Below are 576,716 nucleotides of genomic sequence, written 5' to 3'. Positions count from 1 at the left end.
ACACTTAACTTCAAAACAGAGTACCTGCTTGAATCAGAATCACAGGTCAATGTGAACTACAAGTGTAACTGTAACAGCAGCTTCTTTAAGAAGAAAATAGCTTAAATTTTATCTATTTTCTGGCATGGACATTCATGAAAATCAGTTTCAATTTTAGAACATTAAGTTCACTGCTCCATGCAGAAAATTGTTATTAAATGTTTAAGTATTTGATAACAAATAAAATTACATACTTGAGTTTTTTCAAACGAGCAATGAGTTTACACTTCCACATAATTCAGAGTAGGTTCTGTTTACTTATCTCAGAAGATGACTTATCACACCAGCATTAAATAAGGTCCACTATGACCAACTTTCAACTTAAAGAGCAAACTGGCTGATGAGACAGCAGAAGTAAACACAAATATTTAACTTTATGCAAAAATAAACTAAAAACCTCAATTATTCCAATTCTCAACACTTTTTCATTGAAAGTATAGTAACCAAAAGAGTCTGTTCCACTCAAACTGTAACAATAATTTGAATACAGCAAACACACAGCCCCATCTCCGTAGAACACACTTCCAATGAGCTAATTAAAGTCAGTCTTTTCCAAATACACGTGTACTATTCACATGCACTATCCACTTGTGTCCCAAACAGCCTTTTCTCATCATACAAATATGGTTAAGTTGAATTCACGGAACAATGCATCTGCCTGGCACTGCTCTGAACACTTTATTGAACCAAAAATGCTGTCACTTATTCACAGCAGCCTGGAGCTCATCTTGCAGATTAAGGCTCAAAGTGACTGACAAGGCACGAACAGCACAAGACTGTACTGCTCAGTGTATCTTAACACTGCACCACCAGAACATTTAAAGATCTCACTGGCTTTAACCCTGTTCAAGTCAAAGATTCAGTACTGATTACAAGTTCAACTGGAATCAAACACTGTTTGACAACTGCTTTTACATTTTGAAGGGGAACAAGTACACATTTCACACTGAAATTAAAACTGTTCCATAATAACAAAGAAAAAAACTTTTCTCCATACAGACAAAATGAAAAACACTAACTACTTCACTTAGTTAATTACCCACAGAAAATGCACACTATCATTTAACATAAGAAAATTTGTTCACATTTTTGTATCAACAACAAAAACACCTGATACAGTTGATCAGTAAGAAATTAACTGAAAATTTCTGGAAGCCACTAACACACACACACACACACACACACACACACACACACACACACACACACACACACACACACACACACAATATTTACTGCACACAACATCACTACTACACTGTAACATCATAATTCAACAACATGCAGTTACCATTCCATTATTCATGACATCAATGGGAGGGATACAATGGAGAAAGTGCTGGGGAAAGGGAGTGGACGAACAGAACTAAACATCTACAAAAGAATCTTCTGAACTGTCCAATAACCTGTCAGAGATTTCATTAAGGAAGTATTTTATGATAAATTTAATCTTAAGGCTGCAGATGTGAAGCCTTTTTCCCCGCAAATAATGCAATTTAAGATGGTGCGTAGTGTGTGAATCTCACGTTCACAAAAAATATTGACAAACAATTCAATACAGAGCCATGCTCTGTTCTGACAGATGGTAAGAACACCAATCACACTTTAAAAAGTAGAGCTAATTTACAATACTGGAATTATAGCATCCCTAATTATGCGCTCCATAGCAAATTCGCAAGGAAAAAGGGGATTACAGGTGGTAATGATTGACACAGCAGTTCTGCTTTATACTGTAATGGAAACTTGTAATCAAATCGTATCTTAGTAACAGCTGCTAGGCATTTACATAGTCTCCTGAATCATAATGATACAGAAGGCTATAACAATGTATTCAGATTCTTTCTCTTAGAATCTAAAAATTAACAACCATATTCTTGATTATTAATGTTAATTCAATTTTCAGACTTTTGAGGAATGAAAATTTTATTTGAATGTACATTGTTGCTTACAGCAACGAATAATCGAATCTGCACGTAAGCTGAAAGCAAGTATCACTGAACACAAAACTGCCAGAATTTGCATTCATTTTTATTTGGGTGTGAGCAAAAGGAAGTTTCTGTCTAGAAACTGTATGCAATATTGTATTTCCAAATCTCTAGAATGACATGGCAGTGATGTCCTTGCCTTCAAAGAATGTTGCATCACTGTTATTACAATGGAATTTTTTTTTCTTTGGAACATCACTTCTTAACATATGCAAAATTTTATAGTATGAAGGACTAGAAAAAAATACAGAAGTTAACAACTGACGAGCAACATCTATCTGGCCTCCACAATATGGACATGTGTTGACACAAACATGGTTGTTGACACTCGAGCTTTCAGAAATTTTTAATTATTTCTTGGTTTATATGAAGCACAGAAGTAATAGGATGACAGGGTAGTCAACAGGTAATTGAGAAAAGGTAAAAAACCAAATTCTGAATTTAAAGGAAGCCAAGTGGCAGAACAGTCTTGTGAAATAATGCCCACCACCCCTACAGCCTTTTTTTTCTCAATATTCTATCAGAATAAGAGAAACGAGTAATCCTTCAGAAAACAAAATCCATCTAATCCACGTGCACTTGTCCGCCAGTCTATATGTGCACTTCTGTTCCTATTTCTGCATCTAATATGAAGACATTACTACTGTGATATATCTAGTACTTTTTTTTACATTTAAATTACCATTAAAAATCAGAGCTATTACTAAAATATAGAGGTTCATTTCTTTTGCAAACAATCTCACTTCAAACATGTACCAGGCATCACCTTGACAAATTTAGTTCCCACCTTGGGAGGTCACCTGCCCTATGACGACAGAAGTAACATTATATCATCATCATCATAATATCTCTCTCTCTCTCTCTCTCTCCCCCCCCCCCCCCCCCACACACACACACACACACACACACACACACACTACATCTATGGCTAATGAACAAACATTTTGAGAGATGTACTACCTGTAACTGAGGCACTTCCAGGAAGTTTAATGACATTTTGAAATAATAATGATGAACAAGAAAATTACATATCAATTACACAGTTATCATTTAATACTGAACATGATACCTCTGGTCAGAAAGGATCCTCACAGAAGAATACAGAGTAGAATCCACTCCTCTGTGAACAGTACACCAACATTTGTTAACTGGAGTACAAAATGTTACTATTACGACTATATGTAGTTGTTGATATTGCTCTTCTTTGTTTCTAAAGCTTATCCACTGTAACAAGGGTCACACACTTCCCCAATTTGTATATTCGAACTGCAGAAGACATACTCCTTGTTGACAGCCAATGTAAACATCAAGGTTAATGACTGGTACATTTGTCCCTCTCCCGTAACACACAAGAAAATTTGTTTTATAAAATTAACAGCTGTCTTAAATTTGTATATTCGAACTGCAGAAGACATACTCCCGTTGACAGCCAATGTAATCATGAAGGTTAATGGTTACTACATTCATCCCTTCCTCTCCCTCAACACACAAGAAAATTTGTTTTATAAAATTAACAGCTGTCTATTCTTAAATTCACACTACCATAAGTGGTCAGCCTAATAATGTTCACTGTTAAGTGAATGTATTAATTTTCCACACTGCACACCAAAAATTTACTTAACAGACAGCAAAACACAGGCAGCAGAATCTCTCTCTCTCTCTCACTCACACACACACACACACACACACACACACACACACACACACACACACACACTTCCCTTGCCCCCTTTCTTCCACTGCTAACATATCAACACGGATTAAAAACTTGCAAGAAAATCTAACTTTAGAGCATTATTGATAAATTCATTTTGCACAAACTGAACTTCTTAATTTTAGTACAATATGCACTCAGCAACAAATTGTTGACTAGCCTGGTAAATTTTATGCAAGAGATGGGAAGTCATGGTCATCATCAAACTTTGGAGCACTCTGCTGCCGAGGACTACGATTCTGGAAATTCTCTTGTCTGTCAAATCGGTCTCTCATCTGAAACAGAAATATTTCTCAAAAACTCATCAGTCAGATATTCTCTTAAATGAATCTTCTAATTTAGCCAATATTGTTAACTGTCAATACGCCATTGCATCTCTTGGTCATTTATTTAATGTAATATAAGTTATTGTCAAACAAGAAATAGCATTAAATTATCACACACAGCTGCAGTGATGGAACAGTTTAGGCTACAAGAAACAATCCTGCATTAACTATGTGGTCTCTTTTTCAGAAGACACTGGCACAGCCCAAAGAAGTCACAAACTGAAATAGCATGCAAGTGATGTGTGAGTGCATTGACATGTACATACCTGGGATCATGCAAGTGGAACTGGGTAAATGAGGTTTTTAAACTTATTTTCTAGTTATACCACTAAAAATCAAACACCTGCATTATCATCAGAATGTGAATTCTGGCTCATCGAAACTTTATATTTGGGTTAAAACATATCTGTTAGACAAATACAATATAGAGGAAGTTTCCATAATCAGCAAATTTTACAGTAAAAAGCATCTATGGGAAGAAGTGTCAGTCCACAAAGCAAACCAATCAAAGCACAGATTTGTGCAACAATTTCTGACCAAATCTTAGTCCTCTGTTCACACAATCAGATGTCAGTGACACTGCCTTGCAACCTGAGAGACCGAACACACAATTCTTTGTTCTGGGGCAAGTTACAAAACAGAGTTTTACTGTTGTGACTCAATTATTCTCTTATTTTACCATTTAAAGATTTGTTCCTGCCAGTCATAATTCTTATTTAATATGTACATCACAATTCTTATTTAGTTTATGCAGACAATTTTCAGCAGCAATTTGTGATGTTTTTGCAACACTACAGCAGCTCAGAAAGCAAGCATCACAGCTAACTCGTCACAGTGTAATGAAAAACACATGAAAATTGGAATTATTTCCCAAAACTTACTTCTGCACAGATAAAAATCTGGACACAGCAGCAAAGCTTAATGTTAAAAAGGGAACACTCATCCCATTCTGTCATTAGCAGAAGTATCAATTTTGTATGGTTACACACAGTATGCAAAGAAAACTATTTAACAGATGGCACCTATTGTTCAAGATGTCCAAGACAAATTTAACAGGAAACTTACAACTTTACGTGTTGCAAGAAATCCTAGCCTTTTATCTCAATGAAGTCTATCCTCTTAAGACAGTTGCTGCAGTTTGACTACTATCTGAAAAGTCAAGCAGCTTTAGAGGAAATAGAACCAATGATTCATCACTGTTAGATCTGATATATGTGCATCTGTCTTCAAAGCAATATTGGCTGTATGTGGTGAATCAGTTACTGAAAGAAGCAATAAGGTTGCTTGCCTCGTCTACAAACTTTTATGCCAAGTCTGATTTTCCTTCGAACACAACAACAGTCACAGAGGAATTTTGTTTACATAGTCAAATTGACAATTTGAAGACTTGCTGCAGGTTACTGCTGAATTGGAAATAAATAGCCTGGTAATAATTTATCGTGTTCATATGTATAATGCAAATTGTTGCTAACATGCTTCACTTTAAACAACTTCCGTTGTTCTTTTCCAAAGTATGTAGTATTTAATAGGCATAAAGCACAACCTGTCAAATACTATTAAGGTAATCTGCAATGTGCAACTTCCAGGTGGACTATAAATTTATGGAAGTTTGATGTACAATTTATTCAGAGTCATCACAATACTTTTTGTCAGTATTAGGAGCACTGCATAAGGCTCTCAATTTGCTCTTTAGTTACATTTTATTAGTTCACTCACTGCTTGCAACCCAAAACATTATTAATATAATTTCGCATTCTTTTAACAGTAACAATGTTCCGTCTATCTTTTCCACAGGACATGACAAATACCAAACTGAGTAGTTATACTGTTAGTTCACTACCCTTGGGGGGTTCATCTAAAGATGAAAGGAGAGCAACAGCTTAACAAATTATTGGATTTGGCTTATCAAGCACACTTAGGGTCCCACACTTTTAGGGTCACACTAGACAGAATCCTAAACTGATTTCTTCAGTGTAACTGAAATAAGGAATAACTCACACGAACTACTTAAGCTCATGGTACCTGTGAAGTGGCAACTGTTCTCAATGGATGCATTACACTATAACCCACCAACAGAACTTTAATTTAAAATTATTTGGTGTTGGGACAGCATAAGCTGTCACCAGCACACCAGTCTGCAAATATGTAGCAAGAAGATCGATAGCAGGTGCCGGATGAAGTGCATCTATCAGGAGAGGGGCCACAGACATACTCACAAACAACATGCCGCTGAAGTCCTCTCAACTGCAAGTATTTAGATTGCCACCGCTGACCGGAAGGCTCAGTCACCGGTCAGTCTCTGTCACTAGCGCAATCACTCATTCCCTTGCTCAGCCACTGATGCACCAACTCACACTCCAGTTTGGTGCCCATCAGTCACTGCATTGCAGGACTTTCACTTCACCAGCAGTGAGGCCAACATGGACTAATATTGAAGAGCTTGTACCACAACACATGGACACTGTTAAAGTTATGTAGCAGCTGCCTGTTTCAGTAAATAATGAACTCTGTTAATACATGTGGTGCAGGTACATTGCAGAAAGAGGATACCAGCCAACAAATGACATCCTCTCCCAAGATTCCTATGGTACAAGACCCTACAGTCCCGACGAAGATTCAACAGTGGCAATGAGGATAATTCAGTGCAGATCGAAGATAATCAACTTTGATGAAGATTTTGCTTGCTTCTCATGTGTTTTAGCCTGCAGCTATTTGCTGATTTTTTTGTTGTGTTCTTGCATGTATTCCAGGAGGGGAGCTGCACAACTAATCAAATTTCTTTTTTCAGAGGCCTTGCTTGCTTTTTGATGTAACATTTGTGTAAACCATGGCTACCCCACCCCGTCCACCCCCTGCCCCTGTGCCTCAGTCACAGATGGCCAATGTGATTGAGCTAACACAGGCTTTTTCAGTTTCAGAATTGCTGCCTTGCTGATGGCAGTACAACAACTTCTGGCTGTACAACCAACCTACCCAACAAGTGCCGCCAACCAGTGTAACACCGTTCCAAGCCCATTGTCAAGTTCATTGCATTCAAGGTACTGTAAAGCTACAATACTTTCTTTTGACTGCGGGACCCCCAGTGTTCAGGTTAATACAAAACTCTTCCCAATCGCATCTCCCATCAAACTCGGCTATGACGAAGTAATCTCTGCATTAAACAAGTACTATGACCAGCAAGTTCAATTGGCTGCAGCCAGAAATCAGTTCGTTTGCTTGCAGAAAAATCTGGAACAGAACGGACACCGTACATCAGCAGTACACAGAATTAATGAGTATGACTAGGAAGTGTAAATACAAGTGTAGTTGTGGCAGCTTTTACAGTGATTTAATGCTCTGCAATGCGATAACGTTCAATGTCTCAGATAGCAGAATACAGCAAAAAACAGATCTTAAAGTACTCTGATCCATCACTTCACCAAGTACTGAAAATATTAGAGCAATATGATTTAAGTGCCATAGCAGCCGGTAAGTTTGTCCGGGCCACAATTTGTAAGCTCAAGTCGCTCCTTGCTCGCGACCCCCCCCTAGCAGCCACAACAATGAACGCGTACACAGCCATGTAGACAGGTAAACAGGACTGTGAATTTAGTGAAGTCTTGTCCTGGATGTTTTGCTCGCCAGAAGAGACAGGATTGTCCTTCACATAATGTAACACATTACTAAAACTAAAAGAACTCCTCCCGAACAGGCCATGAGGGCCCAAACGGTACAGACCGGCCGCCGTGTCATCCTCAGCCCACAGGCGTCACTGGATGCGGGTGTGGAGGAGCATGTAGTCAGCACACCGCTCTCCCGGCCATATGGGAGTTTCCAAGACCGGAGCCACTACTTCTCAATCAAGTAGCTCCTCAATTTGCCTCACAAGGGCTGAGTCCACCCAGCTTGCCAACAGCACTGGGCAGACCGGATGGTCATCCATCCAAGTGCTAGCTCAGCTCGACAGCGCTTAACTTCGGTGATCTGACGGGAACAGGTGTTACCACTGCAGCAAGGCTGTTGGCCACAACGCATTACACATGTGGAAAAGGCTCGTGCACATGCAGTGAATGCTGCATTTCCAAAACCTACAACAGATTTTGACAGAAGTGAAATTAAGGTTGTGCCACCACCTCACCTTAGTCCAGTGCAACAACATTATAACAGAGTATTTGTCTCATTACGCATTGCTGACCATTGTGCTAACTTTCAATTAGACACAGGCACCTCAGTAACTTTGCTTAATTGTGCCACGCATGAAAAGATAGGCTCACCACGCCTTTCTCAATCTAGCAAGCACCTCACTGCTTACAACAGACAGATTTCAGTCCTTTGACAGTGTAGTTTGCCTGCCACTTACCAATCTCACACTAGGACAGCGAGTTTTATTGTGTCTAAATCGACAGACAGTGAGAACATACTCTATTTAGATGCCTTTGATTTGTTTGGCCTTATCATGTAAGACAATGTACTTTCAGTATCAGCTTTTGCACCAAGAGACAGTGTCATTAGCTTGCTTAAAGAATCCCTGAACTATTTTCTGAAGGAATGGGTCCTTTATGAGAAAGCAGCCAGTGAATTGAAAGAATTTCAAGTTAAGCTAGTCAGTGGGCAAGTCCTCATTTTGTTGCCTACAACTTCTGGTCGCATTCGAGTTGACTACAAGTCTACAGTCAACCCACAGACAGCTGTTGACAAATGTTACCTCGCCCTGAGGAACTCCTGGATATGCTTTGTGCACGACATTACTTTTCTAAGACAGATTTGCATTTTGCTTACTTGCGAATTCCACTGAATGAAGAATCATGGAAAGCGTGTATTGTAAATACACACTTAAGGACTGTTCAAGTATTTGCGTTTGCCCTTCGGCAGTGCTTCCGCACTCACCATTTTTCAATGTTACTTGGAACAGCTGACAGCAAAAGTGCCATTTTGTTGAAACTACCTTAATGGGAGGTCATATACTAGAGGAACACATTGCCAGTTTGTGTACTCTTTTTCAAGAGTTGTCAGAAGCAGGACTCTACTGTCATCTAGAAAAGTGCCAAGTTTTTCAAACTGAACTACAGTACTTTAGTCATGTGAAACAGTCTGGGTGTGCAACACCTCCAGAGTCATTTGCTTACAATCCGTGACCTGCCCGTTCCTCGTGATGTGTCTGAACTGCAGTCAGTAGTAAGCAAGATGTATAACTACATTTGGTTCATACCCAATGCCTCAGAACGCAAGATTGCTTGCATCGCAAAAATGTACTTTTTGTGTGGACTAAAGACATTTCAGAAACTCTAAAATGCCTTACACAGTGATAGACATTTAGCGTATTTTGACCCTACCAAGCGAATTGTTTTGCAAGTCGACGCTTCGTCCTACAGTATCAGCACTGTGCTTTCGCACAGAAAAGGTGCGAAAGAGAGTTTTTGTTTTTGCCTCAAAGTTGTTAACTTGAACGCAGTGCAGTTATTCTCAAACTGAAGAAGCTGCTCTTGCTACTGTGTATGGTGTCACAAAATTCCGTCACAATTTGTATGGTTGCAAGTTCTATTTAGTGACAAATCACAAGCCTTTGCAGTCCTTGTTTCATCTGTGAAATCCGGTTCCTGTATGCACTGCTTAAAAACTGCAATCATCAGTTTTGTTGTTTTTCAAGTATCAGTATGAAATTGTGTATGGCAAAGCATAGCAGTGCAGACACCCTATCTTGCCATCCGATCAGCCCAGACTGATTTTGATGCATCTGCAACAGCTTATTGCAAATCAATGTGCAGGACTCTGAATAGCTGTAATCTTTTCTCTTGCACTCCAGAAAAATATCACAGGCCACAGAAGCAGACTGAGATGTCAATATTTTGTTCCATTACATTCAGACATCTTGGCCTCGTTCATTGAATAGTATCCAGAACTCTGTTGTGAGCCAGCATTTTCCACGTCAGCATTACCTTACAATTCAACAGAGTTTGATTCTAGTTCAAACTGACACGGGACAATTGCGTATGCTTATTCCGAAAGTGTTACAAAAGAATGTGTTGCAATTGCTCCACCATAGATATTTGGGAATTGTTTGCACTACTTAGCAGGGTATGAATGCTCACAGGAACAGATGAGGTCAGCGTAGTGCATGTACAGAAAAGCAATCCTGCTCAGTCACAGATATTCTCAGCTTGGTCTGACTCATTCGCCATGGCAACAAGTGCACACCCACTTTGCAGGACCATTTTGGGACACTCATTGGCTCATAGCAGTAGACTCTTAGCAAGTTCCCACTTCCGATGCCTGTGGCTTCTACCACATCACTTAGCACCACCAAGCTTTTTCCTCCACATTTTGCATAGGTGGTTTGCCAGAAGTACTTGTGTCTGACAACAAACCACATATCACTTCACGTGATTTTGAACAGTTTTGTGAACGAAATGGCGTTCGTCATCTAACAAGTGCTCATTTTCACCACTGGTATAATGAAGAAGAATGCTTCGTATGCACTTTCAAACAACGGATGGTTAAGTTTTGCACCACCTACACATGGGAACAGTAGCTGCATCTCTCTCTCTCTCTCTCTCTCTCTCTCTCTCTCTCTCTCTGCTGCCCCCCCCCCCCCCCCTATTGCTCCCACCCATGAGACAGACCATCATCTGGACTGCATGACCGCTGACATCTGACACTGTTACACTTGCTTCTGGCACCGCCAATGGTCTGTAAGTATTGATTTGCACCGCACGATCATTTATTTATGGTTTATGGGCAACAGTGGGCACTGGGAAACAGATGTGATGGAATGTATTTGCTATTATGTATTAGACTGGTTTGCAGCGCAACCATTAGCAGCAAATTCGTGCGTGTCATTTGCCTGATGATTCAGCCGCAGCAGTCAGTCTTAGGCACTAAAGTGCGCGTCATTTATGTTGGCGGCCGAGTTTAGGTTCGTTCTGCGCATCTGATGTCACAAAACACAGTCAGCCAATGAACAGAGAATGACGTTGCCAGATCTCGACTGCAGTGCATAGCATGGACGAGTGCCTTCAGTTTTAGAAACGTTCAGTCATAAATAAAGTAATAGAACAAAAGCAATATCTTGATAGCAGACTTTCTTTTATAGAAAATTTGGAAAAAGCATTCTTTATACCAATCGCTTCATATTCTATTAATTAATTAAACCAAACAAGCCAGGATTGGAAATCGAACAGAAGGGTATGAAAAGGTTATGGGTAAATTTGGAGAGGATATGGAGGCCAACAGGAACGGGAAACAACTCTTGGATTTCTGTGCCAGTATGGGCTTAGTAATCACAAACTCCTTTTTTAAACATAAGAACATTCACCGGTATACTTGGGAAGGCAGGGGAACCAGATCAGTCATTGACTATATAATAACAGATCAGGAATTCAGGAAGGCTGTGAGGGACACACATGTATTCAGGGGATTCTTTGATGACACTGATCATTATTTAATCTGCAGTGAAATTGGGATTGTGAGGCCGAAGGTGCAGGAGGTCAGGTCCATATGTAGGAGGATAAGAGTGGAGAAACTTCAGGATAAGGAAATCAGGAACAAGTACATAACAGCGATCTCAGAAAGGTACCAGTTAGTTGAATGTAGTCAATTACAGTCATTGGAAAAGGAATGGACAAGGTACAGGGACACAGTACTAGAAGTGGCTAAAGAATGTCTTGGAACAGTAGTGTGTAAAAGTAGGATGAAGCAAACAGCTTGGTGGAATGATACAGTCAAGGCAGCCTGTAAAAGGAAAAAGAAGGTGTATCAAAAATGGCTACATACCAGAACCCAGGTAGATAGAGAAAGTTATGTTGAAGAAAGAGACAAAGCCAAACAGATAATTGCAGCATCCAAGAAGAAATCGTGGGAAGACTTTGGAAACAGGTTGGAGACTATGGGTCAAGCTGCTGGAAAACCATTCTGGAGTGTAATTAGCAGTCTTCGAAAGGGAGGTAAGAAGGAAATGACAAGTATTTTGGACACGTCAGGAAAACTGCTGGTGAATCCTGTGGATGCCTTGGGCAGATGGAGGGAATATTTTGAAGAGTTGCTCAATGTAGGTGAAAATGCGATCAGTAATGTTCCAGATTTCGAGGTAGAATGGGATAGGAATGATGATGGAAATAGGATCACATTTGAGGAAGTGGAAAAAATGGTCAACAGATTGCAGTGCAATAAAGCGGCTGGGGTGGATGAAATTAAGTCGGAACTCATCAAATACAGTGGAATGTCAGGTCTTAAATGGCTACACAGGATAATTGAAATGGCCTGGGAGTCGAGACAGGTTCCATCACACTGGACAAAAGCAGTAATCACACCAATCTTTAAACATGGAAACAGAAAAGATTGTAACAACTACAGAGGTATCTCTTTAATCAGCGTTGTGGGTAAAATCTTCTCAGGTATTGTTGAAAGGAAAGTGCGAGTATTAGTTGAGGACCAATTGGATGAAAATCAGTGTGGGTTTAGGCCTCTTAGAGGTTGTCAGGACCAGATCTTTAGCTTACGGCAAATAATGGAGAAGTGTTATGAGTGGAACAGGGAATTGTATCTATGCTTTATAGATCTAGAAAAGGCATATGACCGGGTCCCTAGGAGGAAGTTATTGTCTGTTCTACAAGATTACGGAATAGGAGGCAAACTTTTGCAAGCAATTAAAGGTCTTTACATGGATAGTCAGGCAGCAGTTAGAGTTGACGGTAAATTGAGTTCATGGTTCAGAGTAGTTTCAGGGGTAAGACAAGGCTGCAACCTGCCTCCACTGTTGTTCATATTATTTATGGATCATATGTTGAAAACAATAGACTGGCTGGGTGAGATTAAGATATGTGAACAAAAAATAAGCAGTCTTGCATATGCGGATGACTTAGTTGTGATGGCAGATTCAATTGAAAGTTTGCAAAGTAATATTTCAGAGCTAGATCAGAAATGTAAGGACTATGGTATGAAGATTAGCATCTCCAAAACGAAAGTAATGTCAGTGGGAAAGAAATATAAACGGATTGAGTGCCAAATAGGAGGAACAAAGTTAGAACAGGTGGACGGTTTCAAGTACTTAGGATGCATATTCTCACAGGATGGCAACATAGTGAAAGAACTGGAAGCGAGGTGTAGCAAAGCTAATGCAGTGAGCGCTCAGCTACGATCTACTCTCTTCTGCAAGAAGGAAGTCAGTACCAAGACTAAGTTATCTGTGCACCGTTCAATCTTTCGACCAACTTTGTTGTATGGGAGCGAAAGTTGGGTGGATTCAGGCTACCTTATCAACAAGGTTGAGGTTACGGATATGAAAGTAGCTAGGATGATTGCAGGTACTAGTAGATGGGAACAATGGCACGAGGGTGTCCACAATGAGGAAATCAAAGAAAAACTGGGAATGAACTCTATAGATGTAGCAGTCAGGGCGAACAGGCTTAGATGGTGGGGTCATGTTACACGCATGGGAGAAGCAAGGTTACCCAAGAGACTCATGGATTCAGCAGTAGAGGGTAGGAGGAGTCTGGGCAGACCAAGGAGAAGGTACCTGGATTCGGTTAAGAATGATTTTGAAGTAATAGGTTTAACATCAGAAGAGGCACCAAAGTTAGCACTGAACAGGGGATCATGGAGGAACTGTATAAGGGGGGCTATGCTCCAGACTGAACGCTGAAAGGCATAATCGGTCTTAAATGATGATGATGAAACAAGCAATAAGACTCCTAATTCAGGCGATAGCAAGTAAAGGTGCTTGTATCAATTTCACGAATTTTCCCAATAAAGAACAGCGGCAATTGTTTATTTCCTATTGTACTTCGCCGAAGCGTGAGTAATTCATAGTCATACCAACAGTGTTTGTGAGTATTTTGCGTGACGTGTTACAGTCCTCATGGCATTCTGTCGTCAGACGAGCTGCGTTAGCATAATGGTTAAGGTGTTGGGCTTCTAAGTGAAAGGTTATGAGTTCAAACCTTGTGCACTTCGTAATATTTTCATTATTTAAAAACAATATCGAAGTGCCTTACTTCACGAATCATGTTCGTTTGAATGCAATTTTTTTGAAATTTCTAGTGCTTTGTCTCTTCATTAAACCTTTCGCTGCTGCAGACACGTGCTTCCCGCATTCCGCGCTGTGCGCGATTTTGTCATCACTGCACTGCTCGCCTGTGCAGACACATGGTGTTCGCACTGCTTTGACACACTTATCATTCGATTTCACAAAAACTATTTGGCCCAAAAAATTTGATTTTTACACGTCTTCTTGACTGATACCTTCCCCCCATAAATGACAATTTTGTTTCGATGTTCAACGCAGTTATTATGCAGCATTACATGTAGTAATTTTATATGAAATTTAGGTATCTTGTCCACATTTCATTCTCAACATCGTGGCAACTAAAATCGACCATACGGAAAGTATACTCTATGGACTTTTACCTCTGCAAACTCTTCAAAATTTCGTGCAATGGTTTACTATATTTAATGCTGCATAATAACTGCGTTGAACATCGAAACAAAATTAAGTCATTTACGGGGGGGAAGTTATCAGTCAAGACAACGTGTAAAAATCTAATTTTTGGGCCAAATAGTTTTTGTGGAATCGAATGATAAGAGTGTCAAAGCAGTCTGAACACGATGTGTCTGCACAGGCGAGCAGTGCAGTGACAAAATCGCGCACAGCGCGGAATGCAGGGAGCACATCTTTGTAGCAGCGAAAGGATTAATGCGGCCATTGTGGCTTTACTTCATGAACTGCGCGCTCCCCCCTAAACGTAAGCTTGCGAACTATGCTATACTATGGCGCTGCTTCTACTGGCGCGTGTGTCGTGTGTAACTGGCAACGCAGCAATCTCCCATGTCTGGGCGGGCATGCGCGAGCCGCCAAGATAAAAGAATTGAACTATAGTGCAGCAGCCAGTCTTAGGCACTAGTGCAGCAGCCAGTCTTAGGCACTAGTGCAGCAGCCAGTCTTAGGCACTAGTGCAGCAGCCAGTCTTAGGCACTAGTGCAGCAGCCAGTCTTAGGCACTAGTGCAGCAGCCAGTCTTAGGCACTAGTGCAGCAGCCAGTCTTAGGCACTAGTGCAGCAGCCAGTCTTAGGCACTAGTGCAGCAGCCAGTCTTAGGCACTAGTGCAGCAGCCAGTCTTAGGCACTAGTGCAGCAGCCAGTCTTAGGCACTAGTGCAGCAGCCAGTCTTAGGCACTAGTGCAGCAGCCAGTCTTAGGCACTAGTGCAGCAGCCAGTCTTAGGCACTAGTGCAGCAGCCAGTCTTAGGCACTAGTGCAGCAGCCAGTCTTAGGCACTAGTGCAGCAGCCAGTCTTAGGCACTAGTGCAGCAGCCAGTCTTAGGCACTAGTGCAGCAGCCAGTCTTAGGCACTAGTGCAGCAGCCAGTCTTAGGCACTAGTGCAGCAGCCAGTCTTAGGCACTAGTGCAGCAGCCAGTCTTAGGCACTAGTGCAGCAGCCAGTCTTAGGCACTAGTGCAGCAGCCAGTCTTAGGCACTAGTGCAGCAGCCAGTCTTAGGCACTAGTGCAGCAGCCAGTCTTAGGCACTAGTGCAGCAGCCAGTCTTAGGCACTAGTGCAGCAGCCAGTCTTAGGCACTAGTGCAGCAGCCAGTCTTAGGCACTAGTGCAGCAGCCAGTCTTAGGCACTAGTGCAGCAGCCAGTCTTAGGCACTAGCGCAGCAGCCAGTCTTAGGCACTAGCGCAGCAGCCAGTCTTAGGCACTAGCGCAGCAGCCAGTCTTAGGCACTAGCGCAGCAGCCAGTCTTAGGCACTAGCGCAGCAGCCAGTCTTAGGCACTAGCGCAGCAGCCAGTCTTAGGCACTAGCGCAGCAGCCAGTCTTAGGCACTAGCGCAGCAGCCAGTCTTAGGCACTAGCGCAGCAGCCAGTCTTAGGCACTAGCGCAGCAGCCAGTCTTAGGCACTAGCGCAGCAGCCAGTCTTAGGCACTAGCGCAGCAGCCAGTCTTAGGCACTAGCGCAGCAGCCAGTCTTAGGCACTAGCGCAGCAGCCAGTCTTAGGCACTAGTGCAGCAGCCAGTCTTAGGCACTAGTGCAGCAGCCAGTCTTAGGCACTAGTGCAGCAGCCAGTCTTAGGCACTAGTGCAGCCACTGACGCACCAACTCTCGCTACAGTTTGGTGTCTGTCGTCCTTCACATAGTGACACTTTTACTTCACCAGCAGTGAGGCTAAGATGGATTAATACTGAAGATGTGTCTTTCTTGTACAACAACTGTTCCACTTACACTGCACACGATATTGTTCAAATAATGGGAGCGTTTTTAACTATGGTTGCGTAGCAGCAAAAAGTTGCAATGTAGCCATTACATAATGCTTTGTTACTCCAATTTGCCTTGTGTCGTCAATTGCTTTTTTTTATTATTCTGAACAAGTGAAAAGACTAATCCTGGTGCATAAAGGGATTCAAATGCACCTCTCACCACAACTAAATCTATCAGCAATCCCTATGGCCATCGAGTCAGTTCTGCTTTCATGGAAGCAAAGAACGCAGACACAGGTTGGCAGCCCTTCGAGAGGGAGGTGGGACATATTTCCCTGCACCACTCTTTCTCCCCTCTGGTATTATAAGTTCCCGTTTGGTTACAGTTGTGGCCGACTGAAGTGATATGTCTGCATAATACTTCCAGCTTCTGGAAAAGCAGAAGGCACACATGGAACTTCCTGGTAGATTAAAAATGTTTGCCAGACAGGACTTGTCTGTGGAAGGCAAAGGTCCCTGGTCCTGATCCATCACACAGTTTGTGTGTATCAGGAAGTTTCAAATCCGAACATACAACACTGCAGAGCAAATATTCTCTCCCCTTAAATGTTGTTTGTAAACAAAAGTAATCCTATGTACTGAAGTATTTAATAAAGATCCTGACTGTAGCAATTATACACACTTATCACAAGGAAAGGGAACAGTATGACACACAAATAAAACTTGCAACACTGAATGACAGAATTTACTTGGCATTTATTGACATGAACTGCGATACGGAACATTTTGAATGATGAGGTCATTCACTTTCACTTCTTTTCCACACAGGTGTGCATACACACACCACTCATCACATTTAGCTGAATTTATGATATACTCTACAGTAATTTGAACATTATCAAGCACCCAGACGATGACTTTCCTGTCAATATGCTTCCCATTCAGCTTTGAAGTCAACAGCACACTATTTCTCAACTGACTTTCTCACTTTAACTTTTGTATACAATGTATTCTCTCTCATACTTTAATCACAAAGAGACATAACTCACACTTTGATGTCAAACTTTCATTTTTTTCAGTTTTTTTTCAGTCTGACCCTTACAGTAATGTGTGCAGTAGGAGACTTAGTGGAAGATTTCGAAGCACTTTTCCCTATGAACCACTTCCCTAAGTGCACCGAACTGTCAGTCCAAGAAAATTTGTCAGTTTTTCCCTGACAAACTCATTCTTGGAGCCAAGACACTACTACACATTGTGATCCTCTTCATGTAATTCACAATCTGCCAGCATTTACCACACATTAGGTTGTCAATCCATGACATACCACAGTAAAATATTTCTTTTAAAGCTTCTCTAATGTGATTCATCTGAACAATAAAACAGGACCACCAATGCAAAATGTCTGGATGTTCTAATAAGACATTTCTTATTTTTGACCATACCATAACTTTCCTAACAGACACTGTAGCCTTCTTCATCAGATTTCGTGTTGCAGACCTGGAGGAGTCTTTGCAAACTCCGCACAGTCTTTCTAATTGCATACAATTCTGCCAGTGTGCCCCAGATCATTCACTGCTTGGTATAATTAAGCATTACTTGGAGTTCTCCACTTTACCATATGTTAGGGCGGCCAAAGATTTATCATCAAATAACTTTTACTCTGAAAATGCGTTTTAGAACAATAATACAATAACCAATGGTGTTTCTGTGCGAAGCACTATGGCAGTTTTACCAAGTCCAATATAAAATAATTCACACCGATTATGTGTTGCATCAAAGTGTTTTCTAATAAAAGATCCGGGATGAAAACTGACCATTACTCACCATGACTTTTCAGCAATTTATTTGAACGATTCCTGGAAAACTGTGAGCTTGCCAATTTAAGCATGCTTTGTCCTGCATACATAGCTGCTCTTAGTGAAGATTTTAAGACAGATGAGAAATTCTTTCTGCCCCCTTTCAATGTTGGCACATTCAATCAACCTTTTCAGCATCACTATGTAGCAACAATTAACTTCTAGCAGCATCACCAAGCACTGAAGGTGACAATGTGAGTCAGGAACTATCTAGCCTCTTGTCCATCTTTTAAGACATCTTTTGGGAACATTGTTATGTATGAACCACAGCTTTAGCTCTCACGTTTAATTGCATTTTTGTTGCGCGAGAAATAAAACAATAGTTATTTATGTACATCATAAACACACATTACTCAAAATACAAACAAAGTAGGTTTATTTTTTCCTGTAAGTTATTTACACTACTATCATTAAAGCAGACTATAAAAAAGATGGTGCTGTCATAAATTGTGGTAAAAAAGTTTTTATGTAGGATTATGAAAAATTTTGGATTTGAATTCAAGGTCTTCCTTCAGAAAAGAATTTTATTTTTAAAGTCACAAGAGTAGTCTACTTTTTAGTTAAGCATGTTATACAAAATTTCAGCTCACTATCTTTAATAGTTTTTAGCCAAAGGGTACCAGTACATGAAATAATTTAACTTTTGGGATATTCAAGTTAAAACTTGCTTTCTCTATTAAACTTCCACAGCACTGATGCATCCCAGGTACATATTTATCTTGTTTCCTGTGGTGTTCTTCCTCCCTGCTCTTGTTCACACTAATTCTTATTCTTGCTTCCTTGGTGGCTACCAACACTGATGTTTCTGCTTCGAAGAATCTCCTTTGGTCAATGGCTATTAGATTGTTTGTTTTTTGTTTGTTTAAAAGGGAGGGTGCAAAGTGGCCAAACTGCTTGGCCATCAGTCCCTTGTTCCTGTTACAACAATCCCACAAGGGAACGAATAAAAGTACTTTATGTACAGCACAATACTGAAAGCAAGGAAAAAAACCATAGAAAGGCAATGTATAATACAAGGAACAAAAAAGGACAAGAAAACCACAGAGAGATGCAAGAAACAGGTAGAAGAGATTAAAACAAGAAAGCAGGGTACCATGGCTGTCTGACCACGAGAACAAAAAGGAGAAGCCAGCCACTACGCAATACATTAAAACTTCCAGCCTAAAAGCTCACTAGGGTGGAGTACACAAAGGGACAAAGAACATGTGCTAAAACTTAGATAGAATGATAAAACCCACCCTCACGTATAAAACTTAAATCTAAATCAGCCAATGAGGCGTTGTCAGCTAAAATTAATGGCAACAAGTCCGGTAACCAAAGAGTTCATCACAGGGTAGCCAAAGAAGGACAGCGCAACAGAATATGGGCCACTCTCAACAGAGTGCCGCACGAGGTAGGTCTTCACGGCGCAAAGGGTAACTGTAGGTGACCCAAGCGTGGCCAATGCAGAGCCGACAGAACCACCGAGACCCTGCGAGAGACACGCATAGAATACTTTCACACATTCATAGTCTCCTTAATGACACAGTTTGTTGGGCATACTGTTACGCCATTCTGTCTCCCAAAACCGAAGACCCTTGCAGCATAATAATGAGTGCAGGTCAGTTAAGGAATGCCGATCTCCGTAAGCGGTTTCAGTGTAGCCTGTTTGGCCAACCTGTCAGCAAGTTCACTGCCTGGGATGCCAACGTGTCCTGGGGTCCAGACAACCACCACTGAATGACTGGACCTTTAGAGGGCATAGAGGGATGCTACCGAAGGATGGCAAGGGTACCACTGATCGATAGTTCTGAGGCTGCTCAAGGAGTCACTACAGAGAAGAAATGACTGCCACGGCATGAACGGATGTGCTTAAGAGCATGAGATATGGCCACCAGCTCTGCAGTGAAAACACTGCCACCACCGGGCAAGAAATGCTGTTCAATATGGCCTCTGTGAACATAGACAAAGCCAACATGACCATCGGCCATTGAGCCGTCTGTGTAAATCACTTCAGAACCCCGAAACACCTCAAGAATCGAAATGAAGTGACAACGGAGAGCTGAAGGGTTAACCAAATCCTTAGGGCCATATGGAAGGTCGACCTAGGTTTACACCATGGAGATGTATGTGAATGGACCTGGAGCAGAGGTGATAAAGGGAAGGACTCCAGTTAAGACTGAAGGGATCGGAAGCGAACAGCAATCTTAAGCCCTGATCTTGGCCGTCAACGTGGGAGATTAACCCCTGTGGTTGGGAAAGAGATGCTATAATTTGAATGCTCAGAAGAGCTACAAATTTTTTTTTTTTTTTTTTTTTTTTTTTTTTGTTCTTGGTTTTAGGGCGCAAAACCTCTATGGTCATTAGCGCCCAGCCCGTGATTTAAGACAGTAAAAAACCGAAATTGAAAACCAGCAGCAATGGGAACAAAGTCATAAAATTGGAGAAACTAAAAATAGAAGAAATGCTTAAAAATCCACTACAGAAAGGGGGTGGTTGTCCCAAAAAAAAAGCTTGAAATGACTGACATCATTTCACTGTCACTAATAAACTGGAGAACGCGGTCAGCTGAGCGCGTGTCATCTGCTAAAATCGACGATAGATCAGGCGATAGCTGTAGACGGGAGCGTAACGGATTAAAATAGGGGCATTCAATTAAAAGGTGTCTTACCGCCCACAGCTGAAAGCAGTGGGGACAGAGTGGGGGAGGATCGCCGCTTAAAAGACGTCGATGGCTAAAAAGACAGTGCCCTATCCGCAGTCTAGCGAAAATTACCTCCTCCCGACGACGCGTTCGGGAGGAAGAGGTCGAAGCGCAAGGAAGGGCTTTCACTTCCCGCAATTTATTACGGGAAAGTGTTGACCAATGCGCATGCCATAAATGAGCAACTTTGCAACATAAACTGCTCCGTACATCGGTGAAGGGAAGCAACTGAATAGCTGGCCGAGGAAGAGAGACTGCAGCCTTGGCCACTATATCGGCCGCCTCATTCCCACAGATACCAGCGTGTCCCGGGAGCCAGAGGAACGCCACCGAGACGCCCCCAGGTGGAGCAAGCGCAGACAGTCCTGAATCCGGTGGACCAGAGGGTGCACAGGGTAAAGAGCTTGGAGACTGAGGAGAGAGCTGAGAGAATCTGAGCAGGTAACGTACTGTATCCGCTGATGGCGGCGGATGTAGTGGACAGCCTGGAGAACAGCGTAAAGCTCCGCAGTATAAACCGAACACTGGTCGGGAAGCCGAAAGCGATTTGGGGTGTCGCCAACAATATAGGCACTCCCTACACCTAACGATGTTTTCGAGCCGTCGGTGTAAATAAATGTGGCGTCCGTCATTTGTGCACATAGAGCAGCAAATGCCCGATGATAAACAAGTGAAGGGGTACCATCCTTGGGAAGTCGACAAAGGTCACGGAGCAGGCAGATCCGGGGACGGAGCCAAGGCGGTGCTGTACCCCAAGTTGTCAAGAAGGTTTTAGGAAAGCGGAAGGAAAGAGAATGGAGCAGTTGACGGAAGCGGACTCCCGGGGGTAGTAGGGAGGAGGAGCGGTCTGCATACCCTACATCAAAGGAGGCGTCGAAAAATATGTCATGGGCTGGATTAGCAGGCATGGAAGACAGATGGCTGGCATAACAACTCAGAAGGACTGCTCGCCGATTGGACAGCGGAGGTTCAGCAGTCTCAGCATACAGTCTTTCCACAGGGCTGATGTAAAAAACTCCAGACACTAAACGTAATCCACGGTGGTGGATAGAGTCGAGACGCCGAAGAATAGACGGCCGAGCAGAGGAGTAGACTACGCTTCCATAATCCAATTTCGAGCGCACTAAGGCGCGATAGAGGCGGTGAAGGACCACTCAGTCCGCTCCCCAGGAGGTACCATTCAGGACACGGAGGATGTTAAGCGATCGCAGACAGCGAGCCGAAAGATAGGAAACGTGGGAGGACCAGCACAGTTTTCTGTCAAACATAAGACCCAAGAATTTAGCGACGTCTGAAAACGGAAGGTTGACAGGACCTAGATGTAAGGAGGGCGGAAGAAACTCCTTACGTCGCCAAAACTTGACACAAACGGTCTTACTGGGTGAGAAACGGAAGCCGGTTTTGATGCTCCACGAGTGGAGGCGATCGAGACATCCTTGAAGACGTCGTTCAAGAAGGCTGGTCCGTTGAGAGCTGTAGTAGATCGCAAAATTGTCCACAAAGAGGGAGCCCAAGACACCAGGAAGGAGACAATCCATTATTGGATTTATGGCGATGGCAAACAGTACAACACTCAGCACGGATCCCTGGGGTACCCCGTTTTCTTGGGAGAAAGTACGGGAGAGAGTAGTGTTCACCCGCACCCTAAAAGTGCGCTCTGCCATAAATTCGCGAAGAAAAAGGGGCAGCCGGCCTCTAAAGCCCCAAGAGAACAGTGTGCGGAGGATGCCTGTCCTCCAACAGGTATCGTATGCTCTCTCCAGATCAAAAATTATTGCTACCATTTGGCGTTTCCGGAGAAAATTATTCATGATATAAGTGGAGAGAGCAACAAGATGGGCAGCCACCAAGCTAAACGGTAATTCACCATACGCTCCAAAACCTTACAGACACTACTCGTGAGAGAAATGGGGCGATAGCTAGAGGGGAGATGTTTGTCCTTTCCAGGTTTCGGAACGGGAACAACAGCTTCCCGCCACAGTCTGGGAAAGGTACTGTCGGTCCAAATTCGATTATAAAGGCGAAGGAGGTAACGCAGACTATGGGTTGATAAATGCAGCAACATTTGGACGTGGATACCATCCGGTCCTGGGGCGGAGGAGCGAGAAGAAGAGAGGGCATGTTGGAGTTCCCGCATGGAGAAAACAGTATTGTAGCTTTCGCGATTTTGAGAGGAGAAAGCAAGAGGTCGCACTTCCGCTGCACGTTTCTTCGGGAGAAACGCTTGGGGGTCATTGGAAGAGCTCGAAATCTCAGCAAAGTGCTGACCCAACGAGGTAGAAATTGCGACGGGGTCCACTAAGGTATCATGCGCGACAGTGAGCCCAGAGACCGGGGAGAAACTAGGCACGCCTGAGAACCGTCGAAGCCGACTCCAAACTTCCGAGGAGGGAGTGAAGGTGTTAAATGAGCTAATAAAGAATTTCCAGCTTGCCTTCTTGCTATCGCGGATGACGCGACGGCATCGCGCACGGAGCTGCTTATAGCGGATACAGTTGGCCAAAGTAGGATGGTGACGGAAAATGCGAAGAGCACATCGCCACTCACGTATTGCGTCATGGCACGCCTCGTTCCACCAAGGAACTGGGGGGCGCCAGGGCAATTCGGAGGTGCATGGTATTGAACGTTCCGCAGCTGTAAGAATAACGTCGGTAATATGTGTGACCTCATCGTCGACGCTGGGAAAGCGACGGTCAGCGAATGTCGCTAGAGACGAAAAAAGTGTCCAATCGGCTTGGGCAAATTTCCAGCATCGCGAGCGCATATATGGCAGTGGAGGCTGCAGTCTAAGGACACATGGAAAGTGGTCACTCGAGTGTGTATCATCAAGGGCGAACCATTCGAAGCGCCGAGCTAGCGGAACAGTACCGACCGCAAGGTCCAAATGAGATAAATCTGTCGTGGAGGCAGACATAAATGTGGGGATCCCAGTGTTGAGGCAAACTAGATCCGCTTGGTGGAAGACGTCTAGCAATAGAGAGCCACATGGACAAGGATGTGGAGATCCCCAAAGCGGGTGGTGGGCATTGAAGTCCCCAACCAGCAAATAGGGGGTGGAAGCTGACCAAGAAGATGAAGGAGATCAGCTCGTGCCATTGGTGTGGATGATGGAATGTATACAGTACAAAGAGAGAACGTGTACCCAGAAAGGGAAAGACGGACGGCGACAGCTTGGAAGGAAGTGTTTAAGGGGATTGGGTGATAATGGAGAATATCATGGAGAAGAATCATGAGTCCTCCATGGGCTAGAGTGCCTTCAACAGAGGGGAGGTCATATCGGACGGACTGAAAATGAGGGAGAACAAAGCGGTCATGGGGACGCAGCTTTGTTTCCTGAAGACAGAAGATGACCGGCGAGTAGGATCGTAAGAGGACCGACAATTCATCCAGATTGGCTCGAATGCCGCGTATATTCCAGTGGATAATGGACACAGGGTGAACAGAAAATGGAGGAATGTGACCAAGGGTGCTGTCAACTCAACAACTGCTCAGAGCTTGCGACCGACAGCATGGAATGGCATTCAGCCGAAGGCAGAAGATCCTGATCCATAGGTTGGTCAGGAGCAGCCCCTGCCACCAGCGATCGGCCGGTTGACCGGCCACCAGCAGTGCGCCTCGGCGACACAGAAGACGGCCGAGGGCGATTTCCGCCAGGTGGTGCTGTAGATGGGACACGCCTTGGCGGAGAAGGAGAGCAACTGGGTTTCTTTGTAGCCTTCTTGGAAGTATGATGTTTAGATGAAGGAGGAACCGATGGTTGTGAAGTTGCGGTACGTAAAAACTCTTCACGAGTATGCTCTTTTTTCGAAGACTTGGCGTCTGACTTTTGGGCTCGAGATTTAGCAGAACCCGACGAAGGGTGAGCCATAGAGTGGGCAGGCGAAAGTGGCGAGGTTGAACGGGCCATCTTTGCGCTGGCCGATCTGACAACTGTGGTACTAAAGGTGAGGTCGCAAGTCTGCGTGGCCGCCTCCTTTGTTGGCCGAGGAGAAGCAAGGACAGTGCTGTATTTTCCTGTCTGAGGCACGGTGGGCTGTCGACTGGCGAATAATTTTCGAGCAGCAAAGGTAGACACCTTTTCCTTCACTCTTATTTCCTGGATGAGCTTTTCATCCTTAAAAACGGGGCAATCTCGAGAGGAAGCAGGGTGGTCACCCAGCGAGGGGATGGAGGTGGACAAGCACCCTCATGGGCATCCTTGCCACACGTAACACATTTGGCCGGATTGGAACAGGACTGGCTGGTGTGATGATGTTGTTTGGTTTGTGGGGCGCTCAACTGCGTGGTTATCAGCGCCCGTACAATTACCCAATCTTTGCTCAGTCCAATTTCGCCACTTTCCTGGATGATGATGAAATGATGAGGACAACACAAACACCCAGTCATCTCGAGGCAGGTGAAAATCCCTGACCCCGCCGGGAATCGAACCCGGGACCCCGTGCTCGGGAAGCGAGAACGCTACCGCGAGACCACGAGCGGCGGACGACTGACTGGCTGGTGTGATTGAACAGCTGACATCGATAGCAACGCGTAGGGTTTGGGACGTAAGGGCGAACGGAAATTATCTCATAGCCTGCTTTGATTTTCGATGGGAGTTGAACTTTGTCAAATGTCAAGAAGACAGTGCGGGTTGGAATGATGTTCGTGTCAACCCTTTTCATAACTCTATGAACAGCCGTTACGCCCTGGTCAGACAGGTAGTGCTGAATTTCTTCGTCAGACAATCCATCGAGGGAGCGTGTATAAACGACTCCACGCGAGGAATTTAAGGTACAGTGCGGTTCCACCCGGACAGGGAAGGTGTGGAGCAGAGAAGTACGCAGCAATTTTTGTGCCTGGAGGGCACTGTGTGTTTCTAACAACAGGGTGCCATTCCGTAATCTGGAACAAGACTTTACAGGACCTGCAATTGCGTCGACACCTTTCTGAATAATGAAAGGGTTGACCGTGGAGAAGTCGTGACCTTCATCAGACCGAGAAACAACAAGGAACTGTGGCAACGATGGAAGAACCGTCTGTGGCTGAGACTCAGTGAACTTACGTTTGTGAGCAGACATAGTGGAAGGTGAGGAAACCATTGCGGAAGAATCCCCCATGATTACCGGCGTCTCCGATGGCGCGCTCCTCCCTTGTGGGGGCCCTCACTGAGGGCACACCCGCCTTAGGTGCTTGTTCACACCTCAGGTCACACCTCCCGACAAACGGACGGAGGGACCAATCGGCACTTTCGGAAGGTATCAGCTCGGGTAATCACCCCTCCCTGGGCCTGGCCGTTACCAGGGGGTACGTACGTGTCCTACCTGTCTACCCGGGGCGGGGAATTACGCGTTACCCCATCACCGGCTACGCATGGAACTGCGTGGGTCGGCCTTCAGACACGCACAGGGAGGAAAAAAGAGAAAGGGAAAGGAAAGAAGAGGGGGGTCTCAAACGCCGCAGCGGAGAAAAGGGCAAGGAGAAGAGGGAAGGAAAAAAGGACAGAGGAAGGACGAGGACTTGCGAGTGTAGAAAGCAAGGAATTTGGAACAGTTTCGAGCGTCCGTCTCCGGACGTAGGCACAAACCATACTCCCAGAGGGGGAGAAAGGGAAGGAAAGAGCCAGAGGTGAGGGGGGGGGGGGGGCGAAGATGGGGGACGGGGGAAGGATGCGGAAAGGGAAGGTATGCAGACCGGAAAGGAAGGAGGGCCACATTAGCTCGGGGTCCCGTGCTCGCTACGCACGTGTCCACAAAAGAGTTGTGGACCCCCTGGGGGGAGAGCTACAAATGTGTGCAACGTAACTGGTGAGCAGTTGTGCATGTGTGATCTGCAAAGCCTCCACCAGTGCGCTGCTCACCAGATTCTTCCCAAAAGCTCCCGACGCTAGACGAATTCCACAGTGGTGCACTTGGTTGAGTAAACACAATGCTGAGGGCACTGCCGAACCATAAACCAGATTCCCATAGTAGAGGCAGGATTGAACAAGTGCTCTGTAGAGTTGCAGCAGTGTAGAGCAATCTGCACCCCAGTTGGTGTTGCTCAGGCAGCGGTGGGCATCGAGGTGCTGCCAGCACTTCCGCTTAACCTGACTGGGATGAGGGAGCCAAGTCGATCGAGCATCGAAAACCAGTCTTAAGAATTGATATTCCACTATCATCAGTGGATTGTCATGAAGGTAAAGTTCTGGCTCTGGATGAACGGTACAATGCCGACATAAGTGCACAAGACACGACTTCGCGGCTGAAAACTGGAACTGTGGGCTAGAGCCCAATGCTCCGCTTTGTGAATGACTCTGTAGGTGCTGCTCAGAAACATCAGCGAGTCGTATGCATACACAGAAGGTGAGACCGATGGCCCTACAGCTGCTGCTAGACCATTAATGGCCACTAAAAATAGACACTCAATACAGAGCCCTGCAGGACTCCATTCTGGAGGGGGTGGGGGGTGGGGACTGACTATGGGAGGCACCAATTTGGACACAATGTATGGAGCAACAGGAGACCCCACTCATACAATGCGGCAAGGATATGATGTCGCCATGTCATGACAAACTTTATGCAAGTCAAAAAAGACGGCAACCAGGTGTTGGCGTCTGGAAAATGCTGTTCATATGGCTTGAGGGACCCGATTATCAGTGGTAGCGCGACCCTGGCAGAAACTGCCCTGGCATGGAGCCAGTAGGCCACGTGACTCCAGGAGCCAAAACAAACGCGAACTTGCCATACATTCTACCATCTTACAAAGAATGTTGGTGAGGCTGATGGGCTGATAGCTATCCATACCAAGCAGGTATTTGCCAGGTTTGAGCACTGGAATGGTGCTCTACCGCCATTGTAATGGAAAGACGCCATTGCACCAGATCCAGTTGAAGATGAGGAGATGTCACTTATAGTCGGACGGGAGATGTTTGATCATCTGACTATGGATCTGATCTGGCCCAGGAGCTGTGTCAGGGCAATGTGCAAAGGCACCGAAGAGCACCACTCTGTAGAGGACTTTCCTTTCCATCTGTCATTTGAGGGTGCAAAAGGTGGGGGTCAGTTCTGTGTCGCAGAGGCTCAAGCGTAGTGCTCGACAGTTGCTTTTGCATCGGTAGATAACATGCCACTTACGTTAATGCCAGTGACGCCTGTCAGGATCTGGTACCCAAAAATACGTAGTGCTCGACAGTTGCGTTTGCATTGGTAGATAACATGCTACTGACGTTAATGCCAGTGATGCCAGTGACGCCAGTCAGGATCTGGTACCCAAAAATACGTCTTCTGACCTTCATCCAGACTTTGGAAGATGATGTATGGCACCCAATGGTCTAGACGTACCTCTCCTAACAATCCTGCGTCCATCTTTTTATAAGCTGCGCGCAAGGAGCAATTTAAAAGCTATTAGGTGCTCTAGGGAAGGGTGCTGCTTATGTAGCTGTAGAACTCACTGAGGCTCTTTAATTGCCTCAGTGATTTCCGGCGAACACCAAGGTACTCACTTTCTCTCAGGGCACCCTAAAGAACAAGGGATTGCATTTTCCACTGCAGAAACGATCATTCTATTGACCCGCTCAACCACCACATCGATGGTACTATGTAGGGGAGATTCAACGGTGACAGCAGAGGTGAAAGCTTCCTAGTCTGCCTTGTCTGCTCATATGGGTAGACGTCCGGAGAATGGCGCTGGAGGGGTGACAGGAAGATGGGAAAGTGGTCACTACCACACAAGTCATCGTGGGCTCTCCAGTGGACAGATGGGAGACGTCCTGGGCTGTAGAGGGATAAGTCAATGGCTGAGTAAGTACCATGAGCCACACTGAAATGTGTGGGGGTACCAGTATTTAAGAGGCAGAAGTCGAGGTCGAGTTGAGATGGTGAAGTTTCGACATCTCTACATCGGCCAGTAAGCACAGTGCCACCCCACAAGGTGTTATGGGTATTACTATCTCCCAAAAGTAATAAAGGTTTAGGGAGTTGATAAATCTGTGCAGCCAATACATTCAGGGGTACTGTACCATCTGGAGGAAGATAGACATTGTAGACTTATTTTCTGCATCATCCTTATCCTGACAGCCACAGCTTCAACAGGAGTTTGAAGGGGCACAGTTTCACTACATACTGGTATCAGGACATAAATGCAAACCCCACCACACACTATTACAGTTGCTATGGTTTTTGTAATATCCCTATAGCCAATGGCTGTTAGCGCTCTATGTATATTTAGTCCAGACACTCCTGTCACTGCCATAGCATTAAGCCTTGACACTGCAGCATCACTGAAACATAGATCAGCATCTAGCACACCTATTTTCAAAGTATTTAGTCCTGTCAGAACAGTTTTTTTTTTTGTATCTGTTCACATATACAATTGTTGGAACTTTTTCATTTGGATTTTCAGTCCTACCATGTAAACTTTTTTCTAATATTCTTGTGTCACTAAGATACCTACATATAAGCTTTGTAACTTCCATTATAGCAAATGGCAAAGAATGTTTATGTTGTAGCTATCACGTTGAGCAACAGCCCTTTGGTAGCCACAACACAAATCACTGCCAGGTGGGCAGAGTGCATGACATGGGTTTTCATCTGTAGAGGATTCATGAAAGAAGCTTATCCATGCTGCCTTTTTCACTCCCTGAAGATCATTTTTATTGTTTTACGGCTTGTCCCTAATAATACGGCAACCTGTCTGTAAGCCAACCACGTCCACTAATCCACCAATAATCAACTAATTTCTTTCTCTTCAAATTCCTCTTCCAGTTCCTCAATCTTGTACCTAACATTTTCTAGACATGTCCAACATATTCTGTCAGCATAAGGTTTGCATTCAGAAATTTTCTGGTACCCTTTTAGTCTCCATCTCTTAGGTAAGATGTATGTGTCACACCATATTTCTCCACTGACCTGTGAAATATCTTCACACCTTCAGATTCCATCCTTCCACTGTAATCACTAAAATTAATCAAACTTTTCACAATTTTCAGTTCCACTAGTTCAGCCATGACAGTACTTGGTAATACATTCCACATCAATGACTTTACCATTGTCCAAGGAGGTCACTGTCACTACACCATTTAGGAAACTATGGCCTCTTCATTGCCAGGATGCATCCAGGGCTGCATACATAGATCATGTATTGCCGTCATTCATGTCTACACTTTCCGGAACAGCGTTTTTCGTACTATCATTTGTTATTTCTTCTAAAGTATGTAGAATAATTTTATTGCATGTCAAACCTTGTAGGGGAGGTAAGTCCATAAGAACACAGAAAATTTGTGCACTTCTGTACACTTTTTTACTGTATACCTCATAGCATAAGCAAGTTTAATATTATTGTTATACACACTTGTTTAGTTACACTGCAAGTGTAACCACATTCCATTGAATCCAAAAAATTACAAGCAGTTCTTAATTTTTATGCACAAAATTTTCTAGCACATATCTTCCAACTACCTTCACACCACTATTGCCACATTCCTTACCCTGCAAAGCTTTATTTATTATTTCAGATAGAGCAGAGTTCATAAATAACACAACCTGAATGAATAGTTATCAGCATTAATGCTGTCAAGCCCATTGTCCAAATATTTCAGTTCTAGCTTCAAAGCACTGAGTAGTTGATGATTCAAGTGCAGTATCACGTTGTATTTCAATATTAGCAAAGTTAATCTATTTGGTGGACCAGTTTGCATAAAAATTACATTGGTTAATACCAAACTACTTAATTCTTTCCATGTAAGCAATTACTTTGCTGTAAACTAAATATTCACACCAAAACAACAACAAACAATAAGTAACACACACTATAAACAAAACTGTAAAGCTCTTGCATGTGAGCCAATTTAAGGGACTACTAAGTAATAAAAACGAAACAAATGAGTGCTAAACTTTATTTTTAACAGAGCTGACTGTGTTACATGGGGATGTTGTAGTGCATGCAGCCACTTTTAAATTCCGCTAATTTTGGTACTTTCTGTGGTCCTTTTTCCTGGAAGTAAACTTCTGTCAGTTATTCAAGTGCAAGCCCCTTTCGTTCATAACTGTGAAAGTACGAAACAGTAACACTGCAGACAACAATGGCTACACTGCAGTACTGTCAGCTACCTAATATTGGCTGCAATCAAAAACAAATTACTACCAGCCGAAGCCTTCAGACTACTGGTTCACAACTAGGGAGTGGATCAAAATGTTGATTGGGCAATTTTAATTTTGTCCATGTGTCCACTACTTGCCCACCGCTGCTCACCTGAGACCTTGCCTGCCTGGCTCCCCACCAAGTGAGCACACAAGCTAGAACAACCTACTCTACTGCCTATGTAGTTTCAACCTAAGGCTTGTCATGCTGAAACCATCTTTTGGTTGGTGACTGCTATACGTTAATGAAAGCCAAAAGTATTTTCACATTCCTGTATAAAGATTGGTCACTGCTCTGTGTTTTATTGGTGTAGTACTGCATTATTTTTTACAAAATGAATTTTGTATTCCAAGATTCCCACCACTCCAACAATATTTCATTTAGGCCAACACTAGTTATATAGAACTAAACGAGTCCCTTAAACAAACATAATGGAAACTGTTTATCATGGTTTCAGGGGGGAAAAAAATATGGATACAAAATACAACACGTGGCATAATTACATAAAATTTATTCAGTTACATAACAGGTGAATAATGACAAACTGCAACATAAATCTAGGAAGTTAATTCAGTTGAATTTTTTTTAGATACAGCAACATTGACATTTTCATGACAATTTGACTGTTCAAAAGCCACTGGAACATAGAATAACAGAATACACACTCTCACTCACTCACACACTCTCACTCACACACTCTCTCACACACTCTCTCTCTCTCACACTCTCACACTCTCACACTCTCACACTCTCACACTCTCACACTCTCACACTCTCACACTCTCACACTCTCACACTCTCACACTCTCACACTCTCACACTCTCACACTCTCACACTCTCACACTCTCACACTCTCACACTCTCACACTCTCACACTCTCACACTCTCACACTCTCACACTCTCACACTCTCACACTCTCACACTCTCACACTCTCACACTCTCACACTCTCACACTCTCACACTCTCACACTCTCACACTCTCACACTCTCACACTCTCACACTCTCACACTCTCACACTCTCACACTCTCACACTCTCACACTCTCACACTCTCACACTCTCACACTCTCACACTCTCACACTCTCACACTCTCACACTCTCACACTCTCACACTCTCACACTCTCACACTCTCACACTCTCACACTCTCACACTCTCACACTCTCACACTCTCACACTCTCACACTCTCACACTCTCACACTCTCACACTCTCACACTCTCACACTCTCACACTCTCACACTCTCACACTCTCACACTCTCACACTCTCACACTCTCACACTCTCACACTCTCACACTCTCACACTCTCACACTCTCACACTCTCACACTCTCACACTCTCACACTCTCACACTCTCACACTCTCACACTCTCACACTCTCACACTCTCACACTCTCACACTCTCACACTCTCTCTCTCACACTCTCTCTCTCACACTCTCTCTCTCTCTCTCTCTCTCTCTCTCTCTCACACACTCTCTCTCTCTCTCACACACTCTCTCTCTCTCTCACACACTCTCTCTCTCTCTCACACTCTCTCTCTCTCACACTCTCTCTCTCTCTCACACTCTCTCTCTCTCTCTCACACTCTCTCTCTCTCTCTCACACTCTCTCTCTCTCTCTCACACTCTCTCTCTCTCTCTCACACTCTCTCTCTCTCTCTCACACTCTCTCTCTCTCTCTCTCACACACTCTCTCTCTCTCTCTCTCACACTCTCTCTCTCTCTCACACTCTCTCTCTCTCTCACACTCTCTCTCTCTCTCACACTCTCTCTCTCTCTCTCTCACACTCTCTCTCTCTCTCTCTCACACTCTCTCTCTCTCTCACACTCTCTCTCTCTCTCTCTCACACTCTCTCTCTCTCTCACACTCTCTCTCTCTCTCACACTCTCTCTCTCTCTCACACTCTCTCTCTCTCTCTCTCACACTCTCTCTCTCTCTCTCTCACACTCTCTCTCTCTCTCACACTCTCTCTCTCTCTCTCTCTCTCACTCTCACCAGTCCCTTGCAGTTGATGTGTCACTCACAGCCGATATAATCAAATTAGAGTGTACAATATGTTGAATAAGATATTTTACAATTTAAAATACTACGTGAGAAATTAAAAGTTTGCCATATTTATCAAACATACCTGATTACGGTCACCCAATGGTCCTGCTCTTCCAACACCTCCATTACGGGCAGGGCCTACAGGTCCTGTACCTCGCATGCCACGGCCACCTCGCATACCACCACGACCACGAGCTCTACTGCCACGTCTCGAGTCAGCAAAGTGAATATCTATATCCAAGATGTGCTTCTGTCGTCCAACACGCTGCGGGTATTCTGATGCATCGTATTCCTGAACACAATGTTCCCAGGTAATTGGAATGACACCAAAGGAGTACATAAGGTAACTTGTACCACATCTTGTATACTGAACATTACGTTGATAGGGATGTGAGCACTGTACATATAAGATATACAGACAGAATTTTACACTGTGGCACACACAGAAACTAAACAGTAGTGCAGTACCTTTAACTTTTCAAAATAATTGCAAAGTGTTCACTAGGTAAGTCACTACATTTATTTCATACCACCATGTTCACTTCAGATATAGAAATCACACAAACATTTTTATTAATGGTGCAACTTTTTTGTGAGGGGGCAGTTTAAGTAATAACCAGAACAGAATGAAGAGAATACAGACGACAGCACATCAGATGAGTGAACATGAATTTATTTTTTTTTTATTTGGGGGAATGGGGGGGAAGAAGGGGTCGCACTTTAATCTGTTTACAAAAAAATGGAGAAATGCACAACCATGACACAAACCAATAGAAACATACACCTACTCAACCGAAGACAGAGCAGCAGTCGCAATGGATGTGGAATATGGCCCACATGTTCAACAAACCAGCCGTATCAATTTTAAATGAGAACACTATCGTCAACAATAATGTAAAGGAAATGCTAATGCAAAACACATTCTGCCAAGTATTTTAAGACTAAGATGCATAAACTCAAACAACATCAACCTCCCCCTTCCAATTAAAATTTTAAGAAAACTATGTCCTGAATACGCTGAGGTCAGGAAACACAAGGGATAGAGATATTCACATATACAGATGGTGGTAGTACCATGTACACAAGGTGTAAAAGGGTAGTGCATTGGCAGAGTTGTCATTTGTACTCAGGTGATTAGTGTGAAAAGGTTTCCGTCATGACTACAGCCGCACTACAGGAATTAACATACTTTGAACGCAGAATGGCAGTCACAGCTAGATGCATAGTACATTCAAATTTGGAAATCGTTATGGAATTCAATATTATAAGATCCATAGTGGCAAGAGTGTGCCGAGAATACCAAATTTCAGGCATTACCTCTCACCATGGACAACGCAGTGGCCAACTGCGTTCACTTAATGACCGAGAGCAGTGGCAATTGCATAGAATTGTCAGTGCTGAACAGACCATATTGGTTGGACCCTCGACTAGAAAACCATGGCCTGGTGTGATGAGCCCAATTTCAGTTGGTAAGAGCTGATGGTAGGGTTAAAGTGTGGCACAGACAAAACAAAGCCATGGAGCAATGTCAACAAGGCACTGTGCGTGCTGGTGGTGGTTCCATAATGGCGAGGGCTGTGCTTACATGGAATGGACTGGGTCCTCTAGTCCAACTGAACCCATCACTGACTGGAAATGTTTATGTTCAACTACTTTGAGATAACCTGCAACCATTCACGGACTTCATGTTCCCAAAATAAACGATGCACCATGTCACTGGGCCACAACTGCTTGCAATTGGTTCGAACAACATTCTGGACAATTTGAGCAAATTATGTGGCCACCCAGATCACCTGACATGAGTCCTATCACACACATATGGGATATAATCGCTGTATCAGTTCATGCACAAAATCTCGCACCAGCAACACTTCCGCAATTTTGGATGGCTACAGGGACAGCATGGCTCAATATTTCTGTAGGGGACTTCCAATGACTTGTTCAGTACATGCCACAAGCTGCTACACTGCATTGGGCAAAAGTAGGTCTGACAATATTACAAGGTATACCATGCCTTTTTGTCACCTCCGTGTACACTATGTACACAGAGCGTGTTATTTCATTTTAGTTTTGATTTGTATTCTATGCACAAACATTCTGCTTTTCCTGTGTCTTTTACAGCTGTTCACTAAAACACACACACACACACACACACACACACACACACACACACACATTTTCATGCTTGTCTGCTTGTGTCTGTATGTGCGAATGGGTGTGTGTGTGCGTGCGTGCGCGCGCGAGCGAGCGAGCGAGCGTATACCTGTCCTTTTTTCCGCTCCCGGGATTGGAATGACTCCTTACCCTCTCCCTTAAAACCAACATCCTTTCATCTTTCCCTCTCCTTCCCTCTTTACTGACGAAGCAACCGTTGGTTGCTAAAGCTTGAATTTTGTGTTTACGTTTGTGTGTATCGACCTGCCAGCACTTTCGTTCAATATTATTGTTTATATTTTTGAATATATAACAGTGACTGTTTTGTCATTTCTTAATTTCATAGCCACTGTCTTTTTCAGCAAAATTTTGAAGCCATTTTCACTTATTAGCTGTTGAACAAAACTGTAATTTTTGTTTGCAAATACTACTTTTTTGTTGTTGCAAGTGGTCCAAGTTTATGAAAAATTCATATTGTATATTTAACTTTCGCCGGTTGGTTGGTTGGAGAGGATTGGGGACCAAACAGTGAGGTCATTGGTACCACTGTCGAAGGTGGCACAAACTAAGGGAAGAACATCACAATCAGCACAGTCCAACTGATGGGAAAGGAATGCAAACAAACAGAGGCAGAAGGAACACTGGGACAGGGGAAGAGTAAAGAAAGAGGGAAGGGGCAGGACAAGGGTGAGAGCAGGGTACATACCAAAGTGCTACACATGACGGGATGACAGCACCGCCGCCAACCCATCTTGATCCCCACAAAAATACCATCACAACAACACAATAGGAAGAAGACACATGAAAAGGGGAAAGGCCAGCATGTAGGCAATGACAAAGGCTTCTGAAACCAACAAAAAGAGACTCCATTTACAGAAGGAAATTCAGGTACTTTAATCTGGAAGGACCAATCAGCTTCACAAAGAAAGCCAAGAACAGACATAACCGTGTGAGAATTGTTCGTTAACACCCGGGACAAGGAAGGTGGACAGTGTACGTAGTGTGAAGAGCCAAATGGTGCAGGCAGTCCAGCAAAATATGAATCACTGGGGAGGGTGTGGGGGTGGAGAGGGGGAGGGGGACTGGAAGGGGGTGGCTCATTATAGAGTAAAAAACCATTGTTCAATCCAGCATGACCGATACGAAGATAGCACAAGGGTCGATTTCTGCTGGGAGAGGTGGAGGGAAGAACGCCACAGGGTCGGAGTCCTGTTAATGAGTCAGGCCACAATTGAGTGGGGGGGGGGGGGGGTTGTGTGTCACAAATCCACACCCACAGGGTCACAGAGAACTGAGTGTAGGTATTTAACACATTGTTATCCACTCCAAATCTGTCGATTTCTGCACTTCCATCAATCAACATGGTGCGAGAAACAGTTATGCAAAAAAAAAAAAACAGTGGTCACCTCCTCTTCTTCTTCCTCCTCTTCTCCTTCTTTCTTCTTTGTTAAAGCATACATTTTCTTCCACTGAGATGGATCTTCACCTTCTCCTGCTTTGCGTATATTGTAAGTTGGTTTCTGCCGGTGACGACGGAGGGCATAATATTCATCAAGTGTGAGTACCCTAGGTCCTTCATCTTCTACTGGCTGTGGTGTATCACCTTCCGAGTCTGAAGCTTGAACATCTCTGCAAAAATAAAAATTATAGGTAATATAAGAGCATAGATTTTCAGATCATGTTCCGAGCCAATAATAAAATAATAATAAAATTTGTAAAATCCTTAGATTTTCTTTCAGGCGTGCTATGGAGAAGTGACGATCAGAAACGTGGGGAGATCAAGGTTTTGGCCATTGTGATGGATAGTGCCGCATATACGCTGAAGGCCGCAGTGTCTCCCCTGGTGTTTTACCCTAAAATTGTTCACCTCACGTGTGAGGAAGCCAGAGCCACATTGCCAGAGGTCAACAGCCTTATACCTTCAGCAACGAACGTTTTCATCAAGGCACCCAAGTCGAGTGAGAGCTTTCAAGACTGCTCACCCTGACTGTCCTCTGCCACCTGAACCAGTATTGACAAGGTGGGGAATCAGCTGCAAACTGTAGACAATGACAAAAAAGTTGAAGAGGTATGGACGCATATGTAGTTCTGGATAAATTGAATAAGCAAAGAACGAACAGAACATAGAATTCCAGTATTAAGCTTATTTCTACGTACAGAAGTTTTCAGCTTGAAACCGACATTCACTAGGCTACAGGTCGACAGAGAAATAAGAATTCCCAATCCACTAGGAGATGTGCTAGTGTTTCACTTTAGTTATTCATAATTAATTCTCTCTCTCTCCTGTGTGTGTGTGTGTGTGTGTGTGCACACGCGCGCTAGTGTTTCGCTTTAGTTATTCATAATTAATTCTCTCTCTCTAATTAATTATGAATAACTAAAGCGAAACACTAGCACATCTCCTAGTGGATTGGGAATTCTTATTTCTCTGTCGACCTGTAGCCTTGGTTTTCCCTTCGGTTGGTACTGATAAATATGGGCCTAAGTAAAGCGAGAAGCAGTGAAAAGAAATTTTATATATATATATATATATATATATATATATAAAACCATTGCAGTGGCAAGATAGGCAGCTAGGAATAATGTGTTGTCTTTCCTGTTCAGGCTTCATGCACTATATATGCTCTGTGATAAAAAATGAATACAGTGTTAGTGTGTGTCAGCAAGGCTAATCAATTTAAAACATAACTACAACAACCCCTTTTACAGGTTTGTAGTTCTCCACACAACAATCTGCCAACACAAAAAACGTTAGTAACAGCAGCTGGCAGAAATGGTAGAGACTGCCAGTCTTGCTTGCAAGATTAAGGTGGAGCTCACTATCTACAGCATCATTGGTGGAACTGTCTGTGGTCCTTTGCTGCAGAGCCGAGTGGAGGGGGCAGGTAAAACACATCAGGTAGTTGTAGCAACAATCTGTACTGTAGTTCTAAATTGTCGCTGTGCTCAGAAGAAAACCAGACCTCCAAGCCTTAACAGAAAGCATCGAAGTTCAAATACTTCTAGGTACGGAAAGCAGGCTAAAGCCGAAAATAAGTTTAGCCCAATTTTTTTCCCCAAATGACCTAACAGTGTTCGGAAGGGATGGATTAAATGCAGTTGCTGGTGGAGTATTTATTGCTGTCAGAAGTAGTTTACCTTGTTGTAAAATTAAAGTGGATAGTACCTGCGAAACAGGATGGATAGAGGTTACACTCGACATTGGACCAAACTACTAACTGTATCGTTTCACCGACCCCGACTCAGAAGGTACAGTTGCTTAACAGTTCAAAGGAAAGTTGAGTCTCATTTTAAATTGGTACCCCACTCACTTCTACAATTATAGTCAGTGGTGACCTTAATCTACCCTCGATATGCCGGAAAAACTATACGTTTAAAGCCGGCAGCAGGCACAAAAGTCATCGGAAAGTGTACTGAATGCTTTCTCAGTAAATTATTTTGAACAATTAGTTCATGAGCCCACTAAGCATAAATGATTCCAAAAGCATACTTGACATCTTAGCAGCAAATAATCATGGACAAATTGAAAGTATCATGACAGATACAGACATTAGCAACCCCAAGGCAGTTGCTGCTAGGCTGAATACCGTAACACCCAGAACCATCAAAAAGAAATGCGAAGTACATCTATTTAAGAAAGCTGATAAAAATGCTCTTAAAGCCTTCTTAAGAGTGTCTCCACTCCTTCCGAGCTGATCATGTAAGCATAGAAAAGATGTGGAATGATAGCAAAGAAAAGAACAATGGCAATTGAGGGATGATAAATTAGTTAAATTAGTAAGTGATTGTACTGGACCCCCATGGTGCACAAGACAGGTCAGATCACTGTTGCACACCCAACAAAAAAAAGCTTGCCAAATTTACAAGAACGCAAAATCCCCAAGATTGGCAAAGCTTTGCAGAAGTTCGAAATATAGAGCGTGCTTCAATGCGAGATGATTTTAATAATTTCCGCAATGAAACTGTCTCGGAATCTCACAGAAAACCCGACGAGAGATGTTCCTGAATTTCAATCAAGAACAACTGCCAAAATGAGGAACACAGAAGTAGATATCCTCAGTGTAGCAAAGCAGCTTTAATCACTTAATAAAATGCAAGGCCTCCAGTCCGGATTGTATACCTGTCAGGTTACTCTCAAGTGTATGCTGATTCAATAGCTCCATATTTTGCACCTCTATACAACCACTCACTCACAGAAAGTTGCGTACCTAAAGACTGGAAAACTGCTCAAGATGCACTAAACAGGAGTTATCCGCTGAATTACAGGCCCATATCACTAATATCGATTTAGAATAGGGTTTTGGAACATGTGTTTGAACATTATGAATTACCTCAAAGAAAACAATTTCTTGACCTACAGTCAGCAAGGAATCAAAAAATGTTTTTCTCGTGAAACACAACCAGCTCTTTATACTCATGAAGTAGTTAGTGCTATCAACAGGGGATGTCAAATTGATTCCATATTTTTAGATTTCCAGAAAGCTTTAGACACTGTTTCTCAGAAACGTCTTCTTACCAAATTGCATGCTTATGGAGTATCGCCTCAGTTGTGCAATTGGATTTGAGATTTCCTGGCACAAAGGTCACAGTTTGTAATAAGAGAGAAAGTCACCAAGTAAAACAGTAGTAATATCCTGCGTTCCCCAAGGAAGTGTTACAGGCCTTCTATTGTTCCTAATCTATATTAAAGACATAGGAGACAATTCGAGCAGCCTTCAGATTGTTTACAGATGACTGTGCAATTTACCTTCTTGTAAAGTCATCAGATGACAAAACAAATTGCAAAATGATCTAGATATCTGTAAGGTGTGAGAAGTGGCAACTGACCCTAAATAAAGGAAAGAGTGAAGTTATTCACACGAGTACTAAAAAGAAATAATCTAAATTTTGATCACACAATAAGTCGCACAAATATGAAGGCTGTAAATTCAACTACATACTTGGGGGATTGCAATTACAAATAACCTAAACTGGAACGATCACACAGATAATAATGTGGGTAGAGCAAACCAAAGACTGATTCATTGGCAGAACACTTAGCAGGTGCTATCCGTGAGTATTTTTGTGCAGTGTAGGATCAGTATCAGGTGGGACTGACGGATGACATCAATAGAGTTCTAAGAAGGGCAGCTTGTTTTGTATTATCGCAAAATGGGGGAGATAGTGCCACAGACATGACATGTGAATTAGATTGGCAAACAATCTTAGATTAAAACAAAGGCGTTTTTCATTGTGACGGGATCTTCATGAGATTTCAATCCCCAGTTTTCTCCTCTAATTGTGAAAACATTCTGTTGGCACCCACCTACATAGGTGTAGAAATAACCAAAATTTAAGGGCTCTATTTTCCCGCACACCATTTGAGAGGAGGATAGTAGAGGGACAGCTGAAAGGTGGTTCACTGAACCCTCCACCAGGCAATTTATTGTGAACAGAGTAATCACGTACATGTAGATAGATGTGGATGTGGTTGGAGTCTCCTTGATTGCAATAACATGAAGTTCATTCGACAGGGGATGTAGCCCCAACAGTCAGACCATGATTGGAGCAAAACAAGATTTAAATTTAAATCTGAAAATCCACTCTAGGAGGGTCACAGTATTGGGGGTACGTACCAACCCTCCCTGCCCCGCCCTCCATAGCAAGACTATCAGCAAGCTCATTACCCAGGATCCCCCACGGCCAAGAACCCAAAGGAAATCGACTGAACAAGCAGTATCACTAAGGTCGGCAAGGTGGTCATAGATGGTAGATACCTCGGTGTGTCAGGGAAAACTCCGAGCAATAGCCCGATGGCTACTCATTGAGTCCATACATAACTAAACTCATCTGAGGGAGGATCGCAGAACTATTATCCAGCGTTTAAATTCAATTCCAATGACGACACACACATCAGTGTAGTATCACACGAAAGTTGTGAACAAATCAATGAGGATTTGCAGAAAATAAATGCGTGGTGTAATGACTGGCAGTTATCTCTCAATACTAGTTAAGTGTAACCTACAGCATATACCAAGGCGAAAAATCCCCATTAATGTACGAGTAGAAAGTAAGTGCCCAGTCTTTGGAAGTGGTAACATCCGTCAAATATTTGGGTGTGACTATTCGAAATGATCTCAAATGGAATGATCAGATTACGCAAGTATCAGGCAAGGTGAACTCTAGATTGCGGTTTATTGGTAGAATCCTGAAACGATGCAGTCCTTCAGGAAAGGAAATTGCTTACAATACATTAGTTTGTCTAGTCTTACAGTATAGTTCATCTGTATGGGACCCTTACCAGTTGGGTCTGATTCAAGATATTGAGAAGGTTCAAAGAAGATCAGCAAGATTCGCAACTGGTACATTTAGCCATCATAAGAGCATTACAAATCTCAAAGTTTGAAGTGGGACACACTTGCAGATAGACGACGCGATAAACAGAAGAGGCTGCTCACTAAATTCCGAAATCCGATCTTCGCCAAGGATGTAGAGCATATATTATTACCACCAACTTTCAAATCGCGCAATTATCACAATTCAAAGATAAGGGAAATTAGAGCTCGTACTGATGTGTTCAGACAGTCATTTTTCCCTCATGTGATCTGCGAGGGAAACGGGAGAAATATGACTTTGGCGCGAATTGTGCCCTCCACTACATAGCGCTTGATGGCTAGTAGAGTATGTATGTAGATTACATGGTTGAAAGTACAAATCCTATCAAAGAATGAGTTATTGACAATCAGACTTGCCTTCAACCCAAACAAAGAATTGTTGATGTTACAAATTTTTGTGCGTAAAACTGTAAAATGCTGCAATTTCTGTAAATTTTACAGAGAAACCTTAAAAGTTGGCCGATTTGATTATCTCAGTGGACAGCTCATGAACAACTTCAATAGGAATTGACAAAGAGGGCGTGAACACAACCTGCGAGGTATAGAGGGGCCAATCAGCTAGACAGCGCGCCCAGCAGGGTAACCTGGCCATCAGGAGGTGGAAGGGAATGAATCAACTGGAAGTGGTCTATCACTGAACTTACGTGATAACCAGTGTACGGAAGGAAGAAGAGGTGGAATATTGAGCAAAAGACCAATGGCACAGTGCTGTACGCAGCACTTAAAATGAGTACAGGCACCAGCATTAAGAAGGCATAGGTCATGATCCGCACGAAATTGGTCGATGAGGATTCCCCAACTAGAAGAAGCACTGCTCCACAAAGGGTGATGGGCAATAAAGTCTCTGAGTAGAAGGGAGGGGGAAGTTGCTAAAGGAGGGTAGTTAGGGCAGTACATGTACGTGGCCTGTTGGGAAGGGGATAGATATTACATACCATGACTGCAGAGTCCAAGTGGACCCAGAAAGCACCTGCACCAAACATGGTTTGAAGGGGGCTCCATGTACTAATAATGTCTGTACTGACCAATGTGCCAACACTACCGAAAGCCCTCACAGGGCCAACTTGGTTCTGACCAAGCACAGAACCCAAAATGGGCTAATGGGTAAGCATCAGTGATTTGACATTCCTGGAGCACACAAGCTACCAAGTAAAAGGAAATACAAGACTGCAACTCCAGGAGGTGACTATAGTATCTATTACAGTTCCACTGAGTGAGCACAGAATTGGTATCCACATGTGAGGAGAATGAGCTGGAGCCGATCACACCGTCAGGTCACCATCAGTCACCAATAAGGACGCAGTGACATCCATAAGGAGGACACCAAATTCAGGTTGCAGTGGAGGAGATGGGCACCTATGGAGGACACCTGCAGTTCCTTGTCCTGAGACTTGTGTTCTCCTCTTTCAAAGACGGAAGAGGGGAGGGGGGGCAGAGAGAGAAAAAGAGAGAGAGAGAGAGAGAGAGAGAGAGAGAGAGAGAGAGAGAGAGAGAGAGAGAGAGAGAGAGAGGGGGGGGGGGGGGGGGGACTTTCGGAGCACCAACTGGGGGTACCAAGGCTGAGTTGTGGCAGCAGGCCTCTGGCCTGGAAGAAGGTGACACTTCTCTGGCCGGGGGAGGGGGGAGACACCCAGAGGGCAGTTCACAGGAGCAGAAGGGTAAGGGGAGGAGAGAAGGGGACAGAACTGGGGAAAAGGGGAGGGAGGGAGGGAGGGAAGGCAAAGTTAGATGTCACTGATGACACAGGATGTCAAACTTCTGATTAGCTTCAGTGTAGGATAAAAAAATCAAGGAAATGCAGACTGCAACAGCTTGCCGCCAAGTATTCAGGTAGATGGTTTGACTATCTCCTCAAGTGGGGGTGGGCGTGGGGGGGGGCAGTGTTCAAAGTGGACCAGGAAGAAATTAGATATCAAAGCAGTCTCAAGGACAATTTTTTCCCTGAAGGCAGAAAACAAGGGGGACTGCTATTCCAAGATCAGCAGAAATTCCTCCTCATTGGATCTAATGTCATGAACATTCCACTGGAGGAGTCATGACAGGGAAGGGAGAAAATGAATGATTGTCACCTCAGCAGCTGCCATGTGCCAGCCTTCAAAGAGACACTACCAGAGGGCACAGAGGCTGGAGGACCCTGCTCCATGATATCCACAGAGGCATCAGCAGTTTTGGCAGTTTCTCTATGTTGGCCTGCAGATTCGAGGACAACAGAAATGGTTGGTGGTGCACATCAGCGAAAGAAACGTCGGCCAGGTGCGAGTATCACATGAAGACACCGTGGAAGAGCATTTCCCAGTCGGCAAAAGAGAAGACCATTTTTCTTTCTTCGATTTCTAACAGCCTTTACAGTTGAAATACGAAGACTCGTGTTTGTCAGCTGGAGGGATACAGAAGGCCTTCATGGGAGTATTCCCGGTGTCCTTTCTGTCCTGCCGGTCGTGTAGCAGGTGATTTTGCCGCAGGAGGCAAAGATTTGGTGGCTTGTTGCACAGATGGAGGAGGAGGAGGAGTAGGAGGAGCCAGCAGGGATGCCACTGTGACACTGCACGATTTGACAACTGTCATGTTTAATTTGACGTCACAAGTTTACGTTGCCATGTTGTTCGTGGAGCGAGGCACGGCAGGAATAGTACTGTAACTGCCAGATGGTAAAAAACAAAACTTTCAGGTAGCCAACAACTTGCAAGTGACAGGGTAAGGCACTTTTTCCTTCACTCTGATCTCTTGAATGGCCAGATCATTGATATTCACAGGACATTCTCGGGATGAGGCTGCATGGTCGACATTACAATTGATACAGCAGGGAGAAGAGGTCAGCAGTAGCCCTCACGAGTATCCCTACAACAAGTAACGCATTTCGACAAGACATTTGAGTGTGGTGTAACGTTAACACTGATAACAGTTCATCGGGTTTGGAATGTACAGCCTGACTGAATACTTCATAGCCAGCTTTCATCTTTGAGGGAAGCACTTCTCTATGATACGCAAGGGGAAAAGTATGCATGCAGGCCCTAAGGTTGCATCAACCTTTTTCATCATCCGATGCAAATGACACCCTGATCAGAGAGGTAAGTTTGGATTTCTCCATCGGTCAGACTATCCAGCAGCGTAGCGTAAATACCACCACGCGAAGAAGTCAGCATCCAATGGGCCTTGACACTAACAGGATAGCCATGGAGGAGTGAGCTGCAAGCAGCAGTTGTGCTTCAGAATCAGAAGTAGTCTCCAAAAGCAAAGTGCCATTGCGTAAATGAGAGCAGGATTTCACAGGGTCGGCAATTGCATCAACGTATTTCTCAGTAACTAATGGATTTACAATAGCAAAGGAAATGTGAAATCATGAGGAACCATAGTGCAGCTGGAAGGGTCTTTGAATCTTTTGCCTCATTCTGTTTAAGTTTAGTTGGACGCTGTCTCTGAAGGTGATTGGCTCATAGCGAGAAAATCCCTACGACTGCCATCGTCTCCAATGGCACGCTCCTTCCAACTGAGGGACCCCCCCCCTCACGGGGGTTGCACCCACCTTAGGTGATTATTCACACCTCAGACCACACCTCCCACGCAACTGACAGACTAATTGGCGATTTGGGAAGGTAGCAAATCAGGCAATCTTCCTTGTCTGGGTCTGGCCTGTACCAGGGGGTACGTGCGAACCCTACCTCTCGACCCAGGGCTGGAAATCACTTATTACCCAGTCACTGGTTACGCATCAGATGCGTGGGCCAGCCTTCAGGGGCACACAGGGTGGAAGAAGAAACAAAGAGGAACATCAAACACTGAAGTAGAGTAAGGATATTATATGGAGAACAATGAAAGAAAGAACAAAAGAAAGGAAAAAACAGTGGAAGGACTGTTTTGATGTCAGGCTATTGAAACTTCTGGAACACATTCCCAAAAATATCCAAGACATATTCCCAATGGAGGGGGAAAAAGAACAGGAGGAGGATAGACATGCAGCATGGAAAGAGGAAAGGTGCTGCTAAGGCTGGGGCCCCGTGATAGCTAAGCATGAACTAACCAAAGGGTTGTGAGCTCCACGTGGAGTGGCGCAATTCGAATTTTGTGCGATTTATATTTAAATTACTTTAGAGCAATTAGTAGCTTCTTAGTAAATATTGCAACTTCAGATACAAGACTTCCTGCACAGTAGCTGAAAAACTATTGTGGCTGTTTTGTTTTTCTGTAGTTTTTATGTCAAGAAGAAGACTTCCAGAATGAGATTTTCACTCTGCAGCGGAGTGTGCACTGATATGAAACTTCCTGGCAGATTAAAACTGTATGCCGGGCCAAGACTCGAACTCGGGACCAGTGTGTCCCGAGTTCAAGTCTCTACCCAGCACACAGTTTTAATCTGCCAGGAAGTTTCAAGAAGAAGACTAATTGTGTATGACCTCTATGAAGTCAAAATCCATTTTATACCTCCCAGTTAGTGTTCCGCAAATGAAGATAGTCTTTTACATCTTATGTTCGAATTAAGTACCAAAATTAATACTGAGAAACTCAGAAGCTTTACAGATGTTAATTTTCTTTGAAAGCTGTATTTTAATAGCGATTTACCATTTCTGTGTAAAGTTCCAAATTCTATGGTCTCAATATTATTTTTGCACTGAACACTACAAACAGAAAACACAGCACTACAAGAAGAAATGATCAGGAGGTCATCAATCAAGTGGGAAAAACCCAATGTTGATTCAAGAAAGGCACTTTCCAAGTACTGCTGACTCTAAAACATCCTCTTTTGAGACTACACAATGTACACAACAAAAATAAAAATCCATCACATTACTAAGTAAAACGTTGGACTGATAGAGTCTTGTGCTAGAAACTGACATTACAAATGTTTCTTTGTAATATCACTGCTTTGAGAACCAAGTATCTGAAGCATATTTTGTTGATAATCTGTAACACTTCTTGGTGACAGTACATAGCAGCCAGCAATGAAAATTTTAAATTTAGCATACTCCAGAGTGCAGTGGCAGATCATTTGTATTAAACCACATATGGTTGTGTGCATCAGTACAATGCATTCTGCTGTACAAAGGGTTGAAAATCCAGTACTTAATAATGGCATTGGTACATAGAGCAAATGAATGCCAGTTCTTGCCAGCAGTCCACTACTATGATTTTCGCACCATTTGCGCACAAACATTGACTCAGTGTCTTATTCACTTTTTTTACAGACGTGAAGTTTTTGAGCTCTACCATCTGAGACTAAACACTACACAACTCAAGTTTATGAACCCCTCTATCTACCATGTCTTTCTGTTATGTCCGAGTACCACATCTCTAAGTTGGGCAGATCTTATCACATATGCCCATGAAACACCCACTGTGGAGTCAGCCTGTAGACCAAGCCATACTTGCCATAGGGGATATGTCCTTTTACTGAGGAACACAACTGCCACACAAAAACAGTTATAATCCTATCAGCAAAGTGAATTTTACAGATTTTGTTCTTACACATTCCTCGTATTAAATATATTAGTTACCAATTTCTATACTGCATATAGTGTTAACACATTTATTGAAATAAACACTGCCTCTATATATGTGTACACAATGTGTCACTGCAGAATCTGATGTTTTTGGAACTTTTTGAAAGTAAAAACCAGTGGATCCAGAACTGGCAAAAGTACCTATCATCCACTTCAAAATTAACACAAAAGTGGCAGATATTTAACACAAATGGAAGTTGTACAAAAACATTTGTCGCACAAACGGCAAGTTCTCTTTCACTACTTACTTTGTTGGATTCTCTGGCACAAATTCTTCTGCTTGCCATTCAGGATCATCTTGAACTTGGGTGTTCAGCTGCTCCCTGTGAAACAGTAACAGATGTTACAACCTGTCCCAACAGACATACGAAGATCCATTAACACTCAAAGATTTTACTAGAAAATATCAAACTGATACAATTCTATAATAAAGAAGGGTCAGTTAATAAATCAATTCACATTTTGAATTTTAGTATGCAAAGCTAATTGAATACGATAAAAACCAGATGGTATCCAACACTCAATATGACCATGCCAGATGAAGCATGGAAGTATCAAAACTAATCTAAGTTAACAACCCCTTACTTTTAAACAAACTTCTCAGAATGTTTAGTTTATTTCACTATGCCTACACAATATAAAAGAAAAATATTCCAATATTTTACTTAAAAATTTAATAATCCTTTAAATATACACTACATATATATTTAACACAGTGACATCAAAATTTGTTAACACCAGAAAGCATGTAACTTTAGAAATTTGATATAATACCCTAAATCACCAGATGAGACTTGACAAAACTAGTAATATCAACCGCAAAATACAGTCCGATGGCAATATTACGCTTCACACTATGTCCATCATCACAACCTATTTTTGACAGCTTTACTTTTCACCCTTTGAAGTTGGCATGTTTTACTAAGCATGAGCATTCAGTGCCATGTGCCGTTACCTATCAGTATCCTACAAAAAAATGGCTCTGAGCACTATGCGACTTAACTTCTGAGGTCATCAGTCGCCTAGAACTTAGAACTAATTAAACCTAACTAACCTAAGGACATCACACACATCCATGCCCGAGGCAGGATTCGAACCTGCGACCGTAGCGGTCGGCCGGTTCCAGACTGTAGCGCCTAGAACCGCTCGGCCACTCCGGCCGGCTCAGTATCCTACAGTTAACACAAAATCCAAATCATAATTAGACAGGTTTTTGTTAATACGACGGCTTGACAAGCCACCTTTACCACAAAAAAATTGGAGGAAACTGTTTTTACTCTTGGTTCAGCAGTACTACAATCAAAGTGCAAATCTTAAGTCCTCAATGTTTAGCAATATAGTGAAACTGAAAAAACTCACATTAACAAATGCACTTTTAACAAGTATTTCTAATAATCCCTGTGACACTGACTGCCAAAAATAAACACAAACTACGAGCACTTTAAAGAGCGAACTTAACTTTTCAGGAATAAATACAAATTAAAACCTCGACTATGTGGAATGCCTAATGTGTTCAAAGGCCTGCAGTTGTTCCTTCCATTCCTGAACAAGTTATTGTAAATTACACAAAGTAAATGGCAGTCAGTTAACTAGCAGGTATTAGTGTGTGTGTCTTCATAATTTCAAACTACCATTAAACAGTTCAATAATAAATCAACAGGTCAATAATTATTTTAAATGGTCTGTTAAACCATTTTTTGATGAAAAACTAAATATTTCCAATATGATGAATCTTTTTGGGCAAAATCAAAACAGCAGACAGATTAAAACAAAGTGACTGCAGTGGTGACCTCCACCTGAATTTGCATGGTCACTATTAGACATAAAACCTCATGTCACAGAAACAACTGTCAAATCTCAAGTGCATGATGATCACATTCGGTTTCCATAATTAACAAATTTTTTCCAATGCTATGCCCGAGTGTACCACAATAAAAAAAATAAATAAAAAAATCATCAGCACAAAATTGAGTGTTACTGTTATTCTATAAAATTATGACCCACACTTACTGGCTAGTACTAATGTTCAGAAGGTTAAACAGTACTGGCAATACACAAGTGCAAGACACTATCCTAGGTTGATAACTTTTGGTTTCTTCCTCTGAGAGGAGATTGGGATACGTTGAGAATAGTTAAAAGGACAGACCACTCTGATGCCAGGATACAAGGGTTTCATTTGTTGTGGGGAAGACAGGAGAGAGATACTGAAGTAGTACCATGAGTAAGACTGGAACATTAAACATAATATATTGGTAGACACTGTGCCAACTTCCATTCAAAGATGACGAGAGTGAGGAGTCAAGAAGGATTAAAGGAAGAGAGATGATTAAAACAAATATTTAGAGCCATCAAATTTGTGCTATCTACTGAAAAATGATGGGACAAAATGCTGGAGATTAATACTGTTTTCCAACAAAGAAAAAACATTACTTGTGTATCATTTAAATGTTTAAAAACACCCTAAAATGGTTTCAGGGAAAGTAAGTATTTCTACAAGGATAAATGTAATTGATTGGGAATCATAAAAATCACCCTGAGGGTTAATAGTTAAAATTTTAGTTTATCAAACTTCTGAATCATAGTCCCTCCTGTTAAAAATGACAGGCTGTGTCGAGGGAAAGCATGAAATATATAAAGAATAATGTTTTCACATTGTTGATGCAAGGATACGAGTCCAATTACACTTTCAAAACAATTTTACTTTTCAGAAAAACCTAAGGGCTCAGATGCAAAATTGTCAAATACTGTGTTGCAGTAGTGATGGGAGGTGTAAATTAACTGTCATTCATGTGAGAAGTTTGAAACTCCTAGGTGTTACAATGATACTTTTTTTAGTTCATTTATTTTTATTTACATCTCTAATGGCAATGCAAGTTTGACTGCAGAAATTTACTAGGTCTCAAAGGTTTAGATGCCAGAAATCAGGAACAAAATTTTTTTTACAGTTGTCCTGCACATCCAAAGGTAACATCTCCATAATAAACTGCTTCTTAATTGCACTATCCGGATCACTGGAAAAAATCTATATTTTTTCAAAAATAGAATAACTTCCTTAAATAAGGTGAACATACTGACACTGAAGCTTATGTAATACAGTGATTACAAGACATGAAAAAGTGCAGTAGACATGACACTTTGAAGTCACCTCAGGTTTGCTACCAGACCCTAAAATCAACTTTATTCAATATTTCAGCAATTCAACTGTGTGCCATCTTCACTTCAGGAGGAGGCTGCTGCTGCTACATCCCACTGGAAACCACCACCACCACCGTTCTTCTGAAGATGGACAGATGGAATTGCCAAAATAAAGTTTATTTTAGGATCTGACAGTAAACCCAGAGGTTCCCACTACATATTACACCACAAAAGTCAATGAAGTCACAGACATAGCACTTCTCTGCACCAGTTAAAGATTCTTTTCCAAGATGTCTAATGTGTATTATGACTTCTAAAAGCTTCTGTGAGCTCTGCAGTTCCTACAGGGACTGCTAGACATCAGTAGTGGGCTGCATCAGTATAAAAACACTTGTTACTGTCACTCTCTGGATATCAAATGGCATGAAACTACACTACACAGCACGAAGAACACCAAATTTCACCCTGCCCTTTTGTTCTGTGTATCATGTGAATTGTTTAAAAAATTTTAACAAATATATGTATTCCTCATATTCGAATATATGTTATCGATTTTGTTTCTGTAACAATTCTGAACTATTTTGACATTGGAATTACCAAACTGTGTGTGTGTGTGTGTGTGTGTGTGTGTGTGTGTGTGTGTGTGTGTGTGTGTGTGTGTGTGTAAATTAATAAAAGCATGCAAGTGTTTTAACTACAAATTCCTAGGAACACTTGTCAACTTCCAGGAGAAAGGGGGAGGAGAAGAGGAGGAGATAATAGTCTAGCCTAACTACCTGCAGGTAATGGCCTATGAGACCAGCACTAAGTATAAGTTCCATATTCTGAGTAAATATGATTTCCGATCCAGGTAAATTTTTTCCGTGTTAATGTAAATATGCATTGTAACTGCAAATTCAACTTAATTCTCATTCAAGATGTATTACTTCTTGGCAGAGTAACCTTCAACCCTGCAAGGAATTGTCTATTTGCTACCTTCTTACAGCAATTTGCAATCCACACAGACACTTCAGAAATTAAGTTCCTTACATCATCCCATGCTATGACCATTGTGCACAACAAGAGTGGTGCATTGTCAGAAGATAATACGTGTTTCACATTTGCTGCAGAGAGACTTCTGCTGCAGCAGGCAGATCACAGTGTGCAAGTGAAATGGCACCAGCAACTGGAAACACTACAAGGTTGAAGTACACAGCAAAATTCTTATGGGGAGAAATTTCTAAATTTTACAGAGATTTACCATAAAATTCTGGCAGTATGTACACCAAAGCCAATGTCATTTAAAGCCATTGAGAAACTGTTGCAAACCATGCAAGCAAGGTCACACAGAGATGGGTGATGTTCTCTGCGAAGTGCAGACTTGAACCATGTACTTTCCACCTTTTCAGCAAGCTGAAAAGACATCTGGGGAAAACTATTTTCAAATGATGCAGATATTCACACAGCAGTTCTCTAGAGGCTGCATGACCAAGAAGCATATTTCTACCATTGACGAACTGAATGACACACCCCCTCTCTCTTAACTATATAATGTTATGAAGTAGATTGGTCTTAAGTATTTTCTTACTCATTATGGATAGGATTCATTTGTAACTTCCACAATTCATTTTCGATCTCATGTAAATGCACAACCGTGGATGCTTGGGTTGACAGGTTACATCTTGCTAAAAGAAGTTTCAGCAAATGTGGACAGAATGACTGTCCAGTAAAAGAAACATAGAAATATTGGACTAAGTATGAAGTTGTCTACCTCTAATATAAAATTGAAGAGAATCAGCCAGTATGGTGACTGACTCAAACACCAACAGCTGTTTTCCAGTCCATTTTTGAGTGGTCTAGTGTAATCATTTCAGCCCTAAACATGTAAATACAACAGCGAACCAACAGTTTCTGAAATCTAATTTTTGTCTTCCAGAAATTTTGCCACATAAATGCTGTGATTATACAAACTTTTGGACTTGAGCTAGCACCTGTCCTATGAGTCATTATGCAGCACATACAGAGACCATTCACCCACCCATGACTGACATGGCACCGAAGCATTGAGTGCACTGATACCTTGTTGCACTCACTTTTTTTTGCAAACACACTTAAGCACATTATCTTTACAATCTGTGTTTTGCCAGGTGATATGCAACACCAGTAACTGAAAATTCATTAATTTTCAATATTTATATGCATTCAATAAAACTAGTTCATACAATCTATGATAAAATAGTTGATCTCGATACAATTCACTACGAAATAGTGAATATTGGGTAATTTCGCATTTTGAGGTGGAATTCAGATCTATATTCACATTTCTTGCAAAATGTTAATTTTTTGGGCCCTATTAACATGGTTGTAAATCCAAGGATGAGGCCAAGGCAACACAGATACAAGACTCTAAAGTGCCTGTAAATCCACTAAACTCTCATGGGCTGGACAATATTATAATCTGACGGTCAATGTTTGACTCGTGTGGCAATAGTTAGTTTTGTTCATACTATGCAATTTCTCAAATGCAAAAACTCAAATTTGCCTTTAAAACCATAATTATGATCAAAAAGTACAAGTATTTCAAATATTTCAGTTCCAAGTCTGATTCACTCCTTTAGCTTCATTGAGCTAGTTAAATGAAGTACAGCATGGAACATTTACTGGCATCACCAAAATAAGTATCTACCAGTTATGCTTCAAAAATGACATGCAACAAATCACACCCGTTGTCCACTGCCATAAAAACTGCACTTCATCTGATCAAGTCTTGTCCACTGTTTGCTACTTTGTAAGTCTCTTCAAATAATGTGCAGTGTGTCCATGCATCGAGTCTTAGGTAGCAATGGCTGTTGAGATGAAACTGTCCAATAGTATGATATATGCCTTCCATTGTCTTTGCTGCTCGAATGCTTTTCGGTGTGCTTTATCTTTTTCCTCCACTAGGCTGCATCGACAGTCATAAGAGCTTCACACAACAGCCTTTACACTTCTGTTATTGTAAGACTTATTGTTGTTCCGTATGTATATCTTCATATCACTCCATACTGATTCAATGGGGTTGAAATGGCAGTGATATGATGGCAGCCTTATTGCAGTATAATGCTGCTCAACTTATTTAGTCTACTATGTGTGTAGGCATCAAAGGCTTATTTTCTTCAATAAGAGAATATAACAGAAGCTTCATCATGCTTATATTTGCAGCAATATTTTGTGCAGTTGTTTGTGGTTGAGGCTTTGTTCTGTATCAGTAAATGATATGGAGCATTGTCCATTACAATTGTTGTAGGGGGCAGAAAGTTGTTTTAAAAGTTTCCTAAATCCCTCAACAAATTGTGTGTGGTCCATGTCTGCACGGTAATTACATGTATTTCTGGACTGAAAAACTGAAAGTGCACCAGGAACAAAACCACTGGAAGAACCTCCAAGGACCACATCTAATCCTGCTCCTCTTCCGATCAGCTGATGTCCACTATTGCTCAGGAGTGTCATCTGTCTAGCATTTCCCTACAGCTTCCCCGGCATTAACCTATGTTTTGTCAAAACACTTTAGGGAATGTATGTTCTCACCCACACTTCAGTGCAAGAATATGCATGAAGCCGTAACAATATGCACCTTTTCCAACAGAACTTTGCGTCTGTCTAGTGCTTTGTAATGGAAGCCTGTACTTTTCAGCACAGTTTTCAGTGACGTTCTCCCACCCTTGAAAAGTTAACTTTCTTTTAACCATACCAAACAATGCACAACTGCATCGAAGAGCACAGACGTAGCAGCTCTTGGAACAAGAGGGTAATTGATGAATGGACTGGCCAATCGGTCTGTCCTTAAATCCCATCGAACAAGGGTGAGGACACACTGGGGAGACACATTGCAGTATGTGTACCACCATCCAGCAGTTGCTAAGTGCACTGCTGGAGGAATGGAACACCCTATCACAAGAAATTTAATTCATTACGAACCTCGTGGCCAGCATGGGAACACATTGCATGGCATGTTCTGCTTTCTTTGGTGTTAATCCACTCCATTAAGGATTATGTCCCTTTTTTTAATGTCCGGAGGACCATCAAACTGTAGTGGCTGCAATGTGATTGTCTGTTAATGGAAGTGTCAGTTCTGTTTGTCTCACTGCGTATTTGTTTCAGACAGCTTCAGTATTATACTGTATCAATTCTTTCATACATAACGTTCAAGTGTCATCAACCGATGTACTTGATCACGTCATGCGAAAGTTACTTTCATCCCCAAGTTTTGCACACCAATGTATTTCGAACAAGAATGACTGGCCATAATGTTAAGGGGATACCTCAAAAGCTGGCAATCTTCACATCATGGCTGTAACACATAAGCAAATTGTGATAGAAACATTGCATAAGATGATTTAAAGTTTATGGAAAAAGATTCCATCTGAAACTTTTCAGAAAGATAGTTAAGTACTACACAAATCACCTCTGAGTAAATATGAAAATAAATTGTAAGGGTGTTGCATAACAATTCTAGAGTTACCCTGCAGGGAACACTTCCTTACCCACTACTTACTTTAAAAATCAGTTATTTAGTTTACATAGTGTGAAGGAGGAACAACAATGTGAGGCATAGTTACCAAAAGCCAATATGAGGGCAAGGCGTCATTATGAAAAAATCTGCCTAAAAATTATCTATTTAAATGCAAAATTAAAGGAAAATCCAACCCTTACACAGTCGAAGTATCAGTATTCTACACATTCCAACATACCTTGCCTTTGACAAACTCTTGACCTCTCAGAATCTAACAGCTAACCCTCTCCAGTTAACATACCACTTACCTAGAAGTGAAATCATAATATAAAACCAGCAACCCACAGAAAGAAACAAAATCAATCATTCACATTAGCACTGGTAACAATGCTACAGCACATGCATGCACACACCATTTTTGGCTACAAATATGGAACACTTACTCTTTATTTCAGGTTGTGTAAAAGTGTTGACAGGTGATTACTAAGGCAGACGAAGTCTCTCATAGGACTGTCACAGTCTTTTTTGAATGAAACCGTGATCATGCACATGTCAAATTTGTGACAAGCATGAGGCAAAGTGTAAATGACTGACGAGGAGAAAACAGTAAGTGCAATAACCCATTTCTCAGAAACATTGCTCAGTAGAACAGGGGTCAAAATAAGTGAACACATCTGCTTACACACAGATACTTGACAGTTTCTGAAAAATTGGCAATCAAAGTTTTCAATGTTTTCCAGGTACTTTGTTTTTTACTGATCAATATCATCAGACGAAGTGGCTGCACACTGGTTAGTATCATGGCTTCATAATTTTGCATCCCATGTTCACAACCTGATTATTACTTTTTATTTTTATTTTTCATTAATATACCTATATCTGTAGAAGATTCCTATGCAAATGTTTTCCAGTGTATACTGATACATTGTCTTTCATGTGAGATGAATGAATTTAAGTAATGGACAAGGGTATTTGATTTTTTTTCCCCAGGGAAATACTTGTTGTGTATCTTGATTGAAAATAAACCAATTGCCAGTTTTTGGAAAAGTGATCCATTACCCAACATTTGTCACAAAATTAATGCCAATGCACGGAAACTTCAGCAATGTTAATGATGTTTCTTCCCTTGAGAAATTCAAATGAAGAAATGTCACTGGCAAAACAGCCTTTACACGATGCTCATGGTTCTCTGAATGTGTGTTTTCAATGATTTTATAATCAATATCATCCAAGAGAAAGCACCAAATCTTTCTGAAGAATAAACATATGAATAAAATATCAGAATAAAAGATCTTAGAGAGACTGTAACACCTCAACATACTATCAACACACATTACAGAGGTCAAAAAAATTATCACCAAAAATATTCTAACACACACATATTTCAGAGGCCCTAAACCCCAATATGGCTTTACTTTTCCCAGATTGGCTGTAGTTCTGAGGATATTTGTGTATTTGGATTTTAATTAAATGTTCCCATAGACGCTGATTTCCCATCAGTATCATCGATCTCTATTTTAATGTAACTTTTTACACTCAAATATTTCACAATTTAACATTATTTTTTTAAATTTATTTCGTAATTTTATTTTATCTGTTTCAGGAAAATACAAGTTCTTCACAAACGAGATGCATAAACAATCCCGATGTGTTCTGTTATGTTTTCAGTGAATACTGCCAACAGAAACAAAGACGGAACACATCACAGACTTTGTAACTACAGCATTTTTAGTGCAAAAGCAGCATCAGCAATGGAAGTGAATACAGAGGATAAATTCCTACACCTAAATTTTTCACTAAAGAGAAATTAAATGATCTGGTACGAGATCTTAATTTGTCAAGGAATGGAGCAGAACTTTTGCATCTATGACACACGAAAACAACCGTCTTAGCCCAGAAGCAAAAGTTTCAGTAAAGCGAACATAAGAAGCACGTCTTCTGGAATACTTCAGCCAAGATGAAGGTTTTGTTTTATTGCAGTAACATTCCCACTCTACTCATTCAGATGGGGTTCCAGGAATATCAACCAGAAGACTATATGGTAAACCTCTTGCTTTTGCTTGGGCAGCAGTGTGGGTACACAAAATCCTTTGTTTTACATCCTTATGGAACAGCAGAGCAAAAGATCAGATTAAAAGTGACCTGGCCTTTAACAGAAATTCTTACTGTAGGTGCAGCTAACATTCACGAGCCATTAGTTAAGAGAAAAAAAATAATTCTCCCTCCATTGCATTTAGAGCTACGACTGATCCAGCTATGTGTTATGGCCCTAGATAAAGAAGGCAACTGCTTCAAATACACATGTCCATTTTTCCCTGCACTGAGTACTGAAAAATTAAAAGCAGGTATATTTGATGGGCTGCAGGTTTGCAAGCTCTTCAATGATTCCAACGTGACAAATTTCATTAATGATTCAGAACTGTTGGCCTGGTGTAGTTATATCATAGTTGCGAAAAACTTCTTCGGAAATAATAAGCCAGACAACTACAAAGAAATTGAGCAGAACATGTTGACAATCTTTAAAAAGTTGGGTGTTTATGTGAGTATCAAAGTGAATTTCCTCCACACCCACTTCTCAAAACTTCCAGATAACTTTGGCAATTACAGTGAGAAGCAAGGGGAGAGGTTCCACAAAGAAACTAAGATAATGGAAGACTGGTAGGTGACACACACACACACACACACACACACACACACACACACACACACACACACACACACACCACCTATGCAATTATCCTGAAGACCTATACAGAAGAGAATCAGACCAACATTGTTTTGTGAAAGATTAATTTCTATAGTCTCACTGAATGAAGGCATACTGTTTTAGTCAGCAATGAAGTAACAACATAATCAATTATAATAGTTAATGTCATTTTAGTGTTATTTGAGAAGTAATCATGTGACTTGCGATCGGGTTACACCTACTCAGACAAGATATTGCTGTATGTTTAAATTTATCAATAGATGTAAAATTGCCAAAAAATGGGAGCCAATTTGTAAAACTGAGCCCATATTCGCATTCAGCAACAAAGTGGTCCTAAAAACACTTAATCCTTGGCAAGGGAACAGTATTTAGTGGTTTTATATAAGAAGAGTATGGCACATTGTCAAATTGAGCTTTTAATTAATATAATGCTCTTGTATCCCCTAATTTGATAAACATTCACGTACCAACCTTTTATGGACATGGGTTAAAAGACTCAAAATAATTGTGTTTCGAACATAGTGCACAAAACTAAAAAGCCACGACGCTAACCACTGAGCAGTCATTTCGCCTCAGGAAATGACACAGTAAAATGCACATGAAGTACATCAAAAATACCTCGAACTTCTGTCAAGTGTTCAGAAACAGTCTAGTATTTATGCACAAGCCAACATTTATTCGCTTACTTTCATTCCTGTTCCACTGATCTAACTTAATGGAAAACTGGGTGATGGCCCTTACCCTGTTTTCCTTGTGAGTGGCAAGTAACTGTTGTTAGAACATCAAGGATATGAAAATGTTTTTGACCAACGGGCATTGCCTCACTGAGCCAGTTGCTGAGCTGCGATTAGATGCTGAGCATTGCACAAAGCAATTTTTCCACAACTTAAAAATCGAAGTAACCAGTTTGTTATACCAATTAAACACAGAATTTAAAAATGTGGGAAAGACAACCACTCACCTGTAGTGCATCGATGCACGCACAGAAACACACTACAGAAAATAGTGTTCAAACTAGCCAGCGCACATGCGTGCTTCCGCTAGAGGAGGAGCTAGTGCTCGAAGACTAGTGTGAATGCCATTTTCTGCACTCCAATCATCGATATGCTATAGGTGAGTGGTTGCATTTTATGTTTTGCTCCATCCAATAATTTGACAGAATTCATATGATCAATGAAACAATTACTATATGTAACATGTCCACCTTCAGAACATACACAAGGAAAAATACCTAACTAGCCTGCACCTTCGCAGCAACACTGTCTACAATGCAAGTAATGTGGAACAACAGCTAAAATAATTTGGTAAATGAACAATGCTACTGTCATTCCGATTCAATTTAGAACTTTTTCACACTTTTGCAGAAGTAGCACTCAATTTACAGCAAAACCTGAAATAATAACTGTCCCACTAATGGATGGGGTAAATCAATGACCACATTGAAGTATTATAAATATTTTCAGATTTGGCCAACATTCCCAGCAACTTTATTACTTTTATCAACTTTATTAATATTACCGCATTACTTTTAATAATAAAAGCTATAAAGCTACTACGCAGAATGTTTTAAAGGAAAAGTGGTGAGAACTAATACGTTCTTTCAAAAATTCTTTTTCTTTGAAACAGGCTATTGCTGGCAATGTATGACAATGCTCATATACAACCCGAATCACATATTTTTGTTTCCCAGTTTTCATAAATAATTATTACAGTCCACGAGTTTTACAACCCTCTCAGCAAGATAATTTACAAGTTTCAGTTTAATAAGGTGCACAGCACTGATGAATTCTTTATTCACAAGCCCTTGTTACAATTTTCCTGAAGGGACTTTTCACTCAATCTAATAATAATATCCTAATTATATTATAAACAATCTGCTCAATCCCATTCCTGGTAACTTCTTTAATCTGAATGACCCTTATTTGAACTGTTTCAATATTTTAATCCTACTTTTCTGCCTAATGATTCAATGCTTTGAATATTTTCAGTTTTTGTTCAGAAACCTAAGTAGGATCCAACATACGGCCAAAGCTATGAAACAGGAACTCTAAATGACCTATATTTTAATTTTTGAAAAGCCAAATTAAATCAAAATTAACAAGCTGATAATTACACAGTTTTGGAAGAAAGCTGATATCTTAGTAGCATGCTTTGGCTTCAGAATGGGACACAATCATACTGCAACATTCACAACGTCAAGCCAAATACGAATATCACAAACACCACTTTCTTCTTGAGGTGCCTGTGCATTTTAATACTAGGAAATACTTTCAGGCAATCAATAGCTCCATCCAACTTACAGGAGAAGTAGCCCCTGGAGCATGTGATGATACTCCACGAGATTGCTCTCTGACGGAAGAGAACACTTTAGTTATGAAATTTGAATATTAATCTTTGAGCTGCTGCTCTCTGTAAGGATTTGAGACATATCAACTTGATACAAGTCTGTCTGTGTCTGTGATGAATTACACTTTCAAATTTATTAATACCAATTCCAGGCCAGGCCTTTTGAAAACTTTTCCAGATTGGTGTGGTCTGGCACGTTTTCCTACAGCTAACATTATCCTCAAGTAAACTTCTGACACTGGTTTCATTTATTCAATGCTTGCAAGTAAATAAAAGGTTTTCGAAAATATTTTCAGTTAAAACACATCTCGTGAAGTGCCTGTATCTAATGCCGCTGTTTTAAAACTACTGCTTCCACACACAACTGAAAGCCTGGTTCAATGAGCGTGTCAGAACTTATACCTGCTTTTTCCACAATAAATTAAAAGACTGAAGTCAGTTTAAAATTTCCAGCACTGAATGAGTATTCGTTTTTTTCTTTTTTATTCTGAAATACAGCCATGTGAAAATTATAATTACATCAATACATAATTTACAGAGCTGCCAAATTAGATGTTCACTTCACTCTCTCCCACAGCTAGCTGTGCTCACTCAGAAGCTTTTTCTCCAATAGCTAGCAACTGATTCCATACACAAATCTTAGCCCTCCCTTCTCCAGACATTTGATAAAATGCAAGGCATCTGCTTAAATAGTAATGACATTCACATCACTGCCATGTGTTATGTCTTTTCTATCAAGTTACCTTTCGTGTGTGAACCTTCTTTAATTCCAGTCCATTACTGAGTCCAGGTTAATTTAATCTACCATTTCTCAGCACCTGTGACAATTCTTTTTTAAACAATCACTTCCAAACACCAGGTGTGGTACTTTACTGCACAGGTAATTTACATACCTACATACTGTACAAAAAACCATTAAATGTTTAAAGGCAATTTTCTTTCAGCTATTTCATGCTAAAAATATCCAAACAAATTATCTCCTACACATGAACTGAGGACAAATACATACTAGCTGCAATTGCTGTCTTCCCTCAAAAGTGAATGACTACTGTCAAGGTTTGGAAAGGAATGGATTGGCTCACTCTGGCTCAGGATCAATTACCTGTCAAAGAACCCAACCAACATCTCTGAAATAAAGGCACATTATTCAGTTAAAAACTGAAGTACTATTTTGCAAAGTTGACATGTATTCACCCGCAGCTTTCCGAATTTCAGTCCATATTTCACAAATTATCTCTCATAGATGTAACCTAACAGGGAGGAGAGGAAAAAATAAATAAATCGCCAATTCCACTAAGTGCCAGTAAGAGCCATTCCACTATGCATATGAACACCTGACAATGAGCAGGAAACCAATTATTTGTTCACTGCTCTTACACAAAACCTGTCTGAGCAATACTTGGGTACAGTCATTTGGGTGCATTGCCTTAATCTGAGATAGTAGGGCTTTGTCACAAAAGTGACATAGTGAGGTCCAAATCAAGAAGTTTTTAAATCAGATTTAAAAGGTACATTCTTGAAACATTATGGCACAGTTCATTAAACAGAATTTTAAGCAGCTATGGAATATATTTAAACTGTATACACATAAAATAAGTGAATGAACTTAATATTTCATGAGTTACCTGACCAGAATAGCACTCAGTCAGCACTTAACAGGTTCTCACTTTATTTAATCCTTTAGGCAATGGACGAATGTAATAATCTAAGTCTCATGCTGCTAATTGAACCTGTGATAATATAAACAAATTATCACTAACAAGGATTCATAAAAATCACCAATGTAAAAATTGCAATTGCTACAGAAGAAAATTGCCTGATAAGTAACAACAATGAAAACATTACTCCAACTCCTACAGCAATAAAATGCCAATAAAACAAAACAAATGCCACAGAAATAAGCTCACCTGACCAAACATTAGTCAACATTTATTGAGCCTCTAGTCAATTTGAAGTGCTTTGGATCATCCATGAATGGTACCATGCAGTCATCTGACCCGCTATCACTGACTGTAGTGTAATGACAGTGAATACATTTAGGTTTCAAGAGCTACCTGCTAAGTGTGTACGTGCATCACTCCCTTGTATGGAAGCAGTGCAGTAGCATGGGTCAACAGGACAATGGCTGAAATGAACTGTTTTTCTGAAGTGGATATAACCACCCCGTGAATGAAGTTGCCTGAAGGTGAACTGCTCATTGTGTTCGAGGAATGGTTTATATGGCAGCCATGTAAATTACTGTTGTCAATGCAGGTCAATATTAACCAGTTTCTGAGCTGACACTTGGGACATCTGAAGTTAAGTATGTCGCAAAGGCTAATACTTAAAGAGTGGCACAAAGCTGCACATCTCCAATGGGCCAAACACTGAAATAGCCAAAAGTGATTCAATATGTGCAGCACAGTATGATGAGTCATGGTTCTGACTTCTCAAATGATGCAAGGTGTCTAATATAACACTGACTCAATGAGTTTTTTACCATGCAGTGTGGCGGGTGTATTATGGCCACATCCCAAAATGTTCACTGTCAAGAGAGGTGTTAAGAGGGAAGTGCCCTGTACGCACGCACGCACGCACACGAGTTGTTGAGGTCCTTATGGTGATCATCGGCTGTCTCAATTTAATGTGGTAAGTGAGCCAATGACACCATCTGATTCATTTAGATGCATCTGCAACTTGTCTGGGTGCAGCAAAAGTCGTACAAGTCTGAAGTTATGTTTGGGGGTGTTTTCCTATCATGACTTGGGCTAAATGATTTAAGTCCATGAGGCTGCAGCCACACGTTCCTGGTTTGACAGACACTCAGACATACTATACGAACCAGCTAAATTACCCAACCTTAATCCCACAGCCCCTCCTCTTCAGCAAACTGAGGATATTATCAAACCTAAATTAGTGTTATATTGTACTATAAAACTTCTCTTGGGGATGACTGAGTAATTGGTTGGTTTGTTTATATTTACAATATTATTTCCAAGTCACATATGTTCCCTTTGTGAAAACCTTGGTGTTGCAATACCTTTTCAGATACCAGCAACTTTTTGAGAACACCTAACATTTAAGAGGACTTCAGACCCAGAGGGGATGGATAATCCAACATCAAAACTGTGTCTAGTTATAGGTTAGGGCCATTCTACAACATTCCCTTTCATTCTTGGGATGCATACAGTGAGCACAAAAGTGTGACAATGAACTATTAAAATACAGCTGATGTGGTTACTGATGGGAGTTCACTTTGAGCATCAAAGCTTAATTCCACAGTCACTGATTAGCCCCGTTTGTTAAATGCTTTTGTGAAAGATCTGTTGTTATTTTGACAGTTAACACAAAAGATTTTAATATATTCAAAAACAACCTTAATCTTAGATTGTTTAAACACTGCACCCTTGCAACAAAAGTGACAACCCAAAAATCTTCATTGTCCGAGTGTTACTATCACAGTTGAAGAAACTGTACCCATCATCAAAAGTTTGTTCCTATTATCTTATAATTTGACCATTATAAGGCAGCTGTGTCACTAACTGGCGTAGTGCTGGAGCTGGTACTCATAGCAAGCATGCTGCAATGCTGAGAAGTGAATTACATAGTGAACAGATCACTAACAAGTTCACAACTGGGTCCAGTCATTCTTTTAGACTGAAGTCACAAAAAGGCATCAGTTCAGGAAATTTCAAGTTAATCAGTTTTAATTAACAAACTGAAATGTGCTTTGATCATAAAAAGCCGATTTTCTAATTTAAGCAATGTTAGTTCTCCAAAGTAAACATGATACTGTTGATTAAAGTGTGATGATTTTATTACTTGCAGTGATGCATTGTTGATATTTCAAGTTCCTTCACTTTACAAAAATTGTTTTCTAACAATCAGTTTGTGTTTTGAAGTCAATTGGGATACTTTGTGTTTTGTCTCTTTAAGTATATACTCATACACTGCTTTTTCTGATCTGCTTCCATGTGGAAAAATTATGTTGTCATTGTGTGCCCACCTGTCATATTGCATTATAATGCAAAAGACAGATGTTCTGCTAACCTAATGTGTAAAAATGAAAGAAACCTATGATACAAATGAAAGTGATGTGGTAGCAAAGAAACAAGACGTACTTCACAAGCCACAATGTCACAGCAATAAATCATCCATATTCAAATAGGATGAACTGTTACTGCTATCAGATCTGAAGGTGGGAGAGATGATATTTATGCTGTTACACACAAATCAGAAGACCTGTTGAAAACTTATTGAAGTCAGTTTTCCCTTCATGAAAACAAGAAGGGTGTTCAAAGTTCACCAATAAAAAATCATTCCAAAGAATTTTTCTAATTCTTATAATAAAGATATTCTCTGCACATGCTGATTATCTTAATAACTGATCACCACATTTCAGTCATTTTAGTGTCTTACTAATAGGCTTTAATATGGCTAAAGGAACTGTCAGCTGACAAAGGTTTCATCTCATTTGCAGAAACGTGTTTGCAGCAATGGACACCAAAAATCTATTAGTGAAATCTATCTTCCACAATGTCACCCTTAATTAGAAATGAAACCCTAATAAGTATAAATAGATCACTGAAAGTTACATCTCCACATGTTTCATTCTAGAAAAGTTATCTTTAATCGTCAGCTGTATGTCTGATCACAACACTAAAACAGACTTCACAAGCATCTGCAACTAGTTTGGGTGCAGTAAAAGTAGTTCAGGTCAGAAATGATGTTGGGGTGTTTTTCCTACCATGACTTGAGTTAACTGTTTCAGGTCCATGGGGCTGCAGCCATACATTCCTGGTTTGACAGACACTCAGATCTTTGGGGGTTAACACCATGAATGACAAAAACAATTTGATCCTGGCATTAAATCTGTTCTTGTTAGTGCTGATAAATTTGTCTTACTGCTTTATTATCACCAAAAACATTTTCTTGATTTATAGTAAATCTAACATTTTGCTTTGTCACTTTTGTAGCAAGAGTGCAATATGTACAAGCATATGCTAAGCATATTACTCCCCTTCCAACCCAACCCGATACATAAAATACCAAGTAAAACTTATGCGAGAGAAATACTTACTAATAAAGAAAAACTTCTGAACACATGTATGTCTGACAAAATAATGAAGAATTTTCATTTGCCAATGAAGAACAACACTGCATTGAAACATATACTGATAGGAATACATAATACAGCAATGATCAAATACTCACAGTATGTCCTGGCTGAAAGACTGACTGGAAATGGATTATTCTGAGCAATCAGGGATGCTTCAAAGATGTGAACCATGTTCAAATGGTTGACTTTATTGGTAAGAACGTGAGTTACTTGTAGTTATTGTTTTTGTAGACCATATTTTTTCTTGCTAATGGGATGTGTATAGGATAATGCTGTCTTTCATGGTGCTATGTTTAAACGTGTCTTGACTGTTCCATCCCCTATCATTGCTGCTACCCCCTCCCAAATACTGCATTCTATGGTAACCAACAAAAAGAAATCCTTTCCTTCTCAATTCTGAATGTTCACACGAGTGTTGTTGATATTCTGAACCCTTCTCTCAGCGTAACATGTCTTATTCCTTGAGAGACAGACAGAACCAACAAATTTGTAATTGATGATCTCTTATCCACCTATGTGCCTAGTGGATACCCTATAGCCACACAGGTGGTAAAGGGAATCTGTTCTGTAAATTAGCACTCCTACAAAAGGTGTCATTTCCAAGTCGCCAAACAAAATTATACAAACACTGAAGTACACCATTTCTTGTGTTCCCACACTCCTGTAAACACCTGCAACGCCTTAAACTACAAGGCATTTTCTTACTCTGATATTTAAGTGCTGTATGCTTCCTTACACTGGACATTGATTTTTTTTAATAACTGCTTTAAGTGCTATCATAGGATGCATCTGAAAGAATACTCTCATAGTATGTTTTTGCAGGCCAGCTTCGTGTACTGCCTCTTCAAGCAGCACATCAAATGTTACTGTGTCCCTTAAATCTACATCATGAATGGCTAAGAAGCTTTACAGACTAACAATCTGAAGGACTACAGTTAAGTCTCTTCCCAAACATAAGCTGTGACTGGGGGCACCAACTGCTGCTAGGAAGTTAACTGACTACCTATCAATGGCTTAACAAAACCCAACATATGGTAACTCATCTACCAAAACCACATCTATTATAACAGTATAACAGTTATCTAACTGATAAAATTGTACTAACGTGAGAGGCACAATGACACCCTGGAATTCACAACCCATTTCTTTAAGTTTTTCAGTATCATATGTAACTGTCACAATTTTGCATTTACCGCAGCAATTAAATTTTTGCTACTACCAAATTCACAATGTTCCTTTACCTCAGCCACTTCGATCTCCTTTGCTTAGAAGTTTGGTCCCTTAGAAACCAAAAAAAGAAAGGTATTTACATACATGCATGTTACTTGAATCTGGATTTATGTACTAAAATGTGCAACAAGAATTTAAAGGGATCAGTGTGAGAAAAAGTGTCTTACTTCAAAGTAAATACAGCATAGAGCAACCCAAACTATTACATTTAAAAAATAGAAAGAAACAGCCAAGATTTCACCAGTGGAGGCCACCACCTGCATCCCCACAAGAAAGTTTGATCAGCATTGAAGAACGAAGTTCCACTGAGCTACTACATTGTATCCCAACCATTCACCACTGGATTTCACATTCTTAAAACTGATTAAAGATCACCCAGTCATATGTTCATAGCATTCACAGATTGACAATGGGGAGGGAAATTACACCCATATTCCAAATATACATAAACTGTACAGCTTATAACACACCAACCATTAATATTTTGCAGTAAATTATCTTAAGTGTAACGGATTACCTCATTTGTCTAAAATTCATGAAGTATGTGATAAAAATAAATTTGTTTTTGAGCCGGCAATGTAAAGTTCGAAGTAATAAATAATAACCCAAACTATTTGGAATCAGGTGGAAGCTTCATTACACACTAGTGCAGATCAATAAATTTGCCAACTTCATTAGACAAGATACACAGAAACGGTGCCCTAATCCACATTTACTCATACATATCTTTTATTGAATATAAATGCACGCCACAGAAGCAAGTATCAATCAAACTAAAATTTTAATAACCATATGCTAGATATATGTGTACTACAGGGAGGAAGAGATTTTGAAAGTGACAGGGTGGTCCACTGATCGTAATCGGGCCAAATATCTCATGAAAAAACTACGAAGAACAAAACTTTTTTAGCTTGAGAGGGATACTAGATGGCGCTGCCACAGGTCAAACAGATATCAACTACGTTTTTTTTTCAAATTGGAACCCCCATTTTTATTACATATTCGTGTAGTATGTAAATAAATATGAATGTTTTAGTTGGACCCGACACACACGCGCGCACGACACACACGCGCGCACGACACACACGCGCGCACGACACACACGCGCGCACGACACACACGCGCGCACGACACACACGCGCGCACGACACACACGCGCGCACGACACACACGCGCGCACGACACACACGCGCGCACGACACACACGCGCGCACGACACACACGCGCGCACGACACACACGCGCGCACGACACACACGCGCGCACGACACACACGCGCGCACGACACACACGCGCGCACGACACACACGCGCGCACGACACACACGCGCGCACGACACACACGCGCGCACGACACACACGCGCGCACGACACACACGCGCGCACGACACACACGCGCGCACGACACACACGCGCGCACGACACACACGCGCGCACGACACACACGCGCGCACGACACACACGCGCGCACGACACACACGCGCGCACGACACACACGCGCGCACGACACACACGCGCGCACGACACACACGCGCGCACGACACACACGCGCGCACGACACACACGCGCGCACGACACACACGCGCGCACGACACACACGCGCGCACGACACACACGCGCGCACGACACACACGCGCGCACGACACACACGCGCGCACGACACACACGCGCGCACGACACACACGCGCGCACGACACACACGCGCGCACGACACACACGCGCGCACGACACACACGCGCGCACGACACACACGCGCGCACGACACACACGCGCGCACGACACACACACACGCACGACACACACACACGCACGACACACACACACGCACGACACACACACACGCACGACACACACACACGCACGACACACACACACGCACGACACACACACACGCACGACACACACACACGCACGACACACACACACGCACGACACACACACACGCACGACACACACACACGCACGACACACACACACGCACGACACACACACACGCACGACACACACACACGCACGACACACACACACGCACGACACACACACACGCACGACACACACACACGCACGACACACACACACGCACGACACACACACACGCACGACACACACACACGCACGACACACACGACACACACACGCACAACACACACGACACACACACGCACAACACACACGACACACACACGCACAACACACACGACACACACACACACGCACGCACGCACGACACACACGCACGCACGCACGACACACACACACGCACGCACGCACGACACACACACACACACGACACACACACACACACACACACACACACACACACACACGCACGCACGACACACACGCACGCACGACACACACGCACGCACGACACACACGCACGCACGACACACACACACACACACACGCACGCACGCACGCACGACACACACACACACGCACGCACGCACGCACGACACACACACGCACGCACGCACGACACACGCGCACACACACACACACACACGCACACGGCACACACACACGCACACACACACACGGCACACACACACACACACACACACACACACACACACACACACACACACACACACAGAGTGAGTGTGCCCCCATCCTTTTCCCACAAACATTAGAAATACATTAATGCTCCAGCAGCCGGCGATTTTCCAATTTTTCTGTATGAAATTGGATAAATTTTATTGAATAATTAGAACTATCATGAGGATTGCATTAAAGGAATGTAACAAGAAAATCAAATAAGTTATTTTTAATAGACATTTAATGGGCATGTACATGTCATTGTTATCTTTAAGCAATGTTACAGACGTAAGCTCTTAGTGTGCGGGTGAAACTTGAATGTGACTCCCAATTTTCCAGAGCAGTAGAAAAACATTCTACAGGAAATTTATTTCCGACATTCAAGTTGCCAGGAAATTATGCCTGATGCAACAACACCACGACCCATGAAATCTTTCAGAGGTGCCTAAATGCAAATGAGCATGTCACCTGCAGCTTCAAAGTTAAGGACATGAACGAATATTAAACTGCACAGACAGTTCACAATGAAAGAAAGTAAATGGTAAGAAATCCAGCTGACTGGATCATTGGAACCTGCACAGACACAGAATCAACAGGAATCAAGAGTACGAAATGGACAAAGCTTGAAAGGAACCATCTGATCTTTCCACAGGATGATTTTGAGAACACAAGAAAACCTGAAATGAGATGTTAGGGTGAGAATTGGGATTTTCTCTCTCCAATACATGTGGAAGTACTAACCACTGCATATGTCTGCTCAAATTTTCAAATACTTTAGTTGTAACGAACCAATATTACGAAGCTTACCTTTCTCCAGCATTAAAAATTAACTTACCTACACTGTTCTCAAATTTCAATTGCTCGAAGTTTTTCTTTCATTCCAGTTAATTTTCTAGCAAGTTATTTGAAACGCCAGAAATGTTTTTCTCAAACTATGGGGCACAAGAGGAAATAGTGATTTCAATTTAAGTTTACAGTAAAGAGCAAAACCTTATGGGATATTCTAGCAATGACTCAATATACAAGGTAGTACAATGAAACTACAGAAATTTTATTTTTATGTAAATTTTTAGATTCATTCCTAGTTCAGAGTTCCACGCAATTTGTTATCTTATTCCATCCATGTTCACATATTATGTATCGTCAGAATTTAAGTTTTAACAGCATTTTCTGCAAGAAATAAACCCAAACACAAAATAGTAAATGTTAAAGCAGTTTTATGCTGCAATAAATTCTCAAAGGAGCTCCACATGAATGTTTTCATTACCACATAACTTGACAATTAACCAGTTGTGTTGTTGCGGCTGAAAAATGTTCAACTATTTTGCAATTACAAGTATTCGCATGAGAAGTTGTTTCACACACACCCAGCATGACTGTTGGAACCTGCAGCCAAAATGTTACGCAAAGCAAATTGATTCATGTCATAGGAGCTAATGTGACAATTATACAATTATACCCACGAAGGAGGATAGTATGACCATGTTCTTTAACTTACTGTATTTCATCCCTGTGATTTCCCCAGTTATGAGCGCCACCACCTTCTCTCTTGTCAACAGGTTTCACACCTCTGAAATATGAATCAATGTCACAGTACAATAATCAAAATTCCAAAAGCAGTTTAGTTTTGCTGATAAATGAATGTAATACTAACGTTTTATCGGATCCAGATTGACGATCATATTCACGTTTTCCACGAGTGTCATAGCCCAGACCACCACGCATTCCACGCATAGGCGGACCTCCGCGGCCACCACGGAATACGCCACGGCCACCACGACCTCTAAATCTTCCTTCTGTACCTTCTGGCCTTGCAGTATCACGATCTCTTGGCTCCCTACAAGAAAAAAATTATCCTCAGTGTTGCGTGTTTAGTTACTCCAAATACTTTTCATTCTTACCAATCACCACCAACCTGTTGAAATCATTATTCTGACCACCTCGTTCTTGATTTTTCCAGTTATTACGTTCTTCTCGGTCACGTGAGTCACTGAACTTTACATTCCTCTGATCTCTATCTTGTGACGCACGCTGGGTAGTTGGCTTGCTTTTCTGATCTGGAACAAATCTTTTGTTTATTAAATCAAGTAATTATTTCACCTCTCAGTGCACACTCACTAAAAAAGTATTTTATTGCCCACATGGTACTGGGAGCCACTACTATGGAAGTATAAGTCTACACCGTGTTGGCAGATGCAGCAATGCCATATTTCATGCTCTGTGGACCCCCTATTTTGCAAAAATTTTCCAATTAATTACATACCAAGGCTGGCATATGTAACTGTTATTGCCTGATCAGTATCACACTAAAGCACTCATCGTACAGGATGAGTTAGCTTAACGATGTGGCACTTTACGAGTTTCGCAATGTTGCTTCCTGCTATTTCATGCTGAGGAGCCATTCCTTATGTGAAAAAGTAAGTTCTGTGATATTTTGGCAATGTGCTACACAGAGTAGAACCAATATGAAGGAAGAATCCTCTCTACATCACCAGCAGAACTTCTGAGACATCAAATGGTATTTGTCAGTAGAAGCCCATATTTGGAGGGTTTTATACACACTATGATACTAACTGCCATCACATAGTGTCCTGAGAATGCATCATTATTGATGATTTGTTATAATAAAATGACAGGAAGTGTCACTGGTGGTTGAAAAACTTCCATATTCAGCTATTTTTATGTTTTAAATTGTGTTATGGAAGTGCACCAAAGGCAATGACACATGATTCATCATATGTGTCATTCTTTGTAGGACCTGTTATAATTAAATGTCAGTAACATAAAGGCGATTAAAGCGTTCAGAAACAACATGACATACAAGGTCCCTCATAGAACTTCAGTTTAACACAGTTGGTAGAGCACCTCAATATGAAACAGTAGATAGCTTTTTCACCTCTCACTGTATCCAATTTGTTTTTCCACTTCTGCGTTTCATAGAAGTTTGTGAGACTTTCTTACCAAAGCAATATAAAAAACCTACAATATTATTGTTACATAAATTAAGTGCACTTTCAGGAACGAGTTTCCGATTGTGAAATTTTATAAGCCGATGTCCTTACTGAGTGGACACATGCCTTTCTTCTTTGTCTTACACGTACAAGGATATTTAAGTTTCATTTATGTATACTACAGACAGAACAACATACCTAGTATATTACAAGACACGAAACATGCTTTATAGTACAGAAAACACAGGAATTTTATGCTTGTCCATATTGTGTGGTTCGTGAGACACAAAGTTGAGTATTGCCACTGGAGAGCGCAGAGAACACAAAATCATGTCAACCAGCTTGTGCAATGGGCTAATGGCACTGTGTCTCTAAACATTGGATTTCCAGTCACACACACCAATATTTGCTGCCTCGACCCATGTGATGACAGCTTATCACTCTTCAGCAATCATCTCACTTTACATGTCAGAACAAGAAGTGTCACTACAGGTTGCTGCTAATTGTCAGCAATTACTTCACTGCAAGAACTTTGTTGTCATTGGCTAGATACTATGAGAGACCATACATGCTATTAATGACAATCTTAACAACATAATTTACAATTACAGCAGTTATAATTTATGTTTGCATATGGTTTGTGTAGGTGATTGCCACTTAACCTGAAAGACAAATTACGTCAAAAATTGAAATCTAACTGGAAGATAGTAAAAGAAAAATAATAGAAAATAAAAATAAATATGGTTCAAGGCCCCACTGCAGCTGCCAGGGGTTGTGACGTTTTAATATATTTTGCAACTTCGCATCTACACCACACAGTTGATTGCCAATATTCTACTATTTCCACTTCTATGCGGTCCTGCTAGTATGGTGCAAACTATGAAGCTCTGAAACATTATGCCACAAGTTAAAATTCAATTTTGCGCTTAAGATTTGTATAGTTACATTACTGATCCATAGACATTAGGTTCAATCACTGGTCAGTCCTAGGATTTTTCATCTGTCACCATACACTACTTTCATCAATGTTAATGTGAAAACGTCAAGTTGCACTGTTGATCGAAGTCCACAGTAAACTACAGGCTGGCCGGGTCATTCAGTTCCAAGTGAGGAGCGCAACTGCATACAATCTCCAACAAAAACATGTCTAGTAATTGCTCCAACCAACCTTCAGGCTCATAGCTACTGTTTTAACTATCACTGAACTACAATTACATAAATGACTGACCCCAGACGCAGCAATAGCACTGCTTTCTTGTGTCATTTAGTTAGCATTCAGAGAGTGGGTATTTGTGAGGATACTGACAATGTGGAATGGAATTCCACACACAATGTCACCACTGAAGACTTCAATTTCACAATTTGCACATCCCTCTTCATTTTCACTCATTGGAGTAGCCTACTCCCTATTTTCCACTCCATACTGATACACCTAATCCTCATTATCCAATAAGGTACTTAGTAATAATGGCTCACACTGATGACAAATTTCACGTATCATTGGCACCAGCCTGTTGGAAAGCTATCTTCAACACAAAGATGGGTTTCAATATGGTACTTATTGGAGATGGGTTCACGTCATCTACCCTCTGACCTTTGAACTGCACTGTCAATATACAGTGCTAGCCGTAGGAGGGGGGGGGGGGGGCGCGCGCAAGTTACAGTTTTACATGGATTCCGTACCATAGTGCAACTTGACATATCTCTAAAACGCATCATCGTTAATGGTTACAGAAGTAAGAAGTGACCAAAATATCCTATGATTTCTCGAAGGAAACATGAACTAAGATTAAGGTTTACTGTATTCATTGACGTCATTAGAAACAGAAGACATGCTAGAGTTAGGGGGGAGGAAATTAGCCAGGCTCTTATTAGCACCATCCTGGCATATGCCTATCTTTTTAGGGGAAACCACAGAAAGCCTACATCTGGGTGGCCAGTTGGAATTAGAACCATCATCCTTCCAAATGCAAGTCCAGTGTCTTACCACTGTGCCATCTCACTTGATAAGATTGAGTGTGGATCAAACACTTGATAACCTGTATGTATCCACCTGTTACATGACACACACACACACACACACACACACACACACACACACACACTGTACACAGCAAGACAGCACTGGTTATAGGCCATAGGCTAACTTGCAATAAATTATAACATATACCATATTGTCAGCCAAACAATATCCACACTAGAGAGTAAAAACATATCATGAATATAAAAGTTATTGTAAATTTAAAATGTAACAATTTTACTACTACAGCAGCAACCTGAGACAACTCACAAACACAACATCATTGAACACTTACAGTGTTATTTTATTTCACAAATAAAACAATCACCATGGAAGCTGCATTTCACGCACACATTCAATAGTTTCTAGCAATTCCTGCACTAAAAATAAATGAACACAAAAATTTTATTTTATATGCTATATCAAGTGTCTTCCATATAACTGCAAAAATACGTTCTGTTAAAAACTCATAACAAATAGCCACTACTGGAGTATTTCCGCAAGGATCGTTTCAATGTAAATAAACACTATCTGAAAATAATATAGATAGTGATATAGGAAAAAGGCTTAACTTGCCACCTCCAACTGTCTGCACCGAACCTGCTGTAAAGCTGCACAATTGAAAAGCATTCTGAACATTGCTTGGAAGCTACAATGAAATTCAAGGCACTAAAATAAGACGAAAGTTGGACCTGCTTAAGCACTTTGTCATACTTTTTCAGCAGCATTTAAGTGTGCAGTAGAACAAATACTTTAGTGATCTGCTGCATCAACTGCATACTTCATAGAAAATTTTCTGGTTTAAATTAATGGCCTGGAAGAACAGAAAAGCTGCAATGTGTGAAGCTGTTTAAGGCAAACATAATGATGCTCCACAATTCCTGAAGTGTTAATATGCCATCAAATTTGAAAATTGAGGAAAGAGGTATCTGGAAACAGTAGTAGTAGTAGTAGTAGTAGTAGTAGTAGTAGTAGCAGCAGCAGCAGCAGCAGCAGCAGCAACAACCACAGCAGTTAGTCACATCTTATGTACAAAAAATTCTGCCGAATGTAACTGTGCAGGCTTTCAGAAGTTTCCCTGGAAAACCTTTTCAACATGACAAGCAAATACTCTAGTTCCAGATTCTCTTAATTATAAGAATTCTTTAACTTAGTGCTGTGTCACAGTAATTATGTTTTAGTCACCTCGCAATGCGCAGCTTTCGCGTTTCTTATTCCTGGAACACAAAAATCCAGGTTTTTTGAAGGACAAAGAGCACAAACTAAAATGACCACCTCTTCCATATTTCCCAAAATCTCCCATATTTTAGCATTTTTTCAATCCTGCCAGCCCCAGTAGTGACTGTTTCTCTCCCATATATTTCACCAGAGAGCACTGTCAATATTCATCTCGCAAAGTACTACTGGTAGTTCAAATTTCCTATGCAACAGATCTCAAAGATACATGTAATAATTGATACTGTCAGTTTTCTCTGCTCATACCTCTACAGAAAGAAGACTGTTTGGCTCAAGGGAATGAGGTTTGAGGAGTTATCACAAAATAGGATACTGTATGACTTTATAGAGTAAAAGGAAGTGAAATATACCAGGTTTGTTTTAAATATATATTTATCTCTTAATTGTCACCCATGCCAAGAAAATGGGATGTAGTTGTGCTGCTGGAACTTACTGCGACTAAATCTCCCTTGAAATCATTGGATTCAGCTTTCATTCCTTAGATGCAAAAATTAGACTATTCTCATTGGTGTGGAACAAGTCAAGTATAACATAAAAAACATAGAACACATGAATACGATACTCACCTTACTGATCATTTGTCAGGAGATTGTCAAGATATGTGACTACACCACAGCCAGCTGGAGGTGCTAATAGTTACAGAATTAAAACTGTCTGAATGAAACAGTTGTGCACTTTTTAAAATTTTATCATACCCAAAATACCTAATCTTGACATGTAACAAACCCTGTCAAACTGAAATCTAACATTTTTACGTTAAGTTGGTGTAACAGTTTATGTTAAAGACATTCACCTATAGTGTAGGAGTTGCCTACCAAAAATTTCTTCAAACAGTATTCCAAGTTTTTAATGGTTGCGGGAGAAACCGCGAATATCGGACCCCTTTTTGGACCAATAAAGCGATTCTTAGGTCTTTATGTATGGTGTTCTTATTCCTACTATTTGAACTACGTATTCAGCTATTGGTTGGAAACAAACATTATTTACAACAAATGTTCAGATGATATCTCCCTTAAAACCATGATCAAATGGTCACCCTACTGTAAACACATCAACTTTCCAATGGTTTCCACTATTGTCTGTCACAAAATTCCTTTCCACTATTACTCAAGTTCATTAAACTTCTGCAGATTAATGTGTGGAAACCACTAGTAACTTAAGCTAATACTCCTGTTACATATATATAGCTTTTGTCTTACCCCTAGCCTCTGTGGTCACTAAAGTTTCAACTAGTAAGTTTTTTCGAAGACATGACAAAATCTTAATTTTATTATTTTTAGTTTTAATTACAGGTTCAGAATAACCACACTATAAATCATTTTTAACAAAATAAAATATGCCTATTCCTTCAAAATGTTACAAATTTTTTTTTTCACAAGACAGTGTTACATGCAAATCAGTAAAAATATTATTTTATCAAAAACTGACATTGAGACTGTGTGTACAAAATGCAGGTTTATTTTTGCAGAGAAGAAAATAGCAACTAGCCACTGTTATTAATGTTATTTATTTAAACTAACTGCACATTACACATTTTGAAGCAACGGGTTCCTGCTCACATGGCTGTGCAACATTAAGTTAAGTATAAGTGACCTAAAACTTATCTGGGCTATCTACAAAAACAATGTAAACAAATCTCATTCCTTATTACGTACAGTTTCAGTTTTAATAAAAGCAGTTTCTCACATTTTCTGCTGTAGAGCACCATCACTGCAACAAACTTTTGCAACATGAAAGAAAACAGCCCACAGTTAACATAAACAACAACAAATGTATTCTAGATGTTAACAACCACCTGAAGGTGAACCTGCCAGTTCAAAACCAACGACAGTGCTATTTGTGTAAATAAATAGCATTATCAACAGTGGATGGTCATTGTATTACTCTTTGCAAGAATGTATTATCACTATTAATTCTTCAGGAAACCTTCGTAATATATACAAAAGTGGTTCATGAACCTTTACCATGGATTTCAATTTCACCCGCTATACTTCATTTTAACATTACATATCAAGATTGTACCTTCAATTTACCTATAATGAAAGCTAAATCCTACTACAACACTCTTATATTTTCAAATATTTATCTACGACAAATGTCATCTTATGTATTCCCGTAGATAGAAGTTTACCTAGCAGAATCCCAATAGGGCATTTTACTTGGTTCACCAGAATTTAAGTCTTATAACTCTTATAGACAAGTTTAGTTTAATCATTTTTTCAGTGGAACAAAATACCCTCAACACTTATAGAGTTTACTTTAACAAGAACTTCTACTAACTGAAATACCACCAGTCAGTTGAAGGGTGCCACAAAATTTAGAAATGGAACACTTAATTGCCAGCAAAATATTAACTGCATTATATACCCATTAAACCCAAGTCTACAAATGAAGTGATCAAAATACAGTATTGATTAAGTGTTAGGAAAATTCTGATCAATATAATTTTATTCCACATCACTATACTTTAAAGTAAATAAGAATTAAACTGCAGAAATTTATGGAGAACTGTGTATAATAACTAACAGGACATCAGATGCAGGGCACTAACAACAATGAAGAAAGAGTGCAATGCTTAGGGTGTAAGGGGGGGGGAGGGGGGGAGTACAAAAGCAAAACAAAGCAAAGATATGTTAATTGGGACTTTCTTCAAGAGGTTCTCACAGTGTAATTGCCTTCATGGTGGGGAGATGCAAGAAGTTACATTTAAAAACTCACTGCAGGGTGTGCCAAACATACATACACCATTAAATGGGCAGGTGTGCCACTGAACATTTTTACACCTACCACAATGAACACCACACTACCAACTATTTCACGAGGAGATATACAGGGCTATTACTACCTGAAATCATTGTTGCACACCAAAGGAACACCTACACTGGTTTCTTAATTATACATCTTATTTCTATTTTTATAATGGATATTCCAGCATAATTAGCACTGAAACAGCAACCCACATCAAATATGATTTTTATGTATATAATCTCAACCCCCCCCCCCCCCCAAACAAGGGTAGTAGTCAGGCTCACAAATGTCCCAAAAATGTTTTGTAATAGAAGATCTGGGTATGAAAACTGTTGGAAAGGAGTGATTGAATAAGATTTTATCTTCTACAGGCAACAGCTTCTGCAAATTTGTAATTACAGTCAATAACAAAAACTTGATGTAACTCGTACACAATCCAGGAAGTTCTGTGGAACTGCATACCTATGCAATCCCACTTTTCATAATGCATTACCTCCCTTTAATGGCCACATTTACTTTGAAGGAAATATGAACAATTCATAATACTCTTTCAATCTACAGATCAAAAATTAAATGTTGCAGGAAAAGTAGTTTAAGAAAAGACACCAAATAATAAGGCCTCCTTCGGCTTGTAAAAGTACCCACACTATGTAATATGTCAAAGACAGTGCAACACTCATTTAGTCTTATTTATTTAACTTCTTTACACAGCCCAGTTCACATGTGCTTACAAATCTGCTTTAGCCACTGTTATACAATACTTTCACTGCCTGACTTCATCCAAACTGCGATAATTACTACACACATTCTCACAGTCTTATAACACCAAGACAGCCAACCTACTTATAACATTCACAACTGTGGTCCCTAGATGCAGAACAAGCCACTTTGGTGTCATTCATTAAAACACAATGCCAAAATAATGAAGAGGTTGGAGAAACAAACAGCTTTTAAAGCAGAGTTAAAAATCTTTCTAGTTGAAAAGTGGTTCTACAGTACCACTGAGAATGTCTTAATCTGTTAACGTACGTGTGTGTGTGTGTGTGTGTGTGTGTGTGTGTGTTTGTGTGTGTGTGTGTGTGTGTGTGTGTGTGTGTGTGGGGGGGGGGGGGGGGGGGGGGGGGGGAGATTGTGGCCCAATACTGTTCACGATTTCCAGTTACCTCAGTTTCAGATGCAGGGCAGGGCAGTACACCACCTCAGTTAAGGTAATCAGTTGCAAGAATACTTGTAATAGATATAATGTTGGCATGTGTTCGTACATTATATTTTTCTGAAGTGTGCTGTGTGCTCACTTGTTTTCACTTATTGTTAGATGTGAAAGTTTCATGCTCTAATTATTATTGATCATATTCCTTGTACACTAAGTAAGCTCCTTTTAGACTAAGTACATTCGGTTCCTTCCGAGAACATATTCAAAGTAATGTGGTTAATGCACTGGATTCATTTGAGAGCAGCAGGGTTCGCACCCCATCCAGCCATTGTGGGTTTTCCAAGCTGCCAAATGAATTCACATGTGTTATTGTATCTGACATGTTCCACACTGTTGTACAGAAAGGTCACAGAACAAATAAATTACAAGGAATACTCAATTTGTCAGTAATAAACTTTTTAGAAACTTGAAACTGACTTCACTAACAGTGCCAATGGAAATTAACTTACAGGAAGTTCTACAAGCAGCAATCAAAACGTTTGCATTTTTAAGGCTGTGCAGTCCAGAATCAGTACACCAGTCAAGCAGAACTGCTGTGAACATCAAGATGATCACACTAACACCACACTGAAGATACCCTTTTTGCCAAACACCGTGTCCTGCTGCATGAAGTAGCCTTATTGTCTGCTGCATAGTCTGACAGGATTTCCTGACCCTCAGACATTTTATTAATCACCCAAAAGCATGATAATTGTATGGTGAGAGATCAGGACTACAGGGTGGGCACTTAATTGTCTCCCACTTGAGTTGACATAACTTCTGCATTATGGCATTGCAATATGGGGATATGTCAAGAAGCACAAGAAGCAGTGGCACCCCTTGGTACACCATTCCACAATAACTGTTTTTGGCAGACATGCTGCCTGATACAGATTCTTTATTCTCCAACATATGTCTTATTTGTCCTTCAGCAGCAAAGAAAATACCAACAGCATGTTGGTCCTGTTTGGACATATTTGTTAATAGACACACCGCACACAGCACTGACAGAGCAGACGCCTAACAGGGCAACAGAGTTTCTGCAGGTCAACACATACTGCCCACAGAAGGGCTCTGTAGTGGCTCAGCACTCGTGAAATCCACTTCAATGTCCATACCGAGTGTGTCTAAGTTAGACTTAGGTTCTGTGATTCAGAACTCTGGACCCCTTTAGATTCCAGTAGGTGATGAGGCATTTCTGTTACTAACTAACTTAATTCAACCCTACCCTAAATGCATAGTTACTGTTAATGACGAAGTTTTTAACTACCTACTTTCTCATAATTGAGAAATTGTGGAGTGGGCATCTGATACACAATGTTCCAGATTTCATGTGATTAAACAACCTTATGAATGTAAACTGAACACTATGGATAAAATTGTAAATGCTACATGCATAGCTCAATTACTCGAGGACTGAGAATATTTCATCAAGTGATCTCACTGAGGAGGAGGAAATGGGATCACTGAATACTAACCAGGTCCAAGTATGTGTAGAAATATGATTTTCTTACGAGGGAAAAATTAATTTTTTTTTTTAAGTGTGTGTGTGTGTGTGTGTGTGTGTGTGTGTGTGTGTGTGAGAGAGAGAGAGAGAGAGAGAGAGAGAGAGAGAGAGAGAGAGAGAGAGAGAGAGAGAGAGTGTGAGTGAGTTTGAGAGAGGCCAATACTACAGTGAAATACTTCTCATTAATATTAAATGTTAACTCTGAAGATGTGTATAAAGTACATCAATCAATCAAATAATAAGTAATACTTACAACTGCAGTTATGAAATTCCTTCATAACTTTCTTCCAATTCCACCCTTCATTATTTCATGGAAAACTGTTCACTTGCTTTAGTATCACCATAGATATTAAAGTTTCACATGTTAATCACGTGGCAAAATGTTGTTCTTTGTGAGCTATCATTTGCCAAAATATTGTTTCGGTGTCTCAAACAGTACAAGATACTAGGCATTTATGAATATTTTGTTTTGGCTTTTCCCTTGGCACACGTGCTCGGGACAAAGTGCTTCACATACAATCCATTTTGTCAAGATTGGAGACATGGCAATATATATGTATTAAGAATAACCCAATATGTTAGCTACATCTCATACACAGCAACATATGATCTGACATGCAACTAACACCCACTAGTAAGAACTCCTGTTTTTCAACACAAACATTACATGAACTACACGACATTCTTACTCTCTATCACAATGGCCAGCTTGCACACTTTGCCATTCACGCAATCAAGCAAACATGCCAGCTGCCGCACTAAATCAACAGGTCCCAAGAGGACGTTGCAGATAGAGGAAAACTGTGCGAGTCTGACAACAGGACAGGGCAGCCCTAGCTAATGCCTCTAGTCCTGCACCTCTGCTGCATACAGTGTGCAGTGCCTGACTGCCTGCCAAGTGTGCTTTACAGAAGCCACACAGGCTGTGTTCTGCCTCTGCTGGCATAGTTCACATTTCTGAACGTGCCGCACACACATCGAAAAGTTGCGTTGCCACACTAATCCCTAGCCTACACATCTGTGCTTATATACCAGCCCGAGTCTCACTACTTTGCATATATGCTGCAAGAACACCCGAACAAAGAAAATTTTTGATAGTCCTTTACACACGTCATCCTCACTATTTGGAATACAACCAATTATTAACAATAAACACAGCATGCAGTATTCATGTAAGTATAGCAAATCTTAATCATTTAAAGGATTTAAGAGCACCACTTTTCATATTAACAAGTTAAAACAGCATCCAAATACATGCACCAAAATTAAAATTACGTGCACAGACTAAATGACAAATTCGTGTGAAGCTAAGTAGTGTACAAATTCAAAGATCTTCCGTTAATCATTGAGCCCACTATCTTGCCTGACAGTTCAGTATATACTGATACCTGTCAATGCTTTGAGCACGTGGGAAAAATGCAGTAAAGAACATGCATTACAAATTTAGGAAAAGTCATGTGTTGGACCCCATTGCATATTTCAATATGCTGTGAATGTTAAGTTTCACTACTTTTCGAAGTTGTTACCACAACCAGGTTTTCTCAAATCACATTCGTTGACTTCGTCAATTCAAATTTTCACCTTCCAACCTCCATACACATCGCACTGCACTGCAATTCTCTCTGCCATTGGAACCAAGAGGAGAGGCCATCTCCGATACCACACTAACCTGAAGTAGTCCACCAACATAACTGAAGGGGACAGGCAGTTTTCAGTTCACAGGAAGGCACAAGCATTTAAATATTCCAATATGATCATATTCCGAAACTCACTGTGGGTATGTCAGATGCACTATACCTCAAGGGTACCGAGTAATTTATCAAACTGCTCCTTGCCCACTATATCTACTATCCTTTCTTCCACTACCAATTACAATAACATGACAAACTTAATGTGGCATGTTTGTATCAACATTGTAAGTACACTTCCAACACTTATAACATTTGTTATGGTGTCACTAGTATCAACATACTTTAACACTACCTGCAGTGAAGTTTAACAATAGAAGAATGTATTTTGATACAACACCACCCTTAGAATGATAGCAAATGCTTGCTATCACAGATATTCTTGTACAATTAACTCTTGAGCCCATAGTAAAAGCTACGAGTTAGATGCATTTTTGACAAGTTACAATTCATACCCGTCATATCTAGCCTGCAATAGAGTGGAACAAACCAATTATTAGCTATGATGGATAAGATAGTTTACATAAACCACAGCTTTCTCACATGCAATAATTTCACACTAACAATTTGCATGACATTGGTTGCACAACTTTGTTCTTATGATTTTACATGTCAACAACACATGTTACTGCCAAAATTGAACTTTTCCAAGTAACGTTAATAAACTTTCAAAGTAAACATTACTTTTACAGTACCACAGCAAAAGGGACAAAATCTAGAGATTGTTTTGATGACATCCATAATTTATCCATCATCTGTGCCTGGTTATCAATGGGAGTGATTCACAAAGTGGGAAGCACATTGAAAACATCACCACTACTACAATATATGAGTAATAAGAGGTACAGAAATTCTGTATTATAAATGGCACTGTATCCCAACACAAAAGAAAAATATTCTCTACAAGAATGTATAACAAAGTATATTTGTAGTACCTAAATGGAAACTATCTGATCGACAATACATACTTAATGGACAAACAGAATACACACAATTCCCATCATCACTAAATCGTTTGGATATTTTCACACAAAAGATCATGCAGGCACTTTCACACCACACAGGTTCAATAATCAATTCACATAAAAGACAATATTTCTAACTAACAGTTTGGAGTGGGGAGGTGGTGCAATTTAACAATACCACTCAGTAATTTAACAGCCACAACAAAACAGTTTTTGTCAACTGTGTGGAAGGAAGTTTACCCTAACATCCAACACCATGTATCAGAAAATAAATTAAGCCTATATCGAATGATCTACAACCATTCACTAAATACTTCACAATACCTTAGCTGTATAGTTTATCATCAAACAGTTAAATGAAGTTCTGAAGACTCTCAGAACATACATCATGTTTCACCATTTATCAGTAAATTAACATTTGTGAGGCAATACTCAACCTAACATTTGATTTCAACAACAGTGACTTTTGCTGCATGGTTCCATTTGTGATGTTATGCCCTCACCTTTATACAACATGGGCATCAACTCGTGCAGTTACTTGTGAGGGCAATTCAATCAACATTTTCATATACACAAGGCATTGACAACATTAAAATCCAAATAAAATGGCAGAAAGTCTGGCACTTTAAATCTGCAGATAACCTAACAGTAATCAAAACATGGCAATTTGAAAACGAAGCCATTATGTCTAAACTGCACAGCAGAACAGGATTAATATTTTGTGATCTGTCAAAGGCATTTGACTGTGTAAATCACAATATCCTTTTAAGTAAACTAGAATATTATAGTGTAACAGGAAATGCTGCAAAATGGTTCAAATCTTATATCTCTGGCAGGAAACAAAGGGTGTTATTAGGAAAGAGACATGTATCAAGCTATCAGGCATCATCCAACTGGGAACTAATTACATGTGGGGTCCCACAAGGTTCCATTTTGGGGCCCTTACTTTTTCTTGTGTATATCAATGTCCTTTCATCAGTAACATTACCAGATGCCAAGTTCTTTTTGTTTGCCGATGATACAAACGTTGCAATAAATAGCAAATCAAGTGTAGTCTAAGAAAGATCAGCCAATAAAATATTTGTGGACATTAATCACTGGTTCCTAGCCAATTCTTTGTCACTAAACTTTGAAAAAACACATTACATGCAGTTCAGAACTTGTAAGGGGTGTCCCAAGAGTATATGTCTAACATATGATGACAAGAAGACAGAAGAAGTGGACAGTGTTAAATTCTTGGGATTACAGCTTGATAATAAATTCAATTGGGAGGAGCACACCACAGAACTGCTGAAGCGTCTTAACAAATCTCTGTTTGCAATGCGAATTTTGTCAGACGTAGGGGATATAAAAATGAAAAAGCTGGCATACTATGCTTACTTTCATTCCATAATGTCATATGGGATTATTTTTTGGGGTAATTCATCAAGCCAAGCTAAAGTTTTCCGGGCACAAAAACGTGCAGTAAGAATTATATGTGGTGTGAACTCAAGAACATCCTGCAGAAGCCTGTTTAGGGAACTAGGGATACTAACTACAGCTTCCCAATATATTTATTCCTTAATGAAATTTGTCATTAAAAATATATCATTTTTTCAAACCAACAGCTCAATTCATGGAATCAATACTAGAAATAAGAATAATCTTCACAAGGATTTAAAGTCACTTAGTCTTGTACAAAAAGGTGTGCATTATTCAGGAACACACATTTTCAATAACTTGCCAGCAGCCATAAAAAGCTTAACAACCAATGAAATTCAGTTTAAGAGAAGCCTAAAGGATTTATTGGTGGCCAACTCCTACTCCATTGATGAATTTCTTAGTAAAACCAACTGATTTGTATATAAGTACAACATAACTTCTGCACAATTTCAGTGCAGTAATGTGTTCCCTGAAAATTTGTGTGTGTGTGTGTGTGTGTGTGTGTGTGTGTGTGTATAATCTAACTTCTGCACCATTTCAGTGCAGTAATGTGTTCATTGTAAATAAGTATTACAGTAGTTGTATTACATGTTTATTACCTTATAAATAAATAAAAAACTTTTTTATTTTAAATTCAGTGCATTAGTATTTGTAAAATGACTTAGTGTTCATTAAAAAATGACTATCATTCCACTTGGGACCTGTGGAATGGTACATTAGCTTATTTGTTTTAGTTGTAAATATTTGTCATGTATTGTTGTTTTTCTGACATGTTCCACATCCAGGAGGACCTTCTCACTACTTATCAATTGGAATGAAAGTAAATCTAATCTAATCTAATAAAAGGCGAAAAACTTTTACACAACACTAGGACTTAATTTCAGTTTCTTTCAATCTAGTTAGTACTGTAAACCAAAATCTGTATTACCAGAGCATCATAAATATTTGATTATTAGCAGACTTCCATACCTAAGCACAACCTAGTGAGACTTTATGGTGAAAATTTACTTGTCTTGGCCTGGCATTTTTAGAACCTCCATTACCACAGTTTGCAAATACTTTTGTTAATGATAGCACTAAACATGACTGCAGTTGTCACATGGAAAGTATTGTGTGGTTGGTTGATGAAATAATTTCACAAGTGGGGATGGTATCTTTTATATATATAAAGCTCAGCTTATACTCACTTTCGCAATTTTCAGAGCATTCTCAAACGAAATGAAAATACCTCTAATTTCAGGCGGTCTTGAAACTGCGGGGAAATGTGGTAAGATAAAATAAAAATGAATAAACAGATCACATTTAACATCATCTTCCAACCTACAACGAAAATGCCACCAATAATGGAACTACAGAGAATTGCTGTTACCTGGATTAGAAATATGAGCGGCATGCCTCTCGAAAAATCAACGACACAGGTTCTTGTTCGTTGTGAATTGCGTAGACATATCCATCGTGCACGACCGAGCCTCAGTGGGCACGAATAAGACGAGAACGCGCTTATATTGCGTATAACACGGTATGGCAATGTAATCAATTTATTAACATAAAATTAGTAGCATTGTATTCAGCGGCACAGAAGTCTCTTACTGTACTACAGGATGGTACGATTACGCTAAAATCGGCTTAAACCATGTACTTACTTTTTACTTCCGTTTCACGCACGTGTTTACATACAGACCACAACGGATATGGTGACGATGCTATTTGGAGTAGGCGCGGCGTAAAAATAGATATACTATCTTCCAAATATGAATATATGTAATCTTTGTTTTGCTACGGCAATTTATAACACTTCAGACAGCGATTCAATTCTGAACAACACGAGGAGAAATAATCGCCATTTGTAAAATGATACTGTCCATTCTCTTACGAGCAGCACAATTTGAAATTTTAGCTGCGAACACACTTCAACGTTTAAATTCTTTAAGTACACAGACTATTGCACACTTATCCAAGCATACTGCCATGCATTACATTCATTCCACACTACTACCTTTACAACAGTGAGAAATATATACATATTATGTCTTCACAAAGCAATTTAAGCTCGAATTACACAGCATTAACTGGATTCCTACGCCTAAATTGTTTTTTGCGCCCTTAATTACGGCTGAAAGAAACACACACTGAAAGTATACCCAAAACCAAATACGCATTAATAAACGCGCGCGCGCAAACAAACCATTTAACTGCTGAACAGAGCTATAAATAATACATTACCTTCTTTGATCTTCCCTGAATCTATAGATTTCACACTTTGCACAGGTTCCCTCACGTTTTTTCGAACTTGTGGAGGTTGCTTAGTTTTTGATTCCGGCTTGCTCTTATTTTCCTTCTCCTTTTCGCATACCTTAGTTTTCTTCTTAGCTTCTTTAGCCTGTTCTTGGACTTTGAGGACTTCTAATGGGTCCTCATCGTCGTCCAAGAACAATCTATACCGATTAGTTACCGTGATACCGTAATTATTTTCCATCTCGCTGATATATTTCATGCACGAACTCTACAATATGGCGACGCCTGTAGCTGGGAGCTTCACAACTGCATCCACGAGGTCCTGACACTAAATTGCAGCTGCGACGCCTCACGGGAAATCTGGAACGAAGCGTAGCACTACAAGTTACTAAAATGAAAGCAATATCGTTAAGAATATGTAAACGTTGATAATTAGAGACAATAGAATGTAAACTCTTTAATAATAAATTAATTAAATTAACATAATTCAAATTGTATTGGAACACTAAATACTCTTCATGTTTTCAAATGCTTGGCGGGAAATTGTAGTCGTGGGTTGCTGCTACATAGAAGAAAATCTTTATCACTCTTCAAAACTGATGTAACATTGTTTCACTTGAAGCTGACTATTTTCTTTTAAGGAATAGAATTTTGTTTGGAGTTCGATACCTCAATTTTCTACGATGTTTTCGTAACAAACTACTTCCATTCCAAAATAGCCAATAGGAGCGGCAAGAGAAACGCGCGTAAATTTGTAAACAGTAATTGGCGGCAAGAGTAGTATGATTCGTGTTGTACATGGTGGAAGTGAACAAGGTGTAATTGTGTCTTGTGCATCAAAATGCCGCTGAACACCACTGGCAATGTATCAAATGGTGATGATGTTTTGAATTACAATGAAATAGTTACTAATGATACATATAGCTGGAACTGGAGCTGGAGTGGAGATGGGCCAAAAATCGAGCTTAGTCCTACTAGCTCGTGCAGCTCCTCATCAGAACTGACCACGAGACATGAGAGCAAAAGAGGGAGGCCAAGGGCAGATACGATAACAAACTTAATATATGAAGGTTCAACATCACCGAGCGCTATAAAATGTCGATTTTGTAATAGGGTGTTTCCTAGAGAGAAATCTCTCCAAGCACATCTGAGGACACACACAGGTAATTTCTGTGTTTATATGGAGTTGTCAGTGATTTGTCTATACTAATTCTTCATTTAGATTAGCGGAAAAGAAAACAATTAAAAATATAACGATCCCGGCAATATAAGAAACCTTTCCAGTATTAAGCTTTGGTTTTACTTCGGGGGTTGCAAAAAATGTTAATCGCATATGACACACATAACTATGACGATTAATGAATGATGGCTTGCATTACACCAGGAAAACTACATATCGTCAAAATTCTTTGTTGACAACTTCACCGTAGCTATGCATTTCACATGGGAACTGGAAGTAATTTGCTGCTAATATTTCGAAATTTGTCAAGTAAACTTGACACTTTTTTTCTCTTAATGTAATTTCACTTTGGATTTATTAATCACATTGCAATATATTCTGATTAGTGCACTGAAGCTATGTAAGTAGCTGTGAAATGCAATTGTTATTGAACATCCCTAGATACTTTTTACTGTGCTATTACTTCTGCAAGGCTGCCCAGAAATTGACCACATTATTTGGATAAGACTCAAGAGGTTCCAAGGATATTTGGTTACATTATCTATACTAAATACTAGCAAACTGTGTACGCTGACATAAATTAAAATTAAACTTAGGCCTACTTTATATATGTGGCAACAAGTGATAGAGATTTTCCTCTCTGCAAAAATATAAAAAGTATCGGACAAGTTTGTACTTCATGACTAATTATTTATATATGCTTAGAAACTCAGAAGTGGATGTAAGCTTTTGAAGTAAATGGTGTGACTATCTGTAACTAGTAGTAGGCTTTGATACACTTGCATAAAACAAACAACTTGCAACATGTTTGCAGGTGCGTCTTAGCTGCAGGTAGCCTGCCCAATTTGATGGACAGCTGTGTAAAGAGGCACATAATCATATCAAAATAAATTAAATTTGAAGAGGAAGATGATAATAAATTGCCCATGTGCTGACCCTGTAAAAGGCTTTGCATTGTGCGCTTGATATTGAAAATGATGAGCAATGATTTGAAAACTTGGGGGCCAAGTGTCTGTGTACTTTCATCCTAAGAAGTTACGACATCTGCTAAAATTGCATCTGCTGTTTAGAGTTTTAGTGCATCAACCAACCTGTTGCTTCAGTATGTCTATCTGTAAATTAAAGAAAATAGAAGTTAAGTTTAAATATGGCTTTTCAAAAGGCTAAAATCATTTTCATATACTAGACTGTAGCTAAGATTCCAACACAACACTAAAGAATCTTATCTAATTTGATGGACCATAGAAGGTAAATAATGAAGTCTGTTTCTAGAAACAGTCCTGATGTCATAAAAAGTATTGTCTGGTAATGATTCTCCTACTTTAAAGTTAGTGACCTGCAACCATCCACTTTTCATATATGTAGACCTCCATACTATGCAACAATATACTCAGACTTTTTATGTATTAGATATTGACATTAGGGTTTTGCAATGGAAATAATGATGAATACAGAGGGAATGTAGTGACAGGTCTGTTTATCATCACAGTCCTTCTTTCACATTCACATTTGTTTGCTGTGTTAACTTGCAACCAGATTCTCATTCAACCAAACGTAGATTTTGGACTACACTATAGATAAGTGTTCCACACACCTCTTCTCATGTTGTTAACTTGAGAAAAATTTGTATCAAACCTTCAGTTGCTGACAAAGAAAATAATTGATGTGGTTATAAACTGCTGACATAATTGTGCGTTTAATAAAGTAGGTAATTAGACAATTCGTTTAGTAGTGAAACTACAACTATTGACATTAAATTAATTCCGAAAATTGTACAGGTTTTACAAATGAGTGCATGATGTGGGTGGCGGTATGAGTGCTCCTGAAGGATTTAGGTGTTTGAATATTAGAATTCTTAAAAAAGTTATGCTCAGTAATGTCTCTTGATAGTACATCCTAATCACTCTAAACATATCATACCCTGGAGAGAACAGTGACACAGCTAAAAAAAAATGCAATACTTGAGAAAACTAAACTTTTCTAAAACAAATATTGGAGTAGTATAAGTAAAAACATATATTGAAGCAATTTCAAGTAAGTGTTATTTGCATCATAGAAGCATCAGGTTCCCTCCATTTGCTTTGAACCACAAAGTCATTAATATGGCATAAATAGCTAGTTCGACAGTATATAGTATTGTGACAATGATGTCAAAACTCAAGGGGCCGCACGCGCCCACACACACACACAACAAATTGTGAACAAAATGGCACAATATCTCACTCCAAAAATAAAATAAAGCTAACAGGACAGCCGCAGAAAATTGGGGGCTAGCACGGGGACAAGCTAAGTATACAACAATTTAAAAAAACACTGCAAAATCCTAAAACAAATAATATCTAAGAAGCTAAATTATAGCATTCCACTACACCAACAAAACCACAGGCATAGGACATTTACCTTCACATATATAGCTAAACTGCAACTATAGACCCCAAAAAACCAGCACCTACATCCCCAAAAGGTGGAATCGGACATTTCTCTTTACATATGTCAACTCAACCGGAGCTTTTGATACCAAAAAACCCAATGCTTACAACTCTGAAAAGTGGAACCAAAATCGCAACAACTCAAAAATCTAAATAGTTTGTATAAACTACATTATTTAATATGCTACCGACCTTCCATAAATATCCAACAGACAAAACATCACAGTTAGAATGGAATAAAACCAAAACAGAAATTACCAACAATACCACCTAGGTTGGCCACAACACACAATCAGACCTAACAAAAATATCACTCTCACAAAACAAACAAAATTATGCAAATAAATAGTGGAATTTCTGATAGAGGAGTGATCAGTTGTGAGCATCTTCAGATAAAGAATTCACACTGATTGGAAACTGTATCAGGGTGACAGGAAGTCCTGAAACCATGTCATGTTTGATATAATATTCTAACATATGTGGCAATTTGTCTCTAATTCTAATGCAGTGTTTGGGTATTTACTTTTACTATGTTGAGGCTAATGCGTGCAGTACATAATTTGCGCATAAAGTAAACAAATGCTGTTTTTTCCCCAACTGAGGAAGGGGCAACAGCTAAATTTGTTAGATGTGTGTGACATTCCAGAATGAGATTTTCACTCTGCAGCGGAGTGTGCACTAATATGAAACTTCCTGGCAGATTAAAACTGTGTGCCGGACCAAGACTCGAACTCGGGAACTCTGCCTTTCGCGGGCACCTGCCCGTGAAAGGCAAAGGTCCTGAGTTAGTCTCGGTCCAGCACACAGTTTTAATCTGCCAGGAAGTTTCATTTGTGACATTCTCGGCATGAACATTTGAAAAATTTTTCACTATATCCCAAATTACTCTCTGCAAATAGCAGAATGATTGTTAGAGTAAAATCAAAGAAAATTCCTGCATTTTCATCAAAAATTGGTATAATGCAGCCTGATAATGTTCCTGCTGTGTTAGAGAGAAACTTCTTTGAAAAGTATTTGTGCAGTTGCTTTATTAACATTTTTGAGGAGTATAACATTTTGTTGTGGTTGTGGTGCATTTCATTAGGAAATTGTACAAATAATTACTGATGGGCACACAAGCTATTTCTACTCCAAAATTTTTGAGATGATGTATCCTAGTATAGTACCACACCTTGGCAAAAATAGCATTCTTAGCAAGTCACAGTTTGGGGTATCCTAGTATAGGACCACACCTTGGCAAAAATAGTATTCTTAGCAAGTCACAGTTTGGGTTTCAGATGGGTTGCTCAACTGCGAATACCATTTACATGTGCACTACCAGATTTTATAAGAATTAAACAATAAAATAGCACAAGTTTGTATTGTCTGTGACGTCTAAACATTTGACTGTGTGTATCACACTATTCTCCTGGATAAATTAACTTTTTATCGGATTGATGGTCTAACCAACCAATAGATAATGTCATATCTAATCAGAAGAATGCAGAAAGTAATTCAAGCAGTATAGTCCATTGACGTGATTCTGACTGAGGAGAAATCACGTATGGGGTTCTTAAAGGTTCAGTCTTATGTCCACTAATTTTCCTCATATGTGTAAACAATCTTCTGTCTACTATACAACATGAAGAATTTGTTCGTTTTGTAGGTGACACTAGTGTTGTAATCAATCCAAGCGTATGTACAAAAGGAAATTGTAAACAAAGTTCTTGAAAGTGTCATTGACTGGTTTTCTGTGAATAATCTCACCATCAATTTTAAAAAGACCCAACATATTCAGTTCTGTACATCTAGAAGTCCTACACCAATGATAAACATAACACATGGTGAGAAAATAATAAATAGGATGGAAATTTCAAACTTCTTTGGGGTACATATTGCTGAGAATTTAATTGGACACACACACACACACACACACACACACACACACACACACACACACACACACACACACACACAAATTCTACCAACAGTTGCCTCGTCAGAAAAGAGGGAAGGAGATGGAAAGACGAAAGGATTTGGGTTTTAAGGGAGAGGGTAAGGAGTCATTCCAATCCCGGGAGCGGAAAGACTTACCTTAGGGGGGAAAAGAGGACAGGTATACACTCGCGCACACACGCACATATCCATCCGCATATACACAGACACGAGCAGACATTTGTAAAGGCAAAGAGTTTGGGCAGAGATGTCAGTCGAGGCGGAAGTACAGAGGCAAAGATGATGTTGAAAGACAGGTGAGGTATGAGCGGCGGCAAATTGAAATTAGAAATTAGCGGAGATTGAGGGCTGGCGGATAGCGAGAAGAGAGGATATGCTGAAGGGCAAGTTCCCATCTCCGGAGTTCTGACAGGTTGGTGTTAGTGGGAAGTATCCAGATAACCCGGACGGTGTAACACTGTTCCAAGATGTGCTGGCCGTGCACCAAGGCATGTTTAGCCACAGGTGTACCAGTTTCTTTGGCTCTTCACTGTATGTTCACAATCCCACAAGTAGTCCCTAGTACATGTTATACAAAGTGTTACAGTGATTTTCAAATTTATTTTATTTTATTTATTTGTGAGTGTGAGAGAGTGTGAGTGTGAGAGAGTGTGAGTGTGAGAGAGTGTGAGTGTGAGAGAGTGTGAGTGTGAGAGAGTGTGAGTGTGAGAGAGTGTGAGTGTGAGAGAGTGTGAGTGTGAGAGAGTGTGAGTGTGAGAGAGTGTGAGTGTGAGAGAGTGTGAGTGTGAGAGAGTGTGAGTGTGAGAGAGTGTGAGTGTGAGAGAGTGTGAGTGTGAGAGAGTGTGAGTGTGAGAGAGTGTGAGTGTGAGAGAGTGTGAGTGTGAGAGAGTGTGAGTGTGAGAGAGTGTGAGTGTGAGAGAGTGTGAGTGTGAGAGAGTGTGAGTGTGAGAGAGTGTGAGTGTGAGAGAGTGTGAGTGTGAGAGAGTGTGAGTGTGAGAGAGTGTGAGTGTGAGAGAGTGTGAGTGTGAGAGAGTGTGAGTGTGAGAGAGTGTGAGTGTGAGAGAGTGTGAGTGTGAGAGAGTGTGAGTGTGAGAGAGTGTGAGTGTGAGAGAGTGTGAGTGTGAGAGAGTGTGAGTGTGAGAGAGTGTGAGTGTGAGAGAGTGTGAGTGTGAGAGAGTGTGAGTGTGAGTGTGAGAGAGTGTGAGTGTGAGTGTGAGAGAGTGTGAGTGTGAGTGTGAGAGAGTGTGAGTGTGAGTGTGAGAGAGTGTGAGTGTGAGTGTGAGAGAGTGTGAGTGTGAGTGTGAGAGAGTGTGAGTGTGAGTGTGAGAGAGTGTGAGTGTGAGAGAGTGTGAGTGTGAGAGAGTGTGAGAGAGTGTGTGTGAGTGTGAGAGAGTGTGTGTGAGTGTGAGAGAGTGTGTGTGAGTGTGAGAGAGTGTGTGTGAGTGTGAGAGAGTGTGTGTGAGTGTGAGAGAGTGTGTGTGAGTGTGAGAGGGTGTGTGTGAGTGTGAGAGGGTGTGTGTGAGTGTGAGAGGGTGTGTGTGAGTGTGAGAGGGTGTGTGTGAGTGTGAGAGGGTGTGTGTGAGTGTGAGAGGGTGTGTGTGAGTGTGAGAGGGTGTGTGTGAGTGTGAGAGGGTGTGTGTGAGTGTGAGAGGGTGTGTGTGAGTGTGAGAGGGTGTGTGTGAGTGTGAGAGGGTGTGTGTGAGTGTGAGAGGGTGTGTGTGAGTGTGAGAGGGTGTGTGTGAGTGTGAGAGGGTGTGTGTGAGTGTGAGAGGGTGTGTGTGAGTGTGAGAGGGTGTGTGTGAGTGTGAGAGGGTGTGTGTGAGTGTGAGAGGGTGTGTGTGAGTGTGAGAGGGTGTGTGTGAGTGTGAGAGGGTGTGTGTGAGTGTGAGAGGGTGTGTGTGAGTGTGAGAGGGTGTGTGTGAGTGTGAGAGGGTGTGTGTGAGTGTGAGAGGGTGTGTGTGAGTGTGAGAGGGTGTGTGTGAGTGTGAGAGGGTGTGTGTGAGTGTGAGAGGGTGTGTGTGAGTGTGAGAGGGTGTGTGTGAGTGTGAGAGGGTGTGTGTGAGTGTGAGAGGGTGTGTGTGAGTGTGAGAGGGTGTGTGTGAGTGTGAGAGGGTGTGTGTGAGTGTGAGAGGGTGTGTGTGAGTGTGAGAGGGTGTGTGTGAGTGTGAGAGGGTGTGTGTGAGTGTGAGAGGGTGTGTGTGAGTGTGAGAGGGTGTGTGTGAGTGTGAGAGGGTGTGTGTGAGTGTGAGAGGGTGTGTGTGAGTGTGAGAGGGTGTGTGTGAGTGTGAGAGGGTGTGTGTGAGTGTGAGAGGGTGTGTGTGAGTGTGAGAGGGTGTGTGTGAGTGTGAGAGGGTGTGTGTGAGTGTGAGAGGGTGTGTGTGAGTGTGAGAGGGTGTGTGTGAGTGTGAGAGGGTGTGTGTGAGTGTGAGAGGGTGTGTGTGAGTGTGAGAGTGTGAGAGGGTGTGTGTGAGTGTGAGAGGGTGTGTGTGAGTGTGAGAGGGTGTGTGTGAGTGTGAGAGTGTGTGTGTGAGTGTGAGAGTGTGTGTGTGAGTGTGTGAGTGTGAGAGTGTGTGTGTGAGTGTGTGAGTGTGAGAGTGTGTGTGTGAGTGTGTGAGTGTGAGAGTGTGTGTGTGAGTGTGTGAGTGTGAGAGGGTGTGTGTGAGTGTGTGAGTGTGAGAGGGTGTGTGTGAGTGTGTGAGTGTGAGAGGGTGTGTGTGAGTGTGTGAGTGTGAGAGGGTGTGTGTGAGTGTGTGAGTGTGAGAGGGTGTGTGTGAGTGTGTGAGTGTGAGAGGGTGTGTGTGAGTGTGTGAGTGTGAGAGGGTGTGTGTGAGTGTGTGAGTGTGAGAGGGTGTGTGTGAGTGTGTGAGTGTGAGAGGGTGTGTGTGAGTGTGTGAGTGTGAGAGGGTGTGTGTGAGTGTGTGAGTGTGAGAGGGTGTGTGTGAGTGTGTGAGTGTGAGAGGGTGTGTGTGAGTGTGTGAGTGTGAGAGAGGGTGTGTGAGTGTGAGAGAGGGTGTGTGAGTGTGAGAGAGGGTGTGTGAGTGTGAGAGAGGGTGTGTGAGTGTGAGAGAGGGTGTGTGAGTGTGAGAGAGGGTGTGTGAGTGTGAGAGAGGGTGTGTGAGTGTGAGAGAGGGTGTGTGAGTGTGAGAGAGGGTGTGTGAGTGTGAGAGAGGGTGTGTGAGTGTGAGAGAGGGTGTGTGAGTGTGAGAGAGGGTGTGTGAGTGTGAGAGAGGGTGTGTGGGTGTGAGAGAGGGTGTGTGGGTGTGAGAGAGGGTGTGTGGGTGTGAGAGAGGGTGTGTGGGTGTGAGAGAGGGTGTGTGAGTGTGAGAGAGGGTGTGAGGGTGTGAGAGAGGGTGTGAGGGTGTGTGAGTGTGTGAGAGGGTGTGTGAGTGTGTGAGAGGGTGTGTGAGTGTGTGAGAGGGTGTGTGAGTGTGTGAGAGGGTGTGTGAGTGGGTGTGTGAGAGGGTGTGTGAGAGGGTGTGTGAGAGGGTGTGTGAGAGGGTGTGTGAGAGGGTGTGTGAGAGGGTGTGTGAGTGGGTGTGTGAGAGGGTGTGTGAGAGGGTGTGTGAGAGGGTGTGTGAGAGGGTGTGTGAGTGGGTGTGTGAGTGGGTGTGTGAGAGGGTGTGTGAGTGGGTGTGTGAGAGGGTGTGTGAGTGGGTGTGTGAGAGGGTGTGTGAGTGGGTGTGTGAGTGGGTGTGTGAGTGGGTGTGTGAGTGGGTGTGTGAGTGGGTGTGTGAGTGGGTGTGTGAGTGGGTGTGTGAGAGGGTGTGTGAGTGGGTGTGTGAGTGGGTGTGTGAGTGGGTGTGTGAGTGGGTGTGTGAGTGGGTGTGTGAGTGGGTGTGTGAGAGGGTGTGTGAGAGGGTGTGTGTGTGTGAGTGTGTGTGTGAGTGTGTGTGTGTGAGTGTGTGTGTGTGAGTGTGTGTGTGAGTGTGTGTGTGAGTGTGTGTGTGAGTGTGTGTGTGAGTGTGTGTGTGAGTGTGTGTGAGTGTGAGTGTGTGTGCTGACACAATTGAAGACTTTGTATTGTGCCATCTCCACATGTCTGAGTCCCTGACACTTAACTTTTGTAGCTGTATGGTTAGTCTTCTCACCTTGAGAGAGAGAGAGAGAGAGAGAGAGAGAGAGAGAGAGAGAGAGAGAGTGTGTGTGTGTGTGTGTGTGTGTGTGTGTGTGTGTGTGTGTGTGTGTGTGTGTGTGTGTGTGTGTGTGTGTGTGTGTGTGTGTCTCTAATGGAGGTTTAAACCTTTGGCTTTTATGTATGAAGCTTGTCAACCTGCTGAAATTGTACTTATCTAAATGAAATCTAGTCTCACTTTTCACTTTTGTGACCAGATATAGGCATTCTCGCCATTGTTAGAAAGGTAATGTTGGGACAGATGGGGATATTGTTAATTACAGAAGCGTGTGATTTGCACGTGACCCTGAGTGTCTCAGAAATTCTGACCTGTGGCTCAAATGTTGCTGATAATTCATTTTTGCAACACAGTTAAGTCACATAGTAGCCTAACAAATGGCAACCAGCTGCTTCATTGGCAGAAATTTGCTTAGTGTGCATAGGTGATAAATAGGAGTCAATGAAGCCTTTGGCCTTGGCCAGGGTTGGGAATGCCGGCAGTAACGTTAAAGCATTAGCAGTGAGTTGGGATTAGGGCCCTCATATTAGTGTGGACACTGGATTGAATATTCCTTAGTCCAGTAGCAATTTGCTGTGTCTGTTGAACTGGTATGTATTTATTGTGGCCATAAATATTGGAGTATTGAGTGGAATACTGAGGCAGCGGTAAAGCAGATAGTTTTATCGGGAACAGGAATGTTTGTGGGACCCTGCAAGCTGCAATTGTAAAAAGAAATTGAAAAGATTAAACACTTGGAGGGAAAGAAGTGAGCTGCTAGAAAATAATTTGCATGATGTGAAAAAGAAAATGGAATGTTTATGGATATCTTTTTTACTGTATGTGCAGCTCTCTTTGAAAGAGCTGTCATTTTTCGAAGTTTTAAGGCTTACAAAATTCAATAATAATTTGAAGTCTGTAGCTCTCATTCACAAAAAATTATTAAATATCCTATATTCTAATTCAGTTTTAAAGTCAGACATTGATTTTGTCTCACACCACTGTCCTCTACTTTTTGATAGCAGTCCACCAGTGTTGTTTCTTCTTTTTCTGATGATCAGGTGCTTGCAGTAAAATAAACGCTGCACATGCAAGAATGCTAAATCACTGATAATATTGGTTGGTGAAATTGTTATGAAAACACTACTTTATAACGATAACAAAATGGGAGCAACCTCAACATGTTATCAGCAAACTGTAACTCCACATGGGCAAATCTGTCCCAACACAGCCCTGCAGCTTGTGAGGTGTCATGTCATGGATTGGGCGGCCCCTCCCTCTGGAGGTTAGAGACCTCCCTCGGGGTGGGGGGGGGGGGGGGGGGGCGCGGAGGACGGGGGGGCGGTGTGTGTGTGTGTGTGTGTGTGTGTATGTGTGTGTGTGTGTCCACCCTCCTTAGTTTAAGTAGTGTGCAAGTCTAGGGACCGATTTGGTCCCTTAAGAATTCACACACATTTGAACATTTTTTTGCCCCAGCACCTTGGTTTGGTGAGGATGACAGGCAGTGGTCGTAGTCCTCCATTACAATCTGTCATGGTATTTACTGTTCTGAAATCAAAATACCCATGCAAGTTCAGAAACTAGGAAATGGTCTCATGACGACATTACACCTGACCATGCTTTGCAGTCAGTTATATCAGCAGGAACAGAGTGAGAGTATTTTGATTGGTATAATCTGTCGTTTTTCTGCTGATCCTTGAACATTCCATGCAATACCATAAAACTTGGTAAAGTTTCAGATTTACCGTAGGAGGAACACAGTACTCCTTCTGTCTAAATGTGTCCTGCATCCCTACAAGTGATGAAACTTGTAGTTACATTGTTGATTCTTAGTAACTTGCACATTATGAGGAACCCCTTGTGCAAATATTTTTCATGATGATGAAGTACCCATCTTGAAACCTAGCAACTCACTTCCTGAAAAAGTCAATATTGAATGTGACAAATTGTGTATTTTCCATCAAAATATAAGGGGGCTAAGAAGTAAACTAGAACTGTTGACAATGAATATTAGTGACAGTAATGCTATTGATAATGCCGATATCCTTTGTTTTACTGAACACCATGTAAAAAAGGGTATCGGTGAATCTAGATGGCTATCGTATTGCCTCTCACTTTTGTAGAAACAGTGTGCAGAAGGGTGGTGTAATTATATATGTAAAAAAAGAATATAATGTATAGATCTCTAGAGCTCACAAAATACTGTTTTGATCAGCATTTTGAAGCTTGTGGTATAGAAATTAGGACAAAGACCCTGTCACTCATTGTCGTAACAGTATATAGGGCTCCATCAGGGGAGCAATGTATGTTCTTTAAGCAACTCGAATCTCTTCTATCCCATATATATTTAAAAAAATAAAAATATTGTAGTCTTAGGAGACTTTAACATTAACTTTCTAGATTATGATGATAGTAGAGCTGACCTGCTACATATAATGAACACATACAACCTCACACCCATGGTAGACTTCCTCACAAGGGTTACGAACTTCTGTTCAAGTCTTATAGATAATATTTTCATTGATGAGAATAGAAACACCAATGCAACAGTAAAAAAAGTCCTAAGTGGTCTTTCAGATCATGATGGCCAATTGCTAACTGTCAATGATATATGCCCACACAAGAAGGACAAAGTCTGTAAAAGTTCATTTAGGGTAATTAATAATGAAAATCTCATGATCTTCAACAGTTATATTCAACTCATTGACTGGAGTCCAATTTATAGAGCACTGAAAGTCAATGACAAATTTAACCTATTTATAAATGAATTTATGTGCCACTTTGAAGCTGTCTTCCCTCTAAGAACTGCAAAGAGCAAGTACCAGAGCCATACCAGCAAACAGTGGCTCACAAAAGGGAAAAAACCTTCATGTAGGACTAAAAGACTGCTTTATGTTTCTCTCAGAAATACTAATGATCCTGAAATAAGAGCTCATTATAAAAGGTACTGTAAGATCTTAAATGATGTTCTGATAAAGGCAAAAAGTATGTTCATCAAATCAGAAATAGATAATTGTGGCAACAAAATAAAAACCATCTGGGGTATTATTAAAAGAGAAACTGGTAGTTACTCAAACGATGCAGAAAATATTGAAGTTAGACATAATGGGAATATCTTTGATAACAGTGAAAATGTTGCAAAAATTTTCAACAAGCATTTTTTGACTGCAGCAGATAAAATAGGGTGTAATGGTTCTATAAATGAGGCTCTGAATCTTTTACAAAGAAGTGGAGTTAGTGCAACACCCCAGATAAGAATGCTTCCTGTCACTTTTGAGGAAATTAAGAAGATAATAAGGACCATGAAAAACAACAACTCAACTGGTATTGACGGTATTTCCATCAAAGTGTTGAAACACACACACATTTTCATTTGTGAAGTCCTGTGCCACATCTTTAATGAATCACTGAGACTAGCAATTGTCCCTGACAGACGTAAATATGCAGTGGTGAAACCATTGTACAAGAAGGGTGACAGAAACGAAGTAACCAATTATCGTCCTATTTCACTCGTAATTTGTTTCTCCAAGATTCTCGAGAAATTTGTACACAGAAGGATTCTTGAACATCTTAGTAAATACAATATTCTCAATAAAAGTAAATTCGGTTTCCAGAAAAACATCTCAACAGAAGATGCAACATATTCTTTCACCAAGTCAATTCTTGAATCAATCAATAATAAATTGTCTCCAACTGGAATTTTTTGTGACCTTTCTAAGGCGTAAAGCATGAGATTTTTCTGAGAAAGGCAGAATTTTATTGGTTAACTGGAGAAGCAGGGATGTGGCTTGCCTCCTATTTAAAGGACCGGAAACAAAAAGTCATGGTAAACAACACTAATGGGGAACCAGTGTCCTCTTCTTGGGGCACAATAAACTGTGGAGTCCCACAGTGCTCTCTTCTGGGTCCTCTACTTTTCCTTATTTTCATAAATGACCTTCCAATGTGTACAAGGGCTAATATAAAATTTACTTTGTTTGCCAATTACACGATGATTCTGGTAGACAATTCAACAAATACTGATCTTGAAATCACTGTAAATGAATTTTTTCAGGAGACCTTTAACTTGTTTACCTCTAATGGATTATCGCTAAATTTTGAAAAAACTCAATTGATTCAATTCCATAAAAGCCAAAATATCAAAGGTGAGATTAATGTTAAATACAATGATAGGAATTTAGCAAGAGTGGAGTCAACAAAGTTCCTGGGTCTACTTGTTAATAGCAATCTAAACTGGTCCTTACACATTCCTTACCTATATAAAAAAACTAAGCTCAGCAATTTACGCTATTCGTGCGATTGCTTCCTTCAGTGACTTAAATATTTTGAAAGCTGCCTATTTTGGTTATTTTTCATGCCCTGATGGCCTATGGAATTATATTCTGGGGAAACCAGCCAAAGGCAAACAAAATCCTCATAGCGCAGAAAAGTCATTAGGATTCTGTGTGGTGTCAATTACAGACATGCCTGCAGGAAAGTCTTCCAAGAACTGAGAATACTCACAACAGTATCTCAGTAAATTTTCTGTCATATGTTTCTTGTGTAAAAACCATTTCCTTTTTGAAATGAACAGCATGTATCATAACTATGACACTGGGGTAAAAAATGATCTACATCTTGAGCAAAAGAATCTAAGTATGACGCAAAAAGGAGTACACTACTCATGCAAAAAATTATTTAATGCGCTTCCTCAGGCAATAAAAATGTCAGTTACTGATTCACCTACTTTTAAAGATCAACTTAAACATTATCTTCTATGTAAAACCATTTACTCACTGGATGAATTTATGTATGAGAATATGTGAATTGGTTTTGATCTATTGTAAGTCTGTTCAGTATAATTTGCAACTTTTTACAAAAAACAATTCTTGTTAACATTTTTTCTATGTAACATATTATTCATTGTACAACCTAGCCTTATAAACAAATGTCTCAAATCTATGTAAATGACACATTCTACACCCAAGCGATTTATCGCTAATGGGTCTACAGAACACGAATGAAATAAATAAAATAAATAAGACAGAATAAGCACTTCATTTTGTACAACTGTGAAGGCAGCACACAAGCTGTAGACCGAAATAGTCAAACACTGTTTGATTTAATTTTACTTTTCAGTAATTATACATGGCCATGTAGTTCAGAACTCAAGAAAGAGCTTGTAGAGATTTGGATACGGTCTTCAACAACTTGTACAAGCTGAAGAAAATGATCTTCTGATAAGGTGTAGCATACAAGCCCTTGTGCAGTTGTGCATGAATGTGATTCCAGAAAAGTGACCTAAACCCTAAAAGAAAGGGCTTGACTAATAATAATAATAATAATAATAATAATAATAATCTTATCAGTAAGTGGTCAGAGTTGTTCCCTCTGTTGGATAAAACCATCAGCCTCTCTTGGTGTGTCACACACTAAGCAACCAGAATCTGTTAATACGGAAGCTTTGCATGAAATTCCTAGGAGAAACAATTCTAACAATGCGAAGCTCACACCCAACCCCCTCCCATCCTTACATACTGGGATGTGAAATTGTCACCAAGACAGTTTAACTACACAGATTTAAGGAAGGTCCCACAAGTTCACTTTCAACAAGAAAGTTGTACATTGTTAAAGCAAATAAAAATATAATTTCTTAACATGGCCTCAATCAAAAATTACAAGGTGTTTTACAAGACAGTTTTCCTTCATGGAATGTCATTGATTCAGTAATTAACAAGAGCTTATTTCCTTCAGCCCAAAGGGAGTTATTTAAGTGTCACTATTGCAGCTTAGTTTATACATGTAATAAATTTCAGGTGAGCGGCCCTACATGTGTGATTATCCAGGATGTACAAAAGCCTTCACCCAAAGTGGTCAACTCAAAACTCATCAGCGATTGCATACTGGAGAAAAACCATTTGTCTGCTCTGAAAATGGGTGAGTGGTGCTAAATTTTATAAATCTGATCAATGACCTTTCATTTCATTAAATAAAATTTCATGAATATAGGTTAGTTTGTAGATTCCAAATTCTCCAAAATGTGCCTCCTTCAATGTGGATCTTAATTTTGGTCTGTAAAATAAAAATATGTTGTAAGGAATAATCATTGAAATGAAAATTAAACCTAAAAACATTTTGGGTCTGTTTTCATATTACCTTATTTTCTGTACTTAGATTCTGTAGAACTTTCTTTACATCATTATATAACTTGCCATTGGCAGCAAAATGTTTTGCCATGTTGGTTGGAGAGTTAGCAAATAATCTCTCTGTAAGTGTAATTTTTTTGTCTTCATTTGCAGAGTCATCTGTTGCAGAAACATGCACAATAATGTGATACATGATCTTAATTAACATTTGCAGATTGACTTAAAATTGATACATATATAAATACGAAAATGCATAAAATTCAGTGACAGCTTGTATAGAAAACTTACCATATCACTGTTTATATAGTAAAGGTACAAGAGGGGGAAGGGGAGGGCGAAGTCTGCTTATGACAGCACAAATATTCAAAAATGTTTTGGCGCTAAAAAGCTTGGTTGTTTGCGTAATAGGTGGACCTAAATTCCTGTATCAGATAAATGTCTCATCACTTTCCGTCTGAAAATAAACATTGTGGGAGCTTAGAAGGGTTGTCTTCAATGCTCTTATTCACTGAAATCGTATACATTGTATGTTGCTGCAACTACAAGCATAAAATGAGTTTTTAACATGGAGGTGATATTGACAGCAACAAAGTTTTGTATTATTTTGTTCCTTTTATGTGGTAAAAGGACAGTGTTAATGTGATTTGTGGATTAATTTTGTTTCTTTACCTTTTTGTAATACTTACAAATTTTCTTTCCAAATGGGCAAATTGGAATTCCTTGCCATTATCATATTCCTTATTTTGGATGGTTTATCACCAACATAATTTCGTAGTTTCTGGAGCTTTTTCAGGTGTTAAGGCCTTCATTTTCAGTAATTAAGAAATTGATAGCTGCGTTCACATCTGCTATATTTCTCTTGAAGATGAGCAGCATGAAGAATATTCTAAAACTGCAACTGTATGTAAAAATCTACTCTCAAATTTGTTGGTGGACAATTGGTGATGAGAATGTATGAAACAGCTTATGTCATAAGTGCATCTGAAAGAGTAAAATAGATTCTACAGGAAAGGTTAACCAGGGGAAATCTTTATGCAAGATGGGTGCCTGTTTTATTGATAACTAACAAAACCAAATATGAAAATGAATGTTTGGTTCATTTAAAAAGTATTCAACCAATTTTGTGTGCCAATTGCAATGACTGATATCTGTTCACCACTTCATGCTAGAAAGAAAAAAAAACAATTATAGTAGTAAGTAGAAACCAGTGAGCCTGCACAAAAAAAATGTTAATTTTATGTGGTCACTGTTTTCTAAGCTGAAAAAAGTAAAGCAATACCTCGCAAACACTTCGCAAGCTTTCTGGAACAACTGGATGAACACATAAGTGAGAAAATGTTTGGAATGCACAATAAATTCTTCAAACAGGATAATGGAAGATGCCTTGGCAGTTGGAAAAATAAATTATTGAAAGTGAAAATTGTTGGAATATATATTGTCTTCACCATTTTCAGCACCCTCTAATGCTTAGTTACATTCACAGCAACACAAATTTGTGGGTGGAAAAATCCAGCAAAGGGATAACGGCAGCAAAAACTGCTCATTTTGCTAACCATTCAGCGTCATAATTCTGGAATGAAATCTGCTCTTTGGAAAGATGGCGGACAATGTAAGATTTATAACCAGGAGCTATGTGAAAGAAGTGCAATTTTTGCCTAAACAGTATTCCACTGCCAGTTAAAGAGTTTCTTAATGACACAGTGAGTCTTCATGTACAGAATTTCAGAAGGTAAGGTGCAATTAGGGTGGGATTATCTAAGGGGATAAACTTTATTTAGAAAGTAGATGTGTTCAGGTTGGGACATAACAATTTGTGTGTGTGTGTGTGGGGGGGGGGGGGGGTTGTACAGCTACATCACAGGATAGCTCTGCATTGAAAGTACAATTGCTCAAGACAATATAAGGATATAAGATTAATACCATGCAACAATATTTGTGGTCTGTTGTTGCTGAAGAGTCAGAGTCCTCTTCAGGAATGGTTTGTAAAAATCTTGTGTAACATCTGTCAGATTACATACACTCCCATCCAATTCATTTTGTAAATACTGCATGCAGTTGGCTTTCCTGCTGAGCTACAAATGGGCCATTTGGTTTTATATTGACCTAGGGGTTAGCACAAAGGTTAAAGTGTATTATTGGACTCAGTGATGGTATCGTCTAACAATGCCAGATCTTTTCAACTAATTGTGCTCACTGTTATGTTATTACCAACTCATAGTTTCAGGTCGACCTATAAACAAACTTGTAAAATCTACCATTGGCAATGCTTCATAATTTTCTTGTATTTAAACAGGTGCACAATTAGATTCACTCATGCAAATCGCCACTGCCCTGAACATCCGAATGCAACACTCCACCGAAGCGATGATTTTGTACTGCGGCCTGTTACGTGTAATCCAGAACAGTCAAGTGATGTTCTTCGCTGGCTTGAAAGGTGAGACTATCTTCAAAATTTTTTTCTCCACATTTTTTGTTAATAATGTTGCTTAGTTCAATGAAAAAAACTTTCCGTTATTTTCCACTACTTACATGTACCAATATCTTGAACAGCTAGTTTTCAAACTGAAGTCGTACACTCACGGTGGAAAAGTTGATAACATATAACAGAAGCAGGTTCGTCTGAAAGATACCACTGTTTTGTTTTAATGTATGAGAAGCCAAATTACTCTCATTGTATGGAGATTTGGATTTAAGAAAGCTAAATGGAACAACATTACAGATATGGCTGAAATTGCCACCTATTTGGTTTGGTTAAAGTTATATTTTTATGAAAATGTCATTATTGCAAAACCACAGAATGATATGTAATACACAGTGCAGATGATTGCAGGTTGGGTCCATTCTGACACATTGCAACTGAATAATATGGTAATGTTATCTACAGATCAAATCTGAATTAAGATCAGTCATTGGAAACTGGATGAAATGACACACGCAATTATAGAGCAGAAAAATGAGCTGATAAAAGGTTCAGTTAAAACAGGCAGAGATCAGTAAAAGAAAAGTTATGGCATACATAGTGTACAAAATAATAAATGAAGAAATTATATAAAATAGAAAATAAATTTATGGGTGAATTTAGTTTTCATTACTGAAATAAGAGTAAGCAGTGGTGCAAAAGTAATGATTACTGTTTAGCTCCAGTGGGTTATATTCAATTTTTTGCTCTGTTTAGATGCTTTCAGGATATCTCTAAAACCTTGCAGGTTAAAACAATATATCAGAATGGGATTCAAACCTGAAACTTCTGCTTTTCTGCTGTCAGATGCTCTGCTGACTGAAATGTCCAGAAATGACTCAAGACTTACTGTCATGACTTTACTTCTGGGTGTGAGTCCTCATGTAGCACAAAATTTTAACCTGCCAGGATGTTTCAAATCAGTACAAACTCCACGGAATATATTGTGGATATTTAATTTGTTAATGTGAAGTGTGTAGTCAAATGTTATTCAATGCAGGATATATTGACACTAACATATTTTCCATTCTTCATCATAATGTTAAAAACTGGCTTAGTCCGTTTGAAATGTGGCAACTGTTTAAGTAATAAATGTCATTAAACGTCTGTCGTGTTGCTATACTGGAGCAGGTGAAATTTATGAAATAACAATTCAATGCAAATAAATGACAAATGGTACCACAATTATGAAAAACAAAACTAAATCATAAAATGGGAAAAGGAGGGGGGGGGGGGGGTGTATCTTTGTGACATGAGCTTAAAGGCAGATATGTTATTGGCTAAAACTGTGTCTTTATCAGGAATATTGACAAAACAGAATTTTATGCTCCCAATACAGTTAAATATTTGATTATTCAGTTACTTCAGATTAATTTTTTAATGAACCATATTACTGGCACAACAGTTTCTACTAAAAAAATATTGTTACTCTATATTTAATGTAACTGCTTTAAATTTTTTGTCCTTTTCCGTTAATTCAGGTTTGTCTTTTGCATTTTTCTGGGAAATGCAAAAAGTGTTTTTTCCAACTGTTATTAAATTTTGTCTGTAGAAGTTTGTCACTCAAGACCTCCATAGTTTTGAAATGTTAAAAGAAGTGACTTTTGTTTAAGGTATCGGAAGGAGAGAGAAGACAGAACACCGAAGAAACCAGAAAGGAGGAACAAGGCAAAGAGGAATGATGTGGAAAATGGCAGTTTGTCTTGCAAGAAGTTAAAAATTCGTAAAGGCCTGGTAACAGTAATGGAACAAGAAAATGTTCAGCATAAAAAATCTAGCATTCAGAGAGCCACCATTAATGTTGAGCAAACTTGTATAAGAAGTTGCATCCCAGGAGATGTGAAGCAGAATTTTAAATTAGATGTGAACTCGGAGTCTGCAACTTTAAATGGCAATGGTGAACTGTACTCCCATGAAACCTGCAAAATACGGAAGAACAGTGACATTAGAGTTGAACAACCAAAGAAGAGATGGTTGCGAGAGGCATGTAGAGATCAAGCTCTGTGGGGGGTAAAGAATGAATTGGCTCAACCAATCCAGTGGAATGACAGAGATGATTGTACTGTCAGTATGTTTGAAGAGCTGAGGCCAATGAAAGAGTGCCATGATGCCAACCAGTTGAGGCCAACGGTGTTAATGTTGGCTGCAAGGGAAGGTGAACAGTCTCCAGCAGATGATGGGTATTTAGTTTGGCAAGCTCCCAGTAACCAACCAGATGATAATTTGAAATGGATGGGAGCAATGGCTCTCATGCAGCTATCCAAAGCAAAGGAAGTTGAAAATTTTGATTCTGAAAGTGCTACTACTCCACTAAACCTTTCTCAGCCACGATATATGGAACTGTAGACGACAGTGTAAGTGGTGGTTTTTAACAGTCAGTTAAGACTGCATGCAGTATTTATACCCCCAGAGAAGTGTTAAAGGTTTTGTGACTGGATAAAAATATTTAAAAATCTTGATGTGATTTTCTTACAAAAAATCTTAACATGTTCAGATTGGGGGTTGCTTGTATATTGACAATAAAAATTTTTATTTCTGCTGTTAATAATGGATGGTGCCCTGCACCAGGATGTAAATGGTGCTATCAAATGGTCTGCCGTCATTTAAGATTATATTATCACACAAAATGCAATGATGGCATAAGATGATTATTGTATGATCATAGATTTCTGTTCAATTAATGTTCTGTGGAAAGTGTTACTTCACATCAGCACCTACACAAATGGTGGTAGACATCTGTTTATCTGTTATTTTTCACAACTTACAGTGCATTACTGCATGCAGTATTACTAATGCATTGCCACAGTGCCCAATTTGGTAGTTAGTTTTTTGGGAGTTTATGCCACTTAAGTCATTTCAAAAGTCATTTCTCCTTTTTAGAAAAGGTACGTTATTGGTAAAATCCAAGAGGCCATGCTTCAATTAGCATATATTTGCCAAGCTGTGGATATTTCTGTTAACAGGTATTTTAATGTAAAACCTTTTTAAAAAAGGTATATTATTTAAACAAACTTTTAATGTAGCTAATGCATAACCTAGCAACTGAAAAAATGTACAGTAACTGCTTTTATTTAGCACAAAGAATTTTTTATATAATTATTGCAAGGAATGAAGTTAAATTTGTATAATGTTGGAATTTTAATTAACTATTTACAAACAGATTTATGGAGATCATACTTAAGAATCTCACTATGTGCTTCAAACATTGCAGCTTGGAGATTTGTAACATATTTTAAATGTGTTTTTTTTTAAATTACTATATTGTTTTGTAAGATATTAGATGCTTTTATTTTTCTTGTATGAATGTTAATGTTACCTTCTGTTTTAATCTTTATGCGTTAATACTGGAAAAATGACGACCTGGTACAAAAATATGGAAGTTAAAAATAAATATTGTTTTAATGTAAATATATCTTTAATGGTAAGCACAGTTACTGTGCTGTTCATTGTTTTCTCACTGGATTGATTGGTGGAAGTTTTGCATCCATTCATTATCCAGCACATTGTATCAAATGTCAGGTGTTCCTTTGTTGGTGAGAAATTCCTTTTCTTAAACCTCTAACTGCGGGCGATTTTCAGATTTTTTTTCAATTGTGGGGCATTTTTATTCGATAATTTGAGTAGTTGTCAGTATAGAATAATGGGAATACAAATTTAAGGCTTTTTTTGTGGTCACTTGTCAAATTGCCTTTTGACTTCTGTCTAGAGTTCTTCGGCCGATATTTGTTTGTTTTTCCTGACATTTTTCCAGCACAAATGGCTGGCATTATCAAAGCTACACCCCTCATTGATGGTGGTGTGCAGGAGTTGAGCTCACGACTGCAGGTTATATGTAGCCAGCGCGCAAATATCAAAGGCCTTTCTGGGGTCATTACCGCTGCGGTTCTCCCCTTGCTATGCAATGATCATTTGCTGCAGTACGGGAATTCAGGAGCCATTCAGAGTCAGGCTTTACTCTTCCTATAGCTTCCCTGACCAAAGGGATGAAATAGCTGTTCTCTACATCAAGAGCTTCTGTGTTGGCAAATTTTATTATGTGGTTAGTCTCGTGTAGTGTGTACTCCACCAATGCAGATTTCTCTCTGTGCCCCACTCGGCAGTGCCGCTTATGTTCAGTGATCCTGGTGTTGTGTGTCCAGTAATTCCAATGTAGACTTTGACAGTATTGTGAAAAAGGTAGTTGCTGCTCATCATATAGTGGAGATGTTGAGTCACAGATAGGCACAACAAAAAGACTGTCAAACACATGTCCCACACATCCTCACACCACCACCTACTCCAGTCTGTTCACAAGCATCACCATCAGAGGCAGAGCTACCTGTGAAACAAGTCATGTGACCTAAGAGCTAAGCTGCAACCACGGTGCGACGTTCTACATCAGTATAACAACCAACAAGCTGTCTGTTTGCATGAATGGCCACAGACAAACTGAGCAAGAAACAGCTGCAACACCCAGTTGCTGAGCACACTGGCCAACACAGTGTCCTTGATTTCAATGATTGATTCAAAGCATATGCCATCTGTATCCTTCCCATCAACACCAGTTTTTCCGAATTGTGCAAATGGGAACACTGCCTGAAACATATCCTATGTTCTCGTAACCCCCCCGCCCCCTCCTTCCACCCCCGGCCGCAACATTTGTTAGTCATTGTCCTTTACCCACCTGTCCCCTTCCCTGTTCCCATTCCAGCATTACACAGCCCTCTGTTCCACCATCACACCCACCGTCCTTTTTCTTATATCTGTTTCTGCTGCCACCCCCCCCCCCCCCCCCCCACTCCTTCATCTAACCTCCTGATTTCCTGATTGCACCTAGCTGCCCTACCCCATCCACACCTTGTCCCTGTATCCCACAAGCAGCACTTTACTATCCCCCACCCCTACCCTCCTATCCTTTCCTCTCCCCATCCCAGCCTCCTCCTTACCCCCACCATCCAGATTGCTTCTCCCATCTTGTGCTGCTGCTCGCAGTGTGGCCTCGGCAGCCAGAGATTGTGGTCATGTATATTCGTCTCGCTCGCTGTAAGAGTGTATTAATCATGCCTCTTTTCTGGCTCAGTTTGTGCAAATATCGGTTTGTGAGTGTCTGTTTTCGATAAACACTTTGTCCCAATTTTTCACCATCTCTCAGGACCTGCGGATGTAGAAAGCATAATTGTTGGCCCTTTTCTACCTCCATGGTAAATTGTATGTTGGCATCAAGACTGGTCAGGTGCCTTAGGAAGTCACCGAGCTTTACCTCACCATGTCTCCACACAATGAAGGTATTGTCAACATATCTGTATCACACTTTAGGTTTGCAATGGCGGAAGTCCAGTGCCTGTGCTTTGAAATGTTCCATGAAGTTGGCCATCATTGGACTAAATGGACTACCTGTAGCGATGCCTTTCAGCTGTGTCACTCTACATGAAATAGCTCGTGCTGAGACATACATGAAAGAGCTTGGTGATGTCTTGTGAGAAAATGGAACTGATATATTCCAGAGCAGTGGTTGTCAAACTGCAGTCTGCAGGCGACATGCGGCCCACCGTCAGGTCTCAGCCATATTTTATAATTATATGCTTTCAGCAACAAACAGCAGGATCCAAAAAAAAATGTCGGCTAACATTAAGAGTTTCGTAACAGTGTGTTTTACATGCTCAGTAGCCGGCCGCGATGACCGTGCGGTTCTGACACTGCAGTCAGGAACCGCGGGACTGCTATGGTCGCAGGTTCGAATCCTGCCTCGGGCATGGGTGTGTGTGATGTCCTTAGGTTAGTTACGTTTAAGTAGTTCTAAGTTCTAGGGGACTTATGACCTAAGATGTTGAGTCCTATAGTGCTCAGAGCCATTTGAACATGCTCAGTAACAAACAAAAATACTTAGAGAGATGGTAATATTTTACTATGTGTATAGTTTTGACATCAATGAAGCTGTTAGCTTTATTAAGTTTGCCACCTATGTCAGGATCAGAGTGATACGTAATGCAGCCAGTGCAGAGTAAATATAAGTGAGAGGGTGAATATTTTATCGTGTGTCTTCCAGTGCTGACAACTAGAGCGTGTGCAGCTAACACAGATCAGCTGCTGTGGTATAAATGTCAAATGGAAGTAACATGGTTTTGTGAATGCGCTTTATAGAAACTCATCTCCAGGTGTGGTACATGTTTGTAGCAAGTAATATGAAATCAAACTGAGGCTGTTGTAATACAATGCAATTATTAAAAGAAAAATGACATTCCGGACATTTAGTGAACATTTGTAATCATATCTCATGTTGGAGTTACTATATAACGTACTAATTTATGTAGGTTATCAGTTAATAATAAGATTGAAGGTATGGTAAAGTGGCTAGGACAGGGAAAGTGACCATTGCATATCTACTGCCCTGAACAGCGCTGCTGCCTGCTGAGAATTTCTAATATAGATTGCCATATTTGTCAGTGAGATTGACAGAGGAAGCTAGTTGTTTTTTTAGTAAAACTTTTGATTTTGAGTCTTCTGATCTAAGGTATTTCATTTATATTATTCTTTTTACTCATTTGTATGAAGAATAGTTTTTTACGATATCAAGATTTAAACCTCTTTTTCTCCTATAAATGTAGTTTCTTGTTATTTCAGTTTGATAGTTTCTTCTGTTGATCACTAATGCATACATGGCATCCACTCGGGAAAAGTGACAAAGATGTTCACCCCAGTAAGGGTTAGTTACTTCCAAAGAACACTTAGAATACAATAGATAAAACTGACATCTAAAGCCTTTCATATACAAAGCTGTCATCAGTTCTATCCCTTTGTGACAATTCTAATTAAGTTATTTATAAATGGCTCTGTTGCAGCCACTTAGTGTCCTTTTGGATACTAGGTGTGAAGGTGCCTAGAAAATGTGGCCAGAAATTGGGAAAACAAACATGGGATCCTGTTGTGATGGCAATGGCCACAGTACCCTTTTAGGTACAGAAAATTGCTCACTATGTAAGTGTTCAGAAAGATGCATGTGGTTCCAGTATATTATTTTCTTTCTCACTTAAAAATATTTGGTGTGATATAATATGTAGATTCAAAATGGGTAAGCTTGTATCAATAACCATGGTTTGATGAAAATTGCATTTGTCTTTGAGTAGCCACTTTACCCCCCCCCCCCCCCACCCCCCTCCTTTCCTATGCAGCCCGAGATGTCACTCTTAAGCCGGTCGGGGTGGCCGAGCGGTTCTAGGTGCTACAGTCTGGAATCGCGTGACCGCTACGGTCACAGGTTCGAATCCTGCCTCGGGCATGGATGTGTGTGATGTCCTTAGGTTAGTTAGGTTTAAGTAGCTCTAAGTTCTAGTAGACTGATGACCTCAGAAGTTAAGTCCCATAGTGCTCAGAGCCATTTGTCACTCTAAAATGTGAATATTGTCTCATAAGCAAGAAAATTTGATGACTGCTGCTCCTTAGAATCAGAGTGGCACTTCGGTAAACAAAGGAACATCAAAGCTAATCAAACTGTCCTTTGGTTCAAGTTTGTTTTTTCAGCTTGTCTGTGAAATATCCCCGAGTATTTTACGTACACGTCAGTCTTTCCTTCTTGCAGATGGAGCATAGGGGCCTTGGGGCCAAGAGCACAAACTATTGGTCTTAATGGAACACCATTCGTACAGAGATTTGGTAACCCATACAGTTGAGATGGTAGGGCTTCTGTGTTGTGCAGGTTGCTCTGTGTGTCCGCAGAGAGGGAAGATACCGTGATGAACTGATTCATATTCTGGGAGATCCAATGTGTCGGATCTGTGCTTAGATTTTGGTATGTCATCCGGTTCTAATAGGTCGCATTTCTCTTATTGGAAGGCAATACCAGTACACTCTTGGTAGCTTGTAACTCATCTTATCATCTTTTTTGAGGTTGCAAGATGATGGTTCTGCTTGCCGCAGTATTCTGGCAGTTTCAGTGCATATTTCCTTAGTTCTTTCACAAGAAAGGTTCTGAATGGATGCTTCAGTGTTAGCAATGATATTCTCCATAGGTATAGTTACTTGATGATATTGTATTCCCTCCTTTTTGAAGGACAGACTGTTTCTCTTCTGTTAGTTGTCGTTCACTGAGGTTGACCACTATACGTACCGCACAGAATATGGACCACTACACGTACCGCACAGAATATGAATCAGTTAATCAGGACATCTCTTTCAGTGGACATACAGAGGAACCTGCGCAACACAGAAGCCCTCCCACCTCAGCTGTATGGATTACCAAAGATCCATAAGAATAATGTTCCATTAAGACAGACTGTTATAGTACTCCTGGCTCACTGACGTATAAACTGGCAAAACTTAGTGTGTCTGCTCCAGCAGCATGTGGGAAAGACTGACACATACAGAAAAGACTAATGACATTTCAATGAGAAGCTGGAAAAAACTAACCAAACGACATCCTGGTTAACTGTTCACCAAAGTTTGTTTACGTAAGTGCCATTCAATGATTCTATGGAGTATCAGTTCCACTATTCCGCAAGACGCCACCAAGCTCTTTCATGCATGTCTCACCATGAGCCATTTAAAGTGCAATGACACAGCTGGAAGGCATCGCCATGGGCAGTCCAGTGGTGGCAAACTTCTTCATGGAACATTTTGAAGCATGGGCACTGGACCTGCCACTTTGTAAACCTAAGGTGTGGTATAGATATATCAACGATACTTTTGTTGTGAGGAGCCGTGGTGAGGAACAGTTTGGTGACTTCCTAAGACACTAAAGTTTCCATGCAAACTTAAAATTTACCATGGAGGTAGAAAAGGACCAACAGTTACCCTTTCTAGATGTGCTGGTCACGAGGGATGGTGGAAAACCTGAGCCACAGCATGTATAAAAAACACACATACGGATCAATACCTGCACAAACTGCCTAATTACCATCTGAGCCAGAACAGAGATACGATTAATACACTCGTAATGCAAGTGAGATGAGTGTGCTCCACAGCACCACAAATGGAAGATGCAACACCTAGTGTTCTGAGGAGTAATGGGTATTCCAACAGTTGCGTAAGAAATGTCACAGAATCAAACACTTGGTGAAGTGACATATCAGAAAAAGGAGGATTAGGTATGTCCTTTCTACTATACATTCCTGGAGTGACGGACAGAATCGGCCATATATTGCTCAAATAGTAACGAACATCAGAGTGTCTCAGATCAGCAAAGGAGAAAAGGACTATACTGCTGACCATGTAATTGTGGAAAAGTCTGACGGCATAACTGAACAATAAGTCAACACCAGGATCAAACATAAGTGGCATTACAGTTTTGGGTGGTCGTGCGGTAGCGTTCTCGCTTCCCACGCCCAGGTTCGATTCCCGGTGGGGTCAGGGATTTTATCTGCCTCATGATGACTGGGTGTTGTGTGATGTCCTTAGGTTAGTTAAGTTTAAGTAGTTCTAAGTTCTAGGGGACTGATGACCATAGATGTTAAGTCCCATAGTGCTCAGAGCCAGCCATTTGAACAGTTTTGGGGCATGTACAGAAATCAGCCATGGCGGAGGACATACTGTGAAAGACTGATCATCTAGTAAAATTCGCCAACACTGGCAGCTCTTTATGTAGAGAAGGGCTATCGCAACCACTTCTTCAGGGAAGCAATAGAAATACACAAACATAATAGTTTCAACAAAAAAGAGGAATGCCTCAAGGTGAACAGATCCTGGATTCCCATACTGAAGGTAGCAAGGGGAGAACGCAGTGATAATGACCACGTAAAAGCTCTTGGATGTTGGTGCACCAGCTACGTAAAATTTGCGGCTGCAGGCTCGAATCAAGTCCACCACTAGCAATGGAAGGTAAAGCATTTGATAATGCCAGCCACTTGTGCTGGCGAAACATCATAAAAATCATCAAACGAACGTCGACCGAAGAACCCAAGATAAAGCCAATTGGCAGTCTGTCGATTATAGGAATGTAACAAAAAAAACCAAAACCTTAATTTTTTTTGTCATTTAATGTAAATAATGCAGGAAATACAAAAATCGCGTTGTTATAAAACTAGGATAAACTTAGTGATAAATTTTCTGAGTGTTGTACATCTTGAAGCATGTTACATAGTCTCGGAATGTGGATACAAAATTGCTGCCGTGAGAGGATAAGTGTGTTACTATGTGAGACTGTAAAACATGAAAAGTGCAACTCCCGCTGTTTCAGACGGGAAAATAGTGACTGCCAAAATTCCAGAGCAATAGAAGTGTATTAGATGGGAAAATCACCACTTCTGTTATGCAAACAGAGCAGACATTGTCAGAAGTAATGATCCTTTACGCCGCGAAATTGTCAGGAAGTAGCTGAACGCTTCACTGCATTGCCCATGGCTGGAGGGTTAAAGGAAACCTTTCATTTTACAGCAAAAGTGAGACAGAAACCTTAATGTTCACAAATAGTGTTTTAATCAGCAAAGGACAGCTTTTTCTGCTGCTTTTCAGGCTTCAGATTTGTACATTCAAAACTGCAAATTACAAAAAGCTTACCACAAGAGCTACAGAAATTGATTTCCTAACTTGAAAAACGGGGTATAAAACTGACATTTGTGAAATAAGTGTAATGCATACTCTCTGATTAATGTAACAGCCTGTAGAAATTTGTCAAGTGTTCTATTCAGTTTCATTTCATCTTTTTGATTTTGTATTTGCAGTGGACAGAATTCATAAGTTAGGAATAAAATTGTAAATCTGAAATCGCTTAACTTAAATGTTTAAATGTGGAATGTTGGGATTGATGATCTCATTGTGAAGAAAATAGTAATGTTTGACATATCTCTTTTTAATAAGTGTATTCTGCTGTTTACACTAATTACTTCATGTATGAATCAGAATTACTACTCAGAAGCATTGGAGTGTGTTTTGGAAAACTGTGATTTTAATCTAAATGAGTAATGGAACTTTTATTTTGATGAAACTTATTTTGTAAAGAATGTAAATAAATCTCAATGACTGACTAAATTTGTATACTAAGTGTAAATTTCAGGTCCATTCAGGAATTTTAAGATTTTGTGTGTTTGTAGCAATTTTCTCATCCTTCTGTAGTACCAGTGGTAGTTTAGACAGGCAGTGTGTGATTAATAGTACCATTAAACCTACATAACATCAAATATCCCATCTCTTGAACTATCATTTGCAATTGTTAAGTGAAACACCATGTCTATATGCTCTAAATTGCACTAGTATATGGTAGATAACATATATTGCCGATACTCTTGATGGTACTGAAAAATGTAATGTCAGTAGGTTAATGTTGGGGAAACTGTACCACATCAGTTAGAACATCTTATCGCTACCTGATGACTGAATTAAATTAATAGTATAATTGAAAAGTGACGGTGCTGATTCATTTTGGTAAGTCTCTGTAATTTCCATCCAGAATCTTTAAGTTGCCGTATTGCTGGTGAGCACTGGGAATTGTAATAAAAACCTGTTGTGTAAAATGTACATTAAACACTGAACAGCATTTTGTAGACCGATTTTATATGCACTGCACCTTAAGAAAGAACTATAACTGGATCAGAATAACAGTGATTTTCAGCTGTTTGTTTACAAGATAGCTAGCATAGCAACAACAAATGAGAGAATGAGTTTGGTTATGCTGTGTGTTCTGTTCACTGATGTCACATCACACCATTACCATGGCCCCTAATGTAACACTTGTTTCAATTTTGTTGTTTGCATTGTTTCTCTGTATGACATTATTTAACATATCAGAATGTTGTAAACAATTAAAAATGGGCACAAAAATTAGACTTGCCTTCTATCTAAAGAGAGTACTGCCAGGCAGCATTTGGATGTATCCAGAATGGTTGTGCCCATCTGTTGCTGGTGCAGCCATATTGCGTGTACAGGCAAACATGAACAAACATTGCCTATTCCCATGCTGGACTGTCGGTCACTTTATTGTGATCACTGTATACAGCTGAACATTGCACTCAAGTTGAGGTCATTGGACACTGAACACTAGCTGACCTGGATAAGGGTAGATGATGCAAGGAAGCAGGTATACTGTGTTTGAGAACTGTTGTCATATTTTCTTGATGTAATTTTGGGAAAGCCAAGGAAACCTGAAATTGAGCTGTGTGGATGGGAATGGGAAAATTTTGTCAAAAATGTGTGCTAACTTTACCATTTTGTCTTGCTTCTCTGCATCCTAATATGTAATTAAATGCTTATTGACGGACTTCTTTTGGGATTCTCTCCCAGATTGTATGTTCATGTTATATACATTGCTGGACATTTCCTTGTAGATATGACAGCAGTCTTAATAGTTTTAATGCCTAGGTATTTACATGTGTGTGTACCCTACTCCATAATGTGCCTAAACATACAGCAGTGCACTGAATACTAGACATAGAGGTCACATTAATATGTTTTGTCACTGTTGTAAGATAAGTATCATAGTTCTGACTTATTAAAATACAATGAAAGAGGCGCTCTGTAATTGAAGTTAATGTTGCTTGAAGTAAGACTTCATGAACAGAAGGTTTTAAGGATTTTTTTTTCCAGTGATGGGTATTTAATCCTACAGTAACAAATCATTTATGGTTTCAGTTGGAAGCTTTAGGCTTAGATCAGACATGTTTCATTAAGAGGTGTGCGAGATTTTTTGGTCTTCAGTAGTAATGAAACATGGTGAATTTAAATCTGCGTGAAGATATAGTGTTTGCACAATATTACATGGGATAAAATCTGAGTACATTTAATGAATTCCTTGGAAAGTGTCACAATAGGTAGAAAATCTGTCTATAGAAAGTTTTGACAACAATGAAATTGTGTACACTGGTACTTAAGACAGACTTGCATTGCTTTAGTTTATCACTATGGAAATATATGTATTGACTAATTGTGTAACCTATTCATTTGGTTAAAGTTTCCAGTGTTTAATTACGTCTGAGCTCATAATTCTAAACCCAAGAATTGCACACAGTATTCACTTTTCTGTTTTTCGTTACAATTATGACTGCCATAAGTTAGAGCATTTCTGTAACTTGCATCACACAGTAGTCCACACTATTGCTGTAGGTCAGTAGTGATCTATTACGCATTTTAAATGTAGTGTTGGCAAAGTATTGGGAGGACAGCAAGATGTAGTTTTACACAAATGGCCATGGCGGTGTTACTCTAAAACGCATTTTACTTATTCAGACCCTTCTTTTTCCATACCATGTGAGGGTCAGGTATCATTGGTCTTTGTACCTTATTGAGATATGGGTGGCCAAAATAAACCTTGCCTAAAAATGTCTGACCACACAAGTTACCTTAGGTAATGAGTGGGACAACTGTTCTTTGTAAAGTTGCTGCAAATGACCCTGCTGATGTCCATGCAGTAGTCTCTGCTGTTTTGATTATAATGTCTCTAAATGCCAGTATTTGAAGGCAATAGTTTTTGTGGCTGTCTTGTAGTTTGCAAATAAAGAGTTAAGACTCCAGGAAATGGTCACAGTATTTCTGTCTTTATCGACAGTTTTGGGCACCTTGTTTCAGTCTCTTTTTGCATTTACATCTTGACTGTGATGGAAAACTTGTTACTGCTTCCTTGTCATAGTTGCTCTTTTTATATTTTAAATTTATTTTCAACTATGGCAGTTTCTAGTTGCAAGTAGTGTTATCGGTGTCAGTATCATTCCTAGTATTTCTGCTTCCATCTATTTACATGTCATTTAAATGAAAGGATTCAAGCTATGACCATTAATGTGGCTGGTTTAAGAGCTTTTTAAAAAAGGATATCACATTCACCATTGGCTGTAGAAATCATTAATTTCACTATTGCAGTTTTGGCCTTTGGGCTATTTTCGAGTGGTACTGCAAAAGATTTTACTTCAGTTCACGTCAAGTTTTACAATCCCCTGACATGTTGGAGGATTGAAAATGGCCCAAAGGCCAAAATTAGAACAGTGAAATTAATAACTTCTTCAGTCAACGGTGAATATTATATCCTTTAAAAAATTCTGTGAGACTGTGAACCCTGACCATGAGAAGTTAATCAGGCTGAAAAGTGTTAATTCATTTTCAGTACATCAGTACTTTTTCTGCCTGGGGAAAAAATGTTTGATGTTGAAGAACACTACCTATTTGAGTCTTATGGAAACAAGCAAATTTATTTTCCCCATATATTTTTTAACCATCATTAATTAAACTCACGCTTCCGAAAATAGTTTTCAAAGAAGGTTTCATATGAGACGTGTGGATTTCTACATGCACCCCTCTACATTCAGGTGATGATCGTCGTTCCAGGAGAATAGTTGGAACATAGTCCAGCTGACCAGATTTTTAAAAGTTGTCTCTCCGTTCAGTGTGGCCTCCTGTAATATGAAGCAAGTTTCTCCTCTGATGTGGATAAGAATATTATGTAATGTATCTTTAGTAAAATCTTTCACAAGTGTTTGTGTGTCTTTGATGCAGTAATGTAATATAATGGTCATGAGGACGTTTCGGTGTGAGCCAAGATTATGAAAAATACACTTCATTTGCGCACCACTTGGTTTACCCACTCTGAAAAACAGTAATTGTAGAAATTTAGATGAACACAGTGTATTTCAGATGGGCAAAACACCATAAGCTCTCATGAGATTTGTATGCTAATGCCTCAGAAGAGGGAACTAACATCCACCTGAAATTAACTGCACTGAAAAAATATTTGCTATGAGGAAGTTTAACAAATTGACTGCTGCATGCATAGTGATGGATGTTTCACTGCCAGACCGTGGCATCAGGCATGATGCTCCTCTGTGGCTGCACAATGTCAGGCATAAGACTTTGCCATGGCTTATAATGTCCTCGTATCATTCAACATGTCAAACACTGTATGAAAGTATTCAGAATTATTGTTATTATTAAGAGTAAAGTATGCCTCATGATTGTGAGTTGCTAACTCGGGACATCAGAATTGCCAAAAAAGTATGTATTTCACAAAACAGATGCAGTGCAGTCCCTTTAGGGGATCTTGCAGTTGTGGTGATGGTGGTGATAACAACAACAACAACAACAACAACAACAACAACAATGTAAGGTTACTAAGGAAAGGGAAGGTTTCATCTGAACACTTGTTTTGTGGATTAAGTTTCTTTTCGGATCTTCTTGTGAAATTGACTTTATTTCATGCAATTCAGTTTTGTAGGTTTCTCACAGGTGAATAACATACCATACAATGACAGGTGTAGGCCATAATCTTTTATGGATGGCTGTTTCACTAGAAAACATTGCTAAACTGGAGTGATGTATGGAAAAGAAAGGAGTATGTCCTTATTCCACCCCATAAATGTTACATAAAGTGGTACAATGTTACATATGCCAGTTTTGTGTTCTCATGTACCTTGCAGAATTTACAGGTAATTAACTGCAAGGTGAACATAATTATCTGTTGCCTAATCAATAAATTTACTGTAAATTCCTATTTGAGCTTGAGCAGTGAGGCTTTTGACTTATATGGTCTCTGGAAGTCATTAAGTAACTGGATACCCATTCCGTTGCAATAACATCTTTAAGTTGTGAATGACTTGTGTATATACAATATGGCTGAAACAAATGTAAATTGTGTTCTGTTTTCTTATTTGAATTTCAGCTTATTTTGTGCTTGATGATGAAATGGGAAATCAGTGTCTTCATGCTGTACTGAATACACGTCTGGTCCAAATTACGCCCTATGAACAAAACCTAATAACTAGCATATATAATTGTAGCTACAGATCTGACTCCACTACAGACATTTGATGGAGAACAAAATCAGTTGAGTTAGACTAAAACTGCAATATAGGTATTTTATTAAAAAACTTTTTAAGTAAAGCAGCAGGTTAAGAATGATGCATGTGAACTGCAAAGGACAGGTGCTCTTTAATTACTAGTACAGAATACTTTGCACACAGGCCTTGTGGAACTGCTTCCCCCTTCATGCCAGTCTCTACAGCATTTTATTTTAATGCCAGAGGATGAAATAATATACATAAAAGTCTATAACTTACTATGTTAATTCAGGCTGCTTTTTGAGTCTGACAAGATTGTGCCTTGATTGAAATTAATAATGTGATACATATCTGCATTTTTATAATGTTATTTTTCCTGTAAATCTTTGAAGTATTGTAGAATAATAATTATTTTAGCAGTATTATTCCTAGATATGACTGTGATTTGATGTATGTTGTATAACTGCATTATTTAGTCATAATATACAGTGTGTAACGGGTATAAGTGAAGATATTTCTGTTGGTGCCTGAGGACTGTGTATTGAACATTACAACAGTATTTATGTCATTTGCAGACCAATAATTATAGCTACTACAAGTCATATGTTTTTAGGTTGGGTAGTACCTCCAAGTACATGTGGCAAGAGCAAGCCATGAATGCTTATTTTCCCCTGGGCAGCAGGTCAGTTGTTGAAGCAGAGAGGCAAAATAGTTAGTCTGTACTACAGGTGTAGTCCACTGAAGTGGTGCAGTTATGACCATGTAGAAAACATCAGGTTGTAAAGTTTATGATGTGCCTGTGGAGAAACTGTTGGAGGCAGAGAAAAAAAAACAACAATGCTGATGTACCACATATAAAAATATCTACACCTATACCCATTACGCCCAATATTACTGTCACATTTTTGTCATACTGGTTGCTGACAACTAAAACCAGTTAAATAAGTATTTATTATATTTGAAAACCAGTTCGTATAGAAGTAAATGTTTTAAAAATAAATCAGTGTTTCTTAGTCACATTAAGAGAGATGCAGTGCCTGCTGTCTCAGTGATTGGGTGGTGTTGTCTGTTCTTAGTTCCTGCCCTAAATTTTATTAAGTGCTGCAGTTAGTACCGAAAAAAGATAAATCTGACAATACTTTGCAGTAACTGTTCAGTTACCAGAGGTTCCATTGAATGAAACTTCAATTGGTTGTAGTCAAATATTGTACCTGTCACAAAAAGTGGATAAAAGAATGAGATTTAATATCTTGTTCCCCTTTTTATGTGTATGATGATACAGTTTCTATTTTTGTATAGACTAATATATCAAAAAAAATTTGATACAGGTTAAATGTAAATAAAATTTAAATTTTATAAGCAAACTGTGAGCTGGATTTTATTTTAGACTAGATGCTTGAATTTGTAATTAATATTTGTCACATACTAGAAAGGACGTTCTGCATATGCTTTTCCCAATATGTCTTAATGTTACATGTGCTTGTATTTTTGTTGTAATAAAGAGATCCTCTCCAAATTTATCTTCTTCAGTGCAAAGTCATCACCTTTTTTTCCTGTTGAAATCAAATAATAACCTTGACAGCAGTTTTCAAATTCATAGATAACATCATTGTGTACTAAGATTGAAACATGAGACAATTTAATGGATGAATTACACTGTAGAACCCTGTATTAGCTGTGTGACTGTTAATCCTGCACTGAAAGATCACAAACCACATCTATTTGGATCCAACAAATGATGAGTGAGCTTCTTGTACTGTTTTTCAAAGTTAGATATAATTTTCCATCCAGCACATGTTTAAGAGATTGTGTTCTTATAAACGATGTGTCATTGAGGATAGAGTGCCTGTCACGTTTGAAGTTACAAATTTAACACACTGTACTGAAAGATACATATTCCTTGTATAATTCAACTGCCTTTTATTTTTTTTATGTTTTTAATTGGTGGGGTGGGGGGAGCCTCCAGTGAACTGATCCATAAAATTCATGACTTTGTGTGGAAATAGGAACATTGAAAAACATAAAAAAAGAGATACAAGCAAGTAAATGTACAACCAAACCAAATCTACTGAAGGACTTACATGTAGATGAGTCATTACAAAGAATTACATGAAAAGGTTACCAGTCCACAAGAATTATCTCTGACCCTTAACTTGCATTTTCAGTCAGTTGTAACTGAGTTTCTCGCTGTTTCCTAAAATGTAAGCATCTGTGTGAAATGGGAAACTAGACTTAAATGAAATGGCAACATTTTGCCAGTATGTAGAAGTAAAAGTTCAAACAGCCAAAATCGCTTCTGTACAGCCTTTTGTGATGACCAGTTTCCGCAAACTACCTTACCATCATCAGATCTTCTGCACTACATTTCACTGAATTGTGACCAAATGCATCTTACATTGTATCATATCACAGAACAATATTTCATGAACATGAGAATAACTGTATATCAACAAGTCAAGCATAAAATAACTATTATGTAAAACAACATACAAATTGCACTGATGATGCAAGCTCAGGTTCATACAGTAGCAGAATGAAGATTCATTCTGGTAATTTACAAATGTGAGCTTTTATAATCAGTGTAATATGTACTTTGTTTTATGTAATAGTTATTTTATGCTTGACTTGTTGATATACTGTTGCTCTCATGTTCATGAAATATCATTCAGTGATATGATATGATATAAGATGCATTTAGTAAAGATTCAGTGAAATCTAGTGCGAAAGATCTGATGATGACAATGTAGTTTGCTGAAACTGGTCATCACAATAAAGTCCATACAATAGTGATCTTGTCTGTTTCAAATTTTACTTCTATTTCTGTATGTATAAAAACCATTAGTTTGCTTTGGAGCTTCAAGTGCTGAGGGAATTTCTTCCCAGACTGCATAAGATATGTGACTAACTGTTCTCTGTTACTTTGAAAGTTGTCATTGCCAATTCCTGACACAATTTCACCGCAAGAACATATGAACTGTTCATAAACTGCACTGTTCCAAATACTGCCACTGTTGGAGTAAAAGCCCCTATAGGAACTCCTTTATGATCTTCTGCTAACATATAAATTGCCCTTTTGCATCAATAACAAAGCTGAACACTTGTCTCCTGGCACTTGACACATTTTATGGGACCCACATTTTATGTCAAATTTATTAAGTTGTTATTAAGTCCTACTTCAAACGTTTTGCATTTTTTTTCATACTTAATTTCAACTTGAAGTTGTTTTTATGAACAAAATGCAGCTGTAGGATACATAAGCAAGAGAGATCAGCTTTAGATGGTAGTGGGTCTACCATGTGAACTTCAAAATGCTACTCTTCATGTATGTCCTTAATTACAGGTCAGAATGTACATAACATTTTATTCAAAAATAGCCTCCTCCTCAGCCAAAGTAACATATGACCAAAATAAAAAAAAGATGTGAATTACAGTTGGGACTAATCACAACCCCTTACCAAACTTATGAGTGTTACATTGAAAGACAACAAAATTACACATGTAAAAAGAATCTAATTAAAAAATGTATTTTTAAGTTGTGTTAGTATCAGTTGATGTCCTCTGAAGGGGATTGTTTCCCCATTCTGAGTAATCCACAATTTATTTCAGAACAATATTCAAAGAGGTACATGAATTCTAACTAATACATCAATCTTGGCATTAACATGTCAGTAATCGTCTAACTGATGTTTTCACCATTTGACTTATCTTACTCCTTCTATTGCAATTTTGGCTTTGTAGCCATTGTCAAGTGAGACATTATTGTTCTTTAGAAAGTACTTACATTGCACGCTATGATACATCTCACGATCATCATTATTTGACCATACAAGGATCACCATTTTAATGCCACTTACATGGTATGTCAAAGCACAAAGTAAAAGCATCATGTGGAATGTCAACAATCTTTCAGTTCCAGTTGGGTATGCAGGAGGAATAAATTAACAATCAGCTGGTGAAAGCATAATCATTTAGACAATTGTGCAGGACTGTGGCTCTTAATAATAAGAAAATCATGCAGCAATGTAAGTTTTGAAACATAACTATGCTCATCTCCTTTCACACAGTTTTATATAAGTAATTATCATCACAAGTACTGAATACAAATAAGATCTTCTTCTTTTTTTTTTTACACATGTTCAAGCGTAATTACTTCTTGGTTTGAAGATGACATCCACTGAGCCATCAGGAAAAAGTAGGGTTTCAAACACTTGCTCAAGCCGTTTGGTACTACTCTGATACTCCAATTTGAATTTTTGTAGAATATAAAATAAAATTAGGTAGAGATCTTGTTCAGCAAACCGACGACCTTACAACAACAAAAACTGTGTTAAAATACATCATAAAAATATAAATACTTATCATTTTATTTATTAAATGCCTATATGTCAGATTTTATTTTCAGCAAACTCAGAAATGCTTAGTTCAATCAAGTCTCACATTGTCTTTTCTTGTTTGATGCATTTATTATATATATCACATTACACTCACCTATATTACCATAAATTTTTATTTATATTCACAGGCAACTTGTGATGAAAAACTATGTAGTGATATAAAACAAATGAAAACTCTTCTCCACCCCCAGATGAATAGCTAAAATACTTTTAAGGGTGAAAAAAACAACAACTTTCATTTCAGCACCATTTCACTCATTAGCTAAGTTGTGAATTTTTCAAGCATCTGTCATAATGTCAAATAAGTTATTTGATTTCTGATTTCCTGGCAATATTGAATTGAGCCTGCTGGTTGAGGCATCCCTCATGTAAAATTATATTGTGTTAGGGTTGTAGCAAATCTCCATTATTCAATAATATGAGTCCAATGAATCAGCAATATTTAGTTTAATTTACTTGTTTCACACAGTTAGAAAACTGTAACTTGACGAGAATGTGAGTAAACAAGTAACTGTCAATCATAAAGGCAAAAAGAAAACATAAGACTGATAAGATGTGTCTGCAGTTCAAAGAACATGGCCAGCCCCACCACAGGTTTGACTCAAAGTCACTGACCAGCATCCTCATTTTTCTATCATTCTACAGTTATGTCCAGTGTCAGCAAATATGCTGGTTTTACTTATTTGAGTGATGCCATCAGTAGCTCGTAGTTATACATCACCTGCACTGTATGCTCATCATGCTTGGGAACTTTGAACAGCCCATAGTATGATGGTTGTAATGCACTGCATCAGTTCTTAACACTACATCACAGTACTTTTCAAGATCTTGGATGGCTGGACTCTGATTTGGTGCAGCAAATGTGGCAGCTCTGTCTCTACTGGTAGCTGATGCGTTGAAAAATACTCTTGACAGTAGACATAATATTCCTCCATAAACCATTTCTGCTGCTGATGCCCCAATCCTTGGCTTACACACTGCGTGGAGACACAGTAACACACATGGCAATGCAGAGGTCCAATTGTTTCCATGACACATAAGTGCAGCATTTAATGTTCTATGCCAGGACTCTACCATGTCATTGCTTGCCTGGTGGTAGCTGTTTCTATGGTGGTGCTGGAACACACAACTTGGACAGTGATTACTCGATGTGTCATTCCTGATCTGTAGTAACACGAGATAAGCAGCCAAAATGGGATATTTGGGTGGTTAAAACAGTCCTTGCTGTTGTCTCTGCAAGGTGTCACCAATTGGAATCGCCTCTGTCCACTAAGTCTATCTGTCAACCTTAGTAAATATATAGCAATATCCTTCTGATGGCAGTAGCAAAGCCACAGTAACTACAAGGGCGTGAGAGTAATGTCCTGTTGTCTCTGTGAACTCTCCCTCTGGCTTGTGCACATTCCTGCTCTCTTTACAGCGCTGACATGCTACACACATTCTTGCCCATTGATGACAGTCTTTCTTTATAGTGGGCTGCAATCAGCTTAATGCATGGTTTTGCACTAGGGTGAGCGAGGTTACAGATACTGTCAAAAACTGTTTTGCATAGCGTTTCAGGCACGAACGGTCTGGGGTCGCAGTTCAAAACACCACGCCAAATAGGTCCCTAGCACGTAATAACTGCCATATGTCTGTAGCTTGTACTGCACTGATTCGCCTGTAGTGATCGGTACACATGTTGGCCACAATTCTTTTTTTTTTCTTTAAAAAAAAGAAAAAAAAGCTACCACGTTTTCTGCACCTTGTACGTGCCTCATGTCTGTCATAAACTGGCCAACAGATTCTAGTTGGCAAAACTGTCATAGAGAACACTCATCCTTGTGCTTGGTACAAGCAAATGTGATTGATTTGTGGTCGGTATAGATTATGACCAGTCTGGCCTCCACGTAAGGGCGGAAGTGCCACACAGCTTCAGATATGGCTACCACCTATGAGTCAGCCTTTGTGAGCTCACAGGAGAAAAAAACCTAAGGGCTTCCAACTCTTTTCGACATACTGGTGAAGAGCTGCACAGATATCCTGCTGGCTATAATCTACCACTACAGGTAATGGCACATCTCAGACTGAGTGGGACAACAGAACTGCTTTCTGTAAGTTTACTTTTACCTTTTCAAAGTGGTGTCCATGGCAGGGGATGTCATTACCTGACAATGCTGTTGTCAGTAGTGCCTATACATCTGCTGCTCCCGGCATGTGCTTCAATAAAAGTTTACAATTCCCAGGAATGTTCTCAATTTCTGGAAATCTATTGGACATGGAATGCCCTTAATGACCTCTATCTTCTATTTTGACAGACAAATACCATCCGCTGAAACTGTATGACTGAGGAATTTTATTCAATACTGGCACAGAACATATTTTGCTTCATTTATTATTAGCCCATATTAGCTTATCCTGCTGAACACTGCTCTCTTGTGTTTCTCATGCAATGCTGCCATTTGTGAAAATATTGGGATATCATCAAGATAAATGAAGCAGAAATTCAATCCCCTTAACACGTCACCTGCAAAGTACCGCGATGTCCGGGCGGCATTTTTAAAACCGAATGACATACATAGATATCCAAAAAGATCAAACGGTGTTATTACAGCTCTCTTGGGTATGTCCTCTTCGACTATTGGTATCTGATGGTAAGCGTTTTACGATGGACCACACCGAAAATGATAGCTCCGGTTAGCACATTTGTGAAATCCCTTATATTAGGGACTGGATAGCCGTCCGGGATGATACGTGTGTACCTTCCACAGGGCCTCCAGGTAGCGTCTTTCTTTTTTACCAAATACAGTGCTGATGCCCATGGGCTGTCTGATCTGCTTATAATGCCAACTTGCAACATCTCTGCAGACTCTGCTACTGCTGCAGCCTAACGGTTAGCCGTTGAGAGACTAGCATGCCAGGTGTTGTGTTTTAATAACGTGCACCATGGTATGCAGCACTTTCCCTATTTGGTCATCAATTCCTGTATGGTGTGTACAATTGAGTTAGGCTAGGCGCAAATTGAGACGCGTATAGCTCGTGTGGCGCGACGCAGCGCAGCGCGCGTTTTTGTAACATCACATCACAGGTTCAAATGGGACCGCGCAAATTGCGACGCGACGCGACTGGGACGCGACACGCGCCTGCGCCAGGTCGCGCGGCGTTGTGGTTGAGGCACAGTTTCTCGCGCCGCACGTCGCGCGTGCCTCGCTAGCACCGTAGGAAATTAGAGGGGGGGGGGGGGGGGGGGGGCGGAAAAGTAGCACGGCCGTATGCTCCCATCGGAACGGCGCATATGAGCAGAGGTAGTATGGCAAGGGTAGTGTTTCGTTTTTCGTCATTTAAGCGCTCCAGATTTCTTCGTTAGTACTTTATACTTTTCTGTTATTTACATCTGTATAGTTTTGTTTTGTTTTTATTCTGTCAAGAAAAATGCATACTTCAGTTACTGGTGAGCCATTGGCCGCTGGAATTGTATCGTATGCATCCGCGATGTTTTCAGATCGCAAGAAGGGGCAGAGGGTAGTGAATAAGGAAGCAAGGATCATTATAAAATCATGTGATTAAGAAGCAAGGCAGGAAAGGAAAACAAGGTTATCTTCTCGCAGCCTAGTATGCTGGCGTATATTTACGATCTGTTACAAAAATTTAGAAAGGGATAATCTCCACAGGTGTGATCCCTTTGTGCTCCTGGTAAAAAGCGTCCAAGATGTGAAGTATAGAAGTCTCACTGTGATTACTTGGATATGGATGTAATAAAGTAATACGACACACTGTACTATATGCATGTGAACATCACATTTTCACTGCAAGCTAGAAACAGTTGAAAATCAGTCACAAATAACAATGTTTTAATTGGTTCGCCGTGATGAAAAAAAGCATTTCAATTGTTGGATGCACATTATCAGCGTTAATAAACTAATTATACAACAGGCTACATAAATGAAGAAACTGGTCGGTATTATTGCTTAAGTAGGAATATCCTAAAAGAGTGTCATGATTATATATATTTAATTTGTTGAAATGTACTGCGGACAAAGATCTACCTTCATGACAATGTTTTTCGAACTCCAGCTCACAAGGCACACATGGCTAGCTTCTGCATTCGTGTCGCGCTCATTATCCTCCGCTGCTGACAATACACTGACCATTGTGTTGTGCGACAGATCACTTTTTTTTATTTTTCTCAGTAACAACTATTTTATTCGCGATCACACATTGTCAGTTTGGCAAGCCGTAGGTGAGTAACCAGTATCTGGCATGTGCCTGTCATTACGCCTGAAGGAACACTCATCATTATTTTAATACTGCTCAGATCAAGAGAAGGAATAAAATCCTTTGGTAAGTTTCCATTCCAGTCGCACAGTGTTAAAAATACGATAGGGTACGAGGGTTCCACCAAAATTCCAACAGATTTGCCAATCTGTTTTTGTGTGAGTTGTTAAAGTATTCTCATTCGAAGAAGCATCACCATTTATGAGTAAAGACCACATTTCTCTTGGTGACTGGTTTAATTGTACTCCCTTTGTCAAAATGTTATTTGCCAAACTCATCTCACAGCAGCTATTGAGACAGAATTCCGAAACAGAGGGCCTCATCAAACAAGTAATTGGCAATAACAGATCTCAATAGCTTATGAAAAACCTCATAGTGTCGATTTTCAGTAACATAAAAGAAGAAATTTCATGTTTATTTTCATACTAGGAAGCTCTTGTTTCGCTAGCTGTCGATAAGTCTTAAAAAATAAATAATAGTTCAAATGGCTCTGAGCACTATGGGACTTAACATCTGAGGTCATTAGTCCCCTAGAACTTAGAACTACTTAAACCTAATTAACCTAAGGACATCACACACAGCCATGCCCGAGGCAGGATTCCAACCTGCGACCGTGGCGGTCGCGCGGTTCCAGACTGAAGCGCCAAGAACCGTTCGGCCATGAAATAAATAAAAAAGGAAGTATAAGTAGTGATAGATCGCCATATATAAGAAAGTTCTGTGTGTTTAATAATTGGCAAAACACTCTCCTCCTTGTGTGCTATCATTCGCCAAACTTTCGTTTCGATGTCTCGAGCGGTTTTGGAGATATGAGAGATGTTGCGAGTATTTCATACTCGCGGGCGTGAGATCGGAAGTGAGCACGCTACATGGGATCCATTTTCTCGAGATCGGAGGCAGATAGAAATCTCCTCCCAAGTCTAAACAAAAATTCAGCATGTTAGCTAAATTTCATACCCAGCAACGTATGGTGTAATACGCACAAAACGCAAAATCACAGCGACCCCTAACTTATGTTGCAAACTTTTTGAGTTTTGCGTAGTGTCTTACATCACAAAATGTGAACATCACAATAAGAATGGTCATTAGCGAGGTGATGGGCACTTCGCCACGAAGTTGACATATAACGCTACAAGTAAGATAAAAATCCTATATTTTCAGAGAATAGTTTCTGTAAAATCGTTTGAGAAATATAACAGGTTGCGCGCACTTCGGTTCAGTCAGCACAGAGCGCCGCCAGTCGGCCCGTGCTATGTATGGTGTACGCGTCGGAATATGCGCTGGACCCACGCGACCCGTGCGGCACTTGCGTTTCGCGCTGTAGTGTCGTGTCACGTCACACGTGATATACGCGTCTCAATTTGCGCTTAGCCTTATAGGGTGATGAGATGATATTTGTACCGACTTTGCCTATTGTACATGTAATGACTTCACTGTGCTAAAATAACAAGAGAACATTCCAATCTGATATGTTGAAACCCGTCCTGAAAATTTTTTACACAAGAAGAATGCACCAAAAGACACACAATGTCCAAATTTTAGCTGCTAAGACACACTCCAATTTTTTTTTCTTTAACGCTGAAAATTGCCAAATTCGTAGCTCGCCAGGCGGCTGGAGAAATGTACACCCCTGGAGTAGCTGTAACAGCCTAATTGCGCAACACAAGGGCACACATCGTTGGCTGACGGCACATTGGTAAACAGCTAACACGGCAAAATCTTTGAAAGTGAGAAGCTGCCACTTCATACTCGTTATTTACAGAGCGGTATGTAGTAAGCTCCTCCCATGATAAATAAATGTACCGGTACTGGTTTTGTGAAGTGTGTTCTAATTTGTGCAAAATATTACAAGTGTCGCTATATTTTCTTTCTTTGAAAGTGAGGACTTGTCAGTTATATACTAGTTATTTACATAATGATGTGTATCACAAAAATACTAAGAAGCAGTTCCCCTACTCCTAAATAATATGCTGGTCGTGTGAGATATGTTGTAATTAGTGAGAAAAATTAAAATTCACTCTCAGGAAGCCGGCCGGAGTGGCCGAGTGGTTCTAGGCGCTACAGTCTGGAACCGCGCGACCGCTACTGTCGCAGGTTCGAATCCTGCCTCGGGCATGGACGTGTGTGATATCCTTAGGTTAGTTAGGTTTAAGTAGCTCTAAGTTCTAGGGGACTGATGACCTCAGCTGTTAAGTCGCATAGTGCTCAGAGCCATTTGAACTCTCAGGAAAGTAGATTCTTCTTTTGCTCTTGAAATTAACTGCAACAACGAGAAAAAGTACCAGAATACTTTTCGTCTGCATGTTTTTTTTTGTTCGAAGACGTTCTTGCTTGATAAGAAAATCTAAAATAATTGGCTTGTGAGTGTTTCTTTTATACTTTACAGGCGGCTTAAAGTGCGACTGAGTCATCTATTAATCCATTTTCACATGTGTTAGTCCCTTCTCTTGTATTTTCTGTTCTGACAGTGAGGTAGATTGTTTTTGCCATATAATAAATGTGTTTTGAATATTCACTCACATTTCCATGTTTTATTCTCAATTTTGTAAATTATTGACAATAACAAGTCCCACGCGCTCTCAGAAACGTGAAGGTAAATAATAAAATTTTTGCCGATGGTAGGACGCGAACTAAAATTATCGTAACTGGGATTTCCACTCTGCGCTCACCGCATAGCACTTCACCTTTTTATTATTATTATTATTATTATTATTTTAACCAAGCCATGTTATATACGTCAAAAAATTTTCCTGTGTCATACAGTACTGAAACCTTTATACGCTCATAAATCATTATTTGACATTTACTATCTATAAACTGCACCGTTTCGAGAGATCCTCAGCGTGCTAGTGTGTTGGGACAAACGTGGTATTAATATATAACATCAAACACGAACGTGACGAAATCCAATAAGGTCTCAAAACCAGGTGCTTCAGTCAAATTATATCTCTGAAAGGCCCATCTCCTGAAGACCTATGTCTACTATTTCTTAGCTAATTTCATGGACATTCATTTGAGTGATGTCGACATTTATTTACAAACTGTGGAGACATTAGAAGAAACAGGAAATAACTCTTGACGATTTCATGAACTGTGATTCAAACAATGATCGTTGTGCTAACTGAAGTCGGGAACAAAAATAGAGTGCCTTCCAAGCCCAAAGAAAACGTGTAATAATAGCTTTTAGTGACAAAGAAAGCACTGTAAATTTTTTCGTTGGACGGAGGAGGAAGAAAGCGCTTAAACTTAAGTAGTGTGCAACGCCACTTTCGATTTGTAAAATCTGAACATAAATTATATAAATGGAAGAAAGATTTACACGAAGTATAAAATATGTGCCAAAATGGTGTTTGCAAAAGTACGAAAAAAAACTATTTGATAGATTTAGAACTCCTCATGAGATTCAATAGGTACACTATGTGATCAAAAGTACCCTGACACCCCCAAAAACATAGTTTTACATATTAGGTGCTTTGTGCTGCCACCTACTGCCAGGTACTCCATACCAGCGACCTCAGTAGTCAATAGAGATTGTGAGAGAGCAGAATGGGGCACTTCGCGGAACTCACGGTCTTCAAATTTGGTCAGGTGATTGCGTGTCACTTGTGTCATATGTCTGTACGTCAGATTTCCATACTCCTAAACATCCCTAGGTCCACTGCTTCCAATGTGATAATGAAGTGGAAACATGAAGGGACATGTACAGCACAAAAGCGTACAGGCCGACCTCATGTATTGACTGACAGAGACCGCCAACAGTTGAAGAGGACCGTAATGTGTAATAGGCAGACATCTATCCAGACCATCACACAGGAATTCCGAACTGCATCAGGATCCACTGCAAGTACTGTGGCAGTTAGGCGAGATGCGAGAAAACTTGGATTTCATGGTTGATCGGGTGCTCATAAGCCACACATCATGCCAGTAAATGCCAAACAACATGTTGCTTGGTGTAAGGAGCTTAAACATTGGACAATTGAACAGTGGAAAAGTGTTATGTGGAGTGACAAATCACGGTACACAATGTGGCGATCAAATGGCAGGGTGTGGGTATGGCGAATGCTGGGTGAATGTCATCTGCCAGCGTGCATAGTGCCAACAGTAAAATTCGGAGGTGGTGGTGCTATGGTGTAGTCATGATTTTCATGTAGAGGGCTTGCACCCCTTGTTGTTTTGTGTGGCACTATCACAGCACAGGGCTACATCGATGTTTTAAGCACTTTCTTGTTTCCCATAGTTGAAGAGCAATTCGGGGATGGTGATTGCATCTTTCAACACAATTGAGCACCTTTTCATAATGCATGACCTGTGGAGGAGTTGTTACATGACAATAACATCCCTGTAATGGACTGGCCTGCACAGAGTCCTGACCTGAATCCTATAGAACACCTTTGGGATTTTTTGGAATGCCAACTTCTTGCCAGGCCTGACTGACTGACATCGATACCTCTCCTTAGTGCAGCACTTCGTGAAGAATGGGCTGCCATTCCCCAAGAAACCTTCCAGCACCTGATTTAATATATGCCTGCTGGTTTTTCCAGCAGATGCACTGGAATCTGCACTTTCATTTGTGGGCTAGAAATGGTGTTACACCCATTGTGCAAACTATTTGTTGTATTTTCAGCACATCTCATCATTTGCAAAATTCACTTATGCAGCAGATCTTCTTGCAGCTGTAACAGCTGCAGCTTTGTCTGAACCTGTTTGGCATATTTACACCAAGTCACTGTTTGGCTTTGCACATTACCTAGGGTCTCCGCACTTTTCAGTGTTCCACAGGTCACCAGATTGAAGTAATGCTCCTTTATTCAATAATATTGGTCCAATGAATCAGTGATGTTTGGTTTAACTGATTTATTTCACACAGTTAGGAAAATACACCTTCACACAAACATGAGGAAACAAAGAACTGTCAAATGTAAAGACAAAGAGAAAACATAACAACAATAAGGTGTAACTGCAGTCCAAAGGACCATAAAATACATTTCTGAATCTTAATCCAAAGTCAGTGCTTCCAACAGGGTGATAGAAATTATTCATTAATGTCCATGGATTAATCATCTGGAACATTTATGGACCAGTTATGTAGAAAAGAGAGAATGTACATAAAAACAATTACAAATCCACTCTACTCCACATGAATACGCATGCATTGTCGCCCCCCCCCCCCTCCCCCTTACACACACAAGTCAATATGTAGTCATGTGATGCTGTGCACTGTTCCCTGTCCTCAGCGATTCATAGCCTATAGATAATATTCCAACCTGCATTCCATTTTAACTGACATGTCTTGGCCTGTTGAAAGATTATACAATAATGGAAAGCCCTGGTAGAATGTAAATAATTTAAAAAATTACAATAAGCTAGCAAAGTTTTCAGTCTTGTTTACATGCTTGTCTAATAATTTACATCACAGTCACTCAGATATATATAAAAAAAAACATTCAGGTTACTGGATTTGACAAGTAGTTGGTACCTTCAAATGTGCTTAACCCACTAAAAATATCTGTACAAAACTTTTTAGTGGATTAAGCACACCTGAAGAATGCAACCATTTGCCAAAACCAGTAATGTGAATATTTTTTATATAGCTAAGTGATCATGATGTAATAAATTATTATACAAACATTTACAAAGCTTGCATACTTCCCGTTGGCAATATGTCATTAAAAAAAAAAAAAAAAAAGAAAAAAACCTTGTTTATGTGCATTTCAATGACTCTGCACCTCTAGTATACTGTTCAAATTTTGTGAGATTAATGGTAGCTGCTTATTTGCTGTTTATTTAAAAAAAACTTGCAGCATATTTGTCTCATCATAAAATAAAATGGAGGACACATGCTACACACTTGCATTCCCCTAAACTGAAGAGCTGATTCAAGTTATGTAAGAGCTCTGATGTTAGTAGATGTATTCCTTCATTGTAAATCTAACACAAACTTTGTACACTGATAGGGGAAAATGTAATGGGGCAGTATCATACACTTAGTTTGGTCAAGCTGAGTTCTTTTTCAGAAGTTATGAAGACTCGGTTACTGACATCACTGAAAGCACCTTCTTGCTTTCCATCTTCATCTTCATATGCTTAATTCTTCCTTTAACATGTGACTTTCCCTTTTGCTTGTTAGTAAGAAAACAGCACGCCTCTGGATGTGATATTGTGTAACAATATATCTGTTACATACTTCTTGGAAATATGCATCAGATAAATTATTTCCTAATATCCCACAAGTTCTAGTAAGCACCTTCTTCCATTGCTTTTTCTGTCATATAAGTGGTATCCAATTTACATTTAATATTTTTCTTCTGGTTACATTCTTTACTATTGTTCAGAGTGTAGTGGAACTATCAGAGCAGATAATAAACTTCCTTGCATGATGTTTCTCATTTTCTCCTCTGTCCTCAGTATTAAATGCAGTTCCGCATTGCATACTGAAAATTTATTATGGGAGTCTCCAGGATACACTCTGAAGAGATATAAAGCTTAGACCATATAAAAGAATATGGTTCCAGCACAATGAAATTTTAAGAAACAATAATACTAATAGGTTCTACTAATACTAATACTGATACTATTGAGGTTCTTAAATTTATATCCCCAAACAGTCTATGCTATCTAAGTGATCCACGTATGCCCCACATATGCCACCCCTCAATTGCAGCAGTGACCTCTGCCACATCAGTCATAAAAAGGTATCATTTTTCACAGACTGAAGCTGTTTTGTAAATATGTTCCCAATAGATGACATGCTTATCTCATTATGAGAAGAAGCCACCAGAGGCAGCTCATCTGTCTCTGCATACATACTTGATATGTGATCAGTTCAATAGGCCCACTGTAACACCTTTAAATATGCAGGCAGTTAAGGTATTAATTAAATAATAAGTATAGAAACTGTAGAGTGGTTAGCAATTGTAGTTAAATGCAATGTGAAGGGAACTTCTGGATGGATTAATATTGTGTGCTGCCCTGAAATCTCTAAACTTCAATTTTTCTTTCACCATAATCAACTTAACAGCTGAATGCTCTGTGTATGCTTCACTGTCTGCTTCAAACATACTTATTGCTAGTACCTCTCTATTCTTCAAGGCTCTGCAGATGCCCTTGTGCATAACTTGCTGGACTAGCACTTATGAGAGAAAAGATGAGGCAGAGAATGGCACAGCCACAAAATAAGGGTATCTTCCAGAATTAATCTTTCACTTTCATCTGAAGTTCACACTGTTATGAAGTTCACACTGGCATGAAGTTCACACTGGCATGAAGTTCACACTGGCATGAAGTTCACACTGGCATGAAGTTCACACTGTTATGAAGTTCGCACTGTTATGAAGTTTGCTCTGTTATGAAGTTTGCACTGTTACGAAGTTTGCACTGTTATGAAGTTTGCACTGTTCAAGTAAACTGTGTGCTGGGTTAGCAGCGGTGGAGGGCCTCGACTGAGTCCTTCGGGCCCTGTGCCAAATCCAGCTGGGGCACACACCATGGAGGTATACGTAAATTGGGCCAGAAGAGAGGTGGGAGGGGGAAAACTCAAGTCCTGAGAGAAGAGCCCGGAAGCGAACCACGATCGTACACCCAGACTGGGGCCGCTGTTCGGGAAGATGGACGACCGAGTTGGGGAACAGGAGACAGTAATTTGCATGCCTGGGCAAGCTACAAACATGTTCACCATAAGCGGCCAGTAGTCGTTGATGCCAGATCCACAATGGAGGGACACCAGCCTCACAAGTATGCTGTTTACTAGGCTTGTGCGGAAAGCGCCAGTTGTGAGTTCGATTCCACAGTGAAGTATGGGGTCAAGCAACCGCAACACGGAAGGTGATGCTGAACCATTGGCTAGGCTCCCATAATCGAGATGGGACAGTCGTAGAAGGGTAGACCAATCGGCACCCTAGCTGGTGTGACTCAAGCAACGGAGAGTGTTAAGATGCCGCCATCACGTTTGTTTAGGCTGCTGAATATGAGGGAGCCAAGTCAAGCGGGCATCAAAAAGCAATCCCAAAAACTGATGCATCTCCACCACAGCAAGAGATTCACCATCAAGATAAAGCCGTGGCTCAGGGTGAACAGTGCAATGCCGGCAGAAATGCATGACGCAGGTCTTGGCGGCCAAGAACTGGAAGCCGTGCATGACAGCCCAAGACTGCAGCCTGCGGGTAGCACCCTGTAGCTGCCGTTCAGCAACTTCAATGCCAGTGGAGCTATAGTATAGGCAAAAGTCATCAGTATACAAAGAAGCCAATACGGACATTCCCACAGCTGCAGCTAGCCCATTGATGGCAACTAAAAGCAGGCAGACACTCAAGACAGAGCCTTGCAGGACCCCATTCTCCTGGAGGAACTATGGGAGGAACGAACTTGCACGCAGAAGGAATGAAGTGACAGAAAATTTTGAATAAAACTTTGGAGCGGACTCCTAAGACCCCACCCATGAAGTGTGGTGAGGATGTGATGTCACCACATTGTATCATACGTCTTCTGCATGTCAAAACAGATGGCAACCAGATGCTGACAATGGACAAATGCTGTGCAGATGGCAGACTCCAGGCAGACCAGATTATCAGTTGCAGAGTGAACCTTACGAAACCCACCCTGGGACGGAGCCAGAAGGCCCCGAGACTCAAGTAGCCAACTCAACTTCCAGCTCACCATGCGTTAGAGCAACTTTCACATAACATTGGTGAGGCTAATAGGATGGTAGCTGTCCACCTCCAGGGGGTTCTTGCCAGGCTTCAACACTGGGATGATAATGCTTTCCTGCCACTGAGACAGGAACTCACCCTCAACCCTGATATGGTCAAGGAGGTGTCGCTGGCATTCCACCAAGAGGTGTTTGAGCATCTGATAATGGATGCAATCCTGTCGTATCAGGGCAAGCGGCTAGCGCACTTTGTAATTACCACTCACTGAATGGAGCATTGTACGATTCAGGGTGGTGCATATGGGATGAAAGGCTCTGATATTCCAACCACACTTTCAGGGAGCGGAAGGCCAGCGGGTAATTTGTAGAAGCGGAACTCTAAGCATAATGCTCTACTAAGAGTTCTCCAATTGTGTCTGATTCAGTACAGACTGCTCCATTCAAGAAAAGCCCAGCGTCTCTGCCAGGGGTCTGATATCCATAGAATCACGTAATCTTGGTCCAAACCTGTGATGGAGAGGTACGGATGCCAATGGTGAAGACATACTGTTCCCAACACTCCTGCTTCCGTCAGCGAATAAGGCATAGGGCTCGGGCACAGAGCCACTTAAAAGTAATGAGGTGTTCCAATGATGGGTGCCACTTATGACATTGGAGAGCCCACCCGCGATCTCTAATCACCTCAGCGATCTCCAGTAACCACCAAGGCCTACGCCGAGGGGACCCGGAAGAACAGGGAATTGCAGATTCCACTGCAGAAACTATGCTGGTGGCAATCGTGTGAACTACCACATCAATGGCGTCATGAGAAAGAGGCTCAATAGTGGCAATGGAGGTTAATGAGTCCCAGTTGGCCTTATTCAAAGCCCATCTGGGGAGGCACCCAGAAGAGTGATGCTGTGGCAGTGACAGAGAGATCGGAAAGTGGTCACTACTGCACAAATTGTCATGCACACTCCATTGGACAGACGGCAGAAGGCTAGGGGTGCAGACCGAAAGGTCAATGGCTGAGTACGTGCCATGTGCCACACTGAAATGTGTGAAGACACCACTATTTAAGAGGGAAAGGTCGAGCTTCGCCAACACTTGCTCAACGACAGTGCCTCAGCCTGTTGCCACCAATCCACCCCACAAAGGGTTATGGGCGTTAAAGTCGCCCAGTAACAGAAAAGGTGGCGGCAGTTGGGCTATCAGCGCAGCCAATACATGCTGTGAGACACCACCATCCAGTGGAAGATATATACTGCAGACAGTAACAGCCTGAGGCGTTCACATCTGAACAGTGACAGCCTCTAAAGGTGTCTGAAGAATTACACACTCGCTGTAAAGAGAGTTAAGGACGAAGATTCAAACTCTGCCAGATATCCTCGTATAAGCTATCCAATTCTTGTAATAACCCTGGTAACCACAGAGGGTGGGGGTTCGCATTGTCAGAACCCAAGCTTCCTGGAGAGCAATGCAGAAGAAAGGGTGAAGGCTGATAAGCTGTAGGGGCTCAGCAAGGTGGTGGAAAAAACCGCTGCATTTCCACTGGAGAATAACATTGTCTGTGTCCGAAAAAGGCATGAAGGGACCAAGGAGGCAGATTACGCCATTGGGTCACCTGATGCCACTGATTGAGTACATGTGTGAGCGACTTCCATCGTATCCGAAGGTCCTGCGAGATCCAGGCCCTCAGCGGACGCCAGAATCTCCACCTCATCCTCAGATGTAGAGCTGTGGAACGGGTGCCACCGAAAGGTCTGGATTCTTGGATAGCTTCTGCTTTTTTGGCTTCTCTCATTGTTCCTTCCGTGGTTCTGGCTGGGAGGACTTCACTGCGTCAGTCTCGGGGACTGAGGAGAACCATGAAGCCCTATGACCAGCTACCTATGATTGCTTCAGCCACTGGTGGGCGTCCGCTTTTCCACTGGTCATAACCCGGGAAGGGAGTGACCCAACGGACCCCTTTCTGGCAGGAGAAGCCGAAGAAGACTTCCACTTTTCCAACTGAGAAGTGAGGACTGATGTCCCCGATGGTTGGGGGGGTGTTGCTCCTGAAGTAGGTGGTGCAGGTGCAACAGGGAGGGAAGTGTCCCTCCTATCATCAAGGGGGCAGGTGGAGTCTGACAGCTGTGAGAGCCAACTGTACGTGATGAAATGGGAGATGGTAGACCTGTTGTCACAGCAGCGGTGTAAGTAAGTGTCATATGCACAGGATGGAGTCACTCATATTTTCGCTTAGCCTCAGTGTAGGTCAGGCAGTCCAGGATCTTGCATTCCATTATCTTCCGTTCTTTCTGTAGAATCCTTCAGTCAGCGAGCAAGAGAAATGGTGCTCTCCACAGTTAACACAGATTTGAGGTGGGGCACATGGAGTATTGGGATGCGAAGGATGTCCACCATCTTTACATGTGACGCTGGAAGTAGACCAAGAAGACATATGGTCAAACTTCCCACATTTAAAACACTGCATCAGGGGAGGGATATATGGCTTCACATTACAGTGGTAAACCATCACCTTGACCTTTTCAGGTAAATTGTCAGCCTCGAAGGCCACAATGAAGGCACCGGTGGCAACCTGATTATCCCTCAGGCCCCGATGGATGCACCAGATGAAGTCAACGCCCCGTCGTTCTAAGTTGGCACGCAGTTCATTGTGAGACTGCAAAAGAAGATCCCTATGGAATATAAGACTCTGAACAATTTTCGAGCTCTCATGGGGCGAGATGGAAACAGAATCATCCTCCAGCTTGTCACAGGTGAGGAGTGCCCGTGACTGGGCAGAGGATGCTGTTTTGATGAAGACTGACCCAGAGTGCATTTTGGACAAGCCAACCACCTCCCCAAACTTGTCCTCTAAATGCTCCACAAAAAACTGAGGTTTCATTGACATGAATGATTCCCCATTAACTCACATTCAGAGGTACTGGGGAAAATAAGTATTGCTGCCATCCTTAGCCTTTCGTTCCTCCCAAGGTGTGGCCAGGGAGGGGAACGATTTGGGGTCATACTTCTGTGCATCTAAGTGAGCCCTCGAATGCTTAGAGGCTGATGGTGGCTGGCCACCAGCAAGAGATGATGTACCACGCTTCATTGCGTGATGCCACCCACACCGACCAAGGGCCCTCTCCATGGGTGCCACCCAGCCTCAGCAAGGGCCACCTGGCAGGATGGCCGTTGCCGGGAGTCCCAATGCCCCAGGGAGATAGGCATCCACTCCTTGGCATATGTGGGGAGTCAACGGCGCAGGCATCAGGGGGTTGTCAGGGGGCTACAACCAACAGGGTACATGGCGGCCCCACCACAACAGACTGGCTACCATGCTGGATATCAGGTGCAAAGAAGTCCAGGGTCGTCGTCAGCACAGAATGCGACACTGCATAGTGCATGGCAGAAACCGCACCCAGGAATGTATCCTCGCCAAAGAGATGGAGAATGAGTAGGACTGAAATGCAGCAATGAGAAAGGGACATGATGCACCATGTAAGGCACCCTTCCCCAGTTGGCTCACTCTTTGGAAAAAGTTTGAAGAATGGAGGTCAAACCCTACAGGGGACCAACACATTTGTGAGAATCCATTTAGTCGCCTCTTACAACAGGCAGGAATACCGCAGGCCAATTCTAACCCCAGAACCCGCAGGGGGGGAGGTCAACAGCAATGTCTAATGTTCGGGCAATTGTCCATGCACTACACGTTTGCACACCACCACTCGTCTCCTCCTGCATTGCTGTGGCCACTGCTTCCACTGATGTTGAATCAATTTGTTTCCTCCCTTTACCAGGCTGCACACCAAATTCGGATTTCCTTATCATTTTCTCCATACCCATGGCAGTCATCAGACCAATGCCTTTTTTGAAACCCTTCGGTGTCTGGAACTTCTGCAGAGTGACGTGTGCACAGTCATCATTCTGGTAATACAGCTTTAAAAGCTGAGTGCGATCCTGCATTGAGAGAGTCATGGCAAATGTCACAGACATGAAAGGAGGAAAAGCCATGTACCTGGCATGTTTATACTAACTTCAATGGGTCGTGTGCAGCATGACAGGTGTTTTCATTTAGCCATCTAGTGGTCAGTTTTCACACTGTTTTCTTTCTTCTGCCGTACGTTTTCCCCCTTCTCCAATAATATTCTGTTGCAATTTGACGTCATTCTGACCAGTGGTGTTATTTCTAGTGCGTTTTGAAAGTTTAACTTTAATTATAATCACCCTGTACTTTGTGTGTGTAACTATGATGAATGAATCTTGGTGCTGATGAGAAAGAGAGAGGGGGGGGGGGGGGGGGGAGAGAGAGAGAGAGAGAGAGAGAGAGAGAGAGAGAGAGAGAGAGAGAGAGAGAGAGAGAGCTTTAGAATTGAATCTAAGGCACTGGAGCACAGTTTGGTAACTTGGAATTTTATGATACAAATTGCTTCATACTTTCACCGCTAAGACTCAATCTAGTTATCTCTGGGTTTAGTATGATTTCACCCATCCCTTCATCCTTGTGTTTCATAGATCCCACCAAGAAAGACAACCTGCAGGGATGTGGAATGAGTCAAAGTATACATTAACAAAAGAAAAGCATATTGGAAAAGCTTAACATGTATATTTATTAATAATAATATAATATCACTAGGCTAATTTTAATCAAGTAAATTACAACAAAAGATGCTACTTTGAATAAAGCAGCTGCCTCCTCAGTGATAATAAATACCCACTTTTTATCTGATATTGGTAACTTAATATTTAATTGATTGCAATGATATTTCAGCAACCAGCTTGCCCTTTTTGCAATGAATTCAAATTACAAGTGGTCAATGAAATAAAAAAATATGTGAACATTTCCTCCAGACAATGCTTGCAAAAGCAGAAACTCTGCCACGTGCATCATCTCACCAAATGTTCTTACTATGTGCAAATTTCACTCACTAAATCTCTGAAACAAGGAAAGTAAGAGCTCCAAGCATATTTAGTACATTAAAATCTGCCAAAATGAGATACAATTACAATTTAACTTGCAGGTGAATTGTAAAGGAGTTTCCTTTGAGTGTCACTTTGGATCATTTGTAGGAACATAGACATCCTGTAGGCCAGGTGAAGGGTTAAGAATTGCAGTGCCAGTCATGTTGTCTGTCTACATTTTGAAGTAACTTTTTGGTGAGGTAGTAAGGAAAAGATTAAGGATATTAAAGGAATATATCTCTTAATTTATTTGGGAGTGTTTAGGGCACATTGAACTCTATGAGTGAAATGTTAATAGTCCATTCTGCCTTCTGATGTTAGATGAGGAGTTGGACGAATAAAGGAGCAATGATACTGATACACAAGTTGCTCTCGTACTCGTAAGTTAATAGACTCTTTGCAGCTTATTCACTGTGTGAGGTTTACCCATTTCCATTACTGAGAGCTTTCACAAAAATATTTGTGGAACTAATTCATGAAAATTATTGTTATTTTCATTGTGTACTGTGATTTTATAGTTTATTTCACACTCTGAATTTTGTATAAGAAGATACTGAAAAGACAAATATATGTCAATGCACAGCTAAAAAATAGAATGACAGCAGAAGCATTTACCATGTAGACCTCTTCCCATTAGCAGACCAAAACGAACTACTGTTAATAAAACCCCACAACCAAAGTATGTTCATATGATCTTCACCTATCTCCATAAATTACTAGCAGCAAACAGTGGATGAATATAACAAACTCTGAAATGTGTTATAACTAGCAGCAAAAAGTGGATGAATATAACAAGCTCTGCAATGGGTTTTAAGTCTAACTCCAGCATTACGAATTATCATTTAAAATGTCCCAGAGTGCCCATGTGTTGGTTACAGATTTACTTAACCTTAATGTGAAAGAAAATATACAAAAGATGCAACCATTACTTAGACAGGAAATTCCATCCTTCTTCACCCCCCCCCCCCCCCCTTTTCTCCAACAAATTTCTTGTGACCTCTCTTTTCAATTTTATTCACACAAATTATTATTTATGTTGATGAGAATAAGTTTGTGTGATGGACAGCTAACAATGGGATGAAATGATCTAAATTTCTAAGAGGTCAATTATTTTCAATGGTATTTGTGTTCTATGTAGCCATTCTGCACTGCATCTTGTAATTTTGCTTATGTTACCTCCATCATCCCCCTCATTTTTATTACTTTCTTATTTATTGAAAATGTCAACTCACTCAACCTATTTTAAATGCTGCATTAAGGTTTCATGCTGAACTATCATCCTTTACAGAGAGCTTAAGGTGGTATTTTACACTTTGAGCAAAACTCTCTGGATACCAGTCTCAGGTAACAGTTTCATCCAACATAATGGTGTGCCCCTTTCTACTTTTTCAAATCTATTCACTGTAAGCATTTTGTAAAATCACTACATTCCACACTGCTTCTTGATCCCTTTCAAAGTCTTTACAGAAAAGGTCCAACTTAATTCTTGGTGAATTATATACCACGTGCTCTCACAAAACTATTTTATCATTCTCCTAATAGAGGAGAGAAGCAAACCTGTGGTGTCTGACCATGTAAAGTGATAAATGTAATTACACCTGTGCCAGTCCTCTGACAACTGCTTCTATCAACATTTAGCAATGCACAATCTGATGCCCCACTTTTTTCAAACACCTTTCTTCCATGGAGCTACTCCACTTTCAGATGTAGCAAATATTCTAAATGCAATGAAATATTTTAATGAGATTGTTGTTTTACTGTGTATCATAAGTTGATTATTCTGTGCCTAGTTGTCAGTTTGTTTTGTGATGTTATTTACTGATTGTTGTGATTCATGTTTACTGTCCCCTTTTAATGGAATTTTGATGGATGTTGGATGTTTTGGTTTGTGGGGCGCTCAACTGCGTGGTTATCAGCGCCCGTACAATCACCCAATCTTTGCTCAGTCCAATTTCGCCACTTTCCTGGATGATGATGAAATGATGAGGACAACACAAACACCCAGTCATCTCGAGGCAGGTGAAAATCCCTGACCCCGCCGGGAATCGAACCCGGGACCCCGTGCTCGGGAAGCGAGAACGCTACCGCGAGACCACGAGCGGCGGACATGGAATTTTGATGTCATCTACAAATACAGGGTAATTCTGTGACAATGTTACAAACTTTGAGGGCTGATGGAGAAGGCTAAATGTATCAATTTGAGGTAAGGTACCATAGCCCTGAAATGACCAAGAAGAAAGGTATAAGTAAAGATCTGCTTAAGTTATGCCTTAGCTTTGCACAGCACTCAAACTAAGGGACCCAACTTCCAAATGCTTATCATGACTTACAGAAATCTCACTGAATACTCACTGATACCTTCAGGTAATTTCTCCTGTTGACAGACAAGTAATGGCCCTTGTAACTTGATAGCAAAGGGACCAAAAATCCTAAGTCTACAATATAGTAATAATGAATTTATTTGCTGCACAAGTTTCACAAGGTACTACTTTTACAACAGTTGTTCCTAATGACATCCCCAAGCATCAATTCAGGCATGGCATCATCAAAGTTCTGTGATACCCATTTTAATATCCCTGGTGTTGTTAGAACAGTGTCATAGGCAATGAGAATTCTTGTCAGTAGATCCTCTTCATTCTCGACAGGTGTCTTGCATAAAAGGCTTTTCACATGGCCCCACAAGAAGAAATCAAGGGGGATGAGCTCCAGGCAAATATGCTGGCCATGAAACAGACCTCCTCTACCTGCACACTTTTCAGGCAATGTCTGATCCAGTTGTTTATGAACCCTCAGTTTAAGGTGAGGTGGGCTTGCATCATGTTGGAACCACATCTGGTGACGAAGAAGAAATGGGACAGTTCCAGTAGCCTGGGTAGTATGTCTCTTTGTATACTGGTGCACTTAAGCAGGGAGAAAAAAAGAAACAGGCCCAGTGCATAATCACTGACTGTGCCTGTCCGCACATTGACTGATAATCTGTGCTGGTGGCTCTTCACAACTGTAGCATTGAGATTCTCACCCTGACACAACTATTGTGACTATTTAAACTATTGTGGCTATTTAGCATTCCATTTTTGGGGTGAAACAGGCTTCATCTGTGAAAAGCACAAATGCAAGAAAGTGAGGATAGACTGTGAGGTGATGCAAGAAACATTGACTGAACTTGACATGAGATATAAAGTCAGCAGGAGTCTAAGTATGCACTTTCTGTGGGAGGTAGCTACACTTACTGTAACACTCAACGCACAGTACTCTGCAAAAAATTCATTTTACATGCAACTGGTCAGGTAATGATTGAAAGTGTCTCATCCTCTTGTGCAAGCAAATTGGGAGTCCGTGTAATTAACTGTCATCCTTGGCTGTTTTACTGTGATACCAATTGCCCTGTTCCACATAATTTTTGGAACAGTCTAGAAGTTGTGGTGTGAGCCAGAAGTCTTCTATGTGAATATTTGGTCCTGTACGATCTTTCCACTTCTCTGGTACTTCCATTTGCTTACCCATACATGAAAATCATACCTGTAAATTCCATCACCTGGTGCTGTTAGATTCGGTTAGTGATGATCAGTGTTAGTACTTCAACCTCTAAACACAGACTTCAGTCTACTACAGTACATATATTGTACACCAGGACTGGTCATGTCAGTACACAATATGCCATGGTTCAAATGGCTCTGAGCACTATGGGACTTAACATCTTAGGTCATCAGTCCCCTAGAACTTAGAACTACTTAAACCTAACTAACCTAAGGACATCACACACATCCATGCCCGAGGCAGGATTCGAACCTGCGACCATAGCAGTCCCACGGTTCTGGACTGTAGCGCCTAGAACCGCACGGCCACCGAGGCCAGCACACAATATGCTGAGATACTATCTCAACCTCTACATGTAAGTGCTCCTCAGGATTGCCTACCCTACAGTCTTAGTGACAACAGTACTGGTACATGTATACCACAGTCAGAGGTATCAGAATGATTTCCACTTATAACTTTCAAGTCAGTCATCTCTGGACCAAGGTCCCCACCTCAAATTGGTATATTTACTCTTGTCCATTATCCCTGAAAGTTTGTAACATCATCGCGGAATCACCCTGCATAATACTTTCATGAGCACTCATATTTAAATATACATTGTTAATGTACAAAAGGAACAGATGTGGTCCCATTACTGGTCACTGAGGTATACCATACCTAATTAGATTCAAATCTGGTAAGTGTTCAGAAATAGTTTTAAGGTAGACATTACTGTGCTACATGCTTACTGCTTGTTTACGACTGCTCAGGACAATGCTTATCCAACTGTGGGACAGAACTTGAATACCATACTGTTCAAGTTTTGACAGCTGAATCTTAGGGTGCATCCTGTCATAAGTTTTCAGTAGATCAACAAACACTCCTTTTGTTTTGTGTTTCATGTCTGTCAGACTCAGTATTCATTTACTACATTCATAAGTAGCTAATGTTGTTGACCAATTATTACTGAACCCTTTGTTGTTCATTACATAGGATTTTCTTTTTATTTATAAATTCCGTAAGTCTGTCACAGACATTTTTAAGAAATATTTTTGAAATGCAAAAGGAAACTGTAATGGGCTTGTAGTTGTTTACATTATATCTTCCATCTTTTTTATGACTTTGAATTACCTTAGTCATTTTCAGTACATCACAAATGATGATGATGATGATGATGATGTGTGGTTTGTGGGGCACTCAACTACATGGTTATCAGTGTCCATACGAATTCCCAACCTTTGCTCAGTCCAAATTCGCCACTTTCATGAAGAGTAACTGTGGAGAGGCCAGACAAACATATGACTGCTGCAGAGGGGCTGCAGTGTTTTTAGCAGTTGCAGGGGCACCAGTCTGAATGATTGACTGATCTGGTCTTATAACATCAGCCAACACAGCTTTGCTATGATGGTACTGCGAATGTCTGAAAGCAAGGGGCAACTAAAGCCATTATATTTCCCGAGGACTCACAGCTGTTCTGTATGTCTTAATGGTGATATCCTCCTGGGTGAAATAACCAGGAGGAAAATAGTTATCATCTGGATCTCCAGATGGGGACTATTCAAGAAGATATTTTCATCAGAAGAAACAAAAGTGACATCTGGATCAGAGTGTCGAATGTTTGGGTAGGTAGGTGAGATAATTTTAAAAAGGAAATGGATAGGCTGAAATTAGGTATAGCAGGAAGTAGTGAAGTGTGGTGGCAGGTAGAACAAGACTTGCTGGTCAAGGTAGGGCTGTCAACACAGAATCAGATAGGTGTAATACAGAAGTAGGTCTAATGATGAATAAGAAAAGAGGAATGTGATAAAGTTGCTATGAGCAGTGTTGTGAATCCATTATAGCAGCTGACATAGACATGAATGCAACATCCACCATAGTAGTACAAGTTCATATGCTTGCTAGCTCAGCAGATGATGATGAGGTTGAAATGATCTTGACAAAAAGAAGGACACATTTTGAGGCATCAAGAAACTGTCAGTTTGGTAAGTGAGAGCAAATGGATGTAGGCTGCAGCAGTTATGCAGAGATAAAAAGGCTTGAGCAAGTTAGACTACAGGGTTTGTCCATAAAGTAAAGAAACTGGCCACTGAACAGTACTCCAGTTGCCAGCAGCATGCTCCCTGGTGGGGGGATTTGTGGTGGAAGATCTAAGTTACGCAACACACCAGGTGGCAGTCGCATCCAAACACTGACACAGTGAGGATCACACATGGCACAAGAAGCTGTTTTTGAATTTTTGTCATGGCAGAAAATGTGAAAAATGGAACTTTCTCTGAAGCAGCATTACACAATTAAATTCTGCTTTCACCTGGGAAAAACTGCTTCTGAGATGCTTGCCATGGTTAAGGAGGCTTGCAAATATGACTCCCTGTCAAGACCCGGGTTTTATGGTGGTTCAGTGAGTTCAAGAACAGACGGGAGACCACTGAAGATGTGGAGCAATCTGGATGCTCTGCAACAAGTGGTCTGGATGAAAATGTTGAAGGTTTGTGTGAAACTGGTGCCAAATATGTTGAGAGCTGAGCAAAAACAATGATGAGGTGACATTTTCTGTAAGATGTTGGAGCAGTTAAAAAGTGAACCAGACTATTTAGACAACATGACCCCAAAACCAAGTGCCAAAGCTTGGAGTGTTACACCTCGATTTTTTGAAGCTCCAAGAATGCAAAAATATTGAAGTCCAAGGTCAAGACAATGTTCATTGTCTTTTTTTGACAAGCATCAGGTGATCCACAAGGAATTTGTACCTCCAGGAGAAACTGCCAATGCCATTTTCTGCAAAGAAGACCTTTAATACCTGCACATAGCCTTCAAATGGAAACAACTGGAGAATGCCAACCCCCAGAACTCCACCACAACAATGCTCCAACCCACACCACTTTCTTTGAGACCAACTACTTGGCCCAGATAGGGGTTAGAACCTCACTGCAGCCACCATACAGCCTCAATATGAGCCCACTAGACTTTTTTCCCCAAAGCTCAAGAGATGCCTGAAAGGTCACCATTTTGATGATATTCCCACCATCCAACAAGCTGTCAGGGAGTCTCTGAAAGAGGTTACCGCAGCTGACTTCCAGGGAACCTTTGCAACGTTGGCAGCAGTGTATCTATGCCCAAGGAGACTAGTTTGAAGAATGTAGATAGTATATACCAACTGGATCAATAAATTCCTTATACCAGACCCAGTATGATTACTTTACAGACAAACCCTATAACATGGAGAGCTGCATGAAACCAGTCTTAGTGCTGTAGAATACAACAGCAACAACAACAATAAAAACAGTGAGCAGTCACATATGTGTGTAACTGGTTCAGTTACATTTAGAGCCCTCTTTTTTAAGGTTGTTGAATGGTCGCCATCAATACCTGTGGGGGTGGAGTCTCCTAGTCCTTTAATTGTATCTGCTACATCATTTTGTGTGACAGTGCTGATTTACATTGACCTATTACATACAATTATCTTATAGTTGTTGGATTGGGTACTCTTCTTTTTGTTTGATTTTATCATATTATCCACAACACCAACTTGTAAGGTGATGCCATCATATACAGTAGTGGCCCATATGAGGGACTCACAATGGACATTGCACTCCACTTTGTATCATCTACTGCAGAGCTGAACAACTTGCTGAGTTCAAGTGTCTGCTCAGGCTCTGATCATGAACAGAGTAGTTGCAGCATGGCTGGGATTGAGGGAAATGCATGTACACCATATGATTGTGACAACATGGGAGAAGAGCCAACTGTGAAATAGGAGGGGGGGTGAAGGGGGAGGAGGGTCACAGTTTACAGTTCTGTCAGCAGTGCCATCTAATAGCAGCAATGGTGAGTTGGCAATGTGTAACACTGAGAATGACTGACAATGTCTTCACCTTTCAGTCCACAGTGCAAGGACAACAAAGGACTTTTACACAAAAAGTTCAATTTACAAAGACATTACATGTCTTACCATGTCAAAGAATACAGAAATGGAAAATGCAAAGTGCTGTGGTGACACAAACAGCTACCAGCAAACATACATCAGGCAGCAGCACCAATGCCTGCACGCCAGCAGACCAGAGGCTGCAAGAAACTCAAGCTGGTGAGCTGCACCACCAGACCAACAGAGGACTGTACCACCAGCACTCCTGGACACACACGCAGTTACAATCAGCATGTGCAGGCCAAACAGTTTCCTACTTACATTGAAATCGATTGGAGCCAATTACACATGGGTATCACTCCATGAGGCAATTATTTAGGCTCACTCTCCAGCTCCAGAAGTCAATTCCAGTGCAGTGAACAGTGACAGAAAGACTTCGCCATGACATCACTTGCTACAATGTGGATGCCTCTCCACTCTCCATGTCATTGAGGGACCAGACTTCATTAACGTAATGGTGCCATGCCGGGAAGCTTTGGTATACTCTGCTTCACTACTACTTCACCACTTTGACTGTGTCAGACTTAGTGGTGGTAGCATTTGTACAAACTTAGTCAATTTCTCTGGTTCTCTCTCTGTTCAGAGATCTCCACAGGATTCATGGCATTAATTTCCTCCTGTACTGCTTCAGACATTAGTCAAGTCCATGCACATCGTCTTGCGGCACTTCTGTGTGCTGGGGGAGGGGGGGGGGGGGCTGCACAATATTAGTCAGGTGTACCAGTTTCTTTGGTTCTTCAGTTGACCTTTATTTTGTTATTCAGGGTGCTCTGAATACTCTTGCTGCTAATGCATGTTACCACTGGAAGGTAATTTAAGAAGACACTAAGTCTACACTGCCAGGATGTTTCAGAACAGTGCATATTTTTCTACAGAGTGAAAGATTCATTCTGGAAATAACACCTACACTGTGGCTAAGTTAGTCCTTGGCAAAATCTTTTCTTCCAGGAATGCTAGTCCAGGAATAAACGAGAGCTTCTCTGAAGTTGAGAAAGTAGGAAAAAAGTACTTTCTGAATTGAAGCTATGAAGGTGGGTTATGAGTCATGCTACTTCAGTTACATACTTGACCCCCTATTCCATAGGCATTTAGTTTGTTTACAAGGCAGAAATGGGAGAATGTGCAGAAGGCTTCTCATCAGAATGAGGCCTTCCCCCCCCCCCCCCCCCCTCTCTCTCTAGAGAACAGTTGCAAGTTAATACACTATTGCACACTAATTAATCACTGAGCATGGTGCCATAGGGGTTAAGACTTTGGACTCACATTTAGAACAACTGGGTTTCAAATTACCACCTGCTCATTCAAATTTAGGTTTTCCATAGTTTCCCTAAATCACTTAAGTCAAATGAGGGGATGATCCCTTCAAAAAGGACACAGATAATTTCCTTTTCATCCTTTCAGAAATTTTAACATGTACTCTTTCTCTAATGACCTCATCATTGATGGGACATGAAACCATAACTTCCCTCTTTTCCATTAAATCTATAATATGAGTCCGAGTCTGTCATAAATAAAAACATCGAGCTGAACCAGGTCTTAAACATGGATACTTCCATTGTGAGGAAACTGCAGGTACACTTCATGGACTGGCTCAAAGCCTCATCCTACCACTAGCTTCATCCATTCCTCAGTAGAAGCTCTCTCCTGATGCTGTGAGCCTAGCAACTCCAGAAGAATGTGTATGTTGGGGAGTTTGGCTTCTCCACATTCCCAGTGTTATTTTCGAGAGAAAATTCTTCTACCATTTGAGGAGTGTAAGCTGTATTGGTTACTTTGCAAAGAATAGAAGAATTTGATCTCAGTAACAACAATTTCACAATTTTTCAGCAGCCAAAGTTCCTAACATAACAATTTTTGCAGAGTTACTAATCTCTAAGAATCGTGGGAGAACCTCTATAGAATTCAGAAGAAATGAGGAGAATCATTTGGCAGGTTTAAGTTCAGTGTGGATCCATGAAGTGTTTTCAGAAGAACGGTTTGTAGTACTGCACCTACGAAAGACAGGTATGTAGATTAAAGTCTTAATCTGACACACCTTTAACTTGACATGCACTATTAGCACTATGCAAAGAGCAGAATTCAATTTACGTATGGGTCACTTAAGTTTGGTGATCTGCCAAACTCTGAATAAGCCTTGTGATTTTATCACATTAGATGTGTGTATAGGAAAAATCACTAGTGCATTAATAGAGGAACTGGGCATCACTAGTGTATATTTTGGTAATGAAAGAAATGTTCATCTCTGTAATTTGGGCACCAAGGGGGGTGGGAAGTAATGGCATGTAATTCCCGATCATCAGACTGTACACAAAAACATTGGGCTACACATTGAACTTCTTCACAGTATCTCTTTGGCTGCGAGCATATGAATTTATTGATGATGATCCACCTGTCAAGGATATTAAACACAGAAGTCAACTTGGTGCCATGTTTTGGTACTAGGTTAATACAAACTCATCACAGTTGTCTAGACTAAATAGGTAGACAACTTTCACAAATCGTAATAGAAAGATTCTGCCTTTAATGAAGGAAGAAATCCTTTCAAATTAGACATCTGAAGAATCTCTTGCAGTCTCAACACAGAATTGCTGTCACAAACGCTGCATGACTGTGTTGTAATCTCTGGCTGTTACACAAAATAGCATTCTCCAGCACTAGACCTTTAATATTTCTAGTGAAAAATATTTCCTGTTATCTTGGTAGAAATAGAATTTTTAGAATATACTTCCCTTACTGATCCCAACTGTTTGGTACTGCGCAAACCTTTCAATACTATTCACTTTCCACGACAGGTTTTCAAATATAAAAAAGTTCCACCATCCATATATTTAGTACTTTCATATGCATTTGACTTCAGATTCTCATATGTTCATTATTATAAGAACTAAAATGGTTAGAAAGATCCATTTGTGGCAAACATCTGACAGGACACAGTACTGAAGTAATTATAAATTTTACAAAGTACCATGTCCATAATCTCAACTAATGAGCTGATTTTGGATAAACAGAATAGATTTTCAGAAAAAATACTTCACCTGCACAAGTTCTTGTACCATGTCCAAAAGGAGTCAGCAGGTAAGGATGATAACTTGTATTTTCATTTCCTCTGAGCCATCGATCTGGGAGATATATTCTTGCATCCTTAAAATACTTCTCAGACAGGAAATGTACATTTGGAGTAAGATCTACATGTGTCTGAAAAATCAAAGTATTAATCATAGACCATATCAAATAAAAAACTAAATCTAAACATTTGCGTTTGAATTACAGTTTCTCAGCGTATCACATTCTTCATTATCCTTGCTAAGTGTTTTAAACTGAGCAAGATAGATGGGTAAATATTTTCTTCTCATAAAAGAAGACAAGAATACTCTCTGAAAAACTATTTATTTAAGCTTCTTGTGCAAACCACTATTTCTTCATCTGGTGAAATGAACACACTAAGATCTCTACAGTCAACAACTATCCAGTTAGGTTTCTAAATACTTCATGTAAGTTTTCCCATAAAATTCCCAGCAAAACACTAGGACTCTCAGCTGAGTTGTCTGTGACTTTGTTGTATCCCACTTGTTCAATAAATCTGAAGTTGCTCACAAAAAATGCATTGGAATCATTGGAAGGAAAATGATGTTCTTTCTGCAAAATACTGTTGCCTAAATCTGTAGCCACTTAGTGGCAAGTGTCTTCTTGTAACAAATTATTTTTATATAGTATAAAGTGTTGTGTCTGTCAGATCTTGTGTGTTTTTGTGGCTAGAACATACAGTGTATAGCAAAAGGTATTTCATGAACCATCAACCCCTACTCCAGTTGCAAATGGTACATGGGATGTATTTAAACTGTTTGTGAGTCACCACATGAGCTCAAATGTTTCTCATTTTACCTTCATGGTCTTCTCGTGAGCTATACGTAGCAGGAAGCAATACATAGGTTGACTCTTTTCAGGAATGTAAAACCTTAGGATTTTGAACTAAACCACACCACAATGCACAGTGCTCTCCTCAGTCACCCACCACTAGTGTTGGCTAAACTCTTGCATCTCTTTTGCTTTTACTAAACAAACCCATATTGTAAGATGCTGCTCTTCTTAGGCTCTTCTGTATTTCCTATATCAGTCCTACCTGATAAGGATCTCAGATTGTGGAGGAACTTAAGTATAGTCTCCAGAATGAGATTTTCACTCTGCAGTGGAGTGTGCGCTGATATGAAACTTCCTGACAGATTAAAACTGTGTGCCGGACCGAGACTCGAACTCGGACCTTTGCCTTTCGCGGGCAAGTGCTCTACCAACTGAGCTATCCAAGATCGACTCACGACCTGTCCTCTTCTGGTTGGCAGAAGAGCTTCTGTGAAGTCTGGAAGGTAGGAGATGAGGTACTGACAGAATTGAAGCTGTGAGGACGGGTCGTGAGTCTTGCTTAGGTAGAGCACTTGCCCGTGAAAGGCAAAGGTCCGAGTTCGAGTCTTGGTCCGGCACACAGTTTTAATCTGTCAGTTAAGTAAAGTCTGTCTGCAGACTGCAGAGTAAGCTGGCGAGTCCCTATTCTATCTACCCCACTATGCCACAATCAGTAACTACAGGTAGTTTCACAAGGTCGTTTCTGTGGAACACCTTTTAAATCAGTTGTGATGCATTGCACATATATGGCCAGAGAGATTTTATTTTTTACTAATTGCATGAACAGCATACTGGAATTCATAACTAATATAACTAATGCAAGAAATGCATATGAGCATAATCTATGTAAATCAAGGCATGCAGCACTATGCTGCTAGAGGAGAAATTGATTCTTTGTCATCCTGTGTTGCAGCTGTAGTGTTCTTCTGGAAATGTTCATTTCCCACACCACAAGCGGTGATCACTCTCCAGTTTACAGACAGACTATATAAGTAAAATGTGGGTCTTGTAGATTACCTCCTTCATGGGCAGACTACACAAGTTGTGAATTCTTCTAATAAATCTCAGCATGGCATTTGTCTTTACTGTTATTAGTTTCCTGTGGCTGTTCCACTTTAAAGCTCTGTTGAAAAACTCCCAGATATTTAATGGTTATGATTACGTTCAGTGATTGTTCAGCAATTGTGTAATCAAACAATAAAAGGACATTCCAGCTATTTGTGTAAAATACATTACATTTGTTAAAGTTGAGGGACAACTGTCAATCACCACACCAAGCTTCAATCCTCTGCAGATCTTCCTGGATTTTGATACAATTTTCTAGTATTGTGCGTCTCAGTGTACAACAGCACCATTTGCAAACAAGCTCATGGATATACTGATGTTATCCATTAGGTCATTTATACACATTTTGCAAAAAGAGCACCACATACAGCTGTATGATAATCTTTAATGAAATGCAACTGGTTACATGAGCTATAGCCACATCCTGAAGTGTATAACTAAACAGGAAACATCTGAATGACTATCCATTTGCTCCAGCGGACCCATGTCATAACATTACAATCACATAACCCTAATAATGACAATTACTATAGTACTAATTACACTTTATGTCATTAGAGACACTGATGTAGGAAACAAGGGAGACCCAACCTTCACAAGTGAATCGGCATAACCCCTAAATGCAGATAGTCAATTAGAAAAGGAAACACATGGTGTATATACTTAATCTTCCATAAAAGTGGGGTAGAAACTAATAATAACAACAACAATAATAATAATAATAATAATAATAAATATGGAATAGAGGGACCCTGGAAAATAGCCTGTACCAAACCATCAGTTCGCATACTTACAAACAGTGACAGGCCCTGTGAACAGCAACAGTATACCAGCCACACTGACCACCTAGCAAAGCACTGGTACTTAGAGCACTAGTGCTTGCATTACTGAGAGCACCTCTGCAAGGTGGGATGAGCAGCTGATTAATGACATCATGCACACATATATGCAATGAGGAAAAGTTGGTGCCCTCCATTACAACCAAGCAATAAACATTAGCCACATCAGTATAAAACATTACATATTGCATAATAAAGCATACATGATCTCAGTTGCAAGAGCAAAGAAGGAAGCCCAGAAAAATACTGAAACCAAATTCTTAGGACTTTGGCTTCAGAGTAACATCAGATGGAATAAGCATATTGAATATCTCAATGCAGAACTGAGCAAAACATGTTACCTTCTTTGTTCATTAAAATCATGCTGTAGTGAGAAAACAGTATTGAATGCATATCATGCGTACTTTCATTCTCATCTTAGATATGGGGTCACCTTCTAGGGAAACTCTAAAACAGCTAATAGCACTTTTAAACTACAAAAAAGGGCCATTAGAATCTTGTTTGGGTGCAAGCCTAGGGTCTCTTGTATACCCCTGTTTAAGAAATCTGATATTCCTCCATTACGATGTGTATACATAATGGAAACCCTTTTGTTCTTTAAATTAAATGTAATAGGCAAGAACCGGAGACTGCAAAAAAACTGTGATATACATGAGCACTTTACCAGACAAAACAGAAACTTACATATGACTCAAATCAGCACAGCACTGTGCCAAAAAGGTACTTTCCACATGGGAGTTAAGCTTTATAACAAACTTCCTGAAAACATAAAAACTATCACTGAGGTCAATACGTTTGGAAAGTCTCTAAAGTCATATTTACAGCATCAGTGCTTTTACTCCATTGAAGAATATTTAAATTTATGAAATGTGTTACATAAATACTTAAGTGTAAAGTGTATTATTGTAGCCTTAAATACGGATGCCTTGAAATGACTTTCAGCCTGTATATTTCTAACTTGACTTGTCCAATGTCTTATGGCTATTAAGTGTGTGATGCTGCATATTATTTCCCTCTCTTCTAACACATTGAGGGCCTGTCCATTTCCCTGCTTGTGCAAAATGTTTAAGTTGCTGGACAAGCCACTTTCTGAATGGTCTTGCTAATGTAAATAAGTAATCAATGAGGACCCAGAATTGGTCAAATTTATTTATTTATTGTCCTCTGAATCAGTACTGTACATGACATGCACATGGTGATGCACAAACATACATTTGATGTTGGACATTGTGATAATTTGCTGGCATGAAGTTATATGCCAAAAGTTTACACAAACATGAGCTTACCTACATATTTTCTGAGAAGTTATGGACACATGAATTTATGGACACACAAATTACATACTCAGTCAGACATTTGTATTTTAGTGCTATATTCCTCTAACACATATACACAACAGTACCTGGTTGGATATTCTTTCTGCACTTAATTTGCTTAGTAGCAAATGATATAGATGAAAGACTTTTGCACATACTTGCATTAATGTTTTACTCTTTACGAAATTCTTTGCTGCAATTTGTTTCATGTTTCTTTCCACCCATGTGGAGCAGAAATTCACTTGCACTGTAGAAACAATGATCAAGCAGGAATGATTTTAATTTTTTATTAAATACAGTCAGGGACTTAGTTTTTTTTCTTCTGATGGCAGGCTATTGTATATTTTAATGCCTTTGTTGAAGGGAAAATTTTTAAAGGCAGAGGTGTGCATCTCTTCAACATGGAGTTCTATTTTCTGTCTAGTACCATAGTCATGGACATTTACATTTTTATTAAATTTTGTAATACTACTTTTTACAAATTTGCATAGTTCTAGTAGATACAGGGTGCTAAGGGGTAGGATGAGCAACTTTTGGAAGAGAGGTCTGCAGCTATCAGTCGGCTTTGCCTTGTTCATTATTCTTATAGCTCTCTTTTGAGTGAGGAGGATGTTTGGGCTATGTGTAGAGTCTCCACAGAATATAATACCACACTGCATTACACTGTGGAATTGTGCATAGTAGGCTGTGTGAACAGTTTCTGGGCTTGTGCAGTATGCAAGGATTCGTAGGGCATAGCTTGGTTTAGCTTACTATTAGTTTTATTAACGTGTGTTTGCCATTTTCGATTATCCTGAATCCATAGGCCTAGAAATCTTGTTTCTGTATTTGGAGAGTTTTGGGAACCCTGTAATTTCATATCAGGCATAATTTTATTTGATCTTAGGTGGAAGTTTAGGTAAGTGGTTTTCTTTGTGTTAACTATGAGCTTTTTTTCCTTAAACCAATCACCAAGTTCGTCTGTATTTCCATTTATGGCCTCTTGGAGTTCATGTTCACATTTTTGATTGTTATGAGGATACTGGTATCATCTGTGAAGAGTGTATTGGTGCTGGCATTGATGTTTGACGGTAGGTCATTTATGTACACAAGGAAGAGCACTGGTCCAAGTATTGAGCCGTGGGACACACCTTGTGTAATATTGCAATAGTCAGAGTAGTATGTTTCGATATGTCCTTGGTTGTTATGTTTTATTGAAACTTTTTGTTTCCTATTTGTCAGGTATGAGCTGAACCAGTTTAGTGGGGTGCCTCTGAAGCCATATGACTCCAGTTTGTTGAGAAGAATCTTGTGGTCTATGACATCAAATTCCTTGGACAGATCTATGAAGAGCCCAACTGCTTTTTGTTTTTTGTCTAAAGCATTTAGGGTGCAGTGTAAATACTCATATATGGCAGTTGTCGTGGATTTGTTTTTTCTGAAACCGTGCTGGGCATCAGATAGTATCTGGTTCTTATCAAGAAAATTTATTAGTTTTTGGTGAACTAGTCTCTCCAAAAGTTTACTAAACACAGGTAACAGCAATATGGGTCTGTAATTTTCTGCGTTCAGTTTTTCACCTTTCTTAAAGACTGGGATGACTTTAGCCACTTTCATGCATTTTGGAAATGTACCTGCCATCAACGATGAGTTGTACACATTTGAGTGTGGGAGAACTATTTTGTTTATGCAGTTTTTGATGATAAAATCTGGGATGTCATCGATTCCAGATGAGAATTTATTCTTGAGGTACTTCAGGAGCTGTTTCTCAGAAGAATATAGATTCTAAAGAAGTTGTTATTTTGTTTTGTCTGTTCAGTGTGGGTTTTTTGAAGCTTTGTAACAGATTTTTAACAATATTTTCATAGTAATTGTTGAAGATATTTGCAATTTCTTGTGGATTAGTAACTCTGGTGTTGTTGTGGATCAGGATAGTGTTTTCATGTTTATGTGGCTTTTGATTTGTTTCGTTCCTTATAATGCTCCACATTGCCTTGGTTTTGTTTGAGGATGTTGCCACATAGTTGTCATTTGCTGTTTGCTTTGCCAGTACTATGACTTTTTTAAGGATTTTGACATATTGCTTGATGTATCTTTCTTGAGATGGGGTGGGGATGGTGTTGTTATTTTTTAAATACTTCAACAGATCTCTCTTTCTTCTGCAGGAAATCTTTATACCAGTTGTTATTGGGTTCTTTTGATGTGATGCGTTTGAGTTTAAGAGGAAAGGCAATATTGAAGTGATATAGAAATGTGTTTAGAAATGATTCCATTTTGTTGTCTGTATTTTCTGCTTCCATGTTTCTGCAGCTAAGGAATCATTGAAGATTTTCATGTTTTCATTGCTGTAGTTTCTTACTTTAGTTGTGTATTTGTTGTTGCAGTCTATGGGGAGAACATTTGGAAGGTATACGGCTTGGCCACAGTGATCACTGTAGCCTGTGTCCAGAGGTTCGACTCTGTGTTAGGGACAGTTTACAAATATCTGGTCAAGTGTGGTTTCAGTGTTGTTTTTTGCACCTGTTGGGAATGTTACTGTGGGATTCAGACTGAATGAGTTAGTGAGATTCAGTAGGGATCCTTTCACACGCCCTGTAGACTGGAAATCAACATTGAAATCGCCACATAAAATTAGTACCTTTTTGTTTTGGTGAAGTTTGTTTCGGAGTATTTCAAAGTTTTTTAGGAAGACACATACATTGCCTGTTGAAGAACAATAGATACATGTTATGATTATATTTGCTTCTAGAATTTCGATTTCAGCTGCCTCAAAATCATTTTCTTTATTTAAGTGGTCAAACTGGTCAAAACGTCTGTAGTTCACGGAATTTCTTATAAATATGGCAGCACCTCCACCTTTCTGGCTTTTCCTGAAGTAGTGGGAAGCTAATGTGTAACCAGGTATGCTAGCTGAACTAATTTGGTCTGGTTTCAGCCAATGTTCTGTAATGCAAATTACATTTACATATTGTAGGTCTGTTGTGAATAGGAGTTCAATTTCTGCAAGCTTGTTTGTTACTGACTGTACATTTTGGTGGTATATGGCAAAGCTGTATGTATGTGGACACTGACGGCTCTTTTTTGTCGCCTCTGCGGAGGTAGGGGGCTTGGCCATAAAAAAATTTCTGGGTTTAACATCCTACCCTCGTTGGCGTAACCTGTATGGTTTACACTGATTTTATCTTTGGGTGAAGGTTTTTTACAGTTATGTTTTGTTCCTTAAATCTAATAGGTATTATAGGACCGCTTTGCCCTTTCTTTTGCTCTATGGATTGGATATTTGATTTGCAATTTCTCTTCTGCTAAGGTTGTTCAAGTGGAAGCCATGTCGCGTGTAGTGTTCTCTGCGAAATTTGCTAGCTTCAATTACGGTGACATTTGCAAATTTTGAACAGAGTTCATAGATTTGTGAGTTGTGTTTGTTATGTATCTGTTTACACGCAACCTGTTTGGAAGGTCGTGTCTAAATGGTACATAAACTAGGAACACTTTCTTTGATGAAATGCACGGTAGTTTGTTTCTTAGTGTTTTTAGTAGATTCTGGCTGTTGTTGCAGGTGACGTCATTTGTTCCTGCTGCAATTACAACAATGTCAGAGGTGCAAGTTTTTGGAAAGTTTTGATCAATATTTTTTAGGACAACCCTTGCATTTGCTTGGGGATAGACGTAACCAAAACTTTGAATGTGATCACCTTCATTTAGAAATTTCGATATATTGCAGGCTTGGCAGTCGCCCAAGATGATTGCCTTAAACTGTTGTTCACTCGTTTTTTTGTTTTTCACGGAATTTTGTAGCCATTTGCACTTTGTTTTGGGTATCATTGGTGGGTAAACATGGGTTTGAAAGTTGTGTTTGCATCGTTTTCTGATGTATGATTGTCTTACCTGATTTTAGACCTGGTTGCCCTTTACGTTTTGAGCTGCTGTTGCTACATAGGCCAACATCATTACTGGAGTGTTTAATTGTAGCACTAAAATCACATTCCTTATTTCCAATAGGCCTCACAAGCTTGTTATTTCCGGTATTACTGGTCACACAAACACAATACACGAGTATTTTGTTGATCACTATCCACTGTAGCCATTTTCTTCTTTATTTCTTCATGTTCCGAGTGTGCCGCAGCCAGTTCTTCCCTTAAAGCATCGTTTTCCCCTTCCTGGGATGCCAACAGAACCACGAGATAGCTCACTGTTATGTACTCGGCAGACAGTTTCTCCTTCAGTATTTTGAGTTTGTTCAAGAGATCCTTGTGTTCAGAGTGTATTGCAGCTAGTTCTTCTTTTAATGCGGTAATTTCCTTTTCTTGAAGGGTTATGGAGAATTTTAAATTGTTTTCTGCTAAATGTTTGACACATGTACGGCATTGCCACTGGTCTCCATTGTTTATGAATTTCAGATTAATTTTGACGCTCTTATCGTGATACCAACACATACATTCCATGCACAGAATGCCTCTTGCTACCCTTTTCGAGCATATGTTGCATACGAAACAGTCACATAAATAACGAAACCGGGAGACGATCTTTTTCACTACCCTTCTGTGGCGTCATATTTGTCATAATGTTCCCTAAGCCTAAAATTGAAATCATGACCAGCCTGCCTCACATATCATGTACGACAATCATCCAACAGATACAGTACACCTGTGTCATAGTATTTTTAACAGATGGTCGGGTCTCTTCTCTATTAGTAACTCTTTCATTCATCTTCTCAAGAATGAAAAAGGCTGGTCTTATATCTTTTGCACTGAGCAGTTTTCTCACTTTTTCAGAGATCCTACCAAAATACAAAACTCTGTGGTAACCACTGTACTCTTTTTTTCTGTTCCTCTATCCTCTGTAATGTAATCATCACACCTCTGCAACCTACCAAACCCTGATTTTTTCCATAATACACCCTTTTTAATGTTATTTATCAAGTTCTTGCTGTATCCATTAACATGGACTAAACAGAGGACAATTTCATACTCTCTATCAACAGTCTCCTTGGACTTGGGGATAGATAGGAAAGCCATCATATTACATGCAAGAGGGTGGTTTGAGCTCTGATGGAGTACTAAATAAGTAGTGGATGATTTTATGAAAATATCAAATTCCACACTGGACCCCTGAAGGTAAATATTCAAATCCAAATAAGGTAATCACCTTCCCTTACTATGTTGTATGGTGAAGTGGACATTTACATGCAAACTATTTAATTCCCTAATGAAATCAAAGTAGTTCTCTTTCATACCTTTAGACAAAAATAATATATCATTAACATTCCTTCACCACATCTCAGTATTAACACGATGCACCTGTAATAAAGTCATGATGTCATGCTCGAATGTAGTCTACTAATATTTGCTAGGCAGTACAGCAAAGGATGTCTCATAGTCAGACCTTGCTTCCCAAATTCCCAAAGTGCGTATAATCACCAAATTTAAGATAATTATATCTAAGGATCATATCCAGAAGTTTAAGGACATCACTAATCTCAATTGCTGGTCAGCCACTATAGGTTCTTAAATTGCCAGTAATAACATCCTGGACCACATTGATACATTAATAATAATATTACTGAGCATAATTTTTTCCAGGCTGTGCTTTTGCATCTGAGACTGTGTCCAACCTTTCCTAGTTGTGTAAAAGTATACAGGATGTGGTTAATCTACTGCTCATCCCACCTTGCAGAGGCAGTCTCCATGACCCAAGTGCTATGCTCTGGGTACCAATGCTTTGCTGCATGCTCAGTATGGCTTTTGTGTTGTTGCTTTTCTTGGAGGCTGCCACTAGGATGTGATGGATAATCTGTAAGTATTCAAACTGCCACTTTGGTGTGGGCTATTGTCCAGGCTCCCTCTGTTCTGTATTTTTTATTGTTATTGGTTGTAGGTTCTACCTCATTTTTATGGAGGATAAAGTACACACCATTTGGCCCCTTTTCTAGCTGACTATCTGCATTTGGGAGTTATGTTGTTTTACCAGTGGAGGTTGGGTTCCCATCGTTCCTACATTGATGTCTTTAATGACTTAAAAGTATTGAATGTTTAACTATTGTAAATATTAGGGTTTTGTGGCTGTAATGTTATGACATGGGGTCCACTGGGCCAAATGGATAGTCATTCATGTGTTTTCTGTTCAGATATTCACCTGAGGATGTGGCTATAGGCCACAAAACCAGTTGCGTTTCATTACAGATTATCAGACAGCTGCATGTGCTTTTCTTTTTGCAAGACATATTGCCACAACTGTGAATGCCTGGAGCACAGAGTTGTTTGTCATTTTTATATATTGTGAACTGTAATGGTTCTATAACATCCCCTTGGGGTATGCTCTAAGCTATTGTTGTGTCTTTTTTCTGCAGTGAGAAAGACATGCTGTGCTCTATTTGCTAGGAACACTTCAATCCAGCCACAAAGCTGGTCTGACATCCTTTATGCTTGTGCCTTATGCTTTAGGCAACAGTATGGAACTGTCCAAATGCCTTTTGGAAATCAAGGAACAAGGCATCAACCTGGGCACCAGCATGTACTGGATGAACAGAGTGCACTAAATTTTGCAAGATTATTGTTTTCAGAATCTATGTTGATCCCTGGGCAGGAGATGTTCAGTCTCTATCTCTAGTACAATAATACATAAACATAAAACATGTTCCAAAACTCTCCAACAGACTGACATCAGTAGCACAGTCCTACAAGTATGTTCATCTGTTCAACAATTTTCCTTGAAAATGAGAGTGACATGTACATTTTCCAATTGTTTGGAACATTTTGTTCTTCCAGTGACCTACAATAGAATGATGCTAGAAGAGCACAAGTTATTTTGCAAACCATGTGCAGAATCATATAGGTATCTCATCAGATCCAGTCATCTTCCCTCTGTTGAGCAAGTTTAGTTAAGTTTCTATTTCATTTATGTCAATATCTGTCAGTTTGATGCTTGTGTAATGACTGAGAGGAAGAACTGGAATATGATCTTGCACAGTGAAATAATTTTGGAAAGCAGGATACAGTAATTTGGCCTTCTCTATGTTATTCTCCATTTTTGTGCCAGTATGGTCACTGAGTGAATATATAGATGGATTTGATCAGATTACTACCTCAACATAAGACCAAACCTTTTTCATCAAGATTGAAAAACAGAGTTTTACTTTTGAATTTGTTGACTGCTTTGCTCATGAATCTCCGCATACTCATTTCATTTTCTTTGCACTTCCATTTGATGACAAGGCTTTGGTCATGTGTAAATCTGTGGAGAATTTCTCTTTACTTTCGGATCCTCTTTCTAATAGGGCTTTGCTTGTGAGATACCCATCTAATGCACATTGTACAATACATTTGAATTTTGTCCATTTACACTCAACATTGACAGTCCCAGATATAAGTGTCTGATGTTGACCGCTCAGTTTGAAATCTGTTTCCTATGACTCTCACTATGAAGAAATATTTTCCTAACTTTTTTAACATTCCTACTGATAGCTACTGTCAGTGACATACTGAGCTCATGATCTCTGAGTGTCTGTTGTAATGCCTGCTGTCCAGATTTCAAGCTATGTGAAATGGAAGTGATTATGTTGTCTACCCTGTGGTACCCTACACCATCGTGCCACCTGCTGGGCCCATATGACAATGACGAGTGTAATCTGGCAATGTTCATTCTCCTTGGACCCTCCACATGCAGATACATCCATTGTGATGCCGTATGCAGAACTGGAACTTGTCTGTAAAGATAATGTGGTGCCACTTCCGTGTTGGGTGCACCAGTGCTGGCCTGCCTCCTCTGCTGCCATGTGAGGAGAAGCTACAACACTGATCACCGTGCTGACAATCTGTGATGCTCCACGTGTCATCGCACTATCTCTGTTGATACTTGTCTCACTGCAAATGAGCCCATTTCCCAATTCGAAGTATGTGACATCCCCATACAGTCCTGCAAGGCAGGGTCAACTATTTCTGTCCTCTCGGGCACTGATCGTGGAACTATTAAATGAAGTCTTGATGGGCTGTGATCCTCCCACTGTCAAATTCTGATATATGCCAGCATATGTTTCTCCTACTTACACAAGGTAAAACATAATATTCTTACAAACAATCAATATTCAAATGTCATTTCTGAATGAAAATTCCACTGTGTAATCTTTCTTTATACAGGAGAATCACCTAAAACTTGCACCGCAAATACTGCACAGATGAAAAGTGCTATTCATGTGCGGTTTTCACAGAATGGATTGAAAGTCAGGGGCATGTATTTTTAGCCAATAAACAGATTGTAATAATACTTAAAAAGTCAATATTTATGCAAACATACTCTTTTTAAATGGAACAATGCCTATTGACATTAACAAACTAACACTAGCGAAAATTAGAATGTCAGTGGTGTCTGTTGTGGGATTCTAGTGCAGGTCTTTTATGAGATATTGTATTTTGAAAATTTTCCACACCAACACTTGTTTTCAACCTGTGTAGTTACTAGGTACAGTGCTGTTATGTTTGCTTACAGTGTGCTCGTGTGTTCCTCGAGTTCACTGTGACTTGCTAGTCAGTTAGTGTGTGACGGTCCAAGCAGTAGTTCATGAGTGGATGATGGGATTTGCAAAAAGAGACAACATGCTCATGGTGTATGGAAAGTGTAGGAAGAATGCAGTTTGGACTTCTACGGTGTATGCAACAAGATAGCCCAATAAATGTCAACCATCTCGGCAGTTATTTATCGACCTCTTCAACTAGTTATGTGAAGGTGGTAGTGTAACATCTAGACAATGTAACAGGAGGAATCAAGTGACAACAGAATAGGGGGAAATAAATGTTCTTGCCACTGTTGCAGTTGATCCACACGTTAGCTACCGCACAATCACACAAAGAAGTGGTATTAGTCAGGCAAGAGTCCTACACATTCTGCATCGACATAGGTTCCATTCCTATCATATCTCTATCCATCAAGAGATGCATGGAAATGATTATGAGAATTGTGTTAACTTCTGTACGTGGACATTAAGACAGGATACTCCAGATGTTTCATGTATCTTGTTCAGTGATGAAGCCACATTTGCCAGTAATGGACAAGTAAACACCTGAAACATGCACCATTGGCATTGTCAGGTAGAATGTCAGTATCCATGGAGTGTAAATGTGTTGTGTGGGATAGTGAACCATCAGCTCACAGGCTCGTTTTTCATAGACAGAACGCTGAATGTGCACAAGTATCACAACCTCCTAAGAGATCATCTTACATGGATGCTAGAAGATGTTCCTCTGCAGACCAAGAGGAACGTGTAGTACCAACATGATGGATGTCCAGCCTGTAGTGTACCAGACTCCTAAGAGATCATCTTACATGGGTGCTAGAAGATGTTCCTCTGCAGACTAAGAGGAACCAGTAGTACCAACATGATGGATGTCCAGCCTGTAGTGAACGAAGTACTTCAGCATGTCTTCAAGAATTGTTTTCAAATTGGATTGGATGCAGAGAACCTGTACCTTGGCCCGCCCATTCCCTGGATTTGATGCCTGTAAACATTTTCTGTGGGAAAAGCTGTAAGACACTGTTTACAAGGACACACCAACTACACCTGAGAAACTCAATGACGTATTACTGCACCCCGCTTGGACATTTCTGCTGAAATGCTAACACATGGGCAGTAGTCATTCCATACCAGACAGGAAGTGTGTATTGCCATTGCCACTGCCACTGGTCCTTCAGAACACAACCTGTGATGGTAAGTATCGGTGCGGGAGCTTTTCAAAATATGATATCTCGTAAATGACTCACACTAGAATCCTTTCAACAAACACCACTGACATTCTAATTTACCCTACTTTAAGTTTGTTAATGTCAATAGGTATTGTTTCATTCAAAAAATGTGTGTTTGCACAAAAAATACACTTTTTAAGTATTATTACTACGTGTTTATTGGCTAACAATCTGAGCCCCTGCCTACTAATCCATTATGTGAAAAATGCACATCAAAAGCACTTTCCATTTCTGCAATATTTTTTGCAGTGCAAGTTTTATGTGAGTCACCCTGTATAGAAAATGTAGATATAATTACTTCCACCTACTCTGTGCAGTTGTGCTGGAAAGCTAGTCATATGTGTCTGTAGCAAAATTGGTGTCAATTAGACATTTGTTTCATGACAACTCCATTGTGTTGCAATTTTAATGACCAGCAGTGTAATATTTTCCAGATCCATTTTGTGGGACACTCAAATTTTTGACCAATCCCAAAGGGATTTACTTTTCCTGGTAATCTGCTACACTGACATCAGGTTTCATATCATTCATTAAAAAATGTATTGAAGCTCTGTGATAACTGTATAGGATGTCAAATGGTGTCATATTCGAGTTTAATTTTAGAAACTTCATAGTCATACACTTTAATACCCAATTCAGATTTAATGACAGACCACACTATTTTTGATTTATACTTGTAAACTGTTTTTTGTTTAACAGTACAGTATAATGTGAGTGGGAAGCATGAGAGGCCTAGCACCTTACAAAATAGTCTTCAGAGGAGGTATTATAAGAATATATATAAAAGCAACAGATTGCAAATCACAAAGTATGCCAAATAAAGTTTCCATGTTTACATACAAACACTTCTTCACTTTTGCTTTCAGTATTAGGCAACAAAGCCTGCTGTGATACCATTTCAAACAATTATGGCCTTTTTTCTCCTTTGGAGCTATATATTTTTGATTTTTCTCTAACTGGTTCATTTCTAATCCTATCCATCATCACAAAGTCTTCTAGTCTTCTGAAAAATCTCATTTCTTGTGCTTGTATTATACTTGTCAGTAAAGATACAACATTCTCTTCAATAAGTGAGAGTGGGGGCAGAATTTCATTGAAGGATCTTTTCTGTGCTTTGTCTGCCAAATTTTTGGTAATTTTTCATACATGAAACTGGATTTATTTATTCTTCTTTTCTATGCCTTGGCTCTAGCCATAAGTTACTTTCCATCCCAGATAAGTGAAATAATCTAATATTTATAATATACTATAATATCACTGTTAACTACAATCTTTGATGTCTTGGCTCTGGTCACACAAAGGTCATTACTCATCTTTTGTTGGAAGAAATATTCATGTTTTATTCTCTGCATGCTTTTCTTAGGATGTGAATAGTTAACTGATATTTGGTTTTATTATCATAAAATAAAACTAGATCACTGACAAACTGAATTGAGCTGAGCATAATGTTACTGTCCAACTAAAATTGTTTTTAAAATTTATCTTCTCATTCTCTTAATGTGACACATACATAAATGTTAAACATGTTTGGTAAATACAACTTACTTGTCTTACTAGACTGTAAGTAAGTGTGTTTTCTCAAAAAAACCACTATAGTGATCTGCAAAATGTGCTCAGCAAGTCTAATCAGGATAATCAAGCCACAATAATAGGGGATTTAAATGAAAGGGTAGGCAATACCATTACACCAAATTTCCTTGTACCTGACAGAGAAATAACATGTAAGAAGAAGGGAAACATACTTATAAACTCTGTAACATTCAATAAATTAAAACTTACTAATACACAAGTATACTTGGACAAATAGGAGTTACACCTCAATGACAGAATATCTGGTGACTAACAACAAACTAGATGAACAAGGAAGAGATAGCACTATCTAAAGAAGGAACAATACAGTATCAAGTAACTTGATACTGTATCTCTTGAAGAGATATATTTGCTAGGTGAAAACAGATGAGAAACATTCCTAAAAAAGTACAAATAAAAAAGTGTATAAAGATGTCTGCTTAATGATGGCAATATGAGAAATATGTACTAAAACTGAATTAACAACGAGTTGTGACTGACTCATAAAAGGGATAATAATAATGAAGAGTGGAAGTACAGACCAAAATGTAGCAAATGAGGCCCAAGGGGAAAAAACAGATTCCTTGTTAACATTATTTCAATGACACATCTGGCAAAAAACGGGAATATTACAAACAGCAAAGAAACGGCACCAAATCTATATGATACTGAATGCAACACACCAGAAATACTAAAAATGATTTATTCATGTTATTGAGGACACTGTACTTCAATAATAAAAACTTTAAATTCATTAAAAATTAAAGTTTTAAATTTGAACAATAGAGATAAAGTATGAATCAACACAGCAAATAAAGTAGAATGGAAAAAAAAACACACTATAACCCAATGGCATGATACAAATGCCGAACAGACAAAACAAAAAGTTGATGGTGGTCTTTTAAATATTTCTGGGAAAAATACGGAAAAAGTCTATTAATGTAACCATTTGAAAGTTTATTTAAGAGTTGTGTGTGTTATCTCAATCAATCATCTGCTGAGAAAAGAAAATTTAAGATAATTGAAGCAGTTGGGTATAGACAAATTTCAGCCACAAACCAAGATATAATTTGTAACTGATATCTACTTACACCTTTTGGGACATGATAACCAGACAGAATGAGATCCTTCTGAATTATTCTTGATACCTCAGTTCCAATTGGATAAAATCTAGAAATAATTCCAAAAGACAAACAGAAATTAGTATTAACAAGCAACACTAGCAAGAACTTGTAAAAAAAAAATGCAATATTTATGAGAAAAATGCTAGGTGATAGAGGTAATTGTTGCAAGTTTAAGAGTTCACTATTCCAGGAACTATGGGAGACACTGCATCTGCAGGCATCACTGATTTAGTATCAGGGTATCTGACACACTGGAGTCATTGCACATAGTCAATGACGCAACATATACTGGTAAACTGTGAAGGATGAACAATGGCATGCCAACTGTAGTGCTCCCATATGCTGTTAACTGATTTGACCTACTTGTGTGATACGTGCTACTAATGTATGGCTGTACCCAGGTAGCCAAGTAACAAAGGAACTTTATTAGTCTTCTGAATAACTACAGTAACAGTTTCTTACAAGGTACAATCCATATAATTTATGCTAGCATAGTCACTGATATTGCCTGGTCTGTCCTAACAGGGCACTCTGGCCATCCAGTGGAAGAATACCATGCAAGTGAGGTAGTATCACGTGACTCGGGGATGCGAAATAGTGCCAACAATAGCAGCACTACGAATGGCAAGCACAGCACCATGTACAGTAAGCATAGCGCCACTGATACAGTGGCAACCGGAGGTGTGATCTTCCACAGTTGTGTTGCTGGCTTACTTGAAGGGTAGCTGGTGGATGGGCCATAGAAGACAGATTTCTGCTTAATGATGGCAGTATGAGAAATATGTACCAAAACTGAATCAACAACGAGTTGTTTCATACAGAGCAGCTGGTGGAACCATCTTCCTGGGTGGTCAGTGACTGTGATGTAGGTGACCACCAAGGGTACTGCATTCCCTCTTCCCCAAGGGAGAGGCTTTGGGGACATCAAGGAGGAGTGTCGTCGGCAGTGGAGACTCAGGCCCAAAAGCGAGGACTGAAGGCTGGCAGGACTGAGGTGGCTGCGAAGAAAGAGCAGTCCACTTGGCTGAAAATAGGGAAGAGTGAATGTGGAAATAAGATATGTGCATGGCTGTCAGTGAGAAAGGTCAACTGGGCTACCAAAGGTGGCACGATCTGCTGTGGCCAGGCCATACGGCAAAACTTCCAGGACCGCAGAACAGGACTACATGGGAAATCTGATGGTGTGCCACAGAGGGTGTCCAGACAAGGAAAGGCAGGCTTTCAGCACAGATGAGAGGGCCCCCTAAAGTCACAGGATACAATCATGACCAAAGATGTTCAGGGGTGGCGACCGGACCAAGACGACTCACAGTGGAGTCTGTCAGAAGGCACAACACATGCTCAGAAGTCACCTGTTGGAGAAGAGAGCAAGAGTGTGAGGTGAATGTGACTCCCACTCAGTAAAGAAGAGGGCCAGGAGAGGATGGAGGGCCAAGCCCCAAGGGTGTGGGTCAAGTGTAGAGGACAGGTGGAAAGGAAAGAGCAACTGAGGGCAACCCGTTAACAAGGGAAAAGCCATGGCCAGTGGAATGGAAGAGAGTGAAGTGACAGAGAGGGAGAGTTCATGGTGTCAACAGGTGCCAAGGACACAGAAAGCAAAGGAAAGTGCCTGATAGAGAGGGGCATGAGGCAGGCCAGTGGAACAAGGGCCAGCAGCATGAGACATGGTGGCTCATGGGCCGGCAATGTGAACGATGTCACCAACTGGTGGGATGAGAATGTTGCAGAGAAGTTTTACCCTCATTGCCAACTGATGTATCGTCCATGTGTGATTCATGCCACTAATTAATGAATGTGCCCAGACAGCTAAAGATCAATGGAACTTATCTCAGTATTCTGAACAAATACAGAAACAGTTTCTTAGAAAATGTGAGCCATACTGTGTATGCTAAAATAGTCAGTGACACTACCTAGTTTGTCCTAATATTGTATCACTGACCTAACCAGGAAATGTTCATACATCGACGTCATCCATGGTTGACGCACTTGTGATGACTCAGTGACTTGGATGTGACATGTAAGTCAGTAGGCCCTGACTGGAGAGCCACAGTATGCCTGTGATAAAGCCCAGAGTGTACTGTGTGCTCAGTGAATGGAACTTTGACTGGGGGAGTACTTGTCCAGGGTAGTCTAGGTAGTCTAAAAGTCCAGAGAACAGTGAACTCCCCACATTAACTCAATAGCTGACAGACATTATCCTATAAAGCCATCTCGCAGAAGAATACCAAGAAATTGTGGTGGAGACGCATGACTCATGGAGGCAAGATAGTGCCAACAATAGCAGCGCCATATACAGAGAGCGTAGCACCACCTGGTACCTTGGCAACTGGAGGCATGATCTTCTGCTGTTGTGCTGCTGGCACACTGCTGTGTGGTTGGTGCTGTAGTCTAGGTGGCAGCTCAAGGTACTCCGTTAACAACCACAATGAAACACCATTACAGATCACTGTCGATACAGTTGAGATATCTGTCATTCCATTTTGACAATGCATTTGTGGTCTACTACTGTGTTGATTTCTAGTATGATTCTCTCTGCACCATAATCCTACACATCCATCTGTGTAGAAGTAGTACTTCCAATATAGGTTGCAATTTCATCAAACATCAAACCATATTCAAAGACAATCATATTGCCTTCCTAATGTCAATGAGTATAGTAGTCTCTCAGCCAAACAATATACTATGCCTCATGTTCCTCTATAACCATTTAAATATGCAGGATATTTTCTTACAAGAAACAGTTCTGGTTAAAATTAGAAAGAAGTTATGCTGCAATAGCCATTTGTCCATTAACACACAGGCAGTGCACATTCTTCAGCTATCCTCAAAGAATCATGAACTTCTGCAAACACAGCTGGCTGCCTGCAGAGTTGATCACATTAAAGGTTCACATGCTCCTGTAATGTGTGCAGATTGTCAGTGGGTGTAGACCTTTCATCAGTAACATTATCAGCTGCCAAGTTCGTTTTGTTTGCCGATGATACAAACATTGCAATAAATACCAAATCAAGTGTAGTTTTAGAAAGATTGGCTAATAAAATATTTGTGCACATTAATCACTGGTTCCTAGCCAATTCTTTGTCACTAAACTTTGAAAAAACACACTACATGCAGTTCAGAACTTGTAAGGGGTGTCCCACAAGTATATGCCTAACATACAATGACAAGCAGATAGAACAAGTGGACAGTGTTAAATTCTTGGGATTACAGCTTGATAATAAATTCAATTGGGAGAAGCACATCACAGAACTGCTGAAGCGTCTACACAAATTTCTATTTGCAATGTGAATTGTGTCAGACATAGGGGATACAAAAATGAAAAAGCTGGCATACTATGCTTACTTTCATTCCATAATGTCATATGGAATTATTTTTTGGGGTAATTCATCAAGTCAAGCTAAAGTTTTCCAGGCACAAAAATGTGCAGTAAGAGTTATATGTGGTGTGAACTCAAGAACATCCTGCAGACGCCTGTTTAGGGAACTAGGGATACTAACTACTGCTTCCCAATATATTTATTCCTTAATGAAATTTGTCATTAAAAATATATCACTTTTTCAAACCAACAGCTCAATTCATGGCATCAGTACTAGAAATAAGAATAATCTTCACAAAGATTTAAAGTCACTTACTCTTGTACAAAAAGGTGTGCATTATTCAGGAACACACATTTTCCATAACTTGCCAGCAGCCATAAAAAGCTTAACAACAAAAGAAATTCACTTTAAAAGAAGCCTAAAGGATTTATTGGTGGCCAACTCCTTCTACTCTATTGACAAATTTCTCAGTAGGACCAATGAACTTGTGTATATATTTTCTGCACCATTTTAGTGCAGTAATGTGTTGATTGTAAACAAGTGTGTGTGTGTGTGTGTGTGTGTGTGTGTGTGTAAGTACAATCTAACTTCTGCACCATCACAGTGCAGTAACGTGTTCATTGTAAATAAGTATTGTAGTAGTTATATTACATGTTTATTACTTCATAAATAAAAAAAACTTTTTTATTTTAAATTCAGTGCATTAGTGTTTGTAAAATGATTCTTTCATATAGCATTCATTAAAAAAAATGACGATCATTCCACTTGGGACCTGTGGAAGGTACATTGGCTTATTTGTTTCAATTGTAAATATTTGTCATGTATTATTGTTTTCCTCACATGTTCCACATCCTGGAGGACCTCCTCACTATGGATCAATTGGAATTAAAGTAAATTTAATCTAATCTAAGACTACACCAATGAGTTTAAATGTCCCCACAGCCATAAATCTAAAGGATTAAGGTCAGATGAATGTGGAGGCCATGCTGCTGGATCTCCTCTGTTCAATTCATCATTCATTAAACATTTATTTTAGACACTGTCATATGAAGTGCAGAAAATTAAGTTACACTCTATTGTGCCACAAGTGTTATATTTCTGCAATTTGTTGGGTAGAAATTAGGATAAACAGCAACTCTATAAAGCCATCTCGCAGAAGAATACCAAGAAATTGTGGTGGAGACGCATGACTCATGGAGGCAAGATAGTGCCAACAATAGCAGCGCCATATACAGAGAGCGTAGCACCACCTGGTACCTTGGCAACTGGAGGCGTGATCTTCTGCTGTTGTGTTGCTGGCACACTGCTGTGTGGTTGGTGCTGTAGTCTAGGTGGCAGCTCAAGGTACTCCGTTAACAACCACAATGAAACACCATTACAGATCACTGTCGATACAGTTGAGATATCTGTCATTCCATTTTGACAATGCATTTGTGGTCTACTACTGTGTTGATTTCTAGTATGATTCTCTCTGCACCATAATCCTACACATCCATCTGTGTAGAAGTAGTACTTCCAATATAGGTTGCAATTTCATCAAACATCAAACCATATTCAAAGACAATCATATTGCCTTCCTAATGTCAATGAGTATAGTAGTCTCTCAGCCAAACAATATACTATGCCTCATGTTCCTCTATAACCATTTAAATATGCAGGATATTTTCTTACAAGAAACAGTTCTGGTTAAAATTAGAAAGAAGTTATGCTGCAATAGCCATTTGTCCATTAACACACAGGCAGTGCACATTCTTCAGCTATCCTCAAAGAATCATGAACTTCTGCAAACACAGCTGGCTGCCTGCAGAGTTGATCACATTAAAGGTTCACATGCTCCTGTAATGTGTGCAGATTGTCAGTGGGTGTAGACCTTTCATCAGTAACATTATCAGCTGCCAAGTTCGTTTTGTTTGCCGATGATACAAACATTGCAATAAATACCAAATCAAGTGTAGTTTTAGAAAGATTGGCTAATAAAATATTTGTGCACATTAATCACTGGTTCCTAGCCAATTCTTTGTCACTAAACTTTGAAAAAACACACTACATGCAGTTCAGAACTTGTAAGGGGTGTCCCACAAGTATATGCCTAACATACAATGACAAGCAGATAGAACAAGTGGACAGTGTTAAATTCTTGGGATTACAGCTTGATAATAAATTCAATTGGGAGAAGCACATCACAGAACTGCTGAAGCGTCTACACAAATTTCTATTTGCAATGTGAATTGTGTCAGACATAGGGGATACAAAAATGAAAAAGCTGGCATACTATGCTTACTTTCATTCCATAATGTCATATGGAATTATTTTTTGGGGTAATTCATCAAGTCAAGCTAAAGTTTTCCAGGCACAAAAATGTGCAGTAAGAGTTATATGTGGTGTGAACTCAAGAACATCCTGCAGACGCCTGTTTAGGGAACTAGGGATACTAACTACTGCTTCCCAATATATTTATTCCTTAATGAAATTTGTCATTAAAAATATATCACTTTTTCAAACCAACAGCTCAATTCATGGCATCAGTACTAGAAATAAGAATAATCTTCACAAAGATTTAAAGTCACTTACTCTTGTACAAAAAGGTGTGCATTATTCAGGAACACACATTTTCCATAACTTGCCAGCAGCCATAAAAAGCTTAACAACAAAAGAAATTCACTTTAAAAGAAGCCTAAAGGATTTATTGGTGGCCAACTCCTTCTACTCTATTGACAAATTTCTCAGTAGGACCAATGAACTTGTGTATATATTTTCTGCACCATTTTAGTGCAGTAATGTGTTGATTGTAAACAAGTGTGTGTGTGTGTGTGTGTGTGTGTGTGTGTGTGTAAGTACAATCTAACTTCTGCACCATCACAGTGCAGTAACGTGTTCATTGTAAATAAGTATTGTAGTAGTTATATTACATGTTTATTACTTCATAAATAAAAAAAACTTTTTTATTTTAAATTCAGTGCATTAGTGTTTGTAAAATGATTCTTTCATATAGCATTCATTAAAAAAAAATGACGATCATTCCACTTGGGACCTGTGGAAGGTACATTGGCTTATTTGTTTCAATTGTAAATATTTGTCATGTATTATTGTTTTCCTCACATGTTCCACATCCTGGAGGACCTCCTCACTATGGATCAATTGGAATTAAAGTAAATTTAATCTAATCTAAGACTACACCAATGAGTTTAAATGTCCCCACAGCCATAAATCTAAAGGATTAAGGTCAGATGAATGTGGAGGCCATGCTGCTGGATCTCCTCTGTTCAATTCATCATTCATTAAACATTTATTTTAGACACTGTCATATGAAGTGCAGAAAATTAAGTTACACTCTATTGTGCCACAAGTGTTATATTTCTGCAATTTGTTGGGTAGAAATTAGGATAAACAGCAACTCTTAATTTGTGTGCTAAGTGTATGGTCCTACGAGTCTGCCATGCACAATTCCTGCCAACACATTGATACTAAATTTCTTTAATTCCAGTAAATGACCTCAACAAATTGTCATCAGACTATTAATTTCAGTCCATATTGACAATCTTCTTATCTGTCTGGAAAGGGAAAGCAGTTGCAACTGCTAGACAAATTACATCTTATAAACAACAAATTATTAAATAACAAAAAAGGACTAATTTCATATATAGTGGTAACATGAGTTTAAAAATGTGATGAAACATACCCAAATAAAAGAGAAACAGCTTTATGTTATCCTAACATGATTAAGTCAAAGTGGCAGTCTCAGAAGATATAAACAAAGTTAGGTTGGCATCATTAAACAGGTACAATAATACAGTGCAGACCAGTCCTCAGTGCCAGGAGAATCACAATGTGAAAGGCATCACTGTTCACAGCAAACTGGCGTACAGTTTCAAAAACTCATCAGGTGTTGCTACAAAAACTCATCAGCTGTCACTGCTGCACACATATTTGACATATATGTACATACAATTAACTAAAAAAAACATACATTAAGCAAAAAACTTTTCTGAAAATAAAATTTATTATAATTTGTTACAATAATAAAATGAAGTACATCAAAAATCAATATGTGAAACATTCTTTTAAAATTTCTTAGAAAGGAAACAGTTGAGTGACAATGTATTGCTGAAAAACTGAGGCAGTAACCTTAGATAACAATATTAGTACACCCATGTTTCAATTTCAAAGAGCTAACAAAATTACTTGAAAATGATGAAAATGAATACAAAATTTAAGACTAGAAGAGGTAATCAGTGGTCTCTGTTGGCAAAGCCTTCCAGATGTGACATAGGCAAGTACTGACCAAAGAGACATTGGGACCAGAGGGGCCCCTCATACTCCACATCACGACAAACACCAGAAAACATTGTGTCACCCAATTAATAAGATAAGACAGCCAATATAATATGCATGTTATTTGAAAGTAAGGTCCGAATCACTATAACTAATCCAATGTGATGCGAACTCTGAGATGTGGATTTGCACTGACTGCTGGCATACCTTGCTCATCAAACAATGTCATTTGTACTGCTATCATCAAAGCTGCTGTTTACAGTCTCAGTTCAAAATGTTTAGAGCAACTGTTCAGCCTGCCAACAGTGAGATATGGTCAGTGATTCAGTTTCCGACACCAAGGAATGATGTAGCAGCAGAAATTTGTCAACAGATAACTGAGATGTATGGCCCCAATGCAACAAGTGACGGTGAAGTGCAGAAAAGGGTGAGAGCTTTCAAGGACAGATAGGAAAATGTCCATTATGTAGTGCGATCAGTCCAACCATCAGTGATCTCAGTGATCTCAGAAGGTTTGGTCAAAACAGTACACAAAAAGATTTGTGTAAACCATCAGTTCACAATTTCAACTTTGCCATCAGAAGTTCCAAATGTGGGTAGAACAACTTTGCACAAAACTGTCTATGAAAAGTTGCAATTTTTCCAGTTGTGTGCACATTGGTTTCCCAGGTCACTTACTGAGAAACACAAAATGGAAAGAATGGCTTGTGCTCTTGATTTTTTGGACCAACAACATAAGGAAGAGAAATATGTAAGGAATTAATTAAAAATAGATTTAAAAAAATCTATATTGGTTTATGTTTTATAAGAAATTGGACTTTACTTTCCAAATAAGCCTCATAAATTGTAAAACAGAGTAGAGAGAGTGAAAAAAGGAGAGTGATGAGAGCAGTATAACAAAATAAAGCATATATCATACAAGGTAACGACTAAGAAAGGTGTACATTATAGAAGTATTAAATTGTTAATGTAAGACACTGCCAAAAAAGACTAAGCAGGCTTTAGCAGCAAAATCGTTCTGTCTACTGAGCTATCTTCCAAACTCTTCTTGCTTTTTTTTTTACATTTTTAACTCCTCCAACAAACTGAGAGCATGACTCTTTGGTACTCTGGGAACAGTACATATGCTAATATGAATGTCCCTATAGCATGGTCAGTCTCAGCTAAATGTAAGCACAAGGCAGTCTTGTTATATGGCTGCAAAGGCTCCTTAAACCTCATATTGAAAGAGCAGCCAGTTTAGCCAATATAGCATTGTTTGAAGTCAATCTTGCATACTCCAAAGCCATCAATCTTAACCACTTCCCATCTGATGTCTTACCTAAATTCATATTGTATTGTTAACTTGGAACACAAATCTAACATTAGATTTTCTAAAACATTTCTCTACTTGCTGAGATGTATTACTATGAAATTCCACAGGGACAGTTTTCTTCCTTTCTTTTTTTTATCACCTCTTTTTTCTAGGTGAGAATGTGTTTGGCAGTTATGTATTCTTTCTTACTTTAGCCTATCGTACAGTTGTGCAATGTCATTTGTAGAAAAACCATTGGATGCTGCAATTTGTTCTACATCACTGAGTTCTTTACACATTTCACTGTTGGCCAAGGGGAATTGCGTGAGAGATGATGAACTGTCAACGTAAAAAATCATATCATAGTGGATAGCAGCAACTGGCATTGATGATAAGACCAGTGCATGTAAGTTTCCTGAAAGCTCAAAATTACCATTTGTTGTTGGCTTACATAATGGTACTCTCTAGATAGTTAATGGAGTTTCTTTCTTCTACTTCCTACTTCAATACTACAGTGATTCTGAGACTTTAGTTCTGTGATCACTCAAGGATATGCACCTGATACATGTGGTATTTTATAATTCCTCTCTGTGAAATTTTTAACACATATGTAAACAAAATGTGAACTGTGGCTCTCCAATGGACTGTCTTAGATTCTATTGTCAGAACCATAACCTGGCATAGTGGTCTTACAGCCAGAGAGCTTTCACTTGCAGTAGGTAACATGGATAAAATAAGTTCCCATGTGGAAGTGACTTTCTCTCTCTCTCTCTCTCTCTCTCTCTCTCTCTCTCTCTCTCCCCCCCCCCCCCCCTTTCCACTCCCACCCACACCCGCACTCCTCTATCTATTGTAAGAATATAGGATGTATGTTGGATGCTGTCATTCTGTGGGTACTGTAGTACACATTGTCTCAATTTTAATCAAGTCTGTTATTAAACAGCACCCATTCCTCTACACAATTGCATTTCTTTGGCCTGTATTCCATTTTTGTTTCCCTATCCCAATATTAACTTAAACACATAAGTATTAGAATACCCATTGTCCTATAGAATTTCATTAACACACCTTTCTGTGTTTTGCTTCTCTAGTTTCTGACAATTGTTCTGCATGCAAAAATGAATTTGTGTAACTTTTCTCCACTAGATACCTATTATAATGAGGTGAAAAAGCCATGAAATACATCCTAATATCATGTTCGACCTCCTTTTCCCCAGCGTAGTGCAGCAACTTGACATGGTATGGACTCAATAGGTCTTCGGAAGTCCCATGCAGAAAAACTGAGCCATGATGCGTCTATAACTGCCCGTAATTGCAAAAGTGTTGCCAGTTTAAGATTCTGACACAAGCTGATCTCTAAATTATGTCCCATAAATATTTGAGGGGTTCCTGTTGGGCAACCTGGATAGTCAAACCATGTGCTCAAATTATCAAGAATGTTCTTCAAACCAATCGCAAACAATTGTGGCCCAGTGACATGGTGCACTGTCATCCATAAAAATCCCTTCATTGTTTGGAAACATGAAGGGCATGACTGGCTGAAAACAGTCTCCAAGTAGCCAAACATAACTATTTCCAGTCCATGATTGGTTCATTTGGACCAGATGACCCATTCCATTCCATGTAAACACAGACTACACTATTATGGAGCCACCACCAGCTCTAACAAAGCTTTGTTAAAAACTTGGATCCACAGATTCATTGGGTCTGTGCCACACTCAAACGCTACTGTCAGCTCTTACCAACTGAAATCAGGACTCATCTGACCATGCCACAGTTTTCCAGTTGTGTAGTGTCCAACTGATGTGGTGACAAGCCCAGGAGAGGCACTGCAGGCGATGTCATGCTCTTAGCAAAGGCACTCACATCAGTTGTCTGCTGCCATAGCCCATTAATGCCAAATTTTGCCACACTGTCCTAATGGATACATTCATTGTTATGTCCCACATTGATTTCTGTGGTTATTTCAGCCTTTGTTGCTTGTATGTTATCACTGACAACTCTACGCAAACACCACTGCTCTCATCATTAAGTGAAGGTTGTGGTGAGAGGTAATGGCTGATATTTGGTACTCTTGTCACACTCTTGACACTGTGGATCTTGGAATATTGAATTCCCTAACGATTTCCAAAATGGGATGTCACATGAGTCTAGCTCTAACTATCATTCCGTGTTCAAAGTTTGTTAATTCTTGTTGTATGGCCATAATCACATCAGAAACCTTTTCACATGAATCATCTGAGTACAAATGACAGCCTTGTGTCTGTGATACTATTGCCATATTTATGTGTGCATATTGCAATCCCATTACTTCTGTCATCTCATTGTGTACCATAGTTCACATTGTGTTCACTAGTGCAAATGAACACAGCTTTCTCTATATAGTATCCCTACCAATACCTAATGGTGATGGAGTCAACAAGCCATTTGATCTAAAGTATCTTCAGATCTAGTCATAAACAACCCTTTCAGATATTTTCAAAGACAAGCTGCCAGCAGGAGTATTAGAGAGTTGAATGTTAGATACTTGTTACATGGGTGGCTCCACATTTCTGGACTGAGATATCTAATTTACAAAATAATATTGCACATAAAAAATTAATTGGTAAGAGAATACATGAGCAATTATATAGGACACTAGTGAACCCAGTAATGCTTCTCGACTGGTAAATATGTATGGGAATTGGATATACATCCTAATCTCCTTCTCCCACCTCCCTGTCTGTCTCTTCCTCCCCCCCTTTTCTTTGACCATCTCCTCCTCCTCCTCCCACTCTCTCTGTCTATCCCCTCCTCACCCCCTCCTCTCTGTCCATCTCCTCCTCCCCCTACCTCTCTCCACCTGCCCCCCCCCCCCCCCCCCACCCTTCACACTGTCTGTCTGCTACTTCCACCTCTTTGTGTACATTTCCTGCCCCCTACCTGTCAGTCTCCTCTTTTCCTGCAGGATTAGAAAGTTTCGGACAATTCAGATTCTATAGTACTATTCTAATCATAAGCTGATAAACCATAAATACGACTTTCCTATTTTCTATTAAGTCAACTGCAAGGAAGAAAACAAAACAGTGCATAGCTGTATATACAATTTCTGTTTAAAACTATATATAAGGATAATGAATATAAATGGCAGAAACAATTTGTCTAATGGTTTAAATATCCAGTTATCATACAATCCAGAAGACTGCAAGAGCTGATAAGGACAAGAATTATCACACAATTGGCTTAACAGCTCATGTGTCGAAGTTGCTGACAATAAAAATATGCAGAAGAGTGGAAAATAAAATTGGGGATCAGTTAAATGATGATTAGTTTGGCTTTAGTAAAGGCAAAGGCACCAGACAGGCAGTTCTGACATTGTGGTTGATAATGAAAGCAAGACTGAAGAAAGATCAAGACACTTCAATAGGATCTGTCAACCTGGAAAAGGCATTTGACAATGTAACATTGTGCAAGATGTTCGAAATCCTGAGGAAAATAGGGATAAGCTATAATGAAATATGTGTAATATACAATATCTACAATAATCAGGAGGAAACAATAAGAGTGGAAGGCCAAGAATGAAGTGCTCAGATTAAAAAGGGGGTAAGACATGGATATAATCTTTTGCCCCTATTGTTCAATATCTGCATTGAAGAAGCAATAACAGAAATAAAAGGAAAGTTCAAAAGTGAAATTAAAATTCAAGGTGACGATCAAAAATTAGATGAAGTTAAGGACTTCTGCTACCTAGGGAGCAAAATTACCCACGATGGAAGGAGCAAGGATGACGTAAAAAGGAGACTAGCACTGGCATAAAGGGCATGCCTAGCCAAGAGAAAGATACTAGTATCAAACATAGGCCTAAATTTGATGAAGAAATTTCAGAGACTATGTTTGGAGCATAGCATTGTATGGTAGTGAACATGGACTGTGGGAAAACCAGAACAGAGGAGAATCGAAGCATCTGAGATGTGGTGCTACAGAAGAATGTTGAAACTTAGGTGGCCTGATAAGGTAAGGAATGAGGATGTTCTCCACAAAATTGACAAGGAAAGAATATATGGAAACACTAACAAGAAGAAGGGACAAGATGATAGTAGGACACTGACAAGAAGAAGGGACAGGGCGACAGGAGGACATCTGTTAAGACACCAGGGAATAACTTCCATCGTACTAGACGGAGCTGTAGAGGGTAAAAACTGTAGAGGAAGACAGAGACTGGGATACATCCAGCAAATAATTGATGATGTATGTTGCAAGTGTTACTCTGACATGAAAAGGTTGGCACAGGACAGGAATTCATGACAGGCTGCATCCAACCAGTCAGAAGACTGATGACAAAACAGAGTTCATGCAATTAGGAAGAAGACAAGAGCAGGAAGAATTTCTTGAGATAGATGGCAAGAGGTTCAAGAGAGTACACCAGTTCAAATACTTGGGATCTTGGCTTACCACAGACAACAACATAAAAATGGACATCAAGGAAAGAATATCTGTGGGAATGAAATGCATGCATTCCCTCAGAGAGACGCTCGGCTCTAAATTGACCTCAGTGAACACTAAGATGAAAATATACAACACAGTCATATGCCCAGCAGTAATGTATGGTTCAGAAACATGGAGAATCACTAAGTGAGAAAAGGAAAAACTATTAATATTTGAAAGAAGAGTAATGACGAAGATATATGGACCAGTATTAGATAACGGAGAATGGAGGAGGAGGAAAAATGAGGATATATGCCTTCTGATGCAACAACCAACTATTCTACAGAAGATAAAGAGCAAAAGAATACAATGGGTGGGCCATGTAGTCATGTTGCCCATATGGTAGATGGAAGACAGGCAAAGATGGCACTAGAGGGGAAACCGAAAACCAAACACCCCATTGGACGACCAAGCAAGCACTGTATGGACGACCTGGTGAAGGAGCTAGCAGCCCTGGGAACTGTAGACACCTGGAGGAATCAGGCACAAAACAGGAAGGAATGGAGGCAGTTTGTGGAAGCAGCGCATGGTTTGCAGGGCTTGTGATCGCTGGATATCTATCTATCTAATGTGAAAATTTTTAAGTAAATTGGCCAAGTACTTTCTGGGATTTTTGCTAACATTTCACTTATACATATAAATACACAAAAAATAAATAACTTATGTCTGCCCAAATATTTACGAGAACATCCTGTAAGTATTTGAAATAAATCAATTGCAAACATTGCACGATTTTTGCTAATGATGTTTCCTCTTTATATAGTATACATACATATTTACATACCATATACATAAAAATACATAGTCTACATCTGTTATGTTTATTAGAGTAATGAGTGAAAATTTGAAGTAAATTGGTCACGAATTTTCTGAGAGTTCTGCTAGTGACTTTTCCTCTTCTTATGTAGCCTATGTCTGTCTGAACATTTATTAGAGTATCATGTAGACATTTGAAGAAAATAGGCAAAGAACTTTTGGAGATATTTGGTAACAACACTATACAATGACTTGTCTTTATATAGTAGTGCAGATTTTATTTATATACTGCTATACCACAAACATTTAAAAATGTCCGTCCCAATCTTTCTTAGAATATCATGTAAAAATCTGAAGTAAATCAGTCAAGAACTTTTCAAGTTTTTTGCTCAAAAATGTTTTGTCATTATATGGTATATTTACACTGACAGAAAAAAATCTCTACACCAAAAATAATTAATATAGAGTACTGAAATTTTGGGAAAACATTTGTCTAGGTAATATATTTAATTGATTAACATGGCAAGATCACTGATTAATGTAAGTGCAAGATAAGCCATTGCAAATGTGAAATGCTGGTTCATTAACAACCAGTGTAACCACTAGAATGTTGAATACAAGCACGCAAAAGTGCATGCAGTATCTTGTACAGGTGCCGGACATCGGTTTGTGGGATGAAGTTCCCTGTCTGTTGCACTTGGTTGGTCAATACAGGGACAGGTAATACTGTTTCTGGACGCCGCTGGAGTTGTCATGTGATGAAGTCCTAAATGTGCTTAATTGGAGACAGATCTGCTGATCAAACAGACCAAGGCAATATGTCGATACTCTGTTGGGTTACAACAGCGATGTTTGGGTGAGTGTTATCCTGTTGGAAAACACCCCCTGGAATGCTGCTCATGAATGGCAGCAGAATAGGCCGATTCACCAGAACAACATATAAATTTGCAGTCAGGGTGCATGGGATAACCGCAAGAGTGTTCCTGCTGTTATATGAAATTGCTCCCCCGACCATAGCTCCATGTATAGGTCCAGTGTGTCTAGCACACAGACTGATTGGTTGCAGGCCCTGAACTGGCTTTCTCCTAACCAACACACAGCCATCACTGGCATCGAGGCAGAACCAGCTTTCATCAGAAAACACAACAGACCTCCACCTTGTCCTCCAATGAGCTCTCACATGATACTGCTGAAGTCACAAATGGTGGTGGTGTGGGGTCAGTGGAATGCCCATTACAGGGCATCTGTCTCAGAGCTACCCTTGGAGTAACCAATTTGTAACAGCTTGCTATGTCACTGTGGTTCCAACTGCTGCCCAACTTGCTGCTGCAGATGCAGTATGACACACCAGAGCCATACACCGAGCACAGTGGTCTCCCCTCCTGGTAGCGCCACGTGGCCGTCTGGAGCCTGGTCCTCTTGCAACTGTACATTCTCGTGACCACCACCGCCAACGAAAATGTACAGTGGCTACATTCCTGCCAAGTCTTTCTGATCACAGAAGGATCATCCAGCTTCTTGTAGGCCTATTATAAGATCTCATTCAAACTCAGTGACATGTTGATAATGGTGTCTTTGTCACCACATCCAATCTCAAAGATAACTAACACTCGTGACCTTTACACCATACATTTAAATCAAATCTGATTTGCATCCCCACAGTGGCACTATTAGCACCACTCTTATGTGAATGGTATGGAATTTGAAGAGACATCATCTTTCAGATGTAGAAACAGGCCTGTCAGCTTTCGTTTATTTCGCCCATCTCCTTTTTGGTGTTGCAATTTTTTCCATCAATATATATTAAAAATGTATGAAGCCTATACCCACCAATCACTTATTAGAGTAATGTTAAAAGTCTGACATAAATTGGTCAAGAACTTTGAGATTTTTAGTAACAACATTGAACAATAACATGTCTTTATATAGTAGTATGAATAATATAAATAGGCCAGTGTTACATAAGATGCCTGGCTAGATAGACCATATCAACTTCAAAAGTTTATTTTCTCTATTTTTTTATTTTTTTATGTGTGTTAAGTGTCTCATCTGATATCTGTTGTGTATTCAAGCAATTCTGCAGTTTTTAGAGGCTTGTTATTTGAGCACTTCCTGTCATCATAAAAAATATAATTAATCCAGGAGTTGTCCTATCAGGTGAATGTGATTTATTCCATTAACAAAAGATAGAAATAGTTATGCTTGTTCTGATTTTGCATTTTTTCTGCTATGCTTTTCATGAAGTCCCATAAGGGTCTCAGTGTATGTTAATTTCTGTGTATAAGAACTAGTCATATCCTAACAGGTTGCAGAACTTAAGATTAAAAAAAAATTATTACAGTAAAATAGTATTGCATCATTTTTAGTGTCACTTTGTTACATTTAAACTTCAGTTACAAAAAAAAAGAAGTTTCCTCAGACTGCAATTAAATAAAATGAAGGGCATTTATCTGCAGTATGACATAATTTCTTTTTTTCCTAATTAATTATATGACTGCATCCCCCAGAAAGACATATGTCAGCAATAAAAAGCAGAGATGCAATGGCTAATTATTTTGTAAATTAGCCTGGTAAAGTGACTGGCCAAGACAGCAAAATATGATATCTTACAAAAGGCTGAATACGAGCTGCCATACGCATTTCTGTTGTGACGGTACTGATGACTCCAGAGAGCACTACACTACAATTGATAAGCTGTACTCAAAACACTTGCAGCATAGCAGCCACATGGTTTGGCAGTACGAACTATACTGAAGTCTGACAGGGGCCACAGCTGGCAAACTGTAGGCATCTGTGGATAGCGACTGATTGATGCTTTGTCGTTACTGGATCACAGAGCTATGGTGGATAATTCTCTTCAGTGCACTGAGCCATGTATAAGAGGCATAGTGACAGGACTTTAATATTTTAGAGGAGTTGTAATAATTTCAAATGACTAATTGTGCTGGATATTTCACAAGAAGAAGCATCATCGAGTATTTCTTCATATTTATTAAATATCATTTTATTACTAATTGTTGGGAATCTTTCTGACTGAAGATAACCCATGTCATTCTTCTGCATTCCCAACAATTTCCTTTTACACATACAATTTTGTTAATTTCATTGTTCCAACTTGATTGTTATTTTTGGTAGTTGTATCTGTAAATTCTTCTGAAAAATAATAAAACAAACTAATCTTCTACTGATAACTCATCCTCATACTATCCAGCAACCCATTTTAGAGCAGTGCTTACGGAACCTGGTTGGTTTAATGTTTAACTTTTATTGGTGTAAATATCACTGTTTCCAATAATGTGACTGTCCAAAGTGGTAATGTGATTTAATTCATGTAATGCAATGGAATCAATGCCATTATAGCCACTTCTACATCTACATCTACATTTATTCTCCGCAAGCCACCCAACGGTGTGTGGCGGAGGGCACTTTACGTGCCACTGTCATTACCTCCCTTTCCTGTTCCAGTCGCGTATGGTTCACGGGAAAAACGACTGTCTGAAAGCCTCCGTGTGCACTCTAATCTCTCTAATTTTACATTCGTGATCTCCTCGGGAGGTATAAGTAGGGGGAAGCAATATATTCGATACCTCATCCAGAAACGCACCCTCTCGAAACCTGGCAAGCAAGCTACACCGCGATGCAGAGCACCTCTCTTGCAGAGTCTGCCACTTAAGTTTGTTAAACATCTCTGTAACGCTATCACGGTTACCAAATAACCCTGTGACGAAATGCGCCGCTCTTCTTTGGATCTTCTCTATCTCCTCCGTCAACCCGATCTGGTACGGATCCCACACTGATGAGCAATACTCAAGTATAGGTCGAACGAGTGTTTTATAAGCCACCTCCCTTGTTGATGGACTACATTTTCTAAGGACTCTCCCAATGAATCTCAACCTGGTACCTGCCTTACCCCACTTGTTCATGAAATGAGTGTGGGAACATTATCCTTTGTCACACATTGTAAGAAATTATAATGCATGCTGCCACTGATGCATTCGTGCTGTCTTGTTGCTTGTTACATTGCCCCAGTGGGAACATGAGTATTGCATTGATAAGCATAATACCACACATATTGTACTGCCTCAGTGGGAAATACACCTTACAGGTAGTTTAAATATGCACAAATGTGTACATAGATTTTGTCATACGTTATGTTAGATGTTTGTACAGCTAATATCTCTGTTCTGTACTATATTTTGTGGTGTCTCCTGGCCATACTGTATTGTATTTGATTTGATTCATTAAGCAGCCATGCATAGAGCATACAGAATATAATTTGTGAAATGAGGCTGTCTGGATCTGTGGAGGAGACCTGTGACCTTTGTATTGGATCAGATTATAAAAGTCAGTGTCTGAGTCAGATGCTACTTTAGTAAAACTGATAACTAGTTTCAGCTTTGTAGCCATCATCATATCAAAAAATTACAGCAAGAACATATGGGCACAGAGTCAGTACATCAGTTAGTTTTTTTATTACAGCATATAGTTTTATTTTGCTATAGTATTGAGGTGAATTGATTCAGTTTGTTCTGTAAATCCTATGTACTGACTATGTTCCTAACTATGGCTGCTGTAACTTTTAGATTTTACTATCACAGCAAAGGTGAAACCAGTTATCAATTTAAATAAAGTAGTATTTGACCAAGACATGGCTTTTATAATCAAAACAGAATATAATCAAGTGTCACTGTCGCTGACACCATCATATCATATGTCACTGGGGAATTAATGCAGAAATTTTCAAGGCTGATTTTTAATGCTAAGGTTTCATAGGTTAATCAATACTATAGAAGATGTTGACTGTCAACATGTTTTTTTTAATTTTTTGAACCTGCATGATTGTGAAAATCACCTGACTCTTTGAGTCAAATCACTGAATAAAATGTTTGTTGTGACTCACCGATCTTTCAAAGTGCCGCTGCGCAGTTACGCCCATCCTCTACATGCGGTGCTGTCTGCCAGCCATGCAGCAGCAGCACCACCTAAGCGGCCAGCCAGCCAGCAGCCGCTAGCCTTGGACTCAGTTATGATTTGACTGTTAAAGTGTACACACATCTTACTCTTTTTACTTGATCTGTGACTTTGATGTATTGCTTCTTCCTTGAAATATATTTGTTCAACTTGAAGTTATTACAATTGGCGACGAGGTAGTGATTTTTCTTTTCCATCGTTGACCCACATGGAGCAACTATTGCAAGGTCTCACAGAACAGCAAACGCTTCTCACAAATGCGATTTGTGATTTCGTCGCGGCATCAAATAAAAGTCGTCTCTCGTCATTGTCTCTACCTACTTTTCCTCCTTACGATGAGATGGAGGAAGACTTGTCTGATTACGAAAAATGTCTTCGACAGCACTTCTTGGCATTTCATGTCGCTGACGAACAAACATGTAAGTCTCTGTTCCTTTCATGGATTTCACCTCAAATGTACCGGTTGTTGTCACAATTGGCTCCTTTGAAAGATCCTGCATCTTTGTCCTTTGCTGAAATGTGCTCACTTCTGTCCATCTATTTTCAAAAGCAAACGCGTGTGGTAGCCTCTCGTGTTGCCTTTTATCTTTGTCAAAAACAACCGAATCAATCCTGTCACGCTTGGGCTGCTGAACTTCACGGCCTCAGTAGAAAGTGTCAATGTGTTACTGAAGTTCACAAAGAATCCTACGCCAATTCCATGGTACGGGATGCTATTATTCGATCGGTGCCTGACAAAGAAGGTAGGCAACGTGCCCTTCAGTTGAAAAATCCGACTCTAGATGAAATCCTATCCATCGCTCAGTCTTTTGAAATTTCTCGCGCCGCTGGAGCACAAATAGAGGCATGGGGCGACGTCAGGGAAATACAACCTCTGTGTGATGTTGACAAAGCGTGTGGTGTGTCCCCGCTGGCCGACGTGGCCACAGTACGCTCCCAAGTGCAGCCTCGGCCTAAGCATAAACAAACCTATAAGAAACTGCAGCAAAACCCATGGCAACTTCCTTAATGTCCGCAGCGTTTTATGAAACATTCACGAGAAGATTGTCCACAACGTTGGGCCGTGTGTCACAAATGCAAAAAAAAAAGGGTCATGTGTCATCTGTTTGCAAATCCGACCGCATACATGATGTTCAGGAACGTGAGGCTGATTCTGATTCTGTGTTGTCTGTCAATTGTACTTCTTCCCTTTCAGGGAAGTTATTCCTCACTGTCCAAATGCTTGGCCGAGATGTCTGCATGTAGGTCGATACTGGTTCTGCTGCCACTATCATCAATTCTCAGACGTATCTTTAGTTGAGTTCTCCAATCCTGTCACCTGTCACTAGGCAATTACGGACTTACAATAAACAGAAGATTTCTCTCTTGGGACAATTTGATGCTGAGGTGTCTTACAAATCTGTCGTTCACACTGTCACCATATTTGTGGTCGACCGTAGTAACGTGGAGAATCTTTTTGGTTTCGATGCCTTTCACGTTTTTGTGTTCTCCATAGATGGCTCTGTCAATATCATCTCTAATGCTATTCCTTATGCTCAATTGGATTCCTTGACGATGACATTTTCGTCCCTTTTTCACCTGGGTTAGGCCGTGCAAACGACTTTGAAGCTCATATGACGGTCAAACCCACTGCTCAGCCTAAGTTTTTTCGGGCTCGGCCAATTCCTGTGGCGCTTCATGATCAGGTCAAACGGGAGTTGGATCATCTCACTACTTCAGGGGTCTTGCTTCCTGTCACTTCCAGTGAGTGGTCCTCTCCTGTCATTGTCGTTGCTAAGCCAAATGGTGATATTCATCTCTGTGGCGATTTCAAAGCCACTGTAAATACTCAATGCCTTATCGACACTTACCCTATGCCTCGACCTGAAGAATTGTTCACTATACTTGCTGGAGGCAGGTATTTTTCTAAACTTGACCTGTCAGAATCTTATCATCAACTTCCTCTCGACGCTGCTTCCCAGCAGTTTCTGGTCCTTAACACATCTTTTGGCCTCTATCAATACCAACAATTGCCATTCGGGGTTGCCAGTGCCCCTGCTCTCTTTCAGCAATTCTTGGAACCATTATTGTTCACTGTCCCTGGGTGTATAAATTACCAGGACGACATTGTTGTCACTGGCTCCACCACTGACGAACATCTTCAAAATTTCTGCACACTTTTTCATGTCTTACAGACTGCCAGTCTTACGTGTAATCTTCAGAAATCAAAATTTTTGCCATTGCATCGTCTGTTGCATAAAAACATGCCTTTTCACTGGTCCGTGTCATGCGATGCGGCTTTCCAGAAATTGAATACTATGCTGAAACAGGCCCCATGCCTGGTTACTTATTGACCTGGCCAACATCTTGTTCTTGCCACGGACGCCTCTCAATACGGGGTCGGTGCAGTCCTTGCGAACTGTTTTTCTGACGGTTCTGAACAACCCATTGGTTATGCCTCCAAAATGCTCACAGATGCCCAACAAAAGTATTCTCAAATAGAAAAAGAAGCTTTGGTCATTATTTACGCTCTTCATAAGTTTGGTGTTTTTCTCTATGGGTCCAAATTTCATCTTGTTATGGATCACAAACTACTTGTTTCCTTGTTTCATCCATCAACGTCACTTCCTGACAAGGCTGCACTCTGCCTCCAGTGTTGGGCTCTTTCCTTGTCTCGTTTCAATTATGAGATACATTTCTGGCCGACTGCTCAACATGCGAATGCCGATGCACTGTCTCGCCTTCCCACGGGTCCTGATCTGGCATTTGATAGGGACGAACTTTTGTTTTTCCACCTGGATGTTGCCGAGCAGTGGATTGTGGACAGGTTCCCCATCACCAGGGACCGGCTGGCGGCTGCTACAGGTTCTGGCCCTACCCTCTCCCAGGTTTTACGCTGTATTCAGAAGGGTTGGCCAGATTGTTCGTCCGCTAAGACTTCTAATCCGTTGCGGAACTACTACACTTTGCGTTACTGCCTCACAGCAAGGGATGGTGTTCTCCTCCTTTCCATCGAAAATGCTTCACTGCGTGTTGTGGTACCTGCGTCTTGGCGTGCTTCAGTCTTACTCCTCCTTCACCAAGGGCACTGGGGTGTCTCTCGCACAAAATCTCTGGCGTGCTGTCATGTGTACTGGCCTGGCATCGACTCTGAAATCGCACACATGGTCGCTGCCACCCTTGTGTGTCACAGGCCACTGCCCCGAAGTCATCTTTGTCACTGTGGCCTTCGCCTGAGAAGCCCTGGGAGCATATTCATGCTGACTTCGCGGGACCTTTTTTAGGTACTTATTGGCTTCTCGTTATTGACGCCTACTCTAAATTTCCTTTCATTGTCCGCTGCACGTCGCCTACCACCACGGCAACCACCAATGCTCTAGCTCGCATTTTCTCTTTGGAAAGCCTTCCCTCTACTCTTGTTACTGATAATGGTCCGCAATTTGCCTCTTCCAATTTTGCGGATTTTTGTGCCCGTCACGGCGTCATGCATGTCACGGCCCCTCCATTCCATCCACAGTCAAACAGTGAGGCTGAACGACTGGTCTGCACATTTAAGGCTCAGATGAGGAAACTCCTGACTTCTTTTGCTGATCATGCACTTCTCCAGTTACTGGCTTCTTACCGTTTCACCCCCATGGGCAACCACAGGCCGGCTGAGTTCTTACATGGTTGACAGCACCGCACACTACTTCATCTTCTGTGGCCTTCCACCTCACAGCCGCAGGTGCCTTCGCTTGGCCGGTTCACCGCCGACGACCTTGTATGATTACGGGGATATGGCAGGCGGCCAAAATGGAGTCCTGGCTGCATCTTACAACACCGTGGCAAGTGCCTGTATGAAATCCAGATGGACACGGGTGTTGCAGTGCGTCATTCGGACCAGCTTCAGCCTCATGTGCCGGCAATGCCTGTTCCAGATGCCGCTACACCACCTTCGGCTCTACCTGACGCTTGGGATACTGGAATCTCTCATTACTCACAGTGCAGTCCTCTCACCATCATATCAGTGTCAGCACAAGAACTGAGGCCACCAGGAGACGTGCCCATCAGGAACCAGATGACCATCATCTGTCAGAGCAACTCTACTCACCTCCTTCTCCTACGGACGCGGACACATCGCCCATGTCTCCTGTTATAACAACCGGACTTGCCGCAACGGGCAGATTGGTGCACAAGGCCCCAGCAGATTCGACCCCCACGTCTCCTGTCATCTCAACCCATTATCATCAGTGACACTTCCGTCTGTACGGGAAGCCTCCTCCATGAGACTTTACGGCCAGTCAAACAACACCTATGGACGTTAGCAATCTACAGGCCATCTCCATCAAGACCTGTGAAAAATATTCAAAGGGGGGAAAAATGTTGTGACTCGCCGATCTTTCAAAGTGCCGCTGCACAGTTACGCGCATCCTCTACATGCGGCGCTGTCTGCCAGCCATGCAGCAGCAGCGCCACCTAAGCGGCCAGCCAGCCAGCGGCAGCTAGGCCTGGACTCAGTTATGATTTGACTGTTAAAGTGTACACACGTCTTACTCGATTTACTTGATCTGTGACTTTGATGTATTGCTTCTTCCTTGAAATATATTTGTTCAACTTGAAGTTATTACAATGATTTTGTGTTGATATATCCCAGATATTAACTACTCTTCTTCATTTATGTTTCATCTGGTTATTATCTGTCTTAGGAAGAAGTTGGCCTGAAGATTTTCTACAAACAAGTTTAAACATGAATACAATTTCTCATGTACCATTGTTGCATGTTAAAAATGTTCTTTCTCACCCATGTCCAACTGAGCTAGAGCTCCATTTCTAATTACCTCTATATTGACAGATATAATAAGGACAGTTCTGGCAGAATGTAAATGTAAATAACTTAGGACCAAAGGAGACCACTCACTGAATAGCAGAAGTGTTGACTCATTGACAGACACAGAGAAAAGAATGAAACATCTTAGGAATGCTGGAGGGAGAGGCAGCAGGTTTACAGGAAAGGAATGTGACACACAGGCGCCAGAGCCAGTGAGCTTGTGCAGTGCATGATCATGTGGGGTACGGATTGGGAGGGACTGACAAGACAGAGGGAGGAGAGACTGTTGGTTAGGTGGTGTGGGTGTAGTGAGTTAGTGGATATTGAGGCCAGGAGGATTATGGGAGTGAAGGATATATTGCAAGGATAACACCCATCTGTGTTGTTCAGAAGAGCTGGTGCTGCAGGGAAGGATCTAGATTGCACAGGTTATGAAGGAGCCATTGAACTTGAGCATGTTGTGCTCAGCAGTGTGTTCTGCCATTGGGTGATCAATCCTCTTCTCGGCTACAGTTTGGCGGTGGCCATTCAGCCCAGTGGACAGTTGGTTGATAGGTCATTAGTCTATAACCTACCTTCCTTGTAGCCTTTATATGATGACTTGTTATGCAGAGAACACCATCACACATTTCATATAATCCTACAGTTTCCAGAAGGCTGGAGGTAAAGCAACAGCTCTCTGTATCAAATACTTTACATATTTTGCAAATGTATTCTTTAGCTACACTCTTTCAATCATTCATCCATTCATTGTGTTCTGTAAATCCCTTTATGAAGGACAACATCAGGTACATGAAACATGTTACACAACAACTTGCAGAAGCAGCCACTTCTATAAAATAAACTAATGACAATTTATGGCTATCCACTAACACTGATAATAATAGGAATTACTTCTAGATTAATTTATGCATATTTATTAGTAGAAAAACATCTTATTTGAAAAGATCAACTGTACATTCTCTAGTACTACTCACCTGTTACTTTTATACAACACTTTAAATAAAACATTTACTTCACACAACTGCTGCTGTTGTTGTTGTGGTCTTCATTCTGAAGACTGGTTTGATGCAGCTTCCATGTTACATTATTGTGTGCAAGCCTCTTCATCTCCAGATAACTACTGCAACCTATATTCTTCTGAATCTGTTTACTGTGTTTACCTCTTAGTCTCCCTCTACGAGTTTAACCTCCCCCCCCCTTGCCCCCACTTCCCTCCAATGCTACAATGGTGATCCCTCGGCATCCCAGAATGTGTCCTACCAACCAATCCCTTCTTTTAGTCACACTATGCCACAAACTTCTTGTCTCCCCAGTTCCATTCATTACCTTTCCATTAGTTATGCAATCTACCTATCTAATCTTCAGCATTCTTCTGTAGCACCACATTTGGAAACCCTATATTCTCTTCTTGTCTAAACAGTTTATTGTCCATGTTTCACTTCCATACATGGTGGCTACACTCCAGACAAATACCTTCAGGAAAGACTGCCTGACACTTGAATCTATTTTTGATGTTAACAAATTTCTCTTCGTCAGAAATGGATCCTCTCTACTTTGGCCATCATCAGTTTTTTTTAATGTCCAAATAGCAAAACTCGTCTACTCCTTTAGTGTTTCATTTCAAATCTAATTCCTTCAGCATCACCTGATTTAAGCTGACTACATTCCATTATCTTTGTTTTGCTTTTGTTGATGTTCATCTTATATCCTCCTTTCAAGATGCTGTCCATTCCATACAACTGCTCTTCCAAGTCCTTTGCTGTCTCTGACAGAATTACAGTATAATTGCAAAACCTCAAAGTTCGTATTTCTTCTCCCTGACCTTTAATTCCTATTCCAAATTTTTGTATGGTTTTGGTTACTGCACGCTTAATGCACAGACTGCACCACAGCAGGGATAGGATACAACCCTATCTCACTCTCTTCTCAACCACAGCTTCCCTTTCACATCTCTGAACTCTTGTAACTGCTGTCTGGTTTCTGTGCAAGATGTAAACAGCCTTTTGCTCCCTGTATTTTACCCCTGGTGGTATCTTCAGAATTTGAGAGAGAGTATTCCAGTCAACATTGCCAAAAGCTTTCTCTTAGTCTAGAAGTGACATAAACGTATGTCTGCCTTTCCTTAACCTATCCTCTAAGATAAGTTGTAGGGTCAATGTTGCCCCCTGAGTTCCTATATTTCTCTGGAATCCAAACTGATTCCCCCTGGAGTCAGCTTCTATTAGTTTTTCCATTCCACTGTAAAGAATTTGTGTTAGTATTTTGCAACCATGATTTATTAAATTGATAGTTTAGTAATATTCACACCTATCACTGCCTGCTTTCTTCGGTATTTAAATTATTAAATTCTTCTTGAAGTCTGACGGTATTTTGTCTGTTTCAGACATGTAACACATCAGATGGAACAGCTTTGTCATGACTGGTTCTCCAAAGCCTATCAGTAGTTTTGATGGAATGTCTTCTACTCCACGGGCCTTTTTCCGACCTAGGACTTTCAGTGCACTGTCAAATTCTTCTCACAGTAGCTTCTTACCTTCTGTCTCATCTTCATATACATTACCAGCCAAAAGTTTTCAATCACCTATCACAACTATGAATTTGTGGTTAAAACAAGGATTTCATTTTGAATATTCTGCCATAGCCCCATTCTGATAATAAAACAAGTATAAACATGTAAAGACTAAGTGTCTCTCTTGTGTATTTCACTGGTTGTTCACATACAAGGACACTGATGAGCATCAACAACAACACTGACTTGTCTTAACCTACGATGGTTCCATTTGAACAGGCCTCATTCCTTCAGCTGTCTGTGCAGCAACCAGTTTGTTAGTTTAGAGTATATTATGCGCACCTACCAGTGTGTTTGTATACCTGATCAGGTTCATACAATATTACCTCCTAATAGTACAAAAGAAGGAGATTTATAATGAAAAATGTGCTGTAATTGTAGATCTGTATTAGGAATGCTGTTCTAGTAGGGCAACAGCAATAAAAGTTCACACAGCTCAATCCACAGTGGTGCATACATTGCAGTGGATCAATCTAAGCTGGAGCCAGTGCAAGCGTTTCATGATCAGGAAGGCCCCAAGTAACATCATACAGGGAAGAACAGTTCATATGTGTATAGAGCAAACATTAGAGTTCTCATACTGTGAATGAAATTCATGAGGAAGTAAATATTATGTGAGTAGCTCCAACTTCTGTCTCAACAAAGCAACATCATCTTTGTGAATAAGATTTAAAGGAATGCATAGCAGCCAAATTACCTTTATTATGTAAACAAAATTAGGTGCAAAGATTGCAATGAGTACAGCAACACAAAAAAATGCATAATACAGCAATGATTCACAGTGTTATTCACAGACAAATCTAGATTTTAAGTATTTGGAAGCCATCATCCAATGTTTGTTTATCAACTTTGTAGAGAATGTATGAAGAGGCAGTGTGTGACATCAATGGTGAAGCACAATGCAGGGTCAGTCATGGTGTGGAGATTGTTTGTGGATGATAAAGTTGGTGATCTATTGAGAATTAATGGAACATTAAAGAAGGAAGGATATCACAGGATAGCGGTCAGTAATGCAGTTCCACCGGCGAGTGACTTACTGGTCATGTATTTGTTCTGTAGCAGGACAATGATCCCAAACATGCTTCTGAATTGTGCAGCAGGTATGATGTCAATAGAAAAGAGAAATGCAGAGAACTGAAGAATGTGATTTGGCCACGTCAGTCACCTAGCTTAAATGCCATTAAACTCTTATGGGATGAATTTGACAAGGAGGTCATAAAAGTGATGTAATCTAATGTTGAAGATATGTGGAATAATTTACAGGCATGTTGGACTGCAATACCTGCAAAAACACCACAAAATCTTATCTACAGAATGCCAAGAGTTTTTACAGCTCTTCTGAGGGCATAGGGTGGATACTCTGAAGAGTCTAAAATGTAAATCATGTTGCACTGAACTTAATGATAGAGAGAGAGAGAGAGAGAGAGAGAGAGAGAGAGAGAGAAAATACTTATTTTGTTGGTCTATTTAGTTAGTACAATGTCTATTTTACATTAAAATCAAGTTTTTATCATGGGTGCCAAAAACCTTTTGCCTGATAGTGTATGTCCCTTTTCTCTAATATTGCCTTGAAGTTCATCTCTCTTGTATAGATCCTCTATATACTCTTTCTACCTTTCCCTTCTTTGCTTAGCACTTGTTTTCAACCTGAACTCTTGATATTCATACAGCAGCTTGTCTTTACCCCAAAAGCCCCTTCAATTTGCCTGTTAGAGGTATCTATCTTTCCCCTAGTGAAATATGCTTCTAAATTCTTACTTTTGTTCTCTAACCATTCCTACTTACCCATTTTTTGCACTTTCTTGTCAATCTCATTTTTTAGACATTTGTATTCAATTTCATTTGTTTCATTTGCTGCAATTTTATATTTCCTTATTCTATCAATTAAACTCAATATCTCCTGTGATGTCCAAGGATTCCTACTAGGCCCTGTGTTTTTACCTATGTTGCCTTCACTATTTCATCTCTTAAAGCTACTCATTCATCTTCTACTGTATTCCTTTCCCCTGTTCTAGTTAATCATTGCATAATGCTGAAATTCTCAACAATCTCTGGTACTTTTGACTTGTTCACATTCCATCTCCTTAACTTCCTACCTTTTTGCAATTTTTTCAGTTCTGATCAACAGTTAACAACCAATAAATTGTGGTCAGAGTCTACATCTGCTCCTGGGAATGTCTTACAGTTTAATATCTGGTTCCAAAATCTCTGTCTTACCATTATATAAACAATTTGAAAACTTCTGGTGTCTCCGGGTCTCTTCCACGTATACCACTTTCTTTCATGATTCTTAAACCATGTGTTTGCGATGATTAAATTATGATCTGTGCAAAATTTTACCATGTGGCTTCCTCCTTCATTCCTTTGCCCCAGCCCATATTCACCCACTATTTCTCTTTCTTTTTCTTTTCCTACTAACAAATTCCATTCCCCCATTACAATTAAATTTTCATCTCCCTAGTTTGCCTGCTTACCTGAGTAGTAATGTGTTTGCTTACCAAGCAATGGGCCGGGTTTGGCTCCCGACTGGTTGGAGATTTTTTCTACTTGGGGACTGGGTGTTGTGTTATCCTCATAATCCTCTCATCATCACTGGCATGCAAGTAGCCCAATGTGGCACCACCTGAAATAAGACTTGCAACTCGATGGCAAAACTTCCCCAGATAGGGCCTCCTAGCCATCAATGCCACATGATCATTTCATTTCCTTTTTTTCATCTCCCTTAACTACCTGAATAATTTCTTTTATCTCATTATACATGTCCTCAATATCTTCATCATCTGCAAAGCTAGTTGTCATATAAATTTCTACTACTGTGGTGGAGTGAGCTTAGTGTCCATCTTGGCTACAATAATGATTTCCCTAAGCCGTTCATAGTATGTTATCCACATTCCTACTTTCCTATTCATTATTAAGCCTACTCCTGCATTACCACTACTTGATTTTGTATTTATAGCCCTGTACTGACCTGACCAGAAGTCCTGTTCCTACTGCTACCGAACTTCACTAGTTCCCACTATACCTACTTCAACCTATGCACTTCCCTTTTAAATTTTCTAACCTACCTGCCTGATTAGGGAATCTAATATTCCAGACTCTGAACCATAGAACACCAGTTTTGTTTCTCCTGATGACAACATCGTCCCGAGTAGTCCCTGCCCGGAGATCCAAATAGGGGACTATTTTACTTCCAGAATATTTTACCCAGGAGAAAGCAATTCTCATTTAACCATACAGTAGAGCTGCATGCCCACAGGAAAAATTATGGCTGTAGTTTCCCTCTGCTATCAGCCGTTCACAGTACCAGCTCAGCAACACCACTTTGGTTGATGTTATAAGGCCGGATCAGTCAGTCATCCAGATTATTGCCCCTGCAACTACTGAAAAGGCAGCTGCTGCTCTTCAGAAACCACATGTTTGTCTGGCCTCTCAACAGATACCACTCTGTTGTGGTTGCACCTACGGTATGGCTGCCTGTATTGATGAGGTATGCAAGAAGCTCCACCAACAATAAAGTCCATGATTCATGGAGGGTAGAAACTACTGTCAGCTACCTACAAACTGGTGAAGTCAATATGTTTTTAGTATAAACATTAGAGTTATGTGGTATTTACATCCATGGGTCCAAATAAGATAAATTGTAAAGTGAGTATTCTGTTTTTGAGTATTCTGTATTTGGTAATTATTAATGTCCTGACTGATGTCCAATGGAAATCTGCTATGGAGTTTTGTGCCAGAGTATAATACTCCATTCTCGATCCTAGACAGGAATGCAAAGTCTGTGTGGAAATTATTGTTAGTTGTACTATTGGGGATGCAAATTGAACAGTTCATCCAAAATTCACTTTTGGTATTGAACACAACTACTATGAGGGAGACTGTGTGTTGGCTTGTAAGTGTAAGAGAAGATGCTTCTGCAAGGTGTTTGGTTGTCAACTTTATAAATACTGTTATTATAAGGTGCTGTAAAATAAGTACTTTTTTGACCCATGCTGCATTGCTCCCAGAAGATCATGCCATTGGACAGTATTGAGAGAAAGAGCACCAGCAATCCTGTTTGCATCTCAATACAATAAAACATGTTTGTAAGTGCAAAACAGTTAGATTTCAGCTTTCTGGATAACATATACACTTCAGTTTAATATCCATCTGGATGCCTAGGGATTTCACACATTGAGTCTCCTACAGTATTCACATAGGTGAGCTTCATAGTGATGAATGTGCAGAGTCATATACGGATACTATTGCCACAAATTTCACCCCTTTATTGATATGAATCAAAACACAATAAGAGACACACACTTCACAACACAAGTACACAACAAGACAATAACGAGAGAGAAGAACAAAGACAATAGAATATTCAAATACATAAACTAATACATTGTCCTTGCACAGACAACTCCTGAATGTAATCTTGCAGAAAGGGGGAAGGCTGGAGTGGTATGCCATAATGAGACTGGGATGGATAAACATCGGTGATACTTGGAGCTGGTGGCCCAGTGTTGAATTCCTTCATCAGGGTATCATGATCAGACTGAAGATCCTTCAGACAGAGTGCAAGTGGATGAAAGATCTTCTGGTAGCAGCGGCAGATTGTCCTTCCCATCGTGGTTCCACAGCACCCAAGCCGGCTTGAGGCACTGGACACATAGTGTTGATGGTTTACTGTGAAGTAGGATAGAAAACGTTTTTTCTCTGCTTCAGAGTAATTTATGTGGGCCAGAATAAGGTTGTTAGAGTAAAGTACACATGGTGTTATCTTGGATCACCACATGGGTGCAGTCATTGTCTTATGTATGAAAACTCAATGTACACTGTGAGCTTGAGGAGATGGCATGTGGATGTGAGCTATATGGCATCTGACTTTGCTAACAATGATGATAACACTAAGGTTGCCATCAGTGGGGATGGCAACAGGAAGTCTGCTCATAGCACCAAACATTCACCATACAATATTTCAGCAAAGGAAGATTTCAGATCATCTTTGGAACTGTCCTGATTCCCAATGCTTCAGTCCATTGTGAACAGTGACAAATCAACACAGCCTTCAGTGCTATCACTCAACCAAACTTGCTTTGAGGATCATAGGAAGTTATGTGGAAGCATTGCACTCCTCACAACCTACACATTTATGTGAACTCCTCACAACCCACACATTTCTGTGACAAGTTGTGATTCAAACTGCCACCCCTAGTCAGTTCTGATTGACAGCAGGCACCCAAAATAAGCAATTCACATATCGATGAAAGACAATACTGTTGACACCACTGTCATGTGTTGTAAAGGGGTGGCTTCCACCCACCTCACTGTCCTGTCTATGATGGATAAAATATATTGGACACCATTTAATTTGGGAAACAGACCAACCAAGTCCAAGTGCAGATGCTAAAAATGGTCTTTTGACTCTTCAAATGTGTCCTGTAGTGCAAGGGTGTAATGCCCCATCTGGCTATATTGGCAGGGAAGGCAGGCATATGTCCACTTTCTGCAATCAGCTTTTATTCCTGGCCAGACAAAATGCTCTGTTATGAGCTTTGAAGATTGATGAGCTGCTAGGTGTGAGACATTCTGCAAACTGTCCAATGCACTGATTGCTTTCCCTTTGTATTTTTACAGGTTACAGCATTGGTTAGTGGCGGCTGGATTTGAAAGGCCTGCAGAACATATCACCTGTAAAAGTTTATCATTCATAAAAACGTTCTTAGCTCCTGGCATGTGGTAGGCCTAGGTGTCAGCTATACTATTTCGCTTCTCTCTTCTGTCAGTCTGACCCTGGCACATGGCACACAACATCACGAAAATGTCACTGACTGTTGGCGTAATTGACATTTTGGCTGATTCATCACCACATCTGATTGAGCCAGCATATTAAAGACTAGTTGGAGATGTTCTTCATGCTGTTTTGGTGCAGATAAAAAAATAAATTAACATGTAATTGAGGTAAGGGAAGCATAACAGAAACTTGCCCCGAGCAGAATCAATAAAACACTGCCAAGTCTGCACAGCATTTTTCAACTCAAATGGCAAGTACAAAAACTTGAACCACCCAAAGAGGGTAGCTGCAACCATCTTTAGAATGTCTCCTATAGCCATGGGTATCTGTATAAAAGCCTTCTGGCAGTCTACAACACTAAAGGCTGAAGCACCTGATAATGAATGAGACAAGGCTTGTATATTTGGTACAGTATACCAGTTGGGAACAGTTCAAGCATTAAGTGCTCTTTAATCTCCATACATCCAAAAGGTAACTTTTTTTTTCCCGGAACAAAATGTATTTGGGAAGGCCATGCACTGTTGGAAGCAGGCACAATTCCCTTTTCTAACACTTCATCCAAATTGCCTTTGGCTATCTGCAGCTTATCATGGGGTGGCCACCATGCCTGATGAAAGATGGATGTCCCATTGGTAGTTTCTGTCCTATGCACAATATCTTCCTTAATGCTATGATGGGTAAGGGGTTGAGAAGTACCACACACATATACATATACATACATACACACACACACACACACACACACACACACACACACACACACGACACACCAACAGAATCAGCGGCACATCAACAGGTTAGTGACAGTGCGCTCAGTGAGGTTCTGTCACTAAGTGCACTGTCACTAACCTATTGGTATGCCACTGATTCTGAAGAAAAGTTGTGAAGAATAGGTCACGTTGTCAACAATGCTTCCAGTCATGTGCTGCATTTGTGGATCATGTGTACAGCTTTTCTTTAGAAACAACATGTGTTCTGGTCACCTTTAGCATCAACCGCATCCAAAACCAATAAAGTGTAGTTGAGCAACTCATCTACGCATTTATATTCCCTGTTGTCTCTGTGACTGTTAATGAAGTTTTGTACTCTCTTCTGTAAGTCCTCCATGGTTTGCAAAATGCCTTAAGGCAGAAGTCAGGTGATGGCTAATAATTAGATTGACAACTGAGGATAATTTCAATTATGTTATCCTCAACCAGTTTGCTGCACCAGCCATGAAGGGTCTCGTTTAACAAGGAATTTTCTTCTTTCAGTGCTAGACAATCTCTTTTGTTGCTCATGTATGAATGTTTTGTTGCAGCCAGCTGATTGTTAAGTGAGGATTGTAAGTATTCATACAGGAAGTTTGAGTGCTTCTGAATGCTGTGGAACAGCCAACACTAAAGGGGTTTGCGAATGTTATCGGTGGATACTCTGTTAAAAAGTGCTTCTTCTCTCAAATCAGACCACAAGTGAAAATAGTGCAGCAAGTCTGCCCCTAACCGGGGTTCATTAGCATCTGCTAACAAAAAAGTACACATAAATGTGTTGCCATGACTGAAGTGAACAGTGCTGCTGGTACAGCCATAGTCTGTAATAATTGAGCCATTTACCACTTTCAACTGAAGCAATGTACCTGAAGTGTGAGGACAGACAGTATTGTTTAGGATTGTGCTTATCTCAGAACCCAAGTCAATCCGAAAATTGTGGTTGGTACTAATGTCAAAAATGTAGGGGCAGCCATTATGGTCAGATGTGGGAAGAAAGCTAGTTTGATTCACATGTCTGGTAGCTTGGCATGCTTTAATAATTTTGTGACCTCTGACACATAATCAGGATCACAAATGGCATTCTGATGCTCACATGGAAATATGCATTTGTACATGGATGCACCGAAACTTGCCTAGAACCAGGACTGTCACACAATCTGCTGGCTGCTGTTAGCACTCTGAGTAGAGTGTAGAACTGGTCAGTTTGTTATTGTCACCTGATCATTGTGCATCTCAGTAACTGAGAGATGTTGACCTGTGGCGTGAGCATTGTGAATCTTCGGATGTGTTCAGCCCTGCTCAGTTACTGCGATGGTGTAGACCAAGGCAGCTGCGGTGGCTTTGTAGACAGCCCTGCTCACTTGCTGCTTGCCACATCATTGCACAATAGGGGTGCTACGCGCATGTTTCACTAGTGGCTGTTGGGTAAAAAGGACATCCATCTTGTAATGCAAAACACGGTCAGCCACTTGCAGTTTAACCTCTTGTGTGTGTCCTCCATTAGTTATTAAGGACACCTGAATCCTGTGAGGCAATTTTCTCACCCATATGGCATACAGAATATTGTCTGGCATTAATTTAGGGTCCACTAAAATCATAGCTGGTATGAGAACTGCAACGGTGTCCCCATCCGTTCAACTACTCACAGAAAATTGCCTGGCAGATTTGTTGCTCTGGAGGCTTGCATGATCACTGTAATGAACCATCTTAGCCATTTCAAATTTGCAGAAAGACAGGTGGTGATAGGATTACATTGCTGATGATGGAAGCATGCTCACCACGTGATACAGTAATGTGGAATATTTCATTGTATCTGACCCAGTGTTGAAGCACAAATCAAATCAGGAGAAGTGTGACCCACATGTTGTACATGGGCACTAAAATCTGATGTAGGTCCAGTAATGCTTGCTGGTATCAGTTTCTGCTGCTCTTCTGTCAGGAAGAAGTCAATCAGGTCTGTGGAAGGCAACACAGAATTTCACCATGTAGAAACAACACATTCTTGTACACATGTAGGAGGACAGTTGCAGTCACTTTCACAAGTATCCTCATACTTGTATAGCTCTCTATTGTCCATTGCACTACATAATCCATTAGAAGCACAAGAAATATTGGCAAAAGATCCTAATAGCCTTTGATGTTCCACAACATCCATTGACTTGGTAAGAATATAGCGCTGCATGTTTTCAGAGTTTGTTGAAAATGTACAGTTGTTGTGGGAGTTTCATAGTGGTGAGTATGCAGCATCATATGCAGGTACTGTTTCCATGAGTCTCACCACTTTATTGACATGAATCAATACACAATAAGAGGTACATACTTCACAACGCAAGTGTACAGCAAGATAATAACGAGAGAGAAGAACAAAGGCAATAGAATATTCAAAGACACAAACTCACACATTGTTCTTGGTATCAAGTTTGTATGCCCGAATTAATCTAGACACTCAGTATCACCACATGCATACTGATCTTTTCTTCTGGTACGTAAGAGTCATTATTGAATAGCATATCAGTTTCTGGCATTTTTCACACACTGCAGTCATCTGATAGGCTTTCATTAATAAGTTCTAAAGCCATGCAGCAGTTTTGTTTTAATTAGTAAAGATGAACAATAAGTCTTGTTATTGAGATGTCACCAATATTGTATGTAATCTATTGTGTGATGATGATGGTGGTGGTGGTAACAATGATGAGCCATAAGCTATTCAATAATAATAATAATAATAATCCCCGTGGAGGCCCGGGAGAAGAATAGGCCTCCGGTATGTTCTGCCAGTCGTAAAAGGCGACGAAAAGAACAAACCACTAATAGGGCTAACCCCCCTTTTAGTGTGATTACTTGGTTCAGGACAGAACTAAAGAAGCCTCGGACAAGTGCCGTCATGGTCGGGGACGACGCTTGAACCCTATGCCCGCCCACAATGGTAACGACACTGCTAGCCAACTGGAAAAGGATTTAAATCCGAATAGAGGTGTTTTGCAGGATATGCTTCCTGCAACCACCCTAGAAGGAAAACAAAGACAGAGGATGAGATGGTCAGATGAAGTTAATCGACACCTCATGTTCTGTTATTACCAAGCAACAAACCTAGGAACCAACACAACTGGATACAGATCACAAGTATACACAACATTTATTACCAGATACCCGGAATTAAAATTTTTAACAGAACAACGACTAGCCGATCAGATCCGTGTAATAATCAAAAATAACAGGATACCCCAGTCAGAATTAGAAAACATCAAACAACAAGTACAACAAATACTGGAACAAAATAATGTGCAATCAGAAGAGGAAGAAAACACAGTAATGGACTCAAACATCCCAGAGCAAACAAACAAAGACCAACACGCATCAATTAAACAATCAGAGGGAAACGAAATCTTAAGACAGCCACCAGAACAAGCACAAATAGAACACGAAGAGAGACACGTGTTAGATATAGAAGAGAAATTTCAGCTGACATATATAGAATACAAAGACACAAATACAGACATTAGACCATTCTTGCATAGACCGCCAAATAACCCACAAGTCGAAACAACAATAAAAACTATCAACACAATCATACACAACAAAATAAATGAAAACACAACTATGGAAGAGTTACAACTACTGGTTTATATAGGAGCACTCACTACACTAAATATACACACTAGGCAGAGATCAGAACAAACCAACACACAGAAGAAACCCACAAAACCAGCATGGCAACACAGGTTACAGATCAGAATAGAAAAACTGAGAAGAGACATCGGACAGTTAACACAATTTATAAGAAATGAAATATCAGACAAAAAACGAAAAAGGTTAGGTAAAATCTCACAACAAGAAGCAATAGAGCAATTAGATGAAAAAAAGCAGAAATTGCAAGCATTGGCCAAACGACTTAGAAGATACAAAAAAAGTGAAAATAGAAGGAAACAAAACCAAACATTCAACACAAACCAAAAGAGATTTTACCAAACAATGGATAACACACACATTAAAATAGACAATCCACCAAACATAACAGACATGGAACACTTCTGGAGCAGCATATGGTCAAACCCGGTACAACATAACAGGCATGCACGGTGGATACAAGCAGAAACAGACACATACAAGATGATACCACAAATGCCTGAAGTGATAATTTTGCAACATGAAGTCACCCGAGCAATTAATTCTACACACAATTGGAAAGCCCCTGGAAATGATAAAATAGCAAATTACTGGCTAAAGAAGTTCACCTCAACACATTCACATCTAACTAAATTATTTAACAGTTACATTGCAGACCCATACACATTCCCTGATACACTTGCACATGGAATAACCTATCTGAAACCTAAAGATCAAGCAGACACAGCAAACCCAGCTAAATATCGCCCCATAACATGCCTACCAACAATATACAAAATATTAACTTCAGTCATCACACAGAAATTAATGACACATACAACACAGAACAAAATTATAAATGAAGAACAAAAAGGCTGCTGCAAAGGAGCACGAGGATGTAAAGAGCAACTGATAATAGATACAGAGGTGACATATCAAGCTAAAACTAAACAAAGGTCCCTACACTACGCATACATTGATTACCAAAAAGCCTTTGATAGTGTACCCCACTCATGGTTACTACAGATTTTGGAAATATACAAAGTAGATCCTAAATTGATACAGTTTCTAAACACAGTAATGAAAAATTGGAAAACCACACTTAATATCCAAACAAATTCAGATAACATCACATCACAGCCAATACAGATTAAGCGTGGAATATACCAAGGAGACTCATTAAGTCCTTTCTGGTTCTGTCTTGCTCTGAACCCACTATCCAACATACTAAATAATACAAATTATGGATACAATATTACTGGAACATACCCACACAAAATCACACATTTGCTATACATGGATGATCTAAAACTACTGGCAGCAACAAATCAACAACTCAACCAATTACTAAAGATAACAGAAGTATTCAGCAATGATATAAATATGGCTTTTGGAACAGACAAATGTAAGAAAAATAGCATAGTCAAGGGCAAACACACTAAACAAGAAGATTACATATTGGATAACCACAGCGACTGCATAGAAGCGATGGAAAAAACAGATGCCTATAAATACCTAGGATACAGACAAAAAATAGGAATAGGTAATACAAATATTAAAGAAGAACTAAAAGAAAAATATAGACAAAGACTAACAAAAATACTGAAAACAGAATTGACAGCAAGAAACAAGACAAAAGCTATAAATACTTATGCTATACCAGTATTGACCTACTCATTTGGAGTAGTGAAATGGAGTGACACAGACCTAGAAGCACTCAATACACTTACACGATCACAATGCCACAAATATAGAATACATCACATACATTCAGCAACAGAAAGATTCACATTAAGCAGAAAGGAAGGTGGAAGGGGATTTATAGATATAAAAAACCTACATTATGGACAGGTAGACAATTTAAGAAAATTCTTTCTAGAACGAGCAGAAACTAGCAAAATACACAAAACAATCACTCATATAAATACATCAGCTACACCACTGCAATTTCATAACCACTTCTACAACCCTTTAGATCACATAACATCAACAGATACAAAGAAAGTAAATTGGAAAAAGAAAACACTACATGGCAAGCACCCGTATCATCTAACACAGCCACACATAGATCAAGACGCATCCAACACATGGCTAAGAAAAGGCAATATATACAGTGAGACGGAAGGATTCATGATTGCAATACAGGATCAAACAATAAACACCAGATATTACAGCAAGCATATTATTAAAGATCCCAATACCACAACAGATAAATGCAGACTTTGCAAACAACAAATAGAAACAGTAGATCACATCACAAGCGGATGTACAATACTAGCAAATACAGAATACCCCAGAAGACATGACAATGTAGCAAAAATAATACATCAAAAACTTGCCATAAAACTTAAACTAATAAAACAACACGTTCCCACATACAAGTACACACCACAAAATGTACTGGAGAATGATGAATACAAATTATACTGGAACAGAACGATTATAACAGATAAAACAACACCACATAACAAACCTGACATCGTACTCACCAATAAAAAGAAGAAATTAACACAACTAATTGAAATATCCATACCCAACACAACAAATATACAGAAGAAAACAGGAGAAAAAATTGAAAAATACATCCAACTGGCTGAGGAAGTCAAGGACATGTGGCATCAGGATAAAGTCGACATTATACCAATTATACTATCAACTACAGGAGTCATACCTCACAATATCCACCAGTACATCAATGCAATACAGCTACATCCAAACATATATATACAACTACAAAAATCTGTAATTATTGATACATTTCAATGACCCAAAAGTTCCTAAATGCAATATAACATATACCGTACAGTTAAAAGGAAGTCACGCTTGATCAAGGTCTGCGTCACTGTCCATTTTTGACCAGACATAACGTCTGAGAATAGAAAGAAATAATAATAATAAGAATAAGCTATTCTTTGCTAGAATAAGATACAAACATTGACAAGAATAATTCTGCAAACTTAATGTTAAATCAATCATATCTGTGTGAGACCCTTCAAACGTTTTTCAAAGATTTATTAAACTCTCATTTATATTTTCAAAGGAATGCATCCTTCAAGAGTGTTCATTATGGTGAAATAAGGACGTTGTTCTGTCACCTGTAAGTGACAAGTTATCAGCAATATTTGCAATAATATACTTAATTTTGAAATAAAAATTGTAATGCATATTGTTGCTAGAACAACACTATTGCCATAACCACTTGCCAGGACCAAATGTTCATCCTACATATATTTTTGCATGTCTTTTTTTTTCTTTGAGGGATTTCATTTGATCTGCCCTCTAGAGCATTAATCCAATGGAAATAGCCAGGCTAGTGAAACTGAGATATAACAATTAAGTTGCAATTATGTATTATCAAAGATCACATTGTTGCGTTGTGCACAGAACAATGTGTGTGTCTCCTTACAGTTGATTAATTTGTCCTTTCCAGATTGAATGTTAGTGGTAGAAATCAATAATCGAATTAAGCTTATATTCCTGTAAATGGACCAAAATTACTGTAGTCAATATCTATGGTATCTTTTAGTACCTGAAAGTTTCTTTCACAATTGCTTTTATGTAAGGCAATTTGTTAAGAACATCAACTGTTATTTCATCAGTTTCCTTGAGAACTGATTCGATTTCTCTATATGCTTTGTCTTGTACCTCAGGATTTGTTGCTAAGCAGTAGAGATTATACAACAGAGCTGGAACAGTCTGAAACAAATTTACCAAAATAAGAACATTACTAAAAATTTAGAGTTTCTACAAGAGCTATCAAGACTTAAAGAAAGTTATAAGATGCACAAAAACTAATCAGGCATAATGAGAGACTATCGCATTGCTACCTATGAATTGTCAATACAGTGACACCACTATGTACCTGACAGAAACTCAGATGACAAACCAAACATTCTGCCATTTAATAATAATTATGGTATTCTGCCTTAGGCCAGGTTTTGTCATGGGTTAAGCCTCTTCCACTTTTGTCTGTCCATAGCCAGTCTTTTCATTTCTGAATATTTGTCTCCATGGTATATTGTCCAGCATTTGATATCTTCTTTTTCCTCTTCCCCTTTTTCCCTCCATCATTCCATCTATTCCTTCCTCCAATAAACAGTCCCTCTTCAAACAATGTCCAATCCAGTTCCGTTTTCTCTTTCTGATGACTTTCAGTATGTTTCTTTCTTCTCCAACTCTTCTTAACACTTCTTCATCCATTACTCGGTCTTCCCATTTCACTTTTTCCATTTTCTCCTTATCCACATCTCTAGTGCCTCCAATCTTCTTTCATCTTCCTTCCTCAATGTCCAGGTCTCCACACCATACAATACAATGCTCCAGATGTAACATGTGGCAAGTCTTTCCCTCAGATCTTTGTTTAGTGGTCCGCAAAGTAATTTCTGTTTCCTCTTGAATCCTTCTTTTGCCATTGCAATTATTTTCCTAATTTCTGTTGAGCAATACATATCATCCATTATTACACTTCCCAAGTAATTGAAGTTATTCACTTGCTCTATTTCCTCTCCCCCTATTTTCAAACGGCATTTTCTCCCCTTTCCTCCAATTAACACTCATTTTGTTTTCTTCTTTTTAATCTTCATTCCATATTCTTCTAATTTTGTGTTTAGATCATCTAACATTTGTTCCATCTCTCTTGCACTCTCTGTCATCACAACCATGTTGGCTGCAAATCTTATACACTCCACTCTCTGACCCCCTATACAAACTCCTCTTCTTCCATCAAAACTTTCATTAATAATTTCCTCCAGATACTGAACAGCGTTGTTGATAAACAATGACCCTTTTTTTACACCTTTTCCCAGTTCAATTTCTTCATCCATCACACCTCCTATTCTTACTCTTGCTCTCTGGTTCAAATATAAATTTCTAATTAGCCATCTATCCCTCCATTAGCTTTGGGAAATTATTAGGCCACTGTTTCAACAAGAGAATGAAGCAAACAGCAGACAATATGAGATAAACAAAAAAATGTGATGATGCTGGAGACAAGGAGGTGTTATTTTGAATCTTGCGTACGGAGAAACACAAGGTATGGAAAGGGACTTGGAGAATCAGTGGACTATAATTCAACTTTCAGTGAATGAACAATGAGTTGGATGCAGTTTGTGGATCATAAATGTGAGAAAAATCTTGAAAATAATATGATGTATAGGAAAAGTAAATGCATATAAATGCAGGAAAAAGAATAACCAGACTTGATGGAAGATGGTAGGGAAACAAGAAATAATAATTTAAGAATCAGACATAAAATACATAATAAATTATCAAAGGAAACTGAATACGATTAAAATATGGGGTGTCGGGAGCGGGGAGGGGGGGGGGGGGGGTTTCAATAGGTACAAGGAGCAAGACAATGCTGTGGAAAAGAACTAGAAGAAGATGATGATTGGTAGCTGTTCCATTTCTGTTTCACTCAAATATCGAGTGAGGGAAGATGACTGCCTGTAAGTCTTATTTTGTCCTTTTGTAAGATGAGCATTGGGGGCAGTAGAATTTCTCTGCCAGTTTGTCACAAACTTTGGTTCTCCAAACTTCCTCAATAGTGTTTCAAGTAAATCTTGTCTTCTTCCCCATATAAGCTTCCCATATAAGCTCAAAAGCCTTTCTGTAACCTTCTTGTATTGACTGAACCAACATGTAATGAACACCTCTGAACTACTTAGATGTCTTCCTTCAATGTGAATTTTTTTTAATACTCTACACTTCCCCAGAACTCTCCCAACAAACTGTAGTCAGCCACTCACCTTCTCTACAACAGACATTATGTGCTTGTTCCATTGGATGTTGTTTCATAAAATAATGCCTAGACATTTAATCAACAAACCGAGCGAGGTGGCGCAGTGGTTAGCACACTGGACTCGCATTCGGGAGGACGACGGTTCAATCCCGTCTCCGGCCATCCTGATTTAGGTTTTCCGTGATTTCCCTAAATCGCTTCAGGCAAATGCCGGGATGGTTCTTTTGAAAGGGCACAGCCGATTTCCTTCCCCATCCTTCCCTCACCCGAGCTTGCGCTCTGTCTCTAATGACCTCGTTGTCGACGGGACGTTAAACACTAATATCCTCCTTTAATCAACAAGACTGAATCATATAGCATACCATTAATACAGTACAGTGTATTCCACAAAAGGGTTTGCACTGTTTGAACTTTAATAATGCAAACAAAGATAACTAAAACTATGAATTTTTAAGTTACATATACGGTCAGAAATTATTAATGATGTTTTACTGTTGAAGATGTTCCAGATGTCCTCGACTGGCATTAATACAGAATCTGAAAGATGGCAGAACAGATCGACACACGCACTATGGTTGCCACTGGAATGGATCCACAGGCAGTCATGATCACCTCTCTCGTGATGGTGTCCTTTAGAGTTCCCCACGAAAAGAAGACTGAGAGGGTTAGCTCGAGAAGTCTGGGTGGAAACTGAACAGTTTGTCATTAGCCTATTCACCTCTCAATAAATGTTTCATCCAGGAATTGCCGCACATTGCAATGGTAATGACACAGTGTGCCATCTTGTTGAAAAACTGGTCTTCATTTCTGTACAGTTGGTGAACAGATGGCACAATTCGTTTCTGCAACATGGTAAGGTACTTTACTCCTATCACTATTCCTTCAAATAAGAATGGTCCGGAAAGTTCTCTGACAGACATACCACACCACAGTGACAACCCAGAAAGATTAAAAGCTCATTCTTCTGTAATATCGGGATTCTCTCTTGCCCACAGTTGTAGTGATTGATGGTTCCATTCAATTTAAACAATGCCTCACCAAAAAATGACATCAGTCAACTGTTCATTATCACAAATCTATTCACAAAATTCTAGGTGCCTATCTGGATCATCATCAGTCATCATGTGAAGCAACCTGGGAATGTAGGGTTTCTATTTTGCTTACTTTAAAATGCATTGAACACTTGACATGATTACACCTGATTCATGTTCAGCTTGCCTTAGGACTTCTTTTGGGATCTCATGAAACCTTGTACCACCGGATCTAGCCCTCTATCATCCACTTTCTCAAACTTGTCATGTAATTCCATTGTTATACACGATGGTGACGCAGCATCAAACTCTGCTCACACTTGTCCCAGTACTTCTTTCATGTTTTCACATTTCCAATAACACTTTACAATGCACTTTCTTTGTTCTGAGGAAAAGTTTCCAGCCATCTTGTTATTAATTTGTAGTTACTGGCAACTGAAAATAAACAAAAGAAAATGAATGTTTATACACACTAGTCATGAGAGCACCATATAATCACTACTGGATCGGGAGAGAGCCCAAATAAATACCACTTGTTACATCCTTCATCTGACGCCCAGTGGAAAGCATCAGTGTGCCTTCAACAGTGAAATTTTTATTGGTCATACACCTTTCCATCCCTTGAATCCATTTAAGTCATGATCTTCCTCTGCGCTTTCTGTTTGTCAGTCTATATTCAAACACACTTTGGTGTATTCTTTCTTGTCCCATTTTCGTAAAGTGTCCAAACAACAACAGTTATCTGCATTCTATTTCATCCATCATGGGATCTTTCTCATATGCTATTTCCCACACATCCTCACTTTTTTCTGTGTTCCAAGCAGGAGATCCTAGATGCTCATCTTAGAAAGTCCATCGTGCAGCTTCAATCTTATTGTGATTCTTTTCCACAATCCCTTAATTCAATCAGTTTCTCTAGTCATCTCCACATGTTCAATGTTTATTAATTATACTCCCTAGGGATTTATATCTTTCACACATATTGTTTACGTTGTCTGATATGTCAAGATCTACCTGCTTGGTTTGTTCAGCGTTGAAATATGCTGTTTCACAATCCATGAACACTAAATGTGTTTCCAAATTTATTTCATATCTTTTTTCTACCAACTGTTGTACAGAGAATATACAGTATTACCAATACACAATCTCACTGCTCTAATTCCACTCTGTTTTTGATGCCTACGCTTTCTGCTTTGATTCTGTTTCCCAAAATCTGACCATACAACCTTCCTATCAAGGTGGTTACATTGATGCCTCTACAATGAATATAATCCTGTCTGTTCCCTTTCTTGTAAATGGAACTTATTACAGACACATTTAAATCCTCTGGTAAGGAAAGAATGTAAGCAGGAGAGAGATTAATTGGCACTCATTATAGCAAAGATACGGACCGTAAATGTGGAAATCCACTGATATAAGTGGTTTTGACAAAGGGCACATTGTTGTGGTGCTGTGGTTGGAAACAAGAATCTCTGAAATGGCACAGCTGGTTGCTTGTTGGTGACTATTGTCATGAGCACCCATGGAAAGTGGTTGAAGGACGTTGAAATAACAAGTAGGCCATATGGTACTGGACAACCACAGCTCATCACAAAACATACTGGTTGGAGGATCCCCCACTGTGTAATCTAGGCTAGGAAAACAATCTGTGGCAAATCTAATGACAGTGTACAATGCTGGTGCAGGCACAAGTGTTTTGGAGCACACCATTCAAAGGCCATTGCTGAACATGAAGCTCTACATCACACAAGCCCTATGAGTTACTGTGTTGATCCAACAACATCGTCAGTTGTGATTGCAGTGGGCAGAGCATCACTTAGTTTTCACTGTGGATAAATAGAAACACATTGCCTGTTGAATGAATCACATTTCTGGATACTAAGAGAATGGCTGCATGAAACATCCATCGCACCTTAGATGCGGGCCAGTGAGGGCAGAATTATGCTGTGGGTTGAGTTGGGCTTACATGGGTCCTGTGGTGGTAATTGAAGGCATCATGACAGCAGTTGAACTACATGAACATTATTGCAGACCACCTACATCACTTCATGCTTGAAGTCTCCCACTATTGTGATGATATCTTCCAGCAGGATAACTGTCCTTGTTGCAAGGTTTGAATCAAGCTACAGTGGTATTATAGTGAACTCACACTGATGTCCTGGCCAGGAAATGTGCCTGATCTGAACCTGTTGGAACACATATCGGGCACCAGCTGCATGCCTGTAAATCACCATCCTGTAATTTGCAGGAATTGCTTGACTTGTATGTAGACATCTGGTTCCACATAGTTCTGGAATCCTGTTGAGGACTTGTAGACTCCATGCCAAACAGAATCTCTGTTGTCCTGTGATCGGAAAGTGGAGCAACATGCCGTTAAACAGTTGGACATAATGTTTTGCCTCATTGATGTATACACAGGTGCAACCTCCAAGGAAGTTAAGATTCATAACAGACTATATGACACAACTGCAAAATTCAGAATTAAAGAGGCAAGATGTTTGAGCCTACAGAAATGCAGAATATTGATCAACACGAAAGTACCAGTAAATTATAAAAAAGAAACATCCTCTGTAAGACTGAAGAGAACAGTAAACTATAGGAAACATCCAGACATAATCTGGAAAGTTTACAACAAGGTTCTGTGAAATCTCTAAACAAAATGAGATTGGCCTGCAAATTAAATAATATTAGGAACATCAATGAACACACAGCAGCAACAACATACAATGAGTTGAAGGAATGCATTGATAGGGCAGGGCTAGTGGTCTTAGGCGTAAAGGACAGTTCTAAGAAAATGAATCTGGTATGGATAAAGGGTATTGAAGAATAATTACATAGGACAGTGATGATAGGAACTGCTATGCAAGATATAATAGAGAGGTTAAAAAAGAAGTTTCTACAGCAAAACGGCTGATGTAAGACGAAATGTGTGAGGAGTCAATAGGTATATTGGAGCTAACAAAGCAAGAAATGCCTGGAAAACAATAAAATACCTTCGAGCAGATACATTAGAAAAGCTAATGTTCCAGTAATCAGTGTACAGGGGTGGAGGAGCAGTACAAAAAGCTATTGAGCAAGAACAGAAATGAGTATAAACAGGCAGTGTATCAATGTTTGTCCTACCTACCTAAGTTAACTTACATTTTTAATTTTGATCATCTTGTGCTCCACAGCTGAATAATGTAAATGTTAATAAAAAAACACCACAGCTGTATTTCATTTATGTTTATTATGCCACAATCAGTCTCATTCTGAATTAACATCTCCAGGTGACCAAAAATCCATCAGTTATCTACACTGAGGTGACAGAAGTCATGGGATACCTCCTAATATCATGTCAGACCTCCTTTTGCCTGGTTTAGTGCAGCAACTCGATGTAGTGTGGACTCAAGAAGTCACTAGAAGTTCCCTGGAGAAATACTGAGCCATGCAGCCTCTATAGCTGTCCATAATTGCAAAAGTATTGCCAGCGCAGGATTTTGTGCATGAACTGACCTCTTGATTATGTCACGTAAACGTTCGACAGGATTCATTTTGGATGATCTGGCAGGCCAAATCATTTGCTCGAATTGTCCAAACTGTTCTCCAAACCAATTGTGAACAATTGTGGCTCAGTGGCATGGTGCATTGTCATCCATAAAAATTACGATGTTGTCTTTAAGTAGCTGAACATAACGATTTCCATTCAATGATCAATTCAGTTGGACCAGAGGACCCATTCCATTCCATTCCATGTAAACACAGCCCACACTATTATGGAACCACCACCAGCTCACACACTGCCTTTCTGACAACTTAGGTCTATGGCTTCATGTTACCAGGCCACAGTTTTCCAGTCATCTATGTCCAACCAATATGGTCACAAGCCTAGGAGAGGTGCTGCAGATGATGATGTGTGGTTAGCAAAGGCATTTCCATTGATTTTCTGCTGCCATAGCCCATTAACACCAAATTTTGCTGCACTGTCCCAATGGATACATTCATCGTTATATCCCACATTGATTTCAGTGGTTATTTCACACAGTACTGCTTGCCTGTTAGCAATGAAAACACTGTGAAAACACCTCTGCTCTCGTCATTAAGTGAAAGCTGTCAGTTACTACATTGTCTGCTGTGAGAGGTAATGCCTGAAATTTGATATTCTCAGCACACTCTTGACACTGCGGATCTTGGAATACTGAATTCCCTAACTATTTCTGAAATGGAATGTCCCACGCATCTAGCTCCAACTACTATTCCGTGTTCAAAGTCTGTTAATTCTTGTTGTGTGACCATAATCACATCAGAAACCTTTACACATGTATCACCTGAGTATAAATGACAGCTCTGCCAAAGCAATGTCCTTTTATACTTTGTGTACATGATACTACCACCATCTGCATATGTGCATTATGCTATCCCATGTTTTTGTGACCTCAGTGTACATAACTAGTTCTCACAAAATGACTTAACTGTGCCAATGTTATGACTCAAAAATGTCCAACCACCATACATAATGCTGAAAGGCACATTATGGACCATGACAAGCCCACTGAAATGCTTTGTTGGCTGCCTGGCACAAGCACAGTCCTCAATAAATGCAGGAGACCAGACTGGTTTTCGGAGCAGGAGGATGAATTGTTGTAACTCCTTGCCCTTCAATGTTTACTTTGGAGAGAAAGGTGTGTGCTATCCACCTGTATCATCATTACCTGAACTTGCCACTATTTTGCAAGAAGAATGTTATAAGATTCCCTTGAAAACCACACAGGACCTTATTTACCAATTCCAATTGAATGCCAACAGTATTCCTATGCCATATTAGGCTTAGTAATGTGTAGCGTTTTTGGTGTTTCCATATTTTTGTCAGCCCTGTACATAAGTTCTTCAAAGAAGTAGTGGATTTTAAGGATTAATGTCATATTGACAACAAGGTCATGAGAGAGAGAGAGAGAGAGAGAGAGAGAGAGAGAGAGAGAGAGAGAGAGAGAGAGAGAGAGAGAGAGAGTAAATGCTCACTTTGCAAAAGGATAGAGAGGGAAATCACCTATTTCTTTTAAAAGGGACATAACCTGGCCTTTGCCTTTGTTGATTGAAGGAAATTACACGAAACCTAAACCTGAATGACAATATGGGGATTTTATACTTCCAAATATGAGTCCAGTGCCTTACCAATAAACCCCTCTCACACAGTTTACTGGAAGAAAATGGAGAGCAGGCACAGGGGACAAAACCAAATCGCTTAAATGGCAAAACAAAACCTAGGTTTCTTCTGTCATGTTCTGCACCATGTAAATAACAAAATATTTGTAGTCATAATGGCAGAGTCTGTGGCTCTGGTCTTTCATTTTATCTTCAAGCTGGGTGGTCATGCAGTACAGGCTGTTGAAAATATTTCTAGATCAGTTGATAGAAAACAGGCATGTTCTCACAGGTAACCCATTTCCTGGTGCAGCACAGGTTTTTCAGTCGGTTCTTTGTATGACCAATCACTATGGGGAATGTGCATTTTCAACTTCTCGCGGTGTAATGAATAATCCATTAAATTTCGGGCATGCAGCCGCGCAAATAAAATTTCCCAACTGATATTTCAGCTGCGTATCGTCCGGCCATCTTCAGAGCGAGTCACAAGACTGATGACAAGGTACCAGGCGCAGCCTTATATGCTCCACCGTGGCGGTACTGCACATGTGGGTCACAGATGCTGGTCAGTGGCAGAGATATTCACTTACACATGCGCCGCCTGTGGCGAAGGCTTACAGACATTCGATTCGCTTATTGACGTTTGATCAGCGGCGGTGACACGATGATGACTTCTCTGCAGTTTAATTACTCCAAGTGCCGGATTCCATGCTTTGTCCAAATTAAAACCATGATTTCTGTTTATTAAATTGTTGGCTAATCGAATTTCTATAGCTTCCTTGAATACAGATTCCCAAAAAGAAGAGGTACGTGGACGACACATTCGTGGTATGGCCCCATGGTATGGATGAATTACATCGATTTCTTAAGCATTTGAATTCCATCCATGCTAGCATTAAATTTACTATGGAAATAGAAAAAGGCGGCTGCCTCCCCTTTTTGGATGTTGCCGTTCGCCGTAAAAGTGATGGCATATTAGGACATGCCGTATATCAGAAACCAACGCACACAAATCTATATCTTCATGACAGTAGCTGCCATCACCCTTCACAGACCATGGGTGTCCTTAAGACCTTAGTGCATCAGGCGCACTGTATATCCGATAAAGACAATTTGCAAGGAGAGCTAACATACCTCAAGAGCATTTTTAAATCCAATGGACATTCTCCGCAACAAATTCATAGAGCATTCGATGCAAAACCTAAAAAGCAGGTATGTGATGGGGAAGATGATAGTAATTTTTTCAGATCTAGTGCATTTTTGCCCTATGTGGGTGCCCTTTCTTCAAAGATAGGCCGTATTCTTGAGAAACACTGTGTTAAGGTGATCTTCCGACCCCCCACGAAGATTGCAGCTTTACTCGGCTCTGTGAAGGACGATTTACTGCTTCGTAAAGCAGGTGTGTACCAAATTCCTTGCGGAAATTGTGAGCAGTCATACATAGGTCAAACAACACGCACCATTCATGAGAGGTGTGTGGAGCTCCGAAGGTACACACGCTTATTACAACCAGACAAGTCAGCTGTGGCCAAACATTGTATTGATACAGGTCATTCCATGAATTACAGTGATGTGAAGATTTTAACATCCACCTCTTCTTTTTGGGAATCTGTATTCAAGGAAGCTATAGAAATTCAATTAGCCAACAATTTAATAAACAGAGATCATGGTTTTAATTTGGACAAAGCATGGAATCCGGCACTTGGAGTAATTAAACTGCAGAGAAGTCGTCATCGTGTCACTGTCGCCGATCAAACGTCAATAAGTGAATCGAATGTCTGTCCACCTTCCACCGACTAGCATCTGTGACCCACATGCGCAGTACCGCCACGGTGGAGCATATAAGGCCGTGCCTGGCACCTTGTCATCAATCTTGTGACTCGCTCTGAAGATGGCCGGACGATACACGGCTGAAATATCAGTAGAGGAAATTTTATTTGCACAGCTGCATGCCCGAAATTTATTGGATTACTATGGGGAATATTTAGAAGTGATTTGTGGTTTAACAAGTGTGTTAAAAATTAAAAACACTTTTGCTTGAGAATTTTTTTATTTTATTTTTTTAAGCAAATATGTTGATTCATGCCAATACTAATCCCTTATGCATTATAGCAGTTTGTGTGTGGATGAGGGGTGTATTTGGATAAAAATGATTTCAAAGATCAATGTTGAACAATGTTCCCTTACATCCATCATGGTTCTTCAGATATGTTGATGGTTAATTTTTAATCTCGCTGCATGGCAGTGAAATGTGGAAGAAGTTCATCAACCAAATGAATGGTACACTTACAAACATAAAATTTTCAAGGGAGTTGGAGAAGGACAAGATGCAAAGCTGTTCAACCAAGCCACGACCACTAACACACAGTAAGACTTCCATTCTGTGGTGCAACAACTAGTAAGATGGGTAGAGAACTAAACAGGCAAAGAATCAGACTAGTCTTCCAGCCATGGAGGAAAATAAAAGATATGTTACACTGTATTAAAGATAATCTTGGACAGAGTGCCAGGGATTTACAATATTCCTTGCTAGTGTTGTAAAAGTTAGTGCGCCAGTCTACACGGATGTTGTCAACCAGTGTTGAGTGTCAGCATCACTTTAAATACAGGAATTTCAGAAAATTAATGGTGGCTGAGCACAACCTGTTAAATAAACATAAGATTTTGTTTGAACAAATGAGAATTCTTGGTCATATGTCAAACTACTGGGACTCTGATCAAGCAACAGTGTGTCCAGCAATTCGTCATTTTCAAATTCCAAGCCTTTACCAGGTTTTTCAAGGCAAATTTTTTCCAGGTTATTCTTTAATTTAATTTGACATGAAAACATCTTGTTTTCAAACATATACATTCATAATTACTAGACTATCTATAATTCATTACAAGACATTTCTTTGGTAGTATAATTCACAGATATATATCGTTTCTCCTTTTCTCTTTCACCTTCTTATCTTCTTATTTTTCATATTGTCTTTGTACACAGAATGTGCACTGTCGACTCCATTAGCATCCTGGACTGAGTAATATATTTCCTCTGAGCAATAACGCTGTTTTTGTTTGATTTTCTACTATAAATTCAGAGTTTACAGAAAAGCACACCTCAACAGAACCATCTCCATGTGAAACAATTAAAATAATTCACACAAAATCTCAGAAACATGATTCTGAAGCTAATTTGATTATACCAATTCAGAATTTATCGAGACAATTTTCACTTCCCTTGAACATCTCTCCTTCAAATCTTCTTTATCTGCAAATCTTGACAAATAAAAGTTTGACACAGGCTGCCTTTGAACCCAACATTCTTCCATTTGATATAGAAATTTGAAGACATACTGTCGATCTCCTATGAGCTATTTTGTGATTTAATGCGACTTCCAGATTCAAGCAGAAAATTGCATGTGTTAAGTCGTACTTGAGGGATGAATTATTTTGCAACTTCGCTAGTATGCCAATAATGCATGTTTGCATGCTTTCCTTTAGCAACAGTATTTCTTCTTCAGACAAATTCTTAATTTTTTTTAGTGCACTTCTTGTAGCAAAATCAAAGTCGAAATGTCTTGCCATAATCAGATTCTTTACATTCTATGGTACACGTCAATTTTCAGTAAAGATGACTTTTTGCTATTTAAGATGTCCAGTTTCACAACTTGCTGCATCAAAATGTTCATAAGGTTATATAGTTCATCAAACTGAAATGCAACCATTGGGGCATTGCTCTAAAAACTCAGTAAAAATGTTTCCAACAAATGTACTGTTTAACTAAGGAATGTCAGTTTTGGAGCTAGCAATTTGTTATTACAGTTTCAGAAACAATTCTGAAACTTGATGACCAAGGAATGGTTTTCCATTTCTTTCTCTCGGTAACATAACTTCGAATATGTTTAACAATTTCCGCAGCTGCTTCAGCTGTATTGATTCATCCTGTTCCAAAATGTGACGTAGGAAAGAATGAAGATTTGTTTATCTCAGTCTATTATGACCTTCATGCAGGAGAATCATTAAATGAATAATAAACACTTTAAAAATGGCACACTTTCCTAGTTAGTTCTGGATATGTCTGTTTTGAAAGTGCCACGTAGTACATGCAGAAAGGTACTGGTACCAATTTTTAGCAGTTCTAGAACATTGAAGGATTCTTGCAGTTCCTTGTCAAAGTCACTCAGAGGTTTTCAAGGTCCATCCACTGATAACTATAACAATTTTTTTTTTTTTAGGTTTTCCAAACTCAGTGATCATTCTACACCTTCGCGCCATCATTTGCCCTTGCACATTTCACAAAAACTGAATCAAAGTAACATGTCATTATTAATGATTTATCTTGGTCCCAAAATCTTACATACAAATCCCTCTGGGAATTTAAGAAACAGTATTCACGCTTTCATGAAATTAGAGTATGAACATTTCATATTTGTCAATGAGGTCAGAAAGTTTACGTCTCGTGTATGGTGCCATAGCCCCACAGCACCAATTCGTGTACAGTGTTGTAACCAAGGAGGTTAAAATATTATATTCAATTTATTCTAATCTCTTTGGCTGTAACAAAGTTTTGATTTTTGCAGTTGCATGTTGTTTGCAATATGACTATCCGAAAATAACATCCAAGCCCTCATGGGAATAAGGTTGCACAGTCCACTGAGCTCCGAATTGACAGATGACTCCTGATGGTGTACAAACACCACAAAATTTCAGCTCATGCAGTCATCTGACAGTAACCTAAGGGCCAATTCACACTGTCCGTCATGGCATCATTACAGCACTGTTACGTCAAGTCAATTCAAGTCACATGATCTCAACTCACACTGTTTTCCTGAAAGACTGACAGAATTCTCCAACACCAACAGTCTTCTCCCCAACTGCCAGTCTGGCTTCAGAAAAACAGATCAACCCTAGACCCTCTACTAAGACTCTCTACATATGTCACAAAGACCATAAACTTAGGGTAGTGCACTCTGCCATCCTTGACATCGAAAGGGCCTTGACAAGATATTGCATGATGGGCTAGTATACAAACGGATAAACATTGGCATCCTGAATCAGCTTGATTAATCAGCAAATTATTAAAAGACAGACAGTGCAAAGTCCACATTGATGATGCCACATCTTTTGAGTTCACTCCCCAAGCAAGAGTTGCACAAGGTGGCCATTTATCTCTTTTACTATACACCCTACACACAACAGACATTCCCAAGATGCAACACACCAATGAACGGGTAGAGGTATATGAAGATGATACTGTCTGTTGGTGTCCTGTTGCCTCCACAAACATCATTCAACATCAAATGAGTCACTACCTGACCCAACTACAGAACTGAATGAGGCAGTGGAGAATAAAACCAAACCCAAATATGAGGGGTACTGAAAAAACCAGAATTATTTTTTAAAAGGTATATGTATTTTCAAATTGTTTACAAAACAACCTTATCCTATTCAAAATACTCTCCATTACAACTAATACATTTGTTCCACTGGTGCTTCCACCGTTCGAAACATTTTTTGTTGTCATCTTTAGAAATGGCTAACAGCTCCTCCCTTGTTTTTTCTTGACTTCTTCCATTTTGTCAAATTGGCATTTTTTCATGCCCCTTTTCATGTGTGGAAATATGAAAGTCACACAGAGCCATTTCAGGTGTGTAAGATGTGTGGGACAGCAGAACCATGCCATTTTTAGCCAAAAATTGTTTCACAGAGATGGGTGTGTGCAGGTGTGTTGTTGTGGTGGAAGAACCAGTCTCCTGTCTGCCACAAATCAGGTCTTTTTTTACAAACACTGTTGCACAATCTTCTTAAAACTCCCAAATCCAAGGTTTGATTGATGGTTTGACCTGGGGGAACAAACTGAATGAACTACTCCCTAGGCATCAAAAAAGCAAACCAGCACTGTTTTGATGTTTGATTTGACTTGACAACTTTTTTTTTAAGGGGTGACTTCAGTTTTTTACCATAGAATCATCTTGATAAGCTGTTTCCAACATTAAAACGGTTTTATCATCATTTTTACCAAGTAGAAAACAAAATTTCACAGCTGCACATTGTTCACTTAAGCTCGCCATCATATTTTTTTATTTGTTTTTATTTTTATTTTATTTTTTTGGGTACCCCTCATAAGATTCAGACCATGCCATTCAGAGCCTGAAACACTCCCTGAAAGTCAAATATTGACAAAAGATACTTCCAACTCCAACTCTAGGATGTGCAACCACAAGGTGCCAAACCTTGGAGCTTACCTTGCAAGTATCTAAATTGGAACCATCATATCACATATTCGATATGCACTAGGACACTCCCACAGCCACAGCATCAACAATAGACTTAACACTTACAATACTTATTTATATAAGACCTGGAACTTCTCCAGTTGCTGGCATCTCAAAAAACAAAATAGAACGGCTCTTTGTCTCTGAATGCAGCTTACTCTGATGCACCCTCTGTCTCCCCTCTCCAACCACCTCAACAGCTGCTAACAGCACCCCATTACAGACCAGACTCAAACAACTATGCACCTGATAAAAATTCCATATTATCAAAAACAGACCCAACATGAAAAATATATTAACCATAAGACCCAGACAAACAACTAAACCAAACCTCATGCACAATACCACTTCTACGTATGAAGACATTGCAGAGGAACTCATTACCCTAACACAGAACACAGACATTCCACCACACTTAAAGGAAAGGGTTTTCAATGAAAAGAACTGATAACACCTTACCACCTACATGCCTACCTTTCGTGTCACCACTATTCCATCAATATAGTCATGTAATAATTCTACTACTGTGTCAGTTTTCCTATATTAATTTCAATAATGTGTCATTAACTGGTATTTAATTTTGTTAGTTTTACTAACCTTATTACCTATGTTGATTATGTTACCTATGTTACCTTGACTGATTTTTATTTTCCATCAGTTGAATTTAATTTTGTAATAGTTATAGTTTATGTTTATATTTATTTAATTTTATTTTGTATTAATATTATGTGTTTGTTTTGTATTAATAATATTATTTTATTTTGTATTAGTAGCATAATAACTCCACCTGTGCTATCTCACTCATAATTGTAAAAAATCTGTAATAAAACTAACTTTCTTTTAGAAATAACAATATATAATCCTCAATAATGTATCAACAACTCCATTATTTTGTAGAATGGAATCAAAACATGGGGGAAATTGTATATATGTAAAAGAAAATGTAGATTATAAGAGTATAACATCTGTTTGCAAACTTGGTTGTGAAAGAGACTTTGAAATCTCAGCTGTTGAGTTAATGTCTGAAAACACTATTATTTTATGTGTGTATAGATCTCCTGTTAGCAACATAAGTTTTTTTTTCTTTTTCAAAAACATGGACCTTGCTTTAGGCAAACTTAAGACAACTGGGAAAACAGTGGTACTATGTGGTGATTATAATATTGACTTTCTGAGCCATAGCCCTCACAGGGAAACGTTTTTAAATATTATAAAAGCCTACAATCTTTGTCTTACTGTTAGCTCTCCAACACATGTAACTAAAACTAGTGTCACTCTCCTTGATCAGGTATGTGTAAACATGGACAAGTGTACATCAGAAAACTTTGATACCAGCTATAGTGACCACCTTTCGCAATTACTGACCATACCTGTAAATCACATTTCGACCAGTATAGAAAATGTTATCCACAAAAGGATTTATAGTGGGAAAAATATTGAATACATCCAGTACCTAATCAGTGAACAATCTTGTATATGATACCTCTAATACTAACGAAAAGATGGAACATTTTTTGAACATTTTCAAGCATAATTTTGACATAGCTTTTCCACAAAGGAAAGTTATTTCCAAAAGCACAGATAGATTCAGAAACTGGATTACACCAGGCATCAGAGTATCTTGTAAAAGGAAGTGGGAACTTTTTTTGCTGTCAAAAAGTAACAGCAGTCCAGAATTTATTAATTATTTCAAAAAATACAAGCTAGTTTTGAAACGCGTCATAAAGGAGGCAAAAATTAAGGAAAATGACAAATATATTATGAAGTCATCCAATAAAACTAAGTCCATGTGGAAAGCTGTGCAGGATCCTACGGGGAAGAAGACAAATCACAAAAATATTGTGATATCACATGATGGCAAGAATGTCACTGACCCTGGGGAAGTTGCAAACAGTTTCAATTCTCACTATGCAACTGTTGCTGGGAAATTAGTGAAGGAAAAATTTGGAAATCCACCTAATACAACAAGGAAAGAACTTTCATCTATTGAAATAAATAATAGATCCATGTTCCTCAGTCCAGTAAGCCCAACAGAGCTCCTAAATACCATTAATTCACTGAAGAGTAAGTATTCAACTGGTATTGATGATATTCCAAATTATACTATAAAAATAACAGCAAGACAAATACTTTCACCTTTATTGGACATATGCAATTCATCCTTATCACGTGGTGTCTTCCCTCAGCAACTGAAAATGGCAAAAGTAATACCCCTATATAAAAAAGGTGATCATCAATGTATGGGTAACTATAGGCCTGTGTCTCTATTGTCAGGGTTTTCGAAAATTATTGAAAAAGTGTTCCTTTCAAAACTAATTACATTCTTTGACAAGAATAATATTATTTCTGGATGTCAACATGGAAATATCTTAGGTTTATTCTTGGACCTAACAAAAGCTTTTGATGTGATTGATCATTCTATACTTCTGAGGAAGCTCGAATGGTATGGTGTAAGAGGTGTGCCAAATCAGTGGATCAAATCATATTTGGAATATCGCTCTCAGGTAACTGAAATTAAGTACACAGAAGGAAATGAACTCCAGGTACACCTTTCAGAACCATGTGGACTAACTCACAGTGTTCCACAGGGCTCCATTTTAGGTCCCTTTCTTTTTTTGGTCTACATTAATGATTTCCCATCACACATTAGGGATTCTGAACCAGTACTGTTTGCAGATGACACCAGTCTATTGATTGAAGGGAATAATGAAGAAAATCTTACTGCATCTGCAAAAGATATTACAAAAGGAGTGTCTGAATGGTTTACCAGAAACAGGCTAATAGTTAATCCCCAAAAAAATGGTACTCATGAATTTCCATACAGATCAAAATAAAAATCCGGCACAACCTGTAATATGTATAGATAACCAAAACATTAGTTCTGTCAATGAAACTAAATTTCTTGGGATTCATATCCAGGAAAATCTTAAATGGAACACTCATATCACAGCCCTAAATTCAAAACTAGCAAAAATGAGCTATGTGGTAAGAATTCTCTGCAACAGAACTAGTGCAGAAACAGTTAGGGCTGTATACTTTGCTCGTGTACATTCAATACTGAAGTACGGTATCATTTTCTGGGGAAATGTACATCAGACCATAACAGTTTTCAGGAAATAAAAGGCAATTATAAGAATAATGAAACAAGTGAGCAGCAGAAAATCATGCAAACCTTTCTTTAAAGATTTAAAGATCCTACCCCTTCCCTGCATTTATATACTGGAAGTAGTCACGCATGTCAAAAAAAGCATACTGAGAAAAGAAAACCTTTTTCCTCAAAACAAAAGTGTCCATGATTACAGTACCAGGTCAGACAGTGACATACATGTCAATCGTTGTAACACCACATTAGGCCAAAAAGGTGTATATCATGCAGGAACAAAACATTACAACAGATTACCAAGACATATAAAATCTCTTACTGAACTACAAAGCTTTAAAAAGTCTGTGACAGCATACCTACTGAAAAACTGCTACTATTCAATCTCACAGTATCTTATGCAAGAAAAAATGTAATTTGTATCTTTAATTGTAGAAATAAGTTATAAATATATAGTATTTCAAAAATTTGTAATTATTAACTGTATAGATCCAATTTGTCATAAAAATTTATAAAATTTATGTTTGACATTTGATAATCCAATAGCTAAAAAGGTTTTCTGTCCAATATCCTGTGTACAATATATGTACTTAAAAAGAGATTTATGTGGACAAATAAATAAATAAATAAATAAAAACATTAACAAATGTTTTTAAAGCGTTAGACCAGATCATTTTTAAGCCTCAAATTGTAGACCTTTTTCTTTTTGTCCCCATTTAAAGAATGAGCCCTATGCATATATGTCAAATCTGAAATTATGTACTTTGTTAAAAATATGAACTATACAAAGAGCCTCCTTGCTCTCATATGGCCCACCTTCTCCCATCAGGAGGAGGAATTGAAAGGTATTAAAAAAATAAATTAAATTAAAAATGTTTCACAACATACTTAGTCCCTGATGATAATGATAGAAGCAATCATTGAAATATCAGGATTTTATATGAATTTGATGTGGGAAAACTGTCAAATTACTGTCACGACAAATTAACTACTAACTTGATTCAACACATATAGAATGACAGTCAAAATACTGTTGCCACAGATGTTATAAGTATGACGATTCATCTAGATGAAATATTTATCACTCAGTAATGCCAATGGTAGCTGAAACAGCAGTGAATCTGGACACTTCTAACTTTTTTCTAAGGATTCCATCACAAAAGACTTCATAGTCAGTGGGTGTATTGTTACACCTTATGTTTTTACATAAAAAAAGCAGTGAATCTGGACACTTCTAACTTTTTTCCAAGGATTCCATCACAAAAGACTTCATAGTCAGTGGGTGTATTGTTGTACCTTATGTTTCTACATAAAAAAGTTGGTGCTGTTTTTCTTATGTTTTGTCTGTTTCAAATACATTTAAAGAAACTGGAACTTTATGAAGTGAGTCTGGAAATATAACAATACTAATGATTTGGGGTTGGTATATAGTGGAAGCGGTATATCGTTCTTTGTCTTAAAAATGAAAAAGACTAATAATATAATGTAATTGTAAATGTAACTGTTTTAATCCAGAGAAAGTCAAACCGGGTTATCACAAACTTGACAGTATTCATTGCTGTGTGACTCCAGCACAGCAGGAAGACACTGGCTGCATGGCCCGATATCCCTCTTGAGCAGGTGGTCACATGTAATGACTGGCAGCTGTCATGTATACACTGATCAGTCAGAACATTTAATAGATGGTATGTTCACCTTTGGCATGGATAATAGTGGCAACGCATCATGGTATGGAAGCAACCAGGCCTTGGTAGGTCACTGGAGGGAGTTGGCACCACATCTTCACGCTAATTCCCGTAAATTCCGGGAAGGGGGTAGGGGGGGGGGGGGCGGTCACATGCTCTGATGCCATGTTCAATCACATCCCAGATGTGTTCAATTGGGTTCAGATCTGGTGAGTTGGGGGCCAGTACCTCAACTGGAGCTCGCTACTGTGTTCCTCAAACCACTCCATCACTCTCTTGGTCTTGTGACATGGTGCATTATCTAGTTGAAAAATGCCACTGCCATTAGGATACACGAGCATCAGGAAGGAGTGTACATGGTCTGTAACCAGTGTATGATACTTCTTGGCCATCATGGGGCCTTGCACAAGTTCTACTGGGCCCATAGATGCCCATATGAATGGTCACCAGAGCATAACGGAGCCACCGCCAGCTTGTCTCCATCGCACAGTACAGATGTCGAGGAGCTGCTCCCTTGCAAGATGATGAATTCATGCCCTCCCATCGGCATGATGGAGATAGTATCAGGATTCATCAGACCATGCAATGCTCTGCCACTGTGCCAACATCCAGAGCTGATGGTCACATGCCCAATTCAATTGTAGCTGCCAATGTCATGGTGTTAACATTGGCACATGTGTGGGTCATCAGCTGCAGCTGCCCATCATTAGAAGTGTTCAGTCTACTGTGTGTTCAGACACACTTTTACCCTGCCCAGCATTAAAGCCTAATGTTTGTTCTGCCGTAGTTCACTACCTATCCTGTTTTACCAGTCTGCCCAGCCTAAGACATCCGACACCTGCAATGAGGGGTGACTGCCCAACACCACAATGTCTGTACATGGCTTCACCTTGGTTTCACCACATGTTGAAGACACTCACCACAGCACTCCTCGAACACCCAACAAGTTGTGCAGTTTCTGAAATGCTCATGCTGAGTGTCAAGGCCATCAAAATCTGCCTCGGTCAAACTCGGATACATCATGTACCTTCCCATGTCTATACAAGGACAGCATGCACACTGATACTACACGCACTGTGTGTGTATCTGACCAGCAGTCATTCCTCGCCAGGTAACACTGCTATCGCCTGAGTGGTTTATATCAATAGTAGGTCAGTGGGCATAATGTCCTGGTTGATCAATATAGATGCTGCATATACCTCATACACACTGCTCTTAAATGGCCACTGTCCATCAGACCAACTGATAAGTTGTCATATGAGTTCTTTGCAAAGTCTCTTGTTTGACTTGTCTTTAATACTAACAACAAGAGAAAGAAAATGAAGATTGCTACTCACTGTAAAGATGACACTTAGAGTTGCAGACAGGCTCTGCATTCCCATCCAACCCCACCCCACCTCCCTGCCCACCAACCTCTCGATGCTGCAGCTGTTGGCAGTATAGTCCCTGCACATTCCACCAGATAGTGCTCTTCTTTCCCCCACTTGCAGCCTGCTATCCGTTCCCTTTCCCTGCCCCCTCCAGATTGCTACTTCTGTTCTACATGGCAGCTGCATTCTGGTCTGAGCTGCCAGAGATGGTGGTTATGTGTGAATGACATGTTCTTGCTTTTGTGAATGAATGCCTGTGTGTTTCCTTTTCTGAAGAAAGCTTTGGCCAAAATCTAATGTGTAAGCATCTTTTTGTTGTGCCTGTCTGCAACTCAACATGTCATCTTTACAGTGAGTAGCAGTCCATCTTTTCCTTATGTTGCTGATAGTCCAACCAGGAGTTTCCGTTATTTGTCTTTAATACTCTTAGGCTTCTGATTGCGTGTGCAATTGACAATCATAACAATGCAATAATACTGCAAAGATGAAGAAATGTATTTGGATTTGCTCACTACTACCAACTAGATTTGAGGATTATTTTATATTTTGATTTGTGTTAAAAAAGGCAGTTGGCACACCTATCACAATGACTTTAAGAATTTAGGACATACACTAATGCATGGTTTGTAAGTTTTCAGAGACTTAAGACCAACTCAATCGACAGCAAAATGGCAGCACCAGCAGTAACTGTATGTGTTACAATAGCAACATAAAGAGCAGATGCAACATTCATTACCACAGACCTCAGCCAAACTACATGCAACTCCAATGGCTTTCGCACTTTTTAACAAAGATAAGACTATTCCAGGTAAAACTATCACAGCAGCAGCACCCATTCTTTCTCACTGCAAGAACTGACTTTTACCATTCTCTGAATTGTTCAGTTTGTTGGCCAATTTTTATGCAAATGAAACTACTGTTGTGACTGCGAGACTTAATTAACCAGTAGCAGAAGTTGTCAATGCAATGATATAAAGGTTGGATTGTAGACATATGAAGGCTTAGTCACTGTTGCCAGTTTGTATGTTGCCACACTGAGTGTTGGTATTTCTCTGTAGAGTCCTTAATTTATGGCACTGTTATTCATTTTGCATCTGATTGGGAGGTACATTAAGCAGCATTAATATGACAAAATATCTGGTTTTACAATGCTCTTTAACTAGAAGTTTAGGAGAATTTTAAGGGCAGAATAGAGATAGAAGCAATAAGTACAGCCAGCAGAGGTACATTCAGCCTCCAAGTACTACTGTTGCAGCAAAAACAGGTCAGCTGTAACATTGCTCTAAAGTTTCACAAAAAATTGCTGAAGTCGAACCTTCCTCAGCACTGATTCAGTTTTCCACAGATTTAAATCTATTGCTGCCATGACAAATGTTCACATTGAACACTTTGTTGGAGCTGTTTTCCATGTACTAATCACCAGGTGACTTCCATCTTACCTTTTTTGTTTAGCTTAGCCATAGCTAGCCATTGGAATGCCCACATATGGAATATGTCAGCCTGGTTTGGCAGGCCTTGTGGCTTATTGTGATGAAGGTCCTCTCCATGTTTCCATATGGTGAAGGCATGCAGTCAACCAATGCTGAGAACACAGTGACTAATTCCACAAGACTATATTTGCCAGTGAGGTACTACTATGCTCAATCACCACTGACAATGGCTCTTACTTCACTGTTACACAGTTTTCTAATTTTTGTGACCAGGAAAAAATTGAGTATATACTTAGACTTTCATTCCAGCAACAATTAAATGATGAACTAGTGTGAATGGTACACAGGTTCGAGTCAAATATGTAAAATTCTGCTACAGGAGTATCCAGCATGAATGCACTGACATTATTCTTGAACACCAACAGGTTCAGTCAAACAGCCAATAAAAATCCTTTTTGGAAACCTTGATAGGCAGCATCTCTGAACAAGGCTCCACCAGTTATCACTCTTAAGAAGCCCACGGACTTGAGCCCTGTACCATCATCTGGCTTAGTGCAGTGTCTCCTGTTGATGATAGGCAGCTTCCACTGTCCAACAGATGGAATTTTATCAGCATCCCCCCCCCCCCCCTCCCAGCCATCCCTGCAGGAGCCAGGATTTCTGAAGGGATGGGGAGGGATGTTGTATCCCAATTGTAGTACGACAATGATATATCCAATTCACCAGCATCATCACTACTTGATTTCAGCACTAAGGTGCTGGCTGTGGAACTGTGCCTCCCTCTTGCAGCCAGTCTAGATGGTCCCCATACAGCCACTTACATAATATCACTAAAGAAATTGCGTCACTGGTTGGATACACCACTCATTATTACTAACTCAGCAGTTCAGCTGCTGTCATGTGGAATTTTTGCATTAGACCTTGTTTATCATCTCATGTACTCAAGACTTTGGGTGGTACTTGCAGTTAACAATTCTTATAATGGATTCAAACTTGCTAGAGTTGGGAGCAAGATCAGGAACTCTGTTTGGACTAACTCATGACAATTGAGTTATTCACAAGTACTCTGTATTTGAATATGAACTTGCTTGAGTTAATACACAGTGTTTATCATGTCATTTACAGAAGCAGTTGGATTCCTTTTAAAAGCCATACAGGGTAGCCACACAGTCTGAGGCGCCTTGTCATGCTCCGCGCGTCCTCCCCCGTCGGAGGTTCAAGTCCTCCCTCGGGCGTGGGTGTCTGTGTTGCCCTTAGTGTAATTTAGTTTAAGTTAGATTAAGTAGTGTGTAGGCTTAGGGACTGATGACATCAGCAGTTTGGTCCCATAAGACCTTACAACAAATTTCCATTTCTTTTTAAAAGAGACCAAATGTTTCTGGGAAATATGTTCTTGCATTTGCTTTGTGTTAGCTGTACAAAGTGTTCTCAGAGTACATTTTTTGTGTAAAATACACAAAATTCTTTCTTTTGCTGTGTCTACAGTATCAACTATTCCATTCACTTTTAATTGTTGATCATTCAGGGATAGTGTAGTGAGACATCTAGGCAATGAATACAAATGTCATCAACTCCCTCCCTAAAACATTCAAACTGTGCCTCAGCTGACAATGTGATGCTAATCATCTTTTTTGATATCCAAGGTCTGATACTCATTGAATTCCTCAAGCATGGAAGAACCATTAACAGTGACATGTACTGTGAGACACTCCGTAGCTAACACAAGTCCATCAAGAGCAAATGGCCTGTGATGCTCGCAAATAAAGTGCATCCACACACCTCCAAGATCACACAAAGTGTAATGGCCTAGTTCAAGTGGGAGCATCTTGAACATACACTCTACATCCCAGATATATTGCCTTGTGACTTCCATGTGTTTGGTCCACTAAAAAAATTCTCAAAGGGATGCGCTTCAACTCTGATGATGAACTGAAGAACACAGTGGAGGACTAGCTCCTGTCACAGCCACATCAATTCTGGAAACAGGAAATCCTTTGGCTTGTGAAACAGTGGGAATTCTTTGGCTTGTGAAACAGTGGGATAGTGTGCTCAGGCCTGTGGTGATTGCTTTTGAATAAAGACTTCAACTATACACACAGTGTTCTTTCATACCTTTTCTTCTGAACATTCCTCATATACATACCACTGACATGTGTTTTTGCACAACACATGTGTAATGTAAGTGAGAACAGGTACAGAATATGGAGCTCGCAGCACAACACATCAAATAAAAGGCTGAATTTGTAATAAAACCGCTTGTATGAACATTTGAGAAAAATTCATTTAGCCCTCTGGAAAGCATAAAAACCAGCTTTGTACTGACAGTACCATTGGCCCTGACACCCATACAAGCCCAACACATGAGCCACTAGCACAATCAATTGTTGGATCTGAATGCAGGGCTGCCAGTCTGTCTCATCCACTTCCAACTAGCGCTATGCTGGCTGCTATTCTTTTTGTCTATATAGAGCACTGAAATACTGGACTCACTTTTACACTACCGATTCTCATTTGGATAAATTCTGGATGGACTGTAAGGCTGTTCATAACTATTGTGTGCTTGCTTCTTAGACACAACTTGGACAGTGCTGCAGAAGTATTTATTTCCTTACTTGTGACTTCATGAACCATATTCTTGAATTTGTGTCTGAGCTTCGTGAATATTTAATCTACAGGGGTCATAAACCAGGACATACTGCAAGAGTTTCTCATACCTGAGCAAATTATCATCATGAGCAAGTATGGTCTCAACCTTCGGACATAAACAGTGCAATAGCATTGCATTGCACAGGTAACAGATCTTAATTTGGGGATCACTCTTGTGCTTGCTGTTGTGCTTAAGACAACACAGCATCATTTAGTTATCTATGTTACCTGTGTCTTTTGTACACTCATGTTCAGAAAAAAACAAAACACCTTGAATGACCAGAGATGGGATGTTCATGTTCACAGGTCATTTACATTAGTATGTTCTGCAGAAATGATTAGCATTTCAGTCATCTTGGTTCAGCATGTGTCCTGTTGCCTAGTAGACACAGGGTTTGCCATGGGCCCTGCTAATTTGTTCCATGCATGATGACATCAGCATGGATAAGGCATGGATAGCGTCATGTGGTATAGCCATCCATGCTGTACTGACCTAGTTCCAAAGTTCATCTGTGGTGGTTGGCAACAGGTCACAGAGCTGCACCCATCATTTCACCATGTCCCACACATTTTTGATTGGTGAGAAGTCTGGTGATCTGGTGTGCCAGAGCAAAAGGCTGACATCCTGTGACACCAAGAGGAAATGTGTTCATGCAGTGGGTGTGCATTGTCTTGATGAAAAATGGCATCTGGGGTGTTGTGCAGAAGGGGTATGGCTACGGGCCATAAGATGACATTCACATAGGTCACATTGGCCACAGTGCCCTCCACATGCACCAACTGTGATTTGTGGTTCTACCCAATAGCACCCCACACCTTAAGGCCTTGAGTTGGTGCTGTATGTCTTGTGTGAAAGCAGTCATTATGATGGGCTCCACCTGTGTGTGGCAAACAAAAATTTGGGCACCATTTTCAAACAAACAGAATCTGAATTCATCTGAGAACACTATCTGTTACCATTCCTGTCACCCAGTGATGTCATTTGATATATCACTGCCAGCTGGCATTTTTCTGCACATTTGTCAAAGGTAGACAGAGAAGTGGATGATGCACATATAACCCATGCTGTAGCAAATAGCAACAAACTGTCACCCCTGATAGTCTATGAGGTGTTGCCCCAGAGCTGAGGATGATACAGATCTGTTCTGCAATGCCATTTATATAAGGTGTCGATCTTCTTGGGGGGTGGTCTGGGTGGTGCAACCAGACCCATCTCGTCATATTCTACGGCCTTCCGTGAACCATTCTGCATGCACCCATTGCACTGCTGGAACACTTCATTCCACATGAGCAGCAGTTTACTGGACAGATATATCACATTCCCTTGTGCCAATAATGCACCCTGTTTCTCACTGATTTAACAGCATGGTTTGCACATACATCTGCAAGGCATCCTACACGTCTACTCAAGTCACACTGATCCATTACATTCTGTTTATAGCAACAACGAGAGCCACTGGCATATTTTACTGGCAGGTGGTGGTGTGCTGTGATATTGATGTTGACCTTGAACCTGTGGGTTGACACAGTTCAAATGATAATCCTTCCTGCAGAACATACTAATGTGAACACCCTGTGACTATGAATATCCTATCTCTACTCGTTCAAGGTGTTCTGTTTTCTTTCTGAACGTAAGTGTATAACTTAAAAGTGGGAAAATAAATCCCTGCCAGTGCAGACAAAAACTATCTTCTTGATTACATGTGATTCTGTAAGAGTGGGCTGGACTCTGCCACCTACTATATTCTGAAACCACATTGATTTTATGATAGTTTACACTTGCACTTCAACAGTTATGTTACAATGTTCTTTGCACAACAGAATCATCAGCAGTGGAAATGATTGAAGTAAATAACACAATACTATCATCTTTTAAACAGTTATTTTCAAGCTCTCAGACAGTAAGAAAACACACAATGATACACAGAATGACTCAGTCCCAAGCAAATTTCAAACAATCTCTGCCAGAAAAAACTACAGTTGAGCCTATAGCAGCTACATTTGTATATTAGTGTCATTCATAAAAGGGGTATCAAAATAAGGATTACAAGATAAGAAACTATGTTATATATAACTAGATAGTATTCAATCATTATTACAAAGACAAAGGAGAAAGTGAAACTTAAAACAGTATTCATTAATCTAAACCTCAGAGAAATGTTGTAAACACATATATTTGTAAATTTTAATCAGTATTAATCAATAGTGTTGTGATATAGTGCAGGGCATAAATGCTGCAATCAAAGTAAATAACTTACTGTACTCAGTCCATCAGTAAATAAAGAAAATGTGACAATTATGACATCATCTCTGCTCAGGGTGTCTTTTGAAAGTAATTGCATAATAAATTGATATTTTTCTTCCACTCTGTTCTCCATTTCAAGTAATGTTTTCACTTTATTGATGGTTTCTTCAACATATTTCTCTGTTGTCCTGGAATAAAAAAATTACCAATTATATTATGGCTAAATTGTTAATTGATAAACTATACAGATTAACAGAAAGAAAAGTGTTGTGACTCGCCAATCTTTCAAAGTGCCGCCACACAGTTATGCGCATCCTCTACATGCAGTGCTGTCTGCCAGGCATGCAGCAGCAGCACCACCTAAGCAGCCAGCCAGCCAGCGGCAGCTAGACTCGGACTCAGTTATGATTTGACTGTTAAAGTGTACACACGTCTTACTATGTTAACTTGATCTGTGACTTTGATGTATTGCATCTTCCTTGAAATATATTTGTTCAACTTGAAGTTATTACAATTGGTGACAAGGTAGTGATTTTTCTTTTCCATCGTTGACCCGCATGTTTCCATGGCTACTTTAGAGCATCTTTTGCAAGGTCTCATAGAACAGCAAATGCTTCTCACAAATGCGATTCGTGATTTTGTCGTGGCATCAAATGCGGGGCGTCTCTTGTCATTGTCTCTACCTCCTTTTCCTCCTTACGATGAGACAGCAGAAGACTGCTCTAATTACAAAAAATGTCCTCGACAGCACTTCTTGGCATTTCGTGTCACAGACGAACAAACATGTAAGTCTCTGTTCCTTTCATGGATTTCACCTTAAATGTATCGGTTATTGTCACAATTGGCTCCTTTGAAAGATACTGCGACTTTGACCTTTGCTGAAATGTGCTCACTTCTGTTCATCTATTTTCAAAAGCAAACACACGTGGTAGCCTCTCGTATTGCCTTTTATCATTGTCAAAAACAACCGAATCAATCCTATCATGCTTGGGCTGCTGAACTTCACGGCCTCAGTAGAAAGTGTCAATTTGTTACTGAAGTTCACAAAGAATCCTACGCCGTTTCCATGGTACGGGATGCTATTATCTGAACGGCGCCCAACAAAGAAGTTAGGCAACATGCCCTTCAGTTGGCAAATCCGACTCTAGATGAAGCCCTATCCATCGCTCAGTCTTTTGAAATTTCTCACGCCGCTGGAGTGCAAATAGAGGCATGGGGTGACAATGGAGAAATACAACCTCTGTGTGATGTTGAAGAAGCATGTGGCGTTTCCCCGCCGGCTGACGTGGGCGCAGTACATTCCCAAGTGCAGCCTCAGCCTAACTGTAAACAAACCTCTAAGAACTGCAGCAAAACCCACAGCAACTTCCTTCATGTCCGCGGTGTTTTACGAAACATTCATGAGAATATTGTCCACAACATTGGGCTATGTGTCACAAATGCAAAAAAAAGGGTCATGTGTCATCCGTTTTCAAATCCGACCGCATACATGATGTTCATGAACATGATGCTGATTCTGATTCTGTGTTGTCTGTCAATTGTACGTCTTCCATTTCAGGGAAGTTATTCCTCACTGTCCAAATACTTGGTCGAGATGTTCGCATACAGGTGGACAGTGGTTCTGCTGCCACTATCATCAATTCTCAGACGTATCTTCAGTTGGGTTCTCCAATCCTGTCACCTGTCACTAGGCAATTACGGACTTACAATAAAGAGAAGATTTCTCTCTTGGGACAATTTGATGCTGAGGTATCTTACAAATCTGTCATTTGCACTGTTCCCATATTCGTGGTCAACCATAGTAACGCGGAGAATCTTTTTGGTTTCGATGCCTTTCGCGTTTTTGGGTTCTCCATAGATGACTCTCAATATCGTCTCTGATGCTATTCCTTATGCTCGATTGGATTCCTTGTCGACGACATTTTCGTCCCTTTTTTCTCCTGGGTTAGGCCGTGCAAACGACTTTGAAGCTCATATCATGCTCAAACCCACTGCTTGGCCTAAGTTTTCTCGGGCTCGGCCCATTAACTTGCACCATGAACATCGAATGAAAAGTAGCACATTGTTTTACTCAAGTTGAGCTTGAATGGGCTACCTGTATTCATTACTTAGGAGAAGAAGAACTTCTCAGCTGAGATCACTATAAACAACTTTATTGCAGATAACCAGTTTCAGTAAAACTAAGTTACCATATACAGATCTTCATAAAGGTTATTACAAACAACTTGTGTTAGCTACATACTAAATTTTTCCATTGAATTTGCAGGTGCATAAAATATGAAATGAGCGATCAGTTGGCAAGTCAAAATTAAAATTACTATGTACATCAAAATTCGCTGAAATATCAATCCAATAACACAACACGTCATGCCTATCAGAGCAGCTCAAGACAGTTAATCTTCTGGCACCCTCGTAGGCATGACATGTTATGTTATGGGAATGATGTTTTGACGAATTGTGATGTACATAGTAATTTTAATTTTGACATGCCAGCTCATTGCTCATTTCATGTTTTATGTACCTGGAAATTCAATGGAAACATTTAGTGTGCAGCTGACAAAAGATGTTTGTAATAACTTTATGAAGCCCAGCTAAGAAGCTTGTCTTCTCATAAGAAAAATGACACACCACAAAAATTCGCACCATCAAAATCAAAGGTGAATTCCTTGGGAGTTACAAACCATGCAGGATGTTCAGCTAGGTATCCATTCTTAAAGAACACATATAGAATCAAATGGATGTAACAGGGTGATGAGACTTGATGGAACGTAATGGCATGCAACTGAATGTGAAACAGTCTGTCACAGAGCTTACTGTGCAAATGGGTGTCCTTTAAGATGTAGGTGCAAATAGTGTGATAATATGTTTTATAGGTGTGGAAAAAAACCAATTCCTAGAGACTGAATTTGTCCAATGGTTCCAGGTGATATGAATTGCCATGTCACACTCTTTTCAGGGGGAATAGTTTGCTCTTAAGGTGTATGATTTTTATATGCAGACCAGGGATCAAGCAAAAGCATGTTATTTTGACCAGCTGTTGGGCAAAAACGGTGCCCATACCAGAGTTATAGTTCTCTTACACTCATTGTGCTTCTCTTGCTTGCTGTGACATACATTGAACCTACTGCCCTTACAAGATCATACACATGAGGGAGAATCATAGGGAACAGAGCATCTCAAACTTCTCACAGCACAATAAATTACTTTCCAGCCAATTTACTACCCCGATTTTGTCAGCACAATTGTACATGAATGCATTCAGGCATTGATGTTAATTGATCTTGATACAACTCTCTTAGTACCTTTAATTTCCAGAGTTCCTTTCACATGCATTTCCTCTTCAGATCCTGATTGATCAGAGTTGAAAACAAATTCCTTACTGAACACTGGGATAAACTTATTTCTCTCATCTACAAATTTTCAGGCTGATACCACAGTTTGCTGTACATCGTCAAGTTGATGGTTCATTTGAAATTTTATTATATTACGTCTCCCAATTCTGTAGCACTGTTTGAAGTAATACAACCATCTACTGCTTCCCTTGAAATCATTGTAATCTATATCAAGTGCAATTTGGTGTGCATAGCACAGTAGGTCACTATCGTGGACATCCTGAAAAATGTATCAAGTCTCCTTGACATGCACCTTGCCCTCCCTTGAATATCCATAGTTTTTCTTATGCACTACACAGTCATACTGCTGTGAAGTTATTCAAAATCTGTTCATAATTGTGTTTCTACTATGCTATGGATGATCTTCCATGTACGTAATTATGTTTAGTACCTGCTCCATGGACAATAATTGTTCTTTACTACATTTCATTGGAGATGGGATTTATGGCTCCCTGTCCAACAAGGATGATGAACTATATGGCTCAACACCTATTTCAGTATCACTTTCACTTGCTAAGTTTGTACCAATATTATTGTACTCCTCATCTTCACTTTCCACACCGTCAGTTGTATACGACACCACACATTTTGAATTGTGGTTTATTTCTCTCATAATATACATAAAGGAGACACATCAAACTGTGGTAAAATTTCACCATAAACAAAGAACAGCTGATGTTAACAAAAAGCATAATAACAATAATAATAATAATACATTCCTCCGGTCCCACACCCCGTTGCCACTAGCAGCCAATATTTTGGTTGCATATTAGATAATATGTGGCGTGTTGAATGCTGTAAACATCTTTGGTCTTTTGCAACCTCATATGCAAGTGAGTATTGGATAAATTGGTTTGATCCTAGATGTCTGGCTTGTCCATCTTCCCATGGGTTAGGGAAAGCAGCAGGGTTGTAACTGTCCGCACCGAAGTTCCAATTCCTGCCTGAAGAGATGGCACAATCAGAATGGCCATTGTTCTCGCATGACTTAATACGTTTCATTTGCAAAATGTCTGCCTTGATGCCACCCACTCTGATCTAGAGCTCTCCTCATGGATGCCATCCAGCTACAGCAAAGGACATCTGGCACACTAGCCAATAGCAGGAGTCTTGTTGCCCCAGGAAGACAGCCACCAATTCCTTGGTATACATAGAGAGCTATTACCACAGGTATCAGAAGTACTAGCCAATAGCAGGAGTCTTGTTGCCCCAGGAAGACAGCCACCAATTCCTTCGTATACATAGAGAGCTATTACCACAGGTATCAGAAGTATGAGCCCTGTGTTGTCAGGGGGCTAAATTGAAAGGGTACATAATGAAAACACCATGTCATATTGGCTATGGCATTGGTTTTGACAAACAAATAAAAGCTTACACAGGTACTACTGTGCACAGATGATCTTTAACTTTGCAAGCAGCAGGCACTATTTACACATTTACATCTGCATCTATACTCTGCAAACCACTGTGAGGTGCATGAAAGAGGGTACGTCCCATGGTACCAGTTATTAGGGTTTCTTCCTGTACCATTCATGTATGGAGCGTGGAAAGAGTAACTGTTTGAATGCCACTGTGCGTGCAGTAATTATTCTAATCTTATCCTCACAATCCCTGTGTGAGTGATACATAACTGGTTGTTGTATATTCCTAGAATAATCATTTAAACCTGTTCTTGAAACTTGGTTAACAGACTTTCTCAGGATAATTTACATCTCTCTTCCAAGAGTCTTGCAGTTCAGTTCTTTCAGTACCTCTGTGACGCTCTCCCATGGATTAAACAAACTTGTGGCCCTTCATGCTATCCTTCTCTGTATAATTTCAATATTCCTAGTTAGTCCTATCTGGTATGGGTCCCACACACTTGAGCAATTTGCTAGATCCAGTTGCAAAAGTGATTTGTAAGTAATCTCCTCTGTAGATTGATTGCACTTCCAAAGTGTTCTGCCAATAAACTGAAAATTACTACCCGCTTTACCCACAACTGAACCTATGTGATCATTCCATTTCACATCCCTACAAAGTGTTACATGCAGGTATTTGTATGAGTTGACTGATTCCAACAGTGAGTCATTGATATTGTAATCATAGGATACCACATTTTTTCATTTTATGAATTGCACAATTTTACATTTCTGACCATTTAAAGCAATTTGCCAATCTTAAGGTGTTCTTTCCCAGTCAGTCCACACTACAGAAAATTTTGGAAACTGAAGGTCAAACCCAGAAGGGGACCACAAATAACTTCACCCAAAAAAAGGTGATAAATGAAAGAACATTGCAATAAAGGAAGGCGGAACCTATGGAATAGCCAGGTCAACAACAAAGGCTGCCACCACGAGCAAGAGGGCAAGAGAAGAAAGGATAGTCAGTGGTGAGAGATTGCAGCACAGGAAGGGAAGGAGGTACTCCAACAGTCTGGGGTCCCATGCTCGCCATGCACATACTCATGAAGGAGTTGGGAGCCTTCTGATGGGCTCTTTCTTTGGTTCCCCCCCCCCCCCCCACCCCCCCCCCCCCCACCACCCACCCAATCTACTTTACTGCTTTCCTCTTTGTTTTTAACTGGACTATTCATTCCATTTCTCATGCATGTTCCTCTCAACCTGTTTTTCTACTGCTATACTCTGCAAATTACTGAAATGCATGACTGAGTGTATGTCCCATTACACCACATATTAGGGCTTCTTTCCCTTCCATTTGCATATGGAGCATGGGAAGAATGTCTGCTTAAAACTTCTGTTTGTGCACTAATAAGTCTAATTTTGTCTTTGCAGTCCATACATGAACAATGTATAGGATGCATCAGAAACTTTCTAGACTCCTCGATTGAACTGGTTCTTGAACCTTTAAACATAGGTTTCCATGGGATAAGGGAGACCTATCTTCAGGCGTCTGCCAGTTTAGAGTTTACTGCATTTCCTTTACAGTCTACCTTGGGTGAAACAAACTTGTGACCAATTATGTTACCAAGCAAGTTGGCACAGTGAGCAAGGTGGTGCAGTGGTTAGCACGCTGGGCTCACATCCAGGATGATGAAGGTTTAAACCTACACCCAGCCATCCAGATTTAGGTTTTCTGCAATTTCCCTAAATTGCTCCAGGCAAATGCCAGGATGGTTCCTTTGAAAGCTGATTTACTTCCCCACCCTTGACACAATCCAAGCTTGTGCTTCATTGCTAATGACCTTTATGTCGATGGGATATAAATCCAATCTTCTTTCCTTTCTTTACTAATCATGTTGCCCTTCTTTGTATATGTTCAATTTCCCCATTTAGTTGTATCTGATCGAAGTTCCACAGACATGAACAATATTCTAGGGTGGGTTGCATCTTATCAAGATGTGACTGAATTTTTTAACAGCCCTTTTGAGACAGTACTTCATTATAGATAACTGCCTCAACCGTAAACAGTCCTATATTACTATTAATACTGTGTGGCTGATCATTAACACACAACATGAACAGCAAGGATCCCAGCACACTTCCTGGGACATGCTCTAAGTTACTTCTAGGTCTGTCAACTATGTGAGCTTGGAATTATGTAGGTTAAGGGACGTAAAAGAGACTGGGAACTGGGAAGAGGTAGCAAGCAATGGCTGAAAAAGGGAAACAGTTGAAAAAACTCCAGAAATTCAATTAGTAAATTAGTTTGGCTTGCTATCTGAAGTGGAGGAAGGGCCTAATCTAGATGTAGTTGAAAGTAAGTTGAATCAGAATATTAGCTTAAAGAAAAAGGACAGATCGGGATCAAACCAGAATAGGAAAAGAAGAATTCTGCTTATAGGCAGCAGTCATGGGAGTGGTGTGGGCCAGCAGCTTCAGGAGAAATTAGGTGCAGGGTACCAGGTCACAAGTTTTGTGAAACCAAGTGCTAGCCTTAGCCAGGTGACAGAAAACTTAGGTCAGCTATGCAGGGACTTTGAGAAGGAAGATCAGGTAATTATAGTTGGGGGAGCAGGAAACAGCCTGGCTATGAATCCAAGGTACAGTATTAGGAGTGACCTGGATAAAATAGGAGCAGAAACAGCACACAAATGTGGGGTTTGTGGAGGTCTTTCAGCACCATGATTAGCCCTGGGTCAACCCTGCTGTAAGGCATGTTAACACTGAGCTGAACAGGATGCTCCAGACACCGGCAAAATCTCACGTAAGTGTTGTTCCAGCCTGCACCTGAATAGGATGGGGAAAAGTAAGTTAGCTTCTCTATTAGCAGAAACTGTAAGGGGGTCAACAGTCACACAAGGGGTGATCCCTGTGGTTAATGGGTCCAGGCAGACAGGTTTTTTAGGTTAAAGCCAAAGTCCAGACAGATGACAATCAAGATAAATAGAACAAAAGAAACTTCACGTACAGTTAATTGGGGTAAATCTAAGGGCAGTATCAACATACTTCGGCGAATAAAAAATAAAGTAGATGAGCTATCAGTGTGCATAGATGATCTCTAAAATAAGAATGAAATTGATATAATCTGTCTATCTGAACACCACATAACTGTGGGCATGGATAGTGTCAGTATAAGTGGGTATAACTTAGCATCTTACACTTGTAGATCTAGGATGGATAAAGGAGGAGTTGCCATTTTCATAAAGCACAGGTATAAATGCAAAATTGTAGAAGTAAGCAAATTTTGTGTTGATCAGCACTTTGAGGTTCTGCATGTGAACTTCAGCTAGATAATGTAGTATTGATATTAGCAACAGTGTACAGGTCCCCATTAGGAGACTGGGAGCTGTTCATAAAAAAGTTTGACTCCCTATTATGCTGTCTGTCAGACAAAAATCTGTGGTGATTTCAATGTAAACTTTCTAAGTAATTCTGATAGGAAAAGTGAACTAGAAGTGTTATTAACAACATGTAACTTAGAATCAGTGATAAATTTCCCTACACGTATAGCTCAGGACAGTAGCATGCTAACAGATAATGTATTTGCACAGAAAGAGGATGTAAAACAAACACGTGCTTTCCGTGTGGTAAATGGATTGTCAGACCATGATGCACAACTGATTAACTTGCAAAACCTAACAGGGTGTACAGCACAGAAACCATTAAGTAAAAGTGTGAGGTTGCTCAACTAGATATCTATACAGCACTTCGGAGAAAGCTTAAGAAATGTTAATTGGGGAGATCTAGATAATGAGCCAAATGCTAATGATAAGTGCAAAATATTTCCTGATAAATTTATATCCCTCTTTGAACATTGTTTCCAAAGAAAATTACTACTGTAACACCACACACTTTTCAAAGAAACCTTGGATTACTACAGGTATTAAAGTGTCTTCAGAAAGAAAAAGAAAACTGTATGAGACAGCAAGAACTAGTAAAGATCCAGAAGTAGTTTTACACTATAAAAATTATTGTAACATACTGAGAAAAGTTGTAAGGAAATCAAGAAATATGTATGTTAGAGAAGAAATTAACAACTCCGGCAATAAAATCAAATCAATATGGAATGTTGTTAGAAGGGAGACAGGAAAAGTAACCACTGGGGTAGGTAGTATTACTGTTAAAGAGAACGAGACCATCATAACAACAGTAAACAAGTAGCTAATGTATTTAACAATCATTAAGTGTAGGAGAAAAATTTGGTGAGAACAGTTCAGAAGAAAAAGCTAGGCAGTACATGGAAGAGTCTGTTTTGAAAAAATTTAGACAGATTAAGTTTCACCTAACAACCTCTTGTGAAATAAGTAAAATTATTAAATCTCTGAAAAATAAATGTTCTGTTGGAGTAGATGACATCTCTAATAAGATATTAAAACAATGTGGAGCAATTACAGCTGATGATCTGAGTCACACATGTTATGCATCACTAACTCAAGGTATTTTTCCAGACAGGTTAAAATATGCCATTGTCAGGCCTCTCTACAAAAAGGGGGACACCACAGATGTCAATAGTTATCAGCCAGTATCTTTGTTTACAGCATTCTCAAAGATCTTCGAGAAAGTAATGTACTCAAGAGTGGTTAGCCATCTCAACAGTAATGGGATACTTAGTAACTCACAGTTCGGATTTAAAAAATACTGTTCCACTGAGACAGCAATGTACAGTTTCACTGTCCACATAATAGAGTCTTTAAATAGTAAAATGTCAACAATAGGAATTTTCTGTGACTTGTCCAAAGCATTTGATTGTGTGAACCATGACATTATGTTACAGAAATTACAATTCTATGGTATAAATGGAATAGCATATGAGTGGTTTAAGTCATACCTACAGAACAGGAAGCAAAAAGTTTCCTTATATGGGTCAAGTGATTTAAATAAGTTTGCCACTTCATCTAACTGGGGTGAAATTACATTAGGTGTTCCACAGGGCTCAGTCATGGGTCCCCTTCTGTTCTTGATATATGTGAACTACCTCCCTTCCTATCTGAAACAAGAAGCTGAACTGACACTGTTTGCTGATGATACAAGCATCATTATTAATCCAGTAAAAGAATGTCCAATTGAAAATGATACAAATAAGGTCTTTGGAAAAGTCATTAATTGGTTTTCTGCAAATGGGCTTGCTCTAAATTTTGAAAAAAACACAGTACACCCAATTTTCTGCTGCAAAAAGTACAGTCCTTCAATAAATATAACACATCAACAGAAGTCAGAAAACAGGGTAGAGCATACTAAGTTTTTGGGTGTACATATATATGAGAATCTTAATTGGAAAATTCATATTTTCGATCTCCTGAAACGACTAGGTTCAGCGACTTTTGTGAACAGAATAATTGCCAATTTTGAGGATACAGACGTTAGTAAGCTAACATACTTTGCATACATTCACTCTCTGATGTCATACAGAATAATATTTTGGGGTAAATCAACATTTAGACAAAAAGTATTCGCTGCTCAAAAGAAAGTGGTTAGAATAATGTGTGGGGTTCATAGTCGCACATCTTGTAGGCATCTTTTTAAAAGATTGGGAATTCTTACAATAGCCTCACAATATACCTACTTACTAATGAAATTTGTTCTCAGCAACATGGACCAGTTTAAAAACAACAGTGATATTCACAATTATAATACCAGAAAAAAGAAAGACTTACACTATCCTTTGCTCGACTTATCTTTGGCACAGAAAGAGGTAAAATATGCTGCTATAAAATTTTTTGACAAATTACCAGATGAAATAAAGGGTCTGACAGACAGCAGTAATAGCTTCAAATATAAATTGAAATCATATCTCCTTGACAACTCCTTCTATACCATAGATGAATTCTTGAACAGGAATAAATAAATCTATAAATATAGTATGTGCATTTTGTGCCATTTAAGGGAATGGGGTAAATAATAGAAATATTAATCTTTAACTCTGTTTCATATGTGCATTTCTTGTGCACTTGACACGTTCCACATCATAACAGCTACTGTACCATGCGATTGATCAATGGAACATGCAACCAACTAACTGACTAACTAACTAACTAACTAACTAACTAACTTTCCACCCAAATAACATACTGTGTCCTCCCTGTCAAGAAGTCCTGAATCCAATCACAAATTTTGTTTAATACCTCACATCGTACTTCAATTAATAAGCGTTGAGTGGTAGTGAATCAAGTGGTCTTCAGAAGTCAAGAAATATTGCATATACCTGCCACACAAGAAGTGTGCAAGTTGAGTTTCACATGTCTGATGTTTTCAAAATCAGTGCTGGTTGACATGGAGGAGCGCATTCTGTTTGAGGTACCTCGTTATGTTTTAGCTCACAATACGTTCAGAGAATCTATTATGGATAGATGTCAATGATATTGGACAGTAGTTTTGGGGGTCACTTCTGGTACCCTTCTTGTAAAGGTGTGTGACCCATGTTTATGTCCAGTTACTGGGCACACTCTTTTGTTTGAACTATCTATCATATATTATGGTTAAAATGGGAGCTAATTCAGCTGCAGATTCTATGCAGAATTTGCCATGGATTCCACTGGGCCCTAAGGCTTTTATTTAATTTTAGCCAATTCAGTTGTGTCTCAAAGTCACTAACACTAACATCTATATAACAGGCGGGCAACAGATCGTCTGTGGGCTGGATCCGGTCCGCGATTAGTTTCAGTCTGGTCCATGGAAGAAATTCACAAAGTTCTACATCTACATCTACATCTACATTTACGTGATTATTCTGCTATTCACAACAAAGTGCCTGGCAGAGGGTTCAATGAATCACCTTCATGCTGTCTCTCTACCGTTCCACTCTCGAATGGCATGCGGGGAAAAACAAGCACTTAAATTTTTCCATGCGAGCCCTGATTTCTCTTATTTTATCATGATGATCATTTCTCCCTGTGTAGGTGGGTGCCAACAGAATGTTTTCACAGTCGGAGGAGAAAACTGGTGATTGAAATTTCATGAGAAGATCCCGTCGCAACAAAAAACGCCTTTGTTTTAATGATTGCCACTCCAATTCATATATTATGTCTGTGACACTATCTCCCCTATTTTGTGATAATACAAAACTAGCTGCCCTTCTTTGTACTTTTTCAATATCATCCGTCAATCCTACCTGATATGGATCCCACACCGCACAGCAGTACTCCAGAATAGGGCGGTCAAGCATAATGTAAGCAGTCTCTTTGGTAGACCTGTTGCACCTTCTAAGTGTTCTGCCAATGAATCGCAGTCTTTGGTTTGCTCTACCCACAATATTATCTATCTGATCGTTCCAATTTAGGTTATTTGTAATTGTAATCCCTAAGTATTTAGTTGAATTTACAGCTCTCAGGTTTGTGTGACTTATCGCGTAATCGAAATTTAGCTGATTTCTTTTAGTACTCATGTGAATAACTTCGCACTTTTCTTTATTCAGGGTCAATTGCCACTATTTGTCAACTAGGACTGCCTATCTTAATGCTATAATTTGTTTCTACATTCTTTCTTGTATTAACATTAGTAAACAATTCTTGTCCATTGTGTAAGTATTAGAACCTGCAACTGATGCAATGGAAGATAATTTATACTGAATTAGATGCAACCAATTGCTTTTATCGGCATTTATTTTTCCATAGTGACAATGCAAGACACCTGGCAACCCATCTTCAGATGTTTACATTTATTTGAGAGTCTTGAACATTGTTTCCTTACTAACAGCACTGCAGAATTTTGCAACAGAATTTTTTTACAACATATATTGTAAAACGTCATACTTAAAGATAAAATGTTATTTATGCCTAAATAAACATAAACAACTGACAATTAGGTGAACAAGCTTAAATAAGTATGTCAATCAGGCCCATCGGTCACAAAAGGTTGTTCATGCCTGATCTATATCATTTATCTTTGTAGTGGTGTGAGAATTAAACGGAGGCAGTATAGCCAGATTTTCCACTGTAAAGGAACATTAGAGAGCATAGTTCAGCACTTCTTCTTTTGCTTTGGTACGTTCAGCTTCAGTTCATTTGTCAACCATGAGTGTCTGGGAACCAACTTCTAGGTCACTGACAGCCTTTAAATATAACAAGCATTTCTGTTAGTTTTAGGAGGGGTAATTTGAAAAAAGTCTCCATGGTAGCTGTTGAAGGCTTCATCAACTGCCCTTCTGACACCCAAACATGTTTCATTTATCATCTCTCCATATGTAGACCTATGCTTTGTATTACACCTATGGTGCAGGAGTCACTGTTTCTTTAGAAGTTTCTTTACAGTGACTACATACCATGGAGGATCGTGATCTATCACTATGAACTGTTCTAAATACATATCTGTACAGTGCTTGGTGAACTAATTTTCTAAAAGCAAGCCACAGTTTCTCTACATGTCCCAATCCAGGGCTGAAGTTTGTAAAGGGACAGCCTCCTATAGCATTGCTTTTCTTCAACAGAAGTTATCAATACCAAAAATACTTTCTACATTTTAAACAGGTTTATATTATATCAGCTGTTTTTCTAAAAGAATTTCATATGATTTTGTATACAATGTGGTATATTTCAGGCTAAAATGTATAAAAAGAAATCGCTTCATTTTCATTGTTACAATCAATATGTACTAGTTCTGTGTGTGCAGCTAAAATTTCTCTTCTTTTAGAAACATTTGAAATTATGAAATATTCAGCAAACTTAAAATTCCTATTATTAAATGCACAATCTGAAGCTAATTATTAAATTTATTTCTGGATTCATTTATAAAATAATAATAGAAATTAATAGAAAGTCATTTGTCAAGAAAGCTTGTAAACTCTTTGGAATATTGTTAGTACTGCAGAATGGGGTAGTATTGGGCACACCTCTGATGTGATCAGACATGTTTCTATGTTTAGCAATAATAATGTAATTTTTGATTTTCAAGTGGAAATTGTAAAGACAGCGTAATATAGAAAATTGTGATAGAATAAAAAATTACAGAAACAGAAATTATGGAGCAGGCTTACTTCAGCATTATCATGTCATTTGGAACCTACAATGTCAAAAGTTTCAGCCTCAAGAATCAACCCCTAGATGTGAAGAACTGGCACCAACTATGAGAAAATAAGATAAGTAAAATTTTTTATTGCAAATCTTACCCCTCTTGAAGCTTATTAAAAGAGTTTATTTTGAAGAGTGACAATCAACAAATGATGTGAGGGAAGGTTAGATTACAAGTTCCTCATATAGATATGACACTAACGTCTCTATCTATTATGAATGAAAAAACACATGACACTAGAGTAAAGCTATACAGTTGTAGACAATGGACTAATATTCCACAATTGTAGACACTGGTGTAATATTCCACAGTTGTAGAATATCACACCATGGTCATGTGGTTTATCACACAGAATGCATAAAATATTCAACCAAGAACCCACAGAACAGTCTTCCTTTAAGAAACTTCCTGGCAGATTAAAACTGTGTGCCCGACCAAGACTCGAACTCGGGACCTTTGCCTTTCGCGGGCTAAAATTAACTTACTGTAAAACTGAATCATGAACATCCTGCATCCTCACTAAATAGACAACAAGAAAAAACAGGAACAAATATTTGACTAATTAATGCAACCAAAAACAAATTGAAATCATTCATTACTGAACCCAATGAATGCTTCTGAACATTAGAATGCTGTAGAGACTAAAAATTGGCTTTTAAATAAAGATCCATCACATTTATTTGCTCATAGAATGTATGTATTGCATACAGGCAAATTTTTATACTGCACTTTGTTGGTGGGCTCTTAATTTGGATTTAGTAAAGGGTTTTCTACAGAGAAAGTTGTATTTCATCTCACAAATGAAATTCTTACTGAGCTTAATAAAAAAAATCTGACTGCATCTTCTGCAGCTTCTTGAGAGGCTTTTATTGTAGTCATCATATAGACAAAATCAAAATAAGGGAATTACTTTCTGTAGGATATTAATGGATATCCCCCCCTCCCCTTTTTTCTGTGACAAAACACTTCTCACTGTAATACAACAAAGACCTTTGCAGACTACACAATAAGAATAAATGTAAACTAAGAATGGTGGAACATCAAATATGGCATTTGGTCCTTAGCCTACAGCTGTTTTACACAAACACATACCAGCAATCTATCAAAGACATGCCAAAATGAGCAAGTAAACAAACATAGTGATGACAAGCCAGTTTTGAGCAATTATGGTTAATTATCTGTAAATTTTTTGATAAAATTAGCATTGCAAACAGAAACGAAGATTAAATCCTAATGCTCTGCAATTTTCTGAATGGTCAGCAACATGAGAAACTATGCTCAGCCTGTTTCACCCTAAAAGCTCACTGTGTTCACATGCAAGTACAATTATTGGCATTTTTTGCATATTTCTGCTACCTGCTCCATTACTGAGTAATTTTCCACAAAAAATCTGCATGAACTGATACATGTTATAGCTCTGAGACAATCTATGAGAACTATGAGAATGACCTGTAGAGTCAGTAATTAAACGTTTGCGAATCATCTTTTCAACATACTTAGTATAGCTACGCTCATGTGCCAAATTCTCAAGCATGGTGTTCATTGCATGCAATCAAGTTCTTTTCCAAAGAAATTGTGGCATTCACAGCCATGATGCAAACACAAAAACAATTTGTACAAAGACATAAATTTGCTGAAAAATAATGCAGGAAAGTTATATCCTGTCCAATAAATATTATAACTGATTTGACCATTTTGGTTGCAGCAACCATAATATCAGTTCAGAAGATGATCCAACAGGATACTGTATCATCATAGCTGGATTCAAAGTTTTATGTGTAATGGACACAGACCAAAGAAGTTTAAAAGAAAATTTATAATATAATTGTGCTGATGGTGTACCCTGCAGGATTTTCTTCCATAGTACTGAATATTACTAATGAGTTACCAGCAGATATAAATTTTGACATTGATAACTTACAAGCACTTGGGAATAGCCCTCCTCAACAAAATAACTGAATCACAAATGAGAGTTTAAGTTTATGTAGAGGAAGTAGTACAATATACACTTCCAGCCATTGAAATTGCAACACCAGGAAGGATAGCAAATAATGAACTTTTACTTATCGTGCATACACAGCACAGTAGGAAGCATACATAGTTAAATTTTTAGGTAATATGGGGGAGTAAAAGGTGCAAAATTTAGTACACATAGTTTAAAATCCATGCCTACATTGGATATTGATAACAACACAAAGACACTGCATCTGTGTATGACAACTGCAGTCTGTGATGGTGGGGGGAGGGGGGGGGGGGGGGCACTGGCACTGGCATATCACATGAGCCTTCCTAATACACAGAGCTAGGTCATCCAGTCATTATTCTATTATGCTGTGTGCCATCTGAAGTTCTTAGTTTATCAGAATAGTGATGTGACAACAGCAACTTTGGTTAGCTTCTGTACTGTCTTGATTTCATTATTGGTTTACATTCAGTGCACAATTTATGATGACTGTTTCTCTATTTACAGTTTATACGTTTGCGTCGGACATGGACAGAAAAGTGGCAATGAGATGTTACGCTATCATGCAGTCTGCATCACATTCGCACCCAGTTCTGGTACTATGGATCTAAAGTTTTCGGAACTTTGTCAGCTACAGCTGTCACTGCGGTAGCAGCAACAGCAAAAGCATCAGTAAAAACAAAAAATGCATCAAGAACAGGATACAATCCTCCTGCAGCTCTTGTCCCAACAGCAGCAACAATATCAGTTTGTGGTCACAGCTACAGCACTACCATTCACCTGCTTTGACCAAGATTCAGAGAAATGGAAGGTAAACCTCCAACATTTTGAACTGCATTGTCTTGCTTATAGCATTACCAGTAAGCACCAAAAGGCTTTACCCTTGTCTTCTAGCAGTTATTTGTAACACTATTATCAATATTACCTATACTTATCTAACTTCTTTGTCTGCATTTACTTAATGTGACTTTTGTATTACTAAGCTCTTTGATGTGAGATCTATGTAAACATTTCATTCATTATTTACATCATTGCAATTATCTATGGATGTAAATTTAAGAGTTATGTTCTATAAAAGGATGGAAATGTTAAAACTTTACATGTAGTTCTGGTTCATGCATAGGAAACTTAGGAATGTAATCATGTAGAACATGGAGGGACTTCCCCCATAACAAAACTGACTTGGTAGCAAAAGGCTCCTTTGAGGCACAAGTTAGTGACCAGCATGCAAAGTGTCCACACCTTGTGCACTGAATGAGACAAGAAGAGCAGTAAGATTATAGAGTATAGCCTTGGATGTGGAAGCAATTTGGATTATTATTCATGAAATAAATTGGTTAGCTCTGTACTATGAAAATTCAATACTAAGAAGAGAATTTCCAGAGTTTACTATACAGCAAGAGCCATGAATATTTCTTCTGTGTTTTTTGAGTAGCTACAGGACCAAAGCCATCACCTTCATCTCAAATAATCAGCAGAGTACTGTATAAATGCATAGACCAGTTGTGTGGTTTCTTATCCCGTAATAAGTTTGTGCTCTTTAAACTTTGTGTTGAGCATCCATATTTTATCCTTAGTCATTTACCTAGGCAGTGTCCTATTCCAAGTGATGTGATACTACCGAGTATACTATTTTATTGAATTGAAAAGTAACTGATTTCTATAATGACATTTAATAATGTTTGTGCAGTAGTAGATTTCTTTACCAGTCAATGAATATAATTTTTGAAGTTCACAGAAGGATAATTAAAGTTTCACTGAAATATAATTGTCAAAGCAAAGATCTAAAGTGCTTTGCTTAAATGTCGTTCTTATTGAAGTATCAGTGTGGTATCAAAATTGTGATCAGTCAGAGCAGTTACTGGCTAGTGAACTTGAAGGGCCAGAGTAAGGAATACTACTGTGCAGGTTTGTAATAATGTTTATATTTTCATGTGTTAGTAGTTGAAAGTGTTTTTTGTATTGTGTTGAACCAAAACATGTTAGCTTTGACCTTAGTCAATAATAGTGTAGTTTCTGGGGCCCCAAGCTAGTTGCTAGTAAATAACTGGCTACAACTATTCAAACTATACTAGATTCAGGAACCACAAGTTTTGTTTATGCTGTAGCTAGTATAAAGAAGTGAATGCTCCTTGAGAAAACAAACAGCCAATAGTAATCACAACAGAGAATATATGTATCTGAAAATGATTTCAGTGACAGTATTTCCCAAAAATTAAGATGATAAAAGAACGTAGTGTTCAAGTTAATACTACTCTATCATCAGCAGTTCTTTATGTGTAATGAGCTTTAGCTTCCCTGCTCTGTTATACGTATAGTAGGTATTACTCAGAGTCAGTTACTGACAAAAAGTTTAATGTTACTTCTATATTGATCCTGTCAGATAACTGGTGCAGGGCACATTCCCACCTGTTAACCAAGCAAAAATGCTTACTATTTTTTGGGGAATCATTCTAACAAGGGAGTGGTCCAATTTCACATGTCAAAATGTACTCTGAAATATTTCAAACAAGAAGCATACACTGAAAGAAAGGCACTATTAAAAACTTAAGCTGCTAAGGTGCATTACAAGTATTTTAAAAAAATGAGGAATTTACTCATTTCTGCTGCATGAAGAACTGCTTATAACAGTGGTTTGTACAGCTAACCCCACTAAATGTGTGATACAGCAAATAAGGAGACACAGCCACAACATGGAAATGTAGTGCCACATAGTGCAAAGTCCAAAGTGCACACATGCGAATTTTGAGCACTTAAACCATACCTAAAACGTCTAAAATCATTGATTTTTTGAAAACTTGCAATTCATATTGACAGCTAAACTGTTGCAGATGTAATTGTTAGACTAGCAGAGGACAGAAAATCAAGGCAGTGCATATTACTTTACAGACAACTTCCATCAACTGGGACTTTAATTTGTTGACATGAAACATTTGATAACAGTTCCTGTAGTTTTCATGATAATTTTTTAATAATGTATATTTTACTCACAATGAAACAGTTCTGTGTTTATTCCCTGTATTTATCAAAAAAAAAAAAAAAAAAAAAATGTGTATAGGCTATTGGATGACGCAAGTGAACATTTTTCTTACATCAAGCACACCTAACAAAAGAAAAATTAATGCATTGAGGCACTTCACAGTCATTGCAAGTTTCATTTAGACAGAACTGGAATGGAGTAATAAACTGTTGTGGGCACAGTTCTATATATAGTGCTGTGTACCGAGCGTACTCGATTAAATTCAGAGAATGTGGTGATGCAAACTGACAATGCTAAAATAACTGAAGTTTAAGAATACTGTTCCGCTAATAAACCTGAAATGACAAAGAGCTGTCATAAATTATACAGTCTGACAATTTTCTGAAAAATGCTTTACACCGTCAAAAAAATTCTGTACCAAGAGGCTGAACCACACTATTAGTTCCAGATGGAATGCAAATTATGCTAACACTCTTTTCATCATTCTCCTACAGACAAAGGTGTCATTATGCCCTGGCCAAGAGTCCAATAAAAGAAATGAATTATTTTCTGCAGATGATAAGAAGACATTTTGGGTGCAATACTGAATATTATTCTCTCCCATTTTTCCAAATTTTGCTACACTGATTACAAGATTTTTTCAACTAAACAGCCCTTTTTCTAAATTTTTGGTCCTAGATTGCCTTGAGGTTCCTGAAGGCAGATGATATAAAACAGTGTAAACGGTAATACAGTAATACTTATTGTTGGCATTGTTTCACACGAATGTGGAAAAGCATTCATCAACTGCACAAGTGACTATCTTTTTTTTCTGCTTAAAATGATAAAGCGTGGTTTGCACACAGTTCTTGCATGACACCTGACTGATTATCTTTATACACAGCATTTTAGGACATAATAAGAAGTTTTGTCTTCATGTCAGCTATGAATGTCTCTGAAGTATCATCTATTAATGGCATCTCCTCTACACATTTATTTGAGTAAAGTTCATAGTTTTGCGACTTCCTTCGCAGTATAATTTTCTGAATCTGTTTAACCAGATCGAAGAAGCCTGAAAATCAGTAATGTTCATCTCACTTGCAAGTCATAGTGCCCTGTCTCTTGGACCTCCCTCAGTAACGGTGCATCATGAGCAGTTCTAATTCTTTCAACTAGTTTTTCTTCACATTTTTTTAAATGTCATTTTGACACATATCTCATACTTCATGTAGTTCTTTCTTCAATTTATAAAACTCATGTCACAGCCATTTCTTTCACTGAAAACTACTACTATACATGTTTTCTTTGGGCTAGGTAGGCGCTGTACTTTTGTTCTGGACTTTAATTAACAAAACAACCATTGTTTGAACCACAATTCACGGAATCATCACAGTCATTACCTGTTTCTTCTAACGTTTCCACAATTTCTAATGAAATATCAAAATCATTTGAATGAATGTCCAAGAAATTAACTAATAAGTAACATATATGTAGGTCTTCAGGAGAACTAGATGATGTAAATTCCTAACATATTTTTCATATTTCATCTTTGCAAGGTTTAAAACATTAATTGAATTCCACTTTACTGTGAAACTCTACAACCTGCACAAAGACAGATGCAATTAGCAAGCATATATGAAGAAAGCACAAGGAAAATCAATTTAGTTTCATCTCCATTGTTAAAACTTAGTGATATCACAAAAGCAACTGCTAATTAGGTGATATTAAATAAGTTGCATATTTGAATGAATAGTAACTGTGAACAACTGTGTCAGAGAACCTACCAACAGAAACTGAAACTTACTTTACAAATTATGATTGCATTGTGCCATGTTATCTGTTTACATATGTGCTGACAACCAAAAATATGCACCTGCCACATTATTCATGCACTGTCTGCTACAGCTACAATAGGCTGCAGCATATTTTACATGTATTTGTCAAGACATACATTTAATGCAACAAAACTAGTTGTTTCATAAATAAAGATTTATCGTAGACCTGAAGCAACCTTGTTGACCATGGCAGCTACAGTAGAGATGTTCATTTCTCCAGCAACCTGGTGAGCTACAAATTTGACAATTTTCAACATGAAAAAAAAAAAGAAAAAGAAAAAAACTTTCAGTGTGTCTTAGCAGCTAAAATTTTGACATAGTGTTTCCTTTGATGTGTTTTTCTCATATAAAAAATTTCGTGACAGGTTTCGACATGTGATGGAAAGGCAGCACAGTGTCTGCAGTAGTTATAACTATGAAATTCATTTTCACCCAGCTGTCAACTTGGCTTCCTGTTGGCCCTGACACAGACTTCAGTCACCAGGAAATGATTTGTTTCGTGTTCCCTCAGCATCTACACCAAACCCTGGACAAATTTCCGCTGACAGCACACGAATTAGCCACCGTGTAAGCCCATGAACCATTTCTGTGCAAAGTTTTGTCAGCAGCGCACTTGGGGTGGCTGTAACACTTAACTAAACAAATACACCTGGTGTTTTCCACCTATTTTGTGATGTGTGACAGCCTCAATGCCACAAACAGCTTCTTAACACTGTCCACTGATGACTCTGAATTCCGGGTCATTATCCCATCCATGCTCTAATCCCGCATCCTCTGGCTATTTCATACCTCACACTGGGGGGATGACACACATAAAGGGATAAGCCTAGCAGTGTGTATACTGGTCTGGTACTGATCGTTGTCGTGTCGTGTGACTAGGGCCTCTCATTGGGTAGACCGTTTGCCGGGTGCAAGTCTTTCAATTTGATGCCAATTTCATGAGTTGCCGACTTGCGCATCAATGGGGATGAAATGATGATGATTAGGACAACACAATACCCAGTCCCTGAGTGGAGAAAATCTCTGACCCAGCCGGGAATCGAACCCGGGCCCTTAGGATTGACATTCTGTCGCACTGACCACTCAGCTACCGGGGGCGGACTCCTGGTACTGATGAAACTGAACATGGATGTCGCTCTTGTTGTGCCTGTTCTCTTAACTAGGCAGCCTGAGAACAATGTTCACTCAACAGCCATGCCCAGAACACCTGTGGGGCAGAGAACACATCAATTTTGCTACATCATTTCAGGTGCTATGGGGCTGCTGGTGATGGACGCTCTCTCCAACTTCCCCTTTGTGGCATGGATGCCATCAATGACCACCCATGCTACCATCCATGTCTTCACTACAGTTTTTGCAATTGAGGGACTGCCACACAAGCTGCTGTCTGACAATAGTCCCCAGTTCATGCCATCACAATTTGGGACTTTTTGTCACTGCAACAGCATTGAGCACCCCCTTTCACTTAGTTTCCAACACAGGGGCTGAGCATGTAGTCAGGATGTTTAAGGCTCAAACACGTTAGGTCTTGCTGATGACATTAACCAAGGAAGTGATCCACAGTTTCCTCACCAGGTACTGGTCCACCCCCATGAATGGGCCCAGTCTGGCCAAAATCTTGCTAGGGAGTAGGCTTCAAATGCTGCTAGAGCTTTGCATCCTGTGCAACATGCCCAGCTAAAGTACAAGTCTGCATACATGCACGGTGCCTGCGTCTGGGTGTGCTTGTTTATTTGGAGCCTAGGGTGGAGCCAGGGGAGTCACCATAGGCCACAGGGGGCATCAGCTGTTTGACATCAAGGCCAGTCGCAAACTCCCAAATCACCACTCAACAAGCTCCAGCCATGACTGCATCTGCAAACAGTGCCCTCACTGCTGCCTCTGAGCTGTGGTCCTGACACACCAACATTCATCCATCGTGCTGCTAGCCATCATTCTACTCCGTCTACTTCACAGTGCAACCTGTGCTCCCATTGACTCGCTCATAAGCAAACAACTAAGTGAGCCACAGTTTGAGAGCCCATGGAAATGGAGCCACTCCCACTGCCCATACCTCTTCTGGTCCCAGTATTACCAGTGCAGCACTCTGCACTCTCCCAACTCCACTGCCCCCCCAAAGTGCCCAGACAGGTCATCTGATTTGGCTAGTCCAGATGAGGTCATGACACTTGATTCCATGGCAGGGAGTTCTGCCATGCTTCCCAGCCTCCCTACCTGGCCGTGGCACAAACCTGGTCTTATTGGCCCTTCGTGCCTATTTTAGGGGGGAGGGATTTAGTACATCCTTATACAGTGTGTATCAATAGCAATGGGGGCATCTGGCTATGACAGCTGCCACCTGTAACTACACGGGGCAGCACCAGTGTATCATGTGGGCCATGCCTCCCACAGCAGCAGGGCAGCTGGCTAGCCATTCTCCTATTTTGCTGTCCTGTATGAAGTTCTTAGTTTTCACCATACCATTGTGACAACAACCACCCTGCTCAGTTTCTGGACTGTCTTGATTTCATTATTGGTTTACATTCAGTGTGAAGCTTATGACAACTATTGCTCCATTTATGGTTTATGCTTTCACATTGAACATGGACAGAAAACAAAGCTGCTACTTGTAGGGACAACAGTGGCTCTAACCTGACTGGGCAACATGCTGAACTGAGCTTGCATGACAGATATAGGTCTGTCACTCCATCCAGCTTCATCTCTATATCAGAGTTCAGCAATTTAGTGGGTGACAAGTGGTGGCCCGCCAGTCTCTTGATAATCCGTGAGCAGATGTTTACAGTGGGTGAGAGATCTGAAGAATGTGCTTTCCAGGTCATCAGGCCTGTGAAGAGGTATCTCAGGACAGCTAGTTCAACATGTGGTCTTGTGTTGTAATGTTGAAAGATAACATCACTGAGTCCTCAAAGATAGAGCACAGCCACAGGTCTTAACATGTCAGAAATGCAATTTATGCTGTCCAAATAACTGGCTTTGCAAATCAGAAGTGATCATGTTGTGTGCCCAGTGAGACCCCATGCTGCCACGCCAGGTGCTGGGTCTGTATGATAATGGCAAATGGAATCTGGTAATATACTTTTTCCCTGGAGCCTCCACACACAGAAATGTCCACCATGATGATGCTCACACACCTAGAACTCATCTGACAAGATGATGTGGTGCCATTCCTGTGTCCATTGTTGTCATCGGGTGCATCATTGTTGGCACCAACATTTACATACATACTCTGAAATCCACGGTATGATGTGTGGCAGAGGGTACATTGGACCACTGTGAGTCATTTTCCATCCCTCACAAATAGAGTAAGGGAAAAACAGCTATCTATATGCCTCCATAAGACCCATAATTTCTCTTATCTTATGTACGTGGTCTTTACGCAAAATGTACATTGGTGGCAGTAACACTGTTCAGCAGACAGCTTCAAATTCCAGTTCTCTAAATTTTCTCAACAGTTTTCCTCAAAAAGAATGTTTCCTTCCATCCAGGGATTCCCATTTGAGTTCCCAAAGCATTTTCGTAACACTTGCGTGTTGATTGAACCTACTGGTAACAAATATAACAGCCTGCCTCTGAATTACTTCAATATTTTCCTTTAATCAGACCTGGTTGGAACCCCAAACACTCAATCAGAACTCAACAATGGGCCACACTAGTGTTTTATATGCGATATCCTTTACAGATGAATCACACTTTCATAAAACTCTCCCAGTAAACCAAAGATGACCATTCGCCTTCCCCACTACAATCTTTACGTGCCATTCCATTCCATATCACATTCCAACATTACACCCAGATATTTAATCAACCTGACTGTCTCAGGAAGCACCCTACTAATGTTTTATTTGAACATTACTGGATTGTTTTTCACACTTATCTGCATTAACTTGCATTGTTTCTACATTTAGAGCTAGTTTCCATTCATCATGGGAACTAGAAATTTTTTCTAACTCATCTTATGAACAAACTAAGAGCATATGGACTATCAGACCAATTGTGTGATTGGATTGAAGAGTTCCTAGATAACAGAACGCAGCATGTCATTCTCAATGGAGAGAAGTCTTCCGAAGTAAGAGTGGTTTCAGGTGTGCCGCAGGGGCATGTCATAGGACCGTTGCTATTCACAATATACATAAATGACCTTGTGGATGATATCAGAAGTTCACTGAGGCTTTTTGCAGATGATGCTGTGGTGTATCGAGAGGTTGTAACAATGGAAAATTGTACTGAAATGCAGGAGGATCTGCAGCGAATTGACGCATGATGCAGGGAATGGCAATTGAATCTCAATGTAGACAAGTGTAATGTGCTGCGAATACATAGAGAGATAGATCCCTTATCATTTAGCTACAAAATAGCAGGTCAGCAACTGGAAGCAGTTAATTCCATAAATTATCTGGGAGTACACATTAGGAGTGATTTAAAACGGAATGATCATATAAAGTTGATCGTCGGTAAAGCAGATGCCAGACTGAGATTCACTGGAAGAATCCTAAGGAAATGCAATCTGAAAACAAAGGAAGTAGGTTACAGTACGCTTGTCCACCAACTGCTTGGATACTGCTCAGCAGTGTGGGATCCGTACCAGATAGGGTTGATAGAAGAGATAGAGAAGATCCAATGGAGAGCAGCGAGGTTCGTTACAGGATCATTTAGTAATCGTGAAAGCATTATGGAGATGATAGATAAACTCCAGTGGAAGACTCTGCAGGAGAGACGCTCAGTAGCTAGGTACGGGCTTTTATTAAAGTTTCGAGAGCATACCTTCACCGAAGAGTCGAGCAGTATATTGCTCCCTCCTACGTGTACCTCGCGAAGAGACCATGAGGATAAAATCAGAGAGATTAGAGCCCACACAGAAGCATACCGACAATCCTTCTTTCCATGAACAATACGAGACTGGAATAGAAGGGAGAACCGATAGAGGTACTCAGGGTACCCTCCGCCACACACCGTCAGGTGGCTTGCAGAGTATGGATGTAGATGTAGATGTAGATGTAGATGTAGATGTAGATGTAGATGTAGATGTAGATGTAGATGTAGATGTAGATGTCATCCCACAGTCACTCAATGATGACAAATTCCCATGCACCACAGCATCATCAGCAAACAGCCACAGATTGGTGCTCACCCTGTCCATCTGATCATTTATACAGAGAACAATAGTGGTCCTATCACACTTCCCTGGGGCACTCCTGAAAATAACAATGTCTCTGATGAACACTCACCATTAAGAACAATGTCCTGGGTCCTATTACTTAAGATTTCTTCAAGTTACTCACATATCTGGGAACCTATTCTGTACACTCATATCTCTGTTAACAGTCCGCAGTGGGGCACCATGTCTAACACTTTTCGGAAATCTAGGAAAATGGAATCTGCCTGTGCCATTCATCCATAGTTCACAGGATATCATGTGAAAAAATGGCAAGCTGAGTTTTACATTAGCAATAGTTTCTAAAACCATGCTGATTTGTGAACAGAAGATTTTCCATCTCAAGGATTTATTACATTCAAACTTTAACTATGTTCAAGAATTCTGCAGCAAACCAAGGTTAAGGACAATGATCTGTAATTTTGCAGACTAGTTTTTTTACCCTGCACTTTTTTCCAGACACTTGGGGCTTTGCACAGGGGGAGTTAGTCAAGATAAATGTAAGCTAAGTAAGGGGCCAAAGCTGTAGAGCACTGTTTGTAAAACTGAAGTCAGATTCAGTCCAAACCTGGCGACTTATTTGTTTCTGGCTCTTTCAGTCACTTCTCTATGTCAGGGACACCTATTATATGAGACTGTATGATGGTCAAATGAAGGGACATTTGTACCATCCTGCTGTGTGAATGATTTCTTAAACATGAAGTTTAAAACTTCAGCTTTCCATTTGCTATCTTATACTGCCATACCAGATTGGTCAACACGTCTGCTGTGGCATCAAGAAAAGTTGCAACAATGTTCACCATGCTGACCATTTGTGGTACTGCAGACACTGTTGCACTGTCCATGTGGATACTTATGTTGCTGCAAACAAGTCCATTTCCTGATTCAAGGTCTATGATCCAGTTGTGCAATTCTGCACAGCCAATCAAACTTGGGTGCTAGCTGTCAGATGCCACTGAGATCCTGCATTGCATAGAGTATGGCCCTTCTGAAGCCATCATTTCCATAGTCACATGACAGCCATGGAATCCTAACAAACACGAACAGCAATATCACACTGTGATAAACCACAGTCTCAATATGCCGTGACCCTACCAAGTTGAATTCTGACATATGATTGTAGAGGTTTCTCTTTCTTACAAGGTGCACAGCACATTTTCTCACAAACAAACAACATTCAAATTCAATTTCTGAATGAGAAACCCACTGAATAATCATTCCTTATGTACAGAATGTAGATGCTGCCCTCCTACTTTGTGATGTTCACTGAAAGGCTAGTAATATGCATATCCAACTATTTAGTGCACTTCATGCCAATTTGATGTTTGTTGCATTCTGTCTTCATGGGGTTGCAATTTTAATGTGCATTTTGTGTACAAGAGTACTGATGGAATAAAATTAACACACTTAACTGTACACGCAGTGAATCATCTGTTTAAAAAATCCTAAAATACAAAAATAACTTCCCCTTCTAAGTATAATTTTCATATTTTCTGATCATACTTCTATTTCATAGAAGTAGTTTCAACAGGGTGAGAAACATTAGAGTTTGTCCCATCAATGTTGGAATAACTGAAGTCATTAGAGCTACCCCAGTTCGGGAAATAGTGGGAGGGGTTGAGCAGGAGTAGGACTAGGAAATAATTGTAGTCTGCTTAAGAAATCACCCTACCATTAAGATGAAGTGATTTAAGAAAAGCCCAAGTGGGCTGCAGTATCCAGACAATACAGGGTGAGTCACAAAGGACTTTCTAACTTTGGAATGATACAGAAATGTATTGATATAGCTTTCAGAATTGGTTGATGTGTCATTTTATAGCAGACAACCTCAAGCTTCACATACAAGTGTCAAGTGTCATTTCTAATACGGCAAACATCTCACCAGTAATCAGTTTCTTCCCAAATGGTTCAAATGACTCTGAGTACTATGGGACTTAACATCTGAGGTCATCAGTTCCCTAGAACTTAGAACTACTTAAACCTAACTAACCTAAGGACATCACACACTTCCACGCCTGAGGCAGGATTCGAACCTGTGACTGTAGCAGTCGTGCGGTTCCAGACTGAAGTGCCTAGAACTGCTCGGCCAATGCGGCTGGCAATTTATTCCCGCACTCATTGCAGTAAATCAGGTGTAACATGTGCAACTGCAGCATAGATTGAATGTTTCAGGTCGGCTAAATTGTTTGGTAGGGGAGGACCAAACACACAGTCTTTAATGAAGCCCCAGAGAATGAAATCCAGTGTTGTCAAGTCTGGGGGGTACGGTTACCATTCGACTGGCTCTTCATGGTCAATCCACCAACCTTGGAAGCAATTATCAAGGAAATCTTGAACTTCCATGAGGAAATGAGGTGGTGAGTAAATTGGAAGCCTACTTGGAGATTCTTTAGTGTATCTGGAGTGAAATTTAGGCCAAACAGTCGTTTCAGAGTTCGCTTCATGAAACTGAAACACTCTGCACCAGTGAAAGTAGCCGTTTTAACTGTGCACTACACTGGTACTCTTCGCAGTGGAATGGGGTACTCATGAACTACATCAATTAAACTTGATGTTATTTGCTGCAAAAGTCTCTCTCTCTCTCTCTCTCTCTCTCTCTCTCTCTCTCTCTCTCTCTCTCACTAATTTTTTTCCCTCATCATATTACAAGATTTTCATGCACAACACCACTAAACAATATCTTATGCTACTTCAGCAATGAACAGTGAAATGCTACTACAGCCACAGCTGTCCTTTATAAAAAGATACTGTAGTACTTCCAACCACTGTGGAATTTGCAGACAGCAGCTGTTGCCTGCTCCACACATAATTGTTCTAGTGGAAGCATCAGACCAGTGGGCTGGATCTCAGGTTTGGCAACTGTCACCAACTAATAGTAGCATGTGTACTGCAGGGTTTGTGAACACATGCAAATAATAACTACTGTTAACTCTCTTCATAAAGAGGCACTCAAATCACATTCAGTTTCCATAAAAAATCATACTTATACATTTGTTATGAATTTTGTATATAAATGATGTAGTTATTGAAATTGCATTAATAAAAAAGACCAAAGCAATTCTCAAACCAGTAGTTACCATTCTCTGAGCCTACTGATTGAGCCACATGGCCCATTGAAACTTGTTCTACCATTAGTGAATCAAAGTCACTCAGAGAACTTTTAAGTCAATTTTCTCAAGAATGGTTGATTGTTGTATCAACTGCTTTGGGCAATTGATGTTTGAGTTCTGAACTTCACATAAAACAAATATAAAAATTTACAAAAATCCTATTGCCATGTGCTCTTCTTGTAAGCTATTAACTTCTGTAGGTGATGATCAACAACTGTGATAAGTTTTCTGAAGTTAATGATGCACTCTTTGTTTTACAGCCAGTTTCAATCTCATAATTTGTCCATCATCAGGTATCTATGTAAAAAGTAGAGCAATGAAAGTATGAAAAATGTATACGCAAGTATGAGGCAATGGCCTGTGGTAAGTACTTAAACAGATAATGACATTAACTGTGCTTCAGTTCCTCATATAAGGCTTCAGCCAGAGTTGATAACATTGCAAATATCCCAGCCAAACCATTCATTTACAAACGACATTAGAATAACTGTGTATAATTGAAACAGTTCAAATTATGTACCTAAGTTGTTATGGTGTAAAGTCAAGTATCGGCATGCCAGTTGGAAACGAGAGAGCAGAGAGGGCTATGAAGAAGATGTCAGCCAATTGCACACTAAACAACCCCTCTCCAGGACAACAACATGACGGCAGTGACCTTTATGCGAAGAGGGCGTAAGCGCCAAGCTGACTGGCCGTGGTCCACTTCTACAGCAGCATCCAGATTATGCACTTCAAGACCAGTGACTTAGGATTTGTGTATACTGAAGAGATTTCTTATTTGCAAGTTGCCATTTGCTTGCTACATTTCTGTGTTATTGTCAAAGTTAAGTATTATCATTTTTCATTTCATAATAAAACTCATTAATATGATTTGCTTGAATTGTTTGTCCAGTGATCCGAGAAAGGAGGTTTCCTAGATTCCCATGTTTGATGACGAGGCAGGATTCAACATTGATGGCGAGTAAGAAGAACCCCATGCCTAGCTGCCACAAATTTTTGATTTTTCATGGGCTATTGTGTTTTGCTGGTGCCTTAATTCTACATTGTCTTTTCTTTGCAGGGGTGTGTTTACTTGCCTCAATGGTGTTTCTTATAGTATTTTTGCTAATCAGTGTTTTCAGGTGGGCACTGCAGAACTCTTCTTTGCTTTTGCACTTATTTTTATTGCCTGCATTGTCTATTTATTGCAATGAGCAATCCAACTCACCCACCCCCTCCTCAGGCACCTCAGTTGCAAGCGAAAGATGCAATGCAGCTAACACTGATGTTTCAGTTTCAGACCCAACAAATTGCATCTCTACTCAATACGGTACAGCAGTTACTGCCGAATGCTGCACACGTGACAGAACAAGCAACACCTACTGTAGCTCCAAGGGCCATACCACCTTTTCACCAGTTTCATGTACAAGATGAGGAATGGCTCGAATGGTTGCAACAGTTTGAAGCTCACAATGTACCAGGTACTGTGAAAACACATTAACTCTGTCAACAGTAGGAAGTGCAGTGTTTTGCCTCATTCAGAAATTATTCCCTAATGCAAATCTGAGTGAACTTTCCTATGAGCAGGTTGTAGCTTCACTAACTATTATGACCACCAAGTGAATGTAGTAGCAGCTAGGTACCAAATCTTAGGTTGCAAGAAAAGGCCAGAACAATCTTATCATGAGTGGGTAACTGATTTGCAGGATATGATGAGGAAATACAAATTCAAATGTGCTTGTGATACATTTCAGCTGTTATGTTGTGTAATGCAATCGTGTACAATGTAACTGATGTCAAACTTAAAGAACAGATTTTGAAAAGTCAGAAACATCATTCCAGCATGTAGTGCAAATACTGGATCAGTACAATTGAGGTGCCATGTCAGCCGATAAATCTGAGTAGCCTCCAACTTGTTGGGTTGAATCGTACCTTACTCGTGACTGGCCCATTAGGCAGTGACAGCATGCACGTGCCATGCCTTGTCAACAGTTCTCCACACCGCGTAAACAGCTCTACAGGCTACAGAATTAAGTCATGTCCTCAGTGCTATTCACAGCACAAATGCCAAAACTGCCTATCCCAACAAGCACAGTGTTATGCTTGTGGCAAGAAAGGTCACGTACAATCTGTATGTTTGCAACAGCAGAAACATAAGAATTCTGTCCATTCACAATAATCTAGTCACAAGGCTTATGTAATCGATGCAGTGTATTGAAAGCCTACTGCAAGCAAATCCAGCAAGTGAACAGTTTCTTCAGTGCTATTCCAGTGCAACATACTTTATGTTCATTTGCATATTAGTGGAAAATGTGTGAAACTTCAGTTGGACGTGGGTGCCTCTGTTACATTGCTGAATTGTAACACATATGAACTGTTAGGTTCCCGACATCTGTCTAAAACTAGCATGCACCTGACGGCTTATAATGGACAAGACGTTACTGTTCTTGGAAAATATACTTTGCCTGCCATGTATCACTTGCATACACGAACTGTGACATTTACTGTGCTACAATCATGTGATTGTGAGAACACAATTGGCCTTGATTCGTTTGTTTTCTTTGACTTTAAAATTCAGGACAATGTATTGTCAGTGACTGCATTCAATGCTAAAGACAGTGTAGCTACCTTGCTAAAAGAATTCTTTGAACTATTTTCTGAAGGTTTAGGCAAGACTAACAATTTTGTTGCACATATTACTAAGAAAGACAATGCTCAGCCAAAGTTTTGATGGGCCAGAACTGTTCCCATTGCATTACAGGACAAAGTCACTGCTGAACTTAGAGAATTGCAAGACAGTGGAGCTATTGTGCCCATACAAGCTAGTCAGTGGGCAGTTCCTTCTCTAAATACTCGCACAAACGAAAAAATGGCTGACATCAAAATAAGTGTCCAAGGAATAGAAAAGCAACTGGAATCACTCAACAGAGGAAAGTCCACTGGACCTGATGGGATACCAATTAGATTCTACACAGAGTATGCGAAAGAACTTGCCCCCCTTCTAACAGCCGTGTACCGCAAGTCTCTAGAGGAACAGAAGGTTCCAAGTGATAGGAAAAGAGCACAGGTAGTCCCAGTCTTCAACAAGGGTCGTCGAGCAGATGCAAAAAACTATAGACCTATATCTCTGACGTCGATCTGTTGTAGAATTTTAGAAAATGTTTTTTGCTTGAGTATCATGTCGTTTTTGGAAACCCTGAATCTACTATGTAGGAATCAACATGGATTCCGGAAACAGTGATCGTGTGAGACCCAACTCGCTTTATTTGTTCATGAGACCCAGAAAATATTAGATACAGGCTCCCAGGTAGATGCTATTTTTCTTGACTTCCGGAAGGCGTTCGATACAGTTCCGCTCTGTCGCCTGATAAACAAAGTAAGAGCCTACGGAATATCAGACCAGCTGTGTGACTGGATTGAAGAGTTTTTAGCAAACAGAACACAGCATGTTGTTATCAATGGAGAGACGTCTACAGACGTTAAAGTAACCTCTGGCGTGCCACAGGGGAGTGTTATGGGACCATTGCTTTTCACAATATATATAAATGACCTAGTAGATAGTGTCGGAAGTTCCATGCGGCTTTTCGCGGATGATGCTGTAATATACAGAGAAGTTGCAGCATTAGAAAATTGTAGCGAAATGCAGGAAGATCTGCAGCGGATAGGCACTTGGTGCAGGGAGTGGCAACTGACCCTTAACATAGACAAATGTAATGTATTGCAAATACATAGAAAGAAGGATCCTTTATTGTATGATTATATGATAGCGGAACAAACACTGGTAGCAGTTACTTCTGTAAAATATCTGGGAGTATGCGTGCGGAACGATTTGAAGTGGAATGATCATATAAAATTAATTGTTGGTAAGGCGGGTACCAGGTTGAGATTCATTGGGAGAGTCCTTAGAAAATGTAGTCCATCAACAAAGGAGGTGGCTTACAAAACACTCGTTCGACCTATACTTGAGTATTGCTCATCACTGTGGGATCCGTACCAGATCGGGTTGATGGAGGAGATAGAGAAGATCCAAAGAAGAGCGGCGCGTTTCGTCACAGGGTTATTTGGTAACCGTGATAGCGTTATGGAGATGTTTAACAAACTCAAGTGGCAGACTCTGCAAGAAAGGCGCTCTGCATCGCGGTGTAGCTTGCTCGCCAGGTTTCGAGAGGGTGCGTTTCTGGATGAGGTATCGAATATATTGCTTCCCCCTACTTATACCTCCCGAGGAGATCACGAATGTAAAATTAGAGAGATTAGAGCGCGCACGGAGGCTTTCAGACAGTCGTTCTTCCCGCGAACCATACGCGACTGGAACAGGAAAGGGAGGTAATGACAGTGGCACGTAAAGTGCCCTCCACCACACACCATTGGGTGGCTTGTGGAGTATAAATGTAGACGTAGACGTAAGTCCACTAGTTTTGCTTCCCAAATCTTCTCATTTCGTTCATCTCTGTGTTGACTTTAAGTCTACAGTAAACCCACAAACTGTGATTGATTCTTATCCATTGTCATGCCCAGAGGATCTCATGAAAAAATTAGGTGCTGGTCGCTCTTTTCAAAAATTGATTTATGTGATGCATATCTTCAAATACTACTAGATGAAGAATCTCAAAAATTGTGTGTTGTGAACACTCATTTGGGCTTGTTTAAATATTTGCATTTACCTTTTGGCAGTGTTTCTGCACCCACCATTTTCCAATGGCTGACTGCTGAAGTATCAAACTGTTCAAAGTATTTGGATGATATTGTCATAGCAGATCATACACATGAAGAACACATTGCAAATTTATGTGCTTTGTTTTGTGTGTTATCTGATGCAGGACTAAAGTGTAGACTGGATAAGTATGATATTTTAAAACCTGAGTTGCAATATCATGGTCGTGTCATAAACAGTCAAGGTGTACATCCTCTTCAGTCACATTTGTTAACCATATGTGACTTGCCAATTCCTCGCAATGCCACAGAATTGCAGTCAGTCTTAGGGAAAATGAACTATTATATTCGGTTCATACTGAATGCTGCACAAATTGCAACTCCATTGCATCATTTGCATTACAAGAATGTCCCCTTTGTTTGGACAGATGAGTGCCAAGAAGCTTTTCAAAAACATAAAGATGCATTGGTTAGTGATCAATGCATGGTTTACTTTGATTCTCACAAACCAGTTGTGTTGCACGTTAATGCTTCCTCTTATGGAGTTGGTGCAGTGCTTTCACACAGATTTGGAGATAGAGACAGGCCCATTGCTTTCACATCAAAAGTGTTGTCCCAAGCTCAGTGTAACTATTCACAAATAGAGTGAGAGGCATTGGCTATTGTGTATGTTGTCACCAAATTCCACCAATATTTGTATGGCAGAAAATTCTACTTAGTAACGGATCACAAGCCATTTCCATCATGTTTCATCCAATGAAGCCAGTTCCTGTATGAACTGCCCAAAAATTGCAGAGAGAGGCTTTGTTGTTGTCTCAATACTAGTAAGAGACAGCTCAACATGGTAATGCGGATGCACTTTCATGTCTTCCAATTGGCCCTGATACAGACTTTGACACTTCTGCTGCATCGTGTTGTCACATTGATGCTCAGGATTCTGAATTGTTTCAATCCTTTCCTCTGAACTATAGGAAAATTCGACAGGCCACGGTAGCTGATTCAGATTTCAATATTTTGCTAAAATACATTCACAACATCTTGGCCTCACTCATTGCATAGCATAAAGAACTCTGTCATGCACTGATACTTTGCACATCAGCATAGCCTCGCTACAAAGAAAGGAGCGAGTCTTGTCCAAACTGACAGTGGACAGTCACATGTGTTGATCCCCAAAGCTTTGCAAAAAGAAGTGTTGCAGTTACTTCACCAAGGCCACTGGGGGATTGTTCGTACGAAACAGTTAGCATGTCAACACTGTACTTGGCAGGGTATGGACACCCAAAGAGAACAGATGATGTCAGTGTCACACATGTGTGCAAAATCAGTCTGCTCCACAACAAAAGTTCACTGCTTGGCCTAAGTCACAATCACCATGGCAACGTGTGCATATAGGCTTTGCGGGACCGTTTTGGAACACTCGTTGGTTGATTGTGGTAGACGCATATAGCAGGTTTCCTTTTGCTGTGCCAATGAACTTGACAACATCACTTAGCACAATTCAGGTGTTATCCTCTATTTTTTGCCTCAAAGGTTTGCCGGATATCATAGTGCTGGACAACAGCCCTCAGTTTACATCAAATAAATTTGAAACATTCTATGAATGCAATGGCATACAATATCTAACCAGTGCACCATTCCACCCACAGTCAAACAGCGAAGCAGAATGTTTTGTCAGAATGTTCAGCAGATGGCCAAACCTCACACCGCACACACGAGGGATCAAGCATTGCAACAGTCTCTTGCCTCCTATTGTTCACATCCACGAGATGGACCATTGCCAATGGAATTGCTTCATGGCCACTACCACAAAACACTGCTCTACCCTCCTCAGCATACACCGCTGAAGGAAGGCCACAAGTATTGCTTTGTGCTGCATGATATTGTGTATTTCAATGTTTTTAGTGGCAGCAGACAGTGGGCACGAGGCAAGATTGTTCGTCAACTTCACCCAGGCATGTATAACATTTTAGGCCCATTCAGATTGCAGCACCGACATCACAATCAAAGTCACCACTGACATGTGCATGGTGATCCTTCTGTATCTCTTCCCCCAGATTCAAGGATTCCATGGACAACACGGTAACAGGAGCTGCCAGAGGGTGTCATCATGAGACTGCGGGACAACCCCATGAAGACGGAGCCTTCATCTACTCTGCCTCCTATTGTCCTACCAATGGATCTGGATCCAGTGCCGCCACACCAGCCAATGCCTTCTACATCTTGTTATGGGCCTCAGGAGGTGGATGTGTACCCTTCTGGTCATTTAGCGAGGTATGTTTCCGCCACAGCAAAGACCGGATGGTGGGGAATAACTGGAAGCTTGATGTTCCCAGCAGCACAGCTTCTAGTCCCTCAGAGGAGGAGGAGGAGGAGGAGGAGGACGAGGAGGAGGAGGAGATTAGTGTTTAACATCCCATCGACAACGAGGTCATTAGAGATGGAGCACAAGCTCAGATTAGGGAAGGACTGGGAAGGAAATATGCTGTGCCCTTTCAAAGGAACCATCCTGGCACTTGTCTGAATCAATTTAGTGAAGTCACAGAAAACCTAAATCAGGATGGCTGGAGACAGGTTTGAACCGTCGTCCTCCTGAATGTGAGTCCAGTGTGCTAACCACTGCGCCACCTTGCTCGGTGATCCCTCAGAGCATCCACACTATACTACGATGGTCCATCACTTTTTGGGAGGGGGGAGGGGGGGGAGGAATTTACTGCATAAAGTCAAGCACCACCACGCTAGTTGGAAACGAGAGAACAGAGAGGGCTGTGAAGAAGACGTCAGCCAATTGCACTCTGAACAACACCTCTCCAGGATGACAATGTGATGGCAATGACCTCTATGTGAAGAGGACATAACCGCCATGCTGACTGGCCGTAGCCCACTTCTACACCAGCATCCAAAGTAGGCATTTCTAGACCAGGGACTTAGGAATTGTATATACTGAAGAGATTTATTTACATGTCACCCTTTGCTTGCAACACTTCTGTGTTATTGTCAAATTTAAGTATTGTCATTGTTCATTTCATAATAAAACTCATTAATATGATTTGCTTGCCAACAGATGGTTGGCATGAGGTGAGATCGTTTGTCAATTTCGTGCAGGTAAGTATCTCATTTTAGGCCCATTCAGATTGCAGTGCTGACATCACAATCAAAGTCACCACTGACATGTGCATGGTGATCCTTCTGTATCTCTGTTTATCTGGCAAGCCGAGAAAGCAGGTTTCCCAGACTCCCATCTTTGACGACTAGGCAAGATTCAACATAAGTATCCTGGGATAATTCCTGATGTGTTTCCTTAAATTTTATTTTGACTCATTTATAACTATATCAGCTATGTCTGAAAACATATGTGGACAAATAAAGTACAGCTGATAGAAATCTTTGCTTAAGTAATTACTGCATACTGTGGCTTTATCGCATACATATACAAACTGTCCATATCTTTTTACTTTTTGCAGATATTCCTTATTATGGTGGAATTGCACAAGGAAACTAGTTGTAAAGTACAGTCTGGTGGACAGACAAGTGACTGTGCAGCACAAAATTCAGAAAATTTCTAATTTGTAACTGAAACTGCAACAAAAGTGGTAAAACTGTATCATTTTTTACGGTTAACTATCTATTACTTTGACTATCCTACATGACTTCGTTGTAACAAATAGAAATTAAGAGACTTGAAGAAATTTGAGCAAAAAAAAGAAGATGATCACTTAGCAGCAGAAAAATACTGAAAGTTTACCTGTAAATAAAGTTTTCTGCCTCTGTTATCCTCTTCCACTTTGGAGTACGAAAATATTTGTACATAGGCAGTGAAAATTTTAGAATGGCTGACAACTGAAACACTTCTTTGTTGGCATCAATTATTTTCTGTGCCACTTTCTCCATTTCCCCGCCATATAGGCAACCTAGTCTCCTTCCAAAACAGATTGCTCCAGCAGCTAAACACAAGTTATTTTCATGTTGTAATTAATACAAAGTGGTTTAAATTGCATGAAAACAAAAGTACAATATTGATCCACTTTAGTAAGTATGTTTAAAACATGAAAATATGAATCAGTGGAAAAATAAACCAATTGCACACATCTAAGCTTTCATTATCAATGACAAACACAAAAAGTACAATAACACAAACATATACATTCACATCTGCACCCTGCAAGCTACTGTATAGTGTGTGTTGAAGGATAAATAGTACACAACAATGATTTTACTTTGCCCTATTCCATTTACAGATGATAAATGGAAAGAATTACTGTTGACATCACACAGCATAGATCTGAACTTTTTCTAATTTTAAAATTGTGGTCATTATGCAAGATGCACATTGCAGGAAGTAATATTTCTTGACTCATTCTGGAACATGGGCTTTGAGGAATCCTTTATGTTACCTTTGCTTTCAGTATGTAATTATGAATGACATACTGACTTATACCTGATAGGAAGTTTAGGTGATGGTGTGCAGATGTATTAGAAGTTTTATGGAAGTCATGAAGCATTCATTGACCTGAGCTCTGTTATCTACCACATTCAGGATATCAAGAATGAACAAGAAAGGCTGTTTATAATGAAAAGGATAACTTCTTGTTTTTTTATATTATTCATTTACATGGAACAAAATGTTCCATGATCAGTTACTATACAGAAATGTATCTCTGAATCACAAAATCCAGATGTCAGTTACAATAACCAAATGTAATCTGACACTTCCAAATAATCACACACAGAACAAGCAAAAGGATGGACAACAAAAAGGGAGTAATCTCACTGCCAGTGCTCAGCTCATTTTCAATACATTTTGAAACTGATGAGATGCGGATGGCAAATAAGTCTGTGTAATACATAGACGAGTGGAAGTTCCAACAGAAAAGTTGAATTCACCCCCTGAAAACAAATGCTGAAAGTATTCTAATGGACCACACAAAATTTGAGACTTTCATAGTGACTTAGTAAACCAATACACTGTTTTCCATAGCTAGGAGTCCTGGCTCCAAGTATAAACAGGGCTAGATGTTATCTAAATCCAGGGCTAGAGGCATACAAGATGCATATTGCCTTCTTGGAGAAACAATACAAAACTAAGACTTCAGTTCCTCCAAATCTTATAGTAACATCCTCAGGAGAAACAAAACAAATCACAACTAGAGACACTATTTACTATTCTACAAAAACCTTCACTAAAAAATATACTGACTCTATACCAACTGCAATTGTCAGTTTGTTTTGGTTTATTTTTTGTACTATCATACAGTTTCAATCTTAGGCCATTTTCCAATACTGAAATACAATAATTGACTGCAGGATAATTAAAAATCTGTGATGGCAAATATTGCCATACTGGTCCCTTGAATTTGTTGCACATAATTCATGTCCTTATCCTTGCACTCCTGACAGCATGTACAATATGAATAATAAAAACTGTGAAACTTTCTGGCAGGTTAAAACTGTGTGCCGGGCCAAGACTTGAACTCAGGACCTTTGCCTTTCGCAGGCAAGTGCTCTACCAGCACTGTACATGTAGAACCATGGGTAGAGTGTTCAGTCACAGCCTTTTAGTGCTGTGACCCAATCTTTGGTCAGAAAATTATTAGTCTTTAACAAAACAATAATTCCCATGTGGGGTTGTTGGTCCTCCATTGGGCACTTCCCCAAGTGGTGGATAGAGGAGTGTTCTCCAGATATGGAGGGTACCAGGGAAATAAAATACCTGGGACAGACAAAAACCAGCAGGTATGAGGGCCAATGGCTTGGAAGAAAGGCAGAGTAGCCCCAAACCATCAACTGCTGCCTTGCAGTCAGTAGAGGGACCTACAAAGGCTAAGGATGCTCCCCTAAAAATGGAGCCAGCTACCCAGTGAGCTGTAAGGGGCAATCCCCCAAATGGTTGGGTGGGAGTTAACAGTCTTCCCCAATAAAAATCACTTGTTGCAAATGCTAACAAAGGAATAAGCTGGACAGATATTTTGATGACAGCCCAAGCAAACAAAAAACATATATGAGGTATGTACATAAGAACAAGGAATGTGTGGAGCCTATACCAATCTGGAGCCATATGCCAGCTGCTAACACAAGTAAACAACTACGGTATAAAACTATTTCCTCTCTTGGAAACTGGGTGCAAGGGAAGTGACATAATGGACTCAGGAAATTTCACTATCTTCTATAGTGGCGGAGGACGAATACCTTTGGTAAAAGTTTTGTGGTCGCTAAAGGACTGAAACATGCTATGATGCACTTGAAACCAATCAAAGAATGGATCTCCACATTGTTGAGATTAAGGGCAAAAATTTTTCGACATAACAATTATAAATGTACATGCACCCACAAAAGAGGCAGATGAACAACCAAAGGACGAGTTTCGTAGCAAGGTTGTATGATCAGGCTCCCAAGCGTGGTGTTAAAATCTTAATAGGAGACTTGAATGCAAAAACAGGAAAAGAAGAGGCTTATCAACCAACTATAGGAAGACATAGTCCCCATGAAATATCAAATGACAACGGAATTAGAGTTGTAGATTTTGCTATAAGTAAAAACATGACTGTCACCAGTACATGTTTTCCACAAAAAAAGATACACAAAGAAACATGGATGTCACCAGATGGAGAAACTAGAAATCACATAGACCATATACTGATTGATCGGAGGCACAGATCGGACATAATTGAGGTTAGGAGCCACTGTGGAGCTGACTGCAATTCACACCATCATCTAGTGAGAATTAAGTACAGACAAAGGATCTCACTATTGAGTAAACAAAGAGGCCACAAACAGAAAAGTTTTGACATTAAGAAACTGAAGTTAGAAGAAATACGGAGAGCATATTAGATGGAAATAGAAGAGGGGATTAAAAATGATACCGACACATCAAATGAACATATAGAAATAATGTGGAAACGATGTAAGACTGCAATCCTTGAGGCAGATGGAGGGGTTTTGGGGACATGTACAGGCTCAAAGGAAGGCAGATTGGTTTGATGAAGAATGTATGAGAAGAAATGAAGAGCATAACATAGCATGAATGAAATTATTTCAGAGAAGAACTAGAGCAAATTTGAATGAATATACAAAGAAGCTCTGTGTAGCTAAGAGGGTTTGCAGAAAGAAACAAAGGGCACTAGAAAAGAAAAAATTGGAAGAAATTAAACAGCTAGGGGAAGATAAGTAAGTACGTGAAACGTACCAAAGGATTAAAGAACTAAAGGCTGGGTTTCAAGCCAGAACAAATATATGTAGGAGTAAAGAAGGGGATTTGATACGGGAGAGTAATAAAATACTTGACGGATGGGTAGAATACTTCCAAGGGATACTGAACCGAGAAGAAGAAGGATTGGAACAGGGAGAACTGGTGGAAATAACTTATTGCAGACCAGAGGTCTTAACACCAGAACCAACACCAGAGGAAGTGATACAATCCATTAAGACCTTAAAACACAATAAGTCACCTGGAGAAGATCAGATCCAGGTGCAACTTCTCAAATATTGTGGGGAAACTCTGTGGAAAGCAATATACACTCCTGAAAATTGAAATAAGAACACCGTGAATTCATTGTCCCAGGAAGGGGAAACTTTATTGACACATTCCTGGGGTCAGATACATCACATGATCACACTGACAGAACCACAGGCACATAGACACAGGCAACAGAGCATGCACAATGTCGGCACTAGTACAGTGTATATCCACCTTTCGCAGCAATGCAGGCTGCTATTCTCCCATGGAGACGATCGTAGAGATGCTGGATGTAGTCCTGTGGAATGGCTTGCCATGCCATTTCCACCTGGCGCCTCAGTTGGACCAGCGTTCGTGCTGGACGTGCAGACCGCGTGAGACGACGCTTCATCCAGTCCCAAACATGCTCAATTGGGGACAGATCCGGAGATCTTGCTGGCCAGGGTAGTTGACTTACACCTTCTAGAGCACATTGGGTGGCACGGGATACATGTGGACGTGCATTGTCCTGTTGGAACAGCAAGTTCCCTTGCCGGTCTAGGAATGGTAGAACGATGGGTTCAATGACAGTTTGGATGTACCGTGCACTACTCAGTGTCCCCTCGACGATCACCAGTGGTGTACGGCCAGTGTAGGAGATCGCTCCCCACACCATGATGCCGGGTGTTGGCCCTGTGTGCCTCGGTCGTATGCAGTCCTGATTGTGGCGCTCACCTGCACGGCGCCAAACACGCATACGACCATCATTGGCACCAAGGCAGAAGCGACTCTCATCGCTGAAGATGACACGTCTCCATTCGTCCCTCCATTCACGCCTGTCGCGACACCACTGGAGGTGGGCTGCACGATGTTGGGGCATGAGCGGAAGACGGCCTAACGGTGTGCGGGACCGTAGCCCAGCTTCATGGAGACGGTTGCGAATGGTCCTCGCCGATACCCCAGGAGCAACAGTGTCCCTAATTTGCTGGGAAGTGGCGGTGCGGTCCCCTACGGCACTGCGTAGGATCCTACGGTCTTGGCGTGCATCCGTGCGTCGCTGCGGTCCGGTCCCAGGTCGACGGGCACGTGCACCTTCCGCTGACCACTGGCGACAACATTGATGTACTGTGGAGACCTCACGCCCCACGTGTTGAGCAATTTGGCGGTACGTCCACTCGGCCTCCCGCATGCCCACTATATGCCCTCGCTCAAAGTCCGTCAACTGCACATACGGTTCACGTCCACACTGTCGCGGCATGCTACCAGTGTTAAAGACTGCGATGGAGCTCCGTATGCCACGGCAAACTGGCTGACACTGACGGCGGCGGTGCACAAATGCTGCGCAGCTAGTGCCATTCGACGGCCAACACCGCGGTTCCTGGTGTGTCCGCTGTGCCGTGTGTGTGATCATTGCTTGTACAGCCCTCTCGCAGTGTCCGGAGCAAGTATGGTGGGTCTGACACACCGGTGTCAATGTGTTCTTTTTTCCATTTCCAGGAGTGTATAAAGTAATACTGAGCATCTTGCAGGAAGAGAGCATGCCAATGGAGTGGAAAATGGCTATTATGTGTCCCATGCATAAAAAAGGAGATAAATTAAACTGCCAGAATCTAAGGAATCTCCCTGCTAAATACTACATATAAAGTGTTATTCAAGATCGTAACTAGGAGGCTTACTCCCTATGTGGAAGAGAGAATTGGAGACCATCAGAGTAGGTTTAGAAGAAATAGGTCAACAACTGACCAAATATTCACATTACGCAAGCTACTTCAAAAATGTTATGAACAACAAATAAACGTACACCATATTTACATCAATTTTAAACAAAACGTATAGTAGCATCTCAAGAGTGACATTGCAGAATGTGATGGAAGAGGCTGGACTACCTAAGAAGCTCATTAAACTTACTATGATGCCTCTCAGTGAAACCAACTGTAAAGTAAAAATACAAGGCAAAATCTCCAGAGAAGTGGAAGTCAAGAAGGGACTGAGACAGGGTGACAATATCTCCTTACTGCTATTTGACCTCTGCCTAGAAAAAGTCATAAGCCAGATAGAGTTAAATAGAGGAGGAACCATTTTTAGTCATTCACTGCAGTACCTAGCCTATGCTGATGATGTGGCATTACTCGCACAAAACAGTGCTGTGCTGGCTGATGCCTATCAACAACTGGAGAGCAGTACAAGGGAACTTGGCCCGGTAGTCAATGTTGAAAAGACCATATATATGACAATGACCAACCAGCAAAACCTGTCAAATCTCGGGATAGCCAACAATTAGTTTTCAAGGGTGAGAGACTTCAAATACCTCTGATCAACTATCACAGGGACAAATTACATCAGCAGCAAAGTGAAAGTTAGAACAGCAGCAGGCAACAGATGCTACTTTGTCACACTACCCATGCTTAAGAGCTCACTTCTATCACAAAAATCTAAAATCCTCATTTACAAAACAATTATTAAGACCAGTTATGTATGGTGCTGAGACATGGACTGTGACTGCAAATGAGGAAATGATCCTTAGCATTTGGGAGAGAAAGGTTCTGCATAAAATATTTGGGCCAAAATACAATCAAGAATGTTGGCACATGTGTATGAATGCAGAATTAGAACAACTTTTTGAATAACCTGATGTTGTCGCTACCATTTAGATAAAAAGAGTGTGGTGGGCAGGACACGTGGTCAGATTGGAGGAAGACAGAACATGTAAGAAGTTTTTTGATGGCAAGGCTGGAGGCACATGATGGAAGGGACTTTCCAGAAAGAGATGGGTGGATGGAATTGAAGGAGACATGAAAAAGCTGGGTGTCAGAGGATGGAGATGGAAAGCCATGGACCGGATAGAATGGCAGTATATTGTGATGCAGGCCAAGGCCCTTCAAGGACTGTAGATGGTTAGTTGGTTGTTTGGGGAAGGAGACCAGACAGCATGGTCATCGGTCTCATCGAATTAGGAAAGGATGGGGAAGGAAGTCGGCCGTGCCCTTTCAGAGCAGAGGAACCATCCCGGGATCTGCCTGGAGTGATTTAGGGAAATCACGGAAAACCTAATTCAGGATGGCCGGACGCAGGATTGAACCATCATCCTCCCGAATGTGAGTCCAGTGTCTAACCACTGCGCCACCTCACTCGGTCAAGGACTGTAGAGCTGAGGAGTAAGTAAGAGATACAATAATTGACTGCAGGATCATTAAAAGTCTGTGATGGCAAATATTGCCATACTGGTCTCTTGGATGTGTTGTATATAATTCATGTCCTTATCTTTGCACTCCAAAGAGCACATACAGTATGAATAATAAAAACTGTACATGTAGAACCATTGGTACAGTGTCCAGTCATAGCCTTGTAGTGCCGTGACCAAGCCTTTGGTGAGAAAATTGTTAGTCTTTAACAAAAGTAATGAAAAGTAGCATGGAAGTGACATAGAGCTGTGGGCCAGGAGCCACAAGTGTGGTGACATGCATGACAATAATGAACACATCAGGGGATTGCGGAGTGAGGATAACAGAGCTCAGTGATAAACAGCACTGCACAGCCATAAACGTGTAGCAAGGGGGGCAGTATAACCACCCCAGGGCAAGTCTTTCATTTTGGCAATGTGACTAGGTGCTGGGTTTTAACAAAACAAATGGACACTGGAGGCATATAAATAAGTCTGAATTTTAAGGCAGAGGTCACTTATCATCCCTGGAAGGCAGCAGTACCACCACGACACCAGAATGACACTGGATAGCATGATGACTGGGTTCCACCAGCTACAGTCATGGGTTCGAGACTGAGCTGCACCTGCCATCTGCACTAAGTCCTTCACAGGACTTGGTGTTTCAATCATGCACATCCGCCATCTACAGCTGCCAACTCTATGCTAAGATCGTAGTGGGACCCAGCGTCACAATGTCAGTCACCAATCAACTGCTATCAGATGGCAGCAGACCGTACCCCACACACAACCATCCACATATTCCATCACACTTTGCAAACAGGGTGATGGTCCACTGAGCCTACATGACACAGGGCTGCAGAGCCTACGTGAAGCCAAAGGAAGTAGAGCACACGCCGCCTCCGTGGTTGCGTGCGGAATCAAGGGGCCACCTCCCATGTGGTGTGCCATCCCAACACAACTTGATGTGCCACAGATGTCAATGTCCATGTGCTACTAGGCTGCTGACCTACGCAATGTGATGCGACAGCTCATCAGCACTACTGTATTTACTCTAATCTAAGCCGCACTTTTTTTCTGGTTTTTGTAATCCAAAAAACTGCCTGAGGCTTAGAATTGAGTGCAAAGTAAGTGGAAGTTCTGAAAAATGTTGGTAGGTGCCGCCACAACTAACTGCTGCTGTTGAATTTATGTAGTGCTACACAGGCATCCTTTGCAGGCACAAAGATAAATACTGGTGCCAAAACCCCTGCGTCAGTAAATAAATTAAAAGAAAAGGTAGAAGAATGTAAACATTATGCCATGCATTCTTTGATGTTTGCTGCTATCTCATTTAAATCCTGTCTGCCTAATAAACTATGAAACTAGAGTGAGAAAACAGCAAATGTGGAAGAATATACATGTCATGTCATGTTTATATTCATATTATTCTTATGCTGAATAGTGATACAGTCAGAAATGAAGCATGGCAACTGACTAGATTTTTAAATCTAAGATGACTCTAATTTCTGTGCAGAATATAATGTACTAAAGAGGCATCTGCAAAGATTTTCAAACGGAGAAAAATTTTTGCTAAACTCTTGTTCAGAACATCTTCTATCATATGCAGTCTATTATTTGGTTCTTGTTGATCATTATCAAAGAAAGCAGCAGTGTAAGTAAAAGCAGCAGTGTAAGTAACAACAAATAGCAGTCTCTTGCCATTGTTTCACTTATGAGACAATTCCTCTCTTTTTTTTATTGTAAGCGGCTGTAGCGCGACAAAAGCAAGCCATGCTGCGAGCGGCGACAGGTCGTAAACACTCATTATCGGAATGCGACAAACAATGCATGACACAGTACAATAATACATTTTCAGCCTAGAGTGACATAAACACCTGTAACAAAGAGAACAGCACTTATCAGATCAAAGCAAAATAACCAATCGATTCAAATCAGATGAACCACGTGAAAAAGGAAGGGTACCTGTATAAATACGGACGGAGAGCTTGACACATAGCAATGGCTACTTGGTAAAGCTGAACTGTTAAGCTTATTACTCAAACCAAACTACTTCATCCATTCGACCTCAATTGTGTCTCATGTTACAATGGACCAACTTTGTTTCAACTTGGAGGGGCGGTCTAAAACTTTTATCTCCCATTGAATTTAGAGTCTCAAATTTCAGGTGTGACTTAGATTTGGGAAAAAAATTTTTCCTTGATTTCGAGTCTCATTTTTCAGGTGTGGCTTAGATTCAAGTGTGGCTTATATTTGAGTAAATACGGTACGCAGAAGCTGCCACCTGTTCTTCACTACAAGTCAGAGTCAGTGAGGAGGGATGTGTCTGCCTCACTATACTGTTTGTCAAGATCAATAAAGCTCATTGTAATTGTTAACAGTGTTTGCCATGGACACCCTCATGTCTGTCACTAACCTTCTGATGCTACAGAGTGGTGACAGGCGGACTGACATTGCCACAATTGTCAGTGGAGGGCTGCTACTCCCGCAGCACATCATCTAAGTCACAGCTCACATTACCATCATTAGGGTGAGTGAAACTGGTTTGCTCTTGTGTGCTGATAGTCATGGAGTCAGAGTTTAGGGGATGTAATTATACAAGGTTAGAAAATCAAGTAGTAGATGAGTTTTTCTATTTGGGCAGCGAAATAACTGATGATGGCTGAAATGGAGAGGATATAAAATGTAGACTGGCAAAGGTAAGAAAAGTGTTTCTGAAGAAGAGAAATTTGTTAACATCAAATATAGATTTAAGTGTTAGAAAATTTTTTCTGAAGGTATTTGTCTGGAGTGATTGATAAACAGTTTAGACAAGAAGAGAATAGAAGTTTTTGAAATGTGGTGCTACAGAAGAATGCTGAAGATTAGATGGGTAGATCAGATAAATAATGAGGAGATACTCAACAGAACTGATGAGAAACAAAATTAGTGGCACAACCTAACTAGAACAAGGGATCGATTGGTAGGACACATTCTGAGACATCAAGGGATTACGAATTTAGTATTGGAGGGAAGTGTAGATGTGAAAATCATAGAGAGAGAGATGAAGAGATGAATACAGTAAGCAGATTCAGATGGATGTAAGTTGCAGTACTTATTTGGAGATGAAGAGGCTTGCACAGGATAGAGTAGCATGGAGAGCTGCAGCAAATGAGTCTGGACTGAAGACCACAACAACAACAATAGCTTTACAAGACAAAAGAAGTTGGCTGACTTGTCACAGTTTAAGGGGAATTGTAGAGGTGAGTGTCTGGTACCTGTGCATTGTACTTAATGTAATTTACTTGGACACTCTGCCCCTTGTGCTGAATTGGTAGCAGTGAATTGTTTTACATGTAATCATTTTGGGCACATGGCTAGACATTGTAGGGCATCCATATGGCTCATGATTAGACAAAAGAAGTAAGTTGATAGAGTACTCTGTGATTACTAGTTGTATCTATATTAGTTTTGTTATTTCTATGTGTTTTTTGGAGTTGCAAAAATGAGTAAGGCAGAAGGAGAGGCAAAGTCAGAGACACAAGATGTCATGAAGGAGGAGACTTTGCAATCTTAGTGAATCAGGTAGCTAAGCTGAGAGCAAATAATGAGATTGTAAACAATTCATTGGCAAAGATGGATCATGAAATATGATTGTTGAGATCTCAGGTCGTAGGGGTGGATCCAGCTATTGTTAACCTTGTTTCTTACTTCTACAGTATGATGTATGAGAATGTGGCAGCATTTGTAGATCTTATGTCATCATCTAACATAGGGAGATGGTCAGACAAGCAGTTATTGCAGATTGCGAGGTTACATTTGATGGAGAAAGTGAAGTTGTTTGTAAGATGCACAGAAGCATTGCGTAATGCAAAGAGACTTTTGAGCAACTGAGACAGGGGTTGTAACAAAAGTACAGGAAGCAGACTAGTGCACAGTTTTTTCAAGAGCATTTGGGTACTATGTCCAGAAAGTATAATGAAGCAGTGGAATATTTTGTAGATAGGGGTAGGGGATAATGATGTACAGTCATTGGGGTCAGTAGTGAAGAGTTTTTCACTGGAGGCAAACAAATTTAAGCAACGTGTAGAAGTGGTGTCTTATGTAAGCGAGGGGTACAGCACAATCCTAGGATTGGACTTTCTGTATCAACATCATGATATACTGACTTTTGACAATGTGTAGTGGAAATTAATAAGAACAGATTCTGACTAGGAGAAGCTATTGCCATGAGGAACAGCTAATGTATAAAACAGCCCAGTTAAACCACAAGCAACAACATTATGGCCTGATTCAAATGATTGTATTTCAGGACGCACTGGAAAATTGCTATGGGTGAATGTGGAGCCTGAATTACCAGTTGATATGTTGTGTCTGATATAACTGCTAGAGGTTAGTGAAATATTGGATATGGTGTGTTGTTTGGTGAAATGTAGTATTGCATGCATATATGAGAGTAATGGAGGCACTGCAGTACATGTCAATGCAGATCATTTTGGAGCCGAAGAAGTTAAGTTGTTTTTAGCTACATTAGAGATGCTGGATGAGGAAGATTGACACACTGGAGTGTTGGCTATGATGAGGCACTGGATGTTTCTAGGACTGCATTTTGTGATGAATTGAAGTATTCAAGGGGAATGAATAAGACAATGATGGAGAGCCTGTTGTTATAATTTCAAGATTTGTTTTTTCTACAGGAGCCATTGCCTGCTACACGAGTAACAAAACACAAGTTTCCAGCAGGAAACAAAGCACTGGTGTATCAGAGGCTGTACAGAATTCCATGACTGCTCAACCAGTTTTGAAGGACTATATAAACCAACAGTTTGTTGATGGAACTGTGGAAGAGAGTACTAATCCTTGGGAGGGGGGAGGGGGCAGGAATTGTGATCGTGCCAAAAAACATTTATGGATGGTTTAAAGAAATATTGGTTTTATTGAGATTACCACCAGCCACATAGTAAGATTACAACAGATGCCTACCCAACTGCAAACATCACAGAGATGATAGACAACCCAGTGCAAGGCCAGTACTTCTTGATATTGGACTGGAGAGGCTTATCATCAGTTAGAAGTTGCTCTAGAAGATAGACTGAAAGCAGCATTTTCAGCACCTTGAGGACACTATCAGTATATAAGGTTGCCCTTTAGGTTGAAGAATGTACCAGCAACATTCAAACAGCTGCTGGACAGAGTGCTGAAGAGTCTGAAACTGCTTCAATGTCATCTTGATGATATAATCAAGAGCATAGACAAAGTCTGAGGGAAATGTTTAAAAGATTATGAGCAGCCCATTTGACACACAGCACAGAAAAATGTCACTTTGCATTTGAAGAGGTTAACTATCTGGGCCATATCATTAGTAGGGACAATGTGAGGACTGATATGAGGTTAATATAGGCAGTCCAAGACTTTCTGGTAGCACGAACAACCGTGGAATTACAATCTTTCCTCAGTCTCGTAAATTATTATAGAAAATCATGAAGGGGTTTGTGGACATTGCCAGACCAATTACACAGTTGCTGAAGAAGGAGATTAAGATGATATGATCAGGAGAGTGCCAGGAAGCATTTTTCAAGTTCAAGAGAGTATAAACGTCAAGTCTGGTGTTGATGTTTCCAGATTTTCAGGAGTTCATATTATCATGTGATATGTCGAATCACACTCCAGGGTGTGTTTTGAGCCAGGAGATCAACAGGCAAGAACATCCTGTTGCCTATGCATCAAGATAGTTGAACACAGTGCAGAAGAATTATTCTACAATGGAAAGGGAAATGCTTAGCTTGATACGTAAAAATATGTTACTCCAGGGTTACTTATACAGAAGGAAGTTCAAGGCACTGACAGACCATGCTGCTTTGAAGTAGTTACTTGGTTTGAAGGGCCCATCAAGTATATTGATGAGGTGGGTGTTGAAACTCAGTGAATATGAGAATCAAGTATTCCACAGACCAGGAAAGAAACATGGAAATGCAGATGAGCTTAGCAGAAAAGTAGCTGTAATAGAGGCACTAGGTCATGGCCTTGCGGAACTGCAAGCAGCGCAGAGTGCCAACAGAGAGTGTAAACGATATGGCAAGCAACAGTTGTTTACCATGCAAAATGAATTGTTACATAGAGAGATAAAATTGGGAACACAAGAGGTGGTGCCGGCCAAGCTGAAACTAGAAGTGTTATGTGAGATGTATGATCACATTTTATCGTATCTTGTGGGATGTCAGACAATGAACTGGAGAGTGGCAGGAAAGTATTTGTGGAAGAGAAGGAATGATGATAATCAATATGTCAGGAACTGTGTGGATTGTGTACAGTGAGCGGATCTGAGTGGGAGGCAGGAACTGTTACAAGGACTACCACAACCAAACGAAATGTCCAGTTTCATCAGTTTGGACACATTATGCTCATTCAACTGGCCACCAGCAGGTAATTCTTGTGACTCGCCGATCTTTCAAAGTGCCGCCGCACAGTCACATGTGTCCTCTACATGCGGTACTGTCTGCCAGCCATGCAGCAGCAGCGCCACCTAAGCGGCCAGCCAGCCAGCAGCCGCTAGACTGGGACTCAGTTATGATTTGACTGTTAAAGTGTACACACATCTTACTCTGTTTACTTGATCTGTGACTTTCATGTATTGCATCTTCCTTGAAATATACTTGTTCAACTTGAAGTTATTACAATTGGCGACGAGGTAGTGATTTTTCTTTTCCATCGTTGACCCACATGTTTCCATGGCTACTTTAGAACAACTATTGCAAGGTCTCATAGAACAGCAAATGCTTCTCACAAATGTGATTTGTGATTTTGTCGCAGCATCAAATGCGGGGCATCTCTCGTCGTTGTCTATACCTACTTTTCCTCCTTACAACGAGATGGCGGAAGACTGGTCCAGTTACGAAAAACATCTTCGACAACACCTCTTGGCGTTTCATGTCGCATATGAACAAACATGTAAGTCTCTGTTCCTTCCATGGATTTCACCTCAAATGTATCGGTTGTTGTCGCAATTGGCTCCTTTGAAAGATCCTGCATCTTTGTCCTTTGTTGAAATTTGCTCACTTCTGTCCGTCTATTTTTAAAAGCAAATGCATGTGGTAACCTCTCGTGTTGCCTTTTATCATTGTCAAAAACAACTGAATCAATCCTATCGCACTTCGGCTGCTGAACTTCACGGCCTCAGTATAAAGTGTCAATTTGTTACTGTAGTTCAAAAAGAATCCTACGCCGATTCCATGGTACGAGGTGCTATTATCCGATCGACGCCCGACAAAGATGTATAAATTACATGGACGACATTGTTGTCACTGGCTGCACCACTGACGAACATCTTCAAAATCTCTGCACACTTTTTCATGTCTTACAGACTGCCGATCTTAAGTGTAATCTTCAGAAATCAAAATTTTTTCAGGCACCTATCACATTCTTGGGGTTTCAACTCTCTCGGGATGGTATTCGTCCTCTTCAGTAAACTGATGCTGCGATCAATGCCCTTCCTGGCCCTACATCTGTTAAGGCCTTCTTGGGGAAAATAGCATACTATTCTAAGTTTTTACCGTCTGCTGCTTTGGTGGCTCAGCTGTTGCATAAAAATGTGTCTTTTCACTGGTCCGCATCATGCAATGCGACTTTCCAGAAATTGATGACTATGCTGAAACAGGCCCCGTGCCTGGCTACTTATCAACCTGGCCAACATCTTGTTCTTGCCACGGATGCCTCTCAATATGGGGTCGGTGCAGTCCTTGCGCACCGTTTTTCTGACGGTTCTGAACAACCCATTGCTTATGCTTCCAAAACGCTCACGGATGCCCAACAAAAATATTGTCAAATTGAAAAAGAAGCTTTGGCCATTATCTATGCTATTCATAAGTTTGGTGTTTTTCTCTATGGATCCAAATTTCATCTTGTTACGGATCACAAACCAGTTGTTTCCTCGTATCATCCATCAACGTCACTTCCCGATAAGGCTGCACACCGCCTCCAGCTTCGGGCTCTTTACTTGTCTCGTTTCAATTATGAGATTCATTTCCGGCCAACGGCTCAACGTGCGAATGCTGATGCACTGTCTCGCCTTCCCACGGGTCTTGATCTGGCATTCGATAGGAACGAACTTTTGTGTTTCCACCTGGATGTTGACGAGTAGCTGGTTGTGGATGGGTTGCCCATCACCGGGGACCAGCTGGCGGCTGCTACGAGTTCTGACCGTACCCTTTCCCGGGTTTTACGCTGTATTAAGAAGGGTTGGCCAGATCGTCCATCCGCTAAGACTTCTGATCCATTGCGGAACTACTACGCTTCGCGTTACCACCTCACGGGTAGGGATGGTGTTATCCTCCTTTCCACTGAAAATGCTTCACTGCGTGTTGTGGTACCTGCATCTTCGCGTGCTTCAGTCTTGTGCCTCCTTCACCAAGGGCACTGGGGTGTGTCTCGCACAAAATCTCTGGCGCGCTGTCATGTGTACTGGCCTGGCATCAACTCTGAAATCACACACATGGTCGCTGCCTGCGGCCCTTGTGCGTCACAGGCCGCCGCCCCAAAGTCATCTTTGTCACCATGGCCTTCGCCTGAGAAGCCCTGGGAGGGGTATTCATGCTGACTTTACGGGTCCTTTTTTAGGTACTTATTGGCTTCTCATTATTGATGCCTACTCTAACTTTCCTTTCATTGTCCGTTGCACATCGCCTACCACCTCGGCAACCACAAATGCTCTAGCTCGCATTTTCTCTTTGGAAGGCCTTCCGTCTACTCTTGTTACTGATAATGGTCTGGAATTTGCCTCTTCCGATTTTGTGGATTTTTGTGCCTGTCACGGCATAATGCGTGTCATGGCCCCTTCGTTCCATCCACAGTCAAATGGTGAGGCTGAATGACTGGTCCGCACATTTAAGGCTCAGATGAGGAAACTCCTGACTTCTGCTGCTGATGATGCACTTCTCCAATTTCTGGCTTCTTACCGCTACACCACCTTTGGCTCTCCCTGACACTTGGGATACTGGAATCTCTCATTACTCACAACGCAGTCCTCTCACCATCATATCAGTGTCAGCACAAGAACTGACGCCACCAGGAGACGTGCCCATCAGGAACCAGATGACCATCATCTGTCGGAGCAACTCTACTCGCCTCCTTCTCCTACGGACGCGGACACATCACCCATGTCTCTTGTTATAACAACCGGACTTGCCGCAATGGGCAGATTGGTGCACAAGGCCCCAGCAAATTCGACCACCACGTCACCTGTCATCTCGGCCCATTATCATCGGGGACACTTCCATCCATACGGGAAGCCTCTTCCTCGAGACTTTACGGCCAGTCAAACAACACCTTTGGATGTTAGCAATCTACAGGCCACCTCCATCAAGACCTGTGCAAAAACTTCAAAGGGGGGAAAAGTGTTGTGACTCGCCAATCTTTCAAAGTGCCGCCGCGCAGTTACGCACATCCTCAACATGCAGTGCTGTCTCACAGCCATGCAGCAGCAGCACCACCTAAGCGGCCAGCCAACCAGCGGCCGCTAGACTGGGACTCAGTTATGATTTGACTGTTAAAGTGTACACACATCTTACTCTGTTTACTTGATCTGTGACTTTGATGTATTGTGTCTTCCTTGAAATATATTTGTTCAACTTGAAGTTATTACAGTAATCATTTAGTGTTGACTATATCAAGTTCCCCAAGACTGGATACTATGACAAAGGGATGGAAGATAAATTTACAGAGTCAGGGAAGAACACAGTAATTTGTGTAGTAGTTGAGAATGGCCAGTTTAGTATCAGGTCCTAGTTTTATGGATTAAGCATAGAAGTAATCAGAGTTCCAGGCCACGGTAAGACCTAAGGGTCTGGGTCTTCTCTGTAGGGGAGGGCACTGTAATGCCACAACCCAGTCTTTGGTCAAAAAATTATTAATCTTTAACAAACATAAGGAAAAGTAGCATGGAAGCACTACAAAGCACAGTGTCAACAGTCGCAGGCCAGTAGCAACAAGTGTGGTGACATGTGGGTTACAACAACAGACACGCCAGTGGATTTCATAGCAACGATAGCAGAGCTCTGTAATAACTGTGTAGCAAGTGGGTCAGTGTTGACACACCAGAACAAGTATCTCGTTTTGCTAATGTGACTAGGCACCAAGTTTTAACGAAACAAATGGGCACTGGAGGCATATAAATAAGTCTGGATTTTAAGGTAAGGATCACTCTCATCAACACAATCCAGCAGCACAATCACGATGCCAGAGTGATGCCAGATAGCAAGATGACTGGATTCCGCCAGCTGCAGCCACTGGTATAAGACCACGCTGTACCTGCTGTCTGCTCTAAGTCATCCACAGGGCTTCATATCTCTGCCCTGCCAACTCTAATGCTGAATTCCTAGAGGGACACAGCACCACATTACCAGCTGCCAGCCAACTGCTGTCCCATGGCAGTGGTTTGTACCCTGTGCACAGCCACCTTCGTATTCTGTCAGAGTGACACAAGATGGACAAGGTGCCGCCAAGCCTACATCCCACTGAGGCAAAAATTGCACACACTGCCACTGCAGTCGAGTGCAAAACTGAAGGGCCACCTCCCAAGTGGGGCATCATTGCAGCACAACTCAACGTGCCACTGACATCAATGCCTGAGGCCTACAGGGACAGCCAGCCTCAGTAATGCAAGGCGACAGCTCAGTAGCATCAAGTGGAAGCCTGTTCATTGATCTAAGTCAGGGTTAGTGTGGAGGGGCATGCCTGCCTCACTATGCCATGTACCAAGGTCAATAAATGTCTTTGTAATTGTTAACAGTGTTTATCTTGGACTCCTTCGTCTCTGCCATCGCCAGTCACCTACTGACAACTTCAGTCTGTAAGTGAAGTGTGTTATGTTATTTAGTAACAAATGTGATTTTAACTCTGTGATCCACTGTTGTATCAGTGGTGCTACTTCTACAGTATGATGCAGAAGAAATAGACAAAAAATTTTTTGACAATTACAGACAATACAGAACAATTAAACAAAAAAATGCTATAAAAATGTGAACTACTGCTGTTGTTCGAAAGGTAATTTAAGTAACTTGCTAAGACCATGACAGTAAAGTATGCAAAAATGTTGCAATCCATATATCCTGGTTACAGATAGAACTACCAAATGGAAAATCACAAAACATTTATTTCATTCACCAGCAAAATTAGCCCTTTTATTGTTTAGACCATTGTTCAGATAAATGAATTGGTTATTAAGGACATGCTTATTCCATTCACCTATCTTGAGATAATTCATTATAACTTTTTATATCATCATTATAATTCTATTTCAACAATTAAACAGTAGAGGGAGAATCATCCATTTTTGATTCTGATAGTGCTTCTTCTCCAGTTACCTCAATCATGACAGTAAGTTAAAGAACAATTGCTGCTTCCAGTACATTTTAATAAGACTGCATTAGTAACCTTGTGACAACAAAAGTATGAGTAGTAAGTATCCTATTACAGGATTCAGAAAGGAAAAAAATCTTCCTATGTTCCTGCACAGTATAGGATGATAAAATAAAATCTTGGCATTATTCCAGTGACAGGCTGTCAACACACAGTTCATAACACATAGTGAGCGCTGTGAGGAGGAAGCACCAACTGAGAACAACCAAGAAAGGGGGACTGAATTTCTTTGTCTTAAGCAATAGGATTGGAAATGATTGGATTGTGAAAAAGGTCTGTGAAAGAAACAACTAATGGAAGGATACTGCAAAATATTAATTTACTCTAGATTCATTACACTACTGGCAACAAATCATTGGAAATAGTAACAACCACAAAATACCTAAGAATAACCATGTGAAGTATCCTAAAGAGGAATGAACACATAAAAATAGTGGTAGAAAAAGCAGATGCCAGGCTGTGATTCATTGGAAGAGCCCTAAGGAACTGTAAGTCATTTGTGAAGAAACACTTCTTCGATCGATTACTGAGCACTACTCATCAATCATGTATGAAAAACTGTATCAAATGGTTTAATATTTGGAGAGAATGTTGAAAAACAACTCTAGAAATTGACAGGACTTTTAAGTCCTTTTGGGCAGGAAAGAGTTAACAGAAGAGAGAGAGAGAAGAAGTCAAGAAGGGCAGCATGTTTGATGAGGGATTTATTTAGTAAGTATGAGGGTGTTATTCATATGCTCATCAAATTCTATAGGCAGTCACTGTACAAGAGGCTTTTTGCATCACACATTCTGCATCAAGTCTACTTCTATAACTCTGAGAGTGTACATTCCAAGAACTGGCAAGCAACATACTACTTCCTCTCGCATATGATTTGTGAAATGGTCACAACATGAAGATCAGGAAATTAGAGCTTGTATGGAGACTTACTAGTAGCCATTCTTCCAAGAGCCACTTGCAAATGGAACAGTAGAGAGAAATTATAGTCACATATTGTAAGCAAGCTTGTGAAGTATACATGTAAATGTATAAATATATATTTTATAACAACAGTATAGAGAGGATAGGTTGCTACTCATCACTATGTAGAGGAGTCATTGAGTTGCAGACATGCACAATGAAACGAATACTAGAAATATTTAAGCTCTGACACAAAGTCCTCCCTCAGATATAGAACGCTCACACATTCATAAAGCAACAACTCACACATACTTGGTCACTGTCTCCAGGCACTAGTCTGGCCCTAGCACACACAGGCAGTAGCTGTGTGTGGTGTGTGTGTGTGTGTGTGTGTGTGTGTGTGTGTGTGTGTTTTTGTTGTGCCTGTCTGTGACTCCTCTATGTGGTGAGCAGAAATGTATCCTTCCCATACTGTTGTTATAACACAAACTTTAGAAGGGAGAATAAAGCTTAGAAGGAAACTCAGGCCTTATCATCAATGCAGTCAACAAGAGTTCATCCCAAGCTCAGAGTGGAGTAAAATACAACAGAAACTCACAACTCAGCCATGAATTTTTCAAAGGAACCATCCTGGCATTCACTTCAAGTGAATTAGAGAAACAAACCATCATTACAGACTTAAAAATATGTCACTGGAGCACTATACACACAGTAGTTACATAAATATGTAAACTTCATACTGTCTTGTCAGTCATGAAGTGTAACAAGAGGATAAATGTAGGCTGGAGGGTGTAAACAGAGGTTTTCTTCCACCATCATTTCCATGTTTTTGCAGTGGTACTATCAATGAAAGTAAACACTTGCTATCAAGTTCCCTTTTTGTCAGCAAGGTTTCAAAGTGTATGAAACTAAATTATGAGATAATAGTTTTTACAAGTGAAGATTTCTCCATCTTTTTTGTAAGTTTTTTTAACTGACTTTAGCAAGAAGAATACTTGTTTGACTTATGTAGAAACAGAAATTGATATTAAACTCTTCAGGTTTCCTGCTGAAATAACATACTTACACTCTTGAACCCATTTTGATACTTCATCTCTTAGATTTTCAACTTTTCCATCAACAAGAAGGATATTTTCTAAATGAGAGACAAAATCTTTTGCAATTTCCTGTACAGCAGGAAAGTATACATGCACTTCCTTTGGCCTTAACATTAGGTGACGGACGGAGCTTCGTAAACGGTACCACTCCTCTCCATTGCTGAAATTTTAAAACTCATAAATACGATAATGATAAACAATATAATTTCACAACTTTTGTAAACTATAATTCATTAAATAATGAAAACATTTTTCCTTAATTTGCTCTACAATATTTTAATGCTAATGTTTACCTAAAGCAATTATCTAAAAAAAAAATTGTCAGGGAGAAATCAATACATAAATCATAAATCAATTGTGCATACTTCAGTCATTCAGTAAAAACACCTTGACATATTGACTGTTACATGGGTGACACAAAATGGGCCCTATGAACACAGTACAAGACTGTAGTGATTTTGTTGGATATCATTTATCTGCCTGCCAACTGATCAATGCTTCCTCTACTTTGCATCATTAGTTTTGGTTTAAGAGTTTTTACTACAGTATTAGCCCTTTATGGGCTTTTGTGGCATTGCTTTAAATTCTTGAGATAAAAATTATTTTATTGTTTCCTTCCAGTGAATAGAACTTCTCAGATGAAATGAAGTATATATATATTAATTTATTATTATTTACTTTGAAGCATGTATGATGTGCCCATATGCAAGTAAATCCTTCCAGAACATACAATATTCTCTCTTTCTTTCCTCTAATGTTTATCTTGTCTAACAAGGAACCTAGTTTTTCAAGATTAGGCAAAGTTTATTTAAGTAATTAGCTTCATGGCCAGATGCCCTTCCTGACACAACAGTCATCAAGGAAATATAAGGGAATGAAGTCATGTGCACTGTCTGTCTGTGAATTGTGTAAACTTTGTTCTGTACATTATTATATTTTAACTGTTTATGTATTATACTCAGAGCTTAAATTATTACTTTAATATTATTATGTAACTCAGTACAAACATTACTTTATATGATATGCCAGTGTGAATGTTTTCCCTAATTTCTGATCAGACTATGGAAATAAATAACACAAGCCATTCTGGAGCTTACGTTTCTTGTGTTAAATGCTCTTTTGTGTGATCTGATGGGGTAAAACCTGTGGCAAGATGCTCCCAATTGAGAATAGCCATTGGGTGAGAGAGAGGAGCACTGGCAGTTAACTTACATTATGACTCTTAGTGCTCATACGCTGTCTATAAAAATCAATGTTGATCAAACACAACATTGCTGATTAAGAAAAATTCTGCTGTTCAAAATATATTAAACAATCACTGAATTAATAGCTGCTGTCTCCCTTGGTAGAGTGAGGTATGCTACCGTGACAGATATCCACATAAAATGATGAAAATAGAAGACAAAGAATTAATCGCTGTAATTTCCCTTATCTTTCCAATATTCATCAGGTACTTCATCGTTTGGACAAATAACTTACCAAATAAAGGCTATTTATCTACTCTACAAATTTATTTTATTTTAAGTGTATTGTAGCAGCAGAAACAATCCTGCTAACTTACTCTCTAACCCACATTTAACTCAATCAACACAATGTTATTTTTGTAAAATATCAAAGTGATAAAATAAAAAATTTAACAATACCAGTATCCTGTTAAATGATGTGAACTCATCAACATTAAATGTAACAGATTGTAAAGCAACCATCCACTCTTTTTCATAGTTTCCTTCTCACTTTGTCCTGGTCATCCCTGGTATGAGGCTGGCACAGTGCTTACTAGTGTATGAGTGACCTGCCCTTTCTTGTTTCTCAACCTATCTCATCCTCCTCCACAAGAAAGGCACCGATAGTTATGAAAGATAGGAAACATCTTTATTTTTACATGAGTCTATCTGCTGTAGGGAAAATTTCATCTTCTGAAGGTATATAATGGTCAGCAATTTATTAATATATGGAACATGGTGGTAGAGGCAGTTTGCATTGTGTTAACCTCTGATACATGGTTTTGTATTTTACTAATATATGACATCATATAAATAACTACCTTCAAATTGCACTCATCAAATATACAACTGTGATTGTTTTACTCCAGCTGATTCACAGGTATCGACATTAGCATTAAATTCTAGTTGTTTGTCAATATGTGACACTGTAGTCATCTAAGAATGACATGAAATTTTCTCCTCTTATTAGTAGGTTCACTTTACTATATATGATATATGTATATTTTGTTCTTGAGTTTATATGCGTTCAGTATGCAACTGTCCTCTCATTTTATTTATTAGGTTATAATTGAATTTGTTTTCAGTTTATCATTGGCTTTGATGTCACCTTGTACAGTTTGGTTTTTGTTAAATGTTTACTACATGTTACCACTGTAGACAATTGCCTCTTAAATTTTACACCACCCCTTTATTAAGTACTTCACACTGTCATTATTGTTGTCCTTACACAGGGGCCTGAAGATGGTGCAGTGAAACACTGAAACTAGTCGCACAAGTAAGATACAGTCAAAATATAGATGGCTGAAGGACTTTTCAATTTTACATTTTATAATGAACAGCTGAAGTCCCTCAACTATCTCATACAAAGATGGACTTACAGAGGTTAGATTTAGATCCTCTGCTGTAATTATTTCCCTCACCATGTCTTGTGTATACCATCTCTATTAAGCTTCAGAGGAGTTTCTGTATACACTTTTTCACCCTGCATCAAGCCAGTTTGATAAGTTTCAACAGCCTACACTTTATTCATTTCCATTCTCCAAACCTTAACTCCTCACAACCTAGGACTTATAACTTTCTAATAGCTACCACAAATCTTTGACTTTTCCAACCACACTGACAGTTTACCAAGAGAAGGCTTAAATTGCCCTCTCCATCGAAATAATTTGCCTTAAATTCATTGCATTCTAAGATACAATCTTTCAGTTGAACACCACTCCCACAAGTTAGTTTCTCAGACCCACAACTGCAGCAGTTTTTGAAAGGTTCTTGGGGCAATGTGATCCTCTCCTGATGAGCTGGATCTGATTCATACTTAAGTCACACCTTCTAAACCACAGGTCTGTGTTTATGAATACCATGTTTAACTTCCTGCATAGCTAGCAGACTGAAACTCTGGTGCATGCTATAATGTATGCCCTGACAGCTCAGATGACATACAATTTTAATCTATCCAGAAGTTCCACATTTTATCTAAACTAAAGATCTAGAAGAAGTTGTAACATTCTTAAACATTCCCGCATAATCTCATACTTCCAGCAACTAACAGTAGAGGGTAGCAATATAATCAATCTTCAGAATAGCATCTGTAACTCAAGTGCATTCCAAGAAAACAGCAGTTATTGAATATCTTTTGGCAGAAAACCAGATGATCACCAGCACATCTACAGAAACCAAGCAGTGTATAAATGCTGGTAAGTTGCTAGGTGAAGTACTGTTTTCAACAGAATGATGATGATGAAGTCCCATACTCCTTGACAGAGCATAGCGGAATGATGCAGGAGACCCTCACTGCCATACTAGGCTGAAGATGACACAACAACACCCAGTCATCTCAAGGCAGGTGAAAATCCCTGACCCCACTGGGAATCGAACCTGGGTCCCTGTGCTTGGGAAGTGAGAATGCTACCACAAGTGTGGACACACTTATTCTGGGTGATCGACAAACAACAATCGAGCAACTCAGTGCTCTACTTGACATCTCTGTTGTTAGTGCTGACACACTTGTCCACCAGTTAGCATATTCAACTGTTTGTACCCACTGGATTCCTTGAAGCATAAATGAAGAGAATAAAGAGGAAAGATGGAACATCTATACTGAATTGCTTTCTCATTATGAGGCTCATAGTGATGGTTCTTGAGGATCCTAAACTGAGTACTTTGTGACAAGGTGCTAACAATTAGAAATGAATATTTAGTTTTTCTTATTGAGATAAACAACTTACACATTGCAGCAGCAACTTAAGCTCATAGTAACTGTTCAAAGTGACAACCACTACACTAGTCTGTTATTGAATACAAAGGCTATTTCAATAATAATTTTTCATTCAGCTGTGCTTGTTGTTTACTTAGGAGTTGAGGAGTTGTTAACCACTAAAATAAATACTCATATTTTGAAGAACAGTGTTTCAAGTACGAAAAGCAGCAACAAATCCAAATTATGGAGTATTTTACACAACTTGCAAACAATAAAGTCATGATTCAGATACAAATTATGGAGTGGCTAAAACTGAAAATGGCAGAGGTGAAGGAAGCACAACTTTTACAAGTTCCGAAAGTTAACTCACATATTGACAGATGCCAGCAAGCAGAAGCCACACATAACAAAGACATCAAAGATTCTTTAAGGTACTTGCTGTATTAGAAATGCCATTAAATTAGGAACTAGAAACCATATCAACTGAAGTGTCTAACTTCTCAAATTTTGTTATATTACATTAGAATGTTCAGTCACTCAACAATGAAACTACCATAGTGGAAGCACTACTCCAGTATAAATTAAATGTAGACATTATTTGCATTACTCAATATTGGCTAAAAATGACAAAGTAAAATAAATTTAGATAATATGATATAAATTAGTGAATCATTTTAGGGGGGGAGTTCTTCAAATATGATGATACTAGCATCTTTATGAAGATCAGATAATTTTCTAAGATTTCAATAAACTCTATACTGACCTAATCAAAAGATTTTGAACTTTCTCTTATTAAATTACCAGAATTTAATTTCATGTGTATTAACATATGTAGAAGACCAGGTGGAAACTGGCCAGTCTTCATGACTGAACTAGAGATACTACAAAACAAGATCAGTGCATTAAATATGAATCTAGTGTTTTGTCGAGATTTCAAATTTGACTTTTCAGAAGGCAGCAGTGCTATAGATGGTTTGATAAATATAACCGACACAATCAAAATGATCCTCACAATACATGGCTCAACGAGATCAAGAGAACATTAAAATTCCATCATTGGCCAACTATTCATCATAGACACAAGCTACAAATTCACAACTGGAGAACTGAGAGAAGGGATATGGAAATCATAAAGCACAGTTATTATGCAACAGGTGCAAAAAATTACTTGAAAAAAGAATTTTTTATAAAGACAGCATAAGAACTTTTAATTTTTCTCTGACTAGGGAAAATTGGGAGAGCTTATACATTCAGAACCATTCTGGCAGCACATATATGAATTTTCAGAATATCTTCCTTCAATATTTTAATACAGAATTTTCTACTGAAGAGAAAATAAGCAACGGATGATTGAAGGTATAAAGGTTTCCAGTGAGAGAAACAGATTTCTGCAGAATTCTTGTTAAAGTTACCCAAAGTTAAAGTTACCCAAGAATTTGCAGATTATTGTAAAGCCTGTAAAAGAATCTATGGTAGAATAATTGAATTAATTTATTTGTTGTGTTACATATTTCAAAGATCCATTATTGTGTGATACCACTTGTATGAAGGACAAGTCAAAACATTTAATTGATTATTATATTCATATCACGAACAATCACAGACATCAGTTGGTAATATAAATTTCAGATATTACCTAAACACCTAGTTTGATTTATAAGATACAAAGACCATTTTTGTGATTCACAGAACACAATGGGATTTATAAGATTTGATTAAAGCAGCAAGAGTCATTAAAACTGGTAAAGACAGAAATATATGGAGGGTCTGAATCAGAGGCTGAGACGGTTCTGCGACCGTGTGGGCTGCAGATTCCTCGACTTGCGCCATAGGGTGGTGGGGTTTCGGGTTCCGCTGGATAGGTCAGGAGTCCACTACACGCAACAAGCGGCTACACGGGTAGCAGAGGTTGTGTGGCGTGGGCTGGGTGGTTTTTTAGGTTAGATGGCCTTGGGCAAGTACAGAAAGGGCAACAGCCTCAACGGGTGCGGGGCAAAGTCAATATGCGGGGACCAAGCAGCAATCGGTATTGTAATTGTAAACTGTCGAAGCTGCGTTGGTAAAGTACCGGAACTTCAAGCGCTGATAGAAAGCACTGAAGCTGAAATCGTTATAGGTACAGAAAGCTGGCTGAAGCCAGAGATAAATTCTGCCGAAATTTTTACAAAGGTACAGACGGTGTTTAGAAAGGATAGATTGCATGCAACCGGTGGTGGAGTGTTCGTCGCTGTTAGTAGTAGTTTATCCTGTAGTGAAGTAGAAGTGGATAGTCCCTGTGAATTATTATGGGTGGAGGTTACACTCAACAACCGAGCTAGGTTAATAATTGGCTCCTTTTACCGACCCCCCGACTCAGCAGCATTAGTGGCAGAACAACTGAGAGAAAATTTGGAATACATTTCACATAAATTTTCTCAGCACGTTATAGTCTTAGGTGGAGATTTCAATTTACCAGATATAGACTGGGACACTCAGATGTTTAGGACGGGTGGTAGGGACAGAGCATTGAGTGACATTATACTGAGTGCACTATCCGAAAATTACCTCGAGCAATTAAACAGAGAACCGACTCGTGGAGATAACATCTTGGACCTACTGGTAACAAACAGACCCGAACTTTTCAACTCTGTAAGTGCAGAACAGGGAATCAGTGATCATAAGGCCGTTGCAGCATCCCTGAAAATGGAAGTTAATAGGAATATAAAAAAAGGGCGGAAGGTTTATCTGTTTAGCAAGAGTAATAGAAGGCAGATTTCAGACTACCTAACAGATCAAAACGAAAATTTCTGTTCTGACACTGACAATGTTGAATGTTTATGGAAAAAGTTCAAGGCAATCGTAAAATGTGTTTTAGACAGGTACGTGCCGAGTAAAACTGTGAGAGACGGGAAAAACCCACCGTGGTACAACAACAAAGTTAGGAAACTACTGCGAAAGCAAAGAGAGCTTCACTGCAAGTTTAAACGCAGCCAAAACCTCTCAGACAAACAGAAGCTAAACGATGTCAAAGTTAGTGTAAGGAGGGCTATGCATGAAGCGTTCAGTGAATTCGAAAGTAAAATTCTATGTACCGACTTGACAGAAAATCCTAGGAAGTTCTGGTCTTACATTAAATCAGTAAGTGGCTCGAAACAGCATATCCAGACACTCCGGGATGATGATGGCATTAAAACAGAGGATGACAAGCGTAAAGCTGAAATACTAAACACCTTTTTCCAAAGCTGTTTCACAAAGGAAGACCGCACTGCAGTTCCTTCTCTAAATCCTCGCACAAACAAAAAAATGGCTGACATCGAAATAAGTGTCCAAGGAATAGAAAAGCAACTGGAATCACTCAACAGAGGAAAGTCCACTGGACCTGATGGGATACCAATTCGATTCTACACAGAGTACGCAAAAGAACTTGCCCCCTTCTAACAGCCGTGTACCGCAAGTCTCTAGAGGAACGGAAGGTTCCAAATGATTGGAAAAGAGCACAGGTAGTCCCAGTCTTCAAGAAGGGTCGTCGAGCAGATGCGCAAAACTATAGACCTATATCTCTGACATCGATCTGTTGTAGAATTTTAGAACATGTTTTTTGCTTGAATATCATGTCGTTTTTGGAAACTCAGAATCTACTATGTAGGAATCAACATGGATTCCGGAAACAGTGATCGTGTGAGACCCAACTCGCTTTATTTGTTCATGAGACCCAGAAAATATTAGATACAGGCTCCCAGGTAGATGCTATTTTTCTTGACTTCCGGAAGGCGTTCGATACAGTTCCGCACTGTCGCCTGATAAACAAAGTAAGAGCCTACGGAATATCAGACCAGCTGTGTGGCTGGATTGAAGAGTTTTTAGCAAACAGAACACAGCATGTTGTTATCAATGGAGAGACGTCTACAGATGTTAAAGTAACCTCTGGTGTGCCACAGGGGAGTGTTATGGGACCATTGCTTTTCACAATATATATAAATGACCTAGTAGATAGTGTCGGAAGTTCCATGCGGCTTTTCGCGGATGATGCTGTAGTATACAGAGAAGTTGCAGCATTAGAAAATTGTAGCAAAATGCAGGAAGATCTGCAGCGGATAGGCACTTGGTGCAGGGAGTGGCAACTGACCCTTAACATAGACAAATGTAATGTATTGCAAATACATAGAAAGAAGGATCCTTTATTGTATGATTATATGATAGCGGAACAAACACTGGTAGCAGTTACTTCTGTAAAATATCTGGGAGTATGCGTGCGGAACGATTTGAAGTGGAATGATCATATAAAATTAATTGTTGGTAAGGCGGGTACCAGGTTGAGATTCATTGGGAGAGTCCTTAGAAAATGTAGTCCATCAACAAAGGAGGTGGCTTACAAAACACTCGTTCGACCTATACTTGAGTATTGCTCATCACTGTGGGATCCGTACCAGATCGGGTTGATGGAGGAGATAGAGAAGATTCAAAGAAGAGCGGCGCGTTTCGTCACAGGGTTATTTGGTAACCGCGATAGCGTTACGGAGATGTTTAACAAACTCAAGTGGCAGACTCTGCAAGAGAGGCGCTCTGCATCGCGGTGTAGCTTGCTCGCCAGGTTTCGAGAGGGTGCGTTTCTGGATGAGGTATCGAATATATTGCTTCCCCCTACTTATACCTCCTGAGGAGATCACGAATGTAAAATTAGAGAGATTAGAGCGCGCACAGTGGCCTTCAGACAGTCGTTCTTCCCGCGAACCATACGCGACTGAAACAGGAAAGGGAGGTAATGACAGTGGCACGTAAAGTGCCCTCCGCCACACACCATTGGGTGGCTTGCGGAGTATAAATGTAGATGTAGATGTAGATATGGGAAATAGCCTTATCTGTCTCTGTTAAATAACTCACCCAAATAATCAAAACTTTTCTCAACAAAAATCCTTAAACTTACTTTTAAACAACTGATTATTATCTTGCAGAGACTTAATATTACTTGGAAGTGAGTTTAAATTTATGCACAAGTGTATTTTAACTTTTTTGTACCAGGGACAAATTCTTCATGTTGCAATGTATGTCACATTTCCTTCTTGTGTTATGATGATCATATGACTCATTATTTAATATTGAGAACGAGTGTGAAGCATGAATGTCATGATCGGAAAGAGATATTGGGAGGTAGTGGTTAATATCCCTTCTTGCTTAAAAAAAAATTACAGCATGAGTTTCTTGGAGGTATTCCACATACAACTCTGGTAACCTTTTTTCTGAAGGGTAAAGACTTTTTTTTCAGTAGCGGTGAATTCCCCAGTTGATGATTCCATAACACTTCACTGAATGGAAGAAGCCAAAATACGAAGATTTTGAGACACTGATGTCTCTGATTTTGGAGATCCTCCAGATGGCACATGTTGCAGAGCTAACTAAGCCTTTGAATTATATGGTGTTCCAGGTTAAGCCTGTTATCTATATGAACACCTAAAAATTTCAAACATTATAAATTCTGTATCTGCTGACTTTCATGAGCAATATTATTCTCCTGTGGAATTTTGCAGTTATCAAGGAGCCAGTTCAGAGCACCTGCAAGTAACTGAATGGTATTCAACTCTAAGTTGGTGAATGTTTTACTGTCTACCACAATGCTTGCTTGATCAGCAATCATTGTGAAGTTGGTTGCTGTGCTGGACAACAGAGATAGGAAACAGCAGGGTACCAAGGACAGAACCCTGTGGGACTCCACAATGTACCTTCCCCAGTCAGACACTACCCCTCCTATGTGTGTGTTGTTTGCATCTAATACTATTTTCTGTTGTCTGTCCTATAGACAGAATTTTATCCATTTATCCAATTGTCTTTTGATCCATAGTGGCACACTTTCTCTATAAGTGCCATATGATCGATACTGTCAAAAGCCTCAGACACATCACAAGAATATGCTAACAGACAGTGTCTTCTTGTCAAGGCAACCCAAAACGTTGTTTGTATATGAAAATACACTCATAGCTTCAGTTGTAGAGATACCTGTTCTGCATCCAAATTGGTTTTCACCAATTACATAAAATTTGTCAAGGTGACTGACAATCCCAACATATATAAATTTTTCAAAGATTTTAGAAAATGCAGTCAAAAGGATACAGAGTGACGTGCAACACCTATATCATCATCTTTTTTGTAGAGGGGCTTCACTAAAGCAAATTTCATCCCATCAGGGAATATATGTTGTTCGAGGGAGGCAGTAAATATGTGATCAGCACTTTACCTAAATAGTTGCAGCAGGTTTTAAGCAGTTTGCTCAAAATATTGTCAACACCCATTTAGTTTTTGCTTTTTAAAGAAATTGTGTTTTTTTCTTATTTCCTGTACTGTTGTAGGGGCTATACCCATTTACTCTATAGAATTAGGGAAATGTTCTTTCAGTAGGTATTTTAATGACCTTTTCTAAGGAACCATCATGTGCTGTTTTCTCAGCAACATTTAAATAGCACTCATTAAATATTTTCGCCACAGTCCTTTGATTGTGTACTTACTCATATTTATCTGGTCTATAAATATATTGTCAATTAGTGTTCTTGTACATGAAGATGTTCCAGTAGTGTAATTGACTACAGAAGCAAGATTGTATGTAAACATCAAATTTCCCTAGTCTGATCTGTCCTTGGACTAAGTTAAAAATTTTACACTAAAGTTCCTGTGCACTCGCACATCTCTTCTGTGTTTAAATATGTACCTGAGGAGAGTGTCTAACAGCTTCAAAATGAGGCTAATTTTCTTGAAGGTGATCTATATACTGTTAGTATTGATAAATAAGAATTATTTAACAACAGTTCTCTGGCACATATTCCCAAATGTTGTTCTAGACTAAAACTGTGTACATCAGTTACAGTACACATGACATTGTTGTTAACATAGATGGCAACTCCACCTCTTTCTTTATATTTTTTACAGAATTATGTTGCTAGTACAATTTATACCTCCTGCCTCAACGAAATTGAGTATAAGCTCATTGACCTTACTGCACAGGTCTCTAATGCTTTGGTGGTAAGTTGCCAATTTTTCATTTGCATAAACAGTTGCTCATAAATCTCAGTTAAAGGTCTGGGTAAGGTATTTTTCACTACCTCTTTTTTCCAAGTTGGTCTGTTTCCATACAGAGATGGATTGGCAAGAAGCAGCTTTATCTCGTTTTTTCATCAGTCAGTTGTCCATTGTAGTCTGTCTGCATTCATTGCCTTTCCTTCAATTTTCTTGTGTTGTGGTACACTCTTTGTTCAAACTTGATTCCCTTGTGCTTAGTGTATTTGCAATTATTTTACAAATTAAATGATAATTTGATACAAAACTTGTCAAACACAATGATATTTGCATGGAGAGTATGAACAAACAAACTTGTTACACACTATCAAAAGAAAGAAAATATCTTTAATACTAGTGGGCCCCAAAGTCACAAACCCAAAATCAATTGTGAAAAGATTCAATGGATACTTCACTTCACTAGCTGAATATCCCATTCAAATAAACTGTAAAGGACCAGTGCTACATTTCTTCAATAAGTCAGTGATCTCGGGTGCATCTATGTATGTTCATGAAAAATTCTGATGAAATTATAAGTAAAATTAAATAATTACACAACAAAATGTCAACTAGCCTTGATAAAGTACCTGATTTCATACAAAAGCACATGCTCACAAAATAGCAATATCATTAGCAAAAAATTTCAACCTGTCTTTAGAAACTTGTGGGTATACAGATGTCTGAAAATAGCAAACTTTCCACCACTGAAAAAAAAAAATTTCTTATGTTATAACATCAAACTACTGACCTGTGCCACAGTTAAGTTCTATTTAAAAAAAATAACTCTAGAAAAACTTTTTCTACATCAACATGGCTTCAGAAAGTCTAAAACTACATAAACAGTAATTTTTGAATTCTTAAACTGTATTTTAAAATCTCTCAGGCAATATAAATTAGCTGCAGGTATTTTCCTAGACCTTTCAAAAAGTTTCAATGCCCTGGACCATAAAATCCTGCTGATGAAGTGTAAGAGGTGTAGCAGACACCTGGTTGCATTCATACCTAAAGGACTTCAAGTAGAAGGTATCATTCGAATACAAGTTCAACACACCAAATAAAACAAGAAACAACTCTCTCCTTTTCAGTAAATTACCAATGAAATTGGTGTATTTTGTATTGGTAGCCGAGGAGGCCAATAAATACAGCCAGATGTCTACAAAATGGTAACACACTAATAAGTTTATTTATACTATATACACTTAATAATTGAATTATAGATAATGTGGTAGGTTCTTCTGTGGTTCTGCATAACTTGCAAATAATAGTAATGTTCTCAATAGAATCAAATAGTCTTTAATGACGATATACTTATATAAGTCATTGAATATTAGTCGTGGTTGGTAGCAGTAGTCTGTGTCAACGTATTGTCCTCACTGCAGTCTTCCCCACTAGTACTGATAAGTCTATAGATGCACTTGATCTTGGGGGGAACTCCGAACTGCGACTGCTTAAAAGATGGCAGCAGCCAATAAGAGTAGAGTGCAGTGAGGTCATATCAATTCTGTATCCTCTGCTAGCAGGTACACATGGTACCACCCCTCTCAGAATGGTAAGTGCAGGCAAGCTATCTCACCCAGTGGCTCTGTGGCAGGTGGTTCAAAAGTGTTTTCTCTCTCATAGCTGTGAGTGGTGCACTGGGTGTGATTGATGAAGATGCCATCAATATCGCAGTGCATTCAGGGCTCAATCCTAGGACTGTTATTCGTCTCAATTTCTGTGAACAACCTTGTTCAGCTTACTAGCCCAAAAAAAACTATTCTATTTGCTCATGACATCAACAAATTCCTCACTGGTTCCACCACAGAAACTTTGCAGTCAACAGCAGAAAGCTCTAAGAAAAGGCTTTCAGCATGCTTCACCAAAAATATTCATTTTAAATACTGAAAAACTGTACATGTCATTTTTATTTATTTCACCTTCTAGCCAAATATCCATTCATCTATGATTAAAAAATGAACTAGAATATTTAAATGGGGCAAAATTATTGGGTCTGTGGTCTCTCTCTCTCCTTGCCCCCCCCCCCCCCCTTTCTCTTTCTCTCTCTCTCTCTCTCTCTCTCTCTCTCTCTCTCTCTCTCTCTCTCTCTAAAACACACACAAAATGTTCAAATGTGAAATGTGTGTGAAATCTTATGGGACTTAACTGCTAACATCATCAGTCCCTAAGCCTACACACTACTTAACCTAAATTATCCTAAGGACAAACACACACACCCATGCCCAAGGGAGGGCTCGAACCTCCGCCGGACCCAGCCGCACAGCCCACGACTGCAGCACCTTAGACTGCTTGGCTAATCCCGTGTGTGGGCGCGCGCGCACACACACACACACACACACACACACACACACACACACACACACACACACGGGTCATGTCAAGTGAGTCTGATAGAGGGAGAAAGAAGTGGGTAGCTGGAGGAGCTAGCAGCTCAGAGGGAGGAAGCAGGTGGAATGTGGGAGGAAGGGATAGCAGGAACACAGACTAGGCATGTGACACACAGGTACCAGAGCTGGAGACATGTGGCTCATGATGAACCTGGCATGGAGGTGTGAACTGGAAAGGCAAGACAGGACAGAGGAAGTGACAATTGTTGGACAGAGGGTGTGTGGACGGTAGGCTGGCAGCCACAGTCTCTGGTAACTCACTGTGCTCACACCCTCTACCAAACAGTTTCCCCTTCCTCTGTCCTGTCACCCCTGCCAATCAACATCTACACATCACCTTCATCCTATGTTCCACCTCACTGGCTGGCTGGCTCTAGCCTGTGCACCTGCCACCAATAGTTACATGTTGCCAACCTCCCCTCTGATTCCCACCTCTTTCTCCCTCTACCCAATCCAGCTAACACAATCCCCACTACAGTTTACCTGCCAAACTGAAATCCCAACATTGGCTGCCACATGACTCGATGCTTCTATTATATGGTGAGTAGTCACCTTTAGTTCTAAACCATTTACATTCAGTCAGAACCTTCCATACTGTATTGGTCAAACAAACTCTCATCCATGTGCTACTATCTCAGAATATTAAATTGTACAACAAGCAAAATAACAGTACTGCAGGCATATTATGCACAACTCCACTCACTGCTTCATTATGTGATTATTCTCTGGTGACTCTTAACTCACAGCATAAAATGTTCTTAGAGTGAACAAGATGTGCTCTAAGAATAATTCAAGGCCTTAAAAAGATGATGGAGTCATGCAAACTTCACTTTATTTAACCTGGTGTCCTGAGTGTTCCATTCTTATTCATCTATGTTGCTATGTTACACACCAGGGTCTACCTCATGGAAACAGGCAAATTAGTGCAGAACTAGAGTGTACAGAACTACTGTACCAGAGGGCAAACTAATATTCCAGAATATCATTCTGTCAGAAGAGTGTAATTAACATTGGTGTCACACAACACAATAAGATAGCAGAACAAATAAAAATTGCCACATTTCCAGCATTCAAAACACGACCAAAGGCAGAATGAAATTTTCACTCTACAGCAGAGTGTGCGCTGATATGAAACTTCCTGGCAGATTAAAACTGTGTGCCGGACTGAGACTCGAACTAGGGACCTTTGCCTTCTGCAGGCAAGTGCTCTACCACTAAGCTACCCAAGCACGACTCACACCCCATCCTCACAACTGTGTGAGTCGTGCTTGGGTAGCTTAGTGGTAGAGCACTTGCCTGCAGAAGGCAAAGGTCCCTAGTTCGAGTCTCAGTCCGGCACACAGTTTTAATCTGCCAGGAAGTTTCATATCGGTGCACACTCCACTGTAGAGTGAAAATTTCATTCTATAAACACCTACAGGTTGGGGCTAAGCCATGTCTCCACAATATCCTTTCTTCCAGGAGTGCTAGTTCCGCAAGGTTCACAGGAGAGCTTCTGTGATGTTTGGAAGGTAGGAGATGAGGCACTGGTGGAATTAGAGTTGTGAGGACGTGGCGTGAGTCGTGCTTGGGTAGCTCAGTGGTAGAGCACTTGCCCGCGAAAGGCAAAGGTCCCGAGTTCGAGTCTCAGTCTGGCACACAGTTTTAATCTGCCAGGAAGTTTCAAGACCAAATATGTTTCTAATAAAGCAATGTTTCTATCCTGTACAAGAATTTCTGGATATGTAAAAATCAACATTACTTAAACAATTACTGATAAACTTAGATTATAAGAATATGTACCAATTCATTATCACTTCTTTTTTGCTGGTACTAAATATTATATTATTCTTATTTTGACGCACACAATATTATTTGAACAATTTGTGCTGTATGATAAACATGGACCAATAAAAAAGTCACTGAATCAATCAATTTCAAAGCCTGTTATGGAATAATCTTCAGGCACTTATGCACAGTTATTGAAATGGTACACACCTGCAACTACATACTGTTGCTGTACCACAGCATCCTCTAACATGGTACAGCAACAGAATATGCAAAGGGCATTCAATAAGTAATGCAACAAGCTTTTTTCTGAAAGCAGGTTGGTTGGTTTTATTCAGGATTCCAGTACACCATATTAGAACCCATTCTTTCGGCACAAAGCCCTTTTCTCAACATAATCTCCGTTTAATGTTAAAGCCTTAAACCACCTTACTGTGAGGGCCTGTATGCCCAAATGGTACCACTAACTGGCCTACATCAGAGCCAACATCTTGCTGCACCAATAACTTCCCTATCATCCACGTAGTGGTTCCTGCAAAGGGCATCCTTCATTGAGCCAAACAGGTGGAAGTCAGAGGGTCTGAGGTCCAGGCTGTAGGATGGATGAGGAAGAACTGTGCAATGAAGTTTTGTGAGCTCCCCTCAAGGTGTGCATACTTATGTGAGGCCTTTCCGCTGTCATGGAGAAGGAGAAGTTTGTTTCCATTTTTGTGGCAATGGACATGTTGAAGTTGTTTCTTCACTTTCATAAGGATAGCACAGTACACTTCAGAGTTGAGAGTTACACCATGAGGGAGGACATAAAAACAGCAAACCCTTTCACAATCACAGAAAACCATCACAATGACTTTACAGGCTGAGGGTGTGGCTTTGAACTTTTTCTTTGGAGGAGATGTGGTGTGGTACCACTCCATGTATTGCTGTTTTGTTTCCAGTGTGAAGTGATGACCCCATATTTCATCACTTGTGACAACGTTTGACAAAAAACTATCACAATCAGTCTCATAACATGCAAGCAATTCTGCACATATGGTCCATCATTGCTGTTTACAGTCTTCTGTTTGGCATCGAGGAACCCAGTGGTCACACATGTTTGAGTACCCTGTGGATGAGTGTGTAAGTATTACCAACAGAGATATTCAGTCATGCAGAATGGTATCTGATTATGATCTGTCAATCATCTCAAATGAGAGTGTCTCCACGTTCCAAAATTGCAGGAGTCACAGCTGTGCCAGCTGGCCGGCACATGGGAGACTGGATAGGTTTGCACAACCTTGTGATGATGACAAGATGCCTCACCAAATGACTCACTGCCAGGACTCTGTAAGCACTCTGCAAGCACCTATGGATATTTGTGATGCTCTAGTTTTCTACAAAAGGAAATTCAATGACAGCTCTCTGCTTGGAATCCACTTCTGTCACATATGCTGTTTTGATGGCTATGTGTAGTGCTGCCACCTACAGAACTTCATGGCACTACAGGGGCTGAAGCAAGAATATTCTATGGTGTCCCACAACAAATTCTACATTTTGTAATCGAAATTGGCTGAGGAAATAAATGTGTTGCATTACTCATTGAATGCCCCTCGTACTTTGATAACTGTGACTGGGTGTCAGAAGATGAAATCACAAAAGGCTTTGTAATCAATTGTAAACAACAAACAAAGCTGAGGAGAAAATTAGTATAAAAGTAGATTTTGTGCTCTATAACAAAATAATTCACAGCTGAAGCCACCAACATCCATCATCATGGAAGCAATGAGACCAACATTACAACAGTACATAAAATTTTGCCCCACTCTCTCAAATATTCCTTCTGTTTGTTGTAAAATGAGACAGACAGGTCTTTCAATGCTCCATGTTTTACCACCAGTCATTAACTGTAAACAGTTTTAAACTCCACTGCAGACACACAAGAGACAACAGTGTACTATTTTTCCTGATAATTCCACCAATGTTGATGTAGCAATTAATTGCTTGTTATGAGACATAAGCAATTTACAGCTCACCCGAGACCTTGTAACACATGCAAAAATCATTTCTGACCATTGGTTCCTCACCCAAAAATACCCATTGAAGCATCCTCTATGATCTGCATAATTTTGACACTAATTTTTTAAAATTCTTATTTACTTATTTATTCATTCTCTGTAGACAAACAAAGTGATGTGTTCTGAGTTGTGGACATATTTTGCACTTCCTGTCATAACTTCAGGAACAATTACGAATTATATAACTTTAATACAGATACTATTTGATAAAAAGGAAAGTATTCTACTCCTGTATGAGAAATTTCTTAACATTATAAAAAACATTTATTGGTAAGAAACTCCTTCCAGGCCATTTCAAAGCAGCCTCCACTTGAGCTTTTCTAATTTTTTGCAAGTTTGTTACAAAATTTGATCCCTGGCTGTTGTGTGCAAAATAATGCTTACCTTACAAGTAAAACGTATAACAAAACTAAGTTCATTCAAGCTAAAAAACCACCATACGAAAGGTACATAGAAGGTGCTCCAAATAAGTGTAAGGCAGCCTGGGAAGTTATCAGATAAGATAATTCTTCCATCCAGGTATGTCACACTCTGCTGGATCCAGGAGAATTGAATGACTACTTTTTGTAACATCAATCAGAGAACTCAGACACAAAATTAAGACCACTGACTTACCTGCAAGGGATCTGCTTGATTCCCAGTTGTCTGAAATGCCTTTGTTTCATTGGTATAAAATTACACGTGATGACATCTGTGAAACTGTTTCCAAATTATCTAATTTCAGAAGTATGTACTGCTATTGGATGTCTAATTATGTTGTTAAATGGCCAGTTCACTTGATAAGTAAGCCACTGAATTTTATTTTTCATAAATTTTAAGAGTATTGAGCTTTTCCAGTTTCACTCAAAATCCCAAAAGCTATACCCATATTCAAAAAGGGTGATAAACAACTCCCCCAGAACTACAAATCAGTTTCTATTCTGCCAATAGCCTCAAAAATATTTGAATCACTCATGTACATTATTTTGAAAAGCATGACAGTCAGTACAGATTTTGCACAGGTAATAATACCACTGCAGCTGTTCTGGAAATTGTTGATCAGACTTTAACAACTTTCAAGAATAGGAAGACAGTGTCACTTGTATTATGTGAGCTAAGTAAAGTGTGCAGATGCATTCCTTTTACGTATTGCTAACAAAATTAGAGTATTGTCGTATACAAAAATCTACATTAGCATTAATTTCTTCCTACCTGAAAAACAGAGGACAGTTTTTCTCAATTAGAAATAGACACTCCCTCTTAGTAGAAATTGGAACAGGTGTTCCCCAGGGCTCTGTCCTTGGCCCTTTCTTTTTCACTGTGCCTGTCAATGATCTGCCCCATTGTGTATCACAGTCATTTATCTGCTAAGATGATGATACAACTTCACTTACTTCACAGTAAAATGTTTGCTGATACATGTAAAATTCTGAATAATAAGGAAAACTTGTAAGTAATGATGGGGATGGGAAACAGTGTTTGCTAACAAAAATGGCAAGACTGAAACAGTACCCAAGAAAGAGTAGGCCTATGCCTGAACCCATAAATGAAAAAGAGTGTCCATGTGTAATGCTCTTGAATACAAATGGTCTCAGTGCCGACTTTTCAAACAAAAATCATAAACTTGACGATTTACAAAATATTCTTTCAGAATTTAAAAATATTAAAGTTATCTGTCGCAATGAACATTGGCTTACATGTGGTAATATTAAAATTCTTAATAAAATTGAAAATTTCGAATTGGCTAACAGTTTTTGTAGATGAGAGAAATCACGTGGAGGTTCTTGCATACTTACTCATTCTGACATGAAATATGAAATAAGGAACGATTTTAATCATTTGAATGAAGAATGTATATTTGAAAGCTGTTGTATCGAGTTAAGGGACCTAAATGTCTTAGTAGTTTCTATTTACAGAGTACCAGACAAAACTACAATTGAAGCTTTCCTGCTCAAAAATAAGTGCCTTCTTGAAAATCTTAATAAAGAAAAAAGGAAAAATATTATAATAGCTGCTGATTTCAATATTAATATCATAGCTGACAGCAATGATGTACCCAAATTCAATGACTTAATAAAAAAACCTTCGGCTTCAAAGCAAACTTCATGCAACCCACTAGAATAAATGCAGTCAGCGACCTGTATTGATAATATTTTAACAAATTATGTGTTTGAAGATGTTAATAAATTTTGCTTAGATTTAGGAATTTCTGACCACTCTGCATTATTCATTGAACTACCAAAACTCTATAAAGAAATTTCATGTAACAAAAGCCACATGAAAAGGAACTATAATGAAAAAAACCTAACTATATTTAGCAGTAAGTTAAGAGAGGTTGAATGGCCTTATGACAGCTGTATCTCAAGTAGTACTATCTTTAACAAATTTCTTGGTAGCTTTCTTGAAATATTTAATGAAACTTTTCCACTTAAAACCAAATGTAACACAACGACTAGGAAGATTAAATGGATAACTCAGGGTATAAAAATTTCTAGTGCCAGAAAGAGGAAACTACATAATGAACTGAAATATAACAAAAACAGACATTTTTCTGTGTATGTGAAACATTATAAAGCCATATTCCAAAAAGTTGTAAAGACAGCAAAACAAATGGCAAACAATAAATTTATTTTACAACATAATAGTAAGACAAAGGCAGTGTGGTCTGTTGTCAAATCAGAGTTAGGTGTTAATGTCAGTAGTAATGAAATAACTAAGATTAAAGTAGATTATAATGTTGTTGTAAACCCAGCTCAAATATCAGAGTGTTTCAATGAATTCTTCATAAATGTAGCAAAGTCAGAAGCTGATGTAGCAGGATATCAGAATAAAGTAAATCCCTTTGGACTCCATCAAGAAGCTGAGTATCTCACAGATTTTAAAAGAGTCACAATAAAGAATGTGAAAAATGTTATATTGTCATTAAAAAATAAAAATTCTGCTGGATGGGATGGGACACCAAGTAAAGTGATTAAAGCAGTATATGACATAATAGCACCCCCACTAACTAAAATAATCAACCAATCTATTGAACAGGGGTGCTTTCCTGATGTGTTAAAATATGTTCAAGAAAGGGCTGAGGGAAGATATGGGAAACTATCACCCTATTTCTATTCTCCCAATCCTGTCAAAAGTGTTAGAGAAAGTAGCTGCAAATCAGATCAAAAATTTTATCGCAAAAAAATGATATTATTGTAAGTAACCAATTTGGATTCCAACAAGGAAAAAACACACTGGATGCATCAAATAACTTTATTGAGAAGATATGCAAATCATTGGATCAGAGGAGTAAAGTCGCAGGTATCTTCTGTGATCTTTCAAAAGCATTTGATTCGGTGAACCATGACTTGCTTATCTACAAATTAAACAAATAAGGGATTAAGGACAAAGCTCTGAAATGGCTCACATCATACTTGCACAACAGAAAGCAATGGGTAAGCGTCACATCAAACGCAGTAAATTATTATTCTAAATGGAGTACAGTATCACAAGGTGTGCCTCAAGGCTCCATTTTGGGGCCAATCCTGTTCCTATTCTATGTAAATGACTTGCCCATAAATATAAATACCCCGTCAGTTCTGTTTGCAGATGATACTTCTGTTTTAATTGGGGATGATGCAGAAAAAATTCAAAGCTCCATTGTGAGCACAATGAGAACTCTAGAAAACTGGTTCCAGTTAAATGGCTTGCAACTGAACATTGCAAAAACCAATATGGTACATTTCAAAACGAAACATTTGAAATGTGTGGATCTTAAAATACATCATTACAATCATCCTATGGAAGAAGTTAACACAGTCAAATTCCTAGGACTAAATGTGGACAACAACTTAAACTGGAGTATAAATATTGAGTTCCTATCAAATACACTAAGCAGCTTTGCATTTGCAATGCAATTACTAGCAAACCCTACTGACATGAGTACACGAAAAATAGCATATCATAGTTATTTTGAATCTGTCATTAGGTATGGTATCATTTTCTGGGGAAATTCAAGTAGTGTATCTCAAATACTGACTGCAAAAGAAAATTATAAGATACATGTGTATTGCACAACAAACAGAATCTTGTCGCCCATTATTTCGGAACCTGCAAATCCTAACAGTTCCCTCCATATACATTTATGAAATTATAATCTTTGTACATAGCAGACAAAAATTATTTGAGGAAAATCATTTTAACCACACATACAACACAAGAAATAAAAATAATTTTATGTTACCCACACACCATTTGAAATTATATACACAAACTCCACAGTATATGGGGATGACAATATATAACAAGCTAATGGTCAAAAATATATTTAATATGAAGCCAGAGAGTCTAAAAATAAGGCTACAGCAGATTCTGGGGGAGAAAGCTCTGTGTTAGAGCTCAATTTAGTTTCGTCAGCATGTACTGTACTTCCTTGATTCACCGCCAGTTGGCCCAATTGAAGGAAGGTAATGCTGACTTCGGTGCTTGTGTTGACATGCGACTCATTGCTCTACAGTACTAGCATCAAGCACATCAGTAAGTAGCATCAACAAGTTAGTGGCCATCATGAACGCGGTTTTGCAGTCAGTGCAATGTTTACAAATGTGGAGTTGGCAGATGCCCATTTGATGTATGGATTAGCACGGGGCAATAGCCTTGGCGTGGTACGTTTGTATCGAGACAGATTTCCAGAATGAAGGTGTCCAGACAGGAAGATGTTCGAAGCAATTGATCGGCATCTTAGGGAGCACGGAACATTCCAGCCTATGACTCGCGACTGGGGAAGACCTAGAACGATGAGGACACCTGCAATGGATGAGGCAATTCTTCGTGCAGTTGACGATAACCCTAATGTCAGCGTCAGAGAAGTTGCTGCTGTACAAGGTAGCGTTGACCACGTCACTGTATGGAGAGTGCTACGGGAGAACCAGTTGTTTCCGTACCATGTACAGCATATGCAGGCACTATCAGCAGCTGATTGGCCTCCACGGGTACACTTCTGCGAATGGTTCATCCAACAATGTGTCAATCCTCATTTCAGTGCAAATGTTCTCTTTATGGATGAGGCTTTATTCCACCGTGATCAAATTTAAAATTTTCACAATCAATATGTGTGGGCTGACGAGAATCCGCACGCAATTGTGCAATCACGTCATCAACACAGATTTTCTGTGAACGTTTGGGCAGGCATTGTTTGTGGTGTCTTGATTGGACCCCATGTTCTTCCACCTATGCTCAATGGAGCACGTTATCATGATTTCATACGGGATACTCTACCAGTGCTGCTAGAACATGTGCCTGTACAAGTACGACACAACATGTGGTTCATGCACGACGGAGCTCCTGCACATTTCAGTTGAAGTGTTCGTATGCTTCTCAACAACAGATTCGGTGAGCGATGGATTGGTAGAGGCAGGCCAATTCCATGGCCTCCAAGCTCTCCTGACCTCAACCCTCTTGACTTTCATTTATGGAGGCATTTGGAAGCTCTTGTCTACGCAACCCCGGTACCAACTGTAGAGACTCTTAGTGCTCGTATTGTGGATGGCTGTGATACAATATGCCATTCTCCAGGGCTGCATCAGCACATCAGGGATTCCCGATGGAGGCTGGATGCATGTATCCTCGCTAACGGAGGACATTTTGAACATTTCCTGTAACAAAGTGTTTGAAGTCACGCTGGTACGTTCTGTTGGTGGGTGTTTCCATTCCATGATTAATGTGATTTGAAGAGAAGTAATAAAATGAGCCCTAACATGGAAAGTAAGCATTTCCGGATACATGTCCACATAACATATTTTCTTTCTTTGTGTGTGAGGAATGTTTCCTGAAAGTTTGGCCGTATCTTTTTGTAACACCCTGTATAGTAGAACTTTGCCAAAATTTTGACGTGTCTCTTCTACCTGAATCAAATGATTTAGATTATGTACGATATGAGACTAATAAACCAAAATTCACAATTCACATCATGACATCCAAACTCTTCATAAGTTGGTATGCAGACAATGAACTTGTTTATAATCCAAGCAAAACCCAAAAGCATGTGCTAGGACTGTCAGAGACCGTAGATAATAAATGTGTTAAACTCTTACAAAAACATATAGATTTCAAACTCAGTTGGGCAGAACATATCAACCAAGTCTGTAAAAAGATTTCACAAATTGCCTACCTCATGTTGGAACAGAGATATGATCAACAATAATTATTTCCATATGACATATTTTGTGCTCTTTCAATCACATAACATAATGTGTACTCATATGGGGGCATTCTTCTCATATCAGTAACATTTTAAATGTACAAGAAAAAGCTTGTCACTGGTCCTACAGATCACATATAACAGTGGTGAATCTGTAAAATTATGAGCCTGCACTTTTTCTCAAGAACAACATTAAAGAATGAATTATAAGGAAAATAATTCATGAACATGACACTAGAAATAAGGCAAACATTGACATCTCAAGACACAGGCTAGCAAAAACAGGAACTTCCTCAAAATTTTTAAGAAGTTTCCGCTTGCTGCTCAATTCTTGCCATTTAAAAAATTTAAATTTAAATTATATGACTGGCTAACAAAAAATCAATGTTACAATATAAAAGAGTGTTATGATATGTACAATGCTGATAATAATATTTAAGATTATAGCCATATACAAGATACTTGAGTTGTACATGTAATATGAATATTAATTTTTATACTTTGATTGCAACTGTAACTTACTATCACTGGAAAAACCTATTCTACTGTATGTGGTCAATTACAATAAATAATTTGAATCTGAATTCATGTTATGTCTTTCCAGGTGATAAATTACAGTCCCTCCTAGCACTGAAACTGTGCAAATCTCTATTTAGACTATTACACTGCTTGTATTTTAAAATAAATTGAACAGTTTCATAAACATATATTGATGCAGTATTAGTAGAGTCTTACTTTTGAAAATACTTTTGCAAGACTCATTAAAACCAAGCTTACACGCACTACCGGCTTTTCTTTTTTTTTTTTTTTTTGGAGGATGACTACCCAATTTACATGATGGTCACAGCACACCTCCATACTTCATACTTCAGTTCCACATATGAGCTATGGATACACTAAAGCATAGTAGATAATACTAACTTGCTCATAATTAAGAACTTGTGGCATTATCTTATTTATGAAAATTGATTTTCTAATTTTTGGCATCAAATATCAATCTCTGCTCCTACGAGAGATGCCAGTCTAACATTGTGCCAAGGAAAGCAATTTTGCCACCCAACTTTTATTTCTGTACCATCATCAGATGCTCCATCTGGTTGGTGGTGTATCTGATAGTCTATTAGACTAGTTTCACTAATGTTTACAGTTAAGTGATTGTTTTGGAAGTAATTATTAAATCCAAAACACCAAAACAATATCGGACCATATCATTGTGGTTGGGCCCCAGTAACAACTACTGTGTCATCTGCATAAGTTGAGTACCTTACTATTGTGAGCTGTGGGCAGATCATTAACACATAATGTGAACAATAAAGGCCCAACACATAATATGAACAATAAAGACCACAGAATTGACCCTTGGGGCACACCACACTTAACTATAGCTGGACTGGAGCTGTGCTTCTTAATAATGTTGCCCATTTTGTGTATGATTTATGTGACCTGATATCAATCTTGTGGGTATGACTGTAACAGACTTTTAGCTGTTCCTCTGATACTATAAGTTTCCATTGTATTGAGTGGCAGTTCACGAGATACTGTGTCAAATGCACATGACAGATCTGGCAACAAACATGCCACCCTTTTTTTCTCATCTGATTTCATTAATGCACTAGGTCACATATGGCTGATGATGTAGAGTAGTCTTTCCTAAAAAGTAGTCTTTCCTAGAGTAGTCTTTCCTTTCCTAAGTTTCTCATTAACACCTTTTCTTTGACAAGAAAGTTTTCTAATGTACTGCAATAATTTTTTCTAACAATTTGCTTAGAATTGGAATTAAGCTTATTGGTTAATAGTTTTCAATTTTGTCAGCACTACCTTCTTTATGCACTGACTTGACGACTGTATATTTTAATACTGTTATTCAAACTTTTTTGAAGAGGTCAACCAGAACAGGAATGAGTGTTTGCATTTTTGTAGGATAATGGAGCAAATTACATCCCATCTAGTAGAGACTTCGTTGGCATTTTATTTGTTGGCATTTTATTTGTTTCATACATATACACTGATTTATGTACCTGGTAAGGAGTTTTGTAGTCAACAGCTCCAGAGTTCATGCATAAGTGACCTGGATTAATAAAGTAGCTATCAGAAGCATTGCCAACCAGGGTCTAAAACATTCATACTATCAGTCCTCATTTGCATATTGCTAACACTGGGCTTTGATTTTTTTACACTCTTTCATACTGATTTGCTTATGTTATTTGAGCTTGCTATTTTTTGTTGTATAATTTTCTCTGTTTGTAAATTCAGCATTTCTTTATAGGCTTTTTGATATGTTTTGTAGATATCTCTATCTGATGTCCCTGGGAACACACTTTATATTTTCCATGTAATAAACATTTTATCCTTCAGTTGTTTCATTTCTGAAGGCAGTGTCACATGATTTTGAGTATATTTCTTTTTGAAAATCATGGAAAATATTACAATGAAATGGGCAAAGAAATTTATAAAAGTTGTTCCATTTGTCTGCACCATTTTCTGCACAATATACTGGGTGAACATTAATAAAACTAACAAACTGCAGGGATGGATTCCTAACTTGAAATGGAGGAAAAATGAGCCTATGAACATGTAACTGGAAATGCATCATTGCCACTGTAGATGGAACTAATGAATGGAAGTTCCTCTGAACATGTGCTATGTGTTCCTTGTGTGTTGGAGGCTGTGTGATTGACGCAGCATACTTTAAGCAGTAGAATGGTCAGGCATTAATGTCAGGAACAAGCCACAATGATGTTTATGTATGGCAAAACAGATGAGGTCAAAGTTGAGTGTGATATTGAAGTCATCTGATCATGTATAGCAGGGGTAGGTGAAACTAAGTTAATTGTTGGATGTTTTTACCGGCCACCCAATTCTGCTGTGACAGTTCCAGAGTCATTCAAAGAGAGCACGCAAATACCCAGATCATTCAATAATAGTTGGCAGTGACTTTAACCTGCCGTGTATAGACTAGGATGTCTATGGATACATTGCGGGGGATTCAGACAGACAGTTATGTGAAATACTTTCAAACACATTGTCTGAAAATTGTCTTGAGCAGCTAGCTCAGCAGCCCACACACAAGGAAATATCTTAAACCTTGTAGCTATAAATAGGCCAGAACTTATTGGCAAAGTCAGTATAGAAATGGGGATTAACAACCATGATGTCATTATAGTAACTATGGCTATGAAAGTTCATAAATGAGTCAAGAAGGCTAGGAGAGTGTTTCTACTAGATAGAGCAGATAAGGAGTTATTAACATCTCACTTAGACAGTGAACTGGCATTACTTAGTTCCAGTAAGATTGGTGTAGAGGAATTAATGGCAAAGTTTAAGCAGATTGTAAATCATGGTCTGGAGAGTTACATGCCTAGTAAGTGGATGAAAAATGGAAAAACCCACCATGATTTAATAACGAAATTTGGAGGATGCTGAGGAAGCACAGTCTGTTCCACTCTCAGTTCAAAAGGGAATGTATAAATGATGACAAGTGAAAGTTAGTAGAGATTTGTGTGTCTGTGAAAAGATCTATGCACAAAGCATGCAACAGCTACCACCGTCAAACTGTAGCGAACAATCTGGCAGAGAGAGAGAGAGGAATAATAATTATAATAATAATAATCTGGTCATATGTAAAATCATTAAGCAGCTTTAAGGTTTCCATTCTGTCCCTTGTTGACCAGTCTGGTGTTGCAGTTGAAGGCAGCAAAATGAAAGTCGAAATTTTAAATTTCATGTTCAGGAAACTGGTCACACAGGAAAATCATGCTGTCATCTGACCACTGACCACTGGAGAGACTCCCACGTAAACAACATAGTAATAAGTATACCTGGTATATAGAAGCAGCTGAAAGATTTGAAAGCAAGTAATTCACCAGGTCCTGATGGAATCCCAGTTCAATTTTACAAAGAGTATTCTACAGAATTGGCCCCTTACCTAGCTTGCATTTATCATGAATCTCTCACCTAGCACAAAGTCCCAAGACACTGGAAAAAAGTGCAAGTGACTCCAGTATATAAAAAAGGTAAAAGAACAGACCCGCAAATTTACAGTACAAAATCCCTAAATTCTGTTTGCTGCAGATTCCTTGCACATATTTTCAGTTTGAATACAATAAACTTTCTTGAGGCAGAGTAGCTCATGTCCACAAATCAGCATGGTTTTAGAAAGCATTGCTCACTTGAAACTCAGCTTGCCCTTTTTTCACGTGATATACTGAGAACTATGGATGAAGGGCAACAGGTGGATTCCATATTTCTAGATTTCTGGAAAGTATTTGACATGGTGCCCATTGCAGGCTTTTAATATAGGTATGAACATATGTAATAAGTTCACAGATATGTGAGTGGCTAGACTTCTTGTATGTTGTCATTGATGGCACGTGTTCATCAGAGACAAGGGTTTTTTGTTGGTTGGTTGGTTTTGTGTACAAAGGGAACAAACTATAAGGTCATCAGTCCTTTTTCCTGATGCAACCGAGGCTTAAGGTTCAGAAACACCCAACACCACACCTAAAAGGATAACGAATGTAACGGACAAAACATAGGGAAAACATACACCACAAGGAAAAGTGGAAGAAAAGAGGATGAGCCAGCCTCTCTGCAACACTTTAAAATGTCCACCCCAAAAAGACAAGGCGGGATGAACACATGTAGGGAAAAGATGACCACCAAGACAAACAAATGCATAGAAAGTGTGACAGAGTTAAAATGGAGGGAGGGTGGTGACCTCAGAGAGAAGGCTAAACGCTCACCCTTAAATGGTATGATAAAACCCCCATCATGAATAAAACATAAAACTAAATCTGCTGTTAAGGCATTGTCGCCCAACACCGAAGGTAGGGTGCTGGGAAGGTTAAAAGTCTGCCGCAGAGTGGCTAAAAGTGGGCAGTCCAGCAAGATGTGGATGACAGTCGTATGTGAGCCACAGTGACACTGAGGCGGGTGCTCCCAATGGAGGAGGTAGCCATGTCTTAGCCACGTATGGCCAATGCGGAGTCAGTAGAGAACCACAGAGTCCCTGTGAGAGGCCTGCATAGAGGTCTTCCACACATTTATAGTCTCCTTAAGGGCACGAAGATTCAGCTGCTGTTAGACCGTTAACGGCCACTAAAAATAGAGGTTCACTCAATACAGAGCCCTGCGAGATCCCATTCTCCTGGATATGGGGTGAACTATGAGAGGCACCAATGTGGAGCGATAGGAAATTTTGGATAAAAAATGGGAGCAGGCCCCAGAGACCCTGCTCATATAATGTGGCAAGGATATGATGTCTCCAGGTCATGTCGTAAGCTTTTCGTAACTTAAAAAAGACGGCAACCGGGTGCTGGCATCTGGAAAAGGCTGTTTGGATGGCAGACTGGAGGGAAACTTGATTATCAATGGTAGAGTGACCCTGGCAGAAACCTCCCTGGCATGGAGCCAGTAGGCCATATGACTCCAGGACTCAACACAACTGCTGACTTACCATACATTCTAACAGCTTACAGACAACGTTCATGAGGCCAATGAGCTGATAGCTATCCAAATCAAGCGGGTTTTTACCAGGTCTGAGCCCTGGAATGATGGCACTTTCCCGCCATTGCGATAGAAAGACGCCATCACACCAGATCCGGTTGAAGATGATGAGGAGATGTTGATTGTAGTTGGACAAGAGATGTTTGATCATCTGACTGTGGATCCAATCTGGTGCAGGAGCTGTGTTGGGGCAATGTGCAATGATGCTGAGGAGATCCCACTCTGTAAATGGAGCATTATAGGGTTCACTGTGACGTTCAGTGAACGAGAGGGCTTTCCGCTGTTTGAGGGTGTGAAATGCTGGGGGATACTTCTCTGACGTGGAGGCTTGAGCATAGTGCTCAGCAAAGTGCTCGGTAATTGTGTTCGCATCAGTAGAGAACACAACATTGATGTTAATGCCGGTAACACCTGTCGGGATCTGGTACCCACAAACATGTCTGATCTTCGTCCAGACTTGGGAAGGTGACATATGGCATCCAATGGTCAAGACGTATCTCTCCCAACTCTCCTATTTCCTCTTTTTATAAGCTGGCAAATATGGGCACAGAGCCGTTTAAAGGCTATTGGGTGCTCTAGGGAAAGAAGCCACTTATGACGCTATAGAATTCGTTGACGCTCTTTAATGGCGTCAGCGATTTCTGGCGACAATCAAGGTACTGACTTTCGCTGGGGGCACCCTAAAGAATAAAGGATCATGTTTCCTGCCACAGAAACGATCGTTCTAGTGACCTGCTCAACTACCACATCGATGGTACCATGTGGGAGAGATTCAGTGGTGACAGCAGAGGTGAAATCTTCCAAGTCTGCCTTGTTTAAAGCCCATCTTGGTAGACATCTGGGGGAATGGAGCTGGGCGAGTGACAGGAAGATGGGAAAGTGGTCACTACCACATAAGTCATCGTAGGCTCTCCAGTGGACAGATGGGAGAAGTCCCGGGCTGCAGAGAGATAAATCACAGGCTGATTAAGTGCCATAAGCCATACTGAAATGTGTGGCGGCCCAGTATTTAAGAGGCAGAGGTCGAGTTGAGACAGTAAAGTTTCAACATCTCTACCTCGGCCAGCAAGCACAGTTCACCCCACAAGGGGTTATGGATGTTAAAATCTCCCAAAAGTAGGAAAGGTTTAGGGAGTTGATGAATCAGTGTAGCCAATGTGTTCAGGGGTACTGCACCATCTGGAGGAAGCTATATGTTGCAGACAGTTATTTCTTGCATCGTCCTTATCCTGACAGCCACAGCTTTAAGAGGGGTTTCAAGTGGCAAAGGTTCACTGCATACTGAGTTCAGGGCATAGACACAAATTCCACCTGACACTCTATTATAGTCACTATGGTTCTTGTAATATCCCCTATAGGCAGGGGTCCACATTGAGGGGAACCAGGTTTCCTGGAGGGCAATACAGAAAGCAGGTGTAAAGCTTAACAGTTGCTGTAGCTCAGCCAAGTGGTGGAAAAAACCGCAGCAATTCCACTGAAGGATGACGTTATCGTGAGGCTGGGAAGGCATGAAGCATGCAAGGAGGCAGGTTATGCCTCAGGGCACCTGCTGCCACCGATGGAGTATTTGTATCCATTCTTATTGTGGATGAGACATCAGTGAGATCCAGGTCCTCCGGGGATACTGAGAGCTCTACCTCATCCACAGGTGCAGAATTAGTAGGGAGTGGTGGTGTCGGGGCCACTGGAGGGTCCTTTTTCTTAGCAGATTTCTTTGTTTGCTTGCCCTCTCGCTTCTCTTTAGGGGCTTGCTGGGAGGACTTCTCCGAAGTAGCTTCAGGCATGGAGGAAGACTGTGAAGCTCTTCGGCCAGCAGCTTTTGGCTCCTTTAGCCATTGGCGAGTGTCCGCTTTGGCATTAGCAGAGACCTAGGGAGAAAGGGTCCCAACGGACCCCTTGCACATGAAAAGAGCCAGAGGAGGATGTTGCTTCTCCAGCTAGGGGGAGGGGTCTGATGCCCCCTGCGTTTGGGGGGGCCTTCCTCCCGAAGTAGGTACTTTGGGAGCAATGGAAGGAGATTTTTCCCATATCATCAAGGGGGCACATGTATTCTGGAGGCCAGGAGGGCCCACTGTTTGTGGCACAGAGTGTGGTATGACTGGTATTTGTGATGGCAATGGTAATGTAGCAGCAGTGTATGTGGACGTCAACCGAACGGGGTGTAATCATTCAAATTTACGTTTAGCATCTTGGTAAGTCAACTGGTCCAGGGTCTTGTACTCCATGATTTTCTGCTCCTTTTGGAGTACTGTGAAGTCTGGCGAGCAGGGGGAGTGCTGCTCTCCGCAGCTGGAGGAGGTGCACAGGGAGTATCTGGATGCAGTGGACGTCCACCGTCTCAACATGTGGTGTTGGAGGTGTAGTGGGAAGACATGTGTCAAAATTTCCAGCACTTAAAGCACCGCACAGGGGGAGGGACATATGGTTTAATGTCACAGCAGTAAACCATCACTTTGACCTTTTCAGGCAATGAATTACCCTCAAAGGACAAGATGAAGGCACTGGTAGCGACCCTATTGTCTTTGGGTCCCCTGTAAATGTACTGCATGAAATGAACACCCCACCATTCTAGATTGTCACAGAGCTCGTTGTCACATCAACTCTGTCTGACAAATATTTTTGTAAGAAATCACCAACTATGCTACTAGAAGATCTGTACAGCCCCAAAACAATCAGGGGTACTTTGTTTACTACTAGCTTAATGGTCAAATTTCGAATTTCATTTCCACACTAAGTTCTGTAATAAAATCCAGTATTGTGACATGTAGATGGTCTTTACAATACATGGCAATACCATCACTTTTATGTTCTGATGGACTGAAATTATTGCACAAAGTATACCTGTCAAATATGGTCATAGTAATAAATTAATGGACACACTATGTTCTATAAGAGTGATCACATCCACATTCTCCTCACTTAGTTCTTACTGTACCTGTATGCACTTGTTACTTAGATACTGAATATTCTGACTGAGCACTTTGAGATTTGTTTTCTGTTTCTTCAAGACATTCCTTTCGAAACTCTACCTCTCCACGACTTTCCCTTATGTGTTACATTCAGATGCTACAAAAATGTGGACATTGCCACCTCCATCAGGATATGTTAGTCTCCCTTGTTTATGATTTTGCAGACATCCATGCACATTTTACTGAAAGTCACAGAGCCTAGTCCATTCAAATAAAAACTATCCATCCCTAAACATTGGGTGAATGAAAATTGCTCCAGCCTGTTGTATTGTTCTTTCATATCGCTCTTTATTTTGCAAATGTACTTTACAAAGTCACTTGAGACACCCAGTATATAAATACAATAAAAAATAATAATTATGGAAGTTACATACACATTACCTAAGCCCAGTGAAATGTTTTTCTGCTTTCTATATAACTGGGCTGTCTCCATTAAAGGCGCGACAAATGGGGTGTGCCCTTCATTCGCATACACCTCCTTTATGTCATCTGGATCAAAAACATGCACAACTGTTCTGGATCCTATTGTTTCTCTAACAATTGGCCCATACTGCTCATGTAGACGTTCTAAAACTTCGTGATACTTTCTGCCATCAAAAGCACCTGCAAAACAGCCAAACTTACAGTTAAGTTCAGCACAGTTTATTAATAATGACATTTGAGCAACTTTGGAATAACAATTGCAACCTAGATTGTTTATGTTAAAGGATAACAGGGCGTGGAAAATTATAAATCATAAATCTTTTCATTATCACTACGGATATGTAAACACAGAAAAAGGTTAGAGAATTGCTTAGTTTGAAATCTTCACTATATACTGTGTCACACAAAGTTCTGAAAACGGAAGGAAGATTAGGGTTTCATGTTTCACCAGTTATGAGAACATTAGAAATGGAGTACAAACTCAGACTGAGAAAGAATGGAGAAGAAAATCAACTGTCCCCTTCTGAAAGGGTAATTGAGTTATAAGATATTGTTTGGAAGGGCAACAGTTCACATCTCTATCTTGCTAACCCATTTTACATTTTCTGTGGGTCACTAAAGGTCAATGCCAGGATGACATTATATCCTTGCAGATATAATCTTATAACTCACTTCCCACAAAGCACTAAACCAGAATTTGTCTTCTTCTTGTTATGTGCCCATGTACGAGGGTGGGCTGAAAAGTAATGCCTTGAATGTTTTATTCTGTTCTCAATATCATCTGAGGTGTTACATGTAATGCGTATTACTTGGATGACCTACCAGCATGTTGCAACCCTCTACCACAAGAGGGCACTATAAAGTGACATTGCACTGTGTATTGTAACTACTGTATGTCAGCACAAAAGAACCACCATGCTGTAATACAGATTCTAACCACAGGAAACATGCCTCCAATTGAAATTCATAGAAGAATGAAAGCTGTGTATGGTGATATGGTGATGTGGTGGTGTGACAATGGGTTGTTCATGCACACTATCATGGATTATCCTCCATACACTCCCTACTTGGCCACATCTGATTTTAATCTGTTTCTAAAAGTTAAATAACACCTTTGATGACTTCACTTAGGTAGTGATGAAGTGGTGCAAGCAGAGATGATGTTGTGGCTGTGAACAAAGTCAAACATTCTATGGTGATGGTATCAAGAAACTGGTCTCTCACTGAGAGAAATGTGTCCATCAGCAATGTGACTGTGTTGAAAAATAAATATGTAGACATAAAGAATAAAACTGTAGAATGTTAATAAAGTTTGTTTTATTTAAAAATCTTTAAATTTTTCACATAAAAAATTCAGAGACATTACTTTTCAGCACACCCTTATACAACTGCTCAGATACAACAAAAGTCATGATTTCAAAGACTATGGTAGTGTGGTAGGTAGGTTAACTAGTAGCATGTGAACAGCACAACAAAAATGACTTTTATTCTTACAGAGGGAGAAAACTATTAATTAAAACATCACACAACCTGAAAACAAAAGCTGCTGGATTGTTTCCTATGCTACACACAATGTATTAAAAAACTTTTATTTTGAAAGTATTGGAAAGAAAGGAAGTTCTAACAGAAAATTCTGGAAAGCTGTGTATGGTGATGATTGTATTGACATTATTAATGTGTGACATTGGGTTGTTCATTCACACTGTCATCAATCATCCTCCACACAATCTGAACTTGGCCCCATCTGATTTTCATCTGTTTCTAAAAACATTAAAATTTAGTTACCAATGTCTTTACCTGGATATAACACCCACACATTCTAAAGTTAAAGTCAAGTGCTGCAACCAGCAAATGTTATCATTGCTGAACTTGTTAAAAATTGTGTTTTTATGTCTTGTTAGTTTAGTTCAAATTGTTGCATGTTCTAAAGATTATATTCATGGTAATTTGTTATCATGTGGAAAGTGTCGGTAGGTTTACATATGAGACAGTTACAAAACTCTTTCTTTTCAATTTCAATTTGCAATAACATTTGATAACTGCAACATTATCACTTAAATACTACCTACTCAGAAATTCATCTACAAACTGAGAGGACGTGTCAAGTAGAAATGATTTTGGTTTGTTTTTAAATATTTCATTATCTGCCAGAACCTTTGATTCATCAGGGCAATGGTCATATATTTTTATGGCTGCATTTCTTGCTCCTTTCTGTGCACGAGTATGGCTATTTTTGTTCCTAGTGTTACATGTATGATTTACATTATTATTTTTAAGTTGTGCCTCATTCTTGACAACACATTTCATCAAAGAGGTAATGTATTGTGGAACTGATGTTAGTATATCTAATCTTTTAAACAGATGGCTATATGAAGTTCAAGGATGGACACCAGATATTATCCTTACAGCAGTTTACCATGTAATGAACACTTTTTGAGTTGTATGTAACTGTCTCAGAAAATTATTCCATATGACAGCAATGAATTGAAATATGTGAAGCAGGCTAATTTTCTAATACTTTCATCATCAAAATCACAAATTACATGTGGAGAAAATGTAAGTGAACTCAATCACTTGAGAAAAACCTGCTATACATGATTTTCAATTCAAGCTGTTATTAATATGCACATCTGAGAATTCTGAATGATTGGTTTCATGTATTTCCTTTCACTTGTGCTGTACTGTTAATGATGATGATATATCTTGTTTTGTGGAGAACTGAATGTACTGCTCATTAAATACATTAAAGTTTAATAAACAACGCCAGTGGGTATAACACCCACATAGTCTAAAGCAGAAGTCAAATGCTGAAACTAATAACAATTATGTCCTCAATGCCAAGAAATCTTTGTTTAATGTGAGGTAATAGTATCAATGATTTGAAGATGGCTGCTTGACCAAAACTGTTTGTCCATAAATAAGTACACATTACAGCAGCTTTTGATGCTATCCTGTGAATGAACTGCATTTTTTTCTAAGTTAAGTGACAGACTGTTTACCAAAAACCAATCAATAAAAATTTTGAATATTTCATTTTTTGTTTTAGCCAGTTTGTGCTTCATTATGATGCAAATACACTATGTGACCAAAAGTATCCGGACACCCCCAAAAACATGTTTTTCTCATATTAAGTTCATTGTGCTGCCAACTAATGCCAGTTACTCCATATCAGGAACCTTAGTAGTCATTAGACATTGTGAGCGAGCAGAACAGGGCACTCTGTGGAACTCACAGACTTTGAACGTAGTCAGGCGATTGGGTGTCACTTGTGTCATACGTCTGTACGCAAAATTTCCAGACTCCTAAACATCCCTAGGTCCACTGTTTCCGATGTGATAGTGAATCGGAAACATAAAGGGATATGTACAGCACAAAAGCATACAGGCCGACCTTGTCTGTTGACTGACAGATACCGCCAACAGTTGAAGAGGGTCATAATGTGTGATAGGCAGACCTCTATCCAGACCATCACACAGGAATTCCAAACTGCATTAGGATCCACTGCAAGTATGATGACAGTTAGGTGGGAGGTGATAAAACTTGGGTTTCATGGTCAAGTGGCTGCTCATAAGCCACCCATCACGTCGGTAAATTCCAAATGACGCCTCACTTGGTGTAAGGAGTGTAAACATTGGACAATTGAACAGTGGAAAAACGTTGTGTGGACAAATCATGGTACACAATGTGACGATTCAATGGCAGGGTGTGGGTATGGCGAATGCCTGATGAACGTCATCTGCCAGCGTGTGTAGTGTCAACAGTAAAATTTGAAGGGAGTGGTGTTATGGTGTGGTCGTGTTTTTCATGGAGATGGTTTGCACCCCTTGTCGTTTTGCATGGCACTGTCACAGCACAGGCCTACATTGATGTTTTAAGTACCTTCTTTCATCCCACTGTTGAAGAGCAACTCGGGGATGGCAATTGCATCATTCAACACAATTGAGCACCTGTTCATAATGCATGGCCTGTGGTTGAGTGGTTACACGACAATAACATCCCTGTAATGTACTGTCCTGCATAGAGTCCTGACCTGAAACCTATAGAATTAGCTTTGGGATGTTTTGGAACACCGACTTCATTCTAGGCCTCACCAAATGACATCGCTACCTCTCCTCAGTGCATTGCTCTGCAATTAATGGGCTGCCATTCTCCAAGAAATCTTCCAGCACCTGATTGAATGTATGCCTGTGGGAGTGGAAGCTGTCATCAAGGCTAAGAGTGGGCCAACACCATATTGAATTCCAGCATTACTGATGGAGGATGCCATGAACCTGTAAGTCATTTTCAGCCAGGTGTCCAGATACTTTTGGCCACATAGTGTAGCATTATTTCTCCCTAGTCAGTGTAAGGTCTATTGTATCCTGCCTGACAAAACCAGTGAAGCATCCAGAAGGTGAGGAGGAAACAATGTGAAACTTCACAGCTTGAGAGGGTATGTGATGCTATTTCAATGATTGCAAAATCCAGTCAAATTTGCAAAGAACTTGGTTGTATGAACCCACTTATCAGTATGACATTGCATCCCATCTGGCCTGGATGCATGCTCTGATTCAGTTGGAAAGAGGGTCATAAACCATTGTGAACTCTCCTGAGACAAGCTGGCCCACAGCTGTTGCAACTGGTCCTCAGTATCCTGAATATTGGCACTTGGATGAAGTGGTCCTACACAAGTTCTATCAGAGATATATCTGGGGATCTTGCACATCACAAGAGTACCTCAACATCATGCAGACAGTGCAATGTGTGGATGAGTGTTATCCTGTCAAAAAGCAGGCACCAAGATACTGTTGCATGAGAGGTAGCACATGAGAATGGAGGATGTCTGAGGTGTACCACTGTGCTGACAGAGTTCCTTCAATACCCAATGGCTCCCCACAGTGCGGCTCTCCAAAACAGTGGGAGAATTAGAGCTCTCCCCAGGTCACCACCGTACTTGCTGTCAATGGTCATCAGAGTAATGCAGAACAGCAATTCATTGCCAAACACAACGAGATGCCATTCATTAGTGGTCAATACTTGCTAGTCATGGCGCCACTCCAAACACAGCTGTTTATGTTCTGACATTAACAGCAGCCAACATATAGGAAGTAATTACCTAGACTGGTTGCTGCTAGTCTACAACCAATGGTGGGGGATGACACAGATGTTACAGGGAATCCATTACTTGTACTCAGAAGGTATATGCAGCTGTGAAGGGGTTATGATATGCTTGGTGCACAATACGGAAATCCTTCCCCTGTGGTGGTCAGTCATGATCGACCTGAACCTTGACGTCAAGTATGCCTGCCATCGCATTTCCATGCAGTCCAACATTGGGCCATAGTCATACTCAAATGTCCTATAAATCTGGATGTTGCAAAATTCAGGTGCTAATAATGCTGTCTCACGCAAGTACACGGCATTCCAGGCTGTTGACAGTGATCACTCAACATCTGCTGCTGTTATGCACCTTAAATATCCTATCAAGCAGGGTAATAACACTAAACACAAACAACACTAATGCGATCTGGTGGCTGTTCTACGCGTCACAGAGAATTGCACCTCTATAAACATTTACATACTTGTCAATGGTGTGTATGTTTATGAAGTTACATTGACATCCAATCATGTGTTCTGGATGCTTCGTTTTCTTTGTCAGTCAATACATATAGCAAGAACAGGAGTGGCTCCAGAATTGAACCCTGTGTAATACCAGTAGTAATTTGTCCCCACGATTCATCACGAGAGCTGCATGAACTATCTAACATAGATATTGCTTCCTATGAGTTAAATGTAAAGTGAACCAATTACTCAATAAAATAGAAATTTCTCAAAAATAATGTTGTTATTTAGACAGTCAAATGCCTTAGACAAGTCACAAAAATCCCAGGATGGGAAATCTCGTCATTCAGGTGTTTCAATATATGATCAGTGAAATAGTCGATAGCAAGTTCTGTGGAGAGACCCTGCTGGAAACCAAATAGTGAATGACTCAGAATCTTACAGTTGAAGATATGCTGAACTATTCTTAAATATATCTGAAAAGGAAGTTGATAGTGAAACAGATCGATAGTTATTAACATCTGTCCCATTACCTTTTTTTAAAGAGGGGTCCACCAATGTCATACTTTTGCCTTTCAGGAAAGATATCTTGTGTAAGTGAACAGTAAATATATGGCTGAGAACTGTACCTATATTAGATGAACACGTTTTTAAAAATTTGCTTTAATTGTTGTCAAGCATATAAGAATTCCTTTTTTTAAGAATTAAGTATTTTCCAGATTTCCCTTGAAGATGTTGGAGTATTTCTGAATTAACTGAATGCTTGTGTTACTGATTATTGCATATACAGCAATACCTTTTCTTTTGAGATGACTGTACCAAGTTTGTCAATTATGCTTAGAAAGTATTTGTTAATGAATCTTGTTATATGTTTAGTGACAAGGACTATTTGGTCATTATCTGTAATTATTAAGATCATCTCATTCCCAAACAGACTCCCTTCTAACTGTGTTATGTATTGTTTTAATTTTATTTTGAGAGTTATTAAATTAAAGCTGATGAGCTTGGTATACTATTAAAAAGTAACAACAGAATGATTTTGTGTATAAAGAACATTGGTTAAAGGATGAAGATATAAAACTGTATGTACCATCAGGTTTCAAATTAGCTACATACTACTGCAGACCCAGTGAATCTTATGGTGGTTCATCCATATATGTTACCAATGACCTAGACTTAAAGTTTTCTGTTCTTGAAGTTAGTGACTTGTGCATTAAAGGTGTTTTTGAAGCAGCTGCTTTGATTATACCTAGTATACAGCTCATAACTGTTTCTTTATATCACACTCCTGAAAGTAATGTAGAACAATTTATAGAATGTTTAGAAAAACTTGCGATGAGTATACAAAAGTATACTAAATACAAAATATTAATTTTTGGGGATCTAAACATAGACATTAGGAAAATGACAGCCATAAATGTTAATGTAGTAAATATCTTAAGATCCTATAATCTCTTTTGTGCTAATGATAGTCCTACAAGGCACGTCTTCTGTCTTGACAATCTAATAACAAATGTGAATTTGAGCTAGGCTTATTTAATGTCGATTACCTGTCGGACCACAGAGGTATATGGGTGAAAATAATTACAGAAAAACCAAAAGAAGACCAGGAACAAACTCAGTTTGTGAGACTATTTACAGATAGAAATATCAGCAAGTATAGAGAAGAACTTAAGTCTATAGATTGGAATCCTATTATACATTCCTCCAGAAATGTGGATGAAGTCAGCACATTCCTCAAAATCATTTCTGAAATCTTCCATACATGCTGTCCACTAGATAAGAAACAAAACAAAAAAAGTTAGGAAGCCTAGCCACTCAACTTTACAGAACTGGTTTCACTTCAATTACAAAAACTGAGACTATTGGTAATTACTTGTCACGATAAGGTCAAAAAGGGAGCAGTAGATAAAGAAACTTACAAAAACCTGAAAAGAAAATACAGATCTGAAATTAAAATAGCCAAGTGTAAGGCAAATGGTGATTTCATTAAAAAATCACACAATAAATGTAAGGCTGCATGGAAAGTAATAAAAGCAGAGCTAGGTATGGATATAAACTATAAAGACAACACAAATGCTGCTAACATCACTGTTGATTTCAATCACTTTTTTGTCAACTCTGCCAATCTTAGCCTCTCAACTCAGGGCAACCAGAATTCCAATTCTACACATACACCTATTTCTGACCCTATATCTGGTGGAAATTTTCAACAAAACATTACAAACATAGTGTCAGCCTGTAAATGGAGAGAAGTACAAGTAATTGATATAATTAAAGCAACCTCTAAATTATGATACTCCAAATCTGAAGATGTTTATGGCCTGTAAAACTTTATGATTAAAAATTGTAGATTTCATACCATATCCTCTTTGCATACAGATAAACTGGATGCTCTCTGGTGGACAGTTCCAGAATGTCTCAAAAAGACAGTGTTAACACCATTTTACGAAAAGGGTGACAAATCCTGTATCAATCATTATAGACCAATTTCACTTGTGCCTATTCTCTCAAAAATAATAGAATATTGTATACTTTAGCAAATATGCATACACCTATCATACAACAATATACTAAATGATTCTCAATATGGATTTAGGTCAAACTTATCAACAGTCAAAGCAAACCGTATCTCTTTTGTACTACGCTCATTTGAGTCAGAATTATCTGCTAAGCCATTTTAATTGACTTGAGTAAGATTTTCGACTCAGTTAACCACAAATTATTATTAGATAAACTGCGTTGCTATGGAATCAAACACTTGGAACTCTCACTAATTGAATCATACCTCAGCAATAGAAATCATAATGGCCGAAAGTCACAGACTGTAAGTATAAAACGAGCTGTTCCTCAGGACCCAGTGCTTGGCCCTCTACTATTTATATTATTTGTAAATGACTTTCTGAGGAACCTACCCTGTAAATCTATCCTCTATGCTGATGACACAACATTAGCTAATTCTGGAAAGGATATAAACAAATTGAAGGAGGAAAGTGAAGAATGTCTCAAATTACGTAATACCAGTTTTAAAACTAATGAGTTAACTGTGAAACATGAAAAGACTGTGAAGATAATCTTCAGTCTATCAAACAGTTATCATCTGTTAAGCTACAAGGAATACACGTTGACTCGAAATTAACTTGGGACACACATACAGATTATGCATGTCGAAAGTTAACATGAGTTATCTACCTACTAGCCAAACCACACCTGTGTTACACAAGATTTATTACTTCATTCATACTATGCCTTCTTTCACTACCATCTACAATATGGCATTCTTTTATGGGGTAACTCCCCAGGAACCAAAATAATTTTCACTTGGCAGAAAAAAGCAATTTGACGTCTTTATGGAATCACTGACAACAAGACCTCATGTAGACCTTATTTTAAAGACTTAAAAATTCTCACAGTCCCATCTCTTCACATATATTGTTACCTATTAAACATAAAAGAAAACTTAAACCACTACACCATAAGGAAATCTGTTCAACAAAACAATACTCAACAAACAAACATGATTGATACACCCACAACCAGGCTTAAGAAAACCCAATCTAGCTATGAATACATAGACATAAAATTATTCAACACTTTACCCATACACTCTCACTTGGTTTCACTGGATATTTTCAAAACTAAAACCAAAGTGTGGATACTTTCTATAGTATAGAAGAATTTCAGAATAGATGTAAAGATGACCCAATTTATTGATAAATTAAGGCTTACTGTTACGTATGGATATGGGTGCAGAGGCAGCTATAAGCTAATAGGGTACAATCAGCTATATTTTTTACTGTGTAATATTTTGTTATACGAAACATAATGTACAAATAGCTGTAATTCTTCTGATGACATCGACTGCATGTTAATGCTGAAAGATGGATAAAATAAATTAATTAATTAATCTCTGATTGATGTGAATACAATTTTTTTTTATTTTCTTAAAACTCTTCTCAATAATGACAATACCTCCCATAACATGAAAGCACTCTGACATCTATGATCATCATGCTTCATATGTAATCCAGTTTTTGTTTTCAGTAGCTGCAAGTGATGTACTACAAAAGGTATTTATTCATCTCCTGGTGTCCCACAGGAGATTTTAATGTGTGTAGCTCAATGACATTCTGGACCAGTAAAGTCTGAAGTTTGTCAAATATCTGATAAACTCAAAAATTCAAGATACTGTTTCTTCTGAATGTAATCTACTACTTATTTCTGCATCTGATATCGATAATAAAAATTATCTTTCTGCCTTGGCATCCATAGCATTAAAGATGTCCATACTAATTGACATTAAGTTGAAACTCATACATCTATAAATAACACTCAAGCTGAAATTTATATGTCTACGTTTAGTACACAACCTCAATGAATCCCATACAATTTACTACATTGTTTCAATTTTTCATTGTCACAGCACTATCAAAATCTCACAAAAACATTCTTGTCACAATTGATACACACAGTCTGCTCTGTTTTTGTCATTACAGCACAGTTTAATTACGTACCCAGCTTATAATGAAGCAAGTTTCCCCACAATGGTAATCTGACTGGACCTGGAATGTCATGAAAAGGTTTTGCTCCTTTATGTGCTGACCGTAAGTACAAATGCATGCCAAAACAGTGTTTTGAAGATTTTAAATGTCTCTGGAATAATAAGTATTTTTGTCCTACTGTTGCCATCTGAAAAAATGAAACATGAGAATTACACACCAATGGAAAATTCAAGACAGATCATAATAAATCACATACACAACTGCATGTGCTGCAAACGCACCCTTCCACACAGCACCTCCCCCCCCCCCCCCCCACATACTAGAATAGCACATGTCTATTAATTAAAATTTTACAATTACATCCCAAATTAAACATCATATATGAATTCAGCATCCATGAAGCTGAACATTCTTTCCATGTGTACAATAAATTGTAAATTCAGTATCAGTATCCTAACACCCAAGACTCGTAGGTAACTCCTTTTCTTTGTGAAATCATCCTTTCCTACAGCTGAACACTCTAACAGAATAATTTTATTTCAGTTCAGTCAAATGAATGAATACTTATACTAGAAAAGTAGGTATGAAGCTATTGTGTATTTTAACATTCCTTCATAACATTACATTGTGGCAGCAATGTTTACAAGTATCATAGAGTAATTTTTAAACCCTAAAAAATTAGTTGTTGGATACTGACACGACACAATTCATACAGTTATAATGCAGCCCACTCCACACGAACTATAGCCTTAGTTTTTAGGAACATGTCAATAAGTCTTACATTATCTAATAATTTTGTGTCATTCACGGAATTTCAGCCAGTAACACTGCTAAATGTAGGGCCTCAAAATTCCATCTAAGTCTCTAGGAATAGTTAGGCCTTACTACTTTAACAGAACAACTCAGAATTCAGATTCAGTATTAATGTTTCTGTTTTGATACCTATTGACAGCATTATGGAGACTCCATTATTATTATTATTATTATTATTATTATTATTATTATTATGTGGTTAAAGGGACTTAACTACTGGGTCATCAGTCCCTCATTATCATGAGAGAAACATCTAACATGATAAAAAGTGACAAAAATGGGGACTTGGCGACTCCAACTATATAAGCAAGTCAAAGAGTTTAAATGGGCATGACACTAGATGTAACACAATAGGTAAAAGAAAACAGAGATAACCCAGGCAGCATCTTGTACAAGAGAGTCTAAAGGCACAACAAGGTGAGGGGGGAAGAAAGTAAACTGTGGTCACAGAGCGAGGCTCCCCCTCCCCTCTCCTCCACAACTGCCCCTAAAAATGGAAGTGGAGGAGTGTTATAGTTTAATGTAAAATCCACTCCCCCTCAGGAAATGCAAACTTTGGTAGTGGCTGTCTCATCATCCAAAAGCATCTGAGGTAGCAAGATAGGCAAGCTGAGAGCATGCCACAGATCAGCCAGCAGGGCGCACTCAACAAGAACATGTGCTATCGTCAGTAGACCCCCCACAACCACACTGAGGAGGATCCTCCAAATGCAAAAGGAACTCATGGGTGAGTATCGTGTGGCCAATGCATTGTCAGCACAACACAATGGCACCTTTTCGAGAGGCCTGGAAAGATGTATGTCACACCGTAGTAGACCCTTTAATTGCTTTCAACTCTTTTCGGGTCATAGTAGCCTGCCATTCCAATTCTCGATGTCAAGTTAGTTTCCTGAAGTCACCTCTTTAGCTAGACAGTCGGCAAGTCATTTGCTGGAATGCCTATGTGGCTCAGTGTCCAGATGAAGGTCATTATCTTTCCAGAGCTGTAGAGGTGTACCAGTAGGTCCTGGATGTTGGCAACCAAAAGATTTTTGGTATAGCACAGGGTTATGTCTTTTAAGCTACTCACAGATCGTTACAGATCAGAAAGTCTGTTGTGGCCTGGGATTTGATCTACTGCAACCAATTCTGTAGTATATACACCACAGGCACTCAGCAGGGTGTGCTTCTCAAGTCCCCTTGCATGAGCAAAAGCGTAACTGACCCTGTTGTTGACTTTTGATCCATCTGTGTACATGCATACCAAATCAGAATAATCCTGGAGGATCAAAAGAAACAGGTGTTGGAGAAGGGTAAGATCAGGATATATCTTGGGGCTGCAAAGGAGGTTCATTCATATCACAGGACAGGGTACAGACCACAGGATGTGTCAAGAGGGAGCTCTAGGAACACAGACTAACCAAGGATGTTGGAGGTCCTTCAGTAGACGAGTCAGAACCCAGCTGGTCTACCCAGTTTTGGGTGAAGCCCACAAACAGTCTGAACTGTTGGTCATGGAACAGAGTTGAGTGACATGGATGAGTCAGCATCTGACAGATTGTGACTGCGTATCTTGCCAGAAACTGCTGTTGTCTAACCCGCAGTGGTGGGACACTGGCTTCCACTGGGAGGGTGTCAACAGGGCTCATGCAGGGGTCACCCATTGTCATCCACACTCCAGTGTGGTGAACAGGGTCCAGTAAGTTCAGTACAAATGGTGCAGCTGACCCATAGGCAACACATCCATAGTCCAAGTGGGACAAAATCAGAGCTTTGTAAAATATCAGAAGAACTGTGCTGTCCGCACCCCACAAGAGGTGACTAAGAAAATGGAGTGCATTCAGCTTCAGCTTCTTAATGCAAGTTGCCTTGAGCCAGTGAATATGCAACAGCTAAGCTGGCTTGTTGACATATAAAAATACCTAAGAATTGGAAAGTTTCAATGACTTCAAGTAACTGGTCATCAAGATAAATTTGTGGGTGTGGGTGCACAGTCCAGAGTGGATAAAAATGCATAACTCATGCTTTTGAAGGAGAAAACTCATAGCTGTGATTCAGGGCCCAATCACGGACTCTCAAGACAGCCGCTGAAGTTGGTGCACAGTGATGTAAGAAGCATGATACAGGCAAAGATCATCCACATATAGTGATGAAGAGACTGTAGGGCCCACTACATTTTCGATACCATCGATGGTGATAGCTGACAGCATTACACTCAGAACCAATCCCTATGGGACTCCAGTTTCCTGTACATAATGGTTTATGATAGTTGAACCTACTGGACCTGAAACAGTCAGGGAGATAGGAAATTCTGGATAAAAATGGGTAAACTGCCCCATAAATGCCATTCAGGTATGTAGATACAATGTGATGTCACCAGGTAGTATCGTATGCCCTCTGTAGGTCAAGAAACATAGCAACCAGATGTTGGCAATGTGTGATGCATTGCACACTGCAGATTCAAATGAACCAGGTGATCCTGTGGTGGACTGGAAAGCCCAAAACCCACTTTTGAATTGTGATATATGCCCTCCCTTCAAGGCATCAACAAAAATGACGGCTGATCATTCGTTCAAATAGCTTACACAGCCCCTTCGTCAAAGACATTGGCTGGTAGTTACTTAAAATATGTCAGTCCTTTCGAAGTTTCAGGACAGGAATAATAATACCTTCCTGCCATTCAAAGTGAAATACTCCCTCCCACCAAATGCGATTAAAAAGCCCGAGAATATGTTTCATTTTGTCAGCACAAAGATGTTTGAGCATTTAGTTGTGGATTTTGCCAGGTGCAGGGGCCGTATCTTGATACTTCGCCAATGCACTGTGAAGCTCCCATTTACCAAAAGTGGCATTATATGATAGAGAGCCATGTACATGATAAGACAGCAAGTAGTGCTCAATAAGGTGTTTCCGGGTCAGTAAATGAGGTTGGTAATTACTGTAAGCAGACATTTCAGTGAAGTGTGCTGCAAAACAATCGGTAAGTGCTGTGGGGGTGGTGGATGGCCACAAATGTGGTGGAGTTTAGTTCATACTTGTGACGATGGGCTGTGTGATCACACATTGCTCCCAACACTCCTGCTTCCTTTTCTTTATTAAAAACTGCACTTCTGCCCAGAGTCTCTTGAATGCTATTAAATTATCCATAGAGGGATGGTGCTTGTGCCATTGAAATGGACTGAGGCATTCCCTGATAGCTGAGAACAATGTATCACCGGTGCTTGTCGAGATGAACCAGAAGAGTAGGGTATCATTACTGATGTAGCATGAGTAATAGTATCAATAGTATCCTGTACCATTTTGTTGAGATCCATCACATGACTGGCTTGCAAAAGTGGCTGTAGAGGAAAAAGCCTGCCCATCAGTTTTCTGGAATGACCAACTTGGAGCACGTTCCAAATGTCTGTGAGTGGAGAGGAAGAGAACGATAGGAAAATGGTCACTGTCACAAAGATCGCCATGCAAACACCACTGAATGAGGAGTAATATACTTGGGCTGCAAAATGCAAGATCAATAGCGGAAAACATTCTGTGGGCCACACTGACAGGGATTCCAGCTCCAGTGCTGAGTAGGCAGACATCTAATTCTGAAAGGTGGTGTTGGGAGGTAGCTGGTCCACTAAGCCTAAAAGCAGAAAGGTCCATCTGGGGGCAGATAAACATTACGTATTGTCATCCGAACTAACAGGTAGACATTAATGGCCACGGCGTCTAACGTAGTGGTAAGGGGCACCTGCTTGCTGAAAATATCAGAGCATATGAGGGTACAGAACCCATAGGACACTCTCTCAACATTAATCTGATTGGAACAGTAGGGTTTGTAGTTTTTCAGAGCAGGGAGGTGTGTTGCTGTAAACTGTGTTTCCTGAAGCACTATGCCAATTACAGAGTAAATAGCCATTAAATGATGGAGTTCAGTCAAATGGCAATAGTAGCTGTTACAGTTCCACTGAAGGAGTGTTGGGGTCAGGTTTGATAAAGTGGCGAATGGAAAACGTGTGTGATTACTTCACTGTCAAATCATGGTCCACCTGATCGCATTATCCATCATCCTTGTGCACAGGCTCAACTGCCGGAGGGCGCGGAACATGTGAAGCCTGAGAAAGTACTTTATTTTTCTGCTTATCCTTCTGAGACTTTGATTTCTGTGAAGATTTCCCCATTTTATATTCCAGGAGCAAAGAGGACTGTATGTTTCATTAGCCCACAGCCTATGACTGCTGGTATTTGTCTTGAGACACCTTGCCAGGTGTCTTCATCCCTGATGCCAGAGGATGACTAGGCATCTGTACAAGGGAGGCCTCTGACAATAAAAAAAGTGTGACAGTATCGCGAGAGTCACAACTACTGCAGTAGATAGACAATACACAACATAAAGAAAAATGGAGGGCATCAAATGACCAGAAGTGCATAAGAAGATTCAACAAAGGGGATAAGAATTCTATCCCAAAGTAGCATGGATACCGGCTAAGAGAGAAAAAAAAATTAGTGCATGATTACAAATGTAGATTGTGGCAGACCATAACCAAGATCAGGAAATTGCTGTGTACTGTAGCTTATCAGACAGCAATTGAAGGGAGCCAACAATGGGAGGGGGGGTGGGGGGGCAGCCATGCCTATGTCTGAGAAGTGAGGAACAAAACAGCTGCTCCAGTGTCCATATGCAGTTCTCTCATGTTGTACACAGTAAGAGGGTCCAGAGGGAAGTTCCACATGATGCTCTTGTTGTTGTTGCCAACAGAGTTGTCCATTGCATCAATGTTTCCTGGTTGGGACTCCAGTGGCTTTTTCTTAACCCGGCAGCCTTGTTGCATGCACCAATGTGTTCCATGAAGAGCAACAGTGCTGACCATCCCCTCCCCCCCTCCTCCTCCTCCTCCTCATGGCTTCAAATGATAAAAGCCAAAAACAGCAGTCAAGGATAGATCCACACAATGAAGGGTGCACTGACAAACCTCTCCATAAGGTGGAAGGGGAAGGAACGCATCCCTGCCCATGTAGTTGGCAGTGTGTGGCATGAGGAAAAGGTGAACATGAGTTGCAAGTGGAAGGGTTCACGTACAGTGAGAAGAAGACAACAAACTTTATGTGAAAGAAAGGCAGAGCAAAGCTGGTCCTGAAAATGAGTCTAAGCAACACAGCACCAAAGAGAAGAAGGCTGGATCTTGAAAAGCAGTTGAACTGACATAAAAAGAAGAGAGGGAGGCCGGGTCTGTAAAAGTAGGCCAACTAACAGAACAATAAAGTGAAGAAAGTCATTCTGAAAAAGGAAGGCAATGAAGAGAAGAACTAGAACAAACGAGGAAGAAGCCATGACAAAAACAAAGCACAACCAGTAGCCAAGACCATTACCCAAAATGTAATGAAAAGTTGGTGGAGCCCATCCCACAGTGCAACAAAGTGGAAGTGGAGCTACATATCAGAGGCCTGCCAACCTGCAGCAGAGTGGTCGGATGGCAGAACACTGTGATGGTACACCAAAAAATGATGGAGCCTGTAATGTCAATGTAGCCATGAAGTGGTCAAAGGCAGCTAGCAGTAATCACTGTTGCTGTAGAAGTGATAGAACTACTGCATCCATGGTAGAGTACAAGAGAAAACAGTCACTGAAGTTATGCACATGAACATACTGAAGTTGAGCACACAAAGTTTGGATCGTTGCCACTTGTGTTGTGGCTTGTAACATAATAGAAGACATAGTCATGAAAAACCAACAACTATTTAATTATGTTATGGTATGAAATCACAAATTAAGTAGAATAATACAGATTAGTGACAAGTACAAGACTAGTGATGAGTATAGACTTGATGGATACAGACTGCCAACTGGAGCTGGTGCACAACATTATAAAGAGCATTTGCTCACCAGAGGTCACTAGCTCTCAGCTGCAGGTGACTGACATGCTGGACTACTATTGGTGACCTCTGGTGGGGGCCTGGAGCAGACAAATAGTGCATTACTTAAACTGCATGATGCACACTGCAGTAGTGGTGGCAAAGGTGTAATAACACACAGATTACTACATAAATTACTACCTAATTAATTATGAATCTGGTTAACAGAATCTTCCATCGGTTCTTGGTAGAACAACATTTTTCAATGAAAAATTACACCAAAATAGTCTCCATAAAGTCAAGAGGAACATCTGCTACTGCAAATAAAGCCACTGATGTCGCAAGATACACACAAATAGAGGAGGAAATGAAGAAATGGTATCGTGTTCATGACAACATGTGTACACATCTAAAAGTGACACATGTGGCAATCACATTGAAGTTACACCCCTGTGAGTTTGACATATTCGATCAAGAAGTTTGTCAAAGTGTAAGTGGTCTTATTCACGGTATATTTTTGCAGCAGAACAGGAAATTATCTATGATTAGGAAAGTGAGTGCACCTCTAACCTCAAATTATAAACAAAAGTTTTCCCAATGTGTAATTAACCTATCAAACTTGGTTTTGTCTCCAAATGAACAAAAAGTGCTTGAGAAAGTTTTTAAATATGCTGCTGCACACCCTCCATTAGAAAAACAACTGGATGTTATGAAAATAGATATTGAATATGCTCTGACGAAAGATACCACTGCAAATATTTAGTTGCCAATGCACTAAATGAAACCAGATTCGTAACATCCCACAGTCTATTGACTTTCACACCCTCAAGTCCTTAAAACAGAAATTACAACACCAACACATCATTGCCACAAAATCTGATAAAGGCAACAGTATTGTACTTTTGAACAAATGTGATTATGTGGATAAAGTTAATGATTTCCTGAATACTACAGGCTTCAAAGTCCTTCCTGAAGACCCTACTAAATTATTCAAAGAGGATGTCAAATGTGTAATCAATTCATGCAAAAGCATATTCTCTCAGTTTGAAGCAAAACTGTTAACTAATATGAACCCAGTGCCTCCTAGAATGTATAGGCTTCCTAAACTGCATAAATAAGATGTTCCTGTTCATCCAGTTGTATCACCATTCACTGCTCCATCTTACAAACTAGCTAGTAAACTGGATGTCCTATTTAAGAGCAAAACTAAATTCAAATCAAAGCATGGTATTTCAAACTCTGTGGACCTAGTAAATAAGCTAAAAGGTTTATATGTCTCACACAGTGATGAATTAGTATCCTTTGATGTCTGCAGTTTGTTTTCCAACATACCAGTGGTGGAATGCATTGATATTCTTGCAGAGCCAATGCACAAGTCTAGTGTCAATCCTGTGAAATTGAATGACTTGAGACTGGCTACTCAGACGTGCTTGGTACAGAACTACTTCCAGTTCCAAGGGACTCTTTATAAACAATTAGATGGCTTAGCTATGGATTCCATCTTAGTCCACTGTTCGCTAAAGTATTTATGGACCATTTTGAACAAAATTTTCTTAAAACAGAACCTTTGAGTGCAAATATCAAATACTGGTTTAGACATGTAGATGATGTCCTGTGTATGTGGGCTGGTACTACAAGACAACTCAACACATTTTTGAAAAACGTAAACAGTCAACATAAAAATATTCAATTCACAATGGAGATTGGAAACAAATCCATAAACTTCTTAGATCTCACATCAGTACACACGCACATTATTTCAAAATTTATAGAAAAACTACAACTACAGACACAGTAATATCTTCTTGCTCACAACACCCCATAGCTCACAAACATGCAGCTTTCCATTCAATAGTACACCGTCTCAAATATATCCTCATGTCCACAGATGATTTTAGAGCAGAGGTAGATACAATAAAATTTATTGCCACAGCCAATGGTAGTTCTTATTGACCACATCTTCCACAGGAAACAAAAACAGAAAATTATACCCATCCTCTATGCCCCACATGCTTCCCCATACACTGTCTGCGAGAAATAGTGTACACTACTATATCTAAGTGAGGTATCAAAGATTGTAGCCAAAGCACTGAAAGACTGAAAGCTGATTGGTTGGTTGGTTTTTAAAAGAGAGGGGAAAGGGGGGGGGGGGGGAAGGAACCAAACTGCAGGGTCATTGGTCCCTCATTCTCAGTAAACACCAAAACACCAGGGCAAGAAGAAAAGAAAGGAGATATACAGCACAATAACAGGTGAAAGGAAGAGCCAGAAGAATGACAGAAAGACAGCCAACACTACCATGGGCAAAACAGGAAATGAAAACCACATAGAGAAGCAAGAAACAGGTGGAAGGGATAAAAACAAGAGAGCAGATGACCGTGGCTGGCCAACCACGAGAATAAAAAGGAAAAGCCAGCCACTCTGCAACACATTAAAACATCCAGCCTAAAAGCATTACAGCAGAGAACACAAAGGGACAAAGGACACACACTAAAACTTATATAGAATGGTAAAACCCATCGTCACATATAAAACGTATAACTAAATTAGCCGATGAAGCGTTGTCAGCTAAAATTAATGGCAACAAATCTTGTAACTTAAGAGTCTGTCAGAGGGCAGCCAAAGAAGGACAGCTCACCAAGATGTCGGGCACTGTCAGTTGGGCGCCGCACCGACACTGAGGTGGGTCATCACGGTGCAGGAGGTAGCCATGTGTCACCCAAGTGTAGCCAATGCAGAGCCAACAGAGAACCACAGACTCCCTGCAATAGGCCCGTTTAGAGGTCTTCCACACATACGTAGCCTCCTTAATGGCAAGCAGTTTGTTGTGCATACTGGGGTTATCCAATTCTGTCTCCCAAAGCCAAAAAACCTTGCAGCGTACTACTGAATGCAGGTCAGTTGCAGAGAAGCCGATCTCCATAACCGGTTTCCATGTAGCCTGTTAGCCAAATTGTCAGCAAGTTCGTTGCATGGGATTCCGACATGACCTAGGGTCCAACAAACACCACTGAATGACTGGACTATTCCAGAGCATAGATGGACTCCTGGATTGTCGCTATCAAAGGATGACGAGCGTAGCACGGGTCGATAGCTTGTAGACTGCTCAAGGAGTCAATACACAGAAGAAAGGACTCTCCGGGACATGAACTGATGTGCTCAACAGCACGAGATACAGCCATCAGCTCGGCAGTGAAAACACTACAGCCATCAGGGGAGGAATGCTGCTCAGTATGTCCTCCATGGACATAAGCGAAGCCGACATGATCATCAGCCATTAAGCCATCGGTGTAAACCACTTCATGGCCTCGGCACATCTCAAGAATTGAGAGGAAGTGGCAGTGGAGAGCCGCGGCGTTGACTAAGTCCTTAGGGCCATTTGCTAAGTCCTTAGGGCCATGTGAAACGTCCAGGCAAAGCCTGCATACAGACAAGGTGAGATGGATGGCCCTACAGCTGCTGCTAGACCATTAATGGCCACTAAAAAGATACACTCAATACAGAGCCATGCGGGACCCCAATCTCCTGGATATGGGGGGAGCTATGGCAGGAGCCAACTTGGACATGGGAAGTATGAAGTAACAGGAAATTTTGGATGAAAATCAGGAGCTGACCCCGGAGACCCCATTCATATAATGTGGCAAGGATATGATGTCACCAGGTCATGTCATACGCTTTTCTTAAATCAAAAAGGACCAGGTGTTGGCATCTGTAAAAGGCCTTTTGGATGGCAGACTCAAGGGGCACAATTATCAGTGGTAGAGAGACCCTGGCAGAAGCCGCCCTGACATGGAGCCAGTAGGCCACGTGACTCCAGAACCCAACCCAACCGTCAAGACAACAAACATTACAGCAACATACAAAGAACTTTGGTGAGGCTGATGGGCTAATAGGTATCCACATCAAGCGGGTTTATACTGGTTTTGAGCACTGGAATGATTGTGCTCTCCCGCCATTGCGATGGAAAGACGCCATTGCACCAGATCTCGTGGAAGATGAGAAGGAGATGTCACTAGTAGTCAGATGAGAGATGTTTAATCATCTGACTGTGGATCCGTTCTGGCCCAGGAGCTGTGTCGGAGCAATGTGCAAGGGCACTGAGAAGCTCCCACTATGTAAATGGGGCGTTATAAGATTCACTTTGGCGTGTAGTGAACGAGAGCACTTTCCCTTCCAGCCGCCGTTTGAGAGTGCAAAAGCCTGGGGGGTAATTCTCCGATGCAGAGGCTCGAGAATAGTGCTCAGAAAAGTGCTCAGCAATCGCGTTAGCGTAGGTAGATAACATGCCATTTATGTTAACACCGGGAACACCTGTTTGGGTCTGGTATCCGAAAACACGTTCGATCTTTGCCCAGACTTGGGAAGGTGATATACAGCACCCAATGGTCGAGACGTATCTCTCCCAACACTCCTGCTTCCATCGTTCATTAAGTTGGTGAACGTGGGCACAGAGCTGTTAAAAGGCTATGACATGCTCCTGGGAAGGGTGCCACTTATGTCGCTGTAGAGCTAGCCGACATTCCTTAATTACTTCAGAGATTTCCGGGAACACCAAGGGGTTTTCTTTCGCGGTGGGCACCCTAAAGAGCGAGGGATCACGTATACTGCCGCAGAAACAATTTTTTTAGTCACCTGCTCAACCCTCACATCGATGTTACCATGTGGGGGAGATTCAACGGTGACAGCAGAGGTGAAAGCTTCCCAGTCCGCCTTGTTTAAAGCCCATCTGGGCAGGTGTTTGTGGGCCTGAGGCCGGGGCAGCGACAGGAAGATAGGGGAGTCACCACCACACAGGTCATCATGGGCTCTCCAGTGATTAGATGGGAGAAGCCCTGCAATGCAAATTGATAAATAAATGGCCGAGTAACTACCATGTGCCACACTGAAACGTGTGGCGACCCCAGTATTTAAGAGGCAGAGGTCGAACTGGGACAGTAAAGTTACGACATCTCTGCCTCAGCTAGTAAGCACAGCGCCACTCCACAAGGGGTTGTGGGCGTTAAAAGGTTTAGGGAGTTGAGTGCAGGGGTCCACATTGCCGGGAACCAGGTTTCCTGGAGGGAACGCAGAAAGCAAGTGTAAAGCTTAACAGCTGCCGTACCTCAGCCAGGCGGTGGAAAAAACCGCCGCAACTCCACTGGGAGACCACGTCATTGTGAGAATGGGAAGGCATGGAACATTCAATGAGGCAGTTTACGCCTCAGGGTCACCTGCTGCCACCGACTTATTGCCTGAGCAGTCTATATCCATTGTGTCTGAAGGTCTGGCGAGAACTAGGTCCTCAGCAGATGCCAGAATCTCCACCTCATCCTTAGACGCAGAGCTTTTAGGTAGCGGTGGTGTTGGTGCCACTGCAATTCCCTCGGTCTTGGGGATTTTCTTTTTGGATTTCTATCGCTGCTCCTTGGGATTCCCTGGCTGGGAGGAATTCACTGATGCACTTTCTGGGACTGAAGATGAGCGTGAAGCCCTATGACCAGCTTATTTTGGTCTCTTCAGCCACTGGCGGGTGTCATCTTTCCCACTAGCAGAAACCTGGGAAGGGAGTGACCCAAGGGACACCTTCCTAGCGAGAGGAGCCAAAGAAGACTTATGCTTCTCCTGCTGAGAAGTGGGGACTGATATCCCTGATGGTTGGAGGGGTGTTGGTCCCGAAGTAGGTGGTGCGGGAGCAACAGGGAGGGAAGTGCACCCCACCATCAAGAGGGCAGGTGTAGTCTTCTGGTTCTGAGAGGCGACAGGAATTAGAGGAACTGGTGGGCTGACAACTGTTCTCGTAGCGGCGGCGTAAGAGGAGGTCACAGCCACAGGATTTAGGCACTCACATTTCCTCTTAGCCTCAGTGTAGGTCAGTCGATCCATGGTCTTATATTCCGTGATTTTACTCTCTTTCTGTAAAATCCTGCAGTTTGGCGAGCAAGGTGAAAGATGCACTCCGCAGTTGACACAAATAGGAGGCGGGGCACATGGAGTATTGGGATGTGATAGACGTCCATGACCTCTACATGTGATGCCGGAAGTACAGCAGGAAGACGTATGACCAGACTTCTAGCACTTAAAGCACCGCATTAGTGGAGGGATATATGGCTTGACGTCACAGCAGTAGATCATCACCTTGAGCTTCTCGGGCAATATGTCACGCTCGAAGACCAAGACGATAGCACCAGTGGCAACCTGATTATCCCTTGGAACCTGATGGACGCGCTGGACGAGATGAACACCTCACCGCTCTAAATTGGCGCGCAACTCGTCGTCAGACTGCAAAAAAAGGTCCCTGTGGAATATAATACCCTGGACCACATTTAAGCTCTTAAGGGGCGTCATGGTAACAGAAACATACCCCAACTTATCACAAGTGAGTAATGCCCGTGACTGGTTGGTTGGCTTGGTTGATTGGATTAAAAGAGAGGAAAAGGGATGAAACTACGAGGTCATCAGCCCCTTGTTCCAAACAAAACAATACCCCAAGTGTGAGAATAAAACAAACAAGACTGACAAACCAAAACGGAATGAAAGGAAAAAATCACGAGAATGATGAAGAGCAACAAACATGTACATGGACAAAAGGGGACAAGAAAACCACAGAAGCGCAAGAAATGGGATGAAGTGATTAAAACAACAAAGCAGATTACCATGGCTGGCTGACCATGAGAATAAAAAAGGTGAAGCCAGCCACTCTGCAACACTTTCCACCCTGGAAGCACTAGGGTAGAGGACACAGAGGGACAAAGGGCATGCGCTAAAAGTTAGATCAAATTATAAAACCCACCCTCACGAATAAAACCTAAAACTAAATCAGCAGACGAGGCGTTGTCAGATAAAATTAGCGGCAATGAGTCCGGTAACCCAAGATTTCGTCGCTGGGCAGTCAGAGTGGGACAGCGCACCAGAATATGGCCTACTGTCAACCGGGCGCCGCACCAACACTCAGGCGGGTCTTCACGGTGCAGGAGGTAACCATGGGTCGCCCAAGCGTGGCCAATGCGGAGCCAGCAGAGGACAACTGATTCCCTGCAAGAGGCCCACATGGAAGAATTCCTTACATTCGTAGTCTCCTTAATGAGACACAGTTTGTTGTGTGTACTGTTATGACATTCCTTTTCCCAAAGCCTAAAAACCCTGCGGCGTAAGCCAGAACGCAGGTCAGGTTCAGGGATGCTTATCTACAGAAACGGTATCCGCGTAGCTTGTTTGGCAAGCCTGTTGGCAAGTTTGTTGTCTGGGATGCTGACGTGTCCTGGGGTCTTGGAGACGCCACCTGTATAATGTGGCAAGGATATGATGTCGCCAGGTGGTGTCATACACTTTGCGTAGATCAAAAAAGATGGGAACAAGGTGTTGGCATCTGGAAAAGCCTGTTTGGATGACAGACTCGAGGGACACAAAATTATCAGTGGTAGAGCCCCCCAGGCAGAAGCTGCCCTGACATGGAGCCAGTAGGCCATGTGACTCCAGGATCCAACCCAATCGCCGACACACCATACATTCCAGCAGCTTACAAACGATGTTCGTGAGCCTGATGGCCCGATAGTTATACACATGAAGCGGATTTTTGCCGGGTTTGAGCACCAGAACGATGGTGCTCTCCTGCCATTGCGATGGATAGACGCCATCGCACCATATCCGGTTGAAGATGACGAGAAGATGGCGCTTGTAGTCAGATGAGAGATGTTTAATCATCTGACTGTGGATCTGATCTGGCCCAGGAGCTGTGTCGGGGCAGTGTGCAAGTCTGCTGAGGAGCCCCCACTCTGTAAATGGGGCGTTATAGGGTCCACTGTGGCGTGCAGTGAACGAGAGAACTTTTCTTTCCATCTGCTGTTTGTGGGTGTGAAAGGCTAGGGTGGGGGGGGGGGGGTGGTTGTCCGACGCAGAGGCTCTAGAACAGTGCTCAGCAAAGTGCTCGGCAATCGTGTTTGCATTGGTACATAGTACGCCATTGATGGTAACACACCTGTTGGAGTCTGGTACCTAAAAGGACGTCTGAACTTCGTCCAGTCTTGGGAAGGTGACGTATGGCACCCAATGGTTGACACATACCTCTCCCAACACTCCTGTTTCCATCGTTTTATAAGCTGGCGTACACGGGCACAGAGCCGCTTAAAGGCTATCAGATGCTCTAGGGAAGGATGTCGCTTACGTCGCTGTAGAGCTCGCCAACGCTCTGTAATTGCCTCAGCAACTTCCGGCAATCACCAAGGCACTGTCTTTCGCCGGGAGCACCCTAAAGAGTGAGGGATCCCGTTTTCTGCCGCAGTAACAATTGTTGTAGTCATCTGCTCAACCCTCACATCGATGTTCCCGCATGGGGGAGATTCAACGGTGACAGCAGAGGTGAAAGTGTCCCAGTCTGCCTTGCTTAAAGCCCATCTGGGCAGGCGTCCATGGGTCTGATGCCGGGGTAGTGACAGGAAGATGGGGAAATGGTCACTACCACACAGGTTGTCATGTGCTCTAGAGTGGATAGATGGGAGAAGTCCTGAACTGCAAATTGATAAATCAATGGCCGAGTAACTACGTTGAGCCACACTGAAATGTGTGGCAGCACCGTTTTTTAAGAGGCAGAGGTCGAACTGAGACAGTAAAGTTTCGACATCGCTTCCTTGGCCAATTAGTACGGCGCCACCCCACAAGGGGTTATGGGCATTAAAATATCCCAAAAGTAGGAAAGGTTTAGGGAGCTGATCAATCAGTGCAGCTAATACATTCAGGGGTACTTCACCATCTGGAGGAAGATATACATAGCAGTCAGTTATTTCCTGTGTTGTCCTTATTCTTACAGCCACAGCTTCAAGAGGGGTTTGAAGGGGAACAGTTTCACTACAGACAGATTTTAGGACATAAACGCAAACTCCACCTGACACTCGATTATAGTCGCTATGGTTCCTGTAATATCCCCTGTAGCAGTGGAGGGTAGGGGTCCGCATTGGTGGGAACCAGGTTTCCTGGAGAGCAATGCAGAAAGCAGGTGTAAAGCTTAACATTTGCCGTACCTCAGACATGCAGTGAAAAAAACCGTTGTATTTCCACTGGGGGATGACATCATCGTGAGACTGGGAAGGCATGGAACATTCCTTGAGGCAGTTTATGCCTCAGGGTCACCTGCTGCCACCGACTTATTGCCTGAGCAGTCTACATCCATTGTGTCTGACGGTCCGGCGAGATCCAGGTCCTCAACGGACGCCAGAATCTCCACCCCATCCTCAGACACAGAGCTTTTAGGTAGCGGTGGTGTGGGTGCTGTCGCAAGTCCCTTGTTCTTAGGGGTCTTCTTTTTCGATTCCTCGCGCTGTTCCTTGGGTTTCCCTGGCTGGGAGGACTTCACTGGCTCAGTCTACGGGACTGAGGATGAGCGTGAATCCCTACCATCAGCTGGTTTTGGTCTCTTCAGCTGCTGGCGGGTGTCATCTTTCCCACTAGCAGAAACCTGGGAAGGGAGTGACCCAAGGGACCCCTTCCTAGCGAGAGGAGCCGAAGAAGACTTACGCTTCTCTGGCTCAGAAGTGGGGACTGAAATCTGCAATGGTTGGTGTGGGGGGGGGGGGATTGCTCCTGAAGTAGGTGATGTGGGAGCAACAGGGAAGGAAGTGCCCCCCCCCCCCCCCACATCAAGGAGGTAGGTGGTGTCTCCTGATTCTGAGAGGCGACAGGCATTCAAGGAAGTGATGGGGCGACAACTGTTCTCGTAGTGGCGGCTTATGAGGAGGACATAGCCACAGGATGTAGGTCAGTCGGTCCAGGGTCTTATATTCCACGATTTTCCTCTCTTTCTGTAAAATCCTGCAGTCTGGCGAGCAAGGTGAATGATGCTCTCCACAGTTGACACAGATGGAAGGTGAGGTGCATGGAGTATTGGGATGTGACAGACGTCCACATTCTCGACAGTTGGGGCTGGAAACGCAGCAGGGAGACATATGGCCAAACTTCCAGCACTTAAAGCACTGCATCGGGAGAGGGATTTAGGGCTTGACGTCACAGCAGTAGACCATTACCTTGACCTTCTCGGGCAATTTGTGACCCTCAAAGGCCAAGATGAAGGCACTCGTGGAAACCTAGTCGATGGACGCACCTGATGGAATGAACACCTCGCCTCTCTAAATTGGCGCACAGCTCATCATCAGACTGCAAAAGTAGGTCCCTGTGGAATATAAGACCCTGGGCCATATTTAAGCTCTTATGAGGTGCGATGGTATCAGAAACATCCCCTTGCCACAAGCAAGTAATGCCTGTGACTTGGCAGATGATGCTGTTTTTATCAAGGCTGACCCAGAGTTCATTTTGGACAATCCCTCCACCTCCCCAAACTTGTCCTCCAAATGCTCCACAAAAAACTGTGGTTTCATGGACATGAAAGATTCCCCATCAATTCTTGTACATTCAAGGTACTGGGGCTTTGAAGCCCTCCTTAGCCAGACGTTCCTCCCGTGGTGTGGCCAGGGAGGGGAACAATTTGGAGTCGTATTTCTTAGAATTGAAGTTAGACTTTGCACTGGTAGGCCACCAGCAAGAGATGAGTACTACCAGGGGCCACCCAGCCTCAGCAAGGGCCACCTGGCAGAATGGCCATTGCCAGGAGTCCCGATGCTCCTGGGAGATGGGCATCTACTTCATGGCATATGTGGTGAGTACATCAGCAGAACGATCCCTGTGTTGTCAGGGGGCTACGACCAACAGGGTACATGGTGGCCCCACCACACCCGACTTGCTACTGTCCTGGATATGAGGGGCAAAGAAGTCCATGGTCATCGTTGGTGCAGAAAGCGACACTGCATAGTGCATGATGTAAAACACACCCAAAAAGGTGTCCTCGCCAAAGAGATGGAGAATGAGTGGGACTGCAATGCGACGATGAGAAAGTGGGCTAAGGATCTCAATGCACGATGGACACGATGCACCATGTAACGCGCCCTTCCACAGTTGGCTCACTCTTCAGGAAAATTTAGATAGATGGAGGTCAAACCCGACAGGGGACCATCACATAAAGGCCAAAACATGTGAGACTCCTTTAAGTCACCTCCTAGAACAGGCAGGAATACATCGGGCCTATTCTAAACCCTGGACCTGCAGGAGGGGGGGGGGGGTGAGTTGCTGCAAGTATAGGCTTGGCTTTCCTACTATGTTAAGAACACGACAGACCAGTGTGTTTTTAATAACAAAGATAAGATCCAGTTACTAGCCAACAGTGGGGTATACTGGGGTATACAAAATCACCTGTTCTGATTGTGACAAATTTCACATTGGTCACTCATGCAGAGACATAGCAACAAAGCTGGCTGAACATGAACGCAGCTGGAGGTTGCAGAATTCTGACTCTGCATTTGCTTATCATGTTCTGAGTGAGGGTCACAACTACCAGCCAGTGTCCCATGTACTTCACTTAGCAAAGGCCATAAACTCAACCTGCTGGAAGCCCTGGAAATTAACAAACATCTCGCTCACAGTCCAGATCTAATCCTGTATGACCAGACGAAGCTCAACACTTCCCCTCTCGTAAACTTCATATAATCACCTCTGTTGTTCATTACTTCCCACACTGTCTGTTCCTACATATTCCCATTTTCCTGTATTCATTAAGTTCTTTTGCTTTACTGATGTTGTCTATGTATTCCACATATACTATAGCTTCAATTGTTAAGGCTTTCTTTTAAATGGTACTTGTATTACTGTCCATGTTTAACACCCTATGTAGTTTTCTCATCAGATATTGTTTATATTTTAGTTGGTTCATTTATTTAATGCAAACTGTTACATAGCCACAGTTTGGAATACTATTGCTTGCGCCTTTGTCCCACATTTTGCGCGGGGTTGGCGTGGTTAAATCGGATTTGGCATGTTAAGTTGAAGGGGTGGCCGGATGCCCTTCCTGCCGCCACCCCGTACCCCCCTGGGACAGAATCAGAGTACCCCATCTGTCTGCATCTAGTGTAAATCATGGAAAAGTGCGGATGTGTTGCAAATGTCTGAGAGTCGTGTAACTGAGGCGGGATGTGGGGACCAGCCCAGTATTAACCTAGAGGGATGTGGAAAACTGCCTAAAAACCACATCCAGGCTGGCTGGAACACCGACCCTCGTCGTCAATCCGACGGGTGGATTCGATCCGGGGCCAGCGCGCCTACCCAAGTCCAGGAAGCAGCGCATTAGTGCTCTTGGCTAACCTGGCAGGTCACAGTTTGGAATATAATGTTAATATTAAAAACCAGTACCACCACACTCTCAAAGACTGCATATACTGTATCTTCCCTGAAACGCCTCCATCTTCTTGCATTTATTTATTTCTGTTTATCTTATTGATATTGCTTAAGTTCCTGTAGTTACAATGATAATTGTTTCTTCTTTTAATTGGTTTGCGTATCACTCTATATGTTTTATACCTCCTGATGTAGCATTGCCCGGTACTTATTTTATTTGTTTCGTTTATTAATAGAAACTGTTATGTAGGTATGCTGTTCATATTTTGTGTTAAAGTTTTTCTTGTCTACACCATTTTTATTTATTTACTGTTCAATTTTTTACTTTTTCATTGAATTACCACCACACTGTCAAAGACGTTATTTACTGTACGTTTCTGCTTCAGTCTAGACATGTTACTTCTCTTCCAATCTTGTTTGCAAGCATTGTAACTTATTTGGTGACAATACTCAGTAAATGTCTGAAGATGGCCATGTAAGCCGAAAACCAGTTAACACAATAAAAGTAATATTGTAGAACAAAAGCAAACTGGTGCTTTTCATTTATTAATTATGAATCTCTTTTGGGGACTGAATAAACACTGATCAGTGAAGAGTACTTTTACTGATGATCACTGTGTTACATGTTGGTGAACCCACCAAAAATCTATTACTTTCCAAAGATGTTGTGGGGATAAACACAGATGATACATTAAACAAATGGCTCTGCCACTGACTCGCTGCTGTGTAATGTTTATCTGGGTACAACTCTATACATAAACATCTAGAGACTAGATGCTAAGTGCCTTGGCTGTTGGGATAAAGGACAAGCACTTCTGACAAACATCAATAATGGATGGTGTTGAAAAGGTCTTCATGAAACAATCTGTTCCTAGAAATTTCTGTCACATACGAGACTACAAAATAATGCACATTTATCTATATCAGCCTTGATTTGCATGCCTCTAGTCTCCCCTTCATTCTCTACTGAAAAGCCTATCTCAGATATACCCTCTGTAACACAGCCAACTCTTTCAGCATACATGCTGAGTCTGAATGGTTATAGTCAATGAACATAAGGTAGAGTATTTGATAGCCATGTTTTCAGCATGGACAACATTCTCTGTTTAGCATATCATTTTGATTTATGGTTATGTTTTACCAGTATCTTTTACATCTCCCCATTGCTCCTGCGATTTTTTGCACTATTACACTATATAAATAGAAATCGACACATGATTCTTAATGATTATTAGTAAAATATTGAATGGTGAAAACTGAGACCCAATGGTCAGACAAATAAATAAAAAAATGATTAAGGCCTTCAAATCATGTCTCAAAGATGTAAACTGGAGACACACCTATCGTGAAAAAGATGTCATTTCCAAACATAATCTGTTTAGGAATTAAACTGTAGCAATATTTGAACATTCCTTTGAACAAAAGTTTACAAGAATCACTCCAAAGAAACCACAAAAAAGCCATTGAGCACAAAAGGAATTAGTGTATCTTGCAAACAGAAAATGAGAATAGTACATTAGGGCAAACATTTCAGGCAAGCCTACTCAAATAAATTATTATAAAAAGTACTGTAAAATATTAAGCAATATAATGAATCAAAAAGTTCATGTTTTAGTTTCATAATCAACCTCACCTGTAATGAAATCAAAACAATCTGAGATGCAATGATTTGGACAGGGGTCAACTATGCCAGTAAAACCAAAGACATTGTCTTAAATATAGTTATGGGCATGGACATGGACATTGTCTTAAATAGGTCTACTGATGATATAGTCCAGTAAAGAAAGGAATATTAGGGGAGAAATATATGTAGTTGCACATTTTTGTAGGCTGGTAGGAGGAAGTGTTGTTAACAACTACAAAAGCCCTGACTATAGGATGTGTGGGAGTAGGCCAATATTTACAGGTAACCTGCTTATGATTTTCTCAAGTAACTCAAAATCTGCAGCTTCAAACAAAAATTTCTCCCAATACAAAATTAAACTACATTGTTGCCAAATTGCAGGGGATGAAAAATTGCAGATTATTGAAAATAATGATTTAATGGTATAACAGTAATGTTTATTGTTACATGAAGTGAATTAAGAACAAATGTCAAATGTGCATCAAAGTGTAGTAGAGTTGTATTAAGGAATGAATTGTGTCCTGGGTGAGGAGGGGGAGAGGGGGGGGAGGGGGAGAGAGTGTGACAGGGTGAAAGAGGGAGGAGGAGGAGGAGGGGAATGAGAGAGAAAGTAGGTCACTGGACTGCACTTCCCTCCTTCGTAGGCTTGCAAACTGAGGAGCAAGCAGGTGATTCCTCACTATATCCACCCCACTAGATCACAAAAAGCAACTGTAAGATGTTTCAAAAATTTATACCAACCCTTCCACAGCTCATCTTATGAGTTGTTGGTGACAAAGTGTACAGACATACCTTGGGTGTTTATTTCCCACATAGTGCGTTAACACCAAATGGAATACAGATACAAGTTACTAACAATACTAGCACAACAAACACATATGGGCAGAATCTCCATAAATATCTGAGCACAATTCTACACTGATAGAAGGAAATTGATTCTTAGTCACCCTGTACAGCAGCTGTAGCATTCTTCCAGGAAATGCTTCTTCCTCCACCATGAGCAGGGCTTGCTCTTCAGTTTACAGAGAGACTATACCTCCCCAGCATTTCCTCTCAAGTGAGTAGACAAAATAACTCTACGACTGGGAGACACCATGGAAATCTCAGTGCCAGTCCAAAGCCTGGATAAAGGAGGGGGGTTGGGTGTGGGGCTAACAACCCTATCCCAGAAAAAGAGCTAGTTATTGGACCGAAGTACAAAGGAAACCAGGCAGATGTAACAGATAAATGACGCTGACAACAGAAACCATATACAAATTGGTTTTTAGTGAGGACTTGAGAAGAAAGGGAATTAGAAGATGGAGAGTCAAGGCAACCAGCAGAGAAGTGTGGCTGGAGATTGTCCAGGAGGCCAAGGAGGCCAAGGAGTAAGTAAGCAATAGACAAAATAACTACATTGAGCTCGTGTTTATACAGCATAGTAATTTTCAGTTTATTGAGTCAGGCAAGACTTGCCATGTCCATAGGAGTCTGCATTTGGATGGCTTTGTGGTTGTGTGTGTGTGTGAATGTGTGTACTACTGCTAGAAAGCAAGCTAGTGCTCGAATGCTAGTGTGAATGCTGTTTTCTGTTATGTGTTTCTGTGCCCCACACATGGATCTATTATAGGTGACTGGTTGCCTATCCCTTATTTTATATATCACTCAATCCAGAAATTCCCATTATTCTTAGTCTATGCTTATATATTCTTTCATACATTCCACATCTTAATATCTCATAATCCTAAAAGGATCTGCACAATATGTATATAATGGGGCAAAACTGTCAGATAAAAGCAACTTTGGGTGCATCTTAAGGGAGGCTGCAGGATAACACCGGAAGCTGTCTAAAGTGGTTTGCATATGATGCTGTTATATGTAAGTAAGTTGCAATGTCACAGTACTGTAGCAACTTGCAGGAAGACCCTCACAGGGTCAACTCATTGCTTCAGGAATAGACTGACAGCTGACCCATATAGTAAATAAATACACTGTACTACGCATAAATATGTGACAAAACATTATTGTTTGAATACATTATTCCTGACAAATCACCGAAAACAGTAGCAACTACAAAATTTAGTATCAGTTTGGAGTGACCAAAATACAAAACAGCATAACGCTAGTACTAGGAAAAGCACATAACAGATTGAGATTCACTGGAAGAATCTTAAGGAAATGATGACAGGATAGGTGATTGGTTGTGGTCTTGTTGACAGAAGCTTACTGCCGTTGGCCTGAAGTGTTTTTGGGAAAACACAGAAATTCTAAATCAGGATGGCCAAGTGCAGATGAGCTTCCATCCTCTCAAGTCTGAGGCCCTTGTCTTCACAAATGCACTAACTCGGTCGATTATACTTGATGTACAGTTACAAGATCAGATTAACAGTGGATACAGAAAAGCCCCAGACAAGAGCACTAAGTGAAGGGGCACAGTGGTAAGATACTGGAATAACATTCCGGACAAAAACATCTGAAATCCCCATCTGCCCATCCATATTTAGGTTTTCCATGATTGCCCTAAATAACTCAAGGCACATTTCAGGATGGTTCCTTTGGAAGGGCACACTTGGCGTCCCACCCCAGCCTTGCTTTTATTTACTATTGGTTTCTTTTTGTGTAATCACTGAACAGAAATTTCAGCCATTGTCAGTGTTTTCCTTTTTATTTTCTGTATACTGGGATTGTGTTGTATCATCAGAATAAATTACTGACTTTTAGGGCAAACAACTAGGAAGAGGAGGAGATTAGTGTTTAATGTCCCATTGACAACAAGGTAATTAGAGACTGAGCACAAGCTTGGATTAGTAAAGGAAATCGGCCGTGCCCTTTGAAAGGAACCATCCCGGCATTTGCCTGGAGCGATTTAGGGAAATCACGTAAAACCTAAATCAGGATGGCCGGACGCGGGATTGAACTGTCGTCCTCCCGAATGCGAGTCCAGTGTCTAACCACTGCGCCACCTTGCTCGGTGCCCAGGACAGAATCTTGTGGCACTCTTGTAGTAACAGGTACGGCATTTGAGCTACAATTATTTATGTGACAACTTGTTTTATATCTAATAGATATAATTTGCTTAGTGATAATTTATTTCCTTAATACTATATTTTCCAAATTTTGATGTTGGGATATCATGTGATACAGCGTGAAATGTTTTGCTCAGGTAAAGGAACAAAAGAATAGCTTTCAGAATATTGCAGAATAATCTACAATCAGAGAATTAACACCTTTGATGGTCGATAGGCCAGACCTAAAGCCATACAGTGAGAAGACATTAGCTTATTGTTCTTAAAGTAGCTGTGTAGTTGCTCTTTCATACTGTGTTCTATGATCTTTGATATTATGGGAATAGAGAATACTGGTCTTTAACGGTCAGGACTGTTTTCTGTTCCTTCTTATAAATTGGGACAATTACTTTTGATTTCAAGACATCAGGGAATTTCCCAGCTTGAAATGTGCAGCTTATGAAGTAAGTCAGAGATGAAAATATCAACTAGGCCTATATGTTTTATTATGTAATTTGAGAAGCCACAGACATCTTCACTATGTGAGTTACCTAGTTTAGATACAATTCAGCACACAATCTGGCCACTAACCTGAGTTCACTTGAAAACAATGTCTCTCACATCTTGTAGGCCTATATTGCCCAAAGTACCTTCACAATTATTTTCATGTATTTCTGAGGCAGCCAACTGTCCTTGACTTGAACAGTTTATGAAGACATTATTTAGTGCTGCAGGCAAGACTGGATCCACATGTTTGTTTTAATAATAATAATAATAATAATAATAATAATAATAAAGACCAGTATTCTCTATTCCCATAATATCAAAGATCATAGAACACAGTATGAAAGAGCAACTACACAGCTACTTTAAGAACAATAAGCTTATGTCTTCTCACTGTATGGCTTTAGGTCTGGCCTATCGACCATCAAAGGTGTTAATTCTCTGATTGTAGATTATTCTTCAATATTCTGAAAGCTATTCGTTTGTTCCTTTACCTGAGCAAAACATTTCACGCTGTATCACATGATATCCCAACATCAAAATCCCAACATCAAAATTTATTATTATTATTATTATTATTATTATTATTATTATTATTATTATTATTCTTTCTTTCCTCAGACGTTATGTCTGGTCAAAAATGGAAAGTGACGCGGAGCTCGATCAAGCGTGACTTCCTTTTAACTGTATGGTATACGTTATATTGCATTTAGGAACTTTCGGGTGATTGAACATGTATCAATAATTATGGATTTCTGTAGTTGTATATATAAGTTTGGATGTAGCTGTATTGCATTGATGTACTGGTGAATATTGTGTGGTATGACGCCTGTAGTTGATAGTATAATTGGTATAATGTCAACTTTATCCTGATGACACATGTCCTTGACTTCCTCAGCCAGTTGGATGTATTTTTCAATCTTTTCTCCTGTTTTCTTTTGTATATTTGCTGTATTGGGTATGGATATTTCGATTAGTTGTGTTAATTTCTTCTTTTTATTGGTGAGTATGATGTCAGGTTTGTTATGTGGTGTTGTTTTATCTGTTATAATGGTTCTGTTCCAGTATAATTTGTATTCATCATTCTCCAGTACATTTTGTGGTGCATACTTGTATGTGGGAATGTGTTGTTTTATAAGTTTCTGTTGTAAGGCAAGCTGTTGATGTATTATTTTTGCTACATTGTCATGCCTTCTGGGGTATTCTGTATTTGCTAGTATTGTACATCCGCTTGTGATGTGATCTACTGTTTCTATTTGTTATTTGCAAAGTCTGCATTTATCTGTTGTGGTATTGGGATCTTTAATAATATGCTTGCTGTAATATCTGGTGTTTATTGTTTGATCCTGTATTGCAATCATGAATCCGTCCGTCTCACTGTATATATTGCCTTTTCTTAGCCATGTGTTGGATGCGTCTTGATCGATGTGGGGCTGTGTTAGATGATACAGGTGCTTGCCATGTAGTGTTTTCTTTTTTCAATTTACTTTCTTCGTATCTGTTGATGTTATGTGATCTAGAGGGTTGTAGAAGTGGTTATGAAATTGCAGTGGTGTAGCCGATGTATTTATATGAGTGATTGCTTTGTGTATTTTGCTAGTTTCTGCCCGTTCTAGAAAGAATTTTCTTAAATTGTCTACCTGTCCATAATGTAGGTTTTTTATGTCGATAAATCCCCTTCCTCCTTCCTTTCTGCTTAATGTGAATCTTTCTGTTGCTGAATGTATGTGATGTATTCTATATTTGTGGCATTGTGATCGTGTAAGTGCTTCTAGGTCTGTGTCACTCCATTTCACTACTCCAAATGAGTAGGTCAATACTGGTATAGCATAAGTATTTGTAGTTTTTGTCTTGTTTCTTGCTGTCAATTCTGTTTTCAGTATTTTTGTTAGTCTTTGTCTATATTTTTCTTTTAGTTCTTCTTTAATATTTGTATTATCTATTCCTATTTTTTGTCTGTATCCTAGATATTTATAGGCATCTGTTTTTTCCATCACTTCTATGCAGTCGCTGTGATTATCCAATATGTAATCTTCTTGTTTAGTGTGTTTTCTCTTGACTATGCTATTTTTCTTACATTTGTCTGTTCCAAAAGCCATATTTATATCATTGCTGAATACTTCTGTTATCTTTAGTAATTGGTTGAGTTGTTGATTGGTTGCTGCCAGCAGCTTTAGATCATACATGTATAGCAAATGTCTGATTTTGTATGGGTATGTTCCAGTAATATTGTATCCATAATTGTATTATTTAGCATGTTGGATAGTGGGTTCAGAGCAAGGCAGAACCAGAAAGGACTTAATGAGTCTCCTTGGTATATTCCACGCTTAATCTGTATTGGCTGTGATGTGATATTATTTGAATTTGTTTGTATATTAAGTGTGGTTTTCCAATTTTTCATTACTATGTTTAGGAACTGCATCAATTTAGGATCTACTTTGTATATTTCCAATATTTGTAGTAACCATGAGTGGGGTACACTATCAAAAGCTTTTTGGTAATCAATGTATGCGTAGTGCAGCAACCTTCGTTTAGTTTTAGCTTGATATGTCACCTCTGCATCTATTATCAGTTGTTCTTTACATCCTCGTGCTCCTCTGCAACAGCCTTTTTGTTCTTCATTTATAATTTTGTTCTGTGTTGTATGTGTCATTAATTTCTGTGTAATGACTGAAGTTAATATTTTGTATATTGTTGGTAGGCATGTTATGGGGCGATATTTAGCTGGGTTTCTGTGTCCGCTTGATCTTTAGGTTTCAGATAAGTTATTACATGTGTAAGTGTATCAGGGAATGTGTATGGGTCTGCAATGTAACTGTTAAATAATTTAGTTAGATGTGAATGTGTTGAGGTGAACTTCTTTAGCCAGAAATTTGGTATTTTATCTTTTCCAGGGGCTTTCCAGTTGTGAGTGGAATTAATTGCTTGGGTGACTTCATGTTGCAAAATTATCACTTCAGGCATCCACGGTATCATCTTGTATGTGTCTGTTTCTGCTTGTATCCACCATGCATGCCTATGTTGTACCAGGTTTGACCATATGTTGCTCCAGAAGTGTTCCATGTCTGTTATGCTTGGCGGATTGTCTATTTTAATGTGTGTGTTATCTATTGTCTGGTAAAATTTCTTTTGGTTTGTGTTGAATGTTTGGTTTTGTTTCCTTCTATTTTCACTTATTTTGTATCTTCTAAGTCGTTTGGCCAATGCTTGTAATTTCTGCTTCTTTTCATCTAATTGCTCTATCACTTCTCGTTGTGAGATTTTACCTAACCTTTTTCGTTTTTTTTTTTTTCTGACATTTCATTTCTTATAAATTGTTTTAGCTGTCCGATGTCTTTTCTCAGTTTTTCTATTCTGATCTGTAGCCTGTGTTGCCATGCTGGTTTTGTGGGTTTCTTCTGTGTGTTGGTTGGTTCTGATCTCTGCCTAGTGTGTATATTTAGTGTAGTGAGTGCTCCTATATAAACCAGTAGTTGTAACTCTTCCATAGTTGTGTTTTCATTTATTTTGTTGTGTATGATTGTGTTGATAGTTTTCATTGCTGTTTCGACTTGTGGGTTATTTGGCGGTCTATGCAAGAATGGTCTAATGTCTGTATTTGTGTCTTTGTATTCTATATGTGTCAGCTGAAATTTCTCTTCTATATCTAACATGTGTGTCACTTCGTGTTCTATTTGTGCTTGTTCTGGTGGCTGTCTTAAGATTTCGTTTCCCTCTGATTGTTTAATTGATGCGTGTTGGTCTTTGTTTGTTTGCTCTGGGATGTTTGAGTCCATTACTGTATTTTCTTCTTCTTCTGATTGCACATTATTTTGTTCCAGTATTTGTTGTTTGATGTTTTCTAATTCTGACTAGGGTATCCTGTTATTTTTTATTATTACATGGATCTGATCAGCTAGTCGTTGTTCTGTTAAAAATTTTAATTCTGGGTATCTGGTAATAAATGTTGTGTATACTTGTGATCTGTATCCAGTTGTGTTGGTTCCTAGGTTTGTTGCTTGGTAATAACAGAACATGAGGTGTCGATTAACTCCATCTGACCATCTCATCCTCTGTCTTTGTTTTCCTTCTAGGGTGGTTGCAGGACACATATCATGCAAAACACCTCTATTTGGATTTAAATCATTTTCCAGTTGGCTAGCAGTGTCGTTACCATTGTGGGCGGGCATAGGGTTCAAGCGTCGTCCCCGACCATGACGGTGCTTGTCCGAGGCTTCTTTAGTTCTGTCCTGAACCAAGTAATCACACTAAAAGGGGGGTTAGCCCTATTAGTGGTTTGTTCTTTTCGTCGCCTTTTACAACTGGCAGAACATACCGGAGGCCTATTCTTTTATTATTATTATTATTATTATTATTATTATTATTATTATTTGTCATTTGGCCATTACAGCAACCCCTGCTATGGAGTTTACTACCTTGTAGGCTGCTTTTCATTTGTTTTATGCTCTCCATAATTTTTTGCTGTCCTATATATTTTTCAGCTTTTGTCATGGTGTATAAGGCAAAAAGTTCACTTCAGAATTATTTTACATAATGAGTGTACCAGTGTAGTTCATTTTTTGCTTGGTGTATAATCAATTTTGACCCTTTTAGTTACTTGTGGGCAACATTCATTGAGTGATTCAGTGAGGGTGTCAATAAACACAAAGGTACTCTCTACGTTATCACAGTTACTCATACTTTCAGCATGTAACCATATACACAAATTTGCAATGTGAATGTAAAATGACTCATTCCACATCATTATGATTTATCATGCAAAATGGGTCAGTGAAACATGAAACTAACTAAGTAACTAATTAACTAACTGAACTTCAGATAACTTGTCATTAAGCATATAATTAATACTCTCAATAGTCGTCCACAAGCTTAGATGATTCAATAACATTGGGTCCATCACACCACAATCTAATTCATCTTTATCTAGATTAGTAATTATATTGTCCATGCATGCATCTTATCTTGTTGGATGTTTATTAACACAAGTAACACAGCTTGTGGATTATGGTGAACAGAGACACGTATTAGCTTAATACTAGAACAAGATACACCTGCAATTTCAAAAACTTTCTCTTGAGAAAATATTTTAACATTTAATGTGTCATAGCTAATGTTACACACTTTATTTGCACAAAATAGCTCCGCCAAACGACATAAGGTGGCTTGCAGAGTATAGAGGTAGATATAGAACAGAATGAAATGACTCTCATTTGGACAGCTTGAAAGGGAAGTAGCAGTTCCCAGTTCAAAAGTTGACACTGACATATGAGAGAACAGTAACCCTCCAACATGGCTGATCACTGATGCCTTAGCCAGAGGATGAAGCAGCAATTGTCAAACACCAATAAGCATAAAAGTGGAATGGAATTTACCTTAGTTTTATCAGGCCAAAATTGTGGAACAGTTTAAGTGAGAAGATTTTACTTGCTTTCTTCCATTTTTAATGGCAGAGCATATTATCAAAAATCTATGTCCAAAGAAAAGTTCACAATGATGACAGCAGCTTTCGTTAGCTGTGCATGAAAGGTGCCACTGTACCTTCTAAACAGTTAAACATTTTTCCATTTCTTTTGGTGATAGGAGAGATGAAATAAAAGAGGCAGCAAATGCAGTAGAGGAACTCAAAAGCAGAGGGGAAATACTGGCAACAATTTAGCAGAATACTACATCTGAGTACAAAAGGAAGTTTTATTTTTGAATGGCAAGTCATGTGAACGGCAGAAAAACCAAGAAACTAGGAGTCCTGTCAGGGAATAAATCTTAAATAAAATTTGTACAGCTGAGGGCAGGACTGAAAGAGAAAATTTCAAGTGGAAAGCAGAGGAAAAAATTAAACTAAAACCAGCTGGAATTCAAGAAAAAAGTGTACGTAAATTTATGACAGTCACATATGTAAGAAAGCATTTTTTTTTTTAATTTGGAAAGGACCAGCATTGGACATAAAAACAATGAGAGAGATAGTTCACTCAAACTGTAGGCATGTCAATGGCAAGGACACATTTTTGTGGATGTGCAGCAAGACAGGTGGGCACCATTAAGAAGGCAGTATGATGAAGAGTAAATAGACCTATAACTACAACTAAAGTGAGAAGCAGAGAGGACTATGAAGCCTGTGGGGAAGGTAGGGCATGCAGGAAGTGTAGTAGCAAAATTTCATCAAGTGAGAATGCCTACCAGTGCTATTGAGAGTAGCTAATGTTGGTAGCAGAGGGGGATTGATGAACCACATACATGTGGCGAAGCAGCAATTGAGGTTGATATGGAATTATTAGAAAGACTGCATGTCTTACTAATTAACAGCAATAATTACTACATCTTCAGGAAGTATATGTTATAGTGCCACATTATGTAACAGGAAATAAAAAAACCTAAAATATTTCCAGTGAGCCTTGCTTTAGCCTCCATATGTGATAAATATGAAACAAACATACATTGTTAAGTACCAGCATCTCACTAAAGTGGAAGTATTTCAGCACAGGGATGGCAGGTTCAGATTATTTTCACAATCCTATCCTCAACTATAATCTTAAATTATAGTTGAGGCATTTATACAAATATAAGCTCAAAGTATCTTACACAATTTATGAAGTGTATTCAGTACTCATTTCTAAGTTTTCTTTTGCAGTGTGAATAGGTAAGTTGTCAGTCCTTATTTTTTATTTAACTCACACTGTCTCAAAGTGAACATTGTAGGGTTAACTGCATTTTTATTTAGTAATATGTTCACCATTCAGAAAATAGCAATTTCTGGTTTTGATAGAGATACTGTACATTACTTTGTATTGTCAGAAAGGAAATTTTCTCCAATTCAGCACAAACTGAGACACACACAGAACTATTGTAAGTACCCTCTAATGATAAAAAAACCAGCTGTGTGGTGAATCAAACAATTTAGAACTAAAATTTTGTTTATACTAGAAGAACAACCTTTGTAAAATATAGAATACTTCTCTTGTGATAGAGACTCAGCACCAATGAAAACAACAGCAACTATGCTATTTTACTACACTGTGTTCTAATACCGACTGTCTTACTGTTGTAAAGTATATTATAGTCTTGTTCTTAACTTTTTGTTTCATAGTACCCACCTTAATATCATAGTTTAAATTGCAATATTTTATTCATCTTATTGTAGTAATATTATTGTAAACCTGATGCTGTCTGTCCAGTCACGGCTGGTGAATGACATAGAACTGGTAATAAAGTTAATAGTAAAACAAAATTCACATATACTACTAGACCGCTTCATATGAAAAATGTGTAAGTATGTTCAAGCATGATCAAGATGCCTACATGACAACACAACTTGTTTAAATACAAATATAGCACTGCGAGCTAAAACATCCCATCAACACTGATGTCATTTTACTTAGATCTGTGTGGTTTTTGTGGATGCAAGTAACTATATTTTGATTTTAAAGCACATACGTGTGAGAACATTATACAAAAAACTATATTTGTTTTATATTTGTGGCTGTTAGAAAATTTCAAATTTTCATTATAAACACAAATTTAAATTCAGTTGTTTTGAATGTGATCTGTAATACTTCTGTCATTTTTTGCAAATTTTGTAAACAGTTATTTGCCATTATATTCTAATGGAGGTGGCTCATACAGAGGTTTTCTGTGAACTATACGCTTTCAGTAGTAATACGTATTTTCTGGTTGTAATATAAACTATGCGGTATCGAGCAAAAATCTACATCTTCGAAGTGAAATGGTGCGGCTATAAATACTAAGCACGAATGGCAAGAAAATGTGTATTGTTCGCAGCTAATAGTAGGCATCTAAATGTTAAACTGACGTTAAGACCTACCACGTCCTTAATGTGACCCGCGGACTGATGAAATGCTGACATAAATAGACGATAGATAAGGAAAGTGATTAAAAAAATAATTGGACTGCCTTTTTCTAAGGCTTAACGTAAAACACGTACTGATGAAACACTGACATTCTGAGTAGGCCGACCACGAAGTCGTCATAGCTTAAGTACGATTTCCATCCCACGATTCTTCAATTCTGAACTATGAACTACGTTATCTACAATTGTAAACACGCTGATAGGCCTACGCTTTATCTTGTGCACACGCGAGTGCTTTAATTGTATTAGTTTCACTTCGCTGAACTATAGCTATTGTTAACCATTTATATACTCGATAAACCTAAACTGATAAACAATCTTTATTTATTATTTTATTTCCCTTTCTAATATTCCTCCTCGCAAGCTCTTTCCTACTTGGCGCCACACACACACACACACACACACACACAATCACCGAATCATGAACACACACGCGCGCACGAAGCATTCCGGGAAATTGGAATACCGCTCTCTTACTTTTAGCCGGTCTACACGCAAATTATCTGTTAGCCTCAATGTTTGCACAAGTAATATCTGCGCAGACAAATTGTAGGTCGTAGACAGGAAATTTCTGCAGATATGAGGTGCACAATCCTGGAAGTTGCCGTGGGAGTTCTGCTCAAATCTGTGACCGAAAATCGCATGTAAGAAGACGAATTTGTGTTTGAATCAGCTGTTTGTTTAAACTAGTGTTTTTCGTCTTTTGTGCACATAGAATTCTTAAATGTTCAGATACGCATCTATGTTTTAAGGTGTTCATTGTTGAATTTCGGGAAATAAATAGGAGTCACTCATGGCTGTGGAAAGTTAAATGATCAGGTAAAGAAGACAACTGCGTATAATTCTATAATCCTACAACAGGATGCTGGTAGACTTCAGACAGGGAACTGAAAATCCCCAGATACTCAGAAACAAAGTAAAATATACGTCATTGGCCGCTCCTATAATTCGTTAGAATATGTGGGAGTCACAATCACGCCCAAAAATGTAAAAAAATATTATTGGTGGAATTTTTATATACCGTTACCGCAGTTCCCGCCATTTCAGCACTATATGCAGTACCAAAAATAACGTGTTTTGGAGAGATCTTTAATGCAGTGTATCACTGAAATTCCATATTTTCGTAATTCGCAAGAGTAAATACCACTACCAGACGCAACACAGTACCTTCGTAAGGACTGAATCAGATATCGGCTGCTCAATTTGTTTGTCAACCAATCAAAGCCTGCATACGCGATGGGATTTAGCCAGCCAGTCACAGCACATATGGTAAAAGACGCATGATTTAGTCAGCCAATCATGACGCAACCTTTTCGCTACGCAAACACAATTTTTATTTTGTTTTTTATTTATTTATTATTTTTTACGTTTTTCATTCTCACCCTGCGGGGGGTCAAAGAGGCTGCTTGAGAACTTGAGACATGCTGTTTTCAACCGGTTGGTATACATGTAAAATTTATTTATTTCATGTTCTTTTGTATACAGGCTGATTCACAATGGTATGTAAATATTTTAATATGTTATTCTACAAATAAAATATTAAAATAACATAAAAATATTTAATATGACATTCTACAAATAAACCTTTGATTGTTGCACCATACACAATCATTAACCCAGCTCCAGGGAGGTAGGGTCCCCTTCCCTACTCCTTCACTGGGGTAATTCCTGTCTGGCGTGTCCACGTCGTGGGGGTGGGCATCCTACATGTCAGTAGGCCGGAGAGCTAGGGTGGCTGAGTTCAGGCAGGGACCCAATTCCGTGGGGTATAACACAGAACCGATGCCCAGGGTTATGTGTGAAGACCTTTATGGCAGAGACAGCGGAGAAGGAAGACTTCGGAATGGCATAGCTGGCAGATGAGGCAACCCTCCTTTCTGGGGATTAAATGAGAAGGGAACCACTGCCTTGTGGTGGAGGCGAAATTCTAAAGGCTAAGGGAGACAACCCAACAGCAAAATCCTTTTTTGCATTAGGCCTAGCAAGCCAGTAGGAAAGTCTTCAAATACTGCTTTCCAAATGCAGACGAGCCTCAGAATGAACCACTCAGGATTTGACCCCACTGCTTCTTCAAGTACTGGTGCAAATGATGGGAGACCTGGTGATATTCATCAGTACAATAAGATGAAACCAACTGGACTAAAAGATAACCTAAATATTGGCACCCTTAATATATTAACCCTCAATGGAAAAATGGAAGAAATGACAGATGTACTAACACAGAGAAAGTTGCATATATTGGGATTAAGCGAAACAAAGTGGAAGGGAAAAGGTGAGAAGAATTTGAGAGGAGGAGGAAAACTGTACTGGAGTGGGAATAACAGGTTTGGAAGAAATGGTTTGGCAGTGATGGTGAATAAGAATGTACAAAGCTGTATTGAAAGTGTGAGGTATATGTCAGACAGGATCATAATCTTAAACCTGAGAGTCCAAAAAGAAACACTAAAAGTAATCCAGATTTATGCATCTCAAGTGGGATGTAGTGAAGAAGAGAAGATAGACTTTGAAAATGAGTTATAAAACCATATAGAGAGTGCTAATATAGTGATGGGAGGATTTAATGCACAGGTAGGTAAAGACAGAAAGGGATTTGAGCAAGTGTTGTGATGTTTTGGATATAGAGGAAGAAATGAAGCCGCACGGGATTAGCTGAGTGGTCTAAGGCGCTGCAGTCATGGACTGTGCGGCTGGTCCTGGCAGAGGTTCGAGTCCTCCCTCGGGCATGGGTGTGTGTGTTTGTCCTTAGGATAATTTAGGTTAAGTAGTGTGTAAGCGTAGGGATTGATGACCTTAGCAGTTAAGTCCCATTAGATTTCACACACATTTGAACATTTTTGAAGAGATGAAGAAGGAAAAAGACTCCTGGATTTGTGCCAGAGGAATGGATTCATCAGTAACATTACCAGATGCCAAGTTTGTTTTGTTTGCCAATGATACAAACATTACAATAAATAGCAAATCAAGCGTAGTCTTAGAAAGATCAGCCAATAAAATATTTGTGGACATTAATCACTGGTTCCTAGCCAATTCTTTGTCACTAAACACACTACATGCAGTTCAGAACTTGTAAGGGGTGTCCCAAGAGTATATGTCTAACATACAATGACAAGAAGATAGAAGAAGTGGACAGTGTTAAATTCTTGGGATTACAGCTTGATAATAAATTCAACTGGGAGGAGCACATCACAGAACTGCTGAAGCGTCTTAACAAATCTCTGTTTGCAATGCGAATTTTGTCAGACATAGGGGATATAAAAATGAAAAAGCTGGCATACTATGCTTACTTTCATTCCATAATGTCATATGGGATTATTTTTTGGGGTAATTCATCAAGCCAAGCTAAAGTTTTCCGGGCACAAAAACGTGCAGTAAGAGTTATATGTGGCGTGAACTCAAGAACATCCTGCAGAAGCCTGTTTAGGGAACTAGGGATACTAACTACTGCTTCCCAATATGTTTATTCCTTAATGAAATTTGTCATTAAAAATATATCACATTTTCAAACCAACAGTTCAATTCATGGAATCAATACTAGAAATAAGAATAATCTTCACAAGGATTTAAAGTCACTTAGTCTTGTACAAAAAGGTGTGCATTATTCAGGAACACACATTTTCAATAACTTGCCAGCAGCCATAAAAAGCTTAACAACCAATGAAATTCAGTTTAAGAGAAGCCTAAAGGATTTATTGGTGGCCAACTCCTTCTACTCCATTAATGAATTTCTTAGTAAAACCAACTGATTTGTATATAAGTACAACATAACTTCTGCACAATTTCAGTGCAGTAATGTGTTCATTGAAAATTTGTGTGTGTGTGTGTGTGTGTGTGTGTGTGTGTGTGTGTGTGTGTGTGTGTGTGTGTGTGTGTGTAAGTATAATCTAACTTCTGCACCATTTCAGTGCAGTAATGTGTTCATTGTAAATAAGTATTACAGTAGTTGTATTACATGTTTATTACCTTATAAATAAATAAAAAACTTTTTATTTTAAATTCAGTACATTAGTATTTGTAAAATGACTCTTAGTGTTCATTAAAAAATGACGATCATTCCACTTGGGACCTGTGGAATGGTACATTAGCTTATTTGTTTTAGTTGTAAATATTTGTCATGTATTGTTGTTTTTCTGACATGTTCCACATCCTGGAGGACCTCCTCACTACGGATCAATTGGAATGAAAGTAAATCTAATCTAAAATCTAATCTAGCAAACAGCTGGTTTATGAAGAGAGAAAGTCATGTTTTCACCAGATCCAGTTGGGATGGAAGAACCAACAGTGTAATTCATTATATGCTAGTAGATAGGGAACTGGGAGAGAAAGTAACAAATGTGAAGGTAACCCCAAGTGTGAGTGCAGATGGAGACCGTAGAGTACTGGTGGGACAATGGAAAATGAATCAGTGTGTGAAAAATAGAAAATAGATGAAAGTGATGAGGATACGGGATTCGAAACTGAAGGACAGTGGAAGTGCTGAGAAGTACAGAGAATTAATCACACAAAAATTTCCAAAAGAAGTTTTCTGCGATGTACAAAAAGAATGGAGTTTATTCAAAGACACTTTAGTCGAAGCAGCACAAAAAGTATGTGGTAGAACATCTGGAATGTAAAAAGTAAGACAGACAAGTTGGTGGGATGATACCACAATCCAAACAGTTAGAAGAAAAAATGGAGCATGGAGAAAGAGGTGGAAAACTAAAAATGACAAAGACAATAAAAATATATAGAAGAAAAGAAGAAGTGCAAAGAAATAGTGGAAACAGCAAAGAAAAAGGCATGGGAAGAGTTTACAAAAAAATCTGAAGAAGATGTGAAGAGCAATAAGAAAATGTTCTTTAAAATTATGAAAAATAAAAGGAAGGCTTCTGAAGTACCAGTAAAGATGGAAACAGAGGACGGTACCATGACTGAAGATACAGGGAATATAAAAGATGTCTGGAAAGAACACTTTAAGAAACTGTTAAACGCTGAGGAGCAGGTACACAAGGAAACAACAAATAATGGAGAAATTGAGAGAAGTTGGGAAGCAGAATTAGGACAAATTACATTGGAAGAAATGGAAATAGCTGTGTAGAAGATGAATAGGGGGAAAGCCCGAGGACCAGATGAAGTATCAGTGGACATGATAAGAGCAGCAGGTCCAGTGGGGATGCGGTGGCTGTGTAGAGTACTGTCAAGTTTGTGGAGAAATAGTACAATACCTGACGATTGGAGAAGAGGAGACATTGTTCCCATCTTCAAAAAAGGCAATAAATGGCTTTGTAAAAACTACAGAGGAATAACCATTATCAGTCATACAGCCAAGATTTTTGAAAGAATTTTACTAAATCAAATATGTGAAAAGATAGAAAAGGAGCTGAGTGAGGAACAGGAAAAGAAGAAGCACAATCGACCTGATATTTTCTGTCTGTCAACTGATGGAAAAAACTTGAGAGTGTAACAAAAGGGTGATAATGGTTTTTATAGACATAGAAAATGCATATGACTCAGTTAACAGGGAAAGACTCTGGAAAGAAATGAAGAAGATAGATATACTCGTAGAAGACAATGTACAGAGGACACAATTGTAGAATTAGAAAACCACACTCTGAATACTTTGAAATAAGACAAGGACTTAAGCAAGTAAGTATTCTATCTCCTGCACTTTTTAATGTTGCAATGGAGGGAATTAATAGGGTAGTTCAAGATATAGTAAAAGAAAAAGACAAAAAGATGATTTTTGCAGATGATATGGTAATATGGGGTGATAGAGAGGTAGATGTGCAGTTACAACTTGATGCGTGGAAGGATATAATGAAAAGGTATGGATTAAAAATAAATAATGATAAGAGTGAAGTAATGGTATTTAGAAGAGAGAAAGGGATCAACAGAAATATTACCTTGGATGGAAAACCCCTCAAAGTGGTAGAAAGTTTCACTTATTTAGGGAGTGAAATAACTAGGGATGGAAGAATAACTAACGAAATTAATAGGAGGTTACAGAAGGGAGGCAATTTCTACCAAACAATAAAACACCTCGCAGCAAGTGGAGGAAGAGAAGTGGTGGGAGGACTGAGCCAAATGGAGAGGACATGTCAGCACCCAGACCTGGCAGTAGCTGGAGCGGGATTTGGATATAGATAGGTTCCACAAATAAAAGTACAGCAGAAAGTTCATATAAACATAGGTCCGAAAATGTTTAGTTTCAGAGCTACAGTTAATAAAAGATTTTGTCTGAAATTAGGAACTTTGCTAATATGAAACCATCGAAATGCTGTACGAGGTTAAAGTAAAGCACGATTTCCTTTTATTTTGTTGTTACTGGTCTGGTGAAACTAATAAAACATGTCTCAGACGTGTAACTGCAATAGTTTTCCAGAACATCCAGAGAAGCAAATGTTATTACACAAGTAAATTTGCTTACTTTCCATTAGAAACGTTAATTTCATTGTTGGCAACCGTTAGTGAGTTGTTTCAGTCGTTTCCTAACCTTGAACCGAGTTAGTTTTCTGTATTGTTCAGTGAAAGAACATAATAACAGCAGGGCATTTACGTGAAACCACATAGTAACTGTTGTAGTTTGTAGATTATTTATGAAATAGGGATGCCTTTCAAATTTACGACAGTGGAATACGTCGATATGGTGTTTATTTATGGCAAATGTGATGGTAATGCTACGGCTATAGTTAACGAATATCGCCTACGTTATCCAACTCGGAGGATTCCGAGTGCACAAACCATTCGTGGAATATTTCGAATGTTACGGGAGTCAGGTTCCCTACATAGCGTTGACAATAGGTACGAGCGCTAGATACGTGAAGACGACGATGAGTATATTATGGATGCTGTTCAACGTAGCCTGGGTACCAGTACACAACGTATCTCTCAACGATTACTGCTTGTTCACAAAAAGAAGAGCCAGGCCTCCCTAGTTCTGAGTCGTTAAAATTCGGGCCACTTCGGTTCATTCGTGTTTAGCGTCTGGCCGCTGCCAACCTCAGTGATGTAATACTGAACTGTGCGTAGCCATCGTAAAGTGACTAGTGAGCTTCGCTACGTTCCTTAGTGAAGTTTTACACTGCATTGTGAGGTTCCTGGCCCATCGCGGGCAACGCCAAATACTCCATCCACTCCTCAGAGAAGAGCAAACGGTAGCACGCTACGGAGTCGAGAAGGAAAAATAATTAGTAATGTCACTAAATGCTGCGAAGAAGAGAGCAAAAAAAAAAAAAAAAATTGCTCCACCCTCTTTCGCAGCCAGTAACACGAACAGTTACTTATACAGGGGTGAGCGTGAGTTCCGTGGAAAGAATACATAGATTTTCTAAAGACAACCCTGGAAAATCACCAGGAACTCCCGGCAAAAAAAGGTAAATTTCAGTTCAAATTTTTCAGTTCGACATTGCTTTGAATCTGCCTTACCGTTTGTCTGAATTACTGTAGTCGTTTTGTTTGTATGGTGTGAAAGAATTTCTTGTCCTCCAACAGGCATATAAAATTGAGTCTAAAGCTGTAAATTAGTCATATCTATGCAATTCGCTTTGTAGCGAAGCGATTATGGTGCTTGATTGCTGTACGGAAGGTGAAGGACATGAATCCTGTTACACCACAACTTTTTTAATATTAATAGCAAGGACTGTTATAATCATTTTTACTCAATTCAGTTAAATGTGACTGCATAGTACCACACCAGGGACCATAACCTACTACACTAACTAACACTACTCTATAAGTGTTTTAAAAAAGTAGATTCTTCACCTGGAAACGTCTCATTGTTACTTCTAACTACACATTCTTACAGTCTGACTCTCTAACCCTTTTTTAAAATTCTCTTTTATTTAGGCCAAGATCTTAGAAAAATCCAGTTGGATGATTTCGACAGGACTGTCGTAAAACAAACAATCGAAGATTTTTATATGGTACAGAAGATTGCTCCCAGTCTGAGAACACTTCGTCCTGTACTACAAGAAAAGATCGGCTGGACGTGGGGTATTACTTCACTGTGAAATATTTTGTTATCCATGGGATTCACATGGCAAAAAGTACAAAATAAGCGGTCTTTACTACTAAAGCGTGGAGACATTGTTGATGGCGGTCGCATTTCATTGTGCAAATGGAACATCTGAGGGAAGTAGCCACAGAAATATTCTATTTGGATGAAACGTGGATCGACAGCAATATGACAGTAGGTAAATGTTGGCAGAAGAGCGATATTGTCGGCGTTGTGGGCTGGGGAACGTCCTCCAAAAGACTGATTATTGGAAGCGTTGGATCAAGGAAGGGATTTGTCAAGGAAGGCGAACTAAAATTTTGGGCTACATCAACTAAAGGTGACTACCATGGTCAGATGAGTTCAGGAAATTTTGAAAGGTGGTTTTCAAGCATGGTGCTCCCGAAACTTCCTCCGAAGTCGGTAATTGTGATGGACAACGCTCCATACCATAACAGACAGGTTGAGAGAACACCCACACGGTATGACATCAAAGTGAGGATGTTTGAATGGCTTCAAAATAGGCGTGTCGCCTGTAATGACAACATGAAAAAGCAGGTTCTGTTCGCTTTAATACAAGAGCATAGACCTGCAAAAAAAAAAAAATATGTTATTGACGAAATGGCGAAAGAGAAAGGCCACATGGTTGTACGCTTGCCTCCCTACAATTGTGATTTGAGTGCGGTAGAACTGGCATGGGCGAAATTAAAACGGTTGTTTAGGGAGCGCAACATTTCAGGGGACATGCCGAAAGTTAAACTTTTTGGGTTTTACACATAAATAATTTCACTTATCCTGCAATCTTTTATTATGGCGCTATCCGCTTTTGTGCTAGTATATGCGCAACATTATCAGTTGCTGCTGCGGCTAATAGATGGCATTGTGTGTCACCGCTTGGAGCACAACTTTTATGTGGACGCCAGAGTGTTGCCAGCACTGCGTAACGTTAGCGTGACTTAATACCCCACAAATATGCTGTGTGCCGGTGGGCGCGGAGCTTACCTCCTCTATACACTGCACCCCCCCCCCCCAACCCCCCCCCCATCACCGCTCTGAATTAGCTCTTCTCTTTGTGAACCAGCAGTAGGCATTTCACAATCTGAGGTATGGCGTACACTGAAGTACAATAATATGTATCCTTACCATAAACAAAAAGTGCATCATTTATATCGGGGAGATCCTGCCCTTCGCTTGGAGTTGTGCAACTGGTTAAATACTAATCGCCAGTGACACAAATACATTTTATTTACTGATGAGGCACAGTTTACTCGACATGGTATAAACAATTTACATAACGAGTATGTATGGTCTGAAGCAAACCCACATGCAACAGTGCAACGCAATTTCCAGCAGCGATTTAGCATAAATGTGTGGTGTGGTATAATCAACACACACTTTATTGGACCATTCATTTTCTCCCGACGTCTGCCTGGCGAGATGTACTTACAAATCCTTCAGGAAGAAATTTCCCGCTTGCTCGAAGACGTTCCACTTGCTACGTGATTGCAAATGTATTTGCAACATGACAACGCGCCTCCACATTTCACCAACGCTACTACTACACATTTAAATGAACATTTTCCCCAGAAATTGATTGGTCGTGGTGCTATACACGTCTGTGGCCACCCAGATCGCCCGATTTAACACCAACGGATTTTTGTGTATGGGGTGGATGAAAGACATAGTTTATGAGGACAAAGTCAATATATGTGAGGCAGTAATTGCTCTCATTATGAACGCAAAAGACCAAATTTGATAACAACCCTGTGAAACTGAAGTGAGCAACGAAATCCGTTCATACACGTGCAGCTAAATGCATTGGACTCGGTGGGGACGTTTTTGAACATTTATTGTGAATGTATTGTGGAACTGTGTGTACACTGTACAACTTCCTTAACACTGAACTTTGTATTTCCAGTTTAACATCAATTCTTGTGTGCTATGGTATCAATAAAAGCAGATTATCTGACACATTCGAACAGTTTCAGTTAACATTACTGCCATCATTCTTCGAAAATTAAATTCTCTACAACTTCTGTCGAAAACTTTGTGCAATTGTGTGGAATTAAAAAAAAAAACATTGGGTCAAGTAGTTAATAAATTAAAAATTTTAGGAAATTACATATTTGCTTCTCCGGATGTTCTGGAAAACTACTGCAGACACACGTCTGGGACATGTTTTATTAGGTTCACCAGACCAATTAAACAAAATAAATGGAACTCATGCTTTACTTTGACCTCGTAGAGCTTTTTGATGGCTTCATATTAGCGAAGTTGCTAAATTTCAGGCAAAATCTTTTATTAGCCATAAGTCCGTGGACCTTTGTTTAAATGAATTTCTTTCTTTAGTTTTACTTGTAGAATAACACATTAAAATGTTTGCATATCTTTGTGAATCACTCTGTGTACGCAGTCAATCATACTTAAGAAATATTTACCATTTCGTGTTTTACAACACAAAAAATTAAATTAAAAGTTCATATTCTACAAAGTAGCAATGTTACTCATATTTTGCTTATCACAAGGTTATAACATTAGTATATATAACAGTGTCATATTTCCTTATTTAATCAGGTGGTTATACAATAATGGGTGGTTATGTGATTACAGGAATTATATACAGAGGAAAGAAGGGCTTAAGAACAAGGAATTTGGTGAAGGGTGTTTACAATTTTGGTTTCATAGAGTTACATTGTTTTGGTGTAGCCTAGCTGGTTGTAGATCTTTGAGATGTGTGTCAGTTGTTTGTTTGATTTGTGTCTATGTCTAAGGGTTTGCATTGTTTTTCCCAATTTATGTTTGTGTTGAAGGTTTCCGTATAACGTAATTTTATGGAGATAGATAAATTACGCATGTACAGTAACTTAATTGACATGAGTGAATGTGTATAGAAAATAAATAAAATAAATAATCGCAAATGAGGTATGACAGTAAGGAGAATGAGGGTAGGCATCTTCAGATATTGGTGCCATATTGAGGGATATGGTCTTGATTGCTCACACAGTGATATTTTACAATGTGTAGATAGTTAAGTGTAGATAGTTTATTAGAAACAAATCGTTAAAGTTAGTATGCTATACAGCTGGTTTTTCATTTTACTTATATGCAGCCATTCATTTTAGTTACCTGCCACTGTGAATGAGGAGCAGTATTGGGACACTTACAAGGTTCTTCATCTTACTCTTGGTTCTACAGCTAACTTAGTTATAGTGTGCTGAGTTCTGCTTGGGACGCGACAGTGATCGGACGTGTCGGTACTTCCGCGTAGTCGTAGCGCCGCAAGCCGTGTTTATAATAATTCTTGAATTGTGACCTGTGATATTCTCAGTGCTTCTTCACTACCGTCGTACACAAGCTTCTTAATTTACTCACAGCAGTCCCGACCGCGCATATAGTGCAGTTATGGCTCCCAGTGTACCACGTAAAAATACCCTGTGTTTTGCATTTGAGAAATCTTCCAGGAATGTGCAACCAAGTTCTCTAGAAATCCATGACTGGATAGTAGATATTATTGGCATCACATCCGATCAGGTCCACACAGCATATTATGACATGGCGGAATACTGTTTCTTTGTGAAGTTTTTGGACCAGATACAACTGGAGAAAATTTTGGTGAATACTGGTGGGAAAGCAGAGTTCCGACATCGTGATCAGTCGGTGAGTACAGTTTCAATAACTAACGCTGACTTTGAGTATAAACAAGTGCGAGTGTTCAATTTGCCACCTGAAGTTGAGAATTGTTTTCTTAGAGATGTCCTCGCCAAATACGGTGACATCCGACAGATTAGAAACGAAAAATGGTCGAGCCGTCACAAACTCCAATGTTATAGTGGGATTCGCTCAGTTGACATGGCCGTTAAAGTCAATATCCCATCCTATATAATGGTTTGTGGTTATAAGGCTCATGTCATTTACAAGGGGCAAGTAGGTACTTGTTTCATCTGTAACACGAGTGGCCATTTACGAGAGGATTGTCCACGGCGAGTTGTCGTACTTCGAAACAATCTGCAACAACGACAGAGATTAACATTGGCTGATGTCCTAACTCAAAATCAGACGCCTTCTGTGACTGACTCCCAACCGAGTGCATCTGTGTCAGAGGACAACGATCTCGGCAACGGCACCTTCCCACCCTTGCCTCAAAAACCCGTGGCCAGTCACCCCTTAGCCACCGGTGTTGCATTATCTGTCGGTAACAAACGACGACGTACTATAAGTGACGGTAGTGGTTCCGGCGATCAGGCAGTAAAAAATCACACCGATGACGCGGAGCCACGGGCCTCCACACAGGACACGCATGTGTCGGATGGCTCAGTTACGACCCGCCAAATTCCCATTCAACCGCCCGACGCAGGAACTGTCAATACGAGTGCAGCCGAGTGTTTACAGCAATCCGTTCCGATGCCGCTTGCCGACTCGCCGCAGGTGGCCAACACACAAGTGGCGGCAGTCAGTCAAATGCAACTCGTAAACACGGCGGATGAAGTACGCGGTGTAGAGCATAACATAAACAGCCGCCACCTCGAAACTGCTTCCACACAACACGAGGACCCGGACAGCTGTATACAAACAGCCAGTGCGGCTCCAAACAAACACAGTGAGCCTACTGACGCCGCGTCTTCGGACTTGCCGTCACCCGTTCCGAAGCAAGGACTTTCACATACTGCTTACAGCCATGACTCGCCGACTCCGCCGTCTTCAATGACACTTCGGACGCCTTTGCGACGGCAAAATAAAGTTAAACCAAAGGACTCCGTTGCTCGAAGTAACTCAAAAAGTAAAGTCAGCGCAAAAACTGGTACAAAACCTGCGGATGTAGGTTCGAAGTCCGACGGTGAGATGGACTGGGCTTCCTACGCTTCCCATCACCCACAAGTCTCGTACGATCATGAGTCAAGCTTATAAGTTTTTGTCCCTGAATATTAATAGAATTAGGACAGATTTAAAATTAGCAATGCTACGGCAGTTTATCTACGAGTCCGAAGCTGATATAGTTCTGTTACAGGAAGTGTCTATCTTAAGTTTTCATCTATCAGGATTTGCAACAATCGTAAACACCGTGGCGGACGGGGGTACAGGTACGGCCATTCTATCACGAGACGGAATCCCAGTAAGCAATATCGAAATGTTGGACTCCGGTAGAGGCATAGCTTGCCAAATTTTTGATGTCACCCTTGTCAATATCTATGCTCCATCTGGAACGACCTTAAAAACAGAAAGAGCTAACTTCTTTAAACAAGACATCATATACTTGCTACGCCGCAACCCAACCCAGTTGATAATTAGTGGTGATTTCAACTGTGTGATCCACAGGAAAGACCAATCGCCAAACTTTAATTACTGTAGGGAACTACATGATCTGGTGCGTCACCTGCAGCTGAAGGATGCGTGGGAACTAAAATTTCCTACCCTGGTAAAGTACACGTACCTGACCACCACCGCATGTAGCCGTCTAGACCGTTTGTACATCTCTGAGAACATTTGCCAACAGTTTCTGGACGCCGATGTCATTCCGGCAAGCTTCTCCGACCACTGCGCCCTCTGTGTCACAATAAATCTGGACAAACAGCATACTAAATGGCATAGGATTCCGTGGAGCCTAAATGTTTCTATTCTCGCCGATGCCTTGCTAGAAGATGTCATCTCCACGACATGGGCGGATTGTCTCAAGCAATGCTGCAGATATCCGAGCAAGATAGCCTGGTGGAATGCTGTGGTCAAACGGAAAATGCGATTATCTTTAAGGAACTACAGTTGACAACGGGCGCAAGATGTCAAACGCACGATTGATTTTTACCAAACAGTTCTGCGAGAGTTGTATCGACTACGACACCCACCAACACACAGCTGACGACCATCAAACAAATAAAGGCGAAGCTTATAGGCATAAAGCGAACGCAGCTTGAAGGACTGAAGATCAGATCTAAAGCAAAATCGCTTCAAGAGGACGAACTTGCATCGCTCGTGCCCATCGCAAGCGAGCTTTTATCGGGGAGCTGGACACAGATGATGGACTCCGTTTGACCCGACAGAGTGATATTCTTACTGCAGTATACAGGTACTTCACGGATCTGTACTCGCAATGCTATACATATGGTGATGACGGCGGCGATATCGTGAATGCTCTGCCCACCGTAGTCACGCCTGCGGACAACTTGGCGGTCGTACACGATTTTGCTCCAGACGAAGTCCTTCAACTGATTTCTGGCTCGCCATCAAATAAATCCCCTGGTCCTGATGGTTTGCCACGGGAATTTTATGTGCGCTTCTGGCCCATAATCGGACACGCATTTACAGATGTTCTCAACGAAGTGATGCGAGGGAGTGACGTGCCGGCCGAAATGAAGGAAGGCCGAATTGTATTGATACCAAAAAGCAAACACCGAAAAACCTTAGATAACTTCCGACCTATTACTTTACTCAATTTTGATTACAAAACCTTCGCCAGAGCACTCAACAGCAGATTGTCTCCGTTAATGAAGCAAGGGATTCACAACCATCAATCATGCATCCCTGGTCGCACTATTATGACGCCCCTTGCGGAATATAGAGATGTAATAGCCATAGCGTCAGTCACTAACGTGAATCTCGCATTGCTGTTTATCGACTTTTGCAAGGCTTTTGATCGCGTCCGCCACGAGTACCTCCTACAGCTACTGCAGCGGTGTGGCTTTGAGCAACGGGTTATAAATGTCGTGCAACATTTCGTCACGGGCATTACAACCAGAATCACTGTAAATGGACAGCTTACTCAACCCATCGAGCTCCAAAGAGGAGTGCCGCAGGGGAGCCCTCTCTCCATGATGTTATTTGTTTTATCACTCGAGCCGCTCTTACGCTCTATTCATGACAAACTTGCAGGCCTTTCGATCGCCGGGACGTCCTTCGTGGTTCGTGCTTACGCCGACGACGTCGGAGTGTTACTGCGCAACGACGGAGACGTATCAACCCTCAAGACCGCGGTAGACGAGTACTGTCGTGCTTCCGGTGCTAAAATCAACGCCAGTAAATGCACCTTTGTCAACATTCGAGGATTCGATGCAGTTATTATACCTTGGGCGAAGCGTGTCGAAAACCACACCACTCTGGGGATGATTATCGACAAATGCCCGCTAAAAATGAATGCAAAAAATTGGAAGCAGGTCACCAATAAAATGCAAGGTGCCATCTATGAAAACAATTGGCGGTCCGTTAACATTCTCCAACGCATACGACTCCTCAGCAGTTATATATTCAGTAAAGCGTACTATATGGCCCAACTATTTCCAGTCCCCAAGATGCAGGCCAAACACGTGATGAAACTCTCTAATAGATTTATCTGGCAAGGGCATCTGTTCAAAGTGAAATACACCACGCTGACGTCTTCCAGACAGGCCGGCGGACTAAACATGCCTGACATTAACTGAAAGTGTACTGCGTTATATATTAAACGAATCACCCATTTGTTGGACAAGGAACCTCTCAGCGTAACCAGTTGGCTCTTCCGAACCTTACAACCCACTGATACGCATCCACCCATTGATGTAGGTAAAATACATTACAAACTACGACATGTCAAGCAGTTTTTTCTTGAAGTAAGCTATATTGATGGACATTATTTCACACAGGATTTACCGACGACGCACCTGTTATTAAAAAGATGGACATCTCCAATAGTCCGAAATCCTATTGAACCTAAATACCCGAGTGTTCATTGGAAGGCAGTTTGGGACAACATAAGTTTAACCGTCCACACTGCTGAAGTGGCGTCCACATGATATAAAGTGGTAAACGATGTTATACCCACAAATGAAAGGTTGCATAGAATCGGTTTAAGTGACAGTGATAAATGCGTCCGCTGTGGCCTGGTCGACACCTTACGCCATCGCTTCACTTGTGGTGGTCATCTCGTTAACTGGAAATGGGTGCAGCAGAGGCTGGGCCTGATTACCCGCAGCAGCCCAGCCAGCCACTGCACCGACATCCTGCTCTGGCCGGACGCGAAACATTTTCTCGCTACCAAGAACAACACCGTGATGTGGATGTTAGGACAGTTTGTGACATATATCATCATCCACAATAGTGAAGATAATCTCATTAGTTTCGAGGCTTACATGAGAACGGCACGCTGGAAGATGAAACGTTACCCAAATTTCAGGAAGATGTTTGCTAACATGTTGGACATAATTTTTGAAAAACAAGGCGTAGGGTAATTCTCGATGCCGGTAATGGCACAAATCACATGCAAGACTATGTAGCGAACAAAATACACAACGAGTAAGGGGTTATACCAGTTCCTAGGACTACTCCCGACTTCTCAATGGTGTAATTAACTTCATTATGACGTTTTCATTAATTTATGTACCTGCGCATCTCTTGTTATCCGTTTGTGTGCTCCAAATGACTTTGAGTTTGGACGGTTATGAATCAAATGACAGAACTGTCATTCCAGTTAAGACAATCAATTATATATATGTTTGCGTTTCGGATCTATGTCTCTGTCTGGACTGAAGAGGCTACTATTTATGTTCTATTTTGTAAGCTTACAAATGGCACTATATTGAAATGTGTTCTTCAGTCTATTGTAGGATACAATTCGTGTTGAATCAGTTCCAGCACTTCAATATTTTGTTTTTGTGCTTATGTACATATATGGTTGTTTCAATAAAGTAAAAAAAAAAAAAATATTTGGTAGAGCACTTGCCCGCGAAAGGCAAAGGTCCCGAGTTCGAGTCTCGGTCGGGCACACAGTTTTAATCTGCCAGGAAGTTTCATATCAGCGCACACTCCGCTGCAGAGTGAAAATCGCATTCTGTATTCCTTCTCTTTTTATTGCCACAATGTAAGTTTTTCTACTAGTTCTGTATAATGCCAAATTGTCCAAGAGAATTGTTACGAAACAAGAAGCAAAAGGCAATATTATTCAATATGAAACTTTCGATTTCGCTTCATAACGGCCAACCGTCGAAATTGCAATATTGGGTTTTACACATAAATAATTTCACTTATCCTGCAATCTTTTATTATGGCGCTATCCGCTTTTGTGCTAGTATATGCGCAACATTATCAGTTGCTGCTGCGGCTAATAGATGGCATTGTGTGTCACCGCTTGGAGCACAACTTTTATGTGGACGCCAGAGTGTTGCCAGCACTGTGTAACGTTAGCGTGACTTAATACCCCACAAATATGCTGTGTGCCGGTGGGCGCGGAGCTTACCTCCTCTATACACTGCACCCCCTCCCCAACCCCCCCCCCCCATCCCCGCTCTGAATTAGCTCTTCTCTTTGTGAACCAGCAGTAGGCATTTCACAATCTGAGGTATGGCGTACACTGAAGTACAATAATCTGTATCCTTACCATAAACAAAAAGTGCATCATTTATATCGGGGAGATCCTGCCCTTCGCTTGGAGTTGTGCAACTGGTTAAATACTAATCGCCAGTGACACAAATACATTTTATTTACTGATGAGGCACAGTTTACTCGACATGGTATAAACAATTTACATAACGAGTATGTATGGTCTGAAGCAAACCCACATGCAACAGTGCAACGCAATTTCCAGCAGCGATTTAGCATAAATGTGTGGTGTGGTATAATCAACACACACTTTATTGGACCATTCATTTTCTCCCGACGTCTGCCTGGCGAGATGTACTTACAAATCCTTCAGGAAGAAATTTCCCGCTTGCTCGAAGACGTTCCACTTGCTACGTGATTGCAAATGTATTTGCAACATGACAACGCGCCTCCACATTTCACCAACGCTACTACTACACATTTAAATGAACATTTTCCCCAGAAATTGATTGGTCGTGGTGCTACACGTCTGTGGCCACCCAGATCGCCCGATTTAACACCAACGGATTTTTGTGTATGGGGTGGACGAAAGACATAGTTTATGAGAACAAAGTCAATATATGTGAGGCAGTAATTGCTCTCATTATGAACGCAAAAGACCAAATTTGATAACAACCCTGTGAAACTGAAGTGAGCAACGAAATCCGTTCATACACGTGCAGCTAAATGCATTGGACTCGGTGGGGACGTTTTTGAACATTTATTGTGAATGTATTGTGGAACTGTGTGTACACTGTACAACTTCCTTAACACTGAACTTTGTATTTCCAGTTTAACATCAATTCTTGTGTGCTATGGTATCAATAAAAGCAGATTATCTGACACATTCGAACAGTTTCAGTTAACATTACTGCCATCATTCTTCGAAAATTAAATTCTCTACAACTTCTGTCGAAAACTTTGTGCAATTGTGTGGAATTAAAAAAAAAAAACATTGGGTCAAGTAGTTAATAAATTAAAAATTTTAGGAAATTACATATTTGCTTCTCCGGATGTTCTGGAAAACTACTGCAGACACACGTCTGGGACATGTTTTATTAGGTTCACCAGACCAATTAAACAAAATAAATGGAACTCATGCTTTACTTTGACCTCGTAGAGCTTTTTGATGGCTTCATATTAGCGAAGTTGCTAAATTTCAGGCAAAATCTTTTATTAGCCATAACTCCGTGGACCTTTGTTTAAATGAATTTCTTTCTTTAGTTTTACTTGTAGAATAACACATTAAAATGTTTGCATGTCTTTGTGAATCACTCTGTGTACGCAGTCAATCATACTTAAGAAATATTTACCATTTCGTGTTTTACAACACAAAAAATTAAATTAAAAGTTCATATTCTACAAAGTAGCAATGTTACTCATATTTTGCTTATCACAAGGTTATAACATTAGTATATATAACAGTGTCATATTTCCTTATTTAATCAGGTGGTTATACAATAATGGGTGGTTATGTGATTACAGGAATTATATACAGAGGAAAGAAGGGCTTAAGAACAAGGAATTTGGTGAAGGGTGTTTACAATTTTGGTTTCATAGAGTTACATTGTTTTGGTGTAGCCTAGCTGGTTGTAGATCTTTGAGATGTGTGTCAGTTGTTTGTTTGATTTGTGTCTATGTCTAAGGTTTTGCATTGTTTTTCCCAATTTATGTTTGTGTTGAAGGTTTCCGTATAACGTAATTTTACGGAGATAGATAAATTACGCATGTACAGTAACTTAATTGACATGAGTGAATGTGTATAGAAAATAAATAAAATAAATAATCGCAAATGAGGTATGACAGTAAGGAGAATGAGGGTAGGCATCTTCAGATATTGGTGCCATATTGAGGGATATGGTCTTGATTGCTCACACAGTGATATTTTACAATGTGTAGATAGTTAAGTGTAGATAGTTTATTAGAAACAAATCGTTAAAGTTAGTATGCTATACAGCTGGTTTTTCATTTTACTTATATGCAGCCATTCATTTTAGTTACCTGCCACTGTGAATGAGGAGCAGTATTGGGACACTTACAAGGTTCTTCATCTTACTCTTGGTTCTACAGCTAACTTAGTTATAGTGTGCTTCATCCTAGTGTACATCTGTGTTAGTTATTTACATGCTATATATATATATATATATATATATATATATATATATATATATATATATATATATATAAAGCATATGTGTGTGTGTGTGTGTGAGTGTGTGGTTTGATTCTAGTTTATGTTTTCTTCCTTGTGGTGTGTATATGGTTATGTGTGTTTGTGTGTCAAGGGGTTTTTAGTTGTTCTGTCATTGATCCAGGTGAGGGGGTATTGGTATCTTTCTGGTTAGAGGTGTTATTGTGGGAGCAAGATCAGGATATTCTTTAGTGTTTATGTGGACTACTGTATGCGCTAGCTGTATCTGTTTGTCTCTGGTTTGCCTGGTTATTCGTGGTCTTGTTGTCATAATATCTCCCATGTCTGATCGGTTTGTGAATATGTGTCTTCCATAGTTGACTCTTACTTTAACCAGTGAGGTTTGCTGGGGTTCAACTGCAGTAATGTTGCATACAACATCTCTGGGTGTAGGTCTCGGAACTTTGGTGATGCTTCACAGAAGCCATCTTTTGGGCGAGTATAGTCGTTCTGCTACTCATTTTTGTATACCTATACCGGTGGCATATTCTATAACTGGTCTTATATACCTCTTGTATATGTGTATGGCTGTTTGGTCGTCACATCCGTATAGTCGTCCTTGAACCTGTTTTTTCCTCGTCCTGTCGAGTAGGTAAGTTAAGTGCATCTTCCAGTTCAGGTGTTTGCCCAGAACACGCCATCGTACCTTACAGTGTCGTTAAGTCTTACTGGCGTGTCTCAGAGTGTCAGCTGTATGCCGTTGTTGTTCTGTTCTCACTATCTGAACAGGATCGTTTGGGTCTTGGATAACTTCAGCCGAATTTTCCACCTAACCATCCAGTCTTCAAGTTGTTGTAGGTAGGTCGCTGTCTTTCGTTGTATAGCGGTTTTTTGCACCAGTGTACTGTGTCATCAGTGTAAAAAAATAGAGATGGGGCCCCTCCACGCCCGCACAACGTTGTGACCAGACCAAAAGTTCTACTGTCACCTCCGTCAATATGTTAGTTATCTAGTAGGTGGGTCACAGGATGCTGGGCTGTGATGTTGTCTGTGCGTCTGGGTAAGACTAGTCCTACTGTCTCTGAGGGAGTTGTTACGGTGCGTATGTCAGCAGTACACAGCACGTCCAGTAGTGGGGACAAGATGCCTTCTTGTGGTGCTCTTGCCTCTGGTGTGAATTCTGGGTATGTTGCACCAGAGAAATGTACGTCGCATTTTCTGTTTGAGATGTATTCCCGCATTATACATACAACTTCGATCAGGAGGCCCATTTGGGTTAGCTTATGGGGTAGACCAGTATGCCAGCGCTTGTCAAAGGTACAGTCGGTGACAGTATTCGCAAGACCCTTCGCCTACTCTTTATGCTCAGTTGCAAAGCTGTGCCGTGTGGTTCAGAATATAACGAGCTAGGAGACACAACACTACCAACATTGTTAATTAAATGTGTACCTCCTGTATTTTTCAGGAAACAAGAGCTGAGACGGAAACAGTTATTTCCGAGCGTCACAGCCAGCGGTAACATAGGCGCGCTTTTTTCTGCGACATGAGGTAGGTCCCAGAGACGGATTCTAATAACTGCATCGCATTTTTCCCAAAATGTTTTAAACTGTTCATGACCGACATATTCTTTTCTCCATCTCTTTTACCTACCTTCAGTGAACGAAGGCAGCAATAAGAATTGAGATTTTACAGTTTGTGACGCATTATTCAGGAATATCTTACGTATTAGAAGGGAAAATGTGCTTACATAACATGATGATTACGTAATACGGATGACAGGAGGCAAATTCTCGACAGCAGCTAGTACTTAAAGTAACCTTGATCACAAAAGATCGAGCCGACAGACATTCAGTTGTTGCTTCAACGGCACACTTGCTGGACCCACGGTAACAATACTTAATCATTGGTGGGACAGACAAAATGGTTCCTATTCTACACCGTTCACTGTGAATCATTAGGGGTCACGGTGCACCACGATGTTCGGTTTCTGCCCACCTCTTCTGTCAAGCGCTAGAATGGCGACAACTGTTTATCGTGGCGGATCGCTTTTTGTTTTCTTGGGAGTAAAAATTTTGTAGTAATTGTCATCTCCACTGGTTTTAACACTTTCGGTTGATGTTGCAATGAAAATATTAATGTAAATTAAACAAAAATTAACTAGCTTTGTTACTACTAATGACACTTCCCTCTATAGAAACGTTATGAATATAATAAGCTGCCGAGCGTCTTGTATCGATCTCGAAACAAGAGTTCTAATGATTTCCAAAGAAAAGTAAAACTTCGAGGTGCAGGCTACAGCGTTTATTAATTTAAGTGGTAGCGTGTCCTCAGTACACACGCAATAAAGAAATGAATTTTGTAATTTCTCGGATAAGAATGGCAAACGTACCCAAAACTACAAATGTTGACAATCGATTGGAAACCTTCGCAAGTACTGCACAGATGCTGATCCAAAGTCGGTATCTCACTGAAATCATTAATGGTAGGCCTAAAGAAAATATACTGGGACCTAATACTAACACATCCGGTTACTTCAAATGAAAGAACCGATCTTTTTCTTATCTATATTCTTATTTATCGAATCTCAAACCAGTGATCAGCAAGTGATGGCTCGAGTACCGTATTTTTCACATTTTCTTGGATTTTGGCATATTTCTACAATATTTCAATAATGAGTTTCGCAAACAGTGTGACGAAATTATTGTTGGAATTTACTGTCCAAAATCCTGATAAAATCTGGGTAGTAAGGAAAAAAACATGAGAAACAGAGAATTGTGATGAACCAAACGGATTTCTCGGAACCATTGTATCAACACACACAATAATGTTTTTGTTCCATATTTTTCAATAATGACACAAGAACTACATTTTGGGTGTTGCAGCATTAAAAATTTTAAATGACCGCAACATCCTCCTCCGTCGTGGCCTAATCTAATCCCATTTCACTCCAGTTGGCAGAGGGAAGACATCAAGTTTGACCAGAATTCCGTAACTTCTGGCCCAGCGTTCTTCATTTGGCACTGACAGAGGTGAAGGAGGTCGTTTTGTGCGAGTAAAAATTATTGTCACTTGCTAGTATCGAACATGAGACCTTTCACACGCTGAGCAAAAGTTAACCCGCCAGACCATTCGCACTAAAAAACAGTGCAATCCCATTTCGATCGTCTTATACTGAACTTCGACATAATTTCCAAGGATGATGATTGGTTTGTGGGGCGCTCAGCTGCTTGGTCATCAGCGCCCGTACAAAGTCCCAATTTTTACACAGCCCAATCTAGCAACTGTCATGAATGATGATGATGATGATGAGGATAACACAAACACTCAGTCACCGGGCAGAGAAAATCCATAACCCAGCCGGGAATTGAACCCGGGACCCCGTGATCCAGAGGCAGCAACGCTAGCCACTAGACCATGAGCTGTGGACTATTTCCAACAAGCAGGCCTTAATTTCATACCTGTGTACAGCGAAACAGCACATGTTGAGTAACTTCCAATAAGTAAAACTTCGAGCCGGAGATCCGAATTTTGCAGTTTGTCCTTCGTTACAGCAGTTGTACTGTGTCAAGATAGGAGAAAAGTGCGAATAAGACTTTTGATCTGACGCTTTCGAACAGACTTAATTGTATATATTGACGATAATATATAATAATTTCGGGTGGCTCAATGGCTTGGCGGTAGTCGCTCTGTTGGACGCCATTTCGGCAACTTGCTTTTTCCTACGATACACTGGTTACCCAACTGGAGAAAGGGGATCTATAGAATACGAATCACATGTTGTTTCTGGCAACTCTTCACATCGTTGAGAGCTGACAGGTGAAGGCTAGGTTAAAACGGAGACTAAAAAATTCCGTGGGTCGACAAAGATTTGTTCCAGCGACGTCTCGAATCATGCACGCCCTTTACCGCTAGACCACCAGGACTGACGTATTATGCGCAAGATAGTCTGTTGGTTTTGGAAGGTGAGTTTTATTAGAGTATGCCATATTTGGCCGTATCTCTCGACTGCACTGCCTTAGAAGCTTAAATTATTTATCTCGCCAAAGGATGCAATATAATTTCAAATTAACAGTTTTAGGACTTTCCTTAACTTGTACTGTGAAACCTTACGTCTCATCAAATTTCATGAGTCTAGGCCACTGGGCAACATCCAGTAGGTCTTGATTGGGTTTATGAGTATCGAAATATGTGACTTAGAAGCTTAAACTTCCAGACCGCCAAGGGACTGTATACCTCAGTACGTCAAATAAATTTCAGCATGTCACAGTCAGTAAAATTCTTGTGAGTTTGAGGCGAAATCATCATCAGTAAAATTCCGACGTTTCGGCGACTGTTGCAAGGCGCTTTCCTCAGGGTGTATTGCTAACTGCTGAATGAGCATTTTTTTCCTTTATGTTATTTCAATTACCCAGCAGGGCGGGCTGGCGGCAGCATATGCATTGCTCTTCAGCCGAAAGACATAGAACAAACAATAGAAGACATTGAAAAAGAACAAAGGAGAAAACATGGTGAACATAGATATAAAAAAGGGGGAACAGCATGGAAGACAACAGACATAAAAAATGGGCGACTGTAAAAAGGGGATAAGAACCATGAAAAGTAGCACACACAAAAAACCACACACTGGGACAATTAAAAGAGCACAAAGCACAGTATGACCGGAGCATAAAAGTATTGACAGATGGCGTAGCACATAATAAACACTGACAGTAGCACTAAGTACAAGGCCAGCACACAATTAAAATCACACCTCTCGAGGAACAGGAGAAACTAAACACAACACAGATGTGGCACAGTGACAATGATCAAAACGGAGGATCTGCCAGGCGCAAGGAGATGAGGAAGAACGGAAGAAGGGAGGGAGGGTAAGAGAGGGGGGGAGATTGGGTGGGGGACGCGCCGAAGAGGGCCAGGTAGGGAGGGATGTGGGAGGGAAAGAGGCGAGGATGGGGTGCAGGGTCTCAGGGGGGGGGAGGAGGAAAATCCGCTCTGGGAGAAGGAGAGGAGAGGAAAAAGGGGGCCCTGGGAAGGGGGGAACAAGGCCCAGTTATAGATGGAAGGAAGGGTATATGTCACGGCGAAGTTCATCATCCAGGAGGGGGAGGCGCTTGAAATTGCCCTGATGAAGGAGATGGATGGTGTGGAGGTGGAGAAAGGAAGGGATACAGCGATAGAGGCGCGACAACAGGCGGGGGGTGGAGAGGAAGGAGGAACCCAGGGTGTGGGGGGATCAAGCCTGCGGACAATGTAAAGGATGCGGAGATGTTGGAGGAACAGGAGGAGGTGGGGGAAGGGGATGAGTTCATACAGGAGCCCTGTGGGGGAAGGAAGGTGGACATGGAAGGCAAGGCGGAGTGCATGGCGTTCAAGGATTTGGAGGGCCTTGTAAAAGCGGGTGGTTGCGGAGATCCAGGAATAGCTGGCATAACATAGGATAGGACAGATGGAGCGACGTCATCAGCCTCACTGTGTTTGCTCCATGGCGGCCCGCTACTTGCTGCGTCAACGAAAGTCCGCGCCGGTTGCTAGCTCGCTGTTTAAATTATCTGTACATATAAAACCCAAATACTTCCGCAGTATTTATGCACATAACTAACAAATCCTAACCCGCAACTCAATTTTATCATTTAATTAGAATTTGTGCTAGGCCAGGGGCGATAAATGGCGCATGCAACAGACCACTTGTCGTCTGTTACACCACAAGCACTAGTTTGGATACTTATATTGTATTATGGAGGAGTGCTGTCATTGGATGTGAGGGTGAGGAGGAAGGGTATTAGGAGTTCATTTTATTGATCTTTGCATTGTGTATTGTCACTGACGGAAAAGGGCGTTTTCCATTGGAGTTTCCTTTACTGCTTGCTATCGGTGGAAATCGGCGAATAGGAGACTGAGTGGCGACTACAGCGTAGTGTTGTTTACTAACTGCTTAGTATCGACTAGGCCGCGTCAGCGCTCTGCGTACCCTCCACCGCTGTGGCCTACCGCGTGCCTGTTGCGCTGCGAGAGCTGTCCTTCCGCAAAGCTGTCACAGCTGGCAGCCAAGACGCTGGCAGTCGGTACCTCTTCTCTATTCATATTGTCGGGTCGCTTGACTATTTCTATAGCTTCTTTAATCTTCCTCCTCAAACTAAACGGCTGTTTCGCCAGTACGAGGGCCTCTCAAAATTCGATCTTTATCCTGCATTGTTCCTGATGTTCTGCCACCGCTGATTTGTTGTATTGTTTGAGGCGGATATATCCCTCGTGTTCAGTTAACCTTGTGCTTATTGGACGCCCAGTCTCATCTACATACACCAGTCCACATTCGCACCAGATTTCATAAACTCCGGCGGCATGAAACTTGTCAATTGTATCTTTCGTCGAGCCCAGAATGTCTTTCATTTTGTTGTTGCTACGAAAAATCGGCTTAATGCCTGCCCGACACAGAATTTTGCCCAGACGTTCAGTAACCCCTTGTACATACGGTAGCACGACGGTGTTCTGTGCTTCGTTCTGCATTTCCCTGTTGCCCTCCTCCTTCAGCGCCATGGTTTTGTGTATCATCCTCATGTTATAGCCATTAGCTTCAAAAATGGACCTGAGGTTCTGTAGTTCAGCTCGCAGGTTGTGTTCATCACTGATTCTGTAGGCTCTCTTAGTTAAAGTTTGCAGGGCCGAATTATTTTGCGTAGGATGGTGGTGGGCTGATGCATCCAGGTACCTGTCCGTGTTGGTGGGCTTCCTATAAACTCTGTGTCCAAGCTTTCCCTCTGGCTTACGGTAAACGTCCACGTCGAGAACATATATATCTAAAAATCCGAACTCTCAATTCAATCCTTTCACATGATGACTCACATAATCACTGTGAGAACTATTGGACGAGTAACCAAAATATACATTTCAGCCATCGGATGAGGTTGTGTATTTACTTCACTCCCCACTGAAAGCGGAAAATCTGATTGTGGGGAGATGTTCTGAGCAGATCATCACTGTCACCGAGAAAAAGTTCCAGAGATACTATGAATCATAGTGTGAATGTGTTCCATGGACACATCACATTTCTATGTAAAAAATATCCTTAAACAGAGTCTCCAGGGCACATACAAGGTGAGTCACCTAACATTACCGCCGGATATATTTCGTAAACCACATCAAATACTGACGAATCGATTCCACAGACCGAACGTGAGGAGAGGAGTGAGGAGTGTCATTGGTTAATACAAACCATAAAAAAATGCACGGAAGTATGTTTTTTAACACAAACCTACGTTTTTTTAAATGGAACCCCGTTAGTTTTGTTAGCACATCTGAACATATAAACAAATACGTAATCAGTGCCGTTCGTTGCATTGTAAAATGTTAATTACATCCGGAGATATTGTAACCTAAAGTTGACGCTTGAGTACCACTCCTCCGCTGTTCGATCGTGTGTATCGGAGAGCACCGAATTACGTAGGGATCCAAACGGAACGGTGATGGACCTTAGGTACAGAAGAGACTGGAACAGCACACTACGTCCACATGCTAACACCTTTTTATTGGTCTTTTTCACTGACGCACATATACATTACCTTGAGGGGTGAGGTACACGTACACACGTGGTTACCGTTTTCAATTACGGAGTGGAATAGAGTGTATCCCGACATGTCAGCCCAACAGATGTTCAATGTGGTGGCCATCATTTGCTGCACACAACTGCAATCTCTGGCGTAATGAATGTCGTACACGATGCAGTACATCTGGTGTAATGTCGCCGCAGGCTGCCACAATACGTTGTTTCATATCCTCTGGGGTTGTGGGCACATCACGGTACACATCTCCTTTAACGTACCCCACAGAAACGTATTTTTGTAGTGGGACCTAAGTTACTGTTCACTGTTTTTTGTTTTGTAATCTCTATCTATATCTAAAATGTAATTTTTTTTGTAGTGGGACCCAAGATACTGTTTACTGTTTTTGTTTTGTTTTATGTATTACCATAAATTCTGGCCAAAAGCTTGTAAAATTGACACGTTCCATATCCTGTGATACTGTCACAACATGGATCACCGGAACAAGAGATAAATAAATAAAAAAATAAATAAAAAAGAAAGAAGTCCAGAGGTGTAAGATCAGGAGAACGGGCTGGCCAATTTATGCGTCCTCCACGTCCTATGAAACGCCTGTCGAACATCCTGTCAAGGGTCAGCCTAGTGTTAATTGCGGAATGTGCAGGTGCACCATCATGCTGATACCACACACGTCGACGCGTTTCCAGTGGTACATTTTCGAGCAACGTTGGCAGATCATTCTGTAGAAATGCGATGTATGTTGCAGCTGTTTGGGCCCCTGCAATGAAGTGAGAACCAATGAGGTGGTCGCCAATGATTCCGCACCATACATTTACAGTCCACGGTCGCTGTCGCTCTACCTGTCTGAGCCAGCGAGGATTGTCCACGGACCAGTAATGCATATTCCGTAGATTCACTGCCCCGTGGTTTGTGAAACCCGCTTCGTCGGTAAACAGGTAGAACTGCAACGCATTCTCTGTTAATGCCCATTGACAGAATTGCACTCGATGATTAAAGTCATCACCATGTAATTGCTGATGTAGCGACACATGAAACGGGTGAAAGCGGTGACGATGCAGTATGCGCATGACACTACTTTGACTCAGTCCACCGGCTCTCGCAATGTCCCGTGTACTCATGTGTGGGTTCATGGCAACAGCAGCTAACACACCAACTGCACCCGCTTCTCCTGTGACGGGCCTGTTACGGACCCGTTTGCGTGCTACGACCATACCTGTTGCATACAGTTGGCGGTAGATGTTTTGCAATGTGCGGTACGTTGGATGCTCTCTGTCCGGGTACCGTTCTGCATACACCCTGCAGGCTTCAGCTGCATTTCGCAGACACTCGCCATAGATGAGTATCATCTCCGCCTTTTCAGAGTTCGAATACACCATGGTCACAGTTCCTACAACACTACACTATCACAAACTTCTGGTAACACGGTGTACTACAGTTGGTCTGCGTGCGGAGACGAATGCAGAATAACAATAGCAGCAAGCGCTACATGCGGACACTGCGACAGCTAGACCAAACCACAACAGTGCACTACAGCCACACCCGTAAACACGGTCGTCATCGTAAACATGTCCCTGCAGATGCTGCTCGCCGACCGTGGCCCGTGTTTGTTACAACACGCAACTGAACGTCGGAGGTTTCAAGCGTCAACTTTAGGTTACATTATCTCCGGATGTAATTAACATTTTACAGTGCAACAAACGGCACTGATTACGTATTTGTTTATATGTTCAGATGTGCTAACAAAACTAACGTGGTTCCATTTAAAAAAACGTAGGTTTGTGTTAAAAAACATGCTTCCGTGCATTTTTGTATGGTTTGTATTAAACAATTACACTAGCCCCTCTCCTCACGTTCGGTCTGTGGAATCGGTTCGTCAGTATTTGATGTGGTTTACGAAATATATCCAGCGGTAACGTTAGGTGACTCACCCTGTATAGTATGAATTTATTAATATCAGACACAATAGTGGATATAATTTATTATATCAAATAAGTGCATACTGAAAAAGCTGCCTAATGTGAACTCGAGCGTCGACATCGTATATACTGGCAGAATGCTTACCACTGAAACTCTAGTGCTCCAGAACGAAAGGCTCTTATTCGTATTAGACGTCACAGTCACGAACTTTAGATATGCTGAATGACGGTAGGATCACTGAGGGAAAGTTTACATCTCTTCGCACCCCTCCTTATTAATGAAAATTCAATAACTGTAAAGTTCATCATGTAGGGTCCGCTGACAGAGAGGTGTTGGGAATGTGAAATCCTGGGTCCTCTTACATTTGCGGCATTAAGCAAATAATTGTGGAAATACTGTTAATGGAGACGCCGCTCACTTTAAATTCATGGATATTCTGCTGTGTGTACAAATACTGAATCTGAGAAACAGGTACAAATCTAAATTTTTAACGTGGACTTGTTTCTCACGGTAATCTGTCTTGTTAATGAAAATTTATCTATAGTTGAAAGACACATGCGTTAACAGCAGAGTAACATTGCGGAAAATTTAAGACAAAACGTTTATACCTATATAAGCGAGTCGGGTTTCGAAAAGCCCACGAGAAAGATCTTACTTAGTATGTAGAGTTGTTCATTATTACTGAGTTACATTTTCCCTGACTGAAATGGCATTGAGAGACCTATTTACTCATAAAAAAATCCGTTAAGTTCACAGAAACGTTCATTATATTATGACGCTATGAGTTCTCATTTTGTAATCTTGCATTTTGACTGAAATGGCATTGAGAGACCTATTTACTCATAAAAAAACCCGTTAAGTTTACAGAAACGTGTTCATTATATTATGATATTATGAGTTCTCATTTTGTAATCTTGCATTTTCATATTACTAGTACACCTAATGCAAGAAGCATTTCCAAAATGTCTGAGGTATACTGATGAAAACCGCACGGTGTCTGGGTATGCGACAAACCGCAGCATCGGGCAGTAACACTCTGGTGTCCTGCGTGTTTAAGAGAGCGTGTGAACGACGATCTCCCACTACCAGAGCCGAACAGCTGTTTCTATAAAACGGCGCGGATAAACTTTAGAATATTGTAGCTCATGAGTAAGACAGGGAAATTAGCCTTATTTAGGAAACTGAGGCGATAAAGGAGTGCTGTGCATGAATTTTACGAAGGAAGGATTCTTCATGGAACATTTCATAATTATCTATATCATCAGCTATGATGGTCACCAGACAAACTATTAGAATATATGGAGATGGACAGAGATACCTTTGACAATCTCAGTTAATCTGATCTGACCAAGAACTTTCAATAGCCATTATACAGGGTGGTCCATCTGAAGTTTCGGATGAGATTACCTCGAAAACTATACATCGGGTAAAAATAGTGGGTAAGGCAAGTTCGTAAGCTCAAAGGGGGACATCAGAGTATACTACACGTGACCCCCAGTCCCCACCCCCTTGGGTGGGGGAGGGTCAACTTTTAAATTATAATGGAAACCCCCATTTTTTATTGCAGATTCGGATTCTCCATAAGAAAAGTAATGAAGTTTTGTCTGAAAAATTTTTTAAACCATTGACAGATGGCGCTGAAATCGAGAAAAACTAAAAGTGGGGAAGAACTCTGATTTGTTTAGAAGGATCCGAGAAGGATGCGTCAAATCGATACAAAATGTGCACCAATTATTTCATTACGCCAAATTAAGCTATTTTTTTTACAGAATGTATCCAATCCGCCACAGTTTTTGATGGAGGGAGCCGGAAAGGTATTAAAATCTCGTTAGGGAACTCTTCACAATTGCATTACTCACCCGACCGTGGCGCTACTGTGGCCAAACTGCGAACTATGGCTCAGTATAAAGGTCGATGCAATGTTATCAGACGTCACTTCACTTTGAGATTGTGAACTGTAAACATCAACTGACGAAAGTAAATTATTCGTTAGTGAAACGTGGCTTACTATCCTCCTACAGAGATTGTTGATATGATGTTAATTTAGGTGACTGCCATAACAATTACGCTGCAGGTGCGCAATTGTATGCATATCATTTCCCAAACGGACGACATCCAAGCAAAAACATTATTCGAAGTTGCACTGAACGAGCTCGAAATAGATACATGCACCTTCCACCTCATCATCGCGAATACAATGTAAATGACGCTCGTACCCTTACCGTTCTCGCCTGTGTTCAACTGGATCCCGAAATGAGTAGTCGTGCGATTCAGAGACAAACTGGAATACCGAAATAAACTGTTTTGAGGATTTTGAAGGCACATAAATATCATGCGTATCATATCACACTGACACAGACATTAACGCCGAAAGATATGCAAATATGCATGCATTTCTGCCAATGGGCCTAGGAAATGATAAGAGGTGACAATTATTCTTTTTAGATACGTTATGTTCACCGATGAAGCCACATTTAAAAACAATGGCGAATTAAATCGTCATGATTGTCATTATTGGTCCCCTGTCAAGCCACACTGGCACAGACCCATTGACAATCAACATAAATGGTCTGGTGTGGAATTTTAATCGGATACTTGATAGGACCGCATTTTTTTGACCGAAATGTCACTGGGGAATCTTATTTACAACTTCTCCGCGATGATTTTTTGGAGATATTGATTTAGAAACTAGTCAACGAATGTGGGTCCAACAGGATGGAGTAGCTCCCAATTATGCTAAAAATGTGTGGAATGTTTTAAATTTACGCTACCCTGGTCAGTGGATAAGACAAGGCAGATTAATTCAGTGGCCTCCACGTTCACCAGACATAACATCTCCTGGCTTTTTCTTGTGGGATTATTTAAAAAATATTGTTTATGAAAGGCAGCCCACAACCCAATACGATATGGAGCAATGCATTCGAAGAGCCTATGCAGCCATACCATGGGATGTGCTTCTCAAAACTATGGACAACTTTCGCAGACGATTGACTTTATGCATTGAAGGAAATGGGGATAAGTTTGAACAATTTCTTCATGGCTAATTTCATTAATTAAGCACTCTAATTGTGAGGGGCAAGGGGACTCACACTAATGAAGCACCCCAACATGTGAGAGGCAAGGGGACTCGCACCAATGAAGCACCCTATGGGAACATCATTCTACTACGTCCATGTCGTTGTGCCTGGGTAATGCTAAAAGTAGGATACAGAACATTTTGTACAAAAACAGCTTAATTTGGCGTAACGAAAGAATTGGTGTTCATTTTTTATTGATTTTATGCGTATTTCTCGGCTAATTCTAAATAAATCAGAGTTCTTCCCCAGTTTTACTTTTTTCCCAATTCAGCGCCATCTGTCAATCGTTTAAAAAATGTTTCAGACAAAACTTGATTACTTTTTTATGGAGAATCCGAATCTACAATTAAAAAAAAATGGGTGTTTCCATTTAAGATTTAAAAGTTGCCCTCCACCCCACCCAAGGGGGCGGGGGCTAGAGGTCACGTGTAGTATCATTTGATATCCCCTTTGAGCTTACGAACTTGTCTTACCCACTATTTTTACCTTACGTATAGTTTTCTATATAATCTCGTCCGAAACTTCAGATGAACCAGCCTGTATGCATAGGAGGGGTCTGTGATGCAATGTTAGTTTAATCTGGTTTGCTGAGGGCACTGCATTCGATCCCAGTGGCTTATGATGCTTTAATTGACTGAAATAGAATCCTACCATCTGTTATGAGTACTACGTTTTATCTATACTCGTTACACTGCATCTCAAAGTAGTCCGCTCCCGGTAGCTGAGTGGTCAGCGCGACAGATTGTCAGTTGTAAGGGCCTGGGTTTCTATTCTCGGCTGGGTCAGAGATTTTCTCCACTCAGGGACTGGTTGTTGTGTTGTCCTAATCATCATCATTTCATCACCATCGACGTCCAAGTCGACGAAGTGGCGTAAAATCAAAAGACTTGCTCCCAGCGAACGGTCTACCTGACGGGAGGCCATAGTCACACGACATTTCCATTTATCTCAAAGGATATTTTTAAGGTCTTGTCAAAGTACTTGATCTTTAAGTGTATACACACCAATCTCAGTATATAACACCCATCAGATTCCTAATAAAACAAAACAGCTTGACGTATACATAGATGTGATTCAAAAAATGGTTCAAATGGCTCTAAGCACTTTGGGACTTAACATCTGAGGTCATCAGTAGCCTAGACTTAGAACTACTTAAACCTAACTAACCTAAGGACATCACACACCCATGCCCGAGGCAGGATTCGAACCTGTGACCATAGCAGAAAAATGTGATTCAGTTATTGTAAATAGTCAATCTGTGATTACAATAGTCGCATACAAAATATATTTTTCTTGACATATGATAGTATTATGCTTGTATAGAGAAGATATTGACTCTGCTAAACCGATACTAAGCATCCAAAGATGACTAATTTGTGAAATGATTTGCCTAAAAGTAAGAAATCAATCAGACTAGAGAAACATTTGATGCACCTCATTTACTGTATATTATTTTGAGCATGATTCAAAGGCATGTTAAATGATTCTCTGGTCTATTTTATTTCCTTTGAACAAATCCTTTTACAAAGCATTTGACTGATTTCTTTCATTTGTTTTAATTTTCAAGTTTTATTCAGAAAGTATGACATTGACACCTCTTTAATCTTCCCAGTGTCTTCTGTTCTCGAAAATCATTGATTTATAACTTGATTCCAAGGAAGCATTTCTGACAGTTAAATTTCATATCAGTGTATCTTTTTACATGGAAAAACGCTAGGCTTTGAAGAGCTGGACTTTTTAATATGTAATTTACATACCCAGCAGCAGTTGTTCAGGAAATATTTCAAATCACTAATTAAGTTTTCCTTTATTACCATGATCACAGTTCAAGTGATTAAATATTTCTTTGCAAAACTAGACCTCACATTCGTTACTTTACTACTCTACTTACCCATTCCCACTCTTTGTTTGGTTATGAAAATTTGGTCAAACACTCATTGTGCACTTTATAGGAGCTCTTGTCTTCTCTCCACTCAAACATTTGACCAAAACGTTTCAAGTGTTCAACATACGACAAAACATCTCCTCTTTGCTTGCTGTCATTTGCAAAAAGCCTCATTTCGATATCTTGAACTGTTTATAAAATGTGACGATTTTTACGATCGCATGATTCCTGATATTCATGAAAAGATTTCGGCGCTCCTATGAACGATGCTCAACAAATATACATCAAATGGGGTCCATATGTCTTTGCTAATCTCTGTATATTTGAATAATTTGTCTGGTGATCTTCATAGCTGATGATTGTGCAGCCCTCAAGCATCGATTGCGCACTGACCTACACAGTGCCGCAAAATGGCATCAAGAAGGCGCTGACCCGTGCGCCAGTAGAAAGAGCAGGCAGTGCCACAGCTCCAGGAAGAGTTCAGCGCCCCCTGTCAACGCTAATTTAAACAGCCGCCCATCGCTGGTCGCCCCAGTTCCTCTTCAAGAGCATGAGTACTGAGTAATATCAAGATCACACTTAGCCATCATTCTGCGGGTAATAATAGTGTGTAATGTAATTGCATGTAGGGGCCAAAGGAAGCAAGTTATGTTTCATTTCTTTTTAGAAGTGATCAAATAATCTTAAAAGTATTATGTACGTATCATTTTGGATTCCAGCCACCGGCCATCGCAACTTCTCTCGCTCCTTGTTTATGTCCGTGCTGACCCCGACAGTAGTCGACACAGCAATGACATTAATAATTATGAAATTCTCCATGAATATTCCTTCATGCACAGCGCTCCTTTGTCGCCTTCCTTTCCTAAGTAAGAATCATTTTATTGCCTTACTCTTGAGTTGCAATGGTGTACGGTTTATGGCGCCATTTTACAGACTCAGCTATTCGGCTCTAGTAGCGGCTCTCGTAGCGGAGATAGTTGCTCGCACGCAGGACACCCGAGATGCTGCGGCTTGTCGAACACTCAGACATCGCGCACTGTTGGTCGCTTTTGACGCTTAGGCCTCATGCAGAGCTCTTGCTGGCTCGAAGCGCCGACCAGACGGCGTTTACATGTGCTGCGATTGAGTAGAGGAAAGCATCGTCTTTCGTCGACTGCTCACGGACGTTTGTGGATACTGCGCTTCTTATACTGACAGTCTGCTTTATAAGGGCTGTTGGGCGCGATAACGGTCTACTGACGGAAAAATTATGACCCCTCGTTCATATTATTGTGCAATGGACCCACTGCTACGACTTAAACCGTGAATGTATATCCTGTTATTATTGGATAGTCTACTCATTAGTTACCATCTCCTGCTTCCTTTCGATGTTAAACGACAAGTTGGTTACGAATTGTCATGCTTTAAGAAACGTGAAAGGTGCACTCAAATTGAATGTTGTTGAATGTGTTAATAAACTCGAAAGCTGAGTCCCGTCACAGTCATGTCTCAATCGTCAATGATTACGAAGTCATATCTTAATATCGGCAAACCTCAAAGTTTTTATTTCTTCTCCATGGATTTTAATACCTACTCCGAAATTTTCTTTTGTTTCCTTTACTGCTTGCTCAATATACAGATTGAATAACATCGGGGAGAGGCTACAACCCTGTCTTACTCCCTTCCCCACCGCTGCTTCCCTTTCATGTCCCTCGACTCTTATAACTGCCATCTGGTTTCTGTACAAATTGTAAATAGCCTTTCGTTCCCTGTATTTTACCCCTGCCACCTTTAGAATTTGAAAGAGAGTATTCCAGTCAACATTGTCAAAAGCTTTCTCTAAGTCTACAAATGCTAGAAACGTAGGTTTGCCTTTCCTTAACCTTTCTTCTAAGATAAGTCGTAAGGTCAGTATTGCCTCACGTGTTCCAGTATTTCTACGGAATCCAAACTGATCTTCCCCGAGGTTGGCTTCTACTAGTTTTTCCATTCGTCTGTAAAGAATTCGTGTTAGTATTTTGCAGCTGTGGCTTATTAAACTGATTGTTCGGTAATTTTCACATCTGTCAACACCTGCTTTCTTTGGGATTGGAATTATTATATTCTTCTTGAAGTCTGAGGGTATTTCACCTGTCTCATACATCTTGCTCACCAGATGGTAGAGTTTTGTCAGGACTGGCTCTCCCAAGGCCGTCAGTAGTTCCAATGGAATGTTGTCTACTCCGGGGGCCTTGTTTCGACTCAGGTCTTTCAGTGCTCTGTCAAACTCTTCACGCAGTATCGTATCTCCCATTTCATCTTCATCTACATCCTCTTCCATCTCCATAATATTGTCCTCAAGTACTTCGCCCTTGTATAGACCCTCTATATACTCCTTCCACCTTTCTGCTTTCCCTTCTTTGCTTAGAACTGGGTTTCCATCTGAGCTCTTGATGTTCATACAAGTGGTTCTCTTATCTCCAAAGGTCTCTTTAATTTTCCTGTAGGCAGTATCTATCTTACCCCTAGTGAGATAAGCCTCTACATCCTTACATTTGTCCTCTAGCCATCCCTGCTTAGCCATTTTGCACTTCCTGTCGATCTCATTTTTGAGACGTTTGTATTCCTTTTTGCCTGCTTCATTTACTGCATTTTTATATTTTCTCCTTTCATCAATTAAATTCAATATTTCTTCTGTTACCCAAGGATTTCTACTAGCCCTCGTCTTTTTACCTACTTGATCCTCTGCTGCCTTCACTACTTCATCCCTCAAAGCTACCCATTCCTCTTCTACTGTATTTCTTTCCCCCATTCCTGTCAATTGTTCCCTTATGCTCTCCCTGAAACTCTGTACAACCTCTGGTTCTTTCAGTTTATCCAGGTTCCATCTCCTTAAATTCCCACCTTTTTGCAGTTTCTTCAGTTTTAATCTACAGGTCATAACCAATAGATTGTGGTCAGAGTCCACATCTGCCCCTGGAAATGTCTTACAATTTAAAACCTGGTTCCTAAATCTCTGTCTTACCATTATATAATCTATCTGATACCTTTTAGTATCTCCAGGGTTCTTCCATGTATACAACCTTCTATCATGATTCTTAAACCAAGTGTTAGCTATGATTAAGTTGTGCTCTGTGCAAAATTCTACCAGGCGGCTTCCTCTTTCATTTCTTAGCCCCAATCCATATTCACCTACTACGTTTCCTTCTCTCCCTTTTCCTACACTCGAATTCCAGTCACCCATGACTATTAAATTTTCGTCTCCCTTCACAATCTGAATAATTTCTTTTATTTCATCATACATTTCTTCAATTTCTTCATCATCTGCAGAGCTAGTTGGCATATAAACTTGTACTACTGTAGTAGATGTGGGCTTCGTATCTATCTTGGCCATAATAATGCGTTCACTATGCTGTTTGTAGTAGCTTACCCGCATTCCTATTTTCCTATTCATTATTAAACCTACTCCTGCATTACCCCTATTTGACTTTGTGTTTATAACCCTGTAGTCACCTGACCAGAAGTCTTGTTCCTCCTTCCACCGAACTTCACTAATTCCCACTATATCTAACTTTAACCTATCCATTTCCCTTTTTAAATTTTCTAACCTACCTGCCCGATTAAGGGATCTGACATTCCACGCTCCGATCCGTAGAACGCCAGTTTTCTTTCTCCTGATAACGACATCCTCTTGAGTAGTCCCCGCCCGGAGATCCGAATGGGGGACTATTTTACCTCCGGAATATTTTACCCAAGAGGACGCCATCATCATTTAATCATACAGTAAAGCTGCATGCCCTCGGGAAAAATTACGGCCGTAGTTTCCCCTTGCTTTCAGCCGTTCGCAGTACCAGCACAGCAAGGCCGTTTTGGTTATTGTTACAAGGCCAGATCAGTCAATCATCCAGACTGTTGCCCTTGCAACTACTGAAAAGGCTGCTGCTCCTCTTCAGGAACCACACGTTTGTCTGGCCTCTCAACAGATACCCCTCCGTTGTGGTTGTACCAACGGTACGGCTATCTGTATCGCTGAGGCACGCAAGCCTCCCCACCAACGGCAAGGTCCATGGTTCATGGGGGGGCACAATTAAGATATGACTTCGTAATTCTGTCAGAGACAGCAAAGGACTTGGAAGAGCAGTTGAACGGAATGGATGGTATCTTAAAGGGAGGATATAAGATGAACATCAACAAAAGCAAAACGAGGATAATGGAATGTAGTGGAATTAAGTCGGGTGATGTTGAGGGTATTAGAGTAGGAAATGAGACACTTAAAGTAGTAAAGGAGTTTTGCTATTTGGGGAGCAAAATAACTGATGATGGTCGAAGTAGAGAGGATATAAAATGTAGACTGGCAATGGCAAGGAAAGCGTTTCTGAAGAAGAGAAATTTGTTAACATCGAGTATAGATTTAAGTGTCAGGAAGTCATTTGTGAAAGTATTTGTATGGAGTGTAGCCATGTATGGAAGTGAAACATGGACGGTAAATAGTTTGGACAAGAAGAGAATAGAAGCTTTCGAAATGTGGTGCTACAGAAGAATGCTAAAGATTAGATGGGTAGATCACATAACTAATGAGGAAGTATTGAATAGGATTGGGGAGAAGAGAAGTTTGTGGCACAACTTGACCAGAAGAAGAGATCGGTTGGTAGGACATGTTCTGAGGCATCAAGGGATCACCAATTTAGTATTGGAGGGCAGCGTGGAGGGTAAAAATCGTAGGGGGAGACCAAGAGATGAATACACTAAGCAGATTCTGAAGGATGTAGGTTGCAGTAGGTACTGGGAGATAAAGAAGCTTGCACAGGATAGAGTAGCATGGAGATCTGCATCAAACCAGTCTCAGGACTGAAGACCACAACAACAACACATCTTAATTGTGACACGTCGATTACATTTTGAGTTGAATATCAAGATTTTTGCTGCTCTTGTTTTTTATTTCGTTACTTTTAGCTGCCGGCCGCGGTGGCCGAGTGGTTCTAGGGACTTCAGTCCGGAACCGCGCGACTGCTACGGTCGCAGGTTCGAATCCTGCCTCGGGCATGGATGTGTGTGATGTCCTTAGGTTAGTTGGGTTTAAGTAGTTCTGAGTTCTAGGTGACTGATGACCTCAGATGTTAAGTCCCATAGTGCTCAGAGCCATTTTACTTTTAGCTGCAGACAAACAATTTGAATGCGTGGAAGCTCGTACTGAAACAAAATGTGGTATTGTATGTACAATAGCCGGCCGCGGTGGCCGTGCGGTTCTAGGCGCTTCAGTCCGGAACCGCGTGACTGCTACGGTCGCAGGTTCGAATCCTGCCTCGGGCATGGATGTGTGTGATGTCCTTAGGTTAGTTAGGTTTAATTAGTTCTAAGTTCTAGGCGACTGATAACCTCAGAAGTTAAGTCGCATAGTGCTCAGAGCCATTTGAACCATTTTGAATGTACAATATGCTTCAAAGTACTGGTCACAGTGTTGTTGTTTCTGCCAGTTGGTTGAGAAGTGCATATTGCAGACGAATTCAAACAGAATCTGAATCTTATAAAAGTTCCATGATAATAAGATCAGAATTGGTGGCGATAACAGTTTGCACCGTCACTAGACAGGAAATGTTATGCTCATACATCAGTGCAAAGGTGTTCACAGCCAATTTTGAGAAAACACTTGAAAAATTCAGAACTTTCCCTATGTTACACAGTACACTTTTTGACATAAAACCGATCGCGAGATAGGACAATAAACTGGCTTCACTGATAATTCCCTAAATCCGGCTATATGGACAATCTGGCAACACTGTAGTAGGCTGCGGTATTTCATGGAGAAAGTCTTGTTTTCAGTTCGAGTCGGTAGTGTTGTCTACGCCAGTGGTAAAACGCGTGACATAGAATTCAGCGTCATAGGGTCGAAACCACACGCTGGTTACATTTTTTTTTTTTTTTAGCGCACTTCGTCTGAATGCTGATATCATGAGTGTAATAATAGCGCAGCTACAATGTTCTTCACTTTCTGACACACCAGTAATAACAGTTCTACCCAATAATATTTTTGCGGCAGATTTTTTGGCAAACTGGCCGCCTGTGAACACGACAGCTATCCGGGGCCCATTTACTGCCTCCTAGCAGCCATTGCAACGGCGGAGCTGCGCTCTCTCGCCATTAGCGATAGCGTCCGCTACCGCTCATCGCTGTGGGTGGTATAAAATGCTTTGATGTTGTTCAGTAATGCTTCACAAAAAACGTCTGCGGTTTGCATTTCATGACTTGATAGCAACGGAGGCTGATGACATGTTTTAACATGGTGACTATCATACTACACTTGTATGCGAGACATGAATATGACACAAAACTGATTTTATAGGTTGTAATTAAATTGAAATACCTCACTACGTTGTTTAGAGTTATTATTAATGATTTATATCTCTCTTCTTTTCCTCTTAGAGGCGATTCTTATACTGAAGCGCCAAAGAATCTGGTATAGGAATGTGTATTCAAATACAGAGATATGTAGACACGCAGAATATGCGCTGCGGTAGGCAACGCCTATATAAGACAAGTGCCTGGCGCAGTTGTGGTTCGGTTACTGCTGCTACAGTGGAAGGTTATCAAAATTTAAGTGAATCTGAACATGGCGTTATAGTCGCCGCACGAGCGATGGGGCACACAATCGCCGAGGTAGCGATGAAGTGGGATTTTCCCGTACGACCATTTCACGAGTGCACCGTGAGTATCAGGAATCCGGTAAAACATCAAAGCTCCGGAAAAAGATCCGCAAGAACGGGACCAACGACGACTGAAGAGAATTGTTCAACGTGATAGAAGTGCAACCCTTCCGCAAATTGCAGCAGATTTAAGTGCTGGGCCATCAACAAGTGTCAGCGTGCAAACCGTTCAACGAAACATCATCGATATGGGCTCTCGGAGCCGAAGGCCCACTCCTGTACTCTTGATGACTGCACGACACAAAGCTTTACGACTCGCCTGGTCCCGTCACCACCGACATTAGATTGTTATGACTGGTCGGACGAGTCTCCTTTCAAATTGCATCACGTGGATGGACGTGTACGGGTAAGGAGACAACCTCATGAATCATGGACCTTGCATGTTAGCAGGGGACTGTTCAAGCTGGTGGAGGCTCTGTAAAGGTGTGGGGCGTGTGCAGTTGGAGAAATGCGGGACCCCTGATACGTCTAGATGAAACTCTGACAGCTGACACGTACGTAAGCATCCTGTCTGATCAACTGCATCCATTCATGTCCAATGTGCATTCCGACGGACTTGGCCAGTTCCAGAAGAACAATGCGACGCACCACACGCCCAGAATTTCTACAGAGTGGCTCCAGGCTCACTCTTCTGAGTTTACGCACTAGCACTGGCCACCAGACTCCCCAGACATGACACTATTGAAGAGATCTCTACCCCCTCGCACTCTTACGAATTTATGGACAGCTCTGCAGGATTCGTGGTGTCAGTTCCCTCCAGCACTACTTCAGATATTAGTTGAGTGCATGCCACGTCTTGTTGCGGCACTTCTACGTGCCTGCTGGGGCCCCTACACGATATTGGCTCTGAGCACTATGGGACTTAACTGCTGAGGTGATCAGTCCCCTAGAACTAAGAACTACTTAAACCTAGCTAACCTAAGGACATCACACACATCCATGCCCGCGGCAGGATTCGAACCTGCGACCGTAGCGGTCGCGCAGTTCCATACTGTTGCGCCTAGAGCCGCTCGGCCACTGCGGCCGGCCTACACGATATTAGGCAGGTGTACCAGTTTCTTTGTCTCTTCAGTGTATATGCAATGATTTAGTCAGGAATTCGTGTGTTTCCAGCAAGCCAAGTTGGTAACGGTGATGCAATGCGTTTTACTGTCATTGCTTGATTCATTAGGCTAATGCATGCGATAAACTGTGTGAACGCCTTGCGGTACATGAGCTACTGCAACGCAAGTACACAGCACATTTTGAGGACCACATATGGGCTCACGGAGAACTTAACATGATTGAAAGTCGTATCTAAGGTATTCATTTAGAGTTAAACCAACAAAGCTGCCCATATTCGACGCTACCGTAAGTTGAAGGAAATTGCAAACGCCGTTGTCAGCAAACGTCTAGTAGGGCTGCTAATAGCTATTACAGAAATTTAGCACAGAGGAAGTATATTAATCGTTACATTCACTTCACAGCTATTCCCCTGGCATATGGGTGCTACGTGACGAACAAAATTCAAATTCATATCGTTGACGGTCGATTCGTATCTCTTCAGAGACGTTTGTGTAATGCAGCAACTTTATATTCGCATAACGGGCATCTACGGCAATTAAAACGGCTTTGTGAGTTGAGAGTGTGAGAAGACTTAATGTGTAAAGATTTTCTTAGGACTTCGTTAAAGATTTTATTCTAGCAATTTTCATTTTCATTAAGTGAAACAGAAAAAAAAGAGCTTTGAGGGCCCTGGTACCCACCGCGATAAGAGCAAAAAGCCGTCCGATGGTAACATTCACGCAAAATCACTTCTTTTTTAATTTTCGAGGTGCCGGGGCTAGCAGTATTTTTAACACTCAATTCTTAGAGAATTTACATATGTACATGATGCTCTAAGCCCCCCCTTTTCTAACTCCAACTTTTCCTGTTGCACAAGGATAAAAAAAAAAAACGCGAACTGATTCTAATCAACCCTGCCAGTGGAGTAGAAGAGAGTTTGGCACCTGCAATAATTTAATTTGTTAAATAAGTTAATTAAACGAAGGTTTCATCAACATAGTGAGGAATGATGGGGTTGCTCTATCTATTAACAGAATGAAAGTTCTGTCCAAAATAACAATATGATTTATTAAGACTAAACACAAAATAATAAACAACAACACATGAAACATTAACAATACATCAAATTGGCTCTAATTGGATACTTAAACAAACGCTGTGAATGTGTAGTTGTCCCTAAACTAGATTGTGAGGATTATGACGAAGTGGTATGTGCAGCCAATTCCTAGCAACTCAATTCTTAGAGAAAACACATAGCCAACCCAACATTAATTGCTGCTACCCAAGACAGAACAAAGTTAGAAAAAAAACGAACAGGCGCGCTCTGCTGAGCTCTGATTGTCACCTAGGAAAATCCCTATCTGCCGGTGCTGCGGACATACATTACCAAACCGACTTCTTGACTCCCAGGACACGATCTGCCGTACCGGAGCCGTTGCCTGGTTGCTTCGACGTCCTCGACCGAAAGGCGAGAGCCGACTACCTACAAGAGCACCCGTACAAAAACCGAACACAGAACATTCCCGCCCCCACGACAGTGGCCGTGGTTAAACGTTCCAATCAGCAACTCGAAAACCGGCGGAAAATTCCACTCCATTGCCGGAACGCTACCATTCCACCAATGGAGATTCTTGGCGCCAATTTCTGCGCCGATCTTGCTACGTCACGGAGCTATGCCCTGAGCAAGCCAATCACAGTTACTATTTTGCAGAAAGTGCGGGAATTTTCCCGCCACAGCTGCCTGGGTACCCAAGTCATTCCCACGCCTCGCTGGTAGCCCGCCAGAAAGTGTTTTCGCTAAGTTTCTGCGAAGTAACGGAACCTCTAGCCCAGCCGCTACTTCAGGCTCTGCAGGCGAGCCTCTTGACAATTTCGGTGTCTGCAAAGCATTCACTCGACTTCCTCACACCCGTCGGCTTAAAGCTTTCCAGATCAGCAGAGCCCGCCTGTCACCGGACCACCCGGGTGACGAGAGACGCTGCGTGGGAAGTCTGCGTGTGAAGGAATAGCAACTTTCCACCGCATGCAATTAGAGAGGAGAATCGTAAGATAGAAATATGAGAGGGGGCTCATGCCACCTCTCAAATTCTGTTCATTATTGTGTTCGTTGTTTGCTTTGGCGAATGTCAAATGACACTCCTTCCCGTTGATCATTGAGTACTTCACTCAGCTCTTTTTATTACAGAGGGCAGGAAGATCGCTGACTGAACATTGTGAGGAACCGTGCTGGCGTCAGTAAGATACTGAAGCGCTGCTACCAGCAGGTCTTTCAAGTCGCATGATTGGTCACTGAGGCTCATAACGCACCGTTAAACATAAATGAAGTTGTTTCTTATATAAAGTACGGAATACCTACAGTCCAGAAATAAAATTTTCCTTCTTAGTATCTCTCATTAAGATAACGGTCTTGCCGCAATGGTAACACCGGTTCCCGTCACATCAAGGAAGTTGAGCGCTGTCGGGCTGGCCTAGTACTTGGATGGGTGACCATCCGGTCTGCCGAGCGCTGTTGGCGGGTGTGCTGCACTAGATTGAGAAGTGGCTGCTCCGGTCCTGGGAACTAACATACAGCCGGCAGATGGTTCAAATGGGTCCAAGCACTATGGGAGGTCATCAGACCCCAAGACTTAGAACTACTTAAACCTAACTAACCTAAAGACGTCACACACATTCCATGCCCGAGGCAGCATTCGAACCTGCGACAGCAGCAGCAGCGCGGTTCCGGACTGAAGCGTCTAGAACCGCTCGGCGACAGCTGTCGGCCAGCCGGGAAGGCGGTGTACCGACCAGTGCCCCTCCATAGCCGCATTCAGTGTCGTCTGTGGCTGAGGATGACACGGCGGCCGGTCGGTGCCGTTGAGCCTTCATGGTCTGTTCGGGCGGAGTTTAGTTTTAGTGTTTCGTGTCTTACATGAAGATTATACAGCGTAAGTCATCGAGGTGGAAGGTGAACGTCAAGTGAATGTAGCGGGTCTGCTTATGACCATACGCAGAAGTATATGCACTCTCATAGGATTGCGAAATGTTTATGACGCTGTTGCCAATTCTTAGGTGTGCTGGAACCAGCAGTGTAGCGGAGTACTTGATGTGCTCGTCTTATACGGACTCTCAGTGGCGAGGCGCGCTTGTTTAAATTTATACAGCGTTATCTCCTGATACTTTCTAAGGTAGCGTTTTAGGCTTTCTATATTTTTGAGTCAGTCAATTACATTTAATCCAGAATTTTGGCCTTGGAAAGGGACTGTTAAGCCCGGTGTCATCTAGTATCAATGTGGGGATATCAAAGCTAGAGACATTAATTTACCTCGTGCAGGATCTGCCAAGCGAAGTATCGAGGTTTATAATTTTCGATCGCGATTGCAATTGTCCCAGAATAAAGGAATAAAAAATTTATATTGATAGTTTGCAACGAAGCTTATTTCAATGGAATAAAAAGTATGTGGATATCAGCCTTTCCTCACATGTCATGAAACAGTAAGATACCAAGTACTTTGCACCTCGAAATCGACTGTTTATGTGCACTCTTATGTATGTTTGTGGGGATGGAAGCAAGAAGAAACGCAATTAACTAATTATTGGATGCCGGCCGATGTGACCGAGCGGTTCTAGGCGCCTCAGTCCGGAACCGCGCAGCTGCTACGGTTGCAGGTTCGAATCCTGCCTCGGGCGTGGATGTGTGTGATGTCCTTGGGTTAGTTGGGTTTAAGTAGTTCTAAGTCCAGGGGACTGATGGCCTCAGATGTTAAGTTCCATAGTGCTTAGAGCCATTTGAAGCATTTGAATTACTGGATGCCATGCAGTACATATTCTGTTCAGTGTTTTCTTAATGTTTCCCACCTTGTTTGGCCTGTAACTGATAAAAAGGGTCCAAATCAAAGTCACTGATGGTTCCTTCGAATCGTTGTAGCGACGTTTTCTTCCGCGCTGCTGTTGGCTGTTCGGAAAGTAGAACACCGTACCTGCTCCCACGGTCTTGGGTCAAGATGGCTAGAACACTTACTCACTGCATTCGAAATCGAATGTCACAAGTGAAATAAGCACACGTTTACCTGTAATTTAAATAATACTTTACATAGGGGTGTAAATAAGAGCAAGAAGAAACTCTAATTTAAGCACTGCCATAACTCATTCGAATAGCAGCAGAGAAAAATTATCAAACGCAGTTTTCCATTCAGAGTTATTACGGACCGTAACCAGTAGCTGAGCCAGGGGTAAATCATGGTCACGGTCACATTTTCCCAGGTATCTGTAGCAATCGCAGAGTCCGTACCACATGTTCAATAGTTGAGTAATAACTGCGACGGGAATTTATCTGCCTTCACGGCGTGAAAGCAACAAAAATGGTTGCAGAGTTCTGCCTGCAACATCGGTTGCCGTTTATTCTTATTGAGCTTTCCCTATTGCCCTGGACACAACACGCCGAGCTAAATGTGTACATTCAGCGTGGCGAAACATCCAACATTCCATTCTTCCAAAATCACTGTTCATGTCCATCGGCAGAAAAAGGGATCCGAAATCTCCTGCGACTGAAGGACTAACAGTTGTAATGTAAACAATAACAAACTAATAATGAATGAAGTTTATTGAGTTTGAGAAGAAGGTTGACGATTAAAATAGAAATAGGCTGATCGTTCAGACGGCGCAAATCAAAGATGTCTTGCTCATTTTGTTAGTATATTTCGTTCTTGATATTTGCAAACAAAAAAGAAAAACTGACGCGATACATACCGGTAGTCTAATGAGATCTGAACTAGCCACTACTCTTAAGTTAGATCACGGGACGAGCATGGTGCCATGCAGCTAACATGTCGCTGATGCTTTCCGCTTCTTTCACTGCTCTGGTGGTAGTTAATGCAGACAATTCATAAAACGAAATGATTATTCAGTTGGAATCTAGGCGTGCAGTTACCTTCCTACAGAGATTTAAAACAATTCTCATTTGTTCTCCGGCCGTAGCTGCGCATTTTTAAAGATTGTGCAACTGAGGCTGAAGAATATATGACACTTGTTTTAAATATCAATGCAGTTTCTGCTCTCTCACGATGATTATATCGGCAATAGTGGCTAATAAGATTACTCCATCAATATGGAAAGAATATTACGAGAATTTAGTAGGATCACTCATCATAAATCCCGAAAGTGAGTGAACGATCATAGAAATGCCAAACATCGTTAGCAGTAATGCCACATCGCTACTGCACTAGCCATGTGAAGACTTTCATTGACAGCTAGCAAGTCGTGAGTGCCAACCGCAACCCTCAGTAGAGCTGCGCTACCAGACGCTGGTCTAAGACTCGCTGCTGCAGCTGAGTTCCCCGATTGGCGGTGGAGTTCAGACTGCAGAGTGATGCCTCCAAGATGAAAGGCCAAGAAACCTAGAGGACTTGATGTACGGATGTCCTGACGTATTTGCATACTGAACTGTTCCAAGGGAAGACTGCAAAACGACAGTTGAAAGATAGAAATGAATTGCACACTTATGCTGTTCGGTTTGCGGAGAAAACTTATATTAACAAAACTAAAATTGAGTGTAAAACTACCTTGGCCAAGCTGTCATGAAAACGTGTGATACACCGCAGTGTTGTCCCAAAAATGGGCCCCATTACGCCCGGTCATGTATCATACACTACTGGCGATTAAAATTGCTACACCAAGAAGAAATGCAGATGATAAACGGGTATTCATTGGACAAATATATTATACTAGAACTGACATGTGATTACATCTTCACGCAATTTGGGTGCATAGATCCTGAGAAATCAGTACCCAGAACAACCACCTCTCGCCGTAATAACGGCCTTGATACGCCTGGGCATTGAGTCAAACAGAGCTTGGATGGCGTGTACAGGTACAGCTGCCCATGCAGCTTCAACGCGATACCACAGTTCATCAAGAGTAGTGACTGGCGTATTGAGACGAGCCAGTTGCTCGGCCACCATTGACCAGATGTTTTCAATTGAGAGATCTGGAGAATGTGCTGGCCAGGGCAGCAGTCTTCGCAGGGATCGAATGAAGGGTAGAGCCACGGGTCGTAACAGATCTGAAATGTAACGTCCACTGTTCAAAGTGCCGTCAATGCGAACTAGAGATGACCAAGACGTGTAACCAATGGCACCCCGTACCATCACGCCGGGTGATACGCCAGTATGGCGATGAGGAATACACGCTTCCAATATGCGTTCACCGCGATGTCGCCAAACACGAATGCGACCATCATGATGCTGTAAACAGAACCTGGATTCATCCGAAAAAAATGACGTTTTGCTATTCGTGCACCTAGGTTCGTCGTTGAGTACACCATCGGTGGCGCTCCTGTCTGTGATGCAGCGTCAAGGGTAACCGCAGCCATGGTCTCCGAGCTGATAGTCCATGATGCTGCAAACGTCGTTGAACTGTTCGTGCAGATGGTTGTTGTCTTGCAAACGTCCCCATCCGTTGACTCAGGGATCGAGTCGTGGCTGCACGATCCGTTACAGCCATGCAGATAAAATGCCTGTCATCTCGACTGCTAGTGATACGAGGCCGTTGGGATCCAGCACGGCGTTCCGTATTACCCTCCTGAACCCACCGATTCCATATTCTGTTAACACTCACTGGATCTCGACCAACGGGAGCAGCAATGTCGCGACACGATAAACCGCAAGCGCGATAGGCTACAATCCGACCTTTATCAAAGTCGGAAACGTGATGGCACGTATTTCTCCTCCTTACACGAGGCATCACAACAACGTTTCACCAGGCAACGCCGGTCAACTGCTGTTTGTGTATGAGAAATCGGTTGGAAACTTTCCTGATGTCAGCACGTTGTAGGTGTCGCCACCGGCGCCAACCTTGTGTGAATGCTCTGAAAAGCTAATCATTTGCATATCACAGCATCTTCTTCCTGTCGGTTAAATTTCGTGTCCGTGGCACTTCATCTTCGGGGTGCAGCAATTCTTTTGGCCAGTAGTGTACATAACTAGAATTTCAGGAATACCTCTAAAATGTGTAAATTTTGCGGGTAAAAGACTAATATGGTGGTATGACGGAGTAATAAATAAAATTGTGGATACTCAAGAAAAATGTCATATGGTTTTCACCACCAGATCCAACACACACAAAGCGTACTATCAAGCTTATTCAGTGCTTGAGTAATTTTTCCCGTGTCGTTTTACACTGAGATGAGCGAAGTATAGATTCTGGAGATATTACGTCATAAACATCGAGGTGCTTAAAAAACCGCTGCGCCAGGCATGACGTTCTGTTTTATTACTTATTCGTTACTAAAGCTATTCGCAAACCCTTTTGAACAAGTATTAAAATGTATCTAAAACCACAGGTCTGTTCCAGTGCAACGTTGTGTCAAAATTTCAAATTAATCGCTCAAGAATTTTCCGAGATTTGCTGCCGTGAAAATGTTCGGCTTTGCTTTCTTTTTCGCAGACCTGCTAAAACTGCTTTCTTTTTCGCAGAGCTGCTAAAACAACGGTTGCCATCTGCACAACTTCCGTAACGTACTCTAATTCTATTTACGAAAATGCTTAATCTGACTATTCTTAGTTTCAAACATTGGCTGACACAGAGGCATGAATGACTCGCTGAACGCAATAAGGCGGTATTACAGAAAATTTTGGATCCACTGGGAACCTATATTACATTCTGACAGTTACGTTAATCCTCTCAATGTCATCAGTGAGAGGAAAAATATACTATTAGTAGGTTCCTGATCTATATACTGTGCATCAAAATTCCGTGCTCCTAGGTAAATTGCATTAATTATCATATTTTTTTTTACAAACAACAGGGTATCAGTTTCAGTCCTACGGATGACAAAATTTCAGAGAAACTGGGGAAGAGTGGTATATGGACTCTAGCTTATCACCAACAATATTTCTTACCAACTGTGTTTTCTATTTTTTATTTGACTTTCATCACCAGTTACAGACCAACCTTTCCGTAACGTCTTTTTCGACTTTCTTCTTGAACTGTATTATAACTACAGATTTGTTCATCATATAAACTTTTAAATAGTGTATTCCCTAAATGAAAAACTTCCATTTAATTCTTATATCTTGAAAATTAATACTGCCCTCTTTTATTGAAATAACACGTAATAATAAAATTTTACATTATAATGTCAAAGCACATTCAAAACGCTTTAAATGAAATAAACTAAAAACTATGTCATTTTCCTTCGCAAAACTTGTTACCCTTCCAGAGGACCTCGGTACAAATGGTTCAAACGGCTCTGAGCACTATGGGACTTAACATCTGAGGCCCAGTCCCCAGGCTGAAGCGCCTAAAACCACTCGGCCACAGCGGCCAGCTACCTCGGTACCTCTCAGAATGTTTGACATAGTTGCCGTGTTACCTATGGTAAACAAACGTTAGTCCTAAGAAGTAGTACTGTTTAACTGTTACAAACTAAAGCCTCATAAAAAATAAAACTTTTCTGCTAATGCTGCTCAGAATCGAGTGTAGCCGCCTTCTGCTTTCACAGTGACAAGAAGTCTCTCGGGTATTTTTCTTTCTTTTTTCCGGGCCTCCTTACCTCCCCTTCTAACCCGATCTTCGTTCTCCAATCACGCCATCATCGACGAGATTCCCCGCTATCTTTTTAGTTGTTGCTGAATTTTTTTTTGCACATCCATGTGTTTTTAGTGATTAGATGGATGTAGAAATTGAGCACTTCTTCTCTTGTCAAATTGAATATTACATATGCTATTGAAAATTAATATGGTCTTCCTGTTTAAACTTGCAGCGTTACCTTATAATGGCATGAAAATATACTTCTTCACAAAAAAATTGGAGGCGTTTTTTGAATCTAATTCGTTAATAAAAAATAACACCTCTGCTATTGCTGCTCAGTACCGTGTATAGCCTCCTTCTGCTTCCATAACCGTTCGAAGTCTGTTGGGCGCTGAACCCACAACTGTAACCACATAACTTGGACATTCAAGTAACTCATTCCAAGTGTCATGAATGGCATCAGATAGCTGGCGGCAAGAGGACAGTGAATGTCCCTTTTCCTTTATAATTCTAATCACTTCTGCCCAAATACTCTCGACTGGATTCATGTCAGCTCCTTCAGGTGGCCATTCCAAAACAGTAATATTTCTCTGGTCGTCGAACCACCTCATAATCACATGTGTCATATGAACGGGCGACCGATCTTGTTGGAACATGATCTGATTATTGTAAAATCTGTCGGTCACAGAAGGCAACATGACATTATCCATAATGGAAATATAGCTGCTCGCATCCAGTTTTCCTTCCATTTCCCACAGGAGTCCACATCTTTCTGCCGATATCCATGCCCATAAAGTATAGTTTCCCTATCATTTCTTCGGCAACTGAAAATATATCTTGGATCATACCTAGCACCTTTTGGCCGTTTCTTGCTCGCAATCCACCCTCTCTTAGACGACGAATGACAGTTCTGCTGCTAATAGGGGGGCTAAAAGTTTGCTGGATTTGTCATGCGTTGACGGATGGATGATTTTCACTGAAACGGCATATCAACCGATCCTGAGCTGCTGTTATTTTGTGGCAACCACCAGTATGAGGCCGTCTGTTCAGGTTACCATCTTCTTCCTTTCGTCTGATCCATCTCGCAACCGTCGACTTGTGAAGAGCCATAATCCTTGCTATATCGCCATTTGAAAATCCTTGTTCATGCAGTGCTGTTATAGCACCCTTATCTGCTTCAGCCTAATGAGACATTTATCACTGACTGAATCCTCCGTACCGAGCGAGGTGGCGCAGTGGTTAACACACTGGACTTGCATTCGGGAGGACGACGGTTCAATCCCGTCTCCGGCCATCCTGATTTAGGTTTTCCGTGATTTCCCTAAATCGCTTCAGGCAAATGCCGGGATGTATCCTTTGAAAGGGCACGGCCGATTTCCTTCCCCATCCTTCCCTAACCCGAGCTTGCGCTCCGTCTCTAATGACCTCGTTGTCGACGGGACGTTAAACACTAAATCTCCCCCTCCTCCTCCTGAATCCTCCGTTGCGTATAACAAATGCTGCGAATACATTGCGAGCACGAAACATACTGCGCCAGCGCTCAGTCATTGCCCAGCTCTGTGACTGGAGACATAAAGCTGATTGGTGAAGCATGTAACATGGAAATATGTGACAGTAACGAATGGAAGTGGATGACACCAGCAAGGAATCTGAAACCTGTATTCGTGCCATTACACAGAGGTGCAACTTATAATCTGTAATATTGCTTATTTGGGAATGGTCCTTGTTGTCATGTCTTAATCTGTTTCCATTTTATTTTTACTTTGCTGGTGTTTAACTTCACACAACAACCAGCAATTAGCTCCAGATAAAGATTAGGCATTATATGAAAGGAAATTTATAAATCTTCTCATGGTTTTTTACTTGAAATTATTCTTCATCATAACCTGTAATCCTGTGAGAGGGAAGCGGTATCGCCCTCAGCATTACTGCACATGCGCCACTTCGACGGAAAAGAGAGCACATCTGCGAAGCAAAAAACACACTGTTGTCGTGATTCAATTTAGGAAGTTTCCGGTTCGTGCTGGCACCTGAAATATGGCATTTAAATTTGATCTGACTTTAACAGTAAGTGAAAGAAAAATCAGAACAGATTTCAACATGACACAAAGGAACACTGATTATTCCCTAGTTGATTTAGGTTTAATTGCAAGAAATTAGTTCTCACTGGCAAGTACGGGCTAAAAGGCCAACAGCCAAAGGAAACACTTTTCACTACACGGGTAGGATGTAGCAGGACTTACGTAAACTTGCATTATGGTGTGCCCTCTGTGAAACATTATCGTATCAACATTTTTATAACAAAATATTGAAACTTCAACTACAGTGCTTTTAGGAACGCACTTTTGTCGAGGAGCATGTGACGCACCTTACAGTAACATTGGAGCAAACGAACCAGATCTAACATCGATTCTGGCACCTAAAGATTCATTGTAGTTTTTAAACATTTACAGTAGAATTTTTCATCAGTTACCTTAGTGTACCTTTCCATTACGTTCACCATCACCACCAACCTACTGGTGTGGCAGCGGGTCATCAAATCTCCTCGCTGTGCTGCTAACTTGGGAAGGAAAGAGTTCAATGGGTACGATCCCACGTCGTTCCGAGGCGGTACGGCGAACAAGTCTGTGTATGATTTATAAGTACTTTTCTACACTTATCTAGGCGAATGCTGGCAACAACAATTACGAAATCTCTATTGCAACGCAAAAAGGAAGAGGCATTTCAATACACACCCACAGACTATTCGAAATAACCGTAAGTTACATGTACCGTATAAATCATGGACGTTTACACCAATAAAACCAAAATATACTACCACCAAAACAAATTATTTTCTTGGTTCGTGGAAGGCATGAAACAGATAACTGCATTTATGAAAATTACTTTTAGTAAACATATTTTCATTATTTTGGTAATATGGAAATTTGAATGAATAGTTATTTTAAAAATCCATGCAATATCTTCACTTACAGAATTTATCGATTGTCCTTGTGCTTATCAGTTAGAGTGTATTGATGCAAAGCCTTTTCTGGCCCACTCTGCATTGTTGCCAGATGTATCCAAGATGGCGGCGATGATGTCATACAAGATGGCGGCGTGTAGACCTGGCAACATCATATGACATCATCCAAGCTGGCTGCCATGACATCATCCGAGATGGCGGATTTTGGCGGGAAGATAGGTCAATTGGGCTACTTACACTAACGTAACCCCTCCCTAAGAAAATGGCGGGAAGTTCAAATTCCAACAGAATAATGCATCACACCATTGTTATCACTACTAAGCTAAGAAAATGGAAAAAAAGGTCACTTGGGGTACCTCCACTAACCTAAGTCATCCAACCACCACCTCTTCCTAGGAATTGGCGGGAAGTTCAAATTCCAACAGGATAATGCATCACACCTCTACTAACCTAAGAAAATCATGGGAAAAAAGGTCACTTGGGCTACCTCCACTAGCCTAAGTCATCCGACCGCCACCCCTTCCTAGGAATTGCTGGGAAAAGGACTTAGCCTGCACTGGGCTGCTGGAAAGAGGAAGGAGTGTACTTTATTTATTCATTTTGAAACAATTTATTTTTGGATGGAGTACATTTATCACACTGAAACAAAACACAGACTCTGACATGCCACACAGCCTACAGACATACAAACCACTAAAACAACCCTGCAAACATGCTTGCTACTCATCAACTGTCGAAATCATGCACTAGTCTTTATTTAAACAATTTGAGCCACTACCACCATCCAGTGTGTGTGTTCGTCACCATATCCAGAGCCCAACTGCCTAGTACACAGTGCCACCACCAGAGGGCGCTGTCATCCAAGATGACGGACATGACGTCAACTGATGATGCAAGTGCAGTTATCCAAGATGGCGGCAAACAGTGTGATCACCACGAGGTCTGGACATAGTACACAGTACTGCAGCCAGAGGGTGCTCTAATCCAAGACATAATCCAAGATGGCAGGGTAAAAGGACACACAGTCTCTCCACCACAAGATCCTGAGTCCAACTGACATAGTACATAGTACTGCCACCAGGGGGTGCTCTCATCCCTCCTGTGACATAATCTGAGATGGTGGTCTGGAGGGGGAAAATGGTGCGAAAATGACTCATCCTGCGCTGGGCTGCTGGGAAGAGTGAGGAAGGAGTGTACTCTCTTTATTTTGGAACATTTTATTTATGAATGGAGTATATTTATCAAACTGATGCAAAACACATGTCCTGATGTTCTTGGGGTCTCAATACACAGTCTGCAGACCTGTAAACTACTTCTAAATAACGCTCTACAGACACACAAACAACTCCTAATTTACCGAAATAATTTCAGTACAGACCTGCAAAGTCCTCCTAAATAATGCAGTATACTGATGTGTAGGCACGAAATCGTTAACTGTCCAGATAACGCATAGCACAGCCCACACCCCCTGCTCACAAAATAGTGCAACAGACATGCAATCAACTGGATGGCACAGGAGGTTAGCGGCAGCCCCTAGGAAGTGACACAGCCATCAACTGTCAAACCACACAAAGACACCTGTTAGGGTCCTGCTTGCATGAGGCTAGGACATCCCTTCACACTCGACACCTGTGAAATTCCTCTCGAAATACGTGTCCACCCAGACACTGGTGCTGACGCAACTGGGCGGGAGTGCAGAACCTCGAGAACCGCATGCATTGTCACAGCTGTGTGCTGCTGCTGGACGCAAGTGAAAGTTGTTTCTATTTTTCAGTGTACAGTCGTTGTTATACTGACGTCACAGAGCTCCAAGGCACGCTCACGCTGGTCTCATACGCGAGACGCCTTTGGGCAGCACCTATCTTTACCATTGATGACAGAGAAGAGAAGTGCACGCGCATAGTTCTCAATCTTATACTGATGTCACATGACTATGTAACAAATAAGAACCGAGTCGACCTCGTGGAAATTGTGTAATGTCCCAGAAATAGTTAACGCTCGCTTTCTTGATGTCTCAGCTTGTATGCACGAAAATTCTTGCCCTAACAAAACCTGTTTACGAAAATAATGCAGAATAATGTCGAATACAATGGCTCTGAGCACTATGGGACTTAACATCTATGGTCATCAGTCCCCTAGAACTTAGAACTACTTAAACCTACCTAACCTAAGGACATCACACACATCCATGCCCGAGGCAGGATTCGAACCTGCGACTGTAGCAGTCGCGCAGCTCCGGACTGAGCGCCTAGAACCGCTAGACCACCGCGGCCGGCAATGTCGAATACAGTCTTCCTTGCTGACCTAACGTGGTACCCAGTCTGTCACGTGTTACCCTTCCTGCTTTCAACACACACAAACATTCCTCCCGCTCTGTAGAGGCTTCTATAGCCCAGTACAAAGGATGTGAATGAATCAAGCATTATGATTGGCTCTTATCGAATTTACCCGCTGAATTACTGTTACCACTGGTATCGAAGCACCATCTGCCTTTTTTCCTTCTGCAGACGAGGCTCTCAGCAGTTATTTAACACAGATTGCCATATTGCACTGGCAATTAAATCTTACACACTACCATACATATCGTCAAATACGGAAAGACTCTTACTCATTTACACTGCTCTCCCATCGAGGACAGAAGCTTGAATATTAAAACGTGAAACCGACCTGCGACCCATCAATATATCACCGCATATCCTACATAACGTCAAATACTGAAAGACTCCTACTCATTTATGCTGCTCTCCCACCGAGGACAATAGCTTGAATATTAGTGAACAAAACTGATCTCCAACCCAGCAATATATCACCACATATCTTTCTGATGTAGTAAACATACAATTTGTATCCTGTGTCAAACAAGATCATCCCTTTTACATCATTCGTACATATACTGTGAAGACGGACAGCACCGTATATACTCCTCACACCACTAGATATTTCCCCACAGCTGACGATCACAAGTCATCAACCCCCAATGGACTATCAGAGCACCCTCAGCAGACTGAAGTTGCTCTCAGACCTGTTCTACAAATTCTGGATTGTTTCCCCTCGGCACAAATAGGTTAATGTTTCTGCTCCAAACCTGCTTCCTTGCTTGCTCTCTTTTCTACAGTCATCTCCAGACTCAGGGATTACAAGAACACATGTATTTCTTCACATGGGATGCCATAATATTATACCATTTTCGCGGTACTTCTCGATATCAGGCACTAGGCAGCATCCTACCGATCGCTGGCGCAACATAATTCCCAAGATATAGACTGGAAATTATTTCTCTACAAACCTCAAATTTTAGCGAGGTGCAGCATGCTTTAAACCACTGAGTAACTAGAAACAAATAGAGCAAACTGATGTCCCTACTCTCGAATACCGATGTCGGTGATGTTGTAGATTCCAAATCATCCCTCTAATTTACAAGGTCATCTAAGGTGTTTCTCATGTCTAGAGACCACATGCTAGATGCACACAACACAATCGATCTTCTCTCAACTAAATAAAGGCGCGAAATGTGCAGAAGCAGTCAACCAATCAATTTAAATGGAAGGGAATAATGGCCCAGCACAGACAATGTCCATAATCAATCTTCTCAAATTTCCACTTGATCACGAAAGCTATCCAATACATACTAAGTATTAGTTCGCTATTCCGTCGTCTAGAGGACAACGCGGTTAATGCATCTACATTCCTGCACTCCAACAGGCATCTCCAGTCTGACAGCTCCTACCCTTAATTGCACACCAAGAACGCACAGGTAGAATGTTTATGCTAAGAAATCGGTCTCATATATATTTTAGCCTTGTACTTACAACTAAATGTTACTCAGTTGAATGACATTCGACAATGAGCGAAGTATCAGAAATACACTCTGTTGACGGCTGTGGCTCTGGAAATAGAAATATCAGTTCCATTCTAATGACTTGACATACTCTTCCCTTTGCTATCACAGTTCCATGTCAAATCCATACCTTCCTTACGACTGGACATATTCATTTCCTTTCCACAAACATACATTATAAGCCTGATGTTCAAATGGGAACCTATCACGCATCCCTACTACTAAGTATAATACTTCGTCAATAAGATACGAAATAATACTGAGACAAAATTAGCGATAGGTGGGCATGTCTCATAAGCTTTTATTTCTTGCGAGTCCTACCACTTTGTCTTAGAAAGAGAGATGTAATTGGCCAGATGTTAAAAATACTTGATCACAACTACTGTATGTTACTGTCACAAGCGATCTTGATTCTACAGGTGCACACAAGTATCCATGTTAAAAGCTATACCCACTTTACAAGTCGAGGTACGACACTACTTCTGAATGAGATGGTTTTTTTCCAGACAAATACCGTAACGGTGATCATAGGAATGTGTATTATTAGACCAACATGACGGCCACTTTTCGCGAGATCTGCCACTAATCTCCTGCGTGATCCAGTGGACAGGGTGTAGGGGGCGGTGCTTGTGTGTGCTGATTGCATGTCTATTACACTATTTTGCGAGCATGTCTGAAGCTGTACTATGCGTTATTTGGACAGTTAACGATTTCGTGCCTACACATCAATGTACTGCATTATTTAGGAGCAGTTTGCAGATCTGTACTGAAATTATTTCGGTAAATTATAGTTGTTTGCATGTCTGGAGAGCATCACTTAGAAGTAATTTTCCAGGTCTGCAGACTGTGTATCGTGACCCCAAGCATATCAGGGCGTGTGTTTTGCTTCACTGTGATAAATATACTCCATTCCTTAATAAAATGTTCCAAACTAAAGAGAATACACTCCTTCCTCACTCTCGCAAGCAGCCTAGCGCAGGCTGAGTAATTTTCGCGCCATTTTCCCCCTCCAGCCTACCATCTCAGATTATGTCACAGGAGGGATAAGAGCACCCTCTGGTGGCAGTACTGCGTACTAGGTCAGTCGGATTCTGGATCTCGTGGTGGAGAGACTGCCTACAAAATAAAGATTCATGTCCAGCAAAGAAAGAGTCCTTTTCCCAAAATTTCCCCTACCCCAGACCGCCATTTTGTGTTACATCATGGAACAGACGACAGCACCCTCTGTTGGCAGTACTGTGTACTAGGGCAGTTGCACTCTAGATCTCTTGGTGGAGACACTGTCTGTTGTCATTTCCCCCCCGCCATCTTGGATTATGTCACAAATGAGAGTGCCCTCTGGCTGCAGTACTGTGTACTAGGTCCAGGCCCTATGGTGAACACACTGTTTGCCGCCATCTTGGATAATGGTACTTTCGTCATCACCTGACGTCATGGCCGCCATCTTGTATTACGTCACAGTACGGACGACAGTGCTCTCTGGTGGTGGTACTGTGTACTAGGTCAGTTGGGCTCTGGACCTGGTGGCGAACACACACAGTGGATGGTGGTAGTGGCTCAAACTGTTTAATTGAAGACTGGTGCATGATTTCGACAGTTGATGAGTAGCAAGCATGTTTGTAGAGTCTTTTTAGTGGTTTGTATGTCTGTAGGCTGTGTGACATGTCAGAGTGTGTGTTTTGTATCAGTGTGATAAATATACTCCATCCCTAAATAAATTGTTTCAAAATGAATAAATAAAGTACACTCCTTCCTCTCTCCAGCAGCCCAGTGCAGGCTGAGTCCTTTTCCCAGCAATTCCTAGGAAGAGGTGGCGGTCGGATATCTTAGGTTAGTGGAGGTAGCCCAAGTGACCTTTTTTCACGCCATTTTTTAGGTTAGTAGTGATAATGGCGTGATGCATTATCCTGCTGGAATTTGAAGTTACTGCCATTTTCTTGGGGAGGGGGTTATGTTAGTGGAGATAGCCCAATTAACTATCTTCCCGCCAAAGTACGCCATCTTGAATGACGTCATGGCAGCCATTTTGGATGATGTCATGCGCTGTTGCCGAGTCTACATGCCGCCATCTTGTATGACGTCATCGCCGCCATCTTGGATACATCTGGCAACGATGTGGAGTGCTCCATTACTTCAGAGGACTTAAACAACCTGTATCATACAGAAAATTCTGACTTATTAAATGTATATTTTCCCGAAACTGATAGTGAAGCCTTTTGCACCTCATATATCACCATAATATTTCCGATTTACGATGGTAAACTGTAATCGCCAGCAATTCTGATATTTAGGTCACAAACTTGTACAAGACTGCATTCCTCTTCTGTTTGGAGTCATCTGCAATATTCGCATCTGAACACGTTAAAAAAAATCGTCTGTAATATCCACTTCTGAAGATGCTGGCAGATACAGCGATACTGTAACAAATAGTTCCAGTCGTATTATTTTTTTGTTTATAATTTACACTTTCTTTCTGTCTTACTTGCCACAAAATAATGAATTAATAAATAATAAAACCAGTAGGCAACTTGACGTTCAAAAAATATATAATTGGTGTGGCTTAATTAACAAACAATTTTCTTTTTAAAAGTTGCTACTGCCTGCGGCTTTCGGGTATAATGTATTCCACATTCAACAGAAAAAAATTTTAGTGCACCACACACAACGTTATTAAAGCATAACTACTTGTAATTTATGTTACCAAGTTGAAGAGGTTATTCAAAACGTGTCTTTTAGCAACGAAAGAATTATCACGAAATACGGGAACTTATGAGCAGGCTATCCTAAAATAACCAATCATACAATTTACGTTCATTACATAATACATAATATAAAGTAGGAGCAGAGTCCATTACTAAATCGTTATCATGGGAGTCAGACATAATGAAGCAAACTTAATGTAAAAGAAAGAAAATTTCCAAACACGTGGGTAAACAATCGAGGAAAGGCGATGCATTCTCTACTCTAATCCATCACTGCGCGTATCTTGTCGTCGAGTTGGTGCTTAAGGTCAGCGAGAGCTCTGCATCAGAGTAAACTGCGACATTAGATAACACGTTGAGCGGTGATAAACAAAATCTGATTCTTACACGGCAACCTACTGCAGCTAAAATTCAGCTTGTCTCAGATGTTTTAGAAATGCTTCTTACGTTAGGTGTACCAGTAATATAAAACTGTTAAATGATAGCTCAGAGTGCCATAATATCTGAAAAAGATATATCGCTTATAAATAAATAATTCTCCTGTTATCATTGCAGTCGGACGAAATGTAATACCTGGTGACAATAGACTGAACATCTCGACGTACCAAGATCTTACTTGTTCGTGTTTTGAAACCCAGCTGGTCTATAGTATATAGAACTTCTTGTCCTACGTATTCAACATAATTACCCTCTCGTTAATGCATGTGCCTTTCGACTACAGGTAAATTTTCAGTCACTAGACATAATACCTTGAAAACATGCCAATATTAAAAATTTAGATTCATAATCGTTTTGCAGATTCAACAGCAGAATAATTCCATCTCTACGAATTTAAAGAGACAGACTTCTTTGTTCCCACAATTATCTGGTTGAAGCTAGGAATGTAAGATGACCCTGCATTTCGCGATCCCGACACGTATCAGCCAGCATACCCTGCACCGAGGAGATTCTCACTCATTGAATTTCCATTGACAAGGTTAAAATGGCTCTGCGCACTATGGGACTTAACATCTGAGGTCATCAGTCCCCTAGTACTTAGAACTACTTAAACCAAACTAACCTAAAGACATCACACACATCCATGCCCGAGGCAGGATTCGAACCTGCGACCGTAGCAGTCGCGCGGTTCCGGACTGGAGAGCCTAGAACCGCTCGGCCACTACGGCCGGCCACGGACACGGAGGGACGTGAATTTTCCCTCAATGAATCGACCCTCATGTCTCAGAATCCCAATATGCTAAAACATAGGGGGCAATTCGCAGCCCCCGTCGAGAAAAAATTATTCGACGATTGACAGGACAGGTCTTCTACACTTGGTATGTGCTAGTCACTCTGGGCCGGTAGACTCTCTGCAGTAGGCGCTCTGCTCGCGCATGCGGATTCGAAGTTATGAGTTCACATATATCCTATTTTTTTCAGTTTGTACTTAACTGAGCTAGCATATTATCTACACTGTTGTATTTGATATTTATAAATGCATACGGCACGTTATATGTCCTGAAAACCCGTTTAAGGAAATCCTTTATGTAGAAATATGATCTGTCCGTCGAAACCATTCGTACTATGATTCATAGCATCACTGTTCCATTCTTTTTGTGGCAGTGCTGATCTACTCAGAACATCTGCACGCAATCAGATTTTCCATTCATAGTGGGGAATGAACTAAGGCTCAACTTTATCCAGCGACTGGAAAATATATTTCGGTTAGACATCCAACAGTTCTCACAGTAATTGCGCGAATATAGACCATCATATGAGTACGTTGAGTAGTCAGTTCAATATTTTACGTATATTGTTATTGGACCCAAAAGTTACCCAGAACAACCACTTCTGGCCGTAATAACGGCCTTGATACGCCTGGGCATTTAGTGAAACAGAGATTGGATGGCGTGTACAGGTACAGCTGCCCATGCAGCTTAAACACGATACCACAGTTCATCAAGAGTAGTGATTGGCGTATTGTGACGAGCCAGTTGCTCGGCCACCGGTGACCAGACGTTTTCCGTTAGTGAGAGATCTGGAGAATGTGCTGGCCAGAGCAGCAGTCGAAGATTTTCTGTATCCAGAAAGGCCCGTACAGGACCTGCAACATGCGGTCGTGCGTTATCCTGTTGAAATGTAGGGTTTCGCAGGGATCGAATAAAGGGTAGAGCCACGGGACGTAACACATCTGAAATGTAACGTTCACTGTTCAAAGTGTCGTCAATGCGAGCAAGAGGTGAAGGTGACCGAGACGTGTAACCAATAGCACCCCATACCACCACACCGGGTGATACGCCAGTATTGCGATGACGAATACACGCTTCCAATGTGTGTTCACCACGATGTCGCCAAACACGGATGCGACCATCATGATGCTGAAACAGAACCTGGATTCATCCGAAAAAATGACGTTTTACCATTCGTGCACCCAGGTTCGTCGTTGAGTACACCATCGCAGGCGCTCCTGTCTGTGATGCAGTGTCAAGGGTAACCGTCGTCGAACTGTTCGTGCTGATGGTTGTTGTGTTGCAAACACCCCCATCTGTTCACTCAGTGATCGAGTCGTGGCTGCACGATCCGTTACAGCCATGCAGATAAGACGCCTGTCATCTCGACTGCTAGTGATACGAGCCCGTTGGGATCCAGCACGGCGTTCCTTATTACCCTTAATATTGGATCTCGACCAACGCGAGCAGCTACGTCGCGATACGATAAACCGCAATCGCGATAGGCTACAATCCGACCTTTATCAAAGTCGGAAACGTGAGGGTACGCATTTCTCCTCCTTACACGAGGCATCACAACAACGTTTCACCAGGCAACGCCGATCAACTGTTGTTTGTGTATGAGAAATCGGTTGGAAACTTTCCTGATGTCAGCACGTTGTAGGTGTCGCCACCGGCGCCAACCTTGTGTGAATGCTCTGAAAAGCTAATCATTTGCACATCACAGCATCTTCTTCCTGTCGGTTAAATTTCGCGTCTGTAGCACGTCATCTTCATGGTGTAGCAATTTTAATGGTCAGTAGTGTATTTCTGAATATCACATACACTGAGTGGAAATTTCTTACCCTCGCAAATGAGTGCACATTAAAAAAATACACCTCCTAGGAGATGGGCTATAGTCTGAACATATTATGTATTCCCCAACAGCATCGATAATTTTTGAATCAGATTTCCAAGAGCTTGTTCCAAAACTGCATGAACTTGAGTTATGTCTAAATGGATGCAATAGGTGGACAAACTTCCGTCCCCTCTCCTGTATGAAGAGAGCTACATATCTTAGCATTACCGATTTTCGAACTTCTGCAGGGACACACTATTAATGCAGAAGTGACAGACGACATCCGGAAACCAAACAATCTTTGGCTGCTGACGAGAAACCGTGATTTTGAGTTCTGCGTACTAAATGAGACCCTCCACAGAATAATGCTGCCCTTCTACACCACCGTTCGTAGCAGAATAGACGACAATTTCTAAATCCACGAGATCAGCATAATATTTAACCCTCTAATTATTTATTTGTTATATTTTCTCCTTATTTTCGCACAGTACGACTACCGCTACAAAGATGAAGTTGCAAATTAGAATCTTATTCTTTTGTTTGGTGTACCGAAGGTCTTGTGTTCAGTACTCGCCAGCAACAAAAATTTTAATTCACATCAGACGACCTCCTTCAGCCCTGGCTTTTAATAAGATTACATTTATTTAGGTTGGAATATACTTGGCTATGCCAAGTGAAGAACTCCGGACTCCACCGCCATTCTGAATTCTAGTCAAACGTGATGTCCTCCTTCCACTACTAAATGGAGCGTAATCGGCTTACAGTGGGAGGGCCTGAGATGTGGGTCACCGATTTTGATGAATTTTTGCAAGAATGTTCCATACTGAAAATAAAGAGATACGTGTTTCGGGTTTTTGTTAGACACTCGCGAGTAAGTGAAAAAAATTGAGGTCCAAGTTGATAGCGGAGAGTCGTGTTATCACGCTGTAGCTTGCGCACACCTAGCTCTACGCATCTAGCAAAGCGAGGTCGGTAGTCGAGGCATTAGACCAAAAAACCGCTGGTTCGTGTTCGAGTCTTCTTCGTGACTTTTCTTTTTCATTCGATATTATTTTCGGTCCATCTGTTAATATTCTAATGATCGGAATACCTTTCTGTGCCTCTATGCATCGGGCGATCTACTTAGCAACCTGAATCAGATATGTTTTCCACGAGCAATGCGGCGAGATTTCGTTCTTGTGTTGCGTATGGTGCGAGAACTATTTATCTTTTGACTGTTTCTATGGAATCTTTCATCCCATTCATTGTGGAAACGCTCACAAATAAACGACGAGCCAGGATTACGCACTGCTGTAATTTACTTATGGTTTATTTTTGTTCTTTATATACTATGAAGAGAATTATGCTTTCTTTAAGCTGTTGATCTGCAAAACTGTTCTATTAATGTTTACTGCCATTTATTCTCATAACTACGTCATATGCCAGTCAAGACTGGATAGACTGCATCAGAGTTGCAAAATTAAGTTTAAACAAGCATGGTACACTGAAGAGCCAAAAAAACTGGTACACTTGCCTAATATCGTTAGGACCCCCGCAAGCACACAGAAGTGCCGCTACACGACGACGTAGCAGGGACTCGCCTAATGTCTGAAGTAGTGCTGGAGGGAACTGACACCATGAGTCCTGCAGGGCTGTCCATAAATCAGTAAGAGTACAAGAGATGGAAATCTCTTCTGAACAGTATGTTGCAAGGCATCCCAGATATGTTCAATGATGTTCATGTCTGAGGAGTGTGGTGGCCAGCGGAAGTGTTTAAACACAGAAGAGTGAGCCTGGAACCACTCTGTAGCAATTCTGGACGTGTGGTGTGCCGCATTGTCCTGCTGGAATTTCCCAAGTCCGTCGGAATGAACAATGGACATGAATGGATGCGGATCAGAGGGATGATTACATATGACTCATCTGTCACAATCGTATCTAGACGTGTCAGGGGTCCCATATCACTCCAACTGCACACGCCCCACACCATTACAGAGCCTCCACCAACTTGAACAGTCCCCTGCTGAAATGCAGGGCCCATGGATTCATGAGGTTGTCTTCATACCCGTACATGTCCATCCACTCATTTCAATTTGAAACGAGACTCGTCGGACCACGCAACATGTTTCCAATCCAATGTCTGTGTTGGCGGGCCCAGCCTAGGCGTACAGCTTTGTGTTGTGCAGCCAACAAGCCAACGAGTGGGGCCTTCGTCTCCGAAAGTCATATCGATGATGTTTCGTTGAATGGTTCGCACGCTGATACTTGTTGACGGTCCAGCATTGAAATCTGCAGCAATTTGCGGAAGGGTTGCACTTCTATCACGTTGAACAATTCCCTTCAGTCGTCGTTGGTCTCGTTCTTGCAGGATCTTTTTTCGGCCGAAGCGATGTCGGAGATTTGATATTACCGGATTCATGACATTCACGGTACACTCATGAAATGGTCGTATGGAAAATCCCCATTCCATTGCTACCTCGGATATGCTGTGTACCATCGCTCGTGCGCCGACTATAACACCACGTTCAAACTCACTTAAATCTTGATAACCTGCCATTGTACCAGCACTAACCGAACTATTAGCTGCGCTAGACACTTGTCGTCTTATATAGGCGTTGCCGGCCGCAGCGCAGCATTCTGCCGGTTTTCATATCTCTGTGTTTGAATACGTATCCCTATACCAGTTTCGTATTCAAATACAGAGGTATGTAAAAAGGCAGAACGCGGCGCTGCGGTCGACAACGCCTATATAAGACAACAAGTGTCTGGCGCAATTGATAGTTCGGTTACTGCTGCTACAATGGCAGGTTATCAATACGCATCCCTATACCACTTTCAGGATATGGATAGATGAAAGTTAGATATAGTGGGAATTAGTGAAGTTCGGTGGCAGGAGGAACAAGACTTCTGGTCAGGTGAATACAAGGTTAGAAATACAAAATCAAATAGGGATAATGTAGGAGTAGGTTTAATAATGAATAAAAAACAGGAGCGCAGGTAAGCTGCTACGAACAACATAGTGAACGCACTATTATAGCCAAGATAGACACGAAGCCTGCGCCTACCACAGTAGTACAAGTATATATGCCAACTAGCTCCGCAGATGACGAAGAGATTGAAGAAATGTATGATGAGATAAAAGAAATTATTCAGATAGTAAAGGGAGACGAAAATTTAATAGTCATAGGGGACTGGAATTACATAGTAGGAAAAGGAAGAGAAGGAAAAGTAGTTGGTGAATATGGAATGAGGGTAACGAATGAAAGAGGAAGCCGTCTGGTAGAATTTTGCACAGAGCATAACTTAATCATAGCTAACACTTGGTTTAAGAATCACGAAAGAAGGTTGCATACGTGGAAGAGGCATGGAGACGCTGGAAGGTTTCAGATACATTATATAATGGTAAGATAGAGATTTAGGAACTAGGTTTTAAATTGTAAGACTTTTACAGGGGCAGATGTGGACTCTGACCACAATCTGTTGGATATGAACTGTAGATTAAAACTGAAGAAACTGCAAAAAGGCGGGAATTTAAGAAGATGGGACCTGGAAAACTGAAACAACCAGAGGTTGTAGAGAGTTTCAGAGAGGGCATTAGGGAACGATTGACAAGAACGGGGGAAAGAAGTACAGTAGAAGAAGAATGGGTAACTTTGAAAGATGAAATAGTGAAGGCAGCAGAGGATCTAGTAGGTAAAAAGACGAGGGGTAGTAGAAATCCTTGGGTAACAGAAGAGACATTGAATTTAATTGATGAAAGGAGAGAATATAAAAATTCAGTAAATGAAGCAGGTAAAAATGAATACAAATGTCTCAAAAATGAGACCTAAAGGCAGTGCAAAATGGCTAAGCAGGGATGTCTAGCGGACAAACGTAAGGATGTAGAGTCATATATCACTAGGGATAAGGTAGACACTGCCTTCAGGAAAATTAAGGAGACCTTTGGAGAAAAGAGAATCGCTTGTATGAAAATCAAGAGTTAAGATGGAAAACCAGTTCTAAGCAAAGAAGAGAAGGCAGAAAAGTGGAAGGAGTATATAGAGGGTCTATACTTGAGGGCAATATTATGGAGATGGAAGAGGATGTAGATGAAATGGGAGATATGATACTGCGTGAAGAGTTGAAAGACCTAAGTCGAAACAAGGCCCCGGGAGTAGATAACATTCCATTAGAGCTAATGATAGCCTTGGGAGAGCCAGCCATGACAAAACTCTAACAACTGGTGAGCAAGATGTATGAGACAGGCGAAATACCCTCAGACTTCAAGAAGAATATAATAATTCCAATTCTAAAGAAAGCAGGTGTTGACAGGTGTGAAAATTACCGAACTATCAGTTTAATAAGTCACGGCTGTAAAATACTAACACGAATTCTTTACAGACGAATGGAAAAACTGGTAGAAGCCGACCTGGGAAGATCAGTTTGGATTCTGTAGAAATGTTGGAACACGTGAGGCAATACTGACCCTACGACTTATCTTAGAAGACAGATTAAGGAAAGGCAAACCTACGTTTCTAGCATTTGTGGACTTACAGAAAGTTTTTGACAATGTTGACTGGAATACTCTCTTTCAAATTCTGGAGGTCGCAGGGGTAAAATACAGGGAGCGAAAGGCTATTTACAATTTGTACAGAAACCAGATGGCAGTTCTGAGAGTCGAGGAGCATGAAAGGGAAGCAGTGGCTGGGAAGGGAGTGAGACAGGGTTGTAGCCTATCCCCAATGTTATTCAATCTATATAGTGAGCAAGCAGTAAAAGAAACAAAAGAAAAATCTGGAGTAGGAATTAAAATCCGTGACGAAGAAATAAAAAATTTGAGGTTTTCCGATAACATTGTAATTTTGTCAGAGAGAGCGAAGGACCTGGAAGAACAGTTGAACGGAATGCACAGTGTCTTGAAAGTAGGATATAAGACGAACATCAACAAAAGCAAAACGAGGATAATGGAATGTAGTCGAATTAAATCAGTCAATGCTGAGGGAATTAGGTTAGGAAATGAAGCACTTAAAGTTGTATATGAATTTTGCTATTTGGGGAGCAAAGTAACTCACGCAATCGCAGCAGAGAGGATATAAAATGTAGACTGGCAGTGGCAAGGAAAGCGTTTCTGAAAAAGAGAGGTTTGTTAACATCAAGTATAGATTTGAGTGTTAGAAAATCTTTTCTGAAGGTATTCGTCTCGAGTGGATATTTTCTGAAAGTGTTTGTATGGGGCGTGGCCATGTATGGAAGTGAAACGTGGACGATAAATAATTTAGACAAGAAGAGAATAGAAGCTCTCGAAATGTGGTGCTGCAGAAGACTGCGAAGTTTAGATGGGTAAATCACGTAACTAATGAGGAGGTACTGAATAGAATTGGGCAGAAGAGGAATTTATGGTACAACTTGAGCAGAAGAAGGGATCGTTTCGTAGGATATGTTCTGAGGCATCAAGGGATCACCAATTTAGAATTGGAGGGCAGCGTGGAGGGTAAAAATCGTAGAGGGAGACCAAGAGATGAATACACTAAACAGATTCAGAAGGATGTAGGTTGCAGTAGGTACTGGGAGATGAAGAAGCTTGCACGGGATAGAGTATCTTGGAGAGCTGCATCAAACCAGTCTCTGGACTGAAGACCACAACAACAATAACAACAACATACCAGTTTCTTTGGCGCTTCATTGTATATAAGTACTTGATTATTAATCACACCTCCCGATTTTTACTTCAATAAAAGGCAAAGAAAAGTAGTCTGGTTATCAAAATATTATCAGACACACCGGAAAAAAGTCGAATAAAAGAGGTTATGGACCACGAATCGAACACGGACCTGCATTCTGGTAGTCTAACACGTCGACCTCGAAATTTCGGAATAATGTTGCCCGAAGTGTAGCATCTTTTATTTGTGTCTTCAGTCACTGAGACTACGGCAAAAGGGACGGTTCAAAGAATGTGTCATTTGTGAATAGCTTAGTGGGTAACACCGTGGTGAACGTGCAAAGCAGTTTGAAAATTCGTTTGAGATGGCCACTGCAGAAAAAAAGAATTGCGTGAGTTGTTTTTCTGCCTGTGATCGTCGTAGGTAATTTTTTCCTCTCAGCTTTCGTTTCGAGTAAAATTTTACTAGCTACACATTTGACTGTATGCTGACAGGATTGTGTGTCCATGCCTGTTATGCTTGTCCTTGCCTGTTATGCTATGTTCCAGACAGAAAAGTTGTGCAGTTGAGCACAACCAATAGGCGGGGGTCTCGCGAATTCTGTCAGCGACTGTACGTTCTGTGTCTAAAAAGACTGAATAGTATGCAGTGAACAAGCCTCTTGGGTTTCGGCATCATTCAGTTTAATCAGCGGATCGTTGGTCGAGTGGTTGTGTCGGAAGCCTGATTGTATCAGGGGGAGCAGTTCTATGTATGTTTTTAGGCCGTCAGTTAGTATTCGTTCGTATGTCTTTCCTATGACATCAAACAAACAGAGATGTCGGTCTATAGGAGCACACGTCAGTTCTTGGTTTGTTGGGTTTTCTTCCAGCTGGTCGATATGATCTCATTTGTGATGTGTGAAAGAGGATTGGTGTTAGGCGATGTGCTGGTGCTTTCTGTAAATGAATTCGCTTTGTCGTTCTGCCCAAGGGCTGAGTTTTGTCTAGAGAGGATAACATCAATAATTTCTGCCTCAGTTATTTCTTTAGTTAGGACTTACTCGTCTTTGTTTCTGTTGATTGGATGGCCGTAGTCTGTGCCAGTTGGTTTTCCACTTGTAGTTTGAAGTTTTCGTCAAATTTGTTATATTGTGAGAAGGAACAGATCTGTTGTAATACCGGTTTGAAAGCTTCTGCTTGTTCCGTTTGTCGTTTGTTGGTTTGTCATTTATCAGTAATGTTGTACTGGTTTTCTGTCTTTGGCAATCAGCGTTTTGAAGCACTTACAGAACCTGCGTACTTGTCTGTAGTTTAACTGTCGGCAACTGTCGTTCCACTGTCTTGCTCAGTTCGTGGAAATGATTTATTTTATTCTTGTGTTTAGTCTGTTCCATCGTCCTTTAAGTTCTGAATTATATGTCCAACTGATTTGTCTATATAGTTGTTTTTTTTGTCGTATTAAGTTGAGAGCGTTCTGGAGGATTGTCTGTCTCCAGTTTTCTATGATGATGTTGGAGATGGCTACGTCTGTTGTCTGCTGTATGGCTGTTTCGGTCTGTTAGTGGTCTACTGGAAGTCGTCATGTCATGGCTACTGTGAACGCTAGGCTTTCTAAGAAGATATCTTCGTATCTGTCCCACTCGGCATCACGGTATTTTCGTGTTGTCTGTCTTGTGTGTAGCTGGTCTGGGGGTTGGGTGGCACTGATCGCGAAAGGGATAGGATCGCCGATCTAGGTTCTGTCATTTCGTCGCTGATGTTCGAGCTGTGCAGTATGTGATCTGATGTCGAATGTCACTGAAAGCCGACGAAGTGGGTAATTTCCCAACCTCCACAAATAAATAAATAAATAAATGAGTGTCATGTAATATTTTGTCTAATGTAATATCTTGTATAGACACCTTTTATTAACCTGACACGTTCTACATCATTACGAAGTGTCGTATTCATGATCTATGGAACAAGTACTAATTTAATCTAATCTAATTTCCTTTGCTGCTATTGAATCGTGTGTGTATATGGCCACTCCACCTCTGCCGTCTTGCCTGTCTTCCCGAAAGGTATTGTATCTGGGAAAGCCGAATTTGTTCCTAGTCGTTTGTCACGTTACGGCGATTCCTGCAACATTAATGTCACCTAAGGACAGAGTGAGGTCCCTTGCAGCTGGCGCACTGTTCTTCTTCTCTGTGTTTGCAGTGGGAGAGAACATGCGGCCCACGACACCTTGGATACTTGGTTTGTTGTGTGCAATTATTTGTTGGATGTTGAATGAAAGGCACATACCACATTGTGCTGATTGGTGGAGCTGGGTGGGGAGGGGCTGGGGAGGGGAGATGGTCCCTCCTTTGTGGTTCTGCTTTACGGTTTGTGAAATCGATCACAGTTCCCTCGTTTACGCGCGTATCAACCGTTTCATGACTGTGTTATCACTCTGAACTCCTGGGTGCAGGCATTTCTTTTTCTGTCTTTTATGCGCCAACTTCTTTTTTGTCTGTTCACGCAGTTGCTTGAGCACTGACTCATCTGTTGTGTGGTCTGACGCTCATTGAGGAATTATTATGGCGTAATCTTAACGATCTCCTTGGTTCTCTTGCTGATTTGGTACGCACTACTGTTTCTGGATACCCACATTTCCTGAGCGTTCCCATTATTTCCCTTTCCGCTCCCCTAATTTGTCTTCTGATAAATGCTGGTGTTCCTCTAAGTTTACCTTCAAGTATTTTACGCTCGCAACGATTTCACTCTTGAGGTACTTTTTTAGGTCCCGACCTAACTGGGGGTGGGTGGTGTCCTTTGGGAGGTTTTTCTAACTCGTATGTCGTAGGGCATGTTTCTCGTTCATCTTGGGAGGATGCACCTGTGGATCTGCGTCTCCTTGGCGGGAGTGAGGAACTATCAGGTGGACCGACTACAGTGACAGTGGTGTAGCTCGGATGATGGCGACTCTCTGTCGCTGCCATTGTTCAATGTGTGCGTAGTGTTGTCTACTGTGTCTTTTGTCGTACTGGGACGCTGGACACATGCGTGGTCGGCACCTTGCTTCGGCGACTACCTCGGCCTGAAGGTCTCCACATGAGCCCAGCCCTATTACAGGGTGTTTCAAAAATGACCGGTATATTTGAAACGGCAATAAAAACTAAACGAGCAGCGATAGAAATACACCGTTTGTTGCAATATGCTTGGGACAACACTACATTTTCAGGCGGACAAACTTTCGAAATTACAGTAGTTACAATTTTCAACAACAGATGGCGCTGCTGTCTGGGAAACTCTATAGTACGATATTTTCCACATATCCACCATGCGTAGCAATAATATGGCGTAGTCTCTGAATGAAATTACCTGAAACCTTTGACAACGTGTCTGGCGGAATGGCTTCACATGCAGATTTGATGTACTGCTTCAGCTGTTCAATTGTTTCTGGATTCTGGCGGTACACCTGGTCTTTCACGTGTCCCCACAGAAAGAAGTCACAGGGGTTCATGTCTGGCGAATAGGGAGGCCAATCCACGCCGCCTCCTGTATGTTTCGGATAGCCCAAAGCAATCACACGATCATCGAAATATTCATTCAGGAAATTAAAGACGTCGGCCGTGCGATGTGGCCGGGCACCATCTTGCATAAACCACGAGGTGTTCGCAGTGTCGTCTAAGGCAGTTTGTACCGCCACAAATTCACGAAGAATGTCCAGATAGCGAGATGCAGTAATCGTTTCGGATCTGAAAAATGGGCCAATGATTCCTTTGGAAGAAATGGCGGCCCAGACCAGTACTTTTTGAGGATGCAGGGACAATGGGACTGCAACATGGGGCTTTTCGGTTCCCCATATGCACCAGTTCTGTTTATTGACGAAGCCGTCCAGGTAAAAATAAGCTTCGTCAGTAAACCAAATGCTGCCCACATGCATATCGCCGTCATCAATCCTGTGCACTATATCGTTAGCGAATGTCTCTCGTGCAGCAATGGTAGCGGCGCTGAGGGGTTGCTGCGTTTGAATTTTGTATGGATAGAGGTGTAAACTCTGGTGCATGAGACGATACGTGGACGTTGGCGTCATTTGGACCGCAGCTGCAACACGGCGAACGGAAACCCGAGGCCACTGTTGGATCACCTGCTGCACTAGCTGCGCGTTGCCCTCTGTGGTTGCCGTACACGGTCGCCCTACCTTTCCAGCACGTTCATCCGTCACGTTCCCAGTCCATTGAAATTTTTCAAACAGATCCTTTATTGTATCGCTTTTCGGTCCTTTGGTTACATTAAACCTCCGTTTAAAACTTCGTCTTGTTGCAACAACACTGTGTTCTAGGCGGTGGAATTCCAACACCAGAAAAATCCTCTGTTCTAAGGAATAAACCATATTGTCTACAGCACACTTGCACGTTGTGAACAGCACACGCTTACAGCAGAAAGACGACGTACAGAATGGCGCACCCACAGACTGCGTTGTCTTCTATATCTTTCACATCACTTGCAGCGCCATCTGTTGTTGAAAATTGTAACTACTGTAATTTCGAAAGTTTGTCCGCCTGAAAATGTACTGTTGTCCCAAGCATATTGCAACAAACGGTGTATTTCTATCGCTGCTCGTTTAGTTTTTATTGCCGTTTCAAATATACCGGTCATTTTTGGAGCACCCTGTATGTACGTGCGCGGGTGTCGGAGCAGTGCCGGCAGCCCTGCCATGAATATTTCTCTACTGTGGGAGGAAATAGAAGAGTTCTGCCATACGACTCTGGTGTACGTGACTTGCGACGCTTTTCGCTTTTTTTCGCTCAATGACACTTTAGGTGATAATGAGTTCACGACAGTTTTGCTTTTCTTCCCAGCACTGGTGATCGTGCTGTTCCAGGCCGTTGTCGGACTCGCCACCGCCGCTATCTTCTTCCTCCGTTACCCCGCCTTTGCGGCTGTTTCGACGCGTCCCAAAGATATCGCTGTCGCCGGCCTCACTGCTCACAGACTTCCGCTCTGCTCGCTGTACGACGCACGAACACGGGAATTAATATACGTGTAGTCTGAGATCCTGACTTACCTCAACGCCGGCCGTGTGGCCGAGCGGTTCTAGGCGCTACAGTCTGGAACCACGCGACCACTACAGTCGCAGGTTCAAATCCTGCCTCGGGCATGGATGTGTGTGATGTCCTTAGGTTAGTAAGGTTTAAGTAGTTCTAAGTTCTAGGGGACTGATGACCTCAGAAGCTAAGTCCCATAGTACTCAGAGCCATTTTGAACTCTACCAAACCCTTAAGAATCTACACTCCTGGAAATTGAAATAAGAACACCGTGAATTCATTGTCCCAGGAAGGGGAAACTTTATTGACACATTCCTGGGGTCAGATACATCACATGATCACACTGACAGAACCACAGGCATATAGACACAGGCAACAGAGCATGCACAATGTCGGCACTAGTACAGTGTATATCCACCTTTCGCAGCAATGCAGGCTGCTATTCTCCCATGGAGACGATCGTAGAGATGCTGGATGTAGTCCTGTGGAACGGCTTGCCATGCCATTTCCACCTGGCGCCTCAGTTGGACCAACGTTCGTGCTGGACGTGCAGACCGCGTGAGACGACGCTTCATCCAGTCCCAAACATGCTCAATGGGGGACAGATCCGGAGATCTTGCTGGCCAGGGTAGTTGAAGTACACCTTCTAGAGCACGTTGGGTGGCACGGGATACATGCGGACGTGCATTGTCCTGTTGGAACAGCAAGTTCCCTTGCCGGTCTAGGAATGGTAGAACGATGGGTTCGATGACGGTTTGGATGTACCGTGCATTATTCAGTGTCCCCTCGACGATCACCAGTGGTGTACGGCCAGTGTAGGAGATCGCTCCCCACACCATGATGCCGGGTGTTGGCCCTGTGTGCCTCGGTCGTATGCAGTCCTGATTGTGGCGCTCACCTGCACGGCGCCAAACACGCATACGACCATCATTGGCACCAAGGCAGAAGCGACTCTCATCGCTGAAGACGACACGTCTCCATTCGTCCCTCCATTCACGCCTGTCGCGACACCACTGGAGGCGGGCTGCACGATGTTGGGGCGTGAGCGGAAGACGGCCTAACGGTGTGCGGGACCGTAGCCCAGCTTCATGGAGACGGTTGCGAATGGTCCTCGCCGATACCCCAGAAGCAACAGTGTCCCTAATTTGCTTGGAAGTGGCGGTGCGGTCCCCTACGGCACTGCGTAGGATCCTACGGTCTTGTCGTGCATCCGTGCGTCGCTGCGGTCCGGTCCCAGGTCGACGGGCACGTGCACCTTCCGCCGACCACTGGCGACAACATCGATGTACTGTGGAGACCTCACGCCCCACGTGTTGAGCAATTCGGCGGTACGTCCACCCGGCCTCCCGCATGCCCACTATATGCCCTCGCTCGCTTGCTCGCACGTCAGAATCCCACAAAGCCGGACGTTTTCACGACAAACTTCTGCAAAGCCGTTTCATAACCTCCAAATAGGATTGTTGGTTTACTGCCTGGTTTTCAGGGACAAATTCAGAGTGTACAATCTCTTTGATGTCAAAAAAAAAAAAGCAGGTCAACATCGTTTTCACATTCAATTTCACTTGACAAGCTTTTTTTGGTCGAGGTGAGCCAGGTGACTTCCATTATGATGACTGTGGTTTACTTTCTGGATCGTACCCATAGCACCATGGCTCATCACCTGTAATGATTTTGTTGAAAAAATATGGATCATCTTTGAACACTTCCTTCATTTCGAGACAGGCTTGAATGCAACGGTCCATTTGATCTCTGGCAAGAAGCTTCAGCACGAATTTTGCTGCCACTCTTCGCATCCCCAAATCGATGGTCAAGATGAGCTGAATGGAGCTCCAGGAGAACCCGGACAAGTTCTCGACTTGGTCGATTGTCCTGCATCGATCTTCACTGATGAGATCACGGATTTTGTCGATGTTGTCTTCACTTCGAGCAGTTGAAGGTCGACCGGAATGGGGCTGATCTTCAACCGCCATTTCTCCCTTTTTAAACCAAGAAAACCATTCGTACACTTGCGTTTTATTAAGAGCATGGTCTTTGTAGGCTGTCTGAATCATCACAACAGTTTCTGCTGCGTTCTTGCCGAGCAAGAAACAAAACTTCACTGCCGCACGTTGTTCGTAAGAACTAGACATTTCCCCGTGTCACGTCTGCACTGTACGCACACTCAAAGAACTGCCAAAGAAACCACACTTCTCACTGTTGGGTGACGCCGCATGGCAGAATGACTCAGCAGAGCTCCTACTACAACCCTCTGGCGGCGCAACCTGTTACTACAAGTACGCGATGTGCAGCATTACGGTTTCGGTTACTTTTGGGTCCCCCCTCATATATCATTGTCCCTCGTATATGATTGTACGATACTTAGTGCAAGAGATACGTCGTAAACACTGACATGTGTGAAAAAAAAAAATGCCGCAATACCGATGAAGTTTTAATACATTTATTCTTTACTAGCAAGGCACTCCTGCAGTCCAGTCAACTCAAGGAAATCCCTGACATCTGGTAGAGCTTTTCACAGTATTCAACTGCGAATCGTAAATAGCTGTAGGTGGAAACAATAGCCATTTGTAGAGCTATGAAGAGGCGTTGCCACAGAGACGTTCACAAAATCGCGTTGTATACGCGCGAAGCAACTGTGCCCAGCGTAGTGTTACGGCACAGAATAGTAAGGGGTAGAAATTAGAAAAAAAAATTTAAACTCATTCACATTGCCACAGCAAATTCAAGTCATGCCGAAAACAGAGATAGAAACCGGAAGTGAGCCAGTAGGTTGCAAGTGGGACCGATCGACAACACAATACGACAACGTCTGCCGAGTAAGGATACGCATTCAGCAGAAAGTACGAGGGCAGTTCAATAAGTAATGCAACACATTTTTTTTCTGAAACAGGGGTTGTTTTATACAGCATTGAAATACACCAGGTTATTCCCCAATCTTTTAGCTACACAACACTATTTTTCAACGTAATCTCCATTCAATGCTACGGCCTTACGCCACCTTGAAATGAGGGCCTGTATGCCTGCATGGTACCATTCCACTGGTCGATGTCGGAGCCAACGTCGTACTGCATCAATAACTTCTTCATCATCCGCGTAGTGCCTCCCACGGATTGCGTCCTTCGTTGGGCCAAACATATGGAAATCCGACGGTGCGAGATCGGGGCTGTAGGGTGCATGAGGAAGAACAGTCCACTGAAGTTTTGTGAGCTCCTCTCGGGTGCGAAGACTTGTGTGAGGTCTTGCGTTGTCATGAAGAAGGAGAAGTTCGTTCAGATTTTTGTGCCTACGAACACGCTGAAGTCGTTTCTTCAATTTCTGAAGAGTAGCACAATACACTTCAGAGTTGATCGTTTGACCATGGGGAAGGACATCGAACAGAATAACCCCTTCAGCGTCCCAGAAGACTGTAACCATGACTTTACCGGATGAGGGTATGGCTTTAAACTTTTTCTTGGTAGGGGAGTGGGTGTGGCGCCACTCCCTTGATTGCCGTTTTGTTTCAGGTTCGAAGTGATGAACGCATGTTTCATCGCCAGTAACAATCTTTGACAAGAAATTGTCACCCTCAGCCACATGACGAGCAAGCAACTCCGCAAAGATGGTTCTCCTTTGCTCTTTATGGTGTTCGGTTAGACAACGAGGGACCCAGCGGGAACAAATCTTTGAATATCCCAACTGGTGAACAATTGTGACAGCACTACCAACAGAGATGTCAAGTTGAGCACTGAGTTGTTTGATGGTGATCCGTCGATCATCTCGAACGAGTGTGTTCGCACGCTCCGCCATTGCAGGAGTCACAGCTGTGCACGGCTGGCCCGCACGCGGGAGATCAGACAGTCTTGCTTGACCTTGCGGCGATGATGACACACGCTTTGCCCAACGACTCACAGTGCTTTTGTCCACTGCCAGATCACCGTAGACTTTCTGCAAGCGCCTATGAATATCTAAGATGCCCTGGTTTTCCGCCAAAAGAAACTCGATCACTGCCCGTTGTTTGCAACGCACATCCGTTACAGACGCCATTTTAACAGCTCCGTACAGCGCTGCCACCTGTCGGAAGTCAATGAAACTATACGAGACGAAGCGCGAATGTTTGAAAATATTCCACAAGAAATTTCCGGTTTTTTCAACCAAAATTGGCCGAGAAAAAAAATGTGTTGCATTACTTATTGAACTGCCCTCGTAGAATGTGACAGAAAACAAAAGGCAGTGAGACAAGCATATTCGTTAGCTCGTGAGACATGTTCATAAGAGCATATAGCGAGGGACCGACACAGCAGTTAAAAGCCTGTTAAGTGAATATAGCAGAATAAAAGTACAAATTCGGTCATTACGAACCGAGCCTTGCGTTCTAGTCTCACGCTAGTTCCCTCAGACTTCAAGAATAATATAATAATTCCAATCCCAAAGAAAGCACATGTGGACAGATATGAAAATTACAGAACTATCGGTTTAATAAGTCACGGCTGCAAAATACTAACACGATTTCTTTACAGACGAATGGAAAAACTGGTAGAAGCCGACCTTGGGGAAGATCAGTTTGGATTCCGTAGAAATACAGGAACACGTGAGGCAATACTGACCCTACGACTTACCTTAGAAGCTAGATTAAGAAAAGGCAAACCTACGGTTCTGTAGACTTAGAGAAAGCTTTTGACGATGTTGATTGGAATACTTTCTTTCAAATTCTGAAGGTGGCAGGGGTAAAATACAGGGAGCGAAAGGCTATTTACAATTTGTTCAGAAACTAGATGGCAGTTATGAGAGTCGAGGGACATGAAAGGGATGCAGTGGTTCTGAAGAGAGTGAGACAGGGTTTTAGCCTCTCCCCGATGTTATTCAATCTGTGTATTGAGCAAGCAATAAAGGAAACAAAAGAAAAATTCGGAGTATGTATTAAAATCCATGGAGAAGAAATAAAAATTTTGAGGTTCGCCGATGACATTGTAATTCTGTCAGAGACAGCAAAGGACCTGGAAGAGCAATTGAACGGAACGGACAGTATCTTGAAAGTAGGATATAAGATGAACATAAACCAAAGCAAAACGAGGATAATAGAATGTAGTCGAGTTAACTCGGGTGATGCTGAGGGAATTAGATTAGGGAATGAGACACTTAAAGTAGTAAAGGATTTTTTCCATTTGGGTAGCAAAATAACTGATGATGGTCGAAGTAGAGAGGATATAAAATGTAGACTGGCAATGGCAAGGAAAGCGTTTCTGAAGAAGAGAAATTTGTTAACATCGAGTATAGATTTAAGTGTCAGGAAGTCGTTTCTGAAAGTATTTGTATGGAGTGTGGCCATGTATGGAAGCGAAACGTGGACGATAAATAGTGTGGACAAGAATAGAATAGAAGCTTTCGAAATGTGGTGCTACAGAAGAATGCGAAGATTAGATGGGTAGATCACATAACTAATGAGGAGGTATTGAACAGAATTGGGGAGAAGAGGTGTTTGTGGCACAACTTGACTAGAAGAAGGGATCGGTTGGTAGGACATGTTCTGAGACATCAACGGATCACCAATTTAATACTGGAGGGCAGCGTGGAGAGTAAAAACCGTAGAGGGAGACCAAGAGATGAATACACTGAGCAGATTCAGAAAGATGTAAGCTGCAGTACGTACTGTGAGACGTAGCAGCTTTCACAGGATAGAGTAGCATGGAGAGCGTCATCAAACTAGTTGACAGTGAATCCAAAAGCGGATGGCATCATTCTCAGTGAGGCAGAAAACAGAGCTTCGATATATTTTCGCAAGAAATTCCTGAGGAATTTCCGCGAAGAGTGATAATGGAAAATCCAGGAGATTTGGCTACAGCGCTACGTGTTGCCATGCATTTGCAGGAAATGGATATTGCTACATCAGCACGCAACGATATGCTAGTTTTTGGTTCTGAAAAGAATTGTTAGCGTTGTGGGAAGAAAGGGCATTTGAAGGTGCAATGAAATCAACCGCATTGTTACAGATGTGGGTGTCTTGGCCACATGGCAAATGAGTGTAGGAATAGGAAACTGGGTAATGGAAGCAACCAACGGAAAATGTTAGACATAAAAGAGGGCGTTTCGACCATCGGAAAATATTCCCATTAAGTCAGAGTACTGCAGACGCTAATGCACAGACGGATTGTTGTTTGATGGGCTTTGTAAATGGTAAAGAATGTCAATTTTTAGTCTACACCAGTGTACATGTATCTGTTATTAGCCTAGACCTCGTGGGTAGGAGAATACTAGGGACTCCATGGTTTAAATTACGTGGAGTGGGAAATCATGATTTGGTATCATTGGGGACAACATAGCTGTTTTTTAGGATTGGAACTATAGAGTTTCGTGAACGTATGGCAGTGTTGCCAACTGTGGGACAAGGGTATTCCGCGATTCTCGGACTTGACTTCATGGATAGGCATGATGCAATAATTAATCTTTGACAGCGCGCAATTGAAATTGGTGGGAACTTGTTTCCTATTAGTCACCAGCAATGTCACACGGTACACTATTGCTGAGGTGTCACCAACTGAATTGCGTATACGTACATTAAAGATATGTACAGTGGGGGGTGGGCTTTACTGAATGGATGTAATATTATAAAAATTTAATTTTTTTTGTTTCAATTGATGTTCGCTAGTGCCTTCTGCCTGGCGGCTAGTTTCAGTTCGTAAGTCACGTTGCATTATACCAGACAGAACCACTTCGAAACTCACGAGTTGAGCCATCAGCAACTAAACTCATGTGTTGCTGACGAAGTAACGCTACCGAACCGCGCGTCTACAATTTGGCTGTCCAATAGGGAGGTTTGGAGTTGGTCACGTGGGGATGGAGCCGCCGCCAGCCGCCGGGAGCGGACACGCCGTCCGCTCTCTTCTGCTGGCAGCTTCCGACCCGACTGGACGCCCCAAGTGCTGAGAAACCGCCTCCAACGCGGGTGCGACGCCTTGGGCTCATGGGCAACAAAGTGGCGGTTGAAATTCAATGCCACAAAGAGCCAGGCAGTCGTCTTCACTCGAAGACTTCTGCCGCCAGGGCTTACGCCGCTCGAAATCCTGGGAGAACCTATCCCATGGAGTGGGACGGCGAAATACCTAGGGGTTACCCTAGACCGCAGGCTCACCTGGAAGCATCACATCCGTGATGTGAAAGGGAGAGCAATTAGACGCCTCCGCGCCCTGTATCCGCTGCTAAACCCGCAGTCGTCATTGCCACCGCAACACGGCATCACGCTTTACCTAACATTGGTTCGCCCACTGTTAGAGTATGCGGCCGTGGTCTGGGGGAAATCCGCAGATGCTCACATTGTGACTCTGCAACGGATACAGAACCGCGCCCTGAAGACTGCTATGCATCTTCCGAGGCGCTTCTCGACGCGCCAACTCCACGAGGACACCGGGATCCTGCCTCTCCGAGACAGGTTCCGCGCCATCGCCAGGAAGTTCTACGAGAAGACAGGACGCTCCCGCAACCGGCTCGTTCGTGGACTGGGCCAACAACCTCATCACAGGCCAACCACGCGTTGGCCTGACCTGCTGAGGGATTAAGTTTTTACTAATCCCTCAACAGAATGTGTCTTTCTCTTTTTCAGGTTAAACCAGACAGGACCTATCGACAAGAGTGTTAATATATATTTCTCTCTCTTTCAGGAACCGCAGGAATGACAAATTTTGTCTGGACTGCACCATCACGAGCCAAGGACAGGCTCGTCATTTTAGCGTCAGCGTCAGCGTCAGCGTCCCGACTGGACGCTCTCCTCTCCTGTTCTCTTGGGCAGCAGCCCATTCAGTTTCGCGGGCTTCTCTAGGCCTGCCTTCAACCACTTTTTTACTGAATTAAACCATCATGCCTCTTATAAAATGTTAAGTTCGTCACCTCAACGGCTGCCTATTGTTTTCCCTTCCTCGCCAATCCCGACGCATTAGCAGATAATTATGCGTGACAAAGCATCTGTTGATACAAGGAAGTTGGTTTGGATATCTGTAGACGCCGATGTTCCACAGCAGAGATTATGAGTGGTTGAGCCACTGCAGATCAATGAAGCATTAGATGAAATGCCAGAATGAGATTTTCACTCTGCAGTGGAGTGTGCGCTGATATGAAACTTCCTGGCAGATTAAAACTGTGTGCCCGACCGAGACTCGAACTCGGGACCTTTGCCTTTCGCGGGCAAGTGGTAGAGCACTTGCCCGCGAAAGGCAAAGGTCCCGAGTTCGAGTCTCGGTCGGGCACACAGTTTTAATCTGCCAGGAAGTTTCATATCAGCGCACACTCCGCTGCAGAGGGAAAATCTCATTCTGGAAACATCCCCCAGGCTGTGGCTAAGCCATGTCTCCGCTATATCCTTTCTTTCAGGAGTGCTAGTTCTGTAAGGTTCGCAGGAGAGCTTCTGTAAAGTTTGGAAGGTAGGAGACGAGATACTGGCAGAAGTAAAGCTGTGAGTACCGGGCGTGAGTCGTGCTTCGGTAGCTCAGATGGTAGAGCACTTGCCCGCGAAAGGCAAAGGTCCCGAGTTCGAGTCTCGGTCGGGCACACAGTTTTAATCTGCCAGGAAGTTTCATTAGATGAAATGCATTTCTTTATATGAAGAAGCATCGGTAATGGGAATGATGTAAGCTCTGATAACTCTGAGACAGATAAAGTGAATCTCCCAAAACGATTAATTATAGCGAGTTTAGAGATACTTGAGGATGAGGATACCGATGGATCATGAGGTGATCAAAGCATCAAACAAAACGTCAATGCATCTGCACTACGTGCCAAGATTCATCATTTGATAGACAGTGAACAGGAAGCCATGGAAACTTTGTTGTTAGGATATTCGGATTTATTCAGTTCAGATGGTCCACTACCAGCAACTCCCATCACACAACACTGCATACCAACAGGCGCTACTCAACCAGTCTGTATGAAACCGTACAGAATAGCAAAACACCTACAGTTACTGGCAGACGAATTTGTGGATAAAAAATTACGTGTAGGTATTATCGAGCATGGTGACAGCCTGTAGTTAACTAATATTGTTATTGTACCAAAAAAATCAGTTGACAGTACTCGAGAATATCGATTTTGCTGTGACTACCATTAGTTGAACGAATGAACCACAACGGATGCATATCCGATCCCGACAAAGTAGGAAGATGTAAATATTTTTCAACGACTGATCTTAGAAGTTGTTATCACGAATTGGAAGTGTTTCCTGAAGACAGATCCAGAACAGCTTTCAAAACACCTTCAGGTCATTACCAGTATCGAAGCACTCCGTTTGGATTGAAAAACGCTCTGGCTACTCTCAAACGCCTATTACATGGAAAACCAAGAATCTCCATGGTATACTTCGACGATATAATGATCTGTTCGAGAGCTGTAGAAGATCATGTTAAACGTCTGGATGAAGTATTTAGTAGAATGATGGCAGCACATCTCATACTTAGTATGAAGAAATGCCATTTTGCTCAGACAAAAGTAAGTTATCTTGGGCATATTTTCAGTTAAGACAGAGTGTGGATGGATTGTCGACATACTTCAGCCACGGGTGATATTCCAACGTCACAAACTACTAAACAATTACAGTCGTTTATTCGATTATGCAATTGTTATCGCAAGTTCGTGAAGGAATTCACTGAAATTCCGCAGCCATTCATTAAGTTTCTGCAAGAAGGTGTTACTTTTGAGTGGACAACACAGTGTCAATAAGCAATCGAGAAGCCCAAGGAGGTATTAATATCAGATCCTGTGTTAATAGTCCGGGAACTCTGAACAGGAATTCAGACCTGCATGTGATGCCTCTAGCAACGCTGTGGGTTGTATTTGAAGTCAGAATGTTGATGGGAAGAACATCCGGTGACATATGCCTACGGACAACTGAATAAGGCTTACACTAATTATTCGACAACTGAAAAAGAAATGTCAGCAGTTATTCACGAAATCTCTTATATTCGTTGCTATTTGTACAGTCGGAAATTCAAAGTAATTACAGACCACGCGTCTTTAAAATGGTTATTAGGGTAGAAAGATCCACCAAGTCGATTAACGAGATGAGCATTAAACTTAAGTGCGTTCGACTACGAAGTAGTCCTTAAGCCAGGAGTCAAACATCGGAATGCAGATACCCTAGACAGGAAGATAGCAGTTTAACAAATAGTAGGTGGGAGCCAGGATGATTGGATAAAGGAACAATCAGCTACAGTGAGTGTCAGTTGTTTCGAACGCAACCTCGGTTAGAAACGCAAGAAGGTTTTCTATTCTATGCAGACCAATAAAGTGCGGATCTCGCCTTGTGGTTCGTGAAGCGCTGAGAACAGAAGTATTATGTCATGCACACAACCACGACTTATCAGGTCACGGAGGGAAAAGAATAGCTGATAGAAGTGTAGCTGATAGATGTTGGAAAACGCGTCGCAGTGATGTACAACAATAGCTAAGAAACTGCATCCCGTGTGCACAAAGAACAACTTAGAGTCTGAAAATTTAGTCACAGAGACTACCAGAAACTGAAAGACCACTTTCCATGCTGGGACTGAATGTTTTAGGACCTTTTATAGAATACAGGTGGGTAATATATACTTCCTTATGATGTTAGATCATTTTTCACGATATTTAGTTATGGTAGTCATCCCAGATCATAAGAGAGAACAGTAGGACAGGCCATGGTAAACTCATGGTTACTGAAATTTGTCGTGCTAGAAATAATTATTAGAGACCAGGGTACTAACTTTGTTTCTGGACTAATGAAACAGTTATGTCGCTTACTGGAAACGAAGAAGTTGCATACCAACCCATTCCATCCTCAAACGAATGGACAGAGAGAACGAGTTCACTGTACTTCATACAAAAGGTTATGGGGACCGAGAAGGCTGTGTGTTTCCCTTTCTAAAACTACGGGTTTCACATACATTTTTCTTGGAAATTACTTACGATATTACGATTAAATTTTTACAGGTTGTTAAACAGGCTTTATTCAGTATTTAAAAATGTTTGTGAGTAATGGACTGTAATATAAAAAATCAATATTTCATATTTGAATACTAATATTTTAAAAAAAATATCACATAGAATATCTCGTAATATTGTTTTGTGACATGAAATTCAGCAGAAACATGTAAAAATAGTAAACAGACATATTACAACAGCCTGTGAAAGTTTGGACCCTGTATGTATTATAGTTTTAAAGAAACTGGTACTTACAATTTAAAAAAAGCGAAGTTAAGAAACAAAACTTTAAAATATGTTGCCTGTTTAGAACATCCCAGCTGCATAGGATGCACTGTCAGGGCCTTGAGTCTCATCTAACAGTTTTCTTTTTACAATATTTTTCTATTGAAGTTTGTTCTCACAAGCATTTTGTACCCTGTCATCATTTTTTATTCTTTAAGAGTCTACCGCAGCCATGGATTGAATTGTGAAGCATCCTGGTTTTTGTCCTAGCCTCTTCAGAACTTTACACTTAATCACATTTCCTTTATTGTAAATAGCTACTGCATCATAGGCTCCAACATGTAGAGTACTAATTTCAACAAAAACCCTTTTGGGAATGCGACTCCAAATTACATTATTCACACTTTAATTGTAATTTTGTGTTTTTCCATGTAGACATTTCTCCAATAATGTTCCATTTGATAATTCTCTAAATATTGGCTTAATTTCTTCCATAACTGCTGCAGGTAAATTGTGTTTGTGGTCACAGATTTCTCCTGTATTTTTCAATTTACACTATAACGGCGGATGAGGTGGACATGAACTGTGCTCAGGTTTTGCATCTATTGACATCGTATGAAGAAATAATACCCAAATTGCCTTTTTCATATCACTTTCACATTTGGTATTCTGACTTAGACAAAGCCCATAATATATCTGCAATCTGTCTATGACATCATCTGTCAGCCTGTTCCTACCTCCAATAGGCTTTCCATCAGCAAGTTGCTTTCTTCCTAATTTTGTTTTGAGTTGCCCATTCTCTTTTGAATGTGACCAATGTATTCCAACATTTTTACTCTGAATGTCATTACCATAAGGTTTCAATTCTTCAATTGTTTTGAAACTTTTGCAGTCACCATCACCTAGGAAATTGATATGTCTAGCGTTATATCATGAGATAGAACTTTCAAAAATGTTCTTCATCTCTTCAACTTCCATAGCACCACTGTGTAACGCCGGAAATGCATAGCCTCCTATTTCCATCTATTGTACTATTTTTTTTTCCTTGCTTTGTTACCTCAAGATATGACATTTCTGTCTCTTTTTTATATTGTAATTGTTTTACTGTTTGTATATATATATTTATACATTTATGTCGATGTATAATTGGTTTGTTTCGTAAATATTATTTGTATTTTTACGTTGGGTCTTGCCTAGGGAAAACTGCTATCGAACGATTACGTCGATAGGTCGTGTGAAGAATCAAAGTGTGTAGGATCTTTGGGAGTGTTAACTCTGCCGCGGAGAGCGCGGGCTGAGCAGAGGGAGTGTGGCGGGGGTAGCGAGTGGAGCAGGTGTGTTGTGTGACGCTCCCGCGAGTTGCCGCGCTTTCGGGGTTTGGCAGCATGTAATTGCGCTCGACTTGCGATGATAGTTTCTGACATGGTGTCGCGGACGGGAAACATTAACTAGCGCACATCAAGAGCCCGTTTCGTCTGGTGACCGTGTCGAGAAGAAGGCGCGCCAACATCCAGCTTCTGCAACAGCGACGGCCGACAATGAGTGACTGTCGCCACCTCCTCGACCGACGGCTTCAAACCTTCAATCAACCGACGAGGAAGACTGGACGCACGTAAAGTTTTAGAACTGTATGGCAGACCTCAGCTTTTCAAACTGTTCCATTTTCGTCACTATAATTACAGCAACTTAGCATGAACGTTTGTTGCTCATTGTCCCAATTGCATTACCAAGCAGAGTCCCTTCCTTTTCCGAAATGAACCCGAGTGTCGTTGAAATTCAAACGCCAGCATTAAAGTAATATAGCTAACTCGTTTTCACTGCTTTAATTTCAAAGTTCAATTATGGCATTAATAGCTGGCTACAATATTCAGATTACACAAGCACGAATTAAGAGTGCGAGCTTTGTTACCGTATTTTAGCTTGCCTGTGACTGCAGCTCAGCTTAGTACGTACTAAATTTTACTATTGTTAATTGTTCAGAATCATTTAATTCAAGTTCAAAGTTAAATCTCTTCTTTCTAAATTGCGTAGATTCAAGTAGCTTTTGAAATGACTGTTGAGGTAGTCCAAGACTAACCGTATTTTACTGAATTTCGATGTGCTTCAGAAAGAAAGCTCACTACTAACTTCAGTCACTAAATTAACTTTCGATTTCCCGGTTTTATTAATTCTTTTGCTAAATTAAGTCAGAGTGTAGCGAAATTTATTACTTCTGACAAACTTTCAGTTTTCACACTACACGTGTCAACCTTCAGTTGCCACACTTCTAGTGCTAATTATATGTGTAATAACCATTCTTTTTCAGTTACTATAGTAATTGTCCTTAGGACTGGCGACCGTAATTTCCCCCAAATCTCAAATACCTAATTACCGCTAGTTAATTGTTAACGTAACGGCTGCACATTTACTTTTTTTATTAACTTTACCCCTTTTCAAAATTAATTTCCACCAGTTTCATTAGCACATTTCCTTTCATTTAGATGTAACCCTTTCCTCCCTCTTTACCGACAGGTTAACTTCGGTGACGATTGCTTTTCCAAAACTCCTATTAGGTACACGCGGTTTCATTTTTCACTGTCATTAAGGTCGGTAAGTGAGGGGGAGGTTACACGTGGCGACCTGGTGACAGGACAATCTTCGGATTTGAGGTTGTTCTGGACACGAATTTTGCATTGTGCAAATCTCGTAACAAAGTACTGGTTACGTACAGGCCGTTACGTCAGCGAGAATAAGTAGTGGGAGTAATCCTAATTATATTTGAGATTTGTCATTTATATTGAAAATTATTAAAATGAGTGAAGGCAACAATTACCAAAATTTGGTAGACTTGGATACGGAACAATCGGTCGAACAGTGGGAAACGCGCACGGCGGTTCCCATTGTTCAGGGGCAGGCGGCTAGCATGAAAGACGCGACCGCCGAAACGCAACAAAGAGCAGAAATGGAATTCCAAACTTTAGAAAATGTTTCGGAATCGGAAGCGAAAATCAAATCTGTACCCCTTGATGAGGAATACGGGGGAACATATATAGAGGAACCAGCTACGGAAGTAAAACCGGTAGTCTCCGGGAATTTAACTGATTTATTGAATGTTTTGATTAATGAAATCAAGAGTCAATCGGCAGAAATTATAGCTCTGTCTGCCAAGCAAGAAGCTCAGTCTGCCAAGCAAGAAGCTCAGTCTGAAAAAATTGAACGAAAGCTAGACAATCAGAACAAAGCTATTAATGTTGTTAACAACAATGTTGGAGTTGCTAATACAAAAGTTGATAAAATCAAAGAAGATATTGTTGTAATTAATACCGAAATCGGTAATCTTAAACAGGAAATGATAGGCGTTCAGGCGGAAATTGCGAGCATAAATACTCGTTTTGATTCCGAAATTAGCAGAATCGAGAAAAGTGTAGGAGAAGCAGTTGCTCCGATCATCGAGAATAAGGTGACGGAACAAATTAGTGAAAAAAGAGGATCAACAGAAGGTGGAAACTTTAAAGGCTTTAGTGTCCGAAGTAGACACTAAAGTGAGGGAGCAGGCTAATACCTGCGAAGAGAAAAAGAGCGAAGTGGAAACGCTTGCGACAACCACTTGCCAAGTAATTACGAGAGTGTCGGAATTAGAAAAGAAACTTGACGAAAAACAGAGCTATGTGCCAATCTGTGCACATAGTTCGGAATTGTTGACGAAAGAGGAGCGGTTCGACCCCTTGAAAAAAGGCGGTATACACGCGACGGATTTCATTAAAAATTGTGAAAGAGTTTTACCCAGATCATGGACTAATGAGAGAAAAATTAATGCGGTTATTGATGTGCTGGCTGGTGATGCCAAGCGTTGGGGCTTAAACCTCGACATTACTAACCTGACTTTCGACGAATTTAAAAATTTGTTTCTGGCTGAATACTGGTCAGAGCAAAAACAACAAAGAGTCTGGCGCGAATTTGTCGTGTCGAGGCCTTTCGATGGGAATTCGCGCTGCTCGATGAAGGAGTTTTGTGAGGGCTGGATCCACAAGTTGGAATATTTGCGTGATCGCCGCACGGAATCCGAAATAGTCTGGGAACTATACAAAAAGCTTCCAGATGATACAAAACGATACGTTGGAAGCAATTACAGGACAATCAATGATTTCCTGGAAAGAGTTGAGGACGAGGACAATTGGCGCAATAATCGCGACAGTGGTAGAGGCCGTGGTAACAACAACGGGTACCACAGCAACCACAACAACGATAACCATGGGAATAATGCATACCGCAACCATGGCAGCAATAACAATAATGGTTCGGACCGTAATAACAATCGGTACAATGCAAATAATAACAGGAATGACGGAAACCAGTATCATACTAGCGTGATACGGGCTTCGCAGAATAGTAATAACGCCAGAGGGTGTGATCAGCCGCCTCAGCAGCATACGGGGAGCGTATCTGCTGGGACGAGACAGGGAAACCATTAGCCGCGCCGGTGAGGGGCCGACCGGGCGTGGAGAAATTTTGGAGGCCCAATAACAGGAGAAAATCCAGGTGTCACCGTTATGAAAATTCCGTGTGGAATAATCAACGGCGGGAGAGTGTGCCAATGTTAGGAGAAAGGAGTGCGCCCACAAGTAGTAGATCAGCTGTATACACGGCAGTAGGAAGTACATTCACTGTCAGTGAGAACAATTTAAGTAGTGTTCCGGAAATCGATTATAAAGTGGCAGCTGTAATACCCACAGCGGAACTGGAGATTGAGTTTAAGAATGATTCGCAAGTGTTGAGAGAATATCAGATGTCGGATTAAACGTCCGTCATCGAGCGAGGGGATGCAGAGAGGGATGAGGTCTGGTTAAGGCAGTTCGGTCGCTTATACGACGAACTAAGAGATTATAGGGGTCTGTATGGGAGAAGCGTTCATGGGGAGCGCGGGCAGGATTTGCCGCGTCTCGTCCCGCAGGAAGATAGTGTTTGTGAAATGATTGAAATTTCTGGCCCTAACCGGAAGACTTTACCAGAAACAGTTGATGTTAATGGGGAGCACGAGCAAGATTCATCGTGTTTCGTCCCGCAAGAGTTGGATGTTGAGGTAGTAATGGAAAGTTCTGGCCCTAACGGGCAGACCTTACCGAAAGTTTCAGTGGTAGAAGTAGCCGACCCATCCGACGCAAACCTCCAGTTTAAACATTGCGAGAGTATTAAGGAGACGATTGCTTTTCCCAAATTTCCATTAGGTACACGCGGTTTAATTTTTCACTGTCATTAAGGTCGATAAGTGAGGGGGAGGTTACAACTGCATGCACTATAATTAGCTTGACAACATTCAGAATGTTTACTTTTAATTCTGTCAGGGAATCTGCAATGTTCTGATAAAATTACAACATCAATCACCTTTGCAGTACCTCCACTAGTGGCTACCACACTATTGAGTGACTGATGCCCTCTCTTTAGCTAGGAACCGTCAAGTAAGGTCCTTTTGTTGACACTGTCGTTGACACTAACAGCTTCTTCAACAGTTTCCTGTGCATTATCTTCCACTACAGACCCTAATGTCTTATTGTAAATATTAAATTTTGTGGGAGGCTTTGGTAAGTTCGTAAGACCACACATCATATGTCCTGCAGTTGCACCTTTTCCAATACAGTGAAGGACATAAACCAGCCTCAGATTAAGTTCAAATAATTTTCCTGACTCACTATGCACAGAGTGACAATTGAAAATCGATACTTTGTAATCACATGCATCACATGATTGCATTAGTTGATATGCAAGGCCAACATGTCGCTTGACTTGAAGCTCAAGACCTTCCTGATTACAATTCTTACAACTGATATAATTTTCAAAAATATCTGACAGTACACTTATGTCAAATATTTAATTTACATTGTTTTAGTCTGTCTCCTGAGACATTTTATTGTAACTATCTTCACTAGTATTCATTTTCCTCTTCGATGCACTGCACTGGGAGGAAGAAGCCTCACTATCTGCTTCAGATCTAACCTCTACGTTTGCAGAAAAGTTCTTCCAAACATGCTTCTTCCCTTTGTCTTTCCGCTTTTTTTTAAATGTTCTACTACTCATTCGCGGAATTTTCGCTAAAAAAATGATATTCATACAAGTATGCACCCACTCTGTCGACCTACTCAACACACTTCAGTACAATACATTCAAAGCCGCGCTCGAAAGCCATACAACAAACTTCGATGTACAACTGTCTTATTTTCTGCCAGAAACCTGTGCACGGAATCCACACAACGCAAATCCCTATTCCTGTCGCCGAAGAAAATAAGGGAAGTTCAAAAGATGTAAAAATCTTTCCCCGACAAACAAAAACAACCTTTCAAATGGATCGGGAAACGCCCTTAAAGAGCAGCGGAGGCTCTGTTTATTTATTTATTTCCAAGTAATTAGCATTAAGGTTGATGCGTGATTCTTTAAACAAATTAATTAGAAAAGTTGGTAAAATTTTGATATGCAAAAAACTAAAATACCATATTTTTCACACTTTTAATCTTCAGTGTGCCCTTTAAGCCATTACGTATATTCACAGCATTCATATTGGGACGTATATTTAAGTTTTGTCGTCAGAACATATAATTAAAAAATTCATACTGGAATTGCCCTTTCGCTGTATGAGGTGGCATATGGGGCTGAAATCTCACCACTTCTCGATGCAATTCAATCTAAACTGGGTCCACAGGGTAAACCAATGGAACATTTTGCGAAGAAGTTGAGACAAATTTGGCAAAGGGTAAAATCGCGCCCACACAAAAGCTTTAGAGAAGCAAGAACGTACAGGGCAACGGACGAGTAAACTGCCACAGTACAGAGTAGTACAGCGCATATCACTATCTAATCCGTGTACCCCAAAGGGCAAAACGAAAAAGTTTTTAACGAAATATTATGGATCTTACCAGGTTATCGAAATGACTTCACCAGTCAAAATGACTTCACCAGTCAACGTAAAATTACAGTTGCCAACTAGTGCTTCGATAGTCTATTTAAGTAGAATCAAACCATTTAGAGGTGAGACTGATGCACTGTCACAGTTTCCTTCAACCATCGCTGAAAAAGAAGAATTGCCAAGGAAAAAGGAACCTCAGAGAAACGTACCTTGTCCACTTAGGTCTAAGAAATACCTTACATTTCATGTAAAATGCACATGTGGTACTTCTTGCTTACGTAGGTTAGCCCTGATTTTCTTTACTTATCATGTTCTTTGTTTATGTAGCCTTTTTCCGTAAAGAAGGGTGGGGATTGACGGTAATAGCTTTTCTCTCAGCAATTAAAACTTCTGTATCAGACACTGAGGACTCAGTTGCCACAGTTAACAGAAGTAGTAGCACGAACGCTAATACATAAGAAGCGCGGTTGGTCAGATGAAGAAGGGAAACTGTTAAAACTGTGTTTGGAACAGCGGATAAAGAAGCTATCAAAAATTAAAAAAAAAAAAAACAGTTGAAAAATGGATAAGATACAAATTCACGAAATCTTATTAGTTTCTAGACGGAGAGGTGCTCATGTCATTATATCTATAACAGATTTAAAACATTGTATTAGAGGAAATGTTATTATTTGTCCAACAAGGGTGATATAAAAGGACAACCAGTCACGTAAAATGCAGTTAGTCTTTGGAAAAATAGAAGTTGTAGAGTGCGAGAAAAAAGTTATAGCTCCGCAGCCAAAATTCCATAAAATTGGGGATCATAGAATTTACCCCATATTTACAGCTGAAACAGTTATCATCACTTGCTATAAAAACGCTAAACAAACCAGGATAATGAAACTAGAACTGCACGGAAATGGTTTGTTAATTAATGGAACTAGATGTGAAATAGCAGGAAGACAGTTTCACTGTCCAACTACTATCACACGTACAACAGTGATAAACGTATTCCGATTAAAGTTGCACTGGCCAGAGAAACCGCCACATATATTACCTAAACAAAACCTAGCCTTCAATAACGATACCTTAAATTTCACTTTGCTACAATCCCTAGACGAATTACTAACTTCCAAGAAAGGATAAATTTCAGTCAATCAAATAATGCAACATGTGATACAATATCATGCGAAACGTAGACAAAATACAGTTATTTTCAGTGTATCAACGGCAGTCATAATCTTGGTTCTAGTGCTCATTTGTGCAACTTGCATTTGGGTAAAGCGTAAGATATCTCATGCAAATGAGGCCACCATCCATCAGATACCTGTAGAATGGATACGAACCAGTAGTAGGTTATGTAAGTGGAAAGTGTAAGTAGTGTATACAACCAGGTCAGAATGGAAGCTGACTGAGATTCAAGACTTGGTTTGAGAAGTAACCCAGAAAACAATTGTAGAATGATTATTTAAATACGAGGCAGGCGTAGACTAATTAGTAGTCAGTGAAAGAAAGGGAAATTTCGAGACTTTTTTTAAAAAAAAGAGGAGGGTTGTGTTACGGCACAGAATAGTAAGGGGTAGGAATTACATAAAATTATTTAAACTCATTCACAGTGCCACAGGCAAATTCAAGTCATGCCAGAGACAGAGGCAGAAGAAAGAAGCGAGCCAGTATGTCGCAAGCTGGTCAGGTCGACAACACATTATGACACCGTCTTCTGAGTGAGGGTACGCGCTCAGCAGAAAGTAGACTGAGGCAGAAAACCAGAGGAAGTGAGATAAGCATAATAGTTAATTCGTGAGACATGTACAAAGAGACTCTATCTCTTTCGTAAGAGCATATATCGAGAGATCGATACAGCAGTTAAGAGCCTGTTCAGTGAATTTAGCAGCATAAGTACACATTCGGTCATTACGAACCGAACATTGCGTCATAGCCTCACGCTTCTTGCCATGAGTTGACCATTGGAATCGATGGCATTCACAGTAAAAGCGCTCAATTCAGTTATTACGATACTGCAGTGAATCTATGTCCTAGATGCTCCAGCACAGTCTATGAACTAACCAAAGATGTACTCAAGGTGATGGCCTTCACCTGATGAACATCATGCTGATCCCCACGTACCACTGATGGAGAAACTGACTGTCTTCTGACAACAACACATTGCAGATTGCTGCCAGTATCGGACTTTAGCGTGGAAGCCAGCAAAAAGGTCTCTTGGGGCTTACGCTCCTGTTCAACAATCAGGCGCCGAAACCTGCCGGGGGTAGGGAGAAAATCGATCGACGACACGACTAGCAACACCAGCTGCACAGTAGACGGATCATCAAGGTTCATCATTGAATTCAGAGTGGGGTTGAGCACACCCCAGTAGCCAGTGCGAGAACCGCTTTGCGCTGAGCAATGGCCGCCCTGCTCTCCGGCAATCCACTGTGGCGCCGGGGTTGCTGACGTCTTCCCTGGACGTGCAGACGCTGAGCTGACTCGACGGACGTCAGCTAGAATCCGACACGCAGCTGAACTCATTGACTCATTGATACGATTATTCATCCGTATAACAATACAATTTGTATGTATGTCGTCAATTGTGTCTTACGAACTAAAACATAAATGGGTTCTTACAATGTTTACAATTCAATTCTTACAACTTTTACGATTCAGTTCTTTCAATATTTATAAATATGCCGTATACTGTCGCTTTATATAGGTCTGTGTGGTATTCATAACTACTAAATAGCTATCTACAGTTATTCTAAATGCTCACTTAACTTTTAACAACTTTTACTTATTAAATACGTTTTTAGCTTTTGGCTAAAGATATGAAGTTCGTTTACATCTTTTATTCCTGTGGCAGCCTGTTGTACAGTTTTAGACCATTATGTAGCATACTGTTCTGTGTTTTGGACTTGTTTTTCCAATTTAAGTACAAGTAGTGGCTGGATCTAGTTGTATGGTCATGTATTGAGCTGTTTGTAGCATACAGATGAATATTTTTCTTTACATACATTACAGCCTGGAAAATGTATTCACTTGGGACAGTCAGAATTTCTAGTTTTTTGAATAAATCAGTACAATCGACCCTTTTGCTGCTATTTGTTACTATCTGTACAGCTCTTTTCTATACCTAGAAGACAGACTGAATATTCCCATCACTTGTTCCCCAAAACATGAGTCCATAACTGAGGATTGAATGTATGAATCCAAAATATGTCATTTTGAGACATGAAATATTGCACACTCGTGCAAGTAGTCGTAGAGCATAACATGATGTGGATAGTCTCTTTGTTAAAGCTTTTACATGTTCTGTCCGTTTCAGCTGACAATCTACCTTCAACCCCAAAAATTTGGCATCCATTACACATTCTATTACATCATCATTAATTGTTAATTTACCATTATTGTGTCTTTTATTCAACTTGAAGTACATACAATTTGTGAATTCAAACGTTTTTGCTCTGTGTTTACTGTTCCCCGTTTGATAATACTCCAGGCTGCTTTGCTTTTGTTTTCTGTCTGCAATAGTATTTTATGGTTTGCGAGTTTTTTAGCACCTAGTAGTACCTTTCTGTAGATTCTCTTGTAGTTTTTATAAAATTGCAAAAAGGCTGGGGCAGTCTGTCTATTTTTGATTGAAGCGAGATACCTAAGAGTTGCCGAGGATTTTTGGATACCTCTGGTTATTGATATATTTTTTTCTGAATTTGCAGTAGTATGCAAAGTTTTGGGGAATGCTTTCTCAACAGCTGTCAGTGTGCAAACCATTCAACGAAACATCATCGATATGGGCTTTCGGAGGCGAAGGCCCACTCGTGTACCCTTGATGACTGCACGACACGAAGTATTACGCCTCGCCGGGGTCCGTCAGCACCGACATTGATCTGTTGATGACTGGAAGCATGTTGCCTTGTCGGACGAGTATCGTTTCAAATTGTATCGAGCGGGTGGACGTGTACGGGTATGGAGACAAACTCATTAATCCATGGATCCTGCATATTAGCAGGGGACTGTTCAAGCTGGTGGAGGCTCTGTAATGGTGTGGGGCATGTGCAGTTGGAGTAATATGGGACCGCTGATATGTCTAGATACGATTCTGACAGATGAGACGTACGTAAACATCCCTCTGATCACCTGCATCCATTCATGTCCATTGTACATTCCGACGAACTTAGGAAATTCCAGCCGGACAATGCAACACCCCACACACCCAGAATTGCTACAGAGTGGCTCCAGGCTCACTCTTTTGAGCTTAAAAACTTCCGCTGACCACCAGACTCCTCAGATATGAACCTCATTGAACATATCTGGGATGCCTAGCAACATGCTGTTCAGAAAAGATCTCCACCTCTTGTACTCTTACTGATTTATGGACAGCCCTGCAGGATTCATGGTATCAGTACCCTCCAGCACTACTTCAGACATTAGTCGAGTCCCTGCTACGTCGTGTAGCCGCACTTCTGCGTGCTCGCGCGGACTGTACACGATATTAGGCAGGTGTACCAGTTTCTCTGGCTGTTCTGTGTGAAAGAAGGGTTCTGGAGTTGAATGAAAATTCAAGGCGAAAGGATATCAGTGATACGATTTGGTGATGACATTGCTGTTCTGAGTGAAAGTGAAGAAGAATTACATGATCTGCTGAATAGAATGAACAGTCTAGTGGGTACAGAATATGAACTGAAAGTAAATCAAAGAAAGACTAAAGTAATGAGAAGTAGCAGAAATGAGTGCCGCGAGAAACTCAACATCAAGATTTATGGTCCCGAAGTTAAGTAATTGTACGACTTAGGCAGCAAAATAACCAATGACAGATGAAGCGAGGAGGACATGAAATGCAGATTAGCACTAGCAAAAAGGGCATTCCGGGCCAAGAGAAGTCTACTAGTATCAAACATAGGCCTTAATTTGAGGAATAAATTTCTGGCAATGTATGTTTGGAGCGTAGCATTGTATGAGAGTGATACGTGGACTGTGAGAAAACTGGAACACAATTAAAGCATTTGAAATGTGATACTACAGACGAATGTTGAAAATTAGGTAAGGAATAAGGAGGTCGTGCGTAGAATCAGAGGGAAAGGACTATATGAAAAACACTGACAGGGAGAAGAGAAAGGATGATAGGACATCTGCTAAGCCACGAGGCAATGACTTCCATGGTACTAGGAGGAGCTGTAGAGGGCAAAAACTGTAGAGGATAACAGAGATTGGAATACATACAGGTTGCAAGTGCTAGTCTGAGATGAAGAGGTTGGCACAGGAGAGAAATTCGTGGCAACCGCATCAAACCAGTTAGAAGACTGATGACTCAAAAAAAAAGTGTACCCACATTCTAATGTATCATTACTTGATGATTTGGCATGTCTTCACACAAAGTGTAATGACACAAAAATATCAGACACTGGCTATAGTAGGAGGAGGTACAATACTTATGAACATTGGTCAATATGTTGTGGGATAGAATAGGCCAGGAACGTTTATTTATCGATACAAACAGTATGTATGAGAGCTCCAGGCAGCACACTCTGCATTTAACACCGACCAGAAATCAGGAACACTAACTTTATGTTACAACAAATACTTGACAGAATAATCCAAGAGTAGTTTCAGATATGTCCACCACAGATCGCCTCTATCCATATTGCAAAATACAAGTCACTCGGATTCACCACACTTGTACACTTAAAGATACTTGACAGAGGTACATGTTAGTAGATGGATAATAGGTGCATGAGTGCATTTTGTTAGTGAAGGTTACATGCATCAGTACCAATCATATATTCAGAGGCAAACCTATTGCTATACTAATTGATTTACAATCCCCTGGCGATAATCCTCCTCTAACCTATTGTTCTGTTAAGTAGTTTTCCATGTAACCCCCTCTCCCACCTCTTCTCTCCTTAGCCGGCCGGGGTGGCCGAGAGGTTCTAGGCGCTACAGTCTGGAGCCGCGCGACTGCTATGCTCGCAGGTTCGAATCCTGCCTCGGGCATGGATGTGTGACATGTCCTTACGTTAGTTAGGTTTAAGTAGTTCTAAGTTCTAGGGGACTGATGACCTCAGAAGTTAAATCCCATAGTTCTCAGAGCCATTTTTTTTCTCTCCTTAACCTATTTTTCTGTTCCATGTCACCCCCTCTTAACCTATTGTTCCCATTGACCTACTGTTTCACATAACCTATTGTTCGCTTCTGAACCACATTTTTGTCACCGCCTCCCACCTCCTCTTAACGTTTTGTGTCGTTTTCCCCACTCCCCCTTCTCCTCTGGGAAATCCCCCAATCTTCCTCCCTCCTCTCCCATCTCAGAACGAAACTATTGGTGGAAAATCGCTCTGTCTGTGCTGACTTATTTGTGTGGAAGGACATCATGTTTATCTTTGGAAATTATAAGTGTTAATGTGTTGGAAAATTATTTTGAAATTGGCAGGAAGAAGCACTGTGTGCGCTCACCTTGATGTGCAGGGATCAACTGAGCTAGAGCACAATGACATCACCAGAGGACAGCCTCACCCCCACCCCTCGTCTCTTTCCCACTCGCCTCGCCACCAGCATCGAAACTGCTGTCAAGTCCTCACTGCCAGAACCATGCACTGGACTCGAGCCACCTCAGCAGCTGCTGGACTGTACTAATTCCCCTGAACAAAAGCATCCTTTTGGTACCAGACACACTACCTGCCATGCTCTCTCTTCCTCTCTCTCTCTCTCTCTCTCTCCCCTCCTTCTCCTTCTCTCTCCCTCTCTTCTGTGTCTCAAGTGGCTATTTCTTGTTTTTTGTGAATCAATGTGTACAAACATACACAGACCAAGATGTTCCCCCCAACCCCTCCTACCCTCATGCAGATCTGGCGCTGATAGTCGGTTTATCTCTTTGTTCTCTTGCTTCTGGTGCTACAGAAACCAGTAGCGAATGGAACAAAGGTATTTCAGAAGAACTATGTAGACTATGTAGGTAGCGTCTGTCATGTGTCACCAGAAACCATACTAACCCCTTCTTACTCCTGGACACAGTAGCGGATGCCTGGAAAACTCGCAGCCCTTTTGAAAATGCTTTGTTGTGGATGTCCTGGAAATAGGTCTCCCACTCTATCAAATTGATTGACTAATTAATTAAATAGATACCCTCTGTGTGGGACAGTTTTTCCTTTCATCTTATTGGTGGATACTAGGACTGGTATATGTGGCAGGAAATTCCTAGATTCGATCGCGCAACCGCTCAGTTTCCAAATCCTACTCTTCCCCTTTCCAGATTATTTCCCTAACTCCAACTGGTGGATAGTGACACAGTTAGGTTTTTTGTCAGAAAGTCCATTATGTGGGAGATAGCTGAAAATTTAAAACTTCAGCTCAGTTGTGCCATGTCCTTAAACAATTTGTTGGAAGGATTGGATAGGTGTGTGCTCACAGTACCACATTTGGAAACAGTAAACTGATCAATCGGAGGCTTGCTGGTGTGGCCGAGCAGTTCTAGGCGCTTCAGTCTGGAACCGCGCGACCTCTACGGTCGCAGGTTCGAATCCTGCCTCGGGCATGGATGTTTGTGATGTCCTTAGGTTAGTTAGGTTTAATCAGTTCTCAGTTCTAGGCGACTGATGACCTCTGATGTTAAGTCCCATAGTGCTCAGAGCCATTTGAACCATTTGGTCAATCGGAAATATGACGTCTCGATTGGAAGTGGTGCTGTATAAAACGATGGCTGGAATTTCAAATTTCGGTGGAAACTTATGCCATCACGGTTGTGGAATTCCCGACATCTATAGGTCTGCTAACCGTTTTATTTTTATTTTTATGAAGCACTATAGAATTCCTAAGTTCGTTCTCTCTGGAGAAGAACAAGGAGAACGATGGTCCACTGTGTGATGGGGTAGTAATGACAACAAATACCACTGCAAGACAGAGATGTACTGAGAAGCACTAAACACATAAACAACAGTCCATTCCATAGTAGCTGGCAGAGTTAGATGTCAGGTATCACATGAAGTTCTGTAGGACACTGCCACCCATTGATAGCTGCACACCGTAATCTTTACCTCTCTCACATCACCTGTTGATTGTCACTCTTCAAAATAACCTCTTTTAATAACCTTTGAGAGGAGTGAGATCTACAATAAACTGTTTTTTACTTATCTTCTTTTCTCGTAGTTGGTTCCAGTTCTTCACGCCTAGGGGTTGATTCTTGAGGCTGAAATTTTTGACTTTATAGATTTTCATTGTTTCAATTGGCGCAATAACTACTCAAGAATTGCCTGTTTTTATCTTGATTTTTATTTTTTCATATTTTTCTATCTCACACTGTCTTTACAATTTCCACTTCATTATCAAAAATTATATTGTTATTGCCAAACATAAAAACACGTCCGATCACATCAGAGGCAAGCCCCACAACTACCTCATTCTGTGGTACTAACAATATTCCAGAGAGTTTCCAAACTTTCTTGTCAAATGAATATCCACCAATTTATGTCATTATTTTATAAATGAACAGAGAAATAAATTTAATAAACATCGTCAGATTGCGCAATTAATAACAGGAATTTTAAGTGTGTCGAATATTTCGTAATTTCAAATGTTTCTAAAAGAAGAGTAATTTTAGCTGTACATATAGAGCTAGTACATATCGATTGTGATAAAAAAGTAAAGAAATGTCTTTTATACATTTTAGCCTGAAATATGATACATCGTAAACAAAAGCATATGAAATTTTTCTAGTTACACATCTGAGATAATATTAACCAGTTTAAAAGGTAGAAAGTTAAGTAAAGGTAATGTTCGAGGAGGGTGTCCCTTTAAACGCTCATGTCCTGGATGCTCAATGGTCGGAGAGACTGCCACCGTGATCGCCAAGCTGTCAATCGATCGATTTAGAACGAAGAGAAAATCGTCGAGCACAAACACTTGCCATTTTGAGTCTTCAAGAATCTCGATGTAAAAATCAGAGAATACTCCCAACACACACGATCGCGAAGGCTGATCAACGCATAATGAGTATTAGTTGGCTATTCACCCACCCAGAGTGTGACATATGGTTGCCGTTAGGTCAACTGCATGCTCGTATCCTTCTTGACCCTTTTAGGAATCTCAGTGGCACCTAGCACCTTTGTAAGGTGGCTATAATTTCGCACCTTACAAGCATTCATCCACATACTTTGCCATGAACTACAACCACAATTAGATATCATTTGATAAGCTGTACATCGTATATATGAATATTTAAAGGAGACTGACATTGTCACATACGTCTTGTAAATAATAGTTAACGCTTATTGCATGAAAGGTGACGGAGTGTCTTTATTATAAAAACGGCATAATGAATGATTGCCTATACTAGTAGCGATTGGAACGCCAGTGGAGATGAAATGGCAGATGGAGTATATCATATACTTTTTTGTTGTTAGTGGTAAGCTGACCACATTCCAGACAGAACCACATCACACTGCATGAATCATATGACAATATTGTGTACTTATGGCAGAGCAACACCTTCTTCATATTCAGAGTGCATGCAATAGGGCAGCCACCTTGAGGGCGCCATTTGTGCCAGGTGCACGGCTTGTATCGTGTGAAGATATACCTATGCATTTCTCACTGTATGATGTGGCAGCCGCTGCTCTATTCTTGTAGGTGAAAGCGACCAACTCCCTCGCAGTACATGAGACGACAGCGCTGAGACTTGTGACATCTGACCGACCAGTGTGGTGCTTGCTGACTGCAGGGCAGTGGTGGCCAGGGTGGACTCGTCTTTTACCATGGTGTAGCAGTGGCGCAGATGGGGGATGGCATGGGGGAGATGGTGCGGAGATGGAGAGCGATCACTTTCCCTCCATGGTGTTGGTTTAAATACGTAAAGGGAAAACAAGTGTCCATTGCGCATTTTTCATGTTTTCTGTCATTTTAACATGTGTCACATGAGATGTGCTTGCAGTGCTGTAACAACAGAGAACTAGCATTGGGAATCGGAACTTCTATACTCTACTTCGAATTAGGTTATCGAATTGGTAATATGTGTGCAAACTGCATATGCGCTTGGTAGTCACAGGACGATGTTGACGTAACTAACTGGAGAAAGTTATCGGCTGCGGCATAGATGATGCCAGTCGGCGTGTAGAGTCATAGGACACTGTGGTTTATCGTTTACAAGGAACTATATCGGAATCTGGAATCGCGTCATGTCATGCGGAGCACGGCACACTACAAGTGGAAGGTCTGCTGAGACTATGAAGGCTACACTGGCTATGGAATGTCAGAACCGTTCTATCGCATTCCTCTGACACAATATGATTCAGTCCTGTTCTAAAATTAGACTATGTTTAAGTGTGGATCACTTGGCCATGGGGTCTTGGTGGGGCAGGAGGGTAATATGCAGTCGCGCCCGGATCGTTTGCGCAACACTGGAGGCACTCGGCGAGTCGGGTTGCAGTACTCGGCTGTGGCCTGGGCGATGTGGAGCAACTCCAGCCTCCAGTAGGCATCTCGTGGCTGTTAGCATTGGGAGGGGGGGGGGGGGGGGGAAAGCGTTCCTCTTGCCTCCCTGTTATTTGTTTAAATAAAGGTACAAGCTGGAGACCCAAACTTAGAGTTAGTAGAAGCAATGATAATACACACCTCTGAGTGAGCTGAGGAAAACATGGCAAGTAGGTCATCAGACAGGCCTGGACCTACATAAACATCCTTTTCCTCAGATATCATAATGCCAGTATCCCAGAACTTGCATTCCGACGTTATAGGGCCTGTCCCAGTACCTCAATTTTGGGCTAGTAAGGCAAAATTCTACACGTTATCAATAGCCTGACAGGGCTGAGGTGAACTGTGAGCCAGTGTCAGTATCCCAAGTCAGTCAGCATGACAATGCGTCATCTCAAGCCTGGGACAGTGTGCCGGAATTCTACAGTGTTCTAAATAGACTGACAGTTCTGAACTCGACTGTCAGTATGTCCCCGGTCAACATGTTCGGCCGTCATCGTGTATTCCAGGTCAGCCATGTTGGATTCTGGCGTTTAGTTAGGCTGGTGCACGTATTCCAAATCTTGGATTGTGATGTCAAAGAGCGAGGGCCAGTAGTCCAAATCAGCCAGCATGACAATGTGCAATCTTACATTTTCCACCAGTTTTTTTACTTGGGACCACAGCACTTGAAACATCCTAGCGCAGTTGGCCAATTATGTGAATTTCCCGCCAAAATTTTCCGTTTCCGACCAAAATTTTAATTTCCCACTATTTTATCTATAGGGCTATTGACTTTTGTCAGAGAGTGTGGGACTGGTGGTGGTGAAATCCCATAATTCATCGATGACGTCATCGATGACATCATCGGTGACATACACTGTCCTCTCCTTGTTATCCTATTGTCTCTTACCACGCTTACACAATTTTTTGCGCCTATTGTCAATATGAGCAATGCCGGACAGGGTGTGAGTCTTGCAACTACAGGCAAATTAACTGAAGTTCCATAAAGCCTTGTACTTCACTAGCTCTGCTTACTTTAAATACATCATTGAGACAATTATAGTAATGCTTTAGACTCTCAGCTCATATTCTGCTGCCCGCAAATTCCTACACAAACGAAAAATGGTCACTCCTACCCCAGAAAAGAAGAATGGACATCGTGAGTCACCTGTGATTTGATAAGTAGCAAAATGTTCGTCAAGCTGCATGCAGTACTCCATCATTTTTCTTGTTTTTCATTAAAAGGGCGGAGGGGGAAAGCAGTACCTGCCCACCAGGATTTTGTGTTTCAGTCGTTGTTTGTTTCTGAGCTTGTTGTGCTTTCACCAATCTGGTTACGCCTTCAGACAAGATTCGTATTTGATAGCTCTATAACTAAATAAGTTCAGTGAATTGTTGACATTCGGAAGCCGCCTTTACGTATAAAATTTAAATCATTTCAATAATAGAGATAACAAGTTTAGGAATACAGTTAGAATAATGCAAAAATGAAATGTAGACACTTTTCTGCTGCTGGCTGTTTCTAGGAAAGAAAAATATCAGTTAGTTCCACCCACAATGAAAGACATGTTGATTAATTTACTATGCAGAGATGTTGAATGTCCTTGCGTGAATCCAAGTAGTCACTAATCTCATTCTCCTCATCAAAAATATCTGTTGTGTCCGTTGGTATAACGAGGTGGAAGAATACTCTACAAGACATGGAACATCACTGAAGCTTTAAAAATAATTGTATTTATTTATAAGGTACACAGTATTAATCATACTTTGTTCCAATAGTTCTGGATTACATTATTCACTAGCAGTCATAGTAGTAGTAATGTGCTAGGTTCGTACAGTTTCGTTGCACTGCCTCCCATAAGCTCAGCATAGTCTCAGAGTAATCTAAGGGTAACCTGAGGTGGAGTTCTGAGTGCAGCAACTTAAGATGATGTTCAGTCCAATCTCAGTTGAGACAGTGAGTTGATGTGAAGTCGGTGTCCTCTTGGTGGCGCGTGGCGGAGTGGCCGCGTAGTTTAAGGCGTCATGTCACGGACTGCGCGGCCCCTCCCACCGGAGGTTCGAGTCCTCCTTCGGGCATGGGTGTGTGTGTGCAGTTCTTAGCATAGATTAGTTTAAGTCAGTTTAAGTAGGGTGTAAGTCTAGGGACCGACGACCTAAGCAGTTTGGTCCCCTAGGAATTCACACACATTTGAGCATTTTGGTGGCGTGTGCAGTGCCATTTGGCGGCGTACGACGAGCGCTCTATAGTAGCGGCTCCTGGCTGCCGGTTTAAATGTCTCTTCTGTAGAGATGTGAGCAGCGTACGATACGCCAGTTGCGGCCGACGAAGATATCGATGATTCCCGCATCACCTAATTCACAGAATACAATACGCTGTAACTTTGGTGATCAGTGATGAACCTACAATACCGATATCTGCGACAACGAAATACATCGCTTGTAATGTAAACCGTGCAGCCTCATCTGTAAAACAAGAGGGACATTCTGAAAACTAATTAAAAATTCAAGTAAGACAAGAAAAACTACAGAAACTGTTTTAGGGCGCAACAACAAATTATACGTTAAGTACTGGGCAACCTAACGAAAAACAGGGAACACATTCCATAACATACAGTATTATGTATTAAATATCTTATTGTGTATCACCTGTTAGACCACTGAAAGTGGACATGTTTCTCATTCCCAGTCTAGCAAAAAAATAAATAATAAAACAAGAAGCTTTATCTATACATATAGAAATAATGTCATGCATCAACTTCATCAAGGCTGCTGGAGACCATGAATACAAAACCATGTCAAGAGTTGTTCTTCTTGCATACCGTACACTCACGACTAACAAGAAAGAGAGGGAGGGGGTACACCAGAAGTTTACTTGCCATTTACTGATATAGGTGTAGAGTTTCCTGTGCACATTTCTGTAGTACATGCCAGTCCAGTTTGGAGATGCAGGTAACCAGAACACATTTATGTAGTATTGAAACATACATTTGCTGGAGATCCGTCGCTAAGGTGCCAGCAAAAAATATATGAAAGTCTTCACGATGTTGAGAGAATATTCCGAAACAGAGCACGTAAAATACATAAATACACTTTGCTTTTATACATTCTTCTACATCAACATCTACATCGATAGTCCGAATCCCCCCTACGGCGCGTGGCGGAGAGTACCCCATGCCAATACTAGCCACTTCCTTTCCTGTTCCACTCGCAAACGGAGCAAGGGAAAAACCTTTAATTAATTAATTAACCTATCTGGGAAGTGCCACTTCCCCCATGCCACAGCCCCCTCCCAGGTGGAAAATTCAAATTTTGTCAGATTTTTCGCCCAGTTGAACTTGGAATCAATTTTCGCGAGTGCCACGCCCACCTGGACTTGGAAGGAAATAGTTAGTCTCCACCGTGATCCTCAGCTGACCGCCAAGTCCACTTACCAACCCATGTTGGCGAACTAACATGTACTAACGTGTACTAACATGCAGTAACTTCTACTAATGTGCAGTAATGTGTACTAATGTGCACAGAGCTTGATGCAAGTGCCACACCCAGCTTACTGGAAGTTTGAATTTTGGCGGGAAAAAAGGGCAGTTTGGCTACCTCCACTAACCTACGTCATCCGACCGCAACTTCCTCCTAGGAACTGGCGGGAAAAAGACTCAGTTGACCGAACATTTGGAGGGAATTCGATTGTTCTGTGTGGAATATAGTTTAAACAATTTAGACAATGTATTGAATATATAGAAATGGTACATTATTTATTTGTAAAAAAAAATCTATTTGTGGGGGTTGGATTTCTCTTGCTCATCATTCTCAGCTGTTTGGAAGCATGTAGGTCTTGTAAGAAGCAGTTACATGAGGCAAACATGTTGCATAACCTAATGTTAGGCACTGTACTCTGGGTGTCTTAACCTAATGTTTGAGCCTTTGTTGGCACCTAATCCATTGTTCTGTTGAGTGGTTTTCATTGTCACTGCACTTAAAATATTCTACCACCATTGATACCAAATTAAGTAATTAGTTATGCTCTCCCACCATTCTCAAGTACACTTTTCGAATTTCACATGCTTTTCAACGTCATTTCTGGCGCATTCTTCTTTGTCACCCACCCCCTTAAAGTTTTGTACTGCATTTTAAATAAAAATTATGCAAATTAACTTAGTGTTCTGCACTTAACCTGCTGTTCTGCTCCATGTCACCCACTCATGCACTCCCTTCCATTAACTACTGTATCGCTAATACTACATTGATACAAAAAATTTATGCAAATTAATGAAATCGATATTCTTGACTTGTATGGGGTAGTTTTTCTTTAATTCGCAGCATCCTATTGGTTGGTGAAATCGATGGCATCTAGTTTAAACAAAAGATTACTAATAAAAAACACATCCCGCCACTCGACACCCGATGCCGCCCCCGCTGCAGCAACCGACATGAGCCACTAGGCAAGCCAGTGCGAGCCATCGCTCTCACACACCGCTGCAACTGAAAGTTCGGTCTATTTTCATGTATAAAGTTAGAATTCTTCAAGTGACATACTACGTCACAGAACTCCAAGGCTGGTCCCATTCGCGATGACCCCTAGCTGTGGTATGGTCCAACACCGAGAGAGATGTTCCAGTGCTTCCCAGAATAGCACAGGGTGCATTGTTCCCTGTGATCCTTTGGCCATTGTTTTCTGCAGACGAGACTTACAGAGGTAAAATTATTTTGCACAGATCGCTAAATTGCACTGACAGTTAAACACTGCAAAAGTTATCTACAGATCATCAAATACATACAACACTCACAAGTATATTGAACGCTGGGAACAATTTACCAGTGTAACTACAATTAAATATTACGATTGCTGCTACAGTCTGACACCAATCGATATACAGGTAATGTCTCCTCTTGATGGCTATGGTTCTGCAACGAATCTCAGTATCTATAGCAAACTCTCGCAAATTGCATAGTGTCCCAGAAATACTTAACGTGCGCTTTTGTAGGAGTTTTCGTGATGCCTTGGCTTGTACGCACGGAAATTCTTGCCGTAGCAGAACCTGTTTACGAAAATAGCGCAGAATAATGCAGCAGCCCATCCATCATGTGTTACCCTTCCTGCTTTCAACATACGCAAACGTTCTCACCCTAAAAGCCTGTGCACGCTCGTGAAAACACTGTTAATCATAAAAGCATTCTTGTTGTTTGGAAAGAGAGCACTCTCTAAGCACAGACAGGGGAAATCAGAACAATTACGCAAACAGAATTCTATGCACTACCTTACAGAAGAGAAAAAACTGGCCGCAGTTTTCGGTATCCTACAGCTATGTCCTAATGCCACAGTGGCAGATGAGTGACAGCATCCCTGCCAGAGATGGATGGTCTGCTTCAACTTGTCTTTGAACACTTGCTTTCTCAGAACTTTCCGTACATAACTTGTCTCCATCTTGTTCGAATCAGTTTGTAGACGCTCCTATGTCCCAGCACAATGGATGTCTTGTGAATGAATAGAGCATTATGATTGTATTTTGTACAGGTCACCATAGTGCATCGACAATTAAACCCTGCAAAGTGCCCTACATGTCGTAAAATACAGAAAGACTCTTACTCAATTACAATGCTCTCCCACTGAGGACAGGAGCTTGAATATTAGAGCATGAAACAGATCTCGAACCCGGCAATGTACTGTGTCAATGTAGTAAACATACATTTCCTATCCTGCGCCATACAGAATCATCCCTTTTACATCATCCGTACATATACCATGAAGACAGACAGCACCATGTATACTCCTCACAGCACTGGATATTTCGATGCGAGTTCAGCTGTCATCGACCCCCATCCGGGTGACAAGAGCGCTCTCAGCGGACCAAAGTCACTCTCAGAACGGTTCTACAAATTCGGACTCGTTTCCCCTCAGCACATACGCTTTTCTGTTTCTGGTCCGGACCTGCTTGCTTAATCACATTTCTACACACATCTCCAGAATCAGGGTTACAAGAACAAACCTATTTTCGCATGGTTCACCATAACATTATACCATTTTCGCGGTACTTCTCTATATCAAGCACACAGCAGTATCCTACCGATTGCTCACGCAACATAATCCCAAAGATATACACTGGAAATTATTTCTCTATAAAACCCGAAACTTTAGCTAGGTGGGGATGCTCTGTAAGCCACTGACTAACTAGAAACTTGTCACGTCTGCAAAGACATTTACGAGGAAACTGGAGAAAAACAGAGAAAACTGATATTTCCACTCAGGAATACCAATGCCGGTGATGTAGCAGATTCCAAACAACCCCTTTAATTTACATGGTCAACTAAGGTGCTTCTTGTGTCTAGATATCTGGTAAACATGTCTTCCGCATGCTAGATGCACATACCACAATCGATTTTCCCTCAACTAAATAAAGGCGCGAAATGTGCAGAAGCAGTCAGCAGAACAATTTACATGGGAGGGAATAACAGTCCAGTGCAAACACACATCCATATTCAATCTCAAATTTTCATGTGATCACGAAGCTATGCAACACATACTAAGTATTAGTTCCCTATTTGGCAATCTAGAGGACAACACGTTAATTCATCTATATTCCTACACTCCAACAGACATCTCCATTCTGCCAGCTCCTTCTGTTAAAGCGAAACGTGAATCACCCCCGCACAGGTCACCAGCACTGCAGGCCAAACACACACAGGTAGAATCAATCATCCTAAGAAGTCAGTCACATATATATTTTATCCCTGTACTTACAACTAAATGTTACGATCGTGGCCTCAGTTGAACGACATTCGACAATGAGCAAAGTATCGGAAATACACCCTGTTGATGGCTATGGCTCTGGAAATAGGAATATCAGTACCATTCTTATGACTTGACTTACTCTTCCCTTTGATATCACAGTACTCCATGTCAAATCCACACCTTCCATATGAATGGACATAGTCATTTCCTTTGCATAAGTCGGAACACAAACATACTTTATAAGCCTGACGTTCAAGGCAAACCTATTACACACCCCCTACTGCTAAGTATAATACTTCGTCAATAACTGATTACCTACGAAACAGAATAATACTGAGATAAAACCAGCGATGGATGGACATGTCTCATAAGTTTTTCTTGCGAGTGATAACACTGTGTCTTAGAAAGAGAGCCGTAATCGTCTCATATGTTTAGAATCCCGATCGCAACAACTACTGTATGTTACTGTCACAAGCGGTCTTGGTTCTACAGATCCACACAGGTATCCATGTTAAAAGCTACACCGGCTTTATAAATCCAGGTATGGCATTAAATACAGATGACGTGGTGTTTCTATCCAGACAAATACCGTGATGGTGATCGTAGGAATGTGTATTATCAGCACATGATACAACCTCGGGATATATATGTCCGCCGCTCGTGGTCTCGCGGTAGCGTTCTCGCTTCCAGAGCACGGGGTCCCGGGTTCGATTCCCGGCGGGGTCAGGGATTTTCACCTGCCTCGAGATGACTGGGTGTTTGTGTTGTCCTCATCATTTCATCATCATCCAGGAAAGTGGCGAAATTGGACTGAGCAAAGATCGTGTAATTGTACGGGCGCTGATAACCACGCAGTTGAGCGCCCCACAAACCAAACATCATCATCAACCTCGGGATAAAATTACCGCATTTTGAAAGTGATTCGGCTAAGGAACGTAGTATGTAAGTGGTATTTGCGACTCCCTCACACCGCCTCCAACTAGATAATTCTATACTATTTGTAGCGCATTCTGTCTCGATACCATATCAGAGGTTCTGCGATATACCCACTGAGTTATAGGCTATGACTCATTGAGAAGGAACACGAACAGTAGCAGTAGATGATGTACTAATTGAGGTCGTAAGAAGAAAAATGTACGCTAGCTTCTCAGATTTCTAGTGTTATGCTATCCACTAGAAATGATGTCCATGATTTTGAATCAGGTCTTTCCATTCGAGCACATACCTGCGTTGGATCACACCCACAAGTGAATCATATTTCTGGCACTCTCATATCTCAAAAAGAGTCACCTTCCCCAAACCTAGCTGCTACAGTAAAATTACAACGTGGTTTTAGTCACCCCCTATGCATCTTGCAACTGCTCCCATTTCTACAGCTTTCCGCGTGTGATCTTTCCAATTTAAGTCGGAACTGAGCAGAAGTCGGAGAAAGACATATCCACCACCTTCTGCAACCCGCGTAGAAATAGAACGACCTGGGTTAGTGCAACAGGACCGTGTTTTGACCATTCGGCGGAAATGCGCGCAATGTGGTACGTCTCCAACCTAGATACAGATACTACAGATCAGCGCCCATTTAAATCAATCAGCCCAACGTGCTATCATCGTTATTCTCTACCCCCCAACAGAGAGGAAAAAAAACGAACTATAAAAGCTTTTCCCATATAGAACTCACCTAGGCACCGATGCGGGCGCAATGACGCATAGCTGCGGCACGGTCCAGCACGGAGAAAGAGATTTCACAATACTTCGCAGAATAGCACAGCATGCAGCCATCTAAGCATTACTAATGGTATACACTGTCCCTCACCGAATTCACACCTCAAACTGCTGCTGCTACTGCTGCTGCATGTATGAAATGATTCTATTAAATATACAGGCACCACAGAGGCTACTTTAAAGTTTGATCACCTATACTCCAAGCGAATTATCGTATCCCACAGACTATACTAAGTCGCAAAAGATGTTCCCTCTGGTCCTGTTTAGTTGTTTCAAAGACTGTTTTCTAACACGCTTTTGTACAATGCTAAACATTTCCTTTTTTGTGCCATGACTTCGAGACCTGTGTCAGATTCTAAACTGACATTAATAAGTTCTAATCCACGGCCTTTCACAGGAAACTAGACTTTGCATGGCGTAAATCATTTTCTTACGGTGGACAGCATAACAAGCAACACATCAGCTAATTTTAAATAAAAGACAGTTACAACATAAGGAAACTGGAAGAGTTTTATGGCATTTGCATAGGTTTCCAAACTACAGTCCGAAGGTGATTCACGAGCTCTACATTTAGACGCCTCTCTCACACTGACAGAACAGCTGATGGCTCTGCGTTCCCTTTCGACTGATTCCTCATATTACATTCATGTACGCGATCACTGTTTAGCTGCTAACAACCCCCAGAAGTTGTCACCCATAAGCAAAACTCGTTCCCCAACTCAAACAAGCGTTGTCAGTCAATCATTATGTGGTAACCAATAGCGCACTAATGCACGGATGGGGTGGAAAAGACACCGCCGATTTACTGTAATAATCAGCAACACAGTTGATACTGCAAAGAATTTTAGCAGTTTTACAGTAACTCCAACACCGGCCAATGATCTGACAGCGTGTCTCCCCCAGTGTCAGTATCATAGCTAAACCACCCCTTCTCCACTCTTCAGGTATCATTGCGAATGTAGATAGATGACTGCTCAGTATGTCCATTCAGTGTTCATTCTCGAATACATAAACCATCAAAGTATACCAGACAGCGCTCTACATATTTCTAGCACTTCGAGCGTAGTCCTTAATTTACGATCTACCTCTCTGCGTATGAGAGTCAGAGAGCATTCTCACTGTCTCAGGGTAAAATTAGAAAGTGAAAGACCCTCCTCACACTGTCATTGAGCAACCCCCCCTGCAGCACCGTTACCGAATTAATCTGCAACCGATCAGAAGAAGACCACTACGCTCCCCATCCAAGTGCACGAGATTTCTCGAGATGCGACCATGTTGAGGAGCTTAGCACTCCTTATCGATGTATAGTAACAGATTTCAAAGTTCTGTGATGTAATAGGGACAGTTAAGAAGAACAAGAAACGATTGATTTTTATATGTGCTGGAGTTCCAGACAGATGGAGTTCGACGCATTTTTATGTAAATCAACCAACCTATAAACTCTAAAGTATTGTTCTAGAGTCTAGGATCGGTACCTGGAAGGTATTGGTGAGAGAGAGAACATATACACATGGACTCCTAAGGCTACAACGTTCTGCGCTTAAAACAGGCCTATAATGTTAGATCGCATGCGTTTCCAACCTATCAAACATATGGAATGCAGCGTTGTTAATATTCCATTGTGAGAAACATATTTTAAGCGCATGACATACATCCTTCTTCCTGGTTTCTCTACGATAAACTATGTTATCAAACCATTAAACGAAAAACAAACTAGCCGGCCGAAGTGGCCGTGCGGTTAAAGGCGCTGCAGTCTGGAACCGCAAGACCGCTACGGTCGCAGGTTCGAATCCTGCCTCGGGCATGGATGTTTGTGATATCTTTAGGTTAGTTAGGTTTAACTAGCTCTAAGTTCTAGGGGACTAATGACCTCAGCAGTTGAGTCCCATAGTGCTCAGAGCCATTTGAACCATTTTTTTTGAAAAACAAACCACTTCCGTAAAACACTTGCTCTGGGTGATACGAGCACAATATAGGTTTTCGGAGACGTACAGTGTCCACTGTTCACATCCGAGCACGGTTCAGGCCTGCATCAGGCCTATATAAAATTATCGTTAGTAGCGGGGGATACATCCTACAAGGAAACAGATAAACGAATAGCAGCAGCGTCCAACATGTGAAAATTACAAGTCATTCCATCACTAACTCTGTAAACAGCACATCTGTTGGGCAAATGCATACACAGGGATTGCAGCGCCTCCCAAGCTCCTATCACTAACTTAGTTGTGACGCTGAAGTCTCCATTTTACACCCAAGATGCGATAGGGGGGATCGCATAAATCAAAGTTTGTTTAGAGGAATGTATCAAATTTCATCACACATGAGATGGAAGTCCTCTGATGACAGGGTTACCGTTAACGATCACAAATAGACAGTGCTTTAAACCACATATAGAACACTTGGCTGTATACGAGTAGAACACGGGCTATGTCACACGACTTATGCATCCGGACAGAACACTGGGAAACAATTGACCTGCAGAAACTTCTCCTTCTCTAGAACGCATCAGTCAACCATTAAATCGTACCTCGTTACAATTCCATCTTAATCGATCACCTCGTGCACTCTCTGTTATCCTTTAACTCAGACGCAAGTTAGTTTAGAGATGAATGGTTCTATGTCCTTCTGAAAAGCATCAAATACAGTAGTCAACTCGCGTGTATCACTGGTACCTCATTAGACGTACAGTATAATGCTGCCTCAACGGGAGAAAATTGACTGCCTCCCTGATTCCCTTCGTTTCTATGTCGACGTTTTCCCGGAATCCTCTTGTTGCCACATACTTGTTCCCATGTACAAATTGTTCAGCACGAACTAGAAGATACGCAAGTACTTCATCAATTTCCCTGCATTTTGGTGTATATTTGGTCAATTTATACCTATTCCCTCGACATTTTTCGCAATTCTATCGATTTTATGTCAAATCTATCCCTGCGATCATGACATAACATCTCGTTCTGTGTTCTAAAATTGCTAATAAATTTAGCACAGTTGCCAACACCTAGCCCAAATCAGTGCATTAGAGCAAGAATTTCTGTGCGTACAAGCTGAGGTATCACGAAAACTCCTACTAAAGTACACGTTAAGTATTTCTGGGACACTATGCAATTTGCGAGAGGTCGCTATAGATACCGAGATTCGCTGCAGAACCACAGTCGTCAAGAGGAGACATTACCTATACATCGATCGGTGTCAGACTGTAGCAGCAATCGTAATATTTAATTGTAGTTACACTGGTAAATTGTTCCTGGCTTTCAATATACTTGTGAGTGTTGTATGTATTTGATGATCTGTAGATTACTTTTGCAGTGCTTAACTGTCAGCGCAATTTAGCGATCTGTGCAAAATAATTTTACTTCTGAAAGTCTCATCTGCAGAAAACAATGGCGAAAGTATCACTGGGAACAGTGCACCCTGTGCTATTCTGGGAGGCTTTGAAACATCTCTCTCAGTGCTGAACTATATCATAGCTATGCGTCATCACGAATGGGACCAGCCTTGGAGTTATGTGACGTCAGTATAACACTCGAAGGATTCTAACTGTATATACGAAAATAGACCCAACTTTCACCTGCAGCAGTGTGTGAGAGCAATGGCTCGCACTGGCTTGCCTCCGGCAGTGGCTTACGCAGCAGCTGTGGAGGGGGCGGCATCTGGTGTTGAGTGGCGGCATGTGTCTTTTATTAGTAATCTTTTGTTTAAACTATATTCCATCGATTTCAACAACCAATAGGATGCTGTGAATAAAAAAACTACCCCATACATGTGAAGAATATCGATTTAATTAATTTGCATAAATTGTTTATATCAATGTAGTGTGAGCGGTACAGTAATTAATTGATCACTTTAATTAAGTATTCAATCAAATTGATAAGAGTGAGAGGGGGGCCTATTCCAATAACTCAGCCCTGAAAGTGTACCTGTAGCAGTGAGGGGGGGGGGAGGTTGGGGAAGGGTTAAGCGGTGCTGGGGGGCAAGAGGTTAAGTGCCTGTCAATTAAAAGGCAATGGAGGTGACATGGAAAAGCTCTTAACAGAATAATAAATTAACTCAGACCTGAAAGTGTACCTGTAGCAGCGAGGGGGGAGGGGGTTGTGGGAGGTGGAGGGGGTGGGAGGGGACAATAGGTTAAGTGCAGCAACATGGAAAACCACTTAGCAGAACAATAAGGTTAGGTACCTGTCAGTCAAAGGAGAAAAATAGGTCTGCCCCTGAGTGCATACCTACCCATGATGTAGGCAACCTACACTAACAAAATGCGCCAGAAACAGCTTAGTCCCCCTACTCACACACACACACACACACACACACACACACACACACACACACACACACACAGCTGAGGTCAGTGGAACATTTGTAAACAGGAAAGACGACACAGCCCGATCGTAATTTGTAAAGGACGTTTCAGGTTATCCTTTGTTGATAGTTTCTCTGAAACTACAGTACACAGTTAGTATTCTCTCGAATAGCCACTCAAGTAACACCTATTACAAATTATCAGATGCTTTTTGCAGTATTGGTAAGTCTTGACAAAACAGATAAAGCTGAATTAATATTTATTTGACTTCTTAAGTAATAGAACCCAGTACGTTGTCCTCGATGGCGAGTGTTCATCGGAGGTGAGGGTATCATCTGGAGTGCCCCAGGGAAGTGTCGCAGGTCCGCTGCTGTTTTCTATTTGCATAAATGATCTTTTAGATAGGGTGGATAGCAATGTGCGGCTGTTTGCTGATGATACTGTGGTGTACAGGAAGTTGTCGTCGTTGAGTGACTGTAGGAGGATACAAGATGATTTGAACAGGATTTGTGATTGGTGTAAAGAATGGCAGCTAACTCTAAATATAGATAAATGTAAATAATGCAGATGAATAGGAAAAAGAATCCTGTAATGTTTGAATACTCCATTAGTAGTGTAGCGCTTGACACAGTCACGTCAATTAAATATTTGAGCGTAACACTGCAGAGCGATATGAAGTGGGACAAGCATGTAATGGAAGTTGTGGGGAAGGCGGATAGTCGTCTTCGGTTCATTGGTAGAATTTTGGGAAGATGTGGTTCATCTGTAAAGGAGACCGCTTATAAAACACTAATACGACCTATTCTTGAGTACTGCTCGAGCGTTTGGGATCCCTATCAAGTCGGATTGCGGGATGACATAGAAGCAATTCAGAGGCGGGCTGCTAGATTTGTTACTGGTAGGTTTGATCATCACGCGAGTGTTACGGAAATGCTTCAGGAACTTGGGTGGGAGTCTCTAGAGGAAATGAGGCGTTCTTTTCGTGAATCGCTACTGAGGAAATTTAGAGAACCAGAATTTGAGGCTGACTGAAGTACAATTTTACTACCGCCAACTTACATTTCGCTGAAAGACCACAATGATAAGATAAGAGAGGCTGGGGCTCGTACAGAGGAATATAGGCAGTCATTTTTCCCTCGTTCTGTTTGGGAGTGGAACAGGGAGAGAAGATGCTAGTTGTGGTACGAGGTACCTCCGCCGCGCACCGTATGGTGGATTGCGCAGTATGTATGTAGATGTAGATGTAGACGTATTGTGCCTTCGTAAGGCATGCCTGCTAATAGTACCTTTTCCGCGCGGGATTAGCCGAGCGGTTTAGGGCGCTGCAGTCATGGGCTGTATGGCTGGTCCCGGCGGAGGTTCGAGTCCTCCCTTGGGCATGGGTATGTGTGTTTGTCCTTGGGATAATTTAGGTTAAGTAGTGTGTAAGCTTAGGGACTGATGACCTTAGCAGTTAAGTCCCATAAGATTTCATACACATTTGAACATTTTTGAATAGTACCTTTTTTTTCTTCCAGTTTCACGGTAATGTGGAATCCAATAACGTTCTCGATTTAGCAATGATGAAATATGAAGAACGTCGAAATCACCTACTTCTCCTGAGGACGTACATATGTGCCATTTGTTAGTTGATTTCCTTGACATTCATTCGAATGATATCGACATTACTTTTGAAATTGTGGATACATTAGAAGAAATAGAAAATAAATGTGCTATTCCACGAATTGTGGTTCGGACGACGTCAGTTGTGCCAGTAAGAGGTCTGAAGAAGAATACCTTCCAAGCCTAAAAAAATATGTACTGCAACAGCTTTCAGCGACAAAGAAAAGGCAGTGAAATATTGGTTAAACGAAGGAGGGAAAAAACGCTTGAAGTTACGCAGTGTGCAAAGGCGTTTTCGTTTCGAAAAATCGGAGCGTGAACTGTAAAAATGGAAGAATGAATTACATGAAGTAAGAAATGAGCGCCAAACGGAAACCCGAAACCATCTGAATGAAAAACTATATTTGGAACCGCTCGTGAGTGGCTATGCACCGTTACCTATGCAGACCTACGAGACTGGGCCCTCCGAATTGCATCTGACATGAAGATTGCTAATTTACAGGCTTCGTCGTCCTGGCTACGCAGGTTCAAGGAATCGTACAGAATAGGAGGTCGCAAAATTACCAAGTTTACGTCACGTAAACGTGTAGAGCAGCTGCCAGTGATAGTGCTATAGAGAAATTCATAGCTGACGTAAAGACGAAACTTGCTGCTATCCCCACAACTGCTGTTTATAACGCTGATCACTCAGGTTTCGTGAAAGAACTGAGTGCACACCGCACTTCATCATTTCGGCATTTCGGGGTGAAAAAAAGAAGCAGTCGGTTGCCCAATCAATGAATGCATTGACACATTCATATACGATAATGCCAGTGATAAGTATGAGTGGTATACCGTTTCCGCAGCTGTATATGTGTCTTCAAGAACCGCAAGGCAAAATAGGGCCAAAAATAAAAAATGGACTGTTTAGTTGCAAAAATCTTGTAATCGAAGTATCAAAATCTTGAAAAATGGGAAAGAATAATTTTCAGCATTTTGTTCGAAACGTATTCCTACCATCTGCATAAATTAATTCATTGCTTTTGTTGGATTCATGGTCTGGACATAACGACGCCTCTGTTTTTGTGGTGGACGACGAAAAAAATGTAGATGTAATGTGGATTCCGTCTGGAACTTCTAGTGCGATTCAACCTCTCGATAAAGAATTTTTTCGACAGTGGAACGCATTTTTCAGTAAATTATCGGCAACATAATTCTCATTTCAGGTTTATCAGCGGAACAGTGTTCTTAAGCTCCAGACCTTTGTGCATTATCAGTTTTCTTCGCCACGCTTTTCGAAGTATGACTGGTATGCAGCGCAATATGCAGAACAACGGCCAGGACCATTTCTGACTCCATCCCAGTTCTGTCTAAATAAAACAAGTGGTTAATGCTAAGTGCCTGAATGCAAAAATGGTTCAAATGGCTCTGAGCACTATGGGACTTAACTTCTAAGGTCATCAGTCCCCTAGAACTTAGAACTACTTAAACCTAACTAACCTAAGGACATCACAAACATCCATGCCCGAGGCAGGATTCGAACCTGCGACCGTAGCAGTCGCGCGGTTCCGGACTGCCTGAATGCATCAGTTTCTTCTTTGTCCGGTGTGCCTGGTGCAAGAAAAATGTTTGTTTTTGTCATTCAATAACACTTCGCAGTTTTGTGAAGACTGCAGGGAATAAACAAAGAACTGTTTCACTGATAGTCAAATGTACAACATTCAAACATTATTATAAGGAGTGGCCTACAGGAATTGTTATAAAATGTAGTACTGCAAGACACATTTCATTTCAACAAATTACAAGTCCTCATTGACCGAAGTCGTCTGTGGCATCAAATACTGCCATGATTTTATTTTCTATGCTAGCCACTTTTATCAGAATTACATGTGCAAGGATTGAACTGTCGATATGGAGTTATTCAAAAAATGTTCCTATAATTTAAGCCAGGTTTTCACCGGAGCAGACAAGCTAACGAGCACGAGCAAAAGAGTATTGTCTGGTGTACACGGTAGGCTTCTTGCAGGACGCCACTGCAACTAATTACGTGTCCCAAACCTTCCCCAGATAATTAACCGGATAATGGAGACCTGCAGTTTAATGAGGAATCCGGAGCACATGTCTTTCGTGGGCACTCCAACATTTGTGAAAAGTAAATGCTCAGTTAAAGATCATAGCGAAAAAGTTGTGACCTGAACGGGATTTGATCCCACGCTCTCTGGATCACAAAGCACGCGTTTCGCCACTAGACCATTTTTGTTTCAGAAAAAAAAACAAAAAAAACAAAAAAAATTTACCATTTGACCTCACATGCGTAGTGGGAACGCTAGCTGTGTCACCTCGATGTCGGTAATTAGTGTTATGTTTATAAATTTCCGCTCAGTGGTAATGAGAAGCCAGGGAAAAATCGCAGCCGACATACAAGGAAAATTTTGGAACGCTGCTAAGGAGAGATGGAAGTGCAATTCCGTGTAAAGTGCACGATCTCCACGCATGTCACGCTTCCATACAAAGTGAGACACTTAAATTATTCCTTCCCTGCGCCATTTTGTATACTCTTGTCAAGAACAGTGCGCTCGCCATGCAAAATAATCCTCACTGAATAGCAAAGTTTCGCATTGTGGCCCTAACAAGATAGAGTTGTACTCTGTATGCCGAATATTAGCTCCAAAAAATTAAAACTAGTAACACCGTGTTCATAGGCAATATTCGCTACCTCATGTTCTCTTCCGTTCCCTCTAGTATCAACGATTGTACCCATACACAAGCGAATGGTAATGAATTTTCTGCAAATGCTCATTCACACGTGTTCGCTTCCGTTCACTCCACTGTAATCCAGATTTTTGGTGCAAAATTGGTGTCTGTGAACTCCGGATAATTACGCTACGCGTCGCTGCGTCGAGTGTTCCGCCAAGTCGCGCGCTAGGTGGGCAGGGCTGTACAAACCGGTGTTATAAGCTGTTCTTCGCGCGGCAAAAATGTGTCACTTCAACATTTTTTACAAAATACTTGCAGTGTCTCTTAGCAGCTAAAATTTTTGCAGTGCATTTCTTTCGTTGTCTTCTTCCTGTGTAAAAAATTTCAAGGTATCTTTCGACAAGTCTTATTGGGCCATTCCCTTGTTAGACAACAGTGCAAGCAGACACAACGCTCTTCTGTAACGAGGCTACACGTAGTAAATCCACCTAGGAATGACACAAAAACGCCTTTCAGGCTACAAAATTAGCGTAAAGGAATGCTCTGAAGGCATGAACTTAAAATATTAGGCCAGCCAAGACCGCTGACAGGCTCACAAAACGGAAGCACATTCGGTGACCTATATGCAGGGAATCACATGACTTTCCTTACAATCACTTTCAGAGTTAGATCATTCCATCTGCATCGTGAGTACTGATAGAAGGTCAGCTCTGCTAGTTGCAGGGTGCAAACAATGAAGTATCTACAATAGTAGGTACACAGGGCACGTTGAAGCAAAATGAGTGACAGCAATCATATCAACAATGAGTCGTGAGATTTCCCAACTCCCATGTGAGATAGGCCAGTTGCCCCATGTATAAAATGGTGGAATCAAATTTTTGCACGAAATTCAAAATTTTGGTGGGGAATTCAAAAATAGCCCAAATGTGCCACTGTGGAAGTAAGGTTGTTGTTGTCCTAAGTATAAATTGGCAGGTAATTCAAAATGATGTATTGTCATGCTAGCTGACTTGTAATGCTGGGACAGTCTTACTATGACATCAGAAAACAACATAGCGGCTCAAGATGGCCGACCTGGATAAAATATGGCTTACTCAAGATGGTCGACCTGGAATTCTGGTGCAGCCTTGCTATGAAATCAGAATACAAGACAGAAATGCAAGATTGCCGATCTGGAACACTGGGGGAGAAAATCCAATACTCTGAATACTAGGACAGGCTCTATGACATCAGAATCCTAGTTCTGGAATATTGGCACTATGACATCTGAGACAATGAATGTTTGTGTAGGTCAAGCCTGCCTGCTAACTGCTTGACTTGTTTTCCTCAGTTGCTGTTTAGTCAGAGGTGTGTGGTGACTGCTTCTATTAACTCTATGTTTGGGTCTTTCAACTTTATGCGTTAAACACCACACCAGGAGCAAAAATCTCTCACTCAGAGGTGTATAATTACTTACAGAATCTCTGCAGGCTGCTTCTCCTAACTCCAAATCCTCTAACTCGCCCTGGAGTTACACTGGTGACAGCTCTGTGGACAGAAACGTCACATGCACACTGTTGATTCAGACACCTCATACATAGTGGAGGATAGCGCTGCACCCATCCTCTCGTCCTAAGTTTAACCTCACATGTGCTACGTTTAAAACAATTGCAGGGAGTAGGATAGTAGGAATTCACCTTTGTTGAAACGAACAAATACCAGGTAAGAGGGTAGCTCCCTTTCAACAACAGCCAATGTTTGAGAAGTGCATCCATGGCCACTAAGAGCTCAATAAAAATGGCACTAAATATGAAAACTCCTGTACATTAAGCCAAGCGACAGGAAATGAGTAACAGCAGTGGGAATGAAGGAGAAATACTGGGATTAAGAAGTATTAGAGAGTTGCTCCAGCCAAGTCTACTCATTAGGAAATGTGGCAGGATGGCTACTACTGAGGAGCACAGGAGAGTTGCTCCAGCCCAGTCTACTCAGTAGGGAATGGGACAGCTAGTGAGAAGCACCAATAAACTATAAGTCACCATGTATACATACATTCTGGATGGAAACTGAAAATTTAAGAGATGTTTGGCACTTGTGTGCAGACTCTGAAGCCGAAAAACAATAAAAAAGTATTAGATTCAGGTGCTATGCTCTTAAATTTCATTACATAAATGCGCGTGGAGCACATGGAGGTAGTAACATAATGAACCAGTTCAGAGGGAACAAACACATGAACTTATATGCAGAAGCTGTATGGCATTGATTTTTGAGAATGAGACATGCTTATACATATTTACAAGTTAAATTGTACCCATCAAAATGTGACAACTTCATTTGATGGGAAGGTATCACATTTTCTATGAGAGTAGTGGCTTACACCATACTTGTACACTACACTTCTGGACGAAAAACTGAACTGCCACCACCAGCAGAGTCTAGCGCCAACTGATGGTAGCTGACTGCAGCATAGCCCAGCGACACTGCACAGGTTGCTACCTCCATGTGAAGGAATGTGTATGAACACTACACCTTGAGAATGCGGGCGGAAGCTAATGGGAATGATGTGTGAGATCTCTACCTAATGCATAGCGCCACATATGATTATTGCACACTAGTTGCGCTCAGTGTCTCTGGGCAGGGCAGTGTTGTCGCTACACACACACTGATAGCAACCTAAAGATGTTCACTCGCACCTACACAACACAGCCACCCGAATTTTCCGCCATATCACAGAACTTATACAGAGCATATTTAATATCAGCCACTTCTATAGGATTTATAAATCGTGATAGCATCATATTTAGAGCAGGTTATTGAATTATATGGTGGAATCAACGGATATCTTATCGCAAATGACATTTTCCAGAGTCATGGACGAACAGAATGAGCACCTCTTCTCTAAGAGTAACATGGTATTTATTAGTAACTCATCAGTTCATCTATAATTCGTACATAAACAATCCATGTACATGTTGCACATGTTATAACTCTTGGAACTCAACTCCAAACTTTGCTTCTCTGGTCCAACACTGCACTGTCGCGATTCTGTGTTATATGGATAAAACAAGCTCTTGACAGGTTCAAAGGGATGAAATACATATTGTTATTCTGTCTCCAGAAAGTGCAAAAGACGTTCTCCAAAACTGAACAGCTGTCATACACTAGAGGTATTAACATTTGTTTAAGGGAATCAATTCGATGCCTAACTTCACACTCACAGGACAGATGTAGCTGTAACATATGGTAGTATCCATTGGTTATCATGTTAAGGTATCTGCATTTCTACTGCATAAACCACCACAACTTGGAAGCTATCATTCTGTGTGCATTTCTAACACACAGTGCAATTTTTGAATCATTAGACCATTTTTTTGTCTTTCCTGAGCGTCACACATACGCACACAAGGTGGTAGTGAGTAGTTAGCATTTTCCGATTCTGGATCACTTCAAACAAAAAAGTAAATTTAAAATTTTCCCTCCTATAACTTTTAGACTTATAGTTTTTCAGGCAAAAGACCCCCAACCCCAGGCAACAAACAGAACCACAGATCCAGACGATGGCAAGTAGAGAGATATAAGAAATATAAAATAATTAATTTAATATTTTTTTACACTTTCAGTTTTTAATTTTTCCAATACCTTAATTTTTTAATTTCCCTCATGTTGTAATTCTCTACCTTTTCAATTTTTTATATTTTTATATCTTTAAACATCACCCTCAATATTTTTACTTTTTAAAAACTTAATTTATTTTTATTAATGAATAAAACAACCAAATATCATGAGCTATTATCATGAAAAACTATTAAAGGAGCTTATTAGTTTCAATAAGGTCTCTACAGGAAGGGTTTAATAAATTAATAGAATAGAAAAAATTGAATCTTTTAATATTTCAAAAGCTAAATGTATACCACCTAAATTTTGTAAAAGAGTTACATTAGTACTAGGAGACAAACTTAAAGTTATACTTCCAGATGGTTATACTAACATATTTTCAGAAGATGAAGATAAACTAGAAAGTCCTACCAATTTAAAATTTCTATAACAAAGAGAAAACAAATTGAAGATAATTGTGCTCATGTTTTTGAACTGGAATCAATTATTTTTAAGATTTTTAATTTCTTAATTTTTAATTTTTAGTATTTTCCTCCATACTTCTAAATAAATTTATAAAAATTTATATTTTGTAACATATAAAAATCTGTTTTAATTGAATAGTTTCCTTTTGTCAAATTTAAAATTTAAATTGAATAAATTTATTTAGTCAAACTTTAAATGTTAGCTCAATTAATTTGTTTTGTGAAATTTTAAATTTTAACTAACTTAATTTATTTAGTCAAATTTTAAATTGTAACCAAATGAATTTATTTTGATGCATTTTGATTTTTAATCGAACATTATGAATTACTGTTCCTATAGCAGAGAAAATTTAAAATTTCCCATTTGTTTTATATTTTATAAAAAAAAATAATAAATCCTTAAAAGATATACATTCAGAGCGAAGTTTAATCAAAAATACAAGGTTCTGGTACTCTCGAAATAAAAATCTAAATTTTAAATTTTTTCAAACACAGAAATCACAATTTCTACTTTCAAAAATCTAATGCTTTTTTTAATAAACAAAAACCAAAAAACTTATTATACATGTTAGAAGTTTGAAAAAATTATTGTAAAACAGATAAACTCAAAGTTTATTAAAAATTAGGTAAATAAGAACTTAATTCATTATAAAAAATTATAATGAGAATCATTTGAAACATAAAACTTTAAAAGTACTTAGAGCAATTTGTAAAACAAGAAACTGATATAGATTTTTTAAAAGTCAAACATTGTGATTAACTTTAAAGAAAAATTTATTTTAAAAATGTAACTATCTGTATGAAAAGACTATCCAAAATAATTATCTATGTGATTTTAGATGAATATTTTCTGTTAGAAGTCGATGTTGAATGTCATAAGTTATATTCTTTCTTCCCTAGATAATTATGTAAGACAATGTATCTTAAGGAATTTTATCATTAAAAGTAGCACATAATTTTAAAGTAGTTTTCTGTGTGGCCAAAACATTAATCCTCCAAGACATATTTATAACATAGATGGTATAATTTTCTATAAAATACATTAGCATCGCCATTTAATGTATTAATCTTTTAAAATCTCATAAAGTGTCACAAGCCATTAAAAATTATTTGGAGGACCTAGGTTCCACAATTCTTGAGGAACAACTTCATTTCTTCCATTCTTTATGTAAATATCCTGTAATTTAATATGATGGAATAAACAAGAATCAAATAACTGATTATTTTTTAGATTTGTCTGGAAAACAATAGAGATAAATTAAGACATATCAAAATCTACAGTGCTATTCTAATTGGTAATATCTAATTCAAAACTTCTCTTCCCATTTTATCGCACAATCTGAGTCATCTGTGGTACAAAAAAGATATGGGAATTTTTGGAGTTCTTAATCTTTCTTGTCCTAGCTTGAGAGAATATTCTGTTCATATTCAGCCACAGAAGCACGGATTTGCATCGATTCTACAATTATTTTTTTCCTATTGACTCATGGTAACACCTTCAGTATCATCTTAATTATGGTCCCCCACAAAAAATGGAATAGTTTGCACTAGAACTCCAAGAAAATTTTAGAGTTACATCACCTTCTCACATAATTTCCTTATACTCTTTAAAAATTCATCAAATAATTGTAAATGATAAAGTACTTCATTTCCTTATTTTTTACCTTCATATAATCAAAACCATGGCCTCTCATGGTTAACTCATTGGCTAGAGACAAAGTTAATCTGATAAGGGCTGATAAAGAAACAAATGGATGTTCCATTCTAGACAAAATATTGTTTCCTGTTCTTATGGTTATAACCTTGGACAGTTCTGCCACATAATTATCGAAAAAAAATTTTATTGGATTTTCCATCATATGTTGGATGACATTTACCATCAGTTAAGGTTATTCTGAATCTCATATGAAGTTGAGTGTGATTAGGACGAATTCAACCACCTCCAATATTTATATTAATTTCTGTTTCCCTGTTTGAAAGATATAGGTTACGTCTAGGATTAATGAATCATTAACATGAATATGGACTTCTTCCATTATTACTAGCGATATTAACCATTTTTAACCACCACTAGAACATTAGCTGGAGGAGGCGCCAGATAGCTAAGGCAATAATACTTAAGAAAAAAGGTGATAAAGGATTAGAAGTACAAAAAACATACAATTTAGCAATGGAAAAGAAAGCCACTAAACCAAAAAATAGTTAAAATACAGTAAACCTTTTTCAAATTTTGACATAGAAAAAGTTGTTGAATATTTAAAAAATAAGTATTTTAAATGTGTTTTTATGACTGATAAATTACTTAACCAACCAAAAATCTTTTGAGGTGGAATAGTAAATCAAGATATTTCTAATAATGATAGCACTCATTGGATTTGTTATTATAAAGACAAATATATAAAACTTGTTTTTCATTCATTTGATGGAAAAATACTAAAAGAATTAGTAAATTATTTTGGAAAAAATGACCTGTAATATTATGCTGAAAGCACATAAGACATTGATGAATTTGGTTGTGGTCATTTGTTTCTATATGTGTTAAAACTATTATCAGGTGATTACAAGCTTAATGAAATTTTGAATCTAACACATGGACATTTTGGCAATAAAATAAATATAATATATGAAGACTTTGAAACAAAAATTATTAAATAAATAAATTTAGGAGAATTAGAATAAAATATTAATAACGATTTTGAATCGAAAATAATTAAAGATTTAGAATAAACGATTAGTAAACTAACAAACATACTGATTTTAATGGAAGAAGATTGGTAGATATAAAAGATATTATTAGTGGTTATGATGCATAATGCGTACATATTCACAGGAGCAAATCCTGTGAACTTGTACGCGTTATGCAGGTCTTGGAGTCACTCATGTCCATCTAGAAAATTCTTGTATTTACTGAGGTTAACGATGGCGATTTTGCCTGATGTACTCGACAATGCCCTTTAACTACACTGTCGAAAGGATTGTCCTAAGAAATAACAAATTAAGATCAACCTAAAGATGCCTACATTAGGTGAAATGCATAGTTGATAAATAAAAAAACTAAAATTGCAACCAAGACTGTTTTCAACTAATACTCTTCCATGATATTGTCAAATAGCAACCATTACAGTTTCCTGAAGTGCTGCTTCTCTTGCTGTAATTAATAAATCTCTGTACTGACATATGGTCTCTATGAAAATTCTTCCTTCCAGATGTTAATCCATACATGACTTCGATGGAAACATAGGTGACAAAATGTTTTACAGGTCTTCAATACACCTATGGAAGCAACTATGATCACAGGCTGCATGCTTCCATGAACCAATACATTCAACGTGATATGCAAAATTCTAAGTAGTTAATGTGTAAACTGTCTCACATACTCCTTCTTCTGCAATCTGTACTTTCTGCGTCTTCTTATTAGACAACACAAAATGGTGCATTCATGTTTAAAGCCTTTTATATATACATCAAAATCCAAGATAACAGCAACTCCTGTGGTAGATTGTTGATTCTATATACACCCATCTGTTGTATGCCCTATAAGGCAACGGGAAACCACCACTGGAATTACTTCCCTAGATGCTCATGTGGTAGAGCTCTCTGACGAGGCTTCCCCCATGACAAGACTTGCCGTAAATCAGAACACAAAGTTTAAGTATGCCCTATACTATATTACATGATAATTAACAATCAAGTATAACTAAAATTATATGTATCAAACAGGTGGATCACACACAAGGTGTATGGTGGCAGGAAGGGAGGATGAGACAGCATTACAACTAAGAATAATCCATCCTCCAGATATCAATATCTTCATCAGAAACAGTGTATCAATTTCCGACACACACTGTTTAGCAAAAGTTTGTAACAATGTAAAGTTTACTACAATGACTTCTTATAACACGTCATTGAGGTTTGTACAATACATTTTAAGAATATAAACGTAATTCCTTTAGAAAACAAGAACAATTTTGCTTAGTTACAAAGAGTCGTTACAAAACTAAACGGATTCTCTTCCAAGTATACATCTTGAAAACAAAACAGTGAAAATCTTTCTCTCATAATGATGATTACGTCTTTGGAAGTGAGTATGTCCTCCCCACTCACGGATGAGTTCTTCCACTCTGCGATTCATGCTCTTCAGTGAGGATCTGAAGACCGTCAGGTGGATCCCAATGCTGTGCAGTGGACACCTTCAACAGGTCCCCTGCATGCTCAGTCGCATTCATATCTGTGGACTGTGCTGGTCAATGCATTTGGTTAATGTTGCATCTTCGAACATACCAAGACACTGCTTAAATACAGTGTGGTGTTGCATTGTCATAGACTAGAATACTAGAATAAAGTTTTCGCTGACTTAATGTTTGTAGGGCCTTACAATTAATTGTAGGACCTCTTGCAAGTATCAGGGACCAGTCAAGTTGCAGTAGATAGGAATTAGACAGGGTGCGCCAATATTGTCGGCCAGAAAATTACTCTTCCACCTGAAAACAGATGGACATACAGAAAGTATCGGTGGTCCTGGTGTCGTCTAGAGCTTCTGCAAAACCCACCCTACTGTCTGCTCGCAAACCAATCCCGGTCTCATCACAAAACGTGACATTTCTCCATTCTGCAATGGTCCAAGGTTGATGTGCAAAGGCCCAGGTCCTTCGATTGCACCGATATCGCTACTTCAATGGAAAACTTCTCATTGTGCTTCTGGAATGAAGACCACCCGATGCAGTCTTCTATGAAGTGTTCTGCCTGAGATATGAATCCCTGTTGCCCGGGAGAAGGCAGCAGTTGATGTTGGGCGGCTGTGAGCCGACAGTTGGAGTATACGATCCTGCATTGGTGTTGTCATGCGATGACGACCACTGCGAGATCTATCGTTCACATTTCCCATGTCTCTGTACTTTCTCCACACCTGTAGTGACATTTAACCTATCGGCAACATCTTGCTGTGTATGACCTGCTGAAAGTAAAGCCACTGTCCTGATTCTGACAAAGTGTTGTCTCTACATGGCATGTTACTGCAGTGCTGAACACAAAGTGAATGAAGATGTTGTTGATACTGGACTGCTTGCAGTGTGCTGCTGTGGAAGCAGTATGTTTACATGACTGGGAAACAGTCACAAAGTATGCCAGTAGTAATCACCGTCCAGTATATGGGCTCTCACTGGATAATGCACAAAGTGGGTAGGTTAATGAGACCTCTAGCATTGTAGAACACGTTTTACGATATTATCCCAAACTTTTGTTGAGCAGTGTATTTAGGGGTGATACTATGAAGTTAACATCTCAAGACCTGCCAGAACGTGTATATCTTAATAGTACAAGTGTCACGAACCTCTGCAGCCTGTAGAGTGCAATACAGGTCACTACAGAGACACTCAATCTGTGGCTAACATATGTTAAATCACTCTTCAATGATACTGTCGAGTATCTATTGGAACACAAATTTCACATTGAGAATGAGGAATTAAATGTGTGCATATATCTCTGTATGTGTGCTATACCTAAGTCTGCAAATATTACTCCTATAAACAGAAATTCCATAGAAGGTGAGTTTCCAGAAGGCATTCCTAAGTGATTAGCGCTCCAGTTGGATTGCGAAAAACTCATGCCGAATTTAAAGCATATAAATAATACTTATTTGGACTGCATTGCAGAGTGAGTAATAGGATTAATGTAGAAAAAGATGTAGAAAGAAGAGAACGACACTGTTTTTTAACTCTGGTGATCTACTTCCGACAAAGTTCTAAATGTACATTAACAATGTATATAAATTGTATCAAAAGTATATACAATAATAAATAATATTTTTCTTTTACAAGTTGTAATATGTTTTATTCCATCATTCATATATGCCATGAGATTTAACAGTTCACATGTTGGATCGAAGGCTTTAGCAGTTAATACATTTGCCATGTTGGAGAAACTATATTGTTCAGTTGTTGCTACATCAGAGAGACTTAGCACATTTATAACCTACACAGTCATGTACCGATCAGATGACAATGTACGTGATACTTTAGGGATACCAACCAATACAGATTCCTGAAGTTTAATATTAGCTGCATCCTTTGCTGTAATTAATATAACTCTGTTTTCACATAAAGTAAATATAAAAAATCTTCCTCACGAAACTTACTCCATATGACCTTTATGGCATTCACCCATTGTACGTGACAAATTTTTGGACAGGTATTCAATATGTCTATAGAAACAACTACATTCATGGGCTACTTGTTCCCATGCATCAGTATGTGTAGCACAATAGGCAAAATCCCAAGCAGTTAGTGGTAGATGATTCATTCTCTATACAACAGGCCATAAAAATGTTATGTGACAGGGCCTCCTATCGGTTAAACTGTTCACCGGGTGGAAGTCTTTCGATTTGACGCCACTTTGGCGACTTGCGCGTCGATGGGGATGAAATGATGATGATTAGGACAACACAACACCCAGTCGCTGAGCGGAGAAAAACTCTGACCCAGCTGGGAATCGAATCTGGGCCCTTAGGATTGACATTCTGTCGCCCTGAACACTCAGTTATCGGAGGCGGACAACATCCCATGAAAATATATTTGTATGTATTGAAAAAGTGAACTACAAACAAGGTATTTGTGGGAGGGAGGGAGGGAGAGACTGCTACCCTGCAAACGTCATCCTTACATATGCGTGGTACAGTCCATCAATCGTATGGTGAAGTGTAGTGCTGCACCCTCACACGGTTTTGGACAGAGTGGTACAGTAAAGTAGTCGGACGGTAGGCTATAGTACTGAATCTCTACATGTTTTTGTATCGAGTGATACAGCATATTATCTGGGTGGTATACTGTAGTGCTATCCCCAGTTTCAGACAGTGTGGTACAGTGAATTAGGCAGACAGTAATGCATAGTACTGTACGCAAAAGTGGTTCCAGACGAGGTGGTACAGCATGTTTGCTGGACGGTAAACTGTAGCGCTGCATCTAAACGTGGTTGAGGGGTTATATGGTCCAGGGTATGGTGACGCTCGTTGGAGTGAGGTGGATAGTCTCACCCTCCCTTCCTGCCACCACACACCTTGTGTGTGATACACCTGTTTGACACATACAATTGCAGTTATACTTGATTGTAAATCATCATGTCCCATGGTATAGGGCGTACAGCAGATAGGTATGTATAGAATCAATAATCTATCACAGGAGTTGCTGTTTTATTGGATTTTTAAGTATATGTAAGCTGCTTTACACCATGAATACACCATTTTGCGTTGTCTAATAAGAAGATGCAGAAAGTGCTTATTGCAGAAGAAGGAGAATGTGAGACAGTTTACACGTTAACTGCTTGGGATATTGCCTATCAGGCTGCATGTATTGGTTCATGGAAGCAGCAGCCTGTAATCACTGTTGCTTCCATATATGTATTGAAGCCTGTCCAAAATTTTGTCACCTATGTTGCATGAATGCCATAGAAGTCATATACGGATTAAATTCTGGAAGGAAGGATTTTCGTAGAGACCATATGTCAGAACAAAGACATTTTAATTACAGCAAGAGAAGCAGCTAACATTAAACTTCAGGAATCTGTAATGGTTGCTATTTGACAATATCATGGAAGAGTGGTACAACATACCTCAGCCACAGACTGAGACTCTCCATTGCGATCCATATTGCATTGTACAGACCATGCAGGTTCATGATGCCTATGCACTTTAAATATACACATTGGCTCAGGTCTTGAAAAATTAATTTCATTGTATCACACCCAAACATGTAGACAATGGATACATTGTTGCTGCCAAAGATGTTGATGTCTTGAGAGAATGAACTGTTCACAGTTGTCATGCAATCCTTGATGTATTTCAACTTGCTGCACAGATGAGCCCACTCCCTATCATTGAACTGCACCTTTTTACCCCACTGGACATTCTCTATTTCCACGATAACGTTAAATTCTATGTCAGGTGCTAAATCACCATTAACATGCTTCCATCCACTGGCGATCAGTTGATGATTAGAGTTGCAAAATAGCACCCTGTAATAACTTAACAGAGGCTCGATGAGTGGTGCAGACGTTCAATATAGTGGAAAGTTGAAGCCTGTAAACAAGTCCGTGGCCTGCTCTAATATATTAAGCATTGCATCATTGAGCTTGACTGCATGCTGACTTAGTGGTGCTGGTTATGGATATAGTGGAGATTCAAAGTCTGGAAACAGTTCTCCATGCTGACTTGATTTCCACTCCAGCATGTTGGGAGTATAAAAAGCTGATAATAGTTGATTTCACCGAGGACAGATTGCAGTTGCTTCATGTTGGTGGGAGGAGGCTGGTTTTGAATCACTTTGACATACTCCTTAGAGGCGTGTAGGCCACGTGCATCATTCTTGAACCTGAGATAACTGACCTCTCGCGCAACAAAGTCACACTTTTCTTTCTGCCAACGCTTCAGAAAAAGCCTGAGACAGCTCATCCAGCTCGTCCACAAGGTCCACCGCAGACGAGCCACAGACAATGAAATTTTCCTGACAATTTGCCACACCACGCACCTGGCGTGTGAGGCGTTCCAAATAATATTGGAAAATGGCGGGGGCGCTGGCAATGCCAAATGGGAGGCGGTTGTACCCGAAAAGGCCACACAGCATATTGATGACTAGAATCTTCTGTGATTCCTCGTCCAATGGCAGCTACAAATAAGTATCGTGCAAATCAATTTTGGCAAAAACGGTTGAGCCCACAAGACATGTGAGTATGTCATCCATCTGTACGCATTGATGACGGAATGAGAATTGACCGTGACCTTAAAATCGCCACAGATGTGTAGAGCAGCGTTCAGCTTCTTGACTATCACGACAGGCATCACCCAGCGACTGTGCGTGACTGGAGAAAGGACGCCTTCGGCTTGTAAGTGGCGAAGTTCCACCTAGAGCCTGTCTTGGAGACCTGGTGGGCCATAAAAAAAACGAGGGACAGCAGGGGGAAGAAGCTGAACATGTGCGGTGAAGCCTGGTGTGGATGACGAGAACATTTGGTATTTGCTGAGCAATGGGGCGAGGAGGGTATCCCAGGAAGGGATCGAAACCGCCTGTACCTCGTCCTGCACTGATAAATCCAGACGACCAAAAATGTCCACGTCCAGAAGGTTGAGAGGTGGCATGAGCCCCCCCTCTCATATTTCTATCTTGCGATTTTCCTCTCTAATTGCATGCAGTGAAAAGTTGCTATTCCTTCACACGTGGACTTCCCACGCAGCGTCTCTCGTCACCCGGGTGGTCCGGTGACAGGCGGGCTCTGCTGATCTTGAAAGGGTAAGCCGATGGGTGTGAGGGAGTCGAGTGAATGCTTTCCAGACGCCGACATTGTCAAAAGACACGCCCGCAAGGGCCTGAAGGAGCGGCTGGGCTAGAGATTCCGTTACTTCGCAGAAACTTAGTGAAAACACTTTCTGGCGAGCTACCAGCGAGGCGTGGGAATGACTTGTGTACCCAGGCAGTTGTGACGGGCAAATTCCCGCGCTTTATGCAAAATCGTAACTGTGATTGGCTTGCTCAGGGCATAGCTCCGTGACGTAGCAAAATCAGCGCAGAAATTGGCGCCAAGAATCTCCATTGGTGGAATGGTAGTGTCCCGCAATAGAGTGGAATTTTCCGCCGGTTTTCGGGTTGCTGATTGGCACGGTTAACCACGGCCACTGTCATGGGGGCGGGAATGTTCTGTGTTCGGTTTTGTACGGGTGCTCTTGTGAGGTAGTCGGCTCACGCCTTTCAGTCGGAGTAGGTTACAACTCTGAGCTCTCGCTGCTCTGGACAGCCTGCCTTCCGTTGGCTGTCTAATATACTTTTATTTGATTGTAACTGTTTAACGAAGTTGCTGAAGTTTCGACTTCAACGTAACTTTCCGAGTACAGTTGGCAATTGAGCGTTCTGCGTACAAGCGGCCTATGTTGTCTGTCTTGGGCAGTTTTGGCTAAAGTTGACTGTATCGGAGTTACTGTGTGACTTCGCTTGTGAAAACCAATCACTGTACCGTCAGTGATTGTGTGGCGAGCCTTCTTCATCTCCCTCAGAGGCGCATTTGTATTGATAGGAAGTCTTTAGTCTGGAACAACCAGACCAGGACAATTTGTTTCGGGCTATACTCGCGACATTATCATCACCACGACGGGACGTCGAAGCAACCAGCGATCGCTTCCAGTACGCCAGATCGTGTCCTTGCAGCTAAGAAGACAGCTTGGTAATGTACGTCCGCAGCACCGGCAAAGCAGGCATTTTTGCTAGGCGATAATCAGAGCTCAGCAGAGCGCGCCTGTTCGTCTTTTCTAACTTTGTTCTATCTTGGGTGTTCATTGTCTGAGTTCTCACTAACGTAGCAGCAATTAATGTTGGGTTAGCTGTGTGTCTCTCTTAAGATTTGAGTTGCAAGGAATTGGCTCCAGATACCACTTCGTCATAAACGTCACAATCTAGTTTAGGGACTACTTCACCTTCACAGCGTTTATTTGAGTATCCAATTTGAGCCAATTTGATGTATTGTAAATGTTTTATATGTTTTTGTTTATTATTTTGTGTTTAGTCTTAATAAATCATATTGTTATTTTGGACAGAACTTTCATTCTGTTAATCGGTAGAGCAACCCCATCATTTCTCACTACGTTAATGAAACCTTCCTTTATATAACATATTTATCAAATTAAATAATTGCAGGTGCCAAACTCTTTTTCTACTCCACTTGCAGGGTTTGTTACAGTCAGTTCGCGTATCTTTTTAATCCATGTGCAGCAGCAAAAGTCGGAGTTAGAATAGGGGGGGGGGGGGCTTAGAGCATCATTTACATATGTAGATTCTAGAAGAATTTAGTGTTAAATACACTGCTAGCCCCGGCACCTCGCAAGGTTAGCGCCGGGAGAGCCGACCACTAAAAACTGAGCGGTGCAGGAACGACTGTTGTAAGAGATTTGTGTGGAAAAAACGCCGTCGATTGATATAGGGTGATTACTGATACTACGCAAGGCACAAGTGTATGGGGATAAAGTCGGCGAGCCGAAGCGTTGGTGTGTGGCACCATCCACAATAGAAACGGATGATGCCATGTCAGTTTGGATGACCACTGAAATATGCGCCACCTCCAAGGTAACGAGAAAATGGGCCCCCGACTGGGGAATGATGGAGAATACTTGTCTGTCAATGTAATGCGAGGCTTCCAGGTCCAGAGGCGACGAGCCTGTGCGTCTGCAGGAAGCGTGGCATCTATGCGATGTTTCTGCAAAGCCTGACACATCACGGTGATATGGCCTGCTCGGCTGCAAGCCGTACACCTCGCTCGCCAGTGGGGGCACTCCGACCGCTGGTGAGTTCAGAAACAGTCCGGACAGAATGAAAAACGGGCGAAAGACTTTCTGTCACGAGATGGACCAACAGATCGACGAGACTCCCGCTCGGCGCTATGCAACTGGCGAGCAGTGAAAATAGCCGGATCAAGACGCGGCGGTTGTAGCCATTGGTACTGTTCAAATGCACGAATGATGGGCAGACAGGTGTCGAGGTTGGTTCAAATGGCTCTGAGCTCTATGCGACTAAGCTTCTGAGGTCATCAGTCGCCTAGAACTTAGAACTAATTAAACCTAACTAACCTAAGGACAACACACACATCCATGCCCGAGGCAGGATTCGAACCTGCGATCGTAGCGATCGCTCGGCTCCAGACTGTAGCGCACAGAACCGCACGGCCACTCCGGCCGGCAGGTGTCGAGGGATGGGTTGGTTGGTTGGTTGGTTTAAAGGCGGGAGAAGGGGCCAAACTATGAGGTCACCTGCCCCTTGTTCCTAATAAAACAACGCCACAAGTGTGAGAATAAAACGAACGAAACATGTAACACAAAATGGAGAGAAAGGAAAAGCCACAAGAACGAATGGAAGGCAACGAACACCAAAAAGAACAAAAGAGGACAAGAAAACAACAGAGAGACGCTAGAAACAGAAGAGAGTAAAACGTGAAAGCAGAATACAATGGCTGGCCAACCACAAGAACAAAAAGGGAAAGCAAGCCACTCTGCAACACATTAAATCTCCACCCTAAAAGCACTATGGTGGAGGACACAGAGGGACAAAGGACATGCGCTAAAACCTAGATAGAAGTATAAAACCCACTCTTACGGATAAAACGTAAAACTAAAGCTGCTCTGGAGGCATTGTCGCCCAACACCGAAGGCAGGATGCTGTGAAAGTTAAAAGTCTGCCGCAGAGTGGCTAAAAGTGGGCAGACCAGCAAGAGGTGGACAACTGTCATTTGGGAGCCAGAGCGACACTGAGGTGGGTCCTCGCGACGGAGTAGGTAACCATGTGTTAGCCACATATGGCCAATGCGGAGCCGGTAGAGGACAACTGATACCCAGCGAGAGGCCTGCATGGAAGACTTCCACTCATTCATAGTCTCTTTAATGACACGCCGTTTGTTGTGCGTGCTGTTATGCCATTCCGTGTCCCAAAGCCGGAAAACCCTGCTGTGTAAGACACACCGCAAGTCAGCTTCGGAGATGCCTATCTCCAGAAGCGGTTTCCGCGTCGCCTGTATTGCCAGCCTGTTGGCAAGTCCGTTGTTGGGGATTCCGACATGTCCTGGGGTCCACACAAACACCACGGAACAGCGGGACTGTTCCAGGGCATAGATGGACTCCTGAATGGACGCTACCAGAGGGTGGCGAGGGTAGCACTGGTCGATAGCTTGTAGGCTGCTCAATGAGCCCATACACAGGAGAAATGACTCGCCAGGGCATGAGCGGATGTACTGAAGAGCACGAAATATGGCCGCCAGCTCTGCAGTGAAAACACTGCAGCGAACTGGCAAGGAGTGCTGCTCAATATGTCCTCCATGAACATATGCAAGGCCTACGTGACCGTCAACCACTGAGCCGTCGGTGTAAACCACTGCAGTGCCCTAGAACACGTAAAGAGTCGAGAGGAAGTCACAGCGGAGAGCGGTGGGGTTGACGGAGTCCTTAGGGCCATGCAAAAGGTCCAGACGAAGCAGCGGCCGAGGCGTACACCATGGAAGCGTACGTAAACGGACCGCAAGTAGAGGTAGTAAAGGGAAGGAGTCCAGTTCGGAGATAAAGGACCGCACGCGAACCGCAATCATTAGCCCCGATCTGGGCCGCCAATGCGGGAGACGGACTGCCGCGGGCAGGAAAAGGAGACGGTAATTTGGAAGCTCAGGGGAACTCTGAATGTGTGCTGCATAACTGGTGAGCAGTTGCGCATGTCTGATCTGCAGTGGAGGGACACCAGCCTCCACCAGTACGCTGGTCACTGGACTCGTCCTAAAAGCTCCTGTCGCTAATCAAACCCCACAGCGGTGCACAGGTCGAGTAAATGCAATGCTGAAGGCGCTGCCGAACCATAAACCGGACTCCCATAGTCAATTCGGGATTGGACAAGGGCTCTGTAGAGCTGCAGCAGCGTTAAGCTATCGGCACCCCAGTTGGTGTTGCTCAGGCAGCGGAGGGCATTGACATGCTGCCAGCACTTCTGCTTAAGCTGACGAAGATGAGGGAGCCAAGTCAATCGAGCGTCGAAAACCAGTCCTAGGAATTGATATGTCTCCAGTACAGTGAGTGGATCGTCATTAAAGTAAAGTGCGGGTTCCGGATGAACGATACGACGCCGATAGAAGTGCGTGACACACGACTTTGCGGCTGAAAACTGGAAGCCGTGGGCTAGAGTTCATGACTGAGGCTTGTGGATGGCTCACTGGAGGCGCTGCTCAGCAACAACAGTACTGGAGCAGCAGTACGAAATGCAGAAGTCGTCTGCATACACAGAAGGTGAGACAGAGAGCCCGACAGCTGCTGCTAGACCGTTAATGGCCACTAAAAATAGAGAGACACTCAATACAGAGCCCTCCGGGATTCCATTCTCCTGGATATGGATGGAACTATGGGAGTCACCACGTTGGACACGGAAAGTATGGAGCGACAGGAAGTTTTGGATAAAAATCGGAAGTGGTCCGCGGAGACCCCAGTCATACATTGTGGCAAGGATATGATGTCACCAAGTCGTGTCGTATGCTTTACATAAGTCAAAAAAGACGGCCATCAGGGGTTGCCGTCTGGAAAAGGCTGCTCGGATGGCACATTCGATGGACACAAGATTATCAGTGGTAGAGCGACCCTGGCGGAAGCCGCCCTGACATGAAGCCAGCAAGCCATGTGACTCCAGGACCCAACCCAAACAACCGATATACCATACGTTCCAGCAGCTTGCAAACAACGTTGGTGAGGCTGATGGGCCGATAGATATCCATATCAAGCGGATTTTTACCGGGTTTGAGCACCGGAATGATGGTGCTCTCCCGCCATTGCGTTGGAAAGACGCCATCGCACCTGAGCCAGTTGAAGATGACGATAAGATGTCGCTTGTAGACAGATGAGGGGGATTCTTAATCATCTGGCTGTGGATGCGATCAGGCCCAGGAGCTGTGTTGGGGCAATGTGCAAGGGCACTGAGGAGCTCCCACTCTGTAAATGGGGCGTTATAGGATTTACTGCAGCGTGTGGTGAATGAGAGGACGTTCCCTTCCAGCCGCCGTTTGAGTGTGCGAAAGGCTGGAGGGTAATTCTCTGTCGCAGAAGCTCGAACAAAGTGCTCGGCAATCACGTTTGCGTCGGTAAGTAACTCGCCATTTATGGTAACACCCATATTTCGGAATATGATGTGTGGCACCAAATGGTGGAGACATACCTCTCTCAACAATCCTTCTTCCGTTGTTTGATAAGGTAGCGAACATGGGCACAGAGCCATTTAAAGGCTATGAGGAGCTCCAGGGAAGGGTGCCGCTTATGCCGCTGTAGAGCTCGCCGACGCTCCTTAATTGCTTCAGCGACCACCAAGGGACTGCCTTACGCCTCGGGCACCCTAAAGAGAGAGGGATCGCGTTTTCTGCCGTAGAAACAATTGTGCTAGTCACCTGCTCAACCACCACATCGATGTTACCGTGTGGAGGAGATTCAGCGGTGACAGCAGAGGTGAAAGTTCCCCAGTCCACCTTGTTCAATGCCCATCTGGGCAGGCGTCTGTGTGCCTGACGCTGGGGCAGTGACAGGAGGATGGGGAAGTGGTCACTACCACACAGGTAGTCATGTGGTCCCCAGTGGATAGATGGGAGAAGTCCTGAGATGCAAATTGATAAATCAATGGCCGAGTAACTACCATGAGCCACACTGAAATGTGTGGCGGTCCCAGTATTTAAGAGGCAGAGATCGAATTGCGATAGTAAAGTTTCGACATCTCTGCCTCGGCCAGTAAGCATTGTACCACCCCACAAGGGGTCATGGGCATTAAAATCTCCCAGAAGTAGGAAAGGTTTAGGGAGTTGATCAATCAGTGCAGCTAATACATTCAGGGGTATTGCACCATCTGGAGGAAGATATACATTGCAGACAGTTATTTCCTGCATCGTCCTTATTCTGACAGCCACAGCTTCAAGAGGGGTTTGAAGGAGCACATGTTCACTACAGATCGAGTTTAGGACATAAACGCAAACTCCACTTGACACTCGATTATAGTCGCAACGGTTCCTGTAATATCCCTTAAAGCTGCGGAGGGCATGGGTCGGCATTGCTGGGAACCAGGGTTCCTGGAGGGCAATGCAGGTAGCTGGTGTAAAGCTTAATAATTGCCGTAGCTCAGCCAGGCTGTGGAAAAAACCGCCTCAATTCCACTGGAGGATGACATCGTGAGACTGGGAAGGCATGGAACATTCAATGAGGCAGTTTACGCCTCAGAGTCACCTGCTGCCACCGATTTATTGCCTGAGCAGTATATATCCATTGTTCTGAGGGTCTGGCAATATGTAGGTCCTCAGCGGACACCAAAATCTCTGCCCCATCCTCAGCCGCAGAGCTTCTAGATAGAGGTGGTGTGGGTGCCACCGCAATTTCCTTGGTCTTAGGGGTTTTCTTTTTGGATTTCTTTCGCTGCACCTTGGGTTTCCCTGGCTGGGAGGACTTCACTGGCTCAGTCTTCGGGACTGAGGATGTGCGTGAAGCCCTACGACCAGCTGCTTTTGGGCTCTTCAGCAACTGGCAGGTGTCGTCTTTCCCACTAGAAGAAACCTGGGAAGGGAGTGACCCAAGGGACCCCATCCTAACGAGAGAAGCCGAAGAAGACTTATGCTTCTCTGGCTTAGAAGTGTGGATCGACGTCCCCGATGGTTGGGGGGGGGGGGGGGGGTTACTCCCAAAGTAAGTGGTGCAGGAGCAACAGGGAAGGAAATGCCCACCACCATCTAGGGGACAGATGTAGCCTTCTGGCTCTGAGAGGTGACCTGGGTTGGAGGAGCTAATGGTGCCAGAACTGTTGTAGCGGCGGCGTAAGACGATGTCATACGCACAGGATGCAGGCGTTCAAATTTTCTCTTAGCCTCAGTGTAGGTCAGTCAGTCCAGGGTCTTTTACTCCATGATTTTCCTTTCTTTCTGAAGAATCCTGCAGTCAGGCGAGCAAGGCAAATGGTACTCTCCGCAGTTGACACAGATGGGAGGCGGGGCACATGGAGTATCGGGATTTGACGGGGGTCTGCAATCTTGGCATGTGACGCTGGAAGTACAGCGGGAAGACATATGGCCGAACTTCCACCACTTATAGCACTGCATTTCGGGAGGTGTAGGGCTTTACATCACACCAGTAGACCATCACCTTGACCTTCTTGTGCAATGTATCCCCTACAAAGGCCAAGATGAAGGCACCGGTGGCAACCTGATAGTCCTTCGGACCCCGGTGGAGAAGCCTGACGAAACGTACACCTCGCTGCTCTAAATTGGCGCAGAGCTCATTGTCGGACTGCAAAAGAAGGCCTCTGTGAAATATGATAACCTGGACCATATTTAAGCTCTTATGGGGCGTGATGATTACAGAAACATCCCCCTGCTTGTCACAAGCGAGTAACTCCCGTGACTAGGCAAAGGATGCTGTTTTGATCAAGACTGACCCAGATCTCATTTTGGACAAGCCCTCCACCTCCCCAAATTTGTCCTCTAAATGCTCAACAAAAAACTGAGGCTTCATCGTCATGAAGGATTCCCCATCAGCTCTCAAACATACAAGGTACTGGGAAGAATAAGATCCGCTACCATCCTTAGCCTGACGTTCTTCCCATGGTGTAACCAGGGAGGGGAATGATTTTGGGTCATACTTCTGTGCACTGAATTGAGCTCGTGCTCGCTTAGAGACTTTGGTATTTCACCACCAACAAGAGATGATGGACTACACTTCATTACATGTCATCTGCCCTGATGCCACCCACTCCGACCAGGGGCCCTCCTCACATGCGCCACACAGCTGCAGCAAAGGCCTCCTGGCAGTATGGCCATTTCTGGGAGTCCCGATGCCCCATGGGGTTGGGCATCTACCCCTTGGCATACGTGGGGAGTTAACGGTGCAGGCATCAGCAGAACGATCCTTGTGTGGTAAGGGGGCTACAACCAACAGGGTACATGGCGGCCCCACCACAACAGCCTGGCTACCATGCTGGATATCAGGTGCAGAGAAGTCCATGGTCATCGTCGATGCAGAAATCGACACTGCATAGTGCATGGTGGAAAACGCACCCAAGAAGGTGTCCTCGCCCAAGAGATGGAGAATGGGCAGGACTGCAATGCAATGACAAGAAAGTGGGCTAAAATCTCAATGCACAATGGACACGATGCACCTTGTAAGGTGCCCTTCCCCAGTTCTCTCGCTCTTTGGGAAAATTTTGAAGAATGGAGGTCAAACCCTACAGGGGACCATCACATAAAGGCCGGAACATGTGAAATTCCTTTTAGTCGCCTCGTACGACAGGCAGGAATACCTCAGGCCTATACTAACCCACGGACCCACAGCGGGGGGGGGGGGGGGGGGGGGGGGGATGGGTCCTCTAACCTCAAAATATCAGCCTGAAGAGCCTCGTCTGGTGCTTGAAACGCCACCTTATCACGAATCAACGAAGAGCATAAGACTGCTTGCAGGCAACGTTGGCGTACCGAAATTTACAATCGTGGAAGAAGCCCTGGAGCGTCGTAATCCATTCCCGATATGTCTGACCCAGGGACTTTCCGCAAGAAAATAAAGTCTGATTGGCGGAGGTGATGTGTATTTGTACATCAAAGTACTCAAAAAGGCAGCCCTTAATATGGGTAAAAGAGAGATTGCAAGGAGACTGCTCAGGATTCAATTGTTGAGTTAAACGATACACGTGTGGACCTGCTGTTGCTAAAAAAAAAAAAGCCCGACTTCAATTTTCATCACGGATCCCATGTGCCAGTAAATGTTGTTCCAACCGTTCGATATAATTTGACCATGGTTTGACAGACATATTAAAAGGGGGAAACGTTGGTCGAGCCACGTGAAAAGTGTTCAATTTACCCGCGATTTAATCAACTCTATGAGCTACCTCTAGCAACGCTGGGGAGTGAGAGCGACGTTCTGACCTTGTCAGTGCTGGTCAGTGCTGCCTGAATCTGCTGTAGTTTCCACCAAGAACTGAAGAAGTTCCTCTAAGCAGGCCATTTCGTTCGAAAATGTAAGTTTTATAACTGTAGTGTCCTGCGGTCGGCAGGAAAGAACTAACAATCAAGTTTTAACACGCTTTATTATAATAAAAAACCGCCTTCTTGGCATGCACTAATTTCCGAGCGTAGTAACAACAAGAAACACAACAATTCTTGTGGTGGAAAAACTAGATAAGAGTACAAGACAACGAAAGAAAATAATGACAAAATACTACTCTACCAATTACGAAGATACAGCGTGCTACTGAATGCTACGGCGAGTGTCTACTATGCTAGAGCTGGCGTAAGTATTTGCCAGAGCTGTCCTAGCTGTAGGTACAGACTGCCGGTCTGGCGCTCCTGGTGTGCTTATAATACCGATTCAGTGGTGTGCTACAGGTGGTCAAATGAGTTCCAATTGGTGGATCACTATCACAAGGCTTTTCGCGAAGTAGTTTCATGTTTATGCGGAAAGCTTTTTATTGTTTACATCCACTGACGATGTTTCGATCTGAGCTCCTGAAGGGAGATCGGCAGCCCACCTTGCTTGTCCGTTGTGCAGGCCCTCCAACTGATAAGGGGCCGCTACGACGTGATGTTTAATAAGCTTGTGCTGATGGTGAGTGGTGGAGGGTAGACGATGGCAGCACCTTGAGAACTGAAACAAATATTTTGGACTTCATTCATATGCCCAGGTCAGACATCTTGAATGTACTACAAATGCTAGTACAGTACTATAACAACTGGGCCAAATTCTCCAACATGTTTGTATGATTTATTGTAGCACATTTTCCTGAACAAATACCCCTACAATTCACCAGAAATTAGAGGTGTGATGTGCAGTTTCCAGTGTGTGTTGCATATGATGTTAAAGACTTTGACGCACTCTTGCTCCTATATATTTTAGATGGGTAGTAAGCCTGCATGCAACACACTGTGAGGAACGTCTTATGTCACTTCTAGTTTGTCCATTTTTCTATTGAGCTTGCATATAGAGCAATGGGAGAACGAACATGTGACTCTGGCAAGTGACTTTAACCATTCAATTGTTGTGAATCTGTGAGACTTTTATGCTGCATGTGGATCACTATGGAGAAACTCAACCTATGATGGACATATCTTATCTGCTCTTCGACTATGTTGTAATATGAACTACTATAGCACATTCTCCTGTACTGCGCCAGTCTTCCACAACTTGGATTTTGAAGTCATAGAACCTCTTCCAGTGTCTCAAATCTCAGCTAGCATGCCGTAGTGCTACTATTATAAATAGCTCGACAGGTCTGAGCTGGATTATAATGTCATAGAACCATTCCCAGTACCAGTATTCCAAGTCTTGTTTTCTCGTTCTGGTCGACCTCTTTTGTTTTTCTAGCTTCATACAGCAATTTGAGAACGGATATGTGCCTCAGCCAAGTAACTTTAAGTGTTCAGTTACGATGAATCTGAGTTGTATGCGGCAACGTGAATCGCTATGGAGAGACTCAATATACGGTGATCATAACTTAACTGCTCTTCTTTTATGTTGTGAAGTATTTGTTGAAACACATAGTTACCTTTCGTGACTTCTGGTCGGTATTAAATACATGGTTTGCTGTGGTCTGGTGACTGTTTTTCGTGTTAAAATGAGATTGGTTGAGAAGGGAACAGACTGTTACTTTCGTAATACGTAACTGGTTCGTCACATACGTTTACTATCGCTGACTATCATTTTATAGGTGATGTTGTGAGATACCAAAATATCCATACCATATTCGGATATGAATTTGGTAAACAGTTGCTGTTAACTTTGGGAACCTATAAATGGGTTGTGTCAGAAATAATCAATGTTGTATTTTGTGTCCAAAGTAGTAAGTTCACCCTCTGAAAATTTGCGACGGTAGTGTGTGGAACTTGTAAGCTGGATGTATGTTTAACGACTGTTAGATGGCGTTAAGACGCCATGGATGTTTTCACATTGTGTGTGTTCTGCACTACCACCTTGTGTGCGTAGTCTGATTACAAAGAAAGAGGAAGAAATGGTCTACTGGTTGAAAAATTGCACTGATCATCAGAAATGTGTATGGAACTTTCAGCTTCCAACTTGTGGTAGCTTCAGCTTTGTGGTAGAAATGCGAATACGTTAACATGATAATCCAACGGGTAGTACTACTATATATCAGAACAACACCTTTTCTGTGAGTTTGAAGCTATAGTAGAAAAGTAAAATGTACTGTGCGAAGTAACATCGAGTGGATTCATACAACCAAACATGTCTATATCGCTAGCGCTAATCGGCTGTTCAGTTTTGGAGAACGTCTTATGCCCTTTCTGAAGACAGAATAACAATATTTATTCCTTCCTTTTCAGCCTATCAAGCGCTTGTTTAATCCATATAACACAGAATCAAGACACTGAAAAGCTTTCAACCAAAGAAGAAAACTTCAGTGTTGAATTCCGAGGTGATACAACATGGGCAAATTATGAAATGTTTATGTGGGAATTATGAATAAATTGATGAATTTTTAGTAAATACCAATCTGTTCTTAACGGTGAGGGTTCACTCTGTGCGTTCACGACCCTGAATAGCGTCACTTTCGATATTTTACTCGTTCATTTCACCACAAAATTTACATGATAATTCAGTGACTTGCTGTATGTGTGATGCCTGTCGCCATTTATAAATCTTATGGAGGCGTCTGATATTAAATATGATTAAATATGCTCTGTAAAAGCTTTTTTTTTCTTTATTGTATTTCAATTCCCCATCGGGGCGGGCTGGCAGCAGCATATGCGCTGCTCTTCAGCCGAAAGACATAGAACAAACAAGAGAAGACATTTAAAAATAACAAAGGAGAGAATATGGTGAACATAGATATAAAAAAGGGGGAACATCATGGAAAACAAAACAAAAACTGTGAAAACTGTTTAAAAGTAGCACACACAAAAAGCCACACACTGCGACAATTAAAAGAACACAAGGCACAGTATGACTGGAGCATAAAAGGTATCGACGGATGGTGGAGCACATAACAAACACTGACGGCGAACCTCAAGGCAGTACACAATTAAAATCACACCTCTTGACGCACAGGAGAAACAGCACTAAACACAACACTGATGTGGCACACTGATGATGATCAAAACAGATGATCTGCCAGGCGCAAGGAGATGAGGGAGACTGGAAGAAGGGAGGGAGGGAGATAAGCGGGGGGCGCGCTGAAGAGGGCCAGGTAGGGAGGGATGTGGGAAGGAAAGAGGCAAGTATGGGGTGCAGGGTCTCATCAGGGGAGGGGGGGAGAAGGAGGAAAATCCGCTTTGGGAGAAGAAGAGGAAAAAAGGGGGCCCTGGGGAGGGGGGGGGGCGTGGAACAAGGCCAGGTTATAGTTGGAAGGAAGGGTAGACGTCACGGCGAAGTTCGGCATCCGGGAGGGGGAGGCGTTGGAAATTGCCCTGATGAAGGAGATGGAGGGTGTGGAGGTGGAGAGAGGGAGGGATACAGCGATAGAGGTGCGGCAACGGGCGTGGGGTGGAGAGGAAGGAGGAAATCAGAGGGTGGGGGAGATCAAGCCTGCGGACAACGTAAAGGATGCGCAGATGTCTGTAAAAGTTCTGTGACATGGCGGCAAATTTGGGTGTCTGTGTCGTCTAGGTGCGAGTGGATGATGTGGCTGATGAACTGGCCTGTAGGTTGCTATCAGTGCACTTGTGGCGACAACATTGCCCCGTCCAGAGGCATGGAGCGCAGTCAGTGTGCAATAATCACGCGTGACGCTATGCAGTAGGTAGAGCTCCCACACATCATTCCCTTTAGCTTCTGCTCGCGTTCTCGAGGCATTGAGTTCATACATATTCCACCAGATGGAGCTAGTAACCTGTGCAGTGTCACTGGGCTGTGCTACAGTCATCTGCCACCAGTTGGCGCTAGACTCTGGTTGTGGTGGCAGTTCAGATTTCATCTAGAAATCTGCTGTACTAGTACGGTGTAGACCAATACTCTCACACAAAATATCATACTTCCCGATCATATGTAGTTGTCACGTTTTGATGGGCATAATTCAACTTGTAAATGTGTATAACCATGTCTCATTCTCATATGTCGATGCCATATGGCTTCCGCATATAAATAGTAACCCTCTCATTATATTCTTCCACCCATAACACGGATTCCTACACCTTCTACCCCTCCGCCGGTGTGCCCAAAGGTTTCGTCCTCTCCCCTCGTCTCTACCTTCTTTATGCGGCGGACATGCCGTCGCCTTTACCTCCCTTACACCTTCTCCAGTACGCCAATGACACCGCCTTCCTTGCTCTTGCCCACATCCTGCAACTCTCACAGCACCTTCTCCAATCCCATCTTGCCCGGTTCACCATTTGGTGTAACCAGTGGTTGCTCAAGGTCAATCCTTCCAAGACACAGGCGATCATTGTAGGCAAAACCACCCCTTCCTTCTGTCTCCTTGATGTCTATATCACTATCTACGGCCGTCCTGTCAACCTCACCCACACCCTCAAATATCTTGGCGTCACCCTTGACCATCGCCTCTCCTGGACCCCCCATCTCCGGACGATCCAAGCGAAGGCACACTCCTGACTCCACCTCCTCAAGCTCCTTTCTGGCTGCATATGGGGTCTGGACCCATCCACTGTCCTCCACACCTACAAATCCCTCATCCCCCCTATCCTCTGTTATGCCCATCCCTCCTGGATCGCCACCCCTCCTACCTTCTACAAATCCCGGAACGCTATGCGCTCTGTCTCGCCTATAGCATCCGCCTATCCTACCCCATGCGGATCCCCTATGACCTAATACCATTCCCACACCTCCTCCATTTCCTAGAATGGATACGGATCCTTTACACCTCCCACAAATGTGATCCCCCTCACCCACTTGTCTCTCCCATGCTTTCCCACCCCTGTCTGCTGCCACACCTGTACTCCCGCATTCCACCCGCGCTCCATCTCTCCACACTCCATACCCTTGCCCAAGTTGGCTTCCTCCAACTCCCCCTCCCTGATGATGCCCTCATCCCCACCATCTATCCCTCCTACCAACTTTGATCCTCCCTTCCTCCCCCTTTGTTTTTCCTCCAGGGCACCCTCTTTCCCTTCTCTCCCTCCTCTCTTCTTCCCTCCCTCCCCTCTCCCCTTCCTTTCACCCCTCCCACTGGCATCAACCCCCTCCCACTCTCCCTCGTACCCTCACCTCTTCCCCCTGGCAGGCCACCGGCTGTTTTGTTTCAACAATGCGTCTTTGTGCACCGGAGATTGTCGCCGCAGTGCTCGTGTTCGTCGTCCCCTCAGTGCATCAGTGTCTCTTCATCTGAGCTCCTCCGTTCACGTGTGACATTCTGTATTCTCCACTGTGTGCAGTGTTGAACCTTTTTTTTTGTTTTTTTCCTCCGAGCAGCGTCAGTGAACGACTTCATTTCTTTTATTATGTTTGTCTCCCGTTTTTGCCCTCCGTGTACATTTGTTTTTTTGTATTCCTGTTGTACTGTATGTCTTTTCTATGGCCAAAGAGTGGTATAAATAGGCCGCTGCCGGCCTACCTTGTTTGTAAGGTATCAAAATGACAATAAAGAAAAAAAAAGAAAAGCACCATATTCTCCCCCACTTTCTCCTTTTCCTTGAACACATCTGCACCCTATATATTGTCCACCGCCTTGATCCCCCTCGCCCTGTGGTGTCTCCCTTCCTCTCTTCCCCCACCCTGTTGCTGTGCCTTTACCGTTGTGTCTCACCCTCTCTCCAACTCCACACCCTCTGCCTCCTTTCCCAACGCAACTTACAACATCTACCCGCCTCCTTTCCCAATGCAACTTACAACATTTACCCCTCCCGGATGAAGAGCTTCGCCCTGACATCTACCCTTCCTACCAACTCTAACCCCACCTTCCTCCTGCCTCCTCCTCAGGGCTCCCTCTCCTCCACCTCCCTTCTCCTGTGCGGCTTTCCCCTCCTACTCCCTCTCCCTCTCCTGTGTTTCCCTTCAGTGTCTCTGCCTTGTCTTCCCTCTTCATTTCCTGCCCCACATGTCTCCTGCCTCTTGGTGCACCTGTTGACGCCCCTACTCTTTTCATCCCGCACCCTCCCCTGCTGCACCTCGCTCTCCCCTCATTTTCCATCCCCTCAGAATTCTCCCTCGGCAAGTCCCACCTGGTAGTTTTATTCTTCATCGTGTGTGCCCCAAGTGGGTTTAAAGTGCGTTGTTCTGGAGTGTTGTTGATACTATCGCCAACTTTTAACCTGTGCATGTGCCTTCAGTGCCCTTTTTGTGCTCTGCGGAGCGCCAACTGTGTTTTTTTTTAACTTTATGTTGACTTTTTTAATTGTCCCCCTATGAACGTTTCCATGTCAGTATATTTTTACCTCCATCATCTCTATCATTTTCTTCTTGTATGAGCTGTCATGTCACTCTGTTGAAGAGCAGCGGATTGTGCCACTGACAGCCCTCGCCTGCCCATATGGGGCAGGGGAATGAAATCACAATAAAGGAAAAAAGCACCATATTCCAGGCAATCATCGTATGCTGCACCACCCCCTCTTTCCCCTCATGCATTTCTTCCTTACCATCTATGGCCGCCCCATTGCCCTCAGTCCTACCCTCAAGTACCTTGGCATCATCCTCAACTGCTGCCTTTCCTGGATCCCCCATCCCCTCACAGTCCAAGCCAAGACACTTAACCATCTCCATATCCTCAAACTCCTCTCTGGTCGAACATGGGGATTAGACCCTTCCACTATACTGCATACCTATAAGTCCCTCATCCACCCCATCCTATGTTATGCCCACCCCACTTGGATCTCCGCCCCCCACACCTACTACAAATCCCTCCAATTCCTTGAGCACCATGGACTCCGCCTCGCTTATTGCATCCATCTACCGTCCCCCACACGGATCCTTTATGATCTGATTCCCTTCCCCCACCTCCTCCTGTTCCTTGAACGAATACAGATCCTACACATGTCCCAAAAACGGGATCCCCCCATCCTTTGGTTTCCCCCATTCTCTCCCACCCTAGCCCACTGCCACACCTGTACCACAGTGTCCTGCCTGGTGTCCATCTCCACACGTTCCATACCCTCGCCCAAGGTGGCTTCTGCCAACAACTCCCCCTCCCGGATGATGTCCTTGTGTGCCTTCCATCTACCCCTCCTACCAGCTCGAATCCCTCCTTCTCCCCTCCTCCTCAGGGCTCCCTCTCTCCCTACCTCTCCCCCTTCTCTTCTTCCTCCTTTTCCCCTGCCGACCACCTTCTTTCTCCTTTTCACCCACCCTCCACTAGGCTTCTGGCTCCTTCTTTCTCCCTACCACCGCCCCCCTCCTCCCCCTCCTGGTTTCCCCCTACCTTCTCTACCCCTCCCTTTTCTTCCCCCCTCCTACCCTTCACCCTGTGGTAGGTCCCCTTCGGTGCAGTGATTTTTAACATTTTCGTTGTGGTGTCAGTGTTTCTCCAGTGCCGTGTGCAGTGCTACGTTCCACCAGCACCAACAGTGTCCCCAGAATCATTCATTTGTGTTCCCACAGTGGTGTGTCTTTGTTTTCGTGTCGACTCACAGTGCTCAGTCTCTGCATGTGTAAGTGGCTCTATTTTTGTTCTTGTTTGTTCACCAGTTTATACCATTCTATCTTATGTGTTCTTTTCTCATTTGACTGTGTTTTCCTGTAACTCTCTTGGCTGCAGAGTGGCGTATTGTGCCACTGCCAGCCCACCCCATTTTGGGGAGTGAAATAACAATAAAGAAAAAAACACCATATTCCCACCCCCCCCACACTTCGTTTTTCCTCTCTTTCACCCCTCTTTTTCCCCTCATCTGTCCAGGTCCCCCCCTCCATCTGCCCTTTACTGTGGTGTGTTATCTTCATGCCAACTTTTTAGTGCAGTGTTTTAAGTGAGTGTTAATTGTTATGCATCTTTTCTGAAGTGTTGCGAACAGAAATCATATTGTCGCTGGGTGTGATTTTTATATCTCTTGCGAACAGAAACCAGTCTGTTGCCATCTTTTTTAACTGTCTGTCTACTATTTTCCTTGTCTGCTTTCTGTGTATTTTATTAGCATCGCCAACCCTTTGTTTCCTGTTTTAACTCCAACAATTTTCCATCGTTGTACAATTTAAGTCACCGTTTTTATCGCCTGCTTTTATTGTTTATTATCTTCTTCTTCTGTTTTAAAAGCCTGTAGGTTGAAGAGCGGTGTACTAAGCTGCTACCAGCCCGAAACTCATTAAAAGAAAAAAAAAACCATATTTCCATCTCCCACGTTGACTGCATCTTCTCCTCCTATGGGATTGCCACCGACATCAACATCCATAGACGCTCCCCTGCCGCCCTTTGGCAGTGGCATCTGTTCCTCCCCATGATCCAAGGTGACCTTGTCCCCCTTCCATAGCACACCCATCCCGCAAGCGACACCACCTCCTCTGTTGTTATTGCCTCTAGCAACCTCCTTGGGCATATCTCCGTCAACATCCTTGACCCCACAAGTAGCGACCACCTCCCCATCCTTCCCACCATGTCTGCTCACCACCCCCTCCAGCTTCCCACCCTACACCTACGCCCAAGGTCGTCCATGAGTACCGTTGTGCCAACTGGGATGCCTACCAAGAATCCATCGCCACTCAGGTCGAAAGCCACCCTCATACCTATCACCATCCTGATGGCATCATCCACACCTCGTCCTTCCTTCAGAAAGCAATTACTGATGTCGTGGGGGCCCGTGTTCCTACTAAAACCATCCACCCCCACCATCCCAATCTCCCTCCATGGACTGTCCTCCTCCTTCAGGAATCCTGCCACCTCTATGACTCCTTCCTGCACACTCGTGACAGGGATACACTCCAACGACACTGGCAAATATAGTGACACGTACGGAACCTTATTTCAGCAAAGAAACGCCAGGACTGGCGCCATACCTGTACATGACTCAACACCACCATCCCTGTCAACTCCTCCAAGTAGTGGTTCGCCTTCCATCACCTTACTGGTTCTGATCCACATCCCATTACCCCCTTCTCCATAATGCCCACCCCCTTCCCGACAACCTCAGTAAGGCCAACCACTTCACTTTCCACCTTTCCGAGGTCTTCTCCATCCCTGATGATCCCCACTTTGATTATTCTCTCTTCCCCACTGTCATGGAACGCGCCGATACCTCAGTCGCTCCACTTGCTCCTAGTCTCCAGTAGTTGGGGCAGTTGGCCCCCCTCAGACATCAACACTCCAATCACAGCACATGACATTAAAATTATCCTCCAGTCTAAACGCAACACAGCCCCTGGTCATGACTGTGTCTCCTACCACCACCTTAGAGGAAGCCCCTTCTCCTTCCTGACTGACCTTGCCAATCTCTATAACGTCATCCTCTCTACCATCTTCTACCCCAACATGTGGAAGACTTCCCACATCCTCTTATTCCTCAGACCCAACAAACCCCCTTCCGTCGCCTCTTCCTATCGTCCCATCTGCCTCACCTCCATCTTGAGCAAGGTCTTCGAATCAATCCTCTCCCATCGTATCCATCAGCACCTTAATCAACACCACCTCCTTCCCCTTACCCAGTGTGTCTTCCGACCCTCCTTCTCAACTGAAGACCAACTCCTTAACCTCGTCTACCTTCTCTCCCTCCAGCTTAACTCCTGTCGCTTTCCCATTTTTGTTTCTCTCGACCTTCAAAATGCCTGTAGCCGCGTATGGCATCTCAGTCTCCTTTTTAAACTTCAAACCTTCGCACTGCCTATCAATTTTGCCTGTCTCGTCGCTTCCTTCCTCTCACGCCATCCTTCCTATGTCACCCTCCATGACACCAACTTAGTATCATTTATCCCACTGCTGGCGTCCCCTCAGGGCTCCATCCTATCCCCTCTCCTCTATCTCCTGTACACATCCGATATGCCCAAGCCACCCCACCTGCCCACCTCCTCCAATATGCCGATGACCACCTTCCTGGCTCTCTATCCTTCCCTTCAATGGTCCCAACGCACCCTCCAAACCCACCTTGACCAGTTGACCACTTGATGTAACCAGTGGCTCCTTTGTCTCAAACCCTCCAAAACCCAGGCATTGATCATAGGCTGCACCACCTGCTCCCTCCATCTCCATGATTTCTATCTCACCATTTATGGTCATCCAATCCAGCTCACCCCCACCCTGAGATACCTTGACCTCACTCTCGACTGTCACCTCACCTGGACCCGTCACCTCCTGACCATCCAGCAGAAAGCCTGTTCCCACCTCCGCCTCCTGAAACTCCTGTTTGGCCAGACATGGGGATTGCATCCTTCCACCATCCTCCACATCTACAAATCCCTTGTCCGTCCTATCCTCTGTTGCACCAGGGTTGCCTGGATCTCCACCCCACCCCCACTCCCGTATTTACAAGGGCCTCCAAATCTTTGAACGCCACACGCTCCACTTTGCCTTTTGTATCTGCCTTCCTTCCCCAAGACGCCTCCTGTATGACCTCATTCCCTTCCCCCACCTCCTCTTTTTCCTCCAGCATCTCCACATCCTTTACACTGTCCACAGGCTTGATCTCCCCCACCCCTTTGTTTCCTTCTTCCTCTCCACGCCCCACCCATTGCCGCGCCTCTATCGCTGTATCCCTCCCTCTCTCCACCTCCACACCCTCCATCTCCTTCATCAGGGCAATTTCCAGCACCTCTCCCTTCCTGATGTTGAACTTCGCCATAAGATCTACCCTTCCTTCTAGCTGTAGCCTGGCCTTGTTCCTTTCCCCTCCACAGGACCCCCTTTTTCCTCTCCCTTCCTTCTCACAGAATGGGTTTTCCTCCTTCCCTCCCTGAGTCCCTGCACCCCCTCCTCAACTGCTTCCCTGCCAAATCCTTGCCTCTCTGGCCCTCTTTGGCGCAACCCCCCCCCCACTCGTCTCCCCCCTCTCCTCCTCCCTCCCTTCTTCCTACTCCCTCTTCTCTATACCCCTGGCAGATCCTCTCAGTATGCTATCGTAACTAGTGTGCTACATCAGTGTTGTGTTTGATGCGTCAAGAGCTGTGACTTTAATTGCGTACTGGTCTTGTACATAGTGTTACTGTCAGTGATTGTTATGTGCTACGCCGTCTGTCAATACTCTTGTGCTCTTGTCATACTTCGCTTTGTGTTCTTTAATTGTCCCAGTATGTGGTTTTTTGTGTGCACTACTTTCTTACTGATTTTATCTCCATTTTACAATTGCGCCCCTTTTTGTCTGTTCTCTTCCGTTCCGTTCCCCATTTTTATATTTATGTACGCCATGTTTCCTCCATTCTGTTATTTTAAATGTCTTCTTTGTATAATTACTGTCTTTCAGCTAAAGAGCAGCACGTGTGCTGTTGTCAGCCCGCCCAGATGGGGCATTGAAACACAAATACAGCTTCACTCAATGAGAACACTGAGGCTCCGACAAATGTCCACAGCTATACCAGGCTGTAGCAACGTGCTGGCTGCAAGACCCTCATGCAATGAAGCCGCAGCACTGACCCCTAATAACACCAGAGCCTGTACCTGCAAATTCCTCGCTGTGTGCTGACGTGCTACTCTGCGCCTTCATACAATGTGAGTTCAGCACAGCCGCTACTAGGCAGCACTGGGAAGGAGACTGAGTGAATGTAAAACTCTTAATAATAAATGATTGTTAATTGTATTACGCCTCAATAGGACCCCTGCATTCCACAGGACTCAACCATCGAACCTTCACTCATCTATCCCACAGCCAGGTAGACCTACTGAATAGCGAATGTGGTGGGATGGTTACTATTGAGGAGCGCAGGGGAGTCGCTCCAGCCAAGTCTACTCAATAGAGAATGAGATAGGAATGCCAAGACAGCTGGTGGGAAGCACCAATAATCTGTAACTCACACACATATACATATACGTGCTGGATGGAAACTGAAAAATTAAGAGATGCACATTCACCCTCCACATCTGGTGGATTTCTAGAAATCAGGTGTCAAGAAGTGGTTCTGGAACGCTTCATTAGTGCCAGACTAATCTGCAGTCCTACACCTTTGATGATAGAAACTCTGACGTTGGTTGTCACCACGGTCGAGGAGCCATACCTGCAACTGAACCGCCACTAACACCTGTCATTATGCAATGTGGTGACTAGCCAAATTTTTGTTGGCCTGTTTTCTTTCTGTGTGATTTTCGGGCCATGTTGGGTCGGAAGGGTCTGCATATGAACTTGAAAATGATATTGTATAGGCCACAGGAACCTGCACAATTTTCACAGTTGCAGGATAACTGCAGGGAAGAGTACTTATGGTTGACTAGGTGCCAGTATTGTAATTTATCAGGGCATGAGTAACCAGTGCACTAAGGCAGTGCCAGTAACGTGTGAAACTTGTTGAAGGCTTGGTCATGAAGCATGGCAGTCCAATGAGAGCCGCTGGGCTATGCTATGAAGAAAAAATTAACATAGTTGTTTTTGGTTATTAATAGTGTTTCGATATATTAGGTTCCCACTTGCCCTATATTATACGTCGAAATGAAGGCTACACAACGACCACAAACACCTGCAGTAACTTTGAGTGAAAGTGATGAAGTTTTGAAGCATCAAGCCACGTAACTCCAAGATAAACCAGAAAGATACCAGGCTACTCAAGAAATGCAGAGAGAGCTGGAAGCAGTGTGTGCTGCGTCTGGGTTGACAGAATTGGAGGGAGGGGATACCAAGACCATAGCAAACGTACCTGTCTTATCTATCGACCCTATGACAGCTAGTCTCATTACACCTTTGTCTGGGGAAGCAACTGAAGATGTGTCAGCCTTTCTGGATGATTTCGGGGAAACATCTTGGTTAGGTAATTGGTCCAATGTGACATGTCTCCCTATGGCTATATTATGATTAACTCGTGGCGCTAAAACATACGGCACATACCATGAAAACCTTTGTAAAAAACAGATACTTGACTGGCTAGCCAACTGGCTTACTGAATCCTATCACATCCAAAATAGTGCAATATTTTTCAGTGAAAAGCTCATGGGATTGACACAGCAACACAATGAGTCAGTAGATGTATTTTGACAGAATTCGTAAACTAAACTCGCAGATTTACGAATTAATGCACAACGCAGAGGGAGATAAAATCCTTTTGTGAGAAGCAGAAAACAGAGGCTTGGACATATTCGTCCAGTGGATATGTGACGACAGGTAACGATGAAAAATCCTAGTGATTTGCCCTCAGCTGTTAGAATTTACACACAGCAAGAGGAGACTCAGAAACAAAGTGATCATGTTGTCTTCTCCCTTAAGGTTAAATACTACAGATGTGGATGAGTGGGGCATGTGAAGAAGCATCTTCGCCGACCACAGTGCTGTGAATGTGCTGAGGATGGGCGTAAGGCGCAATATAGGGAAGCGGGCGTTTAATGCAAACAGAGGTGCCTTAACCATCGGACATCATTCCCAATAAAACAATACATTGCAAGGGTGTGTGCAGGGACGAATTATTGCTTGATTGATGCAGTGAATGACAAGGAACATAAATTCTTGATAGACATACCTGCATTTGTGTCAGTTGTTAGTTTGGACGTCTTGGGTAGGAAGAGACTTCAATCCCCATGATATAGCTTATGTGGAGTGGGTAAAAATGGCGTAGAACCATTGGGGACAACACATCTCACTTCTAGTATTGGGGCTGAAATGTTTAAGGAGCATATGAAGGTGTTGTCACACGTTGGTGGGGGATACTCACCAATTCTTGAACACAATTTTCTGAATAAACGTCGCACTATAACTGATATTTCATGACCTACGATCAAACTTGATGGAAATAAGTTTCTGCTATGGGAGAGAGCTGCTAGTGAAACAATGGCGCAAGGTGTGCCTGTCATGAAGGTTTCACCAGTTAAACAGTGTGACATATACTAAAGGTTAATTTGTGAGATAACGTATCAGCAGGTATAGGAAAACTGATCTGGGTTAGTAAAGATATGGACTTACCGAGCGAATTTGTGCATAATAGAACCATTGGCCTGTAACGAAGAGAAAGATAAGTTGCACTGTATGGTGTGCAGGAGCATAGTACGCATTACAGACATGGATGGAGAATTTATAGTTTCTGTGAATTTGGACAGTTTTGGCATGGACAAGGCTAGTCTGCCAAACGGCCTAATCGTTGCCAGTTTGAGTGTCTTTCAAGACGACGACATTGACAGGATGAGTGATGACCACAGCCGCAAGCATACCAATAGCAATTCTGCACTATGTGGTAGTCAAACACTGCAAGGAAAAGATAGGGAGGACATGGAGGGTTTATTGCTTAGATTCATGGATTTGTTCAAACCAGTGGGTCCTTTACCAGCTACGCTCATAACACAACATAGGACACCCACAGGAAGCAATACCTGAATATATAGGAAACCACACAGGATCCCAAAGTGTCTATTATCTTTGATGCAGGTATTCATTGACCAGCAGTTGGCTCATGGAATCATCGAGAAGAGTGATACCCCTGGAGCGTGAACTTTGACATTGTGTCCAAGAAGTCATCAAGTGTTATCAAGAAATACTGACTCTTTTGCAATTACCGCTTCTTAAACGCAAAGACTGTCACAGATGAGTATCCCATCCCAACCATTATGGAGACACTTGGCAATCTGGGTCAGCTTAAATACTTCTCGACCATAGATTTGAAAAGTGCTATCATCAGTTTAAAGTAGTTCCAGAGGACCAGCTGGAGACAGTTTTTTCGACATCATGGGGACATTACTGGTACCATGAATGCCATTTGGATTGAAAAACCTACCGGCAACATTTCAGTGACTGTTGGATGGCGTGCTTTGGAAAACCTAAAAAGTGCATGGTGTATCTTCATGGCATATTCGTATTTTCAAAGGATTTGGAAGAACATGTGAAACAGTTGGAAGAAGTCTTTGAACGACTGCAAGCAGTATACCTAAGACTTGGTGTTGATACAAACTATTTCATTCAAAGAGAAGTAAACTATCTGTGGCATGTAATTAGCCAGGACGGAATAAGAACTAATCAATGATTGATATCTGCGGTTCGTGGTTTTCTACCACCTGAGATTACAAAGCAATTACAATAATTTGTAGGTCTCTCGACCCACACACTATGGAAATATCTGAGACTTGCAGCTACAAATAGGCAGGACCTTATAGACAACATCAGTAGAGAAACGGGGATTATCGACCGTGATGTCATTACGGCAACTATGATTACGAAAGTTAATTAATCAGTCAGTAAGGCTAGGAGGGTATTTCTGCTGCAAAGGGCAGATACGCAGTTGTTAGCATCTCTCTTGGACAGTGAACAGACATCACTTAGTTCCACACAAATTTAGAGGAATTATGGGCAAGGTTTAAGGGGATTATAAATCGTGGTCTGGAGAATTATGTGCCTACTGAGTGGATTAAGAATGAAAAAAGCCGCCATGGTTTAGTAGCAAGATTTGGAAAATGCTGAGGAAGCAGAGGCTGTTGCATTCTTGGTTCAAAAGAGAACGCACAAATGACGATAAGCGAAGGTTAGTAGAGATTCATGCATCTATGAAAAGATCTATGCATGAAGCATATAACTATTACCACTGTCATACCTTAGCAAAAGATCTGGCACAGAACCTGAGAAAATTCTGGTCATCTGTAAAATCTCTAAGTGAGTTTAAGGCTTTCATCCAGTAACTTGTTGACCAGACTGGTGTGGCAGCTAAAGATGGCAAAACCAAAGCCGAAGTTTTAAATTTCACGTTCAAGAAATGGTTCATGCAGGTGAAAGTACATACATACCATCGTTTGACCATCAAACACTCCCTTGTGGACAATATGGTAATAGGCATCCCTGGCATAGAGAAACAACTGAAAGAGCTGGAAACAAATAAGTCACCACGTCTCAATGGACTCACAATTTGGTTTTGCAAAGAGTGCTCTACGTCATTGGGCCCTTACTTAGCTTTCATTCATCGTGAGTCTCTAGCCCAGCGGAAAGTCCCAAGTAACTGGAAGGAAGAGCAGGTGACTCCTCTGTATAAGAGTCGCAAAAGAATGGACCCGAAAAATTACAGACCAATGTCCCTATCATTGATTTGCTGCAGAATCCTTGGTACATTCTCCCTTCGAATATAACAAATTTTCTTGAGATCAAGAAGCTTTTGTCCACGAATCAGCATAGTTTTAGAAAGCATCGCACGTGTGAAACTCAGCGTGCCCTTTTCTCACATGATATACCGCGAATTATGGATTAAATGCAACAAGCATATTCCATATTTCTAGATTTCCGGAAAGTGTTTGACATAGTACTCCATTGCAGGCTGTTAAAGAAGGTAGAAGCAAATGGAATAGGTTTCCATATATTACAGTCGCTCGAAGAGTTGTTAGGTAATAGAACCGAATATGTTGTCCTCGATGGCGAGTGTTCATCAAAAACAAGGGTATCGTCAGGAATGCCCCAAGGAAGTGTGAGAGGATTGCTCTATATACGTAAATGGTTTCGAGGCAGGATGGGCAGCAATACTGGTTGTTTGCAGATGATGCTGTAGTGTATGGCAAGCTGCTGAAGTTCCGTGACTGTAGGAGAATACAAGATGACTTAAACAAAATTTCGAGTTGGTATGGTGAATGGCAGCTAGCTCTAAATGTAGAAAAATGTAAGGTAATGTGGATGAGTAAGAAAGATAAACTCAAAATGTTAAGATACAGCATTAGTAATGTGCTACTCGACACAATTAATTCGTTTAAAGATCTGGGCTTAACGTTCTGAAGAGATATGAAATGGAACGAGTATCTGAGGACAATGGTAGGAGACGCGAATGGTCAACTTTGGTTTATTGGGAGAATTCTGGGAAATTGTGGTTCATTTGTAAAGGAAACCGCTTATAGGACGCTAGTGTGACCTATTCTTGAGTACTGCTCGAGTGTTTGGGATCTGTACTAGTCTGTACTAACGGAAGATATTGAATCAATCCAGAGGCAGGCTGCTAGATTTGTTACTGGTAGGTTGAAACAACACACAAGTGTTACAGAGATGCTTTGGGAACTCAAATGTGAATCCCTGGAGGGGAGGCGACATTCTTATTGAGGAGCACTATTGGGAAAATTTAGAGCATGGCATTTGAAGCTGACTGCGGAACGATTCTGTTGCTTCCAACATACATTGTATGTGAGGACAATGAAGACAAGATACGAGAAATTAGGGCTCATACGGAAGCATATAGAAAGTCGTTTTTCCCTTGCTCTATTTACAAGTGGAACAGGAAAGGAAATGACTAGTATTGGCATGGGATACTCTCCACCACTCGCCGTTAGGTGGACTGCGGAATATCGATATTGATGTAGATGGAAACAAAAGAAGTTTGTAATGGTGACCTTGAATCGTCTGTTAAGAAAAGGAGTGAAAGTCGAGAGGTCAGCAGAGTGTCAAGCCACATTATAGAAACTAAAACATCCTTTGGTATCTAGGTCTGCGTTGATATTTTCTAACTTCAAACAAGAGTTCATCCTGTCCTATGATGTGAGCAGTACAGCGATTGGTTGCGTTTTGAGCCAAACTGTCGATAACAGGGAACACCAAATGGTTTATGGATCAAGACAATTGAACAAGGCGGAACACAGCTACTTAATAACAGGAAAAGAAATGGTAGCTGTTATTTAGGGTATTACGTACCTTCGCTATTACTGATATGGACAACCATTAATGTACTTACTGATCATACTTCCCCTAAGAAGCAATTGGGATTGAGAGACCCTTCCAGTAGATTAACATAGTGGGCACTGAAGCTAAGCAACTTTAATTATGAACTGAGACTGAACTCCGTCTGAACAGGCCTTGGAAGGCCCAATGGTACCGACCGGCCGCCGTGCCATCCTCAGTCCACAGGCGTCACTGGATGCTGATATGGAGGAACATGTGGTCAGCCCACCGCTCTCCCGGCCATATAGCAGTTTATGAGACTGAATCCGCAACTTCTCAATCACATAGATTCTCAGTTTGCCTCACAAGAGCTGAATGCATCCCGTTTGCCAACAGTGCTCGGCAGACGGGATGGTCACCCATCCAAGTGCTAGCCCAGCCTGACAGTGCTTAACTTCGGTGATCTGACAGGAACCAGTGTTGCCACTGCGGCAAGGCCGTTGCCTGAGTTTAATTATGATGTGGTGCATAAATCTGAGAAGATGCACACTAATGCAGACATCCTCTACAGGAAAACTGGAGCTCTGGAAGCCCTATGCAAAAACCTGTCAGAGTGGAAAAGGGCACAAGCAGCTGACATAGAATGTCAGGCCTGTAGGTCACAGCCACAGTGTATGACACTTGACGGCTTGCTATGCAAAAGTATGAAGCATGTACCATGTGTGGTGATTTCCACATCATCCAGAAACGAAGTATTGCAACAGGCACATGATCACCTGTTGGCAGTCATGGAGGATGCAGAATGACAGATAGACATATAATAAAATAGTTATGGTGGAGAGCCTGAAAGCAAGATGTTGAACAGTATGTAAAAGTCTGTGTGCCATGTGCGCTAAGAGCAGATCTTAATCACCAGTGTATACTATTACAAAGGTTGCCAGAAGCAACCAAACTTTTGAAATGCTTGGTTTCGATATTCTTGGACCGTCTAATAGGACAGCAGATGGAAACAAGTACATTCTAACAATAATATATCACTTTTCTTAGTTTGTAGTAGTGATAGCAATTTCAGACCAGTGAGTGAGTATAGTTGCAAATGTTATGATTAATAGTTGGATACTACCATTTGGCGTTCCTGATACTACACTACTGGCCATTAAAATTGCTACACCACGAAGATAACGTGCTACAGACGCGAAATTTAACCAACAGGAAGACGATGGTGTGATATGCAAATGATTAGCTTTTCAGAGTATTCACACAAGGTTGGCGCTGGTGGCGACAAATACAACGTGCTGACATGAGGAAAGTTTCCAACCGATTTCTCATGCACAAACAGCAGTTGACCGGCGTTGCCTGGTGAAACGTTGTTGTGATGCCTCGTGTAAGGAGGAGAAATGCGTACCACCACGTTGCCGAGTTGGAGGTCGGATTGTAGCCTATTGCGATTGCGGTTTATCGTATCGCGACATTGCTGCTCGCGTTGGTCGAGATCCAATGACTGTTGGCATAATTTGCAATCGGTGGGTTCAGAAGGACAATACGGAACGCCGTGCTGGATCCCAACGACCTCGTATCACTAGCAGTCGAGATGACAGGCATCTTATCCGCATGGCTGAAACGGATCGTGCAGCCACGTCTCGATCCCTGAGTCAACAGATGGGGACATTTGCAAGACAACAATCATCTGCACGAACAGTTCGACGACGTTTGCAGCAGCATGGAATATCAGCTCGGAGACCATGGCTGCGGTTACCCTTGACGCTGCATCACAGACAGGAGCGCCTGCGATGGTGTACTCAACGACGAACCTGGATGCACGAATGGCAAAAAGTCATTTTTTCGGATGAATCCAGGTTCTGTTTACAGCATCATGACGGTCGCATCCGTGTTTGGCGACATCGCGGTGAACGCACATTGGAAGCGTGTATTCGTCATCGCCATACTGACGTATCACCCGGCGTGATGATATGGGGTGCCATTGGTTAAACGTCTCGGTCACCTCTTGTTCGCATTGACGGCACTTTGAACAGTGGTCGTTACATTTCAGATGTGTTACGACCCGTGGCTCTACCCTTCATTCGATCCCTGCGAAACCCTACATTTCAGCAGGATAATACACGACCGCATGTTGCAGGTCCTGTACAGGCCTTTCTGGATGCAGAAAATGTTCGACTGCTGCCCTGGCCAGCACATTCTCCAGATCTGTCACCAACTGAAAACGTCTGGTCAATGGTGGATGAGCAACTGGCTCGTCACAATACGCCAGTCACTACTCTTGATGAACTGTGGTATCGTGTTGAAGCTGCATGGCCTGTACACGCCATCCAAACTCTGACTCAATGCCCAGGCGTATCAAGGCAGTTATTACGGCCAGAGGTGGTTGTTCTGGGTACTGATTTCTCAGGATCTATGCACCCAAATTGCATGAAAATGTAATCACATGTCAAGTCTAGTACAATATATTTGTCCAATGAATACCCGTTTATCATCTGCATTTCTTCTTGGTGTAGCAATTTTAATGGCCAGTAGTGTATAATTACAAAGCTGGATACAAATTTTATGTCTTACCACTTGAAGCAGTTGCGTCACCTGCTTCATATCTGAAAACTTTGCACTAGTGCTTTCCATCCATATCAAATGGTCGTACCAATAGGGTACATCACACAGTTTCTAAAATATTAAGTCATTATGTGAATATTCAGCATCATAATAGGTACATGTATCGTAAGTACATCATCTCAGCGTATAATTCTGAAATAAACTCTAATACAAGTCTTCCACCATATGTGGTGATATGCAGTAGAAAGATGACGTCTCATTCCAAGCTAGTGAAACCCAAATTAGGTGCTAATGAAGAGCTAGGGAGGAAATTCATGAAATGATTAACAGAAGTTCGGCAGAGAGTCAAATGATCGAATACAAAAGCAGTCGGACATCAGGAAAACATAGGGCAACGTATGTGAAAATTGCTGCAATATAGAGTGGACCAATGTGTTTTGGTAATAAACACAAATACACCAAAAGGAAGAACAAAATAGTTTTCAACTAGGTACCGGGGTCAATATGAAGTGACAGAGATACCATCGCCAGTAAATCAGGAAGTGCAGCTTCCAGCAAAGACATCGATTATTCATATAAACTTCATGGGAGAGGTAGACATTTTGCCACAGATTCCAGCACCAAAGGTGGCATAGAATAAAAACTCTAAGAAGGAGAAGAATCCAGTACTTAAAAATGTTCAGGACTCAGGTAACATACTGTATGCATTAAGACTACATGTTTAGTTTCCTTTCGTTTGTTGTGTATATTTTGACATATTATTTCTGAACCACTGAAGTTGGTATTGTTTTATTTTGAGGGTTAGTTTTTTGCCATTCTTCTTAGACTTCTTACCATCCGCTACTGCTTGTACCTGCCTTAGTGTGCTGTTTAAATTCTGATTATCTTTGTCATCTACTATCACAAACATTGTCTTGTACAGTTTTCTGCCTGCGCTTAACCATCCGTTCTTTCTCCAAATCAGTGTCCTTGGCACCAGGTCGATTACCCGTTTCAAGTGCTCCCACAGTTTCTTAGAAGAGAGTTGCAATCTGCGGTACTTCTCCTGAACTTTTACCAAAATTCCCTCTTTCTCTGCTTGAGGGCAATTTAGCGTTGGTTACCACATGTTGGTAGTCAAAGTGAGGGTAGATGGAATGAGATTACATGTGTTAATGTGTTTTCTGGTAGTAGGCTTGACTGCCTGGTATCAGCGTTTTATTGTATTCCCTAACTCGCTGAAATCGAGCACAATAGGGAAATGGGTACAAGTACACACTATCCAAGTACTAATAATTTCGGAAAACAGAGAGACTTACATACTGATGTCAACAGAAGAGTTATGGGGTTGCCAACAGGAGAGTATCATATGATACTGCAGTGCCTGTGTTGTTCATAAGTACGATGCAGAGTACATTTGAACATGTGGCGACTACAGCCATTATGAAATACTTGAAATGAATTTGCATTTGTGAACAACAGCTGTATAATGCAATGACGACAACGAAAACTTGTCGTGGACTGGGTCTTGAATCCAGACTACCTGCATATCATGAACAGTAGCCATACCATTAGGCTGTCCTAGCTCGACTCACAGCCAGACTCAAACTTCCATATGTCACTTGCCTGGTGTCGACAGATAAATACGATATTGCAGAACCTGTGTTGCTCAGAAGTACGATGCAAAGTTCTTTCGGACATACGGGAGTTTGAGCCCATCCATGAGTCATGCTCGAATAGCCTAATGGTAAGAGGACCAATCGCGATAAGTGGGAAATCTGGGTTTCAGTCCCAATCTGGCACAAATTTTCATTGTCGTCATTCCGTTATACAGCTGGTGTTTGTCTGTATTAGCAAATGTGAATTCATTTTGTGGAGAATATCATGGTCCATCCAATCTGAGTAGTCCAGACTGACAAACACACATGTGAGGCACAGCTGTTCCTGGGGAAATCTGAACCAACAGAGTGTCAGAGAGAAGTATTAACCCCGTATCAGCATTTTCAAATAATAGGTGCACATTGGATATATTCGGAATGCACTTCAGAAATTACAATTCTGAATAATTACAAAAAAAGAAACCCACGTGATATGACTAAGATGGAACTAAAATATAGGGGAATCCTAATAAATGGAATGGTTTGTGACATAGTGGGCACAACATTTTGCCTAACGCCACAATTACAAGTATGCAATGATCAAGTTAACTCATCCCTTACTGTTTTGTCCAGAGAAGTGATTAGAGATACTGCCAGTCCAAAACCTAACATTTCCAAATGATACACTAAACCCTCACAACTTTCACTCACTAGACCAACTAATAGGGTCAAAGAATGGGCAGTTTTCTGCAGAATAGATGTTGCGACAGTACCAGGAAAAACAGCATAACCAACTTATGAACATAAGCATTTCAGCTACTTCTACTGTAGGGATTCTGGTCGCCATTTGTATAATTTTCGTCTTTTATAAGCGTGGGATGGTACAACACCAAGAAGTAGCTGTGTATCAGTTATCTGTTACCCGCTTTAGCAATATAACAGGAAATGTTACAGAGCAATTAAAGTTGAATTATAGGTCCAAGCAGTGCTTGGTAAAAAAAAAAGAAAAAAAAGAAAGAAAAGAGAAAAAGAGATTCTGGTACCGTGAGCTTCCAGGGGTGTTTTTGAAATTTTGTCTTCTTAAAACGTCACTTTAATGCTTTTCTGAGCACTTTAAAAGTGTGAATACAACATGTGGTTTACATCACTTCAACCATAGCATAAGTTCTATTCTACTACATCTCAGAATTGCGGTTCTGATTTTTTCTCGTCAGAGGTATCAATATGGCGTATTGGTGCGTGTCCAGGCACTAAAACGTAAGAGTAAAGAACATATTGTGAATTCATGAAATGCATATTTGGCCATCAGCTGTTTGACTGAAAACCTTAATCATCAACCAGATTCGGTCTGAGACCATCATCAACAGATAAAAGCTTAAAAAAAGTTGAAGTAAATAGGTCTCCCATGTCTATTTACTTGAACTCTTTTAATCTTATAACCATTGAGGATGGTCTAAGACTGTACCCAGTTGACGCTTAAGGTTTTAAATAAAACAGCTAATGATCAAATATGCATTTCATGAATTACTTGATGGCTGCTAGTCATCTAACAAAAATGATTAGGAATTAGTATGATAGTTTAATGGATTAAGACTATTGAAACTGTCGACACTTCACGTCAGTGGGTTTAACCTCAAAGTGCCCCACACGTGTCAAGGAAACAACAACATTGACTGCTGGACCTGAAGTTTTCCTTCAGGATATCCCAGCAACTGGAAGATACAGCAACATGACTCAAGTTCAAAATGACCCTTCTCAGGCCCCGTTTTAGATCTCGACCATACATTAAGAGCTTTACAACTCAATATAAAAGGAGTAAGCCGATCAAAGAGAAAATATTTAGCAAAATTGCTGTCCTACCACAGGGTGGATGTTGTCCTGTTGCAACAGACTCACTGTGAAAATCAAGATCAGCTTTATGCAAGATTCCAGGATATAGCTTGCTTAATGCAACATTTGCCGCGTGGAGTGGCCGCGCGGTTTGAGGCTTCACGTCATGGGCTGCGCAGCCCCTCCTGCCGGAGGTTCGAGTCCTCCCTCGGGCATGGGCGTGTGTGTTGTTCGTAGCATAAGTTAGTTTAAGTAGTGTGTAAGTCTAGAGACCGATGACCTACACAGTTTGGTCCTCTAGGAATTCACACACATTTGAACATTTAATGTAACATTTCACAGGAGTTATGGGACTGCAACGTATGTAAAAAATAACATCGCTGAAGCTGAAACAATAAGCACTAGTGGAAACGATAATATGTTTGCCTCCAATATGAAGATTGCTTGTACTGAAATTACAAACATTTATAAGCCTCCACCACAGCCTTGGATCTTGAATGTGGCCACCCAGAAAATCTAACAACCAGCTCTAATCCTCGGAGGTTTTAACAGCAAGAGCACCAATTTGGGATACGATTATACTGACAAAGAGGGCCAAGACGTGTCAGAGTGGGCCGATGCTGAAGACCTCTTTCTTTTGTATGATGCCAAAGCAAAGGTATCCTTCCACTCTGCTACATGGAACAAGGACTTTAACCTGAATCTATGCTTTGTCTCAAAGGACTCATCCGGAAGACCTCTGAAGTGTAGCAGGAAGATTCTAGACAACTTCCCACGAAGTCAGCACAGACTATCACACGTCAAAGTCGGCCTAGAAATGCCTGCCATCAGATCAGTCGCATTGCTACGCTTGAACTTTACCAAAGCCAACTGGTCAAAATTCACTAGCGAACTGGAACAAAATATAAAGTGGATCCCATCTGAAGCAGAAAATTATAAGCGCTTTACGCGATTAGTATGTGCCATCACAAAGAAACGTATCCCAAGAGAACACAGGAAGGCGTATGTCCCTGGCTGGAATTTAAAATGTAACGAGCTATATGAAGAATATAAACCCAGCGGTGACCCTCAAATCGCAGACAAATTACTAAACTCCCTAGACTCAGCTAGAAGAGAAAAACGGATCTACCTCATAGAAAACACAAATTTTCAGCACTCCAGCCGAAAAGCGTGGTCTCTTTTACGGAAACTAGGTGGCAGTACTCCTAAATTCAGTGCTGTGGGCTCCAAGATACAACCAGATGCAATAGTAAACAGATTAGTTAGTCTGACCAAAAAACCTGCCGACAATGACAAGAAAGAGGCAAAAAGAATTCAGTCAGAACTAAAATCAATGATGTCCAGACTGAAGCAGTTTCTCAGTTTTCACTTGATATCACAGCTGTTGAGGTTCCATTTGCGCTAAAGGAAGTAAAATCAGGAAAAGCAGCTGGATTAGATGGTATTTATGCAGAATTTCTATTACACTGTGGCCCTCAGACAACTGAATGGCATGCTAAATTTTAAAGGCAACATCTTACGCAATGGACAGCTACCACCAATATTCAAAAGAGCTAAAATTGTCGCAGTACTGAAACCTGGGAAAAGTGGAGATAATACAGAAGATTATAGGCCTATTGCCCTCCTGACTGTCTGCTATAAGCTGCTGGAAAGAATAATATATAATAGAATCTTGGCTACAACCCTATATAACATACCAATAGAGCAAATTGGCTTTAAACCAAAGTGCAGTTGTACCGACCAGGTGATGGCCCTAACAAGTCACATAGAGTGAGGATTTCAGGATCGCAAGAAGACTGCAGCTGTGTTTGTGGACCTGACATCAGCATACAACACAGTTTGCCGAAAAACGATGATCCTCAAATTCCTTAAAATAATGCCCTGCAAAAAACTTGCCACCCTTCTGAATAACATGTTGGCCAGCAGAGCGATTGAAGTGCACCTAAATGCCAACATAAGCAGACCTTACAAACTGAATAATGGATTACGACAAGGATCGGTCATTGCCCCATTGCCATTCAACATATATACTGCGGATTTACCAGCTACTACTGCTAGAAAGTTTATATACGCTGACAACCTTGCACTGACAGCCCAGTAGCCCAGTAGCAGAAACCGCGCTCACAGAAAACCTTTAGAGACTCGACAAGTTCTTCAGAACGTGGAGACTGAAACCAAACATAACGGAAACAGAGGTCAGCAGCTTCCACCTGAGCAACAGACAAGCCAACTATATTCCTCAAGTTCAATATCGTGGTCACCTGTTGAAGTTCAATCCTCACCCTAAATATCTAGGAGTCATCTTGGATCGCTCCTTGACCTACAGTGCACATCTAAGCAAAACATCTGCTAAAATCAAAAGCTGTAACAACATTCTACACAAACTCACAGGAACAGGCAGGGTCCCAACTGCATCTACTCTCAGCACTACAGCGCTTGCCCTAGTACACCCAGGAGCTGAATGCTGCAGTCCAGTATGGCTTAACAGTATCCACACTAAGAAGTTAGATATCCAGCTGAGTGACACAACGAGGATTATATCAGGCACCATGCAGTCTACTCCTCAGAAGTGGCTACCAGTACTTTCTAACATTCCACCTCCTCATCTCCGAAGAGCATTAGCACTGAAGAAAGAATGGCATAAGTGCTGTGACAACCCTCTCTCACCAATACATGAAGACTGTCTACATGAAGATCTCAGACTGAAATCTCGGAACTCTTCTTGGATTCTAGGAAAGAAGCTGGCCGTAGATCAGCTTACAGTAAGTGAAGCTTGGCGCAGCGACTGGCTGTCTTCAAACCCAGACAGATTGGGACTGATCGCGGACCTAACCAAGCTACCCAATGGTTTCAATCAACCCAGAACAATCAGTATATAGCTTAACCCAATAAGAACCGAACACGTCAGATATCAGTTTTGGATGCACAAGTGGAAGATTGCTGATAGCCCTTTCTGCAACTGTGCAGACATGCCTCAGACCATCAGCCACATCGTTACGGACTGTCCACTTCGAAGGTTCAATGGTTCAATGGAAGAGATACATCAGGCCAGTGAGGAAGCTGTGGAGTGGTTAAGGACACTGGACGTTCACCTGTAATAATACTGATGTTACTCATAGATCGAGGTCTAAATCTTTATATATGTTTGTAAATATGTAAATAATTGTACATTGTATTTTGTAACAACACACTGTATCTTCAAGCCGTACAATATATATATATATATATATATATATATATATATATATATATATATATAAATTGAAATTAGCTTCAGTTTAAAAACAGAGATATTCCATGAAGGATGAATTAGTAGAACCTGTATACTAAGTGAAGTGCAAAAATTCGGCATGAATTTTATAAATGATGGAGGAATGTTGCACAGCAGAATGTTAATTAACTGTAGGACTAAAATTTTGTTAGAACTGGCTGGGGCAATGCTAAATGGAACATGTCTGCAGGGTACATAGTGCTGGCATAAGCAATGTCAACACCCAGAGTAACTGAAGTAAAAAAAAGACAGGGAGCTTATTGCTTCATAGTGTGCAAGAGAGGTTCCCAGGAACCCCTGATTCCAGCACCTCCGCTCTTGATCTACACTCACTTAGGAGGCTGCATTTGGTGAGCCCCTACACTTCTGCGCATCTGGCTGTTGCTTCATGCCGGCCGGTGTGGCCAAGCAGTTCTAGGCACGTCAGTCTGGAACCGCGCGACCGCTATGGTCGCAGGTTCGAATCCTGCCTCGGGCATGGATGTGTGTGATGGCCTTAGGTTAGTTAGGTTTAAGTAGTTCCAAGTTCTAGGGGACTGATGACCTCAGATGTTAAGTACCATAGTGCTCAGAGCCATTTTGTTGCTTCATTTTCTACTTGTTGATGTGTTTTCTCACTGTGGGGGACCCCAGTACAGTTATTCACTTTGTGATATTCACAGTGCCCTAAACAAACGTCACTGCTTGATAATCTTCCTCTCAACACTTCCTTCTCACCAATAGATACACTAACATTACCATGTCTGAATCTAATACCCATTCCTTCCTTGTCCATCTGTTTAACAGAGAAAAAGTTCCCATTCAGTTTTTTCACCAGAAGTACCTCTGTTAATTGGATTGGCTTACTACCAAATGATTTTACTGCTTTCATGAGAAAACTTCCCCACTAGCCGCTTAAGTAACTTTATCATCAGCCAGTTTCACTTCTCCAAAGACACCCATTTCCAAGTCCTGTAGTATCTCTTGGTGACTAGACATATGGTGTGATGCTCCTGAATCCAGAACTCTCAACCGCTACGGTCGCAGGTTCGAATCCTGCCTCGGGCATGGGTGTGTGTGATGTCCATAGGTTAGTTAGGTTTAAGTAGTTCTAAGTTCTAGGGGACTGATGACCTCAGTTGTTAAGTCCCATAGTGCTCAGAGCCATTTGAACCATTTTGAACCAGAACTCTCACATTTACATCAACACCTACTCCGCCTTTGGTCATTGTTACAGCCACTGTTTCATCATCTTCTTCCACACTTCCACTTAGTGTCTCCTTGCAGTTTGGATAATTCTTAGCACTGCCAAGCTTGCTCCCATTTACCCTGTATGGTGTTTGCCTGGGAATATTGCGACTGTTCAGCGCAACTCCTGCTTTTTTTCATGGAAATGTGAGCATTCCCTGACAATGTAGTCTGCTTCACCACAGGAGAAACAGTCTGTTTCTGGTAAAACTGTTCATAACATCTTCTTGGTTTTGTTTATGATTTTTGTAGTGACTCCTAACAAACGTGTGTTTTTTCCAACCTCCATCTTTTGTTGCATATGCTTGCGCTTTTTCCCAGCTCTTGGTGGACTTGGAATCTAGTTCAAGGTACTTCTATTCTAATTCTAATGTGTTGTTGATTATGTCTGTGGTCAATCTGTTTTCGTCTCTTTCTACACTTCTAATGAGGCCTTCATACATCTCCAGAGGCAGCGTCAAGCCTATAATTGTTTTTCCATCAAAGGTGAAACCCTTTTGCTTCACTAATCTATTGGCGGTCATTATGTTCGTTACTTATTCGTCCATAGTCATATCCTCTGATTTCTTCATACTTATTGAGTCTCTCATCTGGGATATAGTGTTGAGTAGGCCGTTATCGCAGTAAACCCTCTCAGGCTTTTCCTATGCCTCCTTTGCTAGTTTAAGGCTGCGTTCACACTGCCGGCCGGGCCGAGCCGAGCCCGGCCGGGCCGCCGCCCGCTTCGATATCAAACACATGGTTTTGAATTGCGGTATTCACACTGGCGGCCGGGCCGCGCCGACACGGCGTGAGCCTCCCGGAGCCGAGCCGACGACATCCCGAGTGTTAAATATTGCCGGCGCGAGCCGACCGCAGGCGCGAGCCTGTGGAGCAGCACTACAGCTTCTGCAGTACACGCATCACACGTCTCCCTTCTGCTTTCATCACAAGTGTGACTGCACACGTCTTTTATTTTAAGATGTTACCTCACATTTCACAATAAGTGAGGAAAAATTACGTTTATTATAATGATACATGCGAAATTACTTTTATTTCATTTATTTAATCTACATGCATTTACAACAATAGCTTGCCAGCGTTCGCGGCATTGCCGCCACTGAATAGTTCGCATTTACTTGTAAACGGAGGCAGATATGAGTGTCACTGAGGGACGGAAATGTGTCCCTACGAGATGACAATGCATTGTAAAGTCATGTTGTGGCACGTTACTATAAGCTGTTGTCTGTGACATCTTTTTGCGATGTTCTTACTTTAATGGATGCAGAATAACATATACATGACATTAACTTGTGTCCATCAATTTGGTATCAGAATTTCGGCTAGTATGACAGTAATGATGCAGTTTCCAGATTATGGAACGAAGTAACCAAGGAGTGTGTTTCAGATAGTACGCACAAATATAAATTATTTTCCTTTATAATTTTATTTGTTTTATTTACAGTGAAATGATATACAAAAAATACAGTAAATAGCAAAGTAATTTCAATTCCAAAATTTATTTGAGAGGTTTTTTAATTATTTTAAGTTGCATTTTTAACGAAATATTCAACAAAAGTGTTCCTGACAGTTTTCGAACGTAATGTGGAATTTCTGTTGAATGTGGCACCAGCTGTCTGCATATCAGCATTGTTACAAAACTTTTCAGCTTCAACATTGCATCCTTCTCTGTCAATGACAATATTATGAAGTAGACAAATGCACTTGACTATGTGATCAGCTACGTCAACGGATGTTTCAATTTCCTTCCTCAGTAGTCTCCATTTATTGGTCATTATACCAAATGCACATTCAACAACTTTTCTTGCTCTGGAATGCATATCATTGTATAGAATCTTCTCGTTGTCCAAATTTCTGCGAGGAAAAGGTCTCATCAAATTCTCTAATAAGGGGTAAGCTTCATCTCCCAAAATGACGTACGGTAGTTCCTGACACATTCCTTCAAGTCTTGTTGGTGGCGGTAATAACAGCTCCCCATTTGTAAGTTTCTTATATAACATACTTTCTTTAAACACGCCTGCATCAGACTGTTTACCGTAGGCACCAACATCCACAGCTATAAATTTGTAATTTGCATCAGCAACTGCTTGGAGTACAATCGAATAATACTGTTTGTAATTGTAAAACATGCTGCCAGAAAGTTTAGGACATTGGACACGTATTTGCTTCCCGTCTATACATCCAACACAGTTTGGAAATCCCCATCTCGTATGCATTTCACTGGCAATTTCTTTAAATCGAGAAACAGTTGGCGTTGGTAAATGAATGGGGGCAAGTGACTCCCATATGGCCATACAAACGTCTTTCACCAACACTGATACGGTGGACACTCCTAATCGGAATGACGATGCTAGTGCATGAAAGGAGATGCCAGTGGACAGATACCTGAGAAAAAAAATCGTAAAATGTGTTACTCAAGTGTGGTGTTGGGCGAAGTTTTTACAGTTTTGTTTGCACAGTAGATATTTACTTAGTCCATGTCATTTCATAGTTATACAACAATAAATAATTAAAGAGACATTTTCTTGCATCCTTCTATATTCTTTCAATTAAAATAATGAAATCGAAATGCAAAGACCTGAGAGACAGTTACAGAGAATAACTTGTATAACTTGGCAAAATAAGGTCATGTGATCCAGGGAATAGTATATTAAAATGCAATTCCACTCGGGCTTTGTTCTGTCATATGATTTTCCTAAGTTCCAAGAGCTATGCACAGTTCCTTACCAGTGGAAATAGAACCACTGAGTCAAAGGGCATATCAGTCTGTCTATCTTACAAGGTAATGAAAAGAATTCTGTGAGGTCATCAGTGGCTCCACATGATGAACCATCACCACTGCCAAGCGCTGCATCATGAAGAAAAACGAAGAAAAAGTTGGAAAATTCTGAAGGAGTGTATCTGCGATTCTTCGTTGAAGGCACAGCAAGACATTACCCAAAATGACGAAGCTAATTACTTACTGATGATTCTCAGGAGTCCCATAAACTCTCTTCCCCTCAGAGGTAAGCGTTTGTGAAATTTAAAATACAAAACCATGACTACAATTAATTGGAGGTAGTGAATGCTGCACAAAGTTCTACTGCAAACCAAAAAGTGTGTACTAACGAATCTTACCTTATCGTTATACACAATTTTTCTTCTGCTGTTATACTTCTGCAAAAATTTGTGTTCTGTTTCGAAATTTTGTCTTGAATGTTCTGCAGCACATACTGAAATGTATTGTGATTCATTTTGTAATATGAATAAAATTTTTCAGGATAGTTTTTAAGTTCTTCATGTAAAGAAAAAAACTCTCCTAAATGTCTGTCGCTATTTATGGGATGAATCCATAACCTCCTAGTTCTTTTGTACTTCAAAACTCGACGAGTAACTGCAGAGTCAAAACAATACCAATAAAAGAGTGAAGACATTGTTCTACACGACAGCACACACTAGCCAAAGGCGAGCAACTGTTGACTGCAGCTGTGTTTTCTAGTGACTTGCTTGTCAGCTGTCGAAGGGTGGGGATTTTTTTTTAATTTATTTATTTGGCCTCCAGCAGCTGACATCCATTTAGCCAAAGAGTGGGGATTACCTTGACAGTGCAGCGCAGCCCGCCAAGGAAGAAAAAAAAACAATGAAGAACTATGAAACGCACATCTGTGTCGATGTACAGTAATTTCATTAACTCTCCATTATTTTTTCTGTCAAAGTAGACAACGAGACTACAGAATTGCGCTTCAGTTTCTGCAGTAAACTTATCACAAATCTCCACTTTGTTTTTGTGATTAGTTTTACACCAAATTTTATCAGACCTATGTCATTGACACTTCTACCTGTACATGTGCGCAATCGCGCGCACATGCAGACGATACATTTAGGTTTTTTAATGGGTTCACGTGTGTATGGCGTGCGTGCGTGGTGGGGAGAGGGGTTGGAGGTGGTGGGAACTCCCTGAAAGCCATTCGTTCCAGTTGCAGTCAGGCAGTAGCAGGTCAACATCATTGTTCTTTGTTACATGCTTCATACTGCTCTTGTCATCATGGATGTGGAGCAACTTATAAATGAAGTTAAGCTGCGCCCAGCTATTTGGGACCAGAGACTGGGCGAATACCACAATCGTGACGTAATTTCCAGTTTATGGAATGAAGTGGCACAGGAGTGCTGTTCAGATGGTAGGCATGAATACAAATTATCTTTCTTTATTCTTAATTTTTTTATTTATAATGAACCGATATGCAGATATAATGTAATAAATTAGTATATATTAGGAGTTATTTTGTTGTGGATTATAGTAATGTTTTTATTTGTATTTGTAAATAAATGTTCAACGAACGAGTTTCTGACTGCCTTCGAACGTAATGTAGAATGTCTGTTGATTGTGGTACCAGCAGCTTGCATACCAGCATTGTTAGAAAACTGTTCAGTTTCAATTATGCATCCTCCTCTATCGATGATGATATTAAAAGGGCAAATGCACTTAGATATTGATCAGCAATGTCAATGGATATTTTAGTTTCCTTCTTCAGTGGTTTCCATGCATCTTTAATATTATCGGATGTGCACTGAACAACCTGTCTTGTTCTGGAATGCATTTTGGTACAGTCTCTTCCTGTTCCTCAATTATATGCAAAGAAAAGGTATCATCAAATTCTCTAAAAATGGATAAGCCTCAACTTCCAAAAATACATGGAGATTCATGTGACATTTCTTGAAATTCTCCATCGGTAGACCTCTTACACTAAGCACGTTGTTTGAACACACCTCCATCACTCTGTTTACTAGAGACGCCAATATTTCTGCCTAAAAATGTGTGACCAGCAACTGCTTGGAGTACAATTTAATAACATATTTTGTAATTTTAGAACATGCTGCCAGAATGTTTAGGACACTGGGTATGTATGCGTTTCCCATCTAAATATCATACGCAGTTTGAGAAATCCTATGTCAGACGCATTGAAATATTTCTTTAAATCGGGATACGTTCAGCATTGCTAAACTAATAACAATACGTGCTTACCATATGGCCTTTCAATCTTTTTTTCACAACCAATGATACAATTGACATTTCTATTCACAATTATCATGATAGTGCATGATAAGCTATCCCAGTTGAAATATACCTGAGAAGCAACTTGATAAACTTGCTACTCAAACGGGGCAACGTGGAAAGCTTTTTGACAGTTTTATTAGAGAATATAATACACATTTACGTAGTTAGTCTATTTTCATACTTCTGTGGTAGTAGGGAACTATGGAACCAGTTTTCTTACACCATTTTATTGTTCTTTCAGTTAAAACGGCGAAATCTAAATGGAAACATCTGAGAGACAATTACAGAGCAGAACTTACGAAACTTGGTAACGTTAGATCAGGTGACCCGGGAAAAAGCCCACAGAAACGCAATACCACTTGGCCTTGGTTCCAACACATGCATTTCCTAAGGGAGATTTTAATTCCAAGAGCAATGCAGAGTTCGCTGTCATCAGAAACGGAACCAGAAAGTCAATCTCAACTATCTCCAGAATTTTCGTCTAACGACCACTCTAGTCCACAAGATGAACGAGATCAGTCTGATATATCATCATTAGTGGCAGTTGATGAAACGTCGCCACTGGCAAGCACAGTATCACAAAGGAAAAAAAAGAGAAGTAGTGGGCCAAATATTGAAGAAGAATTTTTAAAGCTCGAAAAGGACAAATTAGCTGTGATGAAGGCACATGAAGACATGACCCAAAACGATGATACGTACCACTTCCTGATGAGTCTCAGGAGTGCAATAAACTCCCTTCCAGTTCAGCGGCAAATGTTTGTGAAACTTAAAATACAAGAGCTTGTTTATAATGAATTGGAGGCAGTGAGTGCAGTGCCAGGTTCTTCAAAACAATGACTGCGCTAATTCAACTTACTTCTTCATTACAGACAACTTTGATTTTTGTATTATATTAATGTGAAACTGTATTTCGTTTTGTAATTGTTGCCTGAAATGTTCTTTGGTAGTGATACATGTTATTACTCAATCTGCAATATAAATAAAAGTTTTTCAGGAACGTTCTTTATTATTGTAATTAAAAACCTTTACTAAATGCCAGTCGATATTCTTAGGGATAGTCAATGTCCACACTATTACAATGTGCTCAAAATTCGACGAGTCACCATAATGTGAAAACATAACTAAGATAACAATGAAATCATTGTTACATAAGACGATTCTAATTGGATAGTGGTGAAAAACTTCTGGCTGCACCTGTGTTACCTTCGACCTTCAGCTGCTAATGAATTAAGATCCCTTTGCCGCTGGGGACAAGATCACCAAGGGGAAAAAATACACAGAAGCAAACAGTGACACACACATCTCAGCCTTTACACTGCTTTGAACTAGACGAGAATCCAACACATCAATCGACAATAATTTATTTACCTGTCCTGCTGTGCTTGAGGCTATGCTGAATCCGCGCATTTTCTTTCAGTTACAATAGAAAAATCGAAATGGCAGCACCTTACAGAAAACGATAACTTAATCATTTCGTCGTCAAATGATCCAGTAAAGCGTTGATTGAAACGCTGTCCCACTCAACCTTGGTTTCATTGCATTCATTTCCTAAAATGGACTACTTGTAAGAACTATCCACAGATCTTTCTAAGCGGAGATAGGGTCGATCTAAAGAATGTAATTATTTACAGCTTGCAGTACTACACTTATGTGATGTGCAAAAAAAATGAACTTTTTGCGCCTTAGTCAAACTTAGACATAGAAACATCTGTAAATGTATTTATATTTTTTAACATCTGCAGTTTATTATATGCAACTAGAAAGAAATCGTGTAGAATGTTACAAGCTTTTATTACAATGCATCAGGAGCAAGATCTCAGATTAATATACTCTTATCTTTTAGTTCGAAATACGAAATGTACATTATACTAATTGTAGGATGTTGATGACAAATAATTGTTTGTCTTTTGTGATGTAACGTGTAGCCAATTATAAAAGCATAGCAGATGATTGTCCAGTCGCCGAGGGAAAAATTCTTACACATTTGGATTTATCTAGACAATGAGACCATTAAAATAATACGAGGGACCGACACTAGGTCTGCGCTGATCACTAGTAATTAGTTTTTTTTTCTGTCCTGCATTATATGACTATACTAAACCAAGCTGTAACCGCGCGAACTCCGTGGCTTGCGGACACGGCACTGACGCCACTGAATAGCTCGCATTACTTGTGACCAGAGACAGATATCAGTGTCATTATCATTTCAAAAACTTTTTGGTACTTTTAGCTACATTTCATACGCAACAATGTATGGTCTAAAACGGATCTAACACTAAGCTACCCGCTACATAACTTTTTCACTACAAGATCTGTAAATCAAGTGCACAACGTTGACAAATAGCATCATTTAACAATGACTGTTAAGGAATACGAAAAGATAAATGATTCAATACGAAGCTAAGATGTTACACTAGCACGTGTACAAAAATCAGATTTTTTAGCCGCATAATTTCTTCAAAATCGGCTGGGAAGCGTTACGAAACTAAGAAATCACGCGAAACGAAAAGTAGACTTTTTCTTTTTTCACGACGTAAGTAACGCTTTTAAGGAAAAAATTAGTTCATAAAACGATGTGGCGCAGTCTTATATACCTCTAAGAATTTTTAGAACATGAAAATCGGAGAAGTGGATTTTCCCCCATTCCGCCGACCCGGCTCGGCGCGGCGCGCAGTGTGAATGCCCTACACGTCGGCCTGAGCTGGCTAGGCACGAGCCGAGACAGTACGCGTCAGCCCGGCCCCGCCCGGCCGGCAGTGTGAACGCAGCCTACGAGTACCAGTTGTCTCTAGGTACCGGTCTTTGACCACCATTAGAATTATGGACAAGCCTATCTAACTTTCCTTCCTTTTTTCCACATCCAGTTGATCGTAAAATGTTCCAAAGCCAGGTTCTATGGCACCTTACGCCTCACGATGCTGTGTCAAAGGACCATCGTGGATTGACGATGCAAAATAGTCATTGCTGTTCAGGCGATCAATCTTAATAGATATTCCTTAATTGTTTTCCTCATCATTTGCTACTGTAGAACATCAGATATTTCGTCTTTGTCTTCATTGGTTTTGGCACTTATTGTTCTTTTTCCCTACGAACTCAAACGTGCTCACCACACTCACGCACTGAGCCCATAACCTGTTGTAATATCAAAGAGTGCAATGCATTTTGCGATGTGGATGAGGATAGATGGTTGAATAACACGCATTGTCACTGTTAATAAATGTACTGCAAATAAACAAACACTTACAGTGTATAGGATGGCACTACCAGCATATTATCGTCTTTACATCAAGATGTTTTGAACTGCTAAGCTACCCCAAAGAGCTCACATGGAAAAGAGAAACGTAAACTGGAAATCCCTTGGATTCCGAGTTCTCTGGAAGTAGTGCTCAATTCAAATGATGGTCACCACTTTCACTAAATATAACTGCAAGATCAATTACAATGAGCACAAACGTGTTTTAGCAATCATTCTTCCTGCACTTCATATGCAGCTGGAATGGGAATAAATTACAGCACATGGTACAAAGGGAATTATCTGTACCATGCACTTCATAGATGTACACAACCTGCTCAAATTATCCAGACTCTTCCGCATAGTGTGAAACTGACTACTAGATGTCACAAGAGATGGACTCGCCAGTATAAAAAGACGTTGGGAGTACTCTGTTGTCAATGAAGAACAGACACTGCTTGGAATCCACAGCTGTGATGCATAATATGTAAACTGAGGGTGGAGGGGCCCGTTGACACCAGCACTGGGCTATATGAGTCTCATTTCAAATTGTATCGAGCGGATGTACATGTACGGGTGTCATAAATCCTTGGACCCTGCATATCAGCAGGGGACTGTTCAAGCTGGTGGAGGCTCTGTAATGGGGTGGGACGTGTGCATTTGGAGTAATAAGGGACCCCTAATAAGTTTAGACACGCCACTGACATATGACACGTACATATGCATGCTGTCTGATCACCTGCATCTGTTCATGTCCACTGTGCATTCCGACGGACTTGGGCAATTCCAACAGGACAATTCGATGCACCACACGTCCAGAATTGCTACAGAGTGGCTCCAGGAATACTCTTCTCAGTTTAAACACTTCCGCTGGCCAGACATGAACATTATTGAGCATATTTGGGACATCTTGCAACGTGCTGTACAAAAGAGATCTCCACCCCCTAGTACTCCTACGGATTTAAGGACAACCCTTGCAAGATTCGTGGTGTCAGTTCCCTCCAGCACCATTTCAGACATTAGTCAAGTCCATGCCACATTGTGTTGCGGCACTTCCGCGTCGTGCTCGCGAGGGCCCTACACGATATTAGGCAAGTGTACCAGTTTCTTTGGCTCTTCAGCGTGTATAAGCTATTTAGGAGACAATCTGAGCAGCCATCTTAAGTTTTTAGCAGATGATGTTGTCGTTTATCGTCTCATAAACCCATCACAAGATCAAAACAACTTGCAAAACGATTTAGAAAAGGCATCTGAATGGTACGAAAATTGTCAAGCGACTCTAAATCACGAAACAGAAAATGTTGTGGGGAAGGCAAACCAAAGACTGCGTTTTATTGGTAGAATACTTAGAAGATGAAACAGATCTACTAAAGAGAGTGCCTACACTACGATCATGCATCCTCTTTTGGAGTACTACTGCGCGGTCTGGAATCCTTACCAAGTAGGTTCATACGATGATTTGTCTCGAGGCAATGTTCTGCGATTGCAGATTTTGTAGGCTGTTGGAGATCGGTGTGCCGTTTGTGTTCAGTACACCTTTCCTCGATAGTGCGAACACCAAAAACTCGGCTCAGTTTGTGGAATGTATGGGGAAACTCAAGTTGGCCAGCTCAGAGCTTATGGTCAGTTTCGATGTTGTATCACTTTTCACTAGAGTTCCACACAAGGATTCGCTGGATCTTATTGAGAAGAAATTTGGGCCCACATTCACGAAAGTATTTAGCTTTGTGCTCATGTCAACATATTTTCTTTTTGACAGACATTACTAGAACAGATAGATGGCGTACCTATGGGCAGCCCTCTGTCACCTGTGGTGGCCAACATGTACATGGAAGAATTTGAGGAGAAAGCGGTAGAATCAGCATCACTTAAACCAACAGTCTTCTACAGATATGTTGACGACACATTCGTCATTTGGCCTCACGGGGAAGAGAAGCTCCAACTGTTCTTACAACATCTGAACTCTATCCACCCCCAAATTCAGTTCACCATGGAGGTGGAGAAAAACAGGCAGCTACCATTCTTGGATGTTCTGATATGGAAAAAGCCTGAGGGAACACTGGGACACAGCATCTATCAGAAGACAACCCACACGGATCTGTGCCTTCATGCCTCCAGCTGTCATCACCCGTCACAAAGGGAAGGAGTACTAAACACATTGGTTCACAGAGTTCGTGTGATCTCCGACGAAGAAAGCTTAAAACCGGAACTAGACCACCTCAAGGATGTGTTCCAGAAGAACGGCTATAGTGACCGCCAAATTCGACGTACCTTCAAGCAGAAGACCACACCACAGCCGACACCTGATGATGATCCACCGAAAGCGACAGCCTACATACCATAGGCTGGCAATGTATCGGGAAAAATAGGCAGGATTCTAGGACATCATAACATCAAATGCGTCTACCGCCCGCCGCCAAAGATCAAGTCCCTTGTAGGGACAGTGAAGAACGATTTAGGACTCCGGATATCTGGAGTTTATTTCATACCGTGCGAGTGTGGGAAAGCATATGTGGGGCAAACCATTCGCACGATCGAGGAAAGGTGTACTGAACACAAACGGCACACCGATTTCCAACAGCCTACAAAATCTGCAATCGTAGAACATTGCCTCGAGACAAATCATCGTATGAAATACGAGAACGCAGAAGTCCTGCACAACACATCCCGCTTTTGGAACTGTGTATACAAGGAAGCAATTGAAATCCGGCTGCACGAGAAACGGATTTCAACTCAGCCAAGCGTGGAATCCAGCAATAAAAGTTCTGCAGGAGCAGCGGAAACAGGGCACCACACCCGCCGAAGGCGGCATGCGTACTGACGCCCATCAGTCATCTCATCAGCGCAAGCTACCCCCACCACTGCGGCCTGCACATCCCTCAGTCCATACGCGGAGTCAGTGGAGGGGAGGGGTGACAGGTATATATACCACACCACCTGTCGTGTGCTTAAAGTGCGCGGCGGCCCACGACACCCGCAGCTGCACGAAACCTCGTGGGGTGGCTTGCAGCTGCGCGAACTGCGGCGGGTCACACGCCGCCAACTCGCGTAGCTGCGGCTACCTCCGCGAGTCACGCCGTCCACTCGCCGCACCACGCCCTGCGGTGATGCCGAGCGCCTCAACGGCCGCCCCGCCCCCCCGCTCAGGCGTGGGGTGCGAACCGCGCCAACGCGAGGCTGCCACCGACGAAGCTCTGGCCGGCTTCCAAGCCGCCTTTGCGGCCGAAAGGGCCGCACTGAAGGAGGAGCTCGCAGCGGTCCATCGCCAGCTCCAACAGCTGCGCGAGGAGCTGCGGGCTATCAAGAAGAAGCCGCCAGTTCCCGCCGCCGCCCCCGCCGTGAGCCGTCCGGTGAGGGTCGACGCGACCACGCAAACATCCGCCGCTCCCCCTCCCGCAGCAATGCAGGAGCTGGCGCCCATGGAAACAGAGGATGTGCCGCCAGCGCTGCCCCCCTCCAGGGTGGCAGCCGCAAGGAAGGGCGCCAAGACGCCTCCTGACTCCACGCTAGTCGGGAAGCCAGCGCAGAAGAGGAGGATTAGCCTCCCATTCCCCGACAGGTACAATGTTCAGGTCATCCTGAAGGACTTAGCCGCGGCTCTGAAGAACGGGTCCTACCTCTATACCGACCAACCCTACCCCTTCACCCCGCCAGACCAACCCATACCACCCCTGCCCCATCGACCGCTCCACCTTCGCACGTACAGGTACCGCTGCGTATTTACGGAAGTGATCACAAAGAAGGAACTAACCTTGATAAACTCACACCCCATCTTCACGCCTTCCCAGTGGGACGAATTAGTGGACGTTATAGACTTGTTCATGAAGGAAGAGTTCCGGTCTGGTAGGAGGAAGCCGACCCCTGAAGACCTGGAAGCCATTGCAGAAATCGAACGTAACCAGCGACAGTTCCAGTAATGTAATGCGAGGCCATCACCAGTGTAGCGGAACCCCTGCAAACCCCACCGGCCCGTCATTTCGGCCGTTCGTTTTCCACTTCTCTTACTATCCCTCTCACTATCCTTTAATCTTTCTTTATTTAAAAAAAAAAAAAAAAAAAAAAAAAAAAACCAGCACAAGTCAAGCAGAAGAAACACCCGCCATGTTATCCCTTAGCATCACCCCACCATTTCAGAAGGAGAACCGCATAAGCGCTAGAACTTCGTTTCCTGAAGAGGGTCCATCCCTCAGCAATGTGCGAAGTGGCCTAGGACGCCCGCAGACGCGCTCCTGCCGTCGCAGCGGAAGGAGCTCTCAGCCGGTGATGGCCGGTGCAACGGTAGCTATTGGGGTCTAGGCCTCGCTGACCGCTCTGCTCTACAGAGAGTTCCCTTTCGAAGCGCCAGTAGCGCTCGGTGGATCGGCGGAAGGTTGAGCTTGCTCCCTTTCGTCGAAAAGCCGCGTAGCTCGCGGAGAAGCTCTATTGTCGGAAGAGTCACTGACTCGCAGTAACTCGTAACTTCGGTTACAAACCTAACGAGACTCTCTCGTTCTGTGTTAGGGTTGATCAGTGCCAGGGGCCCGTTCACGTCGGACCACCCCGCGTACTGTAGGCCACTTCTCTTCCTCCGCACCTCCTTTAGGTGCCGCGCCACTGCACCAACGGCGCACGCTAGGCCGTAGGGAATTCCCCCTCTTCTATAGGACCTACCTATCAGCCTTTTCTTGTCAGAAAAAGCATAATTGTCGTGCCTACCCAACCGAATAAAGCTCCTGCAAACACCAAGATGGCAGATTCCGCCGGTGTTTCCCCCGCCCTAACCCGCAGCAAGGCTGCAGCTAAAGAGGCGCGAGAGTCTGCTGTTCCCGCAGACGTCAGCGTCCCACTTGCCGCCGTCGAGGAGGTGTTGGCGGACAAGGACCGGCAGATCGCTGCGCAAGCGCAGGAACTGCTGAGCCAGCGTCGGCTGATTACCGACCTCTGCGGCCCAAGTGAGTCCCCCACACGAACAAGCACACTACACATTACGCTACATTCACCTGCGACTGGTGACTCATGCACCACTATCCCACTGCGGCAACTGGCTCCAACGGCGGAACCAGCAGCCGCAGATGCGGACACAGAACAACACTACACTGGGCCCTGGCAGGTGGGGGGCCCACGACGCAAACAGAGAAACACCACGCAAACAAGCGAGCAACCACACTCGCAAGGTAGCCGAAAGACGCTGCTACCTACACCAAAACCCTCACTTCCGGTTAGGAACACAAACACAACAACAAGCACGACCCGACCTGCGGTCAGCAACACCACACAAATACCAACCGCAGCTACGCCCGCACAACAGAAGACTGGTTTTCCCCCAGTCGTTATACAAAACTACGGGGACCTCAGCGTCCTCAACACAACATTCGCGGAAAGGCACTCACCTTGCACGCTACATACAAGATACACTGGGGATAGGGCCTCACTGTACGTATCAACCAACAATGAATACAAAGATCTCCTTATCTTCCTCAAAGAAAAGGGGATCGAACATTACACGTACAGGACCGCCGAAGAACGGACACAGCAGTACGTGGTAAAGGGAGTGGACCCCAGTACCCTAAACAACACAGTACAAGCGGCGCTCAACTTCCTTGGTTTCGACTGCAAAAGTGCTACCAGGATGACAGGCTTCCGCTCCCACCACCGACTACCACACTACCTGGTCGAGATGGCCGACACGGCCGCCTCCCGCGGCCTTCTGCAGATGAAAAGCCTTCTGCGGATGGACGTAAGGGTAGAAATATACGAACCACCACAGGTCCCACAACAATGTAACAACTGCCAGCGGTTCGGTCATTCGGCCCTTCACTGTGGCCTGGCACCCCGTTGCCGCGTATGCGCTGGCAAACACGCATCCAACACATGTACACACATACATGAAAACATACGCCGTTGCGCCAACTGTGGCCAAGGCCATGCGGCCAACTACAGGGGCTGCGACGTATACAGGGAGGCGCAGAGGCGCAAAAACCAAAAATCGAAGCCACCCAACGTCATACCACGTCCAAGGCCCGCACCTAACCCTGTCAGGAACGGAGTATCGTTCGCCATGGCTACACGCCCTGGAGGAGCGGAGCAGGCTGCGGAACCTCTGCGCCCAGTACACGCACCTAATTCAACCGCTGCGACAACAACACAGACGTCCCAGCCAACACAAGACACTGCGTCCACACCGGTACCAACACCAGCCCCCAAAAACAACACAACCCCACCCCCTGAAACCACTGCCTGCGAACCAACACATGACACACAAGAAAACGCACTCACACATAGAACCCCAGAACCGAAAACCCAGAGAAGGCATAGGCGTACACGAGGAAACAGAAGCGGGAACACGCGTGCACCACAACAAAATACTCGGAAACAACAAAACAATGACACACAGACACACAGTCAGCAAGCCAGCGACACCAGCACACACACTACTCCACCTCCCACCACATCTGACACACAGGCACCTCAAAATGTTCCACACAACAACAACACAAGCGCCAGCCCACACATAACGCCAACACCCGCACCAGCGGCCGCCAACACCACAACCGAGCCACAGGCCGACACACACAACACCAAAACAACATTCGAGGGCATATTGGAAGCAATATTCCCCCATCACACGACCGTCCAGATCCTTAACAAGATCTTGACGACCGTCGCCAAACTCTGCACACAGCTCATGGCTGCCCAACCAGGGCAGTACTGGGCTGCCATACAAACAGCGTTCACCACACTGTTTACACCCATACATGGATAACACGCCACACCCCGTCCCCATCGCAAACAACCAGACTCTGACACAGATCCTGTTCTGGAATGCAGACGGGATCAACAACAAAAGGGCGGAATTTGCCGCGCTCATGGAGCGTAAGGGTATCCTTATCGCCCTGCTGAGCGAAACTAAGCTCAAGCCACGCAACCAACTAAACTTCACCGGCTACTGCGTCTATCGTACCGACCGACCGGACGGCTCCGGTCATGGTGGAACAGCCATCATCATACACAAGGACATAGAACACACAAACATAGTGCTCCCTGAACTTGAAAAACTAGAGGCAACCGCCATCAGGGTCAAGTTCAACGGAGCTTACACTACACTGGTGTCAGTATACGACAGCCCTAAAAACATTAAAACACGCGACATCAGCACAATACTCAACATATCACCGCGCGTAATAGCCGCTGGAGATCTTAACGCAAAACACCCGGACTGGAACTCACGAATACGAAACTCCAACGGCAAGAAACTATACGAACATGCACTAGGACGAAACTACATCACACTAGCGCCGACCGAACCGACGCACATTCCCTACCGGAGGGGACACAGGCCAGACGTGTTAGACATGGCCCTCATCAAGGGCATAACAACGACACTCAACGTTGCCGTTGAAAACGATCTGCCCTCAAATGACCAACCCGTTATACTGCACATGGAAGAAACACTGCAGCACATGGAACAACGTAGGATGTTAGACTACAGGCGCGCGAATTGGACCCAGTTCAAGGAAACGCTTGACAGTCGCATCCCACCCACCCACGCGATTAACGAGACAGCCCAAATTGACGAGGCAGTTGAAACCCTCACCGGCGCCGTCCAGGACGCAATAGCCGACACCATACCAATCCGCACGCCACAACAACACAGTGCTGCCCTGCCCCAGGAAATCCTGGGCCTAATCTCAATGAGGAACCGCCTCAGGAGACACTGGCAGCGTACCAGGCGCCAGCACTTCAAACGGCACATTAACAGGCTCCAGGGTATAATCCGGGAAAAAATACAAACATTCAAGACACAACAGTGGGACCAGAAACTCGTAGGGCTGGACACCACGCGACCTGGCGTGTGGCAGCTAGCCCGACACTTCACCAGGGAGAAACTGTACACCCCCACGTTACAAGGGCCCGACGGACCAGCATATTCTGCGGAAGAAAAAGCGGAACTGATGGCCCTCACACTCGCAGCGTCATTCACACCGAACCTGGATCCCTCAGACCCAGCGTTCACACTTGATACGGACCAGGAGGTCACACGCATCCTGGCCCAACCGGCGCGCTACAACATCCGACAAGCTAGTACAGCAGAAGTCAAATGGGCCATCATGCATACCACCGCTAGGAAGGCCCCTGGTCACGATGGCATTCAGAACCGTGTCCTCCAGGAGTTCACGGACAAAGCTGTAGACTACCTCACACACATCACGAATGCCATACTCAAGCACCAACACTTCCCCGCCTTTTGGAAGACGGCCAAGGTCCTGATGTTCAGGAAGCCGGGGAAAGACCACTCCCTCCCACAAAATTACCGACCCATCAGTCTGCTGAGCGCGCTCAGCAAGATCGTTGAGAAGGTAATATTAAAACGACTCACCAGGCACTGCATCACAAACGACACCCTGAGACCGGAGCAATTCGGTTTCAGGAATCACCACTCAACAACACAACAACTCCTCCGCGTCATTGAATACATAACACACGGATACAACACAAGCAAGGCAACTGGGGCGGTGTTCTTGGACATCGGAAAGGCTTTCGATCGTCTATGGCACAACGGCCTAATACGCAACCTTTGCAGGGCAAACAATCGACACGACATGGTATACAGGCAGGAGTGCCCCAAGGAAGTATCCTGGGGCCCTTACTGTTTAACCTCTAGATTAACGACCTCCCAGCTACACATAACATGACAGTAGCAATCTACGCGGATGACACTGCCATCCTTGCGCAAGATTGGAAGCCGTCTAACATTAACTCACGACTACAGACTGCACTCAGAACGGCGGAGCCTTGGCTGGTGAAGTGGCGTGTTAGAGTAAACGTCGACAAGTGCGAGGCCGTTCTGTTCACTAGACGACCGAAGCAACTGCGCAAACATCAGCACTGCAACCCAATAACACTACACACACGCCCAATACGTTTCTGCGAGAAGGTCAAATACCTCGGTGTCTGGCTGGACAGGAAACTACTCTGGGCGGGGACCACATTCAACACGTGACCAACAAAGCTAACGCGAGACTCAAACAACTCTACCCTATGCTTAAGAGGCGTAGCACACTGAACAGGAGGGTGTCTAGGTCCATGTACATGACACTTATTAGACCCCTGATGACGTACACAGCCCCTGTTGGGTATACGCTGCGCCAACTCGCCTGCGCCGTCTGCAGCTCATACAGAACAAAGTACTCAAAATCATAAGCAACGCTCCGCGCTACACAAGCATCGCGGACCTTCACCGGGAATACCGGCTAGATACTATCTTGCAGGTATTCCAAAAACTCTCCACACGACTGTACAATAACACGAGACACTCGCGCAACCCGTTTATCCTTTCTCTGGGTAACTACGACCACAACCATAGATGGAAGCATAACAGACCAAAGACATTACTGGCTAGGAACTAAACATCTATGGTCCATAGAACGCTAACACGACAGTACTGGCGAGCCCCTGCAACACTGTTACTACTGGAAACCCAGATGTGCGACCAGCCGAAAAACAGGCAACCGCAGGGAAACCGTACTGTACACAGCACACAAGCCAGCCACACACACCCCCTACACCGTCTGTGAGCCGATCTATGACAGATCGCCCACTAATCTACAACGACCTTGAACTGTTGCAGGGACGCAGCAACTGCAACAAGCGCCGCAACAAGCTCCAGCAACGACAAAGGTAACGATGCACGATACCTCGAACTAACATAACCGCACCCTGCATGCACTGTCGCAGATAGCAAGCCGCTACTGCCCTTACTACCCGCCCTACTATCGCAGAGGTTTTTTTTCCCTTGGCTCTTGCCTTGGCACTTTTTTTTTCCTCTGCCCTTACAACCGCTACCCTTCAATCGTTTTCGACCACTTCTATCTCCTGATGGACCATGTTAATGAGTAATCTTACCCAGACGCATGGATAACATCACAGCCCGCATCCTGTGACGCCTGATTCAAAAACTAACATGTTTACGGAGGTGACAGTAGAACTTTTGGTTTGGTCACCACGTTGGTGTGGGCGTGGAGGGGCCCGATCCTTTGCGGCCTAGGACGCGGCCTGAGCTGGTGAGGCGAGCGCATCGCTGCCGTTGCGCGGTTCGCTTACTCGGCCGTTGAGAGCTCGTGAAGAGGTTTCTGTGCTGTGGGCGCCGCGGAGAGCAAATTGTCGTGCGTTGTTTTAACAACACGTGCAGATTGTCGTGTTCCGCACCTCGCAGCATGGGAAAAAAGGGTGCACAGAGGAAACCTGCCGCTACGAGGGGCCCTTCGGTTGTACAACTCACTGAGTCTGCAGACCATGCAAGGAACTCCCGAGAAGACGAGTCGCGGCCTGCCCCCCCCTTTGTACGTCAAGTCCAAAAGGCGGGTGGACAGCGCTGTTCGACACCATCACGAATTGCGCTCGGAACGAGGTAGTCTACGAGTCTGTCGATACAGACTCGCTGATCTGCGTTCGAGCTGCAAACGTGGCCGACCACAGGGCGATCAAGGTCGCAGTGGCCGACCACATCGCCGACGCGCCGCCGGCGCGTGAGAAGGTACCTTCCGTAGGAAGGATGAAGACGACCAAGGCACTCCTCAGGGGGCTACCTTGGTGCTGTGACGAGGCAGCGGTCCGGGAAGGGCTGCTGCGAGCCGGGTTTGGTAATGCAGCCGCAAGGTTGCACAACCGGACCAACAGGAAGAGGGCGCCGCTCTATGCCGTGAGCGTGCAAACGGTCGACGGCGGGAGCGACATCTTCGACTTACAGAAGTTGCTGGGCTTCCCGGTGACGACAGAGGCTCTCCCGACCGCCATGGACCCTCTGCCCCAGTGCTTCAGGTGCCAGGGCGAGGGCCATGTTGCGAAGTATTGCCGCAACGCGGCGCGGTGCGTCAAGTGCTCAGGCGAGCACGACAGCCGCGCCTGCGACCGCGGCAGCAACGTTCTGCCGATTTGTGTCCGGTGTGGCGGCCCGCACGTCGCCAGTTGGCGCGGTTGTGCAGCCTTCTCAAGCCGCAGCCGTGCCGGGGGCGGCGGGGCGGCCGCACCGACGCAGCGGCAGAAGCGAAGACGACGTCGGAAACGGCGTAGGGCGCAGAACAGCCCGACGCAGCTGAGGGACGGCGCAGTAGCAGATCCACCTGCCAGGGGCAGGGACGACCGCTCGGAAACGGGCAGCCAGGACGCAGCTCGCTCTCTCGTGAAGAAGTGTGACCTCGAACTCGACACTGCCGTGAAGGAGGCCACAGCAGCCCTCAAAGCCGTCATGGCGGTGGAGAGGGCTGCCATCGCAGCCGCCGTGGCTGCAGAGAAGGAAGAGGACTTGAGGCAACTGCGAGCTGTCTTCGCCCAAGGCCTCAGCGCAGTCGTACCTGCGAACACTCCTGCGACCTCGCAGAAGGACGTCCGCGCCCCTATCCCAGCGGCTGCCCCAGCAGTGCAAAGAAGAAAACCGCCGCCCCAGCGGAACCGGTGGCGACGCCGACCGCTGCGGGAGCGGCCATCATCGCGACAGTGAGAGCAAACGGCATGCATTTCTCCGATGTTGAAGCGGTGCAGCTCACTGAACAAGCGGAGCTGCTCGCAGCTGCAATGCAGAAGTCCTGCGCCGTGAAGTAGAGGAGGACGCTGAACAGTAGCCGATCGCCGCCGTTCTGCACCAGCCTGATGAAGCTGCACCAAGTCACTGACGACAAGGCGCAGCAGAGGGCCTAACAGCAATGCATGCGTTGCCGCGCCGGACTCTTATGTTACAGGGAGGAAGCCACCATGGCCGGCCCAGGAGACTACAAGTGAGCCCAGCCGCAGCAATCGGACTGACCCAGCTAACGACCACGCAGCACATAGGTAACGTTGCACGATACCTCACGCTAACCTTCCCTCACCTTGCATGCTCTGTTGGCAGCTAGCAAGCCGCTACTGCCCTTACTACCCATCCTACTGTTGCAGAGGTTTTTTTTTCCCTTGGCGCTGGCCTTGGCACTTTTTTTCCTCTGCCCTTACAACCGCTACCCTTCAATCGTTTTCGACCACTTCTATCTCCTGATGGACCATGTTAATGAGTAATCTTACCCAGACGCATGGATAACATCACAGCCTGCATCCTGTGACGCCTGATTCAAAAACTAACATGTTTACGGAGGTGACAGTAGAACTTTTGGTTTGGTCACCACGTTGGTGTGGGCGTGGAGGGGCCCCATCCTTTTAAAAAAAACGGCCTAGGTCGTCCGTCAACAGGAGTAACTTGATGATGATGGCACCTTACGCCGTCGAAAATTCGTTCTACAACGATCAGTTAACCCGGCTGCATGCCCGAGAGACCTTCAAGCAGTGTCACAGAATGATACAGTATTTGCCATGGGCACCATTGAAACAAAACTCGTTCATCGTTGCAGTGGAATCTTCTCACGAAATTTCCATCACAAACTTTCTCCTCCGAATGCGAAAATATTTTGTTGACACCGACCTACACAGGAAGAAACGATCATCATAATAAAATAAGGTAAATCAGAGGTTGCACGGAAAGATACAAGTATTCATTTTTTTGCGCATTTTTCGAGGGTGGAATAATAGAGAATTATTGTGAAAATGGTTCGATGAACCCTCTGTCAGCACTTAAGTGTGATTTGCAGAGCATCATGCACATGTAGATGTAGATGAACCATTTCTTAAATACAGTACAAAGTGTAGGGACAAACAGTTCAAGAGAAAATCACAGCAGTACGTCAAGGCACATGGACTAGAACAGGTGTATGTAGAAAAAGAAACTCTCATAAAATTCAATCATAAGAATGTATCACCGACACCTCCTTCTGAAATTAAGAAAATTGCACATTGTCTTAATAATAAAAGCTCATCAGGTTTCTATGGTGTTTCCAATAGAGTACTAAAGATTTGTTCCCGTATAACAAGCCCAGTCTTATCTGAAATATGTAATGCATTACTAACTCATGGGATTTTTACAGAGAAAGTGAAATACGCCATTCTTAAAATACTCTTCAAAAAGACGATAGTAGAAATGTCAATAAGTACTGAACTGTGTCACTGCTGACATCATTTTCCAAAATCTTTGAGAATGTGACGTATTCCAGAATAGTATTTCACCTTAATAACAATAATAACCTCAGCAAATCACACTTTGGGCTTCAGAAGAGTTGCTCTACAGAGAATGCCATTTAAATGTTCATTCACAAAATTTTACAAGCATTAAATGATAAAATGGTGCTGGTTGGTACTTTCTGTGACCTACATCTACATGCATAGAGATACTCCGCAAGCTACCATACGGTCCTTGGCAAATGGTGCCTTGTACTGCTACTAGTTCCTGTTCCACTCGCAAACATAACAAGGGAAAACGACTGTATGTATGCCTCAAATTGAGCCTTAATTACTCGTATCTTATCTTCATTGTCGTATGTGCAGTGTATGTTGGCGGGAGTAGAATCATTCGGCAGTCAACTTCAGACTCTGATTCTCTAAATTTTCACAGTAGTGTTTCTTGAAAAAATCATCGCCTTCACTCCAGGGGTTCCCATTTGAGTTCCCGAAGCATCTCCATAACATTTACGTGTTGTTCGGACCTACTGGTAATTAATCTAGCAGCTGAATTGCTTCGATGTCTTCCTTCAATCCGACCTGGTACAGATCCCAAACACTCGAGCAATACTCAAGAACAGGCGGCACCAGCGTCCTATAAGCGGCCTCCTTTACAGGCGAACCACTCTTTCCTACAATTCTCCCAATAAACCGAAGTCGACCATTCGCCTTCCCTTCCAAAGTTCTCACGTGCTCATTCCACTTCATATTGCTTTGCAACGTTTCTCCCAGGTAATTAAACGACTTGGCTGTGTCAAGCAGAACACTAGTAATACTGTATCCGAGTATTACAGGTTTGATCTTCCTATTCATCCGCATTAACTTACATTTTTCCCACATTTAGGACTCACTACCATTCATCACACCAAGCGAAAACTTTTTCTAAGTCGTCTTGTATCTTCCTACAGTCACTCAACTTCGACACCTTACTGTACACTACAGCATCATCAGCAAACAACTGCAGATTGCTGCGTATGTTGTCCGCCAAATCATTTATGTATATACAGAACAACAGCAGTCCTGTCGCACTTCGGTGGGGCACTCCTGATGATACTGTTGTCTCTGATAAAATATGTACTGCATCGCTAACTCAATGAATTTTTCCAAACATGCTGAAATACAGCATTCTTAAACCACTCTTCAACAAAATGGATAATAGAGATATCTGTAGCTATCGGTCATTTCTTAAATCCAATAGAAAGCATAGGGACAAACAGTTCAAGAGGAAAACCACAGCAGAATCAGAGCATAATTAATTCTTTTTGCTGATGAAAAAGGTATATAATCAATCCAAGCATACATACTGCTGTATCCGCCAATGTCATGTGCAGCCAGTCAGGAGGAAGTGCACCTTTAAGGCATTTGGCTGTGTAAATCACAGTATTCTCCTAAATAAATTGAAGTTTTATGGGATTGATAGTAGAGCCTACTAATGTCATATCTAACCAAAGAACGCAGAAAGTTCTACTTAGTAATTCAACCACTGTAGTCTGGGGACATTATTCTGACTGGGGAGAAATCCCACATGAGTTTCAACAAGGCTCAATCTTAGGTCCACTATTGTTCTACATATGTGAAAATGATCTGTCCCATATACAACGAGCAGAATTAGTTCTTTTTGCAGATGAAAATAGTATCATAATCAATCCAAGCATACATAATGCTGTATCTGCCAATGTCACATGCAGCCAATCATGAGAAAGTGTACCTCCAGGCTGATCACAGCAGTTATGATGCAGCCCACTGAGAGAAGAAGTGTGTTCCAGATCCAGCGCCACTGTGACCACACGCTGCCTTCACCATCAAGGGACCTCGGCAACATGCCTCTTGGTATTCTGTCAGACTCATTTGGCAAGACTGTAGAAACTGTGAATTCATACACATCGTAGCTTATGTTTTAGTTCGTTCCAATGTGTGCTGCTGAAGGACAGTGAGGACTTTAACATTTGATGGTCAAGTTAGCAGAGAACAAGGCCTGTGCTTACTTTTAGTTGTGAACTTATTTTCCTGTTAGGAACTTGTTACAAAGTATATTACTTGTTTGTGACGGTCAACGAAGACCATTTCTGTTGAATTCATTGTCTATTTGAATATAGAGTATGAACTACATGCTCATGTGTTTGATGTGGATGTGTAGAAAGTGCAGGGTACATCACATATAGAATCAGAAGAAATGGTAAATAGCGTTCTTTAAAGTATCATCGACAGGTTTTCCCTGAATGGTCTCACTCCCAATTTCAAAAAGACACGCCATTTTCAGTTCTGGACATTGAAGTGTACAATACCAATGATAAGTGTAACACATGGTGAGGAAATAAAAAATAGGGCGTCAACTTAAAAATTCCTAGGTGTCCATATTGATGAGAATTTAAACATTTTGGAATGCCTAAAACAATTTAAGTTTTACCCAATTTGCACTTAGAATCATTGCAGATCTTGGGGAGAGACAAATCAGTAAGTTGATATATTTAGCATATTTTCATTCGATAAAGTCATTGGGAACAATGTTCTGAGTCAACCCATCATTAAAAAAGAAAGGCTTCAGTGCTCAAAAATGTGCTGTAAGAATAATATATGGTGTTCACTCACGATCATCTTGTAGACATCTGTTTAAACAGTTGGACATTCTGACTACTGCTTCACCATCATCATCATCATAATCATCATTTAAGACTGATTATGCCTTTCAGCGTTCAGTCTGTAGCATAGTCCCCCTTATAAAATCCGTCCATGACCCCCTATTCAGTGCCAACACTGGTACCTCTTCTGATGTTAAGCCTATTACTTCAAAATCATTCTTAACCGAATCCAGGTACCTTCTCCTTGGTCTACCCCGACTCCTCCTTCCCTCTACTGCTGAACCCATGAGTCTCTTGGGTAACCTTGCTTATCCCATGCGTGTAACATGACCCCAACATCTAAGCCTGTTCGCCCTGACTGCTACATCTATAGAGTTCATTCCCAGATTTTCTTTGATTTCCTCATCCTGCCACTGTTCCTATCTACTAGTACCTGCCATCATCCTAGCTACTTTCATATCCGTAACCTCAACCTCATTGATAAGGTAACCTGAATCCACCCAGCTTTCGCTCCCATACAACAAAGTTGGTCGAAAGATTGAACAGTGCACAGATAACTTAGTCTTGGTACTGACTTCCTTCTTGCAGAAGAGAGTAGATCGTAGCTGCGCTCACTGCATTGGCTTTGCTACACCTCGCTTCCAGTTCTTTCACTATGTTGCCATCCTGTGAGAAATGCATCCTAAGTACTTGAAACTGTCCACCTGTTCTAACTTTGTTCCTGCTATTTGGCACTCAATCCATTTATATCTCTTTCCCACTGACATTACTTTCGTTTTGGAGATGCTAATCTTCATACCATAGTCCTTACATTTCTGATCTAGCTCTGAAATATTACTTTGCAAACTTTCAATCGAATCTGCCATCACAACTAAGTCATCCACATATGCAGGACTGCTTATTTTGTGTTCACATATCTTAATCTCACCCAGCCAGTCTATTGTTTTCAACATATGATCCATAAATAATATGAACAACAGTGGAGACAGGTTGCAGCCTTGTCTTACCCCTGAAACTACTCTGAACCATGAACTCAATTTACTGTCAACTCTAACTGCTGCCTGACTATCTATGTAAAGACCTTTAATTGCTTGCAAAAGTTTGCCTCCTATTCCATAATCTCGTAGAACAGACAATAACTTCATCCTAGGAGCCCGGTCATATGCCTTTCCTAGATCTGTAAAGCATAGATACAATTCCCTGTTCCACTCATAACACTTCTCCATTATTTGCCATAAGCTAAAGATCTGGTCCTGACAACCTCTAAGAGGCCTAAACCCACACTGATTTTCATCCAATTTGTCCTCAACTAATACTCGCACTTCCCTTTCAAAAATACCAGAGAAGATTTTACCCACAACGCTGATTAAAGAGATACCTCTGTAGTTGTAACAATCTTTTCTGTTTCCATGTTTAAAGATTGGTGTGATTATTGCTTTCGTCCAGTCTGAAGGAACCTGTCCAGACTACCACACCATTTGAATTATCCTGTGTAGCCATTTAAGACCTGACATTCCACTGTATTTGATGAGTTCCGACTTAATTTCATCCACCCCAGCCATTTTATTGCTCTGCAATCTATTGACCATTTTCTCCACTTCCTCAAATGTGATCCTATTTCCATCATCATTCCTATCCCATTGAACATCGAAATCTGAAACATTACTGATCGTATTTTCACGTACATTGAGCAACTCTTCAAAATATTCCCGCCATCTGCCCAAGGCATCAGCAGGATTCACCAGCAATTTACCTGACTTGTCCAAAATACTTGTCATTTCCTTCTTACCTCCCTTTCGAAGTTTCCTCATGAAGTTTGTTGTAAACAATCCACTGCAGCTCAGAAGGAACAATGATGTTCATAATTACAATATCAGAAAGAAAGCAGGCATTCGTTACTCCACATTAAGGTTGTCTTTAGCAAAAAAAGCACTGCTGCAACTAAAATTTTTGATAACTTACTCACTAACATAAAATGTCTGAGAGACATCAAAGTAAAATTTGAAAACAAACTTAAAAGTTTCTTCTTGACAATTCATTCTATTCCATAGAAGAATTTCTATTATTGTAATGTGTTGTAGGTAGTGGGTAGTAGTTATTAACTCACATCTGTCTATATTTAAAAAACCTTATAAACATTCATCATGTAGCCATATTTACAAAGTAATTTGTGATGTCAATGTGAAATTGCCTGTTGCCCATCATCACAGAATATCATGCAAATGATGCATGGGACATGAAACCAACAGTCACTCAGATACCTCACTGAAAGTGTCCCAAGCGTAAACCTAAAGAATAATGAAGGTGAAGGGTGTTCTCATCCTATGTTAATATACATTAATAGATATCTACATCTACTACAACTACATCTGTATTCTGTGAAACAACGTGAAGTCCATGGCAGAAGGTATGTCCCCAAATGTACCAGTTATTATGGTTTATTCCCACTCCATTCACATATGCAGCTTGGGAAGAATGATTGTTTAAATGCCTATGTACATGCTGTAATTAATCTAATCTTATCCTCACAATCACTATGGGAGTGACATGAAGTGGCTGTAATAGATACCTGGACTCATCATTTAAAGTTCTTAAAACGTTGTTAGTAAACTTTCGTGGGATAGTTTTCATCTATCTTCAAAACTCTGTCAGTTTAGTTCGTTCAACATCTCAGTGACACTCTCCCATGGCTTAAACAACCTGTGACCTTCCATGCTGCACTTCTATTTGTATGTTAAATATACCCTACAGTCCTGTCTGGTAAAGGCTCCACACACTTGAGCAATATTCTAGGATGGATCACACAAGTGATTTTTAAGCACTCTCTTTTGTAGACTGATTCCACATCACTAGTATTGTACCAATAAAATGAAGTCTGCTATCTGCTTTACCCAAGGCTGAGTCTATGTGATTGTTCCACTTGTCCCTACTAAGTGTTTCACTCAAGCATTTCTATTAGTTTACAGGTTCCAGCTGAGACTCACTAATATTATATTCATGGATACAATTGCACAGCTTCGTTTGGAGTGTATTTTGTTGTAGATGACTGCAGCAGCTGCAAAAGTCTGAATTTACTATTAATATTGTCAGCAAGATCATTAATATACAACATGAACTGCAAGCTTTCCCAAAGTTGTATCTACATCTGTCGTTGCCTCTTTGGCCAAGATAACATGCTGCATCCTACCTATCAAGGAATCCTCAGCCACACATTTTGTTTGACATCCGAAGTGATCATATTTTTTATAATAAGTGCAGGTGTTTTACTGAGTCAAATGCTTTCCTGGAAATGAAGAAATACTGCATCCATCTGACTGCCTTGATCCATGGCTTTCAGGATGTCATGTGAGAAAAGTGTGAGTTGGGCTTCACATGGTCTATGTTTTTTAAATCCATGCTGGTTGACATAGAGGAGCTCATTCTGTGAGAGAATATATTCTAAGATTCTACAGCAAATGGATGTCAAGGATACTGGGCAGTTTCTGTTACTCTTCTTGTAGACAGGTGTGGCCTTTACTTTCTTCCAACTATTGGGCACATTTTTTTGTTTGAGGGACCTACAATAGATGATAGTTAACAGAGAGGCTAACGTATCTGTGAATTGGGTATAGAATCTGATAGGGATACCGTCAGGCACAAGAGCTTTCTTCAATTTTAGCGATTTCAGCTGTTTCTCAACACCACTGCCACTAATACTTATTTCACTTATTGGCACAACCAATAGATTTGCCTTGCTACCACAGTTAAGTAAGGAAGAGGCCCCAGTAGAAGTAGATGTAGTTAAGATATAACAGAATCTCACTAGGAAACCAACTGTTTCAAAAAAAAGTAGAAAGTAAGAGGAAAGTTATGTTGCTAGGTAGCAGCCATGGAAGAGGTGTGGGTCAGATTTTGCAGGAAACATTAGGTGACAGGTACCAGGTCACAAACTTTTTCAAGCCAGGCGGTAGAGGATATAGGTTCCTTGTGCAACGGTTTCTCAAAGCTGGATCATGTGATGATAGTGGGTGGAGTGGGAAACAGTATTGGTAGGGATCAGGGCTACAGTATTGAGTGTGACCTGGTGAAAATAGCCTCTGCAATGACCCATACCAATGTTGGGCTGGTGCCTGCTTTCGTGTGGCATGATCAGCCACAGTTGAACCGCTCTGTCAGGAGGGTAAATATGGAGTTGGATCAGTTGCGTAGGGTGGCCACTCTGTCAGACATTGAATTGGTTCCTGTCGAGGCTATTGATAGGGGGGATTTCACAAGGCATGGCCTACACCTCAATAGGAAAGGGAAGGGGAAACTGGCAGTGTTGTTAGCGAAATCTATATGGGGGGACAATAGTACTCATGGATGTACCTCTTTTTTAGACTAATATCAGTGTCCAATTAGAAGTTCAGGCAGGCAGGTGCTGTAGCCTCACAATATGTATGTTCACTTATGAAATTTGTTATTAACAATACAAACGAATTCAAAAGTAATAGCAGTGTACATCGCTACAACACTAGGAGAAAGGATGATCTTCACTACTCAAGGTTAAATCTACCTTTGACTCAGAAGGGGGTAAATTATGCTGCCACAAAAGTCCTTGGTCACTTACATAATAGCATCAAAAGTCTGACAGATAGCCATATAGCATTTAAAAGGAAATTAAAAGAATTTCTGAATGGCAACTCCTTCTACTTATTAGATGAATTTTTGGATATAGTAAGTGGGTACTATCCCAAGCCCCACCCCAAAAAAATATTGTCATGTAATATTTTATGTAATGTAATATCTTGTATAGATACCTTTTATTAACCTGACACATTCCACGTCATTACGAAGTGTTGTGTTTATGATCTATGGAAAAACTACTTATCAAATCTAATCTAATCTCACTCATCTTTTCAGTTATACAAGGCTTAAACTGGAGTAATTCTCCTAGGTTTTCCTATATAAAGGAACATCTGAAAATGGAGTTAAGCATTTCAGCTTTTGCTTTGCTGCCCTCAGTTTCATGTAAGGTCTCATTTGGTAGGGACTGGGCACTAACAGCCTTGATGTACAACCAGAGCTTCTTTGGGTTTTGTGAAAGATAAGTTGACTATATTCTGCCATGGTATTCACTGAAGGTTTCATGCATTGACCTCTTGACTGCTAAATGCATTTCGTTCAGCACCTCTCTATTTATAATACAACGATTTGTTTTATACCTCTTATGCAGTAATCTCTGTTTCTTTGGAAGTTTCTTTACATTGAAATATACCATGGGGGATCTCTCCAATTATGAACTGTCCTACTGGGTACATATCTGTCCAGTGCATGGTAACCTATTCTTTTGAACTTTAACTATATTTCCTGTGCCTGCTTTTGTCATGAACTAAAAGTTTCACATTCCTCATTGAGGTACGGTATGATACTATTGATTCTCTGTCTATTTTCCTGAACAATTAAGTCCTTCTACTTGTTTTAGCTGCCTGTTTTCTTTTGGTATTCATATACAGATACCTTTGATAATGTTGTTGTGCCCTTCAATCCGAAGACTAGTCTGATACAGCTCTCCATGCTGCTCTATCCTGTGAAAGCCTCTTCGTCTCCAGGTAACTACTGCAACCTACATCCTTCTGAATCTGCTTACTGTATTCATATCTTTGTCTCCCTCTATGGTCTTTACTCTCACATTCCCCTTGTTGTCTCAGAATGTATCATATTAATCAGACTCTTCTTCTAGTCAGGCTGTACCACAAATTTCTTTTCTCATCAGTTCTATCCAGTACCTCCTCATTAGTTACATAATCTACGCATCTGATCTTTAGCATTCCTTTGTATCACCACATTTCAAAAGCTTCTATTCTCTTCTTGCTTAAACCGTTTATTGTCCACATTTCGCTTCCATACAGTGCTATACACCAGACAAATACCTTCAGAGAAGATTTCCTAACACTTTGATGTTAATAAATTTCTGTTCTTCAGAAATGCTTTTTTTGTCATTGTCAGTCTACATTTTATATCCTCTCTATTTCAGCCATCAACAGTTATCTTGTGCCCAAATAACAAAACTCATCTGCTGCTTTAAGTGTATCGTTTCCTAATCTAATTCCCCAGCATCACCTGATTTAATTAGATTATATTCTATTATCCTTGTCTTGCTGTTGTTAATTTTCATTATACATCCTCCTTTCAAGCCATCGTCCATTCCATTTAACTGTTCTTCCAAGTTCTTTGCTGTCTCTGACAGAATTACGGTATCATCAGCAAACCTCAAAGTTTTTATTTCTGCTCCCTTTGCTCATTGTCTGTTATCCATGTTACCTTCAGAATTTCAAAGAGTGTATGCCAGTTAACTTTGTTAAAAGCTTTGCCTAATCTATAGATGCTATAAACATATGTTGTCTTTCCTTAACCTATTCTCTAAAGTAAGTCTTATGTTCAGTATCACTTAACGTGTTCCTACATTTCTCTGAAATCCAAACTGATCTTCCCCAAGTCAGTTTCTACTAGCTTTTCATTCTTCTCTAAAGAATTTTCTTTAGTATTTTGCAACCATGACTTATTAAAATGATAGTTCGTCAACTTTCACACCAGTTAGCACGTGCTTTCTTTGGAATACAATTATACCTCCTTCTTGAAGTGTGAGGCTATTTTGCCTGACTCTACTCCCAGGGGCTTGTTTAGGCTTTGGTCTTTAAGTGCTCTGTCAAATTCTTGTCGCATTCTCATATCTACCATCTCATCCTCATCTGCATTCTCTCCTTTTTCCATAATATTGCTCTCCAGTTCATCTCACCTTTTCATCATATAATTTTGGTATTCATATCGGGATTCTTTTGAGCATGTAGTGTAGGTATATACTGGGAACTGTGTCAGTGACCTGAGGAGTCAGCAGTGCTGATAACTATTGTACTGAAAGGTATGGCAAATGATCCTGCTGTCAAAAAAAAAAATTAATAGAAGGAGGTGGAGATGTGGGAAAGACGATTTTTGTGGCTATGGAAAAACTGAAACGTAGCTAAGAACTGGATATAGATAGTGTGTTATTGCCGATGAGCTGACAGTGAACTGGAGTAAAGATGTAGACGATTTACCACTACTGTAATACATGTGAGTATCACCAGTGCAATAATAATAATAATAATAATAATTATTATTACCAGCGCAATGGGAAGCAGTGATGACAGCAAAGAAGCTGAGCTACCGTTGGGTGGTACAGATCATGAAGACTATATCAGTTGCAGAAGAAGTCTGTATTGTATAACTTAAATTCTATCAACAAAAGCATTTAAATTGTATTTCCAAGCCAAAGAAACGCTAACATTTATAAAATAAAAAAAATATTTACCTGGGCTCTTCCCACTTTTGAACAGATTTCAGATATTAAATTCTTAATCTACCTTAAATTCAATTTGTTTCGAAATACACAGTTCGTCCAAAATAGTTGAAACTTGAAAATTAAAATTTAAAACTTTTCGCTCGATCGATATATTTATACTCAAATATTGTCAACCTCTTTATTTATTTGCCTACTTATTTGTAAGTAGCTTATAGTAGCCGCTTATATACAAGAAGGTTCTGTGTTGTCTTGGATAGTGACATCTGTCATTCTGTATATGGCTATTGATTTTTTTTTTTTTAAATCACGAATCTGCACAATATCTTTGCGCGTTTCATGTCTGTAGGTAACGTCATATCTTTCGCCTTGCGTAAGAGTTCTTACAACCTTGCGGCAGAAGTGGTGCTAGTCGGGAGAGAGGGTTTAGGATAGGGTGACTTAGGCTTTAAGTGGTACTAAATTCCAAGTTATGTTTAAATCTTTGCTAGAGGCTGCGAAGGGAAATCCTTTTGGGTTTCCCTTAGGAACTGCGTCATGCGATGGTAATATTGGCGTAAAACATGGAAGGGAGATTGCTGCGGCTTCTACAGAGGCCCCTGTTGGAGGTAAAATGTTCAATATTGAAGTTAAAATATTCGAAGTAACTTTACATACATAAATATAGTACCCTGCTCCAGTCTTATACTTAATATTTTATGCAAATATTTTGTTAATTGTGAATTACATCCCAGAATTGGGTACACGATTTTCCCCATCGTCTAAATATGCAGTTTTTTACAGGCAAGAAATTGAAATATTTCGTACAGTACTGTTAAAAGTATTCAGTATATTTTTGGTAAGTGGTAACTTTAATTCAGTATCTTCAGCAAGCACGGCTACCGAAATATTGATTCGGTTCGTGCGTGGATGTTAGAAGTCGTCGTTTCATTGATACCCTAAGTTTCGTGATAAAATAATTGCTGTGCACAAATGATTTTTTGCGTTCTTATCATGGTGTGAAGGCGCCCCCCCCCCCTCTCTCCGACACACACACTACACGTAGACTGTGTGTTGCGCCTCCTGCAAATTAACTAGTGTAAAGATGATTAACACCCAGTGGAGTAACACATTTGTGACAATGCGTATGTGGAAGTAAACCACTTCGCATACGGTGGAAGATGGTGAGCTAAGCCCGCATCTCGTGGTCGTGTGGTAGCGTTCTCGCTTCCCACGCCCGGGTTCCCGGGTTCGATTCCCGGCGGGGTCAGGGATTTTCTCTGCCTCGTGATGGCTGGGTGTTGTGTGCTGTCCTTAGGTTAGTTAGGTTTAAGTAGTTCTAAGTTCTAGGGGACTTATGACCACAGCAGTTGAGTCCCATAGTGCTCAGAGCCATTTGAACCATTTTTGTTGAGCTAAGAGATACTCCTTACGAAAAATAACATTAAACCACTATCTTTTCGCACCAATTGCTTTATTTCAAATAGAATCGGCCACGCGACGCCGAATTCGTTTTTTCTTGCATGGCATCCCAATAGCTGTGAATATAGTGATCAGGTGGGTGCGGTCTTCGTTCATTTCCCAGAATGTTTTGACTATGTGTCACACAAACTTTTATTGACGAAACGACAATCATGTCGAATATTAAACAAAGTTGGCGACTGTGTTGATGCTTTTTATTTAAAAAAATACCTTCAGGTGTGTCCAAGGGAAATGTCGGGATCCTTGTTCACATTGCAAATTAATGACCTGGCAGATACTTAATTTCGACATTTTTGCAGATTAATTACGTAATCTTCGAAGATATGCACGAATGTAGTCAGATCTTGAGATTTCAAAGTGGTGCTGAGATTTGCAACTTTAATTGTTCAAAAAAAAAATCCTGTTACAAAACAGCATTAATTATTATAATTTCAGTAAATCTCCTTTGGAATATATTTAATTTGCCGAAGCATCAATTAGTGGCAATAAGCAATGGAATTGTCAGTACTAAATTTCAAGAAATGCTGTTGAAGTATCTAGAAATATGGTACAGCCTCGTTCATGTCGCTGCTGGTAGGTACCATGAAGATTATTATAATTTAGAGGTGCTGTTCCAGATAGGTCAGTTAACTTGAAAACTTGTGTAGCAGCTGATTGGGTACAGGGACTAAGAATGAGACAGTGTTAGGATTTTTTCCTGGCACTCATTGTTAGGTTCACTTTTGGTTCTGCTTGGCTATGTGTGAACATGCCAACTAACTTGTTTGATGTATTTTCTCCCCATTCCCCTCGTGTAACTGTAACTATTGATATGACCCAAACTTCAGATTTTTAATATTTTTCAAAACCAAAGAGTACCCATCAGCCACTCCTGTACTGATCATTTGAATGCTGGGATGTAAATTCCACACAACTGTAGAGCACTAAAGGGGTAAAATGTTACCATTGTTAACAGATGATTGTAAATTTTATTAGGCGTACTGCATATTTTATTAAAGGGTGGACATAATTTATAGCTTATTTTAATCATAAGGTCTCCAAAGTTATGTCACATACAAAGTAAAAAATTGCCTGTTTTCTGCTATATACTGACAATACCAGATTAGTAGGAACTTGGAATTGGTACCAACTGCAGTCATAAATTTTGCAAGGGTTTAGTAATGTAAATCATCTTGTTGAGATAGTGTTCTGCTGGTGGTCTGCATCTTCTTAGCATGGTACTTCAATGTTGTAATTCATCAGGTGTTTTCATTGTTTGTATGAAATAGTTCTTAACTTTTCTGGTACAGTTGAGCATCCTACGAATTCAGTAAAATTACACAGTCAGCACTAAGTAGTAGACAAAAGCAGCAGCTTAGAAATGTGGAAGAATAGTAGCTTGTTTCAATGTAGCTGCTTTCCTTGTAAACTATCTTGACAGAAGCAGCCTTCTTATAGAAGATGTCTTTGCTTTGGTTAAAGTCCTGTAATATGTAGTTTGTATTGGCTGCAGTGTAATTTGGTGGACTTATACCCTCGGATATAGATTGGATTATTCCTGCATACGTGTGCCTACCCCTATTGGGTATTATTGATTTTACAGACAGTGTCCGCTTTGGTCCCTGACATCAGAATGGCAGTTATAAACCACGTGTCTGCTACAGAAGAATGATGAATGTTAGCTGGGTAGCTCAAATAAGTAATGAAAAGGTACTGAACCAGATTGGAGAGGAAATAGATCCATCTCAAGACATTGAGGAATCATCAGTTTGGGGAGGGAGGAAAGTGTTGTAGGTAAAGAGGCACAGGTTTGACTGCAATAAGTGGATGAGTGTGTGTAGGCTGCAGTAACTATAAATAAGTGTGTAGGATAACGAGCATGCAGATGTGCATTAATACATTATTAAAGCTGAAAAAGGCAACAAACCACTTTTCAAATTTCAATGTTTAAAAAGAGCTATAGCAAGATACAGGAGATAGGCAAAAAATGTGAACACCTGTACTTGCTTCGGAATGGTTTATTAATAAAGGGTTGGTCCCCTATTATGCCTGTAGTGGAGTGTTGTGCCACTCTTCAATCAGAATCTCTTCTACTTCCTGTAGTGATGGAGGCAGAAATCTGCTCAGTCTGTACTCCAGTACTGCCCACACGGTTTAGATAATGTCAAAAGTCCAGGGACTGTGCTGGCCAGGTAAGACATTGCAGTTAAGTTGCATGGTTATCGTACCACGATTGTACTGTTCTGGATGTTTGAATGGGTGCATTGTCGTCTTGGAATATGGCATCATTGTTGGGAACATAATTTGAATCATGGGATGCACCTGATCACCTAAAATGTTCATTGTTGGCTGTAACATGGCCTTTGAGAGTAATGATGGGACCAGCAGAATACTATGATATGGCTGCCCACACAATCACACTTCCACATCCATACTTAACCCTTGGAATTAAGCAGGATTGTAGGCTTCTTTTGGCACTCTCCAGATGTAAACTTTGTTCGGTGTTGGGAATAACAAAAATGTTGACTCATTGGATCATATGGCGTATTTCCACTGATCAGCTACCCAGGTTTTATGCTTCTCACACCATGTTTTACACTTCTTTGCATTTGTTGTCACTAATAGTTTAGGTACATAAGCTCATCCATGCATATTTGCTTTTTGGAGTTCTCAGCAGACAGTGTCAGTAGGTATGAGGTCTCAAAGATGGTTATCGAGCTCTGCTGTCAATTCAGCTGCTGTAGTTTTGTGTTTTGACACTGTTTGTGTTAGTGTACAGTGATCTGTCTGTCTAGTTTTGATTTGTGCCCACTATTATGTTTACACAATGTCTTTCCATGTTTTGTGTAGGCTGTCATGACTGCTGAAACAGTTGCTCTTGAAACATTCAATAAGTTGGCTGTCGTGGTTACCTATCTCATGATAGTCATTACTGGGCATGACCACCAGTGAAAGCAGCAATGTTATACACGAGATCTGCTGATATTTTTACATGGGATTTTATGTGGGTATGGCCATCAGTCAGCTGTCGACTTGAATGAGTGTCCACCAGAAACTTGGCCAAAAGCATGAGTTGACCTCCCAGCGGTGGAACATGCCGCTGTGTACAGCATGCTGGATTTCAGTGGCTCCCTCACTATCCATGCCATCTAGAGTCAGGTGGGAGTTGTCCTTGAAACAAATCTTACTTTCCTGTAATCCTTCTGCCCTCAGTCTCCACTAATCCCATGTGTCCTGAACATTTACGCCTGTGCACATGTTAATGTGCTTGCCCCACATGCAGATAGAAGCATGTATGTAGGTTGCATGCCTCTTAAACATTGTGTGTGATTTCATTCACACTTTTCATGTAAGTTAAAATCATGTGAAGCTGGCACACTTTCAATTTCTTCACATTCACATTGAAACTGTCAGATTCCCACACAACTTCCTATGTTGGTTATTCATTTGCTGGCCGCATCTATTTCCCTGTGGGACAAGCTGCAGCAGCACGGCGACTAGCTGGAAGGTGCACAGGTGTAAACGCATCTTAATTACACTCACACTGTACCCCGTCATTGCTGTCTCCCCTTCTGTTGTCTCACCCTTTGTACACTCCCTGTTGTAATCCTGTGCTGCACAACTCCGACACCTGTCACCTTACCGCTCTGCACCATCTGCCTCTCCCCATATTCCTATCCTGTGCACCTGCTGCCTTTCTATCGGACACCAGCCAACATTCCCCAACCCTTCCTCACATTCCCTGCCTCTTGTCTTCTTTCTCTCACTTCATGTGACTCAACCCTTCATGCATGTGAGGTGCAGCATTGCAGTTACCATTACCATATTTGTGTATGGTGGTGGTAGATTCAGCCAACCAGTACTTCAAAGTAGTGGCCACTTAGTGTTTTGTAGTGCAATGAAAATACACATTAAAATTCAGAATTCATACTACCATCCAAGATGTGGTAAAAATAACTTTAATTATTGATTTAATATTCACACTTTAGAAACTGTAGTTCATGCATGCAGAATATTTTGTTTCAAATGAATAACCAACATAGGAAGTTGTGTGGGAATCTGACAGTTTCAATGTGAATGTGAAGAAATTGAAAGTGTGCCAGCTTCACATGATTTTAACTTACATGAAAAGCTAGAAGAAATTGCTAGTATGTACAGGGTGGTCAGAAACAGTTTGAAAACCTAGTAAAGGTGTTGCAAGGTAGGTTGTGCAGGGAAATGTTAAGAAAAAATGTGATATGTTGTGCTGTTTTATAGTTCATTAGCATTGAAGTTAGCAAAGCAGACCATTGTGCACACATCAAAAGGCCTAAAAGGCAGTGTCACTAAATGTGTTCATTTGAATTCCAATATCCAAACAAGTGAGACAAAGATTGGACACATGGTGGTAGTAAGGATCAAACTGGAGCCAAAGGCTGAAAAGTCTCGTGCATTATCATCTACACTATGAGAACTGACACTGACTGTCTGGTGGGCCACTGGGATTTGCTTGCACAAGGACCTGATTGACTAACTTCTGTGCTAGTTGACTCATAAATGACACAGCATGTTGTTGTTGATTTTTTTTTAACCTACCCTGTAACACCCTAACAAGCTAATCAGTTTCCGGTCACTGTGTAGAGAAGAAAAATTGCCTCCTTTACAGCCAACAAAGCCAATTTAGTTCTTGATCTTGTGGAGAAGAGATATGGGGAAGCTGTTAGGTACATCTCTGCAGATGATATACCAAATGTTGAGATCCCTAGAAGACAGTAACAGGATATCTAATTATGAAAGAAGAAATGGACATGGAAAATTAAAAACCAATAAAGAAACAGGATGTGATTAAATTCCAATGGAACTCATTATATTCCTTGGTGAAGAAGGTATCAGTCTCAACTTTTTAACAAAATTTGATATGGTTCATAACTCTACCAATGCCTATTAACAACTTCTAGTGTATTATCAAAAAAGAATGGGTGAAAATGTGATTATTCTCATTAATCTTGAGTCATTTCCTTGAATATTCAAGTGTCCATCCCATGCTTGAAAAATGGGAGAAATTCATTGGTGAGACAGTTTGTGTACAGGAAAAGTTTAGGTATGCGAAAGAGTAGTTGCAGTGTAGATTTCACTGTAAAAATGCTATGATCAGGATTAAAATACAGATACTTGTTTTGAATTGTAAACTTAAGGAAATTCTGAAAAATAGATGTAGATCAGAAAGACATCTGCTGTATCAAGAATTTGTTGGAATGAGACTGTTAAAGTTGTTTGATGTTGCCAATTTGGTTAACTGTAGATTGCTAAAATATTGTAAAATTTAAGATTCCAGTTGGTATCCCTTCAGGGTTTTCGCCAACCTGGACACGTTTTATGTGCTCTTAAATACCTTAATGGTGGGCATTGTTAATGGTGGTTGAAATGTTTGTGTGGCTAGTGGTTTGCTGATGCTGGTGCTCTTGTAAGTACAAAGAATGTTTAATAGTGGTGCCCCTGTTTTTTAATAGTTGGCGTATTTGTTTTATTGCTTAGAATTCATCTTTGTGTGCATCTTGAGTGAAATAAGCAGTCAGTTTTAAGTGTGTTGGCAACTACCACATTGGCCCTGTTCAGTGCTAATCAGCCTTTTGCTACTGAAGTTAGCACAGTATGGGGGTGCTGAATTTGATTTTGATACTAACATACTGGGTGATTTGCTTGAAGAGGCTGATACAGACAATGGAGTATTTAGCGAAGAGGAAGATTTGCTTGAAGAGAATATTGTGTACGGATAAGGGACATAGACCAGACTTTGAAAGCAACAAATGAGAAAAATGAGAAATCAGAAAAATCCCAGGTGGCCACTAAAGAAAGCTGAACTCTAATCTTTTGTGTGTAAAATACTCTTGTAATTATAATTTATAACTAGTGCATAATGTAAATTGACTTCTTTTCTAATAAAATTTTGGGCAGTAAAGTTGTCATAGAGTAGTACATTCTGTACTTAGTGTGTAACATGACATTGGAGAAATAATTGTAATTAATGAGTTGTAACCTGTAAATTGTTTTATTTTCAAATAAATTTGAAGTAGGAAAATTTGTTTTAGTAGAAGTGTAAAATTACCCTTTTCAGTGCTCTAATGTAATATCTGTAGAAGAGTCTGGCAAGAATGTGTTCTGCCACCTCTGTTATTTAATTTGTACCTTAGCACTTTTAAGGAAGCACTTGGTAATACAGAAAAAATGTGTATAGGTTAATGTTGTCTTCCTATGTTGATACAGAATTCATTGTGGATAATATAGCTGAATCTTGTCAACATTATAGATTGCAAACCAGAATGTCAACACCAACAAGATGCATTTTATGGTTCACACAGCAGCCTGACTCATTTACAAATGGAAATTTAAGTTCCAATGGCTCCTTAATACAGTGTGTAGAAAAGATAACTTGGAGAATGCCTTTGTGAAGATGAGAGCTCAGGCATGGAGCCATAGTGTCACATAAACACCTGTAATACTTTCATAAAATTCAAGAATACTACTAATGTAAACCTAGGTCTAAACCTTAACTAGATCTGTAAGAGTAAATTTGGTCTGTAATTCTTTGTTCTGAAGGATGGACACTAAATATGCAAACAGCAAAGAAGCTAGATCTTCGAAATGTGAATTTATCACAGAACAGATTAAATTCTGTGAACAGCAAAAATAACAATGATGTATTGTGATAACATACACAATGAG

General features: G+C 41.1%; 4 protein-coding genes across 7 annotated transcripts in view; 2 read left to right on the top strand and 2 right to left on the bottom strand.

Annotated features, from left to right (window-relative positions):
* Positions 1-2,987: 2,987 nt before the first annotated feature.
* LOC126184662 (plasminogen activator inhibitor 1 RNA-binding protein-like) lies at positions 2,988-86,776 on the bottom strand. The gene is made up of 8 exons (XM_049927144.1): positions 86,416-86,776; positions 70,379-70,520; positions 70,118-70,300; positions 69,962-70,033; positions 47,189-47,263; positions 36,478-36,700; positions 33,000-33,209; positions 2,988-4,013 (listed from the first exon to the last, which is right to left on the bottom strand). The coding sequence occupies exons 1-8, from the start codon at positions 86,684-86,686 to the stop codon at positions 3,909-3,911; spliced, it is 1,281 nt and encodes a 426-aa protein (XP_049783101.1). The 5' UTR covers positions 86,687-86,776; the 3' UTR covers positions 2,988-3,908.
* A 170-nt stretch (positions 86,777-86,946) lies between these two features.
* On the top strand, positions 86,947-108,324 carry LOC126184661 (uncharacterized). Its single transcript, XM_049927143.1, has 4 exons — positions 86,947-87,590; positions 101,876-101,996; positions 104,499-104,639; positions 106,277-108,324. Exons 1-4 carry the CDS (start codon positions 87,269-87,271, stop codon positions 107,007-107,009), a joined length of 1,317 nt encoding a protein of 438 aa, XP_049783100.1. The 5' UTR covers positions 86,947-87,268; the 3' UTR covers positions 107,010-108,324.
* A 15,502-nt stretch (positions 108,325-123,826) lies between these two features.
* LOC126185173 (probable cytochrome P450 CYP44) lies at positions 123,827-368,279 on the bottom strand. Of its 4 annotated transcripts, none has more exons than XM_049928016.1 (10): positions 368,080-368,279; positions 336,348-336,522; positions 326,244-326,472; positions 294,065-294,255; positions 273,861-274,059; positions 236,704-236,878; positions 209,595-209,761; positions 169,470-169,548; positions 153,017-153,176; positions 123,827-124,631 (listed from the first exon to the last, which is right to left on the bottom strand). In XM_049928016.1, exons 1-10 carry the CDS (start codon positions 368,119-368,121, stop codon positions 124,462-124,464), a joined length of 1,587 nt encoding a protein of 528 aa, XP_049783973.1. In that variant the 5' UTR covers positions 368,122-368,279; the 3' UTR covers positions 123,827-124,461. The 4 variants fall into 4 exon arrangements, with proteins under 4 accessions (XP_049783973.1, XP_049783974.1, XP_049783975.1 ...); XM_049928017.1 differs by having other exon boundaries at positions 368,200-368,278; XM_049928018.1 differs by lacking the exon at positions 294,065-294,255 and having other exon boundaries at positions 326,251-326,472.
* A 200,664-nt stretch (positions 368,280-568,943) lies between these two features.
* The window catches only part of LOC126183329 (phosphate carrier protein, mitochondrial-like), a 44,421-nt gene continuing 36,648 nt past the window's right edge, over positions 568,944-576,716 (top strand). The window contains exon 1 of the mRNA XM_049925194.1: positions 568,944-569,182. Coding sequence (XP_049781151.1) covers positions 569,047-569,182 — 136 coding nt within the window. The 5' untranslated portion in view covers positions 568,944-569,046. The remainder of the gene's footprint in view (positions 569,183-576,716) is intronic.

The sequence above is a fragment of the Schistocerca cancellata genome, chromosome 4, assembly GCF_023864275.1.
Source record: "Schistocerca cancellata isolate TAMUIC-IGC-003103 chromosome 4, iqSchCanc2.1, whole genome shotgun sequence".
NCBI lineage: Eukaryota > Metazoa > Arthropoda > Insecta > Orthoptera > Acrididae > Schistocerca > Schistocerca cancellata.
Note: the sequence above shows the minus strand (reverse complement) of the source record. Positions and strands in the feature narration are given on the sequence as shown.

Excerpts from the sequence above, each read along its gene's own strand:
- LOC126184661 (XM_049927143.1), top strand. The coding sequence starts at position 87,269 with ATGCCGCTGAACACCACTGGCAATGTATCAAATGGTGATGATGTTTTG. Across the intron at positions 87,591-101,875 it reads ACATCTGAGGACACACACAG|GTGAGCGGCCCTACATGTGT; the intron begins GTAATTTCTGTG and ends AATAAATTTCAG. Across the intron at positions 104,640-106,276 it reads GTTCTTCGCTGGCTTGAAAG|GTATCGGAAGGAGAGAGAAG; the intron begins GTGAGACTATCT and ends CTTTTGTTTAAG.
- LOC126185173 (XM_049928016.1), bottom strand. The coding sequence starts at position 368,121 with ATGTCAGCATTTCATCAGTCCGCGGGTCACATTAAGGACGTG. Across the intron at positions 336,523-368,079 it reads CGGGTCACATTAAGGACGTG|ATGGCAACAGTAGGACAAAA; the intron begins GTAGGTCTTAAC and ends TCATTTTTTCAG. Across the intron at positions 236,879-273,860 it reads GCAGAAAACTTTATTTACAG|GACAACAGAGAAATATGTTG; the intron begins GTAAACTTTCAG and ends TTTTTATTCCAG.
- LOC126184662 (XM_049927144.1), bottom strand. The coding sequence starts at position 86,686 with ATGAAATATATCAGCGAGATGGAAAATAATTACGGTATCACGGTAACT. Across the intron at positions 70,034-70,117 it reads CAATCTGGATCCGATAAAAC|AGGTGTGAAACCTGTTGACA; the intron begins GTTAGTATTACA and ends TTCATATTTCAG. Across the intron at positions 33,210-36,477 it reads AGGAGGAAGAAGAAGAGGAG|GAATACGATGCATCAGAATA; the intron begins GTGACCACTGTT and ends CATTGTGTTCAG.